Source organism: Dendrobates tinctorius, unplaced genomic scaffold (assembly GCF_039654945.1).
Source record: "Dendrobates tinctorius isolate UK_male_01 unplaced genomic scaffold, ASM3965494v1 ptg000013l, whole genome shotgun sequence".
NCBI classification, from domain to species: domain Eukaryota; kingdom Metazoa; phylum Chordata; class Amphibia; order Anura; family Dendrobatidae; genus Dendrobates; species Dendrobates tinctorius.
Genome location: NW_027361681.1, coordinates 9016237 through 9592952, shown reverse-complemented (window position 1 = coordinate 9592952; position 576716 = coordinate 9016237). Strand labels below are relative to the sequence as shown.

The 576716-nt window shown below is 48.0% G+C and overlaps 4 protein-coding genes and 2 long non-coding RNA genes across 20 annotated transcripts in view; 3 read left to right on the top strand and 3 right to left on the bottom strand.

Moving 5' to 3' along the window:
• Window positions 1-171733, top strand: part of GARNL3 (GTPase activating Rap/RanGAP domain like 3) — a 222766-nt gene extending 51033 nt beyond the window's left edge. For 4 of the 9 annotated variants that reach the window (XM_073558622.1, XM_073558613.1, XM_073558654.1 and 1 more), the window contains 28 exons: window positions 114653-114722; window positions 122183-122257; window positions 128195-128294; window positions 130658-130776; window positions 130856-130920; window positions 131471-131534; window positions 134668-134694; window positions 134833-134908; window positions 135447-135545; window positions 135710-135813; window positions 136157-136265; window positions 136525-136570; window positions 136653-136759; window positions 136841-136956; window positions 148196-148300; window positions 148447-148521; window positions 152972-153083; window positions 154012-154110; window positions 154449-154565; window positions 157082-157233; window positions 157666-157824; window positions 158016-158082; window positions 159235-159342; window positions 159422-159540; window positions 159696-159831; window positions 160725-160934; window positions 161001-161115; window positions 170585-171733. In XM_073558622.1, the coding sequence (XP_073414723.1) occupies window positions 114653-114722; window positions 122183-122257; window positions 128195-128294; window positions 130658-130776; window positions 130856-130920; window positions 131471-131534; window positions 134668-134694; window positions 134833-134908; window positions 135447-135545; window positions 135710-135813; window positions 136157-136265; window positions 136525-136570; window positions 136653-136759; window positions 136841-136956; window positions 148196-148300; window positions 148447-148521; window positions 152972-153083; window positions 154012-154110; window positions 154449-154565; window positions 157082-157233; window positions 157666-157824; window positions 158016-158082; window positions 159235-159342; window positions 159422-159540; window positions 159696-159831; window positions 160725-160934; window positions 161001-161115; window positions 170585-170747 (2914 nt within the window). In that variant the 3' untranslated portion in view covers window positions 170748-171733. Of the gene's footprint in view, window positions 1-21108; window positions 21509-114652; window positions 114723-122182; window positions 122258-128194; window positions 128295-130657; window positions 130777-130855; window positions 130921-131470; window positions 131535-134667; window positions 134695-134832; window positions 134909-135446; window positions 135546-135709; window positions 135814-136156; window positions 136266-136524; window positions 136571-136652; window positions 136760-136840; window positions 136957-148195; window positions 148301-148446; window positions 148522-152971; window positions 153084-154011; window positions 154111-154448; window positions 154566-157081; window positions 157234-157665; window positions 157825-158015; window positions 158083-159234; window positions 159343-159421; window positions 159541-159695; window positions 159832-160724; window positions 161116-170584 lie in introns of those variants that run through there. The other 5 variants (XM_073558597.1, XM_073558604.1, XM_073558630.1 and 2 more) reach the window with 5 other exon arrangements.
• Window positions 171734-173378: 1645 nt separating this feature from the next.
• On the bottom strand, window positions 173379-197364 carry SLC2A8 (solute carrier family 2 member 8). Of its 2 annotated transcripts, XM_073558676.1 has the most exons (10): window positions 197061-197360; window positions 188253-188415; window positions 187970-188176; window positions 187665-187764; window positions 187387-187598; window positions 175352-175501; window positions 175176-175284; window positions 174725-174889; window positions 174208-174353; window positions 173379-174138 (listed from the first exon to the last, which is right to left on the bottom strand). In XM_073558676.1, exons 1-10 carry the CDS (start codon window positions 197132-197134, stop codon window positions 173965-173967), a joined length of 1500 nt encoding a protein of 499 aa, XP_073414777.1. In that variant the 5' UTR covers window positions 197135-197360; the 3' UTR covers window positions 173379-173964. The 2 variants fall into 2 exon arrangements, with proteins under 2 accessions (XP_073414777.1, XP_073414786.1); XM_073558685.1 differs by lacking the exon at window positions 174208-174353 and having other exon boundaries at window positions 197061-197364.
• A 96578-nt stretch (window positions 197365-293942) lies between these two features.
• LOC141069175 (uncharacterized) lies at window positions 293943-296413 on the bottom strand. The gene is made up of 2 exons (XR_012226525.1): window positions 296122-296413; window positions 293943-296008 (listed from the first exon to the last, which is right to left on the bottom strand). It is a non-coding gene; the product is annotated as an uncharacterized lncRNA (long non-coding RNA).
• FBXW2 (F-box and WD repeat domain containing 2) lies at window positions 296339-345044 on the top strand. 4 transcript variants are annotated; one of them, XM_073558521.1, is made up of 7 exons: window positions 296339-296476; window positions 297676-298178; window positions 307361-307555; window positions 309285-309418; window positions 309513-309599; window positions 332959-333128; window positions 344310-345044. In XM_073558521.1, the coding sequence occupies exons 2-7, from the start codon at window positions 297689-297691 to the stop codon at window positions 344596-344598; spliced, it is 1365 nt and encodes a 454-aa protein (XP_073414622.1). In that variant the 5' UTR covers window positions 296339-296476; window positions 297676-297688; the 3' UTR covers window positions 344599-345044. The 4 variants fall into 4 exon arrangements, with proteins under 4 accessions (XP_073414622.1, XP_073414641.1, XP_073414632.1 ...); XM_073558540.1 differs by having other exon boundaries at window positions 296451-296533; XM_073558531.1 differs by lacking the exon at window positions 296339-296476 and adding an exon at window positions 296500-296614.
• Window positions 344704-539021, bottom strand: LOC141069165 (histo-blood group ABO system transferase 1-like). 3 transcript variants are annotated; one of them, XM_073558567.1, is made up of 7 exons: window positions 538662-539021; window positions 519627-519699; window positions 486045-486101; window positions 389585-389662; window positions 366034-366069; window positions 347191-347325; window positions 344704-346839 (listed from the first exon to the last, which is right to left on the bottom strand). In XM_073558567.1, the coding sequence occupies exons 2-7, from the start codon at window positions 519665-519667 to the stop codon at window positions 346155-346157; spliced, it is 1032 nt and encodes a 343-aa protein (XP_073414668.1). In that variant the 5' UTR covers window positions 519668-519699; window positions 538662-539021; the 3' UTR covers window positions 344704-346154. The 3 variants fall into 3 exon arrangements, with proteins under 3 accessions (XP_073414668.1, XP_073414651.1, XP_073414658.1); XM_073558550.1 differs by lacking the exon at window positions 538662-539021 and adding an exon at window positions 535916-536068; XM_073558557.1 differs by lacking the exons at window positions 366034-366069; window positions 538662-539021 and adding an exon at window positions 535916-536068.
• LOC141069180 (uncharacterized) lies at window positions 387940-415257 on the top strand. The gene is made up of 3 exons (XR_012226526.1): window positions 387940-388951; window positions 407645-407800; window positions 413347-415257. It is a non-coding gene; the product is annotated as an uncharacterized lncRNA (long non-coding RNA).
• Window positions 539022-576716: the final 37695 nt, after the last annotated feature.

Genomic DNA, 576716 nt, shown 5'->3' with positions numbered 1-576716 from the left:
CCTTTGGGCATTTGGTACCGTTTCCTCTGTAGCCTTACCCGTGCCTTGGTATCATTGTCACGCTGGATCACTGAGGTCCGCCCCAGCAACTCCAGGCACCCATCCGTACCACGTCGCCCCCGAACACAAGCCTTCCCTCGCTGCTGATTAGTGAGAGCTCTATCTATTTTTCCCTGACCCCAGGCACATCCTTGGCTGGTGCCAGAGCGTTCCTCGTGGGTACGACCCTAGTCGCCTCCGCGACCACATGTTCCTCCAGACAACTGAACTGTCCCGAACTTATCAGGGGATATTTCCAGGGTTCAGTGGGGTCTCCTCAACCTCTCCTGCTATAGGTTCTCCCTAGAGGTTATCGCAGTTACACTCTCTCTCCCTAGGTTGGCAACCCCTATGGCAGGTATCCCTGACTCGGGATCTTTGGGTTCTGCACCTGGAACACCATTCACCTTGGGAGGGTTGACCCTGGTCTCCCACAGGGACCAGAACAGGGGCAAGTCTCTACCCAACACAGTCTCTCATGGGAGGGACTTCACCACTCCCACCACATGTTTAATGTCCCCACACGGTGTGGAAAAATTTACCTCCGCGGTCGGGTACTCCCGGATTTCCCCATGGACACCCATCACCTCGACTTTCCGTCCTCTGGGGTTGTCCCCGGCAACCAGGGACCCACGGACCAAAGTCAGTATGCTTCCCGAGTCCAGGATAGCCTCTGTTTGGTACCTGTTCACGTGTACCTAGCACTGCTGGGGATCGCTGTCAGAAGAGCCAGTAGTGGCAGTACAGACTGGCTGGGCATACATAGACACCCGGCGAGCATACCTGCAGTCCATGGGCTCAGATGTCAGGGGACATGTCACAGCTGCATGTCCGGGCCCTCGGCAACGCCAACACTCAATTGCATCGGCACGATTACAACTTGGAACCGCTCCAGGGGAAACGGGACCTCTATCACCCTCACTTGGGGTTATACCCTCATCACGGGCTCGGTCTTTGTTAGCCCCAACAGTGGTTTTTGGACCTTTCTCATGCTTCTGGGCTGGCGAGTCCTGACATGTCAGCTGACGTGGAGCAGAGTCCCGTAAAACGTCCTGAGTGGCTGTATACTGCTCAATCCATTTTACCAGCTGGTCCAGAGTGCCCAGGTCTCCTTGCCCCACAAGACACTGCATGGCGGCCGGCAGAACCCTCACCAGCCAGTTGACCACCACCCTCTCTACCATCTGGGCCAGGGTTAAAGTCTGGAGTCATTCCTCCACCAACTGCAATAAGTCATTTGCCTGAGACCGAACCACTGGTACACCCTCTGATCGCCCCTTATCTTAGGGGACTCTCCTTGACACTGCCGCTGGTCGCCCCTCACCCTAGGGGTCTCCTCTTTACACCGCTAATCCTCCTGCTGCTGCAGCAACTCTTGCTGCTGCCACTGGAACTGCAGCGCCACATGATGCTGCTGCCTCTGCAACTGCCACGCCTCATGCTGCTGCAGCACTACTTGCTGCTGCCGCTGGAACTGCAGTGCGTCTTGCTCCTACTGCTGTTGAAAGAGGACCATCTGTTCCAAAAGCTCCTCCATTTTCCAGCCGGCTTGAACTGTAGCAATGCCGGCTTGCTCACGGATATGCAGTACGCTTTGGGGTATGCCTCAGTTCACACTGCCCGCATTCTTTCCACCAACTGTAGTGCAGCAGTAGCTCACTTATGCAGTGAAGAGGCAGTGACCCAGCAAAGTTCCAAACAAAAAAAATTGCTTTAATGCGTTTCCTTCACAGCATTAAATGTCCAACTCACAAAACACAGCATTAATGTCCAGTAACTCACAGTTCTACAAAGTAAAGATTCCTCTGGATCGCTGCCGGGAACCATATCCTTCAGATTACAGACCCTAAAGACGCCGGTCCACCTCTGACAAGTTACCGTGGGTGACTGCACTGCTGTGTACGCTGCGTATGCCAGGACTTCACTCTGCTGGGCTCTGTGTTACTCTCGCACAGAGCTGAGCTTTTGCTGAACCGTCTGCTTTGCTTGCTGCAAATTTCACTCTGATACTGACACACCCAAACCCTTTACTGCAGGGACTCCACCCCACTGCAGTCTGTTTCAAAAATAAAAGCCCATACCAGCTTTTCCTGAACAATCCCAGGCCAGATAGCTTGACCAGGTCCACGCTTACTTTTAACTTGCCGTGTGACACACAGGCGTCCTGATGTGACCAAAAGGCACTCCAGCGGGTCTAATAGGGCTCCGTCCGCATTCTGGGGGAACCCCAGCGAGCCCTACATGTGACACCAGTCACTGCCTCACAATATGGCCGGGGTCACACCAACTTAGTATGTGATTGCACACCCTTTGGAATAAATAACTGCAATCAATCACTTCCCATAAACATCAGTTTCTCATACCTCTCAACTGGAACTTTAGACCAGGGTTCCCCAACTCCAGTCCTCAAGGCCCACCAACAGGTCATGTTTTCAGGATTTCCTTTGTATTGCACAGGTGAAGCAATTATCACCTGAGCAATACTAAGGAAATCCTGAAAACATGATCTGTTGGTGGGCCTTGAGGACTGGAGCTGGGAAACCCTGCTTTAGCCCACTCTTCTGCAAACTGCTCCAGGACTCTCATTTGAAGGGTGCCTTCTCCCAACAGCAATTTTAAGATCTCTCCAAAGGTGTTCAATGGGATTTAGATCTGGACTCATTGCTGCAACTTCCAGTGCTTTGTTTCCACCCATTGCTGTGTGCGGTGCTTCTTGAAGTTTGTTTGAGGTCATTGGCCTGCTGGAAGACCCATGACCTAGTATGTAGACCCAGCTTTTTGACACTGGGCACTACATTTCGACCCAAAATCCTTTGGTAATCTTCAGATTTTATGATGCCTTGCACAGCCATGACATCCAGTTCCAGAGGCAGCAAAACAACCCCAAACATCTTAGAACCTCCACCGTGTTTGACTGTAGGTACTGTGTTCTTTTCTTTGTAGGCCTCATTAAGTTTTCTGTAAACAGTAAAATGATGTGCTTTACCAAAAAGCTCTATCTTGGTCTCATCTGTCCACAAGTTGCTTTCCCAGAAGCATATTGATTTACTCACGTACATTGTGGTAAACTGCAGTTTAGCTTTTTTATATAACTGTGTCAGCAGTGGGGTCCTTCTGGGTCTCCTGCCATAGCGTTTAATTTAATTCAAATATCAACGGATAGTTCGTGGTGACACTGATGCACCCTGAGCCTGCAGGACAGCTTGAATTTCTTTGGAACTGGATTGGGGCTGGTTAGCCACCATCCGAACTATCCTGTATTGCAACCTTTAATCAATTTTTCTCTGCTGTCCACGTCCAGGTTGATCAGCTACAGTATCATGGGTTGTAAACTTCTTGATTATGTTGCGCTCCATGGACAAAGGAACATCAAGATCTCTGGAGATGGTTTTATAACCTTGAGATTGTTGATATTGTTCAATAATTTTGGCCATGACAGGGATTTGATGTGGTTGTCCTTTCATCCACACATTGATTGACCTAGCTGTGTGGGATGGCGCATTGTCCTGCTGGAAAAACCAGTCCTCAGAGTTGGGGAACATTGCCTGAACAGAAGGAATCAACTGTTTTTCCAGGATAAACTTGTATGCGGCTTGATTCATACGTCCTTTGCAAAGATTAACCTGCCCAATTCCAGCCTTGCTGAAGCATCCCCAGATCATCACTGATCCTCCACCAAATTTCACAGTGGGTGCAAGACACTGTGGCTTGTGCGTCTCTCCAGGTCTCAGTCTAATCATTAGACGACCAGGTGTTGGGCAAAGCTGAAAATTAGACTCATCAGAGAAGATTACCTTACTCCAGTCCTCCATGGTCCAATTCTTATGGTTTTGGCAAACTTCAGCCTGGCTCTCCTTTGCTTCTCATTGATGAAAGGCTTTTTTCTAGCTTTACATGACTTGAGCCCTGCCTCTAGGAGCCTGATATGAACTGTTCTTGCCGTGCACTACACCCCAGCTGCCATTTGCCATACCTTTTGAAGGTCACTTGATGTCATCCTGCGGTTGCTGAGTGACATTCAAATAAGATGGCGGCCATCCTGGTCAGTGGAGAGTCGTTTTCGCTCTCTGCCGGTCTGTAGCTTTGTTGTCCCCAATGTCGCTGCTTGACCTTGTTGTAATGGACTGCCGTCTTAGAAATTTTAAGGATGGAGGCAACAAGACACTCACTGTATCCCTCTGCTAGTAAAGCCAGAAGTGAGCCCTCCTTTTCCTCACTCAAGACTTTCCTTTCCAACTCCTTTGGCATGGTTAAAAATTATTTTTTCATTCCTATTGCTTTTGGGATATTACTAGCACTTGTTTTGCCATCCGGCTTGTCCTATTGCAAGAGGATTGTGAACACCACAGCAGGGTTTTTTATACTTTCCTTTGTTAAATAAGATTTGGTTCAGGTGATCACCTAATCAGAAGCACATTAAGTAGAATGAGGTGTACTCTGGTTGGAATTCAACTGACACTGGAATGGAATGGCTGTCAGACATGTAGAGAAGCTGATTTTTATAAAACTGTGCAGTGGTCTCTTAATTTTTGCCAGACCTGTGTATATATATATATAGTGCACGCTGACAACTATACAGGAGACCCTGGCGGGGGGTTATAGTGCCTGTATATATAGTGCACACTGACAAGTATACAGGAGACCCTGGCGGGGGAAATAGGGCCTGTATATATATATATATATATATATATATAGTGCACAGTGATAAGCACACATGAGACCCCAGGGGGGGATATAGCGCCTGTATATATATATAGTGCACACTGACAGGTATACAGAAGACCCTGGGGGGGATATAGTGCACACTGATAAGCACACAGGAGACCCCAGGGGGGGGATATAGCGCATATATATATATATATATATATATATATATATAGTGCACACTGACAGGTATACAGGAGACCCTGGGGGGGATATAGGGCCTGTATATATATAGTGCACACTGATAAGCACACAGGAGACCCCAGGGGGGGATATAGCGCCTGTATGTGTGTGTGTGTATATATACCAGGAGAGGTACGTAAGTGACTGGAAGAACGACGTCATCAGCTCACAGAAACTGACCATGTACCGGAGTCTACAGAGAGACTACAGACTGGCCCCATACCTGGAGAAACTCCCAGACCCCAAAGACCGCAAGATCCTGAGCCGGTATAGACAGAGCTACAAGCCCAGGGAGGAAAGACTGTGCCAACACTGTGACCCAGGAGGCCCTGGAGGATGAGACCCACTTCCTGCTACACTGCTCCAAGTACTCAGCAGTGAGGGACACTCACTTCAGGAGACTCTCACATCTCTTCCCAGATTTCACCACCATGAAGGAGGAAGAGAAAACATACATCCTGCTGGGGGAAGAAGAGAGAGCAGTGGAGATAGCAGCGCAATATGTGAGCGAATGCCATAGACTGCGAGAAAGAGAACTATGATATGCCATGGACTTCTATGGCCCCCACCCTGGATATGCCCCAACCCCCCATCCACCTTCCCTATGCCATGGACTTCTATGGCCCCCACCCTGGATAGCCCCAATCCCCCATCCACCTTCCCTATGCCATGGACTTCTATAGCCTCATCCTGGATCTGCCCCCATCCACCTTCCCTATGCCATGGACTTCTATAGCCCCATTCTGGATCTGCCCCATCCACCTTTCCTACAGCCCCTTCCCAACATCCCTACAGTCCCTATCCCTATTCCCTTCTGTACACCTGCTTTGGCAAAACTAATGTGTATTTAGTCCTGCCAATAAAGCTTCTATGAATGAATATATATATATATATATATATATATATATATATATATAGTGCACACTGATAGGTATACAGGAGACCCCAGGGGGGATATAGCGCCTGTATGATTCAAGATTCAAGATTCAAAGAAGCTTTATTGGCAGGACTAAATATACATTAGTTTTGCCAAAGCAGGTGTACAGAAGGGGATAGGGATAGGGACTGTAGGGATGTTGGGAAGGGGCTGTAGGAAAGGTGGATGGGGCAGATCCAGGATGGGGCTATAGAAGTCCATGGCATAGGGTAGGTGGATGGGGGCATGGGGGCAGATCCAGGATGAGGCTATAGAAGTCCATGGCATAGGGAAGGTGGATGGGGGATTGGGGCATATCCAGGGTGGGTGCCATAGAAGTCCATGGCATATCATAGTTCTCTTTCTCGCAGTCTATGGCATTCGCTCACATATTGCGCTGCTATCTCCACTGCTCTCTCTTCTTCCCCCAGCAGGATGTATGTTTTCTCTTCCTCCTTCATGGTGGTGAAATCCGGGAAGAGATGTGAGAGTCTCCTGAAGTGAGTGTCCCTCACTGCTGAGTACTTGGAGCAGTGTAGCAGGAAGTGGGTCTCATCCTCCAGGGCCTCCTGGTCACAGTGTTGGCACAGTCTGTATGTATGTATATATATATATATATATATATATATATATATAGTGCACACTGACAGGTATACAGGAGACCCTGGGGGGGGATATAGCGCCTGTATATACATAGTGCACACTGACAGGTATACAGGAGACCCCAGGGGGGATATAGCGCCTGTATGTATGTATATGTATATATACATATATATAGTGCACACTGACAGGTATACAGGAGACCCTGGGGGGGATATAGCGCCTGTATATACATAGTGCACACTGACAGGTATACAGGAGACCCTGGGGGGGGATATAGGGCCTGTATATATATATAGTGCACACTGACAGGTATACAGGAGACCCCAGGGGGGGATATAGCGCCTGTATATATATAGTGCACACTGACAGGTATACAGGAGACCCTGGGGGGGATATAGGGCCTGTATATATACAGTGCACACTGACAGGTATACAGGGGACCCTGGGGGGTGGGAATATAGGGCCTGTATATATATATATTTATATATATATATAGTGCACACTGACAGGTATACAGGAGACCCCAGGGGGGATATAGCGCCTGTATATATATATATAGTGCACACCGACAGGTATACAGGAGACCCCAGGGGGGATATAGCGCCTGTATATATATAGTGCACACCGACAGGTATACAGGAGACCCCAGGGGGGGATATAGCGCCTGTATATATATAGTGCACACTGACAGGTATACAGGAGACCCTGGGGGGGATATAGGGCCTGTATATATATATAGTGCACACTGACAGGTATACAGGAGACCCATATAGGGCCTGTATATATACAGTGCACACTGACAGGTATACAGGAGACCCTGGGGGGGAATATAGGGCCTGTATATCTATATCTATATATATATATATATATAGTGCACACTGACAGGTATACAGGAGACCCCGGGGGGGATATAGCGCCTGCATATACAGTATATGTAGTGCACACCGACAGGTATACAGGAGACCCCAGGGGGGATATAGCGCCTGTATATATATATAGTGCACACCGACAGGTATACAGGAGACCCTGGGGGGGATATAGGGCCTGTATATATATATAGTGCACAACGACAGGTATACAGGAGACCCCAGGGGGGATATAGCGCCTGTATATATATATAGTGCACACCGACAGGTATACAGGAGACCCTGGGGGGGATATAGGGCCTGTATATATATATATATATAGTGCACACCGACAGGTATACAGGAGACCCCAGGGGGGATATAGCGCCTGTATATATATATATATAGTGCACACCGACAGGTATACAGGAGACCCTGGGGGGGATATAGGGCCTGTATATATATAGTGCACACTGACAGGTATACAGGAGACCCTGGGGGGATATAGGGCCTGTATATATATAGTGCACACCGACAGGTATACAGGAGACCCCAGGGGGGGATATAGGGCCTGTATATATATAGTGCACACTGACAGGTATACAGGAGACCCTGGGGGGGATATAGGGCCTGTATATATATAGTGCACACTAACAGGTATACAGGAGACCCTGGGGGGGATATAGGGCCTGTATATATACAGTGCACACTGACAGGTATACAGGAGACCCTGGGGGGGGAATATAGGGCCCGTATATATATATATATATATATATATATATAGTGCACACTGACAGGTATACAGGAGACCCCAGGGGGGGATATAGCGCCTGTATATATATAAATATATAGTGCACACCGACAGGTATACAGGAGACCCCAGGGGGGATATAGCGCCTGTATATATATATAGTGCACACCGACAGAGACAGGTATACAGGAGACCCTGGGGGGGATATAGGGCCTGTATATATATATAGTGCACACCGACAGGTATACAGGAGACCCCAGGGGGGATATAGCGCCTGTATATATATATATATATAGTGCACACCGACAGGTATATAGGAGACCCTGGGGGGATATAGGGCCTGTATATATATAGTGCACACTGACAGGTATACAGGAGACCCTGGGGGGGGATATAGGGCCTGTATATATAGTGCACACCGACAAGTATACAGGAGACTCCAGGGGGGGATATAGGGCCTGTATATATATAGTGCACACTGACAGGTATACAGGAGACCCTGGGGGGATATAGGGCCTGTATATATATATAGTGCACACTGACAGGTACACAGGAGACCCGGGGGGGGATATAGGGCCTGTATATATATAGTGCACACTGACAGATATACAGGAGACCCCAGGGGGGGATATAGCGCCTGTATATATATATAGTGCACACCGACAGAGACAGGTATACAGGAGACCCTGGGGGGGGATATAGGGCCTGTATATATATATAGTGCACACCGACAGGTATACAGGAGACCCCAGGGGGGATATAGCGCCTGTATATATATATATAGTGCACACCGACAGGTATATAGGAGACCCTGGGGGATATAGGGCCTGTATATATATAGTGCACACTGACAGGTATACAGGAGACCCTGGGGGGATATAGGGCCTGTATATATATAGTGCACACCGACAGGTATACAGGAGACCCTGGGGGGGATATAGGGCCTGTATATATATAGTGCACACTGACAGGTATACAGGAGACCCTGGGGGGGAATATAGGGCCTGTATATATATAGTGCACACTGACAGGTATACAGGAGACCCTGGGGGGGATATAGCGCCTGTATATATATATAGTGCACACCGACAGGTATACAGGAGACCCTGGGGGGGATATAGGGCCTGTATATATATAGTGCACACTGACAGGTATACAGGAGACCCTGGGGGGGAATATAGGGCCTGTATATATATAGTGCACACTGAGAGGTATACAGGAGACCCTGGGGGGGATATAGGGCCTGTATATATATAGTGCACACTGACAGGTATACAGGAGACCCTGGGGGGGGGGATATAGGGCCTGTATAAATATATAGTGCACACCGACAGGTATACAGGAGACCCTGGGGGGGATATAGCGCCTGTATATATATATAGTGCACACCGACAGGTATACAGGAGACCCTGGGGGGGATATAGGGCCTGTATATATATAGTGCACACTGACAGGTATACAGGAGACCCTGGGGGGGGAATATAGGACCTGTATATATATATAGTGCACACTGACAGGTATACAGGAGACCCTGGGGGGGATATAGGGCCTGTATAAATATATAGTGCACACCGACAGGTATACAGGAGACCCTGGGGGGGATATAGCGCCTGTATATATATATAGTGCACACCGACAGGTATACAGGAGACCCTGGGGGGATATAGGGCCTGTATATACATAGTGCACACTGACAGGTATACAGGAGACCCTGGGGGGGGAATATAGGACCTGTATATATATATATAGTGCACACTGACAGGTATACAGGAGACCCTGGGGGGGATATAGGGCCTGTATATATATAGTGCACACCGACAGGTATACAGGAGACCCTGGGGGGATATAGGGTCTGTATATATATAGTGCACACTGACAGGTATACAGGAGACCCTGGGGGGGATATAGTGCACACTGATAAGCACACAGGAGACCCCAGGGGGGGGATATAGCGCATATATATATATATATATATAGTGCACACTGACAGGTATACAGGAGACCCTGGGGGGGGATATAGGGCCTGTATATATATAGTGCACACTGATAAGCACACAGGAGACCCCAGGGGGGGATATAGCGCCTGTATGTGTGTGTGTGTATATATACCAGGAGAGGTACGTAAGTGACTGGAAGAACGACGTCATCAGCTCACAGAAACTGACCATGTACCGGAGTCTACAGAGAGACTACAGACTGGCCCCATACCTGGAGAAACTCCCAGACCCCAAAGACCGCAAGATCCTGAGCCGGTATAGACAGAGCTACAAGCCCAGGGAGGAAAGACTGTGCCAACACTGTGACCCAGGAGGCCCTGGAGGATGAGACCCATTTCCTGCTACACTGCTCCAAGTACTCAGCAGTGAGGGACACTCACTTCAGGAGACTCTCACATCTCTTCCCAGATTTCACCACCATGAAGGAGGAAGAGAAAACATACATCCTGCTGGGGGAAGAAGAGAGAGCAGTGGAGATAGCAGCGCAATATGTGAGCGAATGCCATAGACTGCGAGAAAGAGAACTATGATATGCCATGGACTTCTATGGCCCCCACCCTGGATATGCCCCAACCCCCCATCCACCTTCCCTATGCCATGGACTTCTATGGCCCCCACCCTGGATAGCCCCAATCCCCCATCCACCTTCCCTATGCCATGGACTTCTATAGCCTCATCCTGGATCTGCCCCCATCCACCTTCCCTATGCCATGGACTTCTATAGCCCCATTCTGGATCTGCCCCATCCACCTTTCCTACAGCCCCTTCCCAACATCCCTACAGTCCCTATCCCTATTCCCTTCTGTACACCTGCTTTGGCAAAACTAATGTGTATTTAGTCCTGCCAATAAAGCTTCTATGAATGAATATATATATATATATATATATATATATATATATAGTGCACACTGATAGGTATACAGGAGACCCCAGGGGGGATATAGCGCCTGTATGATTCAAGATTCAAGATTCAAAGAAGCTTTATTGGCAGGACTAAATATACATTAGTTTTGCCAAAGCAGGTGTACAGAAGGGGATAGGGATAGGGACTGTAGGGATGTTGGGAAGGGGCTGTAGGAAAGGTGGATGGGGCAGATCCAGGATGGGGCTATAGAAGTCCATGGCATAGGGTAGGTGGATGGGGGCATGGGGGCAGATCCAGGATGAGGCTATAGAAGTCCATGGCATAGGGAAGGTGGATGGGGGATTGGGGCATATCCAGGGTGGGTGCCATAGAAGTCCATGGCATATCATAGTTCTCTTTCTCGCAGTCTATGGCATTCGCTCACATATTGCGCTGCTATCTCCACTGCTCTCTCTTCTTCCCCCAGCAGGATGTATGTTTTCTCTTCCTCCTTCATGGTGGTGAAATCCGGGAAGAGATGTGAGAGTCTCCTGAAGTGAGTGTCCCTCACTGCTGAGTACTTGGAGCAGTGTAGCAGGAAGTGGGTCTCATCCTCCAGGGCCTCCTGGTCACAGTGTTGGCACAGTCTGTATGTATGTATATATATATATATATATATATATATATATATATAGTGCACACTGACAGGTATACAGGAGACCCTGGGGGGGGATATAGCGCCTGTATATACATAGTGCACACTGACAGGTATACAGGAGACCCCAGGGGGGATATAGCGCCTGTATGTATGTATATGTATATATACATATATAGTGCACACTGACAGGTATACAGGAGACCCTGGGGGGGATATAGCGCCTGTATATACATAGTGCACACTGACAGGTATACAGGAGACCCTGGGGGGGGATATAGGGCCTGTATATATATATAGTGCACACTGACAGGTATACAGGAGACCCCAGGGGGGGATATAGCGCCTGTATATATATAGTGCACACTGACAGGTATACAGGAGACCCTGGGGGGGATATAGGGCCTGTATATATACAGTGCACACTGACAGGTATACAGGGGACCCTGGGGGGTGGGAATATAGGGCCTGTATATATATATATATTTATATATATATATAGTGCACACTGACAGGTATACAGGAGACCCCAGGGGGGATATAGCGCCTGTATATATATATATAGTGCACACCGACAGGTATACAGGAGACCCCAGGGGGGATATAGCGCCTGTATATATATAGTGCACACCGACAGGTATACAGGAGACCCCAGGGGGGGATATAGCGCCTGTATATATATAGTGCACACTGACAGGTATACAGGAGACCCTGGGGGGGATATAGGGCCTGTATATATATATAGTGCACACTGACAGGTATACAGGAGACCCATATAGGGCCTGTATATATACAGTGCACACTGACAGGTATACAGGAGACCCTGGGGGGGAATATAGGGCCTGTATATCTATATATATATATATATATATATATATATATAGTGCACACTGACAGGTATACAGGAGACCCCGGGGGGGATATAGCGCCTGCATATACAGTATATGTAGTGCACACCGACAGGTATACAGGAGACCCCAGGGGGGATATAGCGCCTGTATATATATATAGTGCACACCGACAGGTATACAGGAGACCCTGGGGGGGATATAGGGCCTGTATATATATATAGTGCACAACGACAGGTATACAGGAGACCCCAGGGGGGATATAGCGCCTGTATATATATATATAGTGCACACCGACAGGTATACAGGAGACCCTGGGGGGGATATAGGGCCTGTATATATATATATATATAGTGCACACCGACAGGTATACAGGAGACCCCAGGGGGGATATAGCGCCTGTATATATATATATAGTGCACACCGACAGGTATACAGGAGACCCTGGGGGGGATATAGGGCCTGTATATATATAGTGCACACTGACAGGTATACAGGAGACCCTGGGGGGATATAGGGCCTGTATATATATAGTGCACACCGACAGGTATACAGGAGACCCCAGGGGGGGATATAGGGCCTGTATATATATAGTGCACACTGACAGGTATACAGGAGACCCTGGGGGGGATATAGGGCCTGTATATATATAGTGCACACTAACAGGTATACAGGAGACCCTGGGGGGGATATAGGGCCTGTATATATACAGTGCACACTGACAGGTATACAGGAGACCCTGGGGGGGGAATATAGGGCCCGTATATATATATATATATATATATATATAGTGCACACTGACAGGTATACAGGAGACCCCAGGGGGGGATATAGCGCCTGTATATATATAAATATATAGTGCACACCGACAGGTATACAGGAGACCCCAGGGGGGATATAGCGCCTGTATATATATATAGTGCACACCGACAGAGACAGGTATACAGGAGACCCTGGGGGGGGATATAGGGCCTGTATATATATATAGTGCACACCGACAGGTATACAGGAGACCCCAGGGGGGATATAGCGCCTGTATATATATATATATAGTGCACACCGACAGGTATATAGGAGACCCTGGGGGGATATAGGGCCTGTATATATATAGTGCACACTGACAGGTATACAGGAGACCCTGGGGGGGGATATAGGGCCTGTATATATAGTGCACACCGACAAGTATACAGGAGACTCCAGGGGGGGATATAGGGCCTGTATATATATAGTGCACACTGACAGGTATACAGGAGACCCTGGGGGGATATAGGGCCTGTATATATATATAGTGCACACCCTGGGGGGGGATATAGGGCCTGTATATATATAGTGCACACTGACAGATATACAGGAGACCCCAGGGGGGGATATAGCGCCTGTATATATATATAGTGCACACCGACAGAGACAGGTATACAGGAGACCCTGGGGGGGATATAGGGCCTGTATATATATATAGTGCACACCGACAGGTATACAGGAGACCCCAGGGGGGATATAGCGCCTGTATATATATATATAGTGCACACCGACAGGTATATAGGAGACCCTGGGGGGATATAGGGCCTGTATATATATAGTGCACACTGACAGGTATACAGGAGACCCTGGGGGGATATAGGGCCTGTATATATATAGTGCACACCGACAGGTATACAGGAGACCCTGGGGGGGATATAGGGCCTGTATATATATAGTGCACACTGACAGGTATACAGGAGACCCTGGGGGGGAATATAGGGCCTGTATATATATAGTGCACACTGACAGGTATACAGGAGACCCTGGGGGGGATATAGCGCCTGTATATATATATAGTGCACACCGACAGGTATACAGGAGACCCTGGGGGGGATATAGGGCCTGTATATATATAGTGCACACTGACAGGTATACAGGAGACCCTGGGGGGGAATATAGGGCCTGTATATATATAGTGCACACTGAGAGGTATACAGGAGACCCTGGGGGGGATATAGGGCCTGTATATATATAGTGCACACTGACAGGTATACAGGAGACCCTGGGGGGGGGATATAGGGCCTGTATAAATATATAGTGCACACCGACAGGTATACAGGAGACCCTGGGGGGGATATAGCGCCTGTATATATATATAGTGCACACCGACAGGTATACAGGAGACCCTGGGGGGGATATAGGGCCTGTTTATATATAGTGCACACTGACAGGTATACAGGAGACCCTGGGGGGGGAATATAGGACCTGTATATATATATAGTGCACACTGACAGGTATACAGGAGACCCTGGGGGGGATATAGGGCCTGTATAAATATATAGTGCACACCGACAGGTATACAGGAGACCCTGGGGGGGATATAGCGCCTGTATATATATATAGTGCACACCGACAGGTATACAGGAGACCCTGGGGGGATATAGGGCCTGTATATACATAGTGCACACTGACAGGTATACAGGAGACCCTGGGGGGGGAATATAGGACCTGTATATATATATAGTGCACACTGACAGGTATACAGGAGACCCTGGGGGGGATATAGGGCCTGTATATATATAGTGCACACCGACAGGTATACAGGAGACCCTGGGGGGATATAGGGTCTGTATATATATAGTGCACACTGACAGGTATACAGGAGACCCTGGGGGGGATATAGGGCCTGTATATATATATAGTGCACACCGACAGGTATAGAGGAGACCCCAGGGGGGGATATAGGGCCTGTGTATATATATAGTGCACCCTGACAGGTATACAGGAGAACCTGGGGGGGATATAGGGCCTGTATATATATAGTGCACACCGACAGGTATACAGGAGACCCCAGGGGGGGATATAGGGCCTGTATATATATAGTGCACACTGACAGGTATACAGGAGACCCTGGGGGGGATATAGGGCCTGTATATATATAGTGCACACTGACAGGTATACAGGAAACCCTGGGGGGGATATAGGGCCTGTATATATATAGTGCACACTGACAGGTATACAGGAGACCCCAGGGGGGGATATAGCGCCTGTATATATATATATAGTGCACACCCACAGGTATACAGGAGACCCCAGGGGGGATATAGCGCCTGTATATATATATATAGTGCACACCGACAGGTATACAGGAGACCCTGGGGGGATATAGGGCCTGTATATATACAGTGCACACTGACAGGTATACAGGAGACCCTGGGGGGTGGGAATATAGGGCCTGTATATATATATATTATATATATATATATATATATAGTGCACACTGACAGGTATACAGGAGACCCCAGGGGGATATAGCGCCTGTATATATATATATATATAGTGCACACCGACAGGTATACAGGAGACCCCAGGGGGGATATAGCGCCTGTATATATAAAGTGCACACCGACAGGTATACAGGAGACCCCAGGGGGGATATAGCGCCTGTATATATATAGTGCACACTGACAGGTATACAGGAGACCCTGGGGGGGATATAGGGCCTGTATATATATAGTGCACACTGACAGGTATACAGGAGACCCTGGGGGGGATATAGGGCATGTATATATACAGTGCACACTGACATGTATACAGGAGACCCTGGGGGGGAATATAGGGCCTGTATATATATATATATAGTGCACACTGACAGGTATACAGGAGACCCCAGGGGGGGATATAGCGCCTGTATATATATATAGTGCACACCGACAGGTATACAGGAGACCCTGGGGGGGATATAGGGCCTGTATATATATATAGTGCACACCGACAGGTATACAGGAGACCCCAGGGGGGATATAGCGCCTGTATATATATAGTGCACACTGACAGGTATACAGGAGACCCTGGGGGGATATAGGGCCTGTATATATATAGTGCACACTGACAGGTATACAGGAGACCCTGGGGGGGATATAGGGCCTGTATATATATAGTGCACACTGACAGGTATACAGGAGACCCTGGGGGGGATATAGGGCCTGTATATATATAGTGCACACCGACAGGTATACAGGAGACCCCAGGGGGGATATAGCGCCTATATATATATATATATATAGTGCACACCGACAGGTATACAGGAGACCCTGGGGGGATATAGGGCCTGTATATATATAGTGCACACTGACAGGTATACAGGAGACCCCAGGGGGGGATATAGCGCCTGTATATATATAGTGCACACTGACAGGTATACAGGAGACCCTGGGGGGATATAGGGCCTGTATATATATAGCGCACACCGACAGGTATACAGGAGACCCCAGGGGGGATATAGCGCCTGTATATATATATATATAGTGCACACCGACAGGTATACAGGATACCCTGGGGGGGATATAGGGCCTGTATATATATAGTGCACACCGACAGGTATACAGGAGACCCCAGGGGGATATAGCGCCTGTATATATATAGTGCACACCGACAGGTATACAGGAGACCCTGGGGGGGACATAGGGCCTGTATATATATAGTGCACACTGACAGGTATACAGGAGACCCTGGGGGGATATAGGGCCTGTATATATATAGTGCACACTGACAGGTATACAGGAGACCCTGGGGGAATATAGGGCCTATATATATATAGTGCACACCGACAGGTATACAGGAGACCCCAGGGGGGATATAGCGCCTGTATATATACAGTGGGGAAAAAAAGTATTTAGTCAGTCAGCAATAGTGCAAGTTCCACCACTTAAAAAGATGAGAGGCGTCTGTAATTTACATCATAGGTAGACCTCAACTATGGGAGACAAACTGAGAAAAAAAAATCCAGAAAATCACATTGTCTGTTTTTTTTTCATTTTATTTGCATATTATGGTGGAAAATAAGTATTTGGTCAGAAACAAAATTTCATCTCAATACTTTGTGATATATCCTTTGTTGGCAATGACAGAGGTCAAACGTTTTCTGTAAGTCTTCACAAGGTTGCCACACACTGTTGTTGGTATGTTGGCCCATTCCTCCATGCAGATCTCCTCTAGAGCAGTGATGTTTTTGGCTTTTCGCTTGGCAACACGGACTTTCAACTCCCTCCAAAGGTTTTCTATAGGGTAGAGATCTGGAGACTGGCTAGGCCACTCCAGGACCTTGAAATGCTTCTTACGAAGCCACTCCTTCGTTGCCCTGGCGGTGTGCTTTGGATCATTGTCATGCTGAAAGACCCAGCCACGTTTCATCTTCAATGCCCTTGCTGATGGAAGGAGGTTTGCACTCAAAATCTCACGATACATGGCCCCATTCATTCTTTCATGTACCCGGATCAGTCGTCCTGGCCCCTTTGCAGAGAAACAGCCCCAAAGCATTATATTTCCACCACCATGCTTTACAGTAGGTATGGTGTTTGATGGATGCAACTCAGTATTCTTTTTCCTCCAAACACGACAAGTTGTGTTTCTACCAAACAGTTCCAGTTTGGTTTCATCAGACCATAGGACATTCTCCCAAAACTCCTCTGGATCATCCAAATGCTCTCTAGCAAACTTCAGACGGGCCCGGACATGTACAGGCTTAAGCAGTGGGACACGTCTGGCACTGTAGGATCTGAGTCCATGGTGGCGTAGTGTGTTACTTATGGTAGGCCTTGTTACATTGGTCCCAGCTCTCTGCAGTTCATTCACTAGGTCCCCCCGCGTGGTTCTGGGATTTTTGCTCACCGTTCTTGTGATCATTCTGACCCCACGGGGTGGGATTTTGCGTGGAGCACCAGATCGAGGGAGATTATCAGTGGTCTTGTATGTCTTCCATTTTCTAATTATTGCTCCCACAGTTGATTTCTTCACTCCAAGCTGGTTGGCTATTGCAGATTCAGTCTTCCCAGCCTGGTGCAGGGCTACAATTTTGTTTCTGGTGTCCTTTGACAGCTCTTTGGTCTTCACCATAGTGGAGTTTGGAGTCAGACTGTTTGAGGGTGTGCACAGGTGTCTTTTTATACTGATAACAAGTTTAAACAGGTGCCATTACTACAGGTAATGAGTGGAGGAAAGAGGAGACTCTTAAAGAAGAAGTTACAGGTCTGTGAGAGCCAGAAATCTTGATTGCTTGTTTCTGACCAAATACTTATTTTCCACCATAATATGCAAATAAAATGAAAAAAAAACAGACAATGTGATTTTCTGGATTTTTTTTTCTCAGTTTGTCTCCCATAGTTGAGGTCTACCTATGATGTAAATTACAGACGCCTCTCATCTTTTTAAGTGGTGGAACTTGCACTATTGCTGACTGACTAAATACTTTTTTCCCCCACTGTATATAGTGCACACTGACAGGTATACAGGAGACCCTGGGGGGGAAATAGGGCCTGTATATATATAGTGCACACTGACAGGTATACAGGAGACCCTGGGGGGGATATAGGGCCTGTATATATATAGTGCACACTGACAGGTATACAGGAGACCCTGGGGGGGATATAGGGCCTGTATATATATAGTGCACACTGACAGGTATACAGGAGACCCCAGGGGGGGATATAGGGCCTGTATATATAGTGCACACCGACAGGTATACAGGAGACCCTGGGGGGATATAGGGCCTGTATATATAGTGCACACTGACAGGTATACAGGAGACCCTGGGGGGGATATAGGGCCTGTATATATATATAGTGCACACCGACAGGTATACAGGAGACCCCAGGGGGGATATAGCGCATGTATATATATATATAGTGCACACTGACAGGTATACAGGAGACCCTGGGGGGGATATAGGGCCTGTATATATATATAGTGCACACTGACAGGTATACAGGAGACCCTGGGGGGGATATAGGGCCTGTATATATATAGTGCACACTGACAGGTATACAGGAGACCCCAGGGGGATATAGCGCCTGTATATATATATAGTGCACACCGACAGGTATACAGGAGACACCAGGGGGGATATAGCGCATGTATATATATATAGTGCACACTGACAGGTATACAGGAGACCCTGGGGGGGATATAGGGCCTGTATATATATATAGTGCACACTGACAGGTATACAGGAGACCCTGGGGGGATATAGGGCCTGTATATATATATAGTGCACACTGACAGGTATACAGGAGACCCTGGGGGGGAAATAGGGCCTGTATATATATAGTGCACACTGACAGGTATACAGGAGACCCTGGGGGAATATAGCGCCTGTATATATATATAGTGCACACCGACAGGTATACAGGAGACCCCAGGGGGGATATAGCGCCTGTATATATATATATAGTGCACACCCACAGGTATACAGGAGACCCCAGGGGGGATATAGCGCCTGTATATATATATATAGTGCACACCGACAGGTATACAGGAGACCCCAGGGGGGATATAGCGCCTGTATATATATAGTGCACACTGACAGGTATACAGGAGACCCCAGGGGGGGATATAGGGCCTGTATATATAGTGCACACCGACAGGTATACAGGAGACCCTGGGGGGATATAGGGCCTGTATATATAGTGCACACTGACAGGTATACAGGAGACCCTGGGGGGGATATAGGGCCTGTATATATATATAGTGCACACCGACAGGTATACAGGAGACCCGAGGGGGGATATAGCGCATGTATATATATATATAGTGCACACTGACAGGTATACAGGAGACCCTGGGGGGGATATAGGGCCTGTATATATATATAGTGCACACTGACAGGTATACAGGAGACCCTGGGGGGGATATAGGGCCTGTATATATATAGTGCACACTGACAGGTATACAGGAGACCCCAGGGGGATATAGCGCCTGTATATATATATAGTGCACACCGACAGGTATACAGGAGACACCAGGGGGGATATAGCGCATGTATATATATATAGTGCACACTGACAGGTATACAGGAGACCCTGGGGGGGATATAGGGCCTGTATATATATATAGTGCACACTGACAGGTATACAGGAGACCCTGGGGGGATATAGGGCCTGTATATATATATAGTGCACACTGACAGGTATACAGGAGACCCTGGGGGGGAAATAGGGCCTGTATATATATAGTGCACACTGACAGGTATACAGGAGACCCTGGGGGAATATAGCGCCTGTATATATATATAGTGCACACCGACAGGTATACAGGAGACCCCAGGGGGGATATAGCGCCTGTATATATATATATAGTGCACACCCACAGGTATACAGGAGACCCCAGGGGGGATATAGCGCCTGTATATATATATATAGTGCACACCGACAGGTATACAGGAGACCCCAGGGGGGATATAGCGCCTGTATATATATATATAGTGCACACCGACAGGTATACAGGATACCCTGGGGGGGATATAGGGCCTGTATAAATATAGTGCACACCGACAGGTATACAGGCGACCCTGGGGGGGATATAGCGCCTGTATATATATATATAGTGCACACTGACAGGTATACAGGCGACCCTGGGGGGGATATAGCGCCTGTATATATATATATAGTGCACACCGACAGGTATACAGGAGACCCTGGGGGGATATAGGGCCTGTATATATATATAGTGCACACTGACAGGTATACAGGAGACCCTGGGGGGGATATAGGGCCTGTATATATATATAGTGCACACTGACAGGTATACAGGAGACCCTGGGGGGGATATAGGGCCTGTATATATATATAGTGCACACCGACAGGTATACAGGGGGGTGTATATATATATATATATATATATATATATATATACACATCGGCAGGACATGGGGGTGCTGCTGGTGAGGAGGTTGTTGATGGTTTCCTGTGACCATCAGCAGTAGAGGGCGCTGGAGACTCACAGCTTTATTGGGGTCAATCCTGAAAGCAGCCCCGCTTGTAACGCTCCAGCACTGATACAACCACCACCAGAGCCATTCCCCGTCAGCATCAAGCAGTGATACTACCGACCATGCTGAGGGTGGAGCCGCCTGTGTGTGATGGACCCCGGAGCTGTGCCCTCCCCAGGGTACACGGGAATGCGACACTCCGGCGTGTGCGCTGATGCTGCGGGGACCTGGAGACATTGTCAGCCCTGCCCCGAGGAGGAGGAGGCGGTCACACGCACCGCCCCGGCCGCTCAGCCATCGCTCAGGTGCGGGAGACATGTCCGCCAGCCCCGGGCATCTCAGCGGATGATGGACTGTGCAGAAGCTGCGGCCACCAAACTGCACTGCCTGAGCCAGCGGTAACGGCGGGGGACACCGGGTCACCTGCACTGCCGGGGAGGGGTGTCACAGGAGACACATGATAAGATACTGTGTGAGGAGGAGGAGGTGGTGGTACTGTGTATATGGGGAGGAGGTGGTACTGTACTGTGTATATGGGGAGGAGGTGGTACTGTACTGTGTATATGGGGAGGAGGTGGTACTGTACTGTGTATATGGGGAGGAGGTGGTACTGTACTGTGTATATGGGGAGGAGGTGGTACTGTACTGTGTATATGGGGAGGAGGTGGTACTGTACTGTGCATATGGGGGAGGTGGTACTGTACTGTGTATATGGGGAGGATGTGGTACTGTACTGTGTATATGGGGAGGAGGTGGTACTGTACTGTGTATATGGGGAGGAGGTGGTACTGTACTGTGTATATGGGGAGGAGGTGGTACTGTACTGTGTATATGGGGAGGAGGTGGTACTGTACTGTGTATATGGGGAGGAGGTGGTACTGTACTGTGTATATGGGGAGGAGGTGGTACTGTACTGTGTATATGGGGAGGTGGTGGTACTGTACTGTGTATATGGGGAGGAGGTGGTACTGTACTGTGTATATGGGGAGGAGGTGGACTGTACTGTGTATATGGGGAGGAGGTGGTACTGTACTGTGTATATGGGGAGGAGGTGGTACTGTACTGTGTATATGGGGAGGAGGTGGTACTGTACTGTGTATATGGGGAGGAGGTGGTACTGTACTGTGTATATGGGGAGGAGGTGGTACTGTACTGTGTATATGGGGAGGAGGTGGACTGTACTGTGTATATGGGGAGGAGGTGGACTGTACTGTGTATATGGGGAGGAGGTGGTACTGTACTGTGTATATGGGGAGGAGGTGGTACTGTACTGTGTATATGGGGAGGAGGTGGTACTGTACTGTGTATATGGGGAGGAGGTGGTACTGTACTGTGTATATGGGGAGGAGGTGGTACTGTACTGTGTATATGGGGAGGAGGTGGTACTGTACTGTGTATATGGGGAGGTGGTACTGTACTGTGTATATGGGGAGGTGGTGGTACTGTACTGTGTATATGGGGAGGAGGTGGTACTGTACTGTATATGGGGAGGAGGTGATACTGTACTGTGTATATGGGGAGGAGGTGGTACTGTACTGTGTATATGGGGAGGAGGTGGTACTGTACTGTATATGGGGAGGAGGTGGTACTGTACTGTGTATATGGGGAGGAGGTGGACTGTACTGTGTATATGGGGAGGAGGTGGACTGTACTGTGTATATGGGGAGGAGGTGGTACTGTACTGTGTATATGGGGAGGAGGTGGTACTGTACTGTGTATATGGGGAGGAGGTGGTACTGTACTGTATATGGGGAGGAGGTGGTACTGTACTGTGTATATGGGGAGGAGGTGGACTGTACTGTGTATATGGGGAGGAGGTGGACTGTACTGTGTATATGGGGAGGAGGTGGTACTGTACTGTGTATATGGGGAGGAGGTGGTACTGTACTGTGTATATGGGGAGGAGGTGGTACTGTACTGTGTATATGGGGAGGAGGTGGACTGTACTGTGTATATGGGGAGGAGGTGGTACTGTACTGTGTATATGGGGAGGAGGTGGTACTGTACTGTGTATATGGGGAGGAGGTGGTACTGTACTGTGTATATGGGGAGGAGGTGGTACTGTACTGTGTATATGGGGAGGAGGTGGTACTGTACTGTGTATATGGGGAGGAGGTGGTACTGTACTGTGTATATGGGGAGGTGGTACTGTACTGTGTATATGGGGAGGTGGTGGTACTGTACTGTGTATATGGGGAGGAGGTGGTACTGTACTGTATATGGGGAGGAGGTGATACTGTACTGTGTATATGGGGAGGAGGTGGTACTGTACTGTGTATATGGGGAGGAGGTGGTACTGTACTGTATATGGGGAGGAGGTGGTACTGTACTGTGTATATGGGGAGGAGGTGGTACTGTACTGTGTATATGGGGAGGAGGTGGTACTGTACTGTATATGGGGAGGAGGTGGTACTGTACTGTGTATATGGGGAGGAGGTGATACTGTACTGTGTATATGGGGAGGTGGTGGTACTGTACTGTGTATATGGGGAGGAGATGGTACTGTACTGTATATGGGGAGGAGGTGGTACTGTACTGTGTATATGGGGAGGAGATGGTACTGTACTGTGTATATGGGGAGGAGGTGGTACTGTACTGTGTATATGGGGAGGAGGTGATACTGTACTGTGTATATGGGGAGGAGGTGGTACTGTACTGTGTATATGGGGAGGAGGTGGTACTGTACTGTGTATATGGGGAGGAGGTGGTACTGTACTGTATATGGGGAGGAGGTGGTACTGTACTGTGTATATGGGGAGGAGGTGATACTGTACTGTGTATATGGGGAGGAGGTGGTACTGTACTATGTATATGGAGAGGAGGTGGTACTGTACTGTGTATATGGGGAGGAGATGGTACTGTACTGTATATGGGGAGGAGGTGGTACTGTACTGTGTATATGGGGAGGAGATGGTACTGTACTGTATATGGGGAGGAGGTGGTACTGTACTGTGTATATGGGGAGGAGGTGGTACTGTACTGTGTATATGGGGAGGAGGTGGTACTGTACTGTGTATATGGGGAGGAGGTGGTACTGTACTGTGTATATGGGGAGGAGGTGGTACTGTACTGTATATGGGGAGGAGGTGATACTGTACTGTGTATATGGGGAGGAGGTGGTACTGTACTGTGTATATGGGGAGGAGGTGGTACTGTACTGTGTATATGGGGAGGAGGTGGTACTGTACTGTATATGGGGAGGAGGTGGTACTGTACTGTGTATATGGGGAGGAGGTGGTACTGTACTGTGTATATGGGGAGGAGGTGGTACTGTACTGTATATGGGGAGGAGGTGGTACTGTACTGTGTATATGGGGAGGAGGTGATACTGTACTGTGTATATGGGGAGGTGGTGGTACTGTACTGTGTATATGGGGAGGAGATGGTACTGTACTGTATATGGGGAGGAGGTGGTACTGTACTGTGTATATGGGGAGGAGATGGTACTGTACTGTGTATATGGGGAGGAGGTGGTACTGTACTGTGTATATGGGGAGGAGGTGATACTGTACTGTGTATATGGGGAGGAGGTGGTACTGTACTGTGTATATGGGGAGGAGGTGGTACTGTACTGTGTATATGGGGAGGAGGTGGTACTGTACTGTATATGGGGAGGAGGTGGTACTGTACTGTGTATATGGGGAGGAGGTGATACTGTACTGTGTATATGGGGAGGTGGTGGTACTGTACTGTGTATATGGGGAGGAGATGGTACTGTACTGTATATGGGGAGGAGGTGGTACTGTACTGTGTATATGGGGAGGAGATGGTACTGTACTGTGTATATGGGGAGGAGGTGGTACTGTACTGTGTATATGGGGAGGAGGTGATACTGTACTGTGTATATGGGGAGGTGGTGGTACTGTACTGTGTATATGGGGAGGAGGTGGTACTGTACTGTATATGGGGAGGAGGTGGTACTGTACTGTGTATATGGGGAGGAGATGGTACTGTACTGTGTATATGGGGAGGAGGTGGTACTGTACTGTGTATATGGGGAGGAGGTGATACTGTACTGTGTATATGGGGAGGAGGTGGTACTGTACTGTGTATATGGGGAGGAGATGGTACTGTACTGTGTATATGGGGAGGAGGTGGTACTGTACTGTGTATATGGGGAGGAGGTGGTACTGTACTGTGTATATGGGGAGGATGTGGTACTGTACTGTGTATATGGGGAGGAGGTGGACTGTACTGTGTATATGGGGAGGAGGTGGTACTGTACTGTGTATATGGGAAGGAGGTGGTACTGTACTGTGTATATGGGGAGGAGGTGGTACTGTACTGTGTATATGGGGAGGAGGTGGTACTGTACTGTGTATATGGGGAGGAGGTGGACTGTACTGTGTATATGGGGAGGAGGTGGTACTGTACTGTGTATATGGGGAGGAGGTGGTACTGTACTGTGTATATGGGGAGGAGATGGTACTGTACTGTGTATATGGGGAGGAGGTGGTACTGTACTGTGTATATGGGGAGGAGGTGGTACTGTACTGTGTATATGGGGAGGAGGTGGACTGTACTGTGTATATGGGGAGGAGGTGGTACTGTACTGTGTATATGGGGAGGAGGTGGTACTGTACTGTGTATATGGGGAGGAGGTGGTACTGTACTGTGTATATGGGGAGGATGTGGTACTGTACTGTGTATATGGGGAGGAGGTGGTACTGTACTGTGTATATGGGGAGGAGTTGGACTGTACTGTGTATATGGGGAGGAAGTCGTGGTACTGTACTGTGTATATGGGGAGGAGGTGGTACTGTACTGTGTATATGGGGAGGAGGTGGTACTGTACTGTGTATATGGGGAGGAGGTGGAATGTACTGTGTATATGGGGAGGAGGTGGTACTGTACTGTGTATATGGGGAGGAGATGGTACTGTACTGTGTATATGGGGAGGAGGTGGTACTGTACTGTGTATATGGGGAGGAGATGGTACTGTACTGTGTATATGGGGAGGAGGTGGTACTGTACTGTGTATATGGGGAGGAGGTGGTACTGTACTGTGTATATGGGGAGGATGTGGTACTGTACTGTGTATATGGGGAGGAGGTGGACTGTACTGTGTATATGGGGAGGAGGTGGTACTGTACTGTGTATATGGGGAGGAGGTGGTACTGTACTGTGTATATGGGGAGGAGGTGGTACTGTACTGTGTATATGGGAAGGAGGTGGTACTGTACTGTGTATATGGGGAGGAGGTGGTACTGTACTGTGTATATGGGGAGGAGGTGGTACTGTACTGTGTATATGGGGAGGAGGTGGACTGTACTGTGTATATGGGGAGGAGGTGGTACTGTACTGTGTATATGGGGAGGAGGTGGTACTGTACTGTGTATATGGGGAGGAGATGGTACTGTACTGTGTATATGGGGAGGAGGTGGTACTGTACTGTGTATATGGGGAGGAGGTGGTACTGTACTGTGTATATGGGGAGGAGGTGGACTGTACTGTGTATATGGGGAGGAGGTGGTACTGTACTGTGTATATGGGGAGGAGGTGGTACTGTACTGTGTATATGGGGAGGAGGTGGTACTGTACTGTGTATATGGGGAGGATGTGGTACTGTAACTGTGTATATGGGGAGGAGGTGGTACTGTACTGTGTATATGGGGAGGAGGTGGACTGTACTGTGTATATGGGGAGGAAGTCGTGGTACTGTACTGTGTATATGGGGAGGAGGTGGTACTGTACTGTGTATATAGGGAGGAGGTGGTACTGTACTGTGTATATGGGGAGGAGGTGGACTGTACTGTGTATATGGGGAGGAGGTGGTACTGTACTGTGTATATGGGGAGGAGGTGGTACTGTACTGTGTATATGTGGAGGAGGTGGTACTGTACTGTGTATATGGGGAGGAGGTGGACTGTAATGTGTATATGGGGAGGAGGTGGTACTGTACTGTGTATATGGGGAGGAGGTGGTACTGTACTGTGTATATGGGGAGGTGGTACTGTACTGTGTATATGGGGAGGAGATGGTACTGTACTGTGTATATGGGGAGGAGGTGGTACTGTACTGTGTATATGGGGAGGAGGTGGTACTGTACTGTGTATATGGGGAGGAGGTGGACTGTACTGTGTATATGGGGAGGAGGTGGTACTGTACTGTGTATATGGGGAGGAGGTGGACTGTACTGTGTATATGGGGAGGAGGTGGTACTGTACTGTGTATATGGGGAGGAGGTGGTACTGTACTGTGTATATGGGGAGGAGGTGGTACTGTACTGTGTATATGGGGAGGTGGTACTGTACTGTGTATATGGGGAGGAGGTGGTACTGTACTGTGTATATGGGGAGGAGGTGGTACTGTACTGTGTATATGGGGAGGAGGTGGTACTGTACTGTGTATATGGGGAGGAGGTGGACTGTACTGTGTATATGGGGAGGAGGTGGTACTGTACTGTGTATATGGGGAGGTGGTGGTACTGTACTGTGTATATGGGGAGGAGGTGGACTGTACTGTGTATATGGGGAGGAGGTGGTACTGTACTGTGTATATGGGGAGGAGGTGGTACTGTACTGTGTATATGGGGAGGAGGTGGTACTGTACTGTGTATATGGGGAGGAGGTGGACTGTACTGTGTATATGGGGAGGAGGTGGTACTGTACTGTGTATATGGGGAGGAGGTGGTACTGTACTGTGTATATGGGGAGGAGGTGGTACTGTACTGTGTATATGGGGAGGAGGTGGTACTGTACTGTGTATATGGGGAGGAGGTGGTACTGTACTGTGTATATGGGGAGGAGGTGGTACTGTACTGTGTATATGGGGAGGAGGTGGACTGTACTGTGTATATGGGGAGGAGGTGGTACTGTACTGTGTATATGGGGAGGAGGTGGTACTGTACTGTGTATATGGGGAGGAGGTGGTACTGTACTGTGTATATGGGGAGGAGGTGGACTGTACTGTGTATATGGGGAGGAGGTGGTACTGTACTGTGTATATGGGGAGGAGGTGGTACTGTACTGTGTATATGGGGAGGAGGTGGTACTGTACTGTGCATATGGGGGAGGTGGTACTGTACTGTATATATGGGGAGGAGGTGGTACTGTACTGTGTATATGGGGAGGAGGTGGTACTGTACTGTGTATATGGGGAGGTGGTGGTACTGTACTGTGTATATGGGGAGGAGGTGGACTGTACTGTGTATATGGGGAGGAGGTGGTACTGTACTGTGTATATGGGGAGGAGGTGGTACTGTACTGTGTATATGGGGAGGAGGTGGTACTGTACTGTGTATATGGGGAGGAGGTGGACTGTACTGTGTATATGGGGAGGAGGTGGTACTGTACTGTGTATATGGGGAGGAGGTGGTACTGTACTGTGTATATGGGGAGGAGGTGGTACTGTACTGTGTATATGGGGAGGAGGTGGTACTGTACTGTGTATATGGGGAGGAGGTGGTACTGTACTGTGTATATGGGGAGGAGGTGGTACTGTACTGTGTATATGGGGAGGAGGTGGTACTGTACTGTGTATATGGGGAGGAGGTGGTACTGTACTGTGTATATGGGGAGGAGGTGGACTGTACTGTGTATATGGGGAGGAAGTCGTGGTACTGTACTGTGTATATGGGGAGGAGGTGGTACTGTACTGTGTATATGGGGAGGAGGTGGTACTGTACTGTGTATATGGGGAGGAGGTGGAATGTACTGTGTATATGGGGAGGAGGTGGTACTGTACTGTGTATATGGGGAGGAGATGGTACTGTACTGTGTATATGGGGAGGAGGTGGTACTGTACTGTGTATATGGGGAGGAGATGGTACTGTACTGTGTATATGGGGAGGAGGTGGTACTGTACTGTGTATATGGGGAGGAGGTGGTACTGTACTGTGTATATGGGGAGGATGTGGTACTGTACTGTGTATATGGGGAGGAGGTGGACTGTACTGTGTATATGGGGAGGAGGTGGTACTGTACTGTGTATATGGGGAGGAGGTGGTACTGTACTGTGTATATGGGGAGGAGGTGGTACTGTACTGTGTATATGGGAAGGAGGTGGTACTGTACTGTGTATATGGGGAGGAGGTGGTACTGTACTGTGTATATGGGGAGGAGGTGGTACTGTACTGTGTATATGGGGAGGAGGTGGACTGTACTGTGTATATGGGGAGGAGGTGGTACTGTACTGTGTATATGGGGAGGAGGTGGTACTGTACTGTGTATATGGGGAGGAGATGGTACTGTACTGTGTATATGGGGAGGAGGTGGTACTGTACTGTGTATATGGGGAGGAGGTGGTACTGTACTGTGTATATGGGGAGGAGGTGGACTGTACTGTGTATATGGGGAGGAGGTGGTACTGTACTGTGTATATGGGGAGGAGGTGGTACTGTACTGTGTATATGGGGAGGAGGTGGTACTGTACTGTGTATATGGGGAGGATGTGGTACTGTACTGTGTATATGGGGAGGAGGTGGTACTGTACTGTGTATATGGGGAGGAGGTGGACTGTACTGTGTATATGGGGAGGAAGTCGTGGTACTGTACTGTGTATATGGGGAGGAGGTGGTACTGTACTGTGTATATGGGGAGGAGGTGGTACTGTACTGTGTATATGGGGAGGAGGTGGACTGTACTGTGTATATGGGGAGGAGGTGGTACTGTACTGTGTATATGGGGAGGAGGTGGTACTGTACTGTGTATATGTGGAGGAGGTGGTACTGTACTGTGTATATGGGGAGGAGGTGGACTGTACTGTGTATATGGGGAGGAGGTGGTACTGTACTGTGTATATGGGGAGGTGGTACTGTACTGTGTATATGGGGAGGAGATGGTACTGTACTGTGTATATGGGGAGGAGGTGGTACTGTACTGTGTATATGGGGAGGAGGTGGTACTGTACTGTGTATATGGGGAGGAGGTGGACTGTACTGTGTATATGGGGAGGAGGTGGTACTGTACTGTGTATATGGGGAGGAGGTGGACTGTACTGTGTATATGGGGAGGAGGTGGTACTGTACTGTGTATATGGGGAGGAGGTGGTACTGTACTGTGTATATGGGGAGGAGGTGGTACTGTACTGTGTATATGGGGAGGAAGTCGTGGTACTGTACTGTGTATATGGGGAGGAGGTGGTACTGTACTGTGTATATGGGGAGGAGGTGGTACTGTACTGTGTATATGGGGAGGAGGTGGTACTGTACTGTGTATATGGGGAGGAGGTGGTACTGTACTGTGTATATGGGGAGGAGGTGGACTGTACTGTGTATATGGGGAGGAAGTCGTGGTACTGTACTGTGTATATGGGGAGGAGGTGGTACTGTACTGTGTATATGGGGAGGAGGTGGTACTGTACTGTGTATATGGGGAGGAGGTGGACTGTACTGTGTATATGGGGAGGAGGTGGTACTGTACTGTGTATATGGGGAGGAGGTGGTACTGTACTGTGTATATGTGGAGGAGGTGGTACTGTACTGTGTATATGGGGAGGAGGTGGACTGTACTGTGTATATGGGGAGGAGGTGGTACTGTACTGTGTATATGGGGAGGAGGTGGTACTGTACTGTGTATATGGGGAGGTGGTACTGTACTGTGTATATGGGGAGGAGATGGTACTGTACTGTGTATATGGGGAGGAGGTGGTACTGTACTGTGTATATGGGGAGGAGGTGGTACTGTACTGTGTATATGGGGAGGAGGTGGACTGTACTGTGTATATGGGGAGGAGGTGGTACTGTACTGTGTATATGGGGAGGAGGTGGACTGTACTGTGTATATGGGGAGGAGGTGGTACTGTACTGTGTATATGGGGAGGAGGTGGTACTGTACTGTGTATATGGGGAGGAGGTGGTACTGTACTGTGTATATGGGGAGGTGGTACTGTACTGTGTATATGGGGAGGAGGTGGTACTGTACTGTGTATATGGGGAGGAGGTGGTACTGTACTGTGTATATGGGGAGGAGGTGGTACTGTACTGTGTATATGGGGAGGAGGTGGACTGTACTGTGTATATGGGGAGGAGGTGGTACTGTACTGTGTATATGGGGAGGTGGTGGTACTGTACTGTGTATATGGGGAGGAGGTGGACTGTACTGTGTATATGGGGAGGAGGTGGTACTGTACTGTGTATATGGGGAGGAGGTGGTACTGTACTGTGTATATGGGGAGGAGGTGGTACTGTACTGTGTATATGGGGAGGAGGTGGACTGTACTGTGTATATGGGGAGGAGGTGGTACTGTACTGTGTATATGGGGAGGAGGTGGTACTGTACTGTGTATATGGGGAGGAGGTGGTACTGTACTGTGTATATGGGGAGGAGGTGGTACTGTACTGTGTATATGGGGAGGAGGTGGTACTGTACTGTGTATATGGGGAGGAGGTGGTACTGTACTGTGTATATGGGGAGGAGGTGGACTGTACTGTGTATATGGGGAGGAGGTGGTACTGTACTGTGTATATGGGGAGGAGGTGGTACTGTACTGTGTATATGGGGAGGAGGTGGTACTGTACTGTGTATATGGGGAGGAGGTGGACTGTACTGTGTATATGGGGAGGAGGTGGTACTGTACTGTGTATATGGGGAGGAGGTGGTACTGTACTGTGTATATGGGGAGGAGGTGGTACTGTACTGTGCATATGGGGGAGGTGGTACTGTACTGTGTATATGGGGAGGAGGTGGTACTGTACTGTGTATATGGGGAGGAGGTGGTACTGTACTGTGTATATGGGGAGGTGGTGGTACTGTACTGTGTATATGGGGAGGAGGTGGACTATACTGTGTATATGGGGAGGAGGTGGTACTGTACTGTGTATATGGGGAGGAGGTGGTACTGTACTGTGTATATGGGGAGGAGGTGGTACTGTACTGTGTATATGGGGAGGAGGTGGACTGTACTGTGTATATGGGGAGGAGGTGGTACTGTACTGTGTATATGGGGAGGAGGTGGTACTGTACTGTGTATATGGGGAGGAGGTGGTACTGTACTGTGTATATGGGGAGGAGGTGGTACTGTACTGTGTATATGGGGAGGAGGTGGACTGTACTGTGTATATGGGGAGGAGGTGGTACTGTACTGTGTATATGGGGAGGAGGTGGTACTGTACTGTGTATATGGGGAGGAGGTGGTACTGTACTGTGTATATGGGGAAGAGGTGGACTGTACTGTGTATATGGGGAGGAGGTGGTACTGTACTGTGTATATGGGGAGGAGGTGGTACTGTACTGTGTATATGGGGAGGAGGTGGTACTGTACTGTGTATATGGGGAGGTGGTACTGTACTGTGTATATGGGGAGGAGGTGGTACTGTACTGTGTATATGGGGAGGAGGTGGTACTGTACTGTGTATATGGGGAGGAGGTGGTACTGTACTGTGTATATGGGGAGGAGGTGGACTGTACTGTGTATATGGGGAGGAGGTGGTACTGTACTGTGTATATGGGGAGGTGGTGGTACTGTACTGTGTATATGGGGAGGAGGTGGACTGTACTGTGTATATGGGGAGGAGGTGGTACTGTACTGTGTATATGGGGAGGAGGTGGTACTGTACTGTGTATATGGGGAGGAGGTGGTACTGTACTGTGTATATGGGGAGGAGGTGGACTGTACTGTGTATATGGGGAGGAGGTGGTACTGTACTGTGTATATGGGGAGGAGGTGGTACTGTACTGTGTATATGGGGAGGAGGTGGTACTGTACTGTGTATATGGGGAGGAGGTGGTACTGTACTGTGTATATGGGGAGGAGGTGGTACTGTACTGTGTATATGGGGAGGAGGTGGACTGTACTGTGTATATGGGGAGGAGGTGGTACTGTACTGTGTATATGGGGAGGAGGTGGTACTGTACTGTGTATATGGGGAGGAGGTGGTACTGTACTGTGTATATGGGGAGGAAGTGGACTGTACTGTGTATATGGGGAGGAGGTAGTACTGTACTGTGTATATGGGGAGGAGGTGGTACTGTACTGTGTATATGGGGAGGAGGTGGTACTGTACTGTGCATATGGGGGAGGTGGTACTGTACTGTGTATATGGGGAGGAGGTGGTACTGTACTGTGTATATGGGGAGGAGGTGGTACTGTACTGTGTATATGGGGAGGTGGTGGTACTGTACTGTGTATATGGGGAGGAGGTGGACTGTACTGTGTATATGGGGAGGAGGTGGTACTGTACTGTGTATATGGGGAGGAGGTGGTACTGTACTGTGTATATGGGGAGGAGGTGGTACTGTACTGTATATGGGGAGGAGGTGGTACTGTACCGTGTATATGGGGAGGTGGTGGACTGTACTGTGTATATGGGGAGGAGGTGGTACTGTACTGTGTATATGGGGAGGAGGTGGTACTGTACTGTGTAAATGGGGAGGAGGTGGTACTGTACTGTGTATATGGGGAGTAGGTGGACTGTACTGTGTATATGGGGAGGAGGTGGACTGTACTGTGTATATGGGGAGGAGGTGGTACTGTACTGTGTATATGGGGAGGAGGTGGTACTGTACTGTGTATATGGGGAGGAGGTGGACTGTACTGTGTATATGGGGAGGAGGTGGTACTGTACTGTGTATATGGGGAGGAGGTGGTACTGTACTGTGTATATGGGGAGGAGGTGGTACTGTACTGTGTATATGGGGAGGAGGTGGTACTGTACTGTGTATATGGGGAGGAGGTGGTACTGTACTGTGTATATGGGGAGGAGGTGGTACTGTACTGTGTATATGGGGAGGAGGTGGACTGTACTGTGTATATGGGGAGGAGGTGGTACTGTACTGTGTATATGGGGAGGAGGTGGTACTGTACTGTGTATATGGGGAGGAGGTGGACTGTACTGTGTATATGGGGAGGAGGTGGTACTGTACTGTGTATATGGGGAGGAGGTGGTACTGTACTGTGTATGGGGAGGAGGTGGTACTGTACTGTGCATATGGGGGAGGTGGTACTGTACTGTGTATATGGGGAGGAGGTGGTACTGTACTGTGTATATGGGGAGGAGGTGGTACTGTATTGTGTATATGGGGAGGAGGTGGTACTGTACTGTGTATATGGGGAGGAGGTGGTACTGTACTGTGTATATGGGGAGGAGGTGGTACTGTACTGTGTATATGGGGAGTAGGTGGACTGTACTGTGTATATGGGGAGGAGGTGGACTGTACTGTGTATATGGGGAGGAGGTGGTACTGTACTGTGTATATGGGGAGGAGGTGGTACTGTACTGTGTATATGGGGAGGAGGTGGACTGTACTGTGTATATGGGGAGGAGGTGGTACTGTACTGTGTATATGGGGAGGAGGTGGTACTGTACTTTATATATGGGGAGGAGGTGGTACTGTACTGTGTATATGGGGAGGAGGTGGTACTGTACTGTGTATATGGGGAGGAGGTGGTACTGTACTGTGTATATGGTGAGGAGGTGGACTGTACTGTGTATATGGGGAGGAGGTGGACTGTACTGTGTATATGGGGAGGAGGTGGTACTGTACTGTGTAAATGGGGAGGAGGTGGTACTGTACTGTGTATATGGGGAGTAGTTGGACTGTACTGTGTATATGGGGAGGAGGTGGACTGTACTGTGTATATGGGGAGGAGGTGGTACTGTACTGTGTATATGGGGAGGAGGTGGTACTGTACTGTGTATATGGGGAGGAGGTAGACTGTACTGTGTATATGGGGAGGAGGTGGTACTGTACTGTGTATATGGGGAGGAGGTGGTACTGTACTGTGTATATGGGGAGGAGGTGGTACTGTACTGTGTATATGGGGAGGAGGTGGTACTGTACTGTGTATATGGGGAGGAGGTGGTACTGTACTGTGTATATGGGGAGGAGGTGGACTGTACTGTGTATATGGGGAGGAGGTGGTACTGTACTGTGTATATGGGGAGGAGGTGGTACTGTACTGTGTATATGGGGAGGAGGTGGTACTGTACTGTGTATATGGGGAGGAGGTGGACTGTACTGTGTATATGGGGAGGAGGTGGTACTGTACTGTGTATATGGGGAGGAGGTGGTACTGTACTGTGCATATGGGGGAGGTGGTACTGTACTGTGTATATGGGGAGGAGGTGGTACTGTACTGTGTATATGGGGAGGAGGTGGTACTGTACTGTGTATATGGGGAGGAGGTGGTACTGTACTGTGTATATGGGGAGGAGGTGGTACTGTACTGTGTATATGTGGAGTAGGTGGACTGTACTGTGTATATGGGGAGGAGTTGGACTGTACTGTGTATATGGGGAGGAGGTGGTACTGTACTGTGTATATGGGGAGGAGGTGGTACTGTACTGTGTATATGGGGAGGAGGTGGACTGTACTGTGTATATGGGGAGGAGGTGGTACTGTACTGTGTATATGGGGAGGAGGTGGTATTGTACAGTGTATATGGGGAGGAGGTGGTACTGTACTGTGGATATGGGGAGGAGGTGGTACTGTACTGTGTATATGGGGAGGAGGTGGTACTGTACTGTGTATATGGGGAGTAGGTGGACTGTATTGTGTATATGGGGAGGAGGTGGACTGTACTGTGTATATGGGGAGGAGGTGGTACTGTACTGTGTATATGGGGAGGAGGTGGTACTGTACTGTGTATATGGGGAGGAGGTGGACTGTACTGTGTATATGGGGAGGAGGTGGTACTATACTGTGTATATGGGGAGGAGGTGGTACTGTACAGTGTATATAGGGAGGAGGTGGTACTGTGTATATGGGGAGGAGGTGGTACTGTACTGTGTATATGGGGAGGAGGTGGACTGTACTGTGTATATGGGGAGGAGGTGGTACTGTACTTTATATATGGGGAGGAGGTGGTACTGTACTGTGTATATGGGGAGGAGGTGGTACTGTACTGTGTATATGGGGAGGAGGTGGTACTGTACTGTGTATATGGTGAGGAGGTGGACTGTACTGTGTATATGGGGAGGAGGTGGACTGTACTGTGTATATGGGGAGGAGGTGGTACTGTACTGTGTATATGGGGAGGAGGTGGTACTGTACTGTGTATATGGGGAGGAGGTGGACTGTACTGTGTATATGGGGAGGAGGTGGTACTGTACTGTGTATATGGGGAGGAGGTGGTACTGTACTGTGTATATGGGGAGGAGGTGGACTGTACTGTGTATATGGGGAGGAGGTGGTACTGTACTGTGTATATGGGGAGGAGGTGGTACTGTACTGTGTATATGGGGAGGAGGTGGTACTGTACTGTGCATATGGGGGAGGTGGTACTGTACTGTGTATATGGGGAGGAGGTGGTACTGTACTGTGTATATGGGGAGGAGGTGGTACTGTACTGTGTATATGGGGAGGAGGTGGTACTGTACTGTGTATATGGGGAGGAGGTGGTACTGTACTGTGTATATGGGGAGTAGGTGGACTGTACTGTGTATATGGGGAGGAGGTGGACTGTACTGTGTATATGGGGAGGAGGTGGTACTGTACTGTGTATATGGGGAGGAGGTGGTACTGTACTGTGTATATGGGGAGGAGGTGGACTGTACTGTGTATATGGGGAGGAGGTGGTACTGTACTGTGTATATGGGGAGGAGGTGGTATTGTACAGTGTATATGGGGAGGAGGTGGTACTGTACTGTGTATATGGGGAGGAGGTGGTACTGTACTGTGTATATGGGGAGGAGGTGGTACTGTACTGTGTATATGGGGAGTAGGTGGACTGTACTGTGTATATGGGGAGGAGGTGGACTGTACTGTGTATATGGGGAGGAGGTGGTACTGTACTGTGTATATGGGGAGGAGGTGGTACTGTACTGTGTATATGGGGAGGAGGTGGACTGTACTGTGTATATGGGGAGGAGGTGGTACTGTACTGTGTATATGGGGAGGAGGTGGTACTGTACAGTGTATATAGGGAGGAGGTAGTACTGTACTGTGTATATGGGGAGGAGGTGGTACTGTACTGTGTATATGGGGAGGAGGTGGACTGTACTGTGTATATGGGGAGGAGGTGGTACTGTACTTTATATATGGGGAGGAGGTGGTACTGTACTGTGTATATGGGGAGGAGGTGGTACTGTACTGTGTATATGGGGAGGAGGTGGTACTGTACTGTGTATATGGTGAGGAGGTGGACTGTACTGTGTATATGGGGAGGAGGTGGACTGTACTGTGTATATGGGGAGGAGGTGGTACTGTACTGTGTATATGGGGAGGAGGTGGTACTGTACTGTGTATATGGGGAGGAGGTGGACTGTACTGTGTATATGGGGAGGAGGTGGTACTGTACTGTGTATATGGGGAGGAGGTGGTACTGTACTGTGTATATGGGTAGGAGGTGGACTGTACTGTGTATATGGGGAGGTGGTGGACTGTACTGTGTATATGGGGAGGAGGTGGTACTGTACTATGTATATGGGGAGGAGGTGGTACTGTACTGTGTATATGGGGAGGAGGTGGTACTGTACTGTGTATATGGGGAGGAGGTGGTACTGTACTGTGTATATGGGGAGGAGGTGGTACTGTACTGTGTATATGGGGAGGAGGTGGTACTGTACAGTGTATATGGGGAGGAGGTGGACTGTACTGTGTATATGGGGAGGAGGTTGTACTGTACTGTGTATATGGGGAGGAGGTGGTACAGTACTGTGTATATGGGGAGGAGGTGGTACTGTACTGTGTATATGGGGAGGAGGTTGTACTGTACTGTGTATATGGGGAGGAGGTGGTACTGTACTGTATATATGGGGAGGAGGTGGTACTGTACTGTGTTTATGGGGAGGAGGTGGTACTGTACTGTGTATATGGGGAGGAGGTGGTACTGTACTGTGTATATGGGGAGGAGGTGGTACTGTACTGTGTATATGGGGAGGAGGTACTGTACTGTGTATATGGGGAGGAGGTGGTACTGTACTGTGTATATGGGGAGGAGGTGGTACTGTACTGTGTATATGGGGAGGAGGTGGTACTGTACTGTGTATATGGGGAGGAGGTGGTACTGTACTGTGTATATGGGGAGGAGGTGGTACTGTACAGTGTATATGGGGAGGAGGTGGTACTGTACTGTGTATATGGGGAGGAGGTGGACTGTACTGTGTATATGGGGAGGAGGTGGTACTGTACTGTGTATATGGGGAGGAGGTGGTACTGTACTGTATATGGGGAGGAGGTGGTACTGTACTGTGCATATGGGGAGGAGGTGGTACTGTACTGTGTATATGGGGAGGAGGTGGTACTGTACTGTTTATATCGGGAGGATGTGGTACTGTACTGTGTATATGGGGAGGAGGTGGTACTGTGTATATGGGGAGGTGGTGGACTGTACTGTGTATATGGGGAGGTGGTACTGTACTGTGTATATGGGGAGGAGGTGGTACTGTACTGTGTATATAGGGAGGAGGTGGTACTGTACTGTGTATATGGGGAGGAGGTGGTACTGTACTGTGTATATGGGGAGGAGGTGGTACTGTACTGTGTATATGGGGAGGAGGTGGTACTGTACTGTGTATATGGGGAGGAGGTGGACTGTACGGTGTATAGGGGGAGGAGGTGGTGGTACTGTGTATATGGGGAGGAGGTGGACTGTACTGTGTATATGGGGAGGAGGTGGTACTGTACTGTGTATATGGGGAGGTGGTGGACTGTACTGTGTATATGGGGAGGAGGTGGTACTGTACTGTGTATATGGGGAGGAGGTGGTACTGTACTGTGTATATGGGGAGGAGGTGGTACTGTACTGTGTATATGGGGAGGAGGTGGTACTGTACTGTGTATATGGGGAGGAGGTGGTACTGTACTGTGTATATGGGGAGGAGGTGGACTGTACTGTGTATATGGGGAGGAGGTGGTGGTACTGTGTATATGGGGAGGAGGTGGACTGTACTGTGTATATGGGGAGGAGGTCGTACTGTACTGTGTATATGGGGAGGAGGTGGTACTGTACCGTGTATATGGGGAGGTGGTGGACTGTACTGTGTATATGGGGAGGAGGTGGTACTGTACTGTGTATATGGGGAGGAGGTGGTACTGTACTGTGTATATGGGGAGGAGGTGGTACTGTACTGTGTATATGGGGAGGAGGTGGTACTGTACTGTGTATATGGGGAGGATGTGGTACTGTACTGTGTATATGGGGAGGAGGTGGTACTGTACTGTGTATATGGGGAGGAGGTGGTACTGTGTATATGGGGAGGAGGTGGACTGTACTGTGTATATGGGGAGGAAGTCGTGGTACTGTACTGTGTATATGGGGAGGAGGTGGTACTGTACTGTGTATATGGGGGTGGTGGTGGTACTGTACTGTGTATATGGGGATGAGGTGGTACTGTACTGTGTATATGGGGAGGAGGTGGACTGTACTGTGTTTTTGGGGAGGAGGCGGTGGTACTGTACTGTGTATATGGGGAGGAGGTGGTACTGTACTGTGTATATGGGGAGGAGGTGGTACTGTACTGTGCATATGGGGAGGAGGTGGTACTGTACTGTGTATATGGGGAGGAGGTGGTACTGTACTGTGTATATGGGGAGGAGGTGGTACTGTACTGTGTATATGGGGAGGAGGTGGTACTGTACTGTGTATATGGGGAGGAGGTGGTACTGTACTGTGTATATGGGGAGGAGGTGGTACTGTACTGTGTATATGGGGAGGAGGTGTACTGTACTGTGTATATGGGGAGGTGGTGGTACTGTACTGTGTATAGAAAGGAGGTGGTACTGTACTGTGTATATGGGGAGGAGGTGGTACTGTACTGTGTATATGGGGAGGAGGTGGTACTGTACTGTGTATATGGGGAGGAGGTGGTACTGTACTGTGTATATGGGGAGGAGGTGGTACTGTACTGTGTATATGGGGAGGAGGTGGACTGTACTGTGTATACGGGGAGGTGGTGGTACTGTACTGTGTATATGGGGAGGAGGTGGTACTGTACTGTGTATATGGAGAGGAGATGGTACTGTACTGTGTATATGGGGAGGAGGTGGTACTGTACTGTGTATATGGGGAGGAGGTGGTACTGTACTGTGTATATGGGGAGGAGGTGGTACTGTACTGTGTATATGGGGAGGAGGTGGACTGTACTGTGTATATGGGTAGGAGGTGGTACTGTACTGTGTATATGGGGAGGAGGTGGTACTGTACTGTGTATATGGAGAGGAGATGGTACTGTACTGTGTATATGGGGAGGAGGTGGTACTGTACTGTGTATATGGGGAGGAGGTGGTACTGTACTGTGTATATGGAGAGGAGGTGGTACTGTACTGTGTATATGGGGAGGAGGTGCTACTGTACTGTGTATATGGGGAGGAGGTGGTACTGTACTGTGTATATGGGGAGGAGGTGGTACTGTACTGTGTATATGGGGAGGAGTTGGTACTGTGTATGTGGGGAGGTGGTGGTACTGTACTGTTTATGGGGAGGTGGTGGTACTGTTTATGTGGGGAGGTGGTGGTACTGTACTGTATATGGGGGAGGAGGTGGTACTGTACTATGTATATGGAGAGGAGGTGGCACTGTACTGTGTATATGGGGAGGTGGTGGTGGTACTGTGTATGTGGGGAGGTGGTGGTACTGTACTGTATATGGGGGAGGAGGTGGTACTGTACTATGTATATGGAGAGGAGGTGGTACTGTACTGTGTATATGGGGAGGAGGTGGTACTGTACTGTGTATATGGGGAGGAGGTGGTACTGTACTGTGTATATGCGGAGGAGGTGGTACTGTACTGTGTATATGGGGAGGAGGTGGACTGTACTGTGTATATGGGGAGGAGGTGGTACTGTACTGTGTATATGGGGAGGAGGTGGTACTGTACTGTGTATATGGGGAGGAGGTGGACTGTACTGTGTATATGGGGAGGAGGTGGTACTGTACTGTGTATATGGGGAGGTGGTGGTACTGTACTGTGTATATGGGGAGGAGGTGGACTGTACTGTGTATATGGGGAGGATGTGGTACTGTACTGTGTATATGGGGAGGAGGTGGACTGTACTGTGTATATGGGGAGGAGGTGGTACTGTACTGTGTATATGGGGAGGAGGTGGACTGTACTGTGTATATGGGGAGGTGGTGGTACTGTACTATGTATATGGGGAGGAGGTGGACTGTACTGTGTATATGGGGAGGTGGTGGTACTGTACTGTATATGGGGGAGGAGGTGGTACTGTACTATGTATATGGGGAGGAGGTGGTACTGTACTGTGTATATGGGGAGGTGGTAGTACTGTACTGTGTATATGGGGAGGAGGTGGACTGTACTGTGTATATGGGGAGGAGGTGGTACTATACTGTGTATATGGGGGGAGTTGGTACTGTACTGTGTATATGGGGAGGAGGTGTACTGTACTGTGTATATGGGGAGGAGGTGAACTGTACTGTGTATATGGGGAGGTGGTGGTACTGTACTGTGTATATGGGGAGGAGGTGGTACTGTACTGTGTATATGGGGAGGAGGTGGTACTGTACTGTGTATATGGGGAGGTGGTACTGTACTGTGTATATGGGGAAGAGGTGGTACTGTACTGTGTATATGGGGAGGAGGTGGTACTGTACTGTGTATATGGGGAGGTGGTGGTACTGTACTGTGTATATGGGGAGGAGGTCGTGGTACTGTGTATATGGGGAGGAGGTGGTACTGTACTGTGTATATGGAGAGGAGGTGGTACTGTACTGTGTATATGGGGAGGAGGTGGTACTGTACGGTGTTTATGGGGAGGAGGTGGACTGTACTGTTTATGGGGAGGAGGTGGTGGTACTGTTTATATAGGGAGGAGGTGGTACTGTACTGTGTATATGGGGAGGAGGTGGTACTGTACTGTTTATATGGGGAAGAGGTGGTGGTACTGTGTATATGGGGAGGAGGTGGTACTGTACTGTGTATATTGGGAGGAGGTGGTACTGTACCGTGTATATGGGGAGGAGGTGGTACTGTACTGTGTATATGGAGAGGAGGTGGTACTGTACTGTGTATATGGGGAGGAGGTGGTACTGTACGGTGTTTATGGGGAGGAGGTGGACTGTACTGTGTTTATGGGGAGGAGGTGGTGGTACTGTGTATATAGGGAGGAGGTGGTACTGTACTGTGTATATGGGGAGGAGGTGGTACTGTACTGTTTATATGGGGAAGAGGTGGTGGTACTTTGTATATGGGGAGGAGGTGGTACTGTACTGTGTATATGGGGAGGAGGTGGTACTGTACTTTGTATATGGGGAGGAGGTGGTACTGTACTATGTATATGGAGAGGAGGTGGCACTGTACTGTGTATATGGGGAGGTGGTGGTGGTACTGTGTATGTGGGGAGGTGGTGGTACTGTACTGTATATGGGGGAGGAGGTGGTACTGTACTATGTATATGGAGAGGAGGTGGTACTGTACTGTGTATATGGGGAGGAGGTGGTACTGTACTGTGTATATGGGGAGGAGGTGGTACTGTACTGTGTATATGCGGAGGAGGTGGTACTGTACTGTGTATATGGGGAGGAGGTGGACTGTACTGTGTATATGGGGAGGAGGTGGTACTGTACTGTGTATATGGGGAGGAGGTGGTACTGTACTGTGTATATGGGGAGGAGGTGGACTGTACTGTGTATATGGGGAGGAGGTGGTACTGTACTGTGTATATGGGGAGGTGGTGGTACTGTACTGTGTATATGGGGAGGAGGTGGACTGTACTGTGTATATGGGGAGGATGTGGTACTGTACTGTGTATATGGGGAGGAGGTGGACTGTACTGTGTATATGGGGAGGAGGTGGTACTGTACTGTGTATATGGGGAGGAGGTGGACTGTACTGTGTATATGGGGAGGTGGTGGTACTGTACTATGTATATGGGGAGGAGGTGGACTGTACTGTGTATATGGGGAGGTGGTGGTACTGTACTGTATATGGGGGAGGAGGTGGTACTGTACTATGTATATGGGGAGGAGGTGGTACTGTACTGTGTATATGGGGAGGTGCTAGTACTGTACTGTGTATATGGGGAGGAGGTGGACTGTACTGTGTATATGGGGAGGAGGTGGTACTATACTGTGTGTATGGGGGGAGGTGGTACTGTACTGTGTATATGGGGAGGAGGTGTACTGTACTGTGTATATGGGGAGGAGGTGAACTGTACTGTGTATATGGGGAGGTGGTGGTACTGTACTGTGTATATGGGGAGGAGGTGGTACTGTACTGTGTATATGGGGAGGAGGTGGTACTGTACTGTGTATATGGGGAGGTGGTACTGTACTGTGTATATGGGGAAGAGGTGGTACTGTACTGTGTATATGGGGAGGAGGTGGTACTGTACTGTGTATATGGGGAGTTGGTGGTACTGTACTGTGTATATGGGGAGGAGGTCGTGGTACTGTGTATATGGGGAGGAGGTGGTACTGTACTGTGTATATGGAGAGGAGGTGTTACTGTACTGTGTATATGGGGAGGAGGTGGTACTGTACGGTGTTTATGGGGAGGAGGTGGACTGTACTGTTTATGGGGAGGAGGTGGTGGTACTGTTTATATAGGGAGGAGGTGGTACTGTACTGTGTATATGGGGAGGAGGTGGTACTGTACTGTTTATATGGGGAAGAGGTGGTGGTACTGTGTATATGGGGAGGAGGTGGTACTGTACTGTGTATATTGGGAGGAGGTGGCACTGTACCGTGTATATGGGGAGGAGGTGGTACTGTACTGTGTATATGGAGAGGAGGTGGTACTGTACTGTGTATATGGGGAGGAGGTGGTACTGTACGGTGTTTATGGGGAGGAGGTGGACTGTACTGTGTTTATGGGGAGGAGGTGGTGGTACTGTGTATATAGGGAGGAGGTGGTACTGTACTGTGTATATGGGGAGGAGGTGGTACTGTACTGTTTATATGGGGAAGAGGTGGTGGTACTTTGTATATGGGGAGGAGGTGGTACTGTACTGTGTATATGGGGAGGAGGTGGTACTGTACTTTGTATATGGGGAGGAGGTGGTACTGTACTGTGTATATGGGGAGGAGGTGGTGGTACTGTGTATATGGGGAGGAGGTGGTACTGTACTGTGTATATGGGGAGGAGGTGGTACTGTACTGTGTATATGGGGGAGGTGGTACTGTACTGTGTATTTGGGGAGGTGGTACTGTACTGTGTATATGGGGAGGAGGTGGTACTGTACTGTGTATATGGGGAGGAGGTACTGTACTGTGTATATGGGGAGGAGGTGGTACTGTACTGTGTATATGGGGAGGAGTTGGTACTGTACTATGTATATGGGGAGGAGGTGCTGTACTGTGTGTGTGACGAACAGCCCACCGCAGTTCGTCCACTTACGGGCGACACTAACGGGGGTCCTGCTGCCACCAAAACGCGACGGACAGCGGACCCTGTGTCACCACTATGTCACAATCCCACCACTGACACCGGTGTATCAGCGGACGGAGGGGCGTGACACAATGCCGGCACACGGCTATCACAGGCGCAGTGGGGCTTATCTTAGTTATCCCAACACTGGTACCATGTGACCAAAAATTTCCAGCAAGCTAATCTCGCTCTACAATTTGCCGCAGGGGGAGTTTAATTTGGATGCCCCACCACTGCTATCATTCTTCCAAGTACTGCGGGGATTTATGTATATCCCACTTTCTCAGTTCCACTTTGGAACTTGCAGCTCTCCGGCGCCCCCTTTACCCTCAGGTCAGTCAGGGAACTGCACCTAGGATAATTGTTCGCCGGACGGGCTGCCTGTTGTGAACCGGCAATTAGGCTTCTGCAGTAAGGGAATTATGAATGCTGGTGCCGCAGACCCTTATTCAGCTATATAAGACCCTTCTAGACTGCCAGCAAGCCGCAATAGCCGTGCACAACGCGCTGCCACCAGTCACGGTTACTTAATTCACAGTGTTAAATTAAGAGGGTCCGTGGCAAACCCCTTGAATTAGTAGTGATTATCTATCAAAGGCGTATAGTTCGAGTCTTAGAGCATAGAGACAGATCTAAATAATTATTTTATTTATTTTCCGAAAGAGGACAGTGATTACAGATAAAAGTTGCTATAAAATTGAGACATAAAATATGTACAGTACAGGTATAAAATAAAAGTGGAGAAAACAAAGAGAGTACACTCACAGTTCCATATTGTTCCTTAAGCAGACCATGCGGCTAAAGTGGGTGGAGGCGGAGCTGCACTTCTCCGCTCATCTGGGTCTTTCTAGCACGACGACTTGAGCTGTTCTGCTCTGGTTTTGTCCAGGCTATAGACTTGCTATGTGACATCACGGAGAGATGCATGCTGGGTTAATCCCACCTCTCCCTTTTGGATTTAGAATTACACTAGAAAACTTATACTAATCATAACTCCGTGGGGGCAGTCCGCACAGACATATATAGGGCATCATTGGTTGTGATTTGTTGAGTACAATAATTCAAGACCAAATATGCAGTAGTTCTGATACACCGTTTAGCTGGAACACATTTCTCAGGTTCTGAAAGGATTAGGCTTCGCAAGAACCACGGCAGCGACGCTGTGACCGCCCGGATTACAAAAATGTGATTTTCATATCTCTAGGGTATTTGGTTCTTATGGTATAGTCTCTCATAGTTTTATTCGTTACAAACAAAGAAGTTTTTCCCGCTCTGAAGAGGAGAGAAGGAAACAAATGGTTGTAACAGCAGGGGGGTCTCCTATTACTAGTGCGAACACAGGCTGTAGAGGAGGGGGGGTGGCACTGCTCTGTGTGTGTGTGAAGGGAGGAGGGATGAAGCTGCAGAGCTAGCAGCCTGGATTGTCATATCTGCCGGATCTTTCTGGAAAGTTACAACAGAAAACATCATATTTTGTGGACAAAACCCCATACCTCACAGACATTGTACATCACACCTCCCCCCTTAAGAGGGCGCTAAGGAGGCATTACCTCTCGGTAATCGGCCATGCGCACCTCAGCGGGTTCGCCCCGGCGGGACAACCCATCGGCATTGCCGTTTTCACTGCCCTTCCTGTGTTTTACAGTGAAGCCGTACTGTTGAAGGGCAAGGCTCCAGCGGAGCAACCTTCCATTGGTTCCGGACACTGTGTGCAACCAGCTCAGAGGGTTGTGGTCAGTTACCACCGTGAAGGCGCGCCCGTACAGGTAGGGCTGCAAACGTTGCAGTGCCCACACCATGGCCAGACACTCCTTCTCGATGGTCGAGTATGCCACTTCCCTCGGCAAAAGTTTCTGGCTCAGGTACAACACGGGGTGTTCTTGGTCCCCCGAGTCGACCTGGCTAAGCACAGCACCGAGGCCAAACTCGCTGGCGTCGGTCTGTACCAGAAACGGGCGACTGCTGTCGACTGCTCTCAACACTGGAGAGTTGCACAGGGCTGCTTTCAAAGCTTGGAAAGCCGCCTCACAGTCATCTGTCCAGTTGACTGTTTGGGGTAGCCTCTGCTTGGTGAGGTCAGTCAAGGGTTTGGCAAGGGCGCTATAGTCCTGTACGAACCGCCTATAGTACCCTGCAGTGCCCAAGAAGGACTTCACCTGTTTCTTGGTCCTGGGGGTGGGCCAGGACACGATTGCGTCCACTTTTTCTGGCTCCGGACTCATGGAACCCCCTGCCTACCCGGTGCCCCAGGTAGTGGACCTTGCGCATGCCTATCTGGCACTTCCCCGGCTTGATGGTCAGGCCTGCCTGGTGAAGACGCTTGAGCACCTCCTGGAGGTGCTGAAGGTGTTCCTCCCAGGTGGAACTGAAGACGGCAATATTGTCTAAGTACGCCACCGCGTACTCCTCCAGTCCCCGAAGCAGGTGGTTGACCATCCGCTGGAAAGTGGCAGGGGCATTCTTCATGCCGAAGGGCATGACCGTGGACTCGTACAGTCCAAAGGGGGTGATAAAGGCGGATTTCTCCTGCGCCTCCGGGCTCAGGGGAATCTGCCAGTATCCCCGACTCAAATCCATGATGGATATGTAGTTGGCGTTTGTCAACCGCTCGAGCAGATCCTCGATGAGCGGCATCGGGTGGGCATCAGAGGTTGTGATGGCATTGAGCCCCCTGTAGTCCACGCAGAACCTGGTGGTTCGATCCTTTTTAGGCACGAGGACTACAGGTGAAGCCCACGCGCTTTTTGACCGTCGAATCACCCCCAGCCTTAACATCTCATCGATCTCTTGGCGCATGACTTGTTGCACCGTCTCAGAGATCCGATAGGGTGTTCGCCGTAATGGGGCGTGATTCCCGGTGTCCACCTCATGAACCGCTAACTCCGTCCTCCCCGGTTGGTTGGTGAACACGGGCCGGAAGAGTTCCAGGGTGGCCATCAACTGCAATCGCTGGGACACGGTGAGCGAACCACTTATCTCCATGTCCTCCATGGACCCATTGGCCTTGGCCTGGGCCAGCATGTCCAGGAGGGGATCTTCCTCCCCATCCTCTGGCAGATTGCAGACCGGTAGGACGCAAGCTTCACGTTCGTAGTGCGCCTTCAGCATGTTGACGTGAAAGGCCTTGCGCCTACCCCGAGCATGGTCAAGCGTGACCACGTAGGTGACCGGGTTGAGCTGTTGGTGGACGACGTATGGGCCTTCCCAGGCTGCCTGAAGCTTATCCGTTGGTACGGGGACCAGCACCCAGACCTTTTGACCCACCTGGTAGGTCCGCTCCCGGGCGTTCTGGTCGTACCAGCGCTTCTGGTCAGCCTGAGCCTGCGTCATGTTGTCATGCACCAACTGCGTCAAGGTCTGCATCTTGTCACGGAAGCGCATGACATAATCCACGATGGACACTTCTGTGGGGTTTGGCACATCTTCCCAGGATTCTCTTATCAACCCAAGGGGTCCCCGGACTCGCCTGCCATACAGGAGCTCGAAGGGGGAGAACCCGTTCGAGGCCTGCGGAACTTCTCTGTAAGCGAACAGCAGGTGTGGGAGGTACCGCTCCCAGTCGCGCCCTTGGGTCTCAACCAGTATGCGGAGCATCTGTTTGAGGGTACCGTTGAAACGTTCACACAAACCATTAGTCTGTGGGTGATACGGACTCGATACCAGCTGCGTCACCTGCATTTTCTCACAGAGAGCCTCCATTAGGCGAGACATGAATTGGGGCCCTTGATCGGTAAGCATCTCCCTGGGAAATCCTACTCTTGAAAAGATGGTCACCAGTGCGTCAGCCACCTTATCTGCCCTGGTTGAAGACAGAGCTACTGCCTCTGGGTACCGGGTAGCGTAGTCTACCACGGTGAGAATGTATCGCTTTCCGGAGCTGCTGGGGACGGACAGCGGTCCTACAATGTCCACCGCGATTCTCTGGAAAGGCTCCTCTATCACCGGCAAAGGAATAAGGGAAGCCTTAAGAGCAGGCCCCGCCTTACCCACTTTTTGACAGGTGGTGCAGGAGCGGCAGTAGTGTGTTACATCTGTCCCCATCTTGGGCCTATAGAAGTGTTGAGACAGCCGTGCCTTTGTTTTGCTGATCCCCAAGTGTCCAGCGAGTGGAATCTCATGGGCAATCCGCAACAACTCGGTTCTGAACTGATAGGGGACGACCAGCTGTCTTTCCCTCAACCACTCCTTTTTAGGATCTCCGGGTACTGTCTCCCGGTACAACCTTCCTCGTTCCCAGAACACCCTCTCCTTATCAGACTTGGAGGTGGGCGTCTCGGCGAGACCTCTCAATTTCTCCAGGCTGGCATCTGTGTGCAGAGCAGCCTGGAACTCCATGCTGGAGGCTGCCAGAAATGACGTCAGGGTCCCCTCTTTACTGGGACCCTCTGGAACCGGCTCTGGGTTCACCTCTGGTTCAGTCTCTCCTGTAGCAGCAGAGGGTCCAGAAGACAGTGCGTTACCTGCGATCTGGGCACTCTGACTGCGTGTGACAGCTGCTATGTATGCTGTCTCCCTGGGGATTTCTACAGACCCACCAGCCGGTGCTGGCTTGGGCTCTACCTCCCCATCCACCCCCAACACTTCAGGAGCAGTGCTACTTATGGGCCAGTTACCTTCCTCGGTGGCACTGGTCAGCTGCATGGCATTACCTTCCTCATGGTCCCCATGCACCTCCCCATTTCCTTGAGCACCGTTGCTTACTCCTGCCAGGGGTTCCTCAGCCGTCTCACTCCGCAGAGTGACGGGGCTGAGCACTTCGGTACCTGTGGACACATCTACCGCTTCAAAGAAAGGGTTAACGGGTTCAGTCGGCACAGATACATCAACATCATCATCATCCTTCCTAGGAGAAGAATGGTTATCAGTTTGCTTTGGTACATTCACATCAGCATCAGCATCGTACCTGGGGAAAGAATGGTTGTTAGTTGCATCATTACTCATCAAGGCATTAGCAGGTAACACATTCAGTTTCCTGTCATCATCATCATCATCAGGGTTAACGTTACCCTTATTATCAGTTTGGGGAAGGGTGTCAGGGACGTAGTATGCAACCATCCGCCCCAAGTCAGTCCCCAATAAAACATCAGTGGGCAGGTTTTCAGACACTCCCACCTCCCTCAACCCGCTCCCAGCACCCCAATCGAGATAAACTCGTGCCACTGGCAAGGGACAACGGGTGCCTCCAATCCCGGTGACAGTCAGGGTTTTCCCCTCAACAAACTCTTCAGGGGCCGCCAGTCCAGGACGGATGAGGGTTCGTTCAGCCCCGGTGTCCTTGAGGCCTGTAGCAAGACGGGCCCCCACCTGAACAGGTTGAACGTTGTCATCAGCCCTCCCAACCACACCTCCCACCAAAAGAACAGAGGCGTTGGGCCCGGGGGCCTTGGCTGGGGGGTTCTTCGGCCTGTTCGGACAGGCGTAAAAGAAGTGACCAGGCCGCTGGCAGTGGTGACACAGGCGACTGTCAGTAGCCGGCCTGTTGTTGGCAACAGGGACAGGGCCTCCGGAGGGACGGCTAGCTGGGGCATTGGGGTTGGTTGCTGGCTTACCCCCTTTCCAGCTGGTGGCGACTGGCCTCCGCGTCTCGGGCTTCCGGTTGGCCTTGTGGTTGTCGGCGATCTGCGCCGCTTTGTCCGCATTCGTTGGTTCGCGGTCCAGGATGAACTGTCGGACCTCAGCTGGGCAGAGATGCAGGAACTGGTCTTTGATCATCAGGTCCCGTAGCTGCTCAAAGGTTTCAACGGACAGTCCATGGATCCACTGGTCAAAGTGGGTCCTGAGTCCTTGCACCACATCACTGTAGCTATCATGTGGGCCACGTTGGAGGTGCCGGAACTTCTTTCGGTATACCTCAGGTGTCAGCCGGTATTTGGCGATCAGCGCCTGCTCTATGGCGACATAGTCGTCATCGGCTTCTGGCGGAAGAGAAGCAAATGCCTCCAGGGCTTTGCCTTTTAGCCCTGGGGTCAAGTACCTTGCCCATTGGTCTCTAGGCAGCTGGTACTGTCTGCAGGCTTTCTCAAAGGCTCGCAGGAACGTGTCCAAGTCCCCGTCCTTTTCCATCACGGGAAAATGCTCTGGCCGGGGTTTAGGAGTCTGGACGCTGCTGGGCTCACGGCTTCGGGCTGTGGGGGCATTCCCACCCCGCTGGAGTACCTCCAGTTCATGGGCCCTCTGCGCCTGGCGCTTGCTCTCTCAGCCTCAGCTTGGCGCTCGGCTCGCTGCTCTGCTCTCTCTCGAGCTTGCTGGATCAGCCTCACCCGCCCATCACTGTCTTCGGCGGGGAGTTCGTCCAAGGCCATTTGCAGATAGGGGTCCACCCCGTTATGGTTGAATGTGGGGCCAGCGCTCATGAGTGGAGCCTCTGCTGCATCCCCATTGCCACTTGAGCCCGCTTCTGCGTTCACTGGGCTCTGGTCGTTTTCCCGTTGCACCAGAGCTGCGATCATTTGGGCTTTGTTTTTGTTCGTGGTGTCGATCCGCCACACCCCGCAGAGGGCAATAAGAGATGCCTTGTTATGCTGCTTATACCACTCTGCTCCCATCGTAGCCATGGTTGCCAAATAAAAGACAGAAAAGAAAAATGGAGAAAAAGGGAGGGAATACTTGCGAGTACACACTAATGTCTCAGGACTAGTAACCACTGAGTCTGTTCTCCAAAACCTATGATGCAGGATTCCCGCAGGAACCGTGCAGGTCTTTTGTGAGAGGAATGATTGCTCAAACCAAATCACTAATGCTCTAGGATTACCCCACCGCTCTGCCACCAATATGTGACGAACAGCCCACCGCCGTTCGTCCACTTACGGGCGACACTAACGGGGGTCCCACTGCCACCAAAACGCGACGGACAGCGGACCCTGTGTCACCACTATGTCACAATCCCACCACTGACACCGGTGTATCAGCGGACGGAGGGGCGTGACACAATGCCGGCACACGGCTATCACAGGCGCAGTGGGGCTTATCTTAGTTATCCCAACACTGGCACCATGTGACCAAAAATATCCAGCAAGCTAATCTCGCTCTACAATTTGCCGCAGGGGGAGTTTAATTTAGATGCCCCACCACTGCTATCAATCTTCCAAGTACTGCGGGGATTTATGTATATCCCACTTTCTCAGTTCCACTTTGGAACTTGCAGCTCTCCGGCGCCCCCCTTACCCTCAGGTCAGTCAGGGAACTGCACCTAGGATAATTGTTCGCCGGACGGGCTGCCTGTTGTGAACCGGCAATTAGGCTTCTGCAGTAAGGGAATTATGAATGCTGGTGCCGCAGACCCTTATTCAGCTATATAAGACCCTTCTAGACTGCCAGCAAGCCGCAATAGCCGTGCACAACGCGCTGCCACCAGTCACGGTTACTTAATTCACAGTGTTAAATTAAGAGGGTCCGTGGCAAGCCCCTTGAATTAGTAGCGATTATCTATCAAAGGCGTATAGTTCGAGTCTTAGAGCATAGAGACAGATCTAAATAATTATTTTATTTATTTTCCGAAAGAGGACAGTGATTACAGATAAAAGTTGCTATAAAATTGAGACATAAAATATGTACAGTACAGGTATAAAATAAAAGTGGAGAAAACAAAGAGAGTACACTCACAGTTCCATATTGTTCCTTAGGCAGACCATGCGGCTAAAGTGGGTGGAGGCGGAGCTGCACTTCTCCGCTCATCTGGGTCTTTCTAGCACGACGACTTGAGCTGTTCTGCTCTGGTTTTGTCCAGGAAATGCTTTATAGACTTGCTATGTGACATCACGGAGAGATGCATGCTGGGTTAATCCCACCTCTCCCTTTTGGATTTAGAATTACACTAGAAAACTTATACTAATCATAACTCCGTGGGGGCAGCCCGCACAGACATATATAGGGCATCATTGGTTGTGATTTGTTGAGTACAATAATTCAAGACCAAATATGCAGTAGTTCTGATACACCGTTTAGCTGGAACACATATCTCAGGTTCTGAAAGGATTAGGCTTCGCAAGAACCACGGCAGCGACGCTGTGACCGCCCGGATTACAAAAATGTGATTTTCATATCTCTAGGGTATTTGGTTCTTATGGTATAGTCTCTCATAGTTTTATTCGTTTCAAACAAAGAAGTTTTTCCCGCTCTGAAGAGGAGAGAAGGAAACAAATGGTTGTAACAGCAGGGGGGTCTCCTATTACTAGTGCGAACACAGGCTGTAGAGGAGGGGGGGTGGCACTGCTCTGTGTGTGTGTGAAGGGAGGAGGGATGAAGCTGCAGAGCTAGCAGCCTGGATTGTCATATCTGCCGGATCTTTCTGGAAAGTTACAACAGAAAACATCATATTTTGTGGACAAAACCCCATACCTCACAGACATTGTACATCACAGTGTGTATGGGAGGAGGTGGTACTGTACTGTGTATATGGGGGAGGTGGTACTGTACTGTGTATATGGAGGAGGTGGACTGTACTGTGTATATGGGGGAGGTGGTACTATGCAGTGTATATGGGGAAGAGGTGGTACTGTACAGTGTATATGGGGAGGAGGTGGTACTGTACAGTGTATATGGGGAGGAGGTGGTACTGTACTGTGTATTTGGGGAGGAGGTGGTGGTACTGTGTATGTGGGGAGGAGGTGGTACTGTACTATGTATATGGAGAGGAGGTGGTACTGTACTGTGTATATGGGGAGGAGGTGGTGGTACTGTGTATATGGGGAGGAGGTGGTACTGTACTGTGTATATGGAGAGGAGGTGGTACTGTACTGTGTATATGGGGGAGGTAGTACTTACAGTGTATATGGGAAAGAGGTGGTACTGTACAGTGTATATGGGGAGGAGGTGGTACTGTACTGTGTATAATGGGGAGGTGGTACTGTACTGTGTATATGGAGAGGAGGTGGTACTTTACAGTGTATATGGGGAGGAGGTGGTACTGTACAGTGTATATGGGGATGATGTGGTACTGTACTGTGCATATGGGGGAGGTGGTACTGTACTGTGTATATGGGGAGGAGGTGGTACTGTACAGTGCATATGGGGAGGAGGTGGTACTGTACTGTGTATATGGGGAGGAGGTGGTACTGTACTGTGTATATGGGGAGGAGGTGGTACTGTACAGTGTATATGGGGAGGAGGTGGTACTGTACAGTGTATATATGGGAAGGAGGTGGTACTGTATACTGTACTGTGTATATGGGGAGGAGGTGGTACTGTACAGTGTATATGGGGAGGATGTGGACTGTACTGTGTATATGGGGAGGAGGTGGTACTGTACAGTGTATATGGGGAGGATGTGGACTGTACTGTGTATATGGGGAGGAGGTGGTACTGTACAGTGTATATGGGGAGGATGTGGACTGTACTGTGTATATGAGGAGGAGGAGGTGGTACTGTACAGTGTATATGGGGTGGATGTGGACTGTACTGTGTATATGAGGAGGAGGAGGTGGTACTGTACAGTGTATATGGGGAGGAGGTAGTACTGTACTGTGTGTAACGGGGTCTTCTGTGCTGTAATACCTCTTGCATAACCACCCCGTGTTTCTGGAGGTCCACTCTGCTTTTCCTCACTTCTGGATGAAAGACGCTGGCTCGAAAGGCTTTGTAACGTGGGAACATATAAAAGATCACTGCTTCTCCACGTATTTCCAGTGTGACAACATTTTACTCACCGGTCTCAGAATATACAGTGTATACATACATAGGATAGGACAATTAATATGTGGCGGGCCAGTAGATAACAGGCTCCAATTAAGACGCCAGACGTACATTACAATAGCCGCATGTGGCCGGTGACCCCCGATCATTTACCGTGGGATTTACAAAGGTGGGGGGAGGTCAGAAGTGGGATATCTCGTTTACCTCTGTCCAGGGGTCTCAGTCAGTCGGTTGCTGCATTATGGGTATGCATCTCACATTACACCTATCATACATGCATCTCCTATTCGGGGTGCTGGGGGGTTCTGTAACACGGCTCCCCCTTTTCAGCGACGCGATCGGCATACACAGTCTGATCCTTAACGGATCGGCTTGGGGATGACCGAAGTCTATGGGGTTGGTACAAGTTCCGTTTGTCGACTTAGTCCATCGGCGTTACCATTTTGTTTGCCGGGTCTGTAGTGGATGGTGAAGTCTAGAGGTTGTAGGGCTAAACTCCACTGCAGTAATCTGGCATTGTCCCCAGAGACAAAATTAAACCACATTAGGGGATTATGGTCCGTTAGGAGGGAAAACTGTCGTCCATACAAATATGGTTGTAACTTCTTGAGTGCCCATACTACTGCCAGGCACTCCTTCTCGATGGCCGCATGGCTTACTTCGCGGGGCAGTAGTTTCCGACTCAGGTAAGCTACTGGGTGGTCTTGACCGTCCGGCCCGACTTGGCTCAGCACTGCCCCCAGTCCAAACATAGAAGCGTCTGTGTGAACAAGGAAACATTTAGTTGGATCGGATGCGGCCAATACCGGGGTATTTGTGAGGGCGTTCTTTAGCTGGCGGAAGGCTTCCTCACACTCGGGGGTCCAGGTTACCTGGCGGGGGAGGTCCTTATGGGTCAGATGAGTGAGGGGCTTGGCTATGCTGCTGTAATTGGGGACAAATTTCCTATAATACTGTGCTGTCCCTAGAAATGCCATGACCTGGGTTTTAGTGCGTGGGGTGGGCCATTTGGCTATGGCCTCAATCTTGGCTAGTTCTGGTCGCTGTTTCCCACTTGCCACTCAATGTCCTAAATACTGAGCCTCTGCTTTGCCCACGTGGCACTTGTTGGAGTTCAAGGTGATTCCAGCCTTGTGGATCCTGTCCAAAACTGTCTCTAGGTGATTTAGATGCTCATCCCATGTCGCGCAGTAGATGGAGATGTCATCCAGGTAGGCACAAGCATAGTCCTGGAGACCATCCCGAAGCCGGTCAGCCAGCCTCTGGAAGGTCGCAGGGGCATTCTTCATCCCTAATGGCATAACTCGAAACTGGAATAAGCCGAACGGGGTGACAAATGCAGACTTGGAAATAGCGTCAGGACTTAGGGGGATCTGCCAATAGCCTTTGCATAGATCGATGGTGGTCAAATACTTTGCCGCCGCCAGCCGGTTTAACAACTCATCCACACGCGGCATGGGATACGCATCCGTCACCGTTTTCTCATTTAGCTTGCGATAGTCTACACAAAACCAGGTAGTCCCATCCTTCTTGGGTACTAACACTACGGGGGAGGCCCAGGGACTATCTGACTCTTCAATGACCCCTAAACGCAACATCTCTTGTATCTTTTGTCACATCCCTTCTCGTACAGACTCGGGGACGTGGAAGGGGTTTGTCTCAGGGGGGTCTGAACCTGGGTATCAACCTTGTGTTGTGCCAGGCGGGTGTACCCCGGTCTCTCTAAAAGCATCCTCTGTCGCTGCCTCAACAACGCCTCCACCTGCTGTCTCTCCCGGGGCCCTAGGTTTTCTCCCAAGTTCACCTGGTCCCTTGTTTTAGACTGAGTCCTCTCTCCTAAGACATCAGGCAAGGGGAGTCCTGCTAAATCCTCTTCTTCGGGTACACAGATGGCCACTACCTCTTCAGGGCGCTCCCGATAGGGCTTCAGCATATTTACGTGGAACACACGGATAACCCTGGGGTTGCCACAATCGGCGACATTGTAGGTGGTGTCGGCTATTTTCCCCACTATCTGGTAGGGCCCCTGCCATGCAGCTTTGAACTTGTTCTGCCTAGTTAGTTCTAACACCAGGACCTTCTGTCCTATCTCAAAGGTGCGTTCTCTGGCCCTCTGATCGTACCACACGCGCTGGCGCCCTTGGGCAGCCTGCATGTCCCATGTACAGCTTGAGTCAGCTCCTGTAGGCGGTCCCGGAATCCCAGCACATAGGGCACAATAGGTATCTCTTCTATGTTTCCCTCCCCTTCCCAGTGTTCTCGCACTAAGTCTAGTGGTCCCCTTACTCGCCTCCCGTATAACAGTTCGAACAGGGAGAACCCCGTGGATTCTTGGGGCACCTCCCGATAGGCAAACAGGAGGTGTGGCAAGAATTTCTTCCAGTCCCTGTATGTCCTGGTAAAAGTCCCAGTGAGTTGTTTTAATGTTCCGTTAAAACGTTCACACAACCCATTGGTTTGCGGGTGGTACGGGGCGCTTCTAATGGACTTTACGCCGCACAGTTTCCACAGTTGGTTGGTCACCTCTGCTGTAAACTGGGTACCCTGGTCCGAGATAACCTTCCGGGGAAATCCAACCCGTGAGAAAACCTGGAGCAGGGCAGCCGCCACCGTCTCTGCCAGTATGTTAGGTAAAGCAACCGCCTCTGGATACCCTGTGGCATAATCTACCACTGTCGATATATACTTTTTCCCTGACGGACTGGGTTTGGCTAACGGCCCTATCAGATCGACCGCTCCTCGGTTAAATGGCTCCTCCACAATGGGGAGGGGGTGTAATTTGGCCTTGCAGCAATCTCCCCTCTTGCCAATGCGCTGGCAACTGTCTCAGGTCTGGCAGTACTGACGAACATCATAGGTCCAAAAGAAGTGTCAGACGATGCCTGGTGCGACTGACGCTGAGGTGCCCGGCAAGGGTATGTCATGATTCGCAGTAGCTCCTGCCTATACTTCTTGGGCACTACCAGCTGTCGTTTTATAGTGGGGCTCGTCCCTGTATGGCGCTGCTCTGTCACCCGGTAGAGGAGTCCCTGTTGCCCTTCCAGTACTCCTCTCCCCTCCTGTGCCTTCCTGTGATACCCCTGTAATGAGGGATCATCAAGTACCTCCCTTTTAAACTCAGCTGGGGTGGCCCAAGAAATGTGTCTGGCTATGGGAGTACGTGTAGGGCTGGGGTGTCTTACCTGGGCCTCCTCTGAGTGTGATTCCGCCTCTGCAGTTTGAGCTTGTCTCCGGGTGGTCACAGGATAGGTCTCAGCCAGAGGGGCGACCGAGAATGCAGACAACATGGGCCCCAAGTCATTTCCCAGCAAGACGTCCGCAGGCAAATCCTCCATCAGGCCGACCTCAACAAGGCCAACCCCGACTCCCCAGTTCAGGTGAATCCTGGCAGTGGGCAGTCGATGTATGGCTCCCCCGGCTACACGGATGACCACTGTCCGGTCCGTCTTCCCTTGTTCCCGGACGAGATGAGGCTTTACAAGGGTCGAAGTTGCTTCGGAATCTTAGTCCCTACATACGTTTCCCATTAACCTACTTTGTCAATTATCTGCCCGGGCTGCCTGCACGGGGTCTACTTCATGCAGCACTTCCTCCATCTCTTGCATCCCCGGATTAGTCCTAGCCCCCAATGCCGGGTCAGCTTCTCATGGGTAGTAGTGTTCAGCGGCCCAGTTGACGGTAGCCGTTTCCGCCTTTGTCCACTTGGTATACTGAGTCTGGTTGGGACATTGTCTTTGCAGGTGCCCCAGCTGATGGCAGGTGTAGCATCGTGCCCCAGCGGGACTCTGGTAGGTCGGGGTTTTAGCCGGTCCTCCGACAATCTTCTGTGGTTTAGGGGCCTCTAGACCCATGGGAGGGCCCCTAATGACAGTCTTTGATCCTGGCAACTGAGACCTCCTGGCATCATGATGTTCATCGGCCGGACGAGCGGCCTCCTCAAGAGTCATTGGCCGTCTGTTCCGAAGCCATTCTTGTGTCTCGAGGTTTAGTCCAGTAAAGAATCGCTCTAACAAGAAGAGCTGGAGGACGTCCTCCTTAGTGGTTACTTGGCTCCCTTGTACCCACTGTAGCAGTGACCGCCGTAGTTTACAGGCCCATTCAGCATGGGTATCTGTTACCTGTTTTATAAGTCTGCTGAACTTTTGGCGGTAGGCCTCTGGTGTCAGCGCATACCGGGCCAAGATCACTTCTTTGACCCGCTCATAGTCCATGCAGTTCTCATCAGGTACCGTGCGATAGGCGTCCGCTGCCCGGCCTGTCGGCTTGCTGGCCAGAACCTGAACCCAATCCTCCGGCTTCACTTGATGAAGGGCACACTGTGACGAACAGCCCACCGCCGTTCGTCCACTTACGGGCGACACTAACGGGAGTCCCGCTGCCACCAAAACGCGACGGACAGCGGACCCTGTGTCACCACTATGTCACAATCCCACCACTGACACCGGTGTATCAGCGGACGGAGGGACGTGACACAATGCCAGCACACGGCTATCACAGGCGCAGTGGGGCTTATCTTAGTTATCCCACCACTGGCACCATGTGACAAAAATATCCAGCCAGCTGATCTCGCTCTACAATTTGCCGCAGGGGGAGTTTAATTTGGATGCCCCACCACTGCTATCAATCTTCCAAGTACTGTGGGGATTTATGTATATCCCACTTTCTCAGTTCCACTTTGGAACTCGCAGCTCTCCGGCGCCCCCCTTACCCTCAGGTCAGTCAGGGAACTGCACCTAGGATAATTAGTCGCCGGACGGGCTGCCTGTTGTGAACCGGCAATTAGGCTTCTGCAGTAAGGGAATTATCAATGCTGTGGCTGAAGCCCCTTACTCAGCAATATAAGACCCTTCTAGACTGCCAGCAAGCCGTAATAGCCGTACACAACGCGCTGCCACCAGTCACGGTTACTTAATTCACAGTGTTAAATTAAGAGGGTCCGTGGCAAACCCCTTGAATTAGTAGCGATTATCTATCAAAGGCGTATAGTTCGATTCTTAGAGCATGGAGACAGATCTAAATAATTTCATTTATTTTCCGAGAGAGGACAGTGATTACAGATAAAAGTTGCTATAAAATTGAGACATAAAATATGTACAGTACAGGTATAAAATAAAAGTGGAGAAAACAAAGAGATTACACTCACAGTTCCATATTGTTCCTTAGGCAGACCATGCGGCTTTAAGGGGGGAGGAGCCACACGTCTCCATTCATCTGGAGTTCTTGTCAGCACCGACTCTGCAGCTGTTCTGAGCTGGTTCTGCCAGGGAATGCCTTATAGACTTTCCTATGTGACATCACAGAGAGGTGCATTCTGGGTTGATCCCACCTCTCTTATCCAAGTTATGTTTTGGCTACAAAACTTAGATTAGCTATAACTTTATGGGAGAAGCTGGTATGGACTCATCAGTGGTATCATGTTTCCCAGCGTAATGAGCCCATCAAGAAAACATCAAACATCTATGCGATATGACCGTCCATTTGGGCGCAAATCATATCTCAGGTTCTGGACATCCGAGAGTTTTGCAACAGGCACCACAGCGAAGCTGGGTCTGCTCGGATCGCAGAAATATGATTTTTATATTTCTGCTGGGTATGGTTTTCGCACGGCAGGCTCTTATAGTTTTATTCAAACCTCTTTGTTTCAAACAAAGAACCATCCCGCACTTTTTTCTCTCAGCTGTGGAGAGGAAACAAATGGTTGTAACAGCAGGGGGTCTCCTATTACTAGTGCGAACACAGGCTGTAGTGGAGGGGGGTGGCACTGCTCTGTGTGTGTGTGAAGGGAGGAGGGGTGAAGCTGCAGAGCTAGCAGCCTGGATTGTCATGTGTGCCGGATCTTTCTGGAAAGTTACAACAGAAAACATCATATTTTGTAGACAAAACCCCATACCTCACAGACATTGTACATCACACCTCCCCCCTTAAGAGGGCGCTAAGGAGGCATTACCTCTCGGTAATCGGCCATGCGCACCTCAGCGGGTTCGCCCCGGCGGGACAACCCATCGGCATTGCCGTTTTCACTGCCCTTCCTGTGTTTTACAGTAAAATCGTACTGTTGAAGGGCAAGGCTCCAGCGGAGCAATCTTCCATTGGTTCCCGACACGGTGTGCAACCAGCTCAGTGGGTTGTGGTCGGTTACCACCGTGAAGGCGCGCCCATACAGGTAGGGCTGCAAACGCTGCAGTGCCCACACCATGGCCAGACACTCCTTCTCGATGGTCGAGTATGCCACTTCCCTCGGCAAAAGTTTCCGGCTCAGGTACAACACGGGGTGCTCTTGGTCCCCCGAGTCGACCTGGCTAAGCACAGCACCGAGGCCAAACTCGCTGGCGTCGGTCTGTACCAGAAACGGGCGACTGCTGTCGACTGCTCTCAACACTGGAGAGTTGCACAGGGCTGCTTTCAAAGCTTGGAAAGCCGCCTCACAGTCATCTGTCCAGTTGACTGTTTGGGGTAGCCTCTGCTTGGTGAGGTCAGTCAAGGGTTTGGCAAGGGCGCTATAGTCCTGTACGAACCGCCTATAGTACCCTGCAGTGCCCAAGAAGGACTTCACCTGTTTCTTGGTCCTGGGGGTGGGCCAGGACACGATTGCGTCCACTTTTTCTGGCTCCGGACTCATGGAACCCCCGCCTACCCGGTGCCCCAGGTAGTGGACCTTGCGCATGCCTATCTGGCACTTCCCCGGCTTGATGGTCAGGCCTGCCTGGTGAAGACGCTTGAGCACCTCCTGGAGGTGCTGAAGGTGTTCCTCCCAGGTGGAACTGAAGACGGCAATATCGTCTAAGTACGCCACTGCGTACTCCTCCAGTCCCCGAAGCAGGTGGTTGACCATCCGCTGGAAAGTGGCAGGGGCATTCTTCATGCCGAAGGGCATGACCGTGGACTCGTACAGTCCAAAGGGGGTGATAAAGGCGGATTTCTCCTGCGCCTCAGGGCTCAGGGGAATCTGCCAGTATCCCCGACTCAAATCCATGATGGATATGTAGTTGGCGTTTGTCAACCGCTCGAGCAGATCCTCGATGCGCGGCATCGGGTGGGCATCAGGGGTTGTGATGGCGTTGAGCCCCCTGTAGTCCACGCAGAACCGGGTGGTTCGATCCTGTTTAGGCACGAGGACTACAGGTGAAGCCCACGCACCTTTTGACCGTCGAATCACTCCCAGCCTTAACATCTCATCGACCTCTCGGCGCATGACTTGTTGCACCGTTTCAGAGATCCGATAAGGTGTTCGCCGTAATGGGGCATGATTCCCGGTGTCCACCTCATGAACCGCTAACTCCGTCCTCCCAGGACGGTTGGTGAACACGGGCCGGAAGAGTTCCAGGGTGGCCATCAACTGCAACCGCTGGGACACGGTGAGCGAACCACTTATCTCCATGTCCTCAATGGACCCATTGGCCTTGGCCTGGGCCAGCATGTCCAGGAGGGAATCTTCCTCCCCATCCTCTGGCAGATTGCAGACCGGTAGGACGCAAGCTTCACGTTCGTAGTGCGCCTTCAGCATGTTGACGTGAAAGGCCTTGCGCCTACCCCGAGCATGGTCAAGCGTGACCACGTAGGTGACCGGGTTGAGCTGTTGGTGGACGACGTATGGGCCTTCCCAGGCTGCCTGAAGCTTATCCGTTGGTACAGGGACCAGCGCCCACACCTTTTGACCCACCTGGTAGGTCCGCTCCCGGGCGTTCTGGTCGTACCAGCGCTTCTGGTCAGCCTGAGCCTGCGTCATGTTGTCATGCACCAACTGCGTCAAGGTCTGCATCTTGTCACGGAAGCGCATGACATAATCCACGATGGACACTTCTGTGGGGTTTGGCTCATCTTCCCAGGATTCTCTTATCAACCCAAGGGGTCCCCGGACTCGCCTGCCATACAGGAGCTCGAAGGGGGAGAACCCGGTCGAGGCCTGCGGAACTTCTCTGTAAGCGAACAGCAGGTGTGGGAGGTACCGCTCCCAGTCGCGCCCTTGGGTCTCAACCAGTATGCGGAGCATCTGTTTGAGGGTACCGTTGAAGCGTTCACACAAACCATTAGTCTGTGGGTGATACGGACTCGATACCAGGTGCGTCACCTGCATTTTCTCACAGAGAGCCTCCATTAGGCGAGACATGAATTGGGGCCCTTGATCGGTAAGCATCTCCCTGGGAAATCCTACCCTTGAAAAGATGGTCACCAGTGCGTCAGCCACCTTATCTGCCCTGGTTGAAGACAGAGCTACTGCCTCTGGGTACCGGGTAGCGTAGTCTACCACGGTGAGAATGTATCGCTTTCCGGAGCTGCTGGGGACGGACAGCGGTCCTACAATATCCACCGCGATTCTCTGGAAAGGCTCCTCTATCACCGGCAAAGGAATAAGGGGAGCCTTAAGAGCAGGCCCCGCCTTACCCACTTTTTGACAGGTGGCACAGGAGCGGCAGTAGTGTGTTACATCTGTCCCCATCTTGGGCCAATAGAAGTGTTGAGACAGCCGTGCCTTTGTTTTGCTGATCCCCAAGTGTCCAGCGAGTGGAATCTCATGGGCAATCCGCAACAACTCAGTTCTGAACTGATAGGGGACGACCAGCTGTCTTTCCCTCAACCACTCCTTTTTAGGATCTCCGGGTACTGTCTCCCGGTACAACCTTCCTCGTTCCCAGAACACCCTCTCCTTATCAGACTTGGAGGTGGGCGTCTCGGCGAGACCTCTCAATTTCTCCAGGCTGGCATCTGAGTGCAGAGCAGCCTGGAACTCCATGCTGGAGGCTGCCAGAAGTGACGTCAGGGTCCCCTCTTCACTGGGACCCTCTGGAACCGGCTCTGGGTTCACCTCTGGTTCAGTCTCTCCTGTAGCAGCAGAGGGTCCAGAAGACAGTGCGTTACCTGCGATCTGGGCACTCTGACTGCGTGTGACAGCTGCTATGTATGCTGTCTCCCTGGGGATTTCTGCAGACCCACCAGCTGGTGCTGCCCTGGGCTCTACCTCCCCATCCACCCCCAACACTTCAGGAGCAGTGCTACTTATGGGCCAGTTACCTTCCTCGGTGGCACTGGTCAGCTGCATGGCATTACCTTCCTCATGGTCCCCATGCACCTCCCCATTTCCTTGAGCACCGTTGCTTACTCCTGCCAGGGGTTCCTCAGCCGTCTCACTCCGCAGAGTGACGGGGCTGAGCACTTCGGTACCTGTGGACACATCTACCGCTTCAAAGAAAGGGTTAACGGGTTCAGTCGGCACAGATACATCAACATCATCATCATCCTTCCTAGGAGAAGAATGGTTATCAGTTTGCTTTGGTACATTCACATCAGCATCAGCATCGTACCTGGGGAAAGAATGGTTGTTAGTTGCATCATTACTCATCAAGGCATTAGCAGGTAACACATTCAGTTTCCCATCATCAACATCATCAGGGTTAACGTTACCCTTATTATCAGTTTGGGGAAGGGTGTCAGGGACATAGTATGCAACCATCCTCCCCAAGTCAGTCCCCAATAAAACATCAGTGGGCAAATTTTCAGACACTCCCACCTCCCTCAACCCGCTCCCGGCACCCCAGTCAAGAAAAACTCGTGCCACTGGCAAGGGACAACGGGTGCCTCCAATCCCGGTGACAGTCAGGGTTTTCCCCTCAACAAACTCTTCAGGGGCCGCCAGTCCAGGACGGATGAGGGTTCGTTCAGCCCCGGTGTCCTTGAGGCCTGTAGCAAGACGGGCCCCCACCTGAACAGGTTGAACGTTGTCGTCAGCCCTCCCAACCACACCTCCCACCAAAAGAACAGAGGCGTTGGGCCCGGGGGCCTTGGCTGGGGGGTTCTTCGGCCTATTCGGACAGGTGTAAAAGAAGTGACCAGGCCGCTGGCAGTGGTGACACAGGCGACTGTCAGTAGCCGGCCTGCTGTTGGCAACAGGGACTGGGCCTCCGGAGGGACGGCTAGCTGGGGCATTGGGGTTGGTTGCTGGTTTACCCCCTTTCCAGCTGGTGGCGACTGGCCTCCGCGTCTCGGGCTTCCGGTTGGCCTCGTGGTTGTCGGCGATCTGCGCCGCTTTGTCCGCGTTCGTTGGTTCGCGGTCCAGGATGAACTGTCGGACCTCAGCTGGGCAGAGATGCAGGAACTGGTCTTTGATCATCAGGTCCCGTAGCTGCTCAAAGGTTTCAACGGACAGTCCATGGATCCACTGGTCAAAGTGGGTCCTGAGTCCTTGCACCACATCACTGTAGCTATCGTGTGGGCCACGTTGGAGGTGTCGGAACTTCTTTCGGTATACCTCAGGTGTCAGCCGGTATTTGGCGATCAGCGCCTGCTTGATGGCGTCATAGTCGTCATCGGCTTCTGGCGGAAGAGAAGCAAATGCCTCCAGGGCTTTGCCTTTTAGCCCTGGGGTCAAGTACCTTGCCCATTGGTCTCTAGGCAGCTGGTACTGTCTGCAGGCTTTCTCAAAGGCTCGCAGGAACGTGTCCAAGTCCCCATCCTTTTCCATCACGGGAAAATGCTCTGGCCGGGGTTTAGGAGTCTGGACGCTGCTGGGCTCACGGCTTCGGGCTGTGGGGGCATTCCACCCCCGCTGGAGCATCTCCAGCTCATGGGCCCTCTGAGCTTCTGCATGGCGCTCACGTTCGGCTTGGGCCTCCTGCCGATATTGCTGGATCAGCCTCACCCGCCCATCCCTGTCTTCGGCGGGGAGTTCGTCCAAGGCCATTTGCAGATAGGGGTCCACCCCGTTCTGGTTGAATGTGGGGCCAGCGCTCAGGAGTGGAGCCTCTGCTGCAGCCCCATGGCAACTTGGGCCAACTTCTGCGCTCGCTGGATTCTGGCCGTTGTCCAGCTGCACTAGAGCCGCGATCATTTGATCTTTGGTTCCTCCTGCGGCGTCTATGCCTCGGTACGTGCATAACCCAGCAAGGGTGTCCTTTTTCTGCTTCTGATACCACTCCACTGTCATCGCCGCCATGGTTGCCAAATAAAAGATAGAAAAAGAAAAACGAAGAAACGGGAGGGGGATACTTGCAAGTACACACTAATGTCTCAGGACTAGTAACCACTGAGTCTGTTCTCCAAAACCTATGATGCAGGATTCCCGCAGGAACCGTGCAGGTCTTTAGTGAGAGGAATGATTGCTCAAACCAAATCACTAATGCTCTAGGATTATCCCACCGCTCTGCCACCAATATGTGACGAACAGCCCACCGCCGTTCGTCCACTTACGGGCGACACTAACGGGAGTCCCGCTGCCACCAAAACGCGACGGACAGCGGACCCTGTGTCACCACTATGTCACAATCCCACCACTGACACCGGTGTATCAGCGGACGGAGGGACGTGACACAATGCCAGCACACGGCTATCACAGGCGCAGTGGGGCTTATCTTAGTTATCCCACCACTGGCACCATGTGACAAAAATATCCAGCCAGCTGATCTCGCTCTACAATTTGCCGCAGGGGGAGTTTAATTTGGATGCCCCACCACTGCTATCAATCTTCCAAGTACTGTGGGGATTTATGTATATCCCACTTTCTCAGTTCCACTTTGGAACTCGCAGCTCTCCGGCGCCCCCCTTACCCTCAGGTCAGTCAGGGAACTGCACCTAGGATAATTAGTCGCCGGACGGGCTGCCTGTTGTGAACCGGCAATTAGGCTTCTGCAGTAAGGGAATTATCAATGCTGTGGCTGAAGCCCCTTACTCAGCAATATAAGACCCTTCTAGACTGCCAGCAAGCCGTAATAGCCGTACACAACGCGCTGCCACCAGTCACGGTTACTTAATTCACAGTGTTAAATTAAGAGGGTCCGTGGCAAACCCCTTGAATTAGTAGCGATTATCTATCAAAGGCGTATAGTTCGATTCTTAGAGCATGGAGACAGATCTAAATAATTTCATTTATTTTCCGAGAGAGGACAGTGATTACAGATAAAAGTTGCTATAAAATTGAGACATAAAATATGTACAGTACAGGTATAAAATAAAAGTGGAGAAAACAAAGAGATTACACTCACAGTTCCATATTGTTCCTTAGGCAGACCATGCGGCTTTAAGGGGGGAGGAGCCACACGTCTCCATTCATCTGGAGTTCTTGTCAGCACCGACTCTGCAGCTGTTCTGAGCTGGTTCTGCCAGGGAATGCCTTATAGACTTTCCTATGTGACATCACAGAGAGGTGCATTCTGGGTTGATCCCACCTCTCTTATCCAAGTTATGTTTTGGCTACAAAACTTAGATTAGCTATAACTTTATGGGAGAAGCTGGTATGGACTCATCAGTGGTATCATGTTTCCCAGCGTAATGAGCCCATCAAGAAAACATCAAACATCTATGCGATATGACCGTCCATTTGGGCGCAAATCATATCTCAGGTTCTGGACATCCGAGAGTTTTGCAACAGGCACCACAGCGAAGCTGGGTCTGCTCGGATCGCAGAAATATGATTTTTATATTTCTGCTGGGTATGGTTTTCGCACGGCAGGCTCTTATAGTTTTATTCAAACCTCTTTGTTTCAAACAAAGAACCATCCCGCACTTTTTTCTCTCAGCTGTGGAGAGGAAACAAATGGTTGTAACAGCAGGGGGTCTCCTATTACTAGTGCGAACACAGGCTGTAGTGGAGGGGGGTGGCACTGCTCTGTGTGTGTGTGAAGGGAGGAGGGGTGAAGCTGCAGAGCTAGCAGCCTGGATTGTCATGTGTGCCGGATCTTTCTGGAAAGTTACAACAGAAAACATCATATTTTGTAGACAAAACCCCATACCTCACAGACATTGTACATCACACACACTGCCGCTCAAAGTCCTGCAGAAAGTCATCAATGTCTTCCTCTGCCTCCCCCAACTGTCGGAAGGCATTATACTGGATTTTTTTGTGGCTTACTGCTGACGTACCTGTGCGGATGCCAGAGCTCCCCCTGCTCGCTGACTCTTCTCTCTCTGCTCTGCCATCTCCATCTTGGCTAGCTCTATCCTGGTCCGCTCTGCCATCTTTTCCTCCAGACCAGTACGCACATTGGCCATCACCTCTCGTACAATCTCTACTGCAGGGATTGGGCCATAGAACGCCAGTCTGCTCTTTACCTCCCTCTGGAATTCAGTCTCTTCCACTTTCACATTGGGATCCACTGCACTGCCGTGTTCCATGATGGCTGCTATCAAATCCGCTTTTGTTTTGTTGCTGGCGATTAACCCTCGAGCTTCCACCAGGTCTTTTAATGTATTCCTCTTTAACTTTTGGTAGTTGTTTTCCATTCAGTCCTTTACTCCTATAGACAGGGTATCATATCCCACCGCTGCCACCAGTGTAACGGGGTCTTCTGTGCTGTAATACCTCTTACATTACCACCCCGTGTTTCAGGAGGTCCACTCTGCTTTTCCTCACTTCTGGATGAAGGATGCTGGCTCGAAAGGCTTTGTAACATGGGAACATATAAAAGATCACTGCTTCTCCACGTATTTCCAGTGTGACCACATTTTACTCACCGGTCTCAGAATATATATACATACAGAGGACAGGACAATCAATATGTGGCGGGCCAGTAGATAACAGGCTCCAATTAAGACGCCAGACGTACATTACAATAGCCGCAGGTGGCCGTCGACCCCGGATCATTTACCGTGGGATTTACAAAGGTGGGGGGAGGTCAGAAGTGGGATATCTCGTTTACCCAGCGGTCGCAGCCGGTCGGTTGCTGGATTAGGGGTATGCATCTCACATTGCACCTATCATACATGCATCTCCTAATCGGGGTGCTGGGGGGTTCTGTAACACTGTGTATATGGGGGAGGTGGTGGTACTGTACTGTGTATATGGGGAGGAGGTGGTACTGTACTGTATATATGGAGGAGGTGGACTGTACTGTGTATATGGGGAGGTGGTGGTACTGTACTGTGTATATGGGGAGGTGGTGGTACTGTACTGTGTATATGGGGAGGAGGTGGTACTGTACTGTGTATATGGGAAGGAGGTGGTACTGTACTGTGTATATTGGGAGGAGGTGGTACTGTACTGTATATGGGGGAGGTGGTTGTACTGTACTGTGTATATGGGGAGGAGGTGGTACTGTACTGTGTATATGGGGAGGAGGTGGACTGTACTGTGCATATGGGGAGGAGGTGGACTGTACTGTGTATAGAAAGGAGGTGGTACTGTACTGTGTATATGGGGAGGAGGTGGTACTGTACTGTGTATATGGGGAGGAGGTGGTACTGTACAGTGTATATGGGGAGGAGGTGGTACTGTACTGTATATGGAGGAGGTGGACTGTACTATGTATATGGGGAGGTGGTGGTACTGTACTGTGTATATGGGGAGGAGGTGGTACTGTACTGTGTATATGAGGAGGAGGTGGTACTGTACAGTGTATATGTGGAGGAGGTGGACTGTACTGTGTATATGGGGGTGGTGGTGCTACTGTACTGTGTATATGGGGTGGAGGTGGTACTGTACTGTGTATATGGAGGAGGTGGACTGTACTGTGTATATGGGGAGATGGTGGTACTGTACTGTGTTTATGGGGAGGAGGTGGTACTGTACTATGTATATGGGGAGGAGGTGGTACTGTACAGTGTTTATGGAGAGGAGGTGGTACTGTACCGTGTATATGGGGGAGGTGGTGGTACTGTACTGTGTATATGGGGAGGAGGTGGTACTGTACTGTGTATATGGGGAGGAGGTGGACTGTACTGTGTATATGGGGAGGAGGTGGACTGTACTGTGTGTATGGGGAGGAGGTGGTACTGTACTGTGTATATGGGGAGGAGGTGGACTGTACTGTGTATATGGGGAGGAGGTGGACTGTACTGTGTATATGGGGAGGAGGTGGTACTGTACAGTGTATATGGGGAGGAGGTGGTACTGTACTGTGTATATGGGGGAAGTGGTGGTACTGTACTGTGTGTATGGGGAGGAGGTGGTACTGTACTGTGTATATGGGGAGGTGGTGGTACTGTACTGTGTATAAGAAGGTGATGTGGTACTGTGCTGTGTATGAGGTCGTGGAATTTTGCAGTACAGGAGGTGGTGGTATTGTGCTGTGTATGAGGAGGAGGTGGTGGTACTCTACTATATCTGCTGTGTATGAGGAGGTGGTACTGTGTTATGTATAAAGAAGAGGTGATAATGTGCAGTGTATGAGGAGTTGGTGGTAGTACTGTGCTGTGTATAAGTGGAGGTGGTGCATTGCCTGAGGTGGTACTGTGTAGTGTATGAGGAGGAAATCGTACTTTGCAGTGTATAAGGAGGTGGTGGTATAAGTACTGTGTTGTGCATGAATAGGAGGCGGCGGGACTGTGCAGTGTATGACGTAGATGTGGTGGTGCTGTTTATGAGGAGGTGGTGTTACTGTGCCGTGTATGAGAAGGTGGTGATACTGTCCTGTGTATAAGGAGGTGATGGTGGTAGTGTACCGTTCGTCCAAATACGGAGGCGACTAACGGGGATCCCACCGCTGCCACCAATATGTGACGAACGGCCCACCGCCGTTCGTCCAAATACGGAGGCGACTAACGGGGGTCCCGCTGCCACCAAAACGTGACGGACAGCGGACCCTGTGTCACCACTATGTCACAGTCCCACCACTGACACGGGTGTATCAGCGGACGGAGGGACGAGACACAATGCCGGCACACGGCTATCACAGGCAAAGTTGGGGCTTATCTTAGTTATCCCACCACTGGCACCATGTGACAAAAATATCCAGCAAGCTAATCTCGCTCTACAATTTGCCGCAGGGGGAGTTTAATTTGGATGCCCCACCACTGCTATCAATCTTCCAAGTACTGCGGGGATTTATGTATATCCCACTTTCCAGTTCCAGTTTGGAACTCGCAGCTCTCCGGCGCCCCCCTTACCCTCAGGTCAGTCAGGGAACTGCACCTAGTTTAATTAGTCGCCGGACGGGCTGCCTGTTGTGAACCGGCAATCAGGCTTCTGCAGTAAGGGAATTATCAATGCTGTGGCCGCAGCCCCTCATTCAGCAATATAAGACCCTTCTAGACTGCCAGCAAGCCGCAATAGCCGTACACAACGCTCTGCCACCAGTCACGGTTACTTAATTCACAGTGTTAAATTAAGAGGGTCCGTGGCAAACCCCTTGAATTAGTAGCGATTATCTATCAAAGGCGTATAGTTCGATTCTTAGAGCATGGAGACAGATCTAAATAATTAAATCATTTATTTTCCGAAAGAGGACAGTGATTACAGATAAAAGTTGCTATAAAATTGAGACATAACATATGTACAGTACAGATATAAAATAAAAAAGGATTAAAAGGATAGAAAGTCACACTCACATGTGGTCAGTTGGCATCCCATGTGGCTTTAAGGGGGGTGGAGGCGGAGCTGCACGTCCCCGCTCATCTGCGGGTCTTTCTAGCACGACGACTTGAGCTGTTCTGCTCTGGTTTTGTCCAGGGAATGCTTTATAGACTTGCTATGTGACATCAAGGAGAGATGCATGCTGGGTTAATCCCACCTCTCCCTTTTGGATGTAGAATTACACTAGAAAACTTATACTAATCATAACTCCGTGGGGGCAGCCCGCACAGACACATATAGGGCATCATTGGTTGTGATTTGTTGAGTACAATGATTCAAGACCAAATATGCAGTAGTTCTGATACACCGTTTAGAAGGAACCCATATTTCAGGTTCTGTAAGTCTGAGAATTACGCCACAGGCGCCGTAAGGACGCCGGGATCACGCAGATCACAAAAATATGATTGTTATTTCTCTGCTGGGTATGGTTTTCGTAATATGACTTATTTTTATGTTTCCCATATACCGGCATACAGCCTGTGTTTTTCCGAACAAAGGGATCCCTTTCCCCTGCTCTTCGAGAGAAAGTTGGCTTAAGGTTTCAGAGCTAGCCCAGGCAGGGGGGCACTGGTCAGTGTGTGAGTGAGCCATGGGCGAAAAGAGGAGGGGGGAAGGTGCTGCATGAGCTGACAGCTTGCATTGTCATAGAGTGCTGGATTTTCTAGAAAGTTCCAACAGAAAAACATATTTTGCAGACATTGTATATCACAACGGATCCGTGGAAGGAGGAAAGCGCAGTTAATTAAATTGACCGCGGTCCTTTTAAAGTATTGAAGCCCATTGCAAGAGTACCTCCATGAACGAGTGCGGGCCTCAATCGCCGCAGGCATCTTTGAGATCGGGCAATCTCGCGGTGAGTGGTGGCGAGGAGAGATCGCGGGGACTGGAGGCGAAGAGAGATCAGGCAATCTCGCAGGGACTGGAGGCGAGGAGAGATCGGGCAATCTCGGGGGAGAGATTGGGCAATCTCACGGGGACTGGAGGCGAGGAGAGATCGGGCAATCTCGCGGGGAGAAATCGGGCAATCTCGCGGGGAGAGATCGGGCAATCTCGCGGGGACTGGAGGCAAGGAGAGATCGGGCAATCTCGCGGGGAGAGATCGGGCAATCTCGCGGGGAGAGATCGGGCAATCTGGCGGCGATGAGGAGAGAGAGAGAGATTATGTAGGAAAAGGCTAAAATGCGGATCCAGCCGAAAAAAAAAAAGTTGCATTGTCCGTCCGGTGATGTCAGCGGACGCCAAAATTTTGGCGGATCCACCGACATACGGATGCAACGGACGAGACTCAGTCAAAATCCGCCGATAATGAAAGTCAATGGGGAAAAAACGGATCCGCCAAGAAAAATGGCGATCCTTTTTTTTTGCAAAACGGCGGATTTTGACTGATAGTGACAAACGGATGTGTGAAACAGACCTAAGAGTAAAAAGATCATCAGAAAGGTCTTTGTACTGTCCCCGCATATATTTATACATTGTAATAAGATCACCCCTAAGCCATCGATTTTCCAGACTAAATAACCCCAAGTGTAATAACCTGTCTTGGTATTGCAGACCCCCCAGTTCCCTAATAACCTTGGTCGCTCTTCTCTGCACCCGCTCCAGTTCAGCTATGTCTTTCTTATACACCGGAGACCAGAACTGTACACAGTATTCTAAGTGTGGTCGCACTAGTGACTTATATAGAGGTAAAATTATGTTCTCCTCATGAGCATCTATGCCTCTTTTAATGCATCCCATTATTTTATTTGCCTTTGCAGCAGCTGCCTGACACTGGTCACTAAATGTGAGCTTTGTCGTCCACCCATACATCCAGGTCTTTTTCAGTGACAGTTTTGCCCAGTGTTTTACAATTAAGCACATAATTATACATCTTGTTTGTTCTACCCAAGTGCATGACCTTACATTTATCCCCATTAAAGCTCATTTGGCATAAATTAAATTTATGGGATCAAATAGATGAAAATTGGCATGTGCATATGTATTCACCCCTTTGGCTATGCAGCCCCTAAAAATGTCTGGTGCAAGCAAGTACTTTCATTAGTCGCATACTTAGTGAAAGGAAGTTCACCTGTGTGTAATCTAAGTATCACATGGATTGTCATTATATACACACTGTGGTGACACAAAGATCAGTGAGTTTTCTCGTCCTCTGGCCCGGCTGCCATTAGAAAGACCGCATGGACCAGGGCTCATCCCACTAAACACCTGCTCTCCTTCCCCGTGGGCAGAATAATTTTCAGACAACACAAGATGAGGGTAAAACAGTGTGGTAATACTGTATTGAACCACGAACTGACAATGACATATAATACAGTTCCAGCAAATACACAAGATGGTGCAAATTACAGTTTCACCTTTCCCTGGATCACAGGGATTAGAGCAGCTGTGACTTTGGGGGTTTTAGGGCCGACTACCCCAACCAATGGCGCCCCACTTTTGGCTTGTACCCACAGAGAGAAGGTAACAATAAACTTAGGAAGCTGACAGCCCATTGAAGTACTTGGCCAGGTGACCTCATTGTCCCAGCCTGGCTTCTCTGAACGTCTACGTGGGGCCAGGTGACCGAATGTTCCCAACCTAGCTTTTCCTAACGTCTCTATGGAGCCAGGTGACCGAATGGTTCCAACCTGACTTCTTCGAATGTCTCCATGCCTTAAGTGATGGTCAATGGAGCAGATCTGTATTCCTCCAGCTAGGGCCGTGGTCCCTTAAGCCGGCATCATGTAGAATCTCAAATCTGTATCCCTCCGTTTGGAGCCATTTTGTCTTGGCTGCTGTTCTGTTTCTCTGCAGAAGGATAAAGGTTCCTTTTTATACCCACATCTGTCCTTCAGGTCATCATCCAAAGGTCAGAAGGAAGGTGGGATTAAGTCAACTCTGATTATTTGAATATTTAATCAATCTGCATAGTTTGTCCTTCACGGACGTATAAAATAGGTAATGAACATATTAGCAAACATTGATTGTTTATTTACCTAACGTCCCTGTCCTCCAAGGATATCAACACAATAATCAATTAAAGAGTCAATGTTTAGACTAATATGAACAATTGCTTATGTCTCTTGACCCACTGAAGAAAAACACATCATGAGGAGAGCCTGGAGGGGCGTACCTAGGCAAACTGCTGACTTTGCAAGAGCACCGTATGTGAAGAGTCTTGAGGGGTGTACCTAGGCAAACACCTAACACTTCTCTAGAGCACCTGATGGTGGGGTTAGACTCGGCTCCAGATGGATCCCAGGCACTACTCAAAGACGGACCCATAGAGCCGTGGCAGCTGACCCCCAAGGGGGACAGGGAGGCAGGGCCGGCCAGGAACTGGTTAGCAGGAGGGTGCGGCTGGTAGATAGGTGATCGATCATGCACAAGCAGGACTGGTGCAGGAACACAGGACGGCCACAGGATCAGTGGTGCATATACATTGGTGCAGGTTAAGACGGATCAGGAGCAACACTAGGCACTGTCCGGATGGATACGGGTATGGGTTTAGCAGGATGGATTGGAACAGGTGCAGACAAGGCAGACAGGATCATGTAAGCGGTGTGGACGGGTTCTGAGAGAACAGGTACGAGGACCTAACAACTGTCTAGCAGGAAATATACTGATTAACTAAAGTTGCTGAAGCACCTCCCAATGGAGGAGGATGCCTTAGATTCCAAATGGCGTCCAGCTATTCCCTGGGGACGTTTTAGCAGCGCGCGCGCTGGCCCTTTAACAGGCAGGTAGCGCGCACCCTAAGCACTAAGGAGACTTGCATGTCGTACGCAGGTCCTTGGAGGAAGCAGACGCTGGGGGAGTACGGATAGTTAAGTTAACTCGCCAGCGTCCCTGCAGAGGAAGGGGACCCATTCAGGGGTGTAGGCTACTGCAACAGTACCCTCCTTTACGCACCCTTCTCTTCAAGCCTGTAAGGAATTTCTGTAGAAGTGGAGCATGAATATTTTCTTTGGGCTCCCACGATCTCTATTCAAGTCCAAATCCCTTCCAATTGAGTAAGAAAAATATCTTCCCTCTCACCCTCTTCAAGGCTAGGATGTTCTTTACTTCTAAGACATCCTTGGATCTGACGAGAGCAGATGTGACACCAGGATCTTTGAAGAGCGAACAGAATATGACTGATTTGAGGAGAGACACATGGAAGGAATTGGGTATCCATAAGGACGCTGGCAGCTTCAACTTATAGTATGCAGCAGTAATTTGCTTGATGACTTCAGAGGGACCGATGACGCGAGGACCTAACTTGTAGGATGGAATCTTAAGGTGGATGTACTTAGAAGATAACCACACCTTATCTCCTGGATGATAAGGTGAATCTAAAGGCCCCATCACACACAGCGATATCGCCAGCGAGATCGCTGATTTTGTGACGCCACAGCGATATCGCTGTGTGTGACATGGATCAGCGACCGGCCCCCCTGCTGGGTATTGCTGATCGTGCAGGATCGTCTTGGGCCGTTTTTTGATCGTTGGTCTCCCGCTGGCCAGCACACATCGCTGCGTGTGCAGCGAGAGACCAGCGATCAGCGACGCTGGACGCTGGTTTTCAATGTAAACAGCGGGTATCTAAGGTTGCCTTGGTGGGTATCTAAAGTTGCCTTGGCTGCCCGCTGTTTACCTTGTGTTTGTGAAGTGCCACAGAAAGTTGGACAGAATCTGGTTGATTCTCTCGTCTAATGGATTGCGGTTGGTATGCAAATTAAAAATCCATGAAAACATTTAGAAATTTATACAAAGCTCTCCAGAATCTTGAGTGCACCTCGATCGGACATGATGCGTCGAGGGAATCCATGATGACAGAAGATGTGCTGGATGAATTTCTCCGCAAGTTCTGGAGCAGAGGGAAGAATTGGCAATGGATTGAAATGGGCCATCTTTGAGAAGCAATCTACCACTATCCAGATGGCGGAACAGCCCGAGGACAAAGGGAAATCTGTAATAAAGCCCATAGCAATATGCTGCCAAGGCACCGAGGGCACATAGAGTGGTAGGAGTCGCCTGGACGGTAGTTGCCTAGGAATATTGTTGCGAGCACAGAAAAGACAGGCGGAAACGTACTCCATGATCTTCTTACGCATCGTAGGCCAACAGTAGTGATGTGAAATGAGCTGCAAAGTTTTTCTGTGCCCAGCATGGCCAGCCACCTTGGAGGAGTGTCCCCACTGTAGAACTTGGGACAGGTTTACCGGAGCCACAGTAACCTTCTTGGAAGGCCTGATGAGTTGAGGTTCTTCCTCTTGATCAGTGGGTAGAAAGGAGTGGGAAAGAGCATCAGCTTTGATGTTTTTCTCAGCTGGTCGTAAGTGCAGAACAAAATCAAATCAGGCAAAAAATAACGACCACCTAGCTTGCTGACTGGATGGACCGATCTCTCGAAAATGTGTTCTAGCTCCATCTTAATTGCTAATAACTCACAGTCACCAATCGAGTAGTTGCGCTCTGGGGCAGAGAAAGCCTTGGAGAAGAAACCACAGGTCACCATAAGGAGAATTCTGATTAAGAACTGCTACAGTCCCAATAGACGAAGTGTCTACCTCCAGAAAGAATTGTTTGTTCACTTCTGGTCTATATAATACTGGAGCGGAGGAAAAAGCCTGTTTTAGGGAGTCCATATGTTCGGATCAGCACCCTTATGGGTCATGGCAAAGATGAGAGCGGTCCGAGACAAGAAATGAATTGTCGTTAGTAGTTGGAGAATCCCAGAAATTGCTGGATAGCTTTAACTCCGCCAGGGCGCAGCCACTTGAGGATGGAAAAAACCTTCTTCAGATCTATCTCAAGGCTCTTGTCCAAAATGATATAACCTAGGAAAGGGAGAGAAGATTGTTCAAACACACATTTCTCAAATTTGGCATATAGGTGATTCTCTTCAAGTCATTGCAAGGCTTGTCGAACATTCCACCTATGAGAGGGCAGATCTGCAAAGAAGAACAAGATTTCATCCAGGTAAACCACAAGTGTAGAGGAAGTCTTGAAAGATGTCGTTCACAAATTCTTGGAACACATCTGGGGCATTTCTGAGCCCGAACAGCATAACTCTGTGTTCATAATGACAGTCCTGGTTGTTGACAGCCGTCTTCCATTCATCTCCTTGACGTATCCCGATAAGATTGTAAGCTACTTGCTGATCTAGCTTGGTAAAGATCGTAGCAACTCTGAGGAGGTCGAATCAATGGCAATAGATACTTGTTCTTTTTTTCAACTCAAATAGATTTTTATTAAGAAGAACATCACAGTATTCATACAGCAGTGGTACAAGCATTTTTGATTTTCCCATAAATCCCCCCCCCTCAACAATGCAAACTCACCCCACCGCCAGCCCTTTCCTCCTTTAGACAGCTCGTATTATCCCTTTAACACCACCTGTACACGTATATAGAATTGCATTATACAACATCATCTGTTATAGCAGTGTAGGTGTAGACAAACAACCCGCATATACATACCCCCGAGACCGTTCATTCACCTATCCACTTATCCCAATTCCATCCAAGGCGTCCACAGTTTATCATACATCACCAGTTTTCCCCTTTTCCTGTAGACCCCCTTCTCCAGCTTAAGGACATGCTTCACATAGGCAAGGTATTCTCCCCTTGAAGGTGGATCCTCATTTATCCAATTCCTCGCTATTACCTTTCAAGCCATATATAGTAATCTAGCAATTGCCACCTTCAGATTGTTTTCGACTTTATCTCCTCCACATATCCCAGCAAGCAAACCACTGGCTCTCTTGGGACCACACACCTATAAGCCACTTCCACACGACTCAGGATCACTAACCAAAAAGCAGCCAATCTTGGACATGTCCACAGCATATGAAATAATCCAGCATTTTCGTTCTTACACCGAGGACACTCAGAGTTAGACCGTAATCCAGCCCTATACATAACTTCTGGAGACCTATATACTCTACGTAAAATATAAAGCTGAGAGAGTCTATACGGCTCACTCAGTGACAGTTTTGGCATCCACTCCAGAATCGACTACCACGTTTCATCGTCCAAGTGACCCCCACTTAGCCCTCGCATTGATTGGATATCCAAGCAAATGAGTATGTATTAGGTTTCTATATATAGAGGAAATGACCCCCCTCGTAGTCCCCCCCCACACACACACATACTCCAGCACTAGGTCGCCCTGAATTTTAAGGCAATCATCTCTGTTTTGAGCTCTGTACGCATGCCTCATCTGAGCATATTGATATTCCCCGGAGGCCTTAAGACCATATTCTGACTGCAGCCTGGAAAAAGATTTCAACTCCCGCTGCTCTAATATCTGAAAGATATACCGTATCCCCCTGGCCAGCCATTCCGACAAACATCCCAACATCATAAACTCCAGAAGATTGTTATTATGCCATAACGGAGAAAACCTAGTTAGACAGGTGACCCCTGAATTTGTTTGATCCTCCCTCATATTTTATGTATCAGAATAGTGTTGGGTAGATTTTCCCAAGTGCCCCCAGGGACCCATCCTCCAAGCACTGAATCGCCGGTCTTCTCTTCGTCAGCCCCTCTATCAAATGCTGTACCACGCTGGTGGTCTCCTCATCCGCCCAACCCCTGAGATGCTGGCACTATGCCGCAATAAAAAATATTTTAGGGTTAGACAAAACCAATCCCCCCTCTTCCTTAGGCCGCTGAAGCGTCTCCAACCTAATACGGGGATGCTGCTTCCCCCATACCAAACTCCTAAATAAAGTGTTGATCTGTTTAAATTTCCCACGGGGTATCCAAATAGGTGCATTGTGAAGTACATATAGTATCTTAGGCATCAGAATCAGTTTGATGAGATTGACCCGTCCAACCACCGACAAGTGTAGCTTAGTCCAGGCCCCCACCTTCGCCTTAAGAATACCCAGTACAGGAGTCAGATTCTTATGCAGATAGTCTGTAAGAGGCATAGAGACCCATATCCCTAAGTGTTTAATTAGATCTGCCACTTTAAGTCTGTCCCCGCCTACGGCGTCCCTCACCTCTTCCACTACATCATCGTCCTTAAACAGAATTGATTTATTCCAGTTTATCACCAGCCCCGACAAGGATCCAAATTCCTCAATAAGCCGCATGGCATTCCCCAGAGAAGTGTGTGGATCACCCAAGAACAATAGTATATCGTCCGCATAGAGCGCTCTCTTTTCCTCTATCGACCCATACCTGAACCCAGACACCCCGGTAGACTGTCGAATCTTTGCCGCCAGCGGTTCCACCGCCAAAACAAACAAAAGAGGGGAGAGTGGACACCCCTGTCTCGTCCCTCTGTGCAACTTTATAGTTTGGGATAGCTGCCCATTGACCCTGATTTTTGCTAATGGTTGTGCATACAGCAGTTGAACCCATGACAAAAATTGCAGACCAAAGCCCAAACAGCGCAGAACCTGCCACAAATATCCCCACTCCGCGCTATCAAAAGCCTTATGAGCATCTAAGGATGCAATAACCCTCTGACCGCAGTTGTCAGCCCGCAGCTGCATATTCATAAAAAGCCTTCTCAGGTTAACAGCCGTAGATCTGTCGGGCATAAAGCCGGACTGATCTGGATGTATCAACTTCGAGACAACACCCGTCAGCCGGTTCGCTAATACCTTGGCGAGAAGCTTAACATTCGTTGTGAGCAAAGAGATTGGGCAATATGACTCAGGCTGCTGTAGATCTTTATCCACTTTCGGTATTACCACTGTTATGGCTTCTCTCATTGAAGCTGGCAAAATCCCTCTACACTTAGCATCCTCCAATACCACTCTCAATCTGGGCACTAACACTTCCTCCATACCTTTATAAATTTCAGCTGGTAATCCGTCTACTCCTGGCGCCTTCCCCCTTGACATTGACCCTAGTGCCCGGCTCAGCTCCTCGTCCGTGATAGATTCCTCCAAGCTTTCCCTGTCAGCATCTCCCAGTTTAGGCAGCCCAAGCCCCTCCAAGAATGCCACAGTGTCTCCCACCGATGCTCCCACCCGAGAGGAGTATAAATCCGCAAAAAGTCCGTGAAGACCCCTAAAATGCCAGGGGTCTCCGACACCTTCGTGCCATTTCCTGAAACCAATGACTGCACAAATGAGGTACCCCTCTGGGCAGAAGCAATCAGCGACAGCATGTGGCCCACCTTCTCCCCTTCCTGGTAATAAGCCAGTTGCTGAAACTCTCTTTTCCTCTCTGCCCTTTCCAAAAGAGTTTTATCCATACTATTCTGAGCTTCCTTTAACCGTTCCCTGGCCTCTGGGGTACCAAGTAAAGCCATCTCATCTTCCGCTGCTCTCAGCCTTTCCGCCACTACTTTCTCTGCCTGTTTTGCCCGCCTCTTACACCTACTGATATCTCTAAAGAGCAAACCCCTCAAATACACTTTCATGGCCTCCCATATAGTGGCTATATCTGCACTCCCATCATTAAATTAAAAAAACTCCTCTACCTCCCACTGTATACTCTCTAAATCTACACTATGCAACCAATTGGGGTGTATTTTCCACTCTCCCCTGCACATGGCATGTGTCCCCGCCGGTCGCAGCTCCACCTCTATCGGACTGTGATCCGAAACAACCCGTGGCCGGTACCTCACATCCCCCACCATCATGTCCATCATTCCGTTGCCGAGCGCCATATCTATTCTAGATAGGGTATCATGGGCAGTCGAATAGCAAGAATATCCCCTCTCTCCAACATATCGCCCCCTCCATAAATCAATCATGCCAATTTCCCGAACATATGTACCAAATGCAGTAGCGTGACCTTTGGTCCTACTCTGCATGTTTTTGTTCTTGTCCCAGAAATCATCACAAATATTATTAAGGTCCCCAATAATTAAGAGTGGCATCGACCCCCCCCCCCACGTCCGACCAACTGTAACACTTCCCTAATTTTCCTGCTGGAATAGGGAGGCGGAATGTACATGGCTGCCACACACATCAACACACCAAACACTCTACATTTCACCACCACGTATTGTCCGTCCACATCTACATGCACCTCCACTTCCTCATAACGTGCCCCCGCAGAGATCAGTACTGACACTCCCCTCGAATATGTAGAAAAGGTAGAATGATATGCTTTTTGTATCCAGTTCCTACGTAAAATGTCAACCTTCTCACGCACCAAGTGTGTCTCAAGCAGCCATATCATTGAGGCCCTCTGATTTCTAGCGTACTGTAAAACCGCCGCTCGTCTGGTCCTATCTGATAGGCCTCTTACATTCCAACTCAATATTTTAATACGGTCCCCCATCACACCGCTCATCATTTTTCAGAATATCCTCTCCCCTTAATACTAGCTGTCTAATCCCCATACCCCCCCCCACCCTTTTAAATCCCAACTCCCTCCACTGTCCCCCCCATATCTAAAGCTTCATCCTCTCATTGAGAGTGGGGCTCCTCTGCCTATTGCAAACACTCTCCCGTAGTTAACCATCCCTTCTCTCCTCCCGCCCCCATTACATAAAACATTTCAATATCAACAACAAAGTAAAGAGATTACAATAAACATTTGCAGTGCACCATTTTAAATCCTCCTCCTCCCTCCATATTATCTTACTGCACACTCTGGCCAAGCAAACCACATGGACATTCACAACGCTTCCAAAATTGAGAGCCGCACAAAAAAAGGAACAGGTATAAAAATAAACACAATTCTCCTATTCCAGATATATAAAAAAGATTTTCCCACGCATCCAGGTCACTGCAGAATCTCAGTCCCCTTTGGCTTGTATTTTCTTAGCATTACTGTCAATCCACTGGGTAGCTTCCTCTGGTGTCAGGAAAAAATGGACTCTGTCCATGGATACTTGTTCTTAACCGTGATTATTATTATTATTTATTTATATAGCGCCATTACTTCCATGGTGCTGTACATGAGAAGGGGGTTACCGTGATCTGATATAATCAATGCAAGGCCGCAAAGTCCTGTCCTTTTTTTTTTATTTATAAAGAAGAAGCCGGCCCCTGCTGGAGAAGAGGACTTCTGAATGAAACCCCTAGCCAAATTCTCCACGAGGGGTAAATACCGCCTCGTGGAGGTGAGGATCTCAGAAGCAGGTCCATAGGGCAGTCATATGGCCTATGTGAAAGTAACATCTCTGCTTCTGTTTTGTAAAAAGCATCCACATATGACCAGTAGGAAGATGGTAGTCCAGACAGAGAAGGTGGAACATCGGCGGTTGGACCGAATGTACAGGTACAAGGCACTTTTCATGACAAGATTGACCCCCAATGAAGGATCTCTCTGAAACTCTCTTGAGCTTCAGTCAACGATGGGTTCATGCATGTGGAGACACGGAAGATCCAAAAGAAGCAAATGAGACAGACTAGGAGGCACATAGAAGGCTATCTTCTCAATGTGCAGCAATCCTATTCGGTGTTCTACTTGCTTGGTGACTACCCAAAAGGCTTCAGATAGAAGCTTCTCATCGACAGATGACATCAACAATGGATATTAGAGCTGTTGAACGGGGATCTGGTTGTGATCTACCACTACTTGCTTTATGAAGTTTCCTGCCGCACTGGAATCTAGATTCACTGTCTCAACAAACTAGAAATCAATATCGGAGAGGAATTGCTCTCACCCAGATTAGCCTCTCGTAGCGACCCTAGGCTTAGGAGTTTTTCGGTTTCTTGGGACAAGACCGACTGAGATGACCGATTTCTCCACTATAGAAGCACAAGCCCTTGACTCAACGAATCTCCTGGCGTTGCTCTTCAAGTCCCACTTTGTCAACTTGCATAGATTCAAGAGATGCTGCTGACGCGGCTTGCTGAGGAATGTGCAGCCTTTGGAAGTACAGGGCTAGACAAAGCTGTTTCCTTTCACACACAATTTCATGAGAGCGCTCCTGGAACCGGAGGTCAATTCGGATGGCCAGGGTCACGAAGTCGTCCAGTATAGTGGAAAAAGCCTTCTAGCTTGTTCTTTATCCTTCCGGACAATCCCTTCCAGATGGCAGCTACCAATGCTTCGTTGTTCCAGCCAAGTTCAGAAGCCAGGGTATTGGCTTACAGACACACTCGCTTCATTTAGTCTGAGGAAGGATGAGGCAGAAGCTCTGCCTGGTTTGTCAAATACCTTGAGGAATTCCTCTAGGAAGGTTTGCAGGTCTGAGATTATCACATCTCATCTTTCCCACAAGAGATTGAGCCATGCCAAGACCTCTCATCTAAGATGAAACATTAGATAGGTGACCTTCGGCCGATCATAGGGAAACTGGTGGACCAACAGTTCATAGTACAGCGAGCACTGGTTGATAAAACCTCGGCATTGCTGCGGATATCCATGAAGTTGTGGTGGTGCAGACAAACATGCAAGAAGCATGACTTGCAATTTGAATAGTCACTGCCGAGGTTGCCGCAGCTTGAACCAGAACGGATGTGGCAGCTGATGTCAGAGCGTCCAGACGGGTGTTAACAGACCGAAAGTAAGATAGGATCTTGTCTTGCTGATCTCTCTGATGGGTCATCTCATGGTAAAGGTCAGAGACTGGAGGGGCATGAGGTTCCATGGCCTTAGCAAAGTGCTACAGTGGGTACGGAAAGTATTCAGACCCCTTTAAATTTTTCACTCTGTTTCATTGCAGACATTTGGTAAATTCAAAAAAGTTCATTTTTTTTCTCATTAACCCCTTCACCCCCAAGGGTGGTTTGCACGTTCATGACCGAGCCAATTTTTACAATTCTGACCACTGTCCCTTTATGAGGTTATAACTCTGGAACGCTTCAACGGATCTAGGCGATTCTGAGATTATTTTCTCGTGACATATTGTACTTCACTTTAGTGGTAAAAATTTTTCGCTATAACTTGCGTTTATTTATGAAAAAAACAGAAATATGGCGAAAATTTTGCAATTTTCAAACTTTGAATTTGTATGCCCTTAAAACAGAGAAATATGTGACACAAAATAGTTACTAAATAACATTTCCCACATGTCTACTTTACATCAGCACAATTTGGGAAACAACATTTTTTTTTGTTAGGAAGTTATAAGGGTTAAAATTTGACCAGCGATTTCTAATTTTTACAACAAAACTTACAAAACCATTTTTTTTAGGGACCACCTCACATTTGAAGTCACTTTGAGGGGTCTATATGGCAGAAAATACCCAAAAGTGACACCATTCTAAAAACTGCAACCCTGAAGCTACTCAAAACCACATTCAAGAAGATTATTAACCCTTCAGGTGCTTCACAGGAGCAGAAGCAACGTGGAAGGAAAAAATGAACATTTAACTTTTTAGTCACAAAAATAATATTTTAGCAACAATTTTTTTATTTTCCCAAGGGTAACAGGAGAAATTGGACCGCAAAAGTTGTTGTCAAATTTGTCCTGAGTACGCTGATACCCAATATGTGGGGGGGAACCACTGTTTGGGCACATGACAGGGCTCAGAAGGGAAGGAGCCCTGTTTGACTTTTTCAACCTAAAATTGGCTGGAATTGAGATCGGACGCCATGTCGCGTTTGACGAGCGTCTGATGTGCCTAAACAGTGGAAACCCCCCACAAGTGACCCCATTTTGGAAACTAGACCCCCTAAGGAACTTATCTAGATGTGTGGTGACCACTTTGAACCCCCAAGGGCTTCACAGAAGTTTATAACGCCCGGGCGTGAAAATAAAAAATATTTTTTCCACAAACATGATCATTTAGTCCCCAATATTTTGTTTTCCCAAGGGTAACAGGAGAAATTGGACCCCAAAGGTTGTTGTCAAATTTGTCCTGAGTACGCTGATACCCAACATGTGGGAGGGAACCACTGTTTGGGCACATGGCAGGGCTCAGAAGGGAAGGAGCCCCGTTTGACTTTTTCAACCTAAAATTGGCTGGAATTGAGATCGGACGCCATGTCGCGTTTGACGAGCGTCTGATGTGCCTAAACAGTGGAAACCCCCCACAAGTGACCCCATTTTGGAAACTAGACCCCCTAAGGAACTTATCTAGATGTGTGGTGACCACTTTGAACCCCCAAAGGCTTCACAGAAGTTTATAACACCCGGGCGTGAAAATAAAAAATCATATTTTTTCCACAAACATGATCATTTAGTCCCCAATAATTTGTTTTCCCAAGGGTAACAGGAGAAATTGCACTCCAAAGGTTGTTGTCAAATTTGTCCTGAGTACGCTGATACCCAATATGTGGGGGCGAACCACTGTTTGGGCACATGGCAGGGCTCAGAAGGGAAGGAGCCCCGTTTAACTTTTTCAACCTAAAATTGGCTGGAATTGAGATCGGACGCCATGTCGCGTTTGACGAGCGTCTGATGTGCCTTAACAGTGGAAACCCCCCACAAGTGACCCCATTTTGGAAACTAGACCCCCTAAGGAACTTATCTAGATGTGTGGTGACCACTTTGAACCCCCAAGGGCTTCACAGAAGTTTATAACACCCGGGCGTGAAAATAAAAAATCATATTTTTTCCACAAACATGATCATTTAGTTCCCAATATTTTGTTTTCCCAAGGGTAACAGGAGAAATTGGACTCCAAAGGTTGTTGTCAAATTTGTCCTGAGTACGCTGATACCCAATATGTGGGGGGGAACCACTGTTTGGGCACATGGCAGGGCTCAGAAGGGAAGGAGCCCCGTTTGACTTTTTCAACCTAAAATTGGCTGGAATTGAGATCGGACGCCATGTCGCATTTGACGAGTGTCTGATGTGCCTAAACAGTGGAAACCCCCCACAAGTGACCCCATTTTGGAAACTAGACCCCCTAAGGAACTTATCTAGATGTGTGGTGACCACTTTGAACCCCCAAGGACTTCACAGAAGTTTATAACACCCGGGCGTGAAAATAAAAAATCATATTTTTTCCACAAACATGATCATTTAGTCCCCAATATTTTGTTTTCCCAAGGGTAACAGGAGAAATTGGACCCGAAAGGTTGTTGTCAAATTTCTCCTGAGTATGCTGATACCCAATATGTGGGGGGGAACCACTGTTTGGGCACATGGCAGGGCTCAGAAGGGAAGGCGCCCCGTTTGACTTTTTCAACCTAAAATTGGCTGGAATTGAGATCAGACGCCATGTCGCGTTTGACGAGTGTCTGATGTGCCTAAACAGTGGAAACCCCCCACAAGTGACCCCATTTTGGAAACTAGACCCCCTAGGGAACTTATCTAGATGTGTGGTGACCACTTTGAACCCCCAAAGGCTTTACAGAAGTTTATAACACCCGGGCGTGAAAATAAATAATCATATTTTTTCCACAAACATGATCATTTAGTCCCCAATATTTTGTTTTCCCAAGGGTAACAGGAGAATTTGGATTCCAAAGGTTGTTGTCAAATTTGTCCTGAGTATGCTGATACCCAATATGTGGGGGGGAACCACTGTTTGGGCACATGGCAGGGCTCAGAAAGGAAGGAGCCCTGTTTGACTTTTTCAACCTAAAATTGGCTGGAATTGAGATCGGACGCCATGTCACGTTTGACGAGCGTCTGATGTGCCTAAACAGTGGAAACCCCCCACAAGTGACCCCATTTTGGAAACTAGACCCCCTAAGGAACTTATCTAGATGTGTGGTGAGCACTTTGAACCCCCAAGTGTTTCACTAAAGATTATAATGCCCAGGCGTGAAAATATAAAATCCTGTTTTGTTCCCACATAAATGATCATTTAGTCCCCAATTTTTAATTTTCCCAAGAGTAACAGGAGAAATTGGACCCCAAAAGTTGTTGTCCAATTTGTCCTGAGTACCCTGATACCCCACATGTGGGAGAAAACTACTGTTTGGGCACACGTCAGGGCTCGAAAGGGAAGTAATGACGTTTTGGAAAGCAGACTTTGATGGAATGGTCTGCGGGCGTCATGTTCCATTTGCAGAGCCCTTGATGTTCCTAAACAGTAGAAACCCCCCACAAGTGACCCCATTTTGGAAACTAGACCCCCTAAGGAACTTATCTAGATGTGTGGTGAGCACTTTGAACCCCCAAGTGTTTCACTAAAGATTATAATGTCCAGGCGTGAAAATATAAAATCCTGTTTTGTTCCCACATAAATGATCATTTAGTCCCCAATTTTTAATTTTCCCAAGAGTAACAGGAGAAATTGGACCCCAAAAGTTGTTGTCCAATTTGTCCTGAGTACCCTGATACCCCACATGTGGGAGAAAACTACTGTTTGGGCACACGTCAGGGCTCGAAAGGGAAGTAATGACGTTTTGGAAAGCAGACTTTGATGGAATGGTCTGCGGGCGTCATGTTCCATTTGCAGAGCCCTTGATGTTCCTAAACAGTAGAAACCCCCCATAAGTGACCCCATTTTGGAAACTAGACCCCCTAAGGAACTTATCTAGATGTGTGGTGAGCACTTTGAACCCCCAAGTGTTTCACTAAAGATTATAATGTCCAGGCGTGAAAATATAAAATCCTGTTTTGTTCCCACATAAATGATCATTTAGTCCCCAATTTTTAATTTTCCCAAGAGTAAGAGGAGAAATTGGACAACAAAAGTTGTTGTCCAATTTGTCCTGAGTACCCTGATACCCCACATGTGGGAGAAAACTACTGTTTGGGCACACGTCAGGGCTCGAAAGAGAAGTAATGACGTTTTGGAAAGCAGACTTTGATGGAATGGTCTGCGGGCGTCATGTTCCATTTGCAGAGCCCTTGATGTTCCTAAACAGTAGAAACCCCCCATAAGTGACCCCATTTTGGAAACTAGACCCCCTAAGGAACTTATCTAGATGTGTGGTGAGCACTTTGAACCCCCAAGTGTTTCACTAAAGATTATAATGCCCAGGCGTGAAAATATAAAATCCTGTTTTGTTCCCACATAAATGATCATTTAGTCCCCAATTTTTAATTTTCCCAAGAGTAACAGGAGAAATTGGACCCCAAAAGTCGTTGTCCAATTTGTCCTGGGTACTCTGGTACCCCACATGTGGGAAAAAACTGTTTAGGCACACGTCGGGGCTCGAAAGGGAAGTAGTGTTGTTTTGGAATGCAGACTTTGATGGTCTGCTGGCGTCATGTTCCATTTGCAGAGTCCCTGATGTGCCTAAACAGGAAAAAAACCCACATATGACATCATTTTGGATACTAGACCCCCAAAGAACAAATCTAGATGTGCCCCCAACTAATCTAATGTAAATTAGTAGTGCATGGAGGTGTGGTACAATTTGAAGCAATCCTTCATGCACAGGCCAGGTTTTTCGGGGCAGGTGTCGCATTGATAAGTGGTGTCCCTGCGTATTCCTTTTTTGTAACACACTCGACACCTTTTTTGCGGCTTACCTTTTCTTGGGGTTGGCGGGACCACCCCCGGAAAATGCTGACCTGGGACAATACGAGCACCTTCAGTACCAGAAGTACTGGGGCCCGCTCCTTCCTGAGCGCAAAACATCAGGGCCTTAACCACTACCTCCTGGAAATGAAGGTACGCCGTATCGCTGGGGCATGCACATTGTGACAGCAGGAATGCGTTGAGCATTGCCATTTGGACGATGTGCACGGCCAGCTTTTTGTACCACGCCTTGGCCTTCCTCAATGCATTGTACGGTTGGAGGAGTTGATCGGAGAGATCAACTCCCCCCATGTTTTTGTTGTACCCCACTACACATGTCGGTTTGATGACCTGTGTAGAGGTACCCCGTACAGTGCAGAGGGTACTGCCATCACCGTGTATGGTGGGCAAGAGATGGACATCTCTCTTGTCCTTGTACTTGACCACCAGCAGGTGGTCGCTACATTGGGCTCTGCTCTCACCTTTTCGGAGCATCTGCCCAAGTAGCGTCTTTGGGAGGCCTCTCTGATTTTTGCGGACAGTACTGCAGGCTGCGGTACGTCGCTCAGAGAGGGATTTGTAGAGTGGGATGCTGGTATAAAAGTTATCAGTGTAGAGGTGAAAACCTTTATCCAGCAGTGGGTGCACCAAATCCCACACAATTTTCCCACTCACTCCCAGGAAAGGAGGACACTCAGGGGGTTCAATCCGGGTGTCCTTCCCTTCGTAAACTCTAAACTTGTGGATGTACCCTGAGGTACTCTCACACAACTTATAGAGTTTGATTCCGTACCTGGCTGTTATGAATGAGTCACCGTAGGAGGCAAAAGCAGAAATACAAGCTAAGTCCAGAAAACCAGAGAAGTTGGCAACTATCAGATTGCAGACCCCTGAACCTATCAACACAACTAGCAGTAGCCGTGGGGGGTTCCTACGATGCCCTAGACCCCTCGATCACAGCCGGAGAATTACATAGGCCTAAAGAAAGAAAGGGAAAATCTAAACTTCCCCAGAGCAGACCCCAAAGCAATAGGCAGCCCCCAACATATAATGACGGTGAAGCAAGATGAAAATACTAACACAGACAGAGAGATAGACTGAGCAAAGACGGGGCCCAAAACTACCTAGATAGGAAAGGACAGGAAGGCTGCTGTCTGCAATCTGCCAAAACCCTATCAAAAACGTAAGCCAACAAGCTGATATGAAAATGGCCCTGAAGCAGCTAGGCTTCAAAAACTAAATCAGCACTCAGGTATTTTCAGAAGACAGAGCTAAATGAATTCAGCACACCCCAGCAGGGAATGGCAGAAATCCAGAAAAACAAAGCAAAACAAAGTCAAAGCACCAAAGCAAAAGGCCGAGCAGCAAACTTAGCTTTAGAGGAGCAGGAATTCAGACTGGTCTCCAAGGATCCCACAGAGAAATCACCTGCAGGGCAGAAGGGCGTCGGCAGCCTTATATCAAGTCAGTAACTCCACTCAGCCAGTCATCATCATCAGCCTTAGGTGTTTGATAATCAGGCTCACTACCTTTCTTTACCAGAAGAGGGAGTTCCTCGGGCCTCAGTAATGAAGGGGAAAATGAACTCACAACACCTGGCCCTCTTACTGGGCAGGTATTGACGGAATCGCAGCCTTCCCTTGAAGTGAACCAAGGACTCATCCACGCAGATGTCCCTTTGGGGCACGTACACTTCAGCAAACTTTTTGTTGAAGTGTTCGATGACCGGCCGAACTTTGAACAGACGGTCAAAGTTGGGGTCATCTTGTGCGGGACACTCTGCATTATCAGTATAATGCAGAAACTTGTGGATGGCCTCAAAACGCGTCCGGGCCATGACCATTCGGAACACTGGAGTGTTGTATAAAATATCAACACTCCAATATTGCCGAATTTCCGGCTTCTTCAGTATCCCCATATGGAGGACCAGGCCCCAAAACTGCGTCATTTCAACTGCGTCTACAGGAGACCAGTTTGAAAATGTTGAATGCGGGTTTTCCTCCAAAAATTGACGAGCGTACAAATTAGTTTGCTCCACCATGAGGTTAACAAAATCCTCAGAGAAAAAGACTTTGAAAAAGTCAATTTCTGTGAGGCCGGTGGTGTCAAACTTGATTCCTGATTCTGCCACAAAATCAGGAATCAGTGGCTCGTAATTTTCGGGGGGCGAGGTCCATACGGGGAGCACTGGGTCAGCTGCGGGCATGGTGGGCGCTGCCTCATCTTCTGTCCTGGAGCGTCTGCGTGGCGGTTCCGCAGGACCCGAGGAGGAAGATGAGGGGGAAGAGGAAGAAGAAGAGGATGAAGAATCCGAAAAATAAAGAAAAGTCGGATCGCCATCCAAATCGCTATCAGTGTCGGAGGCAAGTAAAGCATATGCCTCCTCCACTGAATAGCGCTGCTGGGATGAATTTGATGACATTTTTGTGTAAATATGGTGCTTGGGTGTACACTTTATTGAAAACTATATGTGTACGTGGGAGTGATTGGTGTAAACTTTATGTAAAGAAAAAGCTGTGGAAAAAAGTCTAAAACAGCAGGCCCTAGCTGATAAGTGTCACTTATCAAAACTAGGCTGCTGGATGTGCGCACGGGGTGGCGCAAGGGGGGGGGTGGAAAAAAAAAAAAAGGAAAACGGCAGGCACAAACTCTGATAAGTGAACTGTGTCACTTATCCAAGTTTCGCAGCTGCGGGATGTGTGTACGGAGGGGCTAAGGAAAAAAAAGCGAGCTCGAGTGTTGATCGGTGAATTGCGTCACCAATCAACGCTTGGCGGCTGCGCATGGAGGTGGCGCAAAAGTGGGGTGGAGGGGGGTAAAAATAGGGGGAAGGGGATGGGGGGATTGGGGTGGATGAAGAGAGATTGGGCAGGGATCAACAGTTAGGGTTGTAGTTAGGTGGCACAAAGGGGGTGAAAAAAATGAAAAACGGCAGGCACAAGCTTGGATAAGTGACGTGTGTCACTTATCCAACTTTTGCGGCTGCGGGATGGGTGTACGGAAGTGGCGCAAAGGTTGCTAAGGAAAAAAAAGCGAGCTCGAGTGTTGATCAGTGAACTGCGTCACCAATCAACGCTCGGCGACTGCGCACGGAGGTGGGGTAAAAATAGGGGGAAGGGGGATGGGGGGATTGGGGTGGATGAAGAGAGATTGGGCAGGGATCAACAGTTAGGGTTGTAGTTAGGTGGCACAAAGGGGGGTGAAAAAAATGAAAAACGGCAGGCACAAGCTTGGATAAGTGACGTGTGTCACTTATCCAACTTTTGCGGCTGTGGGATGGGTGTACGGAAGTGGCGCAAAGGGGGCTAAGGAAAAAAAAGCGAGCTCGAGTGTTGATCGGTGAACTGCGGAGGTGACGCAAAAGTGGGGTGGAGGGGGGTAAAAGGGGGGTGAAGGGGGGTAAGAGGGGGGGTGGAGGGGGGGATGGGGGGATGAAGATAGATTGGGGGGGTGAAGATAGATTGGGCAGGGGATCAGGGATCAATTAGCACTTACAGTTGTAGTTTTCTTTCTTCTTTCTTCTGCAGGGATTGTGATGCTACAAGCTGTGGCACCACAATACCCAGCACAGGAGCTCTTGCTGCGTCCGACCTCTCTGCAGGAATCCTCAGCTAGAGTGAGGACCCCTGCAGACAGGTCAGACAGGTCAGAGGCAGGTCAGGGGGCAGGTCACAAAGCGGTCACATCGCTGCTGTGACCTGTCATTGGTGGGATCGAATGATTACATCGATCCCACCAATCCCTGATCTGCCTGGTGACCATGGCAACTGCCTAGAATCGGAGCTCACAGCTCCGATTACTAGGCAGGTCATGCCCAGGTCACTAGCAGGGCACAGAGCGGTCACATGGTGACCGCAGCTGTGCCCTGTGGTTGGCGCGATCGCCAATCTAATCGATCGCGCCAGCCAACTCCTGCAGGCCCTGCTGGGCATCAGGCTCCAGCCTAGGATCGGTGCACCGATCCGGCCGGTACTGGCAGGGCACAGCGGCGATATAGCCATAGATCGATCAGATCGGCGATCGCGCCAATCCGGGTGCTTTTTGCAGGTGCCTGGCGTTGCCAGGCATCGGCTCTAGGATCGAGTACATCAGTACTCGATCCCAGCCTAGGACATCATTGTTTCAGCCAAGCTGATTGGCTGAAACAATGAGAAACGCTGCGATTGGCTGTTCAGAATTGAACAGCCAATCACAGCGCTCTGGATGCCGGGGGGGCGGGATCGCAGCCTGGGATGCCGACGCCATCTTTTGTAAGGTGAGATGACGTCGGAATTTTAATGCGATCACCGCGACTTTAGTCGCGGTATCGCATTAAAGGGCCCGACGTACTATCCCGTCCACGGTCATACGGGCCCGGGTACCGTGGACGGGATAGTACGTCGGATGTCAGGAAGGGGTTAATGTACACTTTGCACCCCATCTTGACTGAAAAAACCCCAGAAATGTAGACATTTTTTGCAAATTTATTAAAAAAGAAAAACTTAAATATCTCATGGTCATAAGTATTCAGGCCCTTTGCTCAGTATTGAGTAGAAGCACCCTTTTGAGCTAGTACAGCCATGAGTCTTCTTGGCAATAAGTTTTTCACACCTGGATTTGGTGATCCTTTGCCATTCTTCCTTGCAGATCCTCTCCAGTTCCATCACGTTGGATAGGGAAAGTTGGTGGACAGCCATTTTCAAGTTGCTTTGGCTGGGCCAGTCAAGAATGTTCACAGAGTTGTTCTAAAGCCACTCCTTTGTTATTTTAGCTGTGTGCTTAGGGTCATTGTCTTGCTGGAAGGTGAAACTTTGGCCAAGTTTGAGGTCCAGAGCACTCTGGAAGAGGTTTTCATCCAGGATATCTCTTTATTTGGCTGCATTCATGTTTCCTTCAATTGCAACCAGTTGTCCTGTCCCTGCAGCTGAAAAACACCTTCATAGCATGATGCTGTCTCCACCATGTTGCACTGTTGGGATTGTATTGGGCATGTGATGAGCAGTGCCTGGTTTTCTCCACACATACCGCTTAGAATTATCACCAAATGTTCTATCTTCATCTCATCAGACCAGAAAATCTTATTTCTCATAGTCTGAGAGTCCTTTATGTGTTTTTTTTAGCAAACTCTGTGCGGGCTTTCATATGTCTTTTACGGAGGAGAGGCTTCCGTTGGGCCACTCTGCCATAAAGGCCCGACTGGTGGAGGGCTGCAGTGATAGTTGACTTTGTGGAACTTTCTCCCATCTCCCTACTGCATCTGTGGAGTTCAGCCACAGTGATTTTGGGGTTCCTACTTACCTTACTTACCTCTTTCACCAAGGCTCTTCTCCCACGATTGTTCAGTTTGGCTGGATGGCCAGGTCTAGGAAGACTTCTGGTGGTCCCAAACTTCTTCTATTTAAGGATTATGGAGGTCATTGTGCTCTTAGGAACCTTGAGTACTGCAGAAATTCTTTTGTAACATTGGCCAGATCTGTGCCTTGCCACAATTCTGTCTCTGAGCTCCTTGGCTAGTTCCTTTGACCTCATGATTCTCATTTGGTCTGACATGCACTGTGAGCTGTAAGGTCTTATATAGACAGGTGTATGCCTTCCCAAATCAAGTCCTATCAGTTTATTTAAACACAGCTGGACTCTAATGAAGGAGTATAACCATCTCAAGGAGGATCACAAGGAAATTGGTAGCATGTAACTTAAATATGAGTGTCTGAGCAAAGGGTCTGAATACTTGACCATGTGATATTTCAGTTTTTCTTTTTTAATAAATTTGCAAAAAATTTCTACATTTCTGTTTTTTTTCAGTCAAGGTGGGGTGCATAGTGTACATTAATGAGAAAAAATGAACTTTTTTGAATTTACCAAATGGCTGCAATGAATCAAAGAGTAAAAAATTTAATGGGTCTGAATACTTTCCGTACCCACTGTAGGCACATGGTTGTGGAACCAGTGTGCTACGGTCTGGAGAAAAACTGGAGGGGCATAACTAGGCGAACACCTGACTGTGCTATAGCCACTGATGGTGGAGAAAGACTTGGCTCCTGATGGACCCTAGGTGCTACTCCTGGACAGACCAAAGGAGCCGTAGCAGCTGACCCCCAAGGGGGACAGTGAAGCAGGACTGGCCAGGAACTGGTTATCAGGAGGGTACAGATGGTAGACAGGTGTGGGATCAGGAACAAGAAGGACTGGTACAAGAGCACCGGGCGGCCACAAGTATGGGACCACGAGTGGAGGTTCAGGCGGATCAGGAGCAAGACTAGACACGGTCAAGATGGATACGGGTGCAGGTTTAGCAGGACAGACTGGAATATGTGCAGATAGGCTGGATAGAATCAGATAAGCGGAGCACACAGGTTCTGAGAGCACACTTTTGGGACCTAACAAGTAGCTAACAGGATATGCACAGATTAACTAAAGTTGATAAGGCACCTCCCAATAGGGGAGGAAGCCTTATATACCAAACACCTCCCAGCTATGGGGATGTTTTAGCTGTGCGCTAGCCCTTTAGGAGGCAGGGAGCGCACGCACCCTAAACACACTACCAGGAGACCTGTGTGCCATACACAGGTGCTGGGAGGACGCTGACACTGGGGGAGCGCGGATAGGTGAGTTAACACGCAGGAGGGAGGGGACCCATGCAGGGGCTTCAGCACTGCTGCAACACAAGGATATTCTTGAGCAAAACCTGTTTAAGTCTGTCAGTGATTTGAGATGTTGATATGGAGGTTCACCATCCAACAAGACAATGACCCAAAACATACTACTAAGGCCTCTTTCACACTTCATTTTTTTGACGTCAGTCGAAATCTGCCCTTATTTTGAAAAAAACGGACCCGTTTTTTTTCTCATAGACTTGCATTAGTGGCAGATTGTGACGTATAGTCATCTGTTGCATCCGTTATTTGACGGATCCGTTGGTATTTCAGCATCTGCCATGCGGAGTAGACGGACAAAGTAACGTTTTTTCTCTGTGGCGGACCCTCTTTTTTTAAACTGCGCATGCCCGGCAAAGCTTCTATTCATGTAACTTAACCCTAAAAAATGGATCCGGTGCATCCGTTTTTTGCAAAGCGGAAACGGATCCGTTTTTTCACACTTTGACGGTTTGAAACTGACGTCAAAAGACTGAAGTGTGAAAGAGGCCTAAGGCAACATATAAGTTGTTTAATGGGAAACGTGTAAATGTTTTGGAGTAACTTAGTCAAAGCCACGACCTTAATCTAATTCAGAATTTGTGGTCAGACTTTAAGAGTTCTGTTCACCAGAGAAAGCTAACTAACTTGAAGGCTTGAAGGAGCTGGAGCAGTTTTGCCTTTAGGAATGGGCAAAATCTGAGTGGCAAGATGTGGAAAGCTCATAGAGACTTATGGAAAGCGACTTGCAGCTATAATTGCTGCAAAAAGAGGCTCTACAAAGTAATGACTTTAGGGAGATGAATAGTAATGCACACTGAAGTTTTCATTTATTTTGTCCTATTTGTTGTTTCCTTCACAATAAAAAGAAAACCAAATGTTCACATTTGTAGGCATGACCTTTACATGAACTGATGCAAACCCTCAAAAAAACAGTAAAGTTCCAGGTTGTGAGGTAGCAAAACATAAAAAATGCCGGTGGGGTGAATATGTTTCCAAGCCACTGTAGATCAGGAATAGGAGGTTGTAATACTGTGTGGTATATGAGGTGATAGTGATACTGTACTGTGTATAAGGAGGAGGTGGTACTATGCTGTGTATGAGGAGCAGGTGGTGGTACTGTGCTATGTATGAGGACAAAGTGGTTCTGTTGCTGTTTATGAGGCAGAGGTGGTGTCACTGTGCTGTGTATGAGGAGGAGGTGGTTCTGTGCAGTGTATGAGGAGTAGGTAGTGGTGCTATGCAGTGTATGCTGAGGTAATAGTCCTGTACTGTGTAGGAGAAGGAGAAGGTACTTTGCTGTAAAGGAGAAGGTCCTACAGTGCTGTGTATGAGGAGGTGGTGGTACTGTGCTGTGTATGAGGATGTTGCGTTACTGTCCTGTTTACTGTATGTGTGTGATGATTAGGTGGTACTGTGCAGTGTATGTGGAGGAGGTAGTGTTACTATGCTGTGTATGAGGAGATGATGGTACTGTGTTGTTTATAAGGAGGATGTTGTGGTAGTACTATACTGTATATAAGGAGGTTATGGACTGTACTGTTTTTAAGGAGGAGGTACTGTGCTGTTTTATGAGGAGGTGGTACTGTGCAGCTTATGAAGAGGTACTGTTCTGTGTATGAGGAGGTAGTGGTACTGGGTGGTGGTAATGTACTGTTTATGAGGAGATGGTTGTATTGTGCTGTGTATGAGGAGGAGAAGATGGTGGTACTGTGCTGTGTATGAGGAGGAAGTGCTACTGTGTAGTGTTTGAGGCTTAGGCCGGCGTCACACTAGAGAGAAGTACGGACGAGTGAGAGGCGTTAAAAACACGCATTGCACACGGACCAATGATTCTCTATGGGGTAGCTCCCATCAGCCGTATATTTCTCGCGTATACTTTACGGGCCGTGCCAATCGCAGCATGCTGCAATTGTCAGCGTACTACGCCCGTAGTATGCCAATGCAAGTCTATGCGCAAAAAAACGCATCACACACGGACCACACGTGTGACTTGCGAGAAATACGCACCCGGTGTCCTTTAGAAAAGCCGGCAATTCAGTGAGCAATACAGTAAAATCACACTGACAGGTTTAATAAAGAAATGAAAGAATAGCTATATACACATAGAATACATATAATAATAATCTTTATATAGCGCTATAGCGCCAACATATTCCCCAGCGCTTTACAGTTTAACAGTTTCAAAACACAAGCCATATATATATATATATATATATATATATATATATATGTCATTGAGACATATATATATATATTTATATTTCATACAGTTCTACATAGCAGAATAGCCGCAAAATCAGTTGCCGGCTTCTGTAAAATCATTCCCCAACACGACATGAAATGAATGATACATGGTTTACATACAGTAAACTGTTTCATTTCATGTATTTTTTTATATGTCCCTGACTAATAATTAAATTAGGGATTGTGTGTAAAATTTGGGACGTCTAGGTGTTAAATTAAGGGGTTAATTTCTTGGATAAAAATGCTTGGGCTCCCTCGGCAAAATCGCAACCAGAGAGGTAAAGGTGATTGAGGGCAGATTTAAATAGCCTTGAGAGAGACCATTGTTTTTGGCACCCCCGGCTACAAAAATCTGCCCCCAGACACCCCAGAAAAGGCGCATCTATAAGATGCGCCTTTTCTGGCACTTACCCTCTCTATTCCCAATGCCCTGTAGCGGTGGCTAATGGGTTAATATTAATGGGTTAAGTCATCTTGCAATTGGAAGGTGACATTAAGCCGATTAATAATGGACAGTTGTCAATTAGACAATTATTCATTATTAACCCTAGACTATTAAAGGGTTAAAAAACACTAATTAGTTAAAAATTATTTTCATGAAATAAAGACACCTAGTTTTTGACAAGATTTATTTGCTCTGGTAATCCAAAAATAAACCATCGACCTGTAACAAAAAGAAAACAAAAAAGCAACCATATCCTTATCTCTCCGCTGCTCAGTCAGGTCCCCCGCTGCAATCCATCAGAAGGGGTTAAGTGGTTTACACAGGGGCTGGTTCTAATGCAACCAGCCCCATGTAACCACTGTCAGAATGAATTATTTCATCTCTGCGCAGCCTCCCTGGCTGCCCTGAGATGAACTAATTACCGTGGGAAAGTTTCTGCATTTTTTCCCACACTCATTAGTTCACCTCAGGGGACTCCGCGCAGCGTCACTGACGTCAACGGGCTGACCTGAGGTGAACTGATGAGCGTGGGAAAAAAGTCAGAAACTTTCCCACGCTAATTAGTTCATCTCCAGGCAGCCAGTGAGGCTGCGCAGAGCTGAACTAATTCATTCTGAATTACTTTACAGTGGGGCTGGTCGCATTAGTACCGGTCCTCATTGTAAACTATTTAACCCCTTGTAAAGGATTACAGCGTGGGACATGACTAAAGATATCATTGCTTTTTTATGTTATTTTTTTTGCAGGTCATGGTTTTATTTTGGAATAGCAGAGTAATAAAAATTGGTCAAAAACTTGGTGTCTTTATTTCATTAAAAGACTTTTTAATGTCTGTGTGTGTTTTTTAACCCTTTCATAGTCTAGGATTAATAATACGTCGTGGGTCGTGGTGGGGGGGTATGCTTTTCCTGTGGGAAGCCTGGTCATTTTATGAGAGCCTGCCCAGTTCATGCTAGTCTCCAGACGAACCTATGCAAGTAGGAGGAGCTAGTTTGTATTCGGAGCTGCCTACGGTTCGGGGAGTGGTATCGGCATGTTTGTACTGTGGGCAAACTGGTCATGTCCTGAAGGCTTGCCCATTGCGCGCCAAATTATCTGTGCCATCTGAGAAGCCGCATTCCCCTGGTTGCTTGGAGGGAGGCGATCAGGGAGTATACATTTCCTCCATTTTGCCCTCCCAAGGTACCATGTCAGCAGAGGTCTTGGCTGGCGGGGTACCGGAGGTGATACCGGTGCTTGTTGACAGCGGAGGAGTCAGTCTGGTGGATGCTCACTTTGTCCAGACTTATGGTCTGAGGTGTAGGACGCTAGCCCAGCTTATAAGCGTCCAGGCCATAAATTCTGTTCCACTGAGCCAGGGGAGCTTGACCAAGGTCGTAGAGAATATCCATCTGCATATAGGACATCATGAGGAGTCCTTGTCATGCTATGTCTTGGAGGGAATGCCAGTACCTATTGTTTTAGGCCTCCCTTGGCTGAAAAAACACAACCCGGTAATAGATTGGTGGGCGAGGAAAGTGGTCAGCTGGGTGCACTCGTGAGAGGGCTGCTGCCTAGGAACTACTGTCTCTGCCGTCTCTCTTCGACAGACCGCTTCCTCTCCGGTGAGAGCAGCAAATGTGCTGCAGGAGAGTAGGGGCAAGTCTCAACCCTCGCCATTGGCCTACCCTGGGAGGCGCAGACCTTGTGGTGGAAGGGGTTGGAGGGTAGTGCACCCCTTGGTGAAGTGCAGGGGTGTGAGTGTGGTGACACAGGGGGACGCCTCTGCTGTCAATCCCAGAAAGAGTTCTCCAAATGGTGACAAACGAATGAGTGACAATAAACGTTCAGGTCCGTACCTGTGTGTGAACGAGTGTGTATGGGTGGCCACCAAAAACATCCAGTGGAAGTGTGTTGTGGAGTGTTACCCGCTCATACTAAACATACACATACACAACCCGTTCCCCAGGTCAGCGCTTCAGAGATGTGTGGTGCCTCCAGAATCGCTGCCAATACCAGCGGGCTCGTTTGTCATCAACCTGACGTGCAGGTAGTTGCTGGGGTGAACTCTGGGTCTGGGCGTCCCCGCTGTAGGTGGTTCCCTGATGAGGAGCGGTCTTGAGGGTCCAGAGGCCCCTCATTAAGGGGAGGGTACTGTCATGATCCATGCTGGATCAGGACTGATTAAAAGCACAGGTAACCTTTTTTTCTTAAGCTGTGCTTAAGTTTGGTTTTTCCCCGGTGGCCATTAGGATTATTGCACTGTGGTGTCGTTTGTTCTAAGTTTGCCCCCGATGGTGGTGAGCGTCATTGCACTCTGGTTTCTTTCGTTAAGTGCACATGATTTAATGCAGGTTTGATTGCTGGCTCTTACCTATAAAAGAGTCACAGGTGTTGCAATCAGTGTTGGTGATAGTGTTCATTTCAACCATCCTTGGTGGAGGAAGGAGCTGGAGAGTGTTTCTTGCAGCGCTGTCTTAGCCCTGGTGTGGAAGGAGTCAGAGGGGATTTCCTTTTCGGTCTGACAGAGCTTGGTGGCAGCTATTCAGGAGGAGAGCTGCATTCTGGTGGTGGACTCTGTTGCCAGGAGCAAGTGCAACAGAGTAAAGCTAAGTGGTGTTCCCCTGTTTGTGTTTTTCCTTGGTGTGTATTAGTGCAGCGGTGGGGCCAGTGCCTGCGCCACCCAGCTCCCTAGCAAGGGATAGGTGTAGGGTGTGCCAGGGCGACAGGTTCCTGAGCGGCACCCGGTGCGGAACCGGCATAGGGAACGTTAGGAGCGTTAGGGACGCTGACTCGGGAGTGCAGGAGGTCACCACGTCCCCTCTCCCTATCGCAGGGTCCACCGTTGTAACTGTTTCCCCTTTCCCCGTGTCTTTGTTTTAGTTACCGGCCTGTGGGCCGCGTCTCACAGGACCGTATCACGTGCCACGTCTTGTTGTTTTAGTTACCGGCCTGCGGGCCGCGTCACACAGGACGGGCATCGTGACACACAGCTAAGAAAAAAAAGGTTACCTGTGCTTTTAATCAATCCTGATCCAGCATGAATTGTTGTGAGTTCATTTTCCCCTTCACCATTGCGGTCTGATGAACTCCCTCTTCTGGTGAAGGAAGGTAGTGAGGCTGATTACAAAGCACCTGAGCAGAATGATGATGACTGGGTGACTTGGATTGCTGACTGGATATAAGGCAGCCAACGCCCTTCTGCCTTGCGGGTGATTACTCTGAGGGATTCTTGGAGACCAGTCTGATTCCTGCTCCTCAAAAGCTAAGTTTTCTGCTCTACTTTTTGCATTTGTGTTTTGGTTTTGTTTTGCTTTGTTTTTTTCTGGATTTCTGCCTTTCCCTGCTGGGTGAGCTGAATTCCTTTTTGCTCTGTCTTCAGATAATACCTGAGTACTGATATAGTCTTTTTGAAGCCTAGCGTCTTCAGGGCTTTTTTCCTTATCAGTCTGTTGGCTCTTGTTTTTGAGAGGGTTTTGGCGGATTGCAGACAGCAGCTTTTCTATTCTGTCCTATTTAGTTAGCTTGGGCCCCATCATTTGCTCAGCCTATCTTTCTATCTGTGTTAGTGTTTTTTCATCTTGCTTCACCGTCATTATATGTTGGGGGCTGCCTATTGCTTTGGGGTCTGCTCTGGGGCAGTTTAGATTTCCCTTTCTGTCTTTAGGCTATGTAGTTCTCCGGCTGTGATCGAGGGGTCTAGGGCACCGTAGGAACCCCCCACGGCTACTGCTAGTTGTTGTTGTTAGGTTCAGGGGTCTGCAATCCGATAGCTGCCAACTTCTCTGGTTTTCTGGACTTAGCTAGTATTTCTGTTTTTGCCTCCTACGGTGACTCATTCATAACAGAATCACCCGCCATACCGCAGATCCTAGGGTACTCAATAGCAGGAAAGAATTGTAAAAAAAAAAAAAAAGTGTGTATATTTTTCCTCTATATCTCTGAGGCCGTAGGGGGATATAAAGCAATTGTCTGATTGAGTGGAGCAGCTCGCTGCGGAAGTGCGGGGAATTTCCGCCTATCTTGCTCATTCACATGCTGCTGAACCAAAGATCCCTACTCCTGATGTGTTTTTTGGGGATCGGTCTAAATTTTTGAATTTCAAAAATAATTGTAAATTATTTTTTGCCTTGAAGCCTAACTCGTCAGGGAGCTCCGTGCAGCAGGTTAAAATTGTCATCTCTTTGCTGCGTGGCGATCCCCAGGATTGGGCGTTTTCTTTGAAACCAGATGATCCTATTCTGACTAATGTGAACGCATGTTTTCAAGCCTTGGGGTTGTTGTATGACGAACCTAATGCTATTGATCAGGCTGAAAAGACCCTGTTGGCATTGAGCCAGGGTTGAGATTCTGCAGAATTGTACTGTCAAAAATTCCAAAAGTGGGCGGTCCTTACTACCTGGAATGATAATGCCTTGACAGCTCTCTTTCGGAAGGGTTTGTCAGAAGCCGTAAAAGATACTATGGTGGGATTTCCTGTTCCCTCTGGTCTTGACGATTCTATGTCATTAGCCATTCAGGTTGATCGGCGTTTGCGTGAACGGAGGACTGCACGAGAGGTGTTGCCACCTGTTGAACAAGTGTCTGAACCTATGCAGTGTGATAGAGTTTTGTCCAGGGAGCAACGTCAGGAGTTCAGAAGGCGTAATAAGCTGTGTTTTTTTGTGTAGATGCCTCGCATATTATTTCTGTCTGTCCTAAACGAGAGAAACGTTTTGCACACACGTTTTCTGTGGGTGGTGTTCAACCTAAGTTTCTTCTGGCAATTACTCTGATCTGCTCCCTGTCCACATTTTCCGCCAAGGCTTTTGTGGATTCGGGAGCAGCCCTGAATCTAATGGACTTGGATTTTGCTAAACGTTGTGGATTTCCAATACACCTCTGCGGACGCCTATCCCTTTGAGGGGGATTGATGCTACTCCGTTGGCGAAAAATAAACCTCAGTTTTGGACCCAGGTGGTAATGCGTGTCGCCCCAGACCATTAAGAAAATTGCAGATTTTTGGTGTTGCATAATTTGCATGATACCATTGTTCTGGGGTTTCCCTGGTTGCAAATTCATAATCCAGTTTTGGATTGGAAATCTGTGTCTGTGGTGAGTTGGGGTTGTCTGTGTGCCCTTAGTGAGGCTCCGTTTTTTTCCACCTCTCCTCAGTCGCATGATGTTCCTGACTATTTGGCGGACTTTTATGATGTATTTAGTGAGAATGAGTCTGCGTCTTTGCCTCCTCATAGGAGTTATGACTGTGCAATTGAACTGAGCCCGGGGTGTAAATTTCCTTAGGGTCGGCTCTTCAATTTATCTGTACCCGAGCACGAGGCTATGCGATCCTATATTAAGGAGGCGTTGGAGAAGGGTCATATTAGACCATCCTCTTCACCCTTAGGTGCCGGGTTTTTTTTCGTGGCCAAAAAGGATGGTTCATTAAGGCCTTGTATTGATCATCGTGCCCTCAACAAAATTACTATTAAATATCAGTATCCGTTACCCCTGATTTCGGATCTATTCTCCAGAGTTAAAGGTGCTTGCTGGTTTACCAAGCTTGACCTCAGGGGGGCATATAATCTTATCCACATTAAGCATGGGGATGAATGGAAGATGGCGTTTAATACTCCGGAGGGACATTTTGAGTACCTGGTGATGCCTTTTGGGCTCACTAATGCCCCTTCTGTCTTCCAGTGCTTCATGAACGACATTTTCCGAGACTTTGTGGATAAATTTTTGATTATCTATCTGGATGATATTTTGATCTTCTCCAAGGATTGGGATTCTCATGTGGAACATGTTCGGACTGTGTTCCGGATCTTGAGGGAGAATTCCCTGTATGTCAAAGGATCGAAATGCCTTTTTGGGGTACAGAGGATTTCATTTTTGGGATTTATTTTGTCTCCGTCAACTATTGAAATGGACCCAGCCAAGGTACAGGCCATTTATGATTGGGTTCAGCCCACTTCTTTGAAGGCCCTCCAGAAGTTTTTGGGTTTTGCTAATTTTTATCGGAAATTTATAGCAAAATTTTCTAGTATTGCCAAGCCATTGACTGATCTGACTAAAAAGGGTGCTGATGTGTTGAATTGGTCTCCGGAGGCTGTTTCTTCCTTTCAGGAGCTGAAGCGAAGATTCACTTCTGCCCCGGTTTTGCGGCAACCTGATGTCTCACTCCCGTTCCAGGTAGAGGTGGACACTTCTGAGATTGGTGCAGGAGCTGTTTTGTCCCAAAAGGATCCTGTAACATCTAAAATGAATCCCTGTGCTTTCTTTTCCCGAAAGTTCTCTCCATCTGAACGTAACTATGATGTGGGGAATCGGGAACTGTTACCCATGAAATGGGCATTTGAGGAGTGGAGACATTGGTTGGAGGGAGCTAAACACCAAGTCGTGGGGACTACGAGATATGGATGTGCGCTATTCAATGATTTACCCAGCTAAGCTGAGAGTTGTAGCTTTGGATCGAGTACACTTTTTTCAAAATCCAGAGGAGGCGACACTCTGGCTTGACTCTAACATAAAGAATATCAGAGCGGGACAGTCCCGTTGAAGCACACTCTGAGTGATGTTGAAATAGTGACTAACTGTGATTTAGTTTGAATTTGACAAGTTAATGGTCATCTCTGAGATGAAGTAATGCCATGTTGGTTTATGTGGGTTGTGTTCGGCGGCGCAACGATTATTGCAGTTTGATAAATGTGGACGGGAGAGTAGTTGGAGTGCAGAGCTTGTATTGTTAGGCTGTAAAAACGCCCTCCTAGATCTCAAATAGAGAGGGAGAGAGAATTCTTTTCGGCTTAAATGTTGTGGGAGATAGCTGTTTTTTTCGGGTGGGGGAGAAGGATGAGAGTTATTTCAGTTGGAAGGTTGAGACGGGGTAGAGGCGGGAAAGGGGGGGGTGGGGGGGGAGGGATGGGGGGAGGACCGAAACTTCAGGTATAACGTGTCAAATGTTTGGTATTGCAACATATCATGGGGGTAGAATTAAAATTTTAAGCTGGAACGTTAGGGGTCTCGCTAACGTCTCAAAACGGGCCGCAATTTTACAATATCTGCTGAAGCTGAGGCCCTCAGTGATTTGCCTCCAAGAAACACATCTGGTAAAAGACAAAGTAGCTATGTTACAAAAAAGGTGGGTGAGGAAGGCTTATCACTCGACGTACTCAGCCTATGCTAGGGGAGTGTCGGTGTTGATCCACACTTCTACTCCATATGAAGAAGTGGAGGCTATAATAGACAAGGATGGGCAATATGTGTTTATTGTATGTAAGATATTGAATAGACTATTATGTATTGTGTCTTTGTATATCCCTCCACCATTTTCTGGAAAGAAGATACAGGAAATTCTGGACTTATCCGGGAAATGGACTGGGGTCCCGTTGCTTGTAATAGGTGATGTGAATAATATTGCAAATGATCATTGGGATAAGGGTAAACATGCGGGGAGCAGAGAGGGAGGGAACGTGACACCTTTTGGAAATTACATGAGGGAAATTGGTTGGATAGACTTGTGGAGAGTTCGGAATATGGAGAACTACACTTACTCGTGCTACTCGGCGACGTATGGCTCCCTATCTCGCATTGATGTGGCTTTGGGAAATGAGGGGATGGATAACTTGGTACAGGAAGTGGAATATTTGCCCAGAGTCCTATCGGATCATTGTCCACTGGTGATATCTCTACAATTGGGAGAACGGGGGAGGTTGACAGGTATGGGTTGGAAAATTCATCCCTTTTGGCTACGGTTGCTGGATATGGGAAAGATAGGAGAGGAACTGGGAGAATTATTTAGGATTAACGAAGGTAGTGCAGAGGGTCATGTAGTCTGGGATACTATGAAAGCGTTTTTGAGAGGGATTTTATTCAGAGAAGTGTCTCGATATAAGACTAGGTCTCAAAATCTAGATGAAGCAGTGATGGAGGAATTAAGGGCGGCGGAGGAAGCATTGGGTGCGCAGTGTACTAAAGCTACGCAGACCCGCATGAGAGCGGCCCAGTCGGAAGTTAATAAACTTCACATCCGTAAGGCGGAGAGACGGCGGGCATTTCAGAACGAGGCATTCTATGCGGAGGGTGAAAAAGTGGGGCACCTGCTCTCTGTGATAGCTTCGGCACAACGGGAATCCTCACATGTGTATGCAATTAAATCTAAGGAAGGTAATGTGGTTACAAAGGGGGATCAAATTTTGGATGTATTTAAACAATTTTATAGTGAGCTATACTCCTCAAAGATACATAAAGGTCAAGAGGAGATGGACAGGTATCTGAGGGCGATTAAGCTTCCTAGACTAGGGGATGAAGACAGAGAATGGATGGATAGGCCGCTTGCAGCGGAGGAGTTGAGGGTGGCACTGGCGGACATGGCGGGAAATAAGGCCCCGGGGGCGGATGGCATTCCGGCAGAGGTGTATAAAATTTTTAATGAAGAAGTAATAACCAAATTGGAGAAGGTATTTAATGAGTCGTTGGAGAGGGGAATGTTACCTACATCTATGAGAGAGGCCATTGTGGTGGTCATTCCTAAAGCTGATAAGGACCCATTGAATCCAGAGTCCTACAGACCAATTTCACTCCTTACGGCAGATGTAAAGATTCTGGCGAAGGCCTTGGCCAACAGACTGACCCACGTGATTGATAAAGTAATCCACCCAGATCAATCGGGATTTATGCCCAATAAATCTACAGCAATCAATCTAAGGAGGCTATATTTAAATATGCAAATTCCAGCCGAAAATGCTGGAAAGAGAGTAGTAGTGTCTTTGGATGCCCATAAGGCCTTTGATTGTGTAGAATGGAAGTACTTATGGTCGGTTTTGATGGGCCTTGGGTTTGGGCCCAAGTTTATATCGTGGGTGGGGTTGCTATACTCCTCTCCAACGGCAAAAATTAGAGTGAATAATGAATTATCTGATAGTTTCTCATTACATAGGGGTACGAGGCAGGGATGCCCGTTGTCTCCGTTGCTGTTTGCCCTCGCCGTTGAACCTCTGGCCACTAAAATAAGGGATGCACAAGAGATAAAAGGATTTGTCTATGGAGTGAAGGAGGAGAGGGTGTCTTTGTATGCCGACGATATTTTGCTATTTTTGGAGGACTCAGGGGAGAATTTGGATAACGCGGTGGCATTAATTGAGGAATTCGGGGAATTTTCCGGACTCAAAATCAATTGGGACAAATCGTGCATAATGCCCATTGATGAGGTAGGTGGGGATATGGGGGAGGTGGGAAGGTCTGCAAAATTGAAGGTAGTTTCGAAATTTAAATATTTGGGGATACAAATCGCCCTTCCTTTGACTAGGTTTGAAGAACTTAATCTAAGCCCTTTGCTACAAAAAATTCGTTCCAAAATATCAGCATGGAATAAATTACATCTTTCGGTAATTGGAAGGGTGAACCTTTTAAAAATGATTGTGATGCCACAGCTGTTATATGTACTGCATAATTCTCCAATTTGGATCTCGCAGAGTAGGTTCCACAAAATTAAATCGCTGTTTGGTGAACTATTATGGGGGGGGGGAAAGCCCACGGTTTAAACAAGAAACTTTGCAGAGGCCGAAGGAGGAAGGAGGTTTGGCGCTTCCCAACCCCTGGGTATATTTTTTTTTTTGGGTGGAGACGGGACAGGGACAGGGACAATCGCCCAGTAGTTTGAGATATTTGTTTGGAAAATGGCCTCTGGGAGAGAGTTTAGAAGGGGGGCAGTTTTTAAAATTAGGCTCTCGGTTTCCTACTGTTCTCCTAATTCATAAGGTATGGGAAAAAGTTAAACAGATAAGGGGTGTCACGGGCTTTGCCAAATACTCTCCTGTATGGGATAATATAAATTTGCCAGAATTCGGGCAAATGGAAGGATTTGGGCCCTGGAGAGAGGCAGGAATCAGAAGGATGGGACAGCTAATGGGTCAGGGAAGACTTAAGTCATTTATGGAGCTGCAGACAGAATTCCAGTTACCGCATTCAAATTTCTTTCATTATAAAAGAATTCAGCATGTGTATCGGTCGCAATGTCGGAGAAAACTTATTGAGATCCAGTTTGATATCACGCTGGCCTCCATTTTGGAGAACAGCGTGACAAGGGGGGCAATCTCAGAAGTCTATAGAGATTTACTGTTCACTTTTCTAGTCAAACATCCCATCAAGTCTAGAGTGAAATGGGAGGTTGAATTGGGAGAGATAAATGACGATAGATGGGAATCTATTTTTAGAATATGTGCCTAAGATTTCTATGAGCGAACCTGGGAGGATGTCTCAGTTATACGTAATTCATAGAGCTTACAGAACTCCTGATAGACTGTTCAAGATGGGTTTGAGGTCCGATTCCGAGTGTCTACGATGTTCGCAGGAACGGGCAGACATGCTGCACATGCTGTGGCATTGCCCTAGATTGTCTACGTACTGGACAGTCGTATTGAGTCGGATTGAATTGATATATAGTTGTGCAGTCCCCAGAGACCCTTTGGTCTGTATATTAGGGTATGTAGAGGAATTAGTAGCAGTATCCATGGTCAAACTGGCGATTGCTAGACTGTTGTTCATAGCAAGGAAGTTGATCGCTCGGTTCTGGATCAGAGAAGAGCCTCCGACTAGACGAGACTTTCTTACGCAAGTGGAGCATATAATTTCATTGGAAAAAAGTATTTACACTAAGAGAAATAAACTCGATGTATTTCATAAGATATGGCAGCCATAGGTAGAATGGAGTTAGATTTGTGCGGAGGATGTATTATGATATAGATGATGTTCATAATAAACAAGTATATATGGAGGTGGGAAAGAGTATCGGAATAGAAATGAGGAAGACACTGAAGGGGTCTAGGAGGGGGGGATAGGGGGGGGAAGGGGGGGGGAGTTTTGTTAATAAAAATTTATGATTATATGTGAACAACTGCTTGATGTCATATGATATACTTGTTATCATTTAATAAAAATTTATCTGATTAAAAAAAAACACCAAGTCGTGGTCCTCACTGACCACAAGAATTTGATTTACCTCGAGTCGGCCAAACGCTTGAACCCTAGACAGGCTAGGTGGGCCTTGTTTTATACACGATTTGATTTTGTGGTCTCTTTTCTTCCTGGCACTAAGAATGTCAAGGCAGACGCCCTCTCTAGGAGCTTCTTTGCTGATTCTCCTGTGGTGACCAAGCCTGCTACCATCTTAGGCGAAGGGGTAGTTCTTTCTGCCATCTCGCCCGATTTGAGACGTGCTCTGGAAGAGTTCCAGGAGGACAAACCTGAGCGTTGTCCCAGTGGAAAGTTGTATGTTCCTGACCAGTGGAAGAAGAGAGTGATGTCTGAAGTTCATTGCTCTGCATTAGCTGGTCATCCAGGTATTTTTGGTACTAGAGATCTGGTGAGTCAGTCTTTTTGTTGGCCCGCCTTGTCTCGTGATGTCAGGAATTTTGTGCAGTCCTGTGGGACTTGCTCCCGGTCTAAGCCTTGTTCTCGCTCTAGTGGGTTGTTGATGCCTTTGCCGGTCCCCAGGAGGCCATGGACCCATATTTCAATGGATTCCATCTCTGATATGCCTGTCTCTCAGAGAATGACTGTTATTTGGGTGATTTGTGATAGGTTCTCTAAGATGGTTCATCTTGTACCACTCCCTAAGTTGCCATCTTCCTCTGAGTTGGAGCCCCTGTTTTTGCAACAGGTGGTTCGCTTGCACGGGATTCCTGAGAGCATTGTATCTGACAGAGGAGTTCAATTTGTGTCTAGATTTTGGAGGACTTTCTGTTCCAAGCTGGGAATTCAGTTGTCCTTCTCTGCTTTTCACCCTCAGACCAATGGGCAGACGGAGAGAACAAACCAGACCTTGGAGTCGTATTTGAGATGTTTTATTTCCGCCGATCAGGATGATTGGGTATCATTTTTGCCCTTGGCCGAATTTGCTTTAAATAATAGAGCTAGTTCTGCCACTTTGATGTCACCTTTTTTTTGTAACTTTGGGTTTCGTCCTCGATTTTCTTCAGGGCGGGTGGAGCCTTCTGCCTGCCCAGGTGTTGACACTGTGGTGGAGAGAATGCACCATATCTGGGACCAAGTGGTGGATAAGTTATCTCTTTCCCAGGAAAAGGCCCAGCGGTTTTCCAACCGACATAGGACCATTGGTCCCCAGTTTAAGGTTGGTGATATAGTTTGGTTATCATCAAAAAATATCGCTATGAAGGTGGCTTCTCCTAAGTTTAAGCCTAGATTTATTGGACCTTACAAGATTTTGGAGATTATTAATCCGGTCTCTTTTCGTTTGGCTCTTCCTGTCACATTTAAAATTCATAATGTGTTTCATAAGTCCTTGTTGAAGAGATTTGTTGAACCAGTTGTTCCTGGGGTGGCACCTCCGGACCCTGTATTAGTTGAAGGTAACATGGAATATGAGGTAGAGAAGATACTGGATTCCCGTCTGGCTAGACGGAGACTCCAGTATTTGGTTAAGTGGAAGGGTTATGGTCAGGAGGATAATTCCTGGGTCTCTGCCTCTGATATTCATGCCAAAAGATTGGTGCGTGCCTTTCATCGGGCTCACCCTGATCGCCCTGGTGGCGTGGATGAGGGTTCGGTTACCCCTCCTCAAGGGGGAGGTACTATTGTGAGTTCATTTTCCCCTTCACCATTGAGGTCTGATGAACTCCCTCTTCTGGTGAAGGAAGGTAGTGAGGCTGATTACAAAGCACCTGAGCAGAATGTTCTAAGTTTGCCCCCGGTGGTGGTGAGCGTCATTGCTCTCTGGTTTATTTCGTTAAGTGCACATGATTTAATGCAGGTTTGATTGCTGGCTCTTACCTATAAAAGAGTCACAGGTGTTGCAATCAGTGTTGGTGATAGTGTTCATTTCAACCATCCTTGGTGGAGGAAGGCGCTGGAGAGCATTTGTGCTGTCTTAGCCCTGGTGTGGAAGGAGTCAGAGGGGATTTCCTTTTCTGTCTGACAGAGCTTGGTGGCAGCTATTCAGGAGGAGAGCTGCATTCTGGTGGTGGACTCTGTTGCCAGGAGCAAGTGCAACAGAGTAAAGCTAAGTGGTGTTCCCCTGTTTGTGTTTTTCCTTGGTGTGTATTAGTGCAGCGGTGGGGCCAGTGCCTGTGCCACCCAGCTCCCTAGCAAGGGATAGGTGTAGGGTGTGCCAGGGCGACAGGTTCCTGAGCGGCGCCCAGTGCGGAACCGGCATAGGGAACGTTAGGAGCGTTAGGGACGCTGACTCGGGAGTGCAGGAGGTCGCCACGTCCCCTCTCCCTATCGCAGGGCCCACCGTTGTAACTGTTTCCCCTTTCCCCGTGTCTTTTTGTTTTAGTTACCGGCCTGCGGGCCGCGTCTCAGGACCGTATCACGTGCCGCGTCTTGTTGTTTTAGTTACCGGCCTGCGGGCCGCGTCACACAAGACGGGCTTCGTGACACACAGCTTAAGAAAACAAAGGTTACCTGTGCTTTTAATTAGTCCTGATCCAGCATGGATTGTTGTGAGTTCATTTTCCCCTTCACCATTGCGGTCTGATGAACTCCCTCTTCTGGTGAAGGAAGGTAGTGAGGCTGATCACAAAGCACCTGAGCAGAATGATGATGACTGGGTGACTGGGATTGCTGACTGGATATAAGGCAGCCGACGCCCTTCTGCCTTGCGGGTGATTACTCTGAGGGATTCTTGGAGACCAGTCTGATTCCTACTCCTCAAAAGCTAAGTTTTCTGCTCTACTTTTTGCGTTTGGTTTTGTTTTGCCTTGTTTTTCTGGATTTCTGCCTTTTCCTGCTGGGTGAGCTGAATTCCTTTTTGCTCTGTCTTCAGATAATACCTGAGTACTGATATAGTCTTTTTGAAGCCTAGCGTCTTCAGGGCTTTTTTCCCTATCAGTCTGTTGGCTCTTGTTTTTGAGAGTGTTTTGGCGGATTGCAGACAGCAGCTTTTCTATTCTGTCCTATTTAGTTAGCTTGGGCCCAATCATTTGCTCAGTCTCTCTTTCTATCTGTGTTAGTGTTTTTTTATCTTGCTTCACCGTCATTATATGTTGGGGGCTGCCTATTGCTTTGGGGTCTGCTCTGGGGTAGTTTAGATTTCCCGTTCTGTCTTTAGGCTATGTAGTTCTCCGGCTGTGATCGAGGGGTCTAGGGCACCGTAGGAACCCCCCAGGGCTACTGCTAGTTGTTGTTAGGTTCAGGGGTCTGCAATCCGATAGCTGCCAACTTCTCTGGTTTTCTGGACTTAGCTAGTATTTCTGTTTTTGCCTCCTACGGTGACTCATTCATAACAATGGATCATGACAATGAGGAGGTGATACTGTGTATGAGTAGGAAGTGGTATTGTGCAGTGTATGAGAAGGAGATGGTACTGTGATGTGTATGAGGATGTGGTACTGTGCTGTATATGAGGAGGAGATGATGGTACTTTGGTATGTATGAGGGAGATTATTATGGACTATATGAGGTGGTGGTACTGTACTGTATATGAAGAGGTGGTACTGTATTGTGTATAAGGTGGTGACAGTACTGTGCTGTGTAGGAGGAGGAGATGTGTTGTGAATTCCCTTTCTGGGCTCCCTCTGATGGTTACTGAAGGTAGTGGAGCTGGTCAGATTGACAAAGGTGTTGCGAGTTCTCTTTCTGGGCTCCTTCTGGTGGTTACTGGAGGTAGTGGAGCTGGTCAGATTGACAGAGGTTTGCCACCTGATAATGATGATGACGATTGGAGATCAGGGGTTTCTGACTGGATTATTTAAGACAGCTGACTTCCTTCAATCCCTGCTGGTGATTTTCTTCCTGTGCCTTCTGAGGTCTGATGTCTGATGTCTCCTGCTCTGTTCCTGCATGATTCAGCTAAGTGGTTCATGCTAATCTTTTTGCATTTGATCTGGTTTTGTCTATCTCTGCTTTGTGCGGGACAGTTTGCTCCTGCTGGGGCTGTGCTGGATCACCGCCCAAATGTTACTGCTTGTGTCAGTTTGTTCTGTCCCCTGTTGTATTGGTCTCTTTTTGCTTTGCTTTCAGTATATACCAGAGTGCTGATATAGTGGGGGCGAAGTCATGTGACTTCAGTGTTTTTGTGCATCAGACGTATTGGATTTTTCAGGGTTTTTGCGTGATTGCAGACAGTGTCTTTCCTTTCCTGTCCTGTCTAGTCAGTTTGGGCCCCATCATTTGCTCAGTCTATTTTTCTGCCTGCGTTTGTGTTTTCATCTTGTCTCACCCACAATATATGTTTGGGGGCTGTCTATTCCTTGGGGGTCTGCTCCGGGGCAGTTTAGATTTCACCTTTCTTGCTTTAGGCTGAGTTAGTTCTCCGGCTGTGCCGAGGCGTCTAGGACATCGTAGGTACGCTCCACGGCTACTGCTAGTTGTATGGATAGGATCAGGGGTCTGCAATCCGCTTAGTTACCAACCTCTCTGGTTTTCTGGTGTCTTAGCCTGGTCCTGCTATCCTCCTCGGTGACCCATTCATAACAGAGATGGCACTGTACTGTGTATGAGGTGGAGGAGGAAGAGGTGGTGTACTATGCTGTGTATGTGGAGGAGGAGATGGTGGTGGTAGTACTTCCCTGTTTATGAGGAAGTGGTAGTAGTGCTGTGCAGTGTATGAGGAGATTATGGTACTTTGCTTTATATGTGGAGGAGGTGGAGTTACTGTTCTGTTTATGAGGTGGAGGTACTGTGCTGTGTATGAGGTGGAGTTGGTGGAACTGTGTATGAGGAAGAGGTGGTACTGTAATATGTATGAGGAGAAGGTAGTGGAACTGTGCAGTGTATGAGATTATGGTACTGTGCTGTATATGAGGTGGAGGTGGTGGTACTGTTCTGTGTGTGAGGTGAGGTGGTGGTACTGTGCTGTGTATGAGGAGAAAGTAGTGGTACTGTGTATGAGGAGGAGGTTGGTACTGTGTAGTGTATTAGGAGGAAGAGGATGTGATACTGTATGAGGAGGAGGTGATGGTACTGTGCTGTGTATGAGGAGGTGGGAGTACTGTGATGTGTATGAGGAGGAGGTGGTGGTACTGTGCAGTGTATGACGAGGAGGTGGTTCTGTGCTGTGTATGAGGAGGTGGTTTTGTGCCGTGTATGAGGAGAGAATGGTACTGTGGTATGTATGAGGAAGATGTGTTGGTACTGTGCACTGTCTGAGGAGGTGGTACTGTACTCTGTTTGAGGTGGTGGTAGTACTGTGCTGTGTATGAGGAGATGGTACTGTGTTGTGTTTGCGGAGGAGGAGGTGGTGGTACTGTACCATCTATGAGGTGGTGGTGGTGGTACAGTGCCGTTTATGAGGAGGTGGTGGTACTGTGCTGTGTATGAGGAGATTATTGTACTGTGCTTTATATGAGGAGGAGGTAGAGGTACTGTTCTGTGTATGAGGTGGAGGTGGTGGTACTGTGCTGTGTATGAGGAGGAGGTAGTTGTACTGTGCATGAGGAGGAGATGGTACTGTGCTGTGTATGAGGAGGTTGGTACTGTGCTGTGTTGTGTATGAGAAGGAGGTAGTGGTACTATGCTGTGTATGAGGAGGCAGAGGTAGTGGTTCTGTGCTGTGTATGAGGACAAAGAGGTAGTGGTACTATGCTGTGTATGAGGTGGAAGAGGTAGTGGTACTGTGCTGTGTATGAGGAGTAGGAGGTGGTGGTACTGTGCTGTGTATGAGGAGGAAGTGGTAGTGGTGCTGTGTATGAGGAGGAAGAGGTAGTGGTACTGTGCTGTGTGTGAGAAGGAGGTAGTGGTACTATGCTGTGTATGAGGAGGAAGAGGTAGTGGTACTATGCTGTGTATGAGGAGGAAGAGGTAGTGGTACTATGCTGTGTATGAGGAGGAAGAGGTAGTGGTACTGTGCTGTGTATGAGGAGTAGGAGTTGGTGATACTGTGCTTTGTATGAGGAGGAAGAGGTAGTGGTACTGTGCTGTGTATGAGGAGGAAGAGGTATTGGTACTGTGCTGTGTATGAGGAGGAAGAGGTAGTGGTACTATGCTGTGTATGAGGAGGAAGACGTAGTGGTACTATGCTGTGTATGAGGAGGAAGAGGTAGTGGTACTGTGCTGTGTATGAGGAGGAAGAGGTAGTGGTACTGTGCTGTGTATGAGGAGGAAGAGGTAGTGGTACTATGCTGTGTATGAGGAGGAAGAGGTAGTGGTACTATGCTGTGTATGAGGAGGAAGAGGTAGTGGTACTATGCTGTGTATGAGGAGGAGGTGGATGTACTGTGCTGTGTACGAGGTTAGCAGTGTGAGCTGTAGTCATGAATGGGAGTTGTAGTGTTCCATGTTTTCTTCTGTTTCTGCCTAGACTTTCCAGTCCGATGATGATAATGAGGGTGGTGGTGGTTGTGGATGATGGGGGCTGGGACGTCTGGATGCAGAATCTATTTAACATATATATTAATTTTCCTCCTGAGCAGTGAGGAGAATGAGGCGATAGAATATTGCCTTTGGTGTCTGCAGCTGTCGTTATGCTGCTGGGAATAATCTGGAGAGGCTTGTGCCTGCTATGCAGACATGAGGGTGTACAGCCTGTGTATCCCTCTCTTCACACTTAGGTGTACTGCGGGGCAGCCACAGTGTTAAAAGGTTGCAGTGTTGGATGTGCCACCCATGGGCACTGTGATCACCGCTTGTACTCACATAATGTCAGCAGTGATTGACGTGATCTGCGGCTGGTTCTGTGCGTGGCGTGCCGCTTTTCTGCCATCATCCTCTGCACTTAGCACTATATTATCTATTTTCTTTCCCCCCTCCCCCTGCCAAAATTCCCTGCCCTGTGCCTGCCGGACAATGCTTTGTGCTGAACAGTACCACCTGCGTATATCGTAGGTGCAGTCGCCTTTATTGCAGCGTATTTTCCTTTGGTGGTGGTTGATCGGTCTTGTTCAGGCAGCACCCTTCCCCCTCCTCATTCGAGACCCCTCCTTGCTGGGGACCATTGCTGTGCAGCCTGCTTGCAGTAGACTTGCTCTGGATCGCTCGACATGGTTACTAATGAAGCGTTTCTCTTCCAGCTCCGTCTCTGAAGACCTGGGCTGCCGGCGTGGAGAATTCAGCAGGAAGCACTATGGCTCCGTGGAGCTGGTGAGTTCTATCTGTCGTAGAAAGTATACAGCGGTTAAATAAGTATCAAACACGTCACCACTTTTCTGAGTAAATATGTTTCTAAAGGTGCTATTGACATGAAATTCTCACCAGATGTCGGTAATAACTCATCCAATCCGCACAGGCAAAGAAATCAAACCATAGATGTCCATAAATTAGGCTATGTGTAATAATGAGAAATGACACAGTGAAAAAGTATCGAACACTATTACTGAAATGTATTTAATACTTCGTACAAAAGCCGTTGTTGGTGATGACAGCTTCAAGATGCCTCCTGTATGGAGAAACTAGTCGCATGCATTGCTCAGGTGTGATTATGGCCCATTCTTCCACACAAACTCTTCATATCCTGAAGGTCCCATGGGCTCCTTTTGTGGACTCTGAGCTTCCATTTCTTCCATACAATTTCTATTGGATTCAGGTCTGGTGATTGGCTCGGTCATTGTAACAGCTTTATTTTCATTCTCTGAATCCAGTTGAGAGTTTCCTTGACTGTGTGTTGTGTGTTTGGGATTATTGTGTTACTGAAATGTCCACCCTCGTTTCATCTTCATCATCCTGATTGATAGCAGCAGATTTTTATCAGAAATATCTCTGTACGTTTGTACATTCTTCCATTCAATCATATGAATGCTGAAAAACAGCCCCACACCATGATGTCCCCACCTCCAAACTTCACTGTTAGTATAGTGTCTTTAAGGTGATATGCAGTGCTTTTTGGCCTCCAAATATGGTGTGTATTACGGCATCCAAAGAATTCCATTTTGATCTCATCTGGTCAGACTATATTCTCCCAATATTTCACCGACTTGTCTAGATGTTGTTTAGCAAACTTTAAATGCACTTGAACATGCTTTATGTTCAGTAATGGAGTCTTGCGTGATGAGTGTGCATACAGGCCATGGAGGTTGACTTCATTACTTACTCTGGATTATGGCCCCAGCAGTGCTCACTAGTACCTTCAGTAGTTTAGATATTCTTCTGAAACCAATGCCATCAGTATATTTTGCAACAATAAGGTTGCAACGGTTTTGAGCCAGCTCTCTGGTTTTACCCAACATTAGATATTTCTTGTTTGGCACCTTGGCAATGAGACACCTTTTTATAGGCCATCAGCTGAACCAGCTGATATTATTTTTCAACAAGTGGCAGGATTGCTTTCTAACTACTGCTAGATTTCATCAGGTGTCATGATTTTCCATGACTGTTTTCTCATTTCTTCTTATGTTCAATACTTTTTCCGCATGTCAGTTCTCATTATTGCACATAACTTAATTTATGGACGTCTATGGTTTGATTTCTTTGCCTTTGTGGATTGGATGGGTTGTTACCGACATCTGATGAGAATTTCTTGTCAGTAGCAACTTTGGAAAAATATTTACTTAGAAAATTGGTGATATCTTCTTCAATACTTATTTCACCTGCTGCATTTGTCCGTATATAACAGGCTTTTTTCATAGAATAGGTGAGACAGACCTCAAAGATTATTCGCATGAGAGGACATCTGTACTGTGAGTGTGTGTCTACACAATGTACTATTGGGTGTATTTGTTTCAAGGAACACTAAGTATAAACCACTGTTACTATTGTATGTGATGAATAATATATGTATTAATGTCTGGATGGATCGGGGGATCGTTGTTTCTAGTAGTAGTAATGTCTAGATGGATCGATGCCTTTAATAGTTGTAATGTGTGGATTGACCGGTATGATCAGAACATGTAGTAGTAGTAATAATGCCTGGATGAACCAAGTGATTGGGGTCTTTAGAAGCAGTGATGTCTGGATGGATCAGGTGATCGGTGTCTTTTGTAGCAATGATGTCTGGATGGATAGGGTGATCAGTGTCTCTATTAGTAGATATGTCTGGGTGGACCGTGTGATCGGTGTCTCTAGTAGTAGTAATGTCTGGATGGATCGGAGTGTGTAGTAGCAGTAATGGCTGGATGGATCGGAGTGTGTAGTAGTAATGTCTGGATGGATTGGAATGTGTGGTTAGTATTAGGGTTAGGGGTGTGTTGGGGTTAGGTTTGTGGTTAGGGTTATGGTTAGGGTTTGGATTAGGGTTAGAGATGTATTGGGGTTAGGTTTGCGGTTAGGGTTATGGTTAGGGTTTGGATTAGGGTTAGGGGTGTGTTTGGGTTGGGGTTGGAGTTAGAATTGGGGGGGTTTCCACTCTTTTAGGCACATCAGGGGCTCTCCAAACGTGACATGGCGTCCAATCTCAATTCCAGCCAATTCTGCGTTGAAAAAGTCAAACGGTGCTCCTTCTCTTCCAAGCTCTGCCATGCGCCCAAACAGTGGTTTACCCCCACATATGAGGTACCAAGGAACTCGGGACAAATGGGACAACAACCTTTGGGGTCCAATTTCTCCAGTTTACCCTTGTGGAAATAAAAAATTGTGGGCTAAAAAATATTTTTTTGGGAAAAAAATGATTTTTATTACTTTAATGAAACACTTGGGGGTTCAAAGTTCACAGAATTCATCTAGATAAGTTCTTTGGGGGTCTAGTTTCCAAAATGTGATCAGTTGTGGGGGGGTTTCTACTGTTTAGGCACATCAGGGGCTCTGGAAATGTAACATGACACCTGCAGACCATTCCATCAAAGTCTGCATTCCAAAACGTCACTACTTCCCTTCTGACCCCCGATGTGTGCCTAAACCGTAGTTTTCTCCCACATATGGAGTACCAGCGTACCCAAAACAATGTGGACAACAACTTTTGGGGTCCAATTTCTCCTGTTAACCTTGTGAAAAAAAAAATTGGTTAAAAAATGATTTTTGTGGAAAAAAATGATTTTTTATTTTCACGGCTCTGCGTTTTAAACTTTAATAAAACACTTGGGGGTTCAAAGTGCTCACTACACATCTAGATAAGTTCCTTGGGGGTCTAGTTTCCAAAATGTTGTCATTTGTAGGGGGTTTCCACTGTTTAGGCTCATCAGGGGCTCTCCAAACTCGACATTGTTTTTGAAGTAAAATGTTTGTGAAAAAAGTTAAATGTTCATTTTTTCCTTACACACTGCTGATATTCCTGTGAAGCACGTAAAGGGTTAATTAACTTCTTGAATGTGGTTTTGAGCACCTTGAGGGGTGCAGTTTTTGAATGTTGTCACTTTTGGGTATTTTCTGTCATGTACACCCCTTAAAGTGACTTCAAATATGAGGTGGTCCCTAAAAAAATGGTTTGTAAATTTTGTCGTAAAAATGAGAAATCGCTGGTCAATTTTTAACCCTTAGGCTATGTGCACACGTATGCAGAAAATTTGTGCATGAATACTGGACTCCTTCCCAGAAAACGTGCGTTTTTTTTCTGCAAGTTTTCCGTGCTGTTTTTTTGCACAAAAAACGCGCGTTTTTAATGCGTTTTTTCTGGAGCGGTCCCAGCCTCATAGAAAATAGCTAGAAATGCGGAAAAAAACGCATCAATATGCACAAGAAGTGTGGAATTCATTAAAATGAATGGGATACTTTTAAGCGTTTTTAAGCGTTTTATTTGGTAAAACCGCGAAAAAAACACATGTGTGCACACTTCTGCATAACTTCTTAAAAAAAAAAAATTTGTTTCCTAAAGTGTGCTGATGTAAAGTAGACATGTGGGAAATGTTACTTACTGTCTATTTTGGGCAATATGAGTCTGATTTAAGGGCATAAAAATTCAAAAAATTGCAAAATTTTAAAAATTTTCATATTTCCATTTTTTCATAAATAAACGCAAGTCATAGAGAAGAAATTTTGCCCCTAACATGAAGTACAATATGTCACGAAAAAACTTTCTCAGAATCACCGGGATCCGTTAAAGCGTTCCAGAGTTATAACCTCATAAAGGGACAGTGGTCAGAATTGTAAAAATTAGCCTGGTCATTAAGCTGCAAATTGGCTCTGTCTCTAAGGGGTTATTTGAGCAAAAAGTATAACCCTGTACACCGGTAGCTTCTGTCTTCAGTCACATCATCAATAAACACTAGTGACCTGGCGCCATTGGAAGCCATACATGCCCATGTCATCACACCGCCTCCACCATGTGTTACAGAGGATGTGCTGTGCTGAGGATCATGAGCTGTTCCAAGTCTTCTCCATACTTTCTTCTTCCCATCATAGTAGACAGGTTGATCTTTGTTTCATCTGTCCACAGAATGCTTTTCCAGAAGTGTGCGTCTTCTTTAGATGTTTTTGGTAACGTCTAATCTGTCCTTTGGATTATTAAGTCTGATTAATGGTTAGTGGTGAAACCTCTGTATTTGCTCTCATGATGGACCCATTTTTTTGTTTTGCAGAATGTATCAAACTGTTGATTTGACCACTCCTAACATTTCTTCTATCTCTCTGATGGATTTCTTCTTTTTCAGCCCAATAGTGGCCTGTTTCACTTCCATTGTGGATTCAAAGCAACAGCTTCCAAATGCAAATGCCACACCTGGAGTCAGCTACAGATCAGTTACCTGCTTAATTAATGATGGATTAATGAGGGAATAGCCCAATGGTACCCATGGATTGTCTCGGTGACAATAGCAGCATGCTGCGATTTTACAAGCACGCTGAATACGCCCTATAAAATAAACGGTGATGGGAGCTGCCCCATAGATTAACACTGGACTGACTGCTATGCGATGTTTTCTCGCATGCCACTCGGCCATATTCTCTGGTAGTGTGACGCTGGCCTTAAGCTGAGAATCTGCACTTTAAGCCCACATTGGTTATATAACTGTTTCTTGAATAGTTTTTGGTAAACCGTGAAAATGACAAAACTGCTGCCACTGTCCAAATAATTTTGGACTTAACTTTATGTGGTCTCAGCATGGACATTGGATAATATGGGATCTGCATTCAGTGCATAGTTAAGGGAGTCTCTGACTTCTCCTTCATCCTTGCCTCCTGTGACAATCCATCCCCCAGTGATGACTGTGTGTCCTGCCAGTTGGGGGAAGTAGTCTGTAGAGTTGGGTACACTTCTGCACAGTATTAAAAGTAGTGGTGAATCAGTGGGCAATTATATGGCGGCATGCAGCTGGCCTGTGCTTTCTGTAGTGTGGAGACGTGAGGCTTTATCGTGCAGCCACCGAGCCTGTGATTGATTCCAGGCCTGTGTAATTCTGTCACTGGAGATGTAATTAGATAGGTCTGGAGAAATGTCATCCTCTGACATGTCTGACTCAAGGCCCAGCTTTCTGTCTCTACTGTACTTGCTGTTGGAGGAAGCCATTGTAATAACATCTCCCAATCCTTAATGGGGTCTGTTCATTGAGGGTGACCCCCATATTTATCAGCATGTCATCCTTCTAGCTGCCGGCGGAGCCAGACAGAGACTCCATACCCGCAGCCATATTAGACTCCATACCCGCAGCCATATGAATGGAGAGGTGTGATTACAGGAGACATGTCATCGACTAGATAACATAGAAATGTAGAGCTACAACCCCCACCCTGTAACTTTGATATTGCCCCCACCCTGTGCTGAGTGCAGCGCCCCAGGTGGTAGACCACAAATGGAGCGAACAGTGGGGATCACACATGCAACGTGGTTTGTGACTGGTCGAGGAATCTGGGCTGTATAACGAATGCTCTGTCACTACTACACTCTGGGTTCAGCCATACGATATGAGCTGTACATGGTCCTGCTCTATGTGTCCTAGTAGAGAACCGTGTGCACTACTAAGGAAGGTGCCGTAGTAGGATCCCACACCATGAAGTAATAAAAAAAACTAGGCACTCAACTTAAAGATGAATTTTTTTGACTTTTTTAATTTATTGAAGGCAAAACATTTCAGCCACATTTGGCCTTTATCAATTGGGAGCTAACAAATGGCGGACGCTGCGTCTTCCTCCAGGCACGTGCACACATCCAGGTCCCCTGGCTTGTTTACCATTGGGGTTTTTCCTTCTTTAACGCCCCATATTCTTTTGAAAGTGACCATACCGAGATGTGCCTCACTAAATATCCACAGGATTCCCACGAATCCCTGACACTCCTGTATAGTTTGTAATTGATAAAGGCCAAATGTGATCGAAACGTTTTGCCTCGACTACATTAAAAAAGTCAAAAAAACTCATCTTTAAGGTGAGTGCTTAGTTTATTTTTTTTTTACTGCTCTGTGTCCGACCCCCGGAATTTGGACTGTATTGTTGAGTATTCTGCCACGCTCTGTGTCTAACTTGGGATTCCAGGCTGTACATGGAGTTCTCTGCCGGTGCTGAGCTCTGGTCTGTCACGGGCATTCGTGCTGTACATGGAGGACACTGTCAGTGCCACACTCTCGGGGATCTGTGCTGCACGTGGCATACTCTGCTGATACTGGACTTGAAATGTGGCTGGGGGATCTAGGGCATATGTGGAGTACTCGGCCTGTGCTGTGCTCTGTGTCTGGCTCCGGGATTCAAGCTGTACATGGAGTACTCTTCCGATGCTGCACTCTGTGTCTGGCTTTAGGATTCAGGCTGTACATGGAGTACTCTGCAGGTGCTGCCCTCTGTGCCTGGCTCCGGGATTCAGGCTATACTTGGAGTACTCTGCAGGTGCTGACCTCTGTGCCTGGTTCCGGGCTTCAGGCTGTACTTGGAGTACTCTGTCAATGCCACGCTCTGTGTTCATCACGGGGATCTGGCTGTAGGTGGAGTACTCTGCCAGTGTCACGCTCTGTGTCTGACTTAGGGATCCGGTCTATACGTGGAGTATTCTGATGGTGCTGCGCTCTGTGTCTGGTGCTGTGCCGTGTGTCTGGCTTGGTGATCTGGGCCACACGTGGAGTAGTCTGCCAGTGTTGCACTTTGTGTCTGACTTGGTGATCTGGGCCATACATGCAGTACTCTGCCGGTGCCGCGCACTGTGTCTGGCTTGGTAATCTGTGCCATATGTGAAGTACTTTGCCAGTGCCGCACTTTGTGTCTGGCTTGGTGATCTGTGCCATACGTAGCGTAATCTGCCAGTGCTGTGCTCTGTGTATGGCTTGGTGATCTGGGACATACGTGGAGTACACTGAAAGAGGACCTAGAAAACTCAAAAAAAGTCTGCAAAATTAATTTAAATCACTGCATGAGGTGGACGAATTATTAAAATGTAACCTTTATTGATACCTTTAAATTAAAACATAATCCATTCCACCGTGCTTCTTGCAGTCTATCTGTTATACTTTCATAGGTTCACGGATACTAATAATAAACTATAATATCGCTATGCTTCCTGTACTCTGCTGGTGCCGCACTCTGTGGCTGGCTTGTGGTCTGGGCTATACGTGGAAAACTCAGGCCGTACATGGAGTACTCTACCATGCCACATTCTCTCCTGCACGCAGCTATGGTCTGGGATTGGCTTCTTCAGGATGATGTGTATGGGCTGAGGTGTGGCAGAGCTGAAGATCTAGAGATACTGGAGGCTTCCTGCACTGGGGGACACTGGTCTTACTAGTATATTGTCACATCATGTGCTCTTGTTTCAACAGCTCATTTCCAGTGACGCTGATGGAGCCATACAGAGAGCGGGAAGATTTCGGGTTGAGAATGGATCTTCAGACGAGGTACGGGCTCATGAAGAGGACCTGGTTGTTATAAAGCTTTCCAAAGTGACTACACAAAATCACAATATAACTAGTATACCGTCATACACAAGCACAATATACCAGTATACCGTGGTACACCAGCACAATATAACCAGTATACCGCCATGCACAATATAACCAGTAAGCCTCCATTCACCTGAATAGTGTAACCCCATATAACCAGCATACTGCCATACACCAGCACAAGATTATTATTATTATAGCGCCATTTATTCCATGGCGCTTTACATGTGAGGAGGGGTATACATAATACATACAAGTACAGTAATCTTAAACAATACAAGTCACGACTGGTACAGGATGAGAGAGGACCCTGCCCGCGAGGGCTCACAATCTACAACGGGATGGGTGAGGATACAGTAGGCGAGGGTAGAGCTGGTCGTGCAGCGGTTTGGTGGATCGGTGGTTATTGCAAGTTGTAGGCTTGACGGAAGAGGTAGGTCTTCAAGTTCTTTTTGAAGGTTTCCATGGTAGGCGAGAGTCTGATATGTTTTGGTAGAGAGTTCCAGAGTAGAGGGGATGCGCGTGAGAAATCTTGTATGCGATTGTGGGAAGAGGAGATAAGAGGGGAGTGCAGAAGGAGATCTTGTGAGGATAGGAGGTTTCGTGCAGGTAAGTACCGGGAGACTAGGTCACAGATGTACGGAGGACTCAGGTTGTGGATGGCTTTGTATGTCATGGTTAGGGTTTTGACCTGAAGTCTTTGGGTAATGGGGAGCCAGTGCAGGGATTGACAGAGGGGAGAGGCCAGGGAATAGCGGGGGGACAGGTGGATTAGTCGGGCAGCAGAGTTAAGAATAGATTGGAGGGGTGCGAGAGTGTTAGAGGGGAGGCCACAGAGCAGGAGGTTGCAGTAGTCAAGGCGGGAGATGATGAGGGCATGGACTAGAGTTTTTGCAGATTCTTGGTTGAGGAATATACGGATCCGTGAAATATTTTTGAGTTGAAGTCGGCAGGAAGCGGAAAGGGCTTGGATATGTGGTTTGAAGGAGAGATCAGTGTCAAGGATAACCCCGAGGCAGCGAGCTTGTGGGACTGGAGAGAGTGGGCAGCCGTTTACTTTAATGGATAGGTCTGTTGGGGGGGTCACGTGAGATGGGCGAAAGATGATTAATTCTGTTTTGTCCATATTAAGTTTTAGAAATCTAGTGGAGAAGAAGGATGAAATAGCAGACATTGAGGGATTCTGTTTAGTGGGGAGGTGATATCTGGTCCAGAGATGTAGATCTGTGTGTCATCAGCATAGCGATGATACAGAAAGCCTTGAGATTCTATGAGCTGTCCGAGGCCGAAGGTGTAAATGGAGAAGAGCAGGGGCCTTAGGACTGAACCTTGCGGGACTCCGACGGATAGGGGGGCGCGGTGAGGAGGTGGTGTGCGAATGGGAGACGCTGAATGTCCGGTCTGCTAGGTATGACGCAATCCAAGATAGGGCCAAGTCTGTGATACCAAGAGATGAGAGGGTTTGTAGTAATAGGGAATGTTCCACTGTGTCAAAGGCAGAGGACAGAGTAGTGTCGCTTGGCCTTGGCGGCTAGTAGGTCATTGGTGACCTTAGTAAGGGCAGTTTCAGTGGAGTGGTGTGGCCGGAAGCCGGATTGCAAGTGGTCAAGGAGGGAGCAAGAAGAGAGGTGGGAGGATAGTTCAAGATGGACGTGTTGTTCCAGTAGTTTTGAGGCATAGGGGAGAAGTGATATAGGGCGATAGCTAGATACAGAGGATGGGTCAAGAGAGGGCTTTTTGAGGATAGGTGTGATTTAGGCATGTTTAAAGCTTGAGGGGAAAACACCTGTTGTTAGTGATAGGTTGAAGAGATGGGTTAGGGTTGGGATGAAGACTGTGGTGAGGTTTGGGATGAAGAGGGATGGGATCGGGTCAAGTGCACAGGTAGTGAGATGTGATCTTGAAAGTAGAGTGGAGAGTCGATCTTCTGTAATGGTGGAGAAGTTGGTTTTGGGGGAGGAGGGCAGGGCAGGTAGGAGGAAGGGCACTGGGGGTTGTTGACCAAAACTGTCTCTGATGTTATCAATCTTCTCCTTGAAAAATGAGGCAAAGTCTTGAGCTGAGATGAGTGGAGAGGGAGGAGGTGCTGGGGGGCGGAGGAGAGAATTGAAGGTGTTGAATAACTGTTTAGGGTTGTGAGACAGGGAGGATATGAGAGATGAGAAGTAGGTTTGTTTTGCTGTAGTGAGTGTGGCCTTGAAAGTAGTGAGGGACTGTTTGAATGTGATGAAGTCCTCATTGGAGTGAGATTTTTTCCATCTCCGCTCAGCAGCCCTGGAAGCCCGCCTCAGTTCTTTGGTCAGACTGGTGTGCCAGGGCTGCCTGTTGATTTTGCGAGTTTTGGTATGTTTGAGAGGGGCAACTGATTCCAAAGCTACAGCTATTGTGGTGTTATATAGAGCGGCAGCGGCATCTGCCTTGTGTAGGGAACTTATGTCTGTAAGAGGGAGGAGGGATTCAGACAGTGAGTGTAGATCGAGGTGTTGAAGATTTCTGTGAGGGTGTGCGTGTTTTTGAGGTGGGGATTGTGGACCTGAGGAGGAGAGGGAAGAGAATGTAAGTAGGTTGTGGTCAGCGAGAGGAAGAGGTGAGTTAGAGAGGCTAGATAGGGAGCAGAGGCGGATGAAGATGAGGGCTAGCGTGTGGCCATCTTTGTGAGTGGCTGCAGAAGACCATTGAGTGAGGCCGAAGGAGGAAGTGAGAGATAGAAGTTTAGTGGCAGCTGAGAGGGAAGTGTCAATGGGGATGTTGAAGTCACCCAAGATGATAGTGGGGATATCAGTGGAAAGGAAATGGAGTACCAGGTGGTGAAGTGGTCAAAAAAGGTGGTGGCTGACCCTGGAGGGCGGTATATGACAGCTAGTTGGAGGTTGGAGGGGGAGTAGATGCGCACAGAGTGCACCTCGAAGGAAGGGAGGGTAACAGAGGGCGGCAGTGGGATTGGGGTGAAGGAGCAGTTATCTGACAGGAGAAAACCAACTCCTCCACCATGCTTGCAGCTGGGGCGGGGGGGGGCGGGAAAGGTGGAATCCACCATATGAGAGTGCAGCAGGAGAGGCTGTGTCAGAGGAGGTGAGCCAGGTTTCGGTGAATGCGAGGAAGGAAAGTTTGTTAGTAATAAAAAGATCATGGATGAACGAAAGTTTGTTGCAGACAGAGCGAGCGTTCCACCGAGCTCCTGTTAGTGGGACTGGGGAAGCTGGGGCTGGGCGGATGTGTATAAGGTTGGAGTGGTTACGGAAAGTTGTGATTGGGTGTGGATGGGAGGTAGAAATGACTGTGGGAATGTGGTGAGGAGGACCAGGATTTGGAGAGATATCGCCGGCAGTGAGGAGAAGCAGAGAGAGTGTTAGCAGGTGGGAGCAGGAGAGGGCATGAGGGGGCTGTCTGTATTTGGAGACAGAGGATTGTATGTTGAGGAACAGATCTGAGGAAGAGGCGAGATGGATTGGAAGGATTGAAGAAGAGTTGAACAGTTCCTTACTAGGTGTAGGGATTAGTGGGGTTATCAGAAAGTGAAGGATTATAGGGGTCAGAGTGGATACAAACAGAAACATTGTTTACATTGACTCTTTCCAGTTACCTTCTGTTCCCTTCTGGTTCAATTCTGGATTAATTCATATTTTCATATCTCACATTTTTAAGATACACGCTTCTAGGATACACACTGCACACAATGTCACACAATGGTGACCGGTCTGCAAACCCTGTCTTATGAGGAAAGGTTGCAGGATTTGGGAATGTTTAGTTTGCAAAAGAGAAGACTGAGAGGAGACTTAATAGCTGTCTACAAATATCTAAAGGGCTGTCACATTGTAGAAGCATCAACTTTATTCTCATTTTCACAAGGAAAGACTAGAAGCAATGGGATGAAACTGAATGGGAGGAGACACAGATTAGATATTAGAAAAAACTTTTTGACAGTTAGAGTGATCAATGAGTGGAACAAGCTGCCACGAGAAGTGGTGAGTTCTCCTTCAATGGAAGTCTTCAAACAGAGGCTGGACAGACATCTGACTGGGATGATTTAGCGAATCCTGCTTTGAGCAGTGGGTTGGACCAGATGGCCCAGGAGGTCCCTTCCAACTCTAGGATTCTATGATTCTATGACTAAAGTCTTGGCAGACTTGTGCTATGCAATATATGTGCTACAAAGTGCATTCAGGTGTGAAGCTGAGAGGAGTGGTCTGTGCTCCTCTTGGTCAGATAATTAAGAGTGGACCAGATGCATATGATCAAGCCAAAGTAAACAAGGTCATAAATAATACTGGGGTAAAGCAGGGGGTCAGTTGAGAGACAAACCAAGTGAATGCTATGTGCAGAGGTAAGAAGTCTTTGTGGAAAGCTGAGTGACGTACGAAGTGAATGCTATGTGTAGAGGTAAGAAGTCTTTGTGGAAAGCTGAGTGACGTACCTGTAGGGAGAATAACCAGTATACCGCCATACACCAGAACAAAATAACCAGTATACCGCCATTCACCTGAATAGTGAAACTCCATATAACCAGCATACCGCCATACACCAGAATAGTGTAACCCTATATAACCAGTATACCGCTGTGATGACCCAGCATTTAATCGTACTGTAATTATCCAGACGTCTATTTTCAGTAAGCCAGGAGGCATAGACTGTTATCTTTATGATAAATCTTTTTGTAGGTTGAATTCATATTTGTAAATTGATGAATGGTTGTTATTTACCACTTATATCAGCTCCTACAGTTTATTGTATGGTTATATTTGCAAAACAGGGATGCAAGGACACTGTACAATGATGTTTGCTGATATGTTGATTACACATTATATCAGGCCATGTAGTTTTGTTGACTTGCAAACATTGAAGGATAAACTATAAATAATCAAACCATGCGGGTTAAGCTCATCAACCTTGACCTGTGAATGATGATTTGAAGAACAGTTGTGAACACTAAACAGGGGTTATGCCTCTGTAACAAGACATCTCAAAGAACCAGGGACTCATTAAAAAATCACAGCCAGGAACACTCTTCAAGATAGTTGTCAAATCATGGCTCCATCACAAAGGACACAGATTTGACATTCTATAGGATGTCAGCTTTGAGGGACCACGATCTTGGCTGAAAGAATACAGATGTTGCTCCATTGAACATCAGTTAACCTATGGATATGTTTGGGTAGGTCAGGATGTGTACCCACCGGTTACCTGACCCCCATTGATACATTTGGTAAAGCCAGGATTGGGACCCACCGGTCACCTGGTTCTATGGAGATGTTTGGAGAAGCCAGGTTGTGACCCTCCAGTCACCTGATCTTGTGCCTCAATGGACTATCATCTTCCTAAGCTTGTCGTTACCTCCTCTCTGTGTGTGCTGCAGGTGGGGTAGTCGGCCTGGTAGCTCTGGAGTCACAGCTTCTCTTATCCCAGTTATTCAGTGGAAGGATGAGACACTAATTTTGCACCATCTTGGATAATATGCTGGGACTGTTTTATGTGCTATTTGCCTGTTTTGTGGTTTAATAAAGTATTGCCACATTGCTTTACCCTCACCCTGTGTTGTCTGAGTAGAATTATGCCCACGGTAAAAGGAGAGCGGGCGTTCGGTGGGAGGAGCCCTGGTCCATGCGGTTTCGGCTAGTGGACTAGAGTACCCGCTGACACACGTCTCCAAAACTGCCATACACCAGCACAAGGTAACCAGTGTATCGCTATACACCAGCACTGTGTAACCCCACATAACCAGTATACCACCATACGCCAGCATAATATAACCAGTATAGTGCCATACACCAGCACAGTGTAACCGCTTGTTACTAGTATACTGCCATGTATCGCATTGTTTCTTCATGTACGTTCCCCTCCTGCTGTATGGTGTCCTTTATTGATGGTTATATCACTCAAATTTGTCCTCTGCAGATCAGTGACTACACGCCGGGGGTCTGGAGACGGACTGACGTTCACCTGGAGAATCCCGAGTATCACACACGATGGTACTTCAAGTATTTCCTGGGGAAAGGTGAGTTCAGCCACCACATAAATGAAACTCAAATTAGCCTGCAATGGTGGGTGGGGCGCTCTGTAGGGACTGCATGCTGGAGGCAGTCTTGCGAGGGTGGCACGCTCTTTGGGGACCATGTGCTGGGGCGGTCTTGTGGGCAGTGTGTTCTGCAAAGACAGTGCTGGGCGTGGTGTTTCAGCCGGCGTGCCCTGAGGGGACTATGTGATGTGGATGGTGTGCTCTGCGGAGACCATGTGCTGGGGGTCGTATTACAGGTGACGGGCTCTGCAGGGACCCAGTGGCAACCTCCCACGGCTCTAGTTGATACAACTAGACCAAGGTGTTTATAACTCCCAGCTTGCTGCTGGGAGTTGCCAGTGATATTTCCATTTCCCAATGTTGAGGCTTGGAACTATAGCAGTTGGCTATCTTCCTCTTTGGTGTCTGGAAGACCTCTGTGGTACTCCTGAGTCTCCTCAAGTAAAGTGTTCCTCTTGTTCGTCTATCCTCTTCGGTCTTTAGTTGTAGTGTGGATTGACTGGTGCTTATCCTGTCCTTCCCTATGCAAGGCTTATTGCTAGGGTCTGGCAGGGATTAGGTATCCTGCTCGGCGAAAGGTGCAGAACCTATATAGGGACATTGGGGCAGACAGGGTGACATTAAATCTGACTAGGGGTCTCTACTCCCCCCCTTCCCTAGTATTGGGTTCACTTCCCCTTATCCCTTTGTGTTGCACTTAGTCTTTCCTACATTGTGCTTGACAGACGTGCTTTGCTGGGGGTGGTCTTGTGTGAGATGTGATATGTGAGGGCTGCGTGCTGGGAGTGGTTTTGTGAGATACATGCTCTATGGGGGCAGTGTGCTATTGGTCTTTCGGGAGACTTGCTCTGCAAGGACTGTGTACTAGGAGTGGTCTTGCGAGTGTTGTGCTCTGCGGAGACCGTGTGCTAGGGGTCGTATTGCGGGCGGCGGGCTCTGCAGGGGCTGGGCCTTGTGACGGGGATCTTACGGGAGACTTGCTCTTTTCTGGGACTGTGTGCTGGGGTGGTGTTGGGGGAGACGTGCTCTGCTGGGGGTGGTCTTGCGGGAGCCGTGATATGCGAGGGCCGCGTGCTGGGGGTGGTCTTGCAAGAGGCATGCTCTTTGGGGGCCTTGAGCAAGGGGTCTTGCAGGAGACATGGTATGCGAGGGCCGTCTGCTGGGAGTCATCTTTTGGGAGACATGTAGGACTGTGGGACTGTGTGCTGGGGTGGTCTTATGAGAGATGTGCTCTGCTGGGGTGGTCTTTTGTTAGACATGCTATTTGAGGACTGTGTTCTGTGGGTGGTCTTGCGGGAGACGTGCTCTCTAGGGGCCGTGTGCTAAAGATGGTCTTGCGGGAGACGTGCTCCTCGGTGACCATGTGCTGGGGGTGATCTTGTGGGAGACGTGCTATGCGAGGAGTGTATGCTGGGGGTATTCTTGCTGGAGAGGTGCTCCGCGGTGACCGTGTGCTGGGGGTGGTCTTGTGAGAGGCGTGGTTTTGCGGGAGACAAGCTCTGCCGGAGCTGTGCGCTGAGAGTGGTCTTGTGGGAGATGTGCTATGTGAGAGCTGTGTGCTGGGGGTGGTGTTGCTGGAGACTTGCTCTGCTGGGGGTGCTCTTGCAGGAGACGTGCTCTGCAGGGGCTGTGTGCTGGGGGTGTTCTTGCGGGAGACATGGTTTTGCGGGAGACGAGCTCTGCTGGAGCTGTGCGCTGAGGATGGTCTTGTGGGAGATGTGCTATGTGAGGGCTGTGTGCTGGGGGTGGTGCGCTGGAGACTTGCTCTGCTGGGGGTGCTCTTGCAGGAGACGTGCTCTGCAGGGGCTGTGTGCTGGGGATGTTCTTGTGGGAGACGTGGTCTTGGAGGAGATGTGCTCTGCTGGGACTGTGTGCTGGGGTGGTTCTTTTGGAGATGTGCTATGCGAGGGCTGTGCAGGGGGTGGTCTTGCTGGAAACTTGGTCTGCTGGGGCTGTCTGCTGGGAGTGGTCTTGTGGGAGATGTGCTATGCGAGGGCTGTGTGCTGGGGGAGTTCTTGCAGGAGTCGTGGTCTGCAGGGGCTGTATTCTAGGCATGGCTTTGCGGGAGACGTGCTCTGCGGGGGACGTGTGCTGAGGGTGGTCTTGCGGGAGGTGCACTCTGCGGGGACGGTGTGCTGGGGGTGGATTTGTGGGCGGTGCGCTCTGCGGGGGCCATATGCTGTGGGTGGTCTAGTGGGAAGTGCACTCTACTGGGACTATGTGCTGGAGGGTGGTTTTGCGGGTAGTGCGCTCTGAGGGGACCGCGTGCTGGGGTGGCCTTGTGGGCAGCGTGCTCTGTGACTGTAGATTTTGGCCCTGGGTTGATGGTGTTTTGCTTTCAGTCCATCAGAACTATGTAGGGACTGATGCGGAGCGGAGTCCGTTCTTCTTGTCCGTGGTTCTTTCTGACCAGAATAATCAGCGCATTCCGCAGTACCGAGCGATCCTATGGAGGAAAACAGTAAGTGGCGAGGGCATAAAGCAGCGAGGGGGGCGTTCGCTCTGGGACCTCTCTTACTATTCTGTGATTGCTTTTCCAGGGGACGCTGAAAATTTGTCTTTCTTATTGTCCCACAAAAACCTTATCCGTGAAGTCTATACTAAGGTGAGTATCCTGGATCCCCCCCGTGGCCAGCGAGCCCTGGATCCAACCGCAGCCAGCAAGTCCTGGTTTCTCCCACAGCCGGCGAGCCCTGACTCCATGGTAGCAGAACTGTGTGTGACCTGACAATGTTATTAGAAACCAGGACCTATTTTTCAAAGAGCTCTGCTTACTGGGAGTGAATACTTTTATCCAGATGTTGACAATCTGTTCTGACCTGCTCCTGCTCACAGCTGGGAATTGGTTACAGTGTAACTTTGTGGATATACTCTAATCTAACCACAAAGGTAACACAAATCCTTCTCTACGCTGATACATTGTAACAGCCTTCAGCTGAGATAGCAGGACTAGGTTCTTGGTTTCCACCCTGTGAATGCTTCCATTCTTAATTCAGAATTTAACATGTAGTATTTATTTAGTCTCCCTCCACTGCTGACCCTTCTGTTATCTGGAGGGTTTTACAATGACCCTTGTAGATAATGTTCTGGTGTGCATATTCACTGGGGTCTCCTGTACCGGGGGGCGCAAATAACATCTCAATTTTATCTTTCAGTGCCATGAACCTAGACAAATTTGAGAAAAGTCCCAGGGAAATCCTAAACCCAGAGATTCAGAAGGTGAGAAGGCCTCCATGTTTACTTCAGTCCTCTCCCCCACGGGCATCTGTCCCTGCCCCCTTCTGTCATTCCCTCCACAGCCACCTGTCACTTTCTCCCCTCCCTTGCCCCCTACTGTTGTCCCCGCCCCTGCTATCATCCCCTCCCCTGCCCCCCGCTATTGTCCCCTCCACTGCCCCCCACTGTTGTCCTATACTCTTCCCCCCGCTGTCGTCACCTCCTTTGCCCCTGCTGTCGTCCCCTCCCCTGATGTCATACCCCACTCCCTACTCTTCCCCCCCGCTGTTATTCCCTTCCCTGTTGTGGTCCCCTGCTGTGCACCCCGCTGTTTTCCCCTCACCTTGCTGTCGCCCCCTGCTGTCGTACTCTACTCTTCCCCTCAGCTGTTTTGCCCTTCCCTTCCCCCTGCTGTCATCCCCTCCCCCGCTCTTGTACCCTAATCTTTCCCCTGCTGTTATCCCCTACTCTGCCCTTGCTGTTGTCTACTCCACTGCCCTCTGCTCTCATACCCTACTCTTCCCCCCGCTTTCGTCCCCTTCCCTATTGTCGTACCCTACTCTTCCTTCCGCTGTTGTCCCCTTCCCTGCTGTAGTCCCCTGCTGTCACGATCCCACCCGCTGACACCGATATGTCACGGACGGAGGGACGCGATGCAAGGCCGACACACGGCTATCACAGGCACAGGGGGGCTTATCCTAGTTATCCCACCGCTGGCACCATGTGATAAAAACAGCAAGCTAGTCTTGCCCTAACAATTTATCGCAGGGGGGTTATTTTGGATGTCCCACCACTGCTAACAGTATTTCACGAACTGCGGGGATTTATGTATATCCCACTTTTCAGCTCCACTTTGGAACTTGCAGCTCTCCGGCGCCCCCCCTTACCCTCAGGTCAGTCAAGGAACTACACCTGGGATAATTGGTCGCCGGCCGGCTGCTTTAATGAGGACTGGCCACCCGACACTCTGCAGTGAGGGAATTATAAAATGCTCTGGCCGCAGCCACCCAATTAGCTTATAAACTCCCTTTCCGTCACAGTCAGCAGTACCTGGGACCCAGACCACACTTCGCCGCCACCAGCTCCAGATTTCTCTGATTAAGTTATAAACTTAATAGAAGGGTTTGAAGCCAACTCAATTCAGTAGCGTAATTATCTAAAAGGCACATAAATTCATCTTAGAGCATGAAGACAAACTAATAAAGTTATAATTTATTCCCAAAGGCGGGCAGTGATTACAGAGATAAAAGATTTTACAAAGTGAGACATTAGATATGTACAATGCAAATATAAAATAAACGGGATTAAAATAGAGATTAACACTTATATTTTCTTAGATGGTCTTCAGGCTAACCATGTGGGTAGGAGGGCGGAGCCAAACGTCTCCACTCATCTGAGAACCTCTTGGAGTTACAATTCTGACTACAAAACTTATAATAACTATATCTCGTAGAAGGTACCTCGTATAAACACGCACATAGTCTCATCTTTTCCGTCCTGTCGAAGACAATAATTCAAGACCATGCAGTAATTATGTCACACCGTTTAGGAGGAATCCATTTCTCGGGTTCTGTTGGTGCTTGGACCATGAAAAACATTGGCTAGGAAGCTGGGTCGATGCCCTTCGCAGACATGTAATTTTCATATTTCTGTCGCGTATTGTTTTCGCGATCCAGCCTCTTTAATATTTCCCATACTTGTATCCAGCCGCATGGTGCTTCAAACAAAAGAAATCCTTTCCTGGCTAAGGGGGGAGAATCCTCACTGGGATCTCAGATTACACAGAGCAACACAGTGTGTGTGAGCCGAAGAGGGGGAGGAACAAGGGGGTGAGTGGCTGCAGGGACAGAATACAAAGCTGCAGCTGTAACAGGCTAAAGTCTCATCTGTAGGGTAGAGAATGGAAGAGTCTGGAATGTTCCAGAGAAGTCATACATATTTTACATTACCATTACACCTGCCCTCTGCTGTTGTCCCGTCTCCTGCTGTTATACCCTACTTTTCCTCCTGCTGTAATCCCCTACTCTGCCCCTACTGTCGTCCCCTCCCCCTGCTGTCATCCCCTCCCCTGCTGACGTCCCCTCCCCTGCCCCTGCTGTCATCCCCTCCCCTGCTGTCGTCCCCTCCCCCGCTGTCATAGTCTACTCTTCCCCCCTGCTGTTATCCCTTTCCCTGCCCCTGCTGTCTGCCCCCTGCTGTTGTTCCCACCCCTGCTGTTGTACCCTACTCTTCCCCCCACTGTTATCCCCTACTTTGCCCCTGCTGTCGTCCCCTCCCCAGCTGTCGACCCCTCCCCTGCCCCCCGTTGTCATCCCCTCCCCTGCTGTTATCCTCTACTCTTCCCCCCACTGTTATCTCCTTCCCTGTCCCCTGCTGTCGTCCCCTACCCCGCTGTTGTACCCTCACTGCTGTCATACCCTACTCTTCCCCCTGCTGTTATCCCCTTCCCTGCCCCCTGCTGTCATTCCCTCCCCTTCTGTCATCCCCTCCCCCGCTGTCGTACCCCACTCTTACCCCCTGCTGTTATCCCTTTCCCTGACCCTGCTGTCTGCCCCGTTGTCATTCCCACCCCCGCTGTTGAACCATACTCTTTCCCCCACTGTTACCCCCTGCACTGCCCCTGCTGTCATACCCTACTGTTCCCCCGCTCTTATCGCCTCCTCTGCTGTTGTCCCCTGCCCTCTGCTGTCATCCCCTCCCCCAGTGTCGTACCCTACGCTTCCCCCCGCTTTTATCCCCTACTTTGCCCCTGCTGTCATCCCCTCCCCTGCACCCCATTGTCATCCCCTCCCCTGCTGTCATCCTCTTCTCTTCCCCCCACTGTTATCCCCTTCCCTGCCCCCTGCTGTCATCCCCTCCCCCTGCTGTCATCTCCTCCCCTGCTGTAGTACTCTCCCTGCTGTCATACCCTACTCTTCCCCCCGCTGTTATCCCCTTCCCTTCTGCTGCTGTCGTACCTTCCATTGTCGTTGCCACCCCCTGCTGTCCTCCCCTCCCCACTGTCGTACCCTTCTCTTCCACCTGCTGTTATCCCCTTCCCTACCCCATGTTGTCATCCCCTGTCCTTGCTGTTATCCTCTCTCCATGCTGTCTTCCTCTCTTTCTGCTGTCGCTGACTCTCCTCTCTCCTCATTAGGATCTGCTAGTCTTGGAGGAGCAGGAGGTGAGTGCTGTGGAGCTCAGGGGACAGGAGTCGCTTCTCTGTATGTCAGATGTTTCCTGTGCATTATGGGAATAATCGCCAATAATAAGGTGCTCGGTGCCTGTGAGGAGCGCAGAGTAACATCTCTCTGATTTTTAGGGCTCAGTGAATTTTAAGTTTGGAGTTCTTTATGCCAAAGACGGACAATTAACGGATGATGAGATGTTCAGTAACGGTGAGAAACTAATTATATCCTTCTCAACTAGGGCGTCGCGTGCGGACGAACGGGCAGATGTGGTGATACTAGAGTTGGGAGGGCCCTTGCTGCAATGATGGGGGTGGTCAAGTGCCCTGGATGCAGGGATGTGGCTGGTCGGGAGGGGCGGGTGCGGAGATGTAGGCTCAGGGGCTTTGGTTGCATTGATGCAATGGATCAATGGGTGGGTGGGTGTGGTACTGCAGTGGGTCGAGGGGTGGGTGCAGTGATATGGCGAGTCGGGGGGCTCCGGGTGCGATGACGAGGCGGGTGGCTGCGGTGATGTGGCGGGTCGGGGGCTCCAGGTGCAGGTGTGGTTATGACGCCTCGTCCTGCACACACAGCAGTGGTTCCAGTTGCATGCAGTGGAGATTCCAGGCTGGGCAAAGCTCACTGAGTGGTTAGACACTCGCTTTGACTTTAACAAACCCTCAACTATCAACAGGACTAGGCCTTTCTTAGGCAGTTGTCTGCTCAGTCCAGCACTGCGCCCCCACAATCTCCTTTTCTCTTTCAGAGACTGGAAGCGAAAGTTTCCAGAAAATGCTGGACCTGCTCGGAGACATGGTCACGTTAAGGAGCTGGATCGGTTACAGGGGCGGATTAGACACCAAAAGTAAGTGCCCCCAAATGTTATATATTGGCTCACCTGTGTCGGGAGGTGCAGCCTAGGACGGGGTCCCAACGTCGGCGAACCACTCTTTACATGGCCCATTGTCAGCAGATCGGTGCCTGGAGCTGACACAGAATCACACTGAGTGCTTATACATTTGTTTGCAGATGATACCACGGGAACACATTCAGTGTACACAGTTTACCAAGGGCATGAGATCATGTTCCACATCTCCACCATGCTGCCATACTCAAAAGACAACCGACAGCAGGTAAGGAGCTATGGTGGTATCCCGCAGTGCACCCCCAAGCCCAGCAATCTGCTCGGGATGTGAGGGTCTGGGGTTGCCTCTTGTATGCAGAATTCATGTATGGGCCCGTGCCCAGGTCTGTTCTGTTACTTACCCGGGATAGTAACCTGCTCCTGCACACCATTTGCACCACGCCGTCAGACGATGGATGTGCCTTCCCGTGCCTCTCGGCTTACCTGTGACTTAATTTTGGTGCATGTTTCTGCCCCTTAGCAGGCAAGGCCCACACACTGTACATCAGTGTACCGGGCTGATCAGCGGGGGCTTTTGCTTGGATTGAGCCTCAGCTTTCTGTGTATTCCAGGTAGAGAGGAAGCGTCATATTGGGAATGACATCGTGACGATCGTCTTTCAGGAGGGCAAGGAGTTGTCTTCGGCCTTTAAACCATCCATGATCCGCTCCCACTTCACACGTATCCACCTGCTGTAGTGTCCCACTCCCAAGCAGGAGGAAGAAAAGCTCAGGCCGTATATGATGTACCAGACCACACTACCATCATCCTTGTCACTGAGACCTAGAGTATCAGCACATGAGTGACTGCCCCACATAGCGGCCATGTCTTCTCTCCTGGAGATGGTTGTCTGCAGCACATACTGGGTCCTCCTTCATCCACAGATGATGTGGGTTATAATCTCTTGAGTGTCCTCATCTTTCCTTAATATAAATGATAGATATATTTGCCTTGGTTCGATATAATAAACAGAAGGACAGTTACAGGTGAGTGTTGTGGCCAATATGGGGCGCTGCACACATTACACAGTTCGGACATGAATCAGTACACCTTCCGACTATACAACAGGCTGAAGATCTTTTCAGAGGAAAGTGTCCCTCTGTTCGGGCCTCCCCTGCCATCCCCACCTGTCTTTACCGACCACCAGGAATTCAGGGATTTTCTTCTAGTAAAATGTGAGTGTTTCCACCTGCAGCAGCCTCCATGATGTTGTGCCACCTTTTTACTGACTGTCTCCATTGTGTCTCCACTGCCAGTAATAAATGGTGAGAAGGCGACTCTAGAGACCCCAACATTTGCTCAGAAGCGGCAGCGCACCCTGGACATGCTGATCCGCTCCCTGTGCCAGGATCTCATGCCTGACTTGCATAAGGTTTGCCCAGTGTTGATGGTTTCCTCGTAGCTGTTGTGAAATATTCCACTGCGTGTCGCCCACACGGCAATCTGTTAAATCAGCGCCTCATCCAGAGCATCTGCTCTGTGCATGTCACCAGCCAGCACTGCAGATGTCAGTGACGGTTATCCGTATGACGAGTGATGATAGATACGAGCTGCCAGTGTGTTATATCACAGTGCCGGGCAAAAGTTTTAGGGAGGAAAAAGGTAGAATTTTCAGCTCCTGCTCAAAATCAATGGAACTTTATTCCATCAAAAAATTCAGTAAAAAAATTCAGTAAAAATAAGTGTCCAAGACATACAGTAAGGAAAGCAAGCGACGCATTTTGAATGTGTTGCTTGCTCTGCTTACTGTCCCACAGTTTGCTGCCTGTTCTGAGCTGATGGCACTGCTGGACAATTTCCAATATCAAAAGAAAGCAACACGTGTCTCATCTGCTGCACTACTGTAGGTGTTCTTGGCTGACTGCTGAATGTACAGTTGTGGCCAAAAGTATTGACACCCCTGCAATTCTGTCAGATAATACCCAGTTTCTTCCTGAAAATGATTGCAAACACAAATTCTTTGGTATTATTATCTTCATTTATTTTTGTCTTAAATGAAAAAACACAAAAAGAATTGTCCTAAAGCCAAATTGGATATAATTCCACACCAAACATAAAAAGAGGGTGGACAAAAGTATTGGCACTGTTCGAAAAATCATGTGATGCTTCTCTAATTTGTGTAATTAACAGCACCTGTAACTTACCTGTGGCACCTAACAGGTGTTGGCAATAACTAAATCACACTTGCAGCCAGTTGACATGGATTAAAGTTGACTCAACCTCTGTCCTGTGTCCTTGTGTGTACCACATTGAGCATGGAGAAAAGAAAGAAGACCAAAGAACTGTCTGAGAACTTGAGAAACCAAATTGTGAGGAAGCATGAGCAATCTTAAGGCTACAAGTCCATCTCCAAAGACCTGAATGTTCCTGTGTCTACCGTGCGCAGTGTCATCATGAAGTTTAAAGCCCATGGCACTGTGGCTAACCTCCCTAGATGTGGACGGAAAAGAAAAATTGACAAGAGATTTCAGCACAAGATTGTGCGGATGTTGGATAAAGAACCTTGACTAACATCCAACCAAGTTCAAGCTGCCCTGCAGTCCGAGGGTACAACAGTGTCAACCCGTACTATCCGTCGGCATCTGACTGAAAAGGGACTGTATGGTAGGAGACCCAGGAAGACCCCACTTCTTACCCCGAGACATAAAAAAGCCAGGCTGGAGTAGAGCTTTTTGGGCAAAGGCATCGACATAGAGTTTACAGGAGAAAAAAAGAGGCATTCAAAGTAAAAAACACGGTCCCTACAGTCAAACATGGCGGAGGTTCCCTGATGTTTTGGGGTTGCTTTGCTGCCTCTGGCACTGGACTGCTTGACCGTGTGCATGGCATTATGAAGTCTGAAGACTACCAACAAATTTTGCAGCATAATGTAGGGTGCAGTGTGAGAAAGCTGGGTCTCCCTCAGAAGTCATGGGTCTTCCAGCAGGACAATGACCCAAAACACACTTCAAAAAGCACTAGAAAATGGTTTGAGAGAAAGCACTGGAGACTTCTAAGGTGGCCAGCAATGAGTCCAGACCTGAATCCCATAGAACACCTGTGGAGAGATCTAAAAATGGCAGTTTGGAGAAGGCACCCTTCAAATATCAGGGACCTGGAGCAGTTTGCCAAAGAAGAATGGTCTAAAATTCCAGCAGAGCATTGTAAGAAACTCATTGATGGTTACCGGAAGCGGTTGGTCGCAGTTATTTTGGCTAAAGGTTGTGCAACCAAGTATTAGGCTGAGGGTGCCAATACTTTGGTCTGGCCCAGTTTTGTGTGAAATGATCAATGTTTTGCTTTTTGCTTCATTCTCTTTTGTGTTTTTTCATTTAAGACAAATTAAATGAAGATAATAATACCAAAGAATTTGTGTTTGCAATCATTTTCTTTTTTTTTATCTAATAGATTTTTATTAATAAGAATTCAAAATTCAGAATATACAGTAAATCTTCCACAAACAATAGATTTACAAATTGAACAACCCTATTCCCCCTCTCTCATCCCCCCCCATGTAGACAGCATATATAACTCTTTTCTCCATAAGATTCCTCTTACACCGTAATTTACCATTAGTCATCCTCTTTACCCATATTATCAATCAAACCATACAAAACAGAAATGTTCCTATGTCGGGGTATTAATGGTCTATCCACAACACCAGCATTGTAAAATATAGCACATTCCCATCAGTTAACTGTACCGTATTGTAGCCAGGGATTCCACAACCTCTCATAGGTTTTAGAATTGCCTCTTTTAGCATATATCCTTTCCTCCAGCCGGATGATACAAGACACATGTTTCACAAACTCTCTCCCAGAAGGTGGTTCTTTCCTGATCCAGTTCCTCGCAATCAGCTTCCTTGCTACATATAGTAGTCTGGATATAGCAAGCTTTGCACTATTAACTATTTCAATTTCTTCCACATATCCCAGTATGCAGACCAGTGGGTTTTTGGGTATAAGGCCGGGGTCACACTACCCGACGCAAAATACGGTCAGTATTTTACATGCGTAATACGGATGAATGGCCCCTAAACAGTGATCCGTATGTCATCCGTAATCAAGGTGTGGTCGCGTATTTTGCGCATGTTAGCATCCGTATGGCATCCGTACGGCGAGATTTTCTCGCAGGCTTGCACCGGGTGCGTATTTCTCGCAAGTCACATGTGTGGGCCGTGTGTAATCCGTATTTTTTGCGCACCAATAGACTTGCATTGGCGTACTACGGCCGTAGTACGCTGACAATCGCAGCATGCTGCGATTGGCACGGAGCCTAGAATACGGATGAGAAATATACGGCTGGTGCGAGGGACCCCATAGAGAATCATTGGTCCGTGTCTAATGCGTACGTTTAGCGCCTCTCACTCAGTCGTATTCCTCGCCAGTGTGACCCCGGCCTAACACTTCCGTAAGCCCCTTCTATTCTGTTAATGACATTAAACCAGAACGCAGATAGCCTTGGATAAGTCCACATCATATGAAGGATTCCGGCATCAGACCCCCCACATCTTGGACAGTCAGAGTTGTCCCTCAGCCACATTTTAAACATCAGAAGGGGGGTACGGTACACACGATGGATCACATAAAGATGGGACAACCTAGCTGGTTCACTCATAGTGAGTTTGGGGACATATTCTAAAACGCTGTCCCATACCTCGTCAGTCATCACCCCAATCTCTCCCTCCCATTTGGATCTTGCTTTAAGTGGGAACCCCATTAAATGTGTATGCAATATATCTTTGTAGGTTTTAGAAATTACCCCTTTCGTAAGTCCAGCACCACCACATATATAGTCCAACACTATGTCAGATTGTATCTGCAGGTTTCTGGAAAGTTTTTGAGCCGTAATGGCATGCCATACCTGACAGTAGTGGTACCATTCAGAATCCGGCAACTGAAACTCACTCTGTAATTGCACAAATGGTCTCAGCTCCCCGTTACCCATAATTTGAGACATTAATGTCAGCCCAATATGTTTCCAGCCTTCCAGTCTCCCAAGTTTCCAAATCTCTGGGAGGTTATTATTATCCCATATAACTGTGAATCTAGTCAACCCGGTCACCCTTCTCACCCTCTTTAGTCTCTTCCACAGGTCTTGTAAGAGTCGCAGAGTGGGACACCCATCTCCCATTACACCCTTCTTTCCATTCTCTAGGCCAAGTATCAACGGGTTTCTATTTAGTTCGTATTCCAGCACTCCTCTGATGACGCCTGCCTTCTCTTGATTAGACCACCCTCTGAGATGTTGACTTTGCGCAGCTAAAAAATACAGTTCCTGATTTGGTATTGCCAGTCCCCCCTCATCCTTTGGTCTTTGCAAGGTTTCTAGCCTTATTCTAGGTTGTTTCTTACCCCATACCAAGGCCCTAAACAGTGAATTCACCACTCCGAACCTTTTCTGCGGTATCCAGATTGGGGAGTTGTGTAATATATATAAAAGCTTGGGCATTAAAACCATTTTAAGGAGATTAATCCTTCCCACCACCGACAAGTGTAATTTGTTCCAAGTGTCCACCTTAGTTCTTAGAATTGCCATTAGGGGTACTAGATTAGTATTAAGGTACTCAGTCATCGGTAGGGAAACCTGTATCCCCAAATATTTAAACATTTCCACACATTGTACTTTATTGGCCCCTATGTCTTCCTGAGTCCATACCACCTCCTTGTCCACTTTAAATAGGCTTGATTTAGACGAATTTATGGTCAGTCCTGAGATCTCACCGAACCCCTCAATGGTCTGCACAGCATGATCCAATGAAGCCAAGAGGTCCCCTAGGAATAACAAAAGGTCATCCGCATACAGGGCCACCTTTTCCTCCAAATCGCCATATTGAAACCCCTTTATTGCCTTGTTGCGTCTAATAGCAGCCACCAATGGCTCTATCGCAATAGCGAACAGGAGCGGTGACAATGGACAGCCTTGCCTCGTTCATTTGCAATCATTTTCAGGAAGAAACTTGAGTATTATCTGACAGAATTGCAGGGGTGTCAATACTTTTGGCCACAACTGTATGATTCTCAATGTTTCCTGTTTCTTGGTGTGTCTTTGGAAGAGCTTGAACAGCACATCATGAAACCCCAGTAGCTGCAGTATAACTGCGCTCAGTTTTGGTCACGGTGTATGACCTGGGACATGAAGCCATCTTTCACACCCTCACCTTTGTAGCAGAGTGTGGCTGTTTCTCATTTAGTGTTCAGCCTCCTACACAGCTTTTTCTGTTTCAGTTAAAGACTATGTTTCTACCTACATATAAGGCAGGAGTCACACTAGAGAGAAATCCGGACGAGTGCCATGCGAGAAAAAATCGCATTGCACTCGGACCAATGTTAATCTATGGGGCAACTCCAATCCTCCTTTTTTTTCTCGCCCATACTATACGTGCCGGTGAAATCGCAGCATGCTGCGATTTGCACCGTATTACGGCTGAGACTCACCAATGCAATTCTATGGGGGCAAGAAAAAAACGGATTACATACAGACCATGCGTGTGACTTGCGAGAAATATGCACCGGTGTCCTTTAGAAAAGCCGGCAATTCAGTGCGCTTTGCTGTAAAATCACACTGACAGGTTAAAATAGAAAGTTAGAATACATGTATACACATAGTATAGGTATATATATATCTAATATATAAAGCTCAATGTGGGTGTGTATGTGTGTATGTATGTCTGGGATTGGCATCTGCACCGTCGCAGCTACAGCCACAAAATTTTGCACAGTCACATGCCTGGACCCCGAGATCGTCATAGGCTATGTTGTGAGGCGAAATTTTAACCCCGCGCGTTCCAATTCACCAAACAATTTTGCCTATTATTCTTATCATTTCTATGGTGTTATCGTCCTTCTGTAAAGCTGGAAATAACGCAATTTATTACCGTGCCAACACAGACCACCCTCTGACACAGACTGCAGGGGGGGCCCAGTATCACACAGGATGGGATTAGATACACGGCTTAGCTGTCAGTATCACACAGGATAGGATTAGATACACGGCTCAGCAGTCAGTAACACACGATAGGATTAGGTACACGGCTCAGCAGTCAGTATCACACAGGATAGGGTTAGATACATGGCTCAGCAGACGGTATCACACAGGATAGGATAAGATACATTGCTCAGCAGTCAGTATCACACAGGATAGGATTAGATACACGGCTGAGCAGTCAGTAACACATGATAGGATTAGGTACACGGCTCAGCAGTCAGTATGACACAGGAAAGGGTTAGATACACGGCTCAGCAGTCAGTATCACACAGGAAAGGATTAGATACACAGCTCAGCAGTCAGTATCACACAGGATAGGATTAGATACACAGCTCAGCACACAGTATCACACGGAATAGTATTAGCTACACGGCTCAGCAGACAGTATCACACAGAATAGGATTAGATACATGGCTAAGCAGTGAGTATCACACAGGATAGAATTAGATACACGACTCAGCAGTCAGTATCACACAGGATAGGATTAGATACACAGCTCAGCAGTCAGTATCACACAGGATAGGATTAGATACACAGCTCAGCAGTCAGTATCACACAGGATAGGATTAGATACACAGCTCTGCAGTCAGTATCACACAGGATAGGATTAGATACACGGCTCAGCAGTCAGTATCACACAGGATAGGATTAGATACACGACTCAGCAGTCAGTATCACACAGGATAGGATTAGATACACGGCTCAGCATTCAGTATCACACAGGATAGGATTAGATACACGGCTCAGCAGACAGTATCACACAGGATAGGATTAGATACACAGCTCAGCAGTCAGTAACACACATGATAGGATTAGGTACATGGCTCAGCAGTCAGTATCACTCAGGATAGGATTAGATACACGGCTGATCAGTCAGTAACACACGATAGGATTAGGTACACGGCTCAGCAGTCAGTATCACACAGGATAGGGTTAGATACATGGCTCAGCAGACGGTATCACACAGGATAGGATTAGATACACTGCTTAGCAGTCAGTATCACACAGGATAGGATTAGATACACGGCTGAGCAGTCAGTAACACACGATAGGATTAGATACACAGCTCAGCAGAAAGTATCACAAAGGAGAGAATTAGGTACACAGCTCAGCAGACATTATCACACAGGATAGGGTTAGATACACAGATACAGATGTTGTTTATCAAAAGGCTCTTGAATGAGTTGAAAATAAAATACTATCAATACTTGGTTAATCGTTTAGTTAATTTATGTTGCAAATCTGCAGTGTTGAATATATGATGTGAAATGTTTTTATGTGCAATATAATCATTATAATTAGTTATAACTAACCACAGTTGGTTACTATGCCCAGGCAACGCCGGGCTCATCAGCTAGTATATTTATATATGACATTGACAAACATATATATATATATATGTTAAAAAAATAAAGGGAACACATCCTAGTACATTTTGTTGTTTATGTGTTCCCTTTATTTTTTTTGAGCAGTGTATATGTGGGAATATATATATATATATATATATTTATTTATTTCATAGAGATATAGATAGCAGAATAGGTAAAAATGAAATTGTCGACATCTGTAAAATCATTACAGAACCCGACAGGATATGAGACATGGTTTACGTACAGAAAACCATTGCATATCCATTAGATTTATATATGTCCCTCACTAATAATGTTAGTAGTGTATGTATGTGGGAAAATTTTGGAGCTGTAGGTGTTAAATTAAAGGATTAATTCACGGAAATAGCAAACATAGGGGGCTCCCTCGCAATTTTCTCCGCCAGAGAGGGCAAGCCAGTGACTGAGAGCAGATATTAATAGCCTAGGGAGGGACCATTGTTTTTGTGCCTTCCCCCTGGCTTAAAAAATCTGCCCCCAGCTACTCCAGAAAGGGTGCATCTGTAAGATGAGCCAATTCTGGCACTTACCCTCTCTCTTCCCATTGCCCTGTAGCAGGTGGCATATGGGGTAATAAGGGGTTAATGTCACCTTGCTATTATAAGGTGACATTAAGCCTGGTTAATAATGGAAAGGTGTCAATAAGACACCTATCCATTATTAATCCACTAGTCTTTAACGGGTTAAAAACACACACACACACACACACTAAGCATAAAGACTTTTAATGAAATAAATAAACACACATTTTTTCCATCTTTATTTAACTCCCAATCCAATCGAAGCCATCGTTCTCCTGTAAAAAATGAAAAAAAAAGCAGCAATATTCCATACCTGTCCACTGTAAAGTCATGTCCCACGCTGCAATCCATCTGAAGGGGTTAAATAGTTTACAACCGGAAGCGGTGCTAATGCTACCGCCCCAACTGTAAACCACGGAGGAATGAAGGAAAAGCTGCCTGCGCAGCCTCCCCGCCTGACCGGAGATTAACTGATTAGCGTGGGAAAGTTTCTAAACATTTTCCCATGCTGTCAGATCACCGTGGGTCAAGCGGGGAGTCTGCGCAGCCTCAGTAACTACCGCTGACGTCATTAGCACCGCTCCCGGTTGTAAACTATTTAACCCCTTCAGATGGATTGCAGCGTGGGACTTGACTGTATGGCGGACAGGTATGGGATATTGTTGCTTTTTATTTGGGATTTTTTACAGGAGAACGATGGCTTCAATTGGATTGGGAGTTTAATAAAGATGGCAAAAATGTGTGTTTATTTCATTAAAAGTCTTTATTCTTATTGTGTGTGTGTTTTTTTTATCCCTTTCAGACTAGTGGATTAATAATGTATAGGTGTCTTATTGACACCTCTCCATTATTAACCAGGCTTAATGTCACCATACAATAGCAAGGTGACATTAACCCCTTATTACCCCATATGCCACCCGCTACAGTGCAATGGGAAGAGAGAGGGTAAGTGCCAGAATTGGCTCACCTTACAGATGCGCCTTTTCTGGGATAGCTGGGGGCAGATTTTTTTAGCCAATGGGGCCAAAAACAATGGTCCCTCCCTAGGCTATTAATTTCTGCCCTCAGTCACTGTCTTGCCCTCTCTGGCGGAGAAAATTGCACGGGAGCCCACGCAAGTTTTCTCCGTGAATTAATTCTTTAATTTAACACTTACAGCTCCAAAATTTTACACACATACACTACTAACATTATTAGCGAGGGACATACAGTTGTGGCCAAAAGTATTGACACCCCTGCAATTTTGTCAGATAATACTCAGTTTCTTCCTGAAAATGATTGCAATCACAAATTCTTTGGTATTATTATCTTCATTTAATTTGTCTTAAATGAAAAAACACAAAAGAGAATGAAGCAAAAAGCAAAACATTGATCATTTCACACAAAACTCCAAAAATGGGCCAGACAAAACTATTGGCACCCTCAGGATAATACTTGGTTGCACAACCTTTAGCCAAAATAACTGCGACCAACCGCTTCCGGTAACCATCAGTGAGTTTCTTACAATGATCTGCTGGAATTTTACACCATTCTTCTTTGGCAAACTGCTCCAGGTCCCTGATATTAGAAGGGTGCCTTCTCCAAACTGCCATTTTTAGATCTCTCCACAGGTGTTCTATGGGATTCAGGTCTGGACTCATTGCTGGCCACCTTAGAAGTCTCCAGTGCTTTTTTTCAAACCATTTTCTAGTGCTTTTTGAAGTGTGTTTTGGGTCATTGTCCTGCTGGAAGACCCATGACCTCTGAGGGAGACCCAGCTTTCTCACACTGGGCCCTACATTATGCTGCAAAGTTTGTTGGTAGTCAATGCCATGCACACGGTCAAGCAATCCAGTGCCAGAGGCAGCAAAGCAACCCCAAAACATCAGGGAACCTCCGCCATGTTTGACTGTAGGGACCGTGTTTTTTTCTTTGAATGCCTCTTTTTTTCTCCTGTAAACTCTATGTTGATGCCTTTGCCCAAAAAGCTCTACTTTTGTCTCATCTGACAAGAGAACATTCTTCCTAAACGTTTTAGGCTTTTTCAGGTAAGTTTTGGCAAACTCCAGCCTGGCTTTTTTATGTCTCGGGGTAAGAAGTGGGGTCTTCCTGGGTCTCCTACCATACAGTCCCTTTTCATTCAGACGCCGACGGATTGTACGGGTTGACACTGTTGTACCCTTGGACTGCAGGGCAGCTTGAACTTGTTTGGATGTTAGTTGAGGTTCTTTATCCAACATCCGCACAATCTTGCGTTGAAATCTCTTGTCAATTTTTCTTTTCCGTCCACATCTAGGGAGGTTAGCCACAGTACCATGGGCTTTAAATTCTTGATGACACTGTGCACGGTAGACACAGGAACATTCAGGTCTTTGGAGATGGACTTGTAGCCTTGAGATTGCTCATGCTTACTCACAATTTGGTTTCTCAAGTCCTCAGACAGTTCTTTGGTCTTCTTTCTTTTCTCCATGCTCAATGTGGTACACACAAGGACACAGGACAGAGGTTGAGTCAACTTTAATCCATGTCAACTGGCTGTAAGTGTGATTTAGTTATTGCCAACACCTGTTAGGTGCCACAGGTAAGTTACAGGTGCTGTTAATTACACAAATTAGAGAAGCATCACATGATTTTTCGAACAGTGCCAATACTTTTGTCCACCCTCTTTTTTATGTTTGGTGTGGAATTATATCCAATTTGGCTTTAGGACAATTCTTTTTGTGTTTTTTCATTTAAGACAAATTAAATGAAGATAATAATGCCAAAGAATTTGTGTTTGCAATCATTTTCAGGAAGAAACTGAGTATTATCTGACAAAATTGCAGGGGTGTCAATACTTTTGGCCACAACTGTATATAAATCTAACGGATATGCAATGGTTTAATTTTTGTAAGCCATGTCTCATATCCCGTTGGGTTCTTTAATGATTTTACAGAAGCCGACAATTGAATTATCGGCTATTCTGCTATCTACCTCTGTATGAAATATATATATATATATATATATATATATATATAAACTGTATATATGTTTTCACAAATATTTGAGGCCATGGATCCATTATATGTCCATTTTGCAAGCCGGTGAGAAAATCTCGCTGTACGGATGCCATACGGATGTCACACGGATGCTTACATGCGAGAAAATCGCATCCTTGCATTGCACACAGATGACATACGGATCACTGTTCAGGGAACATTTCTGCGATTCTCGTCCGTAGAAAACGGACCGTATTTTTATACGTTGTGTGTGACTCCAACCTAAACTCTATCTGTTTGATAGAATTGGTTACTCATAGCCTTGACTATAATCTTTCAAAATCCTGAACTGTATAAGTGACAAGAACCTAGAAGAAGTGATAGACTCGACGAGCGCTCTCCGGATACTGATGAGATTGACATTTCTCTTGTCTTCAGTCACATTTTAGATAACTGGGTATTACCCCTTCTGTTTGTGCTGTTTGTGGACACTTCTTTTTCTGCAGCACTATTTCTGCACCTGGCTACCTTGCTTGCTAGTGCCGTGTATACATGGTGTGTCGCTTCTCTGATGTCTGACTCCGGCCTGGCGCTTGTGTCCCTGAAGACACTGGCATCTCTGCTACCCCAGTGTAGTCAGCTGGAGAGGGAGATTGTATGAATGGGATGGCGGCGCCGGGCCACAGGAACCTCTCCCCTGTATGCTGCAATCATCTGGAGCTGGAGGCAGGGATACCCGATGCTGCTCAGTCATTTTGCTTTTATTTTGGCATTTTTAGAACATGTTAAACAGAAGATCGTTCAGCGATGTTCTGCCTGAATCTCCAAAATCTGCCCGGAAAAAGGAAGAAGCGCGACAGGCGGAGTTCGTCCGTATTGGCCAGGTCAGTGTCATGCGGTTTGTGCAGGCAGGTGGGTACTTAAACAAAACTTCCTACTGCAGGACAGTGACCTTCTCCAGCTTGTAGGGTTGGGGGGATTTCTAGTCACATGACCATGGTTTATGATATGACATTCAGCTACTTTCCAGGCCCTGAAGCTGAAAACTATCGTACGAGGGGATGCCCCAACAAGCTTGGCCACCACTGGACTGTGCAGGAGAGAGGTAGGGGCCACGAGGGCCGGGGCCGCGAGAGTGATTACCACCGCTCCGTATACGAGCCATGACTGAACAACTGACACTTCCACTGCATGTAATAAGTACTTGAAAGATATAGCGTCTGGTCTGTATGTCAGTGATGGCGATCACCATATACTCAGCGCCCACATATACAGTTGTTCTCAAAAGTTTTCATACCCTGGCAGAATTTTTACTTTCTTGGCCTTTTTTCAGAGAATATGAATGATAACACCAAAACTTTTTCTCCACTCATGGTTAGTGGTTGGGTGAAGCCATTTATTGTCAAACTACTGTGTTTTCTCTTTTTAAATCATAAAGACAACCCTTAACATCCAAATGACCCTGATCAAAAGTTTACATCCCCTGGTGATTTTGACCTGATAGCATGCACAGAAGTTGACACAAATGGGTTTCAATGGCTACTAAAGGTAACATCCTCACCTGTGACAAATGCCAAGAAAATAGCTTTTTCTTCAAGTGCCTCCTTATTGTGCATCTTGAAACAGCCACACCGCTAGTTTTCAGAGAGTCCAGTATTTCAGCTGATGTTATTTGTGTTTTTTTTTTTTGCATCCCCAACAATTTTCCTGGCATTTGTCACAGGGGAGGATGTTACCTTTAGTAACCAGTCAAACCCATTTGTGTCAACGTCTGTGCATGTTATCAGGCCAAAATCACCAGGGTATGTAAACTTTTGATCAGGGTCATTTGGATGTTTTGGGTTGTTCTTATGAGTTAAAAAGAGAAAACACAGTAGTTAGACAATAAATGGCTTCACCCAACCACTAACCATGAGTGGAGATAAAGTTTTGGTGTTATCATTCATATTAACTGAACAAAGGCCAAGAAAGCAAAAATTCTGCCGGGGTATGTGTGTATGCTGTAGTGATAGTCATGGGAGTGTCTGTATACTGTGTGCTTATTATCTCTGTGATGACGATGCGTATACCACGTGCTTATTATCTCCCAGACAACTGATGTGTATGCTGCGTGCTAATTATTTCCATAATGACAGATGCGTATACCGTGTGCTTATTTTCTCCGTGATGACTGATGCGTATGCCGCGTGCTTATTATCTACATGATGACGGATGCGTATATCACGTGTCTATTATCTCCATGATGATGGATGCGTATACCGTATGCTTATTCTCTCCGTGATGACTGATGCATATACTGTGCGCTTATTATCTCCATGATGACTCATGCGTGTACTGCGTGCTTATTACAGTTGTGGCCAAAAGTATTGACACCCCTGCAATTCTGTCAGATAATACTCAGTTTTTTCCTGAAAATGATTGCAAACACAAATTCTTTGGTATTAATATCTTCATTTAATTTGTCTTAAATTAAAAAACACAAAAAGAATTGTCCTAAAGCCAAATTGGATATAATTCCACACCAAACATAAAAAAGAGGGTGGACAAAAGTATTGGCACTGTTCGAAAAATCATGTGATGCTTCTCTAATTTGTGTAATTAACAGCACCTGTAACTTACCTGTGGCACCTAACAGGTGTTGGCAATAACTAAATCACACTTGCAGCCAGTTGACATGGATTAAAGTTGACTCAACCTCTGTCCTGTGTCCTTGTGTGTACCACATTGAGCATGGAGAAAAGAAAGAAGACCAAAGAACTGTCTGAGGACTTGAGAAACCAAATTGTGAGGAAGCATGAGCAATCTCAAGGCTACAAGTCAATCTCCAAAGACCTGAGTGTTCCTGTGTCTACCGTGCGCAGTGTCATCAAGAATTTAAAGCCCATGGCACTGTGGCTAACCTCCCTAGATGTGGACGGAAAAGAAAAATTGACAATAGATTTCAATGCAAGATTGTGCGGATGTTGGATAAAGAACCTCGACTAACATCCAAACAAGTTCAAGCTGCCCTGCAGTCCGAGGGTACAACAGTGTCAACTCGTACTATCCATCGGCGTCTGAATGAAAAGGGACTGTATGGTAGGAGACCCAGGAAGACCCCACTTCTTACCCCGAGACATAAAAAAGCCAGGCTGGAGTTTGCCAAAACTTACCTGAAAAAGTCTAAAATGTTTAGGAAGAATGTTCTCTGGTCAGATGAGACAAAAGTAGAGCTTTTTGGGCAAAGGCATCAACATAGAGTTTACAGGAGAAAAAAAGAGGCATTCAAAGAAAAGAACACGGTCCCTACAGTCAAACATGGCAGAGGTCCCCTGATGTTTTGGGGTTGCTTTGCTGCCTCTGGCACTGGACTGCTTGACCGTGTGCATGGCATTATGAAGTCTGAAGACTACCAACAAATTTTGCAGCATAATGTAGGGCCCAGTGTGAGAAAGCTGGGTCTCCCTCAGAAGTCATGGGTCTTCCAGCAGGACAATGACCCAAAACACACTTCAAAAAGCACTAGAAAATGGTTTGAGAGAAAGCACTGGAGACTTCTAAGGTGGCCAGCAATGAGTCCAGACCTGAATCCCATAGAACACCTGTGGAGAGATCTAAAAATGGCAGTTTGGAGAAGGCATCCTTCAAATATCAGGGACCTGGAGCAGTTTGCCAAAGAAGAATGGTCTAAAATTCCAGCAGAGCATTGTAAGAAACTCATTGATGGTTACCGGAAGCGGTTGGTCGCAGTTATTTTGGCTAAAGGTTGTGCAACCAAGTATTAGGCTGAGGGTGGCAATACTTTTGTCTGGCCCAGTTTTGTGTGAAGTGATCAATGTTTTACTTTTTGCTTCATTCTCTTTTGTGTTTTTTCATTTAAGACAAATTAAATGAAGATAATAATACCAAAGAATTTGTGTTTGCAATTATTTTCAGGAAGAAACTGAGTATTATCTGACAAAATTGCAGGGGTGTCAATACTTTTGGCCACAACCTTATCTCTGTGATAACAAGCACACAGTATTTGCATCCGTTATCTCCGTGATGGCGGATGCGTATACCGTGTGCTTATTATCTCCGTGATTACAGATGCAGTGGAGAAAATGGGGTCAGTGGGTGCTCTCGTCCGCTGACTCAGCTGCCTTTAGCAAGACTGCATCGATCAGGGCTCAATCCACTGAACACCCGCTCTATCTCCCGGTGGGCAATACACTACACAGACAACACAGGGTTAGGGTAAAACTGTGTGTCAATTTTTTATTGAACCACAACACCAAAAAGCAGACAGAACAATCCCAGCAATTACCTCAAGATGGTGCACATAATGGTAGATGATAATGGTAGATGTTATGTCCGAGCTCCCAGGGTCGCTACTCCATCTGTGATATGCACGCAGAGAGGAGGTAACGACAAACATAGGGAGATAACTGAGAGCAGTCCTGTGTTCTTTTAACCGAGTCCGAAGTATCCTGAGCTGAGATCCTGAAGAGTGACACCAACCAGAAGAAGAGAAGTCTCTTTTATACCCAAGGCAGGTGATTTATTTTTAGATTTACCCAGTGTCCTTCAGTCCACCCTCACAGCCTTTCCCCATCTACCTTCGAAGTCAACAAACTGGTTATTGAATTCGATACACAATTAGCATATAACCAAAGATAAACATACACTATGTACAAGTCACTATTACAGACTTACACAATATGTTAAATGGTATGCAAGTCTGTCTTCTTGACCCACCAGACATAAACTGTTAAATCCACAAGCCAATATACAGATAAAAAGTCAATTTTTCTTGGTTTGCAAAACATGGTTGTCTGGGAAATTAAGATACAATGTGGTTTCTTCACAGATGCGTACACTGCGTGCTTATTATCTCCGTTATGACGGATGTGTATATCGCGTGCTTATTATCTTCATGTAACATAGTAATTAAGGTTGAAGGAAGACTTTAAGTCCATCTAGTTCAACCCATATCCTGTCCTAACCTTTCCTAACATGTTGATCCAGAGGAAGGCCACATGCTTATTATCTCCGTCATGATGGATGCGTGTACCGTGTACGTATTATCTCCATCATGATGGATGCGTATACAGCGTGCTTATTTTCTTCTAAATGACGGATGCGTATACCGCATTCTTACTATCTCCGTGATGACATATACATTTACAGCGTGCTTATTATCTCCTGGATGACGGATGCGTGTACTATGTGCTTGTTATCTCCGTGGTGATGGATGCGTGTACTATGTGCTTGTTATCTCCGTGGTGACGGATGCGTGTACTGCGTGCTTATTGTCACCGGGGTGACCGGTGCGTGTACCGCATGCTTATCTCCATGGTGACGGATGCGTGTACTGCATGCTTATTATCTCCGTGGTAACGGATGCATGTACTACATGCTTATTATCACCAAGGTGTGATGGATGTGTGTACCACATGGTTATAATCTCCATGGTGTGATGGGTGCATGTGCCACGTGGTTATCATCTCCAGGGCAACAGACACGTGTACCGTGTGATTATTATCTCCAGGGTGAGATGGACGCATGTTTGCGGTGACCTCCGTGTCTCTCCACAGCCCTGGGAGTCTCATTGTTTCTGCAGTAACTTCTGTGAGGATGCCGCGGGTGGAGATTCTTGGGGTCCCTCTCTCTTGGTCTCTACGGACAGCGGTGTTCTCCTGATAGACGGTGAGTGCTCTTATGTCCAATCACACATGTAACTAATGACATCACAGGAGTAGAGCGATGATGACATCGTAGTGTCTCATGCAGGAATCTAACACTCGGTGTCCTCCCCAGGCGCTCTGCAGCCGGTATGACACCTTCGCAGGTGCACAGCGATTCTGTGACGGCAGCAGATTTGTGTCTTTTTAGGGACAGTTAGGGTTTATGGTCGGAGGATCGGGGCTGATCACCATGGCTGAAGGATGAGGAGAATCCTCCAGATATCCAGTTCCTATCGTGATGTTTGAGCAAAAAACGCTGCTCTAAAATGCCTCATGGGTGGCGCAGTCTGTGTCCCCCACTGATGGAAAAGGCGCGCTGTACACAGGAGACTGTAAGGAATAATATGTGCAGCGCGCCTCTGTTGTGTCCTCCACACCTATTTTGTGGCATCTCCTGCAGCCTCCAAGCCTCTCTTGTGTCCTCCCGCATCTTTCGTGTCATCTCCTGCACCTTTTTCGTGGCCTTTATCACGTGGACTTTCCTTTTTCTTCTGTACCTGTTGTGGCCTCTCCTGCTATCTCCACGTCTTTCCCATGGCCTTTCACACGCCTCTCTTGCTGCCTCTCTCACGGTGTCTCCTTTGTCCTACAAGCCTCCCTCATGGCCTCTTCCACATCCTTCACTTCTCTCGTGGCTTCTCCTGCATCCTCCATGTTTCTCTCGTGGCTTTTCACGAGCCTCTCTCATTGCTTCTCTTGCATTTTCTTTGCACAGTCTGCGTCCTGTCCTCCCACATTAGGGTTTTGATGGCTGGCGTGGCTCTGCTTCTCTCTAGAGATCTCATTACAGAAGCTCTGTGTCCACCATGCGCACCTCACATCTCCAGTTTGTTCTATCAGTGATTGTGTAGATGGCAGCCATTGTGGATGATGTGATTTCTCTTTTGCAGATGGACAGACGGCAGTGCCAGTGTTTGATAGATCCCTGCAGATCAGACAGATGCATGTGCTGGAGTCCCTGGATCTCCTGATCACCCGAGCTGATAAAGGTACATAGATCTTCTGCGCTGGTCTCACGCTCTGTGTAATGGCGGAGCTGCTGCATCCCTGGAAACTTCACTTAAAGTTAACAAGTCAACGCAGATCTCTGGCTATATTCATGTGGGATTGGGTGCAGAAAACCGAAGACGGAGGGCAGCGGTGTAGACAGCCGGAGGCCAGTCCCATCCAGCTTTTACAACATCAGACATTAGTGAGACCCCCAAATTCTATGTGTCACTAGTGCTTGCCCTATTGGGGTTCTGAGCGCAGAAACGCATCGTTAGGGATGTGTTCCTTTTGTATTGACTCTTGCAGATAAATGTCAGTTCTTATTCCTTGTCCTTAGGGAAGGACGCTCGTCTCTACGTCTTCCGGTTGAGCGCCATCAGGAAAGATCTGGAAGACAACCAGGTGCCAAGGAACAAATACGAATGCAGAGAAAATAAACTGGAGAAAACAAAAGGTGAGAGAGGCCTCCGAAGATGGAGGAGCAGAGTTCTGCATCACGTTGTGTGCGCATATATAGCCACACTTTGGAGCCCTTCTCAGTGATGGGGATCGATGGAGGCGCTGGATTTCCTCTTGGTGGCAGGGGTCGGTGGCAGTGCAAGGCCCCCTTTGGTGGTGAAGGTCTGTGGAGGCGCCAGGGGCCCCTCTTGGCGGCAGGGGTCGGTGGAGGTGCCGCACTCCTCCCTTAGAGGTGGGAGTTGGAGGAATTACTGGGCTCACCTCTCGGTGGTGGGGGTGTCGGTGCTGGGATCCCCTCTTAGCGACGGGGGAAAGTAAGAAACACAGAAAAAACACAGTAAAACAAACGTATAAAAATACTCTGTTGTAAAGATATAACAGTAAACAGGAAGTGCTAGTAAAAAGATGATAAAAAAAAACAGGTATTTGGTTGATACGTTTTTTTTTTTTTTGCAAAAAACGTATACTAAGCCGCTCTACCAAACGTCAAGGTAACCCATATCAGTGCAGTCCCTAACTAATGTATTTAAAAACCTGATCATGTGTATAGTACCTACAGGGGTTAGACAAAATAATGGATCCACCTGGAAACATCAACAAAAGTTAGTTTAATATGGTGTAGGTCCACCTTTTGTGGCGATTACAGCCTCAATTCTCCGAGGTATGGATTCATACAAGGTGTGAATTGTTTCCAAAGGAATTTTATCCCATTCTTCAGTTAAAACGCCCTCCATTTCTTTGAGCGACGATGGCGGCGGAAATCGACGTCTAACTTGAATCTCTAAAATGGACCATAAATGCTCAATAATATTGAGGTCTGGGGATGCTCAACTTCATTAGAATGTTCCTCGTGCCATGCTTTAACGATTCTAGCTGTATGAATTGGTGCATTATCATCCTGAAAGATGGCATTCCCCTACGGGAACAGTGCTTGAACCATAGGATGCACTTTGTTGCCAAAAATGCCTAAATAATCTCGGCTTTTAATTCTTCCATGAAGGGATATCATTGGCCCGGCGGATCTCCACGAAATAGCACCCCAGATCATCACAGAACCTCCGCCATGTTTTACGGTTGGGAGAAGGCAGTCTGGATGGAATGCTTCTTTCGGCTGTCTCCAAACGGACACTCGGACGGAGGTCGGAAATAGGGTAAACGATGATTCGTCTGAGAATATCATATGTTTCCACTGCTCGAGGGACCAATTCTGGAGGTTTCTACACCACTCTAAACGCTTGGAAACATTTGTCATTGAGAGCAGAGGTTTTCGAATTACAGCTCTTCCATGGAGTCCAGATTTGTGCAGCTCCCGACGAACAGTTTTCGTGGAAACTGGGTTTTGTAGGTGTTCATTGAGCTCTGCAGTGATTTTCAGAGCCGTGGTCTTGCGATCCTCTCTCACAATTCGCTTTAGAGTCCGACGGTCTCTCTCAGTCATCTTCGACTTTCAGCCAGACCTGTGCTTTGCTGCGGATGTTTTTCCTTCTCTTTCAAACACAGTCATTACTTTGGAGACAGTACCTCTTGACACGCCAAGCATTCGGGCACTTTCTGTTACACTAGCGCCTGCCACACGAGCACCAACAATTTGGACTCTTTAAAAATCCGAGAGGTCTGCCATTGCTATCAGGTTCTCATCAATGTTCTTACAATTCTGCAAAACAAACAGTTAATTTACATACACATATCACATAACACAAATAATCAACTACAAAACATTACCATATGTCATGGTTTGCATGTTTATAACGTGTTTGAAGATCATGATGCCAAAACGTTAGGTGTTTCCATTATTTTGTCCAACCCCTGTATATGAGCAGGATTCAGATAGGTAATATCCGATGTGGACACACTGCAGAGGACGGCCTTTATGTGCATGACCCACAAGGTAAGGGTGGAAAACCTCCCTAATCTTGCAAAAACAAGAAACCAATTGAAGACAAACACATAGGCCATGCACACAGTGAACAAGTCTGTAGGACAGTATACACATGATCACGTTTTTAAATACATCAGCTAGGGACTGCACTGATATGGGTTACCTTGACGTTTGGTAGAGCGGCTTAGTATACATTTTTTGCAAAAACGTATCAACCAAATACCATGTTTTTATCATCTTTTTACTAGCACTTGCTGTTTACTGTTATTTCTTTACAATAGAGTATTTTTATGTTTGTCTTACTGTGTTTTTCTGTGTTTCAGTCTTTTGGTGGTGTGAACACTGTCCTACAGACTTGTTCACTGTGTGCATGGCCCTTGCGTTTGTATTCGATGGGGGGAAAGTAGACAGTGGAGGTGCTGGGTTTCCGCTCGGCAAGGGATGGTGGAGGCACCAGGCCCCTCTTGATGGTGGAGACTGGTGGATGTGCAGGAAGCCCCTCACAGTGGTAAGGGATGGAGGCGCTGGGTTTCCTCTAAGCAAGGGTTTGTGGAGGTGCTGGGCCCCTCTTTTTGCTGGGGGTTGGTGCAGGTGCCAGGCCCTTATCTTGTATTGATTATGTCTCTGCACAGGATGCCACTTGTACGCCATTAACACCCACCACAGTCAGGAGTTGCGGGTGGTCGTTGCCATCAGGAACAAACTGCTGCTCATCACTAGGAAACACAGTGCTGCACACAGCGCAGCCGGAGCATCACCAGTAGAAGCCTTCCAGTACATCAGGGTGAGGGGTCTGCCGTACGTAATATCTGTATTATTGACCAGTGCCGACATCACTGTGCTCCGTGTCAATGATGACACTGAGGTGGAGGGTCCTTTAACCCTAGTTGATACAGAAGATCCTTTATTAGAGGTTGGGGACTGTGTGAATGTAGACGCATTGCATGAGCCCAAGGATCTGAGTAATGAGTGTGGGGGTCTTGTTAGCCTTGCTGTCCACAGTGCATCAGTCATAAAGCTGCTGCTGAAGATTATAACATAATTGTAGTCTCTCTACTGTCAGCAAGCAGAGATCCTGAACACTGTAAGGAATCTAGACGTAGAAGCATCCATAGACCCAGCTGTAATAACTGCAGCTTGTATCCATCACAAGACAGCAAGCAGAGATCTTGCATGGATCTTCTTGTGTAACCCCAGTGCTGTGGACTATCTGCAGGAGATCTGTCTGTCCGACCCCCCGGTGGTGATGACGCTTGTGGATGGGCCAACCGGAGAGAATGATAACGCCATCTGTGTGGCGTATCGACACCAGTATGATTTGGTGAATGAGAGCACCGGAGAGTCGTGTCGGCTGCATCATGTGGACGCCAGTAGGGTACGTTGCAATCACCCCGCCTGCAGCACAGAGTATTACAGCTGATCAGTAGATTATCACTGACATTGAGGCCATGGCCGCCGTCAAGGATGAGGCCCTCACACTTGTAATCATGCCAGGCTGTGGGTCTGACATAAGAGGTGGGAGTCGCAGTGTGCCTTTTACCCAGAATATTCCATTTCTCATTTCAGGTTCATTTTGTTGCAGCGATTGATGTTTATGAAGATGGAGAAGCGGGAATCCTGCTGTGCTACAACTGTGAGTGGAGAACCTCATAATGTGTGAGGGGGACAAGAGACTCTGTTACATGTGTGAGGGGGACAGGAGACTCTGTGATGTGTGTGTGAGGGAGACCCTGTGATTTGTGAGGGAGACCCCGTTATGTGTGAGGGGGACGGGAGACCCTCTCGTGTGTGTGTGTGTGAGGAAGACGGGACACCCTGTGATGTGTGTGCGAGGGGGACGGGAGACCTTGTGATGTGTGAGGGGAACAAGAGCCCCTGTGATGAGGGATGAAGATTCCGTGATGTGTGTAAGGGGTGCATTGGGACTCCGTGATGTATGAGGGGGCAGGGAGACGGGAGACCCTGTGATGTGAGTGAGGACGACAGTCGTACTCCGGATGTATGAGGAGGACTATGTGATGTGTGACGAGGACCTCGTGATGTGTGTAATGGGGGCATTGGGACTCCGTAACGTGTGAGGAGCACCCTTTGATATGTGAGGGGGGGGGGGGGGAAGAGAGGGACATTGTGATGTGTGAGGGGGACACAGTGTTGTGTGTGCAGGAGACCCCATGATATGTGTGAGGGAGGCAGTGGGACCCTGTGATTTGTTTGAGGGAGGCAATGAGACCCCGTGATGTGTGAGGAAGACTCCATGATATGTATGAGGGAGGCAGTGGGACTACATGATGTGTGAGGAAGACTCCATGATGTGTATGAGGGAGGCAGTGGGACCACGTGATGTGTATGAGGGAGGCAGTGGGACCCAGTGATGTGTGTGAGGGAGGCAGTGGGACCCTGTGATTTGTATGAGGGAGGCAATGAGACCCTGTGATGGGTGAGGAAGACTCCATGATATGTATGAGGGAGGCAGTGGGACTACATGATGTGTGAGGAAGACTCCATGATGTGTATGAGGGAGGCAGTGGGACCACGTGATGTGTATGAGGGAGGCAGTGGGACCCCGTGATGTGTGTGAGGGAGGCAGTGGGACCCCCAGATGTATGAGGGGGATCCCGTGATATGTATGAGGGAGGCAGTGGGACCCCGTGATATGGGAAAGGGGTTCACGTGATGGATGGGAGAATCCTCCATGGCGGCAGCAGTGATTAGTGTTGTCTCGTGTATGGTGGGTTACCCCTTCCTCCCTGACACAGGGGTTCTCATGTGACCTCTCCATTTCCAGATTCTTGTTACTATAAGAAGGTGAGTCCATTCAATGGCGGCTCCCCGCTCCTCCAGCCTTCTGCATCAGACTTCTACTTCAGCTGGAACCAGGTTCCTCACGCCGTAGGTAAGACCCCTGTACATGCGAGTGCAGGAGTGATGAATCCCAGGGGGGCAACTGCTAACATTACTGTTATGTGCCACAGTTTGCGCGTTTCCCTATATCCTCGCCTTCACCACAGACTCCATAGAAATCCGTCTTGTTGTCAATGGCAATTTGGTGCATACGGCGGTCGTACCAGATCTGCAGCTCGTGGCATCGCGGGTAAGACGTACATGTCATATGCTTGCCAGGTAATCAATAGGGACAGAATGGCTGGGGCTCCTCGTGACAACCCAGGGTCCGTGCGGACCTCTAGAGAGGTCTGGGGTCACTGATGAGCCCTGCATCGTCATAGTAACAGCTGCTCTCTTCTTCAGTCAGATATTTACTTCAAAGCATCCACTACAATGGACTCGTCCTCCAACAGCAGCTCCAGAGACACCAGCAGCCGCAGCTCCCCCCAGACTCCCACAGGCTACGACCTGCCGGCATTTCCCAACACCCCTGGAGAAGGTACGGCCAGTGTGGGGATCCTCTGATGGTGTCCACTGCAAGAGGGTGCCAGGCTATCCGAGCACCCACCACCCCCACGGCTTCTACGATGCCACCCACCGGTTCCTACAGCCAAACTCCTGCTGTCCCCTCCAAACACAGGCTTCCCCGTTGCCCTGAAGCTCGCCATCCTCTCCTATCGGCCCGCTCAAACACTTAAAGTGATTTTGTCAACACAAAGAAGTTTGAGCAGTCAGTGACAGGAGCTCGGAGCCCCCATAGCTAAGCCAATATGTTGCCGCCTATTTGTTCTTCATCTGGCTCCATCCTCCTCTTCCTTGATTGACAGCTGTGGCGTTAGAGTGGGATGGAGAACAAGTAGCACCGACCTCATCCACCATGGTGCGAGGGTCATTGGTTGGAAGGTGATCTTATGTGAGTGACACGGTGGCTCACTCACAGCACTGCATTAGCACTGCAGCCTGATTAGCACTGCAGCCTTGCAGCGCTGGAGTCCTGAGTTCAAATCCCACCATGGGCAACATCTGCAAGGAGATTGTATGTTCTCCCCGTGTTTGCGTGGGTTTCCTCCGGGTACTCCAGTTTCCTCCCACATTCCAAAGACATACTGATAGGGAATTTAGATTGTGAGGCCCATCGGGGACAGCGATGTTAATGTGTGCAAAACTGTAAAGCGCTGCGGAATATGTTAGCACTATATTATGTGATCAACTCCTGTCCCTTTCACCCATTCACTCTTTTTCTGCTTCTTGATCCCAGCATCTCTCTACAGCCACACCCCTCCCCTGCACTAATAAACCCCCGGTCTTATATGGAGGATTGCAGCATAGCTGGGAAATGTCAGGCTTCATACACAATACATTCTGCCACCATGTTCTCCTGTTACTCTGCAGGCGAGGTCCAGGGCCGGAACATTTATAAGATTCCCCTCAGTAACCTTGTGGGCCGAAGCATCGAGCGACCTCTGAAGTCTCCCCTTGTGCCCAAGGAAATCACCACCCCCACATCCGGCATCATTGCCTGCACCCCTGTCACCCATTCTCTATCTTTGTCCCGAATGGAGATCAAGGAGATTGCGAGTCGGACGAGAAAAGAGCTTCTAGGTAAGAACTGCAGCCTCCACCCCACACGCCATCTGCACACATGATGATTTCTTGTCTTTCCCTCAGGTCTTTCTGCAGAAACAGCATCCAGATCTGAAGGGACCCAGCGCCCAAAGAAACAAATCAGGAAAGCAGCAGAAGAAGGAAAGGAGCAAGAAAGCGGCAGATCGAGTACAGACAGGTAGTACCATCAACAAAGGCGGCAAGAAAAAGGTCCGACTGTGATCGTAGGACGGCTGCAGCTCTGGGTGTGACTGTAGTTGACAGGTCCCTCCATTACCAGACATACAGTATGAGCAGAGGACGGCTGCAGCTCTGGGTATGACGTTAGTAGATGTGCTCCTCCATTACTGGGCATGTGGTCTGCTCCCGACCTGATCATGGTGAGTGGGGTGATGTAATTACACTACTGACACAGAATATGTGTGATACTGGGACGAGTACAGTGCTGCACTTTGTGGTGAACATATTCGGGTCGGGGAGCAGAGTAAATGCACCGTAGGGCAATAGATGTGGATTGATTGTAGGATTTAGGAAGTGTCTTTTCGTCAGTCTGTGTTCATCGCATGTCCTCATGGCGTGAATGATTAGAGGAGGAACCGTGTCATCCCTGTGTCCACTTATATAAATTGCATAGAGGTAGGACCACTCACGAGAGGAGTGACCAGAAAGCCACGGCCATACTGAAGTCGGCGCTCAAGTGGAGTCCAATTCCATCACTATAATTTGTAATAAACTTGGCAGTCAGTATGCGAATAAACTCAGGATATTTTAACTTACAGTCCCAAATTGTACAGACGTTTGAGTCTTATATCAGACGGCATGTGATGTACAGGGAAGTGGTCAGCGGGTTAGATGCAGTATCAAGTGTGAACTGTGAATGTGAGTGGATAACAATTTAAGGCCTATTTCACACATCAGTTTTTTGCTTCAGTTAAAATCCACTAAAATGGCAGACAATGGATCCGTTCGTCACCGGACCGTTATTTTAACGGATCCGTCAAATGAATAATTTTAAAGGGAGAGAGAGAATTTTTTTGCCGCCAGAACAGAGTTTAGGGTTAAATTTACGAGCGAGGCAAATCCCCCGGGCATGCGCAATGTCAAATGCGGATCCCGCTGCCGAAAAAACGTTGTATGGTCCATTCAGGCATGTCGGCGGACACCAAAGCTTTGGTGGATCCGCAAAAAAAACGGATCGAACGGATGCCCATCCAGCAAGATCCGCCGGTAATGCAACTCAATGGGAAAAAAACGGATCCGCCAAGCAAAATGGCAGATCCGTTTTTTTTGCACAACGGCGGATTTAAAAAAACTGATGTGTGAAACAGGCCTAAGACAAATGCCATGCACAAGAGTGAAAAGCAGAATAAGTGTCACACAGAAAAACAGACCAAAGCGCATGACCCAGGAACAGGATCAGCGCCGTGAACACGGTATCCACCGCTAGTTACTGATGAGCGCCACTAATAATGGATATAGTGAGTGAATGGGCGGGACCAGGAGCATTACAACCACCAACAGAAATGATACACTAACCCATGCCTCTTGTGACATCAGCTCTCAACTAGTAACTGTGTAGCTAGTGGAGGAGAGCATCGCAAAGTGCCAGTCATGTGACTGGTAAGGGGCGTGACTCGAATTTATCAGTCAGCGTGTGCTCAGCGTGCATGTCAGCTGAGAGGTGAATGCGTTCCACAGGTTGTCACGGGAATCGGAACGCAGGAAATCAGGGTGGATGGTAATGAAACACAGGAGAGCAGTGGTATTGAATCAGGAGGGCAGTAAGGACGTGGTAATTATATCTGGCTCTAACAGAGGAAAAAGAGAAATACATTAGTGAACATATTGATAATAAAATACTACAACATTAAAAAACAATTCCATTACAGAGTAATTCATCACAATATCAACTATCAATGCACTACAAGGATTATGGAACAAAGGGTGTTTAATATGTAGCTAACGTTTCCATAAATGATTGAAGATCATAGCCCCCCAGCGGCGGCTATGGTCAAACTGGCGATTGCTAGACTGTTGTTCATAGCAAGGAAATTGATTGCCCGGTTTTGGATCAGAGAGGAGCCTCCGACTAGACGGGACTTTCTTGCGCAGGCGGAGCATATAATTTCATTGGAAAAAAGTATTTACACTAAGAGAAATAAACTTGAGGTGTTTCACAAGATATGGCAGCCATGGGTAGAATGGAGTTAGAGGGGTGGGAGGGACGTATTGGGATATGGAAGATATTCACATTACATAACTATATATGGATGTTGGAAAGAGTACTGGACGAGGAACGGGGAAGGCACTGAAGGGATCTCGGAGGGGGGATAGGGGGGGAAAAGGGAGGGAGGAGTTTTGTTTTTGTTTATAAAAACATGTTTATATGTGAACAATTGCTTGATGTCATGTATATGGTGTAATTGTTATCAATAAAAATTTATCTGATTAAAAAAAAAAAAAGAAGATCATAGCCCCCGTTTAGACCTTTTGGAGACAAGGTCTTACTGTCTCATTCCTATTGGTGGCCATGATGCTCCTGGTCCCGCCCCTTCACTATATCCAACTAGTGGTGGATACCGTGTTCACGGCACTGATCCTGTTCCTGGGTCATATGCAGGGTCGGACTGGGGTGTCTAGGGCCCACCCTATGGCTACCATAAATGGTTTTATTATTTGTTCATTTTTTGGCCTATTACTAAAACGTGAGCCTTTCAGCAAACTATACAGTGTGCAAAAGAGAACTGTATTGTGCACTGCACTATATCAAAGTGTTTCTTATTAAGCAACTTATTTATTGTAGTTGATAATGGAATCTGTTATTTACAATCAGTAGTAGTGACATTCCTTGTCCTAGATAGGCCACCTAGCCCCTCAGCCAGTTTACAGGGAACCAGTCAGGTCCCCCGTGCCCTCAGAACCACCACAGTTGTGTCTGCATGTATAAACACCCTGCCTAACAATCCCTGTATTACATTACATACATAAACTGATCTGGAGGAAAAATATTTATAAAGTCCATTTATCATACGTAAATGAGGGCTTTGACTTAGTCTACCTGCACTCCCGATAATGTGCAGTGCACCGCTCTGAAGAACCGTACACCCAACGTCAGAGGATCAGTGCAGTGAGGGAAAGAAGCCGCGCATGTGCAAGGTAAGTATAGCGCTAGCAATGATTCCGGCGCTTGTAAGTCATGTCATCACACTCACAGGGGCGTGATAACATCTAAGAGGGCCGATTAGTCTGGGGCCACTAATGCCCCCACAACTTGTCAAAGCCCTCATTTACAAATCATAAATGGACTTTAGTTTTCTACAGATGTGTTTATGTGTCTAATATAATACAGGGACTGTTAGGCAGGTAATTTACATATGCAGACACAAATGCTGGTGGTTCTGGGGGACCTGACAGGTTTCATTTAAGGCCTGTTTCGCACTTCAGTTATTTGACGTCAGTCAAAATCCGTCATTTATAGAAAAAAACAGATCCGCCATTTTTTTTTTTGCAGATCCGTTTTTTTCCCCATAGACTTGCATTAGCAGCGGATTTTGACTGATGGTCGTCTGTTGCATCCGTTTTTTTGACGGACCCGTTAGAATTTTAGCGTCCGCCGGCTGGAGTAGACGGACAATGTAATGTTTTTTTCCAGCGGCGGACCACTATTTTAAACTGCGCATGCCCAGAAGATTTTCCCTGTGATGCAGTTTAACCCCCAAAGCCGTTCTGGGAGCGGCGAAAAAAAATCTCTCTCTATTTCATGCACTTAGCGGCTGCTGCGGATCCGTCGAAGAAACAGATCCGGTTGCTGCAAAACGGAAACGGATCTGTTTTTTTACACTTTGGCGGTTTGCAACTGACGGCAAAAAACTGAAGTGTGAAACAGGCCTAAACAATATTCAAAGTGAAGCAAAATTTTATCCAGCAACTTCAAATGGAAATGTTTCCTACAATGAATCCATCTCTGCCGCCATCTATCCGCCCATAGAGGGTCTTTCACAACTGACTTGGGAAATACCCTTAAAGAGTCAGTATGTGGAGGTGGAAGGCAGATTCACTCCAATAAACTTTTCCATCTGAAGACTCTGGTGAATATTTGCGTCATTTTAATCAGACGGGTTTCACAGGATTTGCGTGATGCAGCCAGATGCTCCCATTAACTATAAGGCGAGACCACCTGGATCTGGCATTGAACCAGCAAAACGGCCAAACCTCAGCATGGTGTGGTTTCCAGCCACCTGTTTTGCTGGCTTGTGACCGGCCTCCCACTATAGTCAATAGGAGCATCTGGCTGTATCAGGAAAGTGCTGGATCCTGTGAATTCCATCTGGCTTTTCCTAGACAGATTAGCCTGCTGGATTTCACAAGTGTGAAAGTAGCCTTACAGTGTGACTTTTCATGCTGCGGGTTCAGATGCAACACCTGTCCTAGCATTTTCACTGTAACAAAGCTACCCAGCAGACCCTAAGGCTATGTACCCACGTATGCAAAAAATTCCTGACTGAAAACCGGACGCCTTCCCAGAAAACGCGCGTCTATGCGTTTTTTCCGGAGCGTCTGCAGTCTCATAGAAAATAGTTAGAAATGCGGATTTTTCCGCGAAATTAATGAGCATGCTGCGTTTTTTTACCGCGATGCGTTTTTTTCGTGGAAAAAAAACACATCAATATGCACAAAGTGCAGAATTTAATAAAATGAATGGGATGCTTCTTTTAAGCGTTTTTGCCGGTAAAACGCTTAAAAAACGCCTTTGTGTGCACACACCCTGAAGGTTTGAATCTGATAGGACATGCTGGGAAGTGGTAATTTTCAGGGGGGAAGGTTAGCAATAGAATCTCTCAGTATGCCGGCAGTCCGGCTTGCCTGAAGCACCTCCCTCTCTCCTCAGCTGGGATCACACGCAGTGAAAGCCTGCCTCTGTGCTCTGCAGACTGGAGGTGGGTCACGGGTGTCTTCACTGTCTGCCGCGTACGCAAGAAGCAGGGAGCGGAGAAAGTACGTCAGGAGGCCAGGGCCAAAGTCATCGGCACGGGATGGCCAGCAGGCCCACGTACAGGGCCGGACCGGGACAAAAAAGCCACCCTGCCACACAAACCCACCAACTGCCCACATACTGTAAGGTTGGGGTCACATTACGTAAGGCAGTCCGTTAGACGGACTGCGTTACACCACGGCATAACGCGATGTAACGCAGTCCGTTAACGCTGCCATTGACCCCCATTATCAGGCGCATCGCCAACGCATGCCATAATCTGCATGCGCCAACGATGTGCCTTCATTCAGTGACGGAGCCTCAGACCCGGGTTGCAGCGTCTGAGGCTCCGTCACCGCTAGTGCAGATGAATCATCTGCGCTAGCGGTATAGCCCCTCTGCCTTTGGATCGGAGACCCCGCGTCATGACGACATCTGGGTTTCCCGGCCTGAGAGACTTGTTGTCATGCGCAGTGCATGTCAGGAAGACTTCACAAGGTCAGTGCACAGAAGCTGCAGCGCTGACAGCTTCTAGAGCATGCAACTCTGCACAAAATGAGTGTCCCATAGTGGGACAAGGTGTAAAAGTAAGAATTAAATAAAAAAAATTTGAATTGTAAAAATTATTTAAAAAAAAATATATATATATACACTGTATATTTATTCCTGCAATAAATATTTAAATAACAAAAAAAAAATCTAAAACAATAAAAAGTACACATTTTGTATCGCAGTGTCCGTAACGACCCGACCAATAAGACTGTCCCACTAGTTAACCCCTTTAGTGAACACCATAAAAAAAGGCAAATAAAACAATGATGCTTTATCATCATACTGCCAAACAAAAAGTGGAATAACACGCGATCAAAAAGACGGATATAAATAAACGTGGCAAGGCTGAAAACATCGTCTTGTCCCGCAAAAAAACAACCTGTCATATAGCTCCATCACCGGAAAAATAAAAAAGTTATAGCTCTCAGAATAAAGCGATGGAAAAATAATTTTTTTATATAAAAGTTTTTATTGTACAAAAGCTCCAAAACATAAAAAAATTATATAAATGAGGTATCACTGTAATCGTACTGACCAGAAGAATAAAACCGCTTTATCAATTTTACCACACGTGGAATGGTAGGCCCCCCTCCCCCCCCAAAAAAAAAGAAATTCATGAATTGCTGGCTTTTGTTCATTGTGCCTTCCAAAAATCGGAATAAAAAGCGATCAAAAAAGTCATGTGCCCAAAAATGGTACCAATAAAAACATCAACTCGTCGCTCAAAAATCAAGACCTCACATGACTCTGTGGGCCAAAATATGGAAAAATTATAGCTCTCAAAATGTGGTGATGCAAACACTATTTTTTGCAATAAAAAGCGTCTTTTAGCGTGTGACAGCCGCCAAACATAAAAACACAATAATAAATAGTAAATCAAACCCCCCTTTACCACCCCTTTAGTTAGGGAAAAATAATAAAATTTAAAAAATGTATTTATTTCCATTTTCTCGTTAGGATTGGGGCTACAGTTGGGGTTGGGATTGTGGTTAGGGGTGTGTTGGGGTTAAGGTTGGAGTTAGAATTGGGGGGGTTTCCACTGTTTTGGCACATCAGGTGCTCTCCAAACGCAACATGGCGTCTGATCTCAATTCCAGCCAATTTTGCATTGAAAAGTCAAACGGCACTCCTTTCCTTCCGAGCTCTGCCATGCGCCCAAACAGTGGTTTACCCCCACATACATGATATCGGCATACTCAGGACAAATTGCACAATAACGTTTGGGGTCCAATTTCTACTGTTACCCTTGGAAAAATAAAAAATTGAGGGCGAAAAGATCATTTTTGTGGAAAAAAATTTTTTTTATTTTTACGGCTCTACATTATAAACTTCTGTGAAGCACTTGGGGGTTCAAAGTGCTCACCACACATCAAGATAAGTTCCTTAGGGGGGTCTGCTTTCCAAAATGGTGTCACCTGTGGGGGGTTTCCACTGTTTAGGCACATCAGGAGCTCTCCAAACTCGACATGGCGTCCGATCTCAATTCCAACCAATTTTGCATTGAAAAGTCAAACGGCGCTTCTTCCCTTCCGAGCTCTGCCATGCGCCCAAACAGTGGTAGAACTGCATATATGGGGTATCGGCGTACTCAGGACAAAATTGTACAATAACTTTTGCAGTCGAATGTCTCCTGTTACCCTTGGTAAATTAAAACAAATTGGATCTGAAGTAAATTTTTCCTGTGAAGCACCTGAAGGGTTAATAAACTTCTTGAATGGGGTTTTCTGCACCTTGAGGGGTGAAGTTTTTAGAATGGTGTCACTTTTGGGTATTTTCTATCATATAGACCCCTCAAAGTGACTTCAAATGTGATGTGGTCACAGAGGAGAGGGGATTATTTTTATTTGCCCTTACGAACATAGAAAAAATTATAAACAAATAATTTACCCACGACTCAAGTTGCGCCAAAGATCACATTACAAACAGACTTCAATGCACCAGAACGTAAATAAATGTGATCGCTGGTTGCTGGTGCAAAATATCAAAATGATTTGTTTTTTCTCACTTGTGTGCCATGGTCCACAAAACTTGCTGGATGCAATGCAGCCACATTCTTACTTTGTAGTGCATTGTAGCTGCAGCATAAAGTGATTATTGGCCGCACGCTGACGAGTAGCACCAGCAAAATATGACCTTTGTGCAGTATAAACGCTGCAATGCAATTTATATACCGCATCATACTAAAGCCTCACTCACATGAGAATTCAGAAAGAGAAACAGACATTCTGTGGTCTGAAAAGACGCGCCGCATGTCCGTCTCCGCAGGGAAGCCGATGGCGTTTGTGGACACATAGTGGGCATGAAATTTCTTAAAATCCCATCCACTATGCTGTAACATCTGGATGTTGCACAAGTACACAGCGTCCACCCCACAATGTTTACTGACCGTGTGAACGTACCCTTAGACGTTGTAGTATATGGCAGAAGATTAACGTTAGCAATTCTAAATATGTATATTGTACAGAGGTCAGGAATAGAAACAGAGCACAGGGCCCGTGTGCAAAAATTGGGTATGGGTCCAAACCCCTAAATAACACGTCATAAGAACAAGTTGTGTACACATAACTATCATACGCACATGACTCAAGTCACACAAGCACCATGCACGCACGTCGCACCAACCACACTCGTCCTACAAGCACCATGCACGCACGTCGCACCAACCACACTCGTCCTACAAGCACCATGCACGCACGTCGCACCAACCACACTCGTCCTACAAGCACCATGCACGCACGTCGCACCAACCACACTCATCCTACAAGCACCATGCACGCTCGTCCAGCAGCTCACATGAAACAAGTGCAGTGTACACAAATATACAGTACAGAAAATACACAGCACAAACATATTCTAAACTTGTCGCGCAACCACCAGGCATGCTCGTCCCACCAGCACCAGGCACGCTCGTCCCACCAGCACCAGGCTCGCTCGTCCCGCAACTCACATGAAACAAGTTCAGTGTACACAAATATACAGTACAGAGAATACACAGCACAAACACATTCTAAACATGACAGTAAAGCCATATTATTACTTACCTCATCTGATCCTGTCTCCATTCCACCAAGATGCATCCTGCACTAGAGTAGTGGGCCTGTCACACTAAGCGATATCGCTAGCAATATCGCTATAACTAGTGACGTTGCAGCGATATTGCTAGCGATATCGCTATGTGTGATACTTACCTCCGACCGGCTCCCCGCTGGTTATCGCTGATCGCGCGAGAACGTCCTGGACCACTTCTCGTCATCAGCTTCCTGCGGCGCTTCCTGTGGAGAGACGAGCGAGGACGCAGGCGGGAGGACGCAGGATCGCCGCGCCTGACAGGTAAGTAGCGACCCCCGACCCCAGCGATGTCGCTGGTGAGATCTGCCTGTGTGGCAGCTCACTAGCGACCACTTAGCGATGTACCAGCGATCCTGACCGCGTCATATTGCTGGTACATTGCTAAGTGTGACAGTACCTTTAGTGGTACACCACGGCCAGGTCAACAAATGTAGACATAATAGCACTGCTTCTTAAAACTTTATGCCACACATTGGTCACTGTGCAGCGCTCTGTGCCTGCAGACTCCTCACAGACACAGAGCAGTCTGCAGAGCCTCCCATATTAATCAGGCTGGTTCATCTTCTAATGCTGTGTGCAGAGAGTGAAGCAGCCATAGATAGCTAAGCACTCACACAGAGAAGGACGCTGTGCTGAATGCAGGAGCTGTAAGGGAATGATGAAGATGTCCCTCTCTCAGCAATGGCCCAGATGCACCGGTACCCCGCCAGGCCAGACCGACCCTGGTCATATGCACCTTAGTCTGTTTTTCTATTTGACACTTACTCTGCTTTTCACTCTTGTGTACAGCATTTGTCTTAGTTTGTTATCCATCCACTTTCACAGTGCACACTGGATACGGCGTCCCACCCGCTGACCACTTCCCTGTAGATCACATGCCGTCTGTACACTGATGTTGGTCTCTTATAAACTAAATTTTGGACTGTAAAAGAAAATTTTCTGGCGTTTATTCATGTACTGAATGCCAAGTTTATTACAAATTATATTAACACTCTTGAGAAGAGGCATGGAGGGCCACCATCATCTCACCGCTGCTTGTCTTCTTTTCCCTAAGGATAAATTCAGAATCATTTGAAAGTAACTGTGAGGGTCAGCGGCACTGCTCCACCAGCTCCGACCCAGAGTCTACTGTCAGCGTGGAAGAGAGCCCCCCGGTCAGCGGCAGCCTCTATCACATAACCGCATCCTTCGACGAAGATATTGTTGATTTAAAGTGATGACAATCTATGGACATGAGCCTCATCCTCTGCGCAAAGCATGCAACGTGGGAACATGGCCTCCTGTGATCTGCTGCTTGCAGGAGAAATATCCATCAGGTCTGAGCAGGAATTGGACACCAAGTGAGAAGCCGTGCAGAGGCTACACCGTCCGTATGAGGCCATACACAGATGAGGGTGATGCAGCAGAACATACTGGGTCCTGGCTCTTGTGTAGAATGACTCTCTATATACTGTAGTGGTGCTGCACATTTTGCTGGCTGTACACAGTCGTCGGCCAGGAAATTGTGGAAGCCTTCAGCCAGCAGAATACAGAGTGCAGCCCTGGCTTATATTTCAGGCTGGATTGCCATTCTACTTGGGACCTGGCCCACGGTGGCTGGGGGGGGGGGGGGGGAGGGGGTGTCTCAACTCTGATTACGCCCCTGCCTGGAGGAGATGCACCGCACCACACTGCCACATTTATGTACGTATGTATACTGAGGATATGACAACTCGTCGCGGTAGTGTCTCACCCCTTCCTGTACATGGAGATCCCCAGCTGTCGTGTGCTGTATTCCACACCTGATCAAATTCTCTTCTGAATGCACATGATGCTGGGAGTTGTAGTACACCTGCCGCTGTGTTGTGACAGTGATTGGAGCGTCTGTGCACTGCATGCTTCCTCCTGCACTTCAGCTGATACACAACTTTGATGTGCTGCCAAGAAGAAACTGCTGGAAAGTTCCAGAGTAATTTATCTTGTGGGACGTTCCGACCTTCGGACAAATTGTGATTTTTATTTTCTATATTTTCCTAAGGGGCCAGAACGTGTGGTTTTGTATCCGATTCTGGCCAACTGCTAAACTACAAGCGCCAACCACCAAGTGTCTTAATGATCGTATTTCCATTGTTTCTACGCCACGTGATGTCACTGTGTCCCGTCTGTGGCCTGTACATGAACACTTCACCACACAGGGGCGCCACTATAAAACTGATGAAGTTTGGTCTCTGGCCTTTGTGTGGTTCTTTCACAATTAAATAGGGTGGATGTTGGGAGTGGTAGGTAGCATACAGGCGAGGTGATGGGCCTGAGTTACTGGATGGATTTGTTAAAATGTGTCAGTGTGTAGAGCTCATGCTGCAGGCCAGGCTGACCACACCTGTACTGACACATTGCAACAAAGCCATCCCTTCAGCTCCGGAATATGCTTTTTATTCTGTGCATTTTCCACCCTATTACATAGCGACAGACCCTCAACTGTCTGAAGGTAACAGTAGGAGCAGATGTTTCTGTGCATGTCTCTTCCTTTTGTGGTCCCAGAAATATCCAGTAACAGAGACAGAAGCTGGCGCCAATCATTTCCTGCCTTTCCGAGAGCCCAAGAGGCGGCACCATCCTTACGATTTCCAAACAGCCACATTTGCCCTTAGGTCCAGCCGACGGAAGAACTTTTCAGCAGATTAAATTTGAGCAAATTTTCATTGTTTTCCACATCCTGTCGAAGAATGGAAACCTCAATTGTTTACAACCAGTGGATAAAACTGTCCTCACACAGCCAAAAAAAGTGGTCAGATCTTCTATTGTCCCGGATCCAGATTCCCAGTCACTAGCAGCCCGTCTTGCGACCATGTTTAGAGTGTTTTCTTTGCTACATGTTTTGCACCACTAAGCTTTTTCCTTTCAATCTTAAGCCCCCTTCTCACATAGCGAGATCGCTAGCGATATCGCTAAAGAGTCACCGATTTTGTGACGCAGCAGCGATCTCGCTACATGTGACACATACCTGCGACCGGCCCCCCCGCTGTATATCACTGATCGCGCTCAAATGTCTTGGGCCTTTATTTCCTCGGCGTCCCACTGGCACCGACTAGCGACACATGGACGCAGGCGGAAGTCATCATCATCGCTGCCGTGTGACAGGCAAGAACGACCGCCCACGGGCTGCTGCATCGCTGGTGAGATCTGCCTTTTTGGCAGCTCACTAGCGACCATTTAGCGATGCACCAGCGATCCTGACCGGGTCGTATCGTTGTCGGGATCACTGGTGCATCGCTAAATGTAAAGGGACCCTTAAACTCATGTTCCCCCCTGGAGGGGTTTTCAGTTTGGTTCATTTTTGACTTTTGGTGCTAAAAAAAAAAAAATTGTAAAAATTGCTAAAGAAAAAAAACTTTAGATTTTTCACAAAAGTCATGAACTACGTTCACCATTTTAAAGAAAAATCATCAGTGAACACAAGACAAAAGTGAGTACAGTAAGTCACACAAAGATGAATTGGGCCCGTGTACCAGAAGTGTGTCCGAGGACACAGATGCACAAGCTGCCTAATAAGTGGTGTAACGAGGCCAGATGCTTGTCCAGCACCAATTGGGGGAGGACCACCAGAATGGACTGATCAGATTAGAAAAAGGATGACATCTGCCCGAGGGTCGGGTCTACCATTGCAGTTCTCACAAACCCCAGACAGGCGTAGTGCTGAGTTTTCTAATCCCTCGTACCTTTACAAACAGGTGGGTGCTGATTCAGCAGCAGCTTGCGATATTCATCCAGCCATACCTCCATCACTCAGATCTCCCCCATCGCTGTGAGCCCACCTGCAAGGATGCAAACCCCTCTGTCCACCATACACATACAATACTCTGCGAGTATTACAGGTTCTGGTCATTTATATTTCCCGGTACTGAGAATCCAAGACATTAGCATCAGGTCTCATCCTCAATAAGGTCACATATAGTCAGACTGGCTCCTGATGGTAGGGTCACGTGACCAGTGCCTGACAATTACCAGTCCAACACACACACCTCCCCACCCAAACTGATAACGTTACCCTTATTAACCCTGATGATGATGGGAAACTGCCAATGCTTTGATGAGTGATGTAACTAATAACCATTGTTTCCATAGGAAGGATGCTGATGATTATGTAAATGTGCCAACTGAACCTGATAACCATTTTTCTGCAAAGGTTGATGTGTCCACAGGTACAGGAGTGCTCAGCCCCGTCGCTCTGTGGAGTGAGATGGCTGAAGACTGCTATGTGCACCCCTCGCCCACACAGGTATAAACAACACTACATAATAAAACCCCTGGTGGGAGGATCCAGACCTTCCATTAAAGCAACAAATGATAGCAGTGCAACAGCTTGGCCAGAGTGTCCCTTTAAGTCAGTAACATTGCCTCCTGAAGGTCTCCAGCTCGACAATCCGTTACTTCCAGTTACCACTGGGTGTCATCTTATTGGATGGAGCCAGAATCTAATCTTTGTCTCTCTAAACTTTGCTGGAAATGAGATTCGATTTGCTCCAGAGTCTTCCCTTTTGTCTCAGGTACAAAGATGATGGTGAAGAGGACATTGAGTCCACAGAAAGTAGCAAACAGCCAGAAGGTCCCATCCGGGCCAAGAAGATCCTGCCAGACACAAAGTAACATGTCAGCCACTGCCCTGCCCTCATGAGTAATGTCCCGCCCAAAACTTACCAGCAGATTATGAAAAACCTTCGTAACCAGGAACGCGCAGCCCCAATTGGTGACAACACACACCCCACTGGCCACGCCACGGGCATGAAGAGGGAAGATCTCAGACATGAGTAGCCAGGGAATGGGGCCCCAGCCCACAGCAAATCCTGTGGGAAGGAGAATGGTCACTGGTAAGAGGCAGCATCGTCTCTGTGCACTGCTAAAGACAGTGTGCCACCTCCATTGACCACCAATGCCAGCATCACCTCTGCCCACTGCTGATGACCAACGTCTCCATCAACTGCCGCTGACCATGTGCCATCTCTTCCCACCGGCAATGATCATTGTCCATACCAAAGCTGCCTCCACCCACTACCGGTTACCATATGCAGTCTCCACCATACCACTTATCCCCGCCCACCACCCCAATGGTGGGAGGTTTCCCTATTGTATGATCTGTCAGGGGTAACTGTAAGGGGTAAGGGGCTTACTGAAGAATATGCCACCACTTACAGAGCCCCTCGTCTCTGAAGCTTACCAGTGATGAACAGACCCATGCTGAGCAAAGCCAACCAGGCTAGTGGGTCTGCAGGACCATCAGTCATGTCTGCCGAGCTCATCAGGTCTGACGAGTTGTTCCTGTGTGCCACACTGATTCTAAAATACACCCCTAACAAGGAAGTGCTAACCGCCATGATGGTGCCTGAAGAGACAGAAGAGCATGTGTGAGTGGATGGGGAGGTGATCACCGAGGGGCAATCATCATCAAGACGAGACTCCCAAACAATGAGGGAACAAGATGCACATCTATGGTTTCCTTCCTATTTATGCACTGCTGATCCCTCCTGCCCATATTAAGATCACGTACAGGCGCCAAGGATCAGAGACAAGCAGAGCCCGCACAATGAGGACCATGGCATAGGACTTCCACAATCTGTGACTACAGCACATGGTGCGATGCCCCCATGGTCAGATACCACAGACCGTACCAGAGAGAAGCAGCAGCACTTTCCGCCCAGTCCGGTCCACAATGAGCGCAGCCATCGCAGTAAATGCCACCTGCACCAGCCCAACAACCACAGAGGCCAGACTGCTGTTCTGTAAAATATGGTGGACAGAATGAACATGAGGCAGACCACACATCGCCAGCACCACTGCCACTTACCTGAAAATTGGCTTCTTCAAATATCATATCTGCATAGAACATGACAGCATTGATACCGGTGGCCTGCTGAAAGAACATGAGCAAGATGCCCAAGATCAATGGCTTGTAAATAGATGGCGCCCGGAGATTTGCCAGCGACAGGCGGTGGTCCTGAGAAGGAGAAAAATCAGTGCAATCAGCACATCCCATTCTATACAACGGAGCCAACAGTATATAGCCCCCCTAATGTACCGCGACCCCCACAACATACAGTCCCCACTAATGTACAGCACTCCAATAATGTCCAACACCTGCACAATATAAAGCCCACCCAATGACAGCGCCCCTGGTATAATACACTCAAACCCCCACAATATAAAAGCCCACATAATGTACAGCACCACAATATACAACACCCCCACTATATACAGCACCCCCACACCTCCCAAGTATACAGCCCCCCATTATCCAACACACTGTCACCATCACCCAACAATATGCAACTTCTTATAAAGTTCCAGCACTGATATAACCTCCAGATATTACATAATATGTGACTGATATCAGCCCCTCTTATAACGCTCCAGTACTGATACAGCAGGTGAAATAGAAAATTGGTGACGTGTTCAATACTTAAGTAAATATAATTGTAAATGTGCTACTGAAATGAAATTCTCACCAGATGTCAGTAACAACCCATCCAATCCACACAGGCAAGGAAATCAAACCACAGACATCTATAAATCAAGTTGTGTGTAATAACAGAAATGTACACCATGTACGACTAGGACGTATAGTATCTCCATAACTCCTTATGGAATTAGGTTTCTAGAAGGTTCTATATCATGACTGTATATTGCAAGCAAGCCTTTGTGCTGCTCTGAGCATGCTGCCTCAAGGTATGAGATCTGTAACAGCCTTTTGAGGCTTTACCGCCCCCCCTGCTGAGCTAGGAGTTCTCATACAGCTGCATGCTGAAGGAGGTTTTATAATCCCATGCCAAATAGGATACAAATGATTGACATTATCTCTCCCATATTTTTCACAATGGGTAAAAGCCAGTGAGCTGTCTCAAGACCTTCAAAACCTTATTGTTGCAAAACATACTAATGCCATTGGTAACAGAACAATTTCTAAACCATTGAAGGTTCCAGTGAGCAATGTTGGGGGCCATAATCTGGAAGTGGAAAGATTATCATTTCACCATAAACTGACCATGACCAGGTGCTCCCCGGCAAGATTTCAGACAGAGGAGTGAAAAGAACTATCAGAGTTTTCTAAGAGCCAATGACCACCTGGGGACAGCTACAGAAAGACCTGGAATTAGTAGGTACAATTGTTTCACAGAAAACAATAAGTAATGCAGTCAACCTCCATGGCCTGTATGCACGCTCACCACGCAAGACTCCATTGCTGAACAAAAAGCATGTTCAAGCGGGTATAAAGTTTGCTAAACATTTAGGCAAGCCTGTGAAATACTGGGAGAATATAGTCTGGTCAGATAAGACCAAAATTGAACTCTTTGGATGCCATAATACACACCATGTTTGTAGGCCAAAAGGCACTGCATATTACCCCAAAGACAGCATACCAGCAGTGAAGATTGGAGGCGAGAACATCATGATGTGGGGCTGTTTTTCAGCATACGGCACTGGCAAACTTCATATGACTGAAGGAAGGATGAATGGTCAAATATACCGAGACATTCTTGATAAAAATCTGCTGCCATCTACCAGGATGATGAAGATAATCTCTATCCTTTCGAATCAATAGCTGTGAAAAAGCCCTTATAGAGGAAAAAGATCTTACCATTAAACCTGCGGATAAAGGAGAGCCATAGTGGTGATGGATCATATAGAGATTAGCTCGAGAAAATCAATAGACAGCTCCAGGACAGACAAGTTTAGAAAACTATCACATGATCCCACTGAACAGGTCACTAATAAAATTAGACAGACCATGGACCATTACTTGGAAAAGAAAGAAAATTGACCAGAAAACCTACAACTTTCTCATTAAAGATAATCCCATTATCCCTGTGATGACATTCTCCCTAAAATTGACACGGGACTACACAAAACCACCAGGCAGACCCATATAGTCCTCCACCGACTGTCCTCTCTCCACTTACGATTCTTTTAGAAAGAATTCTGAAGCCTTTAATCAACGACACGCGTTCCTTTCTGCTTGGAACGATTTTTAATGTCATATACACGCAATTGGCCCACTACCCAATTCCAGTCTCCTTGTCACCTTCAACGTAAACCGCTCGTATAACTATAAAATATATTCTAAAAGGAATCCGAGCAATAAACGACCTTCTTGACCAAACTTTCCGAGAGACACCAAGGACTTGTACCTAGATCTTCTCGAATTAGTTCTTACAGAATTTTTTTTCCTATTTCAAGACATGTTATTTTTACAAACACAAGGCACAATCACGGGGTCCAATGTGGCCCCTCCATATGCTAACCACTACATGTCCTCCTACAAGATACGGTTTGTCTACACAAACCAGCTTTTTGTTTCCCATGCCATTATTTGGAAACGCTATATAGATTATTTATTTTACATCTGGGACAGACCATCTAACACAACTCAGGATCCACAAAAAGTTAGTTTCTGCGACACCATGATTCTCAAGGACACTTATCGCCTTTCAGCCGCCCTTTACACAAAAGAGACAGATTGCAATACCGTCTTTCACTTTTCTAGTTGCCACCCTTTCATTCATCCCCTTCTCCCAGTTTCGTTGTGTAGAGAAGATAGTCTTCAATTCAAATCCACCAGATTGGACGAGATGCAAAACTAATTCCTACAATTTGGATACCCATCACATCTACTCATTAAGGCTGGGACCACAATACAAAGGCAGCATAATACTAACAGTGCAGCCAACAGTTTGCCTTTAGCGCAAACTTAGCACCCTAAACCCCATACTCAGAGATATTATATTATATATAATTTTTTTTTTTTTTTTTGCCTAGCGCCATTAGATCAATGTATGATTTCTGGAAGTGCTGTCTATTCTCTTTCAGCATATTGCATGATCTGTCTTTTTTTTTTTCCTTTGGATGTGCACTCCTCCCATTTGGCACAGGTGATTTTAATTAGCAGGAGACTGCAAAAAAGGGGCCTAGCCCATTTTTGCTCTCAGAGGAGCTTGAGGAAGGAGTGTTTCAACGCTCCTTTCATTTGGAGTTGGTGCTGTGTGGCGGCCATTGTTGCTGTGATTTTGTGCTGGTGGGGTGGCACGGTCTGGAGTCAGGGGGACTCAGTTTTGCAGCATGGGCGCTGAGACACACCAGGCAGTTTGCCCTGCCGGTGCATGGCTCCGCTCCATTAGGGTGATAGGGACTCCTTTCATTTGATGTTGATGCTGTGTGGCGGCCATTGTTGCTGTGGTTTTGTGCTGGTGGGGCGGCGCGTTCTGGAGACACCGGACCATCTGCCTTGCCAGTGCATTGCCGCTGTGGTGGTGGTCAGCGCACGGCTCCGCTCAGTTATGGCGATAGGGATCCACTAAGAGGTTCGCCATGAAGTGGCAATGGGCTTCATACAGTGTGATCAGAATATTAAACTAAGAACCTCATGTTCAGTTACATATATTTTTGCTTAGCAGCATTAGATCATTGTATGAGAGGTGCTGTCTGTTGTGAGTTCATTTTTCCCCTTCACCATTGGAGGTCTGATGAACTCCCTCCTCTGGTGAAGGAAGGTAGTGAGGCTGATTACCAAACACCTGGGCAGCTAGATGATGACTGGGTGGCTGGAATTGAGGACTGGATATAAGGCTGCCAACGCCCTTCTTCCTGGCTGGTGATTTTCCTGCTGGATTCTTGGAGACCAGTCTGATTCCTGCTTCTCAAAGCTAAGTTTTTCTGCTCTGCTTTGTACTCTTCAGTTTTGTTTTGCCTTGTTTTTTGGGAGTTCTGCCATCCCCGGCCGGGGGTGAGCTGAATTCCATTTTTGTCTCTGATCTGTTGCTCTGTCTTCAGAATATACCTGAGTGCTGATATAGTCTTTTGAAGCCTAGCGACTTCAGGGCCTGTTTTTCCTATCAGTCGGTTGGCTCATTTTGATAGGGTTTTTGCGGATGGCAGACAGCAACTTTCCTTTCCTTTCCTGTTCTATGTAGTTAGCTTGGGCCCCATCATTTGCTCAACCTATCTTTCTGTGTTAGTGTTTTCATCTTGCTTCACCGTCATTATATGTTGGGGGCTGCCTATTGCTTTGGGGTCTGCTCTGGGGCAGTTTAGTTTTTCCCCCTTTCTGTCTTTAGGCTATGTAGCTCTCCGGCTGTGATCGAGGGGTCTAGGGCACCGTAGGAACCCCCCACGGCTACTGCTAGTTGTTGTGGATAGGTCCAGGGGTCTGCAATCCGACAGCTGCCAACCTCTCTGGTTTTTCTGGACTTAGCTGGTATTTTGTTTTTTCCTCCTTCGGTGACTCATCATAACAGAATCACCAGCCATACCGCATATCCTAGGGTACTCAATAGCAGGAGAGAATTGTTAAAAAAAAAAAAAAGTGTCAAAATTTTTTTTTGTTTTTGTGCATATTTTTTCCTCTATATCTCTGAGGCCGTAGGGGGAATTTTTCTCTCAATGGAGATGAAGCAATTGTCTGATTGTGTGGAGCAGCTCGCTGCTGAAGTGCGGGGAATTTCCGCCTAATTTGCTCATTCACATGCTGCTGAACCAAAGATTCCCACTCCTGATGTGTTTTTTGGGGATCGGTCTAAATTCTTGAATTTCAAGAATAATTGTAAATTATTTTTTGCCTTGAAGCCTAACTCGTCGGGGAACTCCGCACAGCAGGTTAAAATTGTCATCTCTTTGCTGCGCGGCGATCCCCAGGATTGGGCGTTTTCTTTGAAACCTGATGATCCTAGTCTGAATAATGTGAACACATTTTTTCAAGCCTTGGGGTTGTTGTATGATGAACCTAATGCTATTGATCAGGCTGAAAAGACCCTGTTGGCATTAAGCCACGGTCGGGATTCGGCAGAGTTGTAATGTCAAAAATTCCGAAAGTGGGCGGTCCTTACTACCTGGAATGATGGTGCCTTGGCAGCCCTCTTTCGGAAGGGTGTGTCAGAAACTGTAAAAGATACTATGGTGGGATTTCCTGTTCCCTCTGGTCTTGACGATTCTATGTCATTAGCCATTCAGGTGCATCGGCGTTTACGTGAACGCAAAACTACACAAGAGATGTTGCCACCTGTTGAACAAATGTCTGAACCTATGCAATGTGATAGAGTTTTGTCTATTGCGCAACGTCAGGAGTTCAGAAGGCGTAATAAGCTGTGTTTTTTTTGTGGAGATGCCTCGCATATTATTTCTGTCTGCCCTAAACGAGAGAAACGTTGTGCATACACGTTTTCTGTGGGTGGTGTTCAACCTAAGTTTCTTCTGGCAATTACTCTGATCTGTTCCCTGTCCACATTTTCCGCCAAGGCTTTTGTGGATTCAGGAGCAGCTCTGAACCTGATGGACTTGGATTTTGCTAAACGTTGTGGATTTCCTATGACACCTCTGCGGACGCCTATCCCTTTGAGGGGTATTGATGCTACTCCTTTGGCGAAGAATAAACCTCAGTTTTGGACCCAGGTGGTAATGCGGGTCGCTCCAGACCATCAAGAAAATTGCAGATTTTTGGTGTTGCATAATTTGCATGATACCATTGTTCTGGGGTTTCCCTGGTTGCAAATTCATAATCCAGTTTTGGACTGGAAATCTGTGTCTGTGGTGAGTTGGGGTTGTCGGTGTGCCCTTAGTGAGGCTCCATTTTTTTCCACCTCTCCTCAGTCGCATGATGTTCCTGACTATTTGGCGGACTTTTATGATGTATTTAGTGAGAATGAGTCTGCGTCTTTGCCTCCTCATAGGAGTTATGACTGTGCAATTGAACTGAGCCCGGGGTGTAAATTTCCCAAGGATCGGCCCTTCAATTTATCTGTACCCAAGCACGAGGCTATGCGATCCTATATTAAGGAGGCGTTGGAGAAGGGTCATATTAGACCATCCTCTTCACCATTAGGTGCTGGGTTTTTTTTCGTGGCCAAAAAGGATGGTTCATTAAGGCCTTGTATTGACTATTGTGCCCTCAACAAAATTACTGTTAAATATTAGTATCCGTTACCCCTGATTTCTGATCTATTCTCCAGAGTTAAAGGTGCTTGCTGGTTTACCAAGCTTGACCTCAGGGGGGCGTATAATCTTATTCGCATTAAGCAAGGGGATGAATGGAAGACGGCGTTTAATACTCCGGAGGGACATTTTGAGTACCTGGTGATGCCTTTTGGGCTCACTAATGCCCCTTCTGTCTTCCAGTGCTTCATGAACGATATATTCCGAGACTTTGTGGATACATTTTTGATTATCTATCTGGATGATATTTTGATCTTCTCCAAGAATTGGGACTCTCATGTGGAACATGTTCGGACTGTGTTCCGGATTTTGAGGGAGAATTCCCTGTATGTCAAGGGATCAAAATGCCTTTTTGGGGTACAGAGGACTTCATTTTTGGGATTTATTTTGTCTCTGTCAACTATTGAAATGGACCCGGCCAAGGTACAGGCCATTTATGATTGGGTTCAGCCCACTTCTTTGAAGGCCCTCCAGAAGTTTTTGGGTTTTGCTAATTTTTATCGGAAATTTATAGCTAATTTTTCTGGTATTGCCAAGCCATTGACGGATTTGACTAGGAAGGGTGCTGATGTGCTGAATTGGTCTCCGGAGGTTGTTTCTTCCTTTCAGGAGCTGAAGCGAAGATTCACTTCTGCTCCGGTTTTGCGGCAACCTGATGTCTTACTCCCGTTTCAGGTGGAGGTGGACGCTTCTGAGATTGGTGCAGGAGAGGTGTTGTCCCAAAAAGATCCTGTGACATCTAAAATGAATCCTTGTGCTTTCTTTTCCCGAAAGTTCTCCCCATCCGAACGTAACTATGATGTGGGGAATCGGGAACTGTTGGCCATGAAATGGGCATTTGAGGAGTGGAGACATTGGTTGGAGGGAGCCAAACACCAAGTCGTGGTCCTTACTGACCACAAGAATTTGATTCACCTGGAGTCGGCCAAGCGCTTGAATCCTAGACAGGCTAGGTGGGCCTTGTTTTTCACACGTTTTGATTTTGTGGTCTCTTTTCTTCCGGGCACTAAGAATGTCAAGGCAGACGCCCTCTCTAGAAGTTTCCTTGCTGATTCTCCTGTTGTGACTAAGCCTGCTACCATCTTAGGCGAGGGGGTAGTTCTGCCATCTCGCCCGATTTGAGACGTGCTCTGGAAGAGTTTCAGGAGGACAAACCTGAGCGTTGTCCCAGTGGAAAGTTGTATGTTCCTGACCAGTGGAGGAAGAGAGTGATGTCTGAAGTTCATTGCTCTGCATTGGCTAGTCATCCAGGTATTTTATCTGGTGAGTCGGTCTTTTTGGTGGCCCGCCTTGTCTCATGATGTCAGGAATTTTGTGCAGTCCTGTGGGACTTGCTCCCGGTCTAAACCTTGTTCTCGCTCTAGTGGCTTGTTGCTGCCTTTGCTGGTGCCCAGGAGGCCATGGACCCATATTTCAATGGATTTTATCTCTGATATGCCTGTCTCTCAGAGAATGACTGTTATTTGGGTGATTTGTGATAGATTCTCTAAGATGGTTCATCTTGTACCACTCCCTAAGTTCCCATCTTCCTCTGAGTTGGTGCCCTTGTTTTTGCAACAGGTGGTTCGCTTGCACGGGATTCCTGAGAACATTGTATCTGACAGAGGAGTTCAGTTTGTGTCTAGATTTTGGAGGACTTTCTGTTCCAAGCTGGGAAATCAGTTGTCCTTCTCCTCTGCATTTCACCCTCAGACCAATGGGCAGACGGAGAGAACAAACCAGACTTTGGAGTCGTATTTGAGATGTTTTATTTCTGCCGATCAGGATGATTGGGTTTCATTTTTGCCCTTGGCCGAATTTGCTTTAAATAATAGAGCTAGTTCTGCCACTTTGATGTCACTTTTTTTTTGTAACTTTGGTTTTCACCCTCGATTTTCTTCAGGGCAGGTGGAGCCTTCTGCCTGCCCAGGGGTTGACACTGTGGTGGAGAGAATGCACCAGATCTGGGACCAAGTAGTGGATAAGTTGTCTCTCTCCCAGGAAAAGGCCCAGCGGTTTTCCAACCGGCGTAGGACCGTTGGTCCCCAGTTTAAGGTGGGTGATATGGTTTGGTTGTCATCAAAAAATATCGCTATGAAGGTGGCTTCTCCTAAGTTTAAGCCTAGATTTATTGGACCTTACAAGATTTTGGAGATTATTAATCCGGTCTCTTTTCGGTTGGCTCTTCCTGTCACATTTCAAATTCATAATGTGTTTCATAAGTCCTTGTTGAAGAGGTTTGTTGAACCAGTAGTTCCTGTGGTGGCACCTCCTGACCCTATATTGGTTGAAGGTAACATGGAATATGAGGTAGAGAAGATACTGGATTCCCGTCTGGCTAGACGAAGACTCCAGCATTTGGTTAAGTGGAAGGGTTATGGTCAGGAGGATAATTCCTGGATCTCTGCCTCTGATATTCATGCTGAAAGATTGGTGCGTGCCTTTCATCTGGCTCACCCGGATCGCCCTGGTGGCATGGATGAGGGTTCGAGGACCCCTCCTCAAGGGGGAGGTACTGTTGCGAGTTCATTTTCCCCTTCACCATTGAGGTCTGATGAACTCCCTCCTCTGGTGAAGGAAGGTAGTGAGGCTGATTACCAAACACCTGGGCAGCTAGATGATGACTGGGTGGCTGGAATTGAGGACTGGATATAAGGCTGCCAACGCCCTTCTTCCTGGCTGGTGATTTTCCTGCTGGATTCTTGGAGACCAGTCTGATTCCTGCTTCTCAAAGCTAAGTTTTTCTGCTCTGCTTTGTACTCTTCAGTTTTGTTTTGCCTTGTTTTTTGGGAGTTCTGCCATCCCCGGCCGGGGGTGAGCTGAATTCCATTTTTGTCTCTGATCTGTTGATCTTTTGCTCTGTCTTCAGAATATACCTGAGTGCTGATATAGTCTTTTGAAGCCTAGCGACTTCAGGGCCTGTTTTTCCTATCAGTCGGTTGGCTCATTTTGATAGGGTTTTTGCGGATGGCAGACAGCAACTTTCCTTTCCTTTCCTGTTCTATGTAGTTAGCTTGGGCCCCATCATTTGCTCAACCTATCTTTCTATCTGTGTTAGTGTTTTCATCTTGCTTCACCGTCATTATATGTTGGGGGCTGCCTATTGCTTTGGGGTCTGCTCTGGGGCAGTTTAGTTTTTCCCCTTTCTGTCTTTAGGCTATTTAGTTCTCCGGCTGTGATCGAGGGGTCTAGGGCACCGTAGGAACCCCCCACGGCTACTGCTAGTTGTTGTGGATAGGTTCAGGGGTCTGCAATCCGATAGCTGCCAACCTCTCTGGTTTTTCTGGACTTAGCTGGTATTTTGTTTTTTACTCCTTCGGTGACTCATCATAACAGCTGTCCATTCTCTTTTTCAGCATAGCGCAGCCAAGAGTTTGCCTTTAGCGCACACTTACCACCCTAGCATATATCGCATTCATAGGTCCATACGTCAACATTGGTCCATTTTGAGAAAAAGTTTCCCCTCAGCGAAAAAATTTCATAATCCCTTCCTTCCCGGTTTCAGGTGAGCTACAAATCTGCGAGACAAGGTTTTTAGGGACGGCAAGGGCTCGAGTCATAAGTTTCCTTGCCAAACATTTCTCAATACTCGAAAGAAGGGCACTTTCCCTTGCCTACACTGTATAAAGTTCAACAACATTCTGAAAGGCAGTAAGATTTTCCATCCACACATGGAAAAAGTTTCATATAAGAGGTTTTTTCACTTGTGACTCTACCCAAGTCGTATATATGCAATGAAATACACTCGTGGCCTTATATATGTAGTCGAGACAACCCAACCAATTTGCAACAGATTCTTACTGTACCTTTGCCGTTGACCTTTCACAACCATAACCACACTATAGTTCAGGTTTCAGGTGCTGGAACAAGTCCCCATTCTCCGGAGAGGTTAAGACCAGGTAAAACAAATTAAAATGAGGGAGGCTTTCTGAATCAATACCCTTCAGACTCTTGAACCAAAGGGTCTCAATAGGGAGTACAATACTTCCAAGTTTTCTATGATGCTTTTGTTTGTCGTGTTGCCATCACTTGGCCTCATGTCCTGATTCATCTAAGGTATCAAATCTGTTTACTCACTTTTTTTTATCAATGTCTTTATGGGTTTTTGTTTCACGTTTTCATTTTTCTCTACCTTTATGTAAAGCAATTCGACACAATGGTCGTGCCTACGTATCTCAGTGAGGACTATTCTCAATATCGTTATGAATTGCTGACATTCTATGACACCTGATTGTTTTTTGTTTTTGTTCTCATCATCCACAGAATCGACAGGACACCCTGCCACGGGAGCACAAACCCTAGTATTGGTACTACTGCATCCACCCTACAACTTCCCACACACCGTTGTCTTTCTCACTCTATTCCCTTCATGGCAGGGTCATCCCTTGCTTTATCTATGCAGCTCCTCTCCGTTTCACCACTGGTTGATCTGCATGCATCCTACATACAGTCTGCTGTGTCTGATTCTTTAGTTTCTCCGTGTTTATATCACCCACATCGTCCTTTATTCCACCCATCGTCCACACACCCGCTTCTATGATGCAGCATGCATCACTCTAGCCTCCCAGATGACGCGTACATTACGTGATATTCAGGTAAATTCTGGGCACGCCCATACCGGAGGTTTCCATTCTTCCCAGTGACACAAAACGCATTGCTTGACTCCTCCTCAAAAACGCTCTCATCACATGACAGACAACTGCCAGCGCTAGGAGTCTCCAGACTGCTCGCCCAGTATGGACATTATTCTATTACAATTGGCCAGCGGTAAGATCCAACACATTCCTCCACAACCCTCCATGCCCACCCCTCTTCCCCATAGCAACCCCCACAGGAAGGACCCGCTCCTTCGAAGACAAAAGGACGTGCAATATTGGTGTGCTGGGTGCTTTCTGACAGTGGCTTTTGGCCACCATAACCTAGCACACACATGCCTAGACCTTTGACCACTTACAGTCCAGCGAGTACGCTTTTCCTCCCTTACTGCAGCATTAAGGTTCTGTTATTCTAGAACACATTATTGACATTCCTCCTCCCTCTTCCCTCTAGTCTACACATCAGCCCCAATGAGTATCGACTACTCATCCTCCACTACAACAATACAGCCCAGTTTCTCATTTCCAGTAACCCATTCAACAGCACCCAACCAGGTTCTGTATGCGCCATTACTTCCTTTTAGCCCTTTTCTCCCAATGTCACTCACCTCCTACTCTTTCCTGTCTTCCTTTTCTGTCCTCCTCTTTCCTCTCCCCCCCTCTTTTCCCTAGCTGTCATTTCCTCTCTCTCCTTCCCCTAATTCCAGATCTTAATTCATGACTGGCATCTCGTAGCTCTGACTGTTGTATTTGCCTTGCAGTGCATTACCTTCACAGATCAATGCTTCGCCTTACCCATACATGCTGTTGTCCTCCAACTTTTAGCTTTATTTTTCACATTTTACTGTCATTTCTTTTTCTTCATTTTTCAGATTGTATGATTACTGACTGTTATACAACTGCCTTGTACAGCATTTATCTGATGAAGGTCCATGCGGGCTGAAACGTTGTATCTACTAGCTGCTGATCTACGGACTTATTCATTGTAAATAAAATCACCTTATTTTGCAACATATCCTTATGAGTGCTGAGGCTTACTACGACTATTACTTTATGGACATCTTTGGTTTGCCCATATGGATTGGATGAGTTGTTACCGACATCTGGTGAGAATTTTATGGCAATAGCACCTTTAGTGCACATTTACTCTGAAAATTGTTGATGTGTTCAATACGTTTCTCTCCCGCTTTATACCCTCCAAACATTACTTTATATGTTAATGATATCAGCCTCTGATATAAAGCTCCAGCACGGTTATCAGTGTGTGAAGATGCTGTATATTACAGCTATGATGGCTGGACCCCTCATACATGTCCCCTCCTCCGCTCACCTGCAGGCCTCCGCTGACCACTATTTGTTGATACTCCCACTCGTGGTCCACATTGGGTCCTCTCAGGAAGCAGAGAGCGGCCATGGCCTCTGCCCTTTTCTCCTGGTTGATGAGATATCGGGGGGTCTCGGGCATGAAACATACAACCAACAGCATGAAGACGGGGGGGATGGAACAGACCACCGCCAGCCAGCGCCAGCTCACCATCATTCCTGCACAGGGACAAACCAGTCATTAGCCACAACAAAGCTATACACCCCTCCCTCACTCAACATTACCTGCAATATACGCTCCCACAATCCCAGTGACCACCATCAGCTGGACGCAGGACCCTAATGCTCCTCGGACCCTGGAATGGGATGTCTCTGAGATATACACCTACAAGTTCACATAGAAAGTGAGACACAGACAGCAGTGGACCCCCATACGAGCAGAGCAGACCACTAGCGATACAGCGGGAGTGTTGCACAGCACAGGGGGTGATGGGTTGGGAGACCACCGCACTGGTGCGAAGTGTGCAGTGATCAGAGAGGGGGGGTCATGAGTACAAAGAATCTGTGCACAAAAGAGGCAGGGGTCTCACCGGGACCACTAGGGAGGTAACGCCACTGGCCAATCCGGACAGCACTCGGCCACCCAGAAGCATCCACACGTTCTGTGCCGATATGATCAGGGTGAAGCCCAGGACAAATGGAAGAGCACATAGCATGAGGCTGAGCTTCCTGCCTATGCTGTCCACCATCCATCCACCAAGGATCCCGCCAGCTGCTGCTCCAATGGTCACTATAGACTGGAGAAAGAGAAACATCAGAGGGAGGAGGTGCCCACTTCCCGCATCTTTCCGCCGCAATGGGGAGGAGACTCACCCCAAACCATGAAGCTGCCTCTTTATCCAGTATCAGTCGCGAGTCCTCCGCATTCTTCAAATCTGAGATGGCTGGAGAGCTGAACCCCAAGACGAAGCCAAAGCTCAGGGGCCCCAACACTGCGCCAAACGTGGCCAAATATAGATTCCTGTCCTGGACACGACTGCATGGAGGGAAGAATGCTGGGTCATGTGACATCTGACAACGCAGACAGACCCAGACTACCAGGCCCAATGGCCCTAAAAAGTGCCGGATTTCCAGATATTCTCCATTATATGGTGCTTTAAAAGTCTTCTTGGCAAATGAATAAAATAACCATCTTTATTTTTATATAGCGCTAGCATATTCCGCAGCGCTTTACAGTTTGCACACATTATCATCACTGTCCCCAATGGGGCTCACAATCTAAATTCCCTATCAGTATGTCTTTGGAATGTGGGAGGAAACCGGAGTACCCGGAGGAAACCCACGCAAACACGGGGAGAACATACAAACTCCTTGCAGATGTTGTCCTTGGTGGGATTCGAACCCAGGACTCCAGCGCTGCAGTGCTATCCACTGAGCCAACGTGCGGCCCCTGAACTTCTGATTTTTTCACATTTAAAACCAAAAACTTAAAATGTATTTTATATGTTGGAACAATACAATGTAGCAAGTATACATGAAGTGTAAAGGAAATAAGTGATTTTCTAATTATTTTAAAAATACAAATCTGAATATTGTGACATGCATTTGTATTCAGCCCGAGTCAATATTTTGTAGGACCACCTTTTGCTGTAATTACTGCTGCAAGTCTTTTGGGGTCTGTCTCTACCAGCTTTGCACATCTGGAGGTGACATTTTGCCTATTTTTCTTTGCGCACTCACTCACGGTCAGTGAGATTGGATGGAAACATCTGAACAGCAACTTCCGTGTATTGTCAGATTCTCAATGGGATTTCGGTCTGGACTGTGACAACCATTCACACACATGAATATGCTTTTATCTAAACCATCCAGTGTAGCTCTGGCAGGATGTTTAGGGTTGTTATCCTGCTGGAAGTTGAACCTACACCCCAGTCTCAAATCTTTTGCAGTGTCTAACAGATTTTAGTCTAGGATTACCCCTGTACTTGACTCCATCGATCTTCCCATAAACTCTATCCAGCTTCCCTGCACCTGCTGAAGAAAAGCCTCCCCACAACGTGACGCTACTGCCACCACCTAGTAACTAACAAATTAAAGCTGCACTCTGAAATGCTAAAATATGTAAACATTGACTATATGGAATTGGAACTGCATTACTGATGTAGACAACATGTTAAAAATTAAGATAGTTATAGCACAAACTGGCCAACTCATCAGCGCCCAGCAGCCAGTGACAAGGCTTACCCCTTTGTTGGGACCCCAACACGAATGCCTAAAAGTCTACATTGCTAGCTGTATCCTCCACAAGGCATGTGGGGAAGGTGCTCTGGTCAGATGAGATTAAAGTTGACCTTTTTGGGCTAAATGCAAAACATTACAAGGGGCAGAAAAGTAACAGCACATCACAGTGAAAACGCCATCCTCACCATCATACATGGTGGTGGCAGCATCATGCTGTGAGGAGGCTTTTCTTCACCAGGTCAGAATTTATGGAAAGACGGATGGAGCTAAATACAGGGCAATTCTGGAAGAAAACCTGTTAGAGGCTAAAAAAGACTTGATACTGGGGCGTAGGTTCACCTTCCAGGAAGACGACCCTAAGCATCCTGCGAGAATTACAATGGATGGTTTAGAGCAAAGCATATTCATGTGTGTGAATGGCCCCGTCACAGTCCAGACCGAAATCCCATTGAGAATGTGACATCAGCGGTCGTGCCCGCCGATGCCCCTTCAGCGGCGGCGTCCCCTCACCTGCGCGCCTCCGTCTACCCGCTCTCTTCCTCTGGCGGTGGGCGTTGCTGAGGGGCACGGCTGGGGGATGTACTTCCTGGCGCTAAGGTACATCAGGCGTCCTCCCTATGAGGAGGGCGCCTGGTGATTGTGTGGAACCTCCGCACTGATCCGGCCGCATTCTCCTTTCTAGTGTTGCTTCTGTCTCTGTTTTGCCGCTGTAGCGGTCCTCCCTGTCTGACCCTGGTCTCCCTGTCCGCTTTCCCCGTACTGTCTCTCTGCCTACCTTCTGGTTGTCGCTTCCCCTGGTCCTCCTTCTGCCTTCCTGGCTCTCGTCAGTATATATGTATATATTACCCCTGGGTTTCCTCACTTGCTAGTCCTGTGAGCCATCCCTATTGGTACCGGCTGTCGCGCTTCTGACCTCTGTGGTCTTGCCCCTAACGATCCCTGTACAGGGGTCGGTCATCACCTGGTGCGCTCGGCAAAGGGGCTCCAGATCCGCGACCCAGAGGGTCCACTCTCGGACGTAGTCTATTCCTGAGCATCACAGTATCACCAGGCCATGGACCCCGCCAGTGCCGCAGCCGCTACGCAGAAGGAACTGCTTTTCTTGTGGGAAAATCAGACCCGGATTATGTCCTTCATGAAATCCATGGACACCCGGCTCTCCGCGCTGCAGACCTCTGACCCAGGGCAGGCTCCTCTCTTAGCCAGTCTCCAGCAGCGCGATGCTCAGTCCCATATCCTGGGATACATGGCGTTCGTGGACGATCGACTGCTTGCTCTGCAGTCCGCTGCGGCCGCCTCAACCCTTCCTCGGGACGCAGTTTCCTCCCCGCCTCCCCGTCTGGGAAAGCCTCCCAGGTATAGCTGGGATCCTAAGTTATGTTGGGGTTTTCTAAATCAGTGCAGATTGCACTTTGAGCTTGCACCCCAGCAGTACCCCACTGAACGTGCCAAGGTGGCATTTATAGTGTCCCATCTCGAGGGCGAGGCCCTGGCCTGGGTGAACCCTTTGTGGGAGAGGGATGACCCTGTAGTTTCCAGTATCCAGAATTTTCTGGAGGTATTCCGCAAAGTGTTTGACGCACCTGGTCGTTTGACATCCACTACTGAGGCTCTTTTTGCCCTACTGTAAGGGATCCCTGGCGGAGGTTAATACGCCATCCGCTTTCGGACACTGTCTTCGGAGCTGGGGTGGAATAATGAGGCTCTTGTGGGTGCCTTCTGGAGAGGCCTCTCAAGTAAAATCAAGGACGAGCTTGCCGGGCGTGACACTCCCACCACCCTGAAAGATCTCATCTGTCTGGCCACTCGTATAGATCTGCGTTTTTTGGAATGCCCCCGAGAGTCGGCTAGAGAGAAAAGGCCCTTTAGGTTGTATCAAGCTCCTATTCCACGTTCTTCCGCACCTCCTATTAGCTCCGCTCCCGAGCCCATGCAGATAGATCGTATCAGTCTGTCCAAGCAGCGGCGCAGGGAGGAGATGACGGATGGACTGTCTGTACTGCGGTGGAGCCAACCACTTCGTGCGCACCTGTCCTGGGAAACGCCTCCACCTAGGTCAGGTAAGAGAGGACCTCCTAGGTGATCATAATTCCTCTCTACCACTTACCCTTTCAGCTCTGATTATTACAGGTCGGGGGCGTAGATCTGTGGAGGCGTATGTGGACTCGGGCGCAGCTGGTAATTTCATTCGCCAAGAAGAGGTCGACAAACTCCAGATTCCGGTGGTCATCCTAAGTAACCCACGTGCTATCACCTCCGTCGATGGCAAACCTCTACCCGAGCTCATCACCACGGTTACCGCCGAAGTTGACCTTCAAATTGGTGCACTCCATCTCATGAGAATAGCCTTCTACGTCCTGCCTCAATTGTCCCATGTTGTTCTCCTAGGGTTATACTGGCTCAGGCTGCATGAGCCAGTTGTCGACTGGCGCTCCGGAGAGATCTTGCGTTGGGGGTCACTCCTGTTATGAACGCTGTCTGCGGGCCCTTGTTCGTCCTCGTTCTCTGCCTAGGCCAGTCGATCTCCCGGGCCTTCCCGCACATGCTGATGTTTTCAGCAAGAAGGAAGCGGATTCTCTGCCACCGCATGGGTCCTATGACTGCCCTATCGACCTGATTCCCGGAGCTACCCCTCCTAGAGGGAGAAAGTATCCTCTCTCCCCAGCAGAGACGACCACGGCTATGACGGCATACAGGAAATCCTGGCCAAGGGGTTTATTCGGAAATCCTCATCCCCTGCGGGTGCGGGTTTTTTCTTTGTCTGGAAAAAAGACGGATCACTGTGACCATGCATAGATTACCGGGGCCTGAACAACATCACCGTTAAGAATCAGTATCCGCTCCCGCCGATTCCAGAACTCGTCGACCGGTTGAGGGGAGCCCGGATCTTCACGAAATTGGATCTGCGGGGAGCCTACAATGTGATCCGGATCAGCGCAGGGGATGAATGGAAGACGGCCTTCAATACCCGTGATGGGCATTATGAATATTTAGTCACGCCATTTGGTCTCTGCAACGCTCCGGCTGTGTTTCAGGAATTCGTTAACGAGGTGTTCCGGGATCTACTCTACTCCTGCGTGGTGGTGTACTTAGATGATATTCTCATCTTCTCACCCGATCTGTCCTCTCATCGGAGAAGCATACGCATGGTCCTGCATCGTCTTCGAGAGAATCAACTCTATGCCAAAATTGAAAAATGCCTCTGAGCAAACGTCGTTACCCTTCTTGGGATATATCGTCACAGATTCTGGTCTGAAGATGGATCCAGAGAAACTCTCTGCGGTACTCAAGTGGCCTCGTCCCGTTGGTGTAAAAGCCATCCAGCGTTTCCTCGGATTCGCTAACAATTACCGACAATTTGTGCCTCATTTTTCTACAGTTACCAAACCCATCGCGGTCCTGACCCGTAAAAGGAACTAAGTCAAACAGCTGGTCGCCCGAGGCTGAAGACGCCTTCCTTGCTCCGAAACGCTCTTTTGCATCTGTACCGATCTTACATCGTCCGGTAGCCAGCAGGCCCTTCGTCCGAGAGGTGGATGCCTCCTCCACCGGAGCTGGGGCGGTTCTGTCCCAGCAGGCCTCATCTGGACGTTTGGTGCCCTGCGGGATTTTTTCTAAAACCTTTTCGCCTGCGGAGTGCAATTACTCCATTGGTGACCGGTAATTGCTGGCCATTAAGATGGCCTTGGCGGAGTGGCGATATTTGCTCGAAGGGGCAGTACACCCCTTCACTATCTTCACGGACCACAAGAATTTGGCTTACCAACAGTCCGCCCAAAGACTCAATTCCCGGCAAGCCAGATGGGCTCTGTACTTTTCTCGTTTTGATTTTAAACTTAATTTCCGACCTGGCAATAAGAACATCAAAGCGGATGCACTTTCCAAGTCTTTGCAGTGGCCAGAGAGGGATGAAGATCCATCGTATATTATCGAGCCTGCTAAAGTTATCACCGTGGCTCCTGTGAGTTTCTCTACTCCTCCGCCAGGCAAAACCTTCGTTCCTCAAGACAAGCGTTCAGAGGTGCTGCGCTGGGGGCATTCCTCCAAGGTTGCTGGCCACGTTGGAACTAAGAAGACCCACTTACTGCTTTCCCGTTATTACTGGTGGCCTGCCCTTCACCAGGATGTGATGGACTATGTAGCCTCGTGCACGACCTGTGCTCAGAACAAGGTTTCTAGGACTCTGCCCTCCAGTCTCCTTCACCCGTTACCGGTTCCAGAAGCTCCTTGGCAGCAAATTGCTATGGATTTCGTGACTGATCTGCCCTGCTAAGCTGATGTACTACCATCTTAGTTGTAGCAGATCGCTTCTCCAAAATGGCCCATTTCATTCCCTTACCCGGACTGCCGTCAGCCCCGAGGTTGGCCGAGATCTTCATCCACCAGATCTTCAGGCTGCTTGGTCTTCCTCAGCGGATCGTGTCGGATCGGGGGGCCCAGTTTACCTCTCGATTCTGGAGGGCACTATGTCGGCTTATGGGCACATCTCTCGACTTTTCCTCTGCATATCATCCTCACACCAACGGGCAAGTGGAGCGGATTAATCAGGTGTTGATTACCTTCTTACGTCACTTTTCCAACGCCCATCAGAACAATTGGGTCTCTCTCCCACCTTGGGCTGAATTTGCGCATAATAATCATCCCAGCGAATCAACCGCCAAATCACCATTTCTTGTGGTAACAGGTCAGAATCCTGGTAATCCGCTGCTCTTTTCCACATCGCCAGGAGTTCCCGCAGCGGATACTCTCGCCAAGGGATTTTCGCAAATCTGGAGGGAGACCAGGGAGGCGCTCGAGAATGCCAGCGCCTGAATTAAGAAACATGCGGACAAGAGACGGAAGGATGTTCCTCGGTACCATCCGGGAGACAAAGTCTGGCTTTCAACCAAACATATCCACCTGAAAGTCCCTTCTTACAAGTTATGTCCCCGATACATCGGGCCTTTTGAAGTGATTAGACGCGTTAATGAAGTGACATTTTGGCCATGAAAAAAGTCAGGGGAAAAACTCTTTCTTATTGATTGGAGGGGTTTTGGTCCTGATGAGAGGTCCTGGGAGCCTCGAGAGAATGTCATTGCCCCTCTTATCCTGAAAAAATTTCTGGCCAATCTCAGAAGGGGAGGACGTAAGGAGGGGGGTACTGTGACATCAGCGGTCGTGCTCGCCAATGCCCCTTCAGCGTCGGCCCCGCCGCAGCGTCCCCTCACCTGCGTGCCTCCGTCCGCGCGCGCGCCCGCCCTGTCTTCCGCCCTGCTGCGGTCACACGCGCCGGCCTTAGGTCGCGGGCGCGCGTCCACCCCCTCTCTTCCTCTGACGGTGGGCGTCGCTGAGGGGCAGGGCTGGGGGGGGGGGATGTACTTCCTGGCGCTAAGGTACATCAGGCGTCCTCCCTATGAGGAGGGCGCCTGGTGATTGTGTGGAACCTACGCACTGTTCTGGCCGCATTCTCCTGTCTAGTGTTGCTTCTGTCTCTGTTTCGCCGCTGTAGCGGTCCTCCCTGTCTGACCCTGGTCTCCCTGTCCGCTTTCCCCGTACTGTCTCTCTGCCTACCTTCTGGCTGTCGCTTCCCCTGGTCCTCCTTCTGCCTTCCTGGTTCCCGTCAGTATATATGTACATTACCCCTGGGTTTCCTCACTTGCTAGTCCTGTGAGCCGTCCCTCTTGGTACCGGCTGTCGCTCTTCGGACCTCTGTGGTCTTGCCCCTAACGATCCCTGTACAGGGGTCGGTCATCACCTGGTGCGCTCGGCCCAGGGGGCCCACTCTCGGACGTAGTCTATTCCTGAGCGTCACAGAGAATTTGTGACAAGACACGGAAATTGCTGTTCGCAGACGTCTCCATCCAATCTCACTGACCGTGAGTGAGTGTGCAAAGAAGAATGGGAAAAAATGTCACCTCCAGATGTGCAGAGCTGGTAGAAACAGACACCAAAGGACTTGCAGCAGTAATTGCAGTGAAAGATGGTCCTACAAAGACTCAGGGGAGTTAAATATAATATAATAAGTTGTAAAATTGTGATTTGCATTTATATAATAACTAGAAAACTTTGTGTCATTTCCTTACACTTCACAAATACTTGTTACTTTGTGTTATCACATAAAATACATTGTTTGTGGGTGTAATGAGAAAAAAAAAATGTGGAAAAAAGTGCCACGAAGTATGAGGACTTTTCCAAGGCTCTGTAACCAATTCTGGGAAGAGGACCTGAAACATTAGGAGCCTGCGGTTATCCCGAGATGTTGGAGCTGCCGGGTCACCTATGATGGCAGGGGGAGCAGCGTATCCCTGTACAGACGCAGGGGGTGCAACTAAACACTAGTGTACATAGCAGGAGGGAAAAGACATTATTTCCACAGAAAAGAGGAGGTGAAGCGTAACCTCAGATTAAAGGAGATATCCGCTACTCAGAAAACCCTTTCTCAGTCCACGTTTCCCACAGTAAAATAATAACAGCTTTTCTCACTGCTGACATGATTGAGATCAGCAGGAAGCGAGGGCTGTGGCTGCTCTGTCACTTCCTTCAGATCTCATGTCTGAAGCGGAAGAGAGGGAAGCCAGCGCTGATTGTCATGTGATCCTGCAGCCAATGTCACAAGACCTCCGGGTGAGCCAGTTCCAAATCCGCTGGAACCACACTAGAGACAGGTGTAGCACTTAATTTTACTGGGGTGAAACCTAAGGATTGAGAAGGGGTTGTCCGAGTAGTGGGCAACCTCTTTAACACTATTCATATAGAAATATATGAGATCCACCACTAGGGGGAGCTCTCTGTATACAGAGATATGTGATAACAGTCTGTCTGCAGCCATCACTAGGGGGAGCTCCCTGTATACAGAGATACATGATAAGAGTCTGTCTGCAGCCACCACTAGGGGGAGCTCCCTGTATACAGAGATACATGATAAGAGTCTGTCTGCAGCCACCACTAGGGGGAGCTTCCTGTATACAGAGTTCCATAATAAGGTCCTGTCTACAGCCACCATTAGGGGGAGCTTCCTGTATACAGAGTTCCAGAATAAGGTCCTGTCTACAGCCACCATTAGGGGGAGCTTCCTGTATACAGAGTTCCAGAATAAGGTCCTGTCTACAGCCACCACTAAGGGGAGCTCCCTGTATACAGGAGATACATAAGAGTCTGTCTGCAGTCTCCACTAGTGGGAGCTCCCTGTATGCAGAGATACATAATAAGAGTCTGTCTGCAGTCACAACTAGGGGGAGCTTCCTGTATACACATACATAATAAGGTCCTGCCTGCAGCCTCCACTAGGGGGAGCTCTTCTACTGGTAGCCCAGACATGTGCCCCCTGACCTCACACCTGTATAGTAGATCGCCCACTCAGCATAGTGTACACGGCTGATCAGGACGCTGTGACGTCAGGCGTCATTATACATTACTGGCACAAGCACACACGTAACATACACATGTGACGTCAGCACTCACCGCAGATACTGGCTCTGCTGCAAATCCGAAGACCCATGAGCATCAAGAAGAGGCCGGAAATCCTCATCATCCATCACCCTAGAAAGATGGGCCGGCCTATGTGGCGAGCACAGCGCCGGAGAGATTAAGTCTGGGTACAGCACGGAGACTCCGCTCACTCAGTCCCGGACAGGTCCCGGTCTCCCGGAGAGGATACAAGTCAGTAGCCACATGAGAGTCACTATCAGCTGACATATCACGTGGTGAAGGACTCCGCCTACCAGTGACTGCGCAAACTCGGCTTCAGAAGGGCACTTGCCTTCCTGAAGTCCCTCCGTGGCTCCAAACAACCAATCATATCATTACTGATGAGCCACGCCCATTATATTGTTAGCAATGAATGACTGACTAGAGGGGAGGAGCGTTAGACAGCCAATGGCCGCACACATGGCCTGTGATCAAAGGGATGAGGCTATGCTGCGGTGCGGCGGAGGAGTACTGTGCACTCAATCAGTCCACTCCACACTAAGTCTAGGGGCGACCAAGATGGAACATTGGATCAGTGGCTGACTGCAGAGGGAGGACTGCTCCTCATCATTACTGCATCCCGGTGTGCTCTGTGCTGTACAGGCTGATCACTGACTGCAGAGGGAGGACTGCTCCTCATCATCACTGCATCCCGGTGTGCTCTGTACTGTACAGGCTGATCACTGACTGCAGAGGGAGGACTGCTCCTCATCATTACTGCATCCTAGTGTGCTCTGTACTGTACAGGCTGATCACTGACTGCAGAGGGAGGACTGATCCTCATCATTACTGCATCCCGGTGTGCTCTGTACTGTACAGGCTGATCACTGACTGCAGAGGGAGGACTGCTCCTCACCACTACTGCATCCCGGTGTGCTCTGTACTGTACAGGCTGATCACTGACTGCAGAGGGAGGACTGCTCCTCATCATTACTGCATCCCGGTGTGCTCTGTACTGTACAGGCTGATCACTGACTGCAGAGGGAGGACTGCTCCTCACCACTACTGCATCCCGGTGAGCTCTGTACTGTACAGGCTGATCACTGACTGCAGAGGGAGGACTGCTCCTCATCATTACTGCATCCCGGTGTGCTCTGTACTGTACAGGCTGATCACTGACTGCAGAGGGAGGACTGCTCCTCATCATTACTGCATCCTAGTGTGCTCTGTACTATACAGGCTGATCACTGACTGCAAAGGGAGGACTGATCATCATCATTACTGCATCCCGGTGTGCTCTGTACTGTACAGGCTGATCACTGACTGCAGAGGGAGGACTGATCCTCATTACTGCATCCCGGTGTGCTCTGTACTGTACAGGCTGATCACTGACTGCAGAGGGAGGACTGCTCCTCATCATTACTGCATCCCGGTGTGCTCTGTACTGTACAGGCTGATCACTGACTGCAGAGGGAGGACTGCTCCTCATCATTACTGCATCCTAGTGTGCTCTGTACTGTACAGGCTGATCACTGACTGCAGAGGGAGGACTGATCCTCATCATTACTGCATCCCGGTGTGCTCTGTACTGTACAGGCTGATCACTGACTGCAGAGGGAGGACTGCTCCTCATCATTACTGCATCCCAGTGTGCTCTGTACTGTACAGGCTGATCACTGACTGCAGAGGGAGGACTGCTCCTCATCATTACTGCATCCCGGTGTGCTCTGTCCTGTACAGACTGATCACTGACTGCAGAGGGAGGACTGCCCCTCATCATTACTGCATCCCGGTGTGCTCTGTACTGTACAGGCTGATCACTGACTGCAGAGGGAGGACTGCTCCTCATCATTACTGCATCCCGGTGTGCTCTGTACTGTACAGGCTGATCACTGACTGCAGAGGGAGGACTGCTCCTCATCATTACTGCATCCCGGTGTGCTCTGTACTGTACAGGCTGATCACTGACTGCAGAGGGAGGACTGCTCCTCATCATTACTGCATCCTAGTGTGCTCTGTACTGTACAGGCTGATCACTGACTGCAGAGGGAGGACTGATCCTCATCATTACTGCATCCCGGTGTGCTCTGTACTGTACAGGCTGATCACTGACTGCAGAGGGAGGACTGCTCCTCATCATTACTGCATCCCGGTGTGCTCTGTACTGTACAGACTGATCACTGACTGCAGAGGGAGGACTGCTCCTCATCATTACTGCATCCCGGTGTGCTCTGTACTGTACAGGCTGATCACTGACTGCAGAGGGAGGACTGCTCCTCATCATTACTGCATCCCAGTGTGCTCTGTACTGTACAGGCTGATCACTGACTGCAGAGGGAGGACTGCTCCTCATCATTACTGCATCCCGGTGTGCTCTGTACTGTACAGGCTGATCACTGACTGCAGAGGGAGGACTGCTCCTCATCATTACTGCATCCCGGTGTGCTCTGTACTGTACAGGCTGATCACTGACTGCAGAGGGAGGACTGCTCCTCATCATTACTGCATCCCGGTGTGCTCTGTACTGTACAGGCTGATCACTGACTCCAGAGGGAGGACTGCACCTCATCATTACTGCATCCCGGTGTGCTCTGTACTGTACAGGCTGATCACTGACTGCAGAGGGAGGACTGCTCCTCATCATTACTGCATCCCGGTGTGCTCTGTACTGTACAGGCTGATCACTGACTGCAGAGGGAGGACTGCTCCTCATCATTACTGCATCCCGGTGTGCTCTGTACTGTACAGTCTGATCACTGACTGCAGAGGGAGGACTGCTCCTCATCATTACTGCATCCTAGTGTGCTCTGTACTATACAGGCTGATCACTGACTGCAAAGGGAGGACTGATCATCATCATTACTGCATCCCGGTGTGCTCTGTACTGTACAGGCTGATCACTGACTGCAGAGGGAGGACTGATCCTCATTACTGCATCCCGGTGTGCTCTGTACTGTACAGGCTGATCACTGACTGCAGAGGGAGGACTGCTCCTCATCATTACTGCATCCCGGTGTGCTCTGTACTGTACAGACTGATCACTGACTGCAGAGGGAGGACTGCTCCTCATCATTACTGCATCCCGGTGTGCTCTGTACTGTACAGGCTGATCACTGACTGCAGAGGGAGGACTGCTCCTCATCATTACTGCATCCCGGTGTGCTCTGTACTGTACAGGCTGATCACTGACTGCAGAGGGAGGACTGCTCCTCATCATTACTGCATCCCGGTGTGCTCTGTACTGTACAGGCTGATCACTGACTGCAGAGGGAGGACTGCTCCTCATCATTACTGCATCCTAGTGTGCTCTGTACTGTACAGGCTGATCACTGACTGCAGAGGGAGGACTGATCCACATCATTACTGCATCCCGGTGTGCTCTGTACTGTACAGGCTGATCACTGACTGCAGAGGGAGGACTGATCCTCATTACTGCATCCCGGTGTGCTCTGTACTGTACAGGCTGATCACTGACTGCAGAGGGAGGACTGCTCCTCATCATTACTGCATCCCGGTGTGCTCTGTACTGTACAGACTGATCACTGACTGCAGAGGGAGGACTGCTCCTCATCATTACTGCATCCCGGTGTGCTCTGTACTGTACAGGCTGATCACTGACTGCAGAGGGAGGACTGCTCCTCATCATTACTGCATCCCGGTGTGCTCTGTACTGTACAGGCTGATCACTGACTGCAGAGGGAGGACTGCTCCTCATCATTACTGCATCCCGGTGTGCTCTGTACTGTACAGGCTGATCACTGACTGCAGAGGGAGGACTGCTCCTCATCATTACTGCATCCCGGTGTGCTCTGTACTGTACAGGCTGATCACTGACTGCAGAGGGAGGACTGCTCTTCATCATTACTGCATCCCGGTGTGCAATGTACTGTACAGGCTGATCACTGACTGCAGAGGGAGGACTGCTCTTCATCATTACTGCATCCCGGTGTGCTCTGTACTGTACAGGCTGATCACTGACTGCAGAGGGAGGACTGCTCCTCATCATTACTGCATCCCGGTGTGCTCTGTACTGTACAGGCTGATCACTGACTGCAGAGGGAGGACTGCTCCTCATCATTACTGCATCCTAGTGTGCTCTGTACTGTACAGGCTGATCACTGACTGCAGAGGGAGGACTGATCCTCATCATTACTGCATCCTAGTGTGCTCTGTACTGTACAGGCTGATCACTGACTGCAGAGGGAGGACTGCTCCTCATCATTACTGCATCCCGGTGTGCTCTGTACTGTACAGGCTGATCACTGACTGCAGAGGGAGGACTGCTCCTCATCATTACTGCATCCCGGTGTGCTCTGTACTGTACAGGCTGATCACTGACTCCAGAGGGAGGACTGCACCTCATCATTACTGCATCCCGGTGTGCTCTGTACTGTACAGGCTGATCACTGACTGCAGAGGGAGGACTGCTCCTCATCATTACTGCATCCCGGTGTGCTCTGTACTGTACAGGCTGATCACTGACTGCAGAGGGAGGACTGCTCCTCATCATTACTGCATCCCGGTGTGCTCTGTACTGTACAGGCTGATCACTGACTGCAGAGGGAGGACTGCTCCTCATCATTACTGCATCCTAGTGTGCTCTGTACTGTACAGGCTGATCACTGACTGCAGAGGGAGGACTGATCCTCATCATTACTGCATCCCGGTGTGCTCTGTACTGTACAGGCTGATCACTGACTGCAGAGGGAGGACTTATCCTCATTACTGCATCCCGGTGTGCTCTGTACTGTACAGGCTGATCACTGACTGCAGAGGGAGGACTGCTCCTCATCATTACTGCATCCCGGTGTGCTCTGTACTGTACAGACTGATCACTGACTGCAGAGGGAGGACTGCTCCTCATCATTACTGCATCCCGGTGTGCTCTGTACTGTACAGGCTGATCACTGACTGCAGAGGGAGGACTGCTCCTCATCATTACTGCATCCCGGTGTGCTCTGTACTGTACAGGCTGATCACTGACTGCAGAGGGAGGACTGCTCCTCATCATTACTGCATCCCGGTGTGCTCTGTACTGTACAGGCTGATCACTGACTGCAGAGGGAGGACTGCTCCTCATCATTACTGCATCCTAGTGTGCTCTGTACTGTACAGGCTGATCACTGACTGCAGAGGGAGGACTGATCCTCATCATTACTGCATCCCGGTGTGCTCTGTACTGTACAGGCTGATCACTGACTGCAGAGGGAGGACTGATCCTCATTACTGCATCCCGGTGTGCTCTGTACTGTACAGGCTGATCACTGACTGCAGAGGGAGGACTGCTCCTCATCATTACTGCATCCCGGTGTGCTCTGTACTGTACAGACTGATCACTGACTGCAGAGGGAGGACTGCTCCTCATCATTACTGCATCCCGGTGTGCTCTGTACTGTACAGGCTGATCACTGACTGCAGAGGGAGGACTGCTCCTCATCATTACTGCATCCCGGAGTGCTCTGTACTGTACAGGCTGATCACTGACTGCAGAGGGAGGACTGCTCCTCATCATTACTGCATCCCGGTGTGCTCTGTACTGTACAGGCTGATCACTGACTGCAGAGGGAGGACTGCTCCTCATCATTACTGCACCCCGGTGTGCTCTGTACTGTACAGGCTGATCACTGACTGCAGAGGGAGGACTGCTCCTCATCATTACTGCATCCCGGTGTGCTCTGTACTGTACAGGCTGATCACTGACTGCAGAGGGAGGACTGCTCCTCATCATTACTGCATCCCGGTGTGCTCTGTACTGTACAGGCTGATCACTGACTGCAGAGGGAGGACTGCTCCTCATCATTACTGCATCCCGGTGTGCTCTGTACTGTACAGGCTGATCACTGACTGCAGAGGGAGGACTGCTCCTCATCATTACTGCATCCCGGTGTGCTCTGTACTGTACAGGCTGATCACTGACTGCAGAGGGAGGACTGCTCCTCATCATTACTGCATCCCGGTGTGCTCTGTACTGTACAGGCTGATCACTGACTGCAGAGGGAGGACTGCTCCTCATCATTACTGCATCCCGGTGTGCTCTGTACTGTACAGGCTGATCACTGACTCCAGAGGGAGGACTGCACCTCATCATTACTGCATCCCGGTGTGCTCTGTACTGTACAGGCTGATCACTGACTGCAGAGGGAGGACTGCTCCTCATCATTACTGCATCCCGGTGTGCTCTGTACTGTACAGGCTGATCACTGACTGCAGAGGGAGGACTGCTCCTCATCATTACTGCATCCCGGTGTGCTCTGTACTGTACAGGCTGATCACTGACTGCAGAGGGAGGACTGCTCCTCATCATTACTGCATCCTAGTGTGCTCTGTACTGTACAGGCTGATCACTGACTGCAGAGGGAGGACTGATCCTCATCATTACTGCATCCCGGTGTGCTCTGTACTGTACAGGCTGATCACTGACTGCAGAGGGAGGACTTATCCTCATTACTGCATCCCGGTGTGCTCTGTACTGTACAGGCTGATCACTGACTGCAGAGGGAGGACTGCTCCTCATCATTACTGCATCCCGGTGTGCTCTGTACTGTACAGACTGATCACTGACTGCAGAGGGAGGACTGCTCCTCATCATTACTGCATCCCGGTGTGCTCTGTACTGTACAGGCTGATCACTGACTGCAGAGGGAGGACTGCTCCTCATCATTACTGCATCCCGGTGTGCTCTGTACTGTACAGGCTGATCACTGACTGCAGAGGGAGGACTGCTCCTCATCATTACTGCATCCCGGTGTGCTCTGTACTGTACAGGCTGATCACTGACTGCAGAGGGAGGACTGCTCCTCATCATTACTGCATCCTAGTGTGCTCTGTACTGTACAGGCTGATCACTGACTGCAGAGGGAGGACTGATCCTCATCATTACTGCATCCCGGTGTGCTCTGTACTGTACAGGCTGATCACTGACTGCAGAGGGAGGACTGATCCTCATTACTGCATCCCGGTGTGCTCTGTACTGTACAGGCTGATCACTGACTGCAGAGGGAGGACTGCTCCTCATCATTACTGCATCCCGGTGTGCTCTGTACTGTACAGACTGATCACTGACTGCAGAGGGAGGACTGCTCCTCATCATTACTGCATCCCGGTGTGCTCTGTACTGTACAGGCTGATCACTGACTGCAGAGGGAGGACTGCTCCTCATCATTACTGCATCCCGGAGTGCTCTGTACTGTACAGGCTGATCACTGACTGCAGAGGGAGGACTGCTCCTCATCATTACTGCATCCCGGTGTGCTCTGTACTGTACAGCCTGATCACTGACTGCAGAGGGAGGACTGCTCCTCATCATTACTGCACCCCGGTGTGCTCTGTACTGTACAGGCTGATCACTGACTGCAGAGGGAGGACTGCTCCTCATCATTACTGCATCCCGGTGTGCTCTGTACTGTACAGGCTGATCACTGACTGCAGAGGGAGGACTGCTCCTCATCATTACTGCATCCCGGTGTGCTCTGTACTGTACAGGCTGATCACTGACTGCAGAGGGAGGACTGCTCCTCATCATTACTGCATCCCGGTGTGCTCTGTACTGTACAGGCTGATCACTGACTGCAGAGGGAGGACTGCTCCTCATCATTACTGCATCCCGGTGTGCTCTGTACTGTACAGGCTGATCACTGACTGCAGAGGGAGGACTGCTCCTCATCATTACTGCATCCCGGTGTGCTCTGTACTGTACAGGCTGATCACTGACTCCAGAGGGAGGACTGCACCTCATCATTACTGCATCCCGGTGTGCTCTGTACTGTACAGGCTGATCACTGACTGCAGAGGGAGGACTGCTCCTCATCATTACTGCATCCCGGTGTGCTCTGTACTGTACAGGCTGATCACTGACTGCAGAGGGAGGACTGCTCCTCATCATTACTGCATCCCGGTGTGCTCTGTACTGTACAGGCTGATCACTGACTGCAGAGGGAGGACTGATCCTCATCATTACTGCATCCTAGTGTGCTCTGTACTGTACAGGCTGATCACTGACTGCAGAGGGAGGACTGATCCTCATCATTACTGCATCCTGGTGTGCTCTGTACTGTACAGGCTGATCACTGACTGCAGAGGGAGGACTGATCCTCATTACTGCATCCCGGTGTGCTCTGTACTGTACAGGCTGATAACTGACTGCAGAGGGAGGATTGCTCCTCATCATTACTGCATCCCGGTGTGCTCTGTACTGTACAGACTGATCACTGACTGCAGAGGGAGGACTGCTCCTCATCATTACTGCATCCCGGTGTGCTCTGTACTGTACAGGCTGATCACTGACTGCAGAGGGAGGACTGCTCCTCATCATTACTGCATCCCGGTGTGCTCTGTACTGTTCAGGCTGATCACTGACTGCAGAGGGAGGACTGCTCCTCATCATTACTGCATCCCGGTGTGCTCTGTACTGTACAGGCTGATCACTGACTGCAGAGGGAGGACTGCTCCTCATCATTACTGCATCCTAGTGTGCTCTGTACTGTACAGGCTGATCACTGACTGCAGAGGGAGGACTGATCCTCATCATTACTGCATCCCGGTGTGCTCTGTACTGTACAGGCTGATCACTGACTGCAGAGGGAGGACTGATCCTCATTACTGCATCCCGGTGTGCTCTGTACTGTACAGGCTGATCACTGACTGCAGAGGGAGGACTGCTCCTCATCATTACTGCATCCCGGTGTGCTCTGTACTGTACAGACTGATCACTGACTGCAGAGGGAGGACTGCTCCTCATCATTACTGCATCCCGGTGTGCTCTGTACTGTACAGGCTGATCACTGACTGCAGAGGGAGGACTGCTCCTCATCATTACTGCATCCCGGTGTGCTCTGTACTGTACAGGCTGATCACTGACTGCAGAGGGAGGACTGCTCCTCATCATTACTGCATCCCGGTGTGCTCTGTACTGTACAGGCTGATCACTGACTGCAGAGGGAGGACTGCTCCTCATCATTACTGCATCCCGGTGTGCTCTGTACTGTACAGGCTGATCACTGACTGCAGAGGGAGGACTGCTCCTCATCATTACTGCATCCCGGTGTGCTCTGTACTGTACAGGCTGATCACTGACTCCAGAGGGAGGACTGCACCTCATCATTACTGCATCCCGGTGTGCTCTGTACTGTACAGGCTGATCACTGACTGCAGAGGGAGGACTGCTCCTCATCATTACTGCATCCCGGTGTGCTCTGTACTGTACAGGCTGATCACTGACTGCAGAGGGAGGACTGCTCCTCATCATTACTGCATCCCGGTGTGCTCTGTACTGTACAGGCTGATCACTGACTGCAGAGGGAGGACTGCTCCTCATCATTACTGCATCCTAGTGTGCTCTGTACTATACAGGCTGATCACTGACTGCAAAGGGAGGACTGATCATCATCATTACTGCATCCCGGTGTGCTCTGTACTGTACAGGCTGATCACTGACTGCAGAGGGAGGACTGATCCTCATTACTGCATCCCGGTGTGCTCTGTACTGTACAGGCTGATCACTGACTGCAGAGGGAGGACTGCTCCTCATCATTACTGCATCCCGGTGTGCTCTGTACTGTACAGACTGATCACTGACTGCAGAGGGAGGACTGCTCCTCATCATTACTGCATCCCGGTGTGCTCTGTACTGTACAGGCTGATCACTGACTGCAGAGGGAGGACTGCTCCTCATCATTACTGCATCCCGGTGTGCTCTGTACTGTACAGGCTGATCACTGACTCCAGAGGGAGGACTGCTCCTCATCATTACTGCATCCCGGTGTGCTCTGTACTGTACAGGCTGATCACTGACTGCAGAGGGAGGACTGCTCCTCATCATTACTGCATCCTAGTGTGCTCTGTACTGTACAGGCTGATCACTGACTGCAGAGGGAGGACTGATCCACATCATTACTGCATCCCGGTGTGCTCTGTACTGTACAGGCTGATCACTGACTGCAGAGGGAGGACTGATCCTCATTACTGCATCCCGGTGTGCTCTGTACTGTACAGGCTGATCACTGACTGCAGAGGGAGGACTGCTCCTCATCATTACTGCATCCCGGTGTGCTCTGTACTGTACAGACTGATCACTGACTGCAGAGGGAGGACTGCTCCTCATCATTACTGCATCCCGGTGTGCTCTGTACTGTACAGGCTGATCACTGACTGCAGAGGGAGGACTGCTCCTCATCATTACTGCATCCCGGTGTGCTCTGTACTGTACAGGCTGATCACTGACTGCAGAGGGAGGACTGCTCCTCATCATTACTGCATCCCGGTGTGCTCTGTACTGTACAGGCTGATCACTGACTGCAGAGGGAGGACTGCTCCTCATCATTACTGCATCCCGGTGTGCTCTGTACTGTACAGGCTGATCACTGACTGCAGAGGGAGGACTGCTCTTCATCATTACTGCATCCCGGTGTGCTCTGTACTGTACAGGCTGATCACTGACTGCAGAGGGAGGACTGCTCTTCATCATTACTGCATCCCGGTGTGCTCTGTACTGTACAGGCTGATCACTGACTGCAGAGGGAGGACTGCTCTTCATCATTACTGCATCCCGGTGTGCTCTGTACTGTACAGGCTGATCACTGACTGCAGAGGGAGGACTGCTCCTCATCATTACTGCATCCCGGTGTGCTCTGTACTGTACAGGCTGATCACTGACTGCAGAGGGAGGACTGCTCCTCATCATTACTGCATCCTAGTGTGCTCTGTACTATACAGGCTGATCACTGACTGCAGAGGGAGGACTGATCCTCATCATTACTGCATCCTAGTGTGCTCTGTACTGTACAGGCTGATCACTGACTGCAGAGGGAGGACTGCTCCTCATCATTACTGCATCCCGGTGTGCTCTGTACTGTACAGGCTGATCACTGACTGCAGAGGGAGGACTGCTCCTCATCATTACTGCATCCCGGTGTGCTCTGTACTGTACAGGCTGATCACTGACTCCAGAGGGAGGACTGCACCTCATCATTACTGCATCCCGGTGTGCTCTGTACTGTACAGGCTGATCACTGACTGCAGAGGGAGGACTGCTCCTCATCATTACTGCATCCCGGTGTGCTCTGTACTGTACAGGCTGATCACTGACTGCAGAGGGAGGACTGCTCCTCATCATTACTGCATCCCGATGTGCTCTGTACTGTACAGGCTGATCACTGACTCCAGAGGGAGGACTGCTCCTCATCATTACTGCATCCCGGTGTGCTCTGTACTGTACAGGCTAATCACTTACGGCAGAGGGAGGACTGCTCCTCATCATTACTGCATCCCGGTGTGCTCTGTACTGTACAGGCTGATCACTGACTGCAGAGGGAGGACTGCTCCTCATCATTACTGTATCCCGGTGTGCTCTGTACTGTACAGGCTGATCACTGACTGCAGAGGGAGGACTGCTCCTCATCATTACTGCATCCCGGTGTGCTCTGTACTGTACAGGCTGATCACTGACTGCAGAGGGAGGACTGCACCTCATCATTACTGCATCCCGGTGTGCTCTGTACTGTACAGGCTGATCAATGACTGCAGAGGGAGGACTGCTCCTCATCATTACTGCATCCCGGTGTGCTCTGTACTGTACAGGCTGATCACTGACTGCAGAGGGAGGACTGCTCCTCATCATTACTGCATCCCGGTGAGCTCTGTACTGTACAGGCTGATCACTGACTGCAGACGGAGGACTGCTCCTCATCATTACTGCATCCCGGTGTGCTCTGTACTGCACAGGCTGATCACTGACTGCAGAGGGAGGACTGCTCCTCATCATTACTGCATCCCGGTGTGCTCTGTACTGTACAGGCCAATCACTTACTGCAGAGGGAGGACTGCTCCTCATCATTACTGCATCCCGGTGTGCTCTGTACTGTACAGGCTGATCACTGACTGCAGAGGGAGGACTGCACCTCATCATTACTGCATCCCGGTGTGCTCTGTACTGTACAGGCTGATCACTGACTGCAGAGGGAGGACTGCACCTCATCATTACTGCATCCCGGTGTGCTCTGTACTGCACAGGCTGATCAATGACTGCAGAGGGAGGACTGCTCTCCATCATTACTGCATCCCGGTGTGCTCTGTACTGTACAGGCTGATCACTGACTGCAGAGGGAGGACTGCTCCTCATCATTACTGCATCCCCGTGTGCTCTGTACTGTACAGGTTGATCACTGACTGCAGAGAGAGGACTGCTCTTCATCATTACTGCATCCCGGTGTGCTCTGTACTGTACAGGCTGATCACTGAATGCAGAGGGAGGGATGCTCCTCATCATTACTGCATCCAGTTGTGCTCTGTACTGTACAGGCTGATCACTGACTGCAGAGAGAGGACTGCTCCTCATCATTACTGCATCCTGGTGTGCTCTGTACTGTAAAGGCTGATCACTGACTGCAGAGGGAGGACTGCTACTCATCATTACTGCATCCCGGTGTGCTCTGTACTGTATAGGCTGATCACTGACTACAGAGGGAGGACTGCTCCTCATCATTACTGCATCCCGGTGTGCTCTGTACTATACAGGCTGATCACTGACTGCAGAGGGAGGACTGCTCTTCATCATTACTGCATCCCGGTGTGCTCTGTACTGTACAGGCTGATCACTGACTGCAGAGGGAGGACTGCACCTCATCATTACTGCATCCCGGTGTGCTCTGTACTGTACAGGCTGATCACTGACTGCAGAGGGAGGACTGCTCCTCATCATTACTGCATCCCGGTGTGTTCTGTACTGTACAGGCTGATCACTGACTGCAGAGGGAGGACTGCTCCTCATCATTACTGCATCCCGGTGTGCTCTGTACTGCACAGGCTGATCACTGACTGCAGAGGGAGGACTGCTCCTCATCATTACTGCATCCCGGTGTGCTCTGTACTGTACAGGCTGATCACTGACTGCAGAGGGAGGACTGCTCCTCATCATTACTGCATCCCGGTGTGCTCTGTACTGTACAGGCTGATCACTGACTGCAGAGGGAGGACTGCTCCTCATCATTACTGCATCCCGGTGTGCTCTGTACTGTACAGGCTGATCACTGACTGCAGAGGGAGGGCTGCTCCTCATCATTACTGCATCCCGGTGTGCTCTGTACTGTACAGGCTGATCACTGACTGCAGAGGGAGGACTGCACCTCATCATTACTGCATCCCGTTATGCACTGTACTGCACAGGCTGATCACTGACTGCAGAGGGAGGACTGCTCCTCATCATTACTGCATCCCGGCGTGCTCTGTACTGTACAGGCTGATCACTGACTGCAGTGGGAGGACTGCTCCTCATCATTACTGCATCCCGGTGTGCTCTGTACTGCACAGGCTGATCACTGACTGCAGAGGGAGGACTGCTCCTCATCATTACTGCATCCCGGCGTGCTCTGTACTGTACAGGCTGATCACTGACAGCAGAGGGAGGACTGCTCCTCATCATTACTGCATCCCGGTGTGCTCTGTACTGCACAGGCTGATCACTGACTGCAGAGGGAGGACTGCTCCTCATCATTACTGCATCCCGGTGTGCTCTGTACTGCACAGGCTGATCAATGACTGCAGAGGGAGGACTGCTCTCCATCATTACTGCATCCCGGTGTGCTCTGTACTGTACAGGCTGATCACTGACTACAGAGGGAGGACTGCTCCTCATCATTACTGCATCCCGGTGTGCTCTGTACTGTACAGGCTGATCACTGACTGCAGAGGGAGGACTGCTCCTCATCATTACTGCATCCTAGTGTGCTCTGTACTGTACAGGCTGATCACTGACTGCAGAGGGAGGACTGATCCTCATCATTACTGCATCCCGGTGTGCTCTGTACTGTACAGGCTGATCACTGACTGCAGAGGGAGGACTGATCCTCATTACTGCATCCCGGTGTGCTCTGTACTGTACAGGCTGATCACTGACTGCAGAGGGAGGACTGCTCCTCATCATTACTGCATCCCGGTGTGCTCTGTACTGTACAGACTGATCACTGACTGCAGAGGGAGGACTGCTCCTCATCATTACTGCATCCCGGTGTGCTCTGTACTGTACAGGCTGATCACTGACTGCAGAGGGAGGACTGCTCCTCATCATTACTGCATCCCGGAGTGCTCTGTACTGTACAGGCTGATCACTGACTGCAGAGGGAGGACTGCTCCTCATCATTACTGCATCCCGGTGTGCTCTGTACTGTACAGGCTGATCACTGACTGCAGAGGGAGGACTGCTCCTCATCATTACTGCACCCCGGTGTGCTCTGTACTGTACAGGCTGATCACTGACTGCAGAGGGAGGACTGCTCCTCATCATTACTGCATCCCGGTGTGCTCTGTACTGTACAGGCTGATCACTGACTGCAGAGGGAGGACTGCTCCTCATCATTACTGCATCCCGGTGTGCTCTGTACTGTACAGGCTGATCACTGACTGCAGAGGGAGGACTGCTCCTCATCATTACTGCATCCCGGTGTGCTCTGTACTGTACAGGCTGATCACTGACTGCAGAGGGAGGACTGCTCCTCATCATTACTGCATCCCGGTGTGCTCTGTACTGTACAGGCTGATCACTGACTGCAGAGGGAGGACTGCTCCTCATCATTACTGCATCCCGGTGTGCTCTGTACTGTACAGGCTGATCACTGACTGCAGAGGGAGGACTGCTCCTCATCATTACTGCATCCCGGTGTGCTCTGTACTGTACAGGCTGATCACTGACTCCAGAGGGAGGACTGCACCTCATCATTACTGCATCCCGGTGTGCTCTGTACTGTACAGGCTGATCACTGACTGCAGAGGGAGGACTGCTCCTCATCATTACTGCATCCCGGTGTGCTCTGTACTGTACAGGCTGATCACTGACTGCAGAGGGAGGACTGCTCCTCATCATTACTGCATCCCGGTGTGCTCTGTACTGTACAGGCTGATCACTGACTGCAGAGGGAGGACTGCTCCTCATCATTACTGCATCCTAGTGTGCTCTGTACTGTACAGGCTGATCACTGACTGCAGAGGGAGGACTGATCCTCATCATTACTGCATCCCGGTGTGCTCTGTACTGTACAGGCTGATCACTGACTGCAGAGGGAGGACTTATCCTCATTACTGCATCCCGGTGTGCTCTGTACTGTACAGGCTGATCACTGACTGCAGAGGGAGGACTGCTCCTCATCATTACTGCATCCCGGTGTGCTCTGTACTGTACAGACTGATCACTGACTGCAGAGGGAGGACTGCTCCTCATCATTACTGCATCCCGGTGTGCTCTGTACTGTACAGGCTGATCACTGACTGCAGAGGGAGGACTGCTCCTCATCATTACTGCATCCCGGTGTGCTCTGTACTGTACAGGCTGATCACTGACTGCAGAGGGAGGACTGCTCCTCATCATTACTGCATCCCGGTGTGCTCTGTACTGTACAGGCTGATCACTGACTGCAGAGGGAGGACTGCTCCTCATCATTACTGCATCCTAGTGTGCTCTGTACTGTACAGGCTGATCACTGACTGCAGAGGGAGGACTGATCCTCATCATTACTGCATCCCGGTGTGCTCTGTACTGTACAGGCTGATCACTGACTGCAGAGGGAGGACTGATCCTCATTACTGCATCCCGGTGTGCTCTGTACTGTACAGGCTGATCACTGACTGCAGAGGGAGGACTGCTCCTCATCATTACTGCATCCCGGTGTGCTCTGTACTGTACAGACTGATCACTGACTGCAGAGGGAGGACTGCTCCTCATCATTACTGCATCCCGGTGTGCTCTGTACTGTACAGGCTGATCACTGACTGCAGAGGGAGGACTGCTCCTCATCATTACTGCATCCCGGAGTGCTCTGTACTGTACAGGCTGATCACTGACTGCAGAGGGAGGACTGCTCCTCATCATTACTGCATCCCGGTGTGCTCTGTACTGTACAGCCTGATCACTGACTGCAGAGGGAGGACTGCTCCTCATCATTACTGCACCCCGGTGTGCTCTGTACTGTACAGGCTGATCACTGACTGCAGAGGGAGGACTGCTCCTCATCATTACTGCATCCCGGTGTGCTCTGTACTGTACAGGCTGATCACTGACTGCAGAGGGAGGACTGCTCCTCATCATTACTGCATCCCGGTGTGCTCTGTACTGTACAGGCTGATCACTGACTGCAGAGGGAGGACTGCTCCTCATCATTACTGCATCCCGGTGTGCTCTGTACTGTACAGGCTGATCACTGACTGCAGAGGGAGGACTGCTCCTCATCATTACTGCATCCCGGTGTGCTCTGTACTGTACAGGCTGATCACTGACTGCAGAGGGAGGACTGCTCCTCATCATTACTGCATCCCGGTGTGCTCTGTACTGTACAGGCTGATCACTGACTCCAGAGGGAGGACTGCACCTCATCATTACTGCATCCCGGTGTGCTCTGTACTGTACAGGCTGATCACTGACTGCAGAGGGAGGACTGCTCCTCATCATTACTGCATCCCGGTGTGCTCTGTACTGTACAGGCTGATCACTGACTGCAGAGGGAGGACTGCTCCTCATCATTACTGCATCCCGGTGTGCTCTGTACTGTACAGGCTGATCACTGACTGCAGAGGGAGGACTGCTCCTCATCATTACTGCATCCTAGTGTGCTCTGTACTGTACAGGCTGATCACTGACTGCAGAGGGAGGACTGATCCTCATCATTACTGCATCCTGGTGTGCTCTGTACTGTACAGGCTGATCACTGACTGCAGAGGGAGGACTGATCCTCATTACTGCATCCCGGTGTGCTCTGTACTGTACAGGCTGATAACTGACTGCAGAGGGAGGATTGCTCCTCATCATTACTGCATCCCGGTGTGCTCTGTACTGTACAGACTGATCACTGACTGCAGAGGGAGGACTGCTCCTCATCATTACTGCATCCCGGTGTGCTCTGTACTGTACAGGCTGATCACTGACTGCAGAGGGAGGACTGCTCCTCATCATTACTGCATCCCGGTGTGCTCTGTACTGTTCAGGCTGATCACTGACTGCAGAGGGAGGACTGCTCCTCATCATTACTGCATCCCGGTGTGCTCTGTACTGTACAGGCTGATCACTGACTGCAGAGGGAGGACTGCTCCTCATCATTACTGCATCCTAGTGTGCTCTGTACTGTACAGGCTGATCACTGACTGCAGAGGGAGGACTGATCCTCATCATTACTGCATCCCGGTGTGCTCTGTACTGTACAGGCTGATCACTGACTGCAGAGGGAGGACTGATCCTCATTACTGCATCCCGGTGTGCTCTGTACTGTACAGGCTGATCACTGACTGCAGAGGGAGGACTGCTCCTCATCATTACTGCATCCCGGTGTGCTCTGTACTGTACAGACTGATCACTGACTGCAGAGGGAGGACTGCTCCTCATCATTACTGCATCCCGGTGTGCTCTGTACTGTACAGGCTGATCACTGATTGCAGAGGGAGGACTGCTCCTCATCATTACTGCATCCCGGTGTGCTCTGTACTGTACAGGCTGATCACTGACTGCAGAGGGAGGACTGCTCCTCATCATTACTGCATCCCGGTGTGCTCTGTACTGTACAGGCTGATCACTGACTGCAGAGGGAGGACTGCTCCTCATCATTACTGCATCCCGGTGTGCTCTGTACTGTACAGGCTGATCACTGACTGCAGAGGGAGGACTGCTCCTCATCATTACTGCATCCCGGTGTGCTCTGTACTGTACAGGCTGATCACTGACTCCAGAGGGAGGACTGCACCTCATCATTACTGCATCCCGGTGTGCTCTGTACTGTACAGGCTGATCACTGACTGCAGAGGGAGGACTGCTCCTCATCATTACTGCATCCCGGTGTGCTCTGTACTGTACAGGCTGATCACTGACTGCAGAGGGAGGACTGCTCCTCATCATTACTGCATCCCGGTGTGCTCTGTACTGTACAGGCTGATCACTGACTGCAGAGGGAGGACTGCTCCTCATCATTACTGCATCCTAGTGTGCTCTGTACTATACAGGCTGATCACTGACTGCAAAGGGAGGACTGATCATCATCATTACTGCATCCCGGTGTGCTCTGTACTGTACAGGCTGATCACTGACTGCAGAGGGAGGACTGATCCTCATTACTGCATCCCGGTGTGCTCTGTACTGTACAGGCTGATCACTGACTGCAGAGGGAGGACTGCTCCTCATCATTACTGCATCCCGGTGTGCTCTGTACTGTACAGACTGATCACTGACTGCAGAGGGAGGACTGCTCCTCATCATTACTGCATCCCGGTGTGCTCTGTACTGTACAGGCTGATCACTGACTGCAGAGGGAGGACTGCTCCTCATCATTACTGCATCCCGGTGTGCTCTGTACTGTACAGGCTGATCACTGACTCCAGAGGGAGGACTGCTCCTCATCATTACTGCATCCCGGTGTGCTCTGTACTGTACAGGCTGATCACTGACTGCAGAGGGAGGACTGCTCCTCATCATTACTGCATCCTAGTGTGCTCTGTACTGTACAGGCTGATCACTGACTGCAGAGGGAGGACTGATCCACATCATTACTGCATCCCGGTGTGCTCTGTACTGTACAGGCTGATCACTGACTGCAGAGGGAGGACTGATCCTCATTACTGCATCCCGGTGTGCTCTGTACTGTACAGGCTGATCACTGACTGCAGAGGGAGGACTGCTCCTCATCATTACTGCATCCCGGTGTGCTCTGTACTGTACAGACTGATCACTGACTGCAGAGGGAGGACTGCTCCTCATCATTACTGCATCCCGGTGTGCTCTGTACTGTACAGGCTGATCACTGACTGCAGAGGGAGGACTGCTCCTCATCATTACTGCATCCCGGTGTGCTCTGTACTGTACAGGCTGATCACTGACTGCAGAGGGAGGACTGCTCCTCATCATTACTGCATCCCGGTGTGCTCTGTACTGTACAGGCTGATCACTGACTGCAGAGGGAGGACTGCTCCTCATCATTACTGCATCCCGGTGTGCTCTGTACTGTACAGGCTGATCACTGACTGCAGAGGGAGGACTGCTCTTCATCATTACTGCATCCCGGTGTGCTCTGTACTGTACAGGCTGATCACTGACTGCAGAGGGAGGACTGCTCTTCATCATTACTGCATCCCGGTGTGCTCTGTACTGTACAGGCTGATCACTGACTGCAGAGGGAGGACTGCTCCTCATCATTACTGCATCCCGGTGTGCTCTGTACTGTACAGGCTGATCACTGACTGCAGAGGGAGGACTGCTCCTCATCATTACTGCATCCTAGTGTGCTCTGTACTATACAGGCTGATCACTGACTGCAGAGGGAGGACTGATCCTCATCATTACTGCATCCTAGTGTGCTCTGTACTGTACAGGCTGATCACAGACTGCAGAGGGAGGACTGCTCCTCATCATTACTGCATCCCGGTGTGCTCTGTACTGTACAGGCTGATCACTGACTGCAGAGGGAGGACTGCTCCTCATCATTACTGCATCCCGGTGTGCTCTGTACTGTACAGGCTGATCACTGACTCCAGAGGGAGGACTGCACCTCATCATTACTGCATCCCGGTGTGCTCTGTACTGTACAGGCTGATCACTGACTGCAGAGGGAGGACTGCTCCTCATCATTACTGCATCACGGTGTGCTCTGTACTGTACAGGCTGATCACTGACTGCAGAGGGAGGACTGCTCCTCATCATTACTGCATCCCGATGTGCTCTGTACTGTACAGGCTGATCACTGACTCCAGAGGGAGGACTGCTCCTCATCATTACTGCATCCCGGTGTGCTCTGTACTGTACAGGCTAATCACTTACGGCAGAGGGAGGACTGCTCCTCATCATTACTGCATCCCGGTGTGCTCTGTACTGTACAGGCTGATCACTGACTGCAGAGGGAGGACTGCTCCTCATCATTACTGCATCCCAGTGTGCTCTGTACTGTTCAGGCTGATCACTGACTGCAGAGGGAGGACTGCTCCTCATCATTACTGCATCCCGGTGTGCTCTGTACTGTACAGGCTGATCACTGACTGCAGAGGGAGGACTGCACCTCATCATTACTGCATCCCGGTGTGCTCTGTACTGTACAGGCTGATCACTGACTGCAGAGGGAGGACTGCTCCTCATCATTACTGCATCCCGGTGTGCTCTGTACTGTACAGGCTGATCACTGACTGCAGAGGGAGGACTGCTCCTCATCATTACTGCATCCCGGTGAGCTCTGTACTGTACAGGCTGATCACTGACTGCAGACGGAGGACTGCTCCTCATCATTACTGCATCCCGGTGTGCTCTGTACTGCACAGGCTGATCACTGACTGCAGAGGGAGGACTGCTCCTCATCATTACTGCATCCCGGTGTGCTCTGTACTGTACAGGCCAATCACTTACTGCAGAGGGAGGACTGCTCCTCATCATTACTGCATCCCGGTGTGCTCTGTACTGTACAGGCTGATCACTGACTGCAGAGGGAGGACTGCACCTCATCATTACTGCATCCCGGTGTGCTCTGTACTGTACAGGCTGATCACTGACTGCAGAGGGAGGACTGCACCTCATCATTACTGCATCCCGGTGTGCTCTGTACTGCACAGGCTGATCAATGACTGCAGAGGGAGGACTGCTCTCCATCATTACTGCATCCCGGTGTGCTCTGTACTGTACAGGCTGATCACTGACTGCAGAGGGAGGACTGCTCCTCATCATTACTGCATCCCCGTGTGCTCTGTACTGTACAGGTTGATCACTGACTGCAGAGAGAGGACTGCTCTTCATCATTACTACATCCCGGTGTGCTCTGTACTGTACAGGCTGATCACTGAATGCAGAGGGAGGGATGCTCCTCATCATTACTGCATCCAGTTGTGCTCTGTACTGTACAGGATGATCACTGACTGCAGAGAGAGGACTGCTCCTCATCATTACTGCATCCTGGTGTGCTCTGTACTGTAAAGGCTGATCACTGACTGCAGAGGGAGGACTGCTACTCATCATTACTGCATCCCGGTGTGCTCTGTACTGTGTAGGCTGATCACTGACTGCAGAGGGAGGACTGCTCCTCATCATTACTGCATCCCGGTGTGCTCTGTACTATACAGGCTGATCACTGACTGCAGAGGGAGGACTGCTCTTCATCATTACTGCATCCCGGTGTGCTCTGTACTGTACAGGCTGATCACTGACTGCAGAGGGAGGACTGCACCTCATCATTACTGCATCCCGGTGTGCTCTGTACTGTACAGGCTGATCACTGACTGCAGAGGGAGGACTGCTCCTCATCATTACTGCATCCCGGTGTGTTCTGTACTGTACAGGCTGATCACTGACTGCAGAGGGAGGACTGCTCCTCATCATTACTGCATCCCGGTGTGCTCTGTACTGCACAGGCTGATCACTGACTGCAGAGGGAGGACTGCTCCTCATCATTACTGCATCCCGGTGTGCTCTGTACTGTACAGGCTGATCACTGACTGCAGAGGGAGGACTGCTCCTCATCATTACTGCATCCCGGTGTGCTCTGTACTGTACAGGCTGATCACTGACTGCAGAGGGAGGACTGCTCCTCATCATTACTGCATCCCGGTGTGCTCTGTACTGTACAGGCTGATCACTGACTGCAGAGGGAGGGCTGCTCCTCATCATTACTGCATCCCGGTGTGCTCTGTACTGTACAGGCTGATCACTGACTGCAGAGGGAGGACTGCACCTCATCATTACTGCATCCCGTTATGCACTGTACTGCACAGGCTGATCACTGACTGCAGAGGGAGGACTGCTCCTCATCATTACTGCATCCCGGCGTGCTCTGTACTGTACAGGCTGATCACTGACTGCAGTGGGAGGACTGCTCCTCATCATTACTGCATCCCGGTGTGCTCTGTACTGCACAGGCTGATCACTGACTGCAGAGGGAGGACTGCTCCTCATCATTACTGCATCCCGGCGTGCTCTGTACTGTACAGGCTGATCACTGACAGCAGAGGGAGGACTGCTCCTCATCATTACTGCATCCCGGTGTGCTCTGTACTGCACAGGCTGATCACTGACTGCAGAGGGAGGACTGCTCCTCATCATTACTGCATCCCGGTGTGCTCTGTACTGCACAGGCTGATCAATGACTGCAGAGGGAGGACTGCTCTCCATCATTACTGCATCCCGGTGTGCTCTGTACTGTACAGGCTGATCACTGACTACAGAGGGAGGACTGCTCCTCATCATTACTGCATCCCGGTGTGCTCTGTACTGTACAGGCTTATCACTGCCTGCAGAGGGAGGACTGCTCCTCATCATTACTGCATCCCGGCGTGCTCTGTACTGTACAGGCTGATCACTGACTGCAGAGGGAGGACTGCTCCTCATCATTACTGCATCCTGGTGTGCTCTGTACTGTAAAGGCTGATCACTGACTGCAGAGGGAGGACTGCTCCTCATCATTACTGCATCCCGGTGTGCTCTGTACTGTACAGGCTGATCACTGACTGCAGAGGGAGGACTGATCCTCATCATTACTGCATCCCGGTGTGCTCTGTACTGCACAGGCTGATCACTGACTGCAGAGGGAGGACTGCTCCTCATCATTACTGCATCCCGGTGTGCTCTGTACTGTACAGGCTGATCACTGACTGCAGAGGGAGGACAGCTCCTCATCATTACTGCATCCCGGTGTGCTCTGTACTGTACAGGCTGATCACTGACTGCAGAGGGAGGGCTGCTCCTCATCATTACTGCATCCCGGTGTGTTCTGTACTGTACAGGCTGATCACTGACTGCAGAGGGAGGACTGCTCCTCATCATTACTGCATCCCGGTGTGCTCTGTACTGCACAGGCTGATCACTGACTGCAGAGGGAGGACTGCTCCTCATCATTACTGCATCCCGGTGTGCTCTGTACTGTACAGGCTGATCACTGACTGCAGAGGGAGGACTGCTCCTCATCATTACTGCATCCCGGTGTGCTCTGTACTGTACAGGCTGATCACTGACTGCAGAGGGAGGACTGCTCCTCATCATTACTGCATCCCGGTGTGCTCTGTACTGTACAGGCTGATCACTGACTGCAGAGGGAGGGCTGCTCCTCATCATTACTGCATCCCGGTGTGCTCTGTACTGTACAGGCTGATCACTGACTGCAGAGGGAGGACTGCACCTCATCATTACTGCATCCCGTTATGCACTGTACTGCACAGGCTGATCACTGACTGCAGAGGGAGGACTGCTCCTCATCATTACTGCATCCCGGCGTGCTCTGTACTGTACAGGCTGATCACTGACTGCAGTGGGAGGACTGCTCCTCATCATTACTGCATCCCGGTGTGCTCTGTACTGCACAGGCTGATCACTGACTGCAGAGGGAGGACTGCTCCTCATCATTACTGCATCCCGGCGTGCTCTGTACTGTACAGGCTGATCACTGACAGCAGAGGGAGGACTGCTCCTCATCATTACTGCATCCCGGTGTGCTCTGTACTGCACAGGCTGATCACTGACTGCAGAGGGAGGACTGCTCCTCATCATTACTGCATCCCGGTGTGCTCTGTACTGCACAGGCTGATCAATGACTGCAGAGGGAGGACTGCTCTCCATCATTACTGCATCCCGGTGTGCTCTGTACTGTACAGGCTGATCACTGACTACAGAGGGAGGACTGCTCCTCATCATTACTGCATCCCGGTGTGCTCTGTACTGTACAGGCTGATCACTGACTGCAGAGGGAGGACTGCTCCTCATCATTACTGCATCCTGGCGTGCTCTGTACTGTACAGGCTGATCACTGACTGCAGAGGGAGGACTGCTCCTCATCATTACTGCATCCTGGTGTGCTCTGTACTGTAAAGGCTGATCACTGACTGCAGAGGGAGGACTGCTCCTCATCATTACTGCATCCCGGTGTGCTCTGTACTGTACAGGCTGATCACTGACTGCAGAGGGAGGACTGATCCTCATCATTACTGCATCCCGGTGTGCTCTGTACTGCACAGGCTGATCACTGACTGCAGAGGGAGGACTGCTCCTCATCATTACTGCATCCCGGTGTGCTCTGTACTGTACAGGCTGATCACTGACTGCAGAGGGAGGACAGCTCCTCATCATTACTGCATCCCGGTGTGCTCTGTACTGTACAGGCTGATCACTGACTGCAGAGGGAGGGCTGCTCCTCATCATTACTGCATCCCGGTGTGCTCTGTACTGTAAAGGCTGATCACTGACTGCAGAGGGAGGACTGCTCCTCATCATTACTGCATCCCGGTGTGCTCTGTACTGTACAGGCTGATCACTGACTGCAGAGGGAGGACTGATCCTCATCATTGCTGCATCCCGGTGTGCTCTGTGCTGTACAGCCTGATCACTGACTGCAGAGGGAGGACTGCTCCTCATCATTACTGCATCCCGGTGTGCTCTGTACTGTACAGGCTGATCACTGACTGCAGAGGGAGGACAGCTCCTCATCATTACTGCATCCCGGTGTGCTCTGTACTGTACAGGCTGATCACTGACTGCAGAGGGAGGGCTGCTCCTCATCATTACTGCATCCCGGTGTGCTCTGTACTGTACAGGCTGATCACTGACTGCAGAGGGAGGACTGCACCTCATCATTACTGCATCCCGGTATGCTCTGTACTGTACAGGCTGATCACTGACTGCAGAGGGAGGACTGCTCCTCATCATTACTGCATCCCGGTGTGCTCTGTACTGCACAGGCTGATCACTGACTGCAGATGGAGGACTGCTCCTCATCATTACTGCATCCCGGTGTGCTCTGTACTGTACAGGCTGATCACTGACTGCAGAGGGAGGACTGCTCCTCATCATTACTGCATCCCGGTGTGCTCTGTACTGTACAGGCTGATCACTGACTGCAGAGGGAGGACTGCTCCTCATCATTACTGCATCCCGGTGTGCTCTGTACTGCACAGGCTGATCACTGACTGCAGAGGGAGGACTGCTCCTCATCATTACTGCATCCCGGTGTGCTCTGTACTGTACAGGCTGATCACTGATTGCAGAGGGAGGACTGCTCCTCATCATTACTGCATCCCGGCGTGCTCTGTACTGTACAGGCTGATCACTGACTGCAGAGGGAGGACTGTTCCTCATCATTACTGCATCCCGGCGTGCTCTGTACTGTACAGGCTGATCACTGACTGCAGAGGGAGGACTGCTCCTCATCATTACTGCATCCCGGTGTGCTCTGTACTGTACAGGCTGATCACTGACTGCAGAGGGAGGACTGCTCCTCATCATTACTGCATCCCGGTGTGCTCTGTACTGCACAGGCTGATCACTGACTGCAGAGGGAGGACTGCTCCTCATCATTACTGCATCCCGGTGTGCTCTGTACTGTACAGGCTGATCACTGACTGCAGAGGGAGGACTGCTCCTCATCATTACTGCATCCCGGTGTGCTCTGTACTGTACAGGCTGATCACTGACTGCAGAGGGAGGACTGCTCCTCATCATTACTGCATCCCGGTGTGCTCTGTACTGCACAGCCTGATCACTGACTGCAGAGGGAGGACAGCTCCTCATCATTACTGCATCCCGGTGTGCTCTGTACTGCACAGGCTGGTCAATGACTGCAGAGGGAGGACTCCTCTCCATCATTACTGCATCCCGGTGTGCTCTGTACTGTACAGGCTGATCACTGACTGCAGAGGGAGGACTGCTCCTCATCATTACTTCATCCCGGTGTGCTCTGTACTGTACATGCTGATCACTGACTGCAGAGGGAGGACTGCTCCTCATCATTACTGCATCCCGCTGTGCTCTGTACTGTACAGGCTGATCTCTGACTGCAGAGGGAGGACTGCTCCTCATCATTACTGCATCCCGGTGTGCTCTGTACTGTACAGGCTGATCACTTACTGCAGAGGGAGGACTTCTCCTCATCATTACTGCATCCCGGTGTGCTCTGTACTGTACAGGCTGATCACTTACTGCAGAGGGAGGACTGTTCCTCATCATTACTGCATCCCGGTGTGCTCTGTACTGTACAGGCTGATCACTGACTGCAGTGGGAGGACTGCTCCTCATCATTACTGCATCCCGGTGTGCTCTGTACTGTACAGGCTGATCACTGACTGCAGAGGGAGGACTGCTCCTCATCATTACTGTGTCCCGGTGTGCTCTGTACTGTACAGGCTGATCACTGACTGCAGAGGGAGGACTGCTCCTCATCATTACTGCATTCCGGCATGCTCTGTACTGTACAGGCTGATCACTGACTGCAGAGGGACGACTGCTCATCATTACTGCATCCCGGTGTGCTCTGTACTGTACAGGCTGATCACTGACTGCAGAGGGACGACTGCTCTTCATCATTACTGCATCCCGGTGTGCTCTGTACTGTACAGGCTGATCACTGACTGTAGAGGGAGGGATGCTCCTCACCATTACTGCATCCCGGTGTGCTCTGTACTATACAGGCTGATCACTGACTGCAGAGGGAGGACTGCTCCTCATCATTACTGCGTCCCGGTGTGCTCTGTACTGTACAGGCTGATCACTTACTGCAGAGGGAGGACTGCTCCTCATCATTACTGCATCCCGGTGTGCTCTGTACTGTACAGGCTGATCACTGACTGCAGAGGGAGGACTGCTCCTCATCATTACTGCATCCCGGTGTGCTCTGTACTGTATAGGCTGATCACTGACTGCAGAGGGAGGACTGCTCCTCATCATTACTGTGTCCCGGTGTGCTCTGTACTGTACAGGCTGATCTCTGACTGCAGAGGGAGGACTGCTCCTCATCATTACTGCATTCCGGCGTGCTCTGTACTGTACAGGCTGATCACTGACTGCAGAGGGACGACTGCTCTTCATCATTACTGCATCCCGGTGTGCTCTGTACTGTACAGGCTGATCACTGACTGTAGAGGGAGGGATGCTCCTCACCATTACTGCATCCCCGTGTGCTCTGTACTGTACAGGCTGATCTCTGACTGCAGAGGGAGGGCTGCTCCTCATCATTACTGCATCCCGGTGTGCTCTGTACTGTACAGGCTGATCACTGACTGCAGAGGGAGGACTGCTCCTCATCATTACTGCGTCCCGGTGTGCTCTGTACTGTACAGGCTGATCTCTGACTGCAGAGGGAGGACTGCTCCTCATCATTACTGCATCCCGGTGTGCTCTGTACTGTACAGGCTGATCACTGACTGCAGAGCGAGGACTGCTCCTCATCATTACTGCATTCCGGCGTGCTCTGTACTGTACAGGCTGATCACTGACTGCAGAGGGAGGGCTGCTCCTCATCATTACTGCATCCCGGTGTGCTCTGTACTGTACAGGCTGATCTCTGACTGCGGAGGTAGGACTGCTCCTCATCATTACTGCATCCTCATGTGCTCTGTACTGTACAGGCTGATCAGAGACTGCAGAGGAAGGACTGCTCCTCATCATTACTGCAACCCGGTGTGCTCTGTACTGTACAGGCTGATCACTGACTGCAGAGGGAGGACTGCTCCTCATCATTACTGCATCCCGGCGTGCTCTGTACTGTACAGGCTGATCACTGACTGCAGAGGGAGGACTGCTCCTCATCATTACTGCATCCCGGCGTGCTCTGTACTGTACAGGCTGATCACTGACTGCAGAGGGAGGACTGCTCCTCATCATTACTGCGTCCCGGTGTGCTCTGTACTGTACAGGCTGATCACTGACTGCAGAGGGAGGACTGCTCCTCATCATTACTGCGTCCCGGTATGCTCTGTACTGTACAGGCTGATCTCTGACTGCATAGGGAGGACTGCTCCTCATCATTACTGCATCCCGGTGTGCTCTGTACTGTACAGGCTGATCACTGACTGCAGAGGGAGGACTGCTCCTCATCATTACTGCATTCCGGCATGCTCTGTACTGTACAGGCTGATCACTGACTGCAGAGGGACGATTGTGTGATGTACAAATGTCTGCAAAATATGTTTTCTGTTGAAATGTGCTAGAAATCTCCCCTTCCCTTCTGAGTTACATGGCACACTGAAGCTATAGCAGTGCCTACCCTCCCCCAAGTGTTATCACCTCTCCAGCTAGCAATAGGATACTTCCTGCTATCACCATTTGGCTCCTCTTCAGAGCGGGAAAAACTTCTTTGTTTGAAACGAATAAAACTATGAGAGACTATACCATAAGAACCAAATACCCTAGAGATATGAAAAACACATTTTTGTAATCCGGGCGGTCACAGCGTCGCTGCCGTGGTTCTTGCGAAGCCTAATCCTTTCAGAACCTGAGATATGTGTTCCAGCTAAACGGTGTATCAGAACTACTGCATATTTGGTCTTGAATTATTGTACTCAACAAATCACAACCAATGATGCCCTATATGTGTCTGTGCGGGCTGCCCCCACGGAGTTATGATTAGTATAAGTTTTCTAGTGTAATTCTAAATCCAAAAGGGAGAGGTGGGATAAACCCAGCATGCATCTCTCCGTGATGTCACATAGCAAGTCTATAAAGCATTTCCTGGACAAAACCAGCTCAGAACAGCTGCAGGGTCCGGGCTGACAAGAACTCAGATGAGCGGAGAAGTGCAGCTCCGCCTCCACCCCCCTTAAAACCACATGGGATGCCTAACAACAATATGGAACCGTGAGTGTAATCTCTTTGTTTTCTCCACTTTTATTTTATACCTGTACTGTACATATTTTAGGTCTCAATTTTATAGCAACTTTTATCTGTAATCACTGTCCTCTTTCGGAAAATAAATGAAATTATTTAGATCTGTCTCCATGCTCTAAGAATCGAACTATACGCCTTTGATAGATAATCGCTACTAATTCAAGGGGTTAGCCACGGACCCTCTTAATTTAACACTGTGAATTAAGTAACCGTGACTGGTGGCAGCGCGTTGTGTATGGCTATTGCGGCTTGCTGGCAGTCTAGAAGGGTCTTATATTGCTGAATGAGGGGCTGCGGCCACAGCATTAATAATTCCCTTTCTGCAGAAGCCTGATTGCCGGTTCACAACAGGCAGCCCGTCCGGCGACCAATTATCCTAGGTGCAGTTCCCTGACTGACCTGAGGGTAAGGGGGGCGCCGGAGAGCTGCGAGTTCCAAAGTGGAACTGCGAAAGTGGAATATACATAAATCCCCGCCGTACTTGGAAGATTGATAGCAGCGGTGGGGCATCCAAATTAAACTCCTCCTGCGGCAAATTGTAGAGCGAGATTAGCTTGCTGGATATTTTTGGTCACATGGTGCCAGTGGTGGGATAACTAAGATAAGCCCCAACGGTGCCTGTGATAGCCGTGTGCCGGCAGTGTGTCTCGTCCCTCCGTCCGCTGATACACCCGTGTCAGTGATGGGACTGTGACATATTGGTGACACAGGGTCCGCTGTCCATCGCGTTTTGGTGGCAGCGGGATCCCCATTAGTCGCCTCCGTAAGTGGACGAACGGCCGTGGGCTGTTCGTCACATATTGGTGGCAGAGCGGTGGGATAATCCTAGAGCATTAGTGATTTGGTTTGAGCAATCATTCCTCTCACTAAAAACCTGCACGGTTCCTGCGGGAATCCTGCATCATAGGTTTTGGAGAACAGACTCAGTGGTTACTAGTTCTGAGACATTTGTGTGTACGTACAAGTATTCCCTCCCATTTCTTCGTTTTTCTTTTCTATCTTTTATTTGGCAACCATGGCTACGTGGGGAGAATCTTATTAAAAGCAGCTTAATAAGGACATCCTGAGGTCCCTGTGCACGTCAAAGCAGATTGATGTCGCCGACAAGACCAAAGCCCAGTTGGTCGCGGCTCTAGTGCAATGGGAAGAGAGCCAGGGCGCAGAAGGCAGCACCAATGCCGATGGTGCAGCTGCAGGGTTCCAGATGGTGCAGACCGCCAGCCGGGAAGTCCTGGACCCCTATCTGCAATTGGCTCTACAGCAACTCCCTCCCGAAGACCATGTTGGACGTCTGCACCTGATCCAGCAAGCTCAGGAGAGAGCCGAGCGCCAAGCAGAAGCTCAGAGAGCCCATGAGCTGGAGATGCTCCGAGGGGGGTGGAATGCCCCCACAGCTCGACGCAGTGAGCCCAGCGGCGTCCAGACTCCTAAACCCCGGCCAGAGCATTTTCCCGTGATGGAAAAGGATGGGGACTTGGACACGTTTCTGTGAGCCTTTGAGAAAGCCTGCAGACAGTACCGACTGCCCGAAGACCAATGGGCCAGGTACTTGACCCCAGGGCTAAAAGGCAAAGCTCTGGAGGCATTTGCTTCTCTTCCGCAAGCGCATGATGATGACTATCGCGCCATATGGAGGCGCTGATCGCCAAATATCCGCTGACACCTGAGGTATACCGAAAGAAGTTCCGGCACCTCCAACGTGGCCCACATGATAGCTACAGTGATGTGGTGCAAGGACTCAGGACCCACTTTGACCAGTGGATCCATGGACTGTCCGTTGAAACCTTTGAGCAGCTACGGGACCTGATGATCAAAGACCAGTTCCTGCATCTCTGACCAGCTGAGGTCCGACAGTTCATCCTGGACCGCGAACCAACGAACGCGGACAAAGCGGCGCAGATCGCTGACAGCTACGAGGCCAACCGGAAGCCCGAGACGCGGAGGCCAGTCGCCACCAGCTGGAAAGGGGGTAAGCCGGCAACCAACCCCAGTGCCCCAGCTAGCCGTCCCTCCGGAGGCCCTGTCCCTGTTGCCAACAACAGGCCGGCTACTGACAGTCGCCTGTGTCACCACTGCAAGCGGCCTGGTCACTACTCTTACACCTGTCCGGATAGGCCGAAGAACCCCCCAGCCAAGGCCCCCGGGCCCAACGCCTCTGTTCTTTTGGTGGGAGGTGTGGTTGGGAGGGCTGACGACAACGTTCAACCTGTTAAGGTGGGGGCCCGTCTTGCTACAGGCCTCAAGGACACCGGGGCTGAACGAACCCTCATCCGTCCTGGACTGGCGGCCCCTGAAGAGTTTGTTGAGGGGAAAACCCTGACTGTCACCGGGATTGGAGGCACTCGTCCCTTGCCAGTGGCACGAGTTTTCCTGGACTGGGGTGCCGGGAGCGGGTTGAGGGAGGTGGGAGTGTCTGAAAACCTGCCCACTGATGTTTTATTGGGGACTGACTTGGGGCGGATGGTTGCATACTACGTCCCTGACACCCTTCCCCAAACTGATAATAAGGGTAACGTTAACCCTGATGATGATGATGATGATGAGGGGAAACTGAATGTGTTACCTGCTAATGCCTTGATGAGTATTGATGCAACTAACAACCATTCTTTCCCCAGGTATGATGCTGATGCTGATGTGAATGTACCAAAGCAAACTGATAACCATTCTTCTCCTAGGAAGGATGATGATGATGTTGATGTATCTGTGCCGACTGAACCCGTTAACCCTTTCTTTGAAGCGGTAGATGTGTCCACAGGTACCGAAGTGCTCAGCCCCGTCACTCTGCGGAGTGAGACGGCTGAGGAACCCCTGGCAGGAGTAAGCAACGGTGCTCAAGGAAATGGGGAGGTGCATGGGGACCATGAGGAAGGTAATGCCATGCAGCTGACCAGTGCCACCGAGGAAGGTAACTGGCCCATAAGTAGCACTGCTCCTGAAGTGTTGGGGGTGGATGGGGAGGTAGAGCCCAAGCCAGCACCGGCTGGTGGGTCTGTAGAAATCCCCAGGGAGACAGCATACATAGCAGCTGTCACACGCCGTCAGAGTGCCCAGATCGCAGGTAACGCACTGTCTTCTGGACCCTCTGCTGTTACAGGAGAGACTGAACCAGAGGTGAACCCAGAGCCGGTTCCAGAGGGTCCCAGTAAAGAGGGGACCCTGACGTCACTTCTGGCAGCCTCCAGCATGGAGTTCCAGGCTGCTCTGCACTCAGATGCCAGCCTGGAGAAATTGAGAGGTCTCGCCAAGACGCCCACCTCCAAGTCTGATAAGGAGAGGGTGTTCTGGGAACGAGGAAGGTAGTACCGGGAGACAGTACCCGGAGATCCTAAAAAGGAGTGGTTGAGGGAAAGACAGCTGGTCGTCCCCTATCAGTTCAGAACCGAGTTGTTGCGGATTGCCCATGAGATTCCACTCGCTGGACACTTGGGGATCAGCAAAACAAAGGCACGGCTGTCTCAACACTTCTATTGGCCCAAGATGGGGACAGATGTAACACACTACTGCCGCTCCTGCGCCACCTGTCAAAAAGTGGGTAAGGCGGGACCTGCTCTTAAGGCTTCCCTTATTCCTTTGCCGGTGATAGAGGAGCCTTTCCAGAGAATCGCGGTGGACATTGTAGGACCGCTGTCCGTCCCCAGCAGCTCCGGAAAGCGATACATTCTCACCGTGGTAGACTACGCTACCCGGTACCCAGAGGCAGTAGCTCTGTCTTCAACCAGGGCAGATAAGGTGGCTGACGCACTGGTGACCATCTTTTCAAGAGTAGGATTTCCCAGGGAGATGCTTACCGATCAAGGGCCCCAATTCATGTCTCGCCTAATGGAGGCTCTCTGTGTGAGAAAATGCAGGTGACGCAGCTGGTATCGAGTCCGTATCACCCACAGACTAATGGTTTGTGTGAACGTTTCAACGGTACCCTCAAACAGATGCTCCGCATACTGGTTGAGACCCAAGGGCGCGACTGGGAGCGGTACCTCCCACTCCTGCTGTTCGCTTACAGAGAAGTTCCGCAGGCCTCGACTGGGTTCTCCCCCTTTGAGCTCCTGTATGGCAGGCGAGTCCGGGGACCCCTTGGGTTGATAAGAGAAGCCTGGGAAGATGAGCCAAACCCCACAGAAGTCCACCAACAGCTCAACCCGGTCACCTACGTGGTCACGCTTGACCATGCTTGGGGTAGGCGCAAGGCCTTTCACGTCAACATGCTGAAGGCGCACTACGAACGTGAAGCTTGCGTCCTACCGGTCTGCAATCTGCCAGAGGATGGGGAGGAAGATCCTCTCCTGGACATGCTGGCCCAGGCCAAGGCCAATGGGTCCATTGAGGACATGGAGATAAGTGGTTCGCTCACCGTGTCCCAGCGGTTGCAGTTGATGGCCACCCTGGAACTCTTCCGGCCCGTGTTCACCAACCGTCCTGGGAGGACGGAGTTAGCGGTTCATGAGGTGGACACCAGGAATCACGCCCCATTACGGCGAACACCTTATCGGATCTCTGAAACGGTGCAACAAGTCATGCGCCAAGAGATCGATGAGATGTTAAGGCTGGGGGTGATTCGACGGTCAAAAAGCGCGTGGGCTTCACCTGTAGTCCTCGTGCCTAAAAAGGATTGAACCAACAGGTTCTGCGTGGACTACAGGGGGCTCAACGCCATCACAACCTCTGATGCCCACCCGATGCCGCGCATCGAGGATCTGCTCGAGCGGTTGACAAACGCCAACTACATATCCATCATGGATTTGAGTCGGGGATACTGGCAGATTCCCCTGAGCCCTGAGGCGCAGGAGAAATCCGCCTTTATCACCCCCGTTGGACTGTACGAGTCCACGGTCATGCCCTTCGGCATGAAGAATGCCCCTGCCACTTTCCAGCGGATGGTCAACCACCTGCTTCGGGGACTGGAGGAGTACGCGGTGGCGTACTTAGACGATATTGCTGTCTTCAGTTCCACCTGGGAGGAACACCTTCAACACCTCCAGGAGGTGCTCAAGCGTCTTCACCAGGCAGGCCTGACCATCAAGCCGGGGAAGTGCCAGATAGGCATGCGCAAGGTCCACTACCTGGGGCACCGGGTAGGCGGGGGTTCCATGAGTCCGGAGCCAGAAAAAGTGGACGCAATCGTGTCCTGGCCCACCCCCAGGACCAAGAAGCTGGTGAAGTCCTTCTTGGGCACTGCAGGGTACTATAGGCGGTTCGTACAGGACTATAGCGCCCTTGCCAAACCCTTGACTGACCTCACCAAGCAGAGGCTACCCCAAACAGTCAACTGGACAGATGACTGTGAGGCGGCTTTCCAAGCTTTGAAAGCAGTCCTGTGCAACTCTCCAGTGTTGAGAGCAGTCGACAGCAGTCGCCCGTTTCTGGTACAGACCGACACCAGCGAGTTTGGCCTCGGTGCTGTGCTTAGCCAGGTTGATTCGGGGGACCAAGAGCACCCCGTGTTGTACCTGAGCCGGAAACTTTTGCCGAGGGAAGTGGCATACTCGACCATCGAGAAGGAGTGTCTGGCCATGGTGTGGGCACTGCAGCGTTTGCAGCCCTACCTGTACGGGCGTGCCTTCACGGTGGTAACTGACCACAACCCTCTGAGCTGGTTGCACACAGTGTCCGGAACCAATGGAAGATTGCGCCGCTGGAGCCTTGCCCTTCAACAGTACGACTTTACTGTAAAACACAGGAAGGGCAGTGAAAATGGCAATGCCGATGGGTTGTCCCGCCGGGGCGAAGCCGCTGAGGTGCGCATGGCCGATTACCGAGAGGTAATGTCTCCTTAGCGCCCTCTTAAGGGGGGAGGAGTGATGTACAAATGTCTGCAAAATATGTTTTCTGTTGGAATGTGCTAGAAATCTCCCCTTCCCTTCTGAGTTACATGGCACACTGAAGCTATAGCAGTGCCTACCCTCCCCCAAGTGTTATCACCTCTCCAGCTAGCAATAGGATACTTCCTGCTATCACCATTTGGCTCCTCTTCAGAGCGGGAAAAACTTCTTTGTTTGAAACGAATAAAACTATGAGAGACTATACCATAAGAACCAAATACCCTAGAGATATGAAAATCACATTTTTGTAATCCGGGCGGTCACAGCGTCGCTGCCGTGGTTCTTGCGAAGCCTAATCCTTTCAGAACCTGAGATATGTGTTCCAGCTAAACGGTGTATCAGAACTACTGCATATTTGGTCTTGAATTATTGTACTCAACAAATCACAACCAATGATGCCCTATATGTGTCTGTGCGGGTTGCCCCCACGGAGTTATGATTAGTATAAGTTTTCTAGTGTAATTCTAAATCCAAAAGGGAGAGGTGGGATTAACCCAGCATGCATCTCTCCGTGATGTCACATAGCAAGTCTATAAAGCATTTCCTGGACAAAACCAGCTCAGAACAGCTGCAGGGTCCGGGCTGACAAGAACTCAGATGAGCGGAGAAGTGCAGCTCCGCCTCCACCCCCCTTAAAACCACATGGGATGCCTAACAACAATATGGAACCGTGAGTGTAATCTCTTTGTTTTCTCCACTTTTATTTTATACCTGTACTGCACATATTTTAGGTCTCAATTTTATAGCAACTTTTATCTGTAATCACTGTCCTCTTTCGGAAAATAAATGAAATTATTTAGATCTGTCTCCATGCTCTAAGAATCGAACTATACGCCTTTGATAGATAATCGCTACTAATTCAAGGGGTTAGCCACGGACCCTCTTAATTTAACACTGTGAATTAAGTAACCGTGACTGGTGGCAGCGCGTTGTGTATGGCTATTGCGGCTTGCTGGCAGTCTAGAAGGGTCTTATATTGTTGAATGAGGGGCTGCGGCCACAGCATTAATAATTCCCTTTCTGCAGAAGCCTGATTGCCGGTTCACAACAGGCAGCCCGTCCGGTGACCAATTATCCTAGGTGCAGTTCCCTGACTGACCTGAGGGTAAGGGGGGCGCCGGAGAGCTGCGAGTTCCAAAGTGGAACTGCGAAAGTGGGATATACATAAATTCCCGCCGTACATGGAAGATTGATAGCAGTGGTGGGGCATCCAAATTAAACTCCCCCTGCGGCAAATTGTAGAGCGAGATTAGCTTGCTGGATATTTTTGGTCACATGGTGCCAGTGGTTGGATAACTAAGATAAGCCCCAACGGTGCCTGTGATAGCCGTGTGCCGGCAGTGTGTCTCGTCCCTCCGTCCGCTGATACACCCGTGTCAGTGGTGGGACTGTGACATAGTGGTGACACAGGGTCCGCTGTCCATCGCGTTTTGGTGGCAGCGGGACCCCCGTTAGTTGCCTCTGTAAGTGGACGAACGGCCGTGGGCTGTTCGTCACAGACTGCTCTTCATCATTACTGCATCCCGGTGTGCTCTGTACTGTACAGACTGATCACTGACTGCAGAGGGAGGGATGCTCCTCATCATTACTGCATCCCCATGTGCTCTGTACTGTACAGGCTGATCTCTGACTGCAGAGGGAGGGCTGCTCCTCATCATTACTGCATCCCGGTGTGCTCTGTACTGTACAGGCTGATCACCGACTGCAGAGGGAGGACTGCTCCTCATCATTACTGCATCCCGGTGTGCTATGTACTGTACAGGCTGATCTCTGACTGCAGAGGGAGGACTGCTCCTCATCATTACTGCATCCCGGTGTACTCTGTACTGTACAGGCTGATCACTGACTGCAGAGGGAGGACTGCTCCTCATCATTACTGCATTCCAGCGTGCTCTGTACTGTACAGGCTGATCACTGACTGCAGAGGGAGGACTGCTCCTCATCATTACTTCATCCCGGTGTGCTCTGTACTGTACAGGCTGACCACTGACTGCAGAGGGAGGGATGCTCCTCATCATTACTGCATCCCGGTGTGCTCTGTACTGTACAGGCTGATCACTGACTGCAGAGGGAGGACTGCTCTTCATCATTACTGCATCCCGGTGTGCTCTGTACTGTACAGGCTGATCACTGACTGCAGAGGGAGGGCTGCTCCTCATCATTACTGCATCCCGGTGTGCTCTGTACTGTACAGGCTGATCACTGACTGCAGAGGGAGGACTGCTCCTCATCATTACTGCGTCCCGGTGTGCTCTGTAATGTACAGGCTGATCACTGACTGCAGAGGGATGGCTGCTCCTCATCATTACTGCATCCCGGTGTGCTCTGTACTGTACAGGCTGATCACTTACTGCAGAGGGAGGACTGCTCCTCATCATTACTGCATCCCGGTGTGCTCTGTACTGTACAGGCTGATCACTGACTGCAGAGGGAGGACTGCTCTTCATCATTACTGCATCCTGGTGTGCTCTGTACTGTACAGGCTGATCACTTACTGCAGAGGGAGGACTGCTCCTCATCATTACTGCATCCCGGTGTGCTCTGTACTGTACAGGCTGATCACTGACTGCAGAGGGACGACTGCTCTTCATCAATACTGCATCCCGGTGTGCTCTGTACTGTACAGGCTGATCACTTACTGCAGAGGGAGGACTGCTCCTCATCATTACTGCATCCCGGTGTGCTCTGTACTGTACAGGCTGATCACTTACTGCAGAGGGAGGACTGCTCCTCATCATTACTGCATCCCGGTTGTGACGAACAGCCCACCGCTGTTCGTCCAAATACGGGCGACTGACGGGGTTCCCGCTGCCACCAAAATGCGACGGACAGCGGACCCTGTGTCACCACTATGTCACAGTCCCACCACTGACACGGGTGTATCAGCAGACGGAGGGACGTGACACAATGCCAGCAAACGGCTATCACAGGCACAGTGGGGGCTTATCTTAATTATCCCACCACTGGCACCAGGCGACAAAAATATACAGCAGGCTAATCTCGCTCTGACAATTTGCCGCAGGGGGAGTTTAATTTGGATGCCCCACCACTGCTATCAATCTTCCAAGTACTGCGGGGATTTATGTATATCCCACTTTCTCAGTTCCACTTTGGAACTCGCAGCTCTCCGGCGCCCCCTTACCCTCAGGTCAGTCAGGGAACTGCACCTGGGATAATTGGTCGCCGGACGGGCTGCCTGTTGTGAACCGGCAATTAGGCTTCTGCAGTAAGGGAATTATCAATGCTGTGGCCGCAGCCCCTCATTCAGCAATATAAGACCCTTCTGTACTGCTAGCAAGCCGCAATAGCCGTATACAACGCGCTGCCACCAGTCACGGTTACTTAATTCACAGTGTTAAATTAAGAGGGTCCATGGCAAACCCCTTGAATTAGTAGCGATTATCTATCAAAGGCGTATAGTTCGATTCTTAGAGCATAGAGACAGAACTAAGTAATTTTATCATTTATTCCCCAAAAAAGTAGGGCAGTGGTTACAGATAAAAGTTGCTATAAAATTGAGACATAAAATATGTACAGTACAAATATAAAATAAAGGGATTATAAAGAGAGGTACACTCACGGTTGATCATGACTCTTTAGGCAAACCCATGCGGCTGAGAAAGAAGGCGGAGCCACACATCTCCACTCATCTGGAGTTCTTGTCAGCACAAGGACTGGAGCTCTTCTCAGCTGGTTTTGCCCAGGGAATGCCTTATAGACTTTGCTATGTGACATCACGGAGAGATGCATTCTGGGTTAATCCCTCCTCTCTCATCCCAGTTATAATTTGGCTACAAAACTTAGATTAGCTATAACTTTATGGGAGAAGCTGGTATGGACTCGTCAGTGGTATCATGTTTCCCAGCGTAATGAGCCCATCAAGAAAACATCAAACATCTATGCGATATGACCGTCCATTTGGGAGCAAATCATATCTCAGGTTCTGGACAGGTTAGAGCTTCGAAAGATACCCTGTAGCGGAGCTGGGACCGCTCAGATTACCAAAATATGATTTTCATATCTCTACTTTGTACGGTTTTCGCAGGGCAGGCTCTTAAAGGTTTACTTCTATCCTTTATTTCAGACAAAGACCTTTTTCCCGCACTTTTTTCCCTCTTTCAGCTGAGGCTGAGAGAAGCCAAATGGTGTGACAGGAAGTTGGTTTATAACACTAAGGCGGGAAGGGAAGCTGCTGCAGTGTGCAATGTAACTGAGACACTGGCAGGCAGCTTCTCACAAAATGGAGGATTTTTAGCACATTCCAACAGAAAACATATCTTGCAGACATTGTACATCACACCTCCCCCCTTAAGAGGGCGCTAAGGAGGCATTACCTCTCGGTAATCGGCCATGCGCACCTAAGCGGGTTCGCCCCGGTGGGACAACCCATCGGCATTGCCGTTTTCACTGCCCTTCCTGTGTTTTACAGTGAAGTCGTACTGTTGAAGGGCAAGGCTCCAGCGGAGCAACCTTCCATTGGTTCCGGACACTGTATGCAACCAGCTCAGAGGGTTGTGGTCGGTTACCACCGTGAAGGCGCGCCCGTACAGGTAGGGCTGCAAACGCTGCAGTGCCCACACCATGGCCAGACACTCCTTCTCGATGGTCGAGTATGCCACTTCCCTCGGCAAAAGTTTCCGGCTCAGGTACAACACGGGGTGCTCTTCGTCCCCCGAGTCGACCTGGCTAAGCACAGCACCGAGGCCAAACTCGCTGGCGTCGGTCTGTACCAGAAACGGGCGACTGCTGTCGACTGCTCTCAACACTGGAGAGTTGCACAGGGCTGCTTTCAAAGCTTGGAAAGCCGCCTCACAGTCATCTGTCCAGTTGACTGTTTGGGGTAGCCTCTGCTTGGTGAGGTCAGTCAAGGGTTTGGCAAGGGCGCTATAGTCCTGTACGAACCGCCTATAGTACCCTGCAGTGCCCAAGAAGGACTTCACCTGTTTCTTGGTCCTGGGGGTGGGCCAGGACACGATTGCATCCACTTTTTCTGGCTCCGGACTCATGAAACCCCCGCCTACCCGGTGCCCCAGGTAGTGGACCTCGCTCATGCCCATCTGGCACTTCCCCGGCTTGATGGTCAGGCCTGCCTGGTGAAGACGCTTGAGCACCTCCTGGAGGTGCTGAAGGTGTTCCTCCCAGGTGGAACTGAAGACGGCAATATCGTCTAAGTACGCTACCGCGTACTCCAGTCCCCGAAGCAGGTGGTTGACCATCCGCTGGAAAGTGGCAGGGGCATTCTTCATGCCGAAGGGCATGACCGTGGACTCGTACAGTCCAAAGGGGGTGATAAAGGCGGATTTCACCTGCGCCTCAGGGTTCAGGGGAATCTGCCAGTATCCCCGACTCAAATCCATGATGGATATGTAGTTGGCGTTTGCCAACCGCTCGAGCATATCCTCGATGCGCGGCATCGGGTGAGCATCAGAGGTTGTGATGGCGTTGAGCCCCTTGTAGTCCACGCAGAACCGGGTGGTCCGATCCTTTTTAGGCACGAGGACTACAGGTGAAGCCCACACGCTTTTTGACCGTCGAATCACCCCCAGCCTTAACATCTCATCGATCTCTTGGCGCATGACTTGTTACACCGTTTCAGAGATCCGATAAGGTGTTCGCCGTAATGGGGCGTGATTCCCGGTGTCCACCTCATGAACCGCTAACTCCGTCCTCCCCGGTTGGTCAACATGGCCCGGAAGGGTTCCAGGGTGGCCATCAACTGCAACCGCTGGGATACGGTTAGCGAACCACTTATCTCCATGTCCTCAATGGACCCATCGGCCTTGGCCTGGGCCAGCCTGTCTAGGACGGGATCTTCCTCCCCATCCTCTGGCAGATTGCAGACCGGTAGGACGCAAGCTTCACGTTCGTAGTGCGCCTTTAGCATGTTGACGTGAAAGGCCTTGCGCCTACTCCGAGCATGGTCAAGCGTGACCACGTAGGTGACCGGGTTGAGCTGTTGGTGGACGACGTACGGGCCTTCCCAGGCTGGCTGAAGCTTATCCGTTGGTACAGGGACCAGCACCCACACCTTTTGACCCACCTGGTAGGTCCGCTCCCGGGCGTTCTGGTCGTACCAGCGCTTCTGGTCAGCCTGAGCATGCGTCATGTTGTCATGCACCAACTGCGTCAAGGTCTGCATCTTGTCACGGAAGCGCATGACATAATCCACAAACCATTAGTCTGTGGGTGATACGCACTCGATACCAGGTGCGTCACCTGTATTTTCTCACAGAGAGCCTCCATTAGGCGAGACATGAATTGGGTCCCTTGATCGGTAAGCATCTCCCTGGGAAATCCTACCCTTGAAAAGATGGTCACCAATGTGTCAGCCACCTTATCTGCCCTGGTTGAAGACAAAGCTACTGCCTCTGGGTACCGGGTAGCGTAGTCTACCACGGTGAGAATGTATCGCTTTCCGGAGCTGCTGGGGACGGACAGCGGTCCTACAATGTCCACCGCGATTCTCTGGAAAGGCTCCTCTATCACCGGCAAAGGAATAAGGGGAGCCTTAAGAGCAGGCCCCGCCTTACCCACTTTTTGACAGGTGGCACAGGAGCGGCAGTAGTGTGTTACATCTGTCCCCATCTTGGGCCAATAGAAGTGTTGAGACAGCCGTGCCTTTGTTTTGCTGATCCCCAAGTGTCCAGCGAGTGGAGTCTCATGGGCAAGCCGCAACAACTCAGTTCTGAACTGATAGGGGACGACCAGCTGTCTTTCCCTCAACCAGTCCTTTTTAGGATCTCCGGGTAATGTCTCCCGGTACAACCTTCCTAGTTCCCAGAACACCTTCTCCTTATCAGACTCGGAGGTGGGCGTCTTGGCGAGACCTCTCAATTTCTCCAGGCTGGCATCTGAGTGCAGAGCAGCCTGGAACTCCTTGCTGGAGGCTGCCAGAAGTGACGTCAGGGTACCTTCTTCACTGGGACCCTCTGGAACCGGCTCTGGGTTCACCTCTGGTTCAGTCTCTCCTGCAGCAGCAGAGGGTCCAAAAGACAGTGCGTTACCTGCGATCTGGGCACTTTGACTGCGTGTGACAGCTGCTATGTATGCTGCCTCCCTGGGGATTTCTACAGACCCACCAGCCGGTGCTGCCCTGGGCTCTACCTCCCCATCCACCCCCAACACTCCAGGAGCAGTGCTACTTATGGGCCAGTTACCTTCCTCGGTGGCACTGGTCAGCTGCATGGCATTACCTTCCTCATGGTCCCCATGCACCTCCCCATTTCCTTGAGCACCGTTGCTTATGTGACGAACAGCCCACGGCCGTTCGTCCACTTACGGAGGTGACTAACGGGGGTCCCGCTGCCACCAAAACGCGACGGACAGCGGACCCTGTGTCACCACTATGTCACAGTCCCACCACTGACACGGGTGTATCAGCAGACGGAGGGAGGAGACACACTGCCGGCACACGGCTATCCCAGGCACCATTGGGGCTTATCTTAGTTATCCCACCACTGGCACCATGTGACCAAAAATATCCAGCAAGCTAATCTCTCTCTACAATTTGCCGCAGGGGGAGTTTAATTTGGATGCCCCACCACTGCTATCAATCTTCCAAGTACTGCGGGGATTTATGTATATCCCACTTTCTCTGTTCCACTTTGGAACTCGCAGCTCTCCGGCGCCCCCCTTACCCTCAGGTCAGTCAGGGAACTGCACCTAGGATAATTGGTCGCCGGACGGGCTGACTGTTGTGAACCGGCAATTAGGCTTCTGCAGTAAGGGAATTATCAATGCTGTGGCCGCAGACCCTTATTCAGCAATATAAGACCCTTCCGGACTGCCAGCAAGCCGCAATAGCCATGCACAACGCGCTGCCACCAGTCACGGTTACTTAATTCACAGTGTTAAATTAAGAGGATCCGTGGCAAACCCCTTGAATTAGTAGCGATTATCTAACAAAGGCGTATAGTTCGATTCTTAGAGCATGGAGACAGATCTAAATAATTATTTCATTTATTTTCCGAAAAAGGACAGTGATTACAGATAAAAGTTGCTATAAAATTGAGACCTAAAATATGTACAGTACAGGCATAAAATAAAAGTGGAGAAAACAAAGAGATTACACTCACAGTTCCATATTGTTGTTAGGCATCCCATGTGGTTTTAAGGGGGGTGGAGGCGGAGCTGCACTTCTCCGCTCATCTGAGTTCTTGTCAGCCCGGACCCTGCAGCTGTTCTGAGCTGGTTTTGTCCAGGAAATGCTTTATAGACTTGCTATGTGACATCACGGAGAGATGCATGCTGGGTTAATCCCACCTCTCCCTTTTGGATTTAGAATTACACTAGAAAACTTATACTAATCATAACTCCGTGGGGGCAGCCCGCACAGACACATATAGGGCATCATTGGTTGTGATTTGTTGAGTACAATAATTCAAGACCAAATATGCAGTAGTTCTGATACACCGTTTAGCTGGAACACATATTTCAGGTTCTGAAAGGATTAGGCTTCGCAAGAACCACGGCAGCGACGCTGTGACCGCCCGGATTACAAAAATATGATTTTTATATCTCTAGGGTATATGGTTTTCGCAGGTCAGGCTCTTAAAGGTTTACTTCTGATTACTGATTTCAAACAAAGAGTTTATTTCCCGCACTTTTTTTTCTCTTTCAGCTGAGGCTGAGAGAAGCCAAATGGGGTGACAGGAAATTGGTTTATGGCACTCGGGGGAAGGGAAGCTGCTGTAGTGTGAAATGTAACTGAGACACTGGCAGGCAGCTTCTCAAAGAAAATGGAGGATTTGTTAGCACATTGCAACAGAAAACATATCTTGCAGACATTGTACATCACAGTCAGCTGCATGGCATTACCTTCCTCATGGTCCCCATGCACCTCCCCATTTCCTTGAGCACCGTTGCTTGCTCCTGCCAGGGGTTCCTCAGCCGTCTCACTCCGCAGAGTGACGGGGCTGAGCACCTCGGTACCTGTGGACACATCTACCGTTTTGAAGAAAGGGTTAACGGGTTCAGTCGGCACAGATACATCAACATCATCATCATCCTTCCTAGGAAAAGAATGGTTATCAGATTGCTTCGGTACATTCACGTCAGCATCATACCTGGGGAAAGAATGGTTGTTAGTTGCATCATTACTCATCAAGGCATTAGCAGGTAACACATTCAGTTTCCCATCATCATCATCATCATCAGGGTTAACGTTACCCTTATTATCAGTTTGGGGAAGGGTGTCAGGGACGTAGTATGCAACCATCCGCCCCAAGTCAGTCCCCAATAAAACATCAGTGGGCAAATTTTCAGACACTCCCACCTCCCTCAACCCGCTCCCAGCACCCCAATCAAGATAAACCCGGGCAACTGGCAAGGGACAACGGGTGCCTCCAATCCTGGTGACAGTCAGGGTTTTCCCCTCGACAAACTCTTCAGGGGCCGCCAGTCCAGGACGGATGAGGGTTCGTTCAGCCCCGGTGTCCTTGAGGCCTGTAGCAAGACGGGCCCCCACCTGAACAGGTTGAACGTTGTCGTCAGCCCTCCCAACCACACCTCCCACCAAAAGAACAGAGGCGTTGGGCCCGGGGGCCTTGGCTGGGGGGTTCTTCGGCCTATCCGGACAGGTGTAAGAGAAGTGACCAGGCCGCTTGTAGAGGTGACACAGGCGACTGTCAGTAGCCGGCCTGCTGTTGGCAACAGGGACTGGGCCTCCGGAGGGATGGCTAGCTGGGGCACTGGGGTTGGTTGCAGGCTTACCCTCTTTCCAGCTGGTGGCGACTGGCCTCCGCGTCTCGGGCTTCCGGTTGGCCTCGTAGTTGTCGGCGATCCGCACCGTTTTGTCCGCATTCGTTGGTTCGCGGTCCAGGATGAACTGTCGGACCTCAGCTGGGCAGAGATGCAGGAACTGGTCTTTGATCATCAGGTCCCGTAGCTGTTCAAAGGATTCAACGGACAGTCCATTGATCCACTGGTCAAAGTGGGTCCTGAGTCCTTGCACCACATCACTGTAGCTATCATGTGGCCCACGTTGGAGGTGTCGGAACTTCTTTCGGTATACCTCAGGTGTCAGCCGATATTTGGCGATCAGCGCCTCCTTTATGGCGTCATAGTCATCATCATGCGCTTGCGGAAGAGAAGCAAACGCCTCCAGAGCTTTGCCTTTTAGCCCTGGGGTCAAGTACCTGGCCCATTGGTCTTCGGGCAGTCGGTACTGTCTGCAGGCTTTCTCAAAGGCTTGCAGAAACGTGTCCAAGTCCCCGTCCTTTTCCATCACGGGAAAATGCTCTGGTCGGGGTTTAGGAGTCTGGACGCTGCTGGGATCACCGCTTCGGGCTGTGGGGGCATGCCCCCCTTGTTGGAGCATCTCCAGCTCATGGGCTCTCTGAGCTTCTGCTTGGAGCTCGACTCTCTCAGTCACTCTTTCGGCTCTCTCCGCCTCCCGCTCGGCTCGCTGCTCTGCTCTCTCTCGAGCTTGCTGGATCAGCTGCAGGCGTCCGTCACGGTCTTCGGCAGGCAGTGCGTCCAAGGCCGCTTGCAGGTAGGGGTCCAGCGTGCTCTGGTTGAATGTGGGGCCCGCGCTCCGGAGTGGAGCCTCTGCTGCAGCCCCATTGTCACTAGGGCCAACTTCTGTGCCCGCTGGATTCTGGTCGTTGTCCAGCTGCACCAGAGCCGCGATCAGTTGGTCTTTGGTTTTGTTTGTGGCTTCAATGACTCGGTACATGCATGCTGCAGCAAGATTGTCCTTTTTCTGCTGTCTGTACCAGTTTTCTCCTTTTGCCGCCATGGTTGCCAAATAAAAGATAGAAAAAGAAAAACGGAGAGAAAGGGAGGGGATACTTGCAAGTACACACTAATGTCTCAGGACTAATAACCACTGAGTCAGTTCTCCAAAACCTATGATGCAGGATTCTCGCAGGAACCGTGCAGGTTTTTAGTGAGAGGGATGATTGCTCAAACAGAATCACTAATGCTCTAGGATTATCCCACCGCTCTGCCACCAATATGTGACGAACAGCCCACCGCTGCTCGTCCAAATACGGGCGACTGACGGGGGTCCCGCTGCCACCAAAACGCGACGGACAGCGGACCCTGTGTCACCACTATGTCACAGTCCCACCACTGACACGGGTGTATCAGCGGACAGAGGGACGTGACACAATGCCAGCAAATGGCTCTCACAGGCACAGTGGAGGCTTATCTTAGTTATCCCACCACTGGCACCAGGCGACAAAAATATACAGCAAGCTAATCTCGCTCTGACAATTTGCCGCAGGGGGGGTTTAATTTGGATGCCCCACCACTGCTATCAATCTTCCAAGTACTGCGGGGATTTATGTATATCCCACTTTCTCAGTTCCACTTTGGAACTCGCTGCTCTCCGGCGCCCCCTTACGCTCAGGTCAGTCAGGGAACTGCACCTGGGATAATTGGTCGCCGGACGGGCTGCCTGTTGTGAACCGGCAATTAGGCTTCTGCAGTAAGGGAATTATCAATGCTGTGGCCGCAGCCCCTCATTCAGCAATATAAGACCCTTCTGTACTGCCAGCAAGCCGCAATAGCCGTACACAACGCGCTGCCACCAGCCACGGTTACTTAATTCACAGTGTTAAATTAAGAGGGTCTGTGGCAAACCCCTTGAATTAGTAGCGATTATCTATCAAAGGCGTATAGTTCGATTCTTAGAGCATAGAGACAGAACTAAATAATTTTATCATTTATTCCCTGAAAAAGTAGGGCAGTGGTTACAGATAAAAGTTGCTATAAAATTGAGACATAAAATATGTACAGTACAAATATAAAATAAAGGGATTATAAACAGAGGTACACTCACGGTTGATCATGACTCTTTAGGCAAACCCATGTGGCTGAGAAAGAAGGCGGAGCCACACATCTCCACTCATCTGGAGTTCTTGTCAGCACAAGGACTGGAACTCTTCTCAGCTGGTTTTGCCCAGGGAATGCCTTATAGACTTTGCTATGTGACATCACGGAGAGATGCATTCTGGGTTAATCCCTCCTCTCTCATCCCAGTTATAATTTGGCTACAAAACTTAGATTAGCTATAACTTTATGGGAGAAGCTGGTATGGACTCATCAGTGGTATCATGTTTCCCAGCGTAATGAGCCCATCAAGAAAACATCAAACATCTATGCGATATGACCATCCATTTGGGAGCAAATCATATCTCAGGTTCTGGACAGGTTAGAGCTTCGAAAGATACCCTGTAGCGGAGCTGTGACCGCTCAGATTACCAAAATATGATTTTCATATCTCTACTTTGTACGGTTTTCGCAGGGCAGGCTCTTAAAGGTTTACTTCTAACCTTTATTTCAGACAAAGACCTTTTTCCCGCACTTTTTTCCCTCTTTCAGCTGAGGCTGAGAGAAGCCAAATGGTGTGACAGGAAGTTGGTTTATAACACTAAGGGGGGAAGGGAAGCTGCTGCAGTGTGCAATGTAACTGAGACACTGGCAGGCAGCTTCTCACAAAATGGAAGATTTTTAGCACATTCCAACAGAAAACATATCTTGCAGACATTGTACATCACACCGGTGTGCTCTGTACTGTACAGGCTGATCACTGACTGCAGAGGGAGGGATGCTCCTCATCATTACTGCATCCCGGTGTGCTCTGTACTGTACAGGCTGATCACTGACTGCAGAGGGAGGACTGCTCCTCATCATTACTGCAACCCGGTGTGCTCTGTACTGTATAGGCTGATCACTGACTGCAGAGGGAGGACTGCTCCTCATCATTACTGCATCCCGGTGTGCTCTGTACTGTACAGGCTGATCACTGACTGCAGAGGGAGGACTGCTCCTCATCATTACTGCATCCCGGTGTGCTCTGTACTGTACAGGCTAATCACTTACTGCAGAGAGAGGGAAGGTCTTCATCATTACTGCATCCCGGTGTGCTCTGTACTGTACAGGCTGATCACTGACTGCAGAGGGAGGGATGCTCCTCATCATTACTGCATCCCGGTGTGCTCTGTACTGTACAGGCTGATCACTTACTGCAGAGGGAGGGCTGCTCCTCATCATTACTGCGTCCCGATGTGCTCTGTACTGTACAGGCTGATCACTGACTGCAGAGGGAGGGATGCTCTTCATCATTACTGCATCCTGGTGTGCTCTGTACTGTACAGGCTGATCACTGCAGAGGGAGGACTGCTCCTCATCATTACTGCATCCCGGTGTGCTCTGTACTGTACAGGATGATCACTTACTGCAGAGGGAGGGCTGCTCCTCATCATTACTGCGTCCCGATGTGCTCTGTACTGTACAGGCTGATCACTGACTGCAGAGGGAGGACTGCTCCTCATCATTACTGCATCCCGGTGTGCTCTGTACTGTACAGGCTGATCACTGACTGCAGAGGGAGGGATGCTCCTCATCATTACTGCATCCCCGTGTGCTCTGTACTGTATAGGCTGAACACTGACTGCAGAGGGAGGACTGCTCCTCATCATTACTGCGTCCCGGTGTGCTCTGTACTGTACAGGCTGATCACTGACTGCAGAGGGAGGACTGCACCTCATCATTACTGCATACCGGTGTGCTCTGTACTGTACAGGCTGATCACTGACTGCAGAGGGAGGACTGCTCCTCATCATTACTGCGTCCCGGTGTGCTCTGTACTGTACAGGCTGATCACTGACTGCAGAGGGAGGACTGCTCCTCATCATTACTGCATCCCCGAGTGCTCTGTACTGTACAGGCTGATCACAGACTGCAGATGGAGGACTGCTCCTCATCATTACTGCGTCCCGGTGTGCTCTGTACTGTACAGGCTGATCACTCACTGCAGAGGGAGGACTGCTCTTCATCATTACTGCGTCCCGGTGTGCTCTTTACTGTACAGGCTGATCACTGACTGCAGAGGGACGACTTCTCTTCATTATTACTGCGTCCCGTTGTGCTCTGTACTGTACAGGCTGATCACTGACTGCAGAGGGAGGGATGCTCCTCATCATTACTGCATCCCGGTGTGCTCTGTACTGTACAGGCTGATCACTGACTGCAGAGGGACGACTGCTCTTCATTATTACTGCGTCCCGTTGTGCTCTGTATTGTACAGGCTGATCACTGACTGCAGAGGGAGGGATGCTCTTCATCATTACTGCATCCTGGTGTGCTCTGTACTGTACAGGCTGATCACTGCAGAGGGAGGACTGCTCCTCATCATTACTGCATCCCGGTGTGCTCTGTACTGTACAGGATGATCACTTACTGCAGAGGGAGGGCTGCTCCTCATCATTACTGCGTCCCGATGTGCTCTGTACTGTACAGGCTGATCACTGACTGCAGAGGGAGGACTGCTCCTCATCATTACTGGATCCCGGTGTGCTCTGTACTGTACAGGCTGATCACTGACTGCAGAGGGAGGGATGCTCCTCATCATTACTGCATCCCGGTGTGCTCTGTACTGTACAGGCTGATCACTTACTGCAGAGGGAGGGCTGCTCCTCATCATTACTGCGTCCCGATGTGCTCTGTACTGTACAGGCTGATCACTGACTGCAGAGGGAGGGATGCTCTTCATCATTACTGCATCCTGGTGTGCTCTGTACTGTACAGGCTGATCACTGCAGAGGGAGGACTGCTCCTCATCATTACTGCATCCCGGTGTGCTCTGTACTGTACAGGATGATCACTTACTGCAGAGGGAGGGCTGGTCCTCATCATTACTGCGTCCCGATGTGCTCTGTACTGTACAGGCTGATCACTGACTGCAGAGGGAGGACTGCTCCTCATCATTACTGCATCCCGGTGTGCTCTGTACTGTACAGGCTGATCACTGACTGCAGAGGGAGGGTATAATACTGCCCCCCTCATAGGGAATAATGCACCCCGTCATAGGGAATAATGCTGCCCTCCTCGTAGGGTATAATGCTGCCTCCTCATAGGGTATAATACTGCCCCCCTCATAGGGAATAATGCTGCCTCCTCATAGGGTATAATGCTGCCCCCTCATAGGGTATAATACTGCCCCCCTCATAGGGAATAATGCACCCCCTCATAGGGTATAATGCACCCCCTCATAGGGTATAATGCACCCCGTCATAGGGAATAATGCTGCCCTCCTCGTAGGGTATAATGCTGCCTCCTCATAGGGTATAATACTGCCCCCCTCATAGGGAATAATGCTGCCTCCTCATAGGGTATAATGCTGCCCCCTCATAGGGTATAATACTGCCCCCCTCATAGGGAATAATGCACCCCCTCATAGGGTATAATGCTGCCTCCTCATAGGGTATAATACTGCCCCCCTCATAGGGAATAATGCTGCCCTCCTCATAAGGTATAATGCTGCCTCCTCATAGGGTATAATACTACCCCCCTCATAGGGAATAATGCTGCCCTCCTCATAGGGTATAATGCTGCCTCCTCATAGGGTATAATGCTGCCTCCTCATAGGGTATAATGCTGCCCCCCTCATAGGGAATAATGCACCCCCTCATAGGGTATAATGCTATATAGATATATAGATATAGAGTTAGATAGATATAGATAGAAAGATAGATGTAGAAATAGATAGATATAGAGATAGATAGTAGATAATGGATAGAAAGTAGATAATGGATAGATATAGATAGAAAGATTCATAGAGATAGATAGAGATAGATATAAAGATAGATATAGAAAGAAATATAGATAGATAGATAGATCGATAGGTAGATAGGTATAGAGATAGAAAATAGATAATGGATAGATAGATAGATAGATAGATAGATATAGAGATACATAGCTATAGATAGAAAGATATAGAGAGATAGATATATAGATAGAGATAGATAATAGATAGAGATATACAGATATAATAATAATAATAATATAGATATAGAGATAAATATATATAGATAGATGGCTATAAATAAAAATAGATATAGAGATATATATAGAGATAGAGAGATAATAGATATAGATAGATAGATATAGAGATAGATATAGAGACAGATAGATATAGAAAGATAGATATAGAGATAGATATAGAGATAATAGCTAGATATAGAGATATGTATAGAGATAGACAGATAGAGTTAGAAAGATAGATAGATAGATATAGAGAGAGATATAGAGATAGATAGAGATAGCTAGATAGATAGATGGATAGATAGATATAGATAATAGAGATAATAGATAGATGTAATAGATAGATATAGAGATAGATATAGAGATAGATGGATAGATCAATAGATAGATAAAGAGAGAGAGATAGAGATAGATAATGAGATATAGAGATAGATATAGAGATATAGTGTTAGATAGAAAGATAGATATAGAGATAGATAGATATAGAGATAGATAGATATAGAGATAGATATGGATATAAAGATAACAGATAGATATAGAGATAGATAGATATAGAGATAGATAGATAGATATAGAGATAGATAGATATAGATATAATATATAGATAGATAGATAGATATAGAGATAATATATAGATAGCTATAGAGAGAGAGATATAGAGATAGATATTGAGAGAAACAGATATAGATATAGATATAGAGATAGATAGATATAGAGATAATAGATAGATATAGAGATAGATAGATATAGATATAAAGATAGATAGAGATAGAGAGAGCGGTAGATAGAGAGAGAGATAGATATAGAGAGAGATAGATACAGAGATCGATAAATAGATAGAGATATAGATATAGATAATAGATAGAGATAGATAGATAAAGATAGATAATAAATATAGAGATAACAGATAGATATAAAGATAGAGTAAGATAGAAAGATATAGAGATAGGTAGATATAGATAATAGAGATAGCTAGATAGATAGACATAATAGATAGATATAGATAGATATAGAGATAGATAGAAAGATAGATGTAGAGATAGAAAGATAGATATAAAGATAGAGCGATAGATAGAGATAGATATAGAAATAGATAGATATAGATAATAGATAGAGATAGAAAGATAGATAGATATAAGAGAGATAGAGAGTGAGATATATAGAGATATAGAGATAGATAGATAGATAGATAGATAGAGAGAGAGATATAAAAAAACAAAACAAACCACAATACTCACCTCTCCTCCTCGCTCCCACGCTGATCCCGGCTTCAGTGTCAGGAGCTGCCCCCTCTGCCAGACACACAGCGGGTGCGCGATGTAGTGACGTCATCGCGCACTGGCTGTGAGCCAGGAGCAGAGAGGACTGAGGGCGGCGCCGGCCCTGATTTACAGCTGTAGTCTGCAGAGCGGCTTACTGGGCTGGGGGCGGGGCCTCTGGGGGTGTGGAGGCCTGAAATGATATTCACTGCTTCACAGTGAATATTCATTTCTCTTTAGCAGCGAGGACAGGGGCTCCTGACACCCGCTGCTGCTCCGCTGGCAGGGGCCCCCATAGCAGCGGGGGCCCTAGGCAACTGCTGGCCCTGTATGCCTGCAGGTGCCAGGGCCCACCAGATGCCAGGGCCCACCGGAGAATCCACCGGTTCTCCGGTGGGCCAGTCCGACGCTGTTTGGAAGTCGTCTTGCTACACTTGTAAGGAGAGCTTTAAACTAGAACAACATGGGAAGGGAAGCAAAAGACCAGAAAAAGCCATACACCTGACAAATGCTATTGAGAACTCTGCTATTAGAAGTGGAAAGGAAGAACAAAGACAAAAGAATCTAATTAATAAAAATATTGGAGAAAGAGAAACCAACCACAAACTAAAATGTTTCTATACTATTGCACAAACAAGGAGAATTGGAACTACTAACGCAGGAGAAGAAATATGATGTCATTGGAATCACTGAAACTTGGTGGCACAATACAAGGCTAGAAGGATAAAACAAGGAGAATTGGAACTACTAACACAGGAAAAGAAATAGGATGTCATTGGAATCACTGAAACTTGGTGGGACAATACACATGATTGGAATATAAGACTAGAAGGATACAACTTATTTGCAAGAAACAGACTTGATAAACGAGGAGGGGGTGTCGCATTATATGTTAGAAACGCGTACAGTGGGGAAAAAAAGTATTTAGTCAGTCAGCAATAGTGCAAGTTCCACCACTTAAAAAGATGAGAGGCGTCTGTAATTTACATCATAGGTAGACCTCAACTATGGGAGACAAACTGAGAAAAAAAAATCCAGAAAATCACATTGTCTGTTTTTTTTTCATTTTATTTGCATATTATGGTGGAAAATAAGTATTTGGTCAGAAACAAGCAATCAAGATTTCTGGCTCTCACAGACCTGTAACTTCTTCTTTAAGAGTCTCCTCTTTCCTCCACTCATTACCTGTAGTAATGGCACCTGTTTAAACTTGTTATCAGTATAAAAAGACACCTGTGCACACCCTCAAACAGTCTGACTCCAAACTCCACTATGGTGAAGACCAAAGAGCTGTCAAAGGACACCAGAAACAAAATTGTAGCCCTGCACCAGGCTGGGAAGACTGAATCTGCAATAGCCAACCAGCTTGGAGTGAAGAAATCAACTGTGGGAGCAATAATTAGAAAATGGAAGACATACAAGACCACTGATAACCTCCCTCGATCTGGTGCTCCACGCAAAATCCCACCCGTGGGGTCAGAATGATCACAAGAACGGTGAGCAAAAATCCCAGAACCACGCGGGGGGACCTAGTGAATGAACTGCACAGAGCTGGGACCAATGTAACAAGGCCTACCATAAGTAACACACTACGCCACCATGGACTCAGATCCTGCAGTTCCAGACGTGGTCCACTGCTTAAGCCTGTACATGTCCGGGCCCGTCTGAAGTTTGCTGGAGAGCATTTGGATGATCCAGAGGAGTTTTGGGAGAATGTCCTATGGTCTGATGAAACCAAACTGGAACTGTTTGGTAGAAACACAACTTGTCGTGTTTGGAGGAAAAAGAATACTGAGTTGCATCCATCAAACACCATACCTACTGTAAAGCATGGTGGTGGAAACATCATGCTTTGGGGCTGTTTCTCTGCAAAGGGGCCAGGACGACTGATCCGGGTACATGATAGAATGAATGGGGCCATGTATCGTGAGATTTTGAGTGCAAACCTCCTTCCATCAGCAAGGGCATTGAAGATGAAACGTGGCTGGGTCTTTCAACATGACAATGATCCAAAGCACACCACCAGGGCAACGAAGGAATGGCTTCGTAAGAAGCATTTCAAGGTCCTGGAGTGGCCTAGCCAGTCTCCAGATCTCAACCCTATAGAAAACCTTTGGAGGGAGTTGAAAGTCCGTGTTGCCAAGCGAAAAGCCAAAAACATCACTGCTCTAGAGGAGATCTGCATGGAGGAATGGGCCAACATACCAACAACAGTGTGTGGCAACCTTGTGAAGACTTACAGAAAACGTTTGACCTCTGTCATTGCCAACAAAGGATATATCACAAAGTATTGAGATGAAATTTTGTTTCTGACCAAATACTTATTTTCCACCATAATATGCAAATAAAATGAAAAAAAAAACAGACAATGTGATTTTCTGGATTTTTTTTTCTCAGTTTGTCTCCCATAGTTGAGGTCTACCTATGATGTAAATTACAGATATGCCTCTCATCTTTTTAAGTGGTGGAACTTGCACTATTGCTGACTGACTAAATACTTTTTTTCCCCACTGTATATCTGCACAGAGATTGAAGCTTCAGAGACTGTGAGTTCTGTGGAAACTGTTTGGGTAAGAATACAAGGACAGAACAATGGAAAGGACACCATTGTAGGCATTTACTACAGGCCGCCTGTGCAACCTGAAGATATGGATGAACTCTTTATGCATCAAATGGCCAAGTTCTCCCAAAAATATGACATAGTTGTCATGGGAGATTTCAACTATCCAGACATTTGTTGGGAATCTCAGGCAAAACTAACAGGTCAAGGAAATTCTTATCCTCTCTTGCTGACAACTTTATCTTCCAAAAGGTAGGGGAGAAAACAAGGGGAACTGCTACCTTGGATCTAATCCTTATAAACAGTGAGGAAATGGTTGAGGAGGTAAAAGTGGCTGGGACCCTAGGAGGTAGCGACCATGCTATTTTAGAATTTTGGATAACTAGAGGAGGAAGACCTGTGAAGACTCAGATGTTAAGGTTAGATTTCAGAAAGGCAGATTTTAAGGGATTCAGAAAGAGAATTGGAGGGATCCAATGGCTGGATATCCTTAAAGACAAAAATGTCCAGGAAGGATGGGAAATCTTGAAAAATGAAATTCTCAAAGCACAATTGTTAACAATTCCGTAAAGAGGGAAGAATAGGAAGCATTTAAGGAAGCCAGGATGGATGAACTCAGAACTTAAGCACATGCTAAAAAGGAAGAAAGAAATGTTTATAAAATGGAAAGAGGGAGGCATATCTAAAGAAGAATATAATGCTGTCTGCAGAACCTGCAGGGCACAAATCAGATTTTCTAAAGCTGACAATGAATTGAGGCTTGCAAGAGATGTCAAAAGCAATAATAAAGGATTTTGGGGATATGTCAAAAGTAAAAGAAAAGTCAAAGATGCTATATTATTTTTACAGGATGAAAATGATGAAATGGTAAGACAGGATGTTGAGAAGGCTGAACTTTTAAATTCCTATTTTGCATCTGTTTTCTCTCAGAAAGGAAATGTGACATCAACTGTTCTTCACTGTCCTATTAAGAGAATAGAAGAATCCAGGATATCTATAAACAGAAAGATAGTGAGGAAACACTTAGCTAACCTAAATGAATTCAAGTCTCCAGGTCCAGATGAATTACACCCCAGAGTACTGAAGGAGATAGCAGAAGAAATTTTTGAACCCCTCTCCATAATCTTTGAAAATTCTTGGAGAACAGGAGAAGTCCCAGAAGACTGGAGAAGAGCAAATGTTGTTCCTATCTTCAAAAAGGGGAAGAAGGTGGACCCAGGCAACTATAGGTCGGTGAGTCTGACTTCTATACCAGGAAAGATCTTTGAACAAATTATTAAACAACATGTATGTCAGTACCTGGATAAGAATGAAGTGATTAAACAGAGTCAGCATGGGTTTGTAACTAGTAAGTCATGTCAGACTAACTTAATTTCCTTCTATGATGGAATCACTGATTGGGTGGATCAAGGAAATGCTGTAGATATAGTATATCTTGACTTCAGCAAAGCATTTGACAAGGTATCTCATACAGTCCTTATTGAAAAAATGACTAAGTATGGAATGGACAAGGCAACTGTTAGGTGGATTCATAACTGGCTTAGTGATCGGACCCAAAGAGTGGTCGTAAATGGCTGCACATCCAGTTGGAAGAATGTCTCAAGTGGGGTACCACAGGGCTCTGTCCTGGGCCCTGTATTGTTCAACATCTTTATCAACGATTTAGATGAAGGAATTGAGGGTAAACTGATCAAATTTGCTGATGACACAAAGCTAGGAGGGATAGCTAATACTAGAGAAGAGAGAGAGAGAGGATTCAAAAAGATATAAATAAACTGGAGAAGTGGGCAGCAACTAACAGAATGGTTTTTAACAGGGAAAAATGCAAAGTACTACATCTGGGCAATAAAAATGAAAAAAGCATATACAGAATGGGAGGAATAGGCCTAAGCAACAGCACATGTGAAAAAGACTTGGGTATACTAATAGATCACAGACTGAATATGAGTCAACAGTGTGATGCAGCAGCAAAAAAAGCAAATGCAATTCTACGATGTATTAACAGAAGCATACAGTCTAGATCACGTGAAGTCATTATTTCCCTCTATTTCCCCTTTGGTCAGACCTCATCTGGAATATTGTGTAAAGTTTTGGGCACCACATTTTAAAAAAGACATCAACAAACTGGAGCAAGTTCAGAAAAGAGCAACCAGAATGGTGACCGGTCTGCAAACCCTGTCTTATGAGGAAAGGTTGCAGGATTTGGGAATGTTTAGTTTGCAAAAGAGAAGACTGAGAGGAGACTTAATAGCTGTCTACAAATATCTAAAGGGCTGTCACATTGTAGAAGGATCAACTTTATTCTCATTTGCACAAGGAAAGACTAGAAGCAATGGGATGAAACTGAATGGGAGGAGACACAGATTAGATATTAGAAAAAACTTTTTGACAGTTAGAGTGATCAATGAGTGGAACAGGCTGCCACGAGAAGTGGTGAGTTCTCCTTCAATGGAAGTCTTCAAACAGAGGCTGGACAGACATCTGACTGGGATGATTTAGCGAATCCTGCTTTGAGCAGGGGGTTGGACCAGATGGCCCAGGAGGTCCCTTCCAATTCTACGATTCTATGATTCTATGCACAAGGAAAGACTAGAAGCAATGGGATGAAACTGAATGGGAGGAGACACAGATTAGATATTAGAAAAAACTTTTTGACAGTTAGAGTGATCAATGAGTGGAACCAGCTGCCACGAGAAGTGGTGAGTTCTCCTTCAATGGATGTCTTCAAACAGAGGCTGGACAGACATCTGACTGGCATGATTTAGCGAATCCTGCTTTGAGCAGGGGGTTGGACCATATGGCCCAGGAGGTCCCTTCCAACTCTACGATTCTATGATTCTATGATTACTGCATCCCGGCAGGGGCGTATCCAGGAGGGGCCAGCCGAGGCATTTGCCCCGGGCGCAGCCGACAGGGGGCGCCATCGGGCTAGATGATGCGGCGGTCCAAAAAGGAGACTCCCCGTCGGCGGCATTCTGTCGCCCCCACACTCAGATTCTCCCGTTCTCTGAGCCGGCTGTCAAACTGACAGCTGGCACAGAGAAAGTGCTGCGCGTCTGTGTACTAGCGTCTTCAGGCGCTAGTACATGCACTGTCTGACTCACTTGGAGAGCGGCGCAGCGGCGCCTCACCGCCGCCGGCACTTCCGCATGCGCCAGCAGCATGATCAGGTCGCATGATCACGCTGCTGACGTCACTCGCCGGCTCTTCAGAGGCGAAGACTCAGGCAGTGAGGCAGCGTTGCGGTTGGTGCAGTAAGTGCTCCAGACGGGTAATGGAGCTGAAGACACCACAGACTGTGCAAGGGAAGATTGGGGGATGGCTGCAGAGTCCCATGGAATGTATAGGGAGGGAGCAAGGGGAGTAAATTTACTGAGGACAGTGTGTGAGGACTCGGAGCAAGGCCAGGGTGCAGACATATTCATGTGGTGTGGTGGAGAAAGATGAGGAACATATGGGGGGAGGAGGGGGAAACCAGAGGACATTATGGGGTTAATGTGGGGAAGGGGGTTAATGAGTGGGGATGAGGGTTATTAAGTGGGGGGTTAATGAGTGGGGATGGGGGTTAATGTGTGGGGGGGTTAATGTGTGTGGGGTTAATGTGTGGGTGGGGTTAATGAGTGGGGATAGGGGTTAATGTGTGGGGGTATTTGGAGTGGGGGTACATAATGTGTTGGGGGATTTGGGAGTAGGGATGGGGGGTTATTAAGTGGGGATGGGGTGTTATTTAATGTTTGGGGGGATTTGGAGTGGGGATGGGGGGTTATTTAATGTGTGAGGGATTTGGAGTGTGGATGGCGGATTTAATGTGTGGGGGGGATTTGGACTGGGGATGGGGGTAGTGAATGTGTGTGGGGGATTGAGGATGGGGGGATTTGGAGTCGGGATGGGGGGTTATTTAATGTGTGGGGGGATTTGGAGTGGGGATGGGGGGTTATTTAATATGTGGGGGGATTTGGGGTGGGGATGGGGGGTTATTTAATGTGTGTGAGTGATTTGGAGTGTGGATGGGGGATTTAATGTGTGTGGGGGGATTTGGAGTGGGGATGGTGGGTACTTAATGTGTGTGGGGGATTGGGGATGGGGGGATTTGGAGTCGGGATGGGGGGATTTAATGTGTGTGGGGAGATTTGAGGACACAAAATTAAGAGTATGTATGAGGAAACAGTATGGGGGATGGGTGCAGACAGTATGGGGAGCGAACGGGTTAATGCATGTGGACACAGTATGGGGAGTGAGGATGATGAGATGTGCGCAGACACAGTATGGGGAGTCAGGGGTATGTGTGAGCAGACAGTATAGAGAGTGAGGGGGTAAATATATGAGGAGACAGTATGGTGAACAGGTGGGATGTTAGAGGAGGGAGGGGAATAGTGTGAGGTGACAGTATATTGCAGATATTTTTATTTAGCAGCATTATAATGACATTTCTATCTTTAATGACGTCGTGTGGAGATTTGCTGCAGAAGACCGGAGAAGATGGAAGTCTGCAGAGACGGCTGTGGCTGAGAAAACTCATCATGGGGTCTGGACAAGAAGAAGAAAAGGAGAACAACTCCAGAGACGTCATCTATAAGGTACCTGGATGTAAATATTATTTGTGATACTGACTTATTCTCATGTTTTTATTTTTTAGGAGCATTAAAGGGGTTGTCCAGGTTTGTGCTGAGTCTGCAGACATTCTATGTGACTGCAGACTTCTGAATTCTCACAGTGCTCACTGAACGCTGTTAGGATTCTCTCGTGCCGGTAATTTACATACATGCGGTCACATGCTGACTAGACATGTGTGGCCTCACTCAATGAAAATGAACGGAGCGAGGCCGGGCACGTCTAGTTGGAATGTGGCCAGAAGTATACAAATCACATGCTTGTACGGACATGATTGTACATCGGCAAGGGAGAGTCCTAAAAGTGTGCAGTGCATTAGTTGTGAGAATTCAGAAGCTGCAGGTTCTAGCTCTGCAGGATCCAGTGTCATCACATAGATACTTCACTCATATGCGATTTTCATAGTTTGGTCCTGTGACAACGAGCTTCTCTTCCTGCTTTCAGTTTTTTACTGAACATTGAGAGCATTAGGGAGAGCAGCTCGTGGGTACATGGCAAAGTGTGCAAGTCGCATATGTACTTGGGGGGGCGCTGAACCAAATTCTTGCCCCGGGTGCCAGAAAGCCAAGATACGCCGGTGTGCTCTGTACTGTACAGGCTGATCACTGACTGCAGAGGGAGGACTGCTGTTCATCATTACTGCATCCCGGTGTGCTCTGTACTGTACAGGCTGATCACTGACTGCAGAGGGAGGACTGCTCCTCATCATTACTGCATCCCGGTGTGCTCTGTACTGCACAGGCTGATCACTGACTGCAGAGGGACGGCTGCTCCTCACCACTACTGCATCCCGGTGTGCTCTGTACTGTACAGGCTGAACACTGACTGCAGAGGGAGGACGGCTCCTCATCATTACTGCATCCCGGTGTGCTCTGTACTCTACAGGTTGATCACTTACTGCAGAGGGAGGAATGCTCTTCATCATTACTGCATCCCGGTGTGCTTTGTACTGTACAGGCTGATCACTGACTGCAGAGGGAGGACTGCTCCTCATCATTACTTCATCCCCGTGTGCTCTGTACTGTACAGGCTGATCACTGACTCCAGAGGGAGGACTGCTCCTCATCATTACTGCATCCTAGTGTGCTCTGTGCTGTACAGGCTGATCACTGACTGCAGAGGGAGGGATGCTCCTCATCATTACTGCAACCTGGTGTGCTCTGTACTGCACAGGCTGATCACTGACTGCAGAGGGAGGACTGCTGTTCATCATTACTGCATCCCGGTGTGCTCTGTACTGTACAGGCTGATCACTGACTGCAGAGGGAGGACTGCTCCTCACCACTACTGCATCCCGGTGTGCTCTGTACTGTACAGGCTGATTACTGACTGCAGAGGGAGGACTGCTCCTCATCATTACTGAATCCTAGTGTGCTCTGTACTGTACAGGCTGATCACTGACTCCAGAGGGAGGACTGCTCCTCATCATTACTGCATCCCGGTGTGCTCTGTACTGTACAGGCTGATCACTTACTGCAGAGGGAGGAATGCTCTTCATCATTACTGCATCCCGGTGTGCTTTGTACTGTACAGGCTGATCACTGACTGCAGAGGGAGGACTGCTCCTCATCATTACTTCATCCCCGTGTGCTCTGTACTGTACAGGCTGATCACTGACTCCAGAGGGAGGACTGCTCCTCATCATTACTGCATCCCGGTGTGCTCTGTACTGTACAGGCTGATCACTTACTGCAGAGGGAGGACTGCTCTTCATCATTACTGCATCCCGTTGTGCTTTGTACTGTACAGGCTGATCACTGACTGCAGAGGGAGGACTGCTCCTCATCATTACTTCATCCCCGTGTGCTCTGTACTGTACAGGCTGATCACTGACTCCAGAGGGAGGACTGCTCCTCATCATTACTGCATCCCGGTGTGCTCTGTACTGTACAGGCTGATCACTTACTGCAGAGGGAGGACTGCTCTTCATCATTACTGCATCCCGGTGTGCTCTGTACTGTACAGGCTGATCACTGACTGCAGAGGGAGTGCTGCTCATCACCACTACTGCATCCCGGTGTGCTCTGTACTGTACAGGCTGATCACTGACTGCAGAGGGAGGACTGCTCCTCATCATTACTGCATCCCGGTGTGCTCTGTACTGTACAGGTTGATCACTGACTGCAGAGGGAGGGCTGCTCCTCATCATTACTGCATCCCGGTGTGCTCTGTACTGTACAGGCTGATAACTGACTGCAGAGGGAGGGCTGCTCCTTGTGATGAACGGCCCACCGCCGTTCGTCCAAATACTGAGGCGACTGACGGGGGTCCCGCTGCCACCAAAACGCGGCGGACAGCAGACCCTGTGTCACCACTATGTCACAGTCCCACCACTGACACGGGTTTATCAGCGGGTCCGTGGCAAACCCCTTGAATTAGTAGCGATTATCTATCAAAGGCGTATAGTTCGAGTCTTAGAGCATGGAGACAGATCTAAATAATTATATCATTTATTCCCTGAAAAAGTAGGGCAGTGATTACAGATAAAAGTTGCTATAAAATTGAGACATAAAATATGTACATTAGACAAGTATAAAGCAAAGTGGATGAAAGAAGAAAGTGTGATGTGCAATGTCTGCAAGATATGTTTTCTGTTGGAATGTGCTACAGATCCTCCATTTTGTGAGAAGCTGCCTGCCAGTGTCTCAGTTACATTGCACACTGCAGCAGCTTCCCTTCCCCCAAGTGCCATAAACCAATTTCCTGTCACCCCATTTGGCTTCTGTCAGCTGGGAAAAAAAAGTGCGGGAAAAAGGTCTTTGTTTGAAATAAAGGTTAGAAGTAAACCTTTAAGAGCCTGTCCTGCGAAAACCATACAACATAGAGATATAATAACCATATCTCTGTGATCCGAGCGGTCCCAGCTCCGTTACAGTGTCACTTCCGAAGTCCTAATATGTCGAGAACCTGAGATAGGATTTGCGCCCAAATGTACAGTCATATCGCATAGATGTTTGATGTTTTCATGATAGGCTCATTACGCTGGGAAACATGATACCACTGATGAGTCCATACCAGCTTCTCCCATAAAGTTATAGCTAATCTAAGTTTTGTAGCCAAAATATAACTTGGATGAGAGAGGTGGGATCAACCCAGAATGCACCTCTCCGTGATGTCACAAAGCAAAGCCTATAAGGCCTTCCCTTGGCAAAACCAGCACAGAAGAGCTCCAATCCTTGTGCTGAGCAGAACCCAGATGAGCGGAGACGTGCAGCTCCGCCTCCACCCCCCTTAAAGCCACATGGGATGCCTAACAACAATTGACTAAATGTGAGTGTACCTTCTTCTTTCATCCACTTTGCTTTATACTTGTCTAATGTACATATTTTATGTCTCAATTTTATAGCAACTTTTATCTGTAATCACTGCCCTACTTTTTCGGGGAATAAATGATATAATTATTTAGATCTGTCTCCATGCTCTAAGAATCGAACTATACGCCTTTGATAGATAATCGCTACTAATTCAAGGGGTTTGCCACGGACCCTCTTAATTTAACACTGTGAATTAAGTAACCGTGACTGGTGGCAGCGCGTTGTGTACGGCTATTGCGGCTTGCTGGCAGTACAGAAGGGTCTTATATTGCTGAATAAGGGGCTGCGGCCACAGCATTGATAATTCCCTTACTGCAGAAGCCCAATTGCCGGTTCACAACAGGCAGTCCGTCCGGCGACTAATTATCCTAGGTGCAGTTCCCTGACTGACCTGAGGGTAAGGGGGGCGCCGGAGAGCTGCGAGTTCCAAAGTGGAACTGAGAAAGTGGGATATACATAAATCCCCGCAGTACTTGGAAGATTGATAGCAGTGGCGGGGCATCCAAATTTAACCCCCCCTGCGGTAAATTGTAGAGCGAGAGTAGCTTGCTGGATATTTTGGTCACATGGTGCCAGTGGTGGGATAACTAAGATAAGCCCCAACTGTGCCTGTGATAGCCGTGTGCCGGCAGTGTGTCTCGTCCCTCCGTCCGCTGATACACCCGTGTCAGTGGTGGGACTGTGACATAGTGGTGACACAGGGTCCGCTGTCCGTCGCGTTTTGGTGGCAGCGGGACCCCCGTTAGTCGCCCGTATTGGGACGAACGGCCGTGGGCTGTTCGTCACATATTGGTGGCAGAGCGGTGGGATAATCCTAGAGCATTAGTGATTTGGTTTGTGCAATCATTCCTCTCACTAAAAACCTGCACGGTTCCTGCGGGAATCCTGCATCATAGGTTTTGGAGAACAGACTCAGTGGTTACTAGTTCTGAGACATTTGTGTGTACGTACAAGTATTCCCTCCCATTTCTTCGTTTTTCTTTTCTATCTTTTATTTGGCAACCATGGCTACGTGGGGAGAATCTTATTATAAGCAGCTTAATAAGGACATCCTGAGGTCCCTGTGCACGTCAAAGCAGATTGATGTCGCCGACAAGACCAAAGCCCAGTTGGTCGCGGCTCTAGTGCAATGGGAAGAGAGCCAGGGCGCAGAAGGCAGCACCAGTGCCGATGGTGCAGCCGCAGGGGTCCAGATGGTGCAGACCGCCAGCCGGGAAGTCCTGGACCCCTATCTGCAATTGGCTCTACAGCAACTCCCTGCCGAAGACCATGTTGGACGTCTGCAGCTGATCCAGCAAGCTCAGGAGAGAGCCGAGCGCCAAGCAGAAGCTCAGAGAGCCCATGAGCTGGAGATGCTCCGAGGGGGGTGGAATGCCCCCACAGCTCGACGCAGTGAGCCCAGCAGCGTCCAGAGTCCTAAACCCCGGCCAGAGCATTTTCCCATGATGGATAAGGATGGGGAGTTGGACATGTTTCTGCGAGCCTTTGAGAAAGCCTGCAGACAGTACCGACTGCCCGAAGACCAATGGGCCAGGTACCTGACCCCAGGGCTAAAAGGCAAAGCTCTGGAGGCGTTTGCTTCTCTTCCGCAAGCGCATGATGATGACTATCGCGCCATAAAGGAGGCGCTGATCGCCAAATATCGGCTGACACCTGAGGTATACCGAAAGAAGTTCCGGCACCTCCAACGTGGCCCACATGATAGATACAGTGATGTGGTGCAAGGACTCAGGACCCACTTTGACCAGTGGATCCATGGACTGTCCGTTGAATCCTTTGAGCAGCTACGGGACCTGATGATCAAAGACCAGTTCCTGCATCTCTGCCCAGCTGAGGTCCGACAGTTCATCCTGGACCGCGAACCAACGAATGCGGACAAAGCGGCGCAGATCGCTGACAACTACGAGGCCAACCGGAAGCCCGAGACGCGGAGGCCAGTCGCCACCAGCTGGAAAGGGGGTAAGCCTGCAACCAACCCCAGTGCCCCAGCTAGCCGTCCCTCCGGAGGCCCTGTCCCTGTTGCCAACAACAGGCCGGCTACTGACAGTCGCCTGTGTCACCACTGCAAGCGGCCTGGTCACTTCTCTTACACCTGTCCGGATAGGCCGAAGAACCCCCCAGCCAAGGCCCCCGGGCCCAACGCCTCTGTTCTTTTGGTGGGAGGTGTGGTTGGGAGGGCTAACGACAACGTTCAACCTGTTAAGGTGGGGGCCCGTCTTGCTACAGGCCTCAAGGACACCGGGGCTGAACAAACCCTCATCCGTTCTGGACTGGCGGCCCCTGAAGAGTTTGTTGAGGGGAAAACCCTGACTGTCACCGGGATTGGAGGCAACCGTTGTCCCTTGCCAGTGGCCCAAGTTTTTCTTGATTGGGGTGCTGGGAGCGGGTTGAGGGAGGTGGGAGTGTCTGAAAATTTGCCCACTGATGTTTTATTGGGGACTGACTTGGGGCGGATGGTTGCATACTATGTCCCTGACACCCTTCCCCAAACTGATAATAAGGGTAACGTTAACCCTGATGATGTTGATGATGGGAAACTGAATGTGTTACCTGCTAATGCCTTGATGAGTAATGATGCAACTAACAACCATTCTTTCCCCAGGTATGATGCTGATGCTGATGTGAATGTACCAAAGCAAGCTGATAACCATTCTTCTCCTAGGAAGGATGATGATGATGTTGATGTATCTGTGCCGACTGAACCCGTTAACCCTTTCTTTGAAGCGGTAGATGTGTCCACAGGTACCGAAGTGCTCAGCCCCGTCACTCTGCGGAGTGAGACTGCTGAGGAACCCCTGGCAGGAGTAAGCAAAGGTGCTCAAGAGAATGGGGAGGTGCATGGGGACCATGAGGAAGGTAATGCCATGCAGCTGACCAGTGCCACCGAGGAAGGTAACTGGCCCATAAGTAGCACTGCTCCTGAAGTGTTGGGGGTGGATGGGGAGGTAGAGCCCAGGGCTGCACCGGCTGGTGGGTCTGTAGAAATCCCCAGGGAGACAGCATACATAGCAGCTGTCACACGCAGTCAGAGTGCCCAGATCGCAGGTAACGCACTGTCTTCTGGACCCTCTGCTGCTACAGGAGAGACTGAACCAGAGGTGAACCCAGAGCCGGTTCCAGAGGGTCCCAGTAAAGAGGGGACCCTGACGTCACTTCTGGCAGCCTCCAGCATGGAGTTCCAGGCTGCTCTGCACTCAGATGCCAGCCTGGAGAAATTGAGAGGTCTCGCCAAGACGCCCACCTCCGAGTCTGATAAGGAGAGGGTGTTCTGGGAACGAGGAAGGTTGTACCGGGAGACAGTACCCGGAGATCCTAAAAAGGAGTGGTTGAGGGAAAGACAGTTGGTCGTCCCCTATCAGTTCAGAACTGAGTTGTTGCGGATTGCCCATGAGATTCCACTCGCTGGACACTTGGGGATCGGCAAAACAAAGGCACGGCTGTCTCAACACTTCAATTGGCCCAAGATGGGGACAGATGTAACACACTACTGCCGCTCCTGTGCCACCTGTCAAAAAGTGGGTAAGGCGGGGCCTGCTCTTAAGGCTCCCCTTATTCCTTTGCCGGTGATAGAGGAGCCTTTCCAGAGAATCGCGGTGGACATCGTAGGCCCGCTGGCCGTCCCCTGCAGCTCCGGAAAGCGCTACATTCTCACCGTGGTAGACTACACTACCCGGTACCCAGAGGCAGTAGCTCTGTCTTCAACCAGGGCAGATAAGGTAGCTGACACACTGGTGACCATCTTTTCATGAGTAGGATTTCCCAGGGAGATGCCTACCGATCAAGGGCCCCAATTCATGTCGCGCCTAATGGAGGCTCTCTGTGAGAAAATGCAGGTGACGCACCTGGTATCGAGTCCGTATCACCCACAGACTAATGGATTGTGTGAACATTTCAACGGTACCCTCAAACAGATGCTCCGCATACTGGTTGAGACCCAAGGGCGCGACTGGGAGCGGTACCTCCCACACCTGCTGTTCGCTTACAGAGAAGTTCCGCAGGCCTCGACCGGGTTCTCCCCCTTCGAGCTCCTGTATGGCAGGCGAGTCCGGGGACCCCTTGGGTTGATAAGAGAATCCTGGGAAGATGAGCCAAACCCCACAGAAGTGTCCATCGTGGATTATGTCATGCGCTTCCGTGACAAGATGCAGACCTTGACGCAGTTGGTGCATGACAACATGACGCAGGCTCAGGCTGACCAGAAGCGCTGGTACGACCAGAACGCCCGGGAGCGGACCTACCAGGTGGGTCAAAAGGTGTGGGTGCTGGTCCCTGTACCAACGGATAAGCTTCAGGCAGCCTGGGAAGGCCCGTACGTCGTCCACCAACAGCTCAACCCGGTCACCTACGTGGTCACGCTTGACCATGCTCGGGGTAGGCGCAAGGCCTTTCACGTCAACATGCTGAAGGCGCACTACGAACGTGAAGCTTGCATCCTACCGGTCTGCAATCTGCCAGAGGATGGGGAGGAAGATCCCCTCCTGGACATGCTGGCCCAGGCCAAGGCCGATGGGTCCATTGAGGACATGGAGATAAGTGGTTCGCTAACCATATCCCAGCGGTTGCAGTTGATGGCCACCCTGGAACCCTTCCGGGCCGTGTTCACCAACCAACCGGGGAGGACGGAGTTAGCGGTTCATGAGGTGGACACCGGGAATCACGCCCCATTACGGCGAACACCTTATCGGATCTCTGAAACGGTGCAACAAGTCATGCGCCAAGAGATCGATGAGATGTTAAGGCTGGGGGTGATTCGATCAAAAAGCGTGTGGGCTTCACCTGTAGTCCTCGTGCCTAAAAAGGATCGAACCACCAGGTTCTGCGTGGACTACAGGGGGCTCAACGCCATCACAACCTCTGATGCCCACCCGATGCCGCGCATCGAGGATCTGCTCGAGCGGTTGACAAACGCCAACTACATATCCATCATGGATTTGAGTCGGGGATACTGGCAGATTCCCCTGAGCCCTGAGGCGCAGGAGAAATCCGCCTTTATCACCCCCTTTGGACTGTACGACTCCACGGTCATGCCCTTCGGCATGAAGAATGCCCCTGCCACTTTCCACTTTCCGGCGCCCCCCTTACCCTCAGGTCAGTCAGGGAACTGCACCTAGGATAATTAGTCGCCGGACGGACTGCCTGTTGTGAACCGGCAATTGGGCTTCTGCAGTAAGGGAATTATCAATGCTGTGGCCGCAGCCCCTTATTCAGTAATATAAGACCCTTCTGTACTGCCAGCAAGCCGCAATAGCCGTACACAACGCGCTGCCTCCAGTCACGGTTACTTAATTCACAGTGTTAAATTAAGAGGGTCCGTGGCAAACCCCTTGAATTAGTAGCGATTATCTATCAAAGGCGTATAGTTCGATTCTTAGAGCATGGAGACAGATCTAAATAATTATATCATTTATTCCCTGAAAAAGTAGGGCAGTGATTACAGATAAAAGTTGCTATAAAATTGAGACATAAAATATGTACATTAGACAAGTATAAAGCAAAGTGGATGAAAGAAGAAGGTACACTCACATTTAGTCAATTGTTGTTAGGCATCCCATGTGGCTTTAAGGGGGGTGGAGGCGGAGCTGCATGTCTCCGCTCATCTGGGTTCTGCTCAGCACAAGGATTGGAGCTCTTCTGCGCTGGTTTTGCCAAGGGAAGGCCTTATAGGCTTTGCTTTGTGACATCACGGAGAGGTGCATTCTGGGTTGATCCCACCTCTCTCATCCAAGCTATATTTTGGCTACAAAACTTAGATTAGCTATAACTTTATGGGAGAAGCTGGTATGGACTCATCAGTGGTATCATGTTTCCCAGCGTAATGAGCCTATCAAGAAAACATCAAACATCTATGCGATATGACCGTACATTTGGGCGCAAATCCTATCTCAGGTTCTTGACATGTTAGGACTTCGGAAGTGACACTGGAGCTGGGACCGCTCGGATCACAGAGATATGGTTATTATATCTCTATGTTGTACGGTTTTCGCAGGACAGGCTCTTAAAGGTTTACTTCTAACCTTTATTTCAAACAAAGACCTTTTTCCCGCACTTTTTTTTCCCAGCTGAGAGAAGCCAAATGGGGTGACAGGAAATTGGTTTATGGCACTTGGGGGAAGGGAAGCTGCTGCAGTGTGCAATGTAACTGAGACACTGGCAGGCAGCTTCTCACAAAATGGAGGATCTGTAGCACATTCCAACAGAAAGCATATCTTGCAGACATTGTACATCACACCTCCCCACTTAAGAGGGCGCTAAGGAGGCATTACCTCTTGGTAATCGGCCATGCGCACCTAAGCGGGTTCGCCCCGGCGGGACAACCCATCGGCATTGCCGTTTTCACTGCCCTTCCTGTGTTTTAAAGTAAAGTCGTACTGTTGAAGGGCAAGGCTCCAGCGGAGCAACCTTCCATTGGTTCCGGACACTGTGTGCAACCAGCTCAGAGGGTTGTGGTCAGTTACCACCGTGAAGGCGCGCCCGTACAGGTAGGGCTGCAAACGCTGCAGTGCCCACACCATGGCCAGACACTCCTTCTCGATGGTCGAGTATGCCACTTCCCTCAGCAAAAGTTTCCGGCTCGGGTACAACACGGGGTGCTCTTGGTCCCCCGAGTCGACCTGGCTAAGCACAGCACCGAGGCCAAACTCGCTGGCGTCGGTCTGTACCAAAAATGGGCGACTGCTGTCGACTGCTCTCAACACTGGAGAGTTGCACAGGGCTGCTTTCAAAGCTTGGAAAGCCGCCTCACAGTCATCTGTCCAGTTGACTGTTTGGGGTAGCCTCTGCTTGGTGAGGTCAGTCAAGGGTTTGGCAAGGGCGCTATAGTCCTGTACGAACCGCCTATAGTACCCTGCAGTGCCCAAGAAGGACTTCACCTGTTTCTTGGTCCTGGGGGTGGGCCAGGACACGATTGCGTCCACTTTTTCTGGCTCCGGACTCATGGAAGCCCCGCCTACCCGGTGCCCCAGGTAGTGGACCTTGCGCATGCCTATCTGGCACTTCCCCGGCTTGATGGTCAGGCCTGCCTGGTGAAGACGCTTGAGCACCTCCTGGAGGTGCTGAAGGTGTTCCTCCCAGGTGGAACTGAAGACGGCAATATCGTCTAAGTACGCCACCGCGTACTCCTCCAGTCCCCGAAGCAGGTGGTTGACCATCCGCTGGAAAGTGGCAGGGGCATTCTTCATGCCGAAGGGCATGACCGTGAAGTCGTACAGTCCAAAGGGGGTGATAAAGGCGGATTTCTCCTGCGCCTCAGGGCCCAGGGGAATCTGCCAGTATCCCCGACTCAAATCCATGATGGATATGTAGTTGGCGTTTGTCAACCGCTCGAGCAGATCCTCGATGCGCGGCATCGGGTGGGCATCAGAGGTTGTGATGGCGTTGAGCCCCCTGTAGTCCACGCAGAACCTGGTGGTTCGATCCTTTTTAGGCACGAGGACTACAGGTGAAGCCCATGCGCTTTTTGACCGTCGAATCACCCCCAGCCTTAACATCTCATCGATCTCTTGGCGCATGACTTGTTGCACCGTCTCAGAGATCCGATAGGGTGTTCGCCGTAATGGGGCGTGATTCCCGGTGTCCACCTCATGAACCGCTAACTCCGTCCTCCCAGGACGGTTGGTGAACACGGCCCGGAAGGGTTCCAGGGTGGCCATCAACTGCAACCGCTGGGGTACGGTTAGCAAACCACTTATCTCCATGTCCTCAATGGACCCATCGGCCTTGGCCTGGGCCAGCATGTCCAGGAGGGGATCTTCCTCCCCATCCTCTGGCAGATTGCAGACCGGTAGGACGCAAGCTTCACGTTCGTAGTGCGCCTTCAGCATGTTGACGTGAAAGGCCTTGCGCCTACCCCGAGCATGGTCAAGCGTGACCACGTAGGTGACCGGGTTGAGCTGTTGGTGGACAACGTACGGGCCTTCCCAGGCTGCCTGAAGCTTATCCGTTGGTACAGGGACCAGCGCCCACACCTTTTGACCCACTTGGTAGGTCCGCTCCCAGGCGTTCTGGTCGTACCAGCGCTTCTGGTCAGCCTGAGCCTGCGTCATGTTGTCATGCACCAACTGCGTCAAGGTCTGCATCTTGTCACGGAAGCGCATGACATAATCCACAATGGACACTTCTGTGGGGTTTGGCTCATCTTCCCAGGATTCTCTTATCAACCCAAGGGGTCCCCGGACTCGCCTGCCATACAGGAGCTCGAAGGGGGAGAACCCGGTCGAGGCCTGCGGAACTTCTCTGTAAGCGAACAGCAGGTGTGGGAGGTACCGCTCCCAGTCGCGTCCTTGGGTCTCAACCAGTATGCGGAGCATCTGTTTGAGAGTACCGTTGAAACGTTCACACAAACCATTAGTCTGTGGGTGATACGGACTCGATATCAGGTGCGTCACCTGCATTTTCTCACAGAGAGCCTCTATTAGGCGAGACATGAATTGGGGCCCTTGATCGGTAAGCATCTCCCTGGGAAATCCTACTCTTGAAAAGATGGTCACCAGTGCGTCAGCCACCTTATTTGCCCTGGTTGAAGACAGAGCTACTGCCTCTGGGTACCGGGTAGCGTAGTCTACCACGGTGAGAATATATCGCTTTCCGGAGCTGCTGGGGACGGACAGCGGTCCTACGATGTCCACCGCGATTCTCTGGAAAGGCTCCTCTATCACCGGCAAAGGAATAAGGGGAGCCTTAAGAGCAGGCCCCGTCTTACCCACTTTTTGACAGGTGGCACAGGAGCGGCAGTAGTGTGTTGCATCTGTCCCCATCTTGGGCCAATAGAAGTGTTGAGAGAGCCGTGCCTTTGTTTTGCTGATCCCCAAGTGTCCAGCGAGTGGAATCTCATGGGCAATCCGCAGCACCTCAGTTCTGAACTGATAGGGGACAACCAGCTGTCTTTCCCTCAACCACTCCTTTTTAGGATCTCCGGGTACTGTCTCCCGGTACAACCTTCCTCGTTCCCAGAACACCCTCTCCTTATCAGACTCGGAGGTGGGCGTCTTGGCGAGACCTCTCAATTTCTCCAGGCTGGCATCTGAGTGCAGAGCAGCCTGGAACTCCATGCTGGAGGCTGCCAGAAGTGACGTCAGGGTACCTCCTTTACTGGGACCCTCTGGAACCGGCTCTGGGTTCACCTCTGGTTCAGTCTCTCCTGTAGCAGCAGAGGGTCCAGAAGACAGTGCGTTACCTGCGATCTGGGCACTCTGACTGCGTGTGACAGCTGCTATGTATGCTGCCTCCCTGGGGATTTCTACAGACCCACCAGCCGGTGCTGCCCTGGGCTCTACCTCCCCATCCACCCCCAACACTTCAGGAGCAGTGCTACTTATGGGCCAGTTACCTTCCTCGGTGGCACTGGTCAGCTGCATGGCATTACCTTCCTCATGGTCCCCATGCACCTCCCCATTTCCTTGAGCACCGTTGCTTACTCCTGCCAGGGGTTCCTCAGCCGTCTCACTCCGCAGAGTGACGGGGCTGAGCACTTCGGTACCTGTGGACACATCTACCGCTTCAAAGAAAGGGTTAACGGGTTCAGTCGGCACAGATACATCAACATCATCATCATTCTTCCTAGGAGAAGAATGGTTATCAGCTTGCTTTGGTACATTCACATCAGCATCAGCATCATACCTGGGGAAAGAATGGTTGTTAGTTGCATCATTACTCATCAAGGCATTAGCAGGTAACACATTCAGTTTCCCATCATCAACATCATCAGGGTTAACATTACCCTTATTATCAGTTTGGGGAAGGGTGTCAGGGACGTAGTATGCAACCATCCGCCCCAAGTCAGTCCCCAATAAAACATCAGTGGGCAGGTTTTCAGACACTCCCACCTCCCTCAACCCGCTCCCAGCACCCCAATCGAGATAAACCCGGGCCACTGGCAAGGGACAACGGTTGCCTCCAATCCCGGTGACAGTCAGGGTTTTCCCCTCGACAAACTCTTCAGGGGCCGCCAGTCCAGGACGGATGAGGGTTCGTTCAGCCCCGGTGTCCTTAAGGTCTGTAGCAAGACGGGCCCCCACCTGAACAGGTTGAACGTTGTCGTCAGCCCTCCCAACCACACCTCCCACCAAAAGGACAGAGGCGTTGGGCCCGGGGGCCTTGGCTGGGGGACTCTTCGGCTTTTCCGGACAGGTGTACGAGAAGTGACCAGGCCGCTTGCAGAGGTGACACAGGCGACTGTCAGTAGCCGGCCTGCTGTTGGCAACAGGGACTGGGCCTCCGGAGGGAAGGCTAGCTGGGGTATTGGGGTTGGTTGCAGGCTTACCCCCTCTCCAGCTGGTGGTGACTGTCCTCCGCGTCTCTGACTTCCTGTTGGCCTCATAGTTGTCGGCGATCTGCGCCGCTTTGTCCGCATTCGTTGGTTCGCGATCCAGGATGAACTGTCGGACCTCAGCTGGGCAGAGATGCAGGAACTGGTCTTTGATCATCAGGTCCCGTAGCTGCTCAAAGGATTCAACGGACAGTCCATGGATCCACTGGTCAAAGTGGGTCCTGAGTCCTTGCACCACATCACTGTAGCTATCATGTGGGCCACGTTGGAGGTGCCGGAACTTCTTTCGGTATGCCTCAGGTGTCAGCCGATATTTGGCGATCAGCGCCTCCTTTATGGCGCAATAGTCATCATCATGCGCTTGCGGAAGAGAAGCAAACGCCTCCAGAGCTTTGCCTTTTAGCCCTGGGGTCAAGTACCTGCCCATTGGTCTTCGGGCAGTCGGTACTGTCTGCAGGCTTTCTCAAAGGCTCGCAGAAACGTGTCCAAGTCCCCATCCTTTTCCATCACGGGAAAATGCTCTGGTTGGGGTTTAGGAGTCTGGACGCTGCTGGGCTCACTGCGTCGAGCTGTGGGGGCATTCCACCCCCCTTGGAGCATCTCCAGCTCATGGGCTCTCTGAGCTTCTGCTTGGCGCTCGGCTCTCTCCTGAGCTTGCTGGATCAGCTGCAGACGTCCAACATGGTCTTCGGCAGGGAGTTGCTGTAGAGCCAATTGCAGATAGGGGTCCAGGACTTCCCGGCTGGCGGTCTGCACCATCTGGACCCCTGCGGCTGCACCATCGGCATTGGTGCTGCCTTCTGCGCCCTGGCTCTCTTCCCATTGCACTAGAGCCGCGACCAACTGGGCTTTGGTCTTGTCGGCGACATCAATCTGCTTTGACGTGCACAGGGACCTCAGGATGTGCTTATTAAGCTGCTTATAATAAGATTCTCCCCACGTAGCCATGGTTGCCAAATAAAAGATAGAAAAGAAAAACGAAGAAATGGGAGGGAATACTTGTACGTACACACAAATGTCTCAGAACTAGTAACCACTGAGTCTGTTCTCCAAAACCTATGATGCAGGATTCCCGCAGGAACCCTGCAGGTTTTTAGTGAGAGGAATGATTGCTCAAACCAAATCACTAATGCTCTAGGATTATCCCACCGCTCTGCCACCAATATGTGACGAACGGCCCACCGCCGTTCGTCGAAATACGGAGGTGACTGTCGGGGGTCCCGCTGCCACCAAAACGCGGCGGACAGCGGACCCTGTGTCACCACTAAGTCACAGTCCCACCACTGACACGGGTGTATCAGCGGACGGAGGGACGAGACACAATGCCGGCACACGGCTATCACAGGCACAGTTGGGGCTTATCTTAGTTATCCCACCACTGGCACCATGTGACAAAAATATCCAGCAAGCTAATCTCGCTCTACAATTTGCCGCAGGGGGAGTTTAATTTGGATGCCCCACCACTGCTATCAATCTTCCAAGTACTGCGGGGATTTATGTATATCCCACTTTCTCAGTTCCACTTTGGAACTCGCAGCTCTCCGGCGCCCCCCTTACCCTCAGGTCAGTCAGGGAACTGCACCTAGGATAATTAGTCGCCGGACGGGCTGCCTGTTGTGAACCGGCAATTAGGCTTCTGCAGTAAGGGAATTATCAATGCTGTGGCCGCAGCCCCTTATTCAGCAATATAAGACCCTTCTGTACTGCCAGCAAGCCGCAATAGCCGTACACAACGTGCTGCAACCAGTCACGGTTACTTAATTCGCAGTGTTAAATTAAGAGGGTCCGTGGCAAACCCCTTGAATTAGTAGCGATTATCTATCAAAGGCGTATAGTTCGAGTCTTAGAGCATGGAGACAGATCTAAATAATTATATCATTTATTCCCCGAAAAAGTAGGGCAGTGATTACAGATAAAAGTTGCTATAAAATTGAGACATAAAATATGTACATTAGACAAGTATAAAGCAAAGTGGATGAAAGAAGAAGGTACACTCACATTTAGTCAATTGTTGTTAGGCATCCCATGTGGCTTTAAGGGGGGTGGAGGCGGAGCTGCACGTCTCCACTCATCTGGGTTCTGCTCAGCACAAGGATTGGAGCTCTTCTCTCCTGGTTTTGCCAGGGAATGCCTTATAGACTTTCCTATGTGACATCACGGAGAGATGCATTCTGGGTTGATCCCACCTCTCTCATCCAAGTTATATTTTGGCTACAAAACTTAGATTAGCTATAACTTTATGGGAGAAGCTGGTATGGACTCATCAGTGGTATCATGTTTCCCAGCGTAATGAGCCTATCAAGAAAACATGAAACATCTATGCGATATGACCGTCCATTTGGGCGCAAATCATATCTCATGTTCTGGACAGGGTAGAACTTCGAAAGATACGCGGTATCGAAGCTGGGACCGCTCAGGTTACAAAAATATGATTTTCATATCTCTACTTGGTACGGTTTTCGCAGGGCAGGCTCTTAAAGGTTTACTTCTAACTCCTGATTTCAAACAAAGAGTTTTTTCCCGCACTTTTTTTTCCAGCTGAGAGAAGCCAAATGGGGTGACAGGAAATTGGTTTATGGCACTTGGGGGAAGGGAAGCTGCTGCAGTGTGCAATGTAACTGAGACACTGGCAGGCAGCTTCTTACAAAATGGAGGATTTTTTAGCACATTGCAACAGAAAACATATCTTGCAGACATTGTACATCACACTCCTCACCACTACTGCATCCCGGTGTGCTCTGTACTGTACAGGCTGATCACTGACTCCAGAAGGAGGACTGCTCCTCATCATTACTGCATCCCGGAGTGCTCTGTACTGTACAGGCTGATCACTTACTGCAGAGGGAGGACTGCTCCTCATCATTACTGCAACCTAGTGTGCTCTGTGCTGTACAGGCTGATCACTGACTGCAGAGGGAGGACTGCTCTTCATCATTACTGCGTCCTAGTGTAGTGTGCTCTCTACTGCAGAGGCTGATCACTGACTGCAGAGGGAGGACTGCTCCTCATCATTACTGCATCCTTTTGTGCTCTGTACTGCGCAGGCTGATCACTGACTACAGAGGGAGGACTGCTGTTCATCATTACTGCATCCCGGTGTGCTCTGTACTGTACAGGCTGATCACTGACTGCAGAGGGAGGACTACTCTTCATCATTACTGCATCCCGGTGTGCTCTGTGCTGTACAGGCTGATCACTGACTGCAGAGGGAGGACTGCTCCCAGGCTCGGACTGGCCCACCGAGGCACCGTTGGATCCCTCGGTGGGCCCCGCCCCCGAATGTCACTGTCACTCAGTGGTCGCTCGTACCCAGGGGTGGGATTCAGCGGGTTCTCCCCGGTTCGGTGGAACCGGTTGTTAAAAAAGCAGCCGGTTCCCCGAACCGGGGAGATTCACAGCCGCGATCCGGTACTTTGATGTTCCTGCAGTGCAGCCGGCAAGGAGCAGGAGTAGAGGAGGACTCTTGCTCTGCTTCCTAGTCCCACCCGGCGCGCCGGATACTGCGCATTGATACGTCGGGTCGTTCTCTGTTCTGTCTCTGACTACTGGACAGAGCACAGCACACCCCGGAGGCCCCTGCCCCGCGCACTGATTCCTGAGCGCAGTGCGGCATTGGCGGGTAACTGGAGCTCGCTGGAGGAGTCACCGTCACTGCCCAGACTTGTCAAGTTAATGTGAGCTGAGCCTAGGCAGCGTGACGGACCGGTTATTTGCGCACACCCGGAGGAGCAGGACGGGCGGTGCGGGGCCTGGCCATCCAGGAGGCCTCAACCGCGGCCGCGGGATTACAGTGACAGTCTTCTTCTTCTTCAGAGTCAGACGCATCGCAGCCTGTTGCCTGTGTATCTGGTACACAGGCCAACGCCGGGTCAGTGAGTTACTGTCTGTCTGTGCTGCGTATTGGGGACCTGTGCAGTGCTGCCTATTGGGGACCTGTGCTGCCTACTAGGGACCTGTGCCTGCCTATTGTGGAGCTGCGCTGCCTATTAGGGACCTGTGCTGCCTACTAGGGACCTGTGCCTGCCTATTGGGGACCTGTGCTGCCTACTAGGGACCTGTGCCTGCCTATTAGGGACCTGTGCCTGCCTATTGGGGACCTGTGCTGCCTATTGGGGACCTTTGCTGCCTATAGGGACCTGTGCTGTCTATTGGGGACCTGTGCCTGCCTATTGGGGACCTGTGCTGCCTACTAGGGACCTGTGCCTGCCTATTGGGGACCTGTGCTGCCTATTAGGGACCTGTGCTGCCTACTAGGGACCTGTGCTGCCTACTAGGGACGTGTGCCTGCCTTTTGGGGACCTGTGCTGCCTATTAGGGAACAATGCTGCCTATTAGGGACCTGTGCCTGCCTATTGGGGACCTGTGCTGCCTATTGGGGACCAATGCTGCCTATTGGGGCCTGTGCAGCCTATAGGAAACAATGCTGCCTATTGGGGACCTGTGCTGCCTATTGGGACCTGTGCTGCCTATTGGGGACCTGTGCTGCCTATTGGGTACAATGCTACCTATTGGGGAACTGTGCTGCCTATTGGGACCTGTGCTGCCTATTGGGGACCTGTGCTCCCTATTTGGGACCAATGCTGCCTATTGGGGACCTGTGCTGCCTATTTGGGACCAATGCTGCCTATTGGGGACCAATGCTGCCTATTGGGGCCTGTGCTGCCTATTGGGGACCTGTGCTGCCTATTGGGGACGTGTGCTACCTATTGGGAACCTGTGCTGCCTATAGGGACCAATGCTGCCTATTGGGGACCTGTGCTGCCTATTGGGGAGTTGTGCTGCCTATTGGGAACCTGTGCTGCCTATAGGGACCAATGCTGCCTATTGGGGACCTGTGCTGCCTATTGGGGACGTGTGCTACCTATTGGGGACCTGTGCTGCCTTTTGGGGACCTGTGCTGCTTATTGGGGAGTTGTGCTGCCTATTGGGAACCTGTGCTGCCTATAGGGACCAATGCTGCCTATTGGGGACCTGTGCTGCCTATTGGGGCAGCTAATCGCACTGGTACCGGGAGGCTTTCGCCGCTAAGACCGGCAGGCAGGAACGCTGCCTGGCTGGTCCGGGCGAATTTTAGCACCCCCTGCAGATATGAACGCTTCGATTGGCTGGGCTGTGTAGCATCTACCATGGAACTCTTGTTGGGACAAAGTGATCACTATACCCCCTACGTCAATCCTTGGGGGTGTAGATTCCAAAATGGGGTCACTTTTTAACTTCAAAGTAACACAGGTCAGATTTGCAAAAAATGGACTGGGCATTAAGGTGAAAACAGGCCTGCGGCCCTAAAGGATTAAGTGAATCGTAGTGCGGAAAGATCTGCAGCATATGAACAACGGTGCAGCTTTTAGTAGAATTAGGATGCTGAAATGATGCAGATTTGGCGTGGAATATACGGCAAAAGAACCCATGGTGTAATTCCGCGGTCTCAAAGCCTAAATGTTGAGTTGTACATTACTGTAGGTGGGCCCCTAAAATTAATTCTCTTGGTGGGCCCTAGACACCCCAGTCCGACCCTGACTGCTCCTCATCATTACTTCATCCCCGTGTGCTCTGTACTGTACAGGTTGATCACTGACTGCAGAGGGAGGGCTGCTCCTCACCACTGCTGCATCCTGGTGTGCTCTGTACTGTACATGCTGATCACTGACTCCAGAGGGAGGACTGCTCCTCATCATTACTGCATCCCGGTGTGCTCTGTACTGTACAGGCTGAGCACTTACTGCAGAGGGAGGACTGCTCTTCATCATTACTGCATCCCGGTGTGCTCTGTACTGTACAGGCTGATCACTGCAGAGGGAGGGCTGCTCCTCACCACTACTGCATCCCGGTGTGCTCTGTACTGTACAGGCTGATCACTGACTGCAGAGGGAGGACTGCTCCTCATCATTACTGCATCCCGGTGTGCTCTGTACTGTACAGGTTGATCAGTGACTGCAGAGGGAGGGATGCTCCTCATCATTACTGCATCCTGGTGTGCTCTGTACTGCACAGGCTGATCACTGACTGCAGAGGGAGGACTGCTGTTCATCATTACTGCATCCCGGTGTGCTCTGTACTGTACAGGCTGATCACTGACTGCAGAGGGAGGACTACTCATCATTACTGCGTCCTAGTGTAGTGTGCTCTTTACTGCAGAGGCTGATCACTGACTGCAGAGGGAGGACTGCTCCTCATCATTACTGCATCCCGGTGTGCTCTGTACTGTACAGGCTGATCACTGACTGCAGAGGGAGGACTGCTCCTCATCATTACTGCATCCCCGTGTGCTCTGTACTGTACAGGCTGATCACTGACTGCAGAGGGAGGACTGCTCCTCATCATTACTGCATCCTGGTGTGCTCTGTACTGCACAGGCTGATCACTGACTGCAGAGGGAGGACTACTCATCATTACTGCATCCCGGTGTGCTCTGTACTGTACAGGCTGAGCACTTACTGCAGAGGGAGGACTGCTCTTCATCATTAATGCATCCCGGTGTGCTCTGTACTGTACAGGCTGATCACTGACTGCAGAGGGAGGGCTGCTCCTCAAAACTACTGCATCCCGGTGTGCTCTGTACTGTACAGGCTGATCACTGACTGCAGAGGGAGGGCTGCTCCTCACCACTACTGCATCCCGGTGTGCTCTGTACTGTACAGGCTGATCACTGACTGCAGAGGGAGGGCTGCTCCTCACCACTACTGCATCCCGGTGTGCTTTGTACTGTACAGACTGATCACTGACTGCAGAGGGAGGGCTGCTCTTCACCACTACTGCATCCCGGTGTGCTCTGTACTGTACAGGCTGATCACTGACGGCAGAGGGAGGACTACTCCTCGTCATTACTGCATCCCGCTGTGCTCTGTACTGTACAGGTTGATCAGTGACTGCAGAGGGAGGGCTGCTCCTCATCATTACTGCATCCTGGTGTGCTCTGTACTGCACAGGCTGATCACTGACTGCAGAGGGAGGACTGCTCCTCATCATTACTGCATCCCGGTGTGCTCTGTACAGCACAGGCTGATCACTGACTGCAGAGGGAGGACTGCTGTTCATCCTTACTGCATCCCGGTGTGCTCTGTACTGTACAGGCTGATCACTGACTGCAGAGGGAGGACTGCTCCTCATCATTACTGCATCCCCGTGTGCTCTGTACTGTACAGGCTGATCACTGACTGCAGAGGGAGGGCTGCTCCTCACCACTACTGCATCCCGGTGAGCTCTGTACTGTACAGGCTGATCACTGACTGCAGAGGGAGGGCTGCTCCTCACCACTACTGCATCCCGGTGTGCTCTGTACTGTACAGGGTGATCACTGACTGCAGAGGGAGGACTGCTGTTCATCATTACTGCATCCCGGTGTGCTCTGTACTGTATAGGCTGATCACTGACTCCAGAGGGAGGACTGCTCCTCATCATTACTGCATCCTGGTGTGCTCTGTACTGCACAGGCTTATCACTGACTGCAGAGGGAGGACTGCTGTTCATCATTACTGCATCCCGATGTGCTCTGTACTGTACAGGTTGATCACTGACTGCAGAGGGAGGACTGCTCCTCATCATTACTGCATCCTGGTGTGCTCTGTACTGCACAGGCTGATCACTGACTGCAGAGGGAGGACTACTCATCATTACTGCATCCCGGTGTGCTCTGTACTGTACAGGCTGATCACTTCCTGCAGAGGGAGGACTGCTCTTCATCATTACTGCATCCCGGTGTGCTCTATACTGTACAGGCTGATCACTGACTGCAGAGGGAGGGCTGCTCCTCACCACTACTGCATCCCGGTGTGCTCTGTACTGTACAGGCTGATCTCTGACTGCAGAGGGAGGACTGCTCCTCATCTCTACTGCATCCTAGTGTGCACTGTGATGTACAGGCTGATCACTGACTGCAGAGGGAGGGCAACTCCTCACCACTACTGCTTCCTAGTGTGCTCTGTACTGTACAGGCTGATCACTGACTGCAGAGGGAGGACTGCTCCTCATCATTACTGCATCATAGTGTGCTCTGTGCTGTACAGGCTGATCACTGACTGCAGAGGGAGGACTGCTGTTCATCATTACTGCATCCCGGTGTGCTCTGTACTGTACAGGTTGATCACTGACTGCAGAGGGAGGACTGCTCCTCATCATTACTGCATCCTGGTGTGCTCTGTACTGCACCGGCTGATCACTGACTGCAGAGGGAGGACTACTCATCATTACTGCATCCCGGTGTGCTCTGTACTGTACAGGCTGATCACTTCCTGCAGAGGGAGGACTGCTCTTCATCATTACTGCATCCCGGTGTGCTCTGTACTGTACAGGTTGATCACTGACTGCAGAGGGAGGACTGCTCCTCATCATTACTGCATCCTGGTGTGCTCTGTACTGCACAGGCTGATCACTGACTGCAGAGGGAGGACTACTCATCATTACTGCATCCCGGTGTGCTCTGTACTGTACAGGCTGATCACTTCCTGCAGAGGGAGGACTGCTCTTCATCATTACTGCATCCCGGTGTGCTCTGTACTGTACAGGCTGATCACTGACTGCAGAGGGAGGACTGCTCCTCATCTCTACTGCATCCTAGTGTGCACTGTGATGTACAGGCTGATCACTGACTGCAGAGGGAGGACTGCTGTTCATCATTACTGCATCCCGGTTTGCTCTGTACTGTACAGACTGATCACTGACTGCAGAGGGAGGGATGCTCCTTATCAGTACTGCATCCCGGTGTGCTCTGTACTGCACAGGCTGATCACTGACTGCAGAGGGAGGACTGCTGTTCATCGTTACTGCATCCCGGTGTGCTCTGTACTGTACAGACTGATCACTGACTGCAGAGGGAGGGATGCTCCTTATCAGTACTGCATCCCGGTGTGCTCTGTACTGCACAGGCTGGTTACTTCCTGCAGAGGGAGGACTGCTCTTCATCATTACTGCATCCCAGTGTGCTCTGTACTGTACAGGCTGATCACTGACTGCAGAGGGAGGACTGCTGTTCATCATTACTGCATCCCGGTGTGCTCTGTACTGTACAGACTGATCACTGACTGCAGAGGGAGGGATGCTCCTTATCAGTACTGCATCCCGGTGTGCTCTGTACTGCACAGGCTGATCACTGACTGCAGAGGGAGGACTGCTGTTCATCATTACTGCATCCCGGTGTGCTCTGTACTGTACACGCTGATCACTGACTGCAGAGGGAGGACTACTCATCATTCCTGCATCCCGGTGTGCTCTGTACTGTACAGGCTGATCACTTCCTGCAGAGGGAGGACTGCTCTTCATCACTACTGCATCCCGGTGTGCTCTGTACTGTACAGGCTGATCACTGACTGCAGAGGGAGGGCTGCTCCTCACCACTACTGCATCCCGGTGTGCTCTGTACTGTACAGGCTGATCTCTGACTGCAGAGGGAGGACTGCTCCTCATCTCTACTGCATCCTAGTGTGCACTGTGATGTACAGGCTGATCACTGACTGCAAAGGAAGGACTGCTGTTCATCATTACTGCATCCCGGTGTGCTCTGTACTGTACAGACTGATCACTGACTGCAGAGGGAGGGATGCTCCTTATCAGTACTGATCCCGGTGTGCTCTGTACTGCACAGGCTGATCACTGACTGCAGAGGGAGGACTGCTGTTCATCATTACTGCATCCCGGTGTGCTCTGTACTGTACAGGCTGATCACTGACTGCAGAGGGAGGACTACTCATCATTCCTGCATCCCGGTGTGCTCTGTACTGTACAGGCTGATCACTGACTGCAGAGGGAGGACTGCTGTTCATCATTACTGCATCCCGGTGTGCTCTGTACTGTACAGACTGATCACTGACTGCAGAGGGAGGGATGCTCCTTATCAGTACTGCATCCCGGTGTGCTCTGTACTGCACAGGCTGATTACTTCCTGCAGAGGGAGGACTGCTCTTCATCATTACTGCATCCCGGTGTGCTCTGTACTGTACAGGCTGATCACTGACTGCAGAGGGAGGACTGCTCCTCATCTCTACTGCATCCTAGTGTGCACTGTGATGTACAGGCTGATCACTGACTGCAGAGGGAGGACTGCTGTTCATCATTACTGCATCCCGGTTTGCTCTGTACTGTACAGACTGATCACTGACTGCAGAGGGAGGGATGCTCCTTATCAGTACTGCATCCCGGTGTGCTCTGTACTGCACAGGCTGATCACTGACTGCAGAGGGAGGACTGCTGTTCATCGTTACTGCATCCCGGTGTGCTCTGTACTGTACAGACTGATCACTGACTGCAGAGGGAGGGATGCTCCTTATCAGTACTGCATCCCGGTGTGCTCTGTACTGCACAGGCTGGTTATTTCCTGCAGAGGGAGGACTGCTCTTCATCATTACTGCATCCCAGTGTGCTCTGTACTGTACAGGCTGATCACTGACTGCAGAGGGAGGACTGCTGTTCATCATTACTGCATCCCGGTGTGCTCTGTACTGTACAGACTGATCACTGACTGCAGAGGGAGGGATGCTCCTTATCAGTACTGCATCCCGGTGTGCTCTGTACTGCACAGGCTGATCACTGACTGCAGAGGGAGGACTGCTGTTCATCATTACTGCATTCCGGTGTGCTCTGTACTGTACACGCTGATCACTGACTGCAGAGGGAGGACTACTCATCATTCCTGCATCCCGGTGTGCTCTGTACTGTACAGGCTGATCACTTCCGGCAGAGGGAGGACTGCTCTTCATCATTACTGCATCCCGGTGTGCTCTGTACTGTACATGCTGATCACTGACTGCAGAGGGAGGGCTGCTCCTCACCACTACTGCATCCCGGTGTGCTCTGTACTGTACAGGCTGATCTCTGACTGCAGAGGGAGGACTGCTCCTCATCTCTACTGCATCCTAGTGTGCACTGTGATGTACAGGCTGATCACTGACTGCAAAGGAAGGACTGCTGTTCATCATTACTGCATCCCGGTGTGCTCTGTACTGTACAGACTGATCACTGACTGCAGAGGGAGGGATGCTCCTTATCAGTACTGATCCCGGTGTGCTCTGTACTGCACAGGCTGATCACTGACTGCAGAGGGAGGACTGCTGTTCATCATTACTGCATCCCGGTGTGCTCTGTACTGTACAGGCTGATCACTGACTGCAGAGGGAGGACTACTCATCATTCCTGCATCCCGGTGTGCTCTGTACTGTACAGGCTGATCACTGACTGCAGAGGGAGGACTGCTGTTCATCATTACTGCATCCCGGTGTGCTCTGTACTGTACAGACTGATCACTGACTGCAGAGGGAGGGATGCTCCTTATCAGTACTGCATCCCGGTGTGCTCTGTACTGCACAGGCTGATTACTTCCTGCAGAGGGAGGACTGCTCTTCATCATTACTGCATCCCGGTGTGCTCTGTACTGTACAGGCTGATCACTGACTGCAGAGGGAGGACTGCTGTTCATCATTACTGCATCCCGGTGTGCTCTGTACTGTACAGACTGATCACTGACTGCAGAGGGAGGGATGCTCCTTATCAGTACTGCATCCCGGTGTGCTCTGTACTGCACAGGCTGATCACTGACTGCAGAGGGAGGACTGCTGTTCATCATTACTGCATCCCGGTGTGCTCTGTACTGTACAGACTGATCACTGACTGCAGAGGGAGGGATGCTCCTTATCAGTACTGCATCCCGGTGTGCTCTGTACTGCACAGGCTGATTACTTCCTGCAGAGGGAGGACTGCTCTTCATCATTACTGCATCCCGGTGTGCTCTGTACTGTACAGGCTGATCACTGACTGCAGAGGGAGGACTGCTGTTCATCATTACTGCATCCCGGTGTGCTCTGTACTGTACAGACTGATCACTGACTGCAGAGGGAGGGATGCTCCTTATCAGTACTGCATCCCGGTGTGCTCTGTACTGCACAGGCTGATCACTGACTGCAGAGGGAGGACTGCTGTTCATCATTACTGCATCCCGGTGTGCTCTGTACTGTACAGGCTGATCACTGACTGCTGAGGGAGGACTACTCATCATTCCTGCATCCCGGTGTGCTCTGTACTGTACAGGCTGATTACTGACTGCAGAGGGAGGACTGCTGTTCATCATTACTGCATCCCGGTGTGCTCTGTACTGTACAGACTGATCACTGACTGCAGAGGGAGGGATGCTCCTTATCAGTACTGCATCCCGGTGTGCTCTGTACTGCACAGGCTGATTACTTCCTGCAGAGGGAGGACTGCTCTTCATCATTACTGCATCCCGGTGTGCTCTGTACTGTACAGGCTGATCACTGACTGCAGAGGGAGGGCTGCTCCTCATCACTACTGCATCCCGGTGTGCTCTGTACTGTACAGGCTGATCTCTGACTGCAGAGGGAGGACTGCTCCTCATCTCTACTGCATCCTAGTGTGCACTGTGCTGTACAGGCTGATCACTGACTGCAAAGGGAGGGCTGCTCTTCACCATTACTGCATCCTAGTGTGCTCTGTACTGTACAGACTGATCACTGTCTGCAGAGGGAGGGCTGCTCCTCACCATTACTGCATCCTAGTGTGCTCTGTACTGTACAGGCTGATGACTGCAGAGGGAGGACTGCTCCTCCTCATTACTGCATCCCAATGTGCTCTGTACTGTACAAGCTGATCACTGACTGCACAGGGAGGACTGCTCCTCATCTTCACTACATCCTAGTGTGCTCTGTACTGTAGAGGCTGATCACTGACTGCAGAGGGAGGACTGCTCCTCACCACTACTGCATCCCCGTGTGCTCTGTACTGTACAGGCTGATCACTGACTGTAGAGGGAGGGCTGCTCCTCATCATCACTGCATCCTAGGTGTTCTGTACTGTACAGGCTGATCACTGACTGCAGAGGGAGGACTGTTTCTCATTATCACTGCATCCTAGGTGTTCTGTACTGTACAGGCTGATCTCTGACTGCAGAGGGAGGGCTGCTCCTCATCATCACTGCATCCTAGGTGTTCTGTACTGTACAGGCTGATCACTGACTGCAGAGGGAGGACTGTTTCTCATTATCACTGCATCCTAGGTGTTCTGTACTGTACATGCTAATCACTGACTGCAAAGGGAGAGCTGCTCCTCATCATTACTGCATCCTAGTTTGTTCAGCCCCGAGTCAGCTACAATGGAGGGATGAGGCGGAATAGGTGATGCAGTCTGTTAGGAGGATCTCACTTGTTTTATTCAACTTTGACATTAAAATGTTTCAGTTGTTAAAAGCTGGGTGATTGTCCACAACTCTTACATGCGTTTTTCGATGACCGGACTCCCCCATGGAAAACATAATGGTGTACACTCCCCCCACCAGTACCAGACCAGAAGTTACACACTAGTGAATGTGCTCATCACCCTACTTGTGCTTAGCATGGGAGCCCCCCATGTGTTTCAACGCTGCTCTGCCACCTTCTGCACATTATGCAATAATTCTCAAGTATGGGCAATCAGACCATTTTCACAGATTTGAATAAGTAACTGATGTTTTTAAAGGGTTAAATGACTTTGGGCCACTGACCATGTGGCGCCCCCAGGAGTTTGGCCACCACAGTGGCTTTGCCTTCCTACAGGGAGGTTAATGCCAGGCTTGGAAGCAGTGAAGGGTCTCTCTCGCAGTTAACCTATACATGCAACACAGTTCCACTCCAGGCCAGCAGGGGGGACTCTGAACCGGAATTGAAGGGAGGAGTGTTCTCTGAGGGCCAAGAGGAAGGAGTGGTCAGGTAGTGTGAGGAGGGCCATGTGTGCAGATGTGTGGCGAGAAGCTGGAGGTTGAGCTGAGGAAAGAGAACTCCCTCACAGCGAGAGCGCATGAACTGGAGCCTGGTCTCCACGGTTGTACGGATACTAATGGTCCTGCAACAGACAACAGAGGAGTAGGAGGCTTTAAATGCCCTACCCCCATCTAAGACTCGGAGGCACAAGAGCTCGGAGTGAGCCAAGAGAGGAATAGCGGCTACAGCTGTCTGCCATACGAGGAGTGCTAGTAGAAGAGAATTAGGAGGAACTTAAATGTAATTCAGTACTAGGAGTACTTCACTCAAATAAGCGCTAACAAGGAGACTGCACAGCCCATCTGCTGAGAGAGAAGTTGCTTCCAGGCTAGCCTGCTCCGGTACCATCTGTAATCAGGACCCTGGACTGCATTTATCAAGTAAAGGTACAGAAATTGCACCCCGCTGTGTCTTTGTCTGCTTCCTACCCTTCCGGCACTGCTACATCCCCGTGCCAACCACATCTACACTGCCCTGGGACTACAGCTTCACCTGTGGGGAGCTTTTACATCTTTGCTGCACCATATCATCAGTCCCAGTGGATCTGCATGCTGCGTCGGCTTAACATCTCACTTGCCGAACACCACAGGTGGCGTCACAAACTATTCCATTAACTACATTCCACCATTCAATATTCCCCTATTAATTGGGCGCCCAGGGCCATGGACCAGGTCACCGCTGCTGTGACACATCCCGCTGACCCCGGCCCGGTACCGAGTACCCCACAGCCCTGGGAGGGCGACCCAATTTGGCGTCACAAACAGGATTACGGAGCCCGGTATCCCCGGGTCCTGTGTGCCATAGACTGTGTTTGTGTAAAAGACTGTGTGTGAAATTGGTGCCAATTGCCGCCATTGCCACACTGCTTGGCGTGCGCGGGAAGAAAAAGGGGCAAGCCTTCGTGGGCGGAGCCTGCCGCAGAGCGCGAAGAAGTGAAGTGCCGCGCGGGAAGAGAGGACAGCGCGCGAGAAGGGGAGGAGCTGAGGCCTACAGCCCGGAGCATCAGGCCTGTGAAGCGGCCGCCGGTAAGCTCACACAACCCCCGGCCCTGGCTAACGTTAACTAGGGGGGAAAGAGAATGTCTGTGCCAAGCAGCAATGCAGCGGCAGACGCCGCCGCCAACCCCTCAGCGCCGCAAGGAGTAGCGCGCGCCGCAGCGGTCCCCATAATGCCGCTGTCTATGCCCTACCTTCCGGGAGCGGTCTGACTACCGCAATACTCGGGTGAGTCACATACCCTGAGTGAATTTAAAGAGAGACTGTGCAGTTTGTTTAAAGTATAACCTCTGTCTGAAAGCAAGAAAGTGAACATCCTTATTGGACAGCTAACGGGTGCAGCACAGAGAGAGGTGAAAGCCTGGCAGGACACTGACAAAGAGACTGTTAAAAAGATTCTAGCCAAGCTGAGAAGCACCTTTGACACTCGCCCTGCAGCGGAAATCAAGATGCGATTCTTTGGATGTAAGCAGAGAACGCAGGACAGTATAAGGGACTATGCTCTTAATCTGCAGGAGGCGCTGCGACCAGTTAAGCAAGTTGATCCTGACAGTGTGAAGGAAGAACTGTTAAAGGAGCAGTTCATTGAAGGACTCCTATCCAGTACCCACAGAGGACAGTTGCGCATCATAACCCTGCAAAACCCTGATCTGGACTTTGCTGATTTTAAGGACAGGGCTATTCGGGTCCTGCAGGAATCAACTGACAGCCGTCCAGCTCCCCCTAGGCGCCCAGCGATCACCTACCATCAGGAAGCAACATCTTTTCCCTCCATCCCTGTGGAGGCTGATGCACAGACTCTGGATAAAGATCCAACTGAGGAGCTGCGTCTTCAGGTCCAGGAGTTGACCAGGGGAATGGCTGCACTTACTAAAACCGTGCAGTCCCTGCAGGTGTCCTCCAAAGAGAAGATCCAGCTTGCTTCCAGTCCAGAGGATGTCCCGTGGCTCCGGAGGAGGAGAAACCCGACACTCCGAGGAAGGAACAACGACCGCTATGACCAGGACGGACGTCCCATCTGTCGTCGCTGCTACAAGGCAGGTCATCTTGCAAGATTTTGTCCTTTAAACGAGCAACCCCTGGGGCAGAGGGCCAACCCCCAGGAGTAGGACCACAAGGCCCAAGGAACTGGCGAGCCAAGTTTGTTGGAGGGAGACCGGTCTTTCCTGTGGTGATTGACGGTATCCCCATGAACGCTTTGCTGGACACTGGCTCCCAGGTGACCACTATGCCCTATATCCTCTACAAGCGGTATTCGGCTGATTCTGAACTCACCCGTGGCCCAACTGATGAACTAACAGTAGTTGCCAGTAATGGTCAGTCTTTACCACAAGTGGGATGTAAAGAAATTACTGTTAAAGTGGGGAGGGTGGAGTTAAAATCTCAAGGTCTGATAGTTGTGGATATTGATAGACGTGAATGTAATCCCATGATGACTCTTGGTACAAATGTAATTGAAAATTGTCTTTCTGAGGTTATTGTCTTGTTGCAACAGGTGGCTGAGACTGCTGGTTCCAGTGAACAACGAGTCCTGCAGAAGGAGATCAAGGCCCTGAAGCAAAGACAACAGGTAGAACTCTCTGGCGGAGGAATTGGTAGTGTCAGAGTGAGTGATGCTTTCCCCATTGCAATACCACCAGATGTGAAATGTTGATTTGGTGTCGGGCAGCCATAGGCCTCAGAGGGAAGGATTACCAGGCATTGGTATAAACGGTATATTCTGATAGCAGGCCCACTGTCCTGACAGCCAGAGGGGTGGTTGATGTACGTGGGTAGCCCCTCACACCCAGGGCAGTGGGGTACTCGGTACCGGGCCGGTGTCAGGGGGAATGTGTGTCACAGCAGCGGTGACCCGGTCCGTGGCCCTGGGCGCCCAATATCAATGGCGGTGATGTTAATGGTGTAATAGTTTATTTGGATAGTTCGTGACGCCACCCGTGGTGTTTGGCAAGTTAGATGTTGAGCCAACGCTGCATGCAGATCCACTGGGACTGATAGTGTGGTGCAGCAAAGATGGTGTAGCTCCCCACAGGTGGAGCTGTAGTCCCAGGGCAGTGTAGGTGCAATATATGAGGAGAGGCGCAGAATGGTATAGAGGCTGGTACCCAGGTGTAGCAGTGCTGGAATAACTGGAGGACACCAGAGTATGCGGTTCCAAAGCTTTACTCACTGTTTGCAGTTCACACAAATGCCTGCCTCCGCACTGTGTTCTTCAGGTCAGGGCCCCAGCCAACCTCCAGGCAGGATAGGATTCCCCCCTCCACACTCCGGCAATATGTACCTTACTGAACGACTCCTCCAATGCGCCTTTAGGTGCGAAGCACTCCAGTACTTAGTTACCCTGGAATCATAGAATCATAGAATCGTAGAGTTGGAAGGGACTTCCTGGGCCATCTGGTCCAACCCCCTGCTCTCTCTAGGTGTTCCTAGTCTCTACTTGTATGACAGACAGCTGTAGCCTGCTTCGGGGACTCCTCTCTGCATCCCGGCTCACTATCCAGTTGCTGTTGTGTCCCAAGTCTATGATGGGAGTAAGGCGTTAGTGGCTCACTACTCCTCCGGTGTCTGTTGCCGGACATAACAATCCAATCAACCTCGGGGACCGGGCCCCGGCCTTTGCGCTCTGGACTGGAAGGGTTCTCTCTCTTTCGCAGCCTGCTTCCCACCGTCCTTCTATTCTCCTTCGTTCCGATCTGTTCTATCTCTCTTATGGAATCTGTAGTCTCCAGTCTACGTCTCCTTCCTTCTATTCCTTTCCCGTGCCAGCTGGCTCAGGTCACTGAGGCAGCTGCAGCACTCCTTCCTCCATCCCTCTTCCAGGGATCCTCACTCCTGTCTGAGTAACTTCCTTTCTCTGGGACTCACCCCAGACTGAACTGAAATCCTACACCTTCCCTCTCTTTTATATCTAACTCCACCCGCCACCCCAGCACCTCCCGTGTTACGAAACCAGGGACCACAAAAGGCATCCTATGACCTTTCCAGCATAAAGCATGGATGGGTCCCTGCTGAACTATCCTGTGTGTGGGGTGCAGGTGTTGGAATGTGAAAGGGAGTTCCACCCTACCTGGATGGTGGGGTACCACACCTTAGGAGAAGGTGCAGTACCTCTGTGGCGACTGAAGCCTCAGGGGCGTCACATACGTAAAGGGAGAGTACCTGTACACCTTTTGAATTGTGGGGAGGAGGAGGCCACGATACCTCGGTACACCACAGTTGCTAAGCTGCTCACTGTTAATAACAACTCTTTGCAGGCAGCAGAGCCCTTGGTCTCATCCGATCAGGTGGAGGACGATGGCTCTGTGAAGCAGATGGAGGAGTGGTGCCAGCAACTGCAGGTGGTGACTGACTCTACACCTTCATACCAGAAAAATGGGGTTTACAGAGTGACACAAGAATATGAGCGGGTATTCAGTAAACACCCACTAGATTTTGGGCAGGCAAAAGGGGTTCAACATCATATCCCCACTGGAGATCATCCACCCATTAAAGAAAGGTACCTGCCTATACCCCCAACACAATACCAATGTGCCAAAGGTATGTTTAGAGAGATGAAGGAAGCAGGGGTCATCAGAGACAGTTGTAGCCCCTGGGCAGCTCCAATAGTTTTTGTAAAGAAAAAGGATGGTACCATGAGAATGTGTGTTGATTACAGGAAAATCAACAGTATTACACATAAAGATGCCTACCCGTTACCCAGAATTGAAGAGTCATTAGCTGCACTTAAAACTGTTAACTACTTTTCCACCTTGGATCTCACTAGTGGGTATTGGCAGGTTCCCGTGGCAGAGGCAGACAAGGAGAAAACAGCATTTACCACTGCAATGGGTTTCTGTGAGTTCAACTATATGCCATTCGGGCTTTGCACTGCCCCAGGAACATTTCAACGGCTGATGGAGTGCTGCCTGGGACACATGAATTTTGAGACAGTCCTGTTGTACCTTGATAATGTCATTGTTTTCTCCAAGACTTATGAAGACCATCTGGAGCACCTGGCTGAGGTGTTTGAAGCCTTGTCCAATTTTGGCCTAAAGGTGAAGCCTTCCAAATGCCCCCTCCTGAAGCCCAAGGTACAGTACCTCGGTCATGTAGTGAGTGCAGAAGGTGTGGCACCAGATCCTGACAAAGTCACAGTCATCCGGGACTGGCCAAAGCCCAGCACCCTCCATGAAGTACGCCAATTTCTCAGGTTGGTAGACTACTACCGAAGGTTCATCAAAGGCTTCACTGAAATAGCCACTCCTATGCAAAATCTCCTAGTGGGACAGTCCAAGAAAGCCAAACAGAAGAATTACACATTTAAATGGACTGAGGAGTTGGAGAGGTCCTTCACCAGACTGAAGATGGCTCTCACAGGAGATGAAGTTCTGGCCTATCCAGATTATGACAAACCCTTTGTGTTGTATACTGATGCCAGCAACGTGGGACTTGGAGCAGTACTTTCACAGGTACAGAATGGCAAAGAAAGGGTGATCTCCTACGCCAGCAGGAAGCTTCGCCCCACTGAGAGGAACCCAGGCAACTGCAGTACCTTCAAGCTGGAGTTCCTCGACATAGTCTGGGCTGTGACTGAAAGATTCAAGCATTACCTAGCGTCAGCCAAGTTTACCATCTTCACGGACAACAATCCGTTGACTCACTTGGATACTACAAAACTGCACTGGAGCAGCGATGGATGGCTCGGCTGTCTAACTATGAGTTTACCATCAAGTACCGTGCAGGGCACAAGAATGCCAATGCTGATGCGCTGTCCAGGATGCCAAATCTGCCAGATGCAGGAGAAGACCCTGAGGCTCTTGAAGAAATAGAGTTACCTCCCTTCCACCGGCCACTTGCGGCCCAGCGTGCTCAAGGAGTGAGAAACAGACGGTCTGGCTTGAAAGAGGTCACCCTAAATCCATTGCCCCATCATGGCTGGGCAGAAACTCATTATAATGACCCCGCAGTCCACCTGGTAAAGGAGCTACTGTCACAAGCTGACTCACGCCCAGAGTCGAATGCCCCTGAAGAAACCCAGCAGTTGTGGAAGGAAAGAGGTCGGCTGTTCATTTATGAAGGAAATCTGTGTCGGAGGAGTATCAATGCCCGCACTCATGAGCTGGTTTGGCAGGTGATAGTCCCAAAGAGAGAGGCACCAATGGTCCTGGAAGCCTACCACAATGGAGCTGGACACTTCGGATGGAAGAAGTTGGAAGCATTGCTCTGGGAGAGATTCTACTGGTCTGGTATGAGGAAAGCCATTGAGAAGTGGTGCCGAGAGTGTGGACAATGTAACCTGCGCAGAAAGGATCGAGACAGCCAGAGAGCTCCTCTGCAGCCAATAGTGACCAAGCAGCCACTCGAGTTGGTTGCCCTGGACCATGTGAAGTTGGTCCCAAGCCGGTCGGGCTACATCTATGCTCTTACCATTGTGGACCACTACTCAAGATTCCTGGTAGTTGTGCCTGTCAAAGATCAATCAGCCAGGACAGCATCCAGAGCATTCCAACAGCACTTCTGTAGACCACATGGATATCCTGAGCAAGTGCTTACAGATCAAGGTCCCGCCTTTGAGACAGAAGTGTTCCAGGAATTCTGTAACTTGTATGGTTGTAAGAAGATCCGGACAACACCGTATCACCCACAGACCAATGACATGTGTGAGAAGATGAACCAGGAAGTGATCGACCTGCTGAAGACCTTGCCTTTGGAGGAGAGGAATCTGTGGCCAGAAAAGTTGCCAGATCTGGTAGAACTCTACAACCACATTCCTGTGAATTCCACCAACTGTACTCCAGCCTACCTAATGAGAGCAAGGCCTGGGAAACTGCCTAATGATTTGGACATGGGAGTCCTGACATCTGAAGTAACATCACCAGATGCTGACTGGGATACAGAGAGGCAGCAACAGTACAGAAGAGTACAAGAATGTGTGGAAAAGAGTTTAGCTCAGGCAAGACAAAAGCAAGAAAGGAACTACAATCAACATGCACCTGCAGTTCCCTTGTCACCAGTACAACAAGTCATCAAGAGGAAAAGAAGACTGCATAAGCTGGATGATCAATGGGAAGCTGAACCCTACACCAGTCTACCCTCAAACCTTGACAATACCAAGGTGTGTCTTATTAGCAAAGATGGAGGACAAACCTCAGCAGCAATATCAAGAGATCATTTGAAATTATGCCCTGATCAGCTAAAAGAAGGAATGGAAGAACAAGATAACATCCAACCCATAAAAGAAGAAAAGGTCAGCACCATACTTGGAGAATTCCCTGCAAGTTAGACTAAAGTAAATGATGCAATAGTGGTGCCAGTGTTGACATTTTCCCAATTGGTAGCACAGGAAGAAGGGACTCAAGAAAATCCTGAAGATCAGGAAAATCAGGCAGCAGATGCCACACCAGCAGTGGAGCCAGAGAACCCTCGCCCTGCCAGTGGTGAACCTGCTGTACCCCTGGTGAGTCTAAGAGTTCACAAACAATCTAGTATCCCTGTGCCATGCAGAATCACCAGTAGCGTATCCAGTACATTACACACTACACCAGTATTACGCAGGTCTACCCGTACTACACAAGGTATACCACCCATCAGATATCGTATATAGCTAAAGTTAATGTGAATGTTGAAATTGAATGTATATATGTAACTGTTTTCAAGTTTTGTGCCTACAGGTAACCTGTAAGAGTTTCCTTTGAATTTTCCAGTTTTGTTTTATGGACATTGTACCACAGGACTTGTATGGTCACCAATTTGTATATAGTTCACCATTTTCCCAGGAATGGACCATGGACATTGATGCTTGGACTTGTCATCATAGGACTACTTTTGAAATATGGTTTTTGTAAATTTTTCATTTTTCAAAATCTTGTAACCATCATACTGTTTACATGGTTATATGTTATTCATGTTTTCTTTTGTTCAGCCCAGGAGTGCTGACTTGCATTAGGGGGGAATGTGGCACCCCCAGGAGTATGGCCGCCACAGTGGCCTTGCCTTCCTCCAGGGATGGTAATGCCAGGCTTGGAAGCAGTGAAGGGTCTCTCTCGCAGTTAACCTATACATGCAACACAGTTCCACTCCAGGCCAGCAGGGGGAACCGGAATTGAAGAGAGAAGTGCTCTCTGAGGGCCAAGAGGAAGGAGTGGTCAGGTAGTGTGAGGAGGGCCACGTGTGCAGACGTGTGGCGAGAAGCTGGAGGTTGAGCTGAGGAAAGAGAGCTCCCTCACAGCGAGAGCGCCTGAACTGGAGCCTGGTCTCCACGGTTGTATGGATACTAATGGTCCTGCAACAGACACCAGAGGAGTAGGAGGCTGTAAATGCCCTACCCCATCTAAGACTCGGAGGCACAAGAGCACAGAGTGAGCCAAGAGAGGAATAGCGGCTACAGCTGTCTGCCATACGAGGAGTGCTAGTAGAAGAGAATTAGGAGGAACTTCAGTGTAATTCAGTACTAGGAGTACTTCACTCAAATAAGCGCTAAGAAGGAGACTGCACAGCCCATCTGCTGAGAAAGAATCCCTGAGTTGCTTCCAGGCTAGCCTGCTCCGGTACCATCTGTAATCAGGACCCTGGACTGCATTTATCAAGTAAAGGTACAGAAATTGCACCCCGCTGTGTCTTTGTCTGCTTCCTACCCTTCCGGCACTGCTACATCCCCGTGCCAACCACATCTACACTGCCCTGGGACTACAGCTTCACCTGTGGGGAGCTTTTACATCTTTGCTGCACCATATTATCAGTCCCAGTGGATCTGCATGCAGCGTCGGCTTAATATCTCACTTGCCAAACACCACAAGTGGCGTCACGAACTATTCCATTAACTACATTCCACCATTCAATCTTCCCCTATTAATTGGGCGCCCAGGGCCACGGACCGGGTCACCGCTGCTGTAACATCCCGCTGACCCGGCCCGGTACCGAGTACCCCACAGCCCTGGGAGGGCGACCCAATCACACACCACCATTACATACATAGTGATGTCCCGCTTCAAACCCAAGTCCGTTCAGTCTGGCCCAAATGTGTTTTGGGCATCAGAATTGGCATCAAAGTGGGCAAACAACCCATTTTCACAGGTGGTGTCATATCAGTGGCCCAAAGTACCGTATTTTTCGCTTTGTAAGACGCCCTTTTTTCCCCCCAAATTTGGGGGGAAAATAGGGGTGCGTCTTACAATGCAAACATACGTTTTTTGGGCTGCCGCTGCGGGTGTCCGTTACTTGCCGTCACTGTGCTGGGTCCTCTGGGTGCTGCCGCCGCGCTGGGTCCCTCGGGTGCTGCTGCTGCCGCCACCGCGCTGTGTCCCCTGCTGCCTGCCGCCGCCACCGGGCTCTGTCCTGTGCGGCGTGGAGGGCTCTGCCGTTCCATCCATGCCTGCGCGGTGGCTTGCTTCCTGGAAAATGGCCGCCGCGCAAGCGCAGATGGAGATCTCGGCACTAAAATCTCGGGGACAGAGTGGGCGACAGCACCCCGGGGACAGACCAGTAAGCAATAAGACGCCTGGATTATAAGAAGCACCACCATTTTATTAGAAAACGTTTTTTCCTATTTTTCTCCTCAAAATTTGGGGTGCGTCTTATAAAGCGAAAAATACGGTAATTTTAACCCCTTAAAAACACCAGTTACTTATTCAAATGGCCAAAATTGGCTGCCCACTATGATGCCAATTCTGACGCCCAGGACCTAATTGAGCCAGGCTACAGGGACCTGGTTTTGGTGTGGGGCTCCCTGTTCTATATAGATACCTTTATGGAAAAGAAATACCAATGATATACTAAAAAGATCAAAAAAGACTCAGAATATCTATTACAACATATATCCCAAACAAAAGACATTCAAAGTTCTAATAATAAAATTGGATTTATTTTATTATAATTGTATCACAAAAAAGACATCATGACATACAATATAAAATTAATTAAAAAAAAAAAGACCAGATGTTTACAAAAATAAATTTATTATTTCCATAAAAAATCATGTATAAAAAAATTATAAAAACACATATGTATGCAGGGGGCATGAAAAAAACCCACAATGGCTGACAGAAAAAATATATAAATATACACAACAAAAAATATTAAATAGATGTGAGTGTATCTCCATATATTCATGATAGACATCTATTAAAATGTATAATCAAAACAGTGATCTTAAAAAATGTGATTATCAAGTGGTTAAATCACTATGTATAAAAGATATCATAATCTATCAAATAAACTAAAGTGCATATTTATTGCAAGTGCTTGATATAATTAGATGTGCAATGAATTAGTTGATCACTGAGCAGTTATCTATTTACAGTATATAATTGCCTTGTACATTTCCTGTTCTGTCCAGATGTCACCGTATCCCAGAAATCCAAGTGGAGGAAGTTCACCAACCGTCATATTGGGACACCCAAGGGATGGGTGTCTCAATATGGAAACTGCTGGTACCAACCTATTGCGCGGTACCTCCAGTGGAACACCGTCGCACCACACACACTCACGCAGCCTCTTGCACGGTACCACCAGCTGAACACAGGCGCAGTGAATCATTCGGCTGATCCCGGCGGCAGATGCGCGACATGTCTACAGGCAGAGGAAGCCAATCACATTAAAGGGGTTTTCCCACAAACGAAAGTTAGTTTAAAAATTGTGTCTGACCATGTACGGAGCATACCACATCTCCTGGGCAGGGGAGGAAGCAAAAGACAATAATGACAATACAGCAGGGGATCACATAGGATTCATTTTGTGAGGTAAAATATTTCACTTACTGTTTTTAAACAATATTTTACCTCACAAAATGTACCCTCTGCCATCTGCTGCTGTAATGTCAGTATTGTCTTTTGCTTCCTCCCCTGCCCAGGAGCTGTGGTATTTTCTCTACACGGTCAGACACAGGGGTGAGAGACAGAGCACAGGGAGGAGACAGCTCAAACGGGGCAGCACATGAGGGGAGAACACAGCACAGGAAGGAGAGAGACAGCAGACAAGGGGGATAGCACATGGGGTAGACAGGTCAAAGAAGAGAGCACAGACAGGAGAAGTCAGCACATGGGGAGAGACTGGATAGGTGGGTGAGCACATGGGGGGGAGAGATTCTCAACACTGCAAAGCATGCCCCCATCGCGACATTACTGCCCTCCCGATGTGATAGCATCCGGCCTCCATCTAGTATATCATAAAAGCCCCGTGCACCCCATCCTCACCCTCCCAGAGACCCTTCGCAGCCTGCAATGATGTGGCGGGCTGTTCTGTGGCTGCGCGCACAGGACCTGTGATGAGGTCACAGGAGGGGAGGAGTCGGGGGGTCACGTGACCAGGGGCCTCCTGTCTGCAGGACTCCGCTGTGCTGGTTTTCATGGTGCTGGATGAGGTGAAGTTTGTGTGTGGGGTCAGGAGGGGTTTACAGTGGGGATGTAGCAGAGCTGTGTGTGTTCGAGGTGAATAGAGTGGAGCCATGCGTGTACGAGGTGTACGGAGCCGAGCTGTGTGTGTATGAGGTGTATGGAGCGGAGCTGTGTGTGTACGAGGTGTATGGAGCGGAGCCGCACGTGTATGAGGTGTACGGAGCAGAGCCATGTGTGTACAAGGTGTATGGAGCAGAGCCGCGCGTGTACGAGGTGTACAGAGCGGAGCCGTGTGTGTATGAGGTGTAGGGAGCAGAGCCACGTGTGTATGAGGTGTACTGAGTGGAGCCGCGCGTGTACAAGGCCATGTATGTATGAGGTGTACGGAGCCACGTGTGTAAGAGGTGTACAGAGCAGAGCCACGTGTGTACGGTGCGTACGGAGCGGAGTCGCGCTTGTACGAGGTGTATGGAGTGGAGCCGCGCGTGTACGAGGTGCACGGAGCGGAGCCGTGTGTGTACGGAGAGGAACTGCGCATGTACGAGGTGTACGGAGCGGAGCCGCGTGTACAGAGCAGAACCACGTGTGTATGAGGTGTACGGAGCAGAGCCGCGCGTGTACGAGGTGTATGGAGCAGAGCTGCGTGTGTATGAGGTGTACGGAGTGAAGTCGTGTGTGTACTTGATGCACGTAGCGGAGCTGCATGTGTATGGGGTATGCGGAGCAGAGCTGTGTGTACGGAGTGGAGCCGTGTACAGGATGTACGGAGCGGAGCCAAGTGTGTATGGGGCATACATAGCGGACTTTTCCCATGGACACAGGAGTACAAGGCGGAGCCCCGAGCACTTTAAAACTCGCACATGACGGTCCTCCGGAAGTGATGCGCTGGAAGATGACCGAATATGAGGTAATTTCATGAGGAGATTCTGACGGATCCGTGGAGGCACTTCAGGGAATGCTTCAGCTCCATCACCATGTCCTCCTCCGACAGCGGGATCGCCTTGGAATCGGGGATGATGGCCATGTGAGCGAATCATAATATGTCCTGCATCGGGAGGCTCAGGTGTGCATTATAATGGGAGCCAGGCTGCTATAGTATCTTTATAGAATATTTTATTTCTTTCTTTTTCGTTCTGTTTCTTTCTCATTCTCTGTTCTCTTTCCCTCTCTCTCTGTTCTTTCTTTCCCCTTTCTTTTTTTCTGTCCCCTTTCTTTCTCTTTGTTCTTTCTTTCCCCTTTTTTTTCTCTCTCTCTGTTCTGTCTTTCACTGTTTTCTTTCCCCTTTCTTTCTCTGTTCTTCCTTTCTCTGTTCTTTTTTCTTTCCCCTCTTTCTTTCTGTTTTCTTTCTCTCGCCGTTCTTTTTTTCTGTCCCCTCTTTCTGTGTATTCTTTTTCTCTGTTCTTTATTTCCCCTCTTTATTTTTCTGTTCTTTCTTTCTTCCCCTCTTTCTTTCTCTGTTCTTTCTTTCCCCTTTCTTTATCTGTTCTTTCTTCTTTAGCTCTGTTCTTTCTTTCTCTCGGTTTTCTTTCTTTTCCTCAGTAGCAGTCAGTGTGCCCACAGTACCAACCACTGTGCCCACAGTATGGGTGTAGTTGGGCGTGGCCTAAAACTTGCAGCGGCACACTGCGCGCTCCGCAGCCTTTATCCCGCTTTCCCTTCTTCAAAAGTTGGGAGGTACTGTATGATTTTTGTGCCAGTTTTATAATTTTTGTAGTGCTGTTAAGTGTATTCACATCAGGGCACCTCGCTGCATTATATATTATTATTGTGATAATTATTTTTTGTTGCCAAACCTATAAAAAACAGAAAAGAAAAAAATTACCGAATAAGAAACCAAATTCAGCATCGTTAAAGTGATAGTGGTCAGAATTGCAAAAATTGGCCCGGTAAGGAAGGTGAAAAAAACCTTAGGGGGTAAAGGGGCTCACAAGGGCGACATCCGCCGTGACACCTCCGTAACAACAGAGCCGTCCACGGTATCGCCTTGCTCGGCGCTCAGACACCGGGGTCTCTACTCTGCACTGTGGGGGTCTCGCTGTAATTTTCATTTCCTGTCAGTTTCCCGTTTCGCGCCTTTAATAAAGATGGCGGCGCTCGCAGCTCTCGCGGGACTCCCGCCAGGCATCGCCTGCTGATCACCGATCGTGCTGTCTTCTGCCGGGGCGCTCTGGTGGCTGATGCGTTGAGGGGGCGGGGCGCGGTGTGAGGACACGCCCCCGGCAGTATGGCGGCTGTGAGGAGAGGACCCCGCGGGTTGTGAGGTAGATACCGGAGCGCTGTACCTAGCGGTATAACGGATGGCATGCTCCCTCCAAGGGGTAATGAAGGCTGTGTGTTCCCCCCGGTGTGCCTGCTGCTGACTGCCCCCCCATATCCTGCCCTCCCGTCCCGAATATCAGGTAGCTGCTCCCCCCCATAGGTCCCCGGATACTGATCTCCTTCCTGCCTCTGCAGGTCCTTGGAGGTCGCCCCCCCCCCCCCCCCCGGGTCCCCAGAGATTGCCCCCATTCATAGGAACCAGCCCCCAGTGCACAGCTCTTGTCTATCAGTAATGTCAGTGTCTCTTGTTAATAAAGCTTTCCCTGTGCTGAATATAAAGTTCTGTCACCTCCTCTTATAGGATTGGACAGCGCTTTGAGGAACCTCCGTCTCTCCGGTAGCAGCCAATCAGAGCGCAGCTTTCATTTTCACATCAGAATGTGACTGGTTGTTCTTTCAGGCAGCTTGTTGTATGGATTCCTCATGGCTGACGAGATCTCTGCTGTCAGTGAACCTGTACAAGCATTGTAGGGAGAAGGGGAGAGTGTATGCTGCCCACAGCTGGAGGTGTGTGACAGTGTAGACCTGGGTTAATTGTGTAGTAGGAGCCCTGACCTGTGTATCCCCGCCCCCCGAAGTTCCGTGTACAGGACGTCATCTCCAGCCACAGAGGCTGCACCCCGATCTGGGAGCTGGAATGGCCGCCGTGTCAGTTGTCACACAGCTGTCCAGCAGGTAAAGCCCTGAAGATGGCGGCTCTGTCATCCATGTCCTCCTGATACGACTGCCTGTCACACAGGTACACTAAGGGGGAGAGGGGGCGGCTGCAGACATCATCCTCCACTGACAATTAGGGTACAGTCAGACGCGCCCTACAACTTCATGGATTTTTATGCTGCTGTCCCACTCGGGTCGGGAGATCCGCTGCCCAGTCCGTGCACTGCGCTCCGATCTCTATGGCCGTCTGTGTCCTAATACGGGCTGCGGACACGGTGGGGATAGTGTGCGCTCTTTGTCCTGCACTGTAAAGAATTGTTTTTTCTTCTTGGGGTGAGGACGTTAGCTCAGGTGCTGGCATGTTTCCTCATGGGACGGGCCTGCGCGTTCCTCTCGCTGTGCGGTGCCCCTTTAGATTGGTTACCAGCAGGGGATGGTACTGTCACGGCTGTTGTCTAGCATGTGCTCTGTTTTTTTCCTTTAGCTTCAGTAACCTTATGGAGAAGAAAGATTTTGAGTCATGGCTTGAGAACCTTTCGGCATCTTTCTTCACACTCACAGACCTGCAGAAAAATGAGACCTTGGATCACCTGATCGGCCTGAGCGGTGCCGTGCAGCTGCGTCACCTGTCCAATAACCTGGAGACTCTGCTGAAGAGAGACTTCCTGAAGCTTCTTCCACTGGAGCTCAGCTTCTACCTGCTGAAATGGCTGGACCCACAGACGCTACTCACCTGCTGCCTGGTGTCCAAGCAGTGGAACAAGGTGATCAGCGCCTGCACTGAGGTGTGGCAGGGGGCGTGCCGCAGCCTGGGCTGGCAGAGCGATGACTCTGTGCAGGACACTCTCCACTGGAAGAAGGTCTACCTAAAGGCCGTGCTACGGATGAAGCAGCTGCGTGACCACCAAGCCTTCCAGACCGCTTCCCTCATCGGCCACAGCGCCAGAGTTTATGCACTTTATTATAAGGATGGCCTCCTATGTACAGGTGGGTGGTGGCTTAGAGGGATAAATGGCACTGATGGATAGGGGTCCAGGCCACACGGACAGTAATCGGTGACTCGGGTCAAATCACTGTACTAAGTACAACCGCTTACGAATATATGCACATCACTATAGTAACTCCAACGGTACCCGCGTATATGCACATTGCTATATTAAGTGCAACAGTACTTGCGTATATGCACATCTCTATGGTGGTCTAGTGGTTAGGATTCGGCGCTCTCACCGCCGCGGCCCGGATAGTTCAGTCGGTAGAGCATCAGACTTGAAGTCTCCCTTGGGCCATAGGCTTCTAGGTGCTATGTCCAGCACCTCCTTGGGTAGGCTTGCACCGGTTATTCGAGCGAGGCTCTTGTAGGGCCTCCAGCATGGGCATGATTGATTCTTCTTGGGTCTGAGGTGGAGAAGAGGTCAAGGTCACATCTGTGCATACTGTGGTCTGTCCTGATTAGACAGAGTATTATTGAGCGCTACACTTGGGTCTGAGGTGAAGAGGTCAAGGTCACATCTTCATGGGAAACTTTAGTCACCTTCAGTTCCTGCAGTAGGTCTGCGTTCATCAGGTGGGGTGGGCAGGTCTCCACCGTAAACTGGAATAGGATGGAGTGTCCTGGCAGTGTCCTCATGCTCAGGGGCTTGCAAGCTGGGGAACATCTGTCTTGACCTTTAATCCCCATACAAGACACAGAGTGTTGTGATAGACTGGTGGGGTCGGGGATTTTCACTTCTGACTGCACCAGTGTCCACAAGGAAAGATATGACTGCCCCCAGTGATTTGAGGTATTGGGTTAGTTAGCAACAACTCATTCCAGCAGAACTCTGAAAACTTTATTCATATTCATGGTCTTATCAGTTCGTATAAAGGAGTGGTTACTCATTAGCATACATATATATTTCCATAACATAAGTACAACAGTACCCGCATATATGCACGTCGCTATAGTAAGTACAGCGGTACTCGCGTATGTGCATATCGCTATAGTAAGTGCAACGGTACTCGTTTATATGCACGTCGCTATAGTAAGTACAACGGTACTCGCGTATATGCATATTGCTATAGTAAGTACAACGGTACTCGCATATATGCATACGCTATAGTAAGTACAACACTACTCGCGTATATGCACATCGTTATAGTAAGTACAACGGTACCTGCACATATGCAGATCGCTACATATAATAGACACCACATACAGACACCCAGGTCGATTAGAGCCCAACCTTCAGTCCGCAGGCAATATGTGGCCCGCCGGGCTCCTGGTTGTGGCCTGTGCAGTACTGACCTGCAGTAGCTGGTCACAAACTTGTGCAATTAGTTGTGTCTGTGTCCTTGCAGAATGCGGAGGGCGACAGCTCCTGAGCTATTCAGTAACCAATCAGTACTTTCCTTCACTGCAGAGTAGAGTGCTCATTGGCTATCACAGGCTTCTCATATTGCATTCAGAGACTGTGTGACAGGAGCCTGCATCAACCAATGAGTGCTTTCCTGATAGTAACACAGAGTTATGATTGGTTACTGAGAGGCTCCTATCACAGTCACACCCCTGCACTGTGCCCAGGGCTACTGCGGTGGAGGAATCTCTGCCACTACTGTAGATGAGATGTTCCTCCCCTACCTGTATAATGTCCATGTTGGACTCAGTGAAAGGTGTCTCTTTGCCCCCCTTTCCTGCTACCTTTCAAGCCTCTGAAAGGGACAGGGCTTAAAGAGGTATTCCCAGCTCCAATATGTAGTAGGTGTAGTAGTAATAATAATAACAAATACCTCCATTTAGAAATGTAGTATTGTTCTTCTGATTTGCTATGTCGCTTACACTATGTGCTGGCATTGCAGGACTTTAGGTATTCATGGTTACGACCACTGACAGCTAGTGAACGGTCACTATATGGGTGGTCGTAACCATGAATACCTAAACTACTGCAATGCAATATTGGGGTAGGATTTTGGAAATGGGAATACTCCTTTACCATGTTTTGGGGGTGAAGCGTTTTGATCCTGTGAGTGTGTTTGTGCCTGACTTACACGAGCAGGCAGGTGAGTAATACGTGACCAAGGGCCACATTGAAAGCGTGGCTGATAAATCACCGCCAATCAACTACATGCAAGAAAAGCATTGTTCATTTAACGATCTGTTTAAAAAGGCCGACCGCACTTCCATGTGCAAAGAGCTGACCGTTCTGTGTGCATAGAGCGTCACATTATCAGCAGCACATCACCAGGTTACACAGGACAAAGTGCTACCGAGAACATTGGTTTTTAAGTAAGCTTAAAGGGATTGTCCAGTCTACAAAAAAAAAGTCTTCAGGTTTTCTGTGACATTGGAATCATGACAGTGTGTAATGGCGAGTGGGTGGTCACATGACGGTGGTGTGACTTCTCTATTCTCTTCTATTGAAAGAAGCCGGATGAGACCACCCCCGGAGGAGGAATACCGGGGAATGATGACGGCACTCGCACCGCATGTTGTCCTGACACGGCACACTGTACATCTGACACCGGACAACACTTTTCAAAAACGTTTTACCTGACAAGTGAGTGTTTACACTGGCTGATAGGAAGCAAGCGACCTTGGAGCACTTGCTCCTGATTATCAGCCAGTGTAAATAGGCCTGAGTACAGGACAATAGCAGTAGATGTCCTGCTTGCAGTAGCCAGAAGAATTGCGTCCCTCCCAGGAGTGCGGAGGACAGGCCCTCCTGTGGTGGCCACTGACATGGAGGAGCAACTATCACACAGAGTTAGGAGAGCTGGCAAGTGTTTCAACTGTGGCAACCTTGGCCATTTCCGGAACCAGTGCACAGCACCCGGCAACCCAGGTCATCACGCAGAGGAATAGGCCAAGAAAGAAACACAGAAGACAATGAAGAACCCTGTCCATAAGACAGAGGCAAACCAAGTCCGCCAGACGTCACGCCCCTGACATGTGAAACCCCATCAGCGGACCCAATACCTCAAATCACTGGGGACAGTCATATCTTTCCTTGTGGACACTGGTGCAGTCAGAAGTGAAAATCCCCGACTCCACCAGTCTATCAGAACACTCTGTGTCTTGTATGGGGATTAAAGGTCAAGACAGACGTTCCCCAGCTTGCAAGCCCCTGAGCATGAGGACACTGCCAGGACACTCCATCCTGTTCCAGTTTACGGTGGAGACCTGCCCACCCCACCTGATGAACGCAGACCTACTGCAGGAACTGAAGGTGACTAAAGTTTCCCATGAAGATGTGACCTTGACCTCTTCTCCACCTCAGACCCAAGAAGAATCAATCATGCCCATGCTGGAGGCCCTACAAGAGCCTCACTCGAATAACCGGTGCAAGCCTACCCAAGGAGGTGCTGGACATAGCACCTAGAAGCCTATGGCCCAAGGGAGACTTTAAGTTGCGCCAGTGCGGGTGTCACTCAAGTCTGCAACCCTAGACGCTCCGAAGGCCCAGCATCTGCAGCTCATCACCCAGAGCTAAACTGCCTCTGACCAACTGGAGGTCTAAGTGGAACTGCTGTCAATCTCTGGCTGCTGGATTAATATCGCACCTGCATGGGAGGCGCCTTATTCTGTGAGCCCATCGCCTGCCCTCAGTCTGATGAAGGCCTCCATACCAGACACCAACGGGCTTCAAAGACGATGATTTTTACTATATGCAGCAATACTGTGGTACAGCAGTATACAGCACAGGCCAGCAGATGAACACTGGTTGAAGTCCTGGGAGGGGAAGAAAATATAGTAAAAAGTATTTAAAATAAATATGGAAAAAAAGCAAAAGCAAAGCTTGACTCGCCCCCTTTTCGTGTTAAAAATAAAGATATAAAAAAATAATACGCATGTGGTATCGGCGCGTCCATGAAAATCCGATCTATCAAAATATAACATTGATTAACCCATCGGTAAACGCTTTAAACATCAAATTCCAAAAATGTATGTCTGTGGTCGCCACAATCTGCAAGAATCGACCAAAATATCATATCTGTCCCAAAATGGTGTCAGAAAAGAGACACTGTATCGCCCTGCAAAAAGACAAGCCTCCAAATAGCGCCACCGACTGAAAAAGGATCCATCAATGACCCATCCTTCTCAGGGACCTCTCATCTTAGAGGGAGAGAGGCGTAACAGTCTCAGAAAATGGCGACAAATTTCAAATATTTTATTTTTCCATTAACAAGTTTGGTATCACAGTAATCGTACCCACGAGGAGAATCCTATTCCTGGGTTACTTTTACCACACAGTATACACCGTACAAATAATTCCCAAAGAACAATGTCAGGATTGTATTTTTTTTTTGCTGTTTAACTGCTCATGTAATGTTTTCCCATTTTCCCGTACACTCTGTGGTAAAATGAATAGTGTCAATCATGAGTGCAACTCGTTCCACAAATAACAAACCCAAATACAGCTATGTGGGCAGAAAAATAAAGCTAAAAATAAGGCTACAAGCCAAAACGGGTAGGTTCTGTGCAGCGATATCGCGCTGTGTATGTAACTACTAAATGGAGCTTTAATTGCTTCCAATAAATATGAACTCTTGTTTCTACAGAGCCCCTCTCACTGAACATTCAGTTGGCTTAGAAAAATAAAAACTTACGGCTTTTGCCGAAAGGAAAGAGAAAACAAAAAGCCAAAACTGGAAAATGGCCATAATGGGAAGGGGTTAAAATTTGACGTGTGAAGGGAGTGGTGTGTGTACTGCATGTGTGTGTGCTGCGTGTGTCTGATTTATGAGCGGTGTATGTTTGTGCGCTGCATGTGTCTGATGTGAGTTCATGTGTGTGCTGCATGTTACTGATGCGTGAGCGGTGTGTTCACTGCGTGTGTCTGATATATGAGTGGTGTATGTTTGTGCGCTGCGTGTGTCTGATGTGTGAGCGGTGTGTGGACTGCATGTGTCGGATGTGTGTGCTGCGTGTGCCTGATGCGTGAGCGGTGTGTGCACTGCGTTTGTCTGATGTTTGTGTTCTGAATGTGTCTGATGTACAGTATGAGCGGTGTATGTTTGTGCGCTGCATGTGTCTGATGCGTGAGCTGTGTGTGTGCTGCGTGTGTCTGATGTATGAGCGGTATATGTTTGTGTGCTGCGTGTGTCTGATGTATGAGCGGTGTATGTTTGTGCGCTGCGTGTGTCTGATGTATGAGCGGTGTATGTTTGTGCGCTGCGTGTGTCTGATTTATGAGTGGTGTATGTTTGTGCGCTGCGTGTGTCTGATGTATGAGCGGTGTATGTTTGTGCGCTGCATGTGTGTCTGATGTATGAGCGGTGTATGTTTGTGCGCTGCATGTGTCTGATGTGAGTTCATGTGTGTGCTGCATGTTACTGATGCGTGAGCGGTGTGTTCACTGCGTGTGTCTGATATATGAGTGGTGTATGTTTGTGCGCTGCGTGTGTCTGATGTGTGAGCGGTGTGTGGACTGCATGTGTCGGATGTGTGTGCTGCGTGTGTCTGATGTGTGAGCGGTGTGTGGACTGCATGTGTCAGATGTGTGTGCTGCGTGTGCCTGATGCGTGAGCGGTGTGTGCACTGCGTTTGTCTGATGTTTGTGTTCTGAATGTGTCTGATGTACAGTATGAGCGGTGTATGTTTGTGCGCTGCATGTGTCTGATGCGTGAGCTGTGTGTGTGCTGCGTGTGTCTGATGTATGAGAGGTGTATGTTTGTGCGCTGCGTGTGTCTGATTTATGAGCGGTATATGTTTGTGCGCTGCGTGTGTCTGATGTATGAGCGGTGTATGTTTGTGCGCTGCGTGTGTCTGATTTATGAGTGGTGTATGTTTGTGCGCTGCGTGTGTCTGATGTATGAGCGGTGTATGTTTGTGCGCTGCGTGTGTCTGATGTATGAGCGGTGTATGTTTGTGCGCTGCATGTGTGTCTGATGTGAGTTCATGTGTGTGCTGCATGTTACTGATGCGTGAGCGGTGTGTTCACTGCGTGTGTCTGATATATGAGTGGTGTATGTTTGTGCGCTGCGTGTGTCTGATGTGTGAGCGGTGTGTGGACTGCATGTGTCGGATGTGTGTGCTGCGTGTGCCTGATGCGTGAGCGGTGTGTGCACGGCGTTTGTCTGATGTTTGTGTTCTGAATGTGTCTGATGTACAGTATGAGCGGTGTATGTTTGTGCGCTGCATGTGTCTGATGCGTGAGCTGTGTGTGTGCTGCGTGTGTCTGATGTATGAGCGGTATATGTTTGTGTGCTGCGTGTGTCTGATGTATGAGCGGTGTATGTTTGTGCGCTGCGTGTGTCTGATTTATGAGTGGTGTATGTTTGTGCGCTGCGTGTGTCTGATGTATGAGCGGTGTATGTTTGTGCGCTGCATGTGTGTCTGATGTATGAGCGGTGTATGTTTGTGCGCTGCATGTGTCTGATGTGAGTTCATGTGTGTGCTGCATGTTACTGATGCGTGAGCGGTGTGTTCACTGCGTGTGTCTGATATATGAGTGGTGTATGTTTGTGCGCTGCGTGTGTCTGATGTGTGAGCGGTGTGTGGACTGCATGTGTCGGATGTGTGTGCTGCGTGTGCCTGATGCGTGAGCGGTGTGTGCACTGCGTTTGTCTGATGTTTGTGTTCTGAATGTGTCTGATGTACAGTATGAGCGGTGTATGTTTGTGCACTGCGTGTGTCTGATGTGAGTTCATGTGTGTGTGCTGCATGTTACTGATGCGTGAGCGGTGTGTTCACTAGCGTGTGTCTGATATATGAGTGGTGTATGTTTGTGCGCTGCGTGTGTCTGATGTATGAGCGGTGTAGACTGTGTTCCAAATTATGCAAAAAATATTGCCTCATATTTTCTCTAAATTACCTATATGAATTGCAGTCATTGTTATTTTCCAGTCATCTAATATTCTAGTATAATTGCAATGTTTTTGAACAAACTGCCTATGAAAACAGTGTATTTTTAAAAATAAGAAACACTCAAAATGCATGTTCCAAATTATTATGCACAGCAGAGTTTTCAACCTTTTTATTTTGAACAAAAAAATGGTCAATTGTGAAGTTATAAGCATTATCAGCTTATTACAAAATGAAATCAAACAGTTTTCAAGTCAAAACTTTCTTCTAGGTGATGTTACATTTGCACATAGGACCCCTTGTTGGAAAGAAGCTTCTGAACTCTCTCGTTCATTTTGTCAGTTTTTGGATGGTTTGTGCTTCAATTGTTTTGCATGTGGACAGAATACCCTCCCAGAGCTGTTGCTTAGATGTGAACTGCCTCCCGCCATCATAGACACTCCTTTTGATGATGCTCCAGAGGTTCTCAATGGGGTTGAGGTCAGGGGAAGATGGTGGCCACACCATAAGTTTGTCCTCCCATAGCAGCCAGAGATGCAGATGTGTTATTTGCAGCATGAGACGGTGCATTATCATGCATGAAAATGATCTTGCTGCGGAAAGCACGGTTCTTCCTCTTGAACTATGGCAGGAAGTGCTGTTTTAGAAACTCCACATAGATTATGGAGTTCATCTTTACCCCTTCAGGGATCCTAAAGGGGCCGACAATCTCTCTCCCCATGATTCCAGCCCAAAACATTACTCCACCTCCTCCTTGTTGGCGCCTTGGCCGTGTTTTCATGGGGTGTCCATCAACCAGCCATCCTCCATCCATCTGGACCATCGAGCGTTGCACGGCACTCATCGGTGAACAAAACAGTTTGGAAGTCAGTCTTCATGTCTCATTTGGCCCACTGGAGCCGTTTCTGCTTGTGTGCAGTGGATAGCGGTGGTCGACAGGATGGCTTACGCACAGCTGCAAACCTCAGAAGGACCCTGCATCTTGTTTGGGGGACGTTGGAGGCACCAGCAGCTTCAAAAACTTGTCTGCTGCTATGACAAGGCATTTTTGCAGCTGCTCTTTTAACCTGACGCAATTGCCTGTTGGAAAGAGTCCTCAATTTTTCCTTTTCAGCACGCACTCGTGTGTGCTGGGAATCAGCTACATACTTCTTGATTGTGCGATGATCACGATGAAGCGTCTTGGCAATGTTGATTGTAGTCATGCCTTGACCTAAATACTCCACAATTTGTTGCTTCTCAGCAGCCGACACATCCTTTTTCTTTCCCATTTTGGCAAAAAATGTAGGCTGCTTAATAATGTGGAACAGCCTTCTTAAGTAGTCTTGCCTTTATTTGGACACAGCTGCCAAACTAATTTGCACAGGTATCTGCAATTGCTTTCAGTGATATAAAGAGCCCTGACACACACCACCATCAATGAGTTTAAATGACAAACAAAAAAATTCTAACCTTATCACTCCGAAACTCTTTTTGCATAATAATTTGGAACACAGTTTGTTTGTGCGCTGCGTGTGTCTGATGTGTGAGCGGTGTATGTTTGCGCAGTGCGTGTGTCTGATGTGTTAGCTGTGTGTGTGCTGCATGTGTCTGATGTGCGTTCATATGTGTGCTGCGTGTGCCTGATGCATGAGTGGTGTGTTCACTGCGTGTCTGATGTTTGTGCGCTGTGTGTGTCTGATGTATGAGCGGTGTATGTTTGTGCGCTGTGTGTTTTTGATGCGTGAGCGGTGTGTGCGCTGCGTGTGTCTGCTTTGTGGGCAGTGTTATGAGAATTTCATTACTTAGCGACCACGTGAGCACCAATGCCATATCCGTATGACACAGTGGCCATGTGTCACACCCGGGGCCGCACTCTTGGCTGCACATTGCACTCCAGAACGCTGGTCCATGTGTCGTCCCTTGCCTGCAGAATTCGTCCGTCTGTGTCTCTGATGATATTACTGATCATCTCTGGTGTCATCAGTACAGAAGGTAAGTAATCCTGACTATCTAGGGCCACCGTCATTTTACTTCATAAATTCATAGTGCATATGAAAACTAGCAACTTGATAACAGATTTTGTCCGGGCAATCCGCTTTGTTCTCTGCCACGACGGATTGTTCATTTTAAAAATTCTGAGTTCCCGAGTAAAATGTGTGTTCAGGGAAGTGAGGTCGGTACATTCCTGAGATTGGAGATGGACACTCAAAGAAAGTTAAAGTGTGGTTTTGTCTGTGCCCAGTGCGGATCCAGCAACGACCCATCCTTCTCAGGGACTTCCTCATCTTAGTGGGGTAAGGGCGTACATTCTTTCTTGTTATGCAGTTTTTGGTATGCCCGCTCTCCCAGGGTCCATGAAGAGGCTGAGCTACGTGCCTCTCTTCAGCCATGTTTCTTTGTCATGCAGGCTCTGATGACTTGTCCGCGAAGCTGTGGGATGTGAGCACCGGTCAGTGCATCTACGGCATCCAGACTCACACCTGCGCTGCCGTGACATTTGATGAACTGAAGCTGGTAACCGGCTCATTTGATAACACTGTGGCTTGCTGGGACTGGAGCTCAGGGGCCCGAACACAGCACTTCCGGGGCCACACTGGAGCAGGTAAATCACAGGGAAACCATGTAATGTGGCTTGTCAACTTTACTTATTGTTTTCCCATTCTGTCCTGCAGACTGTCCTCATGCCAAGTACACTGGTGCAAGCTTCAGGCAGCATAATGTGCCCTCATTTCTGCTTGTCCCTGCTTTTTATGCCATTCTGCCCCAAAATTTGTTGTGACTTTGTATATTCAATGATAATAGCTTAGAGTAGATGGTGTAAGGAGGTGCTAGTGTGGCACCAGCATGAGACATGGCAATGCGGACAGCCAATTGTAGGTAAGAAATCAGATCCCGGTCCTCAGAGCTCATAGGATATAGACATCAGCACAGAGACAGCCGCCCAACACCCATAGAGAGTAAGGCCACGTTCACACATCAGTATTTGTAAGCCAAAATCAGGAGTAGAACAATGAGAGGAAAAATATAATAGAAACATGTCATCACTTCTGCTTTTTTCACCCACCCACTGCGTCAGTAAACTGCTCTTGAACTGCCTCCGTACTGTAGTGCGCCGCCGTGCTGTCGTGCACCTCCCTCTCATTGTCGCCGTCCTGTCGGTGCACCGCCCTCGCCCTGCCGCTGTGTTGTCGGTGCACTGCTCTCGCTTTGCTGTCAGTAGACGGCCCTCGCCCAGCCTGCCGTGTTGTCAGTATACCGCCCTGCCTGCCGTGCTGTCAGTGGACCGCCCTGGCCCTGCCTGCCGTGCTGTCAGTGGACCGCCCTGGCCCTGCCTGCCGTGCTGTCAGTGGACCGCCCTGGCCCTGCCTGCCGTGCTGTCAGTGGACCGCCCTGGCCCTGCCTGCCGTGCTGTCAGTGGACCGCCCTGGCCCTGCCTGCCGTGCTGTCAGTGGACCGCCCTGGCCCTGCCTGCCGTGCTGTCAGTGGACCGCCCTGGCCCTGCCTGCCGTGCTGTCAGTGGACCGCCCTGGCCCTGCCTGCCGTGCTGTCAGTGGGCCGCCCTGGCCCTGCCTGCCGTGCTGTCAGTGGGCCGCCCTGGCCCTGCCTGCCGTGCTGTCAGTGGGCCGCCCTGGCCCTGCCTGCCGTGCTGTCAGTGCGCCGCCCTGGCCCTGCCTGCCGTGCTGTCAGTGCGCCGCCCTGGCCCTGCCTGCCGTGCTGTCAGTGCGCCGCCCTGGCCCTGCCTGCCGTGCTGTCAGTGCGCCGCCCTGGCCCTGCCTGCCGTGCTGTCAGTGCGCCGCCCTCGCCCTGCCTGCCGTGCTGTCAGTGCGCCGCCCTCGCCCTGCCTGCCGTGCTGTCAGTGCGCCGCCCTCGCCCTGCCTGCCGTGCTGTCAGTGCGCCGCCCTCGCCCTGCCTGCCGTGCTGTCAGTGCGCCGCCCTCGCCCTGCCTGCCGTGCTGTCAGTGCGCCGCCCTCGCCCTGCCTGCCGTGCTGTCAGTGCGCCGCCCTCGCCCTGCCTGCCGTGCTGTCAGTGCTCCGCCCTCGCCCTGCCTGCCGTGCTGTCAGTGCTCCGCCCTCGCCCTGCCTGCCGTGCTGTCAGTGCACCGCCCTCGCCCTGCCTGCCGTGCTGTCAGTGCACCGCCCTCGCCCTGCCTGCCGTGCTGTCAGTGCACCGCCCTCGCCCTGCCTGCCGTGCTGTCAGTGCACCTCCCTCGCCCTGACCACCCTCGCCCTGCCTGCCGTGTTGTCAGTAGACCGCCCTTGCCCTGCCTGCCATGTTGTCAGTAGACGAGCCCTTGCCCTGCCTGCCGTGCTGTCAGCTCTTCTTCTTTTCAGTCTTTAGTGTGGACTACAGTGATGAGCTGGATCTCCTGGTCAGTGGCTCAGCAGACAACACTGTGAAAATCTGGGCCTTGTCCTCAGGAACGTGCTTGAATACGCTTACCGGCCACACTGAGTGGGTAACAAAGGTTAGTGTTGCAGATGCCGAGACTGTGAGTTCCATGTCTGGAGTCCGATTTATGTATATATATATATTTTGTGTGTGACCTTGTGTTGTCATAGGTCGTCCTACAGAAATGTGTGGTGAAGTCACTAATGCACAGTCCTGGAGATTACATCCTGCTGAGCGCTGACAAGTATGAGATCAAGGTAATGAGCTCCGGAGACCCTCCTTTTGATGGCGGAGGTCAGGGACTCTCCAGGATATTTCTGTCTTGCATTTCTTTTACCTGTGATGAACTATAGGAACACCTGTGGCTTCGCCGGTGATCCCCACTGCTGTAGCCTCTCCGGTGTTCCCCCTGCCTCCCTCCTCCTGTGGCCTAGCCGGTGAGCCCCTGCTACTGGGGCACTACACTCATGGGAGCGCCGTCCACATTGGTATCCCCACTGTGACGTATTGAGGGGTATAGTGTTGGATGGGAGAGATATACAGTGGGTATGGAAAGAATTTGGACCCCTTTAAATTTTTCACTCTTGTTTCATTGCAGCCATTTGGTAAATTCAAAAAAGTTCACTTTTTTTCTCATTAACTCCTTAACCCCCCAGTTAAGGTTTTGCGTTTTTGTTTTGCGCTCCCCTCCTTTGCAGAGCCATTATTTGTTTCGGTTTTGCGTTTTTGTTTTTCGCTCCCCTCCTTTGCAGAGCCATTACTTTGTATTTTTCCATCAATATGGCCATGTGAGGGCTTATTTTTTGCGGGACGAGTTGTGCTTTTGAATGGCACCATTTAGTTTTACCATGTCGTGTACTAGAAAACGGGGGGGAAAAAAATTCCTAGTGCGGTGAAATTGCAAAAAAAAGTGCAATCCCACACTTGTTTTTTATTTGGCTTTTTTTGCTAGGTTCACTAAATGCTAAAACTGACCTGCCATTATGATTCTCCAGGTCATTACGAGTTCATAGACCCCAAACCCATAGGCCAGCAAACTCGTCTGAGCTTAACCACATGGACAATCTATGGGGTATTATCAAGAGGAAGCTGAGAGACACCAGATCTAACAATGCAGACGAGGTGAAGGCTGCTATCAAAGCAACCTGGGCTTCCATAACACCTCAGCAGTGCCACAGGTTGATCGCCTCTATGCCACGCCACATTGATGCAGTAATTGATGCAAAAAGAGCCCCAACCAAGTATTGAATGCATTTACTGAACATACATGTCAGTAGGACAGCATTTCGGATTTTAAAATCATTTTTTCAAGCTGGTGTCATAAAATATTCTAATTTACGGAGATAATGACTTTTGGGTTTTCATTGGCTGTAAGCCATAATTATCAACATTAACAGAAATAATTGAAATACATCACTCTGTGTGTAATGACTCTATTTAATATATGACTTTCACTTTTTTATATTGAAGAACTGAAATAAATTAAGTTTCTAATGATATTCTAACTTTATGAGATGCACTTGTAAGTGGTGAGATAAAATTCCAAACTTTGCTAAAAATAAAAAAATTGCGCTATTTTCCGATACCCGTAGCGTCTCCATTTTTCGTGATCTCTGGTTGGATGAGGGCTTATTTTTTGCGTGCTGGCCTGACGTATTTAATGACACCATTTTGGTGCAGATACGATCTTATAATCGCCCGTTATTGCATTTTAATGCAATGTTGCGGCGACCAAAAAAACGTAATTCTGCCGTTTTGACTGTTTTTCTCACTGCACTGTTCAGCGATCAGGTGAATCTTTTTTTTTTATTGATTCTGAATGCAGCGATACCAAATATGTATATTTTAATTTTGTTCTTATTGTTTTATTTTGAATGGGGCGAAAGGGGGTGATTTGAACATTTATATTTTATTTTTTTTATATTTTTGAACAGTTTTTTTTTTAACTTTTGGTATACTTCAATAACCAAAGGAGACTAGAAGCTGCCACAACTCGATCGGCTCTGCTACATAGAGGCGATGATCAGATTGCCTCGATGTAGTAGAATTGCTGACTTGCTATGAGCGCCGGCCACTGGGTGGCGCACACAGTAATCCTGCACTGACAGCCATAGAGGTCTCCCAGGAGACCTCCAGTTGTCATGCCGACACCCCGGTAACCCGCGATCATGTAACACGGGTCACTGGTGTGCATATTTTTGGCTCGATTGCCGGAAGCACTTGTTAAATGCTGCTGTCAGTTTGACAGTGGCATTTAACTGTTCAAAACAGCTGACATGTCCCAGGAAAGATGTGTGCTCACGGCTGCAGCCCACATTAAAGGGAGGGAGTCCGACATCGGCGTAAATACGCCCGATGTCAGAAAGGGGTTAATATACACTCGGCACCCCATCTTGACTGAAAGAAAAAACAGAAATATGGAAAGTTTTGCAAATTTATTAAAAAAGAAAAACTGAAATATCACATGGTCATAAGAATTCAGACCTTTTGCTCAGAACTGAGTAGACGCACCCTTTTGAGCTAGTACAGCCATGAGTCTTCTTGGGAATGATGCAATAAAATTTTTTCACGCCTGGATTTGGGGATCCTCTGCCATTCATCTTTGCAGATCCTCTCCAGTTCCGTCAGGTTAGATGGTGAACGTTGGAGGACAGCCATTTTCAGGTCTCTCCTGAGATGCTCAATTGGATTTAGGTCAGGGCTCTGACTGGGACAGTCAAGAATGGTCTCAGAGTTGTTCTGAAGCCACTCCTTTGTTATTTTAGCTGTGTGGTTAGGGTCATTGTCTTGTTGGGAAGATGAAACTTCGGCCAAGTGTGAGGTACAGAGCATTCTGGAAGAGGTTTTCATCCAGGATAGCTCTGTACTTGGCCGCATTCATATTTCCTTCAATTGCAACCAGTCGTCCTGTCCCTGCGGCTGAAAAACGCCCCCTTAGCATGATGCTGCCACCACCATGTTTCACTATTGGGATTGTATTAGGCAGGTGATGAGCAGTGAATAGTTTTCTCCACACATACCGCTTAGAATGATCACCAAAATGTTCTCTCTTCGTCTCATCAAACCAGAGAATCTTATTTCTCATAGTCTGGGAGTCCTTCATCTGTGTTTTTTTTTTAATCAAACTCTATGCAGGCTTTCATATGTCTTACGGGTATCAAGTGATCCAAATATAAATATTTTTTTTACCTGACGTCTTAAGATATATTTTTTTTTATGAAGTACAACTTTAGTTAATTACAAATTAAAAGTTTTGAATTTTTTTTCTTCATCAGTTAATTTTTTACAGACTTCTAAAGTTTTGAAAAAGCGTGAATTTTGGCCTGGTATGGCTTCACATTTTTTATCATATCTCGGGCTAGAATTAAGATAAAGAGGTGGGAGAGACATCATTTTTCTCAGAACGGTACTGGCTTTCATTTCATATGTCACAAGACTGTTTCTTTATATTTTGATTTTGAGAAATCAAATTCAAAATTTTTATGCGCAATTGTGAAAAAAAAGTATGTTTTAAAACTGAAAAAATGCATGTGCGTTACTTGTGTTCTTGTTATACTGTATTTGTACAGGGATTCAACTTGGGACCTATCAAATTTATATTTTATTTTTTTAAGCCTTGAATCATCTGATTTTTTGTTTGTGTGAGTTTCTTCCTTTTTTCTTTTCAAATTACAACTTATTGAATTCAACATTTATATGCAGCAATAAAGAAACACAAAAAACAAATACCGTAAGTGCCAGAATAAATACATCTTAATAATCACACAACTTGTGATTTCAACCTGAATGCATTGAACAAACCAAAAGAAAAAAGGTGATCATATCCTCAAGTGTGATTTTCTAAATACAGTCTCATCCTAAAAAACAAGATTAAAAGAACCAATATTTTACTCTTCGCCACGACAGCACCCACTGGAGGTATCGGATCCGCCCATTTGGAACAGGAAACCCTACAGGAAAGATAAAAGGGGCGGTCCGCCTTTCCTCCTCAGTTTTGGTTTCCTGTTCCAAATGGAGCAGGATCCTGCAGGATCTTACCTGGGCCATGCATCCGCCTGTGCGGTCTCTTCGGGAACGGCAGGGGCTGCGGTCCGGAAGCAGCGTCGGGGGAGATTCCGTTTGACGGCTCCCCCCTCGTCTGGTGGCATAGTGGTAATGGCCGGGTCCGGGGAGGGCCGCCCGGTCTTACCAGGGAGCGCGCCGGGCCGGCATCCGGGAGATCCCCCCTATCCCCATCGTTGGGGGTATAGCATGGATGGTGAGGCCATGTGCGTGCGAGCCGCGCGTGTCAATAGCGGTGGCGCGGGAGCGGGCCGGCGCCCGACGCTCCTATACCCCGGAAGTAATGGTTGAACTTCCGGGGTAAGATGGCGATGACGCGGCGCATGCGCCCTGTAACAGGGCGACTTCCGGGAGTACGATAAGGATAAAACAGCGCTGCAACGTTGGAACATGTCGTCCCCCGCAGAGTCGCAGACCCCAGCAGGGGATTCAGCTGGGGGCAACTCCACCAGGGACCGCAGCGCCAGGACAGAGACTGCCCGCAGGAGCGAGGCAGCAGAAACCCGATCCAAACCGTCTCAGCCATCCGAACCGGTATTAAGCTTCACTGGGTGAGTGTGCAAAGCATATGCTCTACCTATTAAGCTAACCTCCTCTCCTCCCCCCCCCCTCCCCCCTCTCTTTACCTTTGACCTCCCGCTTCAGTCAAAGAAAAAAGGAAAAACAAAACATAAAGAATGCGCATTATGTTCAGAGCCTCTCCCTGACTCCTACCCCAAAAAACTCTGCAAACAATGCATTAAAGAGACCAGGCAGGGGTCGACGATATCTTCTAAGGATATCCGAGCCATAATTAGGGAGGAAATACAAGCCATCAACCGCGCCAGCACTCCCGCAGAGTCCAGTCATAGAAAACAGGTCATTGTTAGTTCAGAGTCAGAGGAAGAACAGGAGTTAAACTCAGACTCCGCATCCACGTCCTCATCATCATCCTCGGAAGTAGAAGGACGCGCATGTTTTCCACTGGACAGCGTAGATAACCTGGTAAAAGCGGTTAGAAATACTATGGGGTGTGAAGAGGAAAGGGGAGCCCAGACCGCGCAAGACATTATGTTTGCGGGATTGGCAGAGAAAAAGAGGAGATCATTTCCAGTGATACCGGCAATTAAAGATCTCATCAAAAGAGAGTGGGAAAAACACGACCAGAGGGGTTTTCTCCCATCCGCTTCAAAACGGAAGTATCCGTTCACTGATGAAGATCTATTAAAATGGACTAAAATACCAAAGGTGGACGCTGTCATATCCTCCACTTCCAAACAAACCTCGATCCCGGTCGAGGACGCAGGATTGTTAGCAGACCCATTGGACCGAAAGGCTGAATCTTCGCTCAAAAGGTCCTGGGAATCTACCACCGGGGTATTCAAACCCGCAATAGCCAGCACATGTACTGCTAGATCAATGCTGGTATGGCTAGATCAATTAGACCAGCAGATTGAGCAAAGAGTATCAAGGGAGAAACAGCCATCCCGTTGATAAGAGGGGCAGCTGCCTTTATGGCTGACGCTTCAGCGGACACCCTAAGACTGGCAGCAAGGTCGGCAGCCCTGGTGAATAACGCCAGACGTGCGCTTTGGATAAAGAGCTGGAAAGGGGATGCACAGTCAAAATCCAAAATTAGTGCAACCCCATGTGAGGGTGAGTTCCTCTTCGGAAAAGCCTTAGACGAAATTCTCGCCAAGGCAAAAGAAAGAAAAAAGGCCTTCAGTGATTCTCCCATTCCGTTTTATAGGAAAACCTTTAAAAGACGGCCATTCGGGAGAAGAAGACAATCGGACAGAACGAGATGGGCCACGAAAGACGAAAAGCAGAAGGGTACCATCTTCAGAGGGCCAACATATAGGAGAGATAAGAATTAAAAGTTTAGACCCACCAGTTGGGGGCAGATTAAAATTTTTTTTTACCAAATGGGAACAAATTACGTTAAACCCATGGATTTTGAATATAATCAAGGAAGGAATAAAGATTGAATTCCTTCGAATCCCCTATGAGTTCTTTGTTATAACTCGCCTTAATTCCTCACTTCAGCAAAAGGCTCTCGAAGACGAGATTCGAGTCCTGCTAGCTAAAAAAGTTTTAGTTGAGGTCCCTGAGGAACAACAGGGTAGAGGCTTTTACTCTCCCCTGTTTTTGGTGTCTAAACCAGACGGTACATTTAGAACCATTATTAATTTAAAGAAGCTAAATTCATTTATAAAAAACTATAAGTTCAAAATGGAATCAATCAGATCCACTATAAAGCTTCTTTTCCCAAATTGCGTAATGGCAGGGATTGATTTAAAAGATGCTTATTATCATCTCCCTATACACAACAGATTCCAGAAATACCTAAGAGTCGCAGTGGAAGTCGAGGGAAAGATTCATCATTTCCAATACGCGGCAATGCCCTTCGGGCTTTCCACGGCACCAAGAATATTTACCAAGGTGATGGCAGAAGTGATGGCCTACCTTCGCCAAAAGGACACACTAATTGTGCCATATCTAGACGACTTCCTAGTAATTGGGAATTCAGTCAAACAATGTACTGAACGCGTAACTGACGCAATCTCCTCTTTTCAGAGCCTTGGCTGGATCATCAATATCCAAAAGTCCAGACTCGATCCGCAATCTCTCCAGACATTTCTAGGATTCCAACTAGATTCCTTGACCCAGAGATGTCTACTACCCCAGGTAAAAATCATCCTCACAAAACAAAAAATACAAGCAGCTATAGATAAACCACGTGTATCCTTAAGGGGAGCAATGTCACTATTAGGATCACTAAATTCTTGCACCCCGGCAGTCCGGTGGGCCCAGTACCATGTCCGTACGCTACAACACCAGATCCTCCAGGAGGATAAGCGACATAGTGGTCATTTACAGAGCAAAATAACCCTGTCACAAGAAGTCTTGACTTCCCTAGAGTGGTGGTTAGACGATGACCATTTATGTTCAGGAGTTCCATGGGTTATAGTTCCATCCTGTATCGTAACCACCGATGCCAGTCCCCAGGGCTGGGGAGCCCACATGGAGAATGGGTTTTATCAGGGAAGGTGGAGTAAAGAGGAATGTGATTACTCATCTAATTTAAAAGAACTGACTGCAGTGTTCTATGCTCTATACAACTTCCTTCCGCAGCTCCAACAGAAGCATGTAAGGATCCTGTCGGACAATACCACCACAGTGGCATATATAAACAGACAAGGAGGAACTCGATCAGAGACTCTGATGTCTTCAGCGGCAAGAATTTTAAATTTAGCAGAAAACTATTTTTTGTCCCTCTCGGCCCTTCATATAAGAGGCGAGAGCAATCAAAAGGCAGACTTCCTAAGCCGTCACACTCTACGACAAGGAGAGTGGTGCCTCAATCGGAAGGTCTTCAGGGACATAGTAGCCGCATGGGGACAACCCGAGGTGGATCTTTTCGCCACAAGGGAGAACAGGCAGATAAAAACCTTTGCCTCCCTATCTCCGTCAGATCACCCAAACATACTGGACGCCTTTCTAGCTCCATGGAATTTCAACCTAGCGTATGCGTTCCCTCCATTGATCCTCCTACCTCAAGTAATTCGGAAGATCAGAGACGACAAAGCAAGAATAATCTTAATAGCACCGTTCTGGCCAAAAAGACCGTGGTTTTCGTGGCTGCAGATGATGTCGATAACAGATCCTTGGATCCTTCCGACTGCCAATCTACTCTCCCAAGGCCCCTTTTTCCACCCTCAAGTGCTCAGCTTGCACTTGACGGCGTGGAATTTGAGAGGCAGTTATTGAGGACAAGAGGATTCTCGGAGTCCTTAATCGCTACACTACTACAAAGTAGAAAACAGTCCACAACCCAGATTTACACTAGAATATGGAAAGAATTTCTTCAATTCCATACAGTACCTCATACAACAGAAGTTCCGATAATCCCAATCTTGGAATTTCTGCAGAAGGGGAAAGACTTAGGCTTAGCAGTAAATACACTGAGAGTACAAATATCGGCATTAGGAGCACTATATGGCCATAATATAGCGGGCAACAAGTGGATAACTCGTTTTATTACAGCATGTGAACGAATAGCTCCAATCCACATACCCTCCGTCCCTACATGGGATCTAAATCTGGTCTTAGACGCCCTAACGGTAGACCCCTTTGAGCCGATCGACACAATACCCTTCAAATACTTAGCACTTAAAATGGCCCTCTTAGTATCACTAACCTCAGCTAGAAGAGTGGGTGATATTCAGGCCTTGTCAATAGATCCACCCTTTTTTCAAGAATACCAAGACAGATTAGTATTAAAACCAGACCCTGCCTACCTGCCAAAAGTGGCAACAAAATACCATAGATCTCAGGAGATACTCCTCCCAACCTTCTATAAAAATCCCTCTACTCCGGAAGAGCAGAAGTTCCATACTCTGGACGTCAAAAGAACTGTCCTAAAATATATTGAGAGGTCCAACAGTTGGAGGCAGAGCAGAGGGCCCTGCTCTGCCTCCAACTGTTGGACCTCTTTTGCGGAGTAGGCTAAACGAATGGCCTCTCTGATCCACCGGGAAATGGTGTTCTTCGTGACTCCATACCCCTTCTTACAGCCCTGAAATGAAACAAATAGGGCCATTTGTTTCATTTCAGGGCTGTAAGAAGGGGTATGGAGTCACGAAGAACACCATTTCCCGGTGGATCAGAGAGGCCATTCGTTTAGCCTACTCCGCAAAAAACGAAGATCCTCCAGGGAACATCAGGGCGCATTCCACCAGGGCAATGGCAACCTCTTGGGCGGAAAAGGGAGATGTTCCGATTGAAACTATATGTAAGGCGGCAGTTTGGTCATCCCCTTCTACCTTCTATAAGCACTACAGACTTGATCTGTCATCAACCTCTGACTTAAGCTTTGGCAGGACTATCCTTGGCACGGTGGTCCCACCCAGGTGATGGTCTCTGGAATCTCTCCAGTGGGTGCTGTCGTGGCGAAGAGTAAAAAGCCGGATTACTTACCGGTAATGCTCTTTTAATGAGTCCACGACAGCACCCGTTCACTTCCCCCCCTAAAGATATCAATAGTTAAAGTATTACCAAATAATGGATAAGAAAGATGTTAAAATAAGAGAACATTGCCTAATCCTTGGCGGTCCTTCTGGTACTCTGAAACGTAAAACTGAGGAGGAAAGGCGGACCGCCCCTTTTATCTTTCCTGTAGGGTTTCCTGTTCCAAATGGGCGGATCCGATACCTCCAGTGGGTGCTGTCGTGGACTCATTAAAAGAGCATTACCGGTAAGTAATCCGGCTTTTTTACCACCTACTTATACATGTAACAATTTTTTTTCTATTATATCACTAAACATGTCATTTATGAAGTGTTTAAGAAGAATAGTTCAGTAGTTAAATCCTCGTTCTATAAAATATGAACTAATCAAACAATTAATAGTATGTTTTTAAACTGGCCTTTTATCATCAATTTGTCCCTTCTAGTGGGTGAAATGTAAACTTGTCCATAAGCGCTTACTAGCAATGGCCATTTCCTTTTGTGTCAAAGAGTATGTGTGGCCGGTCATGGTGTTCGGCTCCACCTGAGTTAATATCTGATATTTGTTAACTTTTAAAATGTCTGGTTTTCTTGTATACACAAAGGATGGCGCTGGACCAGAAGGATGCCAAAAAGTCACTTTTACTTCTTCATTTTCTCCATCTTTGGAGAGTACAGTAGTCAGCCACCAGCGCCAATCATATTCACAGGTCACATAAACAATTATGTCATTCTTTGCCAATCTTGTGCCGCCTTCTACCACTTCAAGGACTTCACTGTCTTTGCTGAATGAAAAAATCCTTGTTTTTATTTCTGTTTCACTACATGGAATGAAAGTGTGGTATTGCTGAGTCCCTTTGATGGGTTCTGCTTCCTGTAACCAGTGTTTTAACAAACTCTTCTCCCCTTCATAGTCCTGGCTTGTACACTACATGAACTGGATGTTAGGAATATTTTTCTCACTCCATTTGAAAAGTTGCATGGGTGTTAAGATTTGGTCTGAATATGGCCTCTGGAGGCTAGCCTGGGCTGCAAGGTGTTTCACGGTGCCTCCTAAACCATCACATACATCTTTGCCATGAGCAGTGGCAAAAAAATACCATTCAGCTTCCACTCCAAAATCTTTCTTGTGATGGCATACATATATATACATTTTTCTGTTTTTATACTGTGCAGAAGAGCCATCTGAGAAGTAGTAGACCTTGCTCAAACTTGGTAGGATGTCCGTTTTTATCACTGAAATCAATTTTTTTGGAGCAAATGAACAGCTATTGAATCATGAAGTAAGCACTCAGGTATCATAACTACACTTCTGTACTTTATTTCTCCATTCTCATTGTAATAGATCGCAAAAGGGTGCACAGTTGCTTGTTCATTGTTCCAGTGAAATGACTGTGCTTCATCCTGAACAACAAAGGAATAGTTCTCTGAAAAGTCTAAGCTTATTACTGCCTCGTGTTGTTTGATGCTTTCTTTGAGGTGATTGTAGTAGTCAGACTGTTGGCGAGCTATAAATGAGTGTTTCTTAAGGACTATCAGCTGTTCACAAAAACATTCTATAAAATGTTCTGCACTTTTACAAACAGTGTCAAAAGTACGTCTGTCAACAGATATCCACTGTTTATAAGTTATATTATCTACCATAGCCTCTTCAAAATAATTTAATATTTTTTCTTTGAGAGCTAATACTGAAGGACATTTTTTGCAAATATTGGGGTAACAACTCCATCTCTTTTCTGGACACAATATTTGAGTCAGACATACTCTGTAATCGCCAAGGTTGGACTCGCCAATCTGAATATCGTTCAGCTTAACCCCTTCAATCATGAGCTTAGTGTTCTGGTGTGTTGTACATACGCATACTGAGTGTGTACGACTACCACCAGCCAGGACACAATTCTGCGGTTGCAGTTCAGCAAATTTTGAAAATCCTAATTTGGCAGAAGTGGAATTTTTTTCTTTAAAAAGTTCATAGGTTTCTTTCAAATTGGTAAGAACCAGCCTCTTCTGGACAGGAGTTTTCTTACCATTCACTTTCATAGACACACAATCTTTCTTGCCAGGCATAATTCGGCTAACTTCATCACTATTATAAAAATCTTTCACTTTACCCACTATCGCTTCATCTAATGTTTTGCCTGGTGTCGGATCAGGACAAGACATGAAACCTTTTTGTTCAACTAGAGATTTGGCTTTTCTAGCTATTCTATTGCTAATGTTAAATTCATTTTCTATTCTTTTGCATGTCCAACTCTTTGGTAGTGTAGTCAGTATCATGAACTGTTCACTTCTGCTGTGGGTGGACTTAAATTTATCTTTAAGCTGCAGAATAATCTCTGAATCAGTGTCATTTTTTCCTTCACCTTCCACTGTTTCACTTACCAGCTCAAGGGTCAATTTTTTTGTGACTTTTTCTAATTTTTTGGGGCAATAACCTCGATAATGGATTCTTTTTTTTGCAATGGGTGATTCTTCAATGTTAGAAAGTGATTTATTCAAATACTCTTGTTAAATCAGGATTTATAAAATATGATTTCATAAAAAACCAAGGGCGCTAAGCGCAATTCCAGGTAAAAAGCAGCAAATAGGACAATATCACCTGCTTTGTCCAGTTAAAAAACAAAAAATAATACTGGTTCACGTGCACACCAAGGTATTTCACTACACGGTCCCATATTTATTGTATTAGTTAAATAGCCACGTACCCATTGATTCACATTCTTCCATAAGATATATATTATATGTATCTTTTTGATGCCATTTATCATTTTAATATCCGGGAATCTTGTTTAGCGCAAATTTGAACCAGGAATTGTAAATTCCTCTGTGTTGGAAGTTACAGGTGCTTCAAAATTTTCTGCCGGCAGAGTATTTTTCTCGTTTGCAAGTTGCTTTCTACAACTGTCGCATATTTTCACGCCTGCATTGATTGATGGATTTATATGAAACATCCAATCTTGTACCGGCCTAAGATTTTTTTTCTTGTTGTGTGTCCAGATTTTTCAAAAGGATTGCAACAGCATATACTATAAAATGCTGTTCCTTGAGAAGTAGCAGCCATTGCTGTGTGAGAGAAATACAGTGAGGGTATGTGCACACGTAAGCGTTTTTTTTTTTCGCTTTTTTTTTTTAAGCGTTTTTACCGGCAAAAACACTTACAAGAAGCATCCCATTCATTTTAATGAATTCTGCACTTTTTTTGCATATTGATGCGTTTTTTTCCATGAAAAAAAACGCATTGTGGTAAAAAACGCAGCATGCTCATAAATTTTGCGGAAAAATCCGCATTTCTAGCTAATTTCTATGAGACTGGGGACGCATGGAAAAAAACGCGCGTTTTCTGGGAAGTAGTCTGGTTTTCATGCATTCTCTGACACGCTATTACCAAATAACAAAATCTCAAAAGAATTAAAAATATAGAGGTAAAAATCATTGGTTCACTTGACATGGAATGACCCTTACACTGAGTAGAGACATCCGTCGGGCCACTCTGCCATAAAGGCCCGACTGGTGGAGGGCTGCAGTAACAGTTGACTTTATGGAACCTTCTTCCATCTCCTATCTCCCTACAGGAGGTAAAATAGGGGGCAGGTCAGTGAGGGATCAGTGACTGGTCATAAGCCATACAGATGAATAGCTAATCAGAGCATCACATAAAGACCCGCCCTAAAGCACGAGAATCTCATTAGCTGAAAACTGCAAATAAAGATTAAACCACAACACGGATTTCATCACCAGGTATCATTGTCAACCTGACACTGTCTGTAGGTTACTCAGCACAATCCTGATGACAGGTTCACTTTAACCTCATCGATCCACAGGTTCTTTTTACAAAATGCATCAGGCTTGTCTGGATGTTCTTTTGCATACTTCTGACACTGAATTTTATGGTGAGGACACAGGAGAGGTTTTCTTCAGAGACACCTGCACAAATATGCCCTTCATGGAAGAGTCATCAGAACAGCAGATCAATGCACCACAACTCCAGAATCTGATAACTCTTTCTGAAGATCTTTTGCATTGAAGGGGGGTTCTGATTTGCCTCTCTAGCAATCATACCAGCAGCTCTCACTGAAATTTAGCTTTGTCTTCCAGACCTTATATTGACCTCTACTGTTCCTGTTAACTGACATTTCTTAATTACATTTCGAACTGAGGAAAGGTCATCTTGAAAGCACTTTGCTGTCTTCTTATAGCCTTCTCCTACTTTGTGGCCTCCACCATTTTCATTTTCAGAGTGCTCGGCAGCTGGACTTTCCTAACAATGATGGTGAACAAGCCATAACCCTAACAGGCTAATTAACCTCTTCACAACCTTGGGATTTTATGTTTCTGTTTTTTGCTCCCTTTCTTCCCAGAGCCATAACTTTTTTTTTTTCCTATCGATATGGCAGTGTGAAGTCTTCTTCTTTTTTTTGCAGGACGAGTTGTACTTTTGAACAACACCATTGATTTTACCATATAGTGTGCTGATAACCTGGGGAAAAAAAATCCAACGTTTGGCTGAAAAAAAAAAGTGTTTTCCGAGACCCGTAGTGCCCCCATTTTTCGTGGGCTGGGTGAGGGCTTAGTTTTTTGTGCGCCTAGCTGACTTTTGATGCCTTTGGAGAGAGATGCAATGTTTTGATCGTCTGTTACTGCATTTTATTGCAATGCTGTGACGACCAAAAAAACTTAATTCTGCTGTTCTTGATTATTTTTCTCGTTACGCCGTCTACCAATCAGATTATTTCTTTTTAAATCTTGCTAGATCAGGTGTGTGAACCCAGAAATAACAAATATATGTATTTTTTTAATAGAGCAAAAGGGGTAATTTGAGCTTTTATATTTTTATTTTTAAAAAATATATATTTTTTCTACTTTTTACTTACTTCAATAGTCTCCTTAGGAGACTTGAAGCTGTGATCATTAGTGATGAGGGAGCACGCTCGCCGATACTCGCCCAGTATTTCCAGGTTTGCTCGGCGGAAGCTCGGGTCCCCTCCCTGCATATTTGGCACTCTTTAGAGAGCCAATGAACATGCAGGGATTGTCTTCCACACACTGTAATGCTGCAGCCATGTTGGTTGTGGCATTACAGTGATTGGCTGGCCACACAGCGTCGTGAGGTCTATATCAGACTTGGCACTGCCATGCTCGTCACAGTCTACTCCGAAATCAGGCAGTGTAGTCAGGGCTGTGGAGTTGGTAAGCCAAACCTGCAACTCCGACTCCTCAATTTCCCTTACACCGACTCCGACTCCCACATATATTGCTTATATTTAAGTGAAAAATGTATTGTAGTACAGTGTGAACATCAGACATTTAATCATTTCTATGGTCCAATAATCAAGATATTTAGATAGAACATAATATCTATTTATTGGAATACAACCTTAGAACACAAAAAACTGTAATAAATTGTAAATATGTAATACACTATGTAATATCGATTTACATACATACGGTACAGACCAAAGTGTGGACACACCTTCTCATTCAAAGAGTTTTCTTTATTTTCATGACTATGAAAATTGTAGATTCACTCTGAAGGCATCAAAACAATGAATTAACACATGTGGAATTATATGATTAACAAAAAAGTGTGAAACAACTGAAAATATGTCTTATATTCTAGGTTCTTCAAAGTAGCCACCTTTTGCTTTGATTACTGCTTTTCACACTCTTAGCATTCTCTTGATGAGCTTCAAGAGGTAGTCACTGGAAATGGTCTTGAAGGAGTTCCCAGAGATGCTTAGCACTTGTTGGCCCTTTTGCCTTCACTCTGCGGCCAGCTCACCCCAAAACATCTCAATTGGGTTCAGGTCTGGTGTCTGTGGAGGCCAGGTCATTTGGCGTAGCACCCCATCACTCTCCTTCTTGGTCAAATAGCCCTTACACAGCCTGGAGGTGTGTTTGAGGTCATTGTCCTGTTGAAAAATAAATGATGGTCCCAACTAAACACAAACTGGATGGAATAGCATGCCGCTGCAAGATGCTGTGGTAGCCGTGCTGGTTCAGTATGCCTTCAATCTACTATATAAAGCTCAAAGTGTGTATATATGTATGTATGTATGTATGTGTATGTGTGTGTGTGTGTATGTCCGGGATAGGCATCCGCACCGTCGCAGCTACAGCCACAAAATTTGGCACAGTCACACGTCTGGACCCGGAGAGCGTCCTAAGCTATGTTGTGAGGCGAAATTTTAACCCCGCGCATTCCAATTTACCAAACAATTTTGCCCCTATCTACATACTGGGGAAAAAGTGTGTGCGTGTCAAGCCCCGCCCCTCATTATGATGTCATAATGCCCCTATTTGCATAATGGGGAAACTGTGTGTATCAAGCCCCGCCCCTCATGATGTCATAATGGTTGCCATGGCGACACTTATTTCATCATAGATTGCAAGCCCCCCCGCTCATTATGATGTCATAATGGTTGACAATGGGATGGAGGATGTGTGATGGGTATATGGGCACTGGACTATGGGATGGAGGATGTATGATGGGTATATGGGCACGGGACTATGGGATGGAGGATATGTATGATGGGTATATGGGCATGGAACTATGGGATGGAGGATATGTATGATGGGTATATGGGCATGGGACTATGGGATGGAGGATGTGTATGATGGGTATATGGGCATGGCACTATGGGATGGAGGATGTGTGATGGGTATATGGGCACTCGACTATGGGATGGCGGATATGTATGATGGGTATATGGGCACGGGACTATGGGATGGCGGATATGTATGATGGGTATATGGGCACGGGGCTATGGGATGGAGGATATGTATGATGGGTATATGGGCATGGCACTATGGGATGGAGGATATGTATGATGGGTATATGGGCACGGGACTATGGGATGGAGGATGTGTGATGGGTATATGGGCCCGGGACTATGGGATGGCGGATATGTATATGGGCACGGGACTATGGATGGAGGATGTGTGATGGGTATATGGGCACGGGACTATGGGATGGAGGATGTGTGATGGGTATATGGGCACTGGACTATGGGATGGAGGATATGTATGATGGGTATATGGGCACGGGACTATGGGATGGAGGATATGTATGATGGGTATATGGGCATGGAACTATGGGATGGAGGATATGTATGATGGGTATATGGGCATGGGACTATGGGATGGAGGATGTGTATGATGGGTATATGGGCATGGCACTATGGGATGGAGGATATGTATGATGGGTATATGGGCACGGGACTATGGGATGGAGGATGTGTGATGGGTATATGGGCACTCGACTATGGGATGGCGGATATGTATGATGGGTATATGGGCACGGGGCTATGGGATGGAGGATATGTATGATGGGTATATGGGCATGGCACTATGGGATGGAGGATATGTATGATGGGTATATGGGCACGGGACTATGGGATGGAGGATGTGTGATGGGTATATGGGCCCGGGACTATGGGATGGCGGATATGTATATGGGCACGGGACTATGGATGGAGGATGTGTGATGGGTATATGGGCACGGGACTATGGGATGGAGGATGTGTGATGGGTATATGGGCACTGGACTATGGGATGGAGGATATGTATGATGGGTATATGGGCACGGGACTATGGGATGGTGGATATGTATGATGGGTATATGGGCACTGGACAATGGGATGGAGGATATGTATGATGGGTATATGGGCACTGGACAATGGGATGGAGGATATGTATGATGGGTATATGGGCACGGGACTATGGGATGGAGGATATGTATGATGGGTATATGGGCACGGGACTATGGGATGGAGGATATGTATGATGGGTATATGGGCACGGGACTATGGGATGGAGGATATGTATGATGGGTATATGGGCATGGAACTATGGGATGGAGGCTGTGTATGATGGGTATATGGCCATGGGACAATGGGATGGAGGATAGGTATGATGGGTATATGGGCCGGGCCTATGGGATGGAGGATATGTATGATGGGTATATGGGCATGGCACTATGGGATGGAGGATATGTGTGATGGATATATGGGCACGGGACTATGGGATGGCGGATATGTATATGGGCACGGGACTATGGGATGGAGGATGTGTGATGGGTATATGGGCACTGGACTATGGGATGGAGGATATGTATGACGGGTACACGGGCACGGGACTATGGGATGGTGGATATGTATGATGGGTATATGGGCACGGGACTATGGGATGGAGGATATGTATGATGGGTATATGGACATGGGACTATGAGATGAAGCATGTGTGATGGGTATATGGGCACTCGACTATGGGATGGCGAATATGTATGATGGGTATATGGTCATGGGACTATGGGATGGAGAATATGTATGATGGGTAAATGGGCATGGGACTATGGGATGCAGATTATGTATGATGGGTATATGGGCATGGGACTATGGGATGGAGAATATGTATGATGGGTAAATGGGCATGGGACTATGGGATGCAGATTATGTATGATGGGTATATGGGCATGGGACTATGGGATGGAGGATATGTATGATGGGTATATGGGCACGGGCCTATGGGATCGTGGATATGTATGATGGGTATATGGGCACGGGACTATGGGATGGAGGATAATTATAATTTGCTATAGCTAACCACAGTTAGTTACTATGCCCGGGCAGCGCTGGGCTCTTCAGCTAGTTTTGAATAAATCCCCAAAAGTGTCACCAGCAAAGCACCCCCACACCATCTCACCTCCTCCTCCATGCTTCACGGTGGGAACCAGGCATGTAGAGTCCATCCGTTCACCTTTTCTGCGTCGCACAAAGACACGGTGGTTGGAACCAGAGATCTCAAATTTGGACTCATCAGACCAAAGCACAGATTTCCACTGGTCTAATGTCCATTCCTTGTGTTCTTTAGCCCAAACAAGTCTCTTCTGCTTGTTGCGTGTCCTTAGCAGTGGTTTCCTAGCAGCTATTTTACCATGAAGGCCTGCTGCACAAAGTCTCCTCCTAACAGTTGTAGAGATGTGTCTGCTGCTAGAACTCTGTGTGGCATTGACCTGGTCTCTAATCTGAGCTGCTGTTAACCTGCGATTTCTGAGGCTGGTGACTCGGGTGAACTTATCCTCCGCAGCAGAGGTGACTCTTGGTCTTCCTTTCCTGGGGCGGTCCTCATGTGAGCCAGTTTCTTTGTAGCACTTGATGGTTTTTGCCACTGCATTTGGGGACACTTTCAAAGTTTTCCCAATTTTTCGAACTGACTGACCTTCATTTTTTAAAGTAATGATGGCCACTCGTTTTTCTTTACTCAGCTGCTTTTTTCTTGCCATAATACAAATTCTAACAGTGTATTCAGTAGGACTATCAGCTGTGTATCCACCAGACTTCTGCACAACACAACTGATGGTCCAAACCTCATTTATAAGGCAAGAAATCCCACTTATTAAACCTGACAGGGCGCACCTGTGAAGTGAAAACCATTTCCGGTGACTACCTCTTGAAACTCATCAAGAGAAGGCCAAGAGTGTGCAAAGCAGAAATCAAAGCAAAAGGTGGCTACTTTGAAGAACCTAGAATATAAGACATACAGTATTTTCAGTTTTTTCACACTTTTTTGTTAATTATATAATTCCACATGTGTTAATTCACAGTCTTGATGCCTTCAGAGTGAATCTACAATTTTCATAGTCATGAAAATAAAGAAAACGCTTTGATTGAGGAGGTGTGTCCAAACTTTTTGTCTGCACTGTGTGTGTGTATGTATATATGTATGTATATATATATATATATATATATATATATATATATATATATATATATATATATATATATATATATATATATATATATATACTCGAATATAAGTCGAGATTTTCAGCCCAAAAAATTGGGCTGAAAGTCCCCCTCTCGTCTTATATTCGAGTCATATACAAAGGGGGTCGGAGGGGGCGGAGGTGTCAGGTCATACTTACCCTTCCTGACGCTGTGTCTTGAGCCCCCAGCTTCTCCCCGTGCTCTCTCTTCCTGCCTTCAGCGGTCACGTGGTGCCGCTCATTAAAACTCATGAATATGCGCATATTCTTGAGTTTTAATGAGCGGTACCACGTGACCGTTGAAGGCAGGAAGAGAGCGCGGAGAAGCTGGGGGCTCAAGACACAGCGTCAGGACGGGTAAGTATAGCGATACTCACCTGTCCTGCGTCCATGGCTGCTTGCTGCTGTCTGTCATCGGTCAGTGACTTCAGACAGCAGAGGGCGCGGTGACGTGGTTAGTGCGCGCCGCGCCCCCTGCAGTCTGAACGTCACTAACTGATGACGTGGCAGATAGCGGTGAGCAGCCATGGACACAGGACAGGTGAGTATCTGACACCCAGCGACGGAGAGGTGAGTATGTCATTTTTTTTATTTTTACATGCAGCAGCAGCATGGGGGCAGCATATGGGGGAACAATCTATGGAGCTTCTTATGGGGGCAGCATATGAGGGAGCAATCTATGGAGCTTCTTATGGGGGCAGCATATGGGGGAACAATCTATGGAGCTTCTTCTGGGGTCCGCATATGGGGGAACAATCTATGGAGCTTCTTATGGGGGCAGCATATGAGGGAACAATCTATGGAGCTTCTTATGGGGGCAGCATATGAGGGAACAATCTATGGAGCTTCTTATGGGGGCAGCATATGAGGGAACAATCTATGGAGCTTCTTATGGGGGCAGCATATGAGGGAACAATCTTTGGAGCTTCTTCTGGGGTCCGCATATGGGGGAACAATCTATGGAGCTTCTTATGGGGGCAGCATATGAGGGAACAATCTATGGAGCTTCTTATGGGGGCAGCATATGAGGGAACAATCTATGGAGCTTCTTATGGGGGCAGCATATGGGGTAACAATCTATGGGGGCAGCATATGGGGGAACAATCTATGGAGCTTCTTATGGGGGCAGCATATGGGGGAATAATCTATGGAGCTTCTTCTGGGGACACCATATGGGGGAATAATCTATGGAGCATTTCCCACCCTAGGCTTATACTCGAGTCAATAAGTTCTCCCAGTTTTTTGTGGCAAAATTAGGGGGGTCGGCTTATACTCGGGTCGACTTATACTCGAGTATATATATATATATATATATATATATATATATATATATATATATGTATACACACACACACACTATGACTTATCTCGGCTAAGATAAAGCCTAGATCCTCAGGCTACATTCACACTATGGGCGTAGCCAGGATCAAACCTGGGGGGGGCAGAACCTAATACTGTTCTGCAGAATTTCATACTGCACACCTCAGCTGCTGCAGAACCTCATACTGCACACCCCTACACTTGAAAATAAAGCCTGCACCTTAAGAAGATGTGGTGGTGAATGCAGTCTATTTATTCCAACTATCAATTGATGTTGATGTGTTACTGAAGACGAGCAATGCCTGTCCTGGGCGTCCTTTTGGGCAGCTATGAGGTGTACCTGACTGGTGCTAAATAAAAGGAGTGTTAGTCTGTGTGCTATCCGGCTTTCATTCTTTTTGGTACAGATATGATATGGATAGACAGAGCAGATTTCTAATCTGCTTTTGCTATTGAAAACATTATCTATGAGCTCAAAAACCTTTCAGGTGATGCGGTTTTTTAAAAAGCTGATCTGCTTTTGCAACTGAAAAGCGTATACTCAAAAAACACAGGAAAAACGCTGTGTGTGAATGTAGCCTTAGATCAGGAATAGAACAGTCATTTATAGGACATTTCATAACTTTCCCAAATTCCTATGAAAAAATATTCAGCACATTCTGCATTGAACTACTGTACCCAATTTATTATATATTTTAGGAGTCGGTCCATTTTATACCAACTCCACCAAAATGAGCACCGACTCCGACTCCACAGCCCTGAGTGTAGGGAGAGTTGCTGCTGAGCTAAGGAGAGATTTGCTTGTTTCTTAGTGTAGGAATACCACAATATATTATACACATATCCATCTCAACTAACAGTCCTTCTGAGGACTAATCCAGCTGCATAGATATCAGTACTAGGCAGGCAGAGTATGTGGCAGACTGCAGTGCATATAGTAAGAGGGTCCATTCCAGTTCTGTCTGCTGCTGCTTTTACAGATATTTGTAGACCTAACCCCAGGTATCAGGGGCCAGGAATATTTTTTTTTTTTTTATCTTAATCCTGATTATTTGCTTAAAAAGCAATCCAGAGAACACCGTTATTCTGCTCCCATTTGCTTGTTTGCAGTGCAGAATACAAGCAGATCCCTTCCATATTACAGCGCTAAAAATCCATCTATTTAAAACTGGTTTGTCCGTCATACGGATCACATATAAGTGCGCTCAAAATTCTGCCATTTCTGGCCTCCATTTAAATTTCGTTGTAGTGTGTTAGCGAAGTCATTGACAACAGTTTGCTGTTAAAAATGGTTACCTACGAACAAACAATAAATTTAGAAGGATTTGGAGTGGATGGATTTTGTTTTAGGACTCACCTGATTTCCATAATTTGTTCCGCTGACTTTTTCAGTTACATAGGAATTTGCACATTAAAATATATCTAATATATAAAGCTCAAGTGTATGTACGTGTGTGTGTGTGTGTCAGGGATTGGCATCCGCACCGTTGCAACTACAGCCACAAAATTTGGCACCTTCACACGTCTGGACCCCGAGAGCGTACTAGGCTATGTTGTGAGGCAAAATTTTAACCCTGCTTGTTCCAATTCACCAAACAATTTTGCCCCTATCTACGTAATGGGGGAAAAAGTGTGTGTGTGTATCAAGCCCCGCCCCTCATTATGATGTCATAATGGTTGCCATGGCGACGCTGATGTCATAGGTTGCAAGCCCCGCCCCTCATGTCATAATGGTTGACTATGGGATGGAGGATGGGTATATGAGCACTGGACTATGGGATGGAGGATATGTATGACGGGTATATGGGCACGGGACTATGAGATGGAGGATGTGTGATGGGTATATGGGCACTGGAGCTTTTTATATTAGAGATATATAGCTGAAGAGCCCGGCGCTGCCCGGGCATAGTAACTAACTGTGGTTAGTTATAACAAATTATAATTATCCTCCATCCCATAGTCCCGTGCCCATATACCCCATATACCCATCATACATATCCACCATCCCACAGGCCCGTGCCTATATACCCATCACACATCCTCCATCCCGTAGGCCCGTGCCAATATACCCATCATACATATCCTCTCCCATAGTCGAGTGCCCATATACCCATCACACATCCTCCATCCCATAGTCCCATGCCTATATACCCATCACACATCCTCCATCCCATAGTCCCCATGCCCATATACCCATCATACATATTCGCCATCCCATAGTCGAGTGCCCATATACCCATCACACATCCTTCATCTCATAGTCCCATGCCCATATACCCATCATACATATCCTCCATCCCATAGTCCCATGCCCATATAGCTATCATACATATCTGCCATATCATAGTCTCGTGCCCATATACCAGTCATATATATCCTCCATCCCATAGTCCAATGCCCATATACCCGTCACACATCCTCCATCCCATAGTCAACCATTATGACATCATAATGAGCGGCGGCGGGGCTTGCGACCTATGATGACATCAGCGTCGCCATGGCAACCGTTGTGACATCATAATGAGGGGCGGGGCTTGATACGCACACACTGCTTCCCCAGTATGCAAATAGGGGCATTATGACATCACATTGAGGGGCGGGGCTTGACACGCACCCACTTTTTCCCCCAGTATGTTTGGTGAATTGGAACGCGCTGGGTTAAAATTTTGCCTCCCACAATAGCTTAGGACGCTCTCGGGGTCCAGACGTGCGACTGTGCCAAATTTTGTGGCTGTAGCTGCGGATGCCTATCCCGGACATACACACACATACATACACACTTTTGAGCTTTATATATTAGATTTTGTGCGATATAACTCTCTGATTTAAGGGTGCAAAAATGAAAAGTTTGAAAATTGCAAAATTTTTGAAATTTTTGCCAAATTTCCGCTTTTTTCATAAATAAACGCAAATTATATCGACGAAATTTTACTGCCAACAAGTACAATAAGTCACGAAAAAACAGTCTCAGAATCGGTGGGATCTGTTGAAGCGTTTCAGAGCTATACCGTCATAAAGTGACAGTGGTCAAAATTGTAAAAATTAGCGTGGTCATTAAGTACCAAATTGGCTCTGTCACTAAGGGGTTAACTTTAGGCCTTTTAGCAATTATTTAATCTTTAACTTGCTTAATTGTTCACAGTAATTTTGACCAAGTGTGCCTAAAATTGTACGTGCCTCTGACAGACATCGGGACACCAGGCAGGATTTTTTTGGATTTTATGTTGAATAATTATAGCGATTGGCGGGAGTTAATGATTGTGTATTGTAATAATGGTGCTGAGCCGGGTACTGGGACCACTTCATACACTGGAGCACACAGGGGCTCTCCACACCAGGCGACCTCTGACAGAGCCATGACCCACCCGCCTGTAAAGACGTTGGTCCTGTGCACTATGCACTGTGTGATTAGTGCCGTTCTCCGGTCTTTATAATGTATTCTATTATTACTTGGATGTTTTTTTTTTTTCTTCCTTGTTGCAGATTTGGCCGATTGGCAGGGAGATAAACTGCAAGTGTCTGAAGACCCTGTACGTGTCAGATGACCGGAGTATAACTCTTCAGCCGCGTCTGCATTTTGACGGCAGATACATCGTCTGTAGTTCAGCGCTGGGTCTGTACCAGTGGGACTTCGCCAGCTATGACATCCTGAGGTGAGTACACACAGACTGTATAATGTCATAGATCTGCTTCCTCTGGGTTCTATTTGTAACATAAGTCAAATAGGTATGTTACGCATGGAGGTGACATGACAGGAAGTTTATGAATGTGACCATGGAAAAGCCAGAGCAAGTAGAATACAAGCACTGCAGTAATAGTGAGGAGAGGATACAGGGGACAGATGTATTATATGGAAAGCCCAGAGCAAGCAGAATACAAGCACTGCAGTAATAAGAGAGGATACAAGGGACAGGTCATGTTATATGGAAAGCCAGGAGCAAGCATAATACAAGCATGACAGTAATAGAGAGGAGAGGATACAGGGGACAGGTGTATTATATGGAAAGCCCAGAGCAAGCAGAATACAAGCATGGCAGTATTAGTGAGGAGAGGATACAAGGGACAGATGTATTATATGGAAAGCCCGGAGCAAGCAGAATACAAGCATGGCAGTAATAGTGAGGAGAGGATACAATGGACAGGTGTATTATATGGAAAGCCCAGAGCAAGCAGAATACAAGCATGGCAGTAACAGTGAGGAGAGGATACAAGGGACAGATGTATTATATGGAAACCCTGGAGCAAGCAGAATACAAGCAATGCAGTAATAGGAGAGGATACAAGAGAGAGGTCATATGATATGGAAAGCCCAGAGCAAGCAGAATACAAGCATGGCAGTTACAGGGAGGAGAGGATACAGGGGACAGGTGTATTATATGGAAAGCCCAGAGCAAGCAGAATACAAGCACGGCATTAATAGTGAGGAGAGGATACAGGGGACAGGTATATTATATGGAAAGCCCGGAGCAAGCAGAATACAAGCATGGCAGTAATAGTGAGGAGAGGATACAAGGGACAGGTGTATTATATGGAAAGCCCAGAGCAAGCAGAATACAAGCATGGCAGTAATAAGAGAGGATACAAGGGACAGGTCATGTTATATGGAAAGCCAGGAGCAAGCATAATACAAGCATGACAGTAATAGAGAGGAGAGGATACAGGGGACAGGTGTATTATATGGAAAGCTCAGAGCAAGCAGGATACAAGTACGGCAGTAATAGTGAGGTGAGGATACAAGGGACAGGTGTATTATATGGAAAGCCCAGAGCAAGCAGAATACAAGCATGGCAGTAATAGTGAGGAGGGGATACAAGGGACAGGTGTATTATATGGAAAGCCCAGAGCAAGCAGAATACAAGCATGGCAGTAATAGTGAGGAGAGGATACAAGGGACATGTGTGTTATATGGAAAGCCCAGAGCAAGCAGAATACAAGCATGGCAGTGTTAGTGAGGAGAAGATACAAGGGACAGATGTATTATATGGAAAGCCCGGAGCAAGCAGAATACAAGCATGGCAGTAATAGTGAGGAGAGGATACAAGGGACAGGTGTATTATATGGAAAGCCCAGAGCAAGCAGAATACAAGCATGGCAGTAACAGTGAGGAGAGGATACAAGGGACAGATGTATTATATGGAAACCCTGGAGCAAGCAGAATACAAGCGAGAGGTCACATGATATGGAAAGCCCAGAGCAAGCAGAATACAAGCACTGCAGTTACAGGGAGGAGAGGATACAGGGGACAGGTATATTATATGGAAAGCCCAGAGCAAGCAGAATACAAGCACGGCAGTAATAGGAGAGGATACAAGGGAGAGGTCATATGATATGGAAAGCCCAGAGCAAGCAGAATACAAGCACTGCAGTAACAGGGAGGAGAGGATATAAGGGACAGGTGTATTATATGGAAAGCCCGGAGCAAGCAGAATACAAGCACTGCAGTAATAGTGAGGAGAGGATACAAGGGACAGGTGTATTATATGGAAAGCCCAGAGCAAGCAGAATGCAAGCATTGCAGTAATAGTGAGGAGAGGATACAAGAGGCAGGTGTATTATATGGAAAGCCCAGAGCAAGCAGAATACAAGCATTGCAGTAATAGTGAGGAGAGGATACAGGGGACAGGTGTATTATATGGAAAGCCCGGAGCAAGCAGAATACAAGCACTGCAGTAATAAGAGAGGATACAAGGGACAGGTCATGTTATATGGAAAGCCAGGAGCAAGCGGAATACAAGCATTGCAGGAATAATGAGGATGCAGGGGACAGATGTATTTTATGAAAAGCTCAGAGCAAGCAGAATACAAGAACTGCAGTAATAGTGAGGAGAGCATACAGGGGACAGGTGTATTATATGGAAAGCCCGGAGCATGCAGAATACAAGCACTGCAGTAATAGTGAGGAGAGGATACAAACAAGGGACAGGTGTATTATATGGAAAGCCAGGAGCAAGCAGAATACAAGCACTGCAGTAATAGTAAGGAAGAGGATTAAAGGGACAGGTGTATTATATGGAAAGCCTAAAGCAAACAGAATACAAGCTCTGCAGTAATAGTGAGGAGAGGACACAAGGGACAGGTGTATTATATGGAAAGCCCGGAGCAAGCAGAATACAAGCACTGCAGTAACAGGGAGGAGAGGATACAGGGGACAGGTGTATTATATGGAAAGCCCGGAGCAAGCAGAATACAAGCATGGCAGGAATAATGAGGATACAGGGGACAGATGTATTTTATGGAAAGCCCAGAGCAAGCAGAATACAAGGACGGCAGTTATAGTGAGGAGAGGATACAGGGGACAGGTGTATTATATGGAAAGCCCAGAGCAAGCAGAATACAAGCACGGCATTAATAGTGAGGAGAGGATACAGGGGACAGGTGTATTATATGGAAAGCCCAGAGCAAGCAGATTACAAGCACTGCAGTAATAGTGAGGAGAGGATACAAGGAACAGGTGTATTATATGGAAAGCCCGGAGCAAGCAGAATACAAGCATGGCAGGAATAGTGAGGAGAGGACACAAGGGACAGGTGTATTATATGGAAAGCCCGGAGCAAGCAGAATACAAGCATGGCAGGAATAATGAGGATGCAGGGGACAGATGTATTTTATGGAAAGCTCAGAGCAAGCGGAATACAAGCATTGCAGTTATAGTGAGGAGAGGATACAGGGGACAGGTGTATTATATGGAAAGCCAGGAGCAAGCAGAATACAAGCACTGCAGTAATAGTGAGGAGAGGAAACAAGGGACAGGTGTATTATATGGAAAGCCCAGAGCAAGCAGAATACAGGGACGGCAGTTATAGTGAGGAGAGGATACAGGGGACAGGTGTATTATATGGAAAGCCCGGAGAAAGTAGAATACAAGCACTGCAGTAATAGTGAGGAGATGATACAAGGGGCAGGTGTATTATATGGAAAGCCCAGAGCAAGCAGAATACAAGCATTGCAGTAATAGTGAGGAGAGGATACAAGGGACAGATTTATTATATGGAAAGCCCGGAGCAAGCAGAATACAAGCATTGTAGTAATAGTGAGGAGAGGATACAAGGGACAGGTGTATTATATGGAAAGCCCAGAGGAAGCAGAATACAAGCATTGCTGTAATAGTGAGGAGAGGATACAAGGGACAGGTGTATTATATGGAAAGCCTAAAGCAAGCAGAATACAAGCACTGCAGTAATAGTGAGGAGAGGATACAGGGGACAGGTGTATTATATGGAAGGCAGAAATAATGAGGATACAGGGGACAGATGTATTTTATGGAAAGCCCAGAGCAAGCAGAATACAAGCACTGCAGTAATAGTGAGGAGAGGATAAAAGGGACAGGTGTATTATATGGAAAGCCTAAAGCAAGCAGAATTCAAGCACTGCAGTAACAGGGATGAGAGGATACAGGGGACAGGTGTATTATATGGAAAGCCCGGAGCAAGCAGAATACAAGCATGGCAGGAATAATGAGGATGCAGGGGACAGATGTATTTTATGGAAAGCTCAGAGCAAGCGGAATACAAGCATTGCAGTTATAGTGAGGAGAGGATACAGGGGACAGGTGTATTATATGGAAAGCTCAGAGGAAGCGGAATACAAGCATTGCAGTTATAGTGAGGAGAAGATACAGGGGACAGGTGTATTATATGGAAAGCCCAGAGCAAGCAGAGTACAAGCACTGCAGTAACAGGGAGGAGAGGATACAGGGGACAGGTGTACTATATGGAAAGCCCGGAGCAAGCAGAATACAAGCACTGCAGTAATAGTGATGAGAGGATACAGGGGACAGGTGTATTATATGGAAAACCCGGAGCAAGCAGAATACAAGCATGGCAGGAATAATGAGGATACAGGGGACAGATGTATTTTATGGAAAGCTCGGAGCAAGCAGAATACAAGCATGGCAGGAATAGTGAGGAGAGGACACAAGGGACAGGTGTATTACATGGAAAGCCCAGAGCAAGCAGAATACAAGCATGGCAGTAATAGTGAGGAGGGGATACAGGGGACAGGTGTATTATATGGAAAGACCAGAGCAAGCAGAATACAAGCATGGCCGGAATAGTGAGGAGAGGACACAAGGGACAGGTGTATTATATGGAAAGCCCAGAGCAAGCAGAATACAAGCACGGCATTAATAGTGAGGAGTGGATACAAGGGGCAGATGTATTATATGGAAAGCCCAGAGCAAGCAGAATACAAGCATTGCAGTAATAGTGAGGAGAGGATACAGGGGACAAGTGTATTATATGGAAAGCGCGGAGCAAGCAGAATACAAGCACTGCAGTAATAGTGAGGAGAGGATACAGGGGACAGGTGTAATATATGGAAAGCCTAAAGCAAGCAGAATACAAGCACTGCAGTAATAGTGAGGAGAGGATACAGGGGACAGGTGTATTATATGGAAAGCCCAGAGCAAGCAGAATCCAAGCACTGCAGTAATGAGAGGATACATGGGAGAGGTCATATGATATGGAAAGCCAAGAGCAAGCAGAATACAAGCACTGCAGTAACTGGGAGGAGAGGATACAGGGGACAGGTATATTATATGGAAAGCCCAGAGCAAGCAGAATACAAGCATGGCAGGAATAATGAGGATACAGGGGACAGATGTATTTTATGGAAAGCCCAGAGCAAGCAGAATACAAGCATGGCAGCAATAGTGAGGAGAGGATACAGGGGACAGGTGTATTATATGGAAAGCCCAGAGCAAGCAGAATACAAGCATGGCAGTAACAGTGAGGAGAGGATACAAGGGACAGATGTATTATTTGGAAAGCCTGGAGCAAGCAGAATACAAGCACTGCAGTAATAGTGAGGAGAGGACACAAGGGACAGGTGTATTATATGGAAAGCCCGGAGCAAGCAGAATACAAGCACGGCAGTAATAGGAGAGGATACAATGGAGAGGTCATATGATATGGAAAGCCCAGAGCAAGCAGAATACAAGCACTCCAGTAACAGGGAGGAGAGGATACAAGTGAGAGGTCATATGATATGGAAAGCCCAGAGCAAGCAGAATACAAGCACTGCAGTAACAGGGAGGAGAGGATATAAGGGACAGGTGTATTATATGGAAAGCCCGGAGCAAGCAGAATACAAACACTGCAATAATAGTGAGGAGAGGATACAAGGGACAGGTGTATTATATGGAAAGCCCGGAGCAAGCAGGGTACAAGGTCTGCAGTAATAGTGAGGAGAGGATACAAGGGACAGATGTATTATATGGGAAGCCCCGGAGCAAGCAGAATACAAGCACGTCAGTAATAGTGAGGAGAGCATACAAGGGACAGGCGTATTATATGGAAAGCCCGGAGCAAGCAGAATACAAGCACGGCAGTAATAGTGAGGAGAGGATACAAGGGACAGATGTATTATATGGAAAGCCTGGAGCAAGCAGAATACAAGCACTGCAGTAATAAGAGAGGATTCAAGGGACAGGTCATGTTATATGGAAAGCCCAGAGCAAGCAGAATACAAGCACTGCAGTTACAGGGAGGAGAGGATACAGGGGACAGGTGTATTATATGGAAAGCCCAGAGCAAGCAGAATACAAGCACGGCAGTAATAGGAGAGGATACAAGGGAGAGGTCATATGATATGGAAAGCCCAGAGCAAGCAGAATACAAGCACGGCAGTAATAGTGAGGAGAGGATACAAGGGACAGATGTATTATATGGAAAGCCTGGAGCAAGCAGAATACAAGCACTGCAGTAATAGGAGAGGATACAAGAGAGAGGTCATATGATATGGAAAGCCCAGAGCAAGCAGAATACAAGCACTGCAGTTACAGGGAGGAGAGGATACAGGGGACAGGTGTATTATATGGAAAACCCAGAGCAAGCAGAATACAAGCACGGCAGTAATAGGAGAGGATACAAGGGAGAGGTCATATCATATGGAAAGCCCAGAGCAAGCAGAATACAAGCACTCCAGTAACAGGGAGGAGAGGATACAGGGGACAGGTGTATTATATGGAAAGCCCGGAGCAAGCAGAATACAAGCACGGCAGTAATAGGAGAGGATACAAGTGAGAGGTCATATGATATGGAAAGCCCAGAGCAAGCAGAATACAAGCACTGCAGTAACTGGGAGGAGAGGATATAAGGGACAGGTGTATTATATGGAAAGCCCGGAGCAAGCAGTATACAAACACTGCAGTAATAGTGAGGAGAGGATACAAGGGACAGGTGTATTATATGGAAAGCCCAGAGCAAGCAGAATACAAGCATTGCAGTAATAGTGAGGAGAGGATACAAGAGGCAGGTGTATTATATGGAAAGCCCAGAGCAAGCAGAATACAAGCATGGCAGTAATATTGAGGAGAGGATACATGGGACAGGTGTATTATATGGAAAGCCCGGAGCACGCAGGGTACAAGCACTGCAGTAATAGTGAGGAGAGGATACAAGGGACAGGTGTATTATATGGAAAGCCTAAAGCAAGCAGAATACAAGAACTGCAGTAATAGTGAGGAGAGGATACAGGGGACATGTGTATTATATGGAAAGCCCGGAGCAAGCAGAATACAAGCACTGCAGTAATAAGAGAGGATACAAGGGACAGGTCATGTTATATGGAAAGCCAGGAGCACGCAGAATACAAGCATGGCAGGCATAATGAGGATGCAGGGGACAGATGTATTTTATGGAAAGCTCAGAGCAAGCAGAATACAAGCATTGCAGTAATAGTGAGGAGAGGATACAGGGGACATGTGTATTATATGGAAAGCCCGGAGCAAGCAGAATACAAGCATGGCAGGAATAGTGAGGAGAGGACACAAGGGACAGGTGTATTATATGGAAAGCCCAGAGCAAGCAGAATACAAGGACGGCAGTTATAGTGAGGAGAGGATACAGGGGACAGGTGTATTATATGGAAAGCCCAGAGCAAGCAGAATACAAGCACGGCATTAATAGTGAGGAGAGGATACAGGGGACAGGTGTATTATATGGAAAACCCAGAGCAAGCAGATTACAAGCACTGCAGTAATAGTGAGGAGAGGATACAAGGGGCAGGTGTATTATATGGAAAACCCAGAGCAAGCAGAATACAAGCACTGCAGTAACAGTGAGGAGAGGATACAGGGGACAGGTGTATTATATGGAAAGCCCGGAGCAAGCAGAATACAAGCACTGCGGTAATAGTGAGGAGAGGATACAAACAAGGGACAGGTGTATTATATGGAAAGCCAGGAGCAAGCAGAATACAAGCACTGCAGTAATAGTGAGGAGAGGATACAGGGGACAGGTGTATTATATGGAAAGCCCGGAGAAAGTAGAATACAAGCACTGCAGTAATAGTGAGGAGAGGATACAAGGGGCAGGTGATTATATGGAAAGCCCAGAGCAAGCAGAATACAAGCATTGCAGTAATAGTGAGGAAGAGGATACAAGGGACAGGTGTATTATATGGAAAGCCTAAAGCAAGCAGAATACAAGCACTGCAGTAATAGTGAGGAGAGGACACAAGGGACAGGTGTATTATATGGAAAGCCCAGAGCAAGCAGAATACAAGGACGGCAGTTATAGTGAGGAGAGGATACAGGGGACAGGTGTATTATATGGAAAGCCCAGAGCAAGCAGAATACAAGCACGGCATTAATAGTGAGGAGAGGATTCAGGGGACAGGTGTATTATATGGAAATCCCAGAGCAAGCAGAATACAATCACTGTAGTAATAGTGAGGAGAGGATACTAGGGACAGGTGTATTATATGGAAAGCCTAAAGCAAGCACAATACAAGCACTGCAGTAATAGTGAGGAGAGGATACAAGGGACAGATTTATTATATGGAAAGCCCGGAGCAAGCAGAATACAAGCACTGTAGTAATAGTGAGGAGAGGATACAAGGGATAGGTGTATTATATGGAAAGCCCAGAGCCAGCAGAATACAAGCATTGCTGTAATAGTGAGGAGAGGATACTAGGGACAGGTGTATTATATGGAAAGCCTAAAGCAAGCAGAATACAAGCACTGCAGTTATAGTGAGGAGAGGATACAGGGGACAGGTGTATTATATGGAAGGCAGAAATAATGAGGATACAGGGGACAGATGTATTTTATGGAAAGCCCAGAGCAAGCAGAATACAAGCATGGCAGTAATAGTGCGGAGAGGATACAGGGGACAGGTGTATTATATGGAAGGCAGAAATAATGAGGATACAGGGGACAGATGTATTTTATGGAAAGCCCAGAGCAAGCAGAATACAAGTACTGCAGTAATAGTGAGGAGAGGATACAAGGGACAGGTGTATTATATTGAAAGCGTAAAGCAAGCAGAATTCAAGCACTGCAGTAACAGGGAGGAGAGGATACAGGGGACAGGTGTATTATATGGAAAGCCCGAAGCAAGCAGAATACAAGCATGGCAGGAATAATGAGGATGAAGGGGACAGATGTATTTTATGGAAAGCTCAGAGCAAGCAGAATACAAGCATTGCAGTAATAGTGAGGAGAGGATACAGGGGACAGGTGTATTATATGGAGAGTCTGGAGCAAGCAGAATACAAGCACTGCAGTAATAGTGAGGAGAGGATACAAGGGACAGGTGTATTGTATGGAAAGCCTAAAGCAAGCAGAATACAAGCACTGCAGTAATAGTGAGGAGAGGATACAGGGGTCAGGTGTATTATAAGGAAAGCCCAGAGCAAGCAGAATACAACCACTGCAGTAACAGGGAGGAGAGGATACAGGGGACAGGTGTATTATATGGAAAGCCCGGAGCAAGCAGAATATGAGCACTGCAGTAATAGTGAGGAGAGGATACAAGGGACAGGTGTATTATATGGAAAGCCTAAAGCAAGCAGAATACAAGCACTGCAGTATTAGTGAGGAGAGGATACAGGGGACAGGTGTATTATATTGAAAGCGTAAAGCAAGCAGAATTCAAGCACTGCAGTAACAGGGAGGAGAGGATACAGGGGACAGGTGTATTATATGGAAAGCCCGAAGCAAGCAGAATACAAGCATGGCAGGAATAATGAGGATGAAGGGGACAGATGTATTTTATGGAAAGCTCAGAGCAAGCAGAATACAAGCATTGCAGTAATAGTGAGGAGAGGATACAGGGGACAGGTGTATTATATGGAGAGTCTGGAGCAAGCAGAATACAAGCACTGCAGTAATAGTGAGGAGAGGATACAAGGGACAGGTGTATTGTATGGAAAGCCTAAAGCAAGCAGAATACAAGCACTGCAGTAATAGTGAGGAGAGGATACAGGGGTCAGGTGTATTATAAGGAAAGCCCAGAGCAAGCAGAATACAACCACTGCAGTAACAGGGAGGAGAGGATACAGGGGACAGGTGTATTATATGGAAAGCCCGGAGCAAGCAGAATATGAGCACTGCAGTAATAGTGAGGAGAGGATACAAGGGACAGGTGTATTATATGGAAAGCCTAAAGCAAGCAGAATACAAGCACTGCAGTATTAGTGAGGAGAGGATACAGGGGACAGGTGTATTGTATGGAAAGTCCAGAGCAAGCAGAATACAAGCACTGCAGTAACAGGGAGGAGAGGATACAGGGGACAGGTGTATTATATGGAAAGCCCGGAGCAAGCAGAATACAAGCATGTCAGGAATAATGAGGATACAGGGGACAGATGTATTTTATGGAAAGCCCAGAGCAAGCAGAATACAAGCATGGCAGCAATAGTGAGGAGAGGACACAAGGGAAAGGTGTATTATATGGAAAGCCCAGAGCAAGCAGAATACAAGCATGGCAGTAATAGTGAGGAGAGGACACAAGGGAAAGGTGTATTATATGGAAAGCCCAGAGCAAGCAGAATACAAGCATGGCAGGAATAGTGAGGAGAGGACACAAGGGACAGGTGTATTATATGGAAAGCCCGGAGCAAGCAGAATACAAGCATGGCAGGAATAATGAGGATACAGGGGACAGATGTATTTTATGGAAAGCCCAGAGCAAGCAGAATACAAGCATGGCAGGAATAGTGAGGAGAGGACACAAGGGACAGGTGTAGTATATGGAAAGCCCAGAGCAAGCAGAATACAAGCATGGCAGTAATAGTGAGGAGGGGATACAGGGGACAGGTGTGTTATATGGAAAGCCCAGAGCAAGCAGAATACAAGCATGGCAGGAATAGTGAGGAGAGGACACAAGGGACAGGTGTATTATATGGAAAGCCCGGAGCAAGCAGAATACAAGCATGGCAGGAATAATGAGGATACAGGGGACAGATGTATTTTATGGAAAGCCCAGAGCAAGCAGAATACAAGCATGGCAGCAATAGTGAGGAGAGGACACAAGGGAAAGGTGTATTATATGGAAAGCCCAGAGCAAGCAGAATACAAGGACGGCAGTTATAGTGAGGAGCGGATACAGGGGACAGGTGTAGTATATGGAAAGCCCAGAGCAAGCAGAATACAAGCATTGCAGGAATAATGAGGATACAGTGAACAGATGTATTTTATGGAAAGCCCAGAGCAAGCAGAATACAAGCATGGCAGTTATAGTGAGGAGAGGATACAGGGGACAGGTGTATTATATGGAAAGCCCAGAGCAAGCAGAATAGAAGCACGGCATTAATAGTGAGGAGAGGATACAGGGGACAGGTATATTAGGTTTATTATAGTCTATGTAACATCTGTGCAACCATGTTACTATCGGTACAGGGCAAACAGTTGTGTTTGCGTTCGTTAGTTGTTTCTGCAGTGGGCCCACCAGCTGAGACCCTCCTTAGGCAGCTGATTGGCAGGAAGCTTGTGCTTGCATTGTAGAATAATGCTGGATCTGGCGGCAGCCCCTGACCACGGTCCTGCTGTGGAGGGTGTAATGCTGCAGGCACATTTTACTGTTTTGCTCACACGTATTTTTCTTTTCAGAATTATTAAGACTCCTGATTCCACACACCTTTCTCTGCTCGGTTTTGGGGACATTTTTGCCCTCCTTTTCGACAACCATCACTTGTACATCATGGACTTACGGACTGAGAAGGTCATCAGCCGCTGGCCGCTCCCCGAGTACAGGAAGTCTAAGAGGGGTTCCAGCTTTTTGGCTGGAGAGATGTCGTGGCTGGACGGCCTAGACGGTAGTAATGATGGGGGGCTGGTGTTTGCCACCAGCATGCCTGACCACAGTATCCATTTGGTGTTGTGGAAGGAGAATGGCTGAGGGCCGCGGACTCGGGCCCTGATGGTTTTCACAGGATATTGGGACTGACTTATCAGCCACCACTGTCACAGCGTAACGTGCATGAACCAAAGTTTCCCATCATGCCGTGCACAATCATCTTTGGTTTCTCTCTTCTTTCAGACCCTTTGTGGGCTGGCCGGTACTCGGCCGCACAATAAGTGGACGCCATTAGGTATTTCTCCATTGTCATCGGTATCGTTCCCAGGGAAGGGGCAGCCACCATTTTGGCTCTTGTGCATTTCAGATCTGAGTTGTCTTACATCTATTGTACTACAGAAATAGTCCTAATTTACCTAATAGTCTGAGGTACAGCGGGAAAGTGGGGATCGGAGTGCAGCAAGCACTGGATGACTGTCACCTGCACACAGCAGAATGCACACTAGTACCTGCTGCTCTCGGCGCAATAAAAGCTCTATGTACTCGAATACGCCTCTGCCGTTACTTCCTTCACTAGTCTTTCTGGCTTTACCTAAATCAGTAGAGCAGACAGATGCCGGATTATCAAATATTCTTGAATTTCTGGACATCAGTCATTGAACCCCACAAGCCTGGTCATCGGCTAGTTCCACATTGTATTACAGGTCTATGTCAGAATTATTAGATTTTGTAGATTAATTGAATTTTATAAGGTGGGACAATAATTTCTGCCATGTGACTGGTGTTCCATGGGGGAAAGGTGGGGTTTCTCATGGCAATGTTATTCTCTATGTGCTCAGTCTCTTGGGGCCCCACTAGCCACAAGACCCGGCTGGAGGAGGATCTACCCTTCTATTAGTCTCCTTATTATGTTCTTGTGGCTGGGAAATTCTGCATTCTGTTAATTGATAGGATTGTTATATGGAATCTTTCAGTATATTTTTGTTATGTAATCAGCAGAATAATGTAGGGGCAGAGTGCCTGATTCCATTGATGTAACTTACTGGGCTGCTTGCTGTAGTTTTGATAAAATCACATTTATCTGCCGATCTAGCCATTCTCTGAATGCTGAGCTCTTTATAACCCCGGTCACACTCCGCTATCTATGGTTTTGGGGGACACGCTTGTTTCTGTGCAATCTAAAGGGTCTTGTAAAGAGGCCACCCTTCGTGAGGACATACCCTCAGTTCTCTGCAGGCTATAGGAGGTGATTTATTTTGTAAATAGCATAAATTACAAATTACTAAAGCAGAACTTCTGCAGTGTGGGTGTATGTGAATGATGCCTTCTACCATACTGAGGGGTTTGTAACAATGTTGCACAGCAGCAGCACCAATCTCACTGCTGACATAGACTTCAGGCCGATATGTAGTACCAACTGGTCAGTTGTGAGCAGTATTAGGATGGCCTTCCAGCCTCTGGTTGTAAATCGTGTGTGTAATAATTTGCTTGCAACAATGAGAAATCTTACAAATGGTGAGGAATTGATTCACCAGGACCATGTATGGGTGCTGTGCCAGGGGGGTGGGTGGATGGCCTTATTTAAAAGGTGCTGTGCTTTTGGTTTCTTGTTTTTTGAGATGTAGCTTCTGAAGACACTGGATTTATCCGTTTTCTCCTCAGTTCCGGATATCATGATGGTTTTTCCGCACAGCTAGAAATCTCTTCCTCCTTAGGAAGGCGGGTGTGCCAAAGCCATCGTCCCACAGATATTCAGGGGAGAGGACCTTGGTAGGTTTGTGGTACAGGAAGTATTTGTTCAGGTAGCTCTCGTCATGCCATACTGCTTCAATGTTCTTGTCCTTGTCATTCATCATGGCGTTATGGCAGAAGTTGGTGAGTTTGTATATCTCTTCAATGTTTCCACCAAAGTAGCCCCCGGCATAATAGAAATCTCCTTCATCAAAGGAGATATAAGCTTCCGAAAGGAGGTTCCTCTCATATGTGTAATCTTTACGTGTGGCCCCGTACATGCCTGGATGTAGGGTCCCAAACAGGTCACTTAAGCTCTCCACCCCGACCTCATCACTGAACCTCATGTCCACATCCACACATACCAGGTAATCCACCTCCCCCCTGAACTGCTGGTGGGAGTAGTCCCGGAGCATCTCCATACGTCTCATGGACACGTCCTGCCACCTCTGGTAAGCCGGCACTCTCAGCACCTGCATCCGCCTGCCCTCTGCCAGCTCCATGATGGGAATGTCACTAACACGGTCTGTAAAGATGTAGTAATTCACCTTGTGTCCCATCATGAAATACTTTTCAGCCGTCTCTATAAAGGTTGGGACAAAGACGGTATATCTGCAAGATAAAGACAAGATGGCAGGAGACTGTTATACTCAGGGGCTACAGAGCCCTAACCTGAAGACGAGACTAGTCAGAGGGTATATCTGCAAGACAAGGTGGTATATATAACGTACCGCTTCGCCCGGGTATACAGTGTACCGCGCCTGCCGCTTCGCCCTTGTATACAATGTACTGCTTCGCCCGTGTATACAGCGTGCCGCTTCCCCCGTGTATACAGTCTACCGCGTGTGCCGCTTCGCCCGTGTATACAGTGTACCGCACGATACCATCCCAACTATATACAATGTACCGCAGGGTACCTATCCCCACATTACATGCCAATGTTTCCTTTCATTTTTCTCTTACTTTTTAATGGCAAATATGGTGATTCCCACACAGACGTTCATCTGATGAAACTGCGCATTCAGTACAGCCAAGTTGTAGGTCTCATTCCAGACTATAGGCGCCAGCCACGGGGTCAGCATGAGTACGTCTGTCCGCCTGTGCGATGAGAAGCTGGGTATTACTGACATGAAGTAATATGCAGGTAATTCTGGATGAGATAGCCGAAGAGTCGTGTCTGTGTGTACATATAACAGTGTGCGCGAAAGATCCCGGGCAACCGACCACACGAGGCCATAATGATGTCAACAAGGACCCTAAACACCACCTGCATATACTAATATATACAGGTGCTTCTCACAAAATTAGAATATCATCAAAAAGTTAATTTATTTTAATTCTTCAATACAAAAAGTAAAACTCATATATAGAGTAATTACACACAGAGTGATCTATTTCAAGTTTTTATTTCTGTTAATGTTGATGATTATGGCTTACAGCCAATGAAAACCCAAAAGTCATTATCTCAGTAAATTAGAATACTTTATAACACCAGCTTGAAAAATTATTTTAAAATCCGAAATGTTGGCCTACTGAAATGTATGTTTAGTAAATGCACTCAGTACTTGGTCGGGGCTCCTTTGGCATCAATTACTGCATTAATGCGGCGTGGCATGGAGGTGATCAGCATGTGGCACTGCTGAGGTGTTATGGAAGCCCAGGTTGCTTTGATAGCAGCTTTCAGCTCGTCTGCATTGTTGGGTATGTTGTCTCTCATCTTCCTCTTGACAATACCCCATAGATTCGCTATGGGGTTAAGGTCAGGTGAGTTTGCTGACCGATCAAGCACAGTAATACTGTTGTTTGCAAACCAGGTATTGGTACTTTTGGCAGTGTGGACAGGTGCGTGCTCTAAAATTTCCTGGCAGACGGCTGCGCTGACTTTGGTCTTGATAAAACAAAGTGGACCTACACCAGCAGATGTCATGGCTCCCCAAACCATCACTGATTGTGGAAACTTCACACTAGACCTCAAGCAGCTTGGATTGTAGCCTCTCCACTCTTCCTCCAGACTCTGGGACCTTGATTTCCAAACGAAATGCAAAATTTACTTTCATCTGAAAACAGCACCTTGGACTACTGACTTTGGCCCAGGTAAGACACTTCTGGCATTTTCTATTGGTCATGAGTGGCTTGACACAAAGAATGTGACACTTGTAGCCCACGTCCTGGATATATGTGTGTGTGGTGGCTCTTGAAGAAATTACTCCAGCAGCAGACCACTCCTTGTGAATCTACCCCAAATTTTTGAATGGCCTTTTCTTAACAATTCTTTCAAGGCTGCGGTTATCCACTCAACTTTCCATTAATATGCCTGGATACAGCACTCTGTGAATAGCCAGCTTCTTTAGCAATGACCTTTTGTGGCTTACCCTCCTTGTGAAGTGTGTCAATGACTGCCTTCTGGACATCTGTCAAGTCAGCAGTCTTCCCCATGATTGTGGAGCCTACTGAAACAGGGACCTTTTTAAATGCTTAGGAAGCCTTTTGCAGGTGTTTTTTTATTTATTCTAATTTACTGAGATAATGACTTTTGGGTTTTCATTGGCTGTAAGCCCTAATCATCAATATTAACAAATAAACACTTGAAATAGATCACTCTGTAATGACTCTATATACAGTAATGAGTGTCACTTTTTGTATTGAAGAACTGAAATTAACGTTTTGATGATATTCTAATTTAGTGGGAAGCACCTGTATATACACAGTATATCCACACACTCCATTCCTCAACATTGAAATTGCAACACAAGAAGAAGCGTTAAGTGGTGATGGAGACATTATTTGTCACGATGTGACTTGGCCGTGCGTGATGCGACCTAACGATCGGTCGGTCAACAAAAACAAGACAAAACAAGGGGACACACTTACAACGGTGGGCCCTGCAATAGGGAACGGGGAAAGGGACACCTCCTGCACTCTCCTGAGGCTGTGTCCCTGAACTAGCCTGACGTCCCTATACGGCTTCTTTCAAACCGTCGCCGACCAGGATACCTCAGCCCTCACTCACCCTGCACCTATCCCTCTAGGGAATTGGTAAGTGTGGACACCAGTCCCACCGCAGCACTAATACAACACAAAGGAAATAACGGACAGGGAAAAACAAACAACTTGGCTTTCTCTGCTGCCAATGCTCCGAGGCAGCAGAGTAAGGCACCCGAACTCCGCTTTCAGCAGAAACACCACTGCTCCAGATAGGCTGCAAAAAGCACTGCTCCAGATAGCTCCTCTCTTCTCAAAGGTTGGTTTGCAAAGGACCTGCTATTACCAACAGTCAGCTGGTGTACCAGGTGACCTTATATAGGAAAGTGGCAGTGGTCATTAGCTGCTTCCACAGACTATCAAAACATGCAGTAACACCAGCGGCCACTGGGGGAAAAAACTGACATTAACCCCCAATGGAGGATAAAAGTTTAAATCAGAGCAGCCCAAACTGACACAGATCCAGAAATTGATCGTGACATTACTGATCTGAAAATGCTGAAAGAGAGGAGACATTATCACAATATCCAGTCCTGAGCCACCTTAGACAACTATTAAAAGGGTTGTCGTATGGTGAAAATGTACGGTCACTTTGTAACTGCAGATTTCTGATTCCTTACTCTGCATACAATCAGGATTCTGTAGTGTCACTTTTGAGACCTGATGGTCATGTGACCAAAAGTATGCAACTTCCATACATGTTGTTACAGGCTGACAAGACGTGCTTGACTTAACTCAACACAAATGAATTGAGTGAGGCCGAGCATGTCTAGTTGGAATGTGTCTGGAAGTATGCAAATTCCATACTTTTGGTCACGTGACTGTCAGGTCTCTGGAGCATCACTAGAATCCAGACAGCCTGCGGTACGCGCAGACTCAGAAGTCTACATTTACATAGACTGACTGTAGACTTTAACTACAGGACAGAGCCACACTATTAATAACCTCAGTAATAGCAGCCATGGCTGTAAATGCAGAGATTTATGCACATGGTTCTCATACTCCAGACTGAAAAAAGCAAGAGGTTTTGAAAATGTTCCCATTATTCCATCGTTTTCAGATCAGTCATGTTTCCGTTCGGGGATCTCCATCATCGCAAGCTTCCTTCTTGGTGCTGTAATATATATACATATACAGTGCCTTGCGAAAGTATTCGGCCCCCTGGAACTTTTTAACCTTTTCCCACATATCATGCTTCAAACATAAAAGATACCAAATGTAAATTTTTGGTGAAGAAACAACAAAAGTGGGACACAATTGTGAAGATGAACGAAATTTATTGGTTATTTTAAAATTTTGGGAAATTCAAAAACTGAAAAGTGGCGCGTGCAATATTATTCGGCCCCTTTAACTTAATACTTTGTTGCGCCACCTTTTGCTGCGATTACAGCTGCAAGTCGCTTGGGGTATGTCTCTATCAGTTTTGTACATCGAGAGACTGAAATTCTTGCCCATTCTTCCCTGGCAAACAGCTCGAGCTCAGTGAGGTTTGATGGAGATCGTTTGTGAACAGCAGTTTTCTCCTTCGTCTCATTGGGGGACACAGGTACTGTGGGTGTATGCTACCGCCATCTGGAGGCTGACACTAGGCTAGCTCCTCCCCCGCCGTATACACCCTCGCCCTAACTACGGGCGGAAACCAGTTTTTTGCTTAGTGTCTATGGAGGCACAAACAGTCTGGTCTTTACTCTGTCGCCTCATTGGGGGACACAGAACCATGGGTGTTATGCTGCTGTCCACTAGGAGGCGACACTATGCATAATCTGAAAAAGATTAACTTTGGCTCCTCTGCAGTATACACCCCTGGACGGCGTCAGCCTTCTCCAGTTTTTGCTTAGTGTCGCAGGAGGCACACCTAAGAATTTTTTTTACTCCGTCTTTTTCCTGGATTTTTTTCCAAAGGACTACAGATGAAGAAAAGCGGGTCTCCAGCGAGACTCCCGGCATGGCTCCCTCCTCGGTCACCCATTAGGGGTACCCGGTTGAGGTCGAGGTGGCTATTCCCCATGTCGCTCCCTCCCCAGTCCCTCGGGTCCTGGTTCGAGGTCGAGACCCCCCTCCTTCCCCACCCCTTTGGGGTCTGGGTTGAGGTTGAGGAGAGGATGAAGACCCCCTGACGGTGACAGACACACCCTCCCTAATCCCCCGCAGGGGGCATTAGGTTGAGACGCCTCAGGTAGGGTCGGAGTACAGGCAGCATTCCGCAGCTTCCAGGGACCCCAGACCAGCTGAGGGATCCTGTTGGGGCCGGGGGAGGGTGCGGACTGGATGGCACAGCAGAGACAGGGCTTTTCTGCGTCCCTGTCTCTGCAGCAGCAGCGGCTCCATAGCGCTCCGGGGCCCCCCATACAGGAACCGCTACCCCTGCTACCCCCACCGCTATCCAGTCGACCATTCTGGGGGGGTTTGGTACAAATCCGCCCACCCCCCCGGACTACCGCGCCGCTCTGGAGCCCTCCTGGGCATCAGGCCTCTAATTTAGACCGCGGCCCGCCCCCCGGATGACTAAAATGACACACTGGAGTGTCCTAGAAGGGGCGGATTGAGGCAGAAAGGGCGCGTTTTTACACAGCCCAGCGCCCCCTTTTCAGCTCTCCGCCCCCTCCTCCCTCTCCTCAGAGTCCCGGTGGCCATTTTTTTTGGATGAGATCCAGGAGAAGAGCATCACAGCAGTCTCCGGGGGGCACAGAACTGGGATCTGTCGGCGCTGGACCTAGGGGCACACCGGTGGGGTAAGCTCACAGCTGGGTTCTCATTACTCAGCTGTGAATCTATACTTCCTATAAGGCTATCTGTGGGTTCCCTCTGCGTAGCCACCCCTGTACGATCCCTTATAGCCAGCCTCTGTGCACTATGCCGGGCTCAAGGAAGAGAACCAGGCAGGAATGTTTCTATGCATTCTGCACAGCCTGCAAAGCCACGCTCCCCAGTGGCAGCATGTATCTGCACTGCCGGGACTGCATCCAGAACTCTGGGTCAGAACCCCAGGGAGTCCCTACTGACGCTTCAGTGTCACAGGCCACGCCGGAATGGGCAACTCAGATGTCACAGTCTATGACACAGTCCATAGACAACCTAACTGCCACATTGCTGCAAGCTCTGCAGAGTCGGGCTCCGGCTATGGACGTTACACAGCAAACGGACAGCTTGTCTCAGGAACATGCTGCTTCCGACTCTCACAGACGTAAGCGGACCCACAGGTCTCGATCACCTGAGTCATCCTATAGCACAAGGTCGTCCCCCTCCAGGGAGAGACAGCGTCATTCCAGGTCTCCTAGGCAGTCTCCTGTCACAGACAATTTACCACAGAGATCCCCCATCACAGAAGACCCCCGCTCCAGGTCGCCCTCCAGGGATCACCTTAGCGAGGCACAGGATTCGGAGGGCATCTGTGACTCCGACTCAGATAACGAGACGGAGAGGTCCGTGGTACCTTCTCCCCCTAGCAATACAGCGCTAGTTGAGGACATAATCTCTGCCATCCATCGGGTGCTAAAAATTCCAGAGTCGGTCCCGGAACATAGGATTTGCTTCGAAAGTGTTCAGAAACCACCTAAGGTCTTCCCTAATCACCATGAGTTTGAGAAAATACTTACCAAACAGTTTGCGCAGTACCCCTTTCCACAGACAGACACCAAACAATGGACAGATCCACCTGAAGTGGACCCCCCGGTTTCGAGGCTAGCAGCGCAGACCTTACTCTCTCTGCCAGATAGCTCAACTCTCAGGGACGCAGCAGACCGGCAAGTAGAACGCATGGCTCGTTCTATTTTCGAAGCGGCAGGCGCCTCTCTGGGCCCTGCGTTTGCTTCAGTGTGGGCAGCCAAGGCCATCCTGGCTTGGGCCAAAAAACTACAGGAGGGTCTTCAAGCTTCAAATCCTGAGCTCTCGGACCAAGCGGTCCAGATAGCAGTGGTAGCAGACTACATGATTCATGCAGCCCTGGATTCCGCAAGAGGTGTAGCGGGAATAGCATCAAACGCCATCACGATCCGACGCATCCTCTGGCTGCGAGAATGGAAAGCGGATGCGGCCTCAAAGAAGTCCCTCACGCGACTTCTGTATCTTACTGGAAGACTTTTCGGCGAAAAGTTGGACACAATGATAGCAAATGCCACTGGGGGTAAGAGTACCTCTCTCCCTCAACTAAAACCGAAACGCACGTTTAAACAAAGAAACCAGACACGATTCCGATCCTTTCGGAATTCCTTGGGCTGGTCCGTTTCGCGCCCAGCGCAAAACCGTAACCGCTCTCCACGCAGGGACAACCCACGGACGCAGCAGCGAACGGACAGGTCTTGGCAGTCGAAAGCAGGCCAAGCGAAACCCAAGGGAGGAAAACCTCAGAACTTCGCTTCATCATGACTCACGAACTCCGGAAGACACCCCACCAGTAAGCGGCCGACTTTTACTCTTTCAGCAAGTCTGGCTGCCTATTACAGAAGACAAGTGGGACAGGGAAATAGTGTCTTCCGGATACAAGATAGAGTTCACTTCCGCTCCACCGAACCGGTTCTTCCTCTCTATTCCTCCAACACTACCAGACAAGGCTCGTGCTTTCCACCAAGCGGTCTCCTCTCTCCTTCAAGCAGGAGTTGTGGTGCCGGTTCCCGCGAACGAGAGATTCCGAGGGTTCTACTCAAATCTGTTCGTAGTCCCCAAGAAAGCAGGCAGCGTCCGACCCGTACTGGACCTAAAACAGCTCAACAATTACGTACGGGTCCGTCATTTCCGCATGGAGTCCCTCCGGTCCATCATTGCATCCATGGAGCAGGGAGAATACCTTGCCTCCATAGACATACAGGATGCGTATCTGCACATACCAATTGCCCCCGCCCACCAAAAGTTTCTCAGGTTCGCGATCAACGAAAACCACTACCAGTTTGTCGACCTTCCGTTCGGACTCGCCACGGCTCCAAGAACGTTCACCAAAGTCATGGCGGCCACCATGGACGCTCTGCACTCAAGAGGCATTCTAGTCATCCCGTACCTGGACGACCTCATCAAGTCTCCCGCTTTCAAAGACTGCGAGGTCAGTGTCTCAGTCACAATAGACACACTGAGTCGCCTGGGATGGCTAGTCAACCTACAGAAATCGTCGACTATCCCAAGTCAGACTCTAACATTCCTGGGAATGTTATTCGACACCTCCAGGGGCCTGGTGCTCCTTCCCAAGGACAAGACACTGGCCATCCGTCTGGGAGTTCGTACACTCCTTCGCAGTCCTCCTCGATCTCTCCGGTTTGCCATGAGAGTCCTCGGCCGGATGGCAGCAGCAATAGAGGCAGTGCCATTTGCCCAGTTTCACCTCAGGGTCCTTCAACTAGCCATACTCAGATCTTGGGACAGGAATCCCTTCTCCCTCGACAGGGAGTTCAGGTTGACGTCGTCAACCAGGAGGTCCCTGCATTGGTGGCTCAAACCAACCTCGCTTTCACGAGGGAAGCCCTTTCTCTCAGGACAATAATAATAATAAATTTTATTTTTATAGCGCCGACATATTCCGCAGCACTTTACATTTCAGAGGGGATTTGTACAGACAATAGAGATTACAGCATAACAATAATCACATACAGTAGATTATAACAAATACCAAGAGGAAAGAGGGCCCTGCTCGCAAGCTTACAGTCTATGAGGAAAGAGGTAGACACGAAAGGTGGGTGGTAACAGTTGCCCTGATTGTATGGACCAGCCATAATGTTAGGTGTGTGACAGTACGGACACAGAGGGCTAATGGATGCATAAAGCATGTGGGAGAATGATGCGGGGAACCTGGTTATGGTAAAACTTTTGGCTCTGCCACACAGGGATAGATTAGGTTAATGTGTTGGGGTGGTAGGCCAGTCTGAATAAATGCGTTTTCAGGACACGCTTAAAATTGTGGGGATTGGGGACTAATCGTATTGACCTGGGAAGTGCATTCCAAAGAATTGGCGCGGCACGTGTAAAGTCTTGGAGACGGGAGTGGGAGGTTCTGACTATTGAGGATGCTAACCTCAGGTCATCAGCAGAACGGAGGTCGCGGGTAGGGTGGTATACTGAAACAAGGGAGCAGATGTAGGGTGGTGCTGAGCCATGGAGGGCTTTGTGAGTGAGGGTAATAAGTTTATACTGAATTCTGGAGTGGATGGGTAGCCAGTGTAATGACTGGCACAAGGTAGAGGCATCGGTGTAACGATTGGTGAGGAATATGATCCTGGCTGCAGCATTCAAGACAGATTGGAGAGGGGAGAGTTTGGTAAGAGGGAGACCGATTAGAAGAGTTACAATAGTCGAGACGAGAATGAATAAGAGAAACAGTAAGAGTTTTTGCAGAGTCAAAGGTAAGAAAAGGTCGAATTCTAGAAATGTTTTTGAGGTGCAGATGACAAGAGCGAGCCAGTGATCGAATGTGGGGGGCAAAGGAAAGCTCGGAATCAAGTATGACCCCAAGACAGCGGGCCTGTTGCTGGGGAGTAATAGTGGAACCACACACAGAAATGGCAATGTCGGGTATAGGTACATTAGTAGAGGGAGGAAACACCAGGAGTTCAGTCTTTGACAGGTTCAGTTTCAGATATAGTGAGGACATGATATTAGACACAGCGTTTAGACAATCGCCGGTGTTTTCTAGAAAGGCTGGCGTGATGTCAGGAGAAGAAGCGTATAATTGGGTGTCATCAGCATAGAGATGGTACTGGAAATCAAATCTACTGATTGTTTGACTAATAGGGGCAGTGTACAAGGAGAAGAGGAGGGGGCCTAGAACTGATCCTTGGGGGACCCCAACAGTAAGGGGAAGATGAGAGGAGGAGGAACTGGCAAAAGATACAGTAAAGGAGCGGTCGGAGAGATAGGAGGAGAACCAGGAGAGAACGGTATCCTTGAGGCCAATGGAACGGAGCATAGTGAGGAGGAGCTGATGATCCACAGTGTCGAATGCTGCAGAGAGATCCAAGAGAATTAGCATGGAGTAGTGACCATTTGATTTAGCTGTTAGCAGATCATTAGAGACTTTAGTGAGGGCAGTTTCAGTGGAGTGTAAAGAGCGGAAACCGGATTGGAGAGGGTCGAGAAGAGAGTTTTCTGAGAGATAGCGGATAAGACGGGAGTGGACCAGGCGTTCCAGGAGTTTAGAGATGAAGGGAAGATTAGAGACAGGTCTATAGTTAGCGGCACAGTTTTGGTCGAGGGATGGTTTTTTAAGTAGTGGATGTATGATGGCATGCTTAAATGAGGAGGGAAAAATACCAGAAGAGAGAGAGAGGTTAAATATTTTAGTTAGGTGAGGGGTGACAGCAGGGGAAAGGGACTGGAGGAGCTGTGACGGAAATGGGTCACTGGTGCAAGTAGTTGGGCGAGAAGATGCAAGGAGCCTGCTTACTTCTTCTGTGACTGGTTCAAAATCAGAGAGTGAGTTAGATGCAGTGGGGGAGGGAGGACAGTGCATGGTATGAGGTGATTGGGAGATAATTTCCTGTCGGATCTGGTCAATTTTTTCTTTGAAGTAATTGGCCAGATCGTCAGCTCGGAGCTCCGTGGTTGGGGCCTGTACTCTTGGATTGAGTAGAGAATGAAAAGTGTCAAAGAGACGTTTCGGGTTATTGGACAGTGAGGTGATGAGGGTGTTGAAATAGGTTTGTTTGGAGAGGTGAAGGGCAGTGTTGTATGTTCTAAGCATAAACTTAAAATGGATGAAATCTTCGGGTAGATTGGATTTTCTCCACAGACGTTCGGCGCACCTGGAGCACGAGGACAATGGAAGATCCTGACTACCGATGCAAGCCTGACAGGCTGGGGGGCGATGCACCTACATCACAGTGCACAAGGCAAGTGGTCACCGAGGGAAGTGACATTGCCCATCAATATTCTGGAAATCAGGGCCATCCTCTTGGCACTGAGAGCCTTTCATCACTTGCTTGCAGCCTCGCACATACGGATACAGTCGGACAATGCCACGGCTGTGGCATATGTGAACCACCAAGGCGGGACCCGCAGCATCCAGGCGATGAGAGAAGTGGCGCATATCCTCCGCTGGGCAGAAGACACGAGGTCGGTCCTTTCTGCGGTCCACATTCCGGGTGTAGAAAACTGGGAAGCCGACTTCCTCAGCAGGCAAGGAATGGACTCGGGGGAGTGGTCTCTCCATCCCGAGATTTTTTACCAGATCTGTCAACGTTGGGGAACCCCAGAGGTGGACCTAATGGCATCCCATCTCAATACCAAGGTCCCCAATTTCATGGCCAGGACACACGACCTGCGGTCACTCGGAGCGGATGCCCTGGTCCAGGACTGGTCCCAGTTCTGACTCCTGTTCATTTTTCCACCCCTCCCCCTAATCTCCAGGGTCGTGAGGAAGATCAAGCAAGAGGGAGTTCCAACCATCCTCATCGCGCCAGACTGGCCCAGACGTACATGGTACGCCGACATCGTTCAACTTACTGCAGACGTCCCCTGGTGTCTACCCGACCGTCACGACCTTCTGTCCCAAGGTCCGTTCTTCCACCAGAATTCAGGGGCTCTCAATTTGACGGCATGGCCCTTGAAACCTGGATTCTAACCCAGGCAGGTTTTTCACCGGCAGTCATTGCAACTATGATCAGGGCAAGGAAGCCTGCCTCCGCCAAGCTCTATTATCGTACCTGGAGAGCTTTCTTTTCTTGGTGCGAATCTCATGGACAAGTCCCACTCCCTTATTCCCTCCCGAAGGTACTAGGTTTTCTTCAATCGGGCCTAGACGCCAAGCTATCCTTAAGCTCGCTTAAGAGTCAGGTGTCGGCGCTTTCAGTCCTTTTTCAAAAGCGCATTGCTATTAAACCGCAAGTCAGGACTTTCATCCAGGGAGTTTCCCGATTGGTTCCTCCCTACAAACGTCCGCTGGATACGTGGGACCTCAATCTGGTCCTGACAGCATTGCAAGCTCCACCCTTCGAACCTCTTAGAGGAGTTCCACTTTCCATTCTGTCTCAAAGTGGTTTTTCTAGTGGCGATCACCTCGTTACGCAGAGTGTCGGAATTGTCAGCACTTTCCTGCAGACGGCCTTTCCTAGCTTTTCACCAGGACAAGGTGGTTCTCCGCACGGTACCATCCTTCCTTCCGAAGGTTGTGTCCAACTTTCACCTCAATGAGGAGATTTCACTGCCATCCCTTTGCCCGGTTCCGGTTCATAGAGTGGAGAAGGCTCTGCATACTCTTGACCTCGTCAGAGCATTGCGGATTTACGTGTCCAGGACTGCACCTTTCCGGAAGTCTGATTCCCTCTTCATTCTTCCGGAAGGTAGTCACAAGGGGCTGCCGGCTTCCAAGGCTACCCTTGCCAGGTGGATCAAGTCCACCATACATGAGGCCTACCGACTTAACAGTTCCCCTCTTCCGGCCGGTATCACGGCACACTCTACAAGGGCAGTAGGGGCCTCCTGGGCCATTCAGCATCAGGCTTCGGCACAACAAGTGTGTAAGGCGGCCACTTGGACCAGTCTACACTCGTTTACGAAACACTACAGTGTTCATACCCAGTCCTCAGCGGATGCGAGCTTGGGTAGACTGGTTCTGCAGGCGGCAGTGCCCCAAATTTAGGGATCTGCTAGCACAATATTCGTCCATTGCTTCCCACCCAGGGACTGCTTTGGGATGTCCCATGGTTCTGTGTCCCCCAGTGAGGCGACAGAGTAAAGGAGATTTTTGTGTACTCACCGTAAAATCTCTTTCTCTTAGCCTCTAATTGGGGGACACAGCTCCCACCCTGTTGCCCTTATGGGCCGTTGTTTTACGGTTGAGTTCTCATATTGTTCTTTGAGCTCGTACATAGTAGCCTTCTTACAGGCATGGTTATGTTATTTGGTTACGTTCCTCCTAATGCTTTGGCATAAAACTGGAGAAGGCTGATGCCGTCCAGGGGTGTATACTGCAGAGGAGGAGCCAAAGTTAATCTTTTTCAGATTATGCATAGTGTCGCCTCCTAGTGGACAGCAGCATAACACCCATGGTTCTGTGTCCCCCAATTAGAGGCTAAGAGAAAGAGATTTTACGGTGAGTACACAAAAATCCTTTTTTCTCCAGACTTTTGTTCCATGAAGATGAGAAAGGGGCAACGGATCCTATTGAAAGGGTCCGATTTCCCCAAATCAACAACGGGCAAGCACGTGTCGAGTATCGTCTCCACGTATCCTTTCCCGCACCGTGGGACAAATCTGGGAAATTACCCAGAATTTTTTATTTTAGTTTTTTTATTTTAGTTTTTCTAAGAAGATGAGACGGGCAACGGATCCTATTGAAAGGGTCTGATTTCCCCAAACCATCAATGGGTGAGCACGTGTGAGTGTCCCTCCACGTATCCTCTTCCGCGACGTGGGACATTATGACGGACCTAGCCCTGTCCACCCCTAGGTACAGAAGCCATGGGCTATACAGAGGCACAAAACGGTCCGAGCTGCCCCCACTGCTCCACCAACGCAAGACAGAGGTGCTGCAAGGCGGCGGACGGTCCCTCTCGGCCTGGCTGGACGGAATTTGGGTGCCTGCACCGTCCTGGATCCCCCCACCACCCCCGGTTTCTCCTGGTTTGCCTACCTGTGGAGTTATTCGGCTGAAGGTACTAGGCGTGGGGGGGTCTCGGCTCCTGCTAGCTGAGGGCGTTCGTCAGATGCGGGGGCAGCAGCAGGCAGTGGGGGTTTTCCCTGCCCCTCCTTGACTAGTGGGGCCAGAGAAAGAAAGGAAAAGAGTGCTGGCGTCGCTATCGGCGCCGTCGCTACGGCGGCGCCATGACCGCCGTGGACAGTGTTAAATTTAGGCCCCGGTTTTTGGTCAGGCTAGGCCACGGCAGAAGTTCCCACCCCTGGCCGTGCGGCGTCACTTCCAGGGGCTCGCCCCCTGGAGCTGGGCAGGCGCCGGATTAAATTTAGGCCCCAGCTTCAGATCGGGGTAGGCCGCGGCCAGAGAAGTGGTCGGCCTCCCCCACGGAGGATCGTTTTTGCTGCATTGCGCTTTAACTGTGCGGGGGACGCAGAACAGGTGAGTGCAGCTTCGCTGCGGAGGCCCACTAGAGACCAAGGGGGCACCTCCCCCCCTCGCCCTCCCTCTCCTTTAGAGAGGGAAAAGGGGGGGGGAGGTTTTTTTTTCTCATATATAAATATATATACCAGTGCCTGGCAGCAATATGGCTGGGAAAGGGAAGACGCACTCCTTTGTATATGCTGCATTTCTTTTAGGGCTGCGTTTCCACGAGTGCAGAGCGACAAATTGTGCGAGGACTGCGACTCTGAATGCGCCCAGGAGGCCCCCCCCGGCGTCTGAGCCCAGAGAGCCGAATCCTCCCGAATGGGCTCGGTCATTGTCACAGTCTATGGCTTCGCTTACAAAGGCGATCGAGTCCCTTCACGCCCCAAAGGGGGGCAAGGATAGTGGCTCGCTTATCTGGGAAGGGTCCTCACAGGAACCTCCGGCCTGCAGGGGCCGCTCCCATGCCAGACAGGTGCGAAGGAAACGAACCCGCACGAGGTCTCCTGACCGATCCGGTGCCTCGGCATCCAGGAGTCCAGCATCACGCTTCCCTTCACCAGCAAGCGAACAGAGTTCAGATCATGACTCAGATGAGCCATTTGATCTAGATACACCGGGGTGTCGGGAGCCAGTGGACAGTCTCATTGAAGCTGTCAATCAGACCCTGGGGATCGAGGATGGGGCTACCTTGGCCTCGAGCCATAAGGTAGCCTTTAAGCGGGCCAGGCAGCCGCATAGAGTATTTGGCACTCACCCTGAATTTGAGGACATAGTGCAGCGGCACAGAGAACGTCCAGATAGGCGCTTCTCGAGCCAGAAAGCTATAGAGGCAAGATATCCCTTTGCCCCGGAACTCTGTAAGAAATGGGCGGAATCCCCTGTAGTGGACCCCCCAGTGTCACGCCTGGCCTCGAAGTCTCTGTTATCGGTGCCTAGTGGCTCATCCATTAAGGACCCCACTGGCCTGGCCTGGCACGATCAGTTTTTGAGGCATCAGGCTCAGCGCTCGCTCCCTCGTTCGCGGCAACGTGGGTAGCCAAAGCCATGATGTCATGGTCAGAGGATTTGAGTAAGGCTTTGCAGGATAGAGACCTGCCTGCGGAGGTGTCTGAGGTCGCAAGTCAGATTGCCATGGCAGGAGACTACTTAATGCTTCTTTGGAAGCAGCCAATTGTGCAGCATTTGCAGCCACTAAAGCGGTAGCCATTAGGAGAGCACTCTGGTTAAGAAACTGGCGAGCGGATTCAATCTCCAAGAAGTCCTTGACTTCCTTGCCCTATCAGGGAGGCCGCCTGTTCGGGGAGAAGTTCGATCAACTCATCTCTGATGCTACAGGAGGAAAAAGCAGCTCCCTCCCACAGCAAAAGGTTAAACAGCCTTTTCACCAGGCCCCGGCAGTTTTCGAGCCTTTTGCAACACCGGGTGGATGGCATCAGCCAGCCTGGCCGGTCCAGCTCGCTCCAACCAGGATAGGGAGCGACAGTTTTCATATAGACCCAATCCAGGGGGAAGGATGTGCGCTCGCCAGCCCAGGTCGAGAGAGGGCAGGGCCCAGAGGCCCGCAGCCAAATGACTCAGAGCCCCTGGGAGGCGACACCAGCAGATTGGGCGGCCGCCTGCTCTTTTTTCGTCATGTTTGGGCCAAGGTAGCACACAACTCATGGGTGACTGAACTGAATTCATCAGGTACCCCAACACGGTTTTTTCTCTCCCGACTTCCCAAGGTAAGGTCCCGGGCAAAGGCGCTGCAAGGGGCCATCGATGCACTCCAATACAACGGAGTCATTGTTCCCGTGCCAGAGCACGAGAAAGCTCAGGGGTTTTATTCCAATCTGTTCGCAGTCCCCAAAAAGGACGGGACAGTCAGGCCGGTTTTGGACCTGAAGCGACTGAACAGGTTCATCAAAATCAAACATTTCAGGATGGAATCTCTCCGTTCAGTCATATCAGCCATGGAGCGGGGAGAGTACTTAGCCTCGGTCGACATCCAGGATGCTTACCTGCACATTCCCATTTTTCCTCCGCATCAAAGGTTTCTTCGTTTTGCCATCAATGGCCAACACTTCCAATTTGCAGCACTCAGCGAGAATCTTCCATCACACCTGGAAGGTTTTCTTTGCTTGGTGTCGAGAGCGTGGGTTTTCTCCTCTGACTTTCTCTATTCCTAACATCTTGGCCTTCCTCCAGTCAGGCCTTGACTCAGGACTAGCCCCGAGTTCCCTTAGGAGGCAGATTTCGGCGTTGTCCGTCCTTTTCCAGCGAAAGATTGCTACCAGGATACAGGTGAAGACTTTCATTCAGGAAGTCTCACATTTGGTACCGCTCTATAGGGCGCCAATGGAAGCCTGGGATCTTAACCTGGTCCTGAGTGTCCTGCAGGAGGCTCCTTTTGAGCCGCTTCAGGATATCTTTGTCGTACCTCTCCTGGAAGGTGGTATTTTTGGTAGCCATTACTTCCGTTAGGCGAGTCTCGGAGCTGGCGGCTCTGTCTTGCCGGGCACCTTTTCTCATTTTCTTCAAGGATAAGGTGGTCCTTAGACCTGCTCCCCCTTTCTGCCGAAGGTCGTGTCTTCATTCCACATCAATGAGGACATTGTCTTGCCTTCGTTTTGTCCAGCGCCAGTACATCGTGTGGAAAAAGCCCTTCACACATTAGACCTGGTGAGAGCACTCGGGGTACGTGTCGCGGACGGCACCCTTTCGTCAGATGGACACGCTGTTCGTGCTCCCTGAAGGGCGAAGGAAGGGACTTGCTGCCTCGAAATCAACCATAGCCAGATGGGTCCGTTCAACTATTCAGGAGGCTTATCGTATCAGTATTCCATCGGGGATCAAAGCGCACCCTAGTCGGGCAGTGGGTGCCTCTTGTGCGCTTCGACATCAGGCTTCAGCGGAGCAAGTATGCAAAGCAGCAACCTGGTCCAGCCTGCACACGTTTACTAAACATTACAATGTCCATACTCGGACCTCGGCGGATGCGAATCTGGGTAGAAGGATTCTCCAAGCAGCGGTGTTGCACCTTTAGACAAGAGGTGCATGTAGCTTGGATCGGTGAGTCAATCTCCCACCCAGGGACTGCTTTAGGGCGTCCCACAGTACCTGTGTCCCCCAATGAGACAAAGGAGAAACATGGATTTTTGTGAGTACTCACCGTAAAATCCTTTTCTCCGAGACGTTCATTGGGGGACACAGCACCCACCCTGTTAGCCGGTTGGCTCATGTTTATTTAATTAATGTGCATTTTTTCATGAATGTCAGGGTGGTCCCTTGCCAGACATATTGTTTACGGCATTAAGGCTGATTGTTATTGTTCTCCTACTGCTTTTGCACTAAACTGGTTTCCGCCCGCAGTTAGGGTGAGGGTGTATACGGCGGGGGAGGAGCTAACCTTGTGTTTGCCTAGTGTCAGCCTCCAGATGGCGGTAGCATACACCCACAGTACCTGTGTCCCCCAATGAGCGTCTCGGAGAAAAGGATTTTACGGTGAGTACTCACAAAAATCCATGTTTCAGCTCTTTCCACAGATTCTCGATTGGATTCAGATCTGGAATTTGACTTGGCCATTCTAACACCTGGATACGTTTATGTTATGAATGAGTCACCGAGGAGGAAAAATAAAAACAAGCTAAGCCACAGAAAACCAGAGAGGTTGGTAACTAAGCGGATTGCAGACTCCTGATCCTATCCACACAACTAGCAGTAGCTGTGGAGCGTACCTACGATGATCCTAGACTCCTCGTCACAGCCGGAGAACTAAAGCCTAAAGCAAGAAAAGGGGAAATCTAAACTGCCCCAGAGCAGACCCCAAAGCATTAGACAGCCCCCAAACATGTATTGTCGTGAGACAAGATGAAAACATAAACACAGATAGAAAAATAGGCTGAGCAAACGATGGGGCCCACACTAACTAGAAAGGACAGGAAAGGAAAGATGCTGTCTGCAATCACGCACAAAACCCTGCCAAAAAAATGACCAACACTTTCTGATAAAAAAAACCCTGAAGTCGCTAGACTTCAATTCCCTATATCAGCACTTTGGTATATTCTGAAGACAGAGCAAAAAGAGACCAATCTGATCAGGGACAAAAAGCAAACTGGCATAAACAGAGACATAAGAATGGAAACTCAGCACAGCCCCAGCAGGGGCTGGCTGACCACAAAAACAGTAAACCAGACCAAATCTCATGTGAAAAAATAGCAGAGCACACTTAGCTTGAGAAGGCAGGAACAGAACTGGAAGCCAGAACCTCAGGGCAGGAAAATCACCAGAACAAAATTAGGGAGTCGGCTGTCTTAAATCCAGTCAAAGACTCCTGATGTCCACTCACAGTCCTCCTCCTCAGGTGGCAGGTCTCTGCCATTTAGATCAGCTTCATTACCTACTGTCACCACTAGAGGGAGCCCGGATGGAGAACTCACGACTCCTCTGTCAACACAGCCAGCTCCACAACCCTCACCAGAAGCCAGAGGTAAACCAGAAAATGAAAGTGTACAGATCCTATTTAGTTTGGGCTGACACCGACCCTTACTTGACCTCAGCAGCTGAGGATGCAGTTTCCTGTTTTTGCTGGTAAGCGCTTGTGTGATTTTTTTTTTTTTTTGTTTTTTTAATCCAGAAAATGAGTTCACAACACGTTTATTTGTGAACCATTCCACTGTAGATTTTGCTTTATGTTTGGGATCATTGTCTTGTTGGAAGACAAATCTCCGTCCCAGTCTCAGGTCTTTTGCAGACTCCAACAGGTTTTCTTCAAGAATGGTCCTGTACTTCGCTCCATCCATCGTCCCATCAATTTAACCATCTTCCCTGTCCCTGCTGAAGAAAAGCAGCCCCAAACCATGATGATACTGCCACCACCATATTTGACAGTGGGGATGGTGTGTTCAGGGTGATGAGCTGTGTTGCCTTTACGCCAAACATTTTGCATTGTTGCCAAAATGTTCGATTTTGGTTTCATCTAACCAGAGCACCTTCTTCCACATGTTTGGTGTGTCTCCCAGGTGGCTTGTTGCAAACTTTAAACACTTTTTATGGATATCTTTGAGAAATGGCTTTCTTCTTGATACTCTTCCATAAAGGCCAGATTTGTGCAGTGTACGCCTGATTGTCCCACCTGACTGTCCCATCTCAGCTGTAGATCTCTGCAGTTCTTCCAGAGTGATCATGGGCCTCTTGGCTGCATCTCTGATCAGTCTTCTTGTTTGAGATGAAAGTTTAGAGCGACAGCTGGGTCTTGGTAGATTTGCAGTGGTATGATACTCCTTCCATTTCAATATGATCGCTTGCACAGTGCTCCTTGGGATGTTTAAAGTTTTGGAAATCATTTGTATCCAAATCCGGCTTTAAACTTCTCCACAACAGTATCACAGGCCTGCCTGTTGTGTTCCTTGGTCTTCATGATGCTGTCTGTGCATCAAACAGATCCCTGAGACTATCACAGAGCAGGTACATTTATACGGAGACTTGATTACACAGAAGTAGATTATATTTATCATCATTAGTCATTTGGGACAACATTGGATCATTCAGAGATCCACAATGAACTTCTGGAGTGAGTTTGCTGCACTGAAAGTAAAGGGGCCGAATAATATTGCACGCCCCACTTTTTAGTTTTTGAATTTCTACAAAAATGTAAAATAACCAATAAATTCCGTTCAACTTCACAATTGTGTTCCACTTGTTGTTGATTCTTCACCAAAAATGTGGGAAAAGGATGAAAAATTCCAGGGGGCAGAATACTTTTGCAAGGCACTGTATGTATGGTGTAGTGCTGCACAATACCCCATAAGGCTGTGCTCACACAGAATATAAGAATGTGTCAATAGGTCGTACAGAAATCTACTCACTGGGGTTTTCCGGTATCTGGCTGCTGGTACACAAGTCTGCAGAATAAGACAGCAGAGAAGTTTAGGATTTATACTGTAACGTATAGCGTGGTAATGCAAAGAAGAAAACCGGGCACCACTAAAACGTGATTGCCCATTACACGCTAAAACCGTGAACGTGTCAAGGAAAGGGAAAAGCAGCATGCAGAGTACAGGGATCCCCATATAAACAATACAAAAATCTTTATTAAATTTACAACACTGCAAGGTTAAAAAAAAAATTAAAACCACACAGTAGCCCATAATAGGGCTGTGCTCTTGCCATAGCAGCAATGTGGGTTAATGCCAGCTTTACTGGTATATTCCCACTGTGCTTACCAGTACAGGTGCCTACTATAGACAGTGATACTGTTATGTATTCACTGTGTGTTATTTGAATTGCTGCTGTGAATTTGGGGGTATGGCAAGGGCACAGCCCTATTATGGACTACTGTGATGTCACGTGCTGTTTTAATATTTTTAACTTTGCAGTGTTGTAAATTTAATTAGGATTTTTGAATTGTTTATATGGTGATCCCCGTATTCTGCATGCTACTTTTCCCTTTTCTTGACAAGTATAGAGTGGTAATGTCATAATAACACACCTGTTATATCTGTCTATCTAGTACTGTCACAACCCCCACGTTTTATCTGGTGATGTCAAAGCTGTATGATACACGTTATATCTGGTGATGTCAGAGCTGTATAATACACGTTATATCTGGTGATGTCAGAGCTGTATGATACACATTATATCTGGTGATGTCAGAGCTGTATGATGCAGGTTATATATGGTAATGTCAGAGCTGTATAATACAGGTTATATGTGGTGATGTCAGAGCTGTATGATACACGTTATATATGGTGATGTCAGAGCTGTATGATTCACATTATATATCTGATGATGTCAGAGCTGTATGATACACGTTATATATCTGGTGATGTCAGAGCTGTATGATACACGTTATATATGGTGATGTCAGAGCTGTATGATACATGTTATATATGGTGATGTCAGAGCTGTATGATTCACATTATATCTGGTGATGTCAGAGCTGTATGATACGTTATATCTGGTGATGTCAGAGCTGTATGATACACGTTATATATCTGGTGATGTCAGAGCTGTATGATACACGTTATATATGGTGATGTCAGAGCTGTATGATACACGTTATATATGGTGATGTCAGAGCTGTATGATTCACATTATATCTGGTGATGTCAGAGCTGTATGATACGTTATATCTGGTGATGTCAGAGCTGTATGATTCACGTTATATCTGATGTCAGAGCTGTATGATTCACGTTATATCTGGTGATGTCAGAGCTGTATGATACACGTAATATCTGATGTCAGAGCTGTATGATACACGTAATATCTGGTGTCAGAGCTGTATGATACACGTTATATCTGGTGATGTCAGGGCTGTATGATACAGGTTATATCTGGTGATGTCAGAGCTGTATGATACAGGTTATATCTGGTGATGTCAGAGCTGTATGATACACGTCATATATGGTGATGTCAGAGCTGTATGATACACGTAATATCTGGTGATGTCAGAGCTGTATGATACACGTTATATCTGGTGATGTCAGAGCTGTATGATACACATTATATCTGGTGATGTCAGAGCTGTATGATACACGTTATATCTGGTGATGATACACGTAATATCTGGTGATGTCAGAGCTGTATGATACACGTAATATCTGGTGATGTCAGAGCTGTATGATACACGTTATATCTGGTGATGTCCGCTGTATGATATACGTTATATCTGGTGATGTCAGAGCTGTATGATTCATGTTATATCTGGTGATGTCAGAGCTGTATGATACACGTTATATCTGATGTCAGAGATGTATGATACACATTATATCTGGTGATGTCAGCTGTATGATACACGTTATATCTGGTGATGTCAGCTGTATGATACACGTTATATCTAGTGATGTCAGGGCTGTATGATACACGTAATATCTGGTGTCAGAGCTGTATGATACACGTAATATCTGGTGATGTCAGAGCTGTATGATACACGTTATATCTGGTGATGTCAGAGCTGTATGATACACGTTATATCTGGTGATGTCAGAGCTGTATGATTCATGTTATATCTGGTGATGTCAGAGCTGTATGATACACGTTATATCTGATGTCAGAGATGTATGATACACATTATATCTGGTGATGTCAGCTGTATGATACACGTTATATCTGGTGATGTCAGAGCTGTATGATTCATGTTATATCTGGTGATGTCAGAGCTGTATGATACACGTAATATCTGGTGATGTCAGAGCTGTATGATACACGTAATATCTGGTGATGTCAGAGCTGTATGATACACGTTATATCTGGTGATGTCAGAGCTGTATGATTCATGTTATATCTGGTGATGTCAGAGCTGTATGATACACGTTATATCTGATGTCAGATGTATGATACACATTATATCTGGTGATGTCAGCTGTATGATACACGTTATATCTGGTGATGTCAGCTGTATGATACACGTTATATCTAGTGATGTCAGGGCTGTATGATACACGTAATATCTGGTGTCAGCTGTATGATACAGGTTTTATATGGTGATGTCAGCTGTATGATACATATTATATGGTTATGTCAGCTGTATGATACACGTTATATCTGGTGATGTCAAAGCTATATGATACACGTTATATCTGGTGATGTCAGAGCTGTATGATACACGTTATATCTGGTGATGTCAGAGCTGTGTGATACACTTTATATCTGGTGATGTCAGAGCTCTGATTCATGTTATATCTGGTGATGTCAGAGCTGTATGATACACGTTATATCTGATGTCAGAGATGTATGATATACGTTATATCTGATGTCAGCTGTATGATACACGTTATATTTGGTGATGTCAGCTGTATGATACACGTTATATCTAGTGATGTCAGGGCTGTATGATACACGTTATATCTGATGTCAGAGCTGTATGATACACGTTTTATATGGTGATGTCAGAGCTGTGCGATACACGTTATATCTGGTGATGTCAAAGCTGTATGATACACGTTATATATGGTGATGTCAGCGCTGTATGATACACGTTATATTTGATGTCAGATGTATGATACACGTTATATCTGGTGATGTCAGCTGTATGACACACGTTATGTCTAGTAATGTCCGGGCTGCATGATACATGTTATATCTGGTGATGTCAGGGCTGTATGATACACGTTATCTGGTGAAGTCAGAGCTGTATGAAACACGTTATATCTGGTGATGTCGGGGCTGTATGATACACGTTATACCTTTACCTTGTGATGTCAGCTGTATGATACATGTTATATCTGGTGATATCAGGGCTGTATGATACACATTACATATGGTGGTGTCAGAGCTGTATGATACATGTTACATATGGTGGTGTCAGAGCCAGGGCTGTGGAGTCGGTAAGCCAAACCTGCGACTCCGACTCCTCAATTTCCCTTAGGATGTGTGCACACGCTGCGGATTCTGCTGCAGTTCCGCAGCGGATTTGGCCGTTGCGGGTCCGCAGCAGTTTTTGCTGCGGTGTACAGTACCATTATTCCCTATGGGAATAAAAAAACGCAGTGTAGACGGTGCAGATTTCTCCACACGGTTTTTCTGTGGTTTTGAAACCGCAGAAAGAATTGACATGTCAATTCTTTCTGTGGAATCCGCAGCGGTTTGCCATCTCCTCCACTGTGGAGATGGAAAACCGCAGGGAAAAACCGCAGAGCAATCCGCAGGTCTTTTGACCTGCAGATTTTACAAAATCCGCGCGGCCAAATCCGCACCCCATTCCGCAGCGTGTGCACGTAGCCTGACTCCGACTCCCACGTATATTGCTTATATTTAAGTGAAAAATTTATTGTAGTACAATGTGAACATCAGACATTAAATCATTTTTATGATACAATAATCAAGATATTTAGAGAGAACATAATATATACTGTATTTATTGGAATACAACTTTAGAACACAAAAAACTAATAAATTGTAAATATGTAATACACTATGTAATATCGATTACATATACTGTGTATATATATATTGTGTGTGTGTATACTGTGTGTGTGTATATACAGTATATATACTGTGTGTGTGTGTGTGTGTGTGTGTGTATGTGTGTATATATATATATATATATATATATATATATATATATATACTGTGTGTGTGTATATATATTATATATATATATTGTATATATAAACACTATGTAATAAACTATGTAAGTGGCAAAAAACAGTTTTCAACAAAGCATACTAAATAACATTTGTGCAGTCTATGAATTTGTTCTAAGAAATAGAATTGCCTCCATCAGATCCTCCTTCATAGATTACCTCAAATCTGACCTAATAATTTTAAGGCCAGAGAACAACCTCTCTACACTAACTTGGGTTGGAGGCAAAGCCGTAACCACATGGGCAACATCTCTAACAATTTCCGGGTATAAAGGAATTGCCTCATGCACAGTCAATTTTGATGAACGGTTGAATTTTTCTATTTCTTTGAGATCAAGTGAAACATTTTGCTGAAATATGGTCACTCTGCTTGCTATAGGAGACGGAGTGAAATCTTTTTCCTTGCGGCAGCGCTTTGCCTGCTCCATGTCATCCAAATACTTGTCAAAGTCAAACTCCTCATCTGATGAGGATGAAGATATGGCAGCAGTAGCACTGTCAGGACCCAAGTCCTCTTGCGCCTGGCAGTCCTTCTGTTGGCCACTCATCCCAACTGCTACCTCAGTCAGAGCTTCTTTTCCTTTAGTAAGCCGTTGATCATCAAGCAGTATACGATGACTTGGGTCCACAAACAGCTGCCAGAAAAATTTTATTTTCCAATAGCTGTGTCTCTCTCCGTTTCATTGAAGCAGAAATGCCATCTGCGATTAAACCTCCTCTTTGGGACTGCAAAATAGCAAGTTCTTCCACTCCCTTATGAAAATGCCAGGAGTTAAATCCTCAGCTTGTAATTTTATAGTCACCGGTAAATGGGTGGTTAAGCAATTCCTTCAATTCAACCACCTGTGTCCATTGACCTTCATTTAGGGTTACCTGAGGGTTCGCCATATCTATGAGAAACGGTTTTATGTCAAGCAATCGCTCAATCATTAAATAATTGCTGCCCCACCGAGTGGCTTGATTGACAATTGCCCCTTTCCCAGCACGTCTCTTCAAGATGGAATCAATTTTAGCGGTTCTGGCGGCAATAACCGATTTGCTCACTTCTCCAATCAGATTTCCAGCATGTCCCTCTTGCAGACTATGGGCCCCATCACACATAGCGACTCACCAGCGATCCCGACAACGATATCATCTTGTCAGGATCGCTAGTGAGTCGATACATGATCGCTGGTGAGCTGTCAAACAGACAGCTTCACCAGCGATCAACACCAGCGACGCCGAGCACGCGGCGTCGCTGTGTACTTGAGTTACCAGCGCGCTGATGCAGGGAGCTGGTAACTAAGGTACACATCGGGTTTCTAAGGGGCGTGCGTCACTTAGAAACCCGATGTGTACCTTGGTTACCAGCTCCCTGCATCAGCGCGCTGGTAACCAAGGTACACATCGGGTTTCTAAGCACCGCCTGGTGCTTAGAGACCCTGCGTTTACCTTAGTTACCAGCGCGCTGGTCTCCTGCCTGTCACACGCAGCAATGCGTGCTGGCCAGCGGGAGACCAGCGACCAAAAAAATGTCCAGGGCTTTCCAAGAGCGATCAGCGATACTGGCAAGGGGGCCAGTCGCTGATAGGTGTCACACACAGCGATCTCGCTGGTGAAATCGCTGTTACGTCACAAAACTTGTGACTCAGTAACGATCTCGCTAACGAGATCGCTATGTGTGACGGGGGCTTATCTCTTATTGCCAGCTGCAGCGTGTACACAACACGGCGCATGTGATGAATATGAAAGTGTTTTGAAGCAGCTTCAACAAGATCTATTTCTACAGTATAATTTTGCTGTTCTTCTGTTGTAATATCTGTTTGTTCCTCAGTTACATGAACAGCACTGTGGCCTTCCATCTCAAACATTCTGAATCCTAAATGTTCTTCTAGCTGTTGCTCATTACTCTCATTCATCAGTGTAATTGTACTTATCATGTTTGAAGCATTGTCCATTACAATAGCAAGAACCTGTTCTTTTTTGTTTGTAATCTTGCAGAACTTTTTCCACTAAGGCCTGGAGAAACTGGCTGCTGTGATGAGCTTTAGTTTCTGTTACTGCCAGTGTCTTGGTAACAATTTCTTTGTTGTCACAAACATATCGAACATTGATGGCAAAATAGTACACTCTGTGACGTGTTCAGGCATCCATTTTAAGAAACATGAAGCATCTTTTGAGAGTCTTTTTAAGATCTTCCTTTTGTTTAAGGGCTTCTTCAATCACTAATTTTCTAATACTTTCCCTTTCCAGAGAAACACCAATGGATAGAGCACATTTCTAATCTGCTTTCACTATTGAAAACATTATCTATGAGCTCAAAAACCTTTCAGGTGATGCGGTTTTTTAACCGCTTAACCCCCAAGGGTGGTTTGCACGTTCATGACCGGGCCAATTTTTACAATTCTGACCACTGTCCCTTTATGAGGTAATAACTCTGAAACGCTTCCATGGATCCCGATGATTCTGACATTGTTTTCTCGTGACATATTGTACTTCATGTTAGTGGTAAAATTTCATTCAAATAACTTGCGTTTATTTGTGAAAAAAACGGAAATTTGGCAAAAATGTTGAAAATTTTGCAATTTTCCAACTTTGAATTTTTATGCCCTTAAATCACAGAGATACGGCACACAAAAAACTTAACCTTCCCCACATGTTTACTTTACATCAGCACAATTTTGGAACCAAAATTTTTTTTTGTTAGGAAGTTAAGGGTTAAAAGTTGACCAGCGATTTCTCATTTTTTCATCACCATTTTATTTTTACGGACCACATCACATTTGAAGCCACTTTGCGGGTCTATATGATAGAAAATACCCAAAAGTGACACCATTCTAATAACTGCACCCCTTAAGGTGCTCAAAACCACATTCAAGAAGTTTATTAACCCTTCAGGTGCTTCACAGTAATTTTTTGAATATTTAAAAAAAAAATGAACATTTAATTTTTTTTCACAAAAAAATACTTCAGGTTCAATTTTTTTTATTTTACCAAGGGTAACAGAAGAAATTGGACTGCAAAAGTTATTGTGCAATTTGTCCTGAGTACGCTGATACCTGATATGTGGGGGGGAACCACTGTTTCGGCGCATGGCAGAGCTCAGAAGGGAAGGAGCGCCGTTTGACTTTTTCAATGCAAAATTGGCTGGAATTCAGATCGGACGCCATGTCACATTTGGTGAGCCCCTGATGTACCTAAACAGTGGAAACCTCCCACAAGTGACCCCATTTTGGAAACTAGACCCCCGAAGGAACTTATCTAGATGTGTGGTGAGAACTTTGAACCCCCAAGGGCTTCACAGAAATTTATAACGTACAGCCGTACAATTAAAAAATCATATTTTTTCCACAAAAATTATCTTTTCACCCTCAATTCTTATTTTTCCAAGGGTAACAGGACCCTAAAAGTTATTGTGCAATTTGTCCTGAGTATGCTGATACCCCACATGTGGGGGTAAACCACTATTTGGGCACTTGGCGCTGCTTCCCTTCCGAGCTCTGCCATTTGACATTTTTGGCTGGAATTGAGATCGGACACCATGTCGCGTTTGGAAAGCCCCTGATGTACCAAAACAGTGAAAACACCCCACAAATGACACCATTTTGGAAACTAGACCCCCCAAGGAACTTATCTAGATGTGTGGTGAGCACTTTGAACCCCCCAGTGCTTAACAGAAGTTTATAACGCTCGGGCGTGAAGATAAAAAAAATCGTATTTTTCCACAAAAATGATATTTTTGCCCCCAATTTTTAGTAACAGGAGAAATTGGACCCCTGCGGGTGTCATGTGCGTTTGGAGAGCCCCTGATGTACCTAAACTATTGAATCTCCCCACAAGTGACCCCATTTTGGAAACTAGATCCCCCACGGAACTTATCTAGATGTGTGGTGAGCACTTTGAACCCCCAAGTGCTTCACAGAAGTTTATAACTCCCGGGCGTGAAAATAAAAAAATCATTTTTTTCCACAAAAATGATATTTTTGCCCCCAATTTTTAGTAACAGGAGAAAAAGTTGTTTTTCAATTTGTCCTGAGTAGGCTGATACCCTATATGTGGGGGTAAAACACTGTTTGGGCGCATGGCAGAGCTTGGAAGGGAAGGAGCACCATTTGTCTTTTTCAACGCAGAATTGGCTGGAATTGAGATCAGACGCCATGTTGCCGAGCACCTGATGTGCCCAAACAGTGGAACCCCCCCAATTATAACTCCAACCCTAACCCCAACACACCCTTAACCCTTACCCTAGCCCTAACCCTAATGGGAAAATGGAAATAAATACATATTTTCTTTTAATTTTATTATTTTTCCCTAACTAAGGGGGTGATAACGGGGGGTTTGATTTACTAATTATTGCGGGTTTTTATGTTTGGCAGCTGTCATACGCTAAAAGACGCTTTTTATTGTAAAAATAGTTTTTGCATCACCACATATTGAGAGCTATAATTTTTCCATATTTTGACGCACAGAGTCATGTGAGGTCTTATTTTTTGCGAGAGGAGTTGGCGTTTTAATTAATATCATTTTCGGGCACGTGACATCTTTTGATTGCTTTTTATTCTGATTTTTGAGACGCAGAATGAACAAAAACCAGCGTTTCATGAATTTCTTTTGGGTGGTGCGTTTACGCCGTTCCGGGTGCGGTAAAATTTAGAAGGCGGTTTTATTCTTCGGGTCAGTATGGTTACAGTGATACCTCATTTAGGTAGATTTTTATGTTTTGGCGCTTTTGTGCAATGAAAACAATTTTATATAAAAAATAATTATTTTTGCATCGCTTTGTTCTGCGAGCTATAACTTTTTTATTTTTTTGTTGATGATGCTGTATTGCAGCTCGTTTTTTGCGGGACAAGATGACGTTTTCAGCGGTACCATGGATATTTATATGCGTCTTTTTGATCGTGCGTTATTGCACTTTTTGTTCGGCAGTATGATAATAAATCATTTTTTGCTTCGTTTTTTATTTTTATTTTTTAAGGGGTTCGCTAAAGGGGTTAACTAATGGGACAGTTTTATAGGGCAGGTCGTTCGGACGCGGCGATACCAAATATGTGTACTTTTATTGTTTGGTTTTTTTTTTATTTCCAATAAATAAATTTATTAGGGAATATTTTTATTTTTATTTTTTAATTTATTTAGATATTTTTTTTATTTTTTTTTTTTTTTAAATTATTTTTACACTTTTTTTTTAACTTTATTACATTGTCCCAGGGGGGATGTAGCTGTCATGTGACAGATCGCTGATCTGTCACATCACAGATCACTGTGACAGATCAGCGATCGATCACAGGCACTGCACAAGACTTCCTCCTTGCCTGCGCTTTTCAGGCATGAGGAAGCCAACTCCCTTCAGGCCCCCGAAGGTCCCCGTCGCCATCTTGGATTCGGGGACCTGCAGGGATGGAGCCCCCCGCAGCAGCGCTGCACATTGTTCTGCTGTGGGGGGCTCAGGGAAGCACGGAGGGAGCCCCCTCCCTGCTGATGCTTCCCTTTAACCCCCGGTACACCGCGATCGTGTTTGATCGCGGTGTGCAAGGAGTTAACGTGTCGGGGGCAGTCCGTAACTGCCCCTGACACATTGTGCCGGGTGTCAGCTGTGATAATCAGCTGACACCCGGCCGCGATCAGCGTCGCTCACCACGTGGGCGCCGCTGATCGCTGTGACGTACTATCCCGTCCCTGGGAATTAAGTCCCAGAGCATATGGACGGGATAGTACGTCACATGACAGAAAGGGGTTAAAAAGCTGATCTGCTTTTGCAGCTGAAAACCGTATCCTCAAAAAAACGCAGCAAAAACGCAGTGTGTGAATGTAGCCTTCGATCAGGAATAGAACAGTCATTTATAGGACATTTCATAACTTTCCCAAATTCCTATGAAAAAATACTCGTTAAAGACTCGTTAAAGGGTTGATTGTGACTTGTAGGATTGCTACTACCAATAGGTGGCGCTGTAGAGTAAAAGTCCTCTTTCTTTCTGATGAGGCAATTTGCATATTATTTTCCCAGAGGAGCATTGCACGGCGAATAAGCCTCCTTACCTTGACAAGCCACAGCTGGCATGTCACTCTCCGCAAGGAGAAACCTTACCTCTTAGACCCTAGTCCAGAGCCTCTCACCTTGCCAAATCAGATCTCATACTTTGCACTGACGAGAGCCAACAGCTCGAAAACACCGTGTCTGCAAATTGAGATTCTGATTTGGCTTGTATCCTAAGTCATATTACAAGACTCGTTAAAGGGTTGATTGTGACTTGTAGGATCGCTACTACCAATAGGTGGCGCTGTAGAGTAAAAGTCCTCTTTCTTTCTGAAGAGGCAATTTGCATATGAAAAAATATTCAGCACATTCTGCATTGAACTACTGTACCCAATTTATTATATATTTTAGGAGTCGGAGTCTGTCCATTTTATATCGACTCCGACTCCACCAAAATGAGCACCGACTCCACAGCCCTGGTCAGAGCTGTATGATACACGTTATATATGGTGATGTCAGAGCTGTATGATACACGTTATATCTGGTGATGTCAGAGCTGTATGATACACATTATATCTGGTGATGTCAGAGCTGTATGATGCAGGTTATATATGGTAAAGTCAGAGCTGTATGATACACGTTATATATGGTGATGTCAGAGCTGTATGATACACGTTATATCTGAAGTCAGAGCTGTATGATACACGTTATATATGGTGATGTCAGAGCTGTATGATACACGTTATATTTGATGTTAATGATGTATGATACACGTCATATCTGGTTGATGTTAGAGCTGTATGATACACGTTATATCTGCTGATGTCAGCTGTATGATACATGTTATCTGGTGATGTTAGAATTGTATGATACATGTTATATCTGCTGATGTCAGCTGTATGATACATGTTATATCTGGTGATGTTAGAGCTGTATGATACATGTTATATCTGCTGATGTCAGCTGTATGATACACGTTATATCTTGTGATGTCAGAGCTGTATGATACACGTTATATCTGGGGTTTTTAGAGCTGTATGATACACGATATGTCTGCTGATTAATACCAGCAAAGTGAAGTGAGATTAATCGGAGGCGCACCATAACCAAAGTCAAAATACCAACACAAATAAGGTAGTACAGGTATCTCATAAAACATACAGTTTATTGAAAGATATTAAAAAAATGCATAAAATTATGCAGAAAAGTAAGGTGGAGAATCAAAAGGTGGGGGATAATACTAGACCATAAAATAAATATACATAGTAAAAGTCATGTAGAAAAAGTACCTAGACCATAGTATATCTGCCTACACCTCACAGCTGTAGCTGAATAAGATGGAACATGCAAAATAGAAAAGAAATGTTAAAGGAGCAGGCATGATACTACATCAGGTAGTGTTTTGATAGTCAAATGACAGGTCTGGTGTTTAGTCGCCAGCCCTAACGCGCCTTTTACTCAAGTGTCATCAGGGGGCCTAAACTATGGTCTAGGTACTTCCTCTATATGACATTTACTTTACAGCTCTGGCAAAAATTAAGAGACCACTGCACAGTTTTCTAAAAATCAGCTTCTCTACATGTCTGATAGCCATTCCATTCCAGTGTCAGTTGAATTACAACCAGAGTACACCTCATCCTACTTAATGTGCTTCTGGTTAGGTGATCACATGAACCAAATCTTATTTAACGAAGGAAAGTATAAAAAACCCTGCTGTGGTGTTCACAATCCTCTTGCAATAGGACAAGCTGGATGGCAAAACAAGTGCTAGTAATATCCCAAAAGTAATAGGAATGAAAAAATTACTTTTAACCATGCCAAAGGAGTTGAAAAGAAAAGTCTTGAGTGAGGAAAATAAGGGCTCAATTCTGGCTTTACTAGCAGAGGGATATAGTGAGCGCCATGTTGCCTCCATCCTTAAAATTTCTAAGACGGCAGTCCATTACAACAAGGTCAAGCAGCAGACATTGAATACAACAAAACTACAGACCAGCAGAGGGCGAAAACGACTCTCCGCTGACCGGAATGACGTCATCTTATTCGAATGTCACTCAGCAACCGTAGGATGACATCAAGTGACCTACAAAAGGAATGGCAAATAAATGGCAGCTGGGGTGAAGTGCATGGCAAGAACAGTTTATAACAGGCTCCTAGAGGCAGGGCTCAAGTCATATGAAGCTAGAAAAAAGCCTTTCATCAATGAGAAGCAAAGGAGAACCAGGCTGATGTTTGCCAAAGACCATAAGGATTGGACCATAGAGGACTGGAGTAAGGTAATCTTCTCTGATGAGTCTAATTTTCAACTTTGCCCAACACCTGGTCGTCTAATGGTTAGATGAAGATCTGGAGAGGCATACAAGCCACAGTGTCTTGCACCCACATTGAAATTTGGTGGAGTATCAGTGATGATCTGGAGATGCTTCAATTGGGCAGGTTAATCTTTACGAAGGACGTATGAATCAAGCCGCATACAAGATTATCCTGGAAAAACAGTTGAGTCCTTCAGCTCAGGCAAGACTGAAGACTGTTTTTTCCAGTAGGACAATGCGCTATGACACACAGCTAGGTCAATCAATGTGTGGATGAAGGACCACCACATAAATCCCTGCCATGGGCAGCCCAGTCTCCAGACCTGAACCCCATTGAAAACCTCTGGAATGTAATGAAGAGGAAGATGGATAGTCACAGCCATCATAGTAACATAGTAAAGCCGAAAAAAGACATTAGTCCATCCAGTTCAGCCTATAAAATTCTGTCAGAATAAATCCCCAGATCTACGTCCTTCTAAAGAACCTAACAATAACTGTAAGATACAATATTGTTACGCTCCAGGAAGACATCCAGGCCTCTCTTGAACCCTTTGACTGAGTTCGCCATCACCACCTCAGGCAGGGAATTCCAGATTCTCACTGCCCTAACAGTAAAGAATCCTCTTCTATGTTGGTGGAAAAACCTTTTCTCCTCCAGACGCAGAGAATGCCCCCTTGTGACCGTCACCTTCCTTGGTATAAACAGATCCTCGGAGAGATATTTGTATTGTCCATTATATACTTATACATGGTTATTAGATCGCCCCTCAGTCATCTTTTTTCTAGACTAAATAATCCTAATTTTGCTAATCTCTTTGGGTATTGTAGTTCCCCCATGCCCTTTATTAATTTTGTTGCCCTCCTTTGTACCCGCTCTAGTTCTATTATATCCTTCCTGAGCACCGGTGCCCAAAACTGTACACAGTACTTCATGTGCGGTCTAACCAGAGATTTGTACAGAGGCAGTATAATGCTCTCATCATGTGTATCCAGACCTCTTTTAATGCACCCCATGATCCTGTTTGCCTTGGCAGCCGCTGCCTGGCACTGGCTGCTCCTGGTAAGTTCATCATTAACTAGGATCCCCAAGTCCTTCTCCATGTCAGATTTACCCAGTGGCTTACCGTTCAGTGTGTAATGCTGATATTGATTCCTTCTTCCCATGTGTTTAACCTTACATTTATCATTGTTAAACTGCATCTGCCACCTTTCGGCCCAAGTTCCCAACTTATCCAGATCCATCTGTAGCAGAATACTGTCTTCTCTTGTATTGACTGCTTTACATAGTTTTGTATCATCTGCAAATATCGATATTTTACTGTGCAAACCTTCTACCAGATCGTTAATAAATATGTTGAAGAGAATAGGTCCCAACACCGACCCCTGCGGTACCCCACTGGTCACAGCGACCCAGTTAGAGAATATACCATTTATAACCACCCTCTGCTTTCTATCACTAAACAAGCTACTTACCCATTTACACACATTTTCCCCCAGACCCAGCATTCTCATTTTGTGTACCAACCTCTTGTGTGGCACAGTATCAAATGCTTTGGAAAAATCAAGATATACCACATCCAGTGACACCTTGGTCCAGTCTATAACTTACCTCTTCATAAAAAATGATTAGATTGGTTTGACAGGAGCGATTCCTCATAAACCCATGCTGATATGGCGTTAAACAGTTAATCTCATTGAGATAATCCAGAATAACATCCCTCAGAAACCCTTCAAATATTTTACCAACAATAGAGGTTAGACTTACTGGCCTATAATTCCCAGGTTCACTTTTAGAACCCTTTTTGAATATTGGTACCACATTTGTTATGCACCAGTCCTGTGGAACAGACCCCGTCGCTATAGAGTCTCTAAATATAAGAAATAATGTTTTGTCTATTACATTACTTAGTTCTCTTAGTACTCGTGGGTGTATGCCATCCGGACCCGGAGATTTATCTATTTTAATCTTATTTAGCCGGTTTTGCACCTCTTCTTGGGTTAGATTGGTGACCCTTAATATAGGGTTTTCTTTGTCTCTCGGCATTTCACCTAGCATTTCATTTTCCACCGTGAATGCCGTGGAGAAGAAGGTGCTTAATATATTAGCTTTTTCCTCATCATCTACAACGATACTTTCCTCACAATTTTTTAATGGGCCTACACTTTCACTTTTGATTCTTTTACTATTGATATAGTTGAAGAACAGCTTTGGATTAGTTTTACTCTCCTTAGGCTACTTTCACACTTGCGTTTTTTTGTGGTGCATTTTTGCTGAAGAGGTTTGTTGAGCCAGTAGTTCCTGTGGCGGCACCTCCTGATCCTGTATTGGTTAAAGGCAATGTGGAATATGAGGTAGAGAAAATATTGGATTCTCGTTTGGTTAGACGGAGACTCCAGTATTTGGTCAAATGGAAGGGTTATGGCCAGGAGGATAATTCTTGGGTCTCTGCCTCTGATATTCATGCCAATAAATTGGTTCGTGCTTTTCACCGGGCCCATCCTGATCGGCCTGGTGGCATGGATGAGGGTTCGGTGACCCCTCCTCAAGGGGGGGGTACTGTCATGAACTCATTTTCTGCTCCACCAGTTGAGAGTTCCCCTTCCGTTCTCCCTCTGGTGGTGACAGGAGGTAGTGCATTTGGTTTAAGTGGTAGTGATCTGCCACCTGATGAGGAAGATAACGATTGGATCTCTGGAGTATCAGACTGGATATAAGACAGCCGACGCCCTATCCGGGTGCTGGTGATTCAGTCTGCTTCTCAGGTCCTGGACTTCAGCTCTCTTCCAGTCTTCTCAAGTTAAGTTTGTTTTTTGCTAATGTTCACACTTGCGCTTGTTGGTCAATTCAGTTTTTTGTGTAATCAGCCTGCCCCTGCTGGGGCTATGCTGAAATTCCACTCCTATTAATCAGTATTTGCCAATTTGCTTTTTGTCCCTTATTAGATTGGCCTCTTTTCTGCTCTGTCTCAGAATATTTCAGAGTGCTGATATAGGTTTAGAAGTCTAATGACTTCAGGGTTAATTTTGCTATCAGAAGTGTTGGACAATATTTTTGTAGGTTTTTTTTTTGGCAGATTGCAGACAGTGTCTTTCCTTTTCTGTCCTTTTTAGTTAGCCGGGCCCTATCGTTTGCTCAGCCTATTTTCCTGCCTTTGTTTGTATTTTCATCTTGTTTCACCGTCAATACATGTGGGGGGCTGTCTTTCCTTTGGGGTCTGCTCTGGGGCAGTTAGTTTTCCTCTTTTCCTGCTTTAGGCTTATGTAGTTCTCCGGTTGTGACGAGGCGTCTAGGAGCAACGTAGGAATGCTCCACGACTGCTGCTAGTTGTGCGGGTAAGATCAGGGATCTGCAATCTGCATAGTTACCAACTTCTCTGGTTTTCTGAGACTTAGCTTGTCTTTTTTTTCCTTGGTTTCCCATTCATAACAGCTGTGGCCACCTCATTTCATAGCCGCAGGGTCACCACATTGTCCTTGTACAGGCGGTCACGGCAGTCCCACAACGGGGCACGCTCCTGGACCAGGCGGATAAGGTGCTCGTTATCCAGGTAGACGTCTTTATCCCGTTGTGGAACCTAGACAAAACACATACATTCATTAGAATATTCGAATTTTGTGTGAATAAAAAGTTAGAAAAAAGATCCAGAAAAGAGGAAATATAGAAGATAAAAAAATAAAGAACATTACAAATCATTTGATACTTACATTCCGTATCACCACCGGGACTTGGCTTGGCTGCTCATGCTGTTCGCCCTCACTAGTCGCGTCCGTTGAAGATAACAATGTCTGAAAAAAAAACAACAAACGTTAGAGATTTTGAGAAGCAACAGATATACTTACCAAACGCACGAAAACAATCACGTCACGGTCTGCTTGCACCAGTTCCTGCAGGGATGGTGAATATTCCGATTCCGAAGACATACTGCATGTAAAAATAATACAAAGCATTAGTACATATACAATTTAAAAGGACAGGCATACATTGGATGTAATAATACTCACATTCTTGCCGCTGAAGCTAGAATTGAAAATGGGGTCTTCTTTTGCAGTCTCTCTGCTCTCCAGGCTGTCTCTATAGTTATGGTACAGTGCTGGCAGACACCTCCTTTTATATAGACATGAAGTTTTTTTAGGTGGGGATTTTTATAACTAGTCTAACCAATGGACACCAAAAAAAACGCATGCGCAAAAAAACCGCATACATGCGCTTGCCAATGCGCACGTATGCACACCCATAGACCATAATGGAAATTTTTTGCACAAAACGTGCGCATGCTTTTTTTTAAGCGGTTGGGTGGACCAAAAAATGCAACATGTAGCGTCTGGAAATTAAGGACGCACACCATAAAAAAACGCAGTGCACGAAAAACGCATACGTGCGCATGCCAACGCACACGTATGTGCACCCATGTTAAATATAGGGGGAAAAACCGCATGCGCACGTATGCGCAAAAACACAGCGCAAAAAAAACGCAAATGTGAAACCAGCCTCAGCAATGTGCTTCTCTGTTTCCTTTTTGACAGCTTTAATTAGTTTTTTAGATAAAGTATTTTTCTCCCTGTAGTTTTTCAGAGCTTCAATGGTGCCATCCTGCTTTAGTAGTTTAAATGCTTTCTTTTTACTGTTAATTGCCCCTCTTACTTTCTCAAAGAAGAATTGCTTAATTTTTTCCTCTTCGCCACGACAGCACCCACTGAGAGAGGGGATCCGCCCCCGGAACAGGAAACCTACAGAGAGATAAATGGGGCGGTCCCCCTCGCTCCCTCAGTTTTTTGGTTTCCTGTTCCTGGAAAGGAACCCGCAGAAGAGGATTCCTGGTCTGGTAGCCGCCTGCGTGCAGAATATGAGCAGCAGGGGCCCCAGGACTGGAGGCAGCGTCGGGCGGAGAGGTGTATTCCCCCCCCAGAGCTGGTAATGCAGGTGAGGCCGGAGGTGAGAGTGGTGCCAAGGCTCACTGGGGGGGGACATGGCTATACCCCCCCGAGGGGGCAGGCGCATTACAAATACCATTGGGGCATACTGGGCCGCGCCCCCCCCCTGAAAGGAAGCAGAAGAGCTCGAGCGTTCGTGCTGAGCAGCGCCACTGGGGGTCATACCTGCGGCAGGGGTTAATGTGAGGAGGACCCCGTGTGTTGATGGCGGGGCGCAGATGCACGGTGGGCACCGCCAGACGACCGCCGCATCAGTAAATCGCTGTGACCGAGCGTTCCCCAGGAGAGGCAACCCGGAAGTGGTAAAAGGACTTCCGGGGTCAGGACAGGAGGCAGAGATCGCGGGACAACGCCCGCGCATGCGCAGAGCAGAGAAAAAAAAAAAAAAATGGTGGACAAAAAAAAAAAGAAAGAGGAGCAGCTATAGCAGAGGCTTTAAAAGGAAGCCACAGACACAGCGCTAGTGCGCAGTCATGTCGTCCATAGATGACCCAGCTTCGCTCCCGTTAGGTCAGCCAGTGGAATCCCCACATGGCAGTAGACAGAGCAGTGCTACAAGGAGAAGCAGTAGCACCAGAAAAAGTGGCAGCTCCAGGAAGGATGAGCACTTAGAGAAAAAACGTAAAGAAAAGAAGTCGTCCCATGCCTCGCCTCAGCCTGGGTCGCGGACCCCGCAGCCGGTAGTTTGCTGACGAAACTCACGGGTGAGTGTTTTTTGGTCAGAATAAATAATTGATGGCCTTCTTTTTCTGGTCCATACCCCCTTTAGGCTAAAAGAACGGAGAAGGCGAAAAATAGAGAGTGTGCCTTATGTTCTCAGCCCCTCCCAGACGGCCACCCTAAGAGATTATGCCAATCGTGTATTGAGGAGGCCTTACAGGAGGAATCCTCACGAAAGAAGGAGGATATCCGGGCAATGATAAGAGAGGAGCTACGGGCCTTAGGCGGTTCCAGTAGTTTGGGGGGTCACTCCTCCGTGAGGGAAATATGTTCGCCAAGAGGAGGAGCCTCGCTGGCGTCAAAGTCGCCGTCAGGAACCGGGGATCTAGATTCCGATAGATCCCAGGAATACCTTTCCTCAGAGGACGAGGACCAAACGTGTTTCCCCACGGACAGTGTCAGTAATTTAGTGAAGTCTGTCCGAAATACCATGGGGTTGCCAGAGAGTAAGGACCCCAAGACTCCACAAGACATAATGTTTGCAGGCATTTCCCGTAGAAAAGTCCGGGCATTCCCAGTGGTCCCAGCTGTAAAAGAGCTAGTTAAAAGGGAGTGGGAAAAACAAGGTCAGAGAACCTTCCTCCCCTTAACGTCAAAGCGTAAGTACCCTTTTGACGATGAGGAGTTAACAGCCTGGTCGAGAGCCCCCAAGGTGGATGCGGCAGTGGCCTCTACCTCTCGTAGATCCTCCCTGCCGGTAGAGGATTCAGGAACTTTTGCTGACTCTTTGGATCGTAAAACCGATACATTCCTTAAAAGATCTTGGGAAGCATGTACGGCAACTTTTAAGCCCGCAATAGCAGCCACGTGCACGGCAAGGTCAATGTTGGTGTGGCTGAATGACCTAGAGGACAATATTAAGAATGGAGTAGCTAGGAATAGACTCCTTTCCTCTATGCCCCTCATTAAGGGAGCAGCGGCCTTCCTCTCCGACTCCTCCGCGGACTCTCTCCGACTCCTCCGCGGACTCTCTCCGGTTATCGGCTAGAGCAGCAGGACTAACCAATGCAGGCCGGCGGGCCTTATGGTTGAAAGGGTGGAAAGGAGACACGCAAACAAAGACTAGACTGTGTGCTATACCCTGCCAGGGTAAGTACCTGTTTGGCACGGAACTGGATGAGATTTTGACAAAAGCGGGGGAGAGAAGGAAGGGTTTTCCTAACCCGTATGTTCCATTTAACAGGAGGGCCTACAGGAAGCCGCCGTTTGGCAAAAAGAAGGACTTTAGACCCCAGGACCGCTGGGGAAATAAGGACCCCAAACAAAGGGGCAACCTATTCGGGAAACGTCCCTTCAGGGGAGACAGGTCCCGATAAAACCATTACACCGGTAGGTGGCAGGCTATTAAAATTCAACCACCAATGGGAGAAGGTGACATCAAACCCATGGGCCATGAATATTGTGTCATCAGGCCTAAAATTAGAATTTGTTTGGCATCCACCGAACTCCTTCCTATTGACTTCCATGAAGTCCCGGACACAGCAGGAAGCACTGGAGATAGAGATTGCAGTACTGCTAACTAAACAGGTCCTAGTAGAGGTCCCAGGGGACGAAATAGGAATGGGCTTTTATTCTCCTCTATTTTTAGTCCCAAAACCAGATGGCTCTTATAGGACTATAATAAATTTAAAGAAGCTTAATACCTTCTTAAAGCTGAGGCCGTTTAAAATGGAGTCGATAAAGTCTGCAATAAAACTTTTGTTCCCCAGGTGTTATATGGCAGTCTTGGACCTAAAGGACGCCTATTACCATCTCCCCATATATCGTGGGCACCAGAGGTTCCTGCGGGTAGCAGTCTGGTTCAAAGGTCGGATTCAGCATTTCCAGTTTGCGGCAATGCCATTCGGGCTATCCATGGCTCCTCGGGTATTTACCAAATTGATGCTGGAGGTGATGTCGTATGTAAGGCTGAATGACACCCTAGTTGTCCCTTACTTAGACGACCTACTCATAGTGGGAAATTCTGTTTCACAGTGCGAAGCCAGAATAGCTAAGATTATCTCATCCCTACAAACACTAGGCTGGCTAATTAACTGGGAGAAGTCCAGACTAGAACCAGTAACCTGTCAGAGGTTTCTAGGCCTGAAAGTAGACTCCGTAACTGAGGAATGTTTTCTGCCACACGCCAAAGCGATAGCCATAATCAATAAGATACGGAATACTACAGGAAGACCCGTAATATCATTGAGACAGGGTATGTCCTTGCTGGGGTCCCTGATATCGTGCATTCCAGCGGTGCAGTGGGCCCAGTTCCACTCCAGAGAACTACAGTGGGCCATTCTGCAGGAAACAGACTGCAGGGGCGGTTGGAGTGGAAGATGTCCCTATCGCCCGAGGTGGTTAAATCCCTAAAATGGTGGTTAAATCCTTCCAATTTATCGAAAGGAGTGCAATGGTGGGTGACTCCCTCCAAAATACTCACCACGGATGCCAGCCCCTTAGGTTGGGGGGCCCACCTAGAGGAGCACATGGTACAAGGCTGGTGGCGTAATGATGAAATAGAAACCTCCTCTAATGTAAAGGAGCTAACAGCGATTTTCTATGCGATATCTCATTTTCTCCCGCAGTTAAGAGGCACCCACGTGAGAATCCAGACAGACAATACCACCGCAGTGGCCTATATAAACCGGCAAGGAGGCACGCGGTCAGTACCATTGATGTCTATCGCGGGAAAGATCCTAGAAATGGCCGAGGTACATCTTCTCTCCTTGTCAGCGCTCCACATAAGAGGAGTAGACAACTCCCGAGCAGACTATCTCAGTCGCCAAGCCCTATATCAGGGCGAGTGGGTCCTCAGCAGGCACGTCTTCGAAATGATAGCGTCAGAATGGGGCAGACCAGAGATAGACCTATTCGCGACCAGAGCCAACAGGCGCGTAAGAAGGTTTGCTTCACTCTACAGGTCAGACAACCCAGACATTCTAGATGCCCTCCAAGCACCCTGGACATTCCAGCTAGCCTATGCCTTCCCTCCAATGGTTCTACTACCAACAGTAGTCAGGAAGATAAGACAGGAGAGAGCGAGGGTCATCTTGATAGCCCCGTTTTGGCCAAAAAGACCGTGGTTTTCATGGCTGAGAGCCATGTCAGTAACCGACCCGTGGATCCTGCCGCTGCACCAGAATCTTCTCTCGCAGGGACCCTGCTACATCCACAGGCCAAAGCCCTGCACCTAGCGGCCTGGAATTTGAAAGGGAGCTACTGAGGCAGAAGGGTTTCTCAAAGAACCTAATCAATACCCTGCTACAAAGTAGGAAGGAGTCCACAACAAAAATATATGCTAAAGTGTGGAAAAAGTTCCTGGCCTTTCACCCAGCAAAACTAGCCGGTGAAGTACCCATTACGGCCATTCTAGAATTTCTGCAAAGAGGCCGAGAATTGAGGCTCTCAGTAAGCACTCTGAAGGTCCACGTGTCAGCCATAGGAGCCCTATTTAACTATAACGTGGCAGCAAATAGATGGGTGACCCGTTTCATCTCAGCTTGTCAACGCTCAGAACCGGTGCATATTCCTCAGCTACCAGCATGGAACCTTACTCTAGTTTTGGATGCTTTCACTCAGGCACCATTTGAGCCCATAAGCTCAGCATCAGTGAAGTGCCTCTCATTAAAAACCGCTATGCTAGTAGCCTTAGTATCGGCTAGAACAGGGTTCCCCAACTCCAGTCCTCAAGGCACACCAACAGATCATGTTTTCAGGATTTCCTTTGTATTGCACAGGTGAAGCAATTATCACCTGAGCAATACTAAGGAAATCCTGAAAACATGATCTGTTGGTGTGCCTTGAGGACTGGAGTTGGGGAACCCTGGGCTAGAAGAGTGAGTGATCTTCACGCTCTATCAGTAGACCCTCCGTTCCTGTCAATAACACGAGACAGTCTGATTTTAAAGACAGACCCGTCCTACCTTCCAAAACGGGCAACTAAATTTCATAGATCTCAGGAGATATGCCTACCTTCCTTCTATGAGAACCCGTCAACACAGGACGAGGCGAAATATCACACTTTAGATGTGAAAAGAGCGGTGCTAGCCTACCTAGATAGGACCAGTCCCTGGAGGCAGAGTAGGTCTCTTTTTGTCTCCTTCCAGGGTAACAGGAAGGGGTCTGCAGTTACATCAGGCACGATATCCAGATGGATTAGAGATGCGATCACAATGGCATATTTGGCAAAAGGAGAAGACCCTCCACTGGGGATTAAGGCGCACTCTACTAGAGCCATATCATCCTCCTGGGCCGAGAGGGCGAATGTCCCAATTGAACAAATATGTAAGGCTGCAACCTGGTCTTCTCCGTCTACCTTTTATAGTCACTATAGACTAGATTTGTCCTCTACCGAGGATCTAGCTTTTGGTAGATCAGTCCTTAACACGGTGTGCCCTCCCAAGTGATTGTCTCTGGAAATCTCTCAGTGGGTGCTGTCGTGGCGAAGAGGAAAAACCGGATTACTTACCGGTAATACTCTTTTGTAGAGTCCACGACAGCACCCGCTCACTTCCCTCCCGTAAAGATTTTTTCACACATGGGTCTCCTTGGTGGTGGAGATTATGAGTTAAGTTAGATATGTGATTAAACTTAGTAAGCATAAAACTACATAGGGGTAAGATAGATGAATCGCCCAAACAAATTGACTAAAACATGTATGGCGGTTCCTCCGTTGTTCTCGGTAACACAAACTGAGGGAGCGAGGGGGACCGCCCCATTTATCTCTCTGTAGGTTTCCTGTTCCGGGGCGGATCCCCTCTTTCAGTGGGTGCTGTCGTGGACTCTACAAAAAGTATTACCGGTAAGTAATCCGGTTTTTTTCCAGTGGCATAAGGTCACCCAGAAGCAGTGTGAAAGACTGGTGGAAAGCATGCCAAGATGCATGAAAGCTGTGATTAAAAATCATGGTTATTCCACAAAATATTGATTTCTGAACTCTTCCTGAGTTAAAACATTAGTATTGTTGTTTCTAAATGATTATGAACTTGTTTTCTTAGCATTATTTGAGATCTGCAAGTACTGCATTTTTTTTGTTATTTTGACCATTTCTCATTTTCTGAAAATAAATACAAAATTTAGTGCTTGGAAATTCAAAGACATGACAGTAGTTTATATAATAAGAGCAATTTACATTTTACTCAAAAATATACCTATAAAGAGAAAAATCACACAAACTGAAAATTTTGCAGTGGTCTCTTAATTTTTGCCAGAGTTGTATATATTTATTCTACGGTCTAGTGTCATCCCCCACATTTTGATTTTCTTCCTTACTTTTTTGTATAATTTTATTAATTGTTTTAATATACTTCAATAAACTGTATATTTTATGAGACCCCTCTGTAGCACCTTATTTGTGTTGGTATTTTGATATGCAGCAGCATCCCCCTCCTCCCTGTAGTTACTGTATAACTGTAGATGTACTATACAACTTTACCTTGGAAGTTTCAGGTCTCTTTGTAGATCGGTGGCATGGGCTTCATGAGAAATGCTTGCTTCTTCAGAGCGGTGGTAGCTATTTGAATACAAAGAATGACAAATTTCATGAGTGATCAGAAGTTTCTGGTGTTTTGCTGGACTCCTTTAACAAAAGAAGCCATAGACAGTCTGTATCCCACCATTGCTGTCCCTCTATTACCCCAGGCATTATCTACATGGTGGGACATAAAAGTTGTTCAGTCTGCCTCTATGCCTGTGTTCGATATTGGGGAAGCATCTGGCTGCACATTCTCCAGCCAGCAATGTCTACTGGCAGCCCATGTTCTACTCAAGTCATGGAGCCTTGGGCGAAGTAACGGCGGCAAATCTGTTCCTAATGGACTGCAATCCAAGTTATTATGCAAATTTTACTTTTCTCTGCTTTTCCTAAATAGTCAATTCCAGTGAGTCAGTATAATGTTCAAGTCATCAACCGATAGCGTAAAAATCACATTTTATTGGACAAACCTCCCAATAATAACAATTTTTTTTAAACAAAAAAAAATCAAAATTTACCAAATTATTATGCACAAGTGTTTCCAAACATTTTATGGATTGTAAAGAACTGAAAATGGTCATGACTCGAATTTGCAGCATTAGGTCATATTTACTGAAATCATAAGCTTTTCAAATCAAAAACATCTTAACAACATCTTAACAGAACAAGTTAGAGTGGCATGTAAAGGTTTGGGCATCCCTGGTCAATATTACTGTTATTGTGAACAGTTAAGCAAGTTGAAGATGCAATGGTCACTAAAATGCCTAAAGTTAAAGCGGACCTGTCAGCTGTTTTGGCTGAGAAAAGATGCGGCCACTGCCTTTCAGGGGTTATCTACAGCAATCTATAATGCTGTAGATAAGCCCAGGCTCGGACTGGCCAACAGGGTAATAGGGGAATCCACCGGTAGGCCCCTGTGCAGATCTGGGCCCCCAACCCCATTGTATGGGCAGTACTTGGTATAATTCACTTGATTCACTCTGTACAGAAAAAAAGCAGTATATCATCACTCATTAACCAAACCATCCAGTTTATTCTTATATAGAGATACAGGTTCATTTGTGAATGAGAGTAGTGTGATATTTGTTTGCAGGTGAAAAGTGGGCCCCACCCCCAAAGTCAGTGTTACTGGTGTGCCATTGGCACCACAGTCCGACACTGGATAAGATACACTGCACTACAAGATAAGAAAATTAACTTTTATTGTACTCACTCGAGGGGCTGTCCTGTCTGATGGGTGTCACAGCTCCGGGTATGGCGTCTCTCATCTTCTTATGATTGTCCCCCTCCTACTTGCTTTATGGTCCCTAGCATCGTGATCCTGCGCAGGCATACTTATCTGCCCTGTTGAGGGCAGAGCAAAATACTACAGTGTGCAGGTTCCGGGAAAGGTCAGAGAAGCCAAGCGCCTGTGCACTGCAGTACTTTGCTCTACCCTCAACAGGGCAGATAAGTATGCCTGCGCAGGAGTGCAATGCCGAGGAGTCATGAAGCAAGCAGGAGGGCGGCATCGCAAGAAGATAGGTGTCGCAGGTCTGGCGCCTCCCATCAGAACAGATCGACCCCGGGTCAGTATAATAAAACTTTTTTTTCTTATCTTTCAGGTCAGATCGGGGGCTTATCTACAGCGTTATAGAATGCTGTAGATAAGCCCTGAAAGGCAGTGGCCACATCTTATATCGAGCCAAAACAGCTGACCGGTTTCCTTTTAAAGATCACACATTCCCTTTGTATTTTAGGCAAAAAAAATTGTAATTTTTGACATTTTAAAAATTACAAAAAGGAAAATGAGTTCATGCAAAAGTTTGGGCTCCCTTGGAGATTTGTGTGCTCCGATAACTTGGTTTTAGACCTTAATTAGCCTGTTAGGGTAATGGCTTGTTCAGTATCATCGTTAGGAAAGGCAAGATGATGCATTCTCCCAGCTTTATAAAAACCCAACCTCCTCTAACCTTGTGCCATAAAACAGCAGCCATCGGTTCTTCTAAGCAGCTGCCTAGCACTCTGAAAATGGAAGAGGTGGAGGCCCACAAAGCAAGAGAAGGTGATAAGAAGATGGCAAAGAGTTTTCAAGTTGCTCTTTCCTCAGTTCAAAATGTAATTAAATGGCAGGTAACAAGAACAGTGGAGGTCAAGCTAAAGTCTAGAAGACAAAGCAAAATTTCAGTGAGAGCTGCTCATAGGGTTGCTGGAAGGGAAAATCATAAACCCCGCTTGAATGCAAAAGACCTTCAGAAATATTTAGCAGACTCTGGAGTTGTGGTACATTGTTCTACTGTTCGGAGTCATCTGCACAAATATGGCCTTTATGGAAGAGTCATCAGGATAAAACCTCTCCTGCTTCCTCACTGTAAAATTCAGAGTCAGAAGTTTGTAAAAGTACAACAGATTGCGACTATGCTAGAGACACCCTCACCAGTGACCCCGATCCGTTCTGAGGCCGGTACAAAGTCCGGTGAGACTTGAGGAAGATGAGTCCTGAGGACGATTTGGAGGCTTTTCTCACCGTGTTTGAGCACACAGCAGAGCAGGAGAGCTTGCCGATGTCCCAGTGGGCTGAAGTGGTGGCCCCCTTCCTGACAGGAGATGCCAAGAAGGCCTACTTGGACCTCAGTCGGGATGATGCCCTGGACTATGAGAAACTGAGGTGAGATCCTTGCCCGACCAGGGGTTAATACATATGTGCTGGTATTCCAGTGGAGTCTCGCCCTGCCAGGTCTCAGGCATATGACTTGTTACAGCTGGAAAAAAATGGCTTCAGCCTGCGTCCTTAACCCCTTACCAGATGGTGGAGAGGGTGGTGGTTGATCTGCTAGTAAGAACTCTGCCAGCCGCTTTTCAGTGTTGGGTGGGCCAAGGGGATCCCAGCACCCTAGACCAGGTGGTCAGTCTGATTGAGCGGTATACAGCCACTCAGGACTTTATACTGGACTCTGCTCTCCTATGGTTAGAAAGTCAGGGCCCGCCGGCCCTGGAGCCTGGGAAAGATCCATGACCCTCTGCATGGGCCAATCAGGACTGAGCCCGTACTGAGGGAGTACCCTGAAGTTAGAGTGACAAGAGACCCATTTCCCCTAAACTGGTCCCGGCATCCAGTCATGCTGCAGCTATTAGGTGTTGGCGGTGCCAAGGGCCAGGACATATGGCTGCCAACTGCCCCCTGACAGCTGAACCCATGGACTGCGGGTTTACTCGGCGTGTGTCTATGTACGCCCAGGCCGTTTTCGCCACGGATCCGTTTGTTCTAGCGGGTGAACCACATCTGTTCCAGGTGCGTGTAAACGGACACTAGGCCGAAACCCTCCTGGACTCAGGAAGCCTAGTGACACTGTTACATGAGTCGTTGATCTTGGGCTTGGAATCCACTGGAAAGAAAGTGGATGTGGTTTGTATACATGGTGAATTTCAACATTACCCGACAGGACAGCGGAGGTTACTTTTTTCACCCCGTGTGGAGAGATAAAACATGGTGGTAGTGGTGAAGACCCTTCCATATGGGACTGTGTTTGAAAGAGACTTGCCCCTGTTCTGGTCCCTGTGGGAGAACAGGGTTAACCCTTCCAGGGTAAATGCTATTCCGAGCGCGGAACCCGAAGATCCCGAGTTAGACATACCTGCCGTAGAGGTCGCCAACCTAGGAACAGAGTGCAACCCCAATAGGTTTTCCCTAAAGGTATTGGCAGGAGAGGTCGAGGAGACCCCACCGAGCCCCGAGCTGGAAGTGTCCTGTGGTACGTTCGGGACAGCTCAGCTCCAGGATCCCACTCGGGCCCGGGCACGACAGAGGATGATAGAAATTAATGGGGTGGCTCAGCAACCGGGTGCAGAGGCAGATTTCCTCCGCATGGCTATCCATCAAGATACAGGGTGGATAAAATCTAGGATGAAGTGGTGGAACAGCTGGTAGTGCTCCAGATGTACCGTCGAGCAGTGCTAGTGATGGCACCCGCACACATGCTGGGGGGGAACTTAGAGGTAAAGAAAACCCAAGAATCTATTCTGCGTTTTTTTTGGCCCGGGATTTATGCTGCGGTGCAGAGGTATTGTGAATCATGTCCTGAGTGTCAACTGACCACACCCACTACACATTTCCGGAGTCCATTGGTACCTCTGCCTATTATAGAAGTAGCATTTGAGCGGATAGGAATGGATCTGGGGTGACCTATAGTGAAGTCCACCTGTGGCCATAAACTTATTCTGGTCATAGTGGACTACGCCACGCGGTACCCAAAGGCGATACCACTTCGCCACACCTCGGCAAAACAAATCGCCCGTGAGCTGTTTACAATGTTCTGCCACCTTGGACTCCCAAAGGAGATCCTAACAGATCAGGGGACACCTTTTATGTCCAAGGTGACAAGGGAGCTATGTAAGCTGCTCTGGATTAAACAGCTGCGCACATCGGTGTACCACCCACAGACCTATGGGTTGGTGGAAAGATTTAATAAAACCCTTAAATCTATGCTGAAAAAGGAGGTTTCCAAGGATTGAAGGGATTGGGACAAGTTATTGTCCTACTTTATGTTTTCCATTTGCGAAATACCACAGACTTCTACATGATTTTCACCCTTTGAACTACTGTATGGTAGGCATCCTACGGGTCTGATGGACGTAGCCAAAGAGAAGTCGGAGCAGGAACCTACGCCACATAAGTGTAATAGAGCACATGGCCAATATGCAGGACTGGATCTCAGCAGTCATGCCTATCGTAAAGGAGCATTTGATGGATGTTCAGGTGTCACAGCTGCACATATAACAGACCACTGTATGCTGTCAGCAGGAGATCAGGATTTAGTCCTAGTACCCAACACCGAAAGTAAGCTTATGGCCAAGTGGCAAGGGCCATATGAAGTTCGGGAAAAGGTTGGGGAGGTGAACTACCAAGTATACCAGCCCGGGAAGAGAAAACCAGAATAGTTGTACCACATTAATCTGTTAAAGGTGTGGAAGGACTGGAAGTGTATGCTTATGGATGTGACTGCTGAAGTGTCATCTGGGGACCCTCTGACAGTGGCCCAGGCGGAGGCAGAGAGAGAGGTAAAGATAGGAGACACTGTCTTGAAGAAGCAGCAGCAATGCGGAAATTAGCACAAGAGATTACGGATGTATTCTTGAAACTATCCGGTCATACCTCTGTCATCCAGCATGACATTATCACCGAGCTTCACGTAAGGGTGCAAATTAAACCATACATTGTGCCCGAGGCTGGGAGACAAGCCATCGCGAGTGAGGTAAGACAAATGCTCCAGCTAGGAATAATTGAGGTGTCCTAGAGTGACTGGACTAGCCCAACTGTGCTAATCCCGAAGCCGGACAGGTCATTACGGTTCTGTAATGACTTCTGTAAATTGAATGAGGTGTTGAAGTTAGATCTTTATCTAATACCCTGGGTGGATGAGCTGATCGATTGAATAGGGCAGGCTCAATACTTTACCACAATCGATCTAACCAAGGGTTACTGGCAGGTACCTCTCACAGAGTCATTAAAAGACAAAACCGCCTTCATAACACCAGAAGGTCTGTACCACAATGTCATCTTGCCCTTTGGACTACATGGGGCAACAGCCACGTTCAGAGGCTGATGGACATTGTGCTAGAACCTCATCGGAAGTATGCGTCAGCGTACTTGGATGACATCATCATCTTTAGTACTGACTGGCATACCCAAGCGGTAGTGAATTCGCTCAGCGCTGTGGCTTGGCGGCGAATCCCAAGAAATGTGCAATAGGGCTCGAGGAAGCCCAGTACTTAGGATACGTGATCGGCCGTGGGGTTATGAAACCCCAAATAAATACAATCGAGGCCATACAGAACTGGCTCCAACCTGTTATCGCCAAACAGGTGAGAGAATTTCTCAGCATCGTTGGGTATTACCGGAGGTTTATACCTAATTTCTCTAGGAGAACAACACCCCTAACTGATCTTTTTAACAGCTGACATGTGCCCAGAACAGCCACGAGTGGAATCGCGATCCACCCGTGGCTACTAACCCATTAAATGCCGCTCTCAAACGCTGACAGCGACATTTAACATGCGCTTCCGGCAATTGCATCGGAAATCCACCACGTCACGGGTCACCGGTGGGTTGGCATGATAACCAGAGGCCGTCCTCATCAGCCCCAACTTCGAGAGATTCGTTGTGTAGACACCTCTAACGATGGCCTAGCAGCGGTCCTGTTGCAGGAGGTGAACGGAGTGGAACATCCGGTTACCTACCTAAGTAGGAAACTCACCTCGGCCAAGAAAAATTATAGCGTAGTGGAGAAGGAGTGCCTGGCCACTACCTTGGAGTCCCTACACTATTATTTGCTCGGTCGACCGTTTTGCCTGGTGACAGATTATTCACCCTTGGCTTGGATGAGAAATGCCAAGGAGAGAAATGCTTGGGTCACCAGATGGTTCCTGTCTCTGCAAAATTTCAATTTCACTGTGGAACATCGTGCAGGGAAGGCGCAGGGGAATGTGGACGCCCTGTCCCGGGCATCCTGTATAGTGACAAGTGTTCAACACTTGAACACTTTGAACAGAGGGGGGATATGTGAGGCAGTGAGTGGGATCATATGCGAGGGTCGGTATGTATCCACCAAGATGTGCATTGAAGGGTATTGAGGCCGCTGGAGTGCATGGCAGTCAGAGATATAGCTGTGATTGCAAAGCAGGATAAAAGTTTGGACTTGGACAAGCTATTTGCCCAAAGAAGATTTAAGAAAACCCGGCATGGGCTTTTATTTTTCGAGCGAACTACAGGATGGTAGTGGTTCTGTTCGCTCCCTCCAGCCAGGTCTTACAAGTGACCCATGACCACAAATTTCCATTTAAACATCCTGCAGCAAAGGGTTGGGTGAGTCAGTTTTTTGTTTTGCAAACTGCAGAGCAGGTGGCTCTGCAACATCCGGCTTGTGTGAAGTAACAGAGCCAAGGGAAGCAATAACATCTGGCACCCCTCAGCATGACATGGCGGTGCAGTTGCCCACAGCAACAGTCTCGGATATGGACTGTCTTGACGACCCGGCTGCGATCTGGAGAATACCATTTGCTTTCCATTTGTGATTTTCTTTAAAGACATTTGGTTTGAACTTTATGTGGTTCCTGCCTATCTGTTGCACTGCACCAACCCCGCTGCACTACAACGGGTAGAGCGAAGAATGGATTCAATTAAATTTCAACAAATTATTGATGCAAACATAACCCAATCTGTAAAAAAGCTGAAGTTGAAAAGAGGATGGCTTTTACAATTGGATAATGATCCTAAACACAAGTCAAAATCCACAATAGACTACCTCAAAAGGTGCAAGCTAAAGGTTTTACAATGGCCATCACAGTCCCCTGATCTGAACATCATTGAAAACCTGTTGTTAGATCTCAGAATTGCAGTCTATGCAGGATAACCCAGAAATCTAACAACTGGAAGAATTTTCCAAGGAAGAATGGATGAAAGTCCCTCAAACAAGAACTTAAAGACTCCTGTCTGGCCACAAAAAGCATTTACAAGCTGTAATACTTTCAAAAGGAGGTGCTACTGACAGCCTTGATGGGAGCGAGAGTGGATAGATCCAAAGACTGTTTGGGCCTCTTGGGACTATTATTGGGCTCAGAATAACAGCTAGGTTTTTTCCCTCTTCTTGCTACTTTCGGACCTGTGCCTTCCCCTCCCTATCCCTTATTATATCAGTCTTGTCTTTATGTGTAATGTTCTTTTATTAAATATGTAGTACACTGAAAGACGGAGCTAGTTTACATTGGTGCCAAATATAACTTTATCAGGAGGCATACTTGAATTTTAGTATATCACTCTACATTTTGGCTTCTCACTACTGGGGGGAGCCATTCCCAATATTTCATGCTACTGTACTTTGTCTTTCCTTTAAATTTCTTTAAATTGTTTTCTGGAAGATGTTTCTGAATGTAATTGTTTGGATTCTTGTTTCAATTGTTAAATTATAAAATTTAATACAAATTTACAGTTATATAAAAAAGGAGGTGCTACTAGGTACTAACCATGCAGGGTGTCAAAACTTTTGCATCAGCCCATTTTCCTTTTTCTAATTTTTAAAATGTAAAATATATATATATATATATATATATATATATATATATATATATATATATATATATATATATATACACACAGTGGGGAAAAAAAGTATTTAGTCAGTCAGCAATAGTGCAAGTTCCACCACTTAAAAAGATGAGAGGCGTCTGTAATTTACATCATAGGTAGACCTCAACTATGGGAGACAAACTGAGAAAAAAAAATCCAGAAAATCACATTGTCTGTTTTTTTTCATTTTATTTGCATATTATGGTGGAAAATAAGTATTTGGTCAGAAACAAAATTTCATCTCAATACTTTGTGATATATCCTTTGTTGGCAATGACAGAGGTCAAACGTTTTCTGTAAGTCTTCACAAGGTTGCCACACACTGTTGTTGGTATGTTGGCCCATTCCTCCATGCAGATCTCCTCTAGAGCAGTGATGTTTTTGGCTTTTCGCTTGGCAACACGGACTTTCAACTCCCTCCAAAGGTTTTCTATAGGGTTGAGATCTGGAGACTGGCTAGGCCACTCCAGGACCTTGAAATGCTTCTTACGAAGCCACTCCTTCGTTGCCCTGGCGGTGTGCTTTGGATCATTGTCATGTTGAAAGACCCAGCCACGTTTCATCTTCAATGCCCTTGCTGATGGAAGGAGGTTTGCACTCAAAATCTCACGATACATGGCCCCATTCATTCTTTCATGTACCTGGATCAGTCGTCCTGGCCCCTTTGCAGAGAAACAGCCCCAAAGCATGATGTTTCCACCACCATGCTTTACAGTAGGTATGGTGTTTGATGGATGCAACTCAGTATTCTTTTTCCTCCAAACACGACAAGTTGTGTTTCTACCAAACAGTTCCAGTTTGGTTTCATCAGACCATAGGACATTCTCCCAAAACTCCTCTGGATCATCCAAATGCTCTCTAGCAAACTTCAGACGGGCCCGGACATGTACAGGCTTAAGCAGTGGGACACGTCTGGCACTGCAGGATCTGAGTCCATGGTGGCGTAGTGTGTTACTTATGGTAGGCCTTGTTACATTGGTCCCAGCTCTCTGCAGGTCATTCACTAGGTCCCCCCGCGTGGTTCTGGGATTTTTGCTCACCGTTCTTGTGATCATTCTGACCCCACGGGGTGGGATTTTGCGTGGAGCACCAGATCGAGGGAGATTATCAGTGGTCTTGTATGTCTTCCATTTTCTAATTATTGCTCCCACAGTTGATTTCTTCACTCCAAGCTGGTTGGCTATTGCAGATTCAGTCTTCCCAGCCTGGTGCAGGGCTACAATTTTGTTTCTGGTGTCCTTTGACAGCTCTTTGGTCTTCACCATAGTGGAGTTTGGAGTCAGACTGTTTGAGGGTGTGCACAGGTGTCTTTTTATACTGATAACAAGTTTAAACAGGTGCCATTAATACAGGTAATGAGTGGAGGAAAGAGGAGACTCTTAAAGAAGAAGTTACAGGTCTGTGAGAGCCAAAAATCTTGATTGCTTGTTTCTGACCAAATACTTATTTTCCACCATAATATGCAAATAAAATGAAAAAAAATCAGACAATGTGATTTTCTGGATTTTTTTTTCTCAGTTTGTCTCCCATAGTTGAGGTCCACCTATGATGTAAATTACAGACGCCTCTCATCTTTTTAAGTGGTGGAACTTGCACTATTGCTGACTGACTAAATACTTTTTTTCCCCACTGTGTGTGTGTGTATATATATATATATATATATATATATATATATATATATATATATATATATATATATATACTTACTGTATATATACAGTTAGGTCCATATATATTTGGACAGAGACAACATTTTTCTAATTTTGGTTCTAGACATTACCACAATGAATTTTAAACAAAACAATTCAGATGCAGTTGAAGTTCAGACTTTCAGCTTTCATTTGAGGGTATCCACATTAAAATTGGATGAAGGGTTTAGGAGTTTCAGATCCTTAACATGTGCCACCCTGTTTTTAAAGGGACTAAAAGTAATTGGACAGATTAAAGAATTGTAAATAAAATGTTCATTTCTAGTACTTGGTTGAAAACCCTTTGTTGGTAATGACTGCCTGAAGTCTTGAACTCATGGACATCAGGTTAGGATAAAATTAGGGTTAGCCTAAAGTTAGGGTTAGGCTTAAAGTTAGGCTTGTTCTCAATTGTTTCACCAATAATTTGATAGTAGTCACGTCAGTTAGTTTAATTATCTAGTACTAGCTGAAGAACCTGGCGCTGCCTGGGCATAGTAACTAACTACGGTTAGTTATAACAAATTTTAATGAATATATATATATATCTGAGAATAGAGCCCTGCCCACTCCGCATAGCCACATTCACTATAATATCCCACATCATCCCATCAGCCAGAGCCAACGGACTACTACCCCTAATATCCCACATCATACCATCAGCCAGAGCCACCAAACTACTACCCCTAATATTATTATTTATTATTATAGCGCCATTTATTCTATGGCGCTTTACATGTGAGGAGGGGTATACATAATACATACAAGTACAGTAATCTTAAACAATACAAGTCACAACTGGTACAGGATGAGAGAGGACCCTGCCCGCGAGGGATGGGTAAGGATACAGTAGGCGAGGGTAGAGCTGGTCGTGCAGCGGTTTGGTGGATCAGTGGTTACTGCAAGTTGTAGGCTTGTCGGAAGAGGTAGGGCTTCAAGTTCTTTTTGAAGGTTTCCATGGTAGGCGAGAGTCTGATATGTTGTGGTAGAGAGTTCCAGAGTAGAGGGGATGCGCGGGAGAAATCTTGTATGCGATTGTGGGAAGAGGAGATAAGAGGGGAGTACAGAAGGCGATCTTGTGAGGATCAGAGGTTTCCTGCAGGTAAGTACCGGGAGACTAGGTCACAGATGTACGGAGGACTCAAGTTGTGGATGGCTTTGTATGTCATGGTTAGGTTTTTGAACTGGAGTCTTTGGGTAATGGGGAGCCAGTGCAGGGATTGACAGAGGGGAGAGGCCGGGGAATAACGGGGGGACAGGTGGATTAGTCGGGCAGCAGAATTAAGAATAGATTGGAGGGGTGCGAGAGTGTTAGAGGGGAGGCCACAGAGCAGGAGGTTGCAGTAGTCAAGGCGGGAGATGATGAGGGCATGGACTAGGGTTTTTGCAGATTCTTGGTTGAGGAAAGTACGGATCCGTGAAATATTTTTGAGTTGAAGTCGGCAGGAAGTGGAAAGGGCTTGGATATGTGGTTTGAAAGAGATCAGTGTCAAGGATAACCCCGAGGCAGCGAGCTTGTGGGACTGGAGAGAGTGGGCAGCCATTTACTTTAATGGATAGGTCCATTGGGGGGGGGTCACGTGAGATGGGCGAAAGATGATTAATTCTGTTTTGTCCATATTAAGTTTTAGAAATCTAGCGGAAAAGAAGGATGAAATAGCAGACAGACATTGAGGGATTCTGTTTAGTAGGAAGCTGATATCTGGTCCAGAGATGTAGATCTGTGTGTCATCAGCATAGAGATGATACTGAAAGCCATGAGATTCTATGAGCTGTCCGAGGCCGAAGGTGTAAACGGAGAAGAGCAGCGGCCCTAGGACTGAACCTTGCGGGACTCCGACGGATAGGGGGCGCGGTGAGGAGGTGGTGTGTGAATGGGAGACGCTGAATGTCCGGTCTGCTAGGTATGATGCAATCCAAGATAGGGCCAAGTCTGTGATACCAAGAGATGAGAGGGTCTGTAGTAATAGGGAATGGTCCACTCTGTCAAAGGCAGAGGACATGTCCAGGAGGAGGAGGACAGAGTAGTGTCGCTTGGCCTTGGCGGCTAGTAGGTCATTGGTGACCTTAGTTAGGGCAGTTTCAGTGGAGTGGTGTGGCCGGAAGCCTGATTGCAAGTGTTCAAGGCAAGGAGGGAGCAAGAAGAGAGGTGGGAGGATAGTTCAAGATGGACATGTTGCTCCAGTAGTTTTGAGGCATAGGGGAGAAGTGATATAGGGCGATAGCTAGATACAGAGGATGGGTCAAGAGAGGACTTTTTGAGAAAAGGTGTGAATGAGGCATGTTTAAAGCTTGAGGGGAAAACACCAGTTGTTAGTGATAGGTTGAAGAGATGGGTTAGGGTTGGGATGAAGACTGTGGTGAGGTTTGGGATGAAGTGGGATGGGATCGGGTCAAGTGCACAGGTATTGAGATGTGATCTTGAGAGTAGAGTGGAGAGTCGATCTTCTGTAATGGTGGAGAAGTTGGTTTTGGGGAGTAGGGCAGGGCAGGTAGGAGGAAGGGCACTGGGGGTTGTTGACCAAAACTGTCTCTGATGTTATCAATCTTCTCTTTGAAAAATGAGGCAAAGACATCAGCTGAGATGAGTGAAGAGGGAGGAGGTGCTGGGGGGCGGAGGAGAGAATTGAAGGTGTTGAATAACTGTTTAGGGTTGTAAGACAGGGAGGATATGAGAGATGAGAAGTAGGTTTGTTTTGCTGCAGCGAGTGTGGCCTTGAAAGTAGTGAGGGACTGTTTGAATGTGATGAAGTCCTCATTGGAGTGGGATTTTTTCCATCTCCGCTCAGCAGCCCTGGAAGCCTGCCTCAGTTCTTTGGTCAGACTGGTGTGCCAGGGCTGTCTGTTGATTTTGCGAGTTTTGGTATGTTTGAGAGGGGCAACTGATTCCAAAGCTACAGCTATTGTGGTGTTATATAGAGCGGCATCCGCATTGTGTAGGGAACTTATGTCTGTAAGAGGGAGGAGGGATTCAGACATTGAGTGTAGATCGAGGTGTTGAAGATTTCTGCAAGGGTGTGCATGTTTTTGCGGTGGGAATTGTGGACCTAAGGAGGAGAGGGAAGAGAATGTAAGTAGGTTGTGGTCAGAGAGAGGAAGAGGTGAGTTAGAGAGGCTAGATAGGGAGCAGAGGTGGGTGAAGATGAGGGCTAGTGTGTGGCCATCTTTGTGAGTGGCTGCAGAAGACCATTGAGTGAGGCCGAAGGAGGAAATGAGAGATAGAAGTTTAGTGGCAGCTGAGAGGGAAGTGTCAATGGGGATATTGAAGTCGCCCAAGATGATAGTGGGGATATCAGTGGAAAGGAAATGAAGTAGCCAGGTGGTGAAGTGGTCAAAGAAGGTGGTGGCTGACCCTGGAGGGCGGTATATGACAGCTGGTTGGAGGGGGAGTAGATGCACACAGAGTGCACCGCGAAGGAAGGGAGGATAACAGAGGGCAGCAGTGTGATTGGGCTGAAGGAGCCATTATCTGACAGGAGAAAACCAACTCCTCCACCATGCTTGCAGCTGGGGCGGGGGGTGTGGGAAAGGTGGAATCCACCATGTGAGAGTGCAGCAGGAGAGGCTGTGTCAGAGGACGTGAGCCAGGTTTCGGTGATGGCGAGGAAGGAAAGTTTGTTAGTAATAAAAAGATCATGGATGAAAGAAAGTTTGTTGCAGACAGAGCGAGCGTTCCACAGAGCTCCTGTTAGTGGGACTGGGGAAGCTGGGGCTGGGCGAATGTGTATAAGGTTGGAGTGGCTACGGAAAGTTGTGATTGGGTGTGGATGGGAGGTAGAAATGACTGTGGGAATGTGGTGAGGAGGACCAGGATTTGGAGAGATATCGCTGGCAGTGAGGAGGAGTAGAGAGAGTGTTAGCAGGTGGGAGCAGGAGAGGGCATGAGGGGACTGTCTGTGTTTGGAGACAGAGGATTGTATGTTGAGGAACAGGCGAGATGGATTGGAAGGATTGAAGAAGAGATGAACAGTTCCTTACTACGTGTAGGGATTAGTGGGGTTAACAGAAAGTGAAGGATTATAGGGGTCAGAGTGGAAACAAACAGAAACATTGTTTACAGTGACTCTTTCCAGTTACCTTCTATTCCCTTCTGGTTCAATTCTGGATTAATTCATATTTTCATATCATCTGACACTTCTAGGATACACACTGCAGACTAAAGTCTTGGCAGACTTGTGCTATGCAATATATGTACTACAAAGTGCATTCAGGTGTGAAGCTGAGAGGAGTGGTCTGTGCTCCTATTGGTCAGATAATTAAGAGTGGACCAGATGCATATGATCAAGCCAAAGTAAACAAGGTCATAAATAATACTGGGGCACATACCAAGTGAATGCTATGTGCAGAGGTAAGAAGTCTTTGTGGAAAGCTAAGTGACGTACCAAATGAATGCTATGTGCAGAGGTAAGAAGTCTTTGTGGAAAGCTGAGTGACGTACCAAGTGAATGCTATGTGCAGAGGTAAGAAGTCTTTGTGGAAATCTGAGTGCCGTACCAAGAGCCACCGGACTACTATCCCTAATATTCCACATCATCCCGTCAGAGCCACCGGACTACTACCCCTAATATCCCACATCATCCCATCAGCCAGGGCCACCAGACAACTACCACTAATATCCCACATCATCCCGTCACAGACGCTGGACTACTCCCCCAATATCCGACATCATCCCGTCAGCCAGAGCCACCGTTCTACTACTACTAATATCCCACATCATCCCGTCAGCCAGAGCCACCGGACCATTACCCCTAATATCCCACATCATCCCATCAGCCTGGGGTCAGAACCAGAGCGATGAGTGGAACGGTCCTAACTTCCATACCGGGGATTCCTTTAAGAGAGGCCTGGGGTCAGAACCAAAGCGCTGAGTGGATTTGTCCTGACTTCCATACCTATGATCCCTTTAATAGAAGCTTGGGGGGAGAATCAGAGCACTGAGGGATTTACCCTAACTTCCATACCAGGGATCCCTTTAAGAGAGGGCTGGGGTCAGTACCAAAGCGCAGAGTGGATTTGCCCTCACTTCCATACCGGGGATCCCTTTAAGAGAGCCTGGGGTGAGAACCAAAGTGCTAGATGGATTTGCCCTGACTTCCATACCAGGGATCCCTTTAAGAGAGGCCTGGGGTCAAAACCAAAGCCCTGGATGGATTTGCTCTGACTTCCATACCAATGATCCCTTTAAGAGGGAAGATATGCCTACGGGATGGAGGATGTGTGATGGGGATATGGGTAGGGAGGGGGGATTCATTTCTGTCATGTGCTTTCTGCTCCTTTCAGGGGGACAGACAATGGCTGGGAGCTTATGTTCCCGAAGATGCTAGATTTCTCCCACCATGTCAGTGTCTGTTGAGGTGCTGTCAAGTGAGAAAACTTGCTCATAGCAACCAATCACAGCTCAGCTACTTTTAACCAGCTCTGGTGAAATGAGAGATGCTTAGTGATTGGTTGCAAGGAAAACTGTTGCTCATAGCAACCAATCACAGCTCAGCTTCTTTTGAACAGTTCTGGTAAAATTAAAGATTCTTCGTGATTGGTTGGTGATACACACATACATTCACTTTTATATATAGAGATAGGTAATTATACATATAGTGCCTTGTGAAAGTATTCAGCCCCCTGGAACTTTTCAACCTTTTCCCACATATCATGCTTCAAACATAAAGATACAAAATGTAAATTTTTGGTGAAGAATCAACAACAAGTGGGACACAATTGTGAAGTTGAACGAAATTTATTGGTTATTTTAAATTTTTGTGGAAATTCAAAACTGAAAAGTGGGGTGTGCAATATTATTCGGACCCTTTACTTTCAGTGCAGCAAACTCACTCCAGAAGTTCATTGTGGATCTCTGAATGATCCAATGTTGTCCTAAATGACTAATGATGATAAATATAATCCTCCTGTGTGTAATATATATATATATATATGTATATATATAATCCTTCTGTTTGATGCACAGAGAGCATCACGAAGACCAAGGAACACAACAGGCAGGTCCGTGATACTGTTGTGGAGAAGTTTAAAGCTGGATTTGGATACAAAATGATTTCCAAAACTTTAAACATCCCAAGGAGCACTGTGCAAGCGATCATATTGAAATGGAAGGAGTATCATACCACTGCAAATCTACCAAGACCCGACCATCCCTCTAAACTTTCATCTCAAACAAGGAAAAGACTGATCAGAGATGCAGCCAAGAGACTCATGATCACTGTGGATGAACTGCAGAGATCTACAGCTGAGGTGGGACAGTCTGTCCAAAGGACAACAATCAGTCATACACTGCACAAATCTGGCCTTTATGGAAGAGTGGGAAGAAGAAAGCCATTTCTCAAAGATATCCATAAAAGTGTGGTTTAAAGTTTGCAACAAGCCACCTGGGAGACACACCAAACATGTGGAAGAAGGTGCTCTGGTCAGATGAAACCAAAATCGAACTTTTTGGCAACAATGCCAAAAGATATGTTTGGCGTAAAGGTAACACAGCTCATCACCCTGAACACACCATCCCCACTGTCAAACATGGTGGAGACAGCATCATGGTTTGGGCCTGCTTTTCTTCAGCAGAGACAGGGAAGATGGTTAAAAATGATGGGAAGATGGATGGAGCCAAATACAGGACCATTCTTGAAGAAAACCTGTTGGGAGTCTGCAAAAGACCTGAGACTGGGACGGAGATTTGTCTTCCAACAAGACAATGATCCCAAACATAGAGTAAAATCTACAATGGAATGGTGTTAGAATGGCCAAGTCAAAGTTCAGACCTGAATCCAATCGAGAATCAGTGGAAAGAGCTGAAAACTGCTGTTCACAAACAATCTCCATCAAACCTCACTGAGGTCGAGCTGTTTGCCAAGGAAGAATGGGCAAGAATTTCAGTCATTGGAGGAACAAAATTAAGGAGACATACCCCAAGCGACTTGCAGCTGTAATAGCAGCAAAAGGTGGCACAAGAAAGTATTAAGTTAAAGGGGCCGAATAATATTGCACGCCCCACTTTTCAGTTTTTGAATTTCCACAAAAATTTAAAATAGCCAATAAATTTCGTTCAACTTCACAATTGTGTTCCACTTGTTGTTCATTCTTCACCAAAAATTTACATTTGGTATCTTTATGTTTGAAGCATATAAAAACTAATACCATCAGTATTATAGTGCAGAGGAGGTGTATGCACTTTTATGTTCTAGCAGTGAAAAAAGTGAAGTGTCAGATGGTGATGTGGATTTCGAGGGATTTAGTAGCAGCGATAGCGATAGCTCAGAAATGAGCAGTGATTCTGGTTCATCCTCAAACAAAAGGATCAGTACAACAAGAAGGCCAAATAGCGCTACTGGAGAGATGTCTCCAAATCAGGGAACACTGCATTTTGGACCAATTATTTTTTTTTAATTTGTTTATGACAGCTTGCTAGAGCATATTGTCCTACAAACAAATTACGCGTCTCAATTCATCAGTCAGAATTCACGATTCTATTATGGTAGGTCAAATTTATGGACACCAACTAATGTCCCAGAAATGAAATTTTTTTTAGGACTTACATTCTCCATGGGGCTTGTTAAAAAAAGGAGCATTCAGTTGCACTGATCCAACCGCTCTGTTCAAGCCACCCCTATGTTTTCCGCCGTTCTTCCTAGGACCTGATAGGGAAACCATGATTCTATGGGTTCCCTTCATACACTCTTAGGGTCTCACACTTCATACTTGTATGATTTTAGCTGACACAGAAGAAATCAACTCTCACCTAATACTGTTATTCTCTGCTCTCACCTCTTTAACACTTAGGATTCATGTAGCTAAAGGATATATCAGTAGTTCCACGTAGCCCTAATGAGTACATAGTCTTAGAACTAAGATAAATCACTACAGATAAAGGGGCTATGAACCCTTAGTAAGACAGGTTAATGAGGGTAATACTAGGGCATTGTATAATCAACACCTGTATTAACCTTTTTCTGGAAATTCCCGAATGTATCTAATAATTAACGGCCGAATACAATCTGATTGGTTACAGAATATGAATATGATTGGTTGAAACCATTTATGCTTACTGTTGAATAATCAATTGTCCAATGAAATACGATGATGTAATGTAACTGCCTACTCAAATGAGCATATAAGCTACCTAATTAAACTAGCATTTTGAGACATCCTGCAGATACATACCCTCTGTGTGTGTTTGTTCACCACTACTCGAATAGGCCTCAAACCAATAATCTGTCAACCCTCCAGCATATCGATCTCCCATTGAGAGATAAAGATCAAATCTCAGACTCTTCAGTTGGCGTCCCTGGGTGGGCTGGCTGCAAACAGAAGACACCCGTATCCGAGATCCAGCAACCGCAGACTGAGGCCTAGAGGACACACAGACCAAAAGCACCGGTGAAGGTAAGAGCCATTGATTCTTACAATTCTCTGTGTCTCATCTTACCACAAGCTGCAGCTGAGCCCCGGGTATAAGTATAGTCATCTTCTTATATGACCAGTTGTTTAGCAAAGAGCCGTAGAATATCCTTGTGATATACAAAACGTATACCAGAGGGAGAAAACTAAAAGCTGCTACGTATGATTGCAACATGAATGAATGACCCAACCTTGAGAGTACAGAGAATTCTTTACTGTTTTCTGCCTCTTGGGAACGTCCCTCCATGATAACTGGCTTGCCAGGATTCGTGAGGGCACGTCTCTGGTGGTATATGCATAAAGAAGGCCACATACGTCCTCTTGGGGAGTGCTAGAGGTACTGTTACGGTGTTACAATGCCGATTGCGACAGGATAGGTCTATCTACCTTCTATCCTGTCTCATACGCACAAACTGCCCCCTAATGGTGCTAAAGAACTTTGAGGTAGTAGGAATCACATTAGCCTGCATATTAATGATAGCTCTTGTCTTCTGGTTGATAAATAAGATCTCTGAGTATACAAGGTCAAGCTGAAGGAAAAGATTCTTACTGGGCTAATGAGAACATTTGGGTCATATTAGTCTGCCTATGGTTAATTGAATTTGCTCTCTGGTTGATATATATAGATTTGTTGAATATACTAGGATTAACTACAGAGAAGTGCCATCTCATATTGAGTACGTAGAGATTTAGTGGCAGGTGACCGGTGTGGGGTCACGTTGGCCAAACCACTAAATAAGTAAACTTCTTTATCAGGGTTTCCTACGGGTCTGATGGCTATCAACTGATCAGTTTCAGTTTAGGACACGCAAGTTCAGACACTGAGCAGGAACCCCTTGTAACAACGGCATGCAAGCCTATGCATCAAATTAGTGAAGTGCAGTCGGCATAGGTCAAGAAATTGCTAGCAAAGTGGTAAAGAATTTGGGAAGTGGGCACAAAATAACAGCACGTATTAAGAGGATAGTGAATAACAACCAGAGAAAGAGGCAGATAGAGAGGGAATGAGATAGAGAGATACGGTCTAGGTGCGGCCTGTACATTGAGTTAGCGAAGTGCAGTCAGTATGGATCTGCAAGCCACAGACATTTGGGCATTTTAGGATAGTCCAGGAGAATTTTAGCCCCCAACATAGTCAAGTATCAACCAGAACAATCAGAAAACAAAGGTAGGACTTTAGGAAGCACCAGGAGATAGAAAGGAGAGGCTGCAGTGGCTAGAAGACAGGTGTAACAAACTTAATGAGTTAAAAGTTTACCTACCATTACTGAATCTGTATGTGAAAGAATGTGAATGACCTTTGAGACTCTCTGCTGATAAGTGAAAGTGCATGATCTTACGTGTAAAAGAAATTCTGTTTGAATGAGAGGTCATTGCGGGTTCTGTCTGCAAACTGCGATTTTCAAAAGAAAATCAGATGCGAATCATGTTCTGTATGATAGATGGATATTAGCTGGGATACTCCCAGGCACGAATGTGAAGAAATTTCATTATACACAGCGAGGAGATGATTGGTGGGCGCTACTGGCATTGAATGTGCATGTCCCTTTAAGTAACGCACTGAAAGGACACACTTTACAAGACCTGAGGTTTAATGAACAGTTTATATTGCAAAGCCCAAACGGCCAAGTTTTCCACAATAGACGTTTCCGTGTTAGGAATAGAGCCCCCCATTGAGTGTATGGTGTATATTGTGGGTTAGGAAAGTTCTGTTTTGTGGTCTGAGCTTGCCTTGTATGTGTGCCAAGTATTTCATAGGGAAGATGCGGTGCCTTAATTGCACATTTGGATTACTGCTGATTATATCTCCTGAAGGTTGGAGAGTTGTTAAAATTGTACCAGGAGGGTATGTCCAACAGCTCACTGGTTTTGGATTTCCAGAGTATAAAGTATTCCGGCTTAATGTACATGGAATCCCTGCAATTCCCTGGGTCGATGGAATTTTGTTAAGTGACATAGGGAATTATAATCTTGTTAGATGTCCGTTAAATAATGGAGAGCCAGAATCTTACCTTGTTCAGGCACAGCTGGCGGCTCTCCTCACTGGGTTCACACTGTAACATAATATGTATTTGTAAAAGGTATATAGCTAGGTTTGTCTTGATGGTTAAGTTGCGTTTAGAGTGTGTAATATATGTTGATAAGGAAATAGAGGCAGATGGTTCAAAGTACAACTTTGACTTGAAGCAGTGTCAGATATCCATGGAAGGCAATTGTCAGGTAGTAAAGATAAGGAATGCTTTTAGTATGTTTGCAAGAAAGAAAAGTGTTTAGTTGAAAGAAAAGAAAAAAATTTCCCGTTATATGTGTTATGAAAATCCACCACTCTGCCCCCTATTCAGTACTAGCATGGTGATTTCCAAAAGTGGGGGAGAGGAGAGGAGAATCCGCTATTTTTTGTCATTTTAAGGCTGTGTGCCCATGATGCGTTTTGTTAAGCGTTTCCGCAGCGTTTGAGCCGGCTCAGACGCTGCAGAAATGCTTAAAAGATGCATCAAATTAATTAGCATGCGTTTTTGGCTTTTTATGCCAATGCATGCGTTTTTAACCGCTCAGGAATCACTTAGCGGCTAAAAACGCAGCATGCTCATTAATTCCCGCATTGCTGAGCGTTTTTAGCCATCCCCAATGATCCCAGAAATCGCGTGTCAAAAAACGCGTCAAAAACGCGTCATAAATCGCGCAAAAAACGCACGGAAAAAGACGCGCGATTTCTGGGAAGGGGATCCTTTTCCTGAGTGTTTAAAAACGCTAGCGTGGGCACATAGCCTAATGGAAAATTATTATTTTAAAAATATGCTAATCCATAAGGGTATCTCTCACTAATCTGGATGTGTTGAGTTTCTTTCCGGAAGGTCCAAGAACCTGGTTGTACGGCGATCACACAGCATGAGATAGTAGAAAGCAGAACCACTCCCTCCCTCATAACTCTACAGGGGAGGTGGAGTTGACGGCACTCATTGAGGTGTTTAGGGGGGCCTTAAGGTAAGCAAGACACTACATATACAAGTCATTGTTTTCAGGTGAACCCACAACTACGGCCCCATATGGGGAGGGAAGGTCTCTTCTTACATCAACAGGCCCTGAAAGAGGTTGCCTTAGTGAAAGTGAGGGTACATATGAAAAAGAACCCATGGAGCACGAAGCAAACAAGTTGGTTGGGAACCAGCCAGAAGACCAAGGTACTGGGAGACCCCTGAGGCGCCTCCACTGGTCATGGTGAGCATTAAAAATAACCAGTTAGACTTAGGTATCTTACAGGCTCTGACTCGGCCACCAACCGGGGAAGAGACTGAAGTCTGGTCGGAAGCTGGAGCTCAGAACCGTGGATGGCGGGACAGCGGGTATGTTTTGCCAAAATCCTTGCACCATGTGATGGCTCATGACTCAACGCACGTGAGTGAAGACAAAACTATGTGCTCTGAAGAGAGTTGTTGGGTCCACCTGCTTAGTTTTACATTAGCATAGATTAGATGCACACAACACAGAATAGAAAGATGCCATAAACACACACGTGCACCTGGGCCCTTCTACCCGTTTCAATGACTGCTGATTGACTTCATACAAGCTACCCAAGGTAAGATGTATGAAGTATGTGCTCATGTGTGTTGATCTCTTTTCAGGGGACTGGAAGCCTTCCTGATGTCAGAAACTACCACAACTGAGGTACTCTTTTGTCCCCACAGATGTTGCAACTATGTGACAACCGCTCCAGCTGGTCCAGAGTCCAAAAAGGGACTCCCATTTGTGTATAAGTTTTTGATTCTATTCTAGTTAATCTAGACATTGGTTGTTGACCAAAAGACCCAAAGACCACTGGAGCCACTGGTTGATGGTCCCCGCTAAGCCACGTCCGTAGAGCTTAAAGGAAGACCGGTCCATGCAAGCTACTATGAGGTCCTGGAGCGGAAGAATGCGGGTCCTGCCCCTGATAATGCTGGCAGCTTTACTGCAAGAAGGACAAATGGACAAGACACCTCAAAATAACACATCATCAGTAACCTTGTGGTTCAACACCAGGGTAGCAACAGCTACATTTAGGGTGGACTTGTGTCAGATAGTGAAGTGTCAATGGAATCTTAAATTTGGGAAGAAGAGTAGCAACCCCAATTACAAATATCTAACAGGAACTGAAGGGGCGGTGGTATATATCTGTGTAACTAGACCCGGAAATGAGAACTGTAATTCTTGGTCAGATGCAGCCTGGAACACGGGAACCTCATGGGGGTATAAGCCAGAGGAAGCCATGACTCGTGTTAGTTCATCAGGAAAGCCTCTTCTCAAAAGAATGAATATTGCTGTACCCATTCCAAAATGGGGTTGTAATCCAGAGGTTTTGAACTGGAGATTCTCTTGCAATCCTCTCCTTATAACCCTGGATGAACCATCTCTTGGAGATGAAGGTCTCTATGTATTGGGACTGTATATCCCAGGTAGACAGGTTCAGCAGGGAACATTTTGGTTGAAAGCTGTTCCTGCACAGGACAAGGAACAAGGGGAGGACAAACCCCAAAGGTCAGGAGAAATGTTGGATGTTGACTGAATTGGGGAATTAGGCTATGAGGAGAAGTTAGCCGTAGAAACGGGCTACACAGAGAGGAATGAATGGTTTCTATGGATGAAGTACACTACAGAGCAAAATAACAAATCTGATTGTATTGCATGTGCAACTGCTAGGCCCCATTTATTGACTATTCCCCTCAGATATTCAGAACAGGATCAAGTAGATTTACAGTGTATTCTAGCCCTGTATGATGCCACATATGACCCTAGTGATAATGTTTTGTGCCAATCTCTATCAGTACGGTATCCAATAGCAAAAATTGATCAAGTGCCACCTAGAGTTTACGCATATCCAGGTGACTATACTTGTTTCCTGAGGACAGGACCAGAGAGATGGGTAGGAAATCTGACTTCAGAGTTTTGTCACATCACCATTCCCATAAATACAGATACAGGAGGTTTTAAAACCAGTTGGTTCTATAACCAAACTATAGCAAGGAGTGACATATGGTGGTTATGTGGAGATCTGAAATTAAGGCCTAGGTTGCCACCAAGTTGGATTGGCAGCTGTGCTCTAGTCCAGGTGCTTATGCCATTTAAAATGATTTCATCAGAAGAAATAAAAGGAGGTGGAATGAATGTTGAAACTCTACACAGAAATAGAAGATCAGTACCTGCTGGGTCCTTCGATCCTAGAGTTTACATAGACAATATAGGAGTACCCAGAGGGGTACCTGATGAGTACAAAGCTAGAAACCAGATAGCAGCAGGTTTTGAATCAATTTTCTTCTGGTGAGTGACAGTTAATAAAAATGTGGTTTGGATAAATTATATTTATTATAATCAGCAAAGGTTTATAAATTATACGAGGGATGCAGTAAAAGTGATAGCTGAGCAATTAGGCCCAACTTCTTTAATGACACACCAGAATAGAATGGCTTTAGATATGTTGCTAGCGGAAAAGGGGGGCGTATGTAAAATGTTTGTAACGTTCTGCTGTACTTTTATCCCCAACAATACTTCGCCAGATGGAAGTATCACAAAGGCGTTGGAGGGTCTTACATCCCTGTCCGAAGAACTGGCGGAAAATTCTGGTATCAACAATCCGTTCATGGACTGGCTGGAATCCTGGTTCGGTAGATGGAGTAATCTTGTGTCCAGCCTTCTCATCTCTCTCGCAGTAGTAGCAGCAGTACTTGTGACCTGTGGATGTTGCTGCATACCGTGCATCAGAGGACTACTTCAAAGATTGATTGATGCGTCTATTACAAAAACTATGTACATTACAATAAAACCAAATAGTGATGAATATGAGCAAATGGTATGAGGTTGAGAATTAGATATGATCTTCCTTTCCATATGGGGAATTCGGCAGAAGAAGGGTTAGGAAGTCCGACACTGGCATTAGGCCTTTGAATGTACCTATATGTGAATGGTAGAGTCATATCTGTTCTCAAAAGGGGGGATTGATAGGGAAACCATGATTCTATGGGGTCCCTTCATACACTCTTAGGGTCTCACACTTCATACTTGTATGATATTAGCTGACACAGAAGAAATCAACTCTCACCTAATACTGTTATTCTCTGCTCTCACCTCTCTAACACTTATGATTCATGTAGCTAAAGGATATATCAGTAGTTCCACATAGCCCTAATGAGTACATAGTCTTAGAACTAAGATAAATCACTACAGATAAAGGGGCTATGAACCCTTAGTAAGACAGGTTAATGAGGGTAATATTAGGGCATTCTATAACCAACACCTGTATTAACCTTTTTCTGGAAATTCCCGAATGTATCTAATAATTAACGGCCGAATACAATCTGATTGGTTACAGAATATGATTGGTTGAAACCATTTATGCTTACTGTTGAATAATCAATTGTCCAATGAAATACGATGATGTAATGTAACTGCCTACTCAAATGAGCATATAAGCTACCTAATTAAACCTAGCATTTTGTGACATCCTGCAGATACATACCCTGTCTCTGTGTGTGTTTGTTCACCACTACTCGAGTAGGCCTCAAACCAATAATCTGGCAACCCTCCAGCATATCGATCTCCCATTGAGAGATAAAGATCAAATCTCAGACTCTTCAGACCCATTATGAAATGCTCATGACATTTTGTCATTTTACTGACAATAGTCATTGCCTTCCCAGAAATGCCCCAGAACATGTCAGACTATACAAAATCAGACCCATCATCGAAGACGTGACAGAAAAGTTCTTAAGGCTCTACACCCCAACAGAAAACATTTCCATTGATGAGTCCCTTGTAGAATACAAAGGAATGCTGCACCTCAAGCAATTTATTCTGTCTAAGAGGGCAAGGTTCGGAATAAAGCTCTATAAAATGTGCGCGAGTTCAACCGGATACACATCAGTTTTTCACATTTATGAGGGGAAAGATAGCCAACTAAACCCACCAGGATGCCCTATTTATCTGGTGACATGTAGAAAAATCGTTTGGGAACTGATTGTAGTCATTTTGTAAAAATGGAGTTATCTGTATGGTGACAATTACTACAGTAGCCCTATTTAAAAGTCTGGTTGAGCATAACATAGGGGCTTGTGGGACCATTCACAGAAAACGTCAGGGGTTTCCACAATCATTGGTCAACGAAAAATTCCAAAAGAGGGAAATAAGCTGCTTTCCCTCAAGTATAAGGATAAGAAAGATATTTTTATCATGGGCGGACATACAGCCGGTACAGCTGCACAGGGGCCCTGGAGAAGAGGGGGCCCGATCTGCTGCTGAAATGTCTTGTTCTCTCATAGAACCAGCGGCGGCATCTACACTAAAAGGAGAGGAAGGGGGCCCGTACCTTAGTCTTGTGCCGTCAGAGAGGGGTGTGAACACTGCAGAAGGGCCCCCTTCTTGACTTCCTAGTTGACGCTGGCTCTATGATGCAGGAGCCCGGGATTCCTGGACATGCCCACGGCACCTTAGCGTCATTCGGGCACAGTCAAGATGACAGGTCTGGTAAGTATGGCTGATCTCAGCCAATCCTGTCTGCTGCCTTCTCACTGCCCCTGACTGCTGCTAGGAACAGCCTCCGAGCAATCAGTATATCTGACAACTCTCATTTCTTCTGAGCAGTTCAGAGCAATAAACTGCCTGACCGATGTTCACATGAGCTACCACATCAATCACACCTACCTCCTGTACTGGGGGGGCTTTAATGGAAAACCGCTGCACTGGCCCTTTCAGAAGCAGTAGCAGCAAGTGTGAATGCTGCCTGAGTGGCCAGTGCCACCGTTCCCCAATAAAGCTCCCTCAGTACAGGGGGTGGTAAGTGGCAACAGTGGGAGGAGGGGAGGCTGATGTGATGGCCGATGTTCACATGGGTCAGGCAGCTGCCAGAACTTCTCAGGAGGAAGGAGAAGTGTCAGATTCACTGACTGCTCGGAGGCTGTTCCCAGCAGCTATCAGAGGTAGAGACGAGGCGGAAGACAGGACTGGTGACAGCTGGAGATCTGGCCGGTAGTGCTGATGGATGGACTGAAGACCCCTAGATTGGAGCTGCTGAAGATCGAGGAATGCACCTGCCAGAGGGACAACATATGTAAGTAGTATGAGAATCATGTGGGAATAGTGGATGAGGGCAGGTATATCTCGCCCAGATACCTTTCCTATGTGGCCTAGTCTGGTCAGTATCTCACCTGGTTACTAATGAATAATGGGATGCGGATATAAAAGGATGCCAGGTGGTTGTGTGAGTGTCTCAGCCTGGGGACACGGAGAGCCTGTCTGTGTGACAGACACACGTGAATGAAAGCAGTGCCCACGGTAACTGTGGTTTGGCTAGATGGGAGAATCCCGCCAGCTGGTAGTTAGGTTGTACTTTGCTTAGTTAGTGCCGGACAGGCAAGGATTTGTTTTATGTTTTTATTTCCTTTATGCATTGCTTTCACCTTTAATAAACCTGACCCAGTGTCAGTTATACCCAGACCCTCGCTGTGCGCCTGAGTTTCATGCTGAACGCACGTGACCTTTGACCCGAGCAATGGCGATCTCGGAGTGTTTTATCACATTGTGGTGGAGAACGCGGGCATCACGTTGGAAGCATGAGCATGGAGAATGTGGTGAAAGTGCTGGTACAGTCCACCGCCGTCCAGCTGAAGGAGTTGGTGGACATGACAGCTACCAATCGTTCGCTTCTCCAGCAGGTGGCACAGCGCCTGGCAAGCTTACCTGAGGTTAACCTGGAAGCCGAGTCGAGAGTGATTCACGTGAGTCGGTACTGGCAGAAGATGACGACCGAAGATGACGTTGAGGCATACCTGACCATGTTTGAACGGACGGCGGTGCGAGAAAAATGGCCGAAGGCACGATGGGCCGGCCTGATTGCCCCGTTTCCAATGAGGCCCAAAAGGCTTATTATGACTTAGAACCTGAAGCCGCGCAGGACTTTGACAAACTGAAAGCCAAGATCTTGGCCCGGCTGGGAGTGACGACCACTATCCGTGCACAGAGAGTGCATCAATGGACTTATCAGCCGGATAAACAACCGCGGTCACAGATGTTCTACCTGATCCACGTGAAGAAGTGGCTACAACCCGAGGTGCTGACAGCGCCAGAGATAATCCAGAGAGTCGTCATGGACAAGTACCTGACAGCTCTACCGCCAGCCCTGAGGAAGTGGGTAAGCCATGGAAATCCTACGACAGCAGATCAACTGGTGGATCTGGTTGAACGTTACTCCGTGGCGGAAGGACTCCGAGACGATGCTACCCCACCTCGTTCTTCATCATCGCCATGTGGAACCGGTAAGACTGTTCCAGGGAGTTGGTGGAGAAGGAAAAATCCCTAAGACAGTGGGGGAGGAAAACGGGACTGCTCGCACTGCGAGGCCGAGAGTAACGAACTATGGTCTAAGCAAGGGGCAGTTAGGTGTTTCCGCTGCCAAGAGATGGGCCACATTGCTGCGAACTGTCCGGTCACTGCTGAACCCATGCAGTGCGATGTCACAGACTCTAAAAACCGCATGTCTATGGTTGCATGGGTAGTGAGTGTGAATGCCGGAAAAAAGGATGTAGAAAAACACTTGTGTGATTTAACTGTTGATGGCAAAAATGTGGTGGCATTGTTAGACTCAGGAAGTGTGGTGACTCTGGTGAAGGCCAGTCTGGTGTCAGCCCTCACTGGACCATCAAACTAATTTTCTGTGTGCATGGAGACACCTGTTCGTACCACACCACGGTCACATACATTACTACTTCCTATGGGTCTGTGCAACATAAAGTGGGACTCGTCCCTGCGTTATTGCATGATGTTATCTTGGGCCGGGACTTTCCCCACTTCTAGCAATTGTGGGATAATCAGTTGATGCCCCAGGGTAATAGTGTACATGGTTCTCCCAGGGCGCATGTGGGTCCCAAACCCTTGGATGAGGTCCCCCCGGAAGACTCGGGGGAAGAGTCTGCTGGAAATGACCTGCAATTCCCATTTTCAGTCATGGCGGGTGATACGAAGGAGACCAGGGAAGAGGAGGAGGCCGACAGCCGTCCACCTCCTCGTTTGCTGGATTTGGAAGTTCAGAAAGATGACTTCCAAAGCGAGCAAATAAAGGATCCTACCCTTTCTCAGGCTAGGACAAATGTAAAAGTGATAAATGGGGTACCCGTAGAACCTGGCTCTAGGCTGGCGTATCCTTACATGGTCCTGGAAAATGATTTACTATATCAGATAGAGAAAAAGTGGGAAGACACGGTGCAACTATTAGTCATGCCAAAACCCTACCGGCGGCAGGTGCTGGACCTGGCCCACGGACATGTGATGGGAGGTCACCTGGGAGTCCAGAAAACCACCGAAAGGATATTACACTGTTTTGTTTGGCCAGGCATGCATCACGATATTCGTGTATATTGTGAGTCTTGTCCTGACTGCCAAGCCTCTGCGCCTAAGCCCCGGTTCTGTAGCCCTTTGGTACCCCTACCTATTATTGAGGTCCCGTTTGAGAGGATTGGGATGGATTTAGTTGGGCCCCTTCCATGGTCTGCAAGTGGACACCAACATATCCTGGTCCTCTTGGATTATGCCACTCGTTACCCAGAGGCCATCCCTTTGCATAACACAGCCACCAAGATGATTGCCAAGGAACTGGTGCATGTGTTTAGTCGGGTCGGTATACCAAAACAGATACTCACCGACCAGGGGAGTCCCTTTATGTCCAGGGTAATGAAGGAGCTCTGCCAGTTGTTACAAATCGTACCGTTACGCACATCTGTGTATGACCCTCAAACAGACGGGTTGGTCGAATGGTTCAATAAAACTCTGAAGCAGATGCTGAGAAAGGCGATAGACAAGGATGGGAAGAACTGGGACTATTTATTTCCGTATTTGCTTTTTGCCATCAAGGAAGTGACCCAGTCTTCCACGGGATTCTCGCCTTTCGAGTTATTGTACGCCCGCCGTCCTCGCGGACTGTTAGACATCGCCAAAGAAACCTGGGAGGGTCAGGTCACTCCGTTTAAAACGGTGATAGATCACCTGTCCCAAATGCAGGACCGTATTGCGGCTGTTATGCCTATCGCCAAAGAACACATGATGCAGGCTCAAGGAGCCCAAAAAAGAATCTATGATAGGGGTGTCAAGATCCGTACGTTTGCACCCGGAGATAGGGTGTTGATCCTGGTCCCCACGGTGGACAGTAAGTTCCTAGCAAAGTGGCAGGGCCCCTTTGAGATTAAGGAAAGAGTTGGTGAAGTAAATTACAAAGCATACCAGGCAGGTAAACGGAAACCTGAACAGGTTTATCATGTAAATCTGATAAAACCCTGGAAAGATTGGTCTGCCTTGTCAGCGGAGCTGGCCCGTCCCGTCTGCTCGCATACCGTACCGGAGGTACGGGTTGCAGAGACTCTCTCGGAGCGGCAAAAGACTGAGGTCAGGCAGTTTCTACTTCACAACCAAGTTTTTCTCAGAAAAACCCCGGGCAGACTACGCTAATGAAACATGACATCATAACGGAACCTGGTGTCACAGTTCACGTGAAACCCTACAGAATTCCGGAAGCGCGCCGTGAAGCCGTTTCCCGAGAAGTGAAGGCAATGTTAGAGTTAGGTGTCATTGAGGAATCGCACAGTGCTTGGTCCAGCCCGATTGTGTTAATTCCTAAACCGGACGGCACCATCTGGTTCTGCAATGACTTCAGGAAACTGAATGCGGTCTCAAAATTTGATGCCTACCCTATGCCTCGGGTCGACGAGTTAATAGATCGGTTAGAAAAAGCTCGGTATATTATGACCATAGACCTAACAAATGGGTATTGGCAGATCCCTCTGGCGGAGGCGGCCAGAGAAAAGACGGCATTTGCTACGCCGGAAGGTTTATTTCAGTATGTGTATATGCCGTTTGGACTGCACGGAGCACCGGCGACCTTCCAGAGACTGATGGATCGAGTCCTGAGGCCACATAGGTAGTACGCTTCTGCCTATTTGGATGACATTGTCATTTACAGCTTGGACTGGGAGACTCATCTCCAGAAAGTACAAGCTGTGATTGACGACCTGTGGGAGGAAGGTCTAACCGCGAACCCCAAGAAATGTCACATCGGGCTAGAAGAAGCCCGGTATTTGGGGTATGTAATTGAGAGGGGTATTGTTAAACACCAGGTCGATAAGATTCAAGCGGTTCAGTACTGGCCGCAACCTGTCAACAAGAAGCAGGTGCAAGCCTTTCTGGGGATCGCCGGCTATTATCGCCGGTTCATACCCAATTTTGCAGCCATCGCTACCCCCTTGACGGATCTTACCAAAGGGAAAGACTCTGTCACGATTAAATGGAATTTAGCGGCTGAAGAAGCCTTCCATAGCCTAAAACGGGCACTTTGCTCTCAACCCGTACTGGTGACTCCGGACTTCTGCAGCGAGTTTGTGGTACAAACGGATGCCTCTGAGACCGGTATCGGGGCCGTACTGTCACAAGCGAGGGACGAAGTGGAACACCCGTCCTCTATCTCAGTAGGAAGCTGAATAAACATGAGCAAAAGTATGCAGTTGTAGAAAAAGAGTGAGAAAATAGAGGGGGAAGCCAGCACTGCTTAAGGTTAGAACGCATAAATTGGAGTGCATATGCACATAATGTCTAGCTGTATTCAAAAATGAGATATTTAGCAAAAAAATTGATCAATTCAAAGAGCCACCCCGCCGCGCCAAGGCAATCTCATATGGGGGGTCCTACTCTATATATTTTTAATAAATGCTGTGCCATTATGGCCTCCTAAATACATTTAGAGCATGACCACATCAAGTGCAATCTGTACCTGAACATTGCTGGATCGCTCCCATGAAGCCAGATGAAGCAAGTACAGATGAAGGCCAACCAGGTCTGAACACAGACATATCAGGAATGGCCTCCACACATTGCCTGACCAGCAAACATAGATGAAGGGCGATGTTGGTCCAGACACAGGTGCACAATTAAATAAAGCTTGGGGCAGGGTGGGTCTGCCGTGTGTGTGCACAGCAGCCTAATCCATCACAATGAACACAGAAAAATTATGGCGGACATAACCAAGCGTGCACGGCAACAGTGGTGGTGAGCCACAAACCAACAACAAGAAAATAGAGGGGGAAGCCAGCACTGCTTAAGGTTAGAACGCATAAATTGGAGTGCATATGCACATAATGTCTAGCTGTATTCAAAAATGAGATATTTAGCAAAAAAATTGATCAATTCAATTGAGCCACCCCGCCGCGCCAAGGCAATCTCATATGGGGGGTCCTACTCTATATATTTTTAATAAATGCTGTGCCATTACGGCCTCCTAAATACATTTAGAGCATGACCACATCAAGTGCAATCTGTACCTGAACATTGCTGGATCGCTCCCATGAAGCCAGATGAAGCAAGTGCAGATGAAGGCCAACCAGGTCTAACGTTCTAACCTTAAGCAGTGCTGGCTTCCCCCCCTATTTTCTTGTTGTTGGTTTGTGGCTCACCACCACTGCTGCCGTGCACGCTTGGCTATGTCCGCTATAAATTTTTCTGTGTTTATTATGATGGATCTAGGCTGCTGTGCACACACACGGCAGCCCCGCCCTGCCCCAAGCTTTATTTAATTGTGCACCTGTGTCTGGGCCAATATCGCCCTTCATCTATGTTTCCTGGTTGGGCAATGTGTGGAGGTCAATCCTGATATGTCTGTGTTCAGACCTGGTTGGCCTTCATCTGCACTTGCTTCATCTGGCTTCATGGGAGCGATCCAGCAATGTTCAGGTACAGATTGCACTTGATGTGGTCATGCTCTTAGGAGGCCGTAATGGCACAGTATTTATTATAAATGTAGAGTAGGACCCCCCACATGAGATTGCCTTGGCGCGGCAGGGTGGCTCAATTGAATTGACCAATTTTTTTGCCAAATATCTCATTTTTGAATACAGCTGGATATTATGTGCATATGCACTTCAATTTATGCGTTCTAACCTTAAGCAGTGCTGGCTTCCCCCCTATTTTCTTGTTGTTGGTTTGTGGCTCACCACCACTGCTGCCGTGCACGCTTGGCTATGTCCGCTATAAATTTTTCTGTGTTCATTATGATGGATCTAGGCTGCTGTGCACACACACTGCAGCCCCGCCCTGCCCCAAGCTTTATTTAATTGTGCACCTGTGTCTGGGCCAATATCGCCCTTCATCTATGTTTCCTGGTTGGGCAATGTGTGGAGGTCAATCCTGATATGTCTGTGTTCAGACCTGGTTGGCCTTCATCTGGCTTCATGGGAGCGATCCAGCAATGTTCAGGTACAGATTGCACTTGATGTGGTCATGCTCTTAGGAGGCCGTAATGGCACAGTATTTATTATAAATGTAGAGTAGGACCCCCCACATGAGATTGCCTTGGCGCGGCGGGGTGGCTCAATTGAATTGACCAATTTTTTTGCCAAATATCTCATTTTTGAATACAGCTGGATATTATGTGCATATGCACTTCAATTTATGCGTTCTAACCTTAAGCAGTGCTGGCTTCCCCCCCTATTTTCTTGTTGTTGGTTTGTGGCTCACCACCACTGCTGCCGTGCACGCTTGGCTATGTCCGCTATAAATTTTTCTGTGTTCATTATGATGGATCTAGGCTGCTGTGCACACACACTGCAGCCCCGCCCTGCCCCAAGCTTTATTTAATTGTGCACCTGTGTCTGGGCCAATATCGCCCTTCATCTATGTTTCTTGGTTGGGCAATGTGTGGAGGTCAATCCTGATATGTCTGTGTTCAGACCTGGTTGGCCTTCATCTGGCTTCATGGGAGCGATCCAGCAATGTTCAGGTACAGATTGCACTTGATGTGGTCATGCTCTTAGGAGGCCGTAATGGCACAGTATTTATTATAAATGTAGAGTAGGACCCCCCACATGAGATTGCCTTGGCGGGGTGGCTCAATTGAATTGATCAATTTTTTTGCCAAATATCTCATTTTTGAATACAGCTGGATATTATGTGCATATGCACTTCAATTTATGCGTTCTAACCTTAAGCAGTGCTGGCTTCCCCCCCTATTTTCTTGTAGAAAAAGAGTGCCTAGCCATTAAGTGGGCTCTAGAGGCCCTCAAATATTACCTGGTGGGCCGAAAGTTCAGGCTGATCACTGACCATGCCCCTCTCAAGTGGATGCACTTGCACAAGGAAAGGAATAGCCAGGTGACCCGGTGGTTCCTTGCCCTGCAGGCCTACACTTTTACGGTGGAGCACCGTCCAGGGGTACAGATGGGGAATGCAGATGCCCTGTCCCGAGTGCACTGTTTGGCGGGTGTCATTGCTCGACTGGAGTGGTCTGAGCAGAGGGGGGGGATATGTGAGAATCATGTGGGAATAGTGGATGAGGGCAGGTATATCTCGCCCAGATTCCTTTCCTATGTGGCCTAGTCTGGTCAGTATCTCACCTGGTTACTAATGAATAATGGGAGGCGGATATAAAAGGATGCCAGGTGGTTGTGTGAGTGTCTCAGCCTGGGGACACAGAGAGCCTGTCTGTGTGAGAGACAAACGTGAATGAAAGCAGTGCCCACGGTAACTGTGGTTTGGCTGGACGGGAGAAGCCCGCCAGCTGGTAGTTAGGTTGTACCTTGTTTAGTTAGTGCCGGACAGGCAAGGATTTGTTTTATGTTTTTATTTCCTTTATGCATTGCTTTCACCTTTAATAAACCTGACCCAGTGTCAGTTATACCCGGACCCCGGCTGTGCGCCTGAGTTTCATGCTGAACGCACGTGACTTTTGACCCCAGCAAAGGCGATCCCGGAGTGTTTTATCACAGTAGTAAAATATGTACAGACTCACTATAATTCATGTGTATTACAATACTTCTGTGCACCTGCTTGTAAAAGTGTGTATATATTCAGCTGCTTCTCACAAAATCAGAATATCATCAAAAAAGTTAATTTATTTCAGTTCTTCATTACAAAATGTGAAACTCATATCTAATATATAAAGCTCAATGTGTGTGTGTATGTTTGTATGTATGTATGTTCGGGATTGGCATCTGCACCGTTGCAGCTACAGCCACAAAATGTTGCACAGTCACACGTCTGGACCCCGAGAGCGTCATAGGCTATGTTGTGATGTGAAATTTTAACCCTGCGTGTTCCAATTTACCAAACAATTTTGCCCCTAGGTACATAATGGGGAAAAAGTGTGTGTGTGTGTGTGTGTGTGTGTGTGTGTGTATGTATGTATGTGTGTATGTCCGGGATTGGCATCTGCACCGTCGCAGCTACAGCCACAAAATTTTGCACAGTCACATGTCTGGACCCTGAGAGCGTCATAGGCTATGTTGTGAGGCGAAATTTTAATCCTGCGGGTTCCAATTCACCAAACAATTTGGCCTATTATTCTTATCATTTCTATGGTGTTATCGTCCTTTTGTAAAGCTGGAAATAACACAATTTCTTATCGTGCCAACACAGACCACCCTCTGACACAGACTGCAGGGGGAGCCCAGTATCACACAGGAAAGGATTAGATGCACGCCTCAGCAGTCAGTATCACACAGGATAGGATTAGATACACAGCTCAGCAGTCAGTATCACACAGGAGAGGATTAGATACACAGCTCAGCAGTCAGTATCACACAGGATAGGAATAGATACAGGGCTCAGCAGACAGTATCACACAGGATAGGATTAGATGCTCAGCACACTGTATCACAAAGAATAGTATTAGATACACGGCTCAGCAGACAGTATCACACAGAATAGGATTAGATACACGGCTCAGCAGTCAGTATCACACAGGATAGGATTAGATACACGGCTCAGCAGTTAGTATCACACAGGATAGGATTAGATACACGGTTGAGCAGTCAGTAACACATATGATAGGATTAGGCACACGGCTCAGCAGTCGGTATCACAGGATAGGGTTAGATACACAGCTCAGCAGATGGTATCACACAGGATAGGATTAGATACACTGCTCAGCAGTCAGTATCACACAGGATAGTATTAGACACATGGCTCAGCAGACAGTATCACACAGGACAGGATTAGATAAACAGCTCAGCAGTCAGTATCACACAGGAGAGGAACTTTAGTGTTGAATATATGATGTGAAATGTTTTTATGTGCAATATAATCATTATAATTTGTTATAACTAACCACAGTTGGTTACTATGCCCAGGCAATGCCGGGCTCTTCAGCTAGTATTATATAAAGTCATTACAAACAGAGTGATCTATTTCAAGTGTTTATTTCTGTTAATGTTGACGATTATGGCTTTCAGCCAATGAAAACCCAAAAGTCATTATCTCAGTAAATTAGAATACTTTATAACACCAGCTTGAAAAATTATTTAAAAAGCTGAAATGTTGGCCTACTGAAATGTATGTTCAGTAAGTGCACTCAGTACTAAATTTTGTAAGTTTGCCCACTGACAAAGACATGAACAGTCTATAATTTTAAGGGTAGGTTAATTTTAACATTGAGAGATAGAATATCAAAAATAAAATTCAGAAAATCACATTGTATAAATTATATATATTTATCTGCATTTTGCAGAGAGAAATAAGTATTTGATCCCCCTACCAACCCTTTAAGAGTTCTGGCTCCTACAAACCTTTTAGACGCTCCTAATTAGTGATGAACGAATTTGTTCGGAAAACGATCTCCCAAACATAAATTTGGCACGGAAACACAAGCAAAATTTTGTAAAACCGGCAACATTCGATAAAAGTACGTGAAAATATTGGTGATGCCACAAAAGTATTTTCAGCACTTTAGCAATGATAATGGTGGTGTATCATGAGCGTTTGGCACGTGTTTGATGAGGGGAGGGGGTTTGCAGAGCTCAGAGGCACGGCATTCTTGTAAACAGTCATTTTTTCCCTAACTTTATGTGTGCACATTGCGACTAGCCAATCAGAGCGCAGGAAACATCCACAATATCCTGACACAACGGCTTGTGTTATTGGCTGCTGAAATCAAATGTCCCTCTCCATATAAATAGTGGACTTCTTGTTTTAGCGCCATTTTGACACTGTAACAGTGCAGAGAGGCTGCTCCTGACACTGCCACTGTTAGCAGCAAGATTTTAGGTAGTTAGGCAGTTGAAGATCAGTGTAGGTACTGTCCAGTGTGTTTGTTAAAGTTACCTTCCAGCACTTTTTTTCTTTTTTGGACATTACTGAGGTTCAATATCAAAGCCAGCAGGCAGGGCCGGCGTTTGGACCAGGCAGACCAGGCAGATGCCTGGGGCCCCCATCTACAAAGGGGGCCCCCTGCATCTGCAGTCCATTTATGAAGTGCCCAGAGGGTGTACAGCAGTGAATAATGCTGTGCATTGCTCTGTAGTCCGGAGCGTCTGTCTCGCAAAGCCCCTTGAGCCCCCGTACCTTTTTCCCTGCAGTTAGGTTAAAAGTTGAGAGTGAGGGGGAGGGGCCGATTACAGCACAGTGACAGCCAGGAAGATGCCTGCAGCTCTGTATGTCTCCTCCTGAGTCCTGATCATGGCTGCTCCTAGCACTGTCCTGAGAATGGATATGCCTAAGTGAAGCCACAGAACCTGGTAAGAGCAGCAGTAACAGGCAGAGTACAGTGATTTACTCACTGTGGTCCGGAGCTCTGTGCTGATTGCTGCAGGATCAGGATTCACAGCCACATACAGCAGCGATCAGCATCAGCTCTGACCACAGTCACTAATCCCTGCTTGTAATGTGACAGGGCGACCTCCTGTCACTACTGTCTGGGTGACACAAGACAGGGATATTGTCTGCTGAATCAGGGGATTTATGATATAGAAATAAATGAATTCCCATGTGAAATAATAATGGTAAACCATACATATATATTGTACTAGTACAGGTGTACATAGGAATCAGCGTTTTTGGTGCTTTTTTTTTTTGCTGCCAAAGCCTCTCTCTTGGTAGTAAAAACACTGCTTTCAAAATGCCCATTTTTTAGGGTATGTGCAGACAATCTAGAAATGGCAGCACTTTCGATGCAGCAGACATGTGCTCCGTCCAAAGTGCTGCCATCTGTTGAACGCAGGTGATTCAGCAGGTGGTCACTGAACCTTGTGGAATCACCGCGTCCTATACATTGTACGGGTGAGACTTCTCTTGCGGACACTCGCATCTATGCAAGATAAATTGACATGCTGGGGTCTGGAGAGTCGTGCTGCATGTCCGACTCTGCAGGTGAGGTGCGGGCGTATGTGCGAGTATAGTGGACATGGAATTTCTAGAAATCCCATCCACTATGCTGTAACATCTGGCCGCTGTGGGTTGGGCGCTGTGGATGTACGCAGCATCCAGAGTATACTGATTGTGGACACATACACTTAGAGCTTTTGCTGTTTTTTTGTATAGTATGCATTTTGTCTACAGTACATGTTTAATAAAGTTTGTTTTATTCACGAAAAACAGCGAAAAACAACGTTGCGACATTTTCGGCTTTTCTAAAATATTTTCATTGCTTTCTACGGGTGAAAAAATTGCTGAAAGAAGTGACACGCTGCAGATTTAAAAAACGCTGAAGTTGTGAAATTCAGTCAGGAGAAAATAAAAGGATGTGCAGGAGATTCCTGAAAATCTCAGTCTTTGCTTGTGCTATAAAATGCCGTAAACTTCTTATTTACAGAAGAAAAAGCTGCAAAAATTCTGCATATGAACATGGCTTTTTAAAGTGCCAGCAAAACATATGAGATTTCCGAAAAGGAAAAGTATAGTAGAAACACGTCACCACTTCTGGATTTATCACCCACTCCTGGTTTTGACTTGCGCATACTGATGTGAAATACTGACCGAATACTCAACGTGTGAACGTGGACTTAAACCTACTGTAGACAAAGCAAACATCCTCACTTTAAAAAAAAGCTGAAAAAAGTGTAAAGAACACCAGAAAACAAGCTGAAAAACAGGTGCAACATTTTTACTGCCAATAGAACAGGTTTTGGCTACTGAAAAAAATGCATGTGAACATAGCCATAGCATTTCAGAGTGAGACTATCTGTGGTGTTACATAGGACTGCAGGTGACATCTACTACATTATCTGTTCTCTGACAGTTATTACTGCTATCTCTGGTGTTACATAGGATGAGGTCACAGTCTTGTGACTGGTCACGTGAGCCAGGGATGGCTTCTGTTCTGTAGTGTGCTGTGAATAGAGGGAATAGTATGGCGATCGGTACACAGTCCCTTCTGAAATGACAGGTGGGCGTGGTGACTGATTCACAGTGCGGGAAAACTACAATCCCGGCCGGGATAGCGGGTGGGAGTGTCAAAATCGGGACTGTCCCGCTAGATCCAGGACAGTTGGGAGCCCTGCTGTGTTATCTGCAGTGTTAAAAAAAATTAAGAGGGGGTTGGGGGGACAACTCTTTGTCTTCGGGCTTGGGCCCCCCAATCTTTTCTGACCCTAGCAACGCTCCTGTAATGCTAATAGTGGCAGACTGGTTGGCTGGTATAAGGCCCCTGAATATGGGGGCCACAGTGCCAGCACAGGTCCCTCTGCCACCTGTATCCACATCCTGCTCATGTAATGTAACCTAAATGTGTGATTTTACAATGTTAGCATTTGGGGCCCCACTTTACTTTTGCCTAGGGCCCCACTTTGTCTAAAACTGGCCTTGCCAGCAGGGCACGTGTTGTGCACTGCTTCTGTTGTTCTCCATGCACGAGTATAGCATTTTAATTTAATATTTTTTCACTAGCTAAATGTGAAAAAGCCTGCTGTATCCCACATTTTAGCTAGGTGGTTGTATATCAGTCAGATAGTGTAGCTAGCTAGTGTCCAGTGTCGCTGTTAAATTTACCTTTCAGCATTTTTTTTTGTCATTACTGAGGTCCACAGACAAAGCCAGCATGGCATATGTCCAACAAGTGCACTACTTCTATTGTGCTCCATGCCCGAATATAGCATTCTAATTAATATATTTTCACTAACTAAATGTGAAACAGCCTGCTGTATCCCACCTTGTCATTTAGTGCCGTGGTGATATAAAACTGTCTGGAACCCTAAGGCACATTAAAAAAAATATAATTTTTTCGGTTGGTAAATGTGAAACAGCCTGCTGTATCCTACGTTGTCATTTTGTGGTGGTGATAAGAATCTGTCTGCAGACCTAACGCTTTTAAAAAATATATATATTTTTTTCTGTTCCTGAATGTGATACAGACCACTGTATCCCACATTGTCATGTTGTGTCAGTGATATGAACCTGTGCAGACCTAACGCGCATTAAAAAAAATATTTTTTGTTGCTGAATGCGATACAGCCCGCCAGTATCTCATAGACTGTAAGCTTGCGAGCAGGGCCCTCTTTCCTCTTGGTATTTGTTATAATCTACTGTATGTGATTATTGTTATGCTGTAATGTCTATTGTCTGTACAAATCCCCTCTGAAATGTAAAGTGCTGCGGAATATGTCGGCGCTATAAAAATAAAATTTATTATTATTATTATATTATCCTTCATTGTCATGTTGTGGCGGCGATATGAAGCTGTCTGCAGATGTCAAGCACATTAAAATACTTTTTTTTTCTGTTGATAAACGTGATACAGCCGGCTATATCCAACTGTGGAGAAATTGGGTCAGTAGGTGCTCTCGTCCTCTGGCCTGGCTGCCTTTAGCAAGACTTCAAGGACCAGGGCTCATACTGCTGAACGCCCTCTCTATCTCTATCTCCCAGAGGGCAATACACTACACAGACAACACAGTGTTAGGGTAAAGCAGTGTGGCAATACTTTATTAAACCACAACACCCAATAGCAAACAGAACATTCCCAGCAATTACCCCAAGACGGTGCACATTAAAGGGTCTCACCCTTCCCTTCCGCTGACTCGCCAGGATAATGGTAGATGTTATGTGAAAAAACAAATTTATTGTAGCACACGAAAAACGTTTCAGTCTGTTGTGACCTTCTTCAGTTACATGTTACACTCAGTATGAGACTTGCAGTGTATACTGTGTCCGGTGGCACAAGTGCCCGATGTTCATGCAAGACTAAGATATTTTGCAGCTCTATATGCTCAGCTTCCAGCACAGATCTCTGTTATATTATAAAGCACATCAGGTCTCGCATCAGAGATATTCTCGTACCTAGCACACTGAGTGTAACATGTAACTGAAGAAGGTCACAACAGACCGAAACGTTTTACGTGTGCTACAATAAATTTGTTTATTCACGCATCTAAGTTGAGTTCTAGGTTTACACTTAATTTACATATGGTTTGGGAACCTAACCTTAGCACCACCCCATAGTTGTGCTCACAGTGTTTTTGTAATGGTAGATGTTATGTCCAAGCTCCCAGGGTCGCTACTTCACCTGTGATGCGCACGCAGAGAAGAGCTAGCGACAAGCATAGGGAGATAACCGAGAGCAGTCCTGTGTTCTTTCAGCTGGGTCCGAAGTATCCTGAGCTGAGATCCTGAAGAGTGACAGCAACCAGAAGAAGAGAAGTCTTTTTTATACCCGAGGCAGGTGATTTATTTTTAGATTTACCCAGTGTCCTTCAGTCCACCCTCACAGCCTTTCCCCATCTACCTTCGAAGTCATTAAACTGGTTGCAGAATTCAATACACAATTAGCATATCAGCACACCATAAACAAAGATAAACCCACGCTATGTACAAGTCACTATTACAGACTTACACAATATGTTAAATGGTATGCAAGTCTGTCTTCTTGACCCACCAGACATAAACACTTAAATCCACAAGCCAATCTAATATATGAAGCTCAATGTGTGTATGTATGAATGTGTGTATTTATGTATGTATGTCCGGGATTGGCATCTGCACCGTCGCAGCTACAGCCACAAAATTTTGCACAGTCAAACGTCTGGACCCCGAGAGAGTCATAGGCTATGTTGTGAGGTGAGATTTTAACCCCACGTGTTCCAACTCACCAAACAATTTTGCCCCTAGGTACATAATGGGGAAAAAGTGTATGTATGTATGTATGTGTGTTTGTCCAGGATTGACATCTGCACCATCGCAGCTACAGCCACAAAATTTTGCACAGTCACACGTCTGGACCCTGAGATCGTCATAGGCTATGTTGTGAAGCGAAATTTTAACCCCGCGCGTTCCAATTCACCAAACAATTTGGCCTATCATTCTTATCATTTCTATGGTGTTATCGTCCTTCTGTAAAGCCGGAAATAACACAATTTATTACCATGCCAACACAGACCACCCTCTGACACAGACTGCAGGGGAGCCCAGTATCACACAGGATAAGATTAGATACACGGCCCAGTAGTCAGTATCACACAGGATAGGATTAGATACACAGCTCAGCAGTCAGTATCACACAGGATAGGAATAGATACATGGATCAGCAGACAGTATTACACAGGATAGGATTAGATACACAGCTCAGCACACAGTATCACACAGAATAGTATTAGATACACGGCTCAGCAGACAGTATCACACAGAACAGGATTAGATACACAGCTCAGCAGTCAGTATCACACAGGATAGGATAGGATTAGATACACGGCTGAGCAGTCAGTAACACACGATAGGATTAGGTACACGGCTCAGCAGTCAGTATCACACAAGATAGGGTTAGATACACGGCTCAGCAGACGGTATCACACAGGATAGGATTAGATACATTGCTCAGCAGTCAGTATCACACAGGATAGGATTACATACACGGCTCAGGAGTCAGTAACACACAGGATAGGATTAGATATACAGCTCAGCAGTCAGTATCACACAGGAGAGGATTAGACACATGGCTCAGCAGTCAGTATCACACAGGATAGGATTAGAGACACAGCTCAGCAGTCAGTATCACACAGGATAGGAATAGATACACGGCTCAGCAGACAGTATCACACAGGATAGGATTAGATACACAGCTCAGCACACAGTATCACACAGAATAGTATTAGGTAAACAGCTCAGCAGACAGTATCACACAGAATAGGATTAGATACACAGCTCAGCAGTCAGTATCACACAGGATAGGATTAGATACACCGCTCAGCAGTCAGTATCACACAGGATAGGATTAGATACACGGCTGAGCAGTCAGTAACCCACATGATGGGATTAGGTACACGGCTCAGCAGTTAGTATCACACAGGAGAGGATTAGGTACACAGCTCAGCAGACATTATCACACAGGATAGGATTAGATACACTGCTCAGCAGTCAGTATCACACAGGATAGGATTAGATACACAGCTTAGAAACAGGATGTGCCAAAGGAGAGAACATTTTCATTCCAAGAATTCCACTCATTCCATCTGATTTGTTTTTTGATTTTAAACGCCTCCAGTTTCCAGTTCAACTGCTATTTGCAATGTTCATTAACAATGCTCAGGGACAGTCCTAGAAAGTAGTAGGGATCGATTTGCAATCTCCATGCTTTTCTCGTGGTCAACTTTACATGGTCTGTTCAAGAGTAGGAACTGCCAAAAATCTGTTCATCTTTGCACCGAGAGGAAAAACCAATAATCTTGAATGAGTTGAAAATAAAATACTATCAGTACTTGGGTAATCATTTAGTTAATTTGTGTTGCAAATCTGTAGTGTTGAATATATGATGTGAAATGTTTTTATGTGCAATATAATCATTATAATTTGTTATAACTAACGACAGTTGGTTACTATGCCCAGGCAACGCCGGGCTCTTTAGCTAGTCTATATATAAAGCTCAATGTGTGTGTGTGTGTGTTTGTTTGTATGTATGTATGTGTGTATGTCTGGGATTGGCATCTGCACTGTCGCAGCTACAACCACAAAATTTTGCACAGTCACACGTCTGAACCCCGAGAGCGTCATAGGCTATGTTGTGATGTGAAATTTTAACCCCGCGCGTTCCAATTTACCAAACAATTTTGCCCCTAGGTACATAATGGGGAAAAAGTGTGTGTATGTATGTGTGTATTTTCGGGATTGGCATCTGCACCGTCGCAGCTACAGCCACAAAATTTTGCACAGTCACACGTCTGGACCCCGAGAGCGTCATAGGCTATGTTGTGAGGCAAAATTGTAATCCCGCGCGTTCCAATTCACCAAATCATTTGGCCTATTATTCTTATAATTTCTATGGTGTTATCGTCCTTCTGTAAAGCTGGAAATAACACAATTTATTATCGTGCCAACACAGTCCACCCTCTGACACAGACTGCAGGGGGAGCCCAGTATCATACAGGATAGGATTAGATACATGGCTCAGCAGTCAGTATCACACAGGATAGGACTAGATACACAGCTTAGAAGTCAGTATCACACAGGATAGGATTAGATACATGGCTCAGCAGTCAGTATCACACAGGATAGGATTAGATACACGGCTTAGCAGTCAGTAACACACATGATAGGATTAGGTACATGGCTCAGCAGTCAGTATCACACAAGATAGGGTTAGATACACGGCTCAGCAGATGGTCTCACACAGGATAGGATTAGATACACAGCTCAGCAGTCAGTATCACACAGGATAGGATTAGATACATGGCTCAGCAGTCAGTATCCCACAGGATAGGATTAGATACACAGCTCAACAGTCAGTATCACACAGGAGAGGATCTGTAGTGTTGAATATATGATGTGAAATGTTTTTATGTGCAATATAATCAATATAATTTGTTATAACTAACCACAGTTGGTTACTATGCCCAGGCAACGCCGGGCTCTTCAGCTAGTATACAGATAAAAAGTCAATTCTTCTTGGTTTGCAAAAACATGGTTGTCTGGGAAATTAAGATACAATCTGGTTTCTTCACACCAATCCTTTCATTTAGTGGCATTGAAATTGTTCTGTGTACAGATCTGTTGCATCTTAAAATTTATTTATTTTTTTTACAAATGTGATACAGCAGCTGAGATCTGAGTTTGAAATTGTTTTGAGCCTATCTTCTAAATTATGTGTATCTTTGGCATCCAATTTCTCATGAGCATCTTTTATACTTAGCTTGAGACACGCATCTGTTACACCTATCTACTCACAAGCAACAAGCGCTCTCTGGTAATTGCTGTTTGGTAAATGACTAATCGTTATAGGCTGGATTCTGGATCTCGTATGTTCCCATTCCCGCCATCGTCATGACCCTTTTCCTGATCAGTTCATGTAACGACACATTGGCCATATTTCTCCAGCAAACCTGCAATTTACCGGCATCAACTGTAAGAAAGTGGGTGTTCCAATGCCACGGACAATCTTCTAGATTTTACAGGCCTCATCCACAGTAAAAAAATTATTTTATGTTACTAACCGAATACAGAAGGGGAGATCTCAGTTTAAAATTGTTTTAATCATCTAGTCAATGTTATACAGGCCTCATCGACAGGCCCCCCAAAAATTCTTCTGTTACTAACGTCATACAGTAGAGGACATGGACATGTCACGTTGAAATTGTTTGGAGCATCTAGTCAATGTTATAAAGGCCTTATTGACAGGCCCCACAAAAATTCTTCTGTTAACGTCATACAGTAGGGGACATCTCACTTTGTTATGTGCATCTTTGGCATCCAATTTCTCACTGTTAGCTTTTATAGTTAGCTTGAGACATGCATCTGTTACACCTATCTTCTGACGAGCATCGAACGTTCTCGTAATTGGTGTTGGATAGATGAGTAATAGTTGTAGGCTGGATCTTGTACTTCCCATAGCCATCCTATTATTGATCCTGTTGTACCTTCCCATTCCCACCGTCGTCATTGCCCTTTTCCTGAGCAGGTCATGTAACAACACGACGGCCATATTACTCCAGCAAACCTGCACCTTACTAGAGGCAAATGTATGAAATAGGGCATTTCAACGCCACGGACAATATTCTAGATTATACAGACCTCATCCACACTAAAATAAAAATTATTTTATGTTACTAACCGAATACAGAAGGGGAGATCTCAGTTTGAATTTGTTTTAAGCATCTAGTCAATGTAATACAGGCCTCTTCAACAGGCCCCCCAAAACGTCTTCTGTTACTAACATCATACAGAAGGGGACATGTCACTTTGAAATTGTTTGGAGTATCTAGTCAATGATATACAGGCCTCATCAACACCAAAAAAAAAAAAATCTGTTGCTAATGTCATACAGTAGGGGACATCTCACTTTGAACTTTTTTGTAGCAGATGTTCTTTGTCATACAGGCCTCATCGACACTGAAACCGTTCTTTCTGCTGTGAGAAGCGTGATTAATCACACCATATTTCAGCTTCTAATTTTGTGCCGCTGAAATTCAGCTGTGTTCAGAGGATGTGCAGAGTAAAAAATCTATTTTTAGTTGCTATTAGTGTTTCTGAAAGCACTAGTGAAGCACTAACGTGATGTCTTATCCAAAGACATCTGAGAACTTCTGTTACTGGATGTTGTAGTTTTGAGTGTGCTGCACTGTTCTTGAGTAATTGCAGTCTCTGATATCATTAGTGGGGCTTATGTGCCTGCTGTTGCTGCTGCTGATGGAGATGTTAATAATTTGTGGAAATGTGAACAGTCCTGCTTGCGTATCCATTTGCTGGATTGGGTGTAGTGGAAGACCTGTCTTTCCCTATTATACTATTTGTACTTAGGTAAAATTGATGCCACTTTGTTAGTGTCTGACACTAATTTGAGTAAATGTGTAGATTCCGCATTGGGTCTCCTTCTTGTGTGTTGCCTGTAGCAGTAGGTGTCCGATACCGACAGTCCGGCACTGTCTTTTGAGTCAATTTCCCGTGTTACTATCATTACATTTTTCTGACAATAGTAATCTATGAAACTGATATGTGTGCCACCTGAGTGTGGCTGAGCATCACTTTCAATTTTATCACTTATTGTTAGGAGTCTGATTTCTCCCTTCTCTATGGTGAAATCTAGACCCTTACATGCTGCAGTCTCCTGCGGTTCATCTGCAGTAGAGGAGATTGCAGAGGAGAGTGCTTTGTGGCAACTCTCTCCAGAGGCTAAGTCCTCTGTTCCTTCCACTGAGCATGCTCATGGGACGAGCTCCCATTGGAGTTCGGGAGTCACATGCTCAGGTCCTGTGTCTAATCCTATTGGCAACTCCTGGAGTTTGGGAAATCTCCGGAAGGTCCCGTTTAGTATAAAAAGCGCGCATGACTGTTCTGCCATGCGCTAGTATTTCATACTGCTGCTGTATGTATGGTGACGGATGCTTGGACTAGTGGCTGACTTATTATGAAACCCCTTTCCTCGGATAATACGAATGTGTGAGTGATTGGGCAGCCGCCAGTAGCAGCGCTTGCGCCAGCGTGCTCCAGCTATATCTGTCTCAGCAGCTAGCGTCCTGCTTCGCGCCAGCGATATTGCGGAGTCTCTTCTTTGGCTTCGTTCACACAGCGCTGCGTTTGCAGTTCATCGAGCGTTCGCAGTTGCGACGCCACGCACTTCTTTTCACGGTAGGTCCTTTTGGGGAGTAGTCCTGTCGTTTAAGGCTACTCCTGTGACTTTTTAATACCGTATCTATATCGCTGTTGTTTTGTGAGTTAAACAGACTCAGCATTTTTGTGTGCTTTAAGTTTGCAGCTCTGTGTCCTCAACAGAGCTTGCTTTGGTGCACTCTGGGTGCAGTTAACCCCGTGCACATTAACGCACAGTGCTCTGCCTCTCTAGCAGCGGTCATATCACCTGCCGCACGGTGGACCCCGAGTGGCGAAGGGACTTTAATTATTTTTTTTTTTTAGTGCCTTCCGCCATTTCTATCATAATACTAGCGCCAGGGTCTGGCTAGAGATGGCAGATCAGCAGCAGCTGTTACAGCTTGTGCGTCAACTCGAGGCTCGTCTTGCCACCCTCGAGAGGTCTCTCGCAGCTGCGCAGGGCACAGATGCTGCTGTTCAGGCACTCACAGATGCCGTAGGTCATATGTCCGTGTCCTCCCTCGTGCCGACAGTTACCCGCCTCCCGTTGCCCGAAAAATTTTCTGGGGATGGCGCCTCCTGCAGGGGTTTCATCAGCCAGTGCTCTATACACCTGGAGCTGCTGGCTGCGCAGTTTCCTACAGAACGGGCTAAGGTGGCCTTCATTATCTCCCTACTGTCGGGCAAGGCACTGGAATGGGCTACGCCTCTATGGAAACATGGTGATCTCGAGATTCGGACTGCAGCCAACTTGCTAACAGCCATCAAGCAAGTATTTCTCGGTCCGCAGGTCACGCACGACATGTCTCTGCAGCTACTCACCCTTACTCAGGGGTCGCTCTCGGTTAGCCAGTATGCCGTCCGTTTTTGGACACTGGCATCCGAGTTGGAATGGTCTGACAGAGCGCTTATCCCCGTTTTTTGCCGAGGTTTAGCAGATCACGTGAAGGATGCTCTCTCCTCTAGAGAGATCCCCACCAGCTTGGAGGAGCTAATCTCCGTCTCCTCACGTATCGACCTCCGTTTTTCGGAGCGCGGTATGGAGCGGGCTCACTCCAAGCAAAGAGCTGTCTCAGCTCCTAAATTTCTTGTACCTCCTGAGCTGTACGAGCCAGAGGTTACACCTCCTGAGCCCATGGAGGTGTCTCCTACCGATCTCACTACTGACTCTGACCAGGAATCTATTTGTGGTTGTCACCATGTATGTGCGGTTTCTCCGGAGACCAGCTCTCCGCAATGGTCAGAGTCTGAACCGGTCACTGAGACTTTTGTCCCTCCTCATGTTAGGACTCAAGTTCTCGCATGGGCACATGCCTCCCATGCGCCTCAACATCGAGGTTACATGCAAATCTTGAAGCTCTTGGCTGGAGCGTATTGGTGGCCTCCTAGAGCTCGGGATATTAAAAAATTTATCCAGGCTTGCACTTTATGTGCCCAGGGTAGCTCTCCTAAGCGGATAGTGGTGACGGCCGCTGATTCACGGCGGCGTTCAGTTGCTTCGTCAGCTCCTGCCATCTCCCTGGTGTCTCTGTTGAAACCTGGTGACCTTGCTCCCACTGATGCCTTCCAGGTGTCCCGGTTTACTGTAAAACCTACCAGGACATCAAGCTCGCCTTCGGGTGAGTTTGAGTCCAGGTTGATGGTTCGGAAGGTTCAGGGAGGAGGGGGCCCTAGGAGGGGGGGTAATGTTAGGAGTCTGATTTCTCCCTTCTCTATGGTGAAATCTAGACCCTTACATGCTGCAGTCTCCTGCGGTTCATCTGCAGTAAAGGAGATTGCAGAGGAGAGTGCTTTGCGGCAACTCTCTCCAGAGGCTAAGTCCTCTGCTGCCTCCACTGAGCATGCTCATGGGACGAGCTCCCATTGGAGTTCGGGAGTCACATGCTCGGGTCCTGTGTCTAATCCTATTGGCAACTCCTGGAGTTTGGGAGATCTCCGGAAGGTCCCGTTTGGCATAAAAAGCGCGCATGACTGTTCTGCCATGCGCTAGTATTTCATACTGCTGCTGTATGTATGGTGACGGATGCTTGGACTGGTGGCTGACTTATTATGAAACCCCTTTCCTCGGATAATACGAATGTGTGAGTGATTGGGCAGCCGCCAGTAGCAGCGCTTGCGCCAGCGTGCTCCAGCTATATCTGTCTCAGCAGCTAGCGTCCTGCATCGTGCCAGCGATATTGCGGAGTCTCTTTTTTGGCTTCGTTCACACAGTGCTGCGTTTGCAGTTCTCCGAGCGTTCGCAGTTGCAACGCCACGCACCTCTTTTCACGGTAGGTCCTTTTGGGGAGTAGTCCTGACGTTTAAGGCTACTCCTGTGACTTTTTAATACCGTATCTATATCGCTGTTGTTTTGTGAGTTAAACAGACTCAGCGTTTTTGTGTGCTTTAAGTTTGCAGCTCTGTGTCCTCAACAGAGCTTGCTTTGGTGCACTCTGGGTGCAGTTAACCCCATGCACATTAACGCACAGTGCTCTGCTTCTCTAGCAGCAGCGGTCATATCACCTGCCGCACGGTGGACCCCGAGTGGCGAAGGGACTTTAATTATTTATTTTTTTTTAGTGCCTTCCGCCACTCCTAACACTTATTTAGCGAAAATAATTCAACATTCGTTTTACAGACATTACTGGCACTGTCATGATCGGGACTCACAATCTAAATGTACTATCTGTATGTCTTTGTAGTGTGGGTAGAAAAATAATTACTGGGAGTAAACCCTCGCAAACATGGGTAGAACATACAAACTCTTTGCAGATACTGTCTTTGGTGGGGTTGTAACAGGACTACAGCGCTGCAAGACTACTAATGTTTTTGCATTGACAACAGAACATTTCTGTGGTTGGAAGGCTATCAATGCGATTCAAACTGTGTGCCTCATTGCTGCGTTGGGGAAAACCATTGTCAAGATTGTCTTCCAGCAAGTTTTGATACTGTAGCATGGGCGCATCCCTTTCTAAGGGGGAAGCAACAGGCAAAATTTACTTTAGTTTGTGGCTAGAACACACTGGCAACTCAGTAGTCAGCATTATTTGGAATCATAACTATACGGGTAACAATCATTTGCAGATAGTTCTGCAGGAAGGCGATCCAACTCCACAGTGTGTTTGTAAGAAGAAGGACTGGACCTGGGGTACCTGTTTTGCGCCGGGTCCGGAACTGTCGGGGCTGTCTCCTCTGTTGTCCAGGGGAAAGCTTAGTGAACCAGACCAACCTTTGCATTTGGCAGCAGGGGGCGTGGCTAGGACTCTGAGATGACAGCGCTCACAGGAAGAGACAGAGAGCAGCAGACAGGAGTGAGCCCTCCTTCCCTCGAGCACCGACACAACGCAGGAGCATCCCCACCGCTGCCAGCAGAGATTGTGAGAAAGGGCATGCAGTGTGCTCGCTGATCGTTACTACCGAGGGTGGAACTGTGATCTGCACACTGCTTCTCCAGTATACTTTTGTCGGACCACGCTGGGCTCAGATAGTGCTGTGGCCTCCATCCTTCCAGCCACACTGGTACATGGACTAGGGGCTCAGCGGAAGAGCGGAAGGTACCGGAGACCAAGCACTGCCGCCAGAAGACGGATGACTGTTATTTCCAGGACCTACGCAAGAATCGCGCCAGCCGTTGTTGGCGCCATCACCGCTTCACAACACCCAGGGCCTGAGAATCGGCGGATAGGATAACTTAACACTACAATAACTGCCCTTACTGTCTTTACTGTACTTTAATCCTACCTTCAATTTTACATTTGAACGGCTTCATCCCCTGTTTAACCATTTACCTCCCTAAGTAGAGTATCCCACTGTAAATTAAACCCAGCTAACCCTAGCTCTGTCTCCTGTCTGTTACTGCATCCCACAACCTGCTCACACTTGGTGTAGTCAGCAGGATGCAGTCCATAGGCACAGAAGGAACAGACCAAGCAGTCACGGGTGCCTCATGTGCCGTAGATGCGGATCACGTGGTCGTGGGAGCCTCAAGTGGCAGTAAACTGCTGGGGGCCATGTTGAGCAACCTCCCTAAGTTTACAGGGAGCAACATTCTGCTACGGGACTGGATTGAGCGGGTCAGGGGTATGTTGAGGATGCACCCCATGACCCCTGTGATGGAGGCAGAGATTGCCATGATGGCTCTAGAGAGGCGAGGAGCTCCGTCATGTTCCGGTCCCCTCATGAGTGAGATACTTTCACCAAAGTGCTGCAAATCTAAGAATAAATGCACGGAGACCCCACAGACGTCACACAATTGTGCATGCGCTTGCTTAGCCGTGTTCAAAGAGAGGAGGAGTCCGTGACCCAATACATGAACGCGCTTGTCACAGACCCGCCGCTGACACCGGTATGTCACGGACGGAGGGATGCGACGCACTGCCGACACACGGCTATCACAGGCGCAGGGGGGCTTATCTTAGTTATCCCACTGCTGGCACCATATGACAAACAAAACAGCAAGCTAGTCTTGCCCTAACAATTTATCGCAGGGGGGTTACTTTGGATGTCCCACCACTGCTAACAATCTTCCACGAACTGCGGAGATTTATGGATATCCCACTTTTCAGTTCCACTTTGGAACTCGCAGCTCTCCGGCGCCCCCCTTATCCTGAGGTCAGTCAGGGAACTACACCTAGGATAATTAGTCGCCGGACGGGCTGCTTGTTGTGCACAGGCGATTAGGCCGCTGCAGTGAGGGAATTATCAATGCTTTGGCTGCAGCCACCATCAGCATATAAAACCCTTCAGTCACTGCCAGCTAGCCCAACCAACCAAAACACACCACGCCGCCACCAGCTCCAGATTTCTCTGCTTAAGTTATAGACTTAATAGAGGGGTTCGAAGCCAATCCAATCAGTAGCGTAATTATCTTAAAGGCACATAAGTTCGTTTCTTAGAGCATGAAGACAGACTAATGAAGTTATCATTTAGTCCCAAAGGTGGGCAGTGATTACACAGATAAAAGTTGTTACAAAGTTGAGACATTAGATATGTACAATACAAATATAAAATAAAAGGGATTAACAGCAGAAATTAAACTTACAGTTGCTTAGATGGTCTGTAGGCTACCATGTGGGGAGGGGGATGGGCAGCAAGCCACACATCTCCCTGCATCTGGGGGGTCCTTCTGGCATCAAAACCTCCAGCTCAACTGACTGTTTTTTTCAAGGGAATGCCTTATAGCCTCTGCTGTGTGGCATCACGAAAGGGGCAGTCTGGAGAGGGTCAGCCCCCCTACTCTTGAAGTTGCAATCTAACTAAAAAACTTCTAATGATTATATCTCAGCGAGGGTAACTCATATAAACAAGTACATGGTATAATTCTTTTTGGTTTGTCGAATACAATAATTAAAAAAACAAACATGCAGTGGTTGTGACACACCGTTTAGGAGTAATCCAGCTCTCAGTTTCTAATGGGGCTAGAACTTAGCCAGGACCACCATAGTGAAGCCGGCTCGGAGTACGTTACCATATGCCAGTTTCATATTTGTAGCACCGACTACCGTTGCACTATGGCTCCTCTAAGATCTGCTATTCCAATATCCAGCTGCATGGCATGAAACAAAAGAACTCCTTTCCTGGCTAGGGGGATAGAGAGAGAATCTGCACTGGAGTCTCAGATTTCACTGAGCTGCAGGCAGAGAGACACTGGTGTGTGTGAAAGGGCTGTGGTGGAGTAAAGAGGAGGGGGTCACCTCTGCAGCGTGTGGCAATCAGAAATCTAATCTGAAGTGTAACAATGGGAGATTCTGGAAGATTCAAGAAGTCATACCTAAAGGGCCTGTCACACTAAGAGATATCGCTAGCAATATCGCTATAACTTGTGACGTTATAGCGATATTGCTAGCGATATCGCTATGTCTGATGCTTACCTACGACCCGCTCCCCCGCTGGTTATCGCTGATCGCGTGAGAACAGGCTGGACTGTTTCTCGACGTCAGCTTCCTGCGGCGCTTCCTGCTGTGACGACGAGCGTGGAGCCGGGCGGGAGGACGCAGGATCGCCTAGTGTGACAGGTAAGTAGCGACCCCCGTCCCCAGCGATGTCGCTAGTGAGATCTGCCTGTGTGGCAGCTCACTAGCGACCACTTAGCGATGTACCAGCGATCCTGACCGCGTCATATCGCTGGTCGGGATCACTAGTACATCGCTATGGCTGGTTTAACATTAGCGCTTTTGTGCACAGTGCATCATGCGCACCCGCACCCGCACAGCGCATCTATGTTTAACATGACGTGCGCATGGTCTTGCGCACACTTGCATTTTCGTGGGCATGCGTTTTTTTGTCTTGCGTGCCAGACGCAACATGTTGCATTTTTTTGTGCGCCCTGTCTCGGCAAAAAAACGCATGCGCACGCTTGCGCACGGAATGCGCAAAAACAACACATTGCAGTCTATGGTAACGCGTGCGTGCGCATGGTCTTGCGCACGCTTGCGTTTTTTGCGCATGCGTTTTTGAGTTAAACAAGTCTAGAATGTTCTCTAGACAATGGAAAAAATGTCACACCTAAAAACGCATGTGCATAAAAAACGCAAACGCATGTAAAACGCAAGCAACGCTGCGTTTTTTTGACGCATTAGCGTTCGCATGACGTTAAAAAAACGCGCGTTTGTTTTGCGTTTTTTATGCGCACGATGCGCTGCGCAAAAAAAACGCTAATGTGAAACTAGCCTTAGTGTGACAGTACCTTTACAGACATACAGTATCTTATTTATTATTACACCGCTGCAGGAGATTAATGCTGCGATGTCACAGGTATAGGAACCCCTGACAATCCTGAGAGACCAGCTAGTGGCAGGCTTTAGGGATACCTTGCTTAACCCCTTTACCCCCAAGGGTGCTTTGCATGTTAATGACCGGGCCAATTTTTACAATTCTGACCACTGTCCCTTTATGAGGTAATAACTCTGGAACACTTCCATGGATCCCGGTGATTCTGACACTGTTTTCTCGTGACATATTGTACTTCATGTTAGTGGTAAAATTTCATTGATATAACTTGCGTTTATTTGTGTGAAAAAAGCGGAAATTTGGTAAAAATTTTAGTAAATTTCGCAATTTTCCAAATTTGAATTTTTATGCCCTTAAATCACAGCGATAAGGCACACAAAAAACTTAATAAATAACAGTTCCCACATGTTTACTTTACATCAGCACAATTTGGGCACCAAATTTTTTTTTTGTTAGGAAGTTATAATAAGGGTTAAAAGTTGACAAGCGATTTCTCATTTTTACAACACCATTTTAGTTTTAGGGACCACATCACATTTGAAGTCACTTTAAGGGGTCTATATCATAGAAAATAACCAAAAGTGACACCATTCTAAAAACTGCACCCCTCAAGGTGCTCAAAACCACATTCAAGAAGTTTATTAACCCTTCAGGTGCTTCACAGGAATTTTTTGAATGTTTTAAAAAAAAAATGAACATTTAACTTTTGTTTCCACAAAAAAATTAATTCAGGTCCAATTTTTTTTATTTTACCAAGGGTAAGAGGAGAAATTGGACTGCAAAAGTTATTGTGCAATTTGTCCTGAGTACGCTGATACCTGGTATGTGAGGGGGAACCACTGTTTCGGTGCATGGCAGAGCTCAGAAGGGAAGGAGAGCCGTTTGACTTTTTCACTGTAAAATTGGCTGGAATTCAGATCGGACGCCATGTGACGTTTGGAGAGCCCCTGATGTGCCAAAACAGTGGAAACCCTGCACAAGTGACCCCATTTTGGAAACTAGACCCCCCAAGGAACTTATCTAGATATATGGTGAGAACTTTGAACCCCTAAGGGCTTCACAGACGTTTATAACGTACAGCCGCACAATTAAAAAATCATATTTTTTCCAAAAAAATGATCTTTTCACCCCTAATTTTTATTTTCCCAAGGGTAGCAGGACCCCAAAAGTTATTGTGCAATTTTTCCTGAGTACGCTGATACCCCATATGTGGGGGTAAATGACTATTTGGGCGCATGGCAGAGCTCAGAAGGGAAGCAGCGCCATTTGACTTTTTTGGCTGGAAGTGAGATCGGATGCCATGTCGCGTTTAGAAAGCCCCTGATGTGCAAAAACAGTGGAAATCCCCCACAAATGACACCATTTTGGAAACTAGACCCCCCAAGGAACTTATCTAGATATATGGTGAGCACTTTGAACCCTCAAGTGCTTCACAGAAGTTTATAAATCCCGGGCGTGAAAATAAAAAAATCATATTTTTTCCACAAACATGATCTTTTAGTCCCCAATTTTTTTATTTTCCGAAGGGTAACAGGAGAAATTGGACCCCAAAAGTTGTTGTCCAATTTGTCCTGAGTATGCTGGTCTCCCTTATGTGGGAGAAAACTACTATATGGGCACACGTCGGGGCTTGGAAGGGAAGTAGTGACGTTTTGGAATGCAGACTTTGATGGAGTGGTCTGCGGGTGTCATGTTGCCTTTGGAGAGCCCCTGATGTGCCTAAACTGTAGAAACCCCCCACAAGTGCCCCCGTTTTGGAAACTAGACCCCCCAAGGAACTTATCTAGATGTGTGGTGAGCACTTTGAACCCCCAAGTGCTTCACAGAAATTTATAACGTAGAGCCATAAAAATAAAAAAATGACATTTTTGCCCCAATTTTGTATTTTCCCAAGGGTAACAGGAGAAATTGGACCCCACTGTTTGGGCGCATGGCAGAGCTTGGAAGGGAAGGAGCACCATTTGACTTTTTCAACGCAGAATTGGCTGGAATTGAGATTAGATGCCATGTTGCGTTTGGAGAGCATCTGATGTGATCCCCCAATTCTAACTCCAACCCTAACCCCAACACACCCCTAACCCTAGCCCTAGCCCTAGTCCTAACCCTAATGGGAAAATGGAAATAAATAAATTTTTTTTTAATTTTATTATTTTTCCCTAACTAAGGGGGTGATAAAGGGGGGTTTGATTTACTATATATGACAGGTTTTTATGTTTGGCAGCTGTCGCACGCTAAAAGACGCTTTTTATTGTAAAAATAGTTTATGCATCACCACATTTTGAGCTATAATTTTTCCATATTTTGACCCACCGAGTCATGTGAGATCTTATTTTTTGCGGAATGAGTTGACGTTTTTATTGGCACCATTTTTAGGCATGTGACATTTTTGATCGCTTTTTGTTCCGATTTTTGAGACTCAGAATGAGGGGGGTGCGTTTACACTGTTCCGCGTGTGGTAAAATTGATCAAGCAGTTCTATACTTCGGGTCAGTATGATTACAGCGATACCTCATTTATATAATTTTTTTATGTTTTGGTGCTTTTATGCAATGAAAACAATTTTATATAAAAAATAATTATTTTTGCATCGCTTTATTCTTCGAGCTATAACTTTTTTATTTTTTCGCTGATGATAGCTCATTTTTTGCGGGACAAGATGACATTTTCAGCAGTACCATGTTTATTTATAGCCATCTTTTTGCACTTTTTGTTCGGCGGTATGATAATAAAACATTGTTTTTTTTTGTTTTTTGCTTCGTTTTTTATTTTTATTTTTTAAAGTGTTCGCTAAAGGAGTTAACTAGTGGGACAGTTTTATAGGGCGCACCGTTACGAACGTGACAATACCAAATATGTGTACTTTTGTTGGGTTTTTTTTATTTCCAAAAAATGAATTTATTATGAAATATTTTTTTATTTTCGATTTGTTATTTATAAATTAGTTTTACACTTTTTTTTTTTTTTTTTTACTTTATTACATTATCCCGGGGGGAACATTACTTTTTGGACAGTACTCTGTCAGATCAGCGATCTGACAGGCGCTGCACAAGCTTCCTCACTGCCTGTTCTCTGCAGGCACTGAGGAAGCCGCCTCCCTGCAGGCCCCCGCGTCCATCTTGGATCCGAGGAAGGAGGCCCCCAGAGCAGCGCAGCACATCGCACTGCTCTGGGGGTCTCGGGGAAGCACGGAAGGAGCCCCCTCCCTGCCGATGCTTCCCTAATCCCCTGGTACACTGCGATCATGTTTGATCGCAGTGTGCCAGGGGATAATGTGCCGGGGGCGGTCCGTGAACACCCCTGACACATAGTGCCGGGTGATACCAAAAAACAAAAAGTTAAACCGCACCCTATAAGCGTCAAAGTCTTTAAGACAGATTTGTAGAGGCGCACGTCAAAACCAGGGAGCCCATGCTGGAGCAGGTTCCATAACAATAGATAAAAAAGGACAGCGCCTCAGACAATGGTGAAAAAAAGGCTTACATTTTATTCTGCCTCCTGTGGTGACGTTTCGGTCCGAAGACCTTTTTCAAGCACATAGTGCCGGGTGTCAGCTGTGATAATCAGCTGACACCCGGCCACTGATCGCTTAGACGTACTATCCCGTCCCCGGTCATACGGGCCCGGGTACCGTGGACGGGATAGTATGCCTGATGTCAGAAAGGGGTTAAATAAGCCATGTGGAAGCACTTGTGAGTAAATCCGCTCATGTCCTTTTTAGAGGTTGGGGTCGAAGCATGTGAGCAAGAGCAGAGTGTGACAGTCCCGATGGGGAATGTCTAGAGCGGGGAGGTAGCCGCCTCACTGGCAAGTGAACCAAGTTGGGTGAGAGAGCTTCGAAAGGAGATCCAGGACATGTGGGAGGAATGGACTAACCTGAAGAAGAAGCCTTCCATACCACTGGACCCCCTGGAAGCCGAACTGGTCCCGGGCCTTGTCCGGAAAAGAGGCCACACTGCACGGAAGAGCAGCTGACCTGTTTTAACTGTGGGGGCACTAGACATTATGCTCGAGGATGCCCGCGTTGGGGGGAGACCCCTCTACTGCCGCCCGGAGCCTGAGCAGCCAAGAAGGAAAGAGAAAAGTCCCACAAACTTAATTTCCCTGAGTCCTCTTGTATGGGCCAAAATGGATGGTTGGCCAGTCTGCTGTTTAGTTGATACCGGCTCCCAAGTAACTACTATGGCTGAAATTTATTTTAGACGACACTTCCCTGAAGCGATGCGGCCTGAATGGGGTCCAGTGATCAGGTTATGTGAATGCCGGAAGAGCTGCTACCTCCAGAGGCCGTTCAGTTGGCAGTTAAGCAGGGTGATCCCTGGACAGTGGCCGTATCGGTGTCTTCAGAGTCAGAATCTAATCATCCAAAGGAGGGCACCGAATCTTGGAGCAGATGCAGGTCGAACACGCAGAACTCTCACCACAACAGGTGCAATAAGTGGAAGCTGTGCTAGAGCGGTATCAGGATGTTTTTACTCGACATGATGACGACTTTGGGTGTATTACAGCTATCACCTATGAAATTTACAACGGGAAACGCTGCACCCATTAAGGAACGATATTGATAGAGCCCACCACAAATGTACCAGGAGGTGAAAGAGATGTTGACGCATATGCTGCAGAGCTGAGTCATCCGAGAGAGCCAACGTCTGTGGGCTGCACCCATTGTCCTAGTCCGAAAAAAAGACGGAACCCTATGCTTTTGTGTAGACTATTGGAAGTTGAATGCTTGCACCATGCTCGATTCATACCCGCTGCCGAGGATTGAGGAATCACTGTCTGCTCTGGGAAAAGCAAAGTACTTCTCGTCATTGGACCTGGCCAGTCGGTATTGACAAGTGCCCATGTCTGAGTAGGACCGGGCGAAGACCGCATTCATACTGCCCATGGGGTTGTTCGCGTTCAACCGGATGCCTTTCGGCCTTACTAATACACCTGGAACCTTCCAACGACTGATGGAAAGTTGTCTGGGAGATCTAAACTTTGAGGCTACCCTCATCTATTTGGACAACATCATTGTCTACGCTGCCATCTTTGAGGAGCACCTGCAACAGCTGGAGCAAGTGTTGAGTCGGCTACAGAGACACGGTCTGAAAGTGAAATCTTGGAAGTGTCACCTATTCCATAAACAGATCGAGTACCTGGGACATGTTGTCTCTGCTGAGGGAGTAAGGCCGCCACGAGAAAAAATAGCAGTGGTGCAGGACTGGCCCACTCCAAAAACTGTGAAAGATGTCCGGGCCTTCCTGGGACTCACTAGGTATTATCGACAGTTCATGAAAAACTTCACTCGCATTGTTAACCCGCTGTTAGAGTTGTTGAAAGGAGTGCCGCCTGGTGCGAAGAATCGGACCATACAGTGGGGAGATAGTCAGGAAGAAGCTTTCTGAGCCCTGAAGATGGCTCTGACCGAAGCACCCATACTGGCCTATGCAGACTTCTCTCAACCCTTCATCCTCCACACCAACGGAAGGCTACATGGACTGAGAGCTGTATTGTCACAAATGCAGGACGGAAAAGAGCGGGGGATTGCCTATGCGAGTAGGTCTCTCCATGGCTCTGAACGTAACCCTTGTCAATGGCTGCTCACTTTCCCCAATCCCGCATGCTCGGTGCCTCGGGGTGATCCTCGACTCTGCCCTCTCTTTCAAGCCACATATCCAAACCCTTGACTCCTCCTGCCCTCTCAAACTCAAAAATAATTCCCGGATCCGTGCATTCCTTGACCATGAAATCACAAAAATACTAGTGCATGCCCTTATCATCTCCCACCTCGACTACTGCAACCTCCAACTCTCTGGCCTCCCCTCTAGCACTCTGGCATCACTCCAATCCATCCTACACTCACCTGTCTCCCCTATATTTCCCAACCTCTCCCCTATGCCAAACCCTTCATTGGCTTCCTATCGTCCAGAGGCTCCGGTTCAAAACCCTAACTATGACATACAAAGCCATCCACAACCTGTCTCCTCCATACATCTTTGACATGGTCTCCAGGTACTTACCCACACGCAACCTTTGATCTTCTCAAGATCTCCTTCTCTACTCCCCTCTTATCTCTTCCTCCCAAGACTTCTGCCGTGCTTCCCCCATTCTCTGGAACTCTCTACCCCAACAAATCAGACTCTCACCTACCATGGAAACCTTCAAAAAGAACCTAAAGACCCACCAAGCCTACAACCTGCAGTGATCCTCCGTCTACTGAACTGCCAAACGACCAGCTCTACCCTCTCCTAGTGTATCGTCACCCATCCCCTGCAGACTGTGAGCCCTTACGGGCAGGGTCCTCTCCTTCTGTACTTGTGTGTGTCTTGTATTGCTCATGTTTATTGTACTTGTCTATATTTGCCCCTTTTCACATGTAAAGCGCCATGGAATAAATGGCGCTATAAAAATGTATAATAATGATAATAACCCAAATAACTACAGCGCTTTCAAGCTAGAACTGCTGGCGTTGGTGTGGACCATGACTGAGAAGTTTGCTGAGTTTCTGTTGGCGTCCGAAGTCTTAGTATGTACTGATAACAACCCTCTAGCTCATCTGGAAAATTCAAAGCTAGGAGTCCTGGAGCAAAAATGGGTGGGCCCGCATGTCCAAGTACCGGTACAAGATTGCCTATCGGAGGGGAGCTGAAAACACCCATGCCGTTGCTTTATCCCAAGTGACTCATGAGCGGCCTAGACCTAACCGGGATGAACAACTGGAGGCTGAAGAGATCCCTGAGTTTCATAATTCTGCCAGGAGGCTGGCCTCACCGTTGGGACAGATCGGGGGGCTACCAGAGAACACACACTGGGATGGGCCCCGTGACAACTGGGTATGGCTTCAACAGGAAGATAAGGAACTCGCCCAGATGAGACAATGGGTGGCTTTGAAGCAACTTCCCAACAAGAGAGAGATGCCTTGTCCCTGGTAACCTTACAGATCCTTTGACAGTAGGAGAGGCTTCAACTGAAAGATGGCCTGCTGTATTGGAAGGTGCAGTTGACATGGGAATGGGGAGTCACCAGGAAAGTGGTGCTCGCAGAAAAGTTGCTCCATGAGGTGGCTACTAAAGCCTATGAGAGAGGGGCCCACTTTGGCCCAGAGAACACATTCCGGTGGCTGCAGAAACTAGTCTATCATCCTTGGCTGAAAGCAGCAGTAGATGAAATCTGTCAAAAATGCAGCAGCTGTGTTAGTGGGTCGCCCTCACACCCAGGGCAGCGGGGTACCCAGTACCGGGCCGGTGTCAGGGGGAAGGTGTCACAGCAGCAGTTACCCGGTCCGTGGCTCTGGGCGCCCAATATCAATGGCAGTGATGTTATTGGTGTTAAAGTTTATTTGAATAGTTTGTGACGCCACCCGTGGTGTTTGGCAAGGGAGATGGTAAGCCAACGCTGCGTACAGATCCGCTGGGACTGATGGTGTGGTGTAGCATGGATGGTATAGCTCCCCAAAGGTGGAGCTGTAGTCCCAGGGCAGTGTAGGTGCAATGGATGAGGAGGTGTGCAGAATGGTATAGATGCTGGTACCCAGATGTAGCGGAGCTGAAGGTGTTGACGGCGAATGAATGGAGGACACCAAGGCTTACAGCTTCAAAGCTTTACTCACAGTTCGTGGTACCCACTGGTGCCTGCCTCCGTGCCGTGTCCTCCGGGGTAGAGACTCAATCAACCTCCCGGGCAAGTCAGGGTTCTCCTCTCCAACACTCCGCCAACATGTGCCTTTCCTGAACGACTCCTCTATTGCGCCTTTTAGTGTGAAGAACTCCAGTACCGTAGTTCTTTGGAATTCCTCCTGTCAGATGTTCCTAGAACCTTACTTGTATGACAGACAGCTGTAGCCTCTATCGGGGACTCCCTCTCAGAAGTCCTGGCTCTCTATCCAGTTGCTGTTGTGTCCCAAGTCTTTGATGGGAGTAGTGCATTTACAGCCAACTACTCCACCGGTGTCTGCTGCAGAACCATAAGTGTCCATACAACCTCGGAGACCGGGCTCCGGCCTTGCGCTGAGAACCTATAGGCAGGGTACTCTGTCAACCCACAACTCCTCTCTGTTCTCCTACTCCTTCGTTCCGCGCTGTTCCTTCTCTCTCTTATGGAAGCTGAGGTTGCAGATCTACGTCCTTCTCTTTCTCTTTTCTTTCCCATGCCAGCTGGCTCAGATCACTGAGGCAGCTGCAGCACTCTTTCTAAACTGAACTCAAACTGAACTCAAAACTGAACTTCAGAACTGAACTTCTCTGGGACTCACCCCAGACTGACCTTCTGTCAGACTGACCTACTATTCTCTACTTTCCCCTTCTTTTATACTAACTCCACCCACCTCCCAGCACATCTCGTGTTACGAAGCAGGGTACCACGAAGGGTGCTCTGCTACCCCCAGCCTGAAGCTGCTAGGTGGACCTACTGAACTATCCTGTGTGTGAGATGCAGGTGTTGGAGTGTGGAAAGGAGTTCCCAACTCACCTAGGTGGTGGGGCACTACACCTTAGGAGAAGGTGCAGTACCTCTGTGGCGACTGAGCCTCAGGGGCGCCACATTAGAGAAACCTCCAGAACAGAGGGCCCCTGCGCAAACCATTGTGACATCCGCCCCTCTGGAGGAGCTGATGATCGACTACTTGACTATAGGTCCAGCTCATCTTGGGCACAAACACTGCCTGGTGATGACTGACCACTTCACCAAATTTTCTGTGGTAACTCCAACTCGGGATCAGACCGCTGAGGCGGCGGCACAGGCCAATTGCAGAGACTTCATCCAAATGTACGGCCATCCGAAAAGGATTCACTCTAACTAAGGTGCCTGTTTTCAAGGATGGATTATGGAAGACCTGCATCGCCTGTACCAGATCGAGAAGTCCAGAACTACGCTGTACCATCCCCAAGGGAATGGGGCCTGTGAGCGTTTCAATCGGACGCTGATTCAAACGCTGAGAACATTAGATGAAGGTAGAAAAATCAACCGTCCCGAGTTTGTAGCTGAATTAGTCTGGGTGTACAACAATCGGGTGCATAGCACAACTGGATATAGGCTATATACCCTGCTGTTCAGCCAAAAAGGACGAGAGATCACAAAGTTGGAGTTGGACTCAGAGAACTGCCCGCGGACGGGGAGGTCTACCTGGGTCCATGAACATCGCAATCTTTTGCAAACTTTACATCAGCTTGTGCAGTCCAAGTTTCGTGAACTTGAACATCCGGATGTGACTCCCCTGTGCAGGACGAGACAAAAGCCCCCGAGGCAAGTTTGAGTACTGGTGGGAAAGAACCCCGTATCGGGTGATACGCAGGATCAGCTCTGAAAGTCCCGTCTATGAAGTCCAACCTGAAGGAGAAGACGCTCCTACTCGAGTAGTTCATCGGAACATGCTACGTCCTTGCTTGTCATGAGACCCCGACCAAATAGAAGAGACTCAAATTGTTCCTGAAACAATTCTTCCTGCAGCTGTTGATTATGATGAAGAATTTCCCGACCCGCCACATATTGGCCCAGCAGAGGAACAGGAGCCTGAAGCTCCCGAAATGGCTGCTCCACTGGACCTGGGCGTGTCCCCATCCTCGCCCACTCAACCTGACTCTACTACCCAACCGTACTCTACTACTCAACCTGACTTACGCCGCACCGAACGGACAACAGCTGGAATACCCCCCAACCGATACAATCGAGACCAATTTATCTGGCAGCAAATCATACAGGAAATGGGAGCATGTCAATAGTTACTGCAAGAACTCTCACCATGGAATGGTGAGCAAAAGGAGAGGGGTAGTGCAAGATGAAGGACCGGACCAGGGATACTTGTTTTGCGCCGGGTCAGGAACTGTCGGGGCTGTCTCCTCTGTTGTCCAGGGGAAAGCTTAGTGAACCAGACCAACCTTTGCACTTTTGCACTTAGCAGGGGGCGTGGTTAGGGCTCTGAGACGACAGCACGCGTGGGAACAGGCAGACTTGGCGGGAAGAGTCAGCGCGCAGCAGACAGGAGCGCTCCTTCCCACGAGCACCAGCACTACGCAAGCCCGTGCAGGAGCATCCCTGCCGCTGCCAGCAGAGATTGTGAGAAAGGTCGTGCAGTGTGCTCGCTATTCGTTACTAAGCAAGGAGCTGAGGGCTCTGGGCCCGTGAGTACCGTGCATGTGCCGCCTGAGAGAGACCGAGGGTGGAACTGTGATCTGCGCGCTGCTTCTCCAGTATACTTTTGCCAGACCACGTTGAGCTCAGACAGTGCTGTGGCCTCCATCCTTCCAGCCACACTGGTACATGGATTAGGGGCTCAGCGGAAGGTAACGGAGACCAACCGCTGCCTCCAGAAGATGAATGGCCGTTATTTCCAGGACCTACGCAATCATCGCACCAGCCATTGTTGGCGCCATCACTGCTTCACAACACCCACAGCCTGAGAATTGGCGTATAGGATAAGTTAACCCTACAAGGACTACCCTTACTATAATAATAATCTTTATTTTTATATAGCGCTAACATATTCCGCAGCGCTTTACAGTTTGCACACATTATCATCAGTGTCCCCGATGAGGCTCACAATCTAAATTCCCTATCAGTATGTTTTTGGAATGTGGGAGGAAACCAGAGTACCTGTGACATCCGTCAGTTGCGAGCCTGAGCTGCACATACGACAGCACCCTGAGAAACCCCGAGACCCTTTACCCCCTTCCAGTGCACCAGAACCTGCACGGATCCTCTCACTAAGCGGGAGTCAAGGATTCTTTGGACTTTGTATTCCAAGGCATCCCCGACCAAAACTGGAGGAGGAGGGGACTGGACAGGATGAATCGGAGAGAGGTACAATTTGAAACGGGACTTATGGAATACATTAGGCAGTTTATATGATTGAGGGAGTTTTAGACGAAAGGCTACTGGGTTAATCACCTCAATAGTTTCATATGGACCAATAAACCTGGGACACAGTTTGGCAGACAGCACTTTAAGCTTTCCTGGTAGAAAGCCAGACTTTGTCTCCAACTCCCAGGTGCGGGCCCTTGGAGCGCCGTCTATTAGCAGAAGAAGCTTGTCTAGCCTGAGCCCCTTTTAAGTTTACGTTGACTTCTGATCAGATAGTTTTTAACTGATGTATGGATCTTTCTTCCCCTGGGAGCTCTGACATCTTAGAAGAGAATGAGCCAAAGTGCGGGTGCAGCCCATGATTACAGTAAAAAGGGGTAGTCTTGATGGACTCCTGGTACTGATTATTCATGGCAAACTCTGCTAACGGCAGATGTTCCACCCAATTGGACTGATGCTCAGAGACATAACAACGGAGATACTGTTCAAGAGCTTGGTGGTGCGCTCGGTTTGACCATTGGTTTCAGGGTGATAGGCAGAGGAGAAGGACAATTCAATTCCAATCCGTTTACAGAATTTCCTCCAAAATTTCGAAACGAACTGGGTACCCCTGTCGGACACAATATTCACAGGAGCACCATGCAGTCGTAAAACATGAGTAATGAACAGTTTGCTCAGAGTCTCGGAATTAGGTAATTCAGACAGAGGAACAAAATGATACTGCTTGCGGAATCTATCCACCACCACCCAGATACACATCTTCCCTTCTGAGAGTGGTAAGTCAGTAATAAAGTCCAAAGAGATGTGAGTCCAAGGACCCTCAGGGATAGGCAAGGACTGGAGCCGCCCGGCAGAGCAATTATGGGGAGACTTAGCACGAGCACAGGTTTCACAAGCCAGTACATAGTCCTTACAGTCCTTTACTATAGTTGGTCACCAAGAATTCCTGGTTACAAGTCTGATGGTGTTATTGATACCTGGATGCCCTGCAAGGACAGAATCATGCGATTCCTTCAGAACTTGAAGGCAGAATGTGGCTGGGACAAATAATTTTTGGGGAGGAGTAGTGTCAGGGGCTTGTTCTGGGGATCTACTGATTTCTTCCAGAAGATCCAAAGACACAGCCGAAATAACAATCCAGTTAGCTAATATTGGAGTCAGTTCAGAGTCCTCGACCTGTGAGGGGCAAAAACTTCGAGAAAGGGCATCAGCCCTTACATTCTTAGTTCCTGGTCGGAAAGTGATCACAAAATCAAAACTAGAGAAGGACAAGACCCACCTTGCCTGTCTAGGATTCAGTCTATTTGCTAATTCCAAGTAGGTCAGGTTCTTGTGGTCAGTAATTACGGTGATCTTATGTTTGGCACCTTCAAGGAAGTGGCGCTATTCCTCGAAGGCCCATTTGACTGCCAATAATTCCCGATTACCTATATCATATTTCCTCTCGGTGGAAGAGAATTTTTGGGAAAAGAAGGCACATGGACGAAGTTGAGTGAGGGATGCAGTGCGTTGCGATAGCACTGCTCCTACTCCAACTTCAGAGGCATCTACCTCTACAATAATGGGGCGGTCCAGATCAGGCTGAACCCCTTTAATACAGAAAATGCATGAAGTGCTTCAGGCTTCCAGTTAACCACATCTGCCCCTTTCCGAGTCAAATCAGTGAGTGGTTTGGCTATCTCAGAAAAACCTTTAATGAATTTACGATAGTAGTTAGTAAAACCTAGAAATCGCTGCAGCGCCTTTAGAGACTTGGGTTGTACCCATTCCTTAACCCCTTCCCGACCAATGACGCCACATAGGAGTCATGAAAATTGGTGCCAATCTGACCAGTGATGCCTATGTGGCGTCATGATTTTAAAGCCCCCCTGCGGGTCGGGTGACCGGGGTCACTGAAAGGTCACCCAACCCGCAGATACAGGGGGCTTTGTTCTTCACCACAGGGGGCGTAGCTTCGCCCCAACGTGGCTACGATCACTCTGAATGGCTGTTAAAAGTGAAACAGCCAATCAGAGCGATAGTAATATTTCATTAATGAAAATTGATGAAATATTACAATCCAGCCATGGCTGATTCTGAAATAGCATCGGACATGGCTGGAGACACTAAGTTAACCTCCCCCGCCGACTGACGGCGCCAATCGGGTGCCGCCACGACTGACGGCAGCGATCGGCCGCCGCTGTCACAATCTGCCCCCTCCCCCTTCCGATCCCCCTCACCTTCCGATCCCCCCCACGATACTCACTAACCCCCCTTGGCCGTCCCGGTGTCCCGCCGTCTGGCCGTCCTGGTCCATGGGCGCCGCCATCTTGGAAAATGATCAAAATTAAAATAAAAGTAAATCACCGCCCCCCTTATCACCCCCCATAGGGACAAATAATAAAATATTTTTATTTTTAAATTAGGGTTAGAAATAGGGTTAGGGTTAGAAATAGGGTTAGGGTTAGGGCTAGGGTTAGGGGTGGGTTGGGGTTGGGACATGGCGCCACCATTTATTCCAGCCAATTTTGCGTTCAAAAGTCGAACAGTGCTGCCTCCATTCCGAGCCCCGACGTGTGCCCAAACAGTGGTTTACCCAAACATATGGGGTATCAGTGTACTCATGAAAAATTGCACAACAACTTTGGGGGTCTAATTTCTCTTGTCACCCTTGGGAAAATTAAAAATTGGGGGCTAAAAAATAATTTTTGTGGAGAAAAAATTATTTTTTATTTTCACGGCTCTGCATTATAAACTTCTGTGAAGCACTTGGGGGTTCAATGTGCTCACCACGCATCTAGATTAGTTCCTTGGGTGGTCTAGTTTCCAAAATGGGGTCACTTGTGGGGGGTTCCCACTGTTTAGGTACATCAGGGGCTCTGCAAACGTAACATGACGCCCGCAGACCATTCCATCAAGTCGACATTTCAAAACGTCACTACTTCCCTTCCGAATCCTAACGTGTGCCCAAACAGTGGTCCCCCCCACTTATGGGGTACCAGCATACTCAGGACAAACTGGACAACAACTTTTTGGGGTCCAATTTATCTTATTACCTTTGTGAAAATAAAAAAGTGGGCTAAAAATCATTTTTTGAGGGAAAAAAATATTTTTTATTTTCACGGTTCTGCGTTATAAACTTCTGTGAAGCACTTGGGGGTTCAGAGTGCTCGCCACACATCTAGATAAGCTCCTTAGGGGGTCTAGTTTCCAAAATGGGGTCACTTGTGGGGGAGCTCCAATGTTTAGGCACACAGGGGCTCTCCAAACACGACATGGTGTCCTCTAACGATTGGAGCTAATTTTCCATTCAAAAAGTCAAACGGCGCTCCTTAACTTCCGGGCCCTGCCGTGTGCCCAAACAGTGGTTTATGACCACATATGAGGTATCAGTGCACTCAGGAGAAATTGCCCAACAAATTTTAGGATCCATTTTATCCTGTTGCCCATGTGAAAATGAAAAAACTGAGGCTAAAAGAACATTTTTGTGAAAAAAAGTCCTTTTTTTTTACGGATCAATTTGTGAAGCACCTGGGGCTTCAAATTGCTCACTATGCATCTAGATACGTTCCTTTGAGGGTCTAGTTTCCAAAATGGGGTCACTTGTGGGGGAGCTCCAATGTTTAGGAGCACAGGGGCTCTCCAAACGCGACATGGCAAACGCTAAATTTTCCAGCATATTTTCCATTCAGAAAGTCAAATGGCGCTCCTTCCCTTCTGAGCCCTGCCGTGCGCACAAACTGTGGTTTATGACCACATATGAGGTATCGATGTACTCAGGAGAAATTGCCCAACAAATTTTAGGATCCATTTTATCCTATTACCCACGTGAAAATGAAAAAATTGATGCTAAAAAAAATTTTTGTTGGAAAAATTAAAACGCCCATTTTTTCCTTCCACGTTGCTTTAGTTCCTGTGAAGCACTTGAAGGGTTAATAATCTTCTTGAATGTAGTTTTGAGTAGCTTGAGGGGTGCAGTTTTTAGAATGGTGTCACTTTTGGGTATTTTCTGCCATATAGACCCCTCAAAGTGACTTCAAATGTGAGGTGGTCCCTAAAAAAAATGGTTTTGTTAATTTTGTTGTAAAAATGAGAAATCGCTGGTCAACTTTTAACCCTTATAACTCCCTAACAAAAAAAATGTTTCTGAAATTGTGCTGATGTAAAGTAGACATGTGGGAAATGTTATTTAGTAACTATTTTGTGTCACATACCTCTGTGGTTTAACAGAATAAAAATTCAAAATTTGAAAATTGCAACATTTTCAAAATTTTCGTCAAATTTCCATTTTTTTCACAAGTAAACGCAAAAATTATCGACCTAAATTTACCACTAACATGAAGCCCAATATGTCACGAAAAAACAAACTCAGAATTGCTAGGATCCGTTGAAGTGTTCCTGAGTTATTACCTCATAAAGGGACACTGGTCAGAATTGCAAAAAATAGCCTGGTCATTAAGGTCAAATTAGGCTCGGTCATGAAGAGGTTAATGGGTTGGATCTTAGCAGGATCCATGCGAAACCATTTAGCTGACAAGATGTATCCCAGAAACTGTACCTCCTCAGCCATGAAAACACATTTCTCTAGTTTGGCAAATAAAGAATGCTCTCTAAGTCTCTGGAGGACAGATCAGACATGTTGGACGTGCGTCATAAGGTCAGCAGAATAAATCAGAATGTCATCCAAATAAACGACTACATATACCCCGCAGATGTCTCTGAAGATATCGTTCACAAAATTCTGAAACACTGCAGGTGCATTACTGAGCCCGAACGGCATTACGAGGTACTCAAAGTGGCCAAGGGGTGTGTTAAACGCGGTCTTCCACTCATCTCCCTTTCTTATATGAACAAGATCATATGCTCCTCGGAGGTCAAGCTTAGTAAACCAACGGGCTCCCAACAGCTGATTAAAAAGATCAGGCATGAGTGGAAGCGGATACCGGTTTTTCACAGTGATTGCGTTTAACTCGCGGTAATCAATGCAAGGTCTGAGACCACCATCTTTCTTTTCCACAAAAAAGAACCCGGACCCAACTGGTGAGGTGGATGGTCTAATAAACCCTTTTCGTAAACTGCCTGCTATGTAGTCTTTTATGGCCTGACGCTCTGGACCAGAGAGATTAAATATTCTCCCCTTTGGGAGATGAGAATCCGATATCAAGTCTATGGGGCAATCGTACTCTCTGTGAGGGGGTAATTTCTCTGATTCTAATATAGAAAAGACATCCTCATAATCCCTGAAACATAAGGTACAAAGGGAGGTTTGACTTTCACTGATAGCGATATACAGTTGTCCTGACACTCTGGGCTCCAGCGCACGATATCACCCAAGTGCCAGTCAATGACTGGATTATGTTTGCATAACCATGGTATACCCAGAAAAATTGCAGATGATAAATTATCAATAACAAAAAATGACACGTGTTCAGCATGTAATGATCCCACTGACATTGATACTTTCTCAGTGACAAACTCCACTTCACCCTAGACAATAGATGTGCCATTAATCGCAGTGGTTTTAATGGGGGCATTAAGCCTTAGTAGTGGTACGCCAAGATTCCTTGCTACCAGGAAATCTATGAAGTTCCCTTCAGAACCACTGTCTACATAAGCCTCCAAACACACAGATTTCTTAAGGTAGGACAAAGAAATAGGTAAAAAGACTTTGGCCGCATCAACGGGCAATACCTGGGCAGGCATGACCAGAACTACCCCAGGTGCTGATGTCCCAGGAGTGAAGACTTCTGATGTCCAGCGTTTTCCCAGAGGTCTCCAGACTGTGGCTTGTGCAGCATGTTAGTGCAAGATGATGGGAGTGATCCTCCAGAGGGCTGAGCAATGAAGCAGGTAACAGCTGCTTTAGCCACAGAATCAACTCAGAAAAAGAGAGGCAGGAGAAAAAAAAAATTCAGGGAAAAAGTAAGGTAATGCTTTTGTATATATCCTGGATACATACAAAAATGATTTTGGGCCAGATATAACTTGATGTTCGTCAGTAGCAAGCCTGAGCTGCACGTAAGACAGCACCCCGAGACTTCCTGTTCCGGCGCCGCCATGTGCAGACGCATGTGAGGGAGTTCCTGCTGACCGCCGCAAATACTCTGCATTTACACAGAGCCCTGACTCACAAAAGGTACTGCGATAATCGTGAGACCATCCGGGACCGTCCGCAACATGGATCGATTTGTCACGAGAGGCGCAGGGAAGGAGCAGAGGGAGGAGGAGGTCGGAGGAGGCCTGCAGAGTGGGAGCAAAGTAATGGCGACGGAGACACAGGCACAAACAGGGCAAGCACATAAGGAGATAGAATGGGAGGAGGAAGCCCCAGAGAAAGAAGGAAATTTCAGCCAGGGGGTGACAGTTGAGGCAAGAGGCACATTGGAAACGCTGCTACATGCTCATGGCTCATTAAACTTTAAACAGCTAGCAAAAGAAATGGCATCATACCTTGCTGAAGACTTTAAGCAGGCAGTGGCTGACATGATCCAATCTACCACTAAAGAGCTGCAAAGCAAGATGACTCCTCAGGAGCAGAAACTGCAGGAAGCCGAGCAGAGAATTTCTGAGGCGGAGGACAAAGTTATTCAGCTAGAAAAACAAGTCAGTGACTTAAAGAAACAAGTCTCCTACACTGTGGATAAACTAGAGGATCTGGAGAATAGGTCTCGCAGAAGCAATCTGAAAATGATATGCCTCCCAGAGAAAAACACACAGCAGCTAAATGATATCTATAAGGTGGAATTGCCAAAAGCACTGGGACTGTCATATAACTGCAGAGTGGAGCGTGCACACAGGATAGGCCCCCCAAGAGAGGCCTCTGAGGCTGAAAGGGACAGGAATAAACAGAATAACAAGGAAGCTCAGAGACCACGCCAGGCAGTGGCAAAGTACTTGAACTTTAAAGATAAGGGAGAAATAGTCAGGGCTTATAAAGGAAGAAGGCGACCACTGATAATTCAGGGACATAAAGTCCTTTTATTTGGAGACTATTCAGCAGAGGTGACACGGAGAAGGGCATTCAGCGAAGCATGCACTCTGCTGTTTAAACGCAACATCAGATTCCAGCTAAACTACCCAGCAACGCTGCGTTTTAGGATAAGAGATGGTGTGATGAGGTCATTTACAGATCCCAAGGAGGCCATGAAAATTAAGTCCCAGCAGCAACCTTCATCTGGCCAACAATCACCTGAAAATACCAGCCCTCCGAGAGAGGAGACGGGGAGATGCTGAGGATGAGAGGGGGAGACCCTATCTGTAAAGCCTGAGGTCGGATTTGCATTTGGAAGGAGATAATAAAAGAGAGACAATGGCTAAGGAACAAAGAACCCCAATGACAAGGGCGTTCAGGAAGAACCAAACAAGACAGAATACTAAATGATCTAATGCTTATGAGAAAGTGTCAAGATTTATCCTGGTGTCAGCATAAGTGAAAAGTATGACTGGAATACCTCACATGATAATATGAAGATGAAAGGGAGAAATTTTTGTGGTCCAGGTTGAGCTACAGAAAGACTACTTACACTCCCAGTCACCTAAAATAGGAAGACGTAGAGTAATGAGGGATATCATCTGTGAACCACATGGTGGTGTACAAAACTAACAAATTTACTGGTATATCCACCCGACCGGGTCAATATCAGACGGAACTATGTATGTTCAAGGAAGACTACAGGACAGCTGGTGGAGAGATCCCCCTTCTCCTATTTCTTTTTTTTTTTTCTTTTTTTCCCATCTTATTTCTTTTCACAGGTTCTGTTGGTCTGAATGTAGAATTTGGGGTGCTGATTTAATTGGTCTGCAAGCTGATCATACTGGCTGACGGCGAATTTGTGGCTTCCAGGTTTATGGACATTGTGAGGTTTTCACAACAAAAAGACGTATATAAAGTTGGGATAATGATGACCAGATGTGATGTATATACTAGGTACAAGACAAGATCTTCATTGAATGTTGATGGGAGTATTTTGTGTTAAATTAAGATATCTTCCAGGGGGAAAGTATCATACAAATGCTAGGTTCACATTGGGAGATATTGCTTGGGAGGATGAAGGGGGTGGGAGTAAAGGATTTTTATACCTCTCTGACATCAAAAAGGAGAGATGGAGAAGGACTTTAAGATAATATGGTTGTGAGTATTAAGACATTAGGAAATTGGTATGATAAATTAAGGGAAATAGATGTTGATCAAAGATTTCAGAGTTTCAAGGTTACATGAGGGTCAGGGCTCAGATAGAGAATGGATATAAAATAGGTACAACATGATAAATATTGGATAATAGGCGGGAAATTGTTTCTCTTTTGGTTTGGATAATGGCGGAAAAAAGAGGAGTCAACAAAGAGGTTGTTATATGGAGAGAGGGTGAGATGAGAAGGGGGGAAAAAGGGAGGGAGGGAAGTTAAAGTTCATGAGCCCACTACTACTGTACTAATTAATCTATTACTGACTGAGATGACATTGACAGGTAGTTCATAGCTGAGAGGGAGAAGCTTCACACGTCCTCGCAGAAGAAACCATTTTGCAATTAAAAATGGTTAGATTAATAACATGGAATATAAAAGGGTTGCGCTCACCACATAAAAGGATGATGATACTTCGTCACCTGAAAAATGGAAAGCAGATATAGCCTTGCTTCAGGAGACACACTTGGGTAAAGAAGACTTTTTTAGAATGAAGAAATTATGGGTGGGAGAACTTTATGGTTCTAGCTCGGTAGACAGAAAAGCAGGAGTCCTAATACTTATACATAAAGCATTGGCACACAGAGTTTCATCCGTAGAAATGGACCAGGAGGGTAGGGAAATCCGTTTGAAATTAGAGATAAATAATGAAAGTATTACCCTGTATGATATATATGCCCCGAACATAAATCAAAAGAAATTTTTTATGTCCTTACAGAACAAAATACTGGCTGATAGTGGTAACAGCATAATCACAGGAGGAGACTGTAATGAGGTGCTTACGGAGGAAGAGGACAGGAAAGGGAGCTTATTAAGATTAAATCCAGGAGAAGGGAAGAGATATAGGGGAAAAAAAGGTTATTTGGAAGATATGATATCGAATTGGCAGCTGAAAGAAGCGTGGAGAACGTCACACCCTATGGATCGGGAATTTTCACATTACTCTCATGCACACAAGACATGGTCGAGAATAGACATGTTCTTTGTGTCAGATAAGATACTACACAAAATGTGTGATGTCAATATTGAGGACATGGTGATATCTGATCATAGCCCTATATCTCTAGACTTAGCTGACGCACATCAGAAAGGGACGGACCATCTATGGCGATTCCTAGGTAGAAAAAGAGCAAGATTTTGTGACACGGATGGGGGAATGGTGGACAGAGTTTGCAATGTATAATAAGGAGCACAAATCTAACCCTAGACTATATTGGGAAACAGCGAAGGTGGTGATAAGGGGAAACATCATGGCTTACACGCAGAGAATAAAAAAACGAATAAAAGAGCAGTACTTAGCAGCAAGCAGCGAAGTTAGGAGCACCTATACAAAATATAAGAACTCACTACTGGATGAGGATAAAGATAAATGGATGCGGGCCAAAATTTTTTTTGAAGAATGGGCTGAAAAAAGAGAGCAATTATATAGAAATCACTGGGAGGTAGAATTAAATAGGTATGGTGACAAAGCAGGGAGAATACTGGCTAATTTGGCTTGGGGAAGATATGTGGGTACATCTATAATGGCAATTAGAGATAAAAAAAGACAACGACTGACTAATCCCAAAGATATAAACAGAGTGCTGGGCAAATTCTATGCTAGGTTATACAAGGATGAGGATCATCAAGATGTAGCGGGGGAGACATGGCTGGGTAGAGTTGATATCCCTAAACTGATGGAGGAGGAATTACAGGATTTAAATGGCTGCATCACGGAGGAAGAAATTAGTATGGCAATAAAAGGACTGGGGGCCAATAAGGCTCCAGGGCCCGATGGATTTAGTGGTTCATTTTATAAGGCGCTGAGTGAGAAAATAGTTCCCACGCTTAAAGATTTATATAATCACATTTTGCAAGGGGAAGCTATGTCAGAAGGGATGAATACGGCCTACATAAAGCTTCTCCCGAAGGGAGGGAAGGATTTGGAAGACCCTTCGGGATATAGACCGATATCATTAATAAATCAAGATGTTAAACTTCTCTCAAAAATAATGGCAGACAGGCTGGCTAGGATACTGCCTAGATTGATATCAAAGCAACAAGCAGGTTTTGTGAAGGGAAGATCAGCCATTACTAATATAAGGAAAGCCTTGTTATTGCTAGACAAGATTAGAGGGAAGCATTTGGATAAGGGAAAGGATCCAGCTATGGTCACAATGGACACAGAAAAAGCGTTCGATAATGTGAGGTGGCCATGGCTGGGTCAAGTGTTGGATAAAATAAATCTGGTAGGTCCGTTTAGACAATTTTTGGCGGTACTATATATCAGAATCCCAAAGCAAGGGTATACACGCCGGAGTTTCTCTCAGATGCCTTCGAGCTGAAAAAGGGAACGAGGCAGGGGTGCCCGCTGTCCCCATTACTGTTTAATTTGGTAATAGAACCTATGTCGCGATATTTAAGTGATTGCAGTTCCTACAAAGGGATAAAGGTGGGAAATGAGACAGTCAAAAATGCCCTATTTGCAGATGACATAATTCTGTTCATGAACAACCCAGAGGAAGATCTCCCTATGCTGCTGCTTGAAATTGAAAAGTTTGGAAAATTCTCAGGCTTTCGTTTAAATAAGTCTAAATGTGAGATTCTGTTCATGACGATCCAGCAGTGCAAGGCTGCAGTGTTATCCACTGAGCCACCGTGCTGCCCACTGTCTTTACTGTACTTTAATCCTACCTACAATTTTGCATTTGAACTTCTTCATCCCCTTTTTAACCATTTACCTCCCTGCGTGGAGTATCCCACTGTAAATTAAACCCATTTAACCCTTGCTCTGTCTCCCTTCTGTCACTGCATCCCGCAACCTGCTCACATGTTGTTGGTGGTATAACACTCAAGCTTTCTTCCTCCATCCCCTCCGGACAACCACGGACAACATAGAGGGAATCATTATCGTCTTCATCTCCTAACTGTTGTGCATCCATCACCTCTTCCTTCTTGTCCTTTTCCTCCATTTGATTCTTTGATGGCAAATGTCTGTGAGACTACAGACCTGACCTTATAGATACTGTTAACCCTAAGGTATCCTCCTCTGCTTCTGCCTCTTCCCCCAGGACCACCACCACCACCTGCTCACCCACACTATTTAATGTGTCCTCCAGCATGTAGATGACAGTAATAGGGATGCTGATGATGGTATCACCACACTTAACCATCTTAGTAGCCATTAAGAAAACGTACAGAAGGGTGCAGAGGTTCTTCATCGGTATCCAGTACGCAAGTGTGAATTGCACCATGTCCGTACTGCGTTGTGCCAGACTATGAAAAATGTCATCCTGCATCAGGTTTCAGCGCTGCTGCCATTTTCGCTGCAACATGTGCAAAGTTTAATTCCATGGTATGGTCATATCGCATATCAATCGGTTAACTGGTAGTCTGAAAGATCTCTATACCAACTGAAGTGGAATGGTGGACTCAGCACGACAGTGGTTTCTGCAGCAGCGCATCCAGGCTGGGACAAAGGTGGAGGAAATGCTGTACCATCAGGTTGAGGATGCGAACCATGCAAGGCACGTGTGTAAGGTTAGCCCCATGTAGGGCCGCCACCAGGTTTGCACTGTTATCGCACATGGCCTTCCCTGGTTCCAGGTTTAGTATAGACAGCCATAAAAGACCAAGGGTGGCTAGAAAGTTGATGTATGATGCAGGAGGAATGGAAGTCCCTGACTTGCCTGTATACCATAGTGTGGCAGTCCTTGTTGGGGTAAGAGACTGGTGGTTAATGGATAATGCTCATAAGTGGCTACAGATTGAAGCATTTTATGTCTGTAGGGGCTCAACCCGTCTTACACTAGAAAGTGAGATGATTAAGAAAACTTAGTTTACCCCACCCCTTCCGACGATGGCGGTTACTATAGACTATTTGGGACAAATAGCCTCAAATTTATTAAAAATCCCCCTCACTGATGTGCCTTGGAAAGCTCTTGAGTAGCATATCCCTTACATTGGTTTGCATAACTGGATCAATGCAGGGATTGAAACTTCATAACTTGATGGATGGTTCTCTGAACCTCCTCCTGACTCGCCCCAGGGGCTGTGGGATACTCGGTACCGGGCCTGTTAACTTCAATGGGAAATGTCACAGTGGCAGCGACCCAGGTCGTGGCCCCAGGCAGTCATTTAAAAGAGGAACATTTTAATGGGAATAAAGTTTATGAAGTGATTCGTGACGCCACCTGTGGTTTCTGGTCAGTATGACCAGCGCTGCAGTGTTGCTTCTCTGGGACAGATGTTATGGGCAGCAATGATGTCAAAGCTCTCCACAGGTAGAGTTGTAGTCCCAGGGCTGTAGAGATGAGTTGGTGGATGGTGAGGTGGTGTTGAGAGTAAGATGTAGCAGAGCTGGGTGAGAGGCGCAGGGAAGGAGACAAGGAGTCAGTCGAGTGCAGTTCCAATGGCTTTACTTACAGTTCTGGCATGCACAGAGGCCCGCTTCGGTGCTGCGTCCTCCAGGTGAGGGGTCCAGCCAACTTCCAGATTAGATGAAATGCACTTTTCCAGCTTTCCCAGTCAGTGTGTGCCTTTCCTGGCCATTCCAAACAAAATGTTGCTTAAACTCCATCCTTCCACTCCAGCACTTCACAGTTAACGTTCTGAGCCAGCAGCAGCAAATCCTGTTCAGACAACACCTCACCATTTCTGTGATTCTATATCGCCACCTTTCCAGTCAGACTAACTGTGGTAGGGGCGATGGTCCATAAAGTAACCAAAGCTATCGGCTTGCAAGAGGCACCCTGAGGAATGCGAACTAGGCTAGGGGCTGTTCTCTTTGTGGCCTGGTTTCTTCCTCCACCTGACGGCGGTCAGCGTGGAATAAGCCCCACGGGATACACTTTCCAACCGTGTCTCTAGAAGAACCAATCCTTCCTACGGAGAACCTTCCCTATAAGTCCAATCTGTCCAGCAACTCCTGGGGCAAATCAGGAGCTGCGCAGAACACGTCCATCTACTTCCCTCCCTCAGAGAGAACTAACCTTGCTTTCTATCCTAAGATTCTCCCTCCCAACTATGCTCCGCCCACCTCCCAGCACTCTCCGTGTTCCAAGCAGGGAGCCATAAAGGGTGCTCTGCTACACTACTGGTGTGTGTGGGATGTGGGTGTTGGAATCTGGTCGGGTGCACCCACCTTACCTGGTTGTGGGATATCACACCTCTGGGTGAGGTGCAGTACCTCTGTGGCGACTGGACCCTCAGGGGCACCACACTCCCCTATGACCAACTGTCCTTAAAACATCCAGATATACGACGCCTATTTTATCAGTATTTGCAAATGAGGCATCTGATCCACACGTCACCAAATTTGTCGTTCTTTAAGACTCCCTTGGACCACAGGGCTAATGGGTATATTCTAAAACCGAAGTCGGGATCTAGGGGAAAATCCATCCTATATAGTGCTTTGAATACACCAGCTGTTAATACTAAATTACCATATATTATTCGGTGGGATGGAGGAGCTAGGCATATCCCTTGACCCGGAGACATGGAGGGAGGGTTTAAGAGAGGTGCAAAGAGTATCATCTTGCCTAAATCACCTGGAACAGTTAAAAAAAAAAGTGCACTTAAAGTGGTACCAATGTCTGGCGCGGTTAGCTCATTTTGGTCCTAACTAATCTCAGGTGTGTTGGGGAGGTTGTGGGCAAAGGGGGACACTGGGTCATATGTGGTGGTCATGTCCAGTTATAGCTCAATTTTGGGTAGATATTGGTGATCTAATACGAGAGGTCCTTGGGGTATAGTTGGTTTTGGAGTCCAATATGGGAGTCTTACATATTGGCATAGATAAAGTACCGCAGGTACCTAGAGGTTCTTTCTTGCATATTTTGATTGCAGCCAGGATAGCTCTGGCGGCTAGGTGGAGGGGGATGAGTTTTCTATCCATAAAAGAGGTAATTGAGAAAGTTAATATACATTGCCAATATGAATTGGCGTTGGCTCATTCCATCTCAGCCAAAAAGAGAATTCAGGGTATATGGGATCAATGTCTGGATAGCCAGAGGTCAGCCCCTTTCCACTGAAGATGTAAAACCTTATTTGGCCCTATGAAACTTACATTATTGGGATTATGTCATCATGCTTTAACCGGGGAGTTCCCGTGATGTCACTGTTGGATGGTGCATGTTCAAAAATTTTCTGAAAATTTAATAAAAAATCATTGGTTAAAAAAAAGAATATGTGTGTATCCCGCTGTACGATCACTGCTAACTCCACGATAACCCTACACTCTTCGCTGCCAACAACAATCCTGTTTTTAACCCAATAAATAAATGCATGTCGATTGGACGCCATTCTTCTTTTGGGATCACACCATCAGAGTGTTCCATCCCCTCTCCCTCAGAGTAGCAGTCATATACCGGGCCCCCAGGCTCACCCATCCACTTCCTTGACCACTTTTATGCGTTGCGGCCACACTTCATGTCCTTAGCATTGACAATCCTTATCCTGGCAGACTTCAACAGCTCCACCTCCCAAACTGCATCCCACTTTCCATCTCTAGCCCATTCTCATGGCTTTTCACAACTTTCAAACTCTGAGACACACAAAGACGGTGACACCCCTGATCTGGACGTTGTCCGATTCAGTTCAATCTCCTACGTAGATGACTCACCTCTTGCCCTTTGTCCCCCATGAAATTAGGAGTATAACCACAACTTAGACATTTTTAGGTGCTCCCTAAAGACACATCTGTTTAGGGCGGCCTATCACATTCCCTAATCAAAGTCCTATATATATATATATATATATATATATATATGTATGTATGTTTATTTTCTACTTCTGTGAACATAATTCACCATCAAACTCAACCATACTCAAAAGACTCATGCAGCCTTTATCTACCCCTATTTCCTCGAGATGGTTGTGCCATCATTGTAAATAAGCACCTGTAATTTTTGTCACCCCCACCTCATTGTAGATTATAAGCTCTGAAGAGCAGGGTCATCATAATTTTTGCTTTGTTTGATTATCTTAAACTTGGTAACTTTTGACTGTTTTATATGAACTGCTGACTCGTAAATCAAATTTTGCAGCATAACGTAGGGCCCAGTGTGAGAAAGCTGGGTCTCCCTCAGAGGTCATGGGTCTTCCAGCAGGACAATGACCCAAAACACACTTCAAAAAGCACTAGAAAATGGTTTGAGAGAAAGCACTGGAGACTTCTAAGGTGGCCAGCAATGAGTCCAGACCTGAATCCCATAGAACACCTGTGGAGAGATCTAAAAATGGCATTTTGGAGAAGGCACCCTTCAAATATCAGGGACCTGGAGCAGTTTGCCAAAGAAGAATGGTCTAAAATTCCAGCAGAGCATTGTAAGAAACTCATTGATGGTTACCGGAAGCGGTTGGTCGCAGTTATTTTGGCTAAAGGTTGTGCAACCAAGTATTAGGCTGAGGGTGCCAATACTTTTGTCTGGCCCATTTTTGGAGTTTTGTGTGAAATGATCAATGTTTTGCTTTTTGCTTCATTCTCTTTTGTGTTTTTTTCATATAAGACAAATTAAATGAAGATAATAATACCAAAGAATTTGTGTTTGCAATCATTTTCAGGAAGAAACTGAGTATTATCTGACAGAATTGCAGGGGTGTCAATACTTTTGGCCACAACTGTGTGTATATATATATATATACAGAGAGAGAGAGAGATATCCCTATGTATCTGAGAGATAGTAGACAGTATGTGTAGAGGTAAATGTCGCTCAACGGGGGTTTCCTGGAGGCAGACAAATCGCCAGTGCAGCTGCAGCAGGCTCAGAAGTGGAGTGAGGCCGCTGACAACAGCTAATATATCAGCAAGATGTGAATCCTCAGACGCACATTCAGCTGAAATATATTGGGTATCCGCCAGTTCTGCTGCAATACGCGCTGCTGGCTAGTTTCAGTCCAGCAGCTGGCCTCGGTGTGCCCATGATTGGGGGCATATCCCGTATCCCATACACTGTGTCCAGTTATTAGTGCTCACTTCCTGTGACCAATTTGGCAGTGTTTGTTTCCCGAAATCGTGTCTGTGGTACCAGTATGCTGCCTTCCCTTCTTACGTAACATCCTCTCTATTTACCGTATTTTTCCGACCATAAGACGCACTTTTTTCCCCAAAAATTTTGGGGGAAAGTGGGGGGTGCGTCTTATGGTCACAATATACTAACCTCCGGTGCGGTGGTGGCAGCGGGCGGGGCTCTGCGGTGCGGTGGTGGCAGCGGGCTGTGCTCCGATGCAGGGGCGGTCGGCTCCGCCGGCATTTCCTCGCAGCCCGGAGGCCCCTGCACACCCCTTGCTGGCCGCCGCCATGTTGCGGTGGCCTCCGGGAACATGGACGCCAGAAAGATGGCCGCCGGTCCGGGGACGGCGCATGCGCGGGATCAGATCTCGTCCCGAGATCTCGGGGGACGAGATTCAAATCTCGGCAACGAGATTTCGTCCCCCGAGATCTCGGGACGAGATCTGAACCCGCGCATGCGCCATCCCCGGACCGGCGGCCATCTTTCCGCCGTCCATGTTCCCAGAAGCCACCGCAACATGGCGGCGGCCAGCAAGGGGTGTGCGGGGGCCTCCAGGCTGCGAGGAAATGCCGGCGGAGCCGCCGCCCCTGCACCGGTGCACAGCCTACCTGCCCCAGCTCAGCACAGGCCACCTGCCCCAGCAAAGCTGCCCCTGCCCCAGCACAGCTGCCCCAGCACAGCTGCCCCTGCCCCAGCACAGCTGCCCCTGCCCCAGCACAGCTGCCCCAGCACAGCTGCCGCTGCCCCAGCACAGCCGCCGCTGCCCCAGCACTGCTGCCCCAGCACAGCCCACCTGCCCCAGCCCCAGGACAGCTGCCCCTGCCCCAGCACAGCTGCCCCAGCACAACCAACCTGCCCCAGCACAGAGCCGCCAACGCACGAGCCTGGACCACTGAATGACGACTGTGACCACTCCTCCACCTGTGCCGGATCCCTTCCCAGGTAACTGAATTTGGACTGTAAGACGGGCCCCCATTTGACACATTATTATTTTTTTCCCTATTTTCCTTCTGAAAATTGGGGTGCGTCTTATGGTCCAGTGCGTCTTGTAGTCCGAAAAATACGGTATGTATGGTGCCGACTTTTATTATTTAGCGTCCTGTTATGTGGAGCGCCGTCCATTATCACACAGCATCATCCCATGTCATCTAGAGCACCGTCCTTTGCATTGAGTATTCTCATTACTTTTGTTATTCACAGCGCCCTCCATCTCTGTAGCTTAGTTGCCATAAAAGGAACGGGGCCCAGACACATTTCTTGAACAGGGGATCCCAAGCTGTCTGTGTCCGCCCCTGATTTTTATATTGAAATCGATCCACACAGATGCCACAAGGGCTACTTTAGAACTAGGATCCACTACTCCAAAGCAAAAACCTGGGTCAGTCATTGACTACAACAAATACATGGGGGATGTGGACCTTGCAGTCCAGGTTCTACAGCCATACCAGGTATCAAGTAAATCATATACCTCCTGGTATAAGAAGTTATTCATTTATTTGTTTCAGGTGGCCACATATAATTTGTTTGTGTAATACAAAAATGCAGGAAATGCAGATACTTTCCTTATCAGGAAAAAAGATAATTGAAAATCTTGTTTTTGAGAATGTTGTCCCGGCCCATCCTTTAGAATCTGAAGATGTAAGAAGACTCACTGAGCCACATTTTATTGCACAAATCCCAGCAACAGAAACAAGAAAGAACTCCCAGAGAAGATATCGTGTATGTTCCAAGAGAGGAATGAGGCCTGATACCAGCTATTATTGCCCACAATGCCCATCATTACCAGCCTTATGCCTCATTGATTGCTTTGAAATCTTCCACACAGAACCACGTTTTTAAACTGTATTAATTTATACCATTTTGACATTCAAACATTTGGTTTATTTAGTGACAGACACATTTTAGTAGAGCTTACTTAACAATTTCTGGGGGAAGGTGAGGGGATGTCTCCAGAGACACAAGATGGGCATGTAAGAGGGTGAACTGTGATTACACAAGAAGAGCACTAGGACCCTGTGGTGTTTGCCTGCTGCAGCTAAGAGCAGGTGCTGCGGGTGCCCTGGAATCTGTGTGTGCTGGGGGGTATGGCCTAGTGACGGCTGTCTAGAGCTGTAACGGAAGCTTCCAGAAGAGGAAGAGAGACTGCCCTGAGAGACACTGTGGGTGTGGAGCAGCTTGTGAGAAGCAAAGAGACTGTTTACTGCAACCCCTTCATCTTGGGAGCCTGAGACCTTGCTGTGGAACAAAGACTGAGTGTTTCTAAGAGCTGTGTGACTGTGGAGCTCTATGGAGTTCCTGTTGTGATGAGCTGGGAAGCAATATTGGACAGACATTTTAATCAGAAACAGGCGTTTTGCTTTTAGGAGAATTCGTGAGGACTACAGAAGGAGAGACAGCATCTTGAGGCTACAGAACTATTAAGTCCCCAGCGTTTGGGCTTGGCCCCGGCCGACAAGACAAGGAAACTTGTGTTGCTGCAACTGATTGGTGCTGAAGATTTGGGACTGGCTGCAGCCGATGCTATCTATATGCCTGAGAGGAGACTTACCTCAGGTTAAACGTACTATAGTCATAGATGCCTGAGTACCCATAGTTGAAGTACTTAAGGACCTTTGTATTATATTTACATGTATTGTTATTGCAAATTTGTGTAGGTTATACTTAGTGTGCAATTCCAGGAGGTCCCTTTATATCGCTACATTCGATTTACACCTGTTCTCTGAGTACCTGAATTGACCTTTCTGATAGTTAAATTTATTTCAAGTCCCTGTGTAATACACTCTTCAGGGAACCTTGGATTGGCATAGTAATTTCAGCTCTGGCTGAGTGAGTGTACTGTATAAGGGTATTTCAATCTGTTTCTTCATATACTAAGTTCTACTTTATCTGCTGCTTGAGTAAAGACTCTTTTGGAATTTCTGCCTCAGTCTCGGTTTGTGACCCACTGGATCTTATTTGGACCTCTGGTCATTACATTTTTGGCGTAGTTGGCAGGATCCTGATGCCTTGCATATTGTGAGTGGAGGAGCTTTAAAAGTGCCAGTCATGAGTACATCAAAGATGGCGGCTGAGAGTGACTGTGCAAAATGGGTGAGGCTGAAGAATGAAGGAACGGGTGGAACAGTTGGAAATGGCTCTGCCCACGAAGGGGCGTGGACCAAAAGAATTATCCACCGATGATAACGAGGACCCCATGGGTGCCAAATCAGCAATGCCGGAAGCTAAGGAAGAGAGAATGGAGAGGATAGAGATCATATGGAGAGAAGTTGTTGCGGCTGTGACTTCCAGCCCGTGTGGCCCCCGAGGAGGATCGTTGCTGCTGCCCCAGGCTCTGGTGAGTGAGCAGCCTTCACCCATCCAGGGACCTGTACCTGCGCCAGCCCCGTCGTCTGCATCGGCCCTGCCACCTGTTCCGGTTCCGCCGGCTGCTTCAGTCTCTGTTACCTCTGGCCATGTGTACCTTGAGGAGCCCTGGGTGCCCACTGCAGAAGAGGCCATGTGGATCAAAAGGGTCATTGGAGAAAAAGAACCAGCGGAAGTGCAAAGTGTTGAAGGAGCTGCAGCATCACGGTGGTGGCGATATGGCCGGCCAGGAGACCCACGGCCCTGCATTGCTAAATGATGATTCACTTTTGTCTTTGGAAGGAAAAAGTTGTGCCAGTTGCACTAAATGAGCGAGACTATTCTGCGTCTCCTGATGGGCAAAGAGCCCTGAATGGCACCAGGATTAGGTGTCAGCATTGACCAACATGGTCATATATGAAGGCTTTGTTTTGTTTCACCCCTGCCAGATTGCGGGACTGAATAATGAAGGGGTTAATCACTCTAAAAAAATGGACTGTGTGCAGCTGCTTTAACTGCCGAACTGTCCCTCCTGATAAAGCAGTCCATTTGGTTTTAAGGGTCTGTACTCCACTTAAGGAAGGAGGGGGGAGGAAACTTGTGCAGGAGAACCTGAGGAGTGAGCCAGGTCAGGACTGAATGGACTGCTGCTAATTGGTCCACTGGGCCAGTATGTTTATGTGAAGTGACTTTCTGTGTTTTATTGATTCCTGTGTTTGGCTATCCCAGGAAAGGACTGGCCCTTAGGCCTGAACTGTTGTTATTAGACACTGTATATGTTCGGGTCCCAGGAGCCAATAGGACAGGGGCCCGTCAGACCCATGCTAAAAAGGAACTTGAACTTTGTTCCATGGCTCCAACTGAGTGGAGCCAGGGTCACGGATAACCCGCTGAAGTTATCAAAGACTGTGTGCATTTTATTGATGTTTTATGTGTTATATTAAAAGAAGTGTTCTAACCATTTGAAGTTATCAGAGACTGCGTGCATTTTATTGATGCTTTATGTGTTATATTAAAAAAAGTGTTCTAACCATTTGAAGGTGCAGGTACTGACATGGTCGGGGACGACCATATTTAAGAAGGGAGGAATGTAAGGGGGTGATTGGGTATGTCACGTGCCTGCCCCTTCTTGATGCTGTGTCTAATATGGCACTTTGATGGTTATTCTTGTACTGTAGTTCAAATGTATTGTGAGTTACTGTAATGTGTACTGTAATGTATTTGCCATACCTTGTAATGTGTTGTGTATTGTGCCTTAGCTTAGGGATAGATTAGTAGGTAGTGCAGGATTATAGGGGACTAGAATAAAAGGGGCACATTAGAGATGGAGCATAGGAAAGATAAGAGTGTTAATTAGTTCCAGCCAGCAAAGGAGCTAAGCAGATGGAGGGACACAGAGCAGAGCAGCATGCAGCAGGGAAAGATAGGAAAAACATTTCCTGGTTAATGAGCAGTTTCCGGGCATTTTGCCCGAAGGCAAGATGCATGTAGCTGACAGGACTTTTATAGCCAGAAGAATGAAGCGGCTATGGCTGGAGGGAGTCCCAGGATAGGGACCAGTGTGGGTGGTCACCAGTGAAACAGAGGTCAACTCAAGGAGGATTCGAGATCTATGACCGGGGCAGGTGGAGCTGAGAGAGCTTACTTAGCACCTTTTCCTAAGGAAGCCGAGCCTGTGACTGAGGGGGAACTGGTGAGCCTGGAACACGTGTGGAACAAAGTAAGTGCAGGAGGTGGAAGAAGTTGTCCGGAACAGATCAGAATCTGATCATAAAAAGGATTTATAGGAACACGATTAGTCCTGATATAGAAGAGTTAATGGTTTGCCTTTATATCCCTTTAATTGCCTTTAAGACTTCAATTGCCTTTTGCCTTATTATTGCTATGTGTTATTCTTATGTAGACTACTAGTCTCTGTCTTCAAGGAAACTATACTTGTTATATATGTGTTCTCAACAACGTGTTCTGGGTACATTGTAAACAAGGTACGACCCTGAGGTGATGGTGGGGGCCAAATGAGCTCCATAGAGTCACATATTGCTCTAAATGGTATAAAAACATTCCTTGTATTTCATTACGTCAGATAAAGTGATTTGACCACGGCTTGTGTGTTGAAGTCTCTTTGTCTCCAAGCGCTTGCAACAGAAAGGGCGAAAAACCTGGTAATTCGGACTCACTGGTGATCTGGCACAGCTGACGCTTGGTCAGAACAAAAGCAGCTACGACAGTTTTGACGCCCAACGGGGAGTCAAACCAGGTGGAAACCAGCCTATTCGGAATCCGTATGTGGGAGCTTCCTGGGAGGTTGAAAATGCAGAATCCAGGCTGCAGCAGGTGAGAACATTTATTCTTACATTGATTCTGCATCTGCAACCTTTCTAAGGATGTCTACATATCTCTGGGTAAGACTGTACAAACACGGTTCAAAAGAACCCACATCACCAGTGAGTGGTGAGTATGTCTGTATGAGAGTTGAATAATAGAGTAATAAGATAATAATTGTCATCTGTATTATCTGTTAAACTGTTCTGGCAATATACTAATATACTAACTGGTTGTGTACTGGTGTACTGTGTAGCACAAAGTCTGGGATAGACTCTGTGCAGTGGTTATTTTGGATTGGCAGTAAATTTGTATAAGGCTGTGGTTTTTGGTTGCTCTGGTTTTCAATGTTTCTTGTTGTTTAAGAAGTTGGCTTTGGTGTTCTAGGAGTGTCAGTGGACACTGCTGTAGGTTAAATTGTCAATCAAATCCAAAGTGCAAGATGGTCAGGCTATGTGAATCCTTGTATATATGTTTATGAGAACCTCTGAATAAGATGAGAGATGAGTAATTGAGTATAAAAAATCCCTGAATGAGCACGTATGAATGAATCATCACACATCATTTTTGTGTCAAGAGATTTGTTACCTTTCTACTTGTGGTGGAATCCCGGACAGATGCGTTATAGATATTTCAAATCTACATCTGAGACTGAATGAATTGAGTAATGATATAGCTCGTGTTATATGAGGCATTACATTGTAAACTTTCCTGAATGCATTTGGCCAGAAAAAGGGCAAGACTCAGTTAATCTCATTATACAGTTATCTGCTCTTACAGTGAAATCCCGTGATTTTGAGTTTCTTTGTAGAAATTGATTTTGATACGTCTAAAGAACTATGGAATTCTGTGAGGGACGCTGCATTCTGATGGGAGGGGGGAATGATGCCGCTGCGCAGTTTTTCTTCTCCCTTCGCTCTTATCTCTGCTGAGTGTGAGCTGTGCTCAAAATTCTCTGTAATTCTATCCGTAAGGTACGCGCTGAAAGATTTGTGCATTTTAAAGCAACAATACTTAATTGAAGTGGAATGAAATTTTGTAAGTTGGAAGACTGAAAGTAAAATATGATGCCTAATTTAGAAGGAAATTGTAAGTGATTGTTTGGTCATTGTAAGTGATTGTTTGGTCATTAATGTGTTTTGAACCTGCTTCTAGTTGTGTGATTGATTTGTATAGCAAATTGTGGATCAACAAAGGAGGTAGCCGACTGTATGGCTGATAAAGTAGGTCAGAGGCCTATCACACCTGGGCCGCCTTACTTTAGTCAGCGGGTTTTTTTGTTGTGGGTGAGAGGCGAGGGCAAGGAGCCCTCTGAATATACCTTGGCAGGCTAGCTCTGACTTGCTACGTTTGGCCGCCCGTAGATATGGTTAGGGACACTAGAGGGGCATTTCAGAATAAAGGTGAGCTGTCTAAAGTTGAAGTAGCCTTCCCACAACAATCCATGGAGCTGGGCTGGAGGGAAAAAGGCCTATTCCTTCTAGCCAGCTGATCTAACGGGTGAGAGGCAGAGAGCCTTCTCGTTACATCCTGTAGGTCTACCGGGTGAGAGGCAAGGAGCCTTCCCGCTACACCTTGGCAGGCTCGCTCTGACTTGCTACGTGTGGCCGCCCGTAGATATGGTTAGGCACACTAGAGGGGCATTTCAGAATAAAGGTGAGCTGTCGGTAGAAAAAGGTTGAAGCCATCGCAACTTTTTCTGTGTACAGTCGGTGCCCCCAATGGGATCCAGGACAGCTATGCAAATTGTAAAAGACAGAGAAGAAAGGAAGCAGTGAAAACAAGTGGGACCAATATTGAAAAAGGCAAAAATACCAGAGTGTGAATGTTTGGATGTACAAAAAGGCACAGACAAGGGAAGAAAATAGCAAGTGAATAAATGATGTTTGAGAATGTGCAGCAGTATGGAAGGTGTATTATGAATGTTTTGATTGACAAAGTGTAACCAGAGACCCAGACAAAACAGATGGACTTGTAAACACTGTGATCTGACTCAGACAAACCCAGACTGAATAGCTACTTGTGTGACCTGTGCTACTGACCTAAGCGAATTGCACTAAATCCTATCCAGACAAGATCATAAGAAGCTGACATAATAGTGTGGATAGTGGGTAGTGGGGACATTGACCTTCGAGGAGTAAGCTGACAGTAGACATCAGACGACCAACCCCATCAGGACCTAGAAGGGTGACTAGAATAAGAAAGATGCAGGTGTATTATCCCTGGAGCCCCTCTGACCAGCTAGCTTTGTTGAAGCAGTTGCCTGACCCTGAGGACCAATCATTCCCGTTTTACAGACACATAAAGGAAATACAGCAGACATATAAGTGTACCTGGGCAGACCTAGATAGGTTGGTGAGTTTAAAGGCAGGTGATGCACTAAAGCCCCTGTTACACACTGCAATATCGCTAGCAATATCGCTGTAAAGTCACTGATTTTGTGACGTTGCAGCGATATTGCTAGCGATATCGCTGCGTGTGATACTTACCTCCGACCGGCTCCCCCGCTGGTTATCGCTGATCGCGCGAGAAGCTCCTGGATCATTCCTCGTCGGTCACTTCCTGCGGCGCTGACGAGCGGCGCGTGGACGCGGGCGGGAGGACGCAGGATCGCCGCGTCTGACAGGTAAGTAGTGATCCCCGTCCCCAGCGATGTCGCTGGTGAGATCTGCCTGTGTGGCAGCTCACTAGCGACCACTTAGCGATGCACCAGCGATCCTGACCGTGTCATATCGCTGGTGCATCGCTAGGTGTAACGGTACCCTAAAGGTACTGTCACACTTAGCGATGTACCAGCGATCCCGACCAGCGATATGACACGGTCAGGATCGCTGGTACATCGCTAAGTGGTCGCTAGTGAGCTGTCACACAGGCAGATCTCACTAGCGACATCGCTGGGGACGGGAGTCGCTACTTATCTGTCACACCAGGCGATCCTGCGTCCTCCCGCCCGGCTACACGCGTCGCTCGTCGTCACAGCAGGAAGCGCCACAGGAAGCTGATGACGAGAAACAGTCCAGCCTGTTCTCGCGTGATCAGCGATAAGCAGCGGGGGAGCGGGTTGTAGGTAAGTATCACACACAGCGATATCGCTAGCAATATCGCTATAACGTCACAAGTTATAGCGATATTGCTAGCGATATCTCTTAGTGTGACATGCCCTTAAGACATATAATTAAGACACACACAAATGTGACAAAGAATCAGGCTTGGGGCATGGATGATAAATCTGCACGGCCTGGGGAGACGTACTGTGAGTCACTAAGACAGTGGGCTACAATGGAACAATCAGAGCAGTCCGTACTCCTGACTAATGTGACACAGCAAAAAGGAGAGAGGGTAGAGATGTACTTTGGACGGTTACAGCTGAAATGGGCAGACATGGGGTACATTTGCATAAACCCACTTGATGTTAGAATACTGGTGAATGCATTCATTGACGGTATGAACAAAGACTTACGAGACGCAGTACAGACAGCCAGACCTGAATGGAGATATGTAGATCCGAAAAGACCTCCTTAAGGCTACTTTCACACATCCGGTGTGTGGGGTCCGACGGCGTGCGGCGAAAAGCCGGGCCGCCGGATCCGGCCTGCAGCCGTGACACCGGATGTGTGTGCGGCGAGAGATACGGCTCGGACGTGATTTAAAGGAGCCGCAGGACGAGGTGGACAGAGGCAGCCGATGAGAGACAGCTGCTGAAAGGGAGGTGAGGGGAGGAGAGGAGAGGAGAGGGGAGGGGAGGGGAGAGGGGGGTGGAGATAGAGAGACATGGGGGGTTAACACTTAGTGTCCAGGCGAGAGAATCTCTCTCTTGCCGGGCACTTGTGGGGTTAACCCCATAGAGAGAGATCTCTCTCTCACCCAGACACTGTGAGTGTTAACCCCACAAGTGCCTGGCGAGAGAGATCTCTCACAAGTGTCCGGGTGACAGAGAGAGATCTCTCTCTCTCTCGCCGGGCACTTGTGGGGTTAACATTCACAGAGTCCGGGCATGCGTGGTGGAAAAAGCCGGTCCGGCGCTGACAAAAAACGTTGCAGGGAACGTTTTTTGCAGATGCCGGACGGCTAATTTATGCCGTGTCCGGCAACAACAGGACACGACGCATAACCATCCGGCACAATGCGGCGACCATGAAAGCTTATGGGACAAAACCGGATCCGGTGCTGGATCCGGTTATTAAAAATTTTGCCGCATCGTGCCGGATTAAAAAAACCGGATGTGTGAAAGAGGCCTAAGGTAGCTAAAGAAGTTGAGCAAACAAGGACAATAAGACGACCTGTCATGTATGCTGGAGCACAAGGAAAAAAGTGGAGATGTAATAAGGGACCTAAGGACCTAGAAACAGTGAGGTGCTGGAATTGTGGTACTTACAAAACTTATTGTTAGTGACAATACCCCTATGAATTTACTGGGAGCAGATGTGCTGAGTGTGATCCCGGCCATCATACAGTACTCTCCTGAGGGTATTACAGTCACAAGTCCCCTCTCAGATAAACATTTGTGTAAGATTGCGGCAATGGTGTATATGACAAAAGCGGTGAAACTAACACCTGACACCAAAATGCCTGAGGATGAAGAAATGGGACAGGTGCCAGACACTGTTTGGGCAAGGGGAAAAACTGATGTGGGTCGGTTGCCCATTCCCCCTGTCATGATTAAATTGAAAAAAAAAAAAAAGGAGCCACTCCTCCTTGTTTTAAGCAATACCCCTTGAGCCTAGCCAAATCAATTGCCCCAAGCAGAGATATTAGAGAGCATGTTAAGGCAGGGGTTCTAGTGCAAAGATCTTCCCCCTGCGACACCACTTTGTATCCCATTAGGAAAAAAAGGACTCAAGGTTTTGCTGACACTTACAGAATGGTTCATGACTTAAGGGCTATTAATGATGTTACAGTTAGTGTGACCTCAATCGTCCCTAACACACACACACAATACTGTCACAGATCCCAGTAATGTCAAAATGTTTCACAGTCATTGATTTAGCAGGTGCATTTTTCTCTGTACCCCTGCACCCTGAATGTCAGTATCTTTTTCCTTTACTCATAAAGGTGAATAATATTGTTGGACAGTCCTCCCACAAAGGGGATCCCTGCCATCTATTCAGCAGCAACGGCAGGGATCCTTGAGTAGTGGCAATCACCTCATCTGCTGATTGTACTATTAAAGTACGTGGATGACCCTAAGGGTTGCAAGGTCTCACGTAACAAATTACAGTATTACAAACAAAAGGTGACATTTGTTGGGACATTATATTGCCGAAGGTACCAGACACCTGACAGGAAACAGGCAATTCAAGATCTTCCTCTACCCAGGTCACATCAGCATCTATGCACTTTCCTAGGTTTAGTGACCTACAGTAGGCCTTGGATAAGGTTCGCTTCACAAATATTCCAACCACTTTATGCCTGCTTGTCATCAGACCCGGGACCTCACGCAAAATTGATTGTGTCTGTGCGGTAGGAGCAGCTGCACTACTACTAAGAAAGGCATGTGAGATCACATTGATGTTTCTTTTGACAATCTATTCCCCACATGACATCCATGCCATACTCGTACAAGTTCAACCAAAACATCTGTCTATGGCCAGACAGCTCCGACTTGAGTGTGCTCTACTAATTCCTGAGTATGTCACCCTCAAAAGATGTAACGTTCTGAATCCAGCCACCCTCCTGCATGTGGATTCAGAAAAGGGGGAATTGGTGACCGTATTAGCAAGTGAGGAAGGATACTTTGACATGACGCATGAACATGTCTGCATAGAACTGATGAGTCAGGAGACAGTTGGGTTTGCACACGTTCATGAAAAACCTGTTCCTAATGCAGACTTTGAGTTTCTTTTTTGTAGATGGCCCCAGATACCACCAGGATGGACGATTCTACACTGGATATGCAGTAGTATCCTCACATGAGGTAATCCGAGCGGAACCACTCTCTCCTCACATGTCGGCGCAGGAGGCAGAGTTGAAGGCACTCGCTGAGGCGTGTAGAGCCGCTGCAGGTAAAGTCGCTAATATTTTCACAGATTCGAAGCCCATTAAAAATGCAGAGCTGTTGAAACAATAAAATTGATGGAGGCATTGATGTTACCAGTCCAGGTTGGCATTGTCAAGGTAAAAGCACACACAAAGGTGACTCCGTGGAGGTAGAGGGCAATAGAAGGGCGAACGAGGCTGTTAAAATAGCACAAGGCGGCCTAGAGAGAGCAGTGGACGGTGGCGGGGAGTCAGCGTATTCCAGCCACATTGGGTCTAGATGTCCTGAAATCCCTCCAGCAAAAGGCTGCCCAAACAGAGAAGGTACACCGGGGGGAGACTGGGAGCTGAGCTGAACTCAAATGGAGTATGGGAGAATAAGGATAAAATGTGCCCACCAAAGTCCCTGTTCCCAATCATGGCGCAAGCAGCACATGGCCCCACTCACACCTCAAAAAGTCACATGTGTGCCATGGTAGATGCCTTCTGGATCGCTCCTAGTTTCAGTTACGCAGCCGCGAAACTTGTACAATCATGCCTCATCTGTGCACAGCACAACCCAGGTAAAACAGTAAAAGTCACTAAGAAAGCGACACCTAGGCCTCTCTACCCATTTCAGGGACTGCAGATTGACGACATACAGCTACCAAGGTAGGAGTGTATGCAAATATCCTAGTATGTGTAGATCTCTTCTCTGGTTGGCCGGAAGCCTATCCGGTAAAATGTGCAAATGCTAAAATGACTACAAACTGATGAAAGAACTGATCTGCAGGTATGGTGTCCCAGAAGCCACATAAACAGATAGGGGTACACACTTCATGGGAGAAATAATGAGGGAAGTCATGCAGGCCCCGGGTGTACAGCAAACATTTCATACACCATATAGGCCACAAAGTAGTGGGAAAGTGGAAAGACTAAATGGGACACTTAAACTGAAAATTCAAAAGGCCATGGCAGACACAGGAAAGAGCTGGATAGAGTCCTTGCCTCTTGCACTCTTTCCAGATACACTCCAAATAGAAAGACAGGCTTGTCTCCCTTTGAAGTCCTGTTTGGTAGTGCACCAAAGACTGGTCTGTACTTCCCACAGGTGCTACAAATGCAACACGGTGCTATGACAGCCTACGTCCAGGCCTTGCAGGAAAGACTTAATGTGGTGCATAAACATGTGTTCTCATCCATTCCAGATCCTAATGCCAGTGCAGATGTGTATCAGCTGAATCCAGGTGATTGGGTGGTTATACGCAGACACGTGAGAAGGAGCCTGGACCCACGATTTTACGGCCCCTTCCAAGTCCAGCTGACCACATCCACTTCAGTAAAACTTGAGGGAAAACCCACCTGGATCCATGCCAGTCACTGCAAGAAGGTCCTGTCAACAGCAGAATGACTGTTCTCCTCATCACCTTGCTGGCAGTGATAGGATTACTGCACTCTCTACAGAGACACAGGACAAACTCTTAAATGCTGATTGGGACAACAAACTTATTCGGCATCATGCTCTTCTTATAAAGGACATGGAAGGACAGAAACCGAAGGACTGTTGGATCTGTACACACAGCCCTGTATCTGCGAGGACTATGCCGTACTTAGCCTTACCTCTGGGGTCATGGAGGGTATTAACCCCATACTGCATACACAATGAGACTTGGACTCAATCTAGGTGTGCCCCATGATATATCTGCCTCATTGTCTATAGTAGAATGCGCCACTATTCCCTGGTTTCAGTTAATATAACGTGGCCTAAAGGTACAAATGTGGTGGCGGGAATATGACTCAGATGTCGGAAATATGGTCGCCAGGAGGAGGACTGAAATCCCTCACTCAGACCCTATTCCCAATGATGGACTGTAGTTCAGTCTTCAACACACTGGAGCAGACACCTGTGGAGAGGACAATAATTGCTTCCGCATATACACTCGCGATCAAATGAATAATACTTGGTGTGCCCATAAGCCTACAGTAGGTCAGGACTTTTGAGTTTATACCAATGTATACAGACCCCTGGTCACGTTTGTGTTCTCCCTGACTGAGTATTCTTGGTTTGCGGACATCGTGCCTACAGGTGGGTGAGCCCGGACATAAGAGGGGTCTGCACTCTTGCTAAACTGACACCAGCCACTTTCATAGTTTCCCATAGTAAAATAGACACAGCAGCAGTTCCAATTCATACCTTGTATAGAAGGGCTGCAGACAATAAGCCAAATGGTAGGCTGCATCTAGTAGAAATGGGGATAACAAATAAAATATTCAGTAGTATGCTAATATACCCCTTCATAACACAACTGTGGGATAAATTAGTGGAAGCTACCGACTACCTGGACGATCAGATTTTCCAGATTCTTGAAGTTCTTAATTAAACTAATACAATACAGAGACAATTAATCGTAGTTACTAACCAACATACTATAGTACTAGACTACCTGACAGCAAAAGAAGGAGGAATGTGTCAGATAATGGGTCCCACCTGTTGTAATTATATCGACCCTGCTGGCAATCACCAGATCAGGGCCAGTATAGACAAAATAGGTGAGCTTAGAGACCAATGGTTAAAACAACACAGTGCAAACAGAGACTCCTGGTGGGGTATCACATTCTCTTTTCTAAATCCAGCAAATTGGTTTAATGGCTTAGCAGGATGGATTTTTTTTTTTGGCAATATATAGACTTGTATGCAAAGTTTGTTGTTTTGCTTATTGTTTTATGTAGCCGTAAAAGCGCTAATATATGTATTACTTAAGCTACAGAATAATGTACGCGTAAAAAAAAAGAATCTAAGGCTGAACCTTCTGTAGTGTATCATAGACCCCAGGTGGCCATTGCTGATGGGGAAAGTGAGTGTCCACACTGAGGGTGGATGGGCAAAGCAGGTAGGAAGCCCCCTTATGGGTACTAGACCCATGAGACAGTAGCTCCTTTGTGGACATCAGCTGACCCTGTGGCAAAGCCATTTACAAAAGGGGGAAATTGATATAGAAGAGTTAATGGTTTGCTTTATATCCCTTTAATTGACTTTAAAACTTCAATTGCCTTTTGCCTTATTATTGCTATGTGTTATTCTTATGTAGACTAATAGTCTCTGTCTTCAAGGAAACTATACTTGTTATCATATGTGTTCTCAACAACGTGTTCTGGGTACATTGTAAACAAGGTACAACCCTGAGGTGATGGTGGGGGCCAAATGAGCTCCATAGAGTCACATATTGCTCTAAATGGTATAAAAACATTCCTTGTATTTCATTACGTCAGATAAAGTGATTTGACTACGGCTTGTGTGTTGAAGTCTCTTTGTCTCCAAGCGCTTGCAACAGAAAGGGCGAAAAACCTGGTAATTCGGATTCACTGGTGATCTGGCACAGCTGACGCTTGGTCAGAACAAAAGCAGCTACGACAGTCCTAAGGGTACGCCGGAGTTACCAGACAGTTGTAGCAGTTGGAGAAAGCCTGTCTGACTGACAGGGAAAGGAAGGAAAGTGCCACTGCATGTGATGTATGCTGCCAGAGAAATTACGGTTTTGGTGTTCAGTAAAGTTGCACCGTTGAACGAACCTGGGAATATAGAGTGTTTATTGGGACTCATTTGTCAGAAACTGAAGCAGCAGTGATCGTGGAAATTCCAGTGACTGAAGTGAGTACAGTATTGCATACTGCATTAAAAAGACTTGGTGTTATTCATGTGAGACAACAGGGAAAAGTTCTAACTGTCGCCACGACTACCACCCTTGCTGTTTTACACTGTGTCCTGGTGGCGGTGCTGTGCTGGGTCCCAGTGGCGTTGCTGCGGGGGGGGCTCTGCCAACATTTTGTGAAAGGCCAGAGCCCCCAGTAGTTCCATGATTTTCTGTGCTGTGGACTCCGGGAAAATGGTCACCGGGGGGCGGCACATGCGCAGATGGAGATCTTGGCACCAAGATCTTGAGAGATGCCTCCCCTGCCAGCAGAGCCCCCCATAGCACTGACACCGGGACACAGCGTAGCACCACCAGTGGACACACGCATCGGCGTGCCAATAAGGTATTTCCACATTATAAGACACCCCCCATTTTCCCCCCAAATTCGGGGGAAAAAAAGTGTGTCTTATAATCCGAAAAATATGTAATCTGCAGATATGGGTTTAAAGACCATAAGATCCTGGCTTAAGGGTTTAAGATCCTAAAACTGGAACACTGCAGGAAGAATAAAGTTAGGTTAGTAATGCTATTTACCTGCAGATTAACCCTAAATCTTCAGGTTAATAGCTTTTTTTTCTAGTGACAGGTTACCTTTAATAATGTGGACCACACTTCTTAAGTAGTTTTCCTTTAATTGCATTCACCTGGCAAACTAATTATCACAGGTGTGTGAGATTGATGTCAGTGATCCAAAGATCCTGAGACACAAGACCATCTATGAGTTTATGTGAAAAACAAAAAATTACATCTTTACGACAAATCCAATTTGCATAATAATTTGGAAGGCAGTGTAATTAATGGCCGTGTTCATCTTCTGCCTGTTCCGAGTATTCTCTTGCTATAGATTCATGTTGGTCAGTACCGGGCACCCTGCAACGAGAGTTGTCGGCATGATGTGCCATAAGGTCTGTGGAGACTTCAGTATGGAGCCAATGGATTTTGGGAGGTTGGCTGTGGTTCGGTCACCAAGCATTACACCGTATACAGCATAGTGCGGTACTCACTCACTTTGCCCTGCAGGAGAAAATCATCCTTGGGTGCCACTCACTGCTCTGCATACTGTACCTGAGGGAGAGAAGACAATCATTATTCTCCACATCTCAGCCTAACATAATGGTGCTTAAGACGTGAGGGTACAGGGGCAAAAGGATAGTTCCAACAGGTCTTATACCTCCATTATACAGTATCTCTCCCATCTCCTCCATATTCAAGAATGCTCTACTGCATTGACAGCTGTCTCTCCCATCTCCGTACACAGGAATGCTCTACTGACAGCTATCTCTCCCGTCTCCTCCATATTCAGGAACGCTCTACTGACAGCTATCTCTCCCGTCTCCTCCATATTCAGGAACACTGTACTGAAAACTGTCTCTCTACCGACTCCTTCCAGCCATGTCTGTCGGTACTTGAATGACTGGCTGCGGTACTCGTATGGCATAACAATCAGTGACTGCTAATTGGGTAAAGCACTTACCATGCGTGGCATAACAAGGTCACACGAAAGCCGGCAGACTTGGGGCCGATAACGCTGGTATGGGAGGTAGCTGCCTTTTTATATTTTTAAAATGGGAAGATAATATTTTAAGAAGAGGTGGTTCAAGTAGTTGACCACTCCCTTTGCACAACCCCCATCTGTGGACATTGGGCACTCAGACCATCCTCATGGAGTCAGTTTCTAACTGTTTGTGCAGACACATGTACATTTGTGGCCTTGTTGAGATCATTTTGCAGGGCTCTGGCAGTGCTCCTCCTGTTCCTCCTTGCACAAAGGCTGAGGTAGCGATCCTGATGCTGGTTGTTGCCCTCCTATGGCCCCCTCCACATCTCCTGGTATACTGGCCTGTCTCCTGGACACTATGCTGATTGACACAGCAAACCTTCTTGCTACAGTTCGCATTGATGTGCCATCCTGGATGAGCTGCACTACCTGAGCCACTTGTGTGGGTTGTAGAGTCCATCTCATGCTACCACGAGTGTGAAAGCACAACCAACATTCAAAAGTGATCAAAACATCAGCTAGAAAGCATTGGTACTGAGATGTGATCTGTGGTCCCCACCGGCAGAACCACTCCTTTATTGAGTGTGTCTTGATAATTGCCAATAATTTCCATCTGTTGTCTATTCTATTTGCACAACAGCATGTGAAATTGAATGTCAAACAGTGTTGCTTCCTAAGTGGACAGTTTGATTTCACAGAAGTTTGATTCTCCTGGAGTTATATATGTACACTGCTCAAAAAAAATAAAGGGAACACTTAAACATCAGAATATAACTCCAGGTGAATCCAGTAAAGTCATAGATGAGAAATATACCAGAAATAGCCCAGAAATCGGTCAGACGGTAAGGCTACTTTCACACATCAGTTTTTTGCCGTCAGGCAGGATCCGGCTTTTTTTAGAAAAAACGGATCCGGCATAAATTTTGGAGAACTGTAGAAACGGATCCGGTTTTTTGCTGGATCCGTCTCTGTTCCTGGCGGCTGGCCAATTGGATCTGAGCATGCGCAGACTTAAAAAAACCGGATCCGGTGGCTGGATCCGTCTTTTTCTGGATCCGGCGCATTCCGGCGCCCATAGACTTTCATTGTAGCAAAAAGCTGGAAGCGCCGGATCCGGCGCTTCCGGCTTTTTCGCCGGAGACAAAAAACGTTACAGTAGCCGTTTTTTCCAGACGCCGGAATGAGACAAGTTGCCGGATCCGGCAAAAAACGGATGAAACGCAATGCCATCCGGCACGATCCGGCGCTAATGCAAGTCAATGGGGAAAAACCGGATCCGGCATTGCATTTTGCCGGATCCGGTTTTACAAAAAAAAGCCGGATCGCGCCTGAAGGCAAAAAACTGATGTGTGAAAGAGGCCTAAGACTAACCACTGCTTTCTTACTTTACATGCTTTTTTTTTTTTTTTAATCCTGCTCTTCAACCATGCTCACACTTGTCATCACCGTTTTTGCTTTACTAATCTTCACTCTCCTTCGCTATCCCCAAACCCCTGCAACCTTGAACCAAATAACAATCTCCCCCTCTCTCTTACCCCCCACCTCGCTTCATCTACAGACATACTCCTTAACCTCAGACCTCTCCTACTAAAATACAATACAAGACGATCACTCTCCTTCACCCACCTGCTTTCCCTTTCTCTGCTTCTTCTCACTGTTGGTGACATATCCCCCAATCCTGGCCCCCCCTGACTCATACATCCCACTAATCCTCACCCTTTTCTTTCTCACACTAAGAGCAACTACTGCAATCCCTCAAACTTAAAACCTGTGCCACTGACCCCCTCCCTCCCGCACCCTCTTTCTGGAGCACTTTGGAATGCTCGCTCCATCTGCAACAAGCTCCATGTGATACACGACCTCTTTACCTCCCGCAAACTTTCCTTCCAGGCCCTCACTGAGACCTGGCTGACACCCCCTGACACGGCCTCCCCGCCCGCACGGAGTTATGGCGGCCTCCACTTTACCCACACTCCTCGTCCTGGCAACAGACAAGGTGGAGGAGTGGGTTTCCTCCTTTCTAAACACTGCTCCTTCAACCCTATCCAACCCCCACCCTCCCTTATCCTCCCTTCTTTCGAGGTTCACTCTGTTCGTATTTACTCTCCTTCTAATCTCCAAATGGCTGTCATATACTGATCACCGGGCTCAGCCACTGCCTTCATCGACCAATTCTCCACCTGGCTCCTCTACTTTCTCTCTTCTGACATCCCCACCATCATCATGGGGGACTTCAATATCCCCACTGACACCCACCAGCCAGCAGCCTCCAAACTCCTGCCACTTACCTCATCCTTTGGACTTACTCAGTGGTCCTCCACAGTCACCCACACAGATGGACATACATTAGACCTCATCTTCACTCGCCTCTGTTCCCTATCTAATCTCACAACCTCTCCCTTCCCCCTATCTGACCACCATCTACTCACCTTCTCATCCTTGTCCTCCTCACCTGCCCCCCATGTCCAGCCACTAGCACATCCTCGCAGAAACCTCGCACACCTAGACATCCACAGACTCTCAGACTCTCTTCTACCTGTCCTCCATATCTTCACTCCACAACACGGACAATGCCACCGCTTTCTACAACGCCACCCTCACATCAGCCATAGACTCAGTCGCTCCTCTCATGCATGGCAAAGTGCGACAAACCTATAGGCAACCCTGGCACATCAACCTCACCAAAAAACTTCAACAAGCATCCAGGGTCGCGGAGCGGCGTTGGAAGAAAACACGCCTGCCATACGACTTCACTGCTTTCAAACAAGCTACACTTGCCTTTAAATCAGCCCTCACCTCTGCTAAACAGACCTATTTCACAAACCTTGTATCTTCATTATCCCACAACCCTAAACAACTGTTCAGCACATTTAACTCTCTCCTCTGCCCACCACTGCCACCACCAACTCCCCTCATCTCTGCTGAGGACTTTGCCACCTACTTCAAAAACAAGATCAACCAAACAAGGCTAACCTTTACAGTTCCACCACCCCAACCGCTCCACATACCAGACCTCTGCCCTTCCCTAATAACCTCCCTCTCCAACATCACTGAAGGAGAGCTTACTCATCTCCTTTCCAAATCACGCCTCACCACCTGTACACTTGACCCCATCCCTTCCCACCTGCTCCGCAACCTCACTAATATGATCATTCCAGCCCTAACCCATCTCTTCAACCTATCCCTAACTTCTAGTACCTTCCCCTCTGTCTTCAAGCATGCCACCATAGCACCCATCATCAAAAAATGAAACCTTGACCCAACTGCTATGCCCAGCTATCAACCCATATCACTGCTCCCGTTTGCTTCCAAACTCCTCGAACAGCATGTCCATGCTCAACTTTCCTCCCACCTCTCATCTAACTCCCTCCTTGACATCCTGCAATCTGGCTTCCGCCCCCACCACTCCACTGAAACTGCCCTGACCAAAATTACTAATGACTTACAGCCAAAGCTAACAGACAGTTCTCCATCCTCCTCCTTTTTGACCTGTCCTCTGCCTTTGACACAGTTGACCACTGCCTACTGCTACAGATTCTTTCTTCCCTTGGCATAAAAGACTTTGCCCTGTCCTGGATTTCCTCATACCTTTCTGACCGCATATTCAGTGTTTCCCACTCCCACACTACCTTCTCATCCCGCCCCCTCTCTGTTGGAGTCCCCCAAGGCTCTGTCCTGGGGCCCGTACTTTTTTCCATCTACACTCTTGGCCTGGGACAACTCATAAAGTCCCATGGCTTCCAGTACCACCTGTATGCAGAAGACACTCAGATCTACCTCTCTGACCCAGATATCACCTCTCTGCTGTCCAGAATCCCGGAGTGTCTATCAGCCATATCCTCCTTTTTCACCTCTCGCTTCCTAAAACTCAACGTAGACAAAACTGAACTCATTATCTTTCCTCCATCTCACGTATCTTCCCTACCCAATCTATCTATTATGGTAAACGGCATCACGCTCTCTCCTGCACCTGAAATCTGCTGCCTCGGAGTAACTCTCGACTCTGCCCTGTCCTTCAAACCTCACGTCCAAACTCTTGCCACCTCCTGTCGCCTCTAACTTAAAAATATTTCCAGAATCCGTCCCTTCCTCAGTCCTCAATCTACTAAAACTTTTGTACATGCCCTCATCATCTCCCGCCTTGACTACTGCAACACTCTCCTCTGTGGCCTCCCTGCCAACTCTCTTGCACCACTCTAGTCTGTCCTCAATTCTGCTGCCCGACTAATCCACCTCTCTCCTCGATACTCCCCGTCTCTCCCCTCTGCAAATCCCTCCATTGGCTCCCAATTTCCCAACAAATCCAATTCAAACTACTAACAATGACCTACAAAGCCATTCACAACCTTTCCACTCCCTATATCTCTGAACTTATATTCCAATATCTTCCCTCAAGTAATCTTCGATCCTCCAAAGACCTCCTACTCTCCTCCTTCGTTCCTCACACAACCGCCTCCAAGATTTCTCCCGAATATCGCCTATACTCTGGAATACCATGCCTCAACATGTCCGATTATCCACCACCCTTCAAACGGAACCTGAAAACCCATCTTTTCAGGAAAGCATACAGCCTGCAATAACCATTCTGCTGCCTCACCACCGCCTGAGCTGCTGCACCCCTGACCTTCTGTCTCTTCCCCACTATCCTGTAGAATGTAAGTCCGCACGGACAGGGTCCACACCCCTCTGTACCAGTCCATCATTGTAAGTTTGTTTACTGTTAACGATATCTATAACTTTGTATGTAATGATATCTATAATTTTGTATGTAACCCCCCTTCCCATGTACAGCACCATGGAATTAATGGTGCTATATAAATAAATAATAATAATAATAATCCAGGTGATATATATATATATATATATGTGGCGCCCCTGAGGCTCAGTCGCCACAGAGGTACTGCACCTTCTCCTAAGGTGTGGTGCCCCACCATCCAGGTGTTGGAGGCTCCTGACCACGCTCCAACACTCACACCCTACACAATAGAGTAGTTCAGCAAAACCACATTGCGGCTCCTTGCTTAGAGAGAAGCAGAGCACCTTTGGTGGTTCTGTGGGGAGGAGGACCCCCGTGTAGTGATTGGGCCGGAACCAAGGGGACCGCCATCGGAGTTGTTGGGGGAATCACATCAGGGGGATTGCAAAGGGAGACATGCGACTGGGGTTGTCAGGGCAACAGGGGGCGGGGCTAGGGTAAAAGGAGCAGGGGACGCGCTGAAGTGGCAGTTGGAGAGAAGCCAGAGTGAAGGCAGGGAGGAGAGTGACTTGCAGGGGCACCGACAGGAGCTTGTGAGGAAAAAGCTGCGCAGTTATCGACGAGAGGGACTGTTACCGGAGACTGCTACCCACCCCCATTCTCAGAGAATCGTCCCCGCTGTCCCCCGTCTTGGCGAGAGAGGAACTTTACCTCAGGTTGTGGCCGTGAGTACCCGTAACCAGACCACAGAGGCCTGGGCACTTCCCCCCAGCCTTCCCCTATCACGCCGACCCGGCCGTCACTGGCTTGAAGGTACGCCAACTCGTCACAGGCGAGATAAAAGGCTCGCTACCCTAGCTTAGGGAGAGACTCCTTGATAAAGGACGGCTACTGGTCCTCTGGGGAACTGCGTCATCACCGCGCGCCACCTCCATCATTTTCTTCAGGGACTGTTACGCCCCAATGGCATCGCTTCCTTCAGGGCCTGTTGCGCCCCAGTGGCAGCGCTTTCTTCAGGGCCTGTTGCGCCCCAGCGGCAGTGTTTTCTTCAGGGCCTGTTGCGCCCCAGCGGCAGCGTTTTCTTCAGGGCCTGTTGCGCCCCAGCGGCAGCGCTTTCTTCAGGGCCTGTTGCGCCCCAACGGCCTCGTTTTCTTCAGGGCCTGTTGCGCCCCAACGGTATTGTTTCTTCAGGGCCTGTTGCGCCCCAACGGTATTGCTTTCTTCAGGGCCTGTTGCGCCCCACCATCGTCATTTTCTTCAGGGCCTGTTGATCCCCATCCCTCCCAGGAGTAATGAGGCGTCAGGACAGCTGCCTCAGCGACCTCTACGCGGCCACGTTCACGAACCTGTCAGCCCCTGGAAGGCTAAGTACCGCAATAGTGTTGTTAAGATTGTTGAGTTCCTGCGTGGACTGTTTGTCCCTGTATATCTTGTCTGTTCAGTTAAGCCCCAGCGGCTAGTTTGATAAAAAGTTATTTCACCAACCACCATCCGTCTAGTGTCTCGTCACTGCATCCTGCGAACCTGCAGAACCCTACACTTGGCGTAGTCGGCAGGATGCAGTCTCCGAGCGTAGACGGTGGTGGCGCAGGTCAGGGGGAAGCTGTAGACTCTGTAAATAATGAGGGCCCCCGTACTAGCATTTCATTGGGGGCCATGCTGAACAACCTGCCTAGATTCTCCGGCTCCAATACTATGCTATGGAGCTGGACAGAGCGAATGCGGGGGCTCTTTCGGATGCACCCAATGACCCCTGACCTGGAAGCTGAAGTGGCACTCATGGCCCTAGACGGGGAGGTGCGGAGGTCAGTGATGTTGAAACCCCCGGGGCACCGCAACACTTTTGAAAAGGTGTTGCAGATAGTGGAACAGACCCACGGGGATCCCACTAATGTGGGAGAGTTAAGGACCCATCTGTTTAGCCGGATGCAGGCAGAGGGGGAGACGATTACTCAGTATATGAATGTACTCCAAGAGTTGCATACGGCTATTGAAAGAAAAGACGGGGTAGGGGTAGGACCTGTTGACATTACCCTACGTGACCTACTGGTGACTGGACTGCGAGATCCACTGATAAAGCAGGCATTACGGGAACAGATCAGAATGAATCCCCAAATAGACTTTTCAGAAGTGGGAAGTCAGGCACGGGTTCGGGAGCAAGAGCAGAGGATGGCGGTCCCCGTGGGGAAGGTCCGAGGTGTGGAGGCCTCCTCGAACACAGTTGAGGAACCTCAGTGGGTGGAGGAGATGAAGCGAGAATTGAAAAATATTAAGAGCGAGTTGGCTGAAGTAAAGAGAAGAACCGAACCAGAGACTGGGCGACCCAGTGTTAATCCCGGTCCCTGGGGGTCACGCTCTCCGCGGGGTGGTCAATCTCTACCGGCCCGGTGTTATGAGTGTGGAGAACCAGGCCACTTTGCCCGAGAGTGTCCGCGGCATGGGAGATACCCACCCCGGCGGTCATTAAACTAAAGGGCTCCGGGCTGGGGGGACGCTGCTCGGAGCCGAAAACCACAACTAGGGGTGGTGGAAGTCCCGAAGATTTGATAGCAAAGTGTCCGGTAGTTTGGGCAGAAGTAGAGGGCTGGGCCGTCCGGTGTCTGGTGGACACGGGGTCACAAGTAACCACTATGCCCGCAGCGTACTTTCAACGAAACTTTCCGGAGGCAGCAAGGCCTCAGTGGGGGCCCATGATTAGACTAGTAGCCGCCAACCAACTGCCAGTCCCGGTTGCCGGGGTAGTGTGGGTGCAGGTGACGTTGTGCGGTAAACCCCTCGGCCGCAGAGGGGTGGTGCTGACTCAAGGAGAAGCTGGTCAATGACACCCCGTCACCCTAGGCATGAATATTTTAAAAGAGTTTGGTAACCTATTGCTTAATGATCCCACACAAAGGACACTGAAGCAGTGGGGTTCTCGCACAGCTCAGGGACAGGTATTCCAGCAGCTGGTGCGAGGTGCGCGGGTGCATCGGGACTGCCAGGAGGGTGAGGCTCTGGGCAAGGTCATCGCGTCAGCGGCAACCCTGCTTGTGCTGCCTCCTGGACAGACAGTGGTGGCCCTGCCAATTCGGGCCTCGATACCTTTGGAAGGCGTAGAGGTGCAGGTGGAGCCGTGTCCCTCAGAGCACTTACCTCCTGGCATACTGGTGGCCCGTTCCCTCGCTACGGTGCGAAAAGGAACCGTCCTGGTCCGCTGCGTTAACCTTGAAGACCGAGATACCATTCTGAAAGCACGGACTGTACTGGCCAAACTAGTAAAGCCTTTAGAAGAAGTGCTGCCCGCTCCTGCGGTTCAATTACGAGTACACCCCGAGGATCCTTGGGAGGTAACAATACGAACCTTACGGGCCCACGAAGTCTTGACACAAGAGAAGGGCCGAAATATTTTGGAGCAGATGCGGGCCGAGCTTTCTGGACTAACTGCGGCCCAACTTTCACAAGTAAAAGCATTGCTGGGACAGTACCATGAAGTATTTGCTAGTCATGAGGACGACTTTGGGTGTACCACCGCCATCACTCATGAGATCCCCACAGCAGGAGCGGCCCCTATCCGAGAACGATATCGACAGATTCCGCCACAACTCTATCAAGAGGTGAAAACTTTGCTGGCTCAGATGCTACAAAAAGGGGTGATACGGGAAAGTCAAAGCCCTTGGGCGGCCCCCATCGTGTTGGTCCGGAAGAAAGATGGTACACTACGATTCTGTGTGGATTATCGTAAATTGAATGCTTGCACTATTAAAGACTCATACCCACTGCCCCGCATAGAAGAATCTCTGTCTGCATTGGGCAAAGCAACATATTTTTCGACCCTGGACTTGGCCAGTGGGTACTGGCAGGTGCCCATGTCAGAAGAGGACAGAGCTAAGACGGCGTTCATAATGCCCATGGGACTGTTTGAGTTTAATCGAATGCCATTCGGGCTGGCCAACGCCCCCGGGACATTTCAGCGATTGATGGAGCGATGTCTAGGGGATTTCAATTTTGAGGCCACATTGATCTACCTGGACGACATCATTGTCTATGCCGCCTCCTTCGAGGACCACCTGAAGCGGTTGGGACAGGTACTCAGCCGACTGCAAAAGTACAGGTTGAAGGTGAAGCCTCAGAAATGCCACCTATTTCGCTCTCAGATTGAGTATCTGGGTCATGTCGTTTCGGCAGAGGGTGTGAGGCCATCCCGGGAGAAGATTGCTACTATCCAGGAATGGCCTACCCCCGAGACGGTGAAAGACGTGTGGGCTTTTCTGGGGTTAGCTGGATATTACCGTCGTTTCGTAAAGAATTTTGCATGTCGAGCTCGAGCCCTGCATGACGTGCTGAAGGGGGCTCCCGCTGGGGCCAATGGGCGAAAAATCCAGTGGCAACACCCTCAGGAAGAGGCCTTCCGAGATCTCAAGGCTGCACTCTCGGATGCCCCAGTGTTGGCTTATGCGGATTTCTCTCAGCCGTTCATCCTGCACACTGACGGGAGTCTTCACGGGCTAGGGGCTGTGTTATCACAGGTTCAGGATGGCCGGGAGAGGGTGATCGCATATGGAAGCCGTTCACTCCATGACTCCGAGCGTAACCCTGACAATTACAGCTCTTTTAAGCTCGAGCTCCTCGCAGTGGTGTGGGCTATGACGGAGAGATTCGCAGAGTACCTAGCGGGCTCCGAGGTGGTCGTGCGAACTGCCAACAACCCACTGGCTCATTTGGAAAACGCCAAGTTGGGGGCTTTGGAGCAGCGATGGGTGGCCCGAATGGCGAAGTACAATTACAAGATTATTTACAAAAGAGGGGCCGAGAATGTTCATGCAGATGCTCTCTCTAGGATTCGACATACAACTCCCGGACAGAATCGAGACGAAGAATTAGAAGGAGAGGAAATACCGTTCGCTCTTACCGCTGCCGTGCTCACCAATGCTGATGCAAAAGTATCTTCCCCAGAGGCCCACAGGGGCATCCTGGAAAAATCTCGTGATAAGTGGATACAACAGCAACAAGAAGATAAAGAAGTTGGACTTCTCCGGACATGGGTCGCTGCTGGTCAATTAACCACTGATACTCAACGACAAGCTTTGACCCAAGACCTGTCGCTGATGCTGCAACAATGGGAGAGACTGATTATCCGAAAGGGACTACTGTACCGTAAAATCACTTCGCAAACAACCTCAACGACTGTTTGGCAGGTGGTTACGCCCGGAGCACAACTACACGAACTGGCTCGAGAGGCTCACGAAAAAGGGGCCCACTTTGGAGTCAAAAAGACTTTGCAATGGTTACAACAGAAATTTTATCACCCACGCTTGTCGGCTGTTGTGGACGAAGTTTGCCGTACCTGCCGCTTATGTGAATTGGCCAAACCGCCTGCTCAGAGGGCCGCAACACAGACGATTGTGACTTCAGAACCCTTTGAGCTCCTGACAGTGGATTATCTGCACATTGGTCCCGCATTCCAGGGATACGAACACTGCCTCGTCATGGTGGATCATTTTACTAAGTTCGCTGTGGTCACCCCTACTCGAGACCAGACCGCGGAGTCAGCCGCCTCCGCAATTTGCAGAAACTTTATACAAGTGTACGGCTGTCCTCAACGTATACATTCCGACCAGGGAGCATGTTTTTTGGGGAAAGTTATGGAGGAACTACATCATCTTTATGGGATTGATAAATCCCGGACCACACCGTATCACCCGCAAGGAAATGGGGCTTGTGAGCGATTTAATCGGACATTGATTCAAATGCTACGCACTCTGGAGAGTGACAAGAAAGCTCGTTGGCCTGAATATGTTTCTGAATTAGTGTGGGTTTATAATAATCGGGTACATCGAGTAACGGACTATACTCCTTATTTCCTGCTGTTCGGACGAGAGGTTAAAGGGATCACGGAGGTAGAGTTGGACCCCGAAGAGCCTCGGCCCTGGACCGGAGTGTCGTCTTGGGTCGGAAATCATCGCCACAGGTTGCAAACTCTTCACCGAATTGTACATACCAAACTTCAAGACTGGGAACACCCAGGGAAGAATACAACCTCCCCTCCCCATCTCCAAAGTGGGGACCGTGTGCTTGTACTAGATCAACGCCCCCAGAATAAACTGGAGTCACGTTGGGAAGAGAGTCCTTATCGGGTACTACGCCGTATCCATCCAGAAGGACCTGTGTATAAAATACGGCCCGAGCAGGATGAAACACTGCCCACCCGCATTGTGCATCGTAATATGTTACGCCCGTGTATTTCCACCGACCCGAAGCAACTGGAACCCGTCCCAAAGACATCCGAACCGGAGTCCATATGCTGGGACTCGGACGACGAGGATTTCCCTCCAGCTCCCAAGGGCCCTCCACCCAATAATGAGCCAGTTGACACAATTAACCTACCGGCATCTTGCAGCCCACCGACGTCCACCACCCCAGAAGATTTCACCCCAGTCGAACTTAGACGCTCCGAGCGGTCAACAGCCGGCAAACCCCCCGAGCGGTATGAACAAGACCAGTTCGTATGGCAACGAATATTGACACCTTCACAGACCAATCTCAATAGATTAACTCCCTCGCCCGAGGACTGGCGAGCTTACAGGGTGGGGGAATGTGGGGAGGAGGACCCCCGTGTAGTGATTGGGCCGGAACCAAGGGGACCGCCATCGGAGTTGTTGGGGGAATCACATCAGGGGGATTGCAAAGGGAGACATGCGACTGGGGTTGTCAGGGCAACAGGGGGCGGGGCTAGGGTAAAAGGAGCAGGGGACGCGCTGAAGTGGCAGTTGGAGAGAAGCCAGAGTGAAGGCAGGGAGGAGAGTGACTTGCAGGGGCACCGACAGGAGTTTGTGAGGAAAAAGCTGCGCAGTTATCGACAAGAGGGACTGTTACCGGAGACTGCTACCCACCCCCGTTCTCAGAGAATCGTCCCCGCTGTCCCCCGTCTTGGCGAGAGAGGAACTTTACCTCAGGTTGTGGCCGTGAGTACCCGTAACCAGGCCACAGAGGCCTGGGCACTTCCCCCCCAGCCTTCCCCTATCACGCCGACCCGGCCGTCACCGGCCTGAAGGTACGCCAACTCGTCACAGGCGAGATAAAAGGCTTGCTACCCTAGCTTAGGGAGAGACTCCTTGATAAAGGACGGCTACTGGTCCTCTGGGGAACTGCGTCATCACCGCGCGCCACCTCCATCATTTTCTTCAGGGCCTGTTATGCCCCAACGGCATCGCTTCCTTCAGGGCCTGTTGCGCCCCAGCGGCAGCGCTTTCTTCAGGGCCTGTTGCGCCCCAGCGGCAGTGTTTTCTTCAGGGCCTGTTGCGCCCCAGCGGCAGCGCTTTCTTCAGGGCCTGTTGCGCCCCAGCGGCAGCGTTTCCTTCAGGGCCTGTTGTGCCCCAGCGGCAGCGCTTTCTTCAGGGCCTGTTGCGCCCCAACGGCCTCGTTTTTTTCAGGGCCTGTTGCGCCCCAACGGTATTGTTTCTTCAGGGCCTGTTGCGCCCCAACGGTATTGCTTTCTTCAGGGCCTGTTGCGCCCCACCGTTGTCATTTTCTTCAGGGCCTGTTGAGCCCCATCCCTCCCAGGAGTAACAAGGCATCAGGACAGCCGCCTCAGCGACCTCTACGCAGCCACGTTCACGAACTTGTCAGCCCCTGGAAGGCTAAGTACCGCAATAGTGTTGTTAAGATTGTTGAGTCCCTGCGTGGACTGTTTGTCCCTGTATATCTTGTCTGTTCAGTTAAGCCCCAGCAGCTAGTTTGATAAAAAGTTATTTCACCAACCACCATCCGTCTACTGTCTCGTCACTGCATCCTGCGAACCTGCAGAACCCTACAGTTCCCTGCTTGGAACACTAGACGTGTTGGGAGGTGGGTGGAGTTCAGAATATATGTATGAGCGGGATGGTTTAGGATTACAGGTCAGTCTGACAGGAGGTCAGTGAGAGAGGAAGCCACTCGGGAGGAGTGGGGATCCTTGGAAGAGGGATGGAGGAAGGAGTGCTGCAGCTGCCTCAGTGACCTGAGCCAGCTGGCACGGGAAAGGAAAGAAGGAGAAGGACATTGAACTGAAGCCTGAGCTTCCATAGAAGGGAAAAGACAAGTACGGAACGTAGGAGTAAAAGGGAACACAGAGGACGTGGGTTAGAGGAATAACCCTGCCTAGAAGTTCTAAGTGCAAGGCCAGGGCCCGGTCCCCGAGGTTGTATGGACACTAATGGTTCTGCAGCAGACACCGGTGGAGTAGTGGGCTGTAAATGCACTACTCCCATCTAAGACTTGAGCGCACAACAGCAACACGGATAGAGAGCCGGGACTTAGGAGTAGAGAGTCCCCGAAGCAGGCTACAACTGTCTGCCGTGCAAGCAGAGTTCTTGGGAACATTTGTCAGGAGGAACTCCAGTGTAACACAGTACTAGGAGATCTTCACACTTAAGGCGCTATAGAGGAGACGTTCAGAAAAGGAACATAAGTTGGCGGAGTGTGGAAGGGAGCATTCCATCTTGCCTGCAGGTTGACTGAGTCCCTGACCCGGAGGACACGGCACAGAAGCGGGCACTACAGACTGTGAGTAAAGCTTTGGAACTACATGGCCTGGTGTCCTCCATTCCTTCCTGTGTCCGTCCGCCTGGCACTGCTACATCCCCTGCGCCGGACACTACACCATCTAAGTGTTTCCACATCTACACTGCCCTGGGACAACAGCCCTGCCTGTGGAGGGCTATACCATCCTTGCTGCACCACACCATCTGTCCCAGAGGACCGGTCTGCAGCGTCGGCTTAACACCTCCCTTGCCAAACACCACAGGTGGCGTCACAAACTATTCATTTAATAACATTCAGACCACTCACATCTTCCTATTACTTGGGCGCCCAGGGCCATGGTCCGGGTCACCACCACTGTGACACATCCCACTGATACCAGCCCGGTACCGAGTACCCCGCAGCCCTGGGAGGGCGACCCATATATATATATATATATATATATATATATATATATTGTGACGAACAGCCCACCGCCGTTCGTCCACTTACGGGCGACACTAACGGGAGTCCCGCTGCCACCAAAACGCGACGGACAGCGGACCCTGTGTCACCACTATGTCACAGTCCCACCACTGACACGGGTGTATCAGCGGACGGAGGGGCGTGACACAATGCCGGCACACGGCTATCACAGGCGCAGTGGGGCTTATCTTAGTTATCCCAACACTGGCACCATGTGACCAAAAATATCCAGCAAGCTAATCTCGCTCTACAATTTGCCGCAGGGGGAGTTTAATTTGGATGCCCCACCACTGCTATCAATCTTCCAAGTACTGCGGGGATTTATGTATATCCCACTTTCTCAGTTCCACTTTGGAACTCGCAGCTCTCCGGCGCCCCCCTTACCCTCAGGTCAGTCAGGGAACTGCACCTAGGATAATTAGTCGCCGGACGGGCTGCCTGTTGTGAACCGGCAATTAGGCTTCTGCAGTAAGGGAATTATCAATGCTGTGGCTGAAGCCCCTTACTCAGCAATATAAGACCCTTCTAGACTGCCAGCAAGCCGTAATAGCCGTACACAACGCGCTGCCACCAGTCACGGTTACTTAATTCACAGTGTTAAATTAAGAGGGTCCGTGGCAAACCCCTTGAATTAGTAGCGATTATCTATCAAAGGCGTATAGTTCGATTCTTAGAGCATGGAGACAGATCTAAATAATTTCATTTATTTTCCGAAAGAGGACAGTGATTACAGATAAAAGTTGCTATAAAATTGAGACATAAAATATGTACAGTACAGGTATAAAATAAAAGTGGAGAAAACAAAGAGATTACACTCACAGTTCCATATTGTTCCTTAGGCAGACCATGCGGCTAAGGTGGGTGGAGGCGGAGCTGCACTTCTCCGCTCATTGGGGTCCTTCTAGCACGACGACTTGAGCTGTTCTGAGCTGGTTTGCCCAGGAAATGCCTTATAGACTTTCCTATGTGACATCACAGAGAGGTGCATTCTGGGTTGATCCCACCTCTCTTATCCAAGTTATGTTTTGGCTACAAAACTTAGATTAGCTATAACTTTATGGGAGAAGCTGGTATGGACTCATCAGTGGTATCATGTTTCCCAGCGTAATGAGCCCATCAAGAAAACATCAAACATCTATGCGATATGACCGTCCATTTGGGCGCAAATCCTATCTCATGTTCTGGACAGGGTAGAACTTCGAAACATACGCGGTCTCGAAGCTGGGACCGCTCAGGTTACAAAAATATGATTTTCATGTCTCTAGGGTATTTGGTTCTTATGGTATAGTCTCTCATAGTTTTATTCGTTTCAAACAAAGAAGTTTTTCCCGCTCTGAAGAGGAGAGAAGGCAAATGGTGTGAGGAAGATGGTCTAGCTAATTAACATTCCTGCTCTTCCAGAGGAAGTGGCAGGGTTGATAAAACCTGGGGGGAAGGAATTCCTACTACTGAGAGTTTACAATGTCCTAGGATGGAGGATTTGTTAGCACATTGCAACAGAAAACATATCTTGCAGACATGGTACATCACACCTCCCCCCTTAAGAGGGCGCTAAGGAGGCATTACCTCTCGGTAATCGGCCATGCGCACCTCAGCGGGTTCGCCCCGGCGGGACAACCCATCGGCATTGCCGTTTTCACTGCCCTTCCTGTGTTTTACAGTAAAATCGTACTGTTGAAGGGCAAGGCTCCAGCGGAGCAATCTTCCATTGGTTCCCGACACGGTGTGCAACCAGCTCAGTGGGTTGTGGTCGGTTACCACCGTGAAGGCGCGCCCATACAGGTAGGGCTGCAAACGCTGCAGTGCCCACACCATGGCCAGACACTCCTTCTCGATGGTCGAGTATGCCACTTCCCTCGGCAAAAGTTTCCGGCTCAGGTACAACACGGGGTGCTCTTGGTCCCCCGAGTCGACCTGGCTAAGCACAGCACCGAGGCCAAACTCGCTGGCGTCGGTCTGTACCAGAAACGGGCGACTGCTGTCGACTGCTCTCAACACTGGAGAGTTGCACAGGGCTGCTTTCAAAGCTTGGAAAGCCGCCTCACAGTCATCTGTCCAGTTGACTGTTTGGGGTAGCCTCTGCTTGGTGAGGTCAGTCAAGGGTTTGGCAAGGGCGCTATAGTCCTGTACGAACCGCCTATAGTACCCTGCAGTGCCCAAGAAGGACTTCACCTGTTTCTTGGTCCTGGGGGTGGGCCAGGACACGATTGCGTCCACTTTTTCTGGCTCCGGACTCATGGAACCCCCGCCTACCCGGTGCCCCAGGTAGTGGACCTCGCGCATGCCTATCTGGCACTTCCCCGGCTTGATGGTCAGGCCTGCCTGGTGAAGACGCTTGAGCACCTCCTGGAGGTGCTGAAGGTGTTCCTCCCAGGTGGAACTGAAGACGGCAATATCGTCTAAGTACGCCACTGCGTACTCCTCCAGTCCCCGAAGCAGGTGGTTGACCATCCGCTGGAAAGTGGCAGGGGCATTCTTCATGCCGAAGGGCATGACCGTGGACTCGTACAGTCCAAAGGGGGTGATAAAGGCGGATTTCTCCTGCGCCTCAGGGCTCAGGGGAATCTGCCAGTATCCCCGACTCAAATCCATGATGGATATGTAGTTGGCGTTTGTCAACCGCTCGAGCAGATCCTCGATGCGCGGCATTGGGTGGGCATCAGAGGTTGTGATGGCGTTGAGCCCCCTGTAGTCCACGCAGAACCGGGTGGTTCGATCCTTTTTAGGAACGAGGACTACAGGTGAAGCCCACGCACCTTTTGACCGTCGAATCACTCCCAGCCTTAACATCTCATCGACCTCTTGGCGCATGACTTGTTGCACCGTTTCAGAGATCCGATAAGGTGTTCGCCGTAATGGGGCATGATTCCCGGTGTCCACCTCATGAACCGCTAACTCCGTCCTCCCAGGACGGTTGGTGAACACGGGCCGGAAGAGTTCCAGGGTGGCCATCAACTGCAACCGCTGGGACACGGTGAGCGAACCACTTATCTCCATGTCCTCAATGGACCCATTGGCCTTGGCCTGGGCCAGCATGTCCAGGAGGGAATCTTCCTCCCCATCCTCTGGCAGATTGCAGACTGGTAGGACGCAAGCTTCACGTTCGTAGTGCGCCTTCAGCATGTTGACGTGAAAGGCCTTGCGCCTACCCCGAGCATGGTCAAGCGTGACCACGTAGGTGACCGGGTTGAGCTGTTGGTGGACGACGTACGGGCCTTCCCAGGCTGCCTGAAGCTTATCCGTTGGTACAGGGACCAGCGCCCACACCTTTTGACCCACCTGGTAGGTCCGCTCCCGGGCGTTCTGGTCGTACCAGTGCTTCTGGTCAGCCTGAGCCTGCGTCATGTTGTCATGCACCAACTGCGTCAAGGTCTGCATCTTGTCACGGAAGCGCATGACATAATCCACGATGGACACTTCTGTGGGGTTTGGCTCATCTTCCCAGGGTTCTCTTATCAACCCAAGGGGTCCCCGGACTCGCCTGCCATACAGGAGCTCGAAGGGGGAGAACCCGGTCGAGGCCTGCGGAACTTCTCTGTAAGCGAACAGCAGGTGTGGGAGGTACCGCTCCCAGTCGCGCCCTTGGGTCTCAACCAGTATGCGGAGCATCTGTTTGAGGGTACCGTTGAAACGTTCACACAAACCATTAGTCTGTGGGTGATACGGACTCGATACCAGCTGCGTCACCTGCATTTTCTCACAGAGAGCCTCCATTAGGCGAGACATGAATTGGGGCCCTTGATCGGTAAGCATCTCCCTGGGAAATCCTACTCTTGAAAAGATGGTCACCAGTGCGTCAGCCACCTTATCTGCCCTGGTTGAAGACAGAGCTACTGCCTCTGGGTACCGGGTAGCGTAGTCTACCACGGTGAGAATGTATCGCTTTCCGGAGCTGCTGGGGACGGACAGCGGTCCTACAATGTCCACCGCGATTCTCTGGAAAGGCTCCTCTATCACCGGCAAAGGAATAAGGGGAGCCTTAAGAGCAGGCCCCGCCTTACCCACTTTTTGACAGGTGGCACAGGAGCGGCAGTAGTGTGTTACATCTGTCCCCATCTTGGGCCAATAGAAGTGTTGAGACAGCCGTGCCTTTGTTTTGCTGATCCCCAAGTGTCCAGCGAGTGGAATCTCATGGGCAATCCGCAACAACTCAGTTCTGAACTGATAGGGGACGACCAGCTGTCTTTCCCTCAACCACTCCTTTTTAGGATCTCCGGGTACTGTCTCCCGGTACAACCTTCCTCGTTCCCAGAACACCCTCTCCTTATCAGACTTGGAGGTGGGCGTCTCGGCGAGACCTCTCAATTTCTCCAGGCTGGCATCTGAGTGCAGAGCAGCCTGGAACTCCATGCTGGAGGCTGCCAGAAGTGACGTCAGGGTCCCCTCTTTACTGGGACCCTCTGGAACCGGCTCTGGGTTCACCTCTGGTTCAGTCTCTCCTGTAGCAGCAGAGGGTCCAGAAGACAGTGCGTTACCTGCGATCTGGGCACTCTGACTGCGTGTGACAGCTGCTATGTATGCTGTCTCCCTGGGGATTTCTGCAGACCCACCAGCTGGTGCTGCCCTGGGCTCTACCTCCCCATCCACCCCCAACACTTTAGGAGCAGTGCTACTTATGGGCCAGTTACCTTCCTCGGTGGCACTGGTCAGCTGCATGGCATTACCTTCCTCATGGTCCCCATGCACCTCCCCATTCTCTTGAGCACCGTTGCTTGCTCCTGCCAGGGGTTCCTCAGCCGTCTCACTCCGCAGAGTGACGGGGCTGAGCACCTCGGTACCTGTGGACACATCTACCGTTTCAAAGAAAGGGTTAACGGGTTCAGTCGGCACAGATACATCAACATCATCATTCCTAGGAAAAGAATGGTTATCAGTTTGCTTTGGTACATTCACATCAGCATCAGCATCATACATTGGGAAAGAATGGTTGTTAGTTGCATCATTACTCATCAAGGCATTAGCAGGTAACACATTCAGTTTCCCATCATCAGGGTTAACGTTACCCTTATTATCAGTTTGGGGAAGGGTGTCAGGGACATAGTATGCAACCATCCTCCCCAAGTCAGTCCCCAATAAAACATCAGTGGGCAGGTTTTCAGACACTCCCACCTCCCTCAACCCGCTCCCGGCACCCCAGTCAAGAAAAACTCGTGCCACTGGCAAGGGACAACGGGTGCCTCCAATCCCGGTGACAGTCAGGGTTTTCCCCTCAACAAACTCTTCAGGGGCCGCCAGTCCAGGACGGATGAGGGTTCGTTCAGCCCCGGTGTCCTTGAGGCCTGTAGCAAGACGGGCCCCCACCTGAACAGGTTGAACGTTGTCGTCAGCCCTCCCAACCACACCTCCCACCAAAAGAACAGAGGCGTTGGGCCCGGGGGCCTTGGCTGGGGGGTTCTTCGGCCTATTCGGACAGGTGTAAAAGAAGTGACCAGGCCGCTGGCAGTGGTGACACAGGCGACTGTCAGTAGCCGGCCTGCTGTTGGCAACAGGGACTGGGCCTCCGGAGGGACGGCTAGCTGGGGCATTGGGGTTGGTTGCTGGCTTACCCCCTTTCCAGCTGGTGGCGACTGGCCTCCGCGTCTCGGGCTTCCGGTTGGCCTCGTGGTTGTCGGCGATCTGCGCCGCTTTGTCCGCGTTCGTTGGTTCGCGGTCCAGGATGAACTGTCGGACCTCAGCTGGGCAGAGATGCAGGAACTGGTCTCTGATCATCAGGTCCCGTAGCTGCTCAAAGGTTTCAACGGACAGTCCATGGATCCACTGGTCAAAGTGGGTCCTGAGTCCTTGCACCACATCACTGTAGCTATCGTGTGGGCCACGTTGGAGGTGTCGGAACTTCTTTCGGTATACCTCAGGTGTCAGCCGGTATTTGGCGATCAGCGCCTGCTTTATGGCGTCATAGTCATCATCGGCTTCTGGCGGAAGAGAAGCAAATGCCTCCAGGGCTTTGCCTTTTAGCCCTGGGGTCAAGTACCTTGCCCATTGGTCTCTAGGCAGCTGGTACTGTCTGCAGGCTTTCTCAAAGGCTCGCAGAAATGTGTCCAAGTCCCCGTCCTTTTCCATCACGGGAAAATGCTCTGGCCGGGGTTTAGGAGTCTGGACGCTGCTGGGCTCACTGCTTCGGGCTGTGGGGGCATTCCCACCCCGCTGGAGTACCTCCAGTTCATGGGCCCTCTGTGCCTCCCTCTCGGCTCGCTGCTCTGCTCTCTCAGCCTCCGCTCGGCGCTCAGCTCTCTCAGCCTGGGCTTGACGCTCGGCTTGGGCCTCCTGCCGATATTGCTGGATCAGCCTCACCCGCCCATCACTGTCTTCGGCGGGGAGTGCGTCCAAGGCCATTTGCAGATAGGGGTCCACCCCGTCCTGGTTGAATGTGGGGCCAGCGCTCAGGAGTGGAGCCTCTGCTGCAGCCCCATTGCCACTTGGGCCAACTTCTGCGCTTGCTGGATTCTGGTCGTTGTCCAGCTGCACTAGAGCCGCGATCATTTGAGCTCTGTTTTTGTTCGTGGCGTCAAGGCCTTGGTACGTGCATAACCCAGCAAGAACTTCCTTTGTCTGCCGGTTGTACCAAGGTTCTCCTTTTGCCGCCATGGTTGCCAAATAAAAGATAGAAAAAGAAAAACGAAGAAATGGGAGGGAATACTTGTATGTACACACAAATGTCTCAGAACTAGTAACCACTGAGTCTGTTCTCCAAAACCTATGATGCAGGATTCCCGCAGGAACAGTGCAGGTTTTTAGTGAGAGGAATGATTGCTCAAACCAAATCACTAATGCTCTAGGATTATCCCACCGCGCTGCCACCAATATGTGACGAACAGCCCACCGCCGTTCGTCCACTTACGGGCGACACTAACGGGAGTCCCGCTGCCACCAAAACGCGACGGACAGCGGACCCTGTGTCACCACTATGTCACAGTCCCACCACTGACACGGGTGTATCAGCGGACGGAGGGGCGTGACACAATGCCGGCACACGGCTATCACAGGCGCAGTGGGGCTTATCTTAGTTATCCCAACACTGGCACCATGTGACCAAAAATATCCAGCAAGCTAATCTCGCTCTACAATTTGCCGCAGGGGGAGTTTAATTTGGATGCCCCACCACTGCTATCAATCTTCCAAGTACTGCGGGGATTTATGTATATCCCACTTTCTCAGTTCCACTTTGGAACTCGCAGCTCTCCGGCGCCCCCCTTACCCTCAGGTCAGTCAGGGAACTGCACCTAGGATAATTAGTCGCCGGACGGGCTGCCTGTTGTGAACCGGCAATTAGGCTTCTGCAGTAAGGGAATTATCAATGCTGTGGCTGAAGCCCCTTACTCAGCAATATAAGACCCTTCTAGACTGCCAGCAAGCCGTAATAGCCGTACACAACGCGCTGCCACCAGTCACGGTTACTTAATTCACAGTGTTAAATTAAGAGGGTCCGTGGCAAACCCCTTGAATTAGTAGCGATTATCTATCAAAGGCGTATAGTTCGATTCTTAGAGCATGGAGACAGATCTAAATAATTTCATTTATTTTCCGAAAGAGGACAGTGATTACAGATAAAAGTTGCTATAAAATTGAGACATAAAATATGTACAGTACAGGTATAAAATAAAAGTGGAGAAAACAAAGAGATTACACTCACAGTTCCATATTGTTCCTTAGGCAGACCATGCGGCTAAGGTGGGTGGAGGCGGAGCTGCACTTCTCCGCTCATTGGGGTCCTTCTAGCACGACGACTTGAGCTGTTCTGAGCTGGTTTGCCCAGGAAATGCCTTATAGACTTTCCTATGTGACATCACAGAGAGGTGCATTCTGGGTTGATCCCACCTCTCTTATCCAAGTTATGTTTTGGCTACAAAACTTAGATTAGCTATAACTTTATGGGAGAAGCTGGTATGGACTCATCAGTGGTATCATGTTTCCCAGCGTAATGAGCCCATCAAGAAAACATCAAACATCTATGCGATATGACCGTCCATTTGGGCGCAAATCCTATCTCATGTTCTGGACAGGGTAGAACTTCGAAACATACGCGGTCTCGAAGCTGGGACCGCTCAGGTTACAAAAATATGATTTTCATATCTCTAGGGTATTTGGTTCTTATGGTATAGTCTCTCATAGTTTTATTCGTTTCAAACAAAGAAGTTTTTCCCGCTCTGAAGAGGAGAGAAGGCAAATGGTGTGAGGAAGATGGTCTAGCTAATTAACATTCCTGCTCTTCCAGAGGAAGTGGCAGGGTTGATAAAACCTGGGGGGAAGGAATTCCTACTACTGAGAGTTTACAATGTCCTAGGATGGAGGATTTGTTAGCACATTGCAACAGAAAACATATCTTGCAGACATGGTACATCACATATATATTTACAGTTGTGCTCAAAATTTTACATACCCCTGCAGAATTTTTGTTTCTTGGCCTTTTTCCAGAGGATATGAATGATACCACCAAAACTTTTTCTTCACTCATAGCTAGTGGTTGGATGAAGACATTTATTGTCAAACTACTGTGTTTTCTTTTTTTAATCATAATGACAACTCAAACATCCAAATGACCCTGATCAAAAGTTCATACCCTGGAGGTTTTGGCCTGACAACATGCACAGAAGTTGACACCAATGGGTTTGAATGGCTGCTAAAAGTAACATCCTCAAATGTGACCTGTGACAAATGCCAGGAAAATTGTTTGAGATGCAAAGAAAAACCCACAAATAACATCAGCTGAAATACTGGACTCTCTGAAAACTAGCGGTGTGGATGTTTCAAACTGCAATTAATTATTAAAAGAGAGAAAAGAAATAGGCCACAAAAAGGGGATCACCCTAGGTAGGAAGTAACGTATACAATACTCATTTTATTGAACACAGAAAACAGACACTGAAAATATAAAAACATTAAAAATGGTCACACAAGTGACACATACAGGAAATTGCACTATGCTCGTAATAGAGCAACCCACCTGCAAACACACACAACCCCACCGGGAATAGTGTCTATAACCCTAGGTCCATGTAAACATATTAACAATGGTAAGGTATATAAACCCACAAATGGGAGTGATAAACCATACATGAGTCAAAAAGGACAACAATACATGATCAAATATTGAAATTAATTGCTAACCCAAGAAAGAAAGTAAAAGCTGATAACATGAGGCACAGTACAAATAATAGCATAGCTCCAAAGGTATCTTGGCCAAATTGGGGTACATAGGAAACAGTGTAATACAGACTAAATAGAATTCCTATAGTGGTACCACAGCCTAAAGTTAAGCATATAGACAGCAAATGAATGACCAAAAATTATCCAAGCCAATGGGGGCTAGAGGGGGTTAAATACACAAAGAAATTCTTGTAACCACCCTCAATGATTGACACACATGAATATAGCAAAATACAAAACCCATGTGGAGTGGAGTGGAGCAGGCAGGAAAAAGGACCCGACGCGTGTTGCCACTCTAGGTGGCTTCATCAGGGGTACTACCTGTCAGTCAGCTGGGTCAATATATATGATTTACCTGATTATTAAGTGGGGAACAGCTGCGCCTGCTGCCATGCCATAGCGAGATTGATATCAGAATACACCTGAAGACCGACGGCCAGCCAGTGCTCCATAATAATAGTTGTCAGCCCATGACGCTGGCGTGTGACGTAGCAGAGAGTACTGGAGTGTATAGATTGCGCAGGCGCCGGCGTCTGAGAGCCCAGACGCGCACCATAGATACAGGAAGTGAAGGAGATCAACATCATTACTGTGCAGACGCTTAGAGTCCAGACGTGCGCAGTAGATGCAGGAAGTAAAGGAGATCAACATCGCTACTGCGCAGGCGCTTAGAGTCACATACCCAGCATGATCCTAAAGAGTTTACCAATCGGTTACTATAGCACTCAACAGAATGAAAAGAGACCGCTTTCCACTGCGCAGGAGCTTGTAATCAAAGGGAGAACATAAGTGGACGTTATCCTATTATCAGTTCTGCAGCTGCAGCAGCTATTAAGTAGGCATAAAAAGAGAGTAAGAACTCTATATCATTAATGCACACGAGCTTATAATAATAAAGCAAGCTAGATCATGAATAATTAGCCGCTTAATAATAATCAATTATGTAGGCGAGAATCGAGCGCTACTGCGCAGATATTGAAAACCAGCCGAGCAGACTAGATAAGCGTGATCCTAGAGAGCTTACAAATCAGTTGCTTATAGTGATCAACTAGATAGACAAAAAACAATTGCTGCTGCACAGGCACTCATAACCAAAAACTTGGACAAGAGTGGAAGTTGTCAGATTATCAGTACTACTGCTGTAAAGGCTAGTTGTGTAGACACACATCACAAGAGAGAAAAAGTGAAAACTCAGTATTCATTAATGCACAAACATTTATAATAATAAGACCAACTGGACCATAAATGGTTAACAGCTCAATTGTTGCAATGGTCACTAAAATAGACGGAAGACGGGCGTTACTGTACATGGGTCGCCCTCCCAGGGCAGTGGGGTACTCGGTACCGGGCCGGTATCAGTGGGACGTGTCACAGCAGCGGTGACCCGGACCGTGGCCCTGGGCGCCCAAGTAATAGCAAGTTGTGAATGGTGGAGTGTAGTCAGATGAATAGTTCGTGACGCCACCTGTGGTGTTCGACAAGGGAGGTGTTAAGCCGACGCTGCATGCAGATCCTCCGGGACAGATGGTGTGGTGCAGCAATGATGGTATAGCCATCTACAGGCAGGGCTGTTGTCCCAGGGCAGTGTAGATGTGGAGAAACAGGTGATGTAGTGTCTGGCGCAGGGGATGTAGCAGTGTCAGGCAGACGGACGCTGGAAGAAATGGAGGACACCAGGGCATGTAGTTCCAAAGCTTTACTCACGGTCTGTAGTGCCCGCTTCTGTGCGTGTCCTCCGGGTCAGGGACTCAGTCAACCTCCAGGCAAGATGGAAAGCTCCCTTCCACACTCCGCCAACTTATGTGCCTTTCCTGAACGTCTCCTCTATAGCGCCTTTAAGTGTGAAGATCTCCAGTACCGTGTTACAATGGAGTTCCTCCTGACAGATGTTCCCAAGAACTCTACTTGCACGGCAGACAGCTGTAGCCTGCTTCGGGGACTCTCTACTCCTAAGTCCCGGCTCTCTATCCATATTGCTGTTGTGCCCTCAAGTCTTAGATGGGAGTAGTGCATTTACAGCCCACTACTCCACTGGTGTCTGCTGCAGAACCGTTAGTGTTCATACAACCTCGGGGACCGGGCCCCGACTTGCGCTTAGAACTTCTAGGCAGGGTTCTTCCTCTAACCCACGTCCTCTGTGTTCCCTTCTACTCCTACGTTCCGTACTTGTCCTCTCCCGTCTATGGAAGATCAGGATTCAGGTCAACGTCCTTCTCCTTCTTTCCTTTCCTTTCCCGTGCCAGCTGGCTCAGGTCACTGAGGCAGCTGCTGCACTCCTTCCTTCAGGGATCCCCACTCCTCCCGAGTGGCTTCCTTCCTTGACCTCCTGTCAGACTGACCTCTCATCCTAAACCATCCCGCTCATATATATATTCTGAACTCCACCCACCTCCCAGCACGTCTGGTGTTCCAAGCAGGGAGCCACCAAAGGTGCTCTCTCTAAGCAAGGAGCTGCAATGTGGTTATGCTGAACTATGCTGAGTGTTGGAGCGTGGTCAGGAGCCTCCAACCTACCTGGATGGTGGGGCACCACACCTTAGGAGAAGGTGCAGTACCTCTGTGGCGACTGAGCCTCAGGGGCACCACATACACATGCTCATGATAAACCAAGTAAGAGAAATTCAAGCGCTAAAAAAATGATAGAGACAAAACATGTATATGTATATAACAATGGTAGCTAGTGTCTCAATCTGCCATAACAGCTAATTGTACACATGCACATAGCGAGTAAAAGGAGAGAAAGAGATCAGTATCATTTGCAGTAAGAAAGGACTCTCTATCATTCCATCTATGCTCCTATGGGTCTCTTAATTGGTTATTCCCAATCAAATAGCTCAATTCCCATAGTGAGTATCATTCGCAAATATTTTCTTGTTTGTACATTATCACCATCTGGACCTCTGGACTGTTATAGACTCCTTTCCATACATGTCATTATTACACTGTTATTTGGAAGTCTGGCGTTGTCCAGTCAGTTATGGGTGGATGGCCTTTGGCTAATTATAGTAACTTTTAGTGTTCTGTACTGGCGTCTGTGGGGACTAGCCGCATGTTTGGTACTTGGATGATTTTTCCAACTACCGTCCACCTGGCTATTACAGCAACAGAGCTGTGAGTAAGATAACGGGTGCCTGGTCTTTTCTGACTATAAGCACCTGCGCAGTGGCCACTGCCCTTACGATTTATTACTATAGCAATTGAGCCGTGAACTCTCTGAGGCTTAGTTGGACACACTACGATTTTGTACGCCTGTGCACTAATGATACTGATCTCTTTCTCTCCTTTTCCTCGCTATGTGCATGTGCACAATTAGCTGTTATGGCAGATTGAGACACTAGCTACCATTGTTATATACATATACATGTTTTGTCTCTATCATTATTTTAGAGCTTGAATTTCGCTTACTTGGTTTATCATGAGCATGTTTACAGTAACGCCCATCTTCCATCTATTTTAGTGACCATTGCAACAATTGAGTTGTTAACCATTTATGATCCAGTTGGTCTTATTATTATAAATGTTTGTGCATTAATGAATACTGAGTTTTCACTTTTTCTCTCTTGTGATGTGTGTCTACACAACTAGCCTTTACAGCAGTAGTACTGATAATCTGACAACTTCCACTCTTGTCCAAGTTTTTGGTTATGAGTGCCTGTACAGCAGTAATTGGTTTTTGTCTATCTAGTTGATCACTATAAGCAACTAATTTGTAAGCTCTCTAGGATCACGCTTATCTAGTCTACTCGGCTGGTTTTAAATATCTGCGCAGTAGCGCTTGATTTTTGCCTACATAATTGATTATTATTGAGCGGCTAATTATTCATGATCTAGCTTGCTTTATTATTATAAGCTCGTGTGCATTAATGATATAGAGTTCTTACTCTCTTTTTATGCCTACTTAATAGCTGCTGCAGCAGCAGCAGAACTGATAATAGGATAACGTCCACTTATGTTCTCCCTTTGATTACAAGCGCCTGCGCAGTGGAAACCGGTCTCTTTTCATTTAGTTGAGTGCTATAGTAACCGATTGGTAAACTCTTTAGGATCATGCTGGGTATGTGACTCTAAGCGCCTGCACAGTAGCGATGTTGATCTCCTTTACTTCCTGTATCTACTGCGCACGTCTGGACTCTAAGCGTCTGCGCAGTAATGATGTTGATCTCCTTCACTTCCTGTATCTATGGTGCGCGTCTGGGCTCTCAGACGCCGGCGCCTGCGCAATCTATACACTCCAGTACTCTCTGCTACGTCACACGCCAGTGTCATGGGCTGACAACTATTGTTATGGAGCACTGGCTGGCCGTCGGTCTTCAGGTGTATCCTGATATCAATTTCGCTATGGCATGGCAGCAGGCGCAGCTGTTCCCCACTTAACAATCAGGTAAATCATATATATTGACCCAGCTGACTGACAGGTAGTACCCCTGACGAAGCCACCTAGAGTGGCAACACGCGTCGGGTCCTTTTTCCTGCCTGCTCCACTCCACTCCACATGGGTTTTGTATTTTGCTGATATTCATGTGTGTCAATCATTGAGGGTGGTTACAAGAATTTCTTTGTGTATTTAACCCCCTCTAGCCCCCATTGGCTTGGATAATTTTGGCCATTCATTTGCTGTCTATATGCTTAACTTTAGGCTGTGGTACCACTATAGGAATTCTATTTAGTCTGTATTACACTGTTTCCTATGTACCCCAATTTGGCCAAGATACCTTTGGAGCTATGCTATTATTTGTACTGTGCCTCATGTTATCAGCTTTTACTTTCTTTCTTGGGTTAGCAATTAATTTCAATATTTGATCATGTATTGTTGTCCTTTTTGACTCATGTATGGTTTATCACTCCCATTTATGGGTTTATATACCTTACCATTGTTAATATGTTTACATGGACCTAGGGTTATAGACACTATTCCCGGTGGGGTTGTGTGTGTTTGCAGGTGGGTTGCTCTATTATGAGCATAGTGCAATTTCCTGTATGTGTCACTTGTGTGACCATTTTTAATGTTTTTATATTTTCAGTGTCTGTTTTCTGTGTTCAATAAAATGAGTATTGTATACGTTACTTCCTACCTAGGGTGATCCCCCTTTTGTGGCCTATTTCTTTTCTCTCTTTTAATAATTATATGTCGCATTATAGGTCTGGGTTGGATCCCTTTAAATTGTTCGGAGGTGCCCCCCGTTTCTTGTTGTTTCAAGATGCACAATAAGGAGGCACTAGAACGAAAATTGGCTGCATGCTTGAGTCACCAGAAGAAAGCCAAATGACCCTGATCAAAAGTTCTCATAACCCATATCTTAATACCGTGTATTGCCCCCTCTAACGTCAATGACAGCTTGAAGTCTTTTGTGGTAGTTGTGGATGAGGTTCTTTATTTCCTCAGATGGTAAAGCTGCCCACTCTTCTTGGCAAAAAGCCTCCAGTTCCTGTAAATTCCTGTGCTGTCTAGAATGAACTGCGCACTTGAGATCTCCCTAGAGTGGCTCAATGATATTGGGGTCAGGAGAGTGAGATGGCCACTCCAGAACCTTCACTTTGTTCTGCTGTAGCCAATGACAGGTGGACTTGGCCTTGTGTTTTGGTTTGTTGTTATGTTGGAATTTCAAAATACGTCCCATGCGCAGCTTCCAGGCTGATGATTGCAAATTTGCTTCCAGTATTTGTGGAGAACGTGCTGCAATCATCTTTCCTTCAACTTTGACCAAGTTTCTTGTGACTTTGTAGCTCATACATCCACAAAACATCAGTGATCTACCTCCATGTTTTACAGTAGAGGAATGGTGTTCTTTTCAGCATAGGCTTTGTTGAACTCTCTCCAAATGTATCGTTTATGATTGTGGCCAGAAAGTTCAATTTTGGTCTCATCACTCCAAATTACCTTATTCCAAAAGTTTTGAGGCTTGTCTCTGTGCTGTTTTGTGTATTGTAGGTAAGATACTTTGTGGTATTTACGCAGTATTGGCTTTCTTCTGGCGACTCAACCATGCAGCCCATTTTTCTTCATGTGCCTCCTTATTGTGCATCTTGAAACAGCCACACCGCTAGTTTTCAGAGAGTCCAGTATTTCAGCTGATGTTATTTGTGGGCTTTTATTTGCATCCTGAACAATTTTCCTGGCATTTGTGACAGGTGAGGAATTTAGTGATGAGCGAGTAGCATTGTTGCTCGGATGTCCCCGAGCATGCTCAGGTGATCTCCGAGTATTTTGGCGTGTTCGGAGATTTACATAGTAACATAGTACATAGTAACATAGTAATTAAGGTTGAAGGGAGACTTTAAGTCCATCTAGTTCAACCCATATCCTATCCTAACTTGCCCTAACATGTTGATCCAGAGGAAGGCAAAAAAACCCCATGTGGCAACAGTAAGCTTCACATTGGGGAAAAAAATTCCTTCCCGACTCCACATACGGCAATCAGACTAGCTCCCTGGATCAACGCAATATTAAGGAGACTAGTGTATATACCCTGTAATATTATACTTTTCAAGAAAGGCATCCAGTCCCTTCTTAAATTTTAGTAGTGAATCACTCATTACAACATCACATGGCAGAGAGTTCCATAATCTCACTGCTCTTACAGTAAAGAATCCGCGTCTGTGATTTAGATTTAGTCGTCTCAGCTGAATGATTTGCGACTTGTAGACAGGCTGAATACATGTGGGAGTTACCTAACAAACAGGCATTCCACACATGTATTCAAGCTGTCTAGCAGTCGGAAATCATGCAGCTGAGACGAGGAAAACTAAATCTCTGAGCACACCAAAATACTCGGAGACCACCCGAGCAACAAGTATACTCGCTTATCACTAGTGAGGATGTTACCTTTAGTAGCAATTCAAACCCATTTGTGTCAACTTCTGTGCATGTTATGAGGCCAAAATCACCAGGGTATGTAAACTTTTCATTAGGGTTATTTGGATGTTTTGGGTGGTCATTATGATTTAAAAAGAGAAAGCAGTAATTTGACAATAAATGGCTTCACCCAACCACTAACCTTGAGTGGAGAAAAGGCTTTGGTGTTATCATTCATATTCTCTGAAAAAAGACCAAGAAAGCAAAAATTATGCCTGGATATGTAAACTTTTGATCATAACTGTGTGTGTACATATACATATATACACAGCTCTGGCAACATTTTCAGTTTGTCTGATTTTTCTCTTTATAGGTATATTTCTGAGTAAAATGTAAATTGCTCTTTAATTCTATAAACTACTGACAACATGTCTTCGAATATCCAAGCACTAAATTTTAAGTCAAAACAACAAAAAAATTCAGTGCTTGCAGACCTCATATAATGCTAAGAAAACAAGTTCATAATCATTTAGAAACAACATTACTAATGTTTTAACACAGGAAGAGTTCAGAAATCAATATTTTGTGGAATAACCATGATTTTTAATCACAGCTTTCATGCGTCTTGGCATTCTTTCCACCAGTCTTTCACACTGCTTTTGGGTGACCTTATGCCACTCCTGGTACAAAAAATGTTAGCAGTTCTTCTTTGTTTGATGGCTTGTGACTATCCATCTTCCTCTTGATGACATTCCAGAGGTTTTCAATGGGGTTCAGGTATGGAGATTGTATAATGAAAACCTGGCACTCAACTTAAATGCTTAAATGGAACAGTTTATTTGTAGTACCAAACAAGTTTGGTTTGGTACTACAAATAAACTGTTCCATTTAAGCATTTAAGTTGAGTGCCAGGTTTTCATTATACTATATATGGTTTGGGAATCTACCTCGGCACCACCACAGTTGTGTACACGGTGTTTTTTCCTACAGGTATGGAGATTGGGCTGACCATGACAGGGATTTGATGTGGTGGTCCTTCATCCACATTGATTGACCTAGCTGTGTGGCATGGCGCATTGTCCTGCTGGAAAAACCAGTCCTCAGAGTTGGGGAACATTGCCTGAGCAGAAGGAATCAACTGTTTTTCCAGGATAACCTTGTGCGCGGCTTGATTCATACGTCCTTTGCAAAGATTTACCTGCCCAATTCCAGCCTTGATGAAGCATCCCCAGATCACCGATCCTCCACCAAATTTCACAGTGGGTGCAAGACACTGGCTTGTACGCCTCTCTAGGTCTCCGTCTAACCATTAGACGACCAGGTGTTGGACAAAGCTGAAAATTAGACTCATCAGAGAAGATTACCTTACTCCAGTCCTCTATGGTCCAATCTTTATGGTCTTTGGCAAACTTTAGCCTGGCTCTCCTTTGCTTGTCATTGATGAAAGGCTTTTTTCTAGCTGTACATGACTTGAGCCCTGTCTCTAGAAGCCTGTTACAAACTGTTCTTGCCGTGCACTTCACCACAGCTGCTATTTGCCATTCCTTTTGCAGGTCACTTGATGTCATCCTGCGGTTGCTAAGTGACATTTGAATAAGACGATGGTCATCAAATTGTAAAGCGCTGCGGAATATGTTAGCGCTATATAAAAATAAAGATTATTATTATTATTATCCCAGTCAGTGGAGGGTCGCTTTCACCCTGTGCCGGTCTGTAGCTTTGTGGTCCCCGCTGTCTGCTGCTTGACCTTGTTGTAATGGACTGCCGTCTTAGAACTTTTAAGGATGGAGGCAACATAACGCTCACTGTATCCCTCTGCTAGTAAAGCCAGAATTGAGCCCTTCTTTTCCTCACTTAAGACTTTTCTTTTCAACTCCTTTGGCGTGGTTGGAAGATATTTTTTCACTCCTATTACTTTTGGCATATTACTAGCACTTGTTTTGCCATCCAGCTTGTCGTATTGTAAGAGGATTGTGAACACCACAGCAGGGTTTTTAATACTTTCCTTTGTTAAATAAGATTTGGTTCAGGTGATCACCTAATCAGAAGCACATTAAGTAGAATGAGGTGTACTCTGGTTGGAATTCAACTGACACTGGAATGGAATGGCTGTCAGACATGTAGAGAAGCTGATTCTTAGAAAACTGTGCAGTGGTCTCTTAATTTTTGCCAGAGCTGTATATAATCTGTAGCTTTGTCATTGTCAGGAAATATGACGTAATGTCTTATTGTTCAATCACACATACAGAGCTGTGCTGCATCTCCTGGGTTTGGAAGTGACAGGCAGGCAGGCTCAGCTTACAGACATTCCCCTAACTAAGCTGTGGCCCCCCTCCCTCTCCCCTGCTAGGCAGCTGTGTAACATGAGCCCCTAATGCTTGATAACTCCCAGTATTCGTAGAGTCGACAAACTTACATTTTTGGCATCTGCATTGGTAGAGCTGGCCACCAGTGGGTTTTGAAACGCCGGCGACCAGCAGGAACCGAGAAACGGATTTCGATCCGACTGAACCACACAGTCACACCATGTTTAGACTCAAGTGAAAGCTAATTTTGTCCTAAAACCTAAAATACTTCTGTCATCCTGCTGTGAGCCTTGCAGCCCGAGTTATGGCACTCATAAGCTTTTTCATAACTTTCAAAAGGGGAGTGCATGCCATAGCTCCGCACACTCAGTGAAGTCATGGGACAGAGGGTATAAGGCTATTATGCCCAGTTAGGAAGTTGTCTTTTTGCCTAGGGACCAGCTGACCAGCTGTGGCAAGCTATGCATTTTGACCTGCCACTCTGGGAAGGTCCCCTCCCCCTACTCCAAATGGTGTGCCATTGACTGAAATATGTTAGTTCCTTCTTTTAATCCATGTTAATCTGTAATTGCCTGTGTATATTGTAATTGTCTTGTTTGTAACATCTTTTTGTATTTTTGTAAACACTGCCTATCTTTTCTGGAGTAAAACTATAAAACTTTACTATCTTCGTTTTCCTTGCTCTAAGCATACCAGCACGTCCTCTGGGCTACATTCACGCTACTGTTGGGTTGGTTCCTGACCCGATATTGATTCTAATATCAGAACTAGGAGCTGGTGGCAGCAAAGTGTGTTCTGAGGTATTTGGTAGATTCTGGCAGGGACGGAACGGAGGTTTTACATGTGAATTTCCTGCCTGGTACTGGGAATATACATACTGCCCTCCCTGCAGAGTGCCAATAGCCAGTACACAGCAAGGCAGCCCTTCTGGCGACTACTTATCCTAGGTGTAGTTCCTTGACTGACCTGAGGGTAGGGGGGTGACAGATAGCTGCAAGTTCCAAAACAGGAACAGAAGGTGGGATTGTGAAACAGGATCCCTGACAGTCACCATAAAAGAAGAGGGGCCCAGACAATTTTCTTGCACAAGGGCCCCAATCGATCAGTGTCCGCCCTTGCTACAGTGGCCTGGACATCGTAAATGCTTTATTCTGAGCAGAAGAAATATCCCCCTAACATTGTGTAAACTCACCAGCAAACCGAGAGCATCACCAAAGCCACGAGATAGTTCATGTACCACCATCGTCTCCGCAGGATTCTCTTATCTGCAATGAAAGGAAGAAAAATGTGCTACTGTCTGCTGAACTGTGTGTTTAATCCTGTCTAAAGAACTATTGTATCTAAGCCTATCCTGTTATACTGAGCTCAATATTCTGTGTGCCTTAATCCTTCTGAATACCCTTTAAATTATCCAGTCTTTAGAATTATGTCTGCTGCCAATCTTGTCCCCCAGATTCCATTGTTTTCTCTCTGCCTGCAGTATCCCAAGTCTTCAGTGCCATATCTTTTCCTGCAGTATTATCCCTTGGTCTCCAGTGTTGTCCCACTACCTCCAGTGCTGTCTCCTGGTCTTCAGTGTTGTTTCTTTGCCTCTAGTGGTGTCCCTGTCCTCCAATGTTGTTCCCCTGCCACCTGTGCTGTCTCTCTGCCTTCAGTGCTGTCCCCGTACCTCCAGTGTTGTTTCTCTACCTCCAGTGTAGTCTCTCTACCTCCAGTGTAGTCTCCCTACCTGCAGTACTGCACACCTGAATGCAGTGTTGTTCCCTGCCTCCAGTATTGTCCACCTGCCTCCAGTAGTCAATTCTCTCTCCCTGCGTCCAATGCTGTCCCCTTGCCTCCAGTGCTGTCTCTCTACCTAAAGTGTTATCCTCCTGTCTCCAGTGTCATCTTTGTCTCCAGAGTTGTCTATCTGCCAACAGTGCTGTCTCTCTGCCTACAGTGCTGTCTCTCTGCCTTCAGTGTGGTCCCCCTGCCTACAGTATTGTCCCCCTACTCCCAGTATTATACTACAGCTTGCAGTGTTGTCGCCCTGCCTCCACGGCTGACTCACTGCCTCCAGTTTTGTGTCTCTAACTCCAAAGCTGTCGCTCTGCCTCCAATGCTGTCTCTCTGCCTACAGTGGTATCTCCGTGCTTCCAGTGTCATCTTTGCCTCCAAGTGGTCTCTCTGCCTATGGTGTTGTCTCTCTGCCTTCAGTGTTGTCTCTCTGCCTCCAAGGTTCTAACAGCTGAAAAAAACGATCAAAAGTCCAAATACTATGAAAATAGAAAATGTTTAATAAATCATACAAATACAAGGAGGGAGGAGGGAGAATCGCCCATAACGCATGTGTTGAAAAAACAGACGCTCAATGGATTAAACAGCACAACAACATCATGCATGGGTACAAACCATATTATATATATGTATAAATCAGTGCTTGAATAGTAATGATGAAGCTATGCCACCATCATATGAATTGAATACATGCCAGGCCCCCACATAGAGGGCTGTATAAAGTAATAATACCCATCATAGAAGCCAATAGTGTGCACAGATACCCCCCGTTACCCAAATGAATTCCATATAGTATAAAGATTTACCTAAAGTGGTAGTGGGAGAGGGGGCGGAATCCAGGAGCGTCATCCCGACCCGCGTTTCGGATTAGGAGCCTTTCTCAAGGGGCGTGGAGGTATGAAGGAAGGGGATGATTTAAAAAGCCCCGATAACCAATCCAAGCGGTTGTAACAGATAACATCATGGCCGCAGACTGGCCAATAGGCAATCGCGATTCACCAATAAGTACTATGAAGTGACCGGGAGTTCGTGCATGCGCAAAGGGAAAAATAAGAGATAATCAATCCACACGGCTGTAACAAGTAACATCATGGCCACAGGCTGGCCAATAGACAATCACGATTCACTAGGAAGTATTATGACATGACCGGGAGTTAGCGCATGCGCAGTCAGGGAAAAAGGATATGGTAAGTGACAATGGCGTCACAAGAAATTTAAATAATATTTTTAAGCCAGAAACCGGGACTGGCCAAAAAATGATGGTGAATTTGTACAATGCGTTCACCACAGCCTGACACCGTGGCTTGACGCATGCGCAGCCAGAGACAGCGAATGAGCCACGGCGCCGGCGTCATGTGACACGCGATGCAGAGAGGCATTGCCATGCCAACACAGACGCCGAACGCTGTAGCACAGACCACAATCCTAGCGCGCACGCGTACCGGTTCAGGGAGAGGAAGGCATTAAGTATGATCCATGTGATTACTGTGGGTTATTAAGCCACCGAGATGATAAATAAAAGAGAGACACACACAATGTATTGTGTTACACCCATAATATAGAAATATATGGATGAACCTGACTGTGATAGTAGTCCAAAACGGAGGACAGCATGGTATATACCACAATAGGAGAGGATTAGAAATGAGCCACAAAATGCTCAAAACGGAATATATGAATATATTATCGTGGCCGATAGCAAAAGATGATATTGGCAAAACTGTCCCGGGTATACTTGTCAGAAAGTTTAAAAAGAACTAATTGATGGCTGTAGAGGACACTTAGATAAGAAACAGTGGTATACACCTGCATGTCATAGTACATTATTATTAGAAAATAAAGCTGATAAAGAACATACTGTAAAAAGTATATATAATAGGAGACATATTAATACCCAAAATTTTTATGATATTACAACCAATAACAATAAATGTTGATAAGTGCTGTCTCTCTGCCTTCAGTGTGGTCCCCCTGCCTCCAGTATTGTCCCCCTGCTCCCAGTATTATACTACAGCTTGCAGTGTTGTCGCCCTGCCTCCACGGCTGACTCTCTGCCTCCAGTTTTGTGTCTCTAACTTCAAAGCTGTCTCTCTGCCTCCAGTGCTGTCTCTCTGCCTACAGTAGTATCTCCGTGCCTCCAGTGTCATCTTTGCCTCCAAAGTGGTCTCTCTGCCTATGGTGTTGTCTCTCTGCCTTCAGTGTTGTCTCTCTGCCTCCAAGGTTGTCTCTCTGCCTCCAAGGCTGTCCTCTCTACCTCCAGTGCTGTCCCCCTGCCTCCAGTGTTGTCCACCTTCCTCCAGTGTTGTCCACCTGTCTCCAGTGCCATCTCTCTGCCTCTAGTGTTGTCCCTCTGCCTCCAGTGTTGTCCCTCTACCTCCAGTGTTGTCCCTCTGCCTTCCGTGTTGTCCCCTGCCTTCAGTGTTGTCCACCTGCCTCCAGTTCCTTCTCTCTGCCTACAGTGTTATCCCAGTCTCCAATGTCATCTTTGTCTCCAGAGTTGTCTATCTGCCTACAGTGCCATCGATCTGCCTACAGTGTTATCCCCCTGTCTCCAGTGTCATCTTTGTCTCCAGAGTTGTCTATCTGCCTACAGTATTATACGACGGCTTGCAGTGTTGTTGCCCTGCCTCCAGGGCTGATTCTGCCTCCAGTTTTGTGTCTCTACCTCCAAAAGCTGTCTCTCTGCCTCCAGTGCTGTCTCTCTGCTTCCAGTTCTGTCGCTCTGCCTACAGTGTTTTCTCTCTGCCTACAGTGCTGTCCCTGTGCCTGCAGTGTTGTCCCCAGCTTGCAACGTTGTGTCCCTACCTCCAGTGCTGCCTCTCTGCCTCCAGTATTGTCCTCCTGCCTGCAGTGTTGTCCTCCAGCTTGCAGCATTGTGCACCTACCTCTAGTGCTGCTGCTCTGCTTCCAGTATTGTCCCCCTGCCATTGTCCCCCTGCCTGCAGTGTTTTCACCTGGCTTGCAGTGTTGTCTCTCTGCCTCCGATGCTCTCTCTGCCTCCAGTGCTGTCCCTTGCTGGCAGTGTTGTCTACCTGCCTTCAGTATTGTCTGCCTCCAGTGCTGTCTCTTTGCCTTCATGCCTGTTTCTCTTCCTCCAGTGCTATCTTTGCCTCATGTGTTGTCTTTCTCTGTCACCAGTGTTGTCCCCCTGCCTCTAGTGTTGTCTCTCTGCCTGCAGTGCTGTCACCTTGCTCACAGTGTTGTCCTTCTGCCTCTAGTGTTGTCTCCCTGCCTCCAGTGCTGTCTCTCTGCCTCTGTTGTTGTGTCTCTGCCTCCAGTGCTATCTTTGCCTCCAGTGCTGTCTTTCTGTTAAAAATGTCCCCCTTCCTCCAGTGTTGTCACCGTGCTTCAAGTGCTGTCTCTGCCTCCATTGTTTTCTCTCTCCTCCAGTGCTGTCGCCCTGCCTCCAGTGCTGTCTCCTGTGCTGTCTCCCAGCTTGCAGTGTTGCCCCTAGTTTACAGTGTTGTTCCCCTGCTTCCATTTCTCTCTCCCTCCAGTGCTTTCCCCCTGCTTCCAGTGTAGTCTCTCTGTCTGCAGTGCTGTCCCCTTGCTCTGGGTCGCCCCTCACACCCAGGGCAGCGGGGTACTCGGTACCGGGCCCGTATCAGGGGGATGTGTCACAGCAGCGGTGACCCGGTCCGTGGCCCTGGGCGCCCAATATCAATGGCGGTGATGTTAGTGTAATAGTTTATTTAGATAGTTCGTGACGCCACCTGTGGTGTTCGGCAAGCAAGATGTTAAGCTAACGCTGCGTGCAGATCCACTGGGACTGATGGTGTGGTGCAGCAAAGATGGTGTAGCTCCCCACAGGTGGAGCTGTAGTCCCAGAGCAGTGTAGGTGCAATGGATGAGGAGAGGCGCAGTATGGTATAGATGCTGGTACCCAGGTGTAGTGGTGCTGGAATAACTGGAGGACACCAGAGTACGCGGTTCCAAAGCCTTACTCACTGCAGTTCACACCACTGCCGGCCACCGCACTGTGTTCTTCAGGTCAGGGCCCCAGCCAACCTCCAGGCAGGATAGGATTCTCCTCTCCACACTCCGCCAATATGTACCTTACTGAACGACTCCTCCAATGCGCCTTTAGGTGCGAAGCACTCCAGTACTTAGTTACCCTGGAATGCCTCTCTCTAGGTGTTCCTAGTCTTTACTTGTATGACAGACAGCTGTAGCCTTCTTCGGGGACTCCTCTCTGCGTCCCGGCTCTCTATTCAAATGCTGTTGTGCCCCAAATCTATGATGGGAGTAAGGCGTTAGTGGCTCACTACTCCTCCGATGTCTGTTGCTGGACATAAAGATCCAATCAACCTCGGGGACCGGGACCGGCCTTTGCGCTCTGGACTGGAAGGGTTATCTCTCTTTCTCAACCTGCTTCCCACCGTTCTTCTATTCTCCTTCGTTCCGATCTGTTCTATCTCTCTTATGGAATCTGTAGTCTCCAGTCTACGTCTCTTTCTCCTTCTCTTCCTTCCCGTGCCAGCTGGCCCAGTTCACTAGGGCAGCTGCAGCACTCCTTCCTCCATCCCTTCTTCCAGGGATCCCCACTCCTCACCGAGTGGCTGTCCTCTCCTACTCCGCCTGCCCTCCTCTGCAGACTGACTTGAAATCCTACACCTTCCCTCTCTTTTATATCTAACTCCACCCGCCTCCCCAGCACCTCTCGTGTTACGAAGCCAGGGACCACAAAAGGCACCCTATGACCTTTCCAGCATAAAGCATGGATGGGTCCCTGCTGAACTATCCTGTGTGTGGGGTGCAGGTGTTGGAACGTGGAATGGAGTTCCCACCCTACCTGGATGGTGGGGCACCACACCTTAGGAGAAGGTGCAGTACCTCTGTGGCGACTGAAGCCTCAGGGGCGCCACAGCTCATAGTGTTGTCCTCCTGCATCCAGTGCTGTCTCTCTGCCTCCAGTGTAGTCTCCGTACCTGCAGTGCTGTTCCCTGAATGCAGTGTTTTCCCCCTGCCTCCAGTGATGTCTCTCTGCCTACAGTGTTATCCCCCTGCCTCCAGTGCCTTCTTTGCCTCCAGAGTTGTCTCTCTACCTGCAGCGCTGTCTTTCTGCCTCCAGTATTGTCCCCTGGCTTGCAGTGTTGACCCCAGTTTTATATCTCTGCCTCCAATTCTGCCTCTCTGCCTCCAGTGCTGTCTCTCTGCCTACAGAGCTGTCCGCATGCCTGCAATGTTATCCCCCAGTATGCTGTATTGTCCCCCTGCCTCCAGTGCTCTCTGCATCCAGCACTCTCTCTGCCTCCAGTGATGTCATTCTGCCTCCAGTGTTGTCTCCCTAGTGTTGTCTGCCTCAAGTGCTGTGTCTCTGTCTCTAGGGATGTCTCTCTGCCTCCAGTGCTATCTTTACCTCCAGTGCTGTCTCTCGGTCACCTATGTTGTCCCCCTGCCTCCAGTGTAGTGCCGTCCCCTTGCTCACTGTGTTTTCCTCCTGCCTCCAGTGTTGTCTCTCTGCCTCCAGGGCTGTCTCTCCACCTCCAGTGTTGTCCTTCTGCCTCCAGTGCTGTCTCTCTGCCTTCAGTGTTGTCTCTCGGCCTCCAGGGCTGTCTCTCTGCCTCCAGGCCCATCTTTGCCTCCAGCATTGTCCCCCTGCCTGCAGTGCTGTCTATCTGCTTCCAGGGTTGTCTCTCTACCTCCAGTGCTATGTTTGCCTCCAGTGTAGTCTCCATGTGTCCAGTGTAGTGCTGTCCCCTTACTCACAGTGTTGTCCTCCTGCCTTCAAGGTTGTTTCCCTGCCTCCAGGGCTGTCTCTCTGCCTCCAATGCTGTCTTTGCCTCAAGTGTTGTCCCCCTTCCTCCAGTGCCGTTGCTCTGCCTCCAGTGTTGTCTCTCTGCCTACAGTGCTATCTTTGCCTTCAGTGCTGTTCTCTCTGCCTTCAGGCTGTCTCTCTGCCACCAGGGCTGTCCTCCTGCCATCAGTGTTGCCCACCTGCCAACAGTGCTTTCTCCCTGCCTTCAGTATTGTCTGCCTCCTCTGCTATCTCTCTGCCTCCATTGTTGTCTCACTGCCTCCAGGCCTGTCTCTCTGCCACCAGGGCTGTCCTCCTGCCACCAGTGTTGCCCCCCTGCCAGCAGTGCTATCTCCCTGCCTTCAATATTGTCTGCCTCTTGTGCTATCTCTCTGCCTCCATTGTTGTCTCACTGCCTCCAGGCCTGTCTCTCTGCCTTCAGTGCTATCTTTGCCTCCAGTGCTGGCTCTCTGTCACCAGTGTTGTCTTCCTGCTTCCAGAACTGTCTCTCTGCATATAGTGTTGTCTCCACTGCTGTCCCTTTGCCTCCAGAGCAGTCTCATTGCCTCCAGTGCTGTCTCCCAGTCTCCATTCTTGTCCATCTGCCTCCAGTGCTCTCACTCTTCCTGTAATGTTATCTTCTGGTCTCTATTGTTGTCTCTGTGCATTGAGAACTGCTTTGTCCTCACCACAAACTGATCTCTCTCTTCCTCCAGAGGTCAACAGTCAATCAATGATCCCTGACAATAATCCCCACACAACAAACAATGAAGATACACCCTGAACAGTGTTCTTCAGTCATTACTCAGCATGGTATATATACAGAATAGAAGTTATACAGCATGATCACATCTCCAGTTTGACAATCTAACCTTAAAGGGCAGAGGAGTCAGGTTATCAATAGTTAAATTCTGAGACTGGCTCATAATGACACTCTATGATATGGACTCCAGGGGTAGATTGATATTAGGGATGAGCTAATGTGCTCAGTGATACTCGGTTATCACTCGAGTATCAGTGTGCTCGGATGTGCTTGTTACTTGGTGAGTTATGGGTTATGCTCGATACAAAACTTGAATCCGCATCTTTGGCACCTGTTCCACAGCCAATAAGCATGCAGGGATTGCCTGTCAGTCACTGTAATGCCATAGCTATCTTAGTTGTGGCATTACTGTGATTGGCTGACCAAGTGACATGATCAGAGGTTATAACAGGACATATGCCACACCGACGCCATTGCACAGCTCTGTGACACTTCGTATTGAAGGGAGAGAGTGCTTGTGTAGGAGAATGGAGCACAAGGGATAATACGCTGCAATGCCGTGCGGCTTCCAGGCCTGAATGAAACCATGCGGAACTGATCCAGAGAAGAGAAGTTGCAGGAGGGATGAATTAGCCAATGCTGAGTCAGGTGATGGCGATGAAGCCAGTCTTGGATACAAAAGGCCAACGCGCCAAAAAAAAGAGGATTGGGTGCCAGCCATGTGTACCAGCAAGGCCCAGACTCAGATGACAACGGTCAAACACCGAAGACCAGAGCTACGCCAGTCAAGGTCCAGACTTTACCCATCAACAGTCAATTACCAAAGAGCTGAACGATGGTAGTCAAGGCTCCCGACCAGAATGACACCGGTCAACATCCGAGGACCAGCGCCGTCGATACGGATCAAGGAGACACTCATCGGATTTCAAGTACCAAAAAAGTCTTGAGGATACCCAGTCAGAGACCTGTGCCTGGGCCGGTGATCGGAGGAGACGTGTGGGACAGACCGTCACTTTCAGCATAGACTTACGGTACCGAGCGTGAGCAGAGGGAGGACTGAGGACCAGACGGGGTCCGGCGGCGGCTGACAATAGTGGCCCAGAGAGAACTGATAGACTTTAAGAAAATGTGTGGCTAGTGATATGGAGCAGCGGCCCTTGTCTTGCCTAGAAAGCCGCAGAAGTTCCTGACAAGTACAGAGTTTACCTCCCTCCCAACTAGCATTAGGTTGAACTGCAGACCCTGAGTTTATCCTAAAATTCCCCATTGTACATTAATATATTTCTGTTGATATAATTGTTTTGCCATTGATTCTGCGAATACTGTGTCTTTATAATTGGTCTCTAATAACAATCTTTTACTCATATTATTCTGTTAACCCTATTTCGACCTTGGACGTATAGGTACATACAAGGTCACCTCCCCCTGTTAGCTGCGGGCTACAGTGATAAGCCGCAAGTTTTACGGCACATGTCAACTGATTTAATCCACCTGCGCTGTTAACATTTTAAATGCTTCTCTCAATCTCTGACAGCCAATCGGAGGCTGGCAGCTGACGTCAGCGTGCACGTCAGTGGTGTATGACGTCATTGTCATTCGCCAGCAAATGCACGCTTGATATGCCTGGGGGGATCATCACCCCAGGAGCATGGCCAGGTAATAATAATAATCTTAATAATAATCTTTATTTTTATATAGCGCTAACATATTCCGCAGCGCTTTACAGTTTGCACACAACACATTATCATCACTGTCCCCGATGGGGCTCACAATCTAAATTCCCTATTAGTATGTCTTTAGAATGTGGGAGGAAACCTGAGTACCCGGAGGAAACCCACGCAAACACGGGGAGAACATACAAACTCCTTGCAGATGTTGTCCTTGGTGGGACAAGGTAAGGTAAGGTAAGGAGAAAGGTGTTTATATTTTTATTTTTATTAAAAGTGGCAAGCCGCAATATGTTTCACTGGTAGGATGGAGACATGTAGGCAGGATGGGAGATATGGGGGCAGAATGGAGACATGGGGGGCAGAATGGAGACAAGGGGCACAATGGAGACAAGGGACAGAATAGAGACAAGGAGCAAAATGGAGACACGGGGTAAAATGGAGATATGGAGGAAAAATGGAGACATGGGGCAGAATGGAGACACAGGGCAGGATGGGAGACACGGGGGCAGAATGGAGACAAGGGGCAGACTGGAGACAGTGGGACAGGATTGGAGACACGAGGGCAGGATGAAGACATGGAGGCAGGATGGGAGACTCGGGGGCAGGAAAGAGGCATGGAGGCAGGATGGGAGACCCAGGGGCAGGATGGAGACACCACGGCGGGATAGGATGGAGACACAGAGGCAGAATGGAGACATGTGGGCAGGATGGGAGAGACGGGGGGTAGAATGGAGACAAGGGGCAGAATGGAGACACGGGGGCAGAATGGAAACAGGGGGGCAGGATTGGAGACATGGAGGCAGGATGGGGGACACGGGGGCAGAATGGAGATGGGGCAGGATGGAAACAACGGGGCAGGATGGGAGACATGGGGCAAAATGGAGACAATGGCAGAATGAAGACATGGGGCAGAATGGAGACAAGGGGCAGAATGGAGACACGGGGCAGAATAGAGACAATGGGTAGACTGGAGACAGAGGGACAGGATGGGAGACATGGGGGCAGAATGGAGACAAGGGGCAGACTGGAGACAGGGGGACAGGATTGGAGACATGGAGGCAGGATGAGAGACATGGGGGCAGGAAAGAGGCATGGAGGCAGGATGGGAGACACGGAGGCAGGATGGGAGACACGGGGCAGAATGGAGACACGTGGGCGGGATGTTAGACACGGGAGTAGAATGGAGACTAGGGGCAGAATGGAGACACGGGGACAGAATTGGAGACACGGGGCAGAATGGGAGACACGTGGCAGAATGGAGACACAGGGCAGAATGGAGACATGGGGCAGAATGGAGACATGGGGCAGGATGGGAGACATAGGGGGCAGAATGGAGACAAGAGGCAGAATGGAGACAGGGGGCAGGATGGGAGACACAGGGGGCAGAATGGAGACAAGGAGCAGAATAGAGACAGGGGGCAGGATTGGAGACATAGGGGCAGGATGGAGACATAGGGGCAGGATGGGACAGGTAGGAGCCAGAAGACTGCAGAGTCTGATTTCTCCTACTCCTGCACTGATGAGAAGCACTTCACATTCTTATTAAACAGTGTAAATTTCTTTTGGCAGTGCATGGGTTAATCTGCTAAGTTGAGCATTCCTCCAGAGTTTACACTGTCAGTTGTGCACTGTTAGCCACTCCCATCTTCCATATAAACTAAGTCCTGGCTAGCACTCATTGTCAGAGAAGCTTATGCTGCGTGGCTAGAGGTTGTTGTTGGTTATTGTAGGAGAAGGCGTTTGATGGATTTATCTGTGACTATTGCTAGGTTTTGTGTCTGTGATAATTCCCTTTCTTCTCCTACTTTGGTTTAACCCCATCCTCCACTCCTGGGTGAATTCTATTTTTCATTACCCCTGTTCGTATTACCTTTTTATTCTGGTTTGGTGTACTACGGTATACAACTACTCCACTCTTCCCTGAGTGGGGAAGAGGTACCGCTAAGGGCGGATTCAGGAGCTAAGGCAAGGTAAGGGGCCCCAGCATCTTCATCATCAGAAGTAATTCAGGGAGCAGGGCGAGCTAGGGTGCAACCTAGCATGAGTGACATTGAAAGAGCCCCTGGTCCTGGGACACCCGATAGCAGAGTCGTGAGAATAAGCCTCAAAAACTTGTTTAAAATATAACGGTATTATTTTCCTCACCCATAGACTATTCTGATTTCTGTAGTTCATTTTGTTGGTACATAACCCTCAAAAAACTTGTTCAAAATATATCGCTCACACATAGTGTATTACATCTTCTTGGGTACAGTTCGTTGCTATTTAAGACTCCAAAAACTTGTAAAAAATTTTAGGCTGTGTGCATATGTTGCAGATTGGGTGTGTTTTTGTCTTGTTTTTTCAACACAAATTTGTGACACAATCTGAATCAAAACCTGATGCCAGCAAAGTGAACGAGAAACCTAAAGTATCATGAACACAGTTAGTGTTTTTGACTAGCAGATTTGGTGCAGAAAATAATCTGCTGTATGTTAGTTCTCTGTGCGTTTTTGCTTTGCATTTTTCACCATTCCCTTCACTCAAATCAACCAAGATCACCTGGCCTGACCCACCCCCACTGACATCCTCGTCTAAACCAGGACCAAACCCAAGAACACCTGAACACTCTTTACCTTGAGGCCCAAGATGCTGGAGGTGCTGGAGGGCATGTCTCCCAGAACTGCTGCCAGTTTAGACAATGGATGGAAGAGTGCAAGTCAGGATATTTAAACAAGGATCACCTCCAGTGGTAGGGTGCACTGGAGGGAGTGCCCCATGTAGTAAAGGCCTGAAATGCCCTAAGAACCTGGTCCTGATGTTCAGTGATGGACATACTGATTGTAGACAAAACCGTGCGTGGCCTAGTGGATACAGGAGTCGAAGTCTCCACCATCCCAATGGAGTAATTCGAGACCTATTTTGGTCACTTTATCAAAGTTGAAGGAGGGAAACGGATTAAGCTGATGGCTATTAACACGACAAAGATTCCAGTCCACAGGATAGCATTGATGCACGTGGGTCAAAAAGGGGTTGTGCTGGTGGATAGAGTTTCACAGTCAGGAACCTCGATTATATTAAAAATTAATATCCTGTGTTATCTAAACCAGTAGATGTTCCACAAAGATAGCCAGGGATACTGGCAGAGAGTCACCAAACATCGGTCTACACAGAAGGTATTCCATAGACTGAGCCGGGCATATGCAATTCGCTACAGTGTTCCCGAAGAGGAAGAGATGAGGATTATGACTGTCCCACCAAGGTGTCAAAATATTATCTTGTCTTGTCAGGAGCAGTTCGTACAGATTGATGTAGGTTGCCACCGAAGACTCAACGGAATAGAGATGAACATTGATCCCCAGAAGGCATGAGGAATTGGGCAAGTAATGATGATCGCACATACTATGGCATCAGTGGTGGATATATTATCTAATCTTTGTGCATGTCTGCTGATTGCTGCTGTACCCCTCATCCTGTGGCCGTCCCTCGTCCACGTTTCAACAATGTGGAGTAGAAAAAAAAATAGGAAGACAGTGGAATCTCTATTAGGCTAGGATCACATGAGCATATATTCTCCCCATCTGAGTTTCTGCCAAGGTTTTCCACTGACTCAATGAATTCAATGGATATAAACTCGCGAATGCTACAATTTTTTTTCTTTGGAGAAACTCTGTTCGAGGAAAAAATTGGACATGAGCATGGCCCTATAGAATAACATTGGTCTGAATGTGATCCAATGTGTTGTGGGATTGCACTAGGACCGAAAATATGGAAAGTGAATTCTGGTGGAGGAAGAGGACAGAGAAATCTTAATGAGGGCAGAGGAGCCTGGAAGAGGAAGAGTCCCTATATTGGTTTAACTATATGGATGTGTATACAAAGATATAGGATTGAATTTGCTCGTACAGGTGTAGGGAAGGTGACCTGACGGACAGACTTGTCTGTAGGGAGGAGGGACGGTTGGTGCACTATAGATGGACGTTTGTCATAATAGAAGGGAAACAGCTGGGGAAAATGGAATAGGAGTGCAGTACCTAAGTTTGACCACAAGATGGCAGGGGGGAGCGTGAGAACAGGACTTGACAGCAGCTTAAGGCTACGAAAACAAAACGCTTAGTCATGGGGGGCGGAGAGATCGGAACCCAGGAGGGAAATTCCCGAGGAGGGAGATAAATAGGACAGGAGAGAGTTCCAGAGGTTTCCAGTCCTGGGAGGAGCTCAGGAGGAGAAGAGACAGTGAAGGAGATCGAACAGCAGTGGAGAGCTCGACCAGGGGACTGAGGAGAAAAGAAATCAGGGGGTGGCCCCGACACGAAGAACCGCAGAACAGACGAGGCCCCGGGGGTACCAAATTGATGACGACCTCGGACTGGTGAAGCGCTGGCGCTAGATAGGCCTATGGCAGCCCCAGTAAAAGAGCTGTGAGGAACGTCACTACGACAGAAGGAAAGTGCAGGTACCCGGGCCTGAATACGGAGAGCTGTAAAGGTGCTGCGGTGTATTGCTACGGAGGTCAGGAGGACGGCCAATAAACTCAGACCTGTTGTACCCAAAGATCTGCCTCCGTCTCGTCTCTGTCATCTGTGCGCGGTAAGCAGTGGACCACCCCCCAATCTGGCCCTTACTACACAGGATATTATTATAAATTGGTGATTTGCGGGAACGGTGAGATGTGAGAGCACAAAGAAGACCTATATCATGAGCCGATGATGATATTGCACAAACGCTGATCAACACTGATCTACTGATTACATCTGTGGTGACCACAATGAATGAGCATACAAACATCCATTGATTAATCCACAGCCCATGATCATCAGATTAGCCGGAGGAACAGCCTATCAGAGGAACTCCATCTTTACTTTGAGAAGCCATTTCATCAAGTCCACCAAGATGAGCCGAACAAGCCATCATCTGACCTATAGTAGAGCCCAATGAGGTCATTAGTGCAGATGAGCCAGGAATCCCAGAACTACGTAGGGCTCTGCCCCCACAGCGTCCATCATCATAATCCAGAGAACTCCCCTCCATGAGATGTGTAGTCAGGTGTACACATGAGTGAACAGTACTCACTAGAGACAAACGTGTGATGAAGACAGGGCTATAGACAGACTTCTACAGTGTATCCAGGACATGGCCATAGATAGCGTATAAAAGTGTGACAAGAACAGGGCTATAGACAGACAGGCGTATACATGTGTGAGCTTAACATGGCTACAGACAAACAGGTGCATTACGTATAATTGGGACATGGCTACAGACAGGTGTATACATGTATAATAGGGACATGGCTACAGACAGGTGTATACACGTGTGACCAGGATGTGGCTACAGCCAGACTTGCATTTAAAAGCGTGATCGGGATACGGCTACAGCCAAAGGTATACAAGACACGGTTAAAGACAGATGGGTATGTACATGTAACCGGGACACAGCTACAGTACACATGTGTGACGGTGACACTGCTTCAGAAAAGAGGTGTATAGACATGTGACCAGGACATAGCTACCAACAGAAGTATACATGGGTGAACACGACACAATTGCAGACAGTCAGGCAAATATACATGTGACCAGTATGCAGCTACAGTACATACATGTGACGGTGACACGACTACAAAAAAGAGGAGTATATATGTGGTGCCCCTGAGGCTCAGTCGCCACAGAGGTACTGCACCTTCTCCTAAGGTGTAGTGCCCCACCACCTAGGTAAGTTGGGAACTCCTTTCCACACTCCAACACCTGCACCCCACACACAGGAGAGTTCAGCAGGACCACATTGCGGCTCCATGCTTAGAGGGTAGCAGAGCACCTTTCGTGGGTCCTTGCTTCGTAACACGAGATGTGCTGGGAGGTGGGTGGAGTTGAGATATATAAAAGGTTGGGAAGATTTAGAATTACAGGTTCAGTCTGGAGGGTCAGTTTGACAGAGGGTCAGAGAGGAAGGAAGCCACTCAGGAGGAGTGGGGATCCCTGGAGGAAGAGATAGAGGAAGGAGTGCTGCAGCTGCCTCAGTGATCTGAGCCAGCTGGCATGGGAAAGGAACAGAAGGAGAAAGACGTAGAACTGCAACCTAAGCTTCCATAAGAGAGAGAAGAAACAGCGCGGAACGAAGGAGTAGGAGAACAGAGAGGAGTTGTGGGTTGGAAGAGGAACCCTGCCTATAGGTTCTCAGCGCAAGGTCGGGGCCGGTCCCCGAGGTTGTATGGACACTTATGGTTCTGCAGCAGACACCGGTGGAGTAGTTGGCTGTAAATGCACTACTCTCATCTAAGACTTGGGGCACAACAGCAACTGAATAGGGAGCCAGGACTCCGGAGAGGGGAGGCCCCGAGAGATGCTACAGCTGTCTGCCATACAAGTGGAGTTGTTAGGAACATCTGACAGGAGGAACTTCAGAGTACCACGGTACTGGAGCTCTTCACACCTTAAGGCGCAATAGAGGAGTCGTTCAGGAAAGGTACATGTTGGCGGAGTGTTGGAGAGGAGAATCCTGACTTGCCCGGGAGGTTCAGTCTCTACCCCAGAGGACACGGAATGGAGGCAGGCACCAGTGTGTACCACAAACTGTGAGTAAAGCTTTGGAACTGCAGGCCCTGGTGTCTTCCATTCATTTGTGCGCCAACACCCTCAGCACTGCTACATCTGGGTACCAACATTCCTCACACCGCCTGCGCCTATACACTGCCCTGGGGTTACAGCTTCACCATCTATGCTGCAACACACCATCAGCCCCAGAGGATCTGCACGCAGCATTGGCTTAACATCTTGCTTGCCAAACACCACAGGTGGCGTCACGAACTATCACATAAACTATATCACAAACCACCATTGATTTGGGCGCCGAGGGTCACGGACCGGGTCACCGCCGCTGTGACACATCCCCCGACACCAGCCCGATTCCGAGTACCCCACAGCCCTGGGAGGGCGACCCATATACATGTGACGAGGACATAGCTACAGACAGACAAGTGTATACACATTTGACAGGGATCTGATTACAGACAGATACTGCTCAAAAAAATATAGGGAACACTTAAACAACAAAATGTAACTCCAAGTCAGTCATACTTTTGTGAAATCAGCACTGATTGTGATTCAATTTCTCCTGCTGTTGTGCCAATGGAATAAACAACAGGTAGAAATGTTAGGAAGGTCACTAACATCCATGTGTCTGCTCAGTAAGAGTGTCTAGTGTTCCCTCTATTTTTTTGAGCCGTGTATATATATATATATATATATACGTGACCAGGATAAGGCTACAGACAGATAAGTATATACACATGTGGCAGGACCACTGTTACAATCAGTCATATAGAAGTGTGACCGAGACACAGCTACAGTCAGGTGTATTTGCGTCTGGTAGGGTCACAGCTACAGATAGGTGTACACACGTGTGACTAAGACACATGTGGACGAGCACATATGATGGAGACATGGCTACAAACAGATAGACACCGTGTACACGTTTGACCAGAGCATGGATGCAGACAACCAGGCGTATACGCATGTGATGGGTTCACGGGTGTAGAAAGTTAGTGGCTCCGCTGTACTCACGTTTGTGGCCCTGCATGGCAGCCATTTCCATCAGGGCTGAGTACTGAGTGGAGGAGACTGTACTGGCAGGTGGAGATGTGCAGCCTCACAGCAGCTGGTCCTGTACGAGTGGGCGGCTCAGCGCAGCACTCAGGTATGTGGGATTTGTACACAGCTCATACAAAGAATACAATGACTGAGGTGTGTAGCTGCCGGTCTTCAATACAATCATCCTAGACTGGGATTATGAAGGGTGCGGAGATGGAAATACCAGTCTGTACACCAAAACTCACATGTGTCAGCTCACTCTGCAACATTACAGGATTAGCTACATGGCTCAGTCAGCAGACTGTATCACACATGATAATATTAGATACACAAATGACCAAACTATTACATGATAGGATTAGATACATGGCTCAGCAGGCAAAATCACACATTATATTATTGGATACACAGCTAAACAGTCAGTATCACACAGAATTCATCATCTCCGTCTCACTCAACTCCTCCAACAGACTAACCCATCAAAGTCAATGACTGCCCACTCTCCCCGAACCCGCAAGCTAGCTGCCTCAGGGTAACCCTGGACTCTGATCTCTCTTTCAAACCACATATCCAAGCCCTTTCCACTTCCTGCCAATTGCAACTCAAAAATATCTATAGGATCCGCACATTCCTCAACCAAGAATCTGCAAAAGCACTAGTGCGTGCCCTCATCATCTCCTGCCTTGACTACTGCAACCTCCTGCTCTGTGGCCTCTCCTCTAACACTCTCGCACCCCTCCAATCTATTCTAAACTCTGCTGCATGACTAACTTGTCCCTGGCTTCTACTCTCTGTTAATCCCTTCACTGGCTGAGCTGTGTATCTAATCGTATCCTGTGTGATACTGTCTACTGAGCTGTGTATCTAATCCTATCCTGTGTGATACTGTGCTGAGCTGTGTATCTAATCCTATCCTGTGTAATACTGACTAGTGAGGTGTGTATCTAATCTTATCCTGTGTGATACAGTCTGCTGAGGTGTGTATCTAATCCTATAATGTATTATACTGTCTGCTGAGCTGTGTATCTAATCCTATCCTGTGTGATACTGACTGCTGAGCCGTGTATCTAATCCTATTATGTGTGATACTCTGCTGAGCTGTGTATCTAATCCTATCCTCCGTGATACTGTCTGCTGAGCTGTGTATCTAATCCTATCCTGTGTGATACTGTCTGCTGAGCCATGTATCTAATCCTATTATGTGTGATACTCTGCTGAGCTGTGTATCTAATCCTATCCTCCGTGATACTGTCTGCTGAGCGGTGTATCTAATCCTATCCTGTGTGATACTGTCTGCTGAGCCGTGTATCTAATCCTATTATGTGTGATACTCTGCTGAGCTGTGTATCTAATCCTATCCTGTATGATACTGTCTGCTGAGCCGTGTATCTAATCCTATCCTGTGTGATACAGCCTGCTGAGCTGTGTATCTAATCCTATTATGTGTGATACTCTGCTGAGCTGTGTATCTAATCCTATCCTGTGTGATACTGTCTGCTCAGCTGTGTATCTAATCCTATTATGTGTGATACTCTGCTGAGCTGTGCATCTAATCCTATCCTGTGTGATACTGTCTGCTGAGCTGTGTAACGAATCCTATAATGTATTATACTGTCTGCTGAGCTGTGTATCTAATCCTATCCTGTGTGATACTGACTGCTGAGGTGTGTATCTAATCCTATCCTGTGTGATACTGTCTGCTGAGCAGATGTATATCTATTCTTATCCTGTGTGATACTGTCTGCTGAGCCGTGTATCTAATCCTGTTCTGTGTGATACTGTCTGCTGAGCCGCGTATCTAATCCTATCCTGTGTGATACTGGCTGCTGAGCCGTGTATCTAATCCTATCCTGTGTGATACTGACTGCTGAGCCATGTATCTAATCCTATTCTGTGTGATACTGCCTGCTGAGCTGTGTATCTAATCCTATCCTGTGTGATACTGACTGCTGAGCAGTGTATCTAATCCTATCCTGTGTGATACTGACTGCTGAGCCGTGTATCTAATCCTATCCTGTGTGATACTGACTGCTGAGCTGTGTATCTAATCCTATCCTGTGTGATACTGACTGTCATGTCCCACGACTTGGGAAATCATTTAATATTTGCATTGTTTGTGTTGCATCTCTGTTGCTAGGCAGGTTTGACTTTCCCTGTATTTTGTTCCAACTCTCTCCCTGTAGTCCTGTGATGTATGTTTGTTCCCTCCCTTATTCTCCATTTTGTGATCGTCCCTCCATCTGTATGCATCCTGTTACATGTCCTCTGAAGAATATTCCTTTTTACCTGCTGCTTTCATCATAATACAAGAATTTCAGTTAAAGCATCCCTCTTTTCCTGGAGTCTTCTTACATGAGATCGTGGCTGAGTTAAAGGGAAGGTGCCGCAATTTTATATAATTTGCAAAAAAATAGTAAGTTACAAAACATGTTGTTTCAGCAAATGTTGTACTAACCAGGATTTATGGTTTGTTTGTAATAATGTTTTCATGTAGCCACTGGGCGCTGCCATCTTGATTTGCAGATCTGTGGAGGACTCATACAGTCTGCAAATATGGCCGTCCCTGCACATAGGAAACTGCGGTCGGCTTCCGACCGCACATTGCAGCCTCAGTAGCAGAGAACTGGGCACGCCCCTGTGGGCTGCACCATTCACTGCTGTAGGTGTGGCTGGGCGCCATTTTACTGTAGCCCAGTGCTATCTGCTGAGCTCCACTTACCCTCTATCACAGGACCACTTGTGGCATAACAGGTCCTGTGTTGTGAGGAGAGGCTGAAGAAAAGGAGAAGGTGGTCAGCAGAGGAGAGAAGCGCTCACTGGAGCCGGAGGATGGAGAGTGGTGAGTGCGGGTGACTTTCATCCATGCTCCTCTGTCCTGCTTACTCCAGGCTCAGCCCTGTGCTTCCTGCTCCAGCGTCCTCCTGCTCTGTCTCCGCCTCCTCACTCACAGCCCCAGTGATCTCCGGTAATCTGACACCTTTGCTTTTATGGCCGTCTGAGGAGGACAGTGACTTATACAGCCCATAGTCTTGTGTATAATTGGGGGGGGCTGGAAGTTTCACCAGTGTGGGCATATCTGTAATACAGTCTGCTGAGCAGTGTATCTAATCCTCTCCTGTGTGATACTGCCTGCTGAGCCGTGCATCTAATCCTCTTCTGTGTGATACTGCCTGCTGAGCCGTGCATCTAATCCTCTTCTGTGTGATACTGCTTGCTGAGCCGTGTATCTAATCCTCTCCTGTGTGATACTGCCTGCTGAGCCGTGCATCTAATCCTCTTCTGTGTGATACTGCTTGCTGAGCCGTGTATCTAATCCTCTCCTGTGTGATACTGCCTGCTGAGCCGTGCATCTAATCCTCTCCTGTGTGATACTGCCTGCTGAGCCGTGTATCTAATCCTCTCCTGTGTGATACTGCCTGCTGAGCCGTGTATCTAATCCTCTCCTGTGTGATACTGCCTGCTGAGCCGTGTATCTAATCCTCTCCTGTGTGATACTGCCTGCTGAGCCGTGTATCTAACCCTATCCTGTGTGATACTGCCTGCTGAGCCGTGTATCTAATCCTCTCCTGTGTGATACTGACTGCTGAGCCGTGTATCTAATCCTCTCCTGTGTGATACTGACTGCTGAGCCGTGTATGTAATCCTATCCTGTGTGATACTGACTGCTGAGCCGTGTATCTAATCCTATCCTGTGTGATACTGTATTCTGAGCCGGGTATCTAATCCTCTCCTGTGTGATACTTTCTGCTGAGCCGTGTATCTAATCCTCTCCTGTGTGATACTGTCTGCTGAGCCGTGTATCTAATCCTCTCCTGTGTGATACTGCCTGCTGAGCCGTGTATGTAATCCTATCCTGTGTGATACTGACTGCTGAGCCGTGTATCTAATCCTATCCTGTGTGATACTGTATTCTGAGCTGTGTATCTAATCCTCCTGTGTGATACTTTCTGCTGAGCCGTGTATCTAATCCTATCCTGTGTGATACTGTCTGCTGAGCCGTGTATCTAATCCTATCCTGTGTGATTCTGACTGCTGAGCCGTGTATCTAATCCTCTCCTGTGTGATTCTGACTGCTGAGCCGTGTATCTAATCCTCTCCTGTGTGATGCTGACTGCTGAGCCGTGTATCTAATCCTCTCCTGTGTGATGCTGCCTGCTGAGCCGTGTATCTAATCCTATCCCGTGTGATACTGCTCTCCTGAAATACTCTGTGCTGCTGTCACTCTGCTCCCAGAATCCTTGCTGCCTGCCATCCTCGGTGACCGAAGACCCCATTCCTCTCCTCAGATCCCGTCCTGGCGATGTGTGAAACCGAGGGGACAGGGGCCTGATGTATGGTGGAAGGAGCAGGGCGACAGCAGCACAGAGTATTTCAGGAGAGCAGTGTGCTGGTCTGTGGGGGGCGCCCTGTTCGGTGCCAGGGATTGTACAAAGAGCGCTGTGTTTTATTCACATGGATGGACCGTCTGCTTGTCTGCTCCACAGAAATCCAGGAAACATGTCTGCTGGTTGATGGCCTGTTCTGATCCAGACTTTACATGCAAAGACAGTCAGTAACTTTGCAAGCCCCATCAAAATGGCTGCTCACTGTGTCTATAGATGTCATAGGTTTTTGTGCCAGACTTCAGTAGCTGCTCCCCCTAGTGTTAACAAGTGGAAATGCCAAACTTTTTAAAATTATTTTTCATATTTTGCAAAATTAAAAACAAACGATAATATTTTTTAAGAAAATGTAAACATTAATTCTTTACATTTTTTCAATTGCTGAAAAAAAATTTTTTGGATGGCACCTTCCCTTTAAGCTGTCTGATTAATCGGTATGAACGTGAGTACAGGTCGATACGGAAGGGGCCCAGAAAGAGAGGTCTATCCAGGCACCATACGTTCTACATATCCATGAGTCAGAATAGTAAAAAGAAATAACCTGCCTTCAGAGACAGTAACTCAAGGTCTGTGCTAAATCTCAGTGGAAAAGGACATTTCCCAGATAGACTGTAACCCAGTTCCAGCCAGACCCCAGCGCGCATAGAAGCCACACACTACAGCTGAACAGAGAGGAATATAACTCCCATCATTACACAGGACCCTGCAGCTGCTCCAGCATTAGATACAAAGTATCAACTCTGTGCAGAGTCTCTGTGTATTTCCTGTTGCTGAACAGTAGGAAGTATAACCCCCATCATCAACTCTTCCCGCCTGCAATCTAATCATGTCTGAAGCAAGGAATACAATGTCCCTACCAGACTTGCAAGCACAGGAAAGAGACCCAGACCCCCATCCACCATCTAGCGAAAGGGGAAAACGTACAGTCAAACCCACATGTAAAGTCATGGAGAATTTAGAGACTGCAAAATGTGAATTATATAGTGATGTGTCTTCAGTATGGAAGAAAGTGCTGAGTCACATAGACACTGTATCAAGGCCTGCTTCTCATGAGTTACCACCAGAGGGAGTCCTAGAACAATTATGCACAGCATACCAAATGTATATGGAGAAGAGTGACCAATACATTATTCTCCTGAAGAAACTGAATCTCCCAGAGACTTTAAATGAATTGCAAGGTTTCCAGCAGCTTAATTCCGAAAGAGACTGCACTGTACGTGACATTAAAGCCAAGACAGAGGCTAGAATCGCACGAACACCAGATGCATCAACTCGCTCATCCAAATCGTGTAAGCACTCAAAACGTTCATCTAGGTCAAGTTCATCAAAATATTCTACTCTTACTGAGCAGCTTATAAGAGCACGTGCTAAGGCTGAAACTACTAAGGTACAAGCTGCCTTTGCACAAAAGAGAGCAGAAATGGACGCAGCTGCTGCACAAAATAGAGCAGAAATGGATGCAGAAGCTGAAATGGAAGCTCTAGAGAAGGAATATGAGCATGCAACAGCCGTGGCAGAATTAAAGGTACTCGAGCAGGCTATCAGTGGGAGTCAAAGAGACAGTGTCAGTTTGTGTGAAATGGAGGCAGAAGACCCTATTGAACGCACAAGAGACTACGTGCTAAGCCAAGATGGCGAACCGCAGATCATCACTAACACTCTTGATGGTGTTGACGCTGCTCTAGAGCACCAGGATGCCGATCCACTTACAGAATCCTGCATTCAAGGTCATTACACCCTCGACAACCACACAGTGCCACCTCCACATGTAGCAGAAACTATACCCACCAAACCAGTTGCTGGACTAAATGCATCTGCCACTCCATACTTCCCCATGTTTCAAGGCCAAGACGTCTCCACCCCTATGTACAACACTGCTCAGCCTACAATTGTGCATCCTAAGTCAGAAAGAACAGACATGTCCGACTTCGCAAGGTACATGATTCGCCGTGAACTTACTAAAACCGGTCTCACAAGGTTCGAAGACCAACCTGAAAATTACAGAGGTTGGAAAAGTGCCTTTAGAACCGTAACTGGTGACCTCGGCATCACTGCTGTGGAAGAGCTGGACCTGCTGATCAGATGGTTAGGACCACAATCCACAGAGCGTGTCAAGAGACTCAGGTCTGTACATATCAGTAATCCAACGGCTGGTCTCATGGCTGCATGGGAAAGACTAGAGAGAAACTTTGGCAGTCCAGAAGCCATAGAGGATGCACTGTTCAAGCGACTACAGAATTTTCCAAAGATATCAAGCAAGGACAGTTCAAAGTTCCTAGAGCTCAGTGACCTGCTGTTAGAGCTCCAGCTGGCCAAGGCAGACACCCACCTACCTGGCCTTAGCTACCTGGACACTGCTCGTGGAGTAAACCCCATTATCTCTAAGCTACCATACAATGTACAAGAGAAGTGGACTGCAATAGGGTCAAAATACAAGAAAGACCATCAAGTGTCATTTCCTCCGTTCTCCTACTTCTGTGAGTTTATAAAAGACATTGCAGAACGTAAGAACGACCCAAGCTTTTCCTACGGAGAATCCAGTGGCCCAGTTTCACCTCCCTCTAAATACGTGAGCACACGCTCGAATGACAGAAACCGCAGGGGTCCAGTGTCAGTGAAGAAGACGGATATTCTTCCCTTACCAACATCAGCCCCAGGCAAGAGCAACAAGGGTGAAAAGATAGAGAACCCAAATCATGAGTGTCCCATCCACAAGAAGCCACATCCCTTAAAAAAGTGCATCGGCTTCAGGAAGAAACCGCTCCAAGAACGCAAGGAACTTCTAAAGAAGTTCGGGGTATGCTACAGATGTTGTGCTTCTACTGAACACCTTGCTAAAGACTGTAAAACTACAATTAAGTGTATGGAGTGTGACAGCGAGGATCACGTACAAGCACTCCACCCATACCGTCCTGACTCTACACGTACTCCTTCCCCCACCACGAGCCATGGCGGGGAGGACGCAGCTCAAACTGCAAGTCATACCACAATATCTTCTTCGTGCACAGAAGTCTGTGGAGAGGGTCTCTGGGACAAGTCCTGTGCGAAGATTTGCCTGGTGAACGTATATCCCAACGGTCACCCAGAGAAAGCCGTGAAGGTGTACGTCCTCTTGGATGATCAGAGCAACCGATCACTTGCAAGGTCAGAACTCTTTGATATGTTTAACTTAAAGGGAAATGCTTACCCTTACACCTTAGGTACCTGCAGCGGTGTTACAGAGGTCTCTGGGAGAAGGGCCAGTGGTCTTATAGCGACATCCCTCGACAACACCGTGGAGATACCCTTACCCACACTTGTTGAGTGCAACCAGATTCCATCCAATCGAGAAGAGATCCCAATGCCAGAGGCTGCTCTTCATCACCCACATCTCAAGGGGATAGCAAACAAGATACCAGCCCTCAACAACAGCGCAGATATCCTGATTCTGCTTGGCAGAGACATTCTCCGGCTGCACAAGGTACGTCAGCAAATTAACGGACCACACGACGCACCATTTGCCCAACGCTTTGATCTAGGCTGGGTAATTATAGGCGATGTTTGCATACATAAGATGAAGAGACCTAATAACATCTCCTCTTACAAAACACACATCTTGCCAAATGGTTGCAGCACTCATTTTCAGCCATGCCCACATCATTACTGGGTGAAAGAGAAAGTGAACAACACCAAGAGGCAACAGGAATCCTTCAACAACATGAACATGCTCCAGCCCTGGGACGAAAACCTCGGGTCAACAGTGTTCGATTCCACAAGTGAAGACAACAAGTTAGCACCCACAAGGGAAGATAAAGAATTCATAAAGGTTATGGATAAAGAATTTGTTCAAGATGACTCCAACAGTTGGGTAGCTCCCTTACCCTTTCGTTTCCCAAGAGCGAGGTTGCCAAACAACCTGCAGCAAGCAACTGCAAGGTTCTCATCCTTAAAACGTACCCTAAAGAGGAAACCAGAGATGGAGAAGCATTTCATTGACTTTATGCAGAACATCTTTGACATAGACCATGCTGAACAAGTCATCATCAGGTGTGTACAACAAGAAGAATATTCACACGAGATTGACAGTATTACCAAGGGAGTCGGTATGTCCAGAAACAGCACTCTGCTTGACTTGAACCCAGTAGTCGATCATCGCCAGTTACTAAGAGTGGGTGGACGTTTAAATAAATCTGACCAATACGATAAGGAGCAGAACCCTATCATTATTCCAGGTCGGCATCATGTCACTACTCTGTTGATTCGGCACTATCACGAACGAGTGCAGCACCAAGGCAGACATCTTACTGAAGGTGCCATCAGTTCTGCTGGCTTGTGGATCATGTGGATGAATTGGTGCGTCTCCTCAGTTCTCCATAGATGTGTCAAGTGTCGAAGGTTACGAGGAAGACACCAACAACAACAAATGGCGAACCTTCCAGCAGATTGACTGAGCACAGACCAACCATTCTCATATGTTGGTGTAGACGTCTTCGGCCCATGGTCGGTTGTTGCCAGAAGAACCCATGGAGGAGCCGCAAACAGTAAGCAGTGGGCTGTCCTGTTCACCTGTCTCAGTATCCGTGCAGTTCACATCGAGGTAATTGAATCCATGGATACCTCTAGCTTCATCAACGCCCTAAGAAGATTCTTTTCCATCCGGGGACCTGCCAAGCAACTCCGGTCTGACTGCGGCACCAACTTTGTAGGTGCCTGCAAGGAATTGCAGTTTGACAATTTCTTGTCCGACAATGGATGCACTTGGGTATTCAACCCTCCACACTCTTCACACATGGGAGGATCCTGGGAACGCATGATTGGGGTTGCACGAAGGATCCTTGACTCCATTTTGCTGGACCATAAACTTCCTCTTACTCATGAAGTTCTGGTCACTTTCCTCGCAGAAGTGTCAGCCATAATAAATGCTAGACCTTTGGTCCCAGTATCATCTGACCCTGATGCTCCAATGATTCTTACCCCAGCTACACTTCTTACACAGAAGATTGGAGCTGCTACAGTTCCTCTCGGGAATTTCGATAACAAGGACATTTACAAACGTCAGTGGAAGCAAGTACAACACATAGCCAACGTGTTTTGGCACCGTTGGAAGACTGAATACTTGCACCTGCTTCAAAACCGTCACAAATGGCAGACACCCAGTCCCAATCTCCAAGAAGGAGACCTTGTTCTCTTAAAAGACAAAGAGGCTCATCGTAACGACTGGCCAATGGGTCTTATCACCAAGGTCATGCCCAGCGAGGACGGAAAGACTCGTAAGACAGAAGTTAAGGTGACAAAAGGGGGCTCTACCCGAACCTTCCTCCGTCCGGTCACCGATCTCGTGCTGCTACTGCCAAAGGAGGACGTCACATGAACTGAACATTGCTCCTGGACGTTGCTCACGGCGGGGAGCATTCCTCCTCATTCCCCAGTTTTTTATTGAACATTGACATTTTCCATTGGACTGCTGGGTTGGTGGAAGAGTTGGCTTGTTTCCAGCTTCCCCAATCCGAAGATGGGTTTATAGTCTTGGACTTATCTCCCGGTGTGATCTACGGGTCAACAACAACGAGTTGGACTTTAAAAATGCTTGATGTTTATTATTGCATACATGTTTTTTTTTTCTCTTTTTTCTTGTTTTTCAGGTTCGAACGACTTCGAAGAATTACGGACATCGTGAAATCCAAGGATTTCAGACGGGGAGTGTCATGTCCCACGACTTGCGAAATCATTTAATATTTGCATTGTTTGTGTTGCATCTCTGTTGCTAGGCAGAAGTTTGACTTTCCCTGTATTTTGTTCCAACTCTCTCCCTGTAGTCCTGTGATGTATGTTTGTTCCCTCCTTATTCTCCATTTTGTGATCGTCCCTCCATCTGTATGCTTCCTGTTACATGTCCTCTGAAGAATATTCCTTTTTACCTGCTGCTTTCATCATAATACAAGAATTTCAGTTAAAGCATCCCTCTTTTCCTGGAGTCTTCTTACGTGAGATCGTGGCTGAGTTAAGCTGTCTGATTAATCGGTATGAACGTGAGTACAGGTCAATATGGAAGGGGCCCAGAAAGAGAGGTCTATCCAGGTACCATACGTTCTACATATCCATGAGTCAGAATACTGACTGCTGAGCTGTGTATCTAATCCTATCCTGTGTGATACTGACTGCTGAGCTGTGCATCTAATCCTATTCTGTGTGATACTGTCTGCTGAGCTGTGTATCTAATCCTATCCTGTGTGATACTGACTGCTGAGCCGTGTATCTAATCCTATCTTGTGTGATACTGACTGCTGAGCTGTGTATCTAATCCTACCCTGTGTGATACTGACTGCTGAGGTGTGTATCTAATTCACCATGTTGATTGTTTTCAGTAAGAAATAGAAAATGTTTTTATAGATATGAGACCTATAAACAAAAATCACATCACTGACGTGACATCAGACGTGATGTTGTAAGGAAGTTGACAAGAGAGAAGATGAGTATAATTGATGTCTAGCTGATTAACTGCAAGTGAACACTGCCAACTGCTGGCCAAAGGTGAAAGTAAAGGAAGAATTACAGTAGTAAGAACTGAATAGTGGAAACCTACGGTATTTTCTGATAGGAAGAGTTTAAAGATGACACCAAGTCAGGTGGAATCTGTGTTGCAGTTATTAACTAGATGGGCATTTCCTGAAGGAAATACATGGTGCTTGAACAGCACTGCCAGCTTTAGCACATTTGGCACCTCGGTAGCCACTTTGTCCACTTGGTATCCACTTTGACACATTCGGCACCTCGGTAGCCACTTTGGCCACTTGGTAGCCACTTTGGCACATTCGGCATGTCGGCAGCCACTTTGGGCACTTGTAGCCACTTTGGCACATTCGGCATCTCTGTAGATACTTTGGCCACTTGGTAGCCACTTTAGAACATTCGGCACCTCAGTAGCCACTTTGGCCACTTGGTAGCCACTTAAGCACAATTGGCACCTTGGTAGACACTTTGGCCACTTGGTAGCCACTTTGGCACATTCGGCACCTCTGTAGCTACTTTGGCCACTTGGTAGCCACTTTGGCCACTTGGTAGCCACTTTGGCACATTCGGCCCCTCGGTAACCACGTTGGCCACATGGTAGCCACTTTGGCACATTCGGCACCTCAGTAGCCACTTTGGCCTCTTTGTAGCCACTTTGGCACATTCAGCCCCTCTGTAGCCACTTTGGCCACTTGGTAGCCACTTTGGCACATTCGGCTCTTCGGTAGCCACTTTGTCCACTTGGTAGCCACTTTGGCACATTTGGCACCTCAGTAGCCACTTTGGTCACTTGGTAGCCACTTTGGCACATTTGGCACCTCTGTAGCCACTTTGGCCACTTGGTAGCCACTTTGGCACATACGGCCCCTCGGTAACCACATTGGCCACATGGTAGCCACTTTGGCACATTCAGCACCTCAGTAGCCACTTTGGCCACTTGGTAGCCACTTTGGCACATTCGGCACCTCGGTAGGCACTTTGGCCACTTGGTAGCCACTTTGACCACTTGGTAGCCACTTTGGCACATTCGGCCCTTTGGTAGCCACTTTGGCTACTTGGTAGCCACTTTGGCACATTCGGCCCCTCTGTAGCCACTTTGGCCACTTGCTAGCCACTTTGCCACTTGTTAGCCACTTTGGCACATTCGGCACTTCGGTAGCCACTTTGGCCACTTGGTAGCCACTTTGGCACATTCGGCACCTCGGTAGCCACTTTGGCCACTTGGAAGCCACTTTGGCACATTCGGCTCTTTGGTAGCCACTTTGGCCACTTGGTAGCCACTTTGGCACATTTGGCCCCTCTGTAGCCACTTTGGCCACTTGCTAGCCACTTTGCCACTTGTTAGCCACTTTGGCACATTCGGCACATCGGTAACCACTTTGGCCACTTGGTAGCCACTTTGGCACATTCAGCACCTCGGTAGCCACATCGGCCACTTGGTAGCCACTTTGGCACATTCGGCACCTCGGTAGCCACTTTGGCCACTTGGTAGCCACTTTGGCACATTCGGCACCTCAGTAGCCACATCGGCCACTTGGTAGCCACTTTGGCACATTCGGCACCTTGGTAGCCATTTTGGCCACTTGGTAGCCACTTTGGCACATTCGGCACCTCGATAGCCATTTTGGCCACTTGGTAGCCACTTTGGCACATTCGGCACCTCGGTAGCCACTTTGGTGACATGGTAGCCACTTTGGCACATTCGGCCCCTCTGTAGCCACTTTGGCCACTTGCTAACCACTTTGGCACATTCGGCACCTCGGTAGCCACTTTGGACACTTTGTAGCCACTTTGGCACATTTGACACCTCGGTAGCCACATCGGCCACTTGGTAGCCACTTTGGCACATTCGGCACCTCGGTAGCCACTTTGGCCACTTGGTAGCCACTTTGGCACATTCATCCCCTCTGTAGCCACTTTGGCCACTTGGTAGCCACTTTGGCACATTCGGCACCTCGGTAGGCACTTTGGCCACTTGGTAGCCACTTTGGCACATTCGGTCCTTTAGTAGCCACTTTGGCCACTTGGTAACCACTTTGGCACATTCAGCACCTCAGTAGCCACTTTGGCCACTTGCTAGCCACTTTGCCACTTCTTAGCCACCTTGGCACATTCGGCACCTTGGTAGCCACTTTGGCCACTTGGTAGCCACTTTGGCACATTCGGCACCTCGGTAGCCACTTTGGACACTTTGTAGCCACTTTGGCACATTTGGCACCTCGGTAGCCACATCGGCCACTTGGTAGCCACTTTGGCACATTCGGCACCTAGGTAGCCACTTTGGCCACTTGGTAGCCACTTTGGCACATTCGGCACCTTGGTAGCCACTTTGGCCACTTGATAGCCACTTTGGCACATTCAGCACCTCGGTAGCCACATCGGCCACTTGGTAGCCACTTTGGCACATTCGGCACCTCGGTAGCCACTTTGGCCACTTGGCAGCCACTTTGGCACATTCAGCCCCTCTGTAGCCACTTTGGCCACTTGGTAGCGACTTTGGCACATTCGGCACCTCGGTAGGCACTTTGGCCACTTGGTAGCCACTTTGGCCACTTGGTAGCCACTTTGGCACATTTAGCACCTCAGTAGCCACTTTGGCCACTTGCTAGCCACTTTGCCACTTGTTAGCCACTTTGGCACATTTGGCACTTCGGTAGCCACTCTGGCAGCCACTTTGGCACATTCGGCACCTCGGTAGCCACTTTGGACACTTTGTAGCCACTTTGGCACATTCGGCACCTCGGTAGCCACATCGGCCACTTGGTAGCCACTTGGTAGCCACTTTGGCACATTCGGCACCTTGGTAGCCACTTTGGCCACTTGGTAGCCACTTTGGCACATTCTGCACCTCGGTAGCCACTTTGGCCACTTGGTAGCCAATTTGGCACATTCGGCACCTCGGTAGGCACTTTGGCCACTTGGTAGCCACTTTGGCCACTTGGTAGCCACTTTGGCACATACGGCCCTTTGTAGCCACTTTGGCCACTTGGTAGCCACTTTGGCACATTCAGCACCTTGGTTGCCACTTTGGCCACTTGCTAGCCACTTTGCCACTTGTTAGCCACTTTGGCACATTCGGCACCTCGATAGCCATTTTGGCCACTTGGTAGCCACTTTGGCACATTCGGCACCTCGGTAGCCACTTTGGTGACATGGTAGCCACTTTGGCACATTCAGCCCTTTGGTAGCCACTTTGACCACTTGGTAGCCACTTTGGCACATTCGGCCCCTCTGTAGCCACTTTGGCCACTTGCTAGCCACTTTGGCACATTCGGCCCCTCTGTAGCCACTTTGGCCACTTGCTAACCACTTTGGCACATTCGGCACCTCGGTAGCCACTTTGGACACTTTGTAGCCACTTTGGCACATTTGACACCTCGGTAGCCACATCGGCCACTTGGTAGCCACTTTGGCACATTCGGCACCTCGGTAGCCACTTTGGCCACTTGGTAGCCACTTTGGCACATTCATCCCCTCTGTAGCCACTTTGGCCACTTGGTAGCCACTTTGGCACATTCGGCACCTCGGTAGGCACTTTGGCCACTTGGTAGCCACTTTGGCACATTCGGTCCTTTAGTAGCCACTTTGGCCACTTGGTAACCACTTTGGCACATTCAGCACCTCAGTAGCCACTTTGGCCACTTGCTAGCCACTTTGCCACTTCTTAGCCACCTTGGCACATTCGGCACCTTGGTAGCCACTTTGGCCACTTGGTAGCCACTTTGGCACATTCGGCACCTCGGTAGCCACTTTGGACACTTTGTAGCCACTTTGGCACATTTGGCACCTCGGTAGCCACATCGGCCACTTGGTAGCCACTTTGGCACATTCGGCACCTAGGTAGCCACTTTGGCCACTTGGTAGCCACTTTGGCACATTCGGCACCTTGGTAGCCACTTTGGCCACTTGATAGCCACTTTGGCACTTTCTGCCCCTCGGTAGCCACTTTGGCCACTTGGTAGCCACTTTGGCACATTCGGCACCTCGGTAGGCACTTTGGCCACTTGGTAGCCACTTTGGCCACTTGGTAGCCACTTTAGCACATTTGGCACCTCGGTAGCCACTTTGGCCACTTGGTAGTCACTTTGGCACATTCGGCACCTCGGTAGCCACTTTTGCCACTTGGTAGCCACTTTGGCACATTTAGCACCTCGGTAGCCACTTTGGCCACTTGGTAGCCACTTTGGCCACTTGGTAGCCACTTTGGCACATTCGGCACCTCGGTAGCCACTTTGGCCACTTGGTAGTCACTTTGGCACATTCGGCCCCTCGGTAGCTACTTTGGCCACTTGGTTGACACATGTTGCCACTTTGCCTCGGGGGCCACGTTGGCCCATCGGGCCCCTCAGGGGCCACTTTGGCACACTGGGCTTCTAAAGCCATCTTGGCATCCAACTCAGGCAGTGATGGCTAACCTTGGCACTCCAGCTGTTGGAGAACTACAATGCTGGGAGTTGTAGTTTTACAACAGCTGGAGTGCCAAGGTTAGTGGGGCTTTTTTGAAGCCATTGGCGTGCTGCGCCTTTAAGACCTTGAATCAGCGATCTGTCAGCTTCTATTAGCTAATACGGGTCATGTGTGGAAGCTGCATTTGCATAGCTGCCATCTTTGTAAGGTCACTGCACCTGTGCTGTGGCTTCAATCCATATCAGTTGGGGGTCATGGAAAAGTCGCCATTAATTCCTATGGGAAAATTTTTGCTTAAAATGCGATTTTTTTTTAAAAACTACAAATCGGATCGACTCCAAAAATACTAGCACACCTGTCCCCACCGAGGGTTCGAAACGCCGCCTGAACGGGGTCTCTGTGCCGAGTGGTTCGGGCGGCATTAATTGCAGAAAACGCGGAGAAGAAGAAGCAGAATAATAATAATAAAATATAAGAAATCGGATTACAATATGTTGCTTGAACCTAGAGGTTCAAGCACCATAATTATAAAGGCCTGTTCGGGGCGACAATTGGTAGTTGGTGCCAGAACCTATACAAGGACTGGTTGTGTGGCTGCCAGGTGGGCTTACAGCCATCATTGTCACAGAAAGGTCCGAGAGTGGTCAGATGCCTGGGCTGTGAGGAAGATCCCTGCCCTATGCCAGTGTAATGTCCCAAAGTTGTAGTATATGTGCCAATAAGATGTAACAGAGCTGTCAGTTACCTCATTAGGTTTGTACAATGTTCAAATTTCCCATTGCAGATAATGAGAATTCAGTGCATATAAGTGGTTTATACAGCAGATTACAAAATAATAGCAGACCAATATGACTAGCCAGATTAATCACTGTTTTTCGTATAAATTATATTACCACATGTTAAACAATTTACCAGTTGTTGCAGTAGATTCTAAGAAAACCACCAGACTCCGCATTCACGATCTGCAGGCTTTTGAGTTTATGTATTAGAATAATTAATAGAAAGGGGTTGTGTTCAAAATAATAGCAGTGTGGCGTTCAATCAGTGAGGTCAGTCATTCTGTGAAGAAACAGGTGTGAATCAGGTATAACTGCATGACTATACCGGAAAGCAGCTGTGAATGCTGCATTGGAATTGAATCTCTATTAAACCATCGTTTATCTGGATGTATCTGTTTATTTGTGTTAGATACAAATATTTCAATATTCGGTTCGGCTAATGATCTCCGAATTTGTAATATTTGGCGATTTAATCGCTGACTAAAGCTGAACATGCACAGCACAAAAGCTGATGTTTCCCACGCTGTATGACAGCGTGGGAAACACTGGCGTATCACTTCTGATCGGCAGTGAAATCATCCCCGCCGGTCAGAGAACCGCAGTTCCCACTGTCAAAAGACAGTGTGAGCACTCAGCTGCGATCGGAGGTATAAAGTTTACCTCCGGTCACTGGTGTCAGCTGATGGGACTACAACTCCTATCATCTGACACTTGCTGCTGCTAATAACAGTGAGAGTAGCGGATGGGAGTATTCATCAGCCGCTCCTGCACTGTAAATAAATAATTTAAAAAAACCTGCGTGGGTTCCCCTGTATTTTTGATAACCAGCCAGGCAAAACTCAGCTGGGAGCTGCAACCCTCAGCTGTCAGCGTCAACAAGGCTGGTTATCAAGAATAGAGGGGTCCCCACGCTGTTTTTTTAAATGACTTAAATAATTTTAAAAAACAGCATGAGGTGCCCTCCATTTTTGACAACCAGCCTTGCTAAAGCAGAAAGCTGTGGACTGGTATTCTTAGGCTGGTAAGGGGCCATGGATATTGGCCCCCAGTCTAAAAATAGCAGCCTTCCGCCTCCCAGAAAATGTGCTGTGGCGGTGGCAAGTGGGGTTTATATTTGTGAGGTTGATGTCACCTTTGTATTGTCCGGTGACATCAAACCCACGGATTACTAATGGAGAGGCGTCTATAAGACACCTATCCATTACTAATCCTATAGTTGTATGGTAAATAAAGAAGACATAGCCAGTATTAAGTCCTTTATTAGAAATAAGACTAAACACAGTTTTCCATTGTATTTAAAAACTAGCTGAAGAGCCCGGCGCTGCCCGGGCATAGTAACTAACTGTGCTGTGGTTAGTTATAGCAAATTATAATTATCCTCCATCCCATAGTCCCGTGCCCATATACCCATCATACATATTCGCCATCTCATAGTCCCGTGCCCATATACCCGTCATACATATTCGCCATCCCATAGTCCCGTGCCAATATACCTGTCATACATCCTCCATCCCATAGTCAACCATTATGACATCATAATGAGCGGCGGGGCTTGCAATCTATGATGACATTAGCGTCGCCATGGCAATCATTATGACATCATAATGAGGGGCGGGGCTTGATACACACACACTGTTTCCCCATTATGGAAATAGGGGCATTATGGCATCGTAATGAGGGGCGGGGCTTGACACGCACACACTTTTTCCCCAGTATGTAGATAGGGGCAAAATTGTTTGGTAAATTGGAACGCGCGGGGATAAAATTTCGCCTCACAACATAGCTTAGGACGCTCTCGGGGTCCAGACGTGTGACTGTGCCAAATTTTATGGCTGTAGCTGCGACGGTGCGGATGCCTATCCCGGACATACACACATACATACACACATACATACATACATACACACTTTGAGCTTTATATTTTAGATAACAAACACAGTTATACTCACCTAATGCCTAATTCCACCGAAGTCCTTTGTGAGATATGGGAAAATGGTATCTAATTGATATAATGTTGATGTCTGATGGAATTCTCTATCAGATACAGTCTGGCCCAAAGGTACTTGCTCCAAACTCAGCCCCCACCCTTGGCATTCCCCCCAGGCAAAAATGGAAGTCAAATACACCTCAAACAATGGGACCTCATTATCCAGAGAAGGCACTTCCTTGGACAGAGCAGCCTAATGTTTTCTTTTATAATTAGCTCAAGCAAATAGGCCTTTGAAACTCTCTCTGGGGGGGCCAAAAGACATAGACCCTGTGTCCCCAGCATCAAGTCCTACAATTATCACAGGGATGTGAACTCTTGTGCAGTTGGCTTCCTTTGTTGCACTCTGGCTGACCGCAGACATATTGGCACCGCAGATTCCAGGTTCAGCAGCACGAGGCTCTTAGATATTGAATCTAGTAAATGACCTATAATAAAAGAATGCAATATCTCTGAACCTTGCCGAACACATAATCGGAATCTGCATTCCTTTCCTCACAAGCCCATCCCATACAGCCACCTGTAGAACTCTGCGTTATTGAGTTATAAAGCATAGCTACCAGGAATTATATATGGTAGGCATATTTGGTCTCCCTGCACAGATAAAATCCAGCAGAGCCCAGTGGTGCCACCGCTGTCTTAGTTAGACCCTCAGGTGGAAAGTTATGAGCACCCACGGTTCTTTCTAGAAAATCATACTCAGCTATGGGAGGAGGGAGGTTGCCCAGCCCAGGGGCTGGTGTAGCATGTGGGAGAGAGCAGCCTAGGGGATAATAAGCAGCTCCTCATTTTGCACTCAGTCTTTCTACTGGCAGGAGGCCCATTAGCTGATGTGGCCAGAGAATAGCGTAACAAAGATTTGGACCTGTAATCCATCGGCACCTCCCTGTGGTCACATGCTATGAAACACGGTAATTGCAATCTATCTGTACCTTTCCCTTGTACTACACTCCTGACTTTTATATTGCTTTTGTATATACAGTGCTGTGCAAGTTAATTGGGACAAAGCATTTTTTAAGTAAAATCATAAGTTGGTTACCAGTCAGTGATTCAAACCAGTTTTAACTGCTTTGAACAGGCACTCACACCTGTTCAAAGCAGTTAAAACTGGTTTGAATCACTGACTAGTAACCAACTTACGATTTTACTTAAAAAAATGCTTTGTCCCAATTAATTTGCACAGCACTGTATATACCTGTAACTTTCTAGTGCACGTTTCGGTGATTAAATATAAAATTAATCTTGGGCTGCTCTTTTATCTCGATTCACGAATCCCCAAGTCCGCACGCTCGGTTGCTTATATTATACGCTACCCCGGGGTCAGTTTCTGACCTGAATTAAGCCTGCTGTCTGACGGGGCTTGTATCGAATGAGGAACTGGTGGCAGCATACCGTACTGTGTTAGGCTAGATTCACATTAGCGTTTGTGTGCACAGGGTATCATCTGTATGCAAAAACGCATGCAAACGCAGCGGTTTCTATCCGCATCATCTTACGCAAGATGCCAAAAAATGCTGCATGTGCATGCCTTAGGCTACTTTCACACATCAGTTTTTCTCCGTCAGGTGCGATCCGACATCGCGCCGGAGCGCCGGATCCGGCAAATGTTATGTAAAAGCGGATGTGACGGTTTTCTGCCGGATCCGTCATGGTTGTCAGACCATAAACCGGATCCGTCTCATCAGTTTCATCCGTTTTTCCATGCGTTTTCCGCCGGATTACGCCGGATCCGGTTTTTAAAAACGCCCCTTGGGGGCTTCGAAACGGGATTGGCTGCTGAAATCTATATATACCGTGTTCCTACAGCCCATCTTTGACAGGTTGTAGAGGAGAAACTGCATGTTGGAGAGAAGAGCAAGTGACTGGCGAAGATGGATGTTGTGATTGCAAATATTTGGTGGATTTTACAGCGGAGGCGAACCATTTGAGGGTGATTGTTCTGGAGAAGGAGAGAGCAAGACAGCAGCGCATCAGGCATCAGTGACGCCGTTTGTGGATCCACCCCATCACAGCCAAGAGAATGACGCGTGGGGTCTATTCTACACTCATGGACCTTAGATGAAACCCGGAGAAATTTTTTGGATATGTTCGGATGAAAATGGAGAATTTTGATTACTTGGTGGAGCACATTGCACACCTCATAAGAAAAGCGGACACCTATTGCCGCTTCTCTGTTTCACCCGCAGAGCGTCTGATGGTGACTTTAAGGTAAGCCACATTTATTGGATATGCTCGCATCAGAGCACACTTTCACTGCAATCTTGTTGGTGGTAGTTTGCAGCTCCAAGTGTTATAGCTGAGTTTTGGTATGTAATGCTGCTATTTTTAACTAATTTATTGTTTTTTAATTCCCCACAGATTTCTTGCAACTGGAGAATCCCTTTCGTCACTGCATTTCCAGTACAGACTCGGGATTTCAACCATATCTGGAATAGTGAAGTACACATGCCGTGCACTGTGGGACTCCTTAGTTGATAAGTTTTTACCAGAGCCCACAACAGAGAGATGGATTGAAATTGCTGAAAAGTTTCTACAGATATGTCAATTTCCGAACTGCTTGGGCGCTGTGGATGGGAAACATATCAGCATTGTAAAGCCAGCAGGATCGGGATCGGAATATTTCAATTACAAGAAATATTTCTCCATTGTCCTCATGGCCATCGCTGACGCGGAATACAAATTTATTGCTGTTGATATTGGGGCCTATGGCCGCTCCAATGACTCTCAAGTTTTCAAACTGTCTGCCATAGGGTGTAAACTGTATGGAAACACCTTCCAGTTCTCATCCCCTAGACCGCTGCCACAAACATCTGGTCCACCTATGCCATTTGTCTGTGTAGGGGATGAAGCCTTCCAGCTGTCAGAACACCTTTTGAAACCCTACTGTAGCAGAGGATTGACCAGAACAAAACGCATTTTTAATTACCGGCTAACAAGAGCAAGAAGAATGGTGGAATGCTCCTTTGGTATTCTGACAGCCAAATGGCGTGTCCCATTGACTGCGATCAACCTCAAGACAGAAACTGTGGATGAGGTGATCAAAGCTTGCGTGGTACTCCACAATTTTGTTATGTGCAAGGAACCCATTTCCATTGAGGACACCGCTGAAGAAACCACCTTGCAAGATTACCAGAACATTACCAATAGAAGTTCTGTGACGGTGTCACGAATGAGGGACAATTTTGCAGAATAGTTTATGTCACCTCAAGGCAGAATAGACTGGCAGGATGAGAGAATTTGATAAATTTCTCCCCTTAACCAAAAGTTGTGTACCTTCTGTACTAACAGTATATACCTTTTCCAAACAAAGTTGGCTATCTTGTCGTCTATCTTGTCATGGTTTAACTATTTTTACCTTGACCACAGTTGTGTACCTGGTTGTGTTTTATGCAAAGTCTTTCACCTTTTACCAAAAGTTGTGTACATTGTTAGGAAATCCCCAACAAGATACACAACTATTGGTAAAAGGTGAATTACTTTGTCTAAAACACAACCAGGAACACAACTGTGGCCAAAAGGTAAAATTTATTTACCTTTTACCCACAGTAATGTACCTGGTTTTGTATACCTTTTTACCTTTTGTATACCCTGTACTTAACCTTTTTTTATACCATAGTTCGCCGCAGAAATAAAAGACAGACAACCAGTGTAAACCAAAACTTTAACTTTTATTGAAAAATTTTTTTTTTTAATAAACTGTTTAATTGTTAAAAATGTTTCTCTTTTTTATTTAAATACACACATTTATAAATGAGTGTAGTGTGGGGTGGAAATTCTGCTGGAGGGGCTGCGGGACACTTCGACACTGGGAGTGTGGAGAGAGGACTGGGATCGTGGTGGGGAAGGGACAGTTAGAGGTGAAGGGGTGGAAAAAGCCAGAGAATGGGTGGACATGTGGGTGGCAGAACAGGTGGTGGGTGGTGGAGAGGAGGGTTGGGCAGGGAATGGAGTAGCAGATGATGTGGTTGCGAAGTGGTAGGGGGAATGAGTTTGGTACTGGGAAGTAGTTTGGTACGGGGCAGGTTGCTGGAAGTGGGGAGGTTGCTGGTACTGGGGAGTTTGCTGGTATTGGGGAGTTTGCTGGTACTGGGGAGGTGGCTGGTACTGAGGAGGTGGCTGGTATTGAATAGGAGGGGGAGTATGGACAGTGGCTGGAGGGGGTGCAGGTGGAGGAACTACAGTGGTGGGAGGTGGAGGTTGGGAGGTAACCTGCCGTAGAGCACCGTGGCACGAATGCATTACATGCATCTGCTGGGTAGGAGATAGTGTTGCCATGCGCTCCACACAAGACCTGAAAAAGGTGTGGTTTGGAGAAGATCTTGCTTCTGAATACATTGTTTGCAGAAGTGTCTTCAACTCCAGAATGTCGGAGTTGAGCTGCTGAAAGCCTGCGGACATTTGCTCGGACAAGACTTTGAGACAGTTCTGGAAAGATGCATTCAGATGCAAGAACTCTGGGGCATAGCTCTTTTCCTGACCCCTCTGCCGCTGCCGCCCAGTACCCGCAGGTGTACTAGAGGTGGCAGGGGCAGAAGGGTGGGGTAAAGGGAAAGCAATCTCTTCACTAGCAGCTTCATGTAATGTAGGCGGCCACGATGATCCTGTGCTGGTGGATGGGACAGATGGGTCAAATGTGTGGGTAGGCTGGGAAGGTGCAGATGTACCAGGGCGGTCGAAGTGTCCCTTGGTGCCGGTCTCCTCAGGGATCGCTTCAGAAGGGTCCAACCGTGCAGGCTCCCGAGTGCTGGTCACCGTGCTGTGGAACAAAGAGAAAAAAAACACAATTAATATACTAACATGCCATTGGCCCTGGCTGAAAAAAAAATTAGATATGTAAACATTACTTTTGGACATGGGGTGTGTAATATTTACCTTCTGGTGACCATTGTTGCCCTGAAGAACGACAGGGCTCGTGCGTACTTGTACATGCTCCTGCATCCTCCAGATCCACTCGGGGCCCGCATCTCTTTATTGAACTCCTTCTTGAAACGATCCCTCACAGACCGCCACCGCTTCACAATTCTCTCCCCTGAAACGAGAAAGCACAAAGTGGTTAGTATACAACATCAGTGTTTCACAAACTCCAGTCCTCGTGGTTCCCAACGGGTCATGTTTTCAGGATTCCAATAGTGTTGCTCAAAAGGAAATCCTGTAAACATGACCCGTGGGTACCACGAGGACTGAAGTTCGGGAAACACTGCTTGATATCAAGCATCGGGAACTGTATATACTTACGCTCTTGAATCTGGGCCCGAGCTTCAAGGTCCTCCCAGCGGTACACAAGGAGCGAACAGATTTCCTCCCAGAGCCGTCGGGTCACAATTAGATCTGCATGCCGGCGGTCAGCCATATTCCAAAGCGGCTCCCTTTCTCTAACAAGATCGATGAGGTGGTCGACATCAATCCCTCCATCCTCACCGTCAGAGTCGGGAGCACGCTGTGAAGGCTGTTAAAGAAAAAGAGAAAAATAAAATAATTAGCCACCACAAGAAATCATATAAAAAGTTCAAAAAAACCAAAGCAAAAATATTATACTTACACACTGGTGACCGCCGCGTCGCTGTCACCGATGACCCTGGGAGGCACTGTGAGGACCTCTTGGCCGAGCACCAGATTGGGAAGACTAGAAAAGAAAAGGAAAAAAATTATGTGGTTGGATGTAGGCATACGTGTTTGCTGTGTGATATCTGCGCTACATTGTTTTCTATGTGTTGTATGTAGTGTGATGTTGTGTTTCTGCGTTTGATGCAGGAAACTTACCAATTGCGAGCCCACTCCAGGTATCTGTCCACCCCTTCCTTCTTCTTCTGGGAGCTCCTCTTCAGCTTGTGATTCCTGTTTGGAAATAAAAGCCAATGAATAAACATATATTCCAGAGATGATGGATTTTTGAAATAAAAACTTACCGTCAAACGCTGACGATGTGAGGGAGGGCTCCCAGAAGAAGATGTGGTGTCCTCCTGCTGGCCAGTCTCCACTCCTGATGCTGCTGCTGTTGCTGCTGCTGCCGGTGCTGCTGCATCTATACGGCGTGTTCTGCTGGTGAATAAAGAGAAAGAAAGGGCCACTGAATATATTGATATTCCATGGCCCTATTTTTGAGGAATGGGGGATTTGATAATTACCGTATGTCATCTGCTGGTGGACTCCCCTCCGCATGGTCACCATGGTCCCTTCGCTCCATTTGGGGTGGTGGTGCTGGTGGTGCAGTGGTCTCCTGCCTTCTGCGGCTGTCGACTCTCTTGGGGGGCATGTTGGCTGTGGCTGAGGGTCCCACTGTCAAGGTTTTATATATGTTTGCTGTGGGCAGGGCTACTGAGCATGCTCAGACAAAAAAAAACGGATCCGGCCACCGGATCCAGCTTTGGCCGGACCCGGCACATTGCGGCGCTCATAGACTTTCATTGTGTGAAAAAGCCGGACGCGCCGGATCCGGAGGGTCCGGCTTTTTCGCCGTAGACAAAAAACGTTAGAGTTGCCGTTTTTTCCAGACGCCGGATTGCGACACATTGCCGGATCCGGACGAAACGCATGACCATCCGGCACGATCCGGCGCTAATGTAAGTCAATGGGGAAAAACCGGATCTGACATTGCATTTCGCCGGATCCGGTTTTCGTAAAAATAGCCGGATCGCACCTGATGACGAAAAACTGATGTGTGAAAGAGGCCTTAGTATGCGTTTTTGCATGCATTTGTGTTTTTTTTTGCGTATATGTTCGATATTCCCAATGCTTTGCCAGTAAAATTGCCAGACACCCTATGGGCACGTCTCATGGACTTTCTATATATAGACACATTGCACTGATGAAATCCTAGTCTTTTGATGCTGTTTCTAGCTGAAAGATGGATCTTATTAGCAAAGAGGGCTTCATGCTTAATCAGGAATTGTCTTTGAAATTGGTTCATGCCTTTGCTGTGACTTGTCAAGAACAAAGAAGAAGAGAAAGACGGAGAAGACGTCATCGACGGTATTGGCAACACCCTATTGTTGAAGTCCGAGGGAGCCGTGGAGCCTACCACTCATTGTACACTGAGCTGTGTGAAAACCCAGAGAAACTTTTTGATTACACAAGATAGTCACAACACAGCTTCCATGACTTGCTGCAACGTGTCAGAGGATCTGTCACGGTCACGTGTGTGTCTGGATACACCGCCTCCAGTGGGGCGAATTTAAATAATAAACACGTGCAGCTGGATACACTGCCTCCAACTGGCGAAGTTAGACATTACACATATATACAAGTCTGGAAACCCCGCCTCCAGTAAGGCGAATTTAAACAATAAGGGAAACCTGGGAAACATTAACAATGGTGGGCCCTGCGATTGGGAATAGGGAAGTGAAGACCTCCTGAGCTCCCCTGAGCCAGTGTCCCTGCACTCCTAATGTTCCCTATGCCGGTTCCGCACCGGGCGCGCAACAGGAACCTAAAAACCCTAGCTCATCCTGACCTAAACCCTCACTAGGGAATTGGTCGGTGTGGAAACTAATCCCACCACTGCACTAAAACACACATGAGGAAAGATGACAAAACAGGGGAAACACCTCTTAGCTTTGCTCTGTTGCGTACGCTCCCAGCAACACCACCTGTGTGCATCTTCTCCTCCACCCGGATCCATCACCATAACTGGATCCTTCACCATAGTGCAGCCTTGGAGCAGAGTCCACCACCAATTGCAGAAGTCCAGTAACAGAGTCCCAAAGATGAGTTCAGCTCCTGCCCAAAAAGTCAAGCATGCTTGAGTCCAGCTCTCAGCAACCAAGTCCCGCATGCTGAGTGCAACTCTCTCCATAGTCGTCACTCCACCAAGCCATGCAAGCACTCCCTGCCGACACCATAAACTGTGACTCCACCACGTCATGCCAGCCCTTCTTGCAGACCACCTAGCTGCCATTTGTCCCCTCTGGCTGGGCTGCGCAGGACTCATGTTCAGCTCCTTCATTCACCCAGGCTTCCTTGTGAATGACTAACACACAATATCACTAACAGTGATTGAATCCACCTGGCTCCCTTTAATAGAGTTAACACCTGATTTGTAATTGCGTGCACATTAACCCTAAAACTAAGGTGCGATACCACTCACCACCACCGGGCAACTTAGAATGAAACACACCACGCGTAATAATTCTAATGGCCACCGGGGGCAATCAACCCACTTTGGCACCTAGCCAAAGGAAAAAAAGTTCACTTATCCATTTAACTTGTCAGATCCAGCCTGGATCATGACAGTACCCCCTCCATAATGAGGGGCCTCTGGACCCTCAAGACCACTCCTCATTAGGGAAACCCCAACAGCAGGGACGCCCAGATCCTGAGTTCACCCCACCACTACCTGACATTTCAGGTTAATGACCAACGCATCGCTGGTATTGGCAATACATGTTCGTTTTGAAGGAACCACTCATCTCCACAGTGCCGACCTGGGGAACGAGGTTATGTATGAGTATGTTTGGTATGAGTTGATCAGACTCCACAACACACTTCCACAAGATGTTTTTTGGTGGCCACCCATACATGCTCGTTCACACACAGGTCCGGACCTGAACATTTATTGCCACACATTCGTTTGTCATATTTTAGTGAACTCATTCTGGACTCGACAACAGAGGTGTCCCCCTGCGTCACCACACTCACACCCCCGCTATTCACCAAGGGACACCACCCTCCAACCCTTTCACAATGAGGTCTGCGCCTCCCAGGGTTGGTTAATGGCGAGGGGTGAGATTTGTCCCTACTCCCCCGCAGCACACCTGCTGCACACACCTGGAGGAGAAGGGGACAGGAATATGGAGGAAAAATACACTCGCTGGTCGCCTTCCTCCACACGACCAGGAGGGGGCGGCTACTTCGGTGGTATTTGAAGATTTGGCATGAGCCCTGCGGACTATCACCAGTCTGCTCACTACAGGGACGTACCCCTTCACCTCGGGGAACCCCAGACAGCACCATGGGGATCACCAACTCCACCCACCTGTCTGGTTACGTCCACCTGTATGAACAAGTCCCGCTCCCCAGCAGCAACTCAAGGGGGCTTTTGCCAGACCCGCAATTTGCCAAAGCCACCATTTTGATTTCCTGGTTGCATGAGCAGAGGCCCCAGACCCTGATAACTGCTGCTGCAGCGGCTCTAAACACCTTGCCGCTCCCCACTCACCTCAGCAATTACTCAGCAGTCTCCACATGGCCAAGGCTCACCAGAAAAAAATGTAGGGTTGGTGATAATGTCACGGTCACGTGTGTGTCTGGATGCAGTGACTACCGCAAGGCGAACCCATGTGACGCACGTGACCCTGGATACACCGCCTCCAGTGGGGCGAATTTAAATAATAAACATGTGCAGCTGGATACACCGCCTCCAACTGGCGAATTTAGACATTACACATATATACAAGTCTGGAAATCCCGCCTCCAGTAAGGCGAATTTAAACAATAAGGGAAACCTGGGAAACATTAACAATGGTGGGCCCTGCGATAGGGTATAGGGAAGTGGAGACCTCCTGAGCTCCCCTGAGCCAGTGTCCCTGCACGCCTAACGTTCCCTATGCCGGTTCCGCACCGGGCGCGCAACAGGAACCTAAAAACCCTAGCTCATCCTGACCTAAACCCTCACTAGGGAATTGGTCAGTGCGGAAACTAATCCCACCACTGCACTAAAACACACATGAGGAAAGATGACAAAACAGGGGAAACACCTCTTAGCTTTGCTCTGTTGCGTACGCTCCCAGCAACAGAGCCCACCACCTGTGTGCATCTTCTCCTCCACCCGGACCCATCACCATAACTGGATCCTTCACCATAGTGCAGCCTTGGAGCAGAGTCCACCACCAATTGCAGAAGTCCAGTAACAGAGTCCCAAAGATGAGTTCAGCTCCTGCCCAAAAAATCAAGCATGCTTGAGTCCAGCTCTCAGCAACCAAGTCCCTCATGCCGAGTGCAATTCTCTCCATATTCGTCACTCCACCAAGCCATGCAAGCACTTCCTGCCGACACCATAAACTGTGACTCCACCACGTCATGCCAGCCCTTCTTGCAGACCACCTAGCTGCCACTCGTCCCCTCTGGCTGGGCTGCGCAGGACTCATGTTCAGCTCCTTCATTCACCCAGGCTTCCTTGTGAATGACTAACACACAATATCACCAACAGTGATTGAACCCACCTGGCTCCCTTTTATAGAGCCTAAGACCTGATTTGTAATTGCGTGCACATTAACCCTAAAACTAAGGTGCAATACCACTCACCACCACCGGGCAACTTAGAATGAAACACACCACGTGTAATAATTCTAATGGCCACCGGGGGCAATCAACCCACTTTGGCACCCAGCCAAAGGAAAAAAGTTCACTTATCCATTTACCTTGACAGATCCAGCCTGGATCATGACAGGATCCACCAGCAGTCAGGACACACAGCTCTGTGGCGCAATTCCTGCTGAGGAAAGTCTCTGGGTCAACCTGAGGTACGTAGTGTTGAAAAAGAATCTCCTGTCACAAATATCCCTATCCCTAACCCTATCCCTAAACCTATCCCTAACCCTAAGCAGTGTACTTATTTGTGTTTCTCATTTTCTTTTCCGCAGATTCCTGGCTACAGGAGAGACATTATCATCATTACATTTCCAATTCAGGATTGGAGTATCCTTGGTTTCTGGGATTGTTGTTGAAACATGCCGTGCTTTATGTGAGGTTCTGCGCCGAGAATTCCTCCCCTAACCCACAACTGAACTATGGATGGAAAATGCTGCCAAATTCATGGAAATTTGTAATTTTCCCAACTGTTTGGGGGCTGTGGATGGCAAACATATTAGGATTTTGAAACCTGCTGGCAGTGGATCAGAGTATTACAATTATAAAAAATACTTTTCTACAGTCTTAATGGCTATTGTAGATGCTGAGTGTAGATTTGTTGCAGTTGGCATTGGCTCGTTTGGATGAGGAAATGACTCGCAGACTTTCAAAAACTCTGACATGAGCCAACGTCTGTATGGGAATGATTTTAATTTTCCGCAGCCATGACCTCTTCACAACACTGACGGACTGCCAATGCCTTTTGTTGTTGTTGGGGATGAGGCGTTCCAAATGTGTGCCAACCTCATCAAACCATACTCAAGTCAGGACTTGAACCACACAAAAAGGATTTTTAACTACAGATTAACAAGGGCAAAAAGAACTGTTGAGTGCTCCTTTGGATTGCTGGTGTCAAAATGGCGCATTTTGGGAACATCCATTAATCTTAAAATTGACACTATTGATCAGGTTGTAAAGGCGTGTGTTATGAATGGGTCACCGAGGAGGATAGCACGCCCAGGCTAAGCCACAGAAAATCAGAGAGGTTGGTAACTAAGTGGATTGTAGACCTCTGATCCTATCCACACAACTAGCAGTAGCCGTGGATAGAGTTGAGCGACTTTTGTTTTTTTAGGGTCGTGTTTCGTTTCGTGAAACCCGACTTTTCCAAAAGTCGGGTCGAGCAAGATCGTCCGATTATAGGGAAAAGTCGGGGTCGTCCCGAAACACGAAACCCAATGTAAGTCAATGGGGAATAAAAGTCGGCAGTGAGAGGAGGACAGGAAACACACCAACAGTGCCCATTTGAATGCCAAAAGCATCAATTCTTCTTACTTAAGCTTGTCAACCTTAATTAACTTCATAATACAAGTTACGCACTGAAAAATGGGGGTTATTTGGCTACAGACTGTGGGGGGGAGGGCTGGCTCCAGGTTTTCATGTGCCCTGGGCGAAAGAGCGCCCCTTTAACACATACCACAACTCATCATGCTCCGATACGGCAGAGAAATAGCGGTATAGTACAATGAAAAATACCTCACTTTTTACACCTCATGACGAGGCCCATCTATTTCTCCATACAGAATCATTGGTCCCATATAATGTTTGAAACAGTATATGATGAGCTCCACATAATGCTACAGTATATGTTGGTCCCCATGGATGAAGCTCCACTGTCTTATGGGCCCAAATAATGCTCCAAACATAATGGGCCCCATTTCTAATGCTCTAGTGTATAATGGGCCCTGTAAATGCTGCTCCAGTGTCTGATGTCCACCTTTGGAATGTTCCAGTGTATGGTGGGCCCCATCTATCATTCTCCAGAGTATAGTGCTCCCCAAAAATTGCTGTCCCAACATTGAAAACAATCAAATAAGTCTCCTCGCTAGGGAATCCCTGTACTTGTCTGGACTCCTCGTCGTCCCCATCTTCCATCTCACTGCACAGTATTTCAACTTTGCAAGTGCTGTGATCCTGGACAAGCAGGGGGGGCCAACTCGTTGGCGACGGCACTGGCACAGGGCCCCTGATAGTACGGTGGTGTGTCTGATGGCGGGTGGGCTGAACCTGCACTTTCATCTGCAGCTTCCTCTTTGTCACCGTGTAAGATGGAACTGTATATGGGAAGGGTAACCTGAGTTTCATCAGGGTCAGATTCAGGTCATGTAGCGTGCGAGGGGAATGTAGTGGTCTGGGTCAGTGTACCAGCAGATTCATCGAGCAGTGGCTGGGCATCAGTGCATTTGTGTCGCCCCCAGGAGTACGGTCACCACAGTGGCATTACCTTCTTCCTAGGGAGTGTGATGTCATGCTTGGGAGCAACGAAGGATCTCTCTAGCAGGTTAACTGATTGGGCGGCGTTATTCCCACGAGTCATGACCCTCCAAACAGCGTTCATGAAGGCAAAATGTTTGTTTTACGTGGGCAGTATGGTTGCAAAGCTGAACCTTAAAGGAATGTCCAGAAGGGCACCACCAGGAGTGGAGCCTACGGTTAAATTCGACTCCACTTGGGAAACCTCAACCATGCCAGCTACAGAACAGATGCACACATTGCAAGCTTAATTCCGTTAAAGAACGAGACTCCGTCATGCCCCGCGGTCCGAGTCCGGCTTACTAGAGGGACACGTGAGGCTCTGGCACATGAGATTGGCCAATAACTGGTGTGTCATGCCCTTACATGTCCGTGGCTGCATGTGCGCTACACTGAAAAGGCCAGCGTTTGTCGCTTACAGGTGCAGATAACCCGCTGAACAACGTTAGTGATGGGGATCACTGATTACAATTATTACCCGCGAACAATGATTTCCCAGTAAGTGCAGGTCAACCGCAGTTCTGGAATTAGGCCTAACTGTCATTCCTGAAAAAATGAAAAACTTACGTGTGCAAACCACAGGTGCTGTAGCTTGCTTAACAGCTCGCCAGCCGTTCTCACGCCCAGTATGGATTACACGTGATTGCACAAAGGTTAGAAAGGGTACCGTATCCCCAGATAACATGTATGGATAGCGTACACATTCAAAATATATGTCTCAGGAGGCAGGCTCAGACGGTGTTAGGCCCAGTATGGATTGCACGTGATTGCACAAAGGTTAGAAAGGGTACCGTATCCCCAGATAACATGTATGGATAGCGTACACATTCAAAATATATGTCTCAGGAGGCAGGCTCAGACGGTGTTAGGCCCAGTATGGATTGCACGTGATTGCACAAAGGTTAGAAAGGGTACCGTATCCCCAGATAACATGTATGGATAGCGTACACATTCAAAATATATGTCTCAGAAGGCAGGCTCAGACAGTGTCAGGCCCAGTATGGATTGCACGTGATTGCACAAAGGTTAGAAAGGGTACCGTATCCCCAGATAACATGTATGGATAGCGTACACATTCAAAATATATGTCTCAGGAGGCAGGCTCAGACGGTGTCAGGCCCAGTATGAATTGCACGTGATTGCACAAAGGTTAGAAAGGGTACCGTATCCCCGGATAACATGTATGGATAGCGTACACATTCAAAATATATGTCTCAGGAGGCAGGCTCAGACGGTGTTAGGCCCAGTGTGGATTGCACGTGATTGCACAAAGGTTAGAAAGGGTACCGTATCCCCAGATAACATGTATGGATAGCGTACACATTCAAAATATATGTCTCAGGAGGCAGGCTCAGACGGTGTTAGGCCCAGTATGGATTGCACGTGATTGCACAAAGGTTAGAAAGGGTACCGTATCCCCAGATAACATGTATGGATAGCGTACACATTCAAAATATATGTCTCAGGAGGCAGGCTCATACGGTGTCAGGCCCAGTATGGATTGCACGTGATTGCACAAAGGTTAGAAAGGGTACCGTATCCCCAGATAACATGTATGGATAGCGTACACATTCAAAATATATGTCTCAGGAGGCAGGCTCAGACGGTGTCAGGCCCAGTATGGATTGCACGTGATTGCACAAAGGTTAGAAAGGGTACCGTATCCCCGGATAACATGTATGGATAGCGTACACATTCAAAATATATGTCTCAGGAGGCAGGCTCAGACGGTGTTAGGCCCAGTATGGATTGCACGTGATTGCACAAAGGTTAGAAAGGGTACCGTATCCCCGGATAACATGCATGGATAGCGTACACATTCAAAATATATGTCTCAGGAGGCAGGCTCAGACGGTGTCAGGCCCAGTATGGATTGCACGTGATTGCACAAAGGTTAGAAAGGGTACCGTATCCCCGGATAACATGTATGGATAGCGTACACATTCAAAATATATGTCTCAGGAGGCAGGCTCAGACGGTGTTAGGCCCAGTATGGATTGCACGTGATTGCACAAAGGTTAGAAAGGGTACCGTATCCCCGGATAACATGTATGGATAGCGTACACATTCAAAATATATGTGTCAGGAGGCAGGCTCAGACGGTATTAGGCCCAGTATGGATTGCACGTGATTGCACAAAGGTTAGAAAGGGTACCGTATCCCCAGATAACATGTATGGATAGCGTACACATTCAAAATATATGTCTCAGGAGGCAGGCTCAGACGGTGTTAGGCCCAGTATGGATTGCACGTGATTGCACAAAGGTTAGAAAGGGTACCGTATCCCCAGATAACATGTATGGATAGCGTACACATTCAAAATATATGTCTCAGGAGGCAGGCTCAGACGGTGTTAGGCCCAGTATGGATTGCACGTGATTGCACAAAGGTTAGAAAGGGTACCGTATCTCCAGATAACATGTATGGATAGCGTACACATTCAAAATATATGTCTCAGGAGGCAGGCTCAGACGGTGTCAGGCCCAGTATGGATTGCACGTGATTGCACAAAGGTTAGAAAGGGTACCGTATCCCCGGATAACATGTATGGATAGCGTACACATTCAAAATATATGTCTCAGGAGGCAGGCTCAGACGGTGTTAGGCCCAGTATGGATTGCACGTGATTGCACAAAGGTTAGAAAGGGTACCGTATCCCCGGATAACATGTATGGATAGCGTACACATTCAAAATATATGTGTCAGGAGGCAGGCTCAGACGGTGTTAGGCCCAGTATGGATTGCACGTGATTGCACAAAGGTTAGAAAGGGTACCGTATCCCCAGATAACATGTATGGATAGCGTACACATTCAAAATATATGTCTCAGGAGGCAGGCTCAGACGGTGTTAGGCCCAGTATGGATTGCACGTGATTGCACAAAGGTTAGAAAGGGTACCGTATCCCCAGATAACATGTATGGATAGCGTACACATTCAAAATATATGTCTCAGGAGGCAGGCTCAGACGGTGTTAGGCCCAGTATGGATTGCACGTGATTGCACAAAGGTTAGAAAGGGTACCGTATCTCCAGATAACATGTATGGATAGCGTACACATTCAAAATATATGTCTCAGGAGGCAGGCTCAGACGGTGTCAGGCCCAGTATGGATTGCACGTGATTGCACAAAGGTTAGAAAGGGTACCGTATCCCCGGATAACATGTATGGATAGCGTACACATTCAAAATATATGTCTCAGGAGGCAGGCTCAGACGGTGTTAGGCCCAGTATGGATTGCACGTGATTGAACAAAGGTTAGAAAGGGTACCGTATCCCCAGATAACATGTATGAATAGCGTACACATTCAAAATATATGTCTCAGGAGGCAGGCTCAGACGGTGTTAGGCCCAGTATGGATTGCACGTGATTGCACAAAGGTTAGAAAGGGTACCGTATCCCCAGATAACATGTATGGATAGCGTACACATTCAAAATATATGTCTCAGGAGGCAGGCTCAGACGGTGTCAGGCACAGTATGGATTTGACGGCCCAGATTACACAGCGGAGGAGCAGGGAGAGGTAAAGATTGCAAATGCTGGGGCCCTGCCCAAGCAAGGGGGGCCCACTCGTGGGCGTCGGTACTGGCACTGGGCCCCTCATAGTACAGCGGTGTGTCTGACGGCGGGTGTGCACCACCACCGTCAGAGACACTTGATTGCACTATGAGGGACCCTGTGCCAGTGCCCGCGCCCAAGAGTCGGCCTACCCACCTGTCCAGGGCAATGGCACTCGCACGGTGTCGTGCGCTAGGTGGTGACCCCGGCCATGGGGGGGGAGGCAGCACAGTTAGGGAGTTTTAGAAAGTGGCATATGTTGATGTTGGACATTCAGCTGATGCAAAAGGCGAAATAGGTGAAGTACCAGGAAGAGGTGGACCAAAGCAAGCCATTTTTCTGTCACCCTATGTGTCATCAGGGGAAGGTGGGACAAAATCCTTGGAAACCCATGCGTGGTTCATTTTAATGAAGGTTAGATCATCCACATTTTGGGTTGACAGACGGGTCCTTTTTTCTGTCAGGATTGATCCAGCTGCACTGAAGACTCTTTCCGATAGCACACTTGCAGCTGGGCAAGCGAGCTCCTGTAAGGCATATTGGGCCAATTCAGGCCAGGTGTCCAGTTTAGCGGCCCAATAGTCAAAGGGGAATGACCTGTGTGGGAGAACATCGATATGGGAGGAAAAGTAGTTTGTAACCATAGTTGACAACTGCTGTCTCCTGTCACTTTCCATCGATGCAGTATTACCAGTTGTGTGAGCGGTATTTGAAAAATCAGTCCACAACATTGTCATGAAACCCCTGTCTCCAACGCCACTTCTGCTGTGTGCACCACGAACACCTCTGCCAAGCTGCCCCCGGCCCATACGGCTCGTGTGAGAACCATCACCGCTGCTGTGTGCTGGGAATGCCTCAAGCAACCGATTTACCAGAGTTGCTTGTTTATTAGCCAATATTAGGTCAAGGTTCTCCTGTGGCATGATGTTTTGTAATTTGCCTTTATAGCGTGGATCCAGGATGCTGGCCAACCAGTAGTCGTCATCGTTCATCATTTTGGCAATGCGGGGGTCCCTTTTTAGGATCCGCAAGGCATAATCTGACATGTGGGCCAATGTTCCCGGTGTCAATGATGCACTGCGAGTGCTGGGTGGAGGAGCACTTTCTGGCAAATCCACATCCCTCCAGTCACGCACAAACCCTGTACCAGACCTTGCCACGCCAATATTTTCACTTGCCCCACGAGATGCATCCTCCTCCCCTAAGTAATCATCCCCATCATCATCCTCCTCCTCCTCTTCTTCCTCCACCTCGTCCAGGAGAGGTCCCTGAGCAGACAATGGCTGAATGTCATCAAGGATTCCCTCCTCCTCTTCCTCCTCATCAACATTGGCTGCAGACGCCTGCTCCTTAAGGTGCGTCAAAGTTTGCATGAGCAGACGCATAAGTGGGATGCTCATGCTTAGGATGGCGTCGTCTGCGCTTACCAGCCGTGTGCATTCCTCAAAACACTGAAGGACTTTACAAAGGTCTTTCAGCTTCGACCACTGCACACCTGTCAACTCCATGTCTGCTCTCAAAGTGCCTGGCCGTGTATCCTCCCACAAATGCATTATGGCCTGCCTCTGCTCGCACAGCCGCTCCACCATGTGCAGGGTGGAGTTCCACCTTGATGCAATGTCGATAATGAGGCGGTGGTTGGGAAGGTGGAGCAATCGCTGCAGCTTCTGCATACGAACGGAGTGTACAGGCGACCGGCGGATGTGCGCGCACAGTCTTCGCACCTTCTGGAGCAGGGCTGTTAACTCCGGATAATTTTTGAGGAAGCACTGCACCACCAGGTTCAAGGTGTGAGCCAAGCAAGGTATGTGGCTGAGTTTTGAAAGGGCTATGGCTGCCACAAAATTACGGCCGTTATCACTAACTACCTTGCCTGCCTCAAGATGTACACTGCCCAGCCATGACTCAGTTTGTCGCTTCAAGTATTCGGCCAGCACCTCGGCGGTGTGTCTGTCGCCCAAACACATCATCTGCAACACAGCCTGCTGACGCTTTCCACTAGCTGCTCGATAGGGGGACACATCGTGTGCAACAGTGGCAGCTGCAGATGGAGTGCTCGTACGACTGCGCTCTGTGGACGAGCTTTCGCTTCTGGAGGAGGAGGAGGAGGAGGAGGGTCGAACGCCTACAGCCAACTGTTTCCTATACCGTGGGCTAGGCAGCACTGTCCCACCACCGCTGTCCCCTGTGGACCCTGCATCCACCACATTAACCCAGTGCGCAGTGATGGACACGTAACGGCCCTGGCCATGCCGACTGGACCATGCATCAGTTGTGAGGTGCACCTTTCCGCTCACTGACTGCTTGAGTGCATGGACAATGCGGTCTTTCACATGATGGTGGAGGGCTGGGATGGCTTTGCGAGAGAAGAAGTGGCGACTGGGTAGGTCATAGCGTGGTACTGCATAGGCCATGAGTTCGCGGAAAGCTGTGCTTTCCACCAACCGAAAGGGCATCATCTCAAACGAGATTAGTTTGGCAATGTGGGCGTTCAAACCCAGTGTACGCGGATGAGAGACTGAGTACTTTCTTGACCTACTCATAGTGTCTGGGAGGGTGAGCTGGACTTGAGAGCTGCATATGGTGGAAGTAGCGGTGGACAGGGCGGACTGAGAGAGGGTTGATGATGGTGATGGAGTTGGTGTTCTTTCTGATGGCCTAGAATCAGTCTTTCGTTGATATAACAGTGGGATTCCCTGACTGCTGTGGTCTTGCAACGACACCTCAACATTTGCTGCTGTGCTAACCGGTGGGCTTACAGTGGGGGAAACAATGTAGCATTGCTGACTACCTTCGTTGTGATCAGTTGCACATGTGGCACTTGAGGTTTGGTGTTGTGTCCACGCTTGCAAGTGCATGCTGGTTAAATGTCTAAGCATGCAACTGGTATTCAAATTTTTCAGATTTTTCCCTCGGCTAAAGGTCTTTGCGCACTTCTTACAGATAACCTTGGCCTGATCATGAGGATTTTGGTCAAAAAAGTGCCACACTGCACTCTTCCTACTTTGGCAGACATTTTGCGGCCTAGCACGCTGTGATCTTTTGACCCTCTGGACAAGCTGTCCAGCAACTCTTTTGATGTTTGGAACCTGTCTTTGGAGTGCTCCGGGCCTGCCAGATAACAGCTGTTGCGATGTCGATGTCTGCTGTGGATGCTCCTCATCTGAGCTATTGGAAGCAGCACCCTCTTTCCCCAATGGATGCCAATCTGGGTCAACAACTGGGTCATCCATCACCTCCTCTTCTATGTCATGTGCACCTTCCTCTGTGTCACCGTGTATGGTGGTATAGTGTGCGGGAAGGGGCACCTGAGTCTCATCAGGGTCAGAATCTGGCTCTGTACACTGCGAGGACAATGTAGTGCTCTGAGTGAATGTACCAGCAGAATCATCCATCAGCGGCTGTGCATCAGTGCACTCCATGTCAGATTCATCTTGGCCTGGGTAATTCACCATTTCACTTGATAATCCAGGCATGGTATGTGAAAACAGCTCCATGGAGTAATCAGTAGTATGGCCTGCGTCATCCTTCAATCTTGGTTGGGGTGAAGGACACAAGGAAAGGTGTGGTTCATGAACATGAGCCTCCAATGACGACTCAGTGCTTTTACTTTTTACAACTGAAGAAGAGGAGGCGATAGAGCTGGAGGCTGAGTCAGCAATGTAAGACAAAACTTTTTCCTGATGCTCTGGCTTTAAAAGCGGTTTGCCAACTCCTAGAAAACTAAGCGTTCGAGGCCTTATGTAGCCAGACGATGATGCAGGGTCAGCACCTCCTGCATTCGGTCCTATTTTGCTCTTGCCACTACCATCAGATCCACCACCAACACCATCATTACCAGCTGCCAACCCCCGCCCAATTCCACGGCCTCTTCCACCAGCCTTCCTCATTTTTGGTAGAAATGTAGACAAAATCCAACAAACTATATAGTAATGTAAAACAAGGTACAAGGTGTCTATAGGACAGGGGAGATTTTGAATTTCTGCAGACACTTGTGGACACTGGACACTTTTGGATTGTGTGAGGCCCACTGATATCTGAGCGCTATGTGACAGGCTCGATGGCACAGCTGTGACCAAAGTGACTAGAGGATAAGGGAGATTTTGAATCTCTGCACACACTTTTGGACACTGGACACTTTTGGATTGTGTGAGGCCCAATGAATATCTGAGCGCTATGTGACAGGCTCGATGGCACAGCTGTGACCAAAGTGACTAGAGGATAAGGGAGATTTTGAATCTCTGCACACACTTTTGGACACTGGACACTTTTGGATTGTGTGAGGCCCACTGATATCTGAGCGCTATGTGACAGGCTCGATGGCACAGCTGTGACCAAAGTGACTAGAGGATAAGGGAGATTTTGAATCTCTGCACACACTTTTGGACACTGGACACTTTTGGATTGTGTGAGGCCCACTGATATCTGAGCGCTATGTGACAGGCTCGATGGCACAGCTGTGACCAAAGTGACTAGAGGATAAGGGAGATTTTGAATCTCTGCACACACTTTTGGACACTGGACACTTTTGGATTGTGTGAGGCCCAATGAATATCTGAGCGCTATGTGACAGGCTCGATGGCACAGCTGTGACAAAAGTGACTAGAGGATAAGGGAGATTTTGAATCTCTGCACACACTTTTGGACACTGGATGGACACTTTTGGATTGTGTGAGGCCCACTGATATCTGAGCGCTATGTGACAGGCTCGATGGCACAGCTGTGACCAAAGTGACTAGAGGATAAGGGAGATTTTGAATCTCTGCACACACTTTTGGACACTGGACACTTTTGGATTGTGTGAGGCCCAATGAATATCTGAGCGCTATGTGACAGGCTCGATGGCACAGCTGTGACAAAAGTGACTAGAGGATAAGGGAGATTGGATTGCTTTTAAAAAAGCAGTTTGCGGAGCAGTGGGTAAACAGCAATGCAGGAATGTCAGGAAGCCTTAGAAGGCAGCCCAACAACCAACACCACTGATACACCACTATATAGCCTCCCCTTGCACTGCACACACAGTGACTGGTGTGTTGTGCAGGCCAAATTGCTAGCAGCAGAAGCAGTTTTTTTTTCTTCTCAGCAGGACAAAAAAAAAAAAAATTGGGATTGCTTTTAAAAAAGCAGTTTGCGGAGCAGTGGGTAAACAGCAATGCAGGAATGTCAGGAAGCCTTAGAAGGCAGCCCAACAACCAACACCACTGATACACCACTATATAGCCTCCCCTTGCACTGCACACACAGTGACTGGTGTGTTGTGCAGGCCAAATCGCTAGCAGCAGAAGCAGTGACTAGTGCAGCCAATCAGGTACCGGCTATTCAGTTATAGTCACCGGTTAGCATCGGAGTATAGTTGTGCCTCAGTATATCCACGTCATGTCCGGACCGCCTCCTATGACGCACGCATCACCGCGGCAACTAGAGACGCCGGGCGGCGTCGGCGTCAGCCATCTGGTGACGTCACAGTGGGTGTGACTAACCACCAGACCAGCAAAGATGCCGAGAGCCACAGGGGGAGGTCCCTCTCCCACAGCCCCAGGAACTGGTTGGCGTAAGATGGCGCAAAAGATGCACCCATGGCTGTACCCTGGAGCTGTAGGTAGAAGGACCCCTTGAAAGTAAAAAAATTGTGTGTAAGTTGTATTCCATCTGATTTATATTATTGCCCAGTTGGGGATTTGTTATGTCATTTGTGGAGATTTAAATTGCATGATCAGGATATTGTGATATGTATATTTCTTTTTGTTACATTATAACAAATCTGTTCATGTGATATTTCTACATGTATATTTAATTTTTAATATCTCCATAAATATTATGGTGATAATAATTATCAATTCAGAGTATTCATGTAGACACAGTTTCAATTGTGCTTCTATATCAGCAATTGTATATCATAATTTTGAATGGCGTAACGATCATGCCTTGTGGGATGTTCATCCATTATCCTGCCCTGAGTTTTGTATATATACAATCATTTAGTATGTGTGATCTATATATTTGCCACTCAAATACTAATAATCGTTATTATACGGCCACATTCAATCGAACCCAATCGGTGCCTGCTTATAATCTTATATGTATTTATTATATAATTTTTCTAGTGCCAATCTTTCATGTGTAATGTATTGTTATCATTCATTCTCGGTTTTTAGCCAGTATTATTAACAATGCCATCTCATGACGACCGCCGGTACGCACGCGCTCTGCGGCTTCTGTGACGCCCGTTGGCTCTCGGCGTCTTTACTGGTCTGGTGGTTAGTCACACCCACTGTGACGTCACCAGATGGCTGACGCCGACGCCGCCCGGCGTCTCTAGTTGCCGCGGTGATGCGTGCGTCATAGGAGGCGGTCCGGACATGACGTGGATATACTGAGGCACAACTATACTCCGATGCTAACCGGTGACTATAACTGAATAGCCGGTACCTGATTGGCTGCACTAGTCACATGAGTGGCTCTTGCATCTGTGATTGGTGGACACAGCGGTTTTAATCCTCTCACTTCCCCTTCCTATCACCCCTTGAGAAAGGCATTTCACGCCGAAATGCGCGTCGGGGGGGACACACACTGG

Bases quoted from the DNA above. Each gene is read 5' to 3' on its own strand.
- SLC2A8 (XM_073558676.1), bottom strand. From the start codon at position 197,134: ATGGATGATGAGGATTTCCGGCCTCTTCTTGATGCTCATGGGTCTTCG. The intron at 188,416-197,060 runs GTGAGTGCTGAC...CCCTCCATGCAG, and splicing joins CAGCAGAGCCAGTATCTGCG to TCGTGTCCAGGACAGGAATC. The intron at 188,177-188,252 runs GTGAGTCTCCTC...CTCTTTCTCCAG, and splicing joins AGGCAGCTTCATGGTTTGGG to TCTATAGTGACCATTGGAGC.
- LOC141069165 (XM_073558550.1), bottom strand. From the start codon at position 535,946: ATGGAAATGGCTGCCATGCAGGGCCACAAAC. The intron at 519,700-535,915 runs GTGAGTACAGCG...CTTTCATTGCAG, and splicing joins TGCCATGCAGGGCCACAAAC to ATAAGAGAATCCTGCGGAGA. The intron at 486,102-519,626 runs GTGAGTTTACAC...TCTCTCCCTCAG, and splicing joins GTGATGCTCTCGGTTTGCTG to GTACAGTATGCAGAGCAGTG.
- FBXW2 (XM_073558512.1), top strand. From the start codon at position 297,172: ATGGCCGCCGTGTCAGTTGTCACACAGCTGTCCAGCAG. The intron at 309,600-332,958 runs GTAATGAGCTCC...TCCTTGTTGCAG, and splicing joins CTGACAAGTATGAGATCAAG to ATTTGGCCGATTGGCAGGGA. The intron at 333,129-344,309 runs GTGAGTACACAC...TTTTCTTTTCAG, and splicing joins GCCAGCTATGACATCCTGAG to AATTATTAAGACTCCTGATT.